This window comes from Zalophus californianus, chromosome 9 (genome assembly GCF_009762305.2).
Source record: "Zalophus californianus isolate mZalCal1 chromosome 9, mZalCal1.pri.v2, whole genome shotgun sequence".
Lineage (NCBI taxonomy): Eukaryota > Metazoa > Chordata > Mammalia > Carnivora > Otariidae > Zalophus > Zalophus californianus.
In genome coordinates this window covers 119,886,933-120,463,648 of record NC_045603.1, presented here as the reverse complement: position 1 = coordinate 120,463,648, position 576,716 = coordinate 119,886,933, and the positions used below count along the sequence as shown (strand labels likewise).

General features: G+C 38.3%; 4 protein-coding genes, 1 non-coding gene and 3 pseudogenes across 20 annotated transcripts; 2 read left to right on the top strand and 6 right to left on the bottom strand.

The window, feature by feature from the left end:
• Nucleotides 1-16,854: 16,854 nt before the first annotated feature.
• Nucleotides 16,855-17,032, bottom strand: LOC113923061 (annotated as a pseudogene).
• Nucleotides 17,033-62,341: 45,309 nt separating this feature from the next.
• LOC113923212 lies at nucleotides 62,342-62,455 on the top strand (annotated as a pseudogene).
• A 10,338-nt stretch (nucleotides 62,456-72,793) lies between these two features.
• LOC118357365 (putative uncharacterized protein encoded by MIR1915-HG) lies at nucleotides 72,794-73,573 on the bottom strand. The gene is made up of 2 exons (XM_035729342.1): nucleotides 73,489-73,573; nucleotides 72,794-73,146 (listed from the first exon to the last, which is right to left on the bottom strand). The coding sequence occupies exons 1-2, from the start codon at nucleotides 73,571-73,573 to the stop codon at nucleotides 72,794-72,796; spliced, it is 438 nt and encodes a 145-aa protein (XP_035585235.1).
• Nucleotides 73,574-91,554: 17,981 nt separating this feature from the next.
• Nucleotides 91,555-94,555, bottom strand: SKIDA1 (SKI/DACH domain containing 1). Its single transcript, XM_027594783.1, has one exon. It carries the CDS (start codon nucleotides 94,448-94,450, stop codon nucleotides 91,709-91,711), a length of 2,742 nt encoding a protein of 913 aa, XP_027450584.1. The 5' UTR covers nucleotides 94,451-94,555; the 3' UTR covers nucleotides 91,555-91,708.
• Nucleotides 94,556-111,089: 16,534 nt separating this feature from the next.
• Nucleotides 111,090-329,056, top strand: MLLT10 (MLLT10 histone lysine methyltransferase DOT1L cofactor). Of its 15 annotated transcripts, none has more exons than XM_027593177.2 (24): nucleotides 111,090-111,402; nucleotides 111,665-111,824; nucleotides 115,494-115,573; nucleotides 169,062-169,116; nucleotides 192,694-192,803; nucleotides 208,515-208,618; nucleotides 209,986-210,079; nucleotides 211,903-211,998; nucleotides 239,270-239,365; nucleotides 262,425-262,677; nucleotides 265,735-266,304; nucleotides 273,009-273,053; nucleotides 273,893-273,925; nucleotides 285,823-285,870; nucleotides 300,222-300,400; nucleotides 310,584-310,701; nucleotides 312,046-312,118; nucleotides 315,059-315,213; nucleotides 317,308-317,496; nucleotides 317,923-318,011; nucleotides 318,148-318,509; nucleotides 319,533-319,629; nucleotides 324,767-324,976; nucleotides 327,267-329,056. In XM_027593177.2, the coding sequence occupies exons 2-24, from the start codon at nucleotides 111,665-111,667 to the stop codon at nucleotides 327,309-327,311; spliced, it is 3,261 nt and encodes a 1,086-aa protein (XP_027448978.1). In that variant the 5' UTR covers nucleotides 111,090-111,402; the 3' UTR covers nucleotides 327,312-329,056. The 15 variants fall into 15 exon arrangements, with proteins under 15 accessions (XP_027448978.1, XP_027448977.1, XP_027448976.1 ...); XM_027593176.2 differs by having other exon boundaries at nucleotides 111,090-111,504; XM_027593175.2 differs by having other exon boundaries at nucleotides 111,400-111,530.
• LOC113923256 lies at nucleotides 145,655-145,720 on the bottom strand. Its single transcript, XR_003520255.1, has one exon. It is a non-coding gene; the product is annotated as a small nucleolar RNA SNORD42 (small nucleolar RNA).
• Nucleotides 329,057-346,080: 17,024 nt separating the features above from the next.
• On the bottom strand, nucleotides 346,081-574,327 carry DNAJC1 (DnaJ heat shock protein family (Hsp40) member C1). Of its 2 annotated transcripts, XM_027594515.2 has the most exons (13): nucleotides 573,841-574,327; nucleotides 506,196-506,297; nucleotides 505,658-505,704; nucleotides 499,207-499,372; nucleotides 498,240-498,337; nucleotides 497,168-497,261; nucleotides 484,661-484,751; nucleotides 459,279-459,442; nucleotides 373,108-373,227; nucleotides 351,122-351,170; nucleotides 350,591-350,611; nucleotides 349,287-349,738; nucleotides 346,081-346,309 (listed from the first exon to the last, which is right to left on the bottom strand). In XM_027594515.2, the coding sequence occupies exons 1-13, from the start codon at nucleotides 574,051-574,053 to the stop codon at nucleotides 346,241-346,243; spliced, it is 1,686 nt and encodes a 561-aa protein (XP_027450316.2). In that variant the 5' UTR covers nucleotides 574,054-574,327; the 3' UTR covers nucleotides 346,081-346,240. The 2 variants fall into 2 exon arrangements, with proteins under 2 accessions (XP_027450316.2, XP_027450317.2); XM_027594516.2 differs by lacking the exon at nucleotides 350,591-350,611 and having other exon boundaries at nucleotides 346,085-346,309; nucleotides 573,841-574,326.
• On the bottom strand, nucleotides 381,749-385,444 carry LOC113921596 (annotated as a pseudogene).
• Nucleotides 574,328-576,716: the final 2,389 nt, after the last annotated feature.

Genomic DNA, 576,716 nt, shown 5'->3' with positions numbered 1-576,716 from the left:
TTTCCTGACACACTGCTATTGTGGACCCAGCCAGTTCCCCAATGCCGTCATTGAGACATATGCTATCACAGTCTAGAGAGCACGTTCTTCTGCCCCCTCCCCCCGCCGCACTCACATATATGCATACACTCATGAAGAAAGGAAACAGCTCTTAAAATCATGTGGCTGCATCCCCCCAGGGAAGAAAGAAACAGAAAACCTAGACTGTAGAGAGAAAAAAGGTGTTATCACAAGGGGTTTATTCTCCCTGATCAGACTTTTCTTCTCTAAAATCAATGAGTTGGGGTGCCTGGGTGGCTCAGATGGTTGGGCGTCTGCCTTCAGCTCGGGTCATGATCTCAGGGTCCTGGGATCGAGTCCCACATCGGGCTCCCTGCTCCTTGGGAGCCTGCTTCTCCCTCTGCCTCTCTCTCTCTCTCTGTCTCTCATGAATAAATAAAATCTTAAAAAAAATAAAATAAAATAAAATAAAATCAATGAGTTGGCCGCTAAACAAATGAAAACAAACAAAAACAAAATACACCGAAAACTCTTGACTGCAGTTTGAAACCCTTTTAAAAGAGGTCCTTTTGAAGTCTTGGATCTCTGGTCCATCCGAGACAGCCACGTCTGATGTGTTAGACTTCGCATGACTTTGTCCCCCAGCTGGGCATCGTCCATCAGGGAACACATAATTTTGAGTGATATGTATGTGCTCCTGCTGCAACTGGACTTGGGGGCTGGATGCCGGGGCAGGGAAGGGTTCTACTCATAGCAAGTCTGTAGTCTGGTTTGGAAGGGATAAGGAAGGTGAAATAGTTAAACTATGCCAGATAACATAGACCAAGGTGTGGAAGTGTGGGCAGGTTGGGTTCCTCAGGAGGCAGACTCTGAGGTAACAGGGTGCAGGAGGATCTTAGGGAGTGCTCTCAGGGTCCACCCCCGTGGGGGAAAGACAAGACTCAGGCCTAGGCCGGTGGAGAAGTTGGGCTGTGGGGTGGGCCCTCTGTAGGAAGCTCTGAAGCTACAATGTCCTTTCGGAATTGCCCATGCTGGGCCTTCGGGCGGCCGCACACATTCCCGCCGGTTGCAAGGTGCAGGATGCCCCAGGTGGGGACCATAACCTAGAGCAAAGTGGCTCCTGGAGCAGAGGCAATTCCCAGGGTGCCCCGACAGCAGGGGGGTCCCCTGTCTGGCCTGCAGCACTCCCGGCAGTGGGGAATAAGTTCTTCCATCTTGAAGGGGGAATCTGGGCAGCACGGCGTCCACGCACGGCGTCCACAGGAGGTTGGCTCCGGGTCACAATTTGCCCTGCCCCTCGGGGAGGTCCCCGCTCACAAGGGCAGGCTCCAGCTTCCTCACCCACATCCGTCTGACTGGATGATCTAAATCACCGGCCTCATATTTAAACATTCCAGTTTTTTCTGGGACTTGAAACTTGGCTTACATGCAGGAAGGAGGGATTATTGAAGCCGAGGCAGGGGCCTCAAAGCCTAAACATTTCTGCTGCTGAGACCCCTGGAGGGTCTGTGTGCCTGCCGGCTGGAAGCCAGGGTTTCAGCTCTCCCTTCCGTTCTGTGAGGTACCTCAGGGCCTTCCCCAAAACATCCCTGTTTGGGCCTGTATTCCAGAACTGGGTTTTGTTGGTTGCCAACAAACAAACAAACAAACAAACAAACAACCTACCCTGATTAATAAAGAGGGATTATGAGGAGGACTGAAAGAATCTATGACTGTGTATATGCCTAATGCCTAAACTCTCAGCCCCATGAAGGCAGGGGACAAGTCTGCCTTATTTGCTGTGAGATCCCACTTAGGCATGGTGATCGGCATGGCACAGCACCTAACAAACACTAGTTCAGTCAATGAATGAATGATTGAATGAATGAAAGAAAATGGAGGACTTCCATGTAGGCTGGACTCATCAAAAGGCTTCATGAAAGAGATGGAACTTTCACGCAGCATTACATGAGAGGAGTTCGCTGAACAGAGAAAGGGATCCTGCCAGGAAGAAAAGAGACCTGAATCAACAGGCTAAGGAGGCCAGCTGCTTGGAGCAGAGGGTATAGATGACAGGATTTGGGCCGATGTGCAGACCACTGATGCCCGCCCCCCCCCCGGGGAGCAGGACAGGCTTCATGTGGTGGGCAGTAGGAGGACATGGAAGGTCCCGTGCAAAGATCACCAGACTCCTCATCAGCTTCCTTCCTACCTACTGAAAACTCACTGACAGTCAAGGTAATGCCAAAACCTGTTCAAAATTTCCCCCCACCGTCACTGCCCGGGGAGCCAGGTTGAGAAAAATCTAACCAGAACCAGACTGAAAAAAGCACTAAGACATGTTACACCTCCCCCAGCGTCTACTTCCCATCTCAGAGACTGAGGGTCTGTGGCTACCACAAGCTCCCCGTAGGCACCCCTGTGTCTCTGCCAGAAAAGTCAGGGCAAGAAAGAAGAGCTCATTGGCGGTGGTGCTTTGCATCCTGGGAGGCATAACCCCACAGGTAAAATTCTGGAGACCGAGTCAGAGAAGGCTCTGGGTGGCAGTCTATGGGGGTTGCAATCTCTCCAGGCTGGTGTGGTCCACCCTGGGAATTACAGTTGTCCCCATGTTCCAGTGGTGCAAAGAATCAAAGGACAAGACAACGGGGGTTAAGAAGGCCTCACACCTGAGTACTTCAAGAGCCTCACTAGATGAATCTCTCTGGGGACACGAGTAGAGAGCTGAGCGTTATCAGTCGGCGCCCCAGCCCTAGAGCTAAGGAGGGGAAGGACCTAGTGAGTAGAGCTGAGCACATTTAATAGCAATTAAAGGTCTGATAGCAATCTTGTTTGAAGGTCAGAAAAGGGAGGCCGGGACAAGACGTGAGGTCTATGAAGTCACACGTAGATAAAGGAAAAAGGAAAAAAAATGCCCCCAAAAGCTCCCTGAAAATTCAAGCCCGCCACTGAAAATGATCCTACACAGGATCTGGAAAAGAACTTAGAAAACAGTTTGGTACCCTTCATACAACAGAGGCAAGAAGATGCAGGGTAAAGTAATAAATAGCAGCAAGAGAAAATAGGTTGAAACGAAGGCAAAGGTATTCGTTGTATTAATACTCTTTGCTTGCCAAAAAAAAAAAAAAAAAAAAAAAAGGTAAGAGCAGAAGCCAAAAAAGAGAAGGGGTTTATTGCCAGAGCGTGTGATTTGCAGAGCAGGGGAGTGTCAGGAAGGGCGGGCGCTGGGACGCTGTGGGAAGCGGGGAGGCAGTGTTCTCCCCAAATTCTTTGCCCCAGTCCCTCACCAACAATGGGCATGATCAGTACCCTTCGTTTCTGTCACAGTGATAGGAGAAAAGGTGCTGTCTCATTTTCCCATGCGTTTCTTCAATTATTAGAGAAGCGGAGCGTGGTTTCACGTTCTCAGTATTTCCATTCAGCCTGTGAGCAGACCGGGAGAGATGCTGAAATCGAGTGGAGGCTGCTGTGTTACTCTACTTTTGTAAATAAAATAAAATAAAATGAAAATAAAGAGGCTTATATTGAATACATTATTTCAAACAAATTCTGAAGTTCATCAGGTTTCTATTAAAGAAGAGCAATATGTATGTATACGAAGGCCATTAGCGGTGATAGATCTGCCACCGAGGAAATAAGCACTTGATGGCTAGGTACGATAAAGACCTGTCATTTAGCTCTGAAACAAACCAAAAAAGAAGGGAAAAGAAAAGAGAAAATGGTAAACCTAAAAGAAAATTCATGTAATAGGTCATCTTTTGCAGACTGTCTTTGTTTGATTTGGGGGGAAGGGAGGGGAACACTCTGTTTCCTGCAGGGGAAAGAATATATATGTTCACTTAGCTCTAATTATAAGGTATTTTCTTCTCCTCAAGTTTTACCCCCCAACAAAATCAAAAAAAAGGAGTAAGAATTACCTGCACCTGTTTTCAGGGTTCGTTTTCCCAGAGGTCAAAACAAAAACAAAACAAATGCCTTTGCAGGGTTAGCTTCCCAAGGGCACGATGAAGGAAGAATGAAAGTGAGCTATGCTACACGGTATTCCTCTTCCTACAAGGATGCCATGATTCCACATGTATCTTCAAAGAAGATAGTCTTCCAATTAGGCACTGTGTTTAGCGTATTCTTTTCAGTATTTTTCCCCCAGTTGAGACGATGTCTTCCCTATAAACACAACACACTACGTGTTATTGACCCCAAGTATAACGGAGAGAGAAATTGTTTCCCAGTCAGGACCTCCCGGGGGTTAGAGAGCGCTTCCACTGGGCCCCCAGCACCTGGTGGGAAAGGGATAATTCCAACTGGACAAAAGGATTTATCCTGATGGAGTAAGTCAAAGGCCATTAGCATTTCCAAATACTCTGCCAAATGGTTCATTATAATCAGAAAGAAACGTTCTTTACTACTTAACAACGGATTGACCACCCCGCCTCCCACTGAGGGGTCTGTACATATGCAAACGAACACCCAACCAAACATCTATAAACCCTAACGTCTGCTTTCATTTTTTTTTAAAATGCAGCTTCATTTTCTAACTCTCCACAGCAGAGGTATATAACAAAGCAAATGGCACCAGAGACTTGTTTCCTCCTAGTTCCTCACAGACCACTGATTTGGTCCACAGGAAACACTCCAAAGCATACAAAACAAACCCGATCTACATCAAAAAAAAAAAAAAAAACCAAAAAAAAAAACAAGCTATTTAACAGGAATCTCATTCCAGTTCCTGGCTATCTTTTTAATAAAAACTATATATCTATTTTTTCATGCCACCCATAGAACAATAAAGAAAGCCAAGTGGAATTCTTCCATTTCTTCCTCTCAACCTGGGAAGTTATGTTCCTGCCTTTTCCATGTTAATGACTGGTCTCTGATTTAGGAGGCCCTAGATATATAAACTCATGAGGCCAAGTCTCTGAAAGCAAGACTCGACATCAAACACATCTAGAACTGCGACGTGCACTTTCCAATCGACTCTCAACAGTGGGAATACTTCGGGCATCTGTACAACATTTAAAGGCAAAATGCCCACGAAAGGGGAGAGGTAAGAATGAGTAAACCATATTTTTCACATCTGAAAATAGTCCTGTTTTAAAAACTTGAAACGGTCGGAAATTCAACTGGCCAGAAAGATCTGAATTTATACTTACTTCAAAACAACCCAAGGAACCCTGGCATTGTTCCCTGGGCTTCCCCCCGCCACCACCTTCTGCAGCTCCTCTGTTGGAGTAAGAACTTCTCAGGGGTCCAGGGACCAGTCTTTCAAACCGCCCTTCTCAGAAGAAGCAAAAGATGGTGCTCAGCCGCAAGACGATTTGCCTCCTCCGCAAAGCACCCCTCACTCACTTTGACCACATGTTAGGATGTAATTATCTGCTCAAATCTGTTTGCTTCTTGAGGGAAGGGATGGTGTCCTGGATTCCTTTTCCCCTGACGGATTCCCCAGCGCCCAGTGACACAGACTCTCTCCTTTACCAAGCTCCAGATAGGATCCTCTCAGCTCTTTCTCAACTAGGTCTCAATCGTGGGCATCAGGGACCATTCCACACCGGGCCTCTAGGGCTCCATTGTAGCAAGAATCTTGCTAAGTCAGTTGAGAGAGAATCCCCCACCCTCAGTATCAGATCCCACATCTTATCCCCAACCCTCCCCGCAGACGATGTCTGCTCACAATGGCCTGCCCTCAGCAATGATCCTGTTCAGTTTTCTTTAACCATAATCCCTCTTTACTCCTGATGTTTCCTTGTCGTAATTTCCATCCACAGACCCCCACCCTGCTCCTTGGCTATAAATCCCCACTTTTCCTCCTTGTATTCAGAATCGAGGCCAATTCTTTCCTGAGGTAACCCCTCTACCCCGCCATTGCCGTAGTTCCTGAATGAAATGTGTTTTTACAGCTGTAAACACAGTCTGGCCCCAGTTTCCTTTGATAATAGCACAGCACCTGGAAAGTGGTCTTCACTCAAAAACTGTGTTAGTTGAATCACGGACGAGACAAGTGTAGGGATGGACAAACGAAAACAGGAGTGAAACTTCAGCCCGGCCCACCATCAGAGGGCAGGGTAAGCCACAGAGATGAAATGACAGCCCTTGGGGGGGGGGTCCTCCCCACCTCTGTGCACTAGCACAGAATGGTAATTTCTGTCTGCATAAATGGGGAGGGCCAGGGGGAGGGGGAAAAAATTCTCTTCCTCTACTCACCTTAAGGTCCCCGGAAGGGGCCATGCATATTGGACTGACAAAAGACAGATTAACAACAGAAAAACCTACAACCTCATTTACCATAGTTTTATGTGACATGGGAGCCTTCTTAAGGAAATGACCTGAAGAAGCAGTTAAACCGAGCATTATTATACGAGGTTTGATGAAGAGTAGAAAGTCATGAAAAAAAAAAAAATGATAGGACAAAAGAGTATGAGCTAAAAGTAGTAAACTGGGGAAACTTAGGAAGGCAGGTTCACTCGGATTCCTCTGGGCCTCCCTCCATCCACAGAGATAAGGATGTTCCTTTCCAGAAATTAGAGAAACGATATCATTTACAATAACACCAAAAACCGTAAGATACCTCAGAATAAACCTAACCAAAGAGGTAAAGGATCTATACTATAGGAACTACAGACACTCGTGAAAGAAACTGAAGAAGACACAAAAAGATGGAAAAACATTCCATGCTCATGGATCGGAAGAATAACCATTGTTAAAATGTCTACACTACCCAGAGCAGTCTATACCTTCAATGCCATCCCGATCAAAATTCCAATATTTTTCAAGGTGCTGGAACAAACAATCCTAAAATTTGTATGGAATCAGAAAAGACCCCGAATATCCCAGGAAATGTTGAAAAAGAAAAACAAAGCTGGGAGCATCACATTGCCCGATTTCAAGCTATATTGCAAAGCCGTGATCACCAAGACAGCATGGTACTGGCACAAAAAACAGACATACAGACCAATGGAACAGAATAGAGAACCCAGATATGGACCCTCAACTCTTGGTTAAATAAATTTGGCCAAAGCAGGAAAAAATATGCAATGGAAAAAAGACAGTCTCTTCAATAAATGGTGCTGGGAAAATTGGACAGCCACATGCGGAAGAATGAAACTCAACCATTCTCTAACACCCTACACAAAGATGAACTCAAAATGGATGAAAGACCTCAATGTGAGACAGGAATCCATCAAAATCCTAGAGGAGAACATAGGCTGTAACTTCTTTGACAGCGGCCATAGCAACTTCTTTGAAGATGCATATCCAAAGGCTAGTGAAACAAAAGCAAAAATGAACTTTTGGGACTTGACCAAGATAAAAATCTTCTGCACAACAAAGGAAACAGTCAACAAAACAAAGAGGCAACCCAGAGAATGAGACAAGATATTTGAAAATGACACTACAGATAAGGGCCTGGTATCCATGATCTATAAAGAACTTCCCAAACTCAACACCCAAAAAACAAACAATCAAGTCAAAAAATGGGCAGAAGACATGAACAGACACTTCTCCAAAGAAGACGTACAAATGGCTAACAGACACATGAAAAAATGTTCATCATCATTAGCCATCAGGGAAATTCAAATCAAAACCACACTGAGATACCACCTTACACCAGTTAGAATGGCAAACATTGACAAGGCAAGAAACAACAAATGTGGGAGAGGTTGTGGAGAAAGGGGAACCCTCTTACACTGTTGGTGGGAATGCAAGTTGGTACAGCCACTTTGGAAAACAGTGTGGAGGTGCCTCAGAAAATTAAAAATAGAGCTACCCTATGACCCAGTAATTGCACTACTGGGTATTTATCCCAAAGACACAGATGTAGTGAAAAGAAGGGCCATATGCACCCCAATGTTCATAGCAGCAATGTCCACAATAGCCAAACTGTGGAAAGAGCCGAGATGCCCTTCAACAGATGAATGGATAAAGAAGATGTGGTCCATATATACAATGGAATATTAGCCATCAGAGAGGGTGAATGCCCAACTTTTACATCAACATGGATGGGACTGGAGGAGATTACGCTAAGTGAAATAAGTCAAGCAGAGAAAGTCAATTATCATATGGTTTCACTTATTTGTGGAACATAAGGAATAGCAGGGAGGACATTAGGAGAAGGAAGGGTAAAATGAAGGGGGGGGATCAGAGGGAGAGATGAACCATGAGAGACTGTGGACTCCAAGAAACAGACTGACCATTCTAGAGGGGAGGGGGGTGGGGGGATGGGTTGGCCTGGTGATGGGTATTAAGGAGGGCACATTCTGCATGGAGCACTGGGTGTTATATGAAAACAATGAATCGTGGATCACTACATCAAAAACTAATGATGTATTGTATGGTGACTAACATAACAATAAAATAAAATTTAAAAAAAACTCTGAGTGTGCAAAAAATTTTTTTAAATAAAACACTGAGTGTACACTTAAAAAAAATAAAATAAAAAGGATGCTCCCTTCCTCTGAATGTAGGGATGGCACCTGTCACACGAGGGTCTCATCACCTGCTTCAAGGAGGAGGGGCCAACAGAGTCCTTCCTGCACCTGTATCTCCCAAACTCCTTCAACCCAAATATTCAGTATGCCAATGTACCACATGTTGGGGTAGCCTGCCCGGAACCCTATCAGCCTTAACCCCAAATAGCAAGGAGATGGGGACTATGGTATAAAGAAGTATCTGAGCTAAGAGTCTTGCATGGTGAGAAGAAAAAGGGAGGGGGAGAATGTACAGCAGAGGAGACACCTCCCAGAGGCTAATGAAGACCATCAGGAAGGAGTGAGGCCTGGTTCCTGGGTGAGGGTGGAAGTGAGCCCGTCTTCCTGTGTTCTGGAGGCCTTCATGGGACCGATGACTCCAGAGGAGGACCAACTATGCGCCTCAGGCACCAGCTAAGCAGTGGCACTAAAGAGAGACAGAGAGAGAGGATCTCAAAATTGAAGGTTCGTTGTGAAAATTAAATTATTCTTATTTGATTGTTTTTTCTTTGTTTTTACAATACATGAGATGTCATCGTCTCTGCGGGGTCTGGGCCTCTAAAGACCACAATCCACTCTTTGATTACCCATACACGCAGAAACAGTATCACTATAAAGAGATATAGACTCTTTTATAGAAGAGTCCATATATACAATGGACTCTTTTGTGAGCAGCTTATGAAAACTGTCTCCTTAGTTCCTAGTGGCACTTTGGACACTTGTGAGTACGCGTATGATTAAAGGCTTGGGCTGAGGGTGCCTGAGTGGCTCAGTTGGTTAAGCGACTGCCTTCGGCTCAGGTCATGATGCTGGAGTCCTGGGATCGAGTCCCACATTGGGCTCCCTGCTCAGCAGGGAGTCTGCTTCTCCCTCTGACCCTCTTCCCTCTCGTGCTCTCTATCTCTCATTCTCTCTCTCTCAAATAAATAAATAAAAATCTTTAATAAAAAAATAAATAAAAATAAAGACTTGAGCTGAGTCCTTGCATAATTAGCTCTGTGTGTGTGTGTGTGTGTGTGTGTGTGTGTGTGTGTGTGTGTGTCCCTGTAAACGTTTGTAGAGACATGCGTATGCAAGACGAGGGTAAGGATCCCAAATGCTATCCAAATCTCCAAAATGTTGGCTCAGAAGTGAGACAGATTGAAACAATCTATAAAAAGAACAAGACACAGAAAGGAAATTGAGTCTGAAAAGGAAAAAGGCCAACATCTTATTGAAGAAGTGCAAAGGCCAAAAATTGAAACTACGTGTTTATCACAAGTTATAACTATTCGCTAAGCTGCTCTGACGTTTAAAAACTTACCAACTCCATAACATGGTTTAAAACAGTGTTTACCAACCCTGAGTGGGTTTAGACATTCATTATTCACATGTGAAAGAAGTTTAGGGCAGGCTGCACAAAAAACTTCCTGAAGAACGGAACGAATTTCTAGGGTATAGACATAATTTGTGATATTTTCATTAACCTAAGCTATTATAAAATAGTGCATTACCTTGTAGAAAGAAGTAAAATTCCAGAGAAATGATTACCAATTTATCACTTCTTGTTAATAGGAAGAAGTTAATTCTAATTTCTGAAGAGAAGTATGGAAAATCTTTCATTTTGATTGACTTTGCCAATATAAAAGTGAAGAAATATAATGTGACGTTTTAAATCTCATAGACAAGTTTAGCATGAAACGTTACAGTGAAGTGAAAGAGGTATGTAGATTTGGCCTGACTGTCCCCTGGAACCTGTTTACTGGAAGATTGGATGTTTTGCAAATCTCCTGCATTTGTATAATGGTTTACCCTTTCTCAAAGGGCTTTCACCCTCCTGGTCCTTGTTGATCCCCATCACAACTTTGTACAGTGTGTGAATATGAGGTGTGAGGAAAGTGAGCTACAGAGAGGTTGTGTGGCTTGCTCAAAGTGCCACGGTCAGTGACTTGAGCCCCACTCAAGTAATCCCTGTTTTCCTTCCCCCAGTCACTAATGCCTCCCCAAATTAACAGAGTATCTGCACGTGCATTCCAACAGCTATGGAGACATCCACTGTATTATGTGTGCGTGAGACTTTAAGTGGAACAATCCCTGCTGGGAAGAAGAACACCACTATGGCCGCCGCGGCTGTGTGAGTTTGTTCCGACCGACGGGTGCCCCAGCCATGATAAACATCATCTGTGATGACATGTGTAGAGGAAAAGACCCTGATGGCAATCAGGAAAGTTGAATTCTACTCCTTGTTCTTATCAAGAATACCGCAGCAATCACCACTAACCCTGTCCGAGTGCTTACTATGAATGAGGCATCTTGCTAAGCGTGTTATGTGGAGAATCTCTCAAAGCTTATCTCCAAACTCATCCAGTTATGCACATTAAATATGTACAGTTCTTTATGCCAATCACATCTCAATAAAGTGGCTTAAAAACAATAAAATAAAATGTGAAAACAACACACACAAAAAGATTCACAGTAGAATTTTTTAAAGGATTTATCATCTAGTCAACTGAACATGGCATTCAGATTTTTTTTTAAAGATTTTACTTATTTATTTGACAGAGGGAACACAAGCAGGGGGAGTGGGAGAGGGAGAAGCAGGCTTCCCACGGAGCGGGGAGCCCGATGTGGGGCTCAATCCCAGGACCCTGCGATCATGACCTGAGCCCAAGGCAGATGCTTAATGACTGAGCCACCCAGGCGCCCCAAACCTTTCCTACTTCTTAAAGAGATCCTTCGTTGCCCTAATTCTATGCAGGGAAGGCTTCTGGTCTCTCCAGTGGTTTTCATTAGCACATCAACAATTATTTTACTTCAGTGACATATTTTGTGGTGATAGTTCATCAATAGATTAAGGAAACATTGCAATCTAACACATTCCTGTAAATAATCAGGACAAGATTAATGGTTCTATTTAATGAAAGCCATCTGTTTGTTAAAGCAGCTTGCACGCTTTCCTCATTTCATTTCAGATTCCAATAAATTGTGAATGCCTTGAAGCACACTTGAGCCAGGCTGAGCAAATGTAATTCTTTGAGAGTAATATTCACCCCTTTGAGAACACTAACCAATTGCCGCATGGTCTAGAGCTGCAAAAGGGAAAGGATAGTAAACTGACAGTCTATTTTGTTGACTTGATGGCCACCAACAGGTCTGGTTTTTTATGTCTCCTTGGCTTAAATGAATTGACGAGTGCTTTGCTGGTGTGCGGGCATTATCACAGGATGATGGAGCAGACAGCCAAATTCACTGGTCTTTTGGGTCATATTTTACCCTTGTCTTCAAAGCATAACGAGTCATCCACCATAAAAATTACCTCGTTGTCTAAAGAGAAATAGACAGTTCCTGGCTTGGTGAACTTTTAACCTAATAATTGCAGTAAAATACAAGTTGGAGGCAGAAGAAAGTTTGCATTCCAACTTTTGAGGACATTCCTCCTAAGTGAGTGTATGCACTCAAACAGTCTAGAAGGACATGTTAAAAAACATTAACAATGCCTATCACTGGAAGCAAGATTAAATGACTTTTATTTCCTTTTAAAATTGTTCATTATTTGTATTTTCAAACTGTTGCTCATAATCTTTTATTGCCATCTCAAAAATAAAGGGAAAAACTTTTTATTATTAGCCACAATTATGTCATTTCCTGACTAACATTTTGGTGGCAAATTTACAAGCATGGCAGTGAATAAGAGATTACAATTCATATTATTTTTATTTGAAGATTTATACCTTTACCCCCAGTCTGAAACAAGGGCATCCAGGGCTTTTCTTGAGGAAACTTTTTTGTACACAGTCATACTACTGATGAAATCTCATTCAGCTAATCTTTCCATCATAGAATGGCAAAAAAAAAAAAACAACACAAGAAATTCTGGTTTTAAAATAGATGTTTCCGCATATATGGAATTGCTGAATCACTATGTTGTATATCTGAAACTAACATGACACTCTATGTTAACTACACTAGAATTAAAATAAAATTAAAACAAAATAAAATAGATGCTTCTTACAGAGAAAACAATTTATCTGGAGGTCATCACTTATCAAGCAACCTTAGCTAACCAGAGTATAGCCAAGTATCCTGACAATCCAAAAAGGACTTTGACCAGTCTAAAAAATAGAAGATAAAATATTTTGCTCAAAAGAGAACCACTCAGGCCTTACTATCAATCAATTTTTTCTTGCTTTAGATAGATGGAATGGAGTCCCAGCGGACAGAGAGAAAACTGGGTCCATTTCTAATGGATTCATTCACCAGTGTCAGGGAAGGTATTTTGGGTCCTCCATGGTCCTAGGGGTTTTTTGAGGTCACCAGCAGCTCTCAGAGTAAGACCCCTCAGCTACAGGGGAGTAGGAACCCCGTTAGTGCTCAGGGAGGGGAAGGTCATGCATAGGCTCTGATGAACATGAGGGTTGGGTGACAATGCATGGCACTCCATTTAAAAAGTGCCAGCGCTTGGGGTTCTGGGTGGCACAGTCAATTAAGTGGCTGACTCTTGGTTTCAGCTCAGAGTCATGGGATCAAGCCCCGCATCAGGCTCCATGCAGAGTCTACTTGAGACTCTCTCTCTCTCCCTCTCCCTCTGCCCCTCCCCACCACTCTCTCTCTCTCTCTTTCTAAAATAAATAAATAAATCTTAAAAAAAAAAAAAAAGTGCCAGCTTTCTAGGAACAGCACAGTCAAACAGAGGAACCACTAAACCAAAATCTTTACCACTTACTCTATGTGAAATGAAGGTAACTCGAGGCAGTGGTTTGGGGTATACCACACCCACCAGGGAGGCTGCCAGGAAAGAAGCATTTTCCTCTCTTCCTCTTTCAGTTATCCTTTGCTCCCATAACAAATCATTCCAAAACTTAGTGACCTCAAACAACAAATCATTTGTTTGTTCACGGTCTTGCAATCTAAGCTAGGATCAGCTGGGCCGTTTTTCTCCTGGTCTCAGCCAGGGTGACCTGGGAGTTGTAGTTGGCTGATGGCTTAGCCGGGGGCTGGCTGGCCCTGACTGGTCTGGGACGTTCTCGCTCACAGGGCTGGGGCTTCAGCTGGGACAGCTCCGCCTCTGTCTCCTTGGAGTCTCTCATCTTCCAAGAGGCCAGCCCAGGTTTGTTCATAAGGCAGCGGTGCTTCCAAGACAGCAAAAGTAAAGCTGCAAGACCCATTCCAGCCTAGCCTCAGAGGCCACACAATGTCCCTTCCACCCCATTCTGTTAGTCAAAGCAAGTCACAAAGCTGCCTGGATACAAGGGATGGAGTGGTAGATTCTACTCTTTTCTTTTTTTTTTTTTTTAAGATTTTATTTATTTATTTATTTGAGAGGGGAGAGATTGCTCACACGGGCGAGTGGAAAGAGGGGCAGAGGGGGAGGGAAAGAGAGAATCTCAAGCCGACTCCACACTGAGCACAGAGCCCAACTCAGGACTCGATCTCATGACCCTGAGATCACGACATGAGCTGAAATCAAGAGTCGGACACTGGGGCACCTGGGTGGCTCAGTCGTTAAGCGTCTGCCTTAGGCTCAGGTCATGATCCCAGAGTCCTGAGATCGAGCCCCGCGTCGGGCTCCCTGCTCAGCGGGAAGCCTGCTTCTCCCTCTACCACTCCCCCTGCTTGTGTTTCCTCTCTCGCTGTGTCTCTGTCGATTAAATAAATAAAATCTTAAAAAAAAAAAAGTCGGACACTTAACTGACCGAGCCACCCAGACATCCCTAGACTCCACTCTTGATGGAGTAGCAGAGTGACATTGCAAAGCGGGGACACAAGAGGCGTGGCTTACTGAGGTCATGATTGTCATACACGACCACACTACACATGGGGGTCCCCACCTGGGGTTAGGGTTAGTCTGACAAGTATGATGGAGCATAAGTTCCTCAGACAGCCACAGCCATGTTTCATCCCAGTACCTTCGGAACGGATAGAGCACCCCATCAGCCATGTACAAGGCAAGAGCCCATGGCCTGGTGAATAAAGAAGGAAGTATGGCTGGTAATTGAAAAATTCTTTGCTTTTTCTAGCTCTATGCGGGGGATTTGAATGAAGTTGGAGTTCCCACAGTTAGACAGGTGAGGACTGAGACATCAAAATATTATCATTATTAGGTTGTTTCTATTTTTTTGTTTGTTTGTTATATTACTTATTTTGATAGCCTTATATTTTCTTTCCCCTTGGCTTGTGACCTGGGAAGCACATATCATTCTAATAATAAGCTTGATTTACTGGCTTTCTAACCCGTAGCAGATTAAAAGGAGCAAATAAAAGGGAAACAAAAGAAGTACTGGTTCTCAGTTCTCTGACAAAAGCAAAAATGACCATAGGAAGCCTGGCAGAAAGGGAGAGTTCAGAAAAGCTATAAAAAGCAAATTCAATTATTCAGAAAAACTTAACAGTCTGGGTTCATGTACTGTAGAGACAGAACATCCTATATCATATCCCAACTGTATTTATAACCAAGACCTCAGAAATGTTTAATTATTTTCAGTATATACAAATAAAGAACACAGAAGATCATGTATAATAAAACCTCACAATAATGCAAAATTGCAAATTTGAATATAACCTAATTGGTAATTGGCCCCAAAGTGTGGGAGGAAGGGAATAAAGTGACCTCAGGATCCTATGGGATATTTTCACTTAGTGAGTGTATGGTCAGTTGTGTATAGTATAATTTTCTTATGTTGGCATTTCAAGGGCTTAGCCAACCCAGAAAATTCACTTTTATGAATCCCCCAATGATGCCAAACACACAAAGTATTACTTAACTGTTTTCTGCCTAAGTGGCACTGATTTCAAAAGAACTGAAATCTACTCTTTTTTTCAGTTGTACTATACATTTCTGCAAAACGCTTTTTATTCACAAATATTATTTGATCACTGTAAATTTCTTAAAGGTACAGGTATGTTTATTGCCCTCGTAAAGATGAGTCTATAAATATTCAAGAAAGGCAAAGTAACTCGCCACATAGTTGGTTAGGACTCACATATTTTGACATTAACTGAGCTATCACCCCCATCAGGGAGCATGTTTAGAGGATCTCTAGAGTGTTCACTCAATTCTAATGTATGGGGTAGGAGAGATTCACCAAACCAAGGAATTCTGGGACACCAACTAGGTGCCTACAATTCAAATCAATTCTGACACTATCAACCAGGGATAGAGTCAGACTCCACAGGTTAAGGGTTCAGTCCTATAAGACTGCCCCCCTCCTGCCCCACTTCAGACACCAATCATAAACCCAGTTTGGGGGCACCTGGGTGGCTCAGTTGGGTGGGCGACTGCCTTTAGCTCAGGTCATCATCCGGGGTCCTGGAATCGAGCCCCATGTAGCTCCCTGCTCAGTGGTGAGTCTGCTTCTCCCTCTCCCTCTGTGATCTCTCTTGCTTTCGCTCTCTCTCAAATAAATAAATAAATAAATAAATCTTTTAAAAAATAAATAATAAGCCTAGTTTGTTACCTGTGCTTCTGATCGACTGACTATAGATGAGATGTTCCATGACCTCTTCTACCTTGGGATTTGATTAATTTGCTAGAGTGGTTCACAGAATTCACAGAAGCATATTCCTTACTAGATTGCCAATTTATTATAAAAGAATATAATACAGGAACAGCTGGATGAAAGAGATGTGTAAGTATGGGGAAGGGGCAGGAGTTACATGCTCTTTCCAGTCGTCCCACTCTCCCCCAAATCTCCATGTGTTTACCAACCCAGAAGCTCTCCAAACCCTGTCCTTCTGGTTTTCTATGGAGACTTTATGACACAGCCCTGATTGATTAAATCATTGGCCACTGATGAGTGATTCTACCTCCGGCCCCTCTTGCCTTCCCAGAGGTCAGAGGGTAGGACTGAAAGTTCTAACCTTGTAGTCATTTGGTTGGTTCCCCTAGCAACCAGCCCCCATCATTAAGTGTCATTCAAAGACACCTCATTAACATAACAAAAGACACTAAATTCTCATTCCTTAGGAAATTCCAAGGGTTTTAGGAGCCCTGTACCACAAATGGGGGACAAAGACTAAATATATGTTTCTTATTATAAATCACAATATCACAACCTCACCAAAAGCCAGTTGAGGAGGGCCCCAGAGGCAGTCTGGGGGCTTTCAAAAGTGGCCCTCTCTGCAATAGGACCATGTCCACATGAATTGATGGAGTTCCACAGTGCCCCATCCTCTCTGCCTTTTCTACATATATGACTTTGGTTTAATTAATCCATGGAATCTGATTATAACCATTTCCCTACACAGAATGGTGTCTGGACCCCCAACCCAGCTCCGCTTTCAACATCATAGACTGGACATTAGCATTCAGTCCGTTATGCTTCTTTTTTTTTTCCAGATTCATAATTTATTGTACAAATTGAGTATCACATGACGAGTTGGCATTAGCTTTTCCAGGCATGGGAACTTAACAGATGAGGTACAGGTTAAAATTCGTTTATGTTGCTTTCACAGCTGGTGTTTTTTTAGACCTTAACTTGAAGTATAAGATCATCAAAGCAATGCCTCCATATGTAGCCAGTACACAATTCATTCTACTTGTGAGAGTATAAGAGTTGAAATATTTTTTGATACCAAGTGAAATGGAATTGAGCATCAGTTTCTGGACCTGCCATGATTTCAGTCTTGCTGAAGGCACCATTTCCGCTGGTTGTGTCCTTCAACGTATGCAGCTACCCCGCAGTCGGGCAGTCCATTATGCTTCTATACCCAACCTCACACCATTCCTGTTCTGGACCTCATTTTATTTCCAATCTTGGCAAGGGCAACTTGTAGGAAATCTATCCTGTCGCAAAGCCTATATAGGACATCTCTATTCTTGTATACACATTACCCATGATCCATTAGAAGTATTTTTTTTTATAAATGCATTCTTTGTTCTTAGTATTTATTTATTTATTTATTTATTAAAGATTTTATTTATTTGACAGAGAGAGACACAGTGAGAGAGGGAACACAAGCAGGGAGAGTGAGAGAGGGAGAAGCAGGCTTCCCGCGGAGCAGGGAGCCCGATGCGGGGCTCGATCCCAGGACCCTGGGATCATGACCCGAGCCGAAGGCAGACGTCCAATGACTGAGCCACCCAGGCGCCCCTAGAAGTATTTTTTTTAAGATTTTATTTTTAAGTACTCTCTACACCCAATGTGGGGGTCAAACTCACAACCCTAAGATCAAGAGTCACGCACTCTATAGACTGCGCCAGCCAGGTGCCCTCCATTAGAAGTATTTCTAGTACTACTTCTTCAATGGACAAACTGAGATAAAGATACTTTATGGTAGTTCGGTAAGTTGGCGGACTAGGTAGGTAGCCATGCTAAGACTAGAATTTGAGACTCATTATTTGTTTCTTCCACTGCTTGAAGCTAAAGAAGAGAAAAGTAGCTATACAAAGTATGTATTCATTTGATGAGCATTTATTAGACGACTTCTATAGCCAGTCATGGTGCCAGCTCACTTATAGATGTTTTTGCAGTGCCACCTCACATCAAGAAGCTTATAGTTTAATTAAACCTAATACATGTGAGCTTGTAATCAGTACCATCAAAGAGATTAAAAATAAAATGCTATTGGATGACAAAGGAAGGAAATATTATTGCCAGCTGTGGGATCACACTTCAAAAAGGTGTGACCTTGGAGCTGCTCCTTAACTGATCAGTTGGATTTGCATATGCAAAAATGGAGGAGGTAGAGAAAGAACATTTCTAGGTAAAGAAAACTTTACAACTTGGAACCCTGCTATAAGGATCCTGGTTAACCACGCCAGGGAGGGGAGAAAGGAAGGCCACAAGACTCCATACAAGTTTGCCCATTTGGGTAGGACCACATTTGAAGAAGAAGAAAGCTTCTGGGGCCTAGAGAAAGTTACCCAGCATGCAAAACTTGACAGTCTAAACACATGTCAATAGAGAAAATGTGGTGATCTAGGCAAGTGGCCAGCATTGGAAAAATCCAGCATGGGTTCATGGGGAGACCCACGGACAGGCCAAATGTGGGGACAGGAATCTAGGACCAGGTACCTTAAGAGGCCCTGCAAGGCAAAGCGTAAGTCAGGCAGCAGGAATCCCAGGCCCGACCAGATTTAAGAACTCGGTGTGAGATTGTAGGCTTCTGGAAGGAACTGTCAAAAGCAAGAGTATCTAAGTCCCTGAAGGCCGAGGATCTAAGCAAGTGATGGAGATGGGAACTTGGACACAAGGTGCTAAAAATCCAAGTAACAGGACTAGATGAGAAAAAACACCAGGGGATGCCTGGGTGGCTCAGTTGGTTAAGTGTCTGCTTTCGGCTCTGGTCATGATCCCAGGGTTCTGGGATCAAGTCCTGCATCGGGGTTCTTGCTCAGTGGGAGCCTGTTTCTCCCTCTCCCTCTGCTGCTCTCCCTGCTTGTGCTCTCTCTCTCTGACAAATAAATAAATAAAATCTTAAAAAAAAAAAAAGAAAGAAAGAACACCAGGTTACCAAACCAAAGAACAGAGGCACAGAGACGGTGACTGGTGCTTAGTCCCTGTTTGTTGGGCCACGTTTCCTTAAATTCACGGGCTAGGACCCGAATTAAAGGATTCTGCCCACAATGGAGGTGAGGGAGGAAGTTAGTTGCCTCATTTGTGGGAAGAGGAAAGTTTCAGAACCTGGAACCCAGAAGTACCCTGATAGAAACAGTGGAAACAAAGTACACTTTATGTTTTATTTAAATGTGTTAAGATGATAATATCCTATACAAATGTGTTCAAAAGACACAGTTCCCAGAAATGTGCCTCCTGGATATGCCCACTCATATGGAGAGCCCGAGCTTACAAAGCAGACAGATGAAGGCTTCTTCATATACCTGCTGTGTGACCTTGGGCAAGTTACTTAACCCCTCTGAGACTCGGATTCTTTTTCTGTTGAATGAGACTGGTAATACCGTAGTGTGCCTCTGGCATTTTGGTCTGAGCAGCATCCATTCCTTTGGGGATTCCCAAGTCATGTGTCTGTTACAGTAATCACTCAGTAAATGATCACTTTTATTGATTATTATGACACTAGTAGCCATATAGGGAATGCCTATGTGACTACAAAAGAAAGAAAATCTGCAATATCATGGGATAAATGCAGTCACTAACATATGGTCTCATAAAACACTCTCTGCTCTACATCCTGTAGTTGGTGACCAGAAGGCCTGTGGGGGGAACGCCCCCCACCTCTCTGCGTCCAGAGTCCCTCCAGCAAACCAATTCCGATTGCTCTTTCTGTGCATCAAAGTGTTCTTTTTGTCCTTTGTTTTCATCGGGCATTTCAGTAACCACCTTGGAGCTCTCTCTAACTTGTAGCCCCTGTTGTGAGAGTGAGCATATCACACTGAATGGCACATCTGACCTGGGAGATTATGGGGATAATGTGGGTGGTGGTCACAGTTTAGCCAAAGTCTATATAAATTTCAATTACTACCTGCAGCTCTACCCTACACACACCTCTGTCCTGAGCGGGACTCCACTGCTTTCCTTTTGCTATAAACTCTGTCGGCACACCCTATAATCTTCCTCCATCTTGCTCTGTCCTTGTTTTTATTTTCATTCTTCTCTTTCCGCCATTGGAATATTCACAATTGAGATGCTGGCTAGCGAAGACTGTGACATTAACCATGGGTGAGGACATCTTTGATCTTATTCCAAGAAAATTGGTTCTTCCTCTTCCTACTCATGCAAAAGTCCCAGAGTTGAAACCACAGGCATGGAGTGCATACCTGAGTCGTTCTTAGCCATCTACACCTACGATTCAGGTAGTTTTAAAAATCGCTCATATTTCTACTTTTTTTCAAAAGAGCACTTGACACTTTTTTTTTTTTTTTTTTAATGTGGGAAGAGCACTGTTAACGGTGGGCCCATTGTGTGCAGTGGACAGAACACGTCAGAATGAACAGAAGAGCTCATTTAGAGGTCACTTTTACTTTCCCAAATAGATTTCACTTTCCAACAGTTTCTTTCTTTTTTCTTTTTTTTAGATTTTATTTGTCAGAGAGAGAGAGAGAGCGAGCACAAGCAGGGGGAGTAGCAGGCTCCCCGCTGAGCGAGGAACCCCATGTGGGACTTGATCCCAGGACCCTGGGATCATGAGCTGAGCCGAAGGCAGGCGCTTAACCAACTGAGCCACCCAGGCGTCTCTCCAACAGTTTCATCCAAGTGCTCTTTTGAAAAAAAGTAGAAATATGAGTGATTTTTAAAACTACCTGAATCGTAGGTGTGGATGGCTCTGATCCCCCACACCCTTTCCAGTCTTCAGCGTGTTTGCTTCTGGTCCCAGTGCTAAACGTGTTAGGCAAAATCAGTTTCATCCACTGTTGTCTTACTCAAAAGCAGCTAATTTCTGCAATCATTCTGTCGCCATGGGGAAAAAATAGTGTTAAAATGTGTGTAAACGAAGCCCCGCGTGTAGGGGAGCCAGCTGGTGTCAAATGTTGCAGTTCTAGCCAACCCCTCGCCTTCTCCCAGAAGTCCCCTTTGGGCGGCCCAAGAACAGAATTTACCTGGCACTCACTACTGTGTGAGAAAGGACATATTTTCCACCCGGGAAAAATCAAATCACAAATGCTAGAGATGAAAAATATGAACATAGTTATCCTACAAATTTCCAGAAACTACACGCACAGGAGATGGGCTGCAGGTGCATTTCTACTTTTTAAATGTACAGTAATTTGGGGCGCCTGCGTGGCTCAGTCATTAAGCATCTGCCTTCGGCTCAGGTCATGATCCCAGGGTCTTGGGACCGGCTCCCTGCTCCGCGGGGAAGCCTGCTTCTCCCTCTCCCACTCCCCCTGCTTGTGTTCCCTCTCTTGCTGTCTGTCTGTCAAATAAATAAATAAAATCTTTAAAAAATAAATAAATAACTAAATGTACAATAATTTTTTTAGGATTTTATGTATTTCTTTATTTATTTAGAGAGAGTGTGTATGTGTGTTGCTAGCAGGGGAAGGGGCGGAGGGAGAGGGAAAGAGAGAATCTCAAGCAGACTCCACACTGAGCGCAAAGCCCGACCCAGGACTTGATCATGACCTGGGCCAAAATCAAGAGTCAGACACTCAACCAACTGTGCACCCAGACACCCCAAATGTACATAAATGATCTCTATAAAGCACTGAGCAAAAAGCTCCTTGGTCAAAATCGCCATGGCTTTATGCATTCCAAAAACAATTATTTTGCTATGGGCCAGGTTTTTGAAGGTAAAGAATATGGTCTCTGGGCAGGATGAAAATCCTGGCTTGCCAATTTTCCAGGCAAGGGACCTTGGGCAAGTTACTTAAAAGTTCTGTACCTCAGTTTCCACATTTGTAAAAAAGTGATGCTAACAGTATCTAGCTCATAAGCCTGTGGGGTCATATCAGTGAGATAAACACAGGACCTCATACGTAGCAGCAAGATGGCTATGCCCTAGTCATTGTAAGTGTTAGCTCTTATTTGTATTGCTAACATTATCATTCTCATTTTGTTTCTACAGATTGTCAGTGTGTTCCAGAGCTCCCTTTCCCAGGTAGGGTCAGCATCCATATCTTCATTTCTTGTTTACATGTGCCCTTTTTTATGCTTTTGAATCTTCATTTATTGCAGGCACAGTAAAATCTTTTCAGTAGTACAGGCCGTAGAGTTAACTGGCAGAGAGTTAACTGGTAGAACTCTAAATATCATTTTAAACTGTTTATTATGAAAGATGACAAACAGAATAATACAGTGAACTCCTCCCCAAATTCAGGTATGGCCATTTTGCCACACTTGCTTCCTCTACTCCCTTTTGGCATTCTTCTCCTTTATGTTCCTGCAGTGATGTTTTAATATTGTCAAGCAAATTTCATTTCATTGTCTCTATGCACCTATACAAAATGAGGACATTTCTGTATATAACCACAATATCATTAGCTCTGCTAATAAAATTAACGTCATCTAATACCCACTCCAAAATCAAATATCCTAATTTGGCTCAAAAATGACATTTTATAGTTGGTTTGCTCAAACCAGGGTCCAAACAAGGTCCACACATTCTAATTGCTGTGTTTCTTAATACATAACAATGTACTTAAGAGACATAACATTCTCTCTCTCTCTTTTTTTTTTTTTCAGCAATTGCACAACTGGGTATTTACCCCAAACATAACATTCTCTCTTAAGAGAGAATAACTGTAAGACTTTAATTCTCCTCAAAGATCTATGATAAAATTCAAATGGAGGTTTATTATTATTATTATTAAGCAGTAAGAGTGAATTTTTTTCCTTTTTTTTTTTTTAAGTAAGCTCTCTACCCAACGTGGGGCTTGAATTCACAACTCTGAGATCAAGACCTGCATGCTCTAGGGGCGCCTGGGTGCTCAGTCGTTAGGCGTCTGCCTTCGGCTCAAGTCATGATCCCAGGATCCTGGGATCAAGCCCTGCACTGGGTTCCCTGCTCTGCAGGGAGCCTGCTTCTCCCTCTCCCACTCCCCCTGCTTGTGTTCCCTCTCTCGCTGTGTCTCTCTCTGTCAAATAAATAAATAAATCTTAAAAAAAAAAAAAGGAGCCGCATACTCTACTTTCTGAGCCAACCAGGCATCCCAAGAATGAATTCTTAATTGGATTATGCCCCTCAAGTACAAAAAGAAAGAGAAGGGGAAAAAGAGGGGGAAAGAGAGAGAAAAGAAAGCTAGAACAGTTTCTCTCTTCTGTTTTCTCTTTATTGTTTTCTGCTTGTAGCTATTTATTCTTCCATAGTTACCTTCTGTTAGGTCTTCCCCCTGGACACTTTGTTATCCCCCTTTCCCTGTTCATGTTATGCGTGATCAAACAGCATAAACCCAGATTATCAAGGATAAAATTTTAAACCCTACCAGTACAAAGAACAAACTGATGGCTGCCAGAGGGAAGGAGGGGGGCAGCTCGCAGGTGGAAGGGGAGTGGGAGGTCCAGGCTTCCAGTTATGGAATGAACATGTCACGGGGAGGCAAGGTACAGCGTAGGGAATATAGCCAATGGCACCGTAATAGCGTTGCGTGGTGACAGGTGGTAACCACACGTGTGGTGAGCTCAGCATTACATGTAGATGTGTCAAATCACTAGGTTGTGCACCTGAAACTAATGTAACATTGTGTGTCAACTATACTTCAATTTTTAAAAAGTCCAGTAAAAAATTTTAAACCTTATCATCCACTTAACTAAAAAATAATCATTTTAATAGGCCGCCTTTCTCTTACATCCTAAGAGGTTAGTGGAGACTCATATGTGGAATACAAGAAATAGCTCAGAGGATCATAGAGGAAGGGAGAGAAATCTGAATGGGAAGAAATCAGAGAGGGAGACAAACCATGAGAGACTCTTGACTCTGGGGAAACAAACTGATGGCTGCTGGAGGGGAGGTGGGTGGGGGATGGGGTAACTGGGTGATGGGCATGCAGGAGGGCACGAGATGTGATGAGCACTGGGTGTTATATGCTACTGATGAATCATTGAACGTTACATCAAAAACTAATGATGTACTGTATGTTGGCTAATTGAATTTAAATTAAAAAAGAAAGTGGAGAACATTATTATCTACCCTAAAGGTCCTCAGGGCCAACCTAGATCATAGTGGAGGGCAGGAAGGTTACAGAAAACAAAGTCTTCACTTCTGGGTAAACATGGAAGATTGAACCTGTGCATTTACTTCTACTCTTTCCCCAAATCACGCTAAAATAACAGTAAAGGGATTTTTTTTAATCCAGTAAAAGTAGTGCTTTATTGTATAAATTAGCAAAATATAAACATTTGTGGTTTAAATCTACTTTAAAATGAAATCTGGGGGGGTGCCTGGGTGGCTCAGTCATCAAGCGTTTGCCTTCGGCTCAGGTCATGATCCCGGGGTCCTGGGATCAAGCCCCGCATCGGGCTCCCTGCTTGGCGTGAAAGCCTGTTTCTCCCTCTCCCACTCCCCCTGTTTGTGTTCCCTCTCTCGCTGCATCTTTCTCTGTCAAATAAATACATAAAATCTTTAAAAAAAAAAATGAAATCTGGGGTGGCCCAGTCGGTTAAGCATCCAACTCTTGGTTTTGGCTCAAGGCATGATCTCAGGGTAGTGGGATCAAGTCCCAAGTCGGGCTCCACGCTCAGTAGGAAGTCTGTTTGAGATTCTCTTCCTCTCCCTCTCACTTTGCCCCTCCCCCACGCATGCATGCATTTGCTCTCTCTCTCAAATAATTAAATAAATTAAAAAAAAAAAAAGAAATCTGAGCCAAACATATACAGAACTCCAAAACATCTCTATAGATCCTGGTTGAAAACTTTGGGCTGAGCTCTGTGATGGGCTTCCTTATTATCTCCAGGAAGACAGTGGACATAGTAACAAGGACTGGTAGCCCAGACACCACCAGATCTGGGCTCCAGTCCCAGCGCCTGTCCCTGGCTAGCTGCATGAGAGTACACTAGTCTCTTCCCATCTTGAGGCCTCAATTTCACCATGTGGGAAAGAAGAGGGCAGACTCCATATATGATCCCCCACATTCCTTCCAGTTTTTAGAAGCATTTGGTCCCAATGCTAAACATGTTAAGCAAAATCAAGTGAAATCCTAAACTTGGCTCTTGCTGAACCCAACAGAAGTGACCCAGTTCACCCAAAGGGTTTCAATGAAAAAAACAAACCCATAGACAGAGAGAAAAAGAGAGGAAACAAAGTACCAAAATTGTTGGACGCTGGAAAGCAGATAATTGAGTGACAAATGATTTAACACCCTGGTAAAACTACATCCTAAGCTGACAGTAAAGAAAGCCAAGAAGCAACTGGATTCACAGCAGAGAAGCCCCAAAAGGTTCAGGAAAGGGTGGCACCAGATACCACTGGAAGTGGAGCTAAAAGGGGTAGGGGTGGGGCGCCTGGGTGGCTCAGTCGTTAAGCGTCTGCCTTCGGCTCAGGTCATGATCCCAGGGTCCTGGGATCGAGTCCCGCATCGGGCTCCTTGCTCAGCGGGGAGCCTGCTTCTCCCTCTGCTTGTGTTCCCTCTCTCTCTCTCTAGCAAATAAATAAATAGTAAAATATTTTTTTAAAAAAAGTAATTAAAAATAAAATGGGCGAGGGGTGGAGTGGAGAAAGAGAATAAAAGAAGAGGACTGTTGGAAGTCTCCTTGAGAAGCAATCAGATCCTCATTTCCCTTTCCAGCTACCAATAGACAAGTGACTGTCTCACCCCCACAAAAGATACTATTTCTGGAGGGTAAGTAGAGAGGGACTTGGGACTGGGGGGCACCAAGGAACACATCTTGGATACTTAGACTGGCACCCTTCTTTTCTTTCCTCAGCTTGCAGAACATTGATAACCAGCCATCTCCCTTATGTAGGATTTGACAGGGTCTTTTTTTTTTTTTACAAAATTTGACCTGCCCAAGAGCAAAGACCTACTTAGAGGTTCCCCACTAAGTAGCCTACTGTGAAGTACAGTGAATAGGTACCACGCACAACTTTGTAACCACCCAAGCTGACGCTCAGATAGCAACAGATATCCAAAGAAAGGCTCTAAGAGGAAAGACAGACACTGCAAAGTTCGAGGTGACAGTCCACAAGACTACCCTCTCCTGTGACAACAGTTGTAAATTTGGGGATCACCGAGACCAGCCTCAGGTTTGATCATTTGCTAGAAGGATTCACAGAACTTACTAAAAGTTGTTAGACTCACAGTTATGGTTGACCATAGCTAAAAGATACAAATTAAAATCAGCCAAGGGAGGAGGTGCATAGGGCAGTGTCTAAACATAGAGCTTTCCTGTCCTCTCCCTGTGGCATCAGAGACAGCATTAACTCCTCCCAGTGACAATGTGTGGCAACAGGCACAGAGTCTTGCCAACCAAGCAAGTTCACCCTGAGTCCAGAGTTTTTATTGGGACTCCATCTTACAAGAAGAGCCAACTGTCCACATGGCTGATCTCAGTCTCCAACCCCTCAGGAGGTCAAGATGATTTGGCATGACCCAAAGAACCCACCTTAACTCATGTCATTGGCCAGGCTCACAGTGCCCAGGAAACAAAAACATTCCTTTTGGCATGACATTGAGAGGGGCTTAGAAATTGCCTCCCAGAAGCCTAAGGCAAAGGCCAGAACTCTCTTTGGGCAAAACTAAATTCTTTACTATACAAGCCACTGCTTGGTTTTCAGCCAAAGCTTTCTTACAACAAAACGATGAATCCCCAGCATTCCCATGGTAACATGTCCTCACACAAACCCTTTCCATCTTATTATTAAATACTTCTGGGAACTTATCTCCCCATTAGACTATTTCTTCAACATCACCCAAGACATTTGGGGTATTTCAGGTTACAAGATTATTTTATGTCCTTCAGTCATAGAGGCAGTTTCAATTAAGTTTACTAATCCTTCAAATGGGAATTTTATGGTCCCAAATCCCCGTGGTCTCTGCTGGGTGGTGCTCGCTGGCTTTTACCTTTAGCCTCAATCTGTACTCCACACAGGGTTACTGTACAGAGAATTTGTCTGTGGCAGCACCCCAGCTTCTAACCTTCTAACAGGGAATTAATTAAAGTAATAATGTTTTTGTCCACCAGATATTCTATATTGTTTTAAATTAACACCCTATGTGGGCTAGGGTAATCTTACAGGTTTCCACTGAACATGTTAAATCAATATTGGCTGAAGGGCAAATTTATATGCCTTCTGTTTTACAGTTCTAAGTAGAGGTGTTCCTCTGTCAGACACAATCCAAGATTGGCCCAGTGTCAAGATCAGCCCCAACATTCTCCTTTACTTTCATTTTGGCTGAGAGCAATAACCAAGGGATTGTATATTTAGCTTGTTTCTTGTTATTTTGCATTTCTGTATGCATCTAGTGTGCCAGATTCTTGGAGCTGGATCCATCATTTCTAAATTCCATTGTTAACTTTTACCTCCAATAACTGATAGCAGCATAACTGCAGTTCTATACCATGGCTGACCCTGTAGTCATCCAGGAATCCAAAGGTTCATCATCCCACACCCGCTCATCCTTCCTCTTCCCAAAACACAGCTTTTGTGAGTTCTGTGAGTCCTTTTCAGGAATTTTCAAACTTAAAGTGGTCTTGGGAACCCCTGAAATTACAGTTGGTTTCAGAAATGAGTGTGGGCTTGTGCACTATTTCCTCTAACTTCACAAACACCACAAACACCAAAGCAACAAATGGAAAATAGCAAGTTGGAAGAAACAGAAAGAATGTAGGAAGAAGAAAGTTTAAAAAAAAAACTCAGAGAGATAAGATATTGCACCACAAAACAAGAATAAGATATTCTAAAAAGATCAGATATCAGGAAAAAGAAAGATTTTAGAAGTTACAAATATGTTATCAGAAACTAAAATCTCAGTAGAAGAATTGAAAACTAACACTGAGGACATTTCTCAGAAAGAAAAGAAACTAACACTGAGGACATATCTTTTGCTATAGAAAGGTGTGAAAGAGAAAGAGTTGGATTTCCAAACAACTATTCAGTCCTGAAAAGTGTGTCAAAGAAAATATTTCGTGATAAATAAACATTTGCCTGAGCATTTTAAAGGAGAACTAAAGGAATACAAATGTAACCCACAAATAGAAAAAGGAACAAATGGGGGGGAAATCTAATAATAGAAGGACTGTTTAAATTGTGAAGTATTCTGTGACCATAAAAAAATATTATGATCTGGGGGCGCCTGGGTGGCTTAGTTGTTAAGCGTCTGCCTTTGGCTCAGGTCATGATCCCAGGGTCCTGGGTTCAAGCCCCACATTGGGCTCCCTGCTCAGCGGGAAGCCTGCTTCTCCCTCTCCTGCTACCCCTGCTTGTGTTCCCTCTCTCGCTGTGTCTCTCTCTGTCAAATAAATAAATAAATTCTTTAAAAAAAAATATTATGATCTGGGCGCCTGGGTGGCTCAGTCAGTTAAGCGTCTGCCTTCAGCTCAGGTCATGATCCCAGGGTCCTGTGATCAAGTCCCGCACTGGGCTCCTTGCTCCATGGGGAGTCTACTTCTCCCTCTCCCACTCCCCCAGCTTGAATTCCCTCTCTCTCACTGTGTCTCTCTCTGTTAAATAAATAAATAAAATCTTTAAAAATATATATGTTATATATATATGCATATATATATTATGATCATTTGGGGATCCCTGGGTGGCTCAGTCATTTAAGCGACTGACTCTTCATCTCGCTCAGCTCTTGATCTCAGGATCATGAGTCCAAGCCCCACATTGGGTTCCACGCTGGGTGTGGAGACTACTTAAAAAAAAAAAAAGAAAAGAAAAAATATATATATGTATATATATATAGACATATGTATAAAATCATTAAAACTTAATGACAGGAAGATATATGAAAGTGTATTGACTTAAAAATTCAAGTAACAAAAAAATGCGGGTTATAAGAGAGTATGTTTATTTTTACTTTTTTTTAAGATTTTTTAAATTTATTTGACAGAGAGAGACACAGTGAGAGCGGGAACACAAGCAGGGGGAGTGGGAGAGGGAGAAGCAGGCTTCCCACTGAGCGAGGAGCCCCATGTGGGACTCGATCCCAGGACCCTGGGACCATGACCTGAGCTCAAGGCAGACACTTAACAACTGAGCCACCCAGGTTCCCCAGATAGTATGTTTAATATGATCTTATTATACAATATATTTTATCTATGGCTATGAACATTTAGTCATTTTTTAAAGAAAAAAGATACACAACAAAGAAATAACAATGTTTATCTTCAGATGATAGGAATCTAAGTGGTAGTTGTTTTTCTGTATTTTCCAAATTTTCTGCAATAAACAATTACTTTTATAAATAGGAGGGAAAATTGTTCCTTTAAAAGGTATGGTGTGGGGCGCCTGGGTGGCTCAGTGGGTTAAGCATTTGCCTTCTGCTCAGGTCATGATCCTGGAGTCCCAGGATCGAGCCCCATGGCAGGCTCCAGCCCCACGTCAGTCTCCCCGCTCAGCAGGGAGTCTGTTTCTCCCTCTCCTTTTGCTCCTCCCCCCAATTCATGCTCTCTCTCTCTCTCTCACTCTCACTCCCTCTCTTAAACACATACATACATACATACGTACATACATACATGCATACATACATACATGCATACATGCATACACACATGCATGCATACATACATACGTACATAAGAAAAGGTATGGTAAATGGGAGAAGTCGCCTTTCCTTTCTTCTTACGGTTGTCTCCTGAAATAAATGATCCACATTATGGTTTTCAACCCCACTGCCTCCCTGATCTTCTAACCACCCTTCCTCACACCTCCTAATTCGGCATCCTGGCAGTCCTCGTCTCATCTCCTTCCACAGCCACTTTTCCTCTTTTAATCCCATATATAAACAAGTAAAAACCCTCTAAAGGGACCCTGATGTGATTCTTTTGTATTTCATTCAATACATCACAAATAACAAGCATGAAATAAATACTTATTGAAGAAATAAATGAATGTCAGAGAAGAGGGAGATCTAGTAGTGGGAGGGCTGGAGAGGTGCAGAAAGGCTTCACAGAGGTGGTAAGACATGAACTGGGCCTTGAAGAACAGCTAGAATTTGGGTGGCTTGCAGGGAGAGAAACCAGGCATGTCAAGAAGAGTCAAGAGCATGGGAGAAGAGGTGGACTCAGCCACGGAGCCTCAGGAAACATACAATAAACTTGCCTGGTTGGAGTGCAAGAATAAGTTCAGGGAGGCTGAGGCTACATGAAGAAGCCTAAGTGTCAAGCCAAGCTTTTACTCAATAGTAGTGGTTCTGAAATTTTGGCAGGAAACATCAAAACAGCTTGTGACGCCCCAGCCCCAGAGTTTCCGTCTCCATAGATCTGGGGTTGAACCCAAGATTTTGTAGTTCTAGTTTGTTCCCAGGTAAGAGCTGGATGCACATTAGAACAAATAAAATCTTTTCAAAAAAGCCAGAACCAGGGGCTCCTGGATGGCTCACTCAGTTGAGTGACCGACTCTTGATTTCGGCTCAGCTCACGATCTCAGGGCCCTGGAATCGAGCTCCGCATCTGGGCTCCCTGCTCAGCAGGGAGTCTGCTGGAGATTCTCTCTCCCTCTCCCTCTACCCCCACTCCTGCCCCCCCAGCTCACACACTCTCTAAAATAAATAAGTAAATAAATCTTTTAAAAAAATGATAATAACCCAGGTGATCAAAATATGTAACCAGGGTTTTTAATCTTTCTAACTGCTTGTGTAAGCAGTAAGAGCCCTTCATGATTTTTGAAAGAGGGGATGTTGGGGCGGCTGGTTGTCTCAGTCAGTGGAGCATATGACTTTTGATATTGGAGTTGTGAGTTCAAGCCCCTCATTGGGTGTAGAGATTACTCAAAATAAATAAAATTGTTTAAAAAACTGAAAAAGGTGTGGGGGCACCTGGGTGGTTCAGTTGGTTAAAGCATCTGCCTTGGGCTCAGGTCATGATCCCAGGGTCCTGGGATTAAGCCCCACATCGGGCTCCCTGCTTAATGGAGAGCCTACTTCTCCCTGCTCTCTCTCTCACTCTCTTTTTCTCTATCTCAAATAAATAAATAATTTAAAAAAAAACTGAAAAGGGGGATGTTAACATTATTATTTATTAATTACACAAGTAATTCATGAGCAATGTCAAAAAATGAGAAATTACAAAAAAACCCTAAATTACCTAAAATCCTACTACTCAGAGCAACCATTGTTAATGTTTTAGAATAAAACTTCCAGATCTTTCTCATGCAAGCATGTACATAAAGATAATATGTTTATAAAAATGGGATATTTACTAATTGCTTTTTTCACTCACTATCACACTGTGAACAACTTCCACAGGAATAAATGTAAATATAAATCATAATTTACGATGGCTGCATACTACTCCATCATAAGAATGTGCTATGGTTTATTTAACCAATGATAGAGAATATTTTAAGATTGTAGAGGGTGGACCATACCATAGGAGATCAGAGACAAAGCCCAGGACTTTGGTTCTCTTCTTGGCTTTGCCACTTGCTGAGTGAACTTAGACAAATCAAAATCCATGCATGAAATTATAAAGTCCTCAACTAGGGTATTACAGTAAGAAACACAATTTGAACAAAGAAATCATAGGACTTGTTGACTGGTTGAACATGGGAATTACAAAAAAAAAATATTTTGAATATGTAAATTGATAGTAGACAAAGAAACAACTTTTACTTTTTTTCTCTCTCTCTCTTTTTGAAAAGTCCAAGATCAAAATTAACATACTTTGAGAAGCAGAGGGGCCCATGATAGAGATGTATATTCTTTCCTTCTCTAAAGTGTAATGATACTTTCTTGAAGCTTTAGTGGCAGTCTTACCTAATCTAGGTAGCCTGCTGTGATTTTTACCCTCTGATTTCCTGTGACAATTATAGTCTAACACATGGCTTAGCCTTTAATCACAGAGTCTTTCATCCTTCCCCAATTATTGGTCTTGTTTCCCCAACTCGACTGTAAGCTCCCTCAGCACAGAGATGGCAGATGGCCCCCCTCCACCGTCACTTTCAATACTTACTTTCTGGGTCTGCAGTGCCTAACATAGTACAGGAGACACACGTATCTGTTAGGAACATTTGTTATCTTCAATTTTGCAATCCAGTAATCTGATCAGCAGACCACTCTAGTTACTAATGCACATTTTGTGTCCCCAAAGACAAATCTCTAGGAATCCTTAAATTTACAAATATGTCAAAGACAGCCACTTCGATTTAGACAGTTTCTAAATAATCTAGCATTTAAGGGTCTCCCCCTTCCATTGGCTCTGGAAATCTAAGCTCCCCAAAGCCTCTCTTTTCCTATTTTTCACCAAAAGACAGCTGCAATGACTTCCAGAATTCATGTCAGTACACAAATCATACTACCATGGAAATCTGCAGTTCAGTGTATTTTGTGAGCTCATCACACAATAAAACTTGAGGTCAGAGATTAAATTCTATTTCCCAGCAAACAAAAATTGGTTTGACAATATGCAACCAACAGTCTTTTCAATAAAATACTTACACACTGCAAATTTTGCTTCTGAGGTAGTCGAAACATTTTTTTCATCTTATTAACATTCGGTTATAAAAGCAACAAAACCCATCATTTTGTTTTTCCCTAAAAGTTATACAGAGAAGCAGTGAGGCTTTTTCTTTCTTAGTCTATATTAACTACCATAGAACTCTTAATTACAAAATCTATCAACTTGCTCAGACCGTCTAATATCCCCAATATTGGCAATTTTTCAAATGTAATTCTTTACAGAGAGAAAAAATAAATCAATTGCAGTCTTTTTTTTTAAAAGATTTTATTCATTTATTTGACAGAGAGACACAGCAAGAGCGGGAACACAAGCAGGGGGAGTGGGAGAGGGAGAAGCAGGCTTCCTGCCGAGCAGGGAGCCCGATGCGGGGCTCGATCCCAGGACCCTGGGATCATGACCTGAGCCGAAGGCAGCCTCTTAATGACTGAGCCACCCAGGCGCCCCCAATTGCAGTCTTTTATTCTTTATTCCTTCCTTCTTTCTCTTTCTTTCGGTAAATATTTAATGCCTCCTATGTACCCCTACTGTGGCAGGCAGTGTAAAAACAGTGGTGACCATAACAGTCTAATCGTGGAGACAGATAGAAACCAGAGATTGTAAACTGACAGCTCTCAGATCTATCGTGACCCACAGATGAATTTGGTTGGCCCACACAATGTCTTTTTTTAATTAATTAATTTATTTATTGTAAGTAATCTCCACAGCCAACGTGGGGCTCGAACTCACAACCCCAAGACCAAGAGTCACGTGCTCTACCAACTGAGTCAGCCAAGTGTCCCACAATGTCTTTTTTAAATTGAATTATTTCCTTACATTTTAAAACCAAGACATTTCCTATAAAAAGTCAAAGGTTCTGGGTTATATGAAAAATTGGAAAACTCAGTAGCACTGAACCCCTTGCTCCCTCAAAAGAACAACGGCCAGATCCAAGTGGGAAATGCCCTGGTTACAGACACAGAGTTCTTCCCAGGCCACACGTGATCTTCCGAACTCAGCACTGAGTTTGCATCTGCTAAGTTGAACAGTCACAGAGATAATCCATGCACGGTTACTGACGGCAGCAAATGCTATAAAGGGAAACACACAGCTTGAGAGAATGTAAGAGAGGAAGCTAATTTAGACTGAGGGTCAAGGACAATCTCTTTGAGGACATGACATTTTTAACTTTGTTCAGTATTGACACTCACTTTTTATGAAGTATTTATTCAAGTAATAATTACAACATTTATTGAGTGTGTTGGTGCCAGGCACCTTATTGAATTCTCACCGAAACAATTCTGCATCATTCCCATTTTGCCCATGAAACACCTGAGATAAAACACATGGCTCAGTGTTAAGCTTCTGCCTTGGGCTCAGGTCATGATCCCAGGGTCCTGGGATCGAGCCCCACATCGGGGTCCCCACTCAGCGGGAAGCTTGCTTCTCCCTCTCCCGCTCCCCCTGCTTGTGTTCCCTCTCTCACTGTGTCTCTCTCTGTCAGATAAATAAAATCTTAAAAAAAAAAAATAGAACTATCTTCTGATGAGGTTTAAGAAGGTCCAACAATGAGGGCACATACTGAATGGAGCACTGGGTGTTATACACCAACAGTGAATCATGGAACACTATATAAAAATTAATTAATTAATTTTAAAAAAGAAAGAAGGTCCAACAATGAGTCCAAATATACAGAGCCGGAAGTAGAGAACCTGAAGTCAAAACCAAATCCTGAATGATTCCAAATTATGTGCTTCTTCCAGTAAAAACAACCTAGCATGACTTTCATAGAAAACTAAACAACCCTTACTGCAGACAACCATACAGTAAAAAATCAGAAACCACAACAAGAAATAAACGACTATGAGGAAAAGTCAGCAGACAGGATGAAGGTGATCATTTATACCCAAGAACTGGTTTTAGTAAAACAATTTAAAAGAGAGTTTAGGGGCGCCTGGGTGGCTCAGTCAGTTAAGTGTCCAACTCTTGATCTCAGCCCAGGTCTTGATCTCAGGGTTGCGAGTTTAAGCCTCATGTTTGGCTCCACACTGGGTGTGGAACCTAACTTAAAAAAATATATAGGGGCACCTGGGTGGCACAGTCGGCCGAGCATCGCACTCTTGGTTCCAGCTCAGGTTGTGATCTCTGGGTCCTGGGATTGAACCTCCATGCTCAATGAGGAATCTGCTCGCCCCTTTCCTTCCCTCTTTCTCTGTCTCTAAAATAAATAAATAAATAAAACGTTTAAATATATATAAATAAAAATAAAAGAATTATGGGGAGGTGGGAGGATGGGTGATATAGGTGGTGGGGATTAAGGAGTGCACTTGTCAAGAGGAGCACAGGGCCTTGTACAGAAGTGTTGCGTCACCATATTGTACACCTGAAACTAATATTACACTCTACGCTAACTAACGGGAATTAAAATTTATAAATAAATCAATACATGAAAGTTTGAAATGAGTATGTTCAAAATATTTGAAGAGATAGTGCAGGGAAAGAAAAATCTCTTTCTTGCCCCACAATAGGTTCTCTTGCTGGCGCCCTGTAAATTGGACTGACCAAAGACAAATTAACAAGAGCAAAGCATACAGATGTATTTCATATAAGTTTTATATGACACAGGAGCCTTCCTAAAGAAATGAAGGTCTGAAGGAGTGGTTACACATGAGCATCTGTATACTAGGTTTGATAAAGGGTGAAAAGCTGTGGGAAAACATGATAGCACAAAAGGACATGAGCTAAGGGTAGTAAACGGGGGGAAACTTAACAAGGACTATTCATTCAAATTCCTCTTCTGTTCCCTCTGTCCTCAGAGGTGAGGATGCTCCTTTCCTCTGGGAAGAGGGAGCACCCTTCTCATACCTGAATCTCATAACCTGTTTCTGGGGACCCAGGGAAGGTCAGAGAATTCTTCCTGCGTCTGCCACTTCTCAAACTCCTTCATCTTAAAATACCCAGTAAGCCAGGGTGTTGTATTTGGGGGTAGCACATCTTGGACTCTGTGGCTGGAAATCAGTGCAGAATGAGGGGTTGGGAAATATTGGACCTTTATCATCTCCTCTTCTCACTCTGACGTCATTGGAGTCTATGTACAGTGGCACAAATCTTAATCTACAGTCTCAGACGATTAAGAAATAGAACTTTATTTTCCTTACCTTAATTTTCATTTTGATTCCTCATTCCACCAATCTGACAGGCAATATTAACTTTTCAGGATTTCCTATCCCCTTCCCTGTGGTGCCAAGATGCCAGGGGATATTTCTACCAAAGCATTAGAGAAGTGACTTATTCCTCAGATCACCAAATACAGTTTTTTAAAACCCTCACCTTTGCTCAACAAATACTTGTTGATCTACTGCTTTTGGAAAAGTACAAAAGTATTTACAGGAAAGTTTTTTATCTGTAGCCCACTCCATTCATAAAGTGATTTGATACTACTCAATCATAAAAAAGAATGAGGGATGCCTGGGTGGCTCAGTTGGTTAAGTGCCTGCCTTCAGCTCAGGTCATGATCTCAGGGTCCTGGGATTGAGCCCCACATCGGGCTCCCTGCTCAGTGGAGAGTCTGCTTCTCCCTCTCCCTCTGCTGCTTCCCCTGCTTGCTCTCACTCTCACTCTGTCAAATAAATAAATAAATAAAATCTTTTAAATAAATAAATAAAAAAGAATGAGATCTTGCCATTTGCAACAACATGGATGGACCTAGAGGGTATTATACCAAGTGAAATAAGTCAGACAAAGACAAATAGCATATGATTTCACTTACATGTGAATTCTAAAAAATGAAACAAACGAATGAACAAACAAACAAAAAAAGCAGAAACAGACCCATAAATACAGAGAACAAACTAATGGTTGCCAGAAGGTAGCAGGTGAGGGGATGGGCAAAAGGAGTGAAGGAGAGTGGGAGGTCCAGGCTTCCATTATGGAGTAAGTCAGGGGGATCAAAGGTACGCCATAGGGAACATAGTCAGTGATACTGTAATAGCGTTGTGTGGTGACAGAGGGTAGCTACCCTTGTGGTGAGCACAGCATAAGGTACAGAGTTGCTGAATCACTATGTTGTGCACCTGAAATTATTGTAACGTTGTGTGTCAACTATACTTCAATACAACATAAATAAATAAATACATATCTACATGAATAAATACATAATGAAGTACAAACTGAAGCATGCTAAAGAATAAATGATCTGAATAATAAAGTTTTAAAACATAAAGAAGGGAAATAAGGATCAAGAAAAAAGAAGGAAGTAGGGCGCCTGGGTGGCTCAGCAGGTTAAGCGTCTGCCTTCAGCTCAGGTCATGATCCCAGGGTCCTGGGATCGAGCCCCGCATCAGGCTCCCTGCTCTGCAGGAAGCCTGTTTCTCCCTCTCCCTCTGCCTGCCTCTCTGCCTACTTGTGCTCTCTCTATGTCAAATAAATAAATTTTTTAAAAATCTTTAAAAAAAAAAAGAAGGAAGATAATGTTTCTAGGAATTGAGAACATTTTGTTCTTAGCACCCTAATAGTCAAGGCAAGGATGAAAAAAAAAGAAAAGAAAAAATACACTATTCCTTAACGAACATTTTATTTATCAATTAAGTTGAGTCTCTTCAAAACAATATTTAAATGAGGAAAGACTAGTAGCTTAATGGTGAACAGAATGAGGTAAGAGTGATGCTGAAGTTAAAACAGTATGAATAGGGAGCCTGGGTGGCTCAGTTGATTGGGCGACTGCCTTAGGCTGGGGTCATGGTCACAGAGTCCTGGGATCAAGTCCCGCCTTGGGCTCCTGGCTCAGTGGGGAGCCTGCTTCTCCCTCTGACCCTCTCCCCTCTCATGCTGTTTCTCTCTCTCTCTCTCTCTAATAAATAAATAAATAAAATCTTTTAAAAAAAGTAGGATAAAGTTTTTCGAGATTCGTGAAAAATGAGAAGAAAATCTGATGTATTTGTTTGTTTCTTTAAAACGATTTTGAGGAGTGTAGAAAAAATTTGTATGTGGTAAATCGGTCATTTTATTCCCACTTACAGCTATTACAGAAATTGAAGACTTCAAGACCAGATACATATTTAAGGATGAATAACACTGCCATTTAGTAAATTATTACTGCTATTAATCCAAATCAACCAAAACTATTCCTTAAAAGTCGGAGCTAACTGAAGTCAAATCAGAGATAGTATAAAAGCATTAACAAAATTAAAAGGCAAATTTTGTCAGTAAGTAAAATCAAATCACACAAGCAATTTTCAAGGCTCAGAAATGAGTTACTGAACTCGCATAAACCTAGTCCAAGAAACAAATGACATAGGGAATTCATGGTTGGACCACAACTAGCACCATCAAGCCCTACCATGTTAATTCTAAGGATAATGAGGTAGGTACCTTTTGAAATAAAGGGAAAAGAGAAAGAGAGAGAACTGTGTTAAAAACTGCTCTCCCCATGATCACCTTGTAAGATAAAGAAAATGCCTATTTACTACTGAATGAAGTACATCCAAGAATTCCCATCACTTCAATGACAAGAAAAATCATGAAAATAATAATTAAATTGTATGCATGTGAATTTCAGAGAGAGCCCATGAAAAAAGAAACGCAGTTAATCGGCCTTAATCTTGTTCTGACATTACCCGCCCCAGTAGGTTTAAACACTATAAGCTCTTTGGAAACCACCACATCGATTGCTCAGGTCCACGGGATGGCACCCTTCTGACCTGAAAGAGTTCATCTGATGCCCCCTCGCCCGTACTACTAGGGAGGTCTCTGAGATATTAGCTGGCCCTGGAAAGAAAAGAACCCATTTGTTCCCAATGCTTTCTACTCATAACGCCCAGCAAAGACCCCTTCTTCTTTTTATATCCAACCCCCATGCCTGCCTACACTAAAAACCATATTTTGTAAACCAAATTTTCCAACTATAAGACTGGCTTTTCTCATGAGGCAAAGAAAAAAACCTCCGTGATTAATGCTCTGGCTAAAAGCATAGAATGTAAAATGGGAAGATTATTTATGGTTCCTCTCTTTAGGATCTAATAGAGTCAGGCGTTAGCCTAAAAGGTTGGAAATCCTACAGTGGGATTTTTTTTTTCAACAGATAAAAGTGGCTTCTGGAAAGCAGCATAAATACTGTCTGCAGTAAGCCATAAGCACTAATAATTTTGCTATAAGTGCTCAAAGGGAGATGAACATTTTAAATGTTATTAAAAAATGGACAGCATATTATCTTGAAAGCCACAGTGAAATACTAACTTAAGTGACAAGCATTGCTTTCTGGGCCATGTTTTAAGATGGACGGTGGTTGGTGGGATTTATCAGGCCACTCTTCCATATAGTCAAATCATATTCAGTAGCTCAAAATGTAATATGGATTGAATTTTCCATTTCTAGTTATATTTTCCCCAAGGCTGTTACATTTCTTTTTCCCTAAACTGTTCATTCTTCTTTGGTTAATTCTGTTTGAAAGACCTGCTTTGCTAATTATCCAAGATAGGCAAGAGAACATAAAGCTTGATTTCACTACCTTTGACATTGTTAAAATTTAATTTGGCAGTGAGAGGTGTGGTGGTTTTGTTTGTTTGTTTGTATTTTTTTAGTAGGGTATTTCCAGTGAAAAGTGTTTGGCATTTTGCTTCCCTTTTTATTTAAGTTTTTTTTTTTTTAAGTAAACTCTACACCCAGTGTGGGGCTTGAACTCACAAGCCCAAGATCAAGAGTCACATGCTCTACCACTAAGCCTGCCAGGCACCCCTTATTCCCTTTTTTGAAAATCAGGAGTATTAGGGGAGTGGCTCAGTGGGTTGAACATCCGACTCTTCATTTCATCTCAGGTCGTGATCTCAGAGTCCTGGGATTGAGCCCTGAGTGGAGCCCCATGTCTGGCTTCATGCTCAGTGGGGAATCTGCTTGAGATTCTCTCTCTCTCTCCATCTCCCTCTGCCCCTCCACCCACCCTCAAATAAGTAAATAAATCTTTACAAAAATAAAATAAAAATCAGGAGTACTAAAAGTTTACTCTTCTTTAGTGGTGTTCTTTAAAAATATTTGATTTAATGAATTACTAGAAACAAAGAAATAACAATTTGGGGAAAAAAGGGCTTGGGGTGAAATGCTCAGACAACTGTATTGCCTCTTTACAATAAAAGAGATTTCCACAAAACAGATGTGTGGGGTGTCAGTAAGTCAACGATTTCTTACTGGTCTAATTTTGAAGGTGATCAAAATATTAATACGCACAGAAATAGCACTGTTACCAAATGATTCCGTGGCTGATTTTGATCAAAGTGACCAATGAGTAACAGCATCTTGGAGGGACAAACAGCTCCAGAGGAGTCCTACTTCCATGTGGGTGGAAAAGTCTAGATATGGGCTGATATTCAAGGAGTATTCTGGATCAGACTTCCTCAGTATGTTCAGAATGTTGTGCAAACATGTGTATTGACATGAAGGCAATTCATGAATCTGCAGTGTCCAATCACCTCCTACGCTTCCGTCTCCTCCTGCTAGGTCCTCCCATAGGTCTTCCCTGGACCAATTGGAAGACAAAGAGCAAGGCAGTAGGTGAGTCCATATGAGCCAGCCTCCTGGGGCACTCCGCAGGGCATAGAAGGATAAAGAATGAATCTGGAGTGATAACCAGAGGGTATCCAATATACTGCCTATTAAAATTCATAAAACCAGTTAGTGGATATGCCAGAGTTCCTTATATTTCTATTTTTCACTATATATTTGAAATAATTTATAGTAAACATTTTTAAAGAAATTTACAGCCTATGTGGTATGTGGGGGAAAAATACATATAGTACAATCACTATACATGTTTTGAAGGATATACTTAAAAATATAACAATGTTTATCTCTGGGGCACCTGAGTGGCTCAGGCGGTTAAGCATCTGCCTTTGGCCCAGGTCATGATCCTGGGGTCCCGGGATCGAGTCCCACATCCGGCTCCTTGCTTAGCGGGGAGCCTGCTTCTCGCTCTGCCTCTGCTCACCTGCTCCTGCTCTCTCTTTCTATCTCAAATAAATAAATAAAATCTTAAAAAAAAATAATGTTTATCTCCTGGTTGGGGGATAGTTTTTTATTTCATCTTTTTATATTCTTTTTTTATTATTATTACTTTGCTACTAAGAAATTTTTTAGGGGCGCCTGGCTGGCTCAGTCAGTAGAGCATGAGACTCTTGATCTTGGGGTGGTGAGTTCAAGCCTCATGTTGTGGGTAGAGTTTACTTTAAAAAAGAAAAATAGAAGAAGTTTTCCAGGGATGGAGACTACAAGGAAAATAACACTGCTGGCAACAATAAGGGAGGTAATGAGCGAGTAGATCTCTTTGAGTAGGGAGAGGAAAGCTTCTGGAAAGACGCTTAGGGTACAGGGGGTTTGCTTTTGATGGAAGAGCTTTCAGAGATCAGAGTACAACAGTTGGAAGATAAATGAGGAAAAGGAAATGTAGAACAATGTGGAATTTAAACCAGAGAAGAGGATGATACAAAGGGCTTGCATTTTGGATGGTAGCCAAACATTCAGGGGGTCCTGTGTGAGGCACTGAGGAATTAACTACCTTCAGTGTTCTAGAAGGAACTCCGATGTAAGATATTTTTAAACTCCAGGTGTCAGAAGCCTGACCTCACCAGCCAACAACAATCTTTGCTTAGGGCTCTGTCCAGAATATGTGTGAACATCTTGTACGGAGCCTCAGAAAAACACAAAACAAAACAAAAAAAGTACCCTTTTCCTATGGAGTGCCAGAACATTCCAGCCTCCTTTGTTGGGGACACGAACAGAGCTGACATCAGTTCTTTGGAGTTGCCATCATAAGATTTTCTACCTGACTTCAGCAATGTCAGAGTAGGATCTCTGTTTTTATATTGCTGAACAGATGTAAAGTTTTAACTTTGAGAGAAAGGTTACAGCATAAATTCCATATGCCTTTATAAGTTCTAGGACATGGTAAATAAAGGAAAAACCTGCATCTACATTATAAAAGTCTCCTATCACTTTTCATCAGCAGACTAGGAGTTACGTACCAAGCATGTGCAAACATGTAATATTAGAGCTTTCCAACTCAAAAAAATAGTAAGCTTTTTCTCAAACTAACAATGATTGTATTCCTCAGAGAGCTGTGAATATGTAAAGTTTGAAGTTTTTATGTCCAACTGTTCTTAAAGTTATTTGAGGGCAGAGAAAGGTCACCAGGATTTTTAAAAATCATTTTCTACAAAAACAGCTGAACGGGTCCCCCAGCTATGAAATGGATAGAGACCTGCCTTGCTTAAACCTGAACAGCATGGCACCACTTTAGAAAGAGAGCAAGAATATTTTTACATTGGAATGCATTCTCAGATTCGATCATTGGCTGTTATCAATTAAAGCTGTTTTCACTCTAAAGAATGTGACTCCTCGTGATAAATAAAACTGATTAAGAAAAAATTTTTTTTTGAAATTTGGATTATACTAAGGAAGAGAGAAAACAGAAATTCAAAACATCATGATTTAATTAGTACATTTACTTTTCCTACCAGTCTCTATGTATATATAGAAACTCAGAGTGAAAGGTAGAGAAAGAAGCTGAAAGTCTATTTCTAAAGCCCAATTAAGGTTCAAGGTATTCTCACACCTTTTAAAATTAATCTTTCATTCCTCACCAAAATATTTAGTTTGGCTTTGAGGAGCGACCCCCCCCCCCTTGTAAGGTGCTCAAACCTTTAAAAGGGTTTGGCTGTGCATTGTTACTGCATTCTCATAAACAAAATGGTCTGAAACATGGTATACTTGCTCATTCTTCTTTTTTAAAGTTTTATTCATTTAAAGATTTATTTATTCATCTTGAGAGAGAGCATGAGTGGTGGGGAAGAGCAGAGGGAGAGAGAGAATCTCAAGCAGACTCTGCCCTGAGTGCAGAGCCCGACCCAAGGGGTCGATCCCAAGACCCTAAGATCACGACCTGAGCTGAAACCAAGAGTTGGACGCTTAATCAACTGAGCCACCCAGGCCCCCAAGTTTTTATTTAAGTAATCTCTACACCAGGGGATCCTAGGTGGTTGAGTCAGTTAAGCATCTGACTTCAGCTAAGGTCACGATCTCAGGGTTTGGCATCAAGCCCTGAATCGGGCTTCCCACTTAGTGGGGAGTCTGCTTGTCCCTCTCCCTCTACCCCTCCTGCTGCTCATGTTCTCGCATGTTCTCTCTCTCTCTCTCAAATAAATAAATAAAATCTTAAAAAAAAAAAAAGAGTCACATGTGCTTCTGACTAAGCCAGCCAGGTGCCCCTATACTTGCTCATTCTAAGTGATGAACCTCTCAGAAAATATGCAGATTTCCACTGCATATTGTCTGCAAAAATCTATTTACTGATATAGATAAATAGTCAATATATTATTGAATGCTGGGGTAGGGCAGAATTGGAATGATGTCCTTGAAATATTTGCCAATAAAATTTAAGGGGGAATATTTAAAAATGATTAAAATGGTAAGTTTTATGTTATGCATATTTTAGCACAATCAAAAATTTCTCCCAAAAATTATGTCTATAAAACCTAAATACATATAATTTTTATTTACCAGTCATACTTTAGTAAAGCTGAGAAAAAAATCAATGGGGAAAATGCCAGAAAAATATGAGACAAACATTCACATACTTTGAAGGAGTTCTGGTAGTGCCTTGAATGAATAATGCAATTGGAGCGAGCTCTTTGATTATGATATAGTGAATCTATATGCTTCCTGCTCAGCAATATAACAAATCTGAAATGGCCAGCCAGTGTAGAAAAGAAATCAGGCCACTTGTCAGATTTCATATTAATGATGTATGATTATAGGGGCGCCTGGGTGGCTCAGTCGTTAAGTGTCTGCCTTCAGCTCAAGTCGTGATAAGAGGGTCCTGGGATTGAGTCCCGCATCGGGCTCCCTGCTCAGAGGGAAGCCTGCTTCTCCCTCTCCCACTCCCCCTGCTTGTGTTCCTTCTTTTGCTGTCTCTCTCTCTCTCTGTCAAATAAATAAATAAAATATTTTTTAAATGATGTATGATTATAGTCACTTAAAGAGCAAACATAACACTTCCTAATTCTTAATTTCAAGAGTTGAGGCATATCTATCATCAAAGGAAGAGACCATTTTACAAATAAAGAATACTGATCCCCGGTGAGAATTAAGGATTTTCCCCAGATCACATACGCTACCCCAGACTGTGGGTATCAGTCACGGAGTCAACAAATTTGTATTTAGTGCCTATTATGTACAAGGCATTGTGAGTTGCTGGGACTCTGAAAATGAATAGGATGCTTGGACCCCGCCCCCATGGGAGCGCCTGTCAAGCAACGTGGTCAGAGGACCCGTAGTCCGGTGTGATGAGTACAATAATACAAGAATGCCCTCACTTCCACGACAATGCAGAGAGTGATTATCTCTGTCTCAAGGATTCGTCATGAGAAAGAGTAGAAAAGAATTTGTAGAAGAGGTTACCCTTTAACCAGATCCCTATTCAGTAAGTAACCCAGGAAGGTAAAGGAGGTGTCAAACAGTAAGAAGTTCAATGTAGGGGCGCCTGGGTGGCTCAGATGGTTGAGCGTCTGCCTTCGGCTCAGGTCGTGATCCCAGAGTCCTGGGATCGAGTCCCGCATCAGGCTCCCTGCTCCTTGGGAGCCTGCTTCTCCCTCTGCCTCTCTCTCTCTGTCTCTCATGAATAAATAAATAAAAAGTTTAAAAAAAAAAAAAAAAGAAGTTCAATGTAGCCGCTGCACTCAAGGATGAGGGCAGCTGGGAGCGTGTGGGAGGAATGGAAAACCACGAAGCTCGCGGGTAGATAGGATTCTAGCTGTCTAATGACCTTGTGCCTAACCACTCAGATTTGATTCTGGAAGCCCCAAAGGTAAGACATTCAAGTTGGGGATGAGACTTGTATTTAAAAAGATAATTTTCACTCACCATGAGCTGGAGGATGGATTATAAAAGGAGAAACTGGAGCCTGGGATGCCCATCACAAAGGTACATATGGCAGTGGCCAAGTTGCTACTTTTATTTTCTTCTTCCAGCGAAGGCCTTGGAGGTTATATTTTTTTCACCCTCCAGTACAAAGCCGAGATATCAGACTGTGACAACTATTGTTGCACTTCAACCCTGACCAGCCACCAGCTTCTCTTGAAGTTTACCACCACTCCATCCTCATGGACGTTTCATTGCCCTTCACTTCATTGCATTTCACATTCCTTTCCCTTTCCCTCAAATACATCAATATTTACTCCTGTCACCAACCTGGGCACTGCTAGTGTGTATACAATAGTATACAAATGGCAACAAAGAATACATGGGTTTGCATCTGAAAGTATAGATCTGGAAGGTGTCTACCTGTGAAGCTGGAAGCCATAGACAGAATCAAATCACTCAGGGAAACATACAAAGCAAGAAAGGAAGAAGCTTAAAGGGTAGACAGAGGATATGAAACCAACAAAAGAAACTAATGAAGAGCATGACAAGATAACCGTGGCCCTTGGAGAGTCTTGGGTGACTCAGTCAGTTGAGCATCGGACTCTTGATTTCGGCTCAGGTCATGATCTCAGGATCTCAGGATAGTGGGATCGAGCACCATGTTAGGCTCCTCACTCAGTGGGGAGCTCCCTTCCCCTACCCTTCCCATACTCCTGCTCTCTCCCTAAAATAAATAAATAAATCTTAAAAAAAAAAGTTATGAAACTTCATTCATTGCATTTCACAGATATTGTATTTTTTACAAATTAAAGGTTTGTGGCAACCTTGTGTCACACAACTCTATGGGTGCCATTTTTTCCAACAACATGTGCTTGTTTTGTGTTTCTCTGTCACATTTTGGTAATTCTCACAATATTTCAAACTTTTTCATTATTGTATTTGTTATGGTGATCTGTGATCAGTGATTTTCAGTGTTACCACCATAACTGTTTTGGGGTGCAACAAACCACTCCCATATAGGATGATGAACTTAACTGATAAATGTGCATGTTCTGACTGCTCCACTGACCAGCCGTTCCCCTGTCTCTCTCCCTTTCCTCTGGCCTCCCTATTCCCTGAGATACTACAGTATTGAAATTAAGCCAATTAATAACTCTTCAACAGGGCACCTGGGTGGCTCAGTTGGTTAAGCGACTGCCTTTGGCTCAGGTCATGATCCTGGAGTCCCTGGGATCGAGTCCCGCATCGGGCTCCCTGCTCAGCGGGGAGTCTGCTTCTCCCTCTGACCCTCTTCCCTCTCGTGCTCTCTATCTCTCATTCTCTCTCTCTCAAATAAATAAATAAAATCTTTAAAAAAAAATAACTCTTCAACAGCCTCTAAGTGTTCAAGTGAAAGGAAGAGCCACATGTCTCTCACTTTATTTTTTTTAAGATTTTTATTTATTTATTTGCCAGAGAGAGAGACAGCACAAGCAGGGGGAGTGGCAGGCAGAGGGAGATGGAACTCAATCCCAGGACCCCGGGATCATGACCTGAGCCAAAAAGGCAGACATTTAACTGACTGAGCCACCCAGGCGTCCCTGTCTCTCAATTTAAATCAAAAGCTAGAAATGATTAAGGTTAGTGAGGAAGGCATGTCAAAAGCTGAGAGAGGCCAAAAGCTAGGTCTCTTGAGCCAAACAGTTAGCCAAGTTGTGAATGCAAAGGAAAAGTTCTTGAAGGAAATTAAAAGTGTTTCCAGTGAACACACAAATGATAAGAAAGTGAAGCAGCTTTATTGCCAATAGGGAGAAAGTTTGAGTGGTCTGGAGAGAAGCTCAAACCAGCCACAACATTCCCCTAAGCCAAAGCCTCATCCAGAGCAAGGTCCTGACTCTCTTCAATTCCATGAAGGCTGAGAGAGGTGGAGAAGCTGCAGGAAAAAAATCTGAAGCTAGCAGAGGTTGGTTTGTGAAGTTTAAGGAAAGAAGTTGTCTCCATGGGGCGCCTGGGTGGCTCAGTCGTTAAGCGTCTGCCTTCGGCTCAGGTCATGATCCCAGGGTCCTGGGATTGAGCCCCGCATCAGGCTCCCTGCTCCGCGGGAAGCCTGCTTCTCTCTCTCCCACTCCCCCTGCTTGTGTTCCTTCTCTAGCTGTGTGTCTCTCTGTCAAATAAATAAATAAAATTTTAAAAAAATGTTGTCTCCATAACATAAAAGTGCGAGGTGAAGAAGCAAGTGTTGATGTAGAAGCTGCAGCAAATTCTCCAGAAGATCTAGCTAAGATCATTCATGAAGGCACTACACTAAACAACAGATTTTCAATGTAAAGAAAACAGCCTTATAGTGGAAGAAGATGCCATCTAGGACTTTCATAAATAGAGAGGAGAAGTCAATGCTCAGCTTCAAAACTTCAAAGGACAGATGACTCTCTTGTCAGGGGCGAATGCAGCTGGTGACTTCAAGTCAAAGCCAATGCTCACTTACCATTCTGAAAATCCTAAGGCCCTTAAGAATTATGCTAAATCTACTCTGCCTGTGCTTTATAAATAGAACTACAAAGCTTGGATGACAGCACATCTGTTTATAACATGGTTTATGAATATTTTAAGCTCACTGTTGAGATCTGCTCAGAAAAAAAATAGTCCAGAAAAAAAAAAAAAGAAAAAAACATTCCTTTCAAAATATGGCTGCTCATTGACAATGCACCTGGTCACCCAAGGGCTCTGAAGGAGATGTACAGTGAGATTAACATTGTCTTCATGCCTGCTAACACAACATTCATTTGCAGCCAACAGATCAAGGTGTAATTCTGACTTTCAAGCCTTATTATTTCAGAAATACATTTCATAAGGCTATAGCTGACATAGACACTGAATTCCTCTGATGGGTCTGGGCAAAGTACATTGAAAACCTTCTGGAAAGGATTCACCATTTAGGATGCCATTAAGAACATTTGTGATTCATGGGAAGAGATCAAAAGATCAACATAAAGAGGAATGTGGAAGAAGCTGATTCCAACCCTCGTGGATGACTTTGAAGGATTCAAGACTTCAGGAGAGAAAGTAACTGCAAATGGGGTGAAATAGCAGGAGAACGGTGTTAGAAGTGGAGGTGTGAGTTGCTGCAATCTTGTAAACAAACTTGAGTGGAGGAGGAGTTGCTTCTTCTGGATGAGCAAAGAAAATGGTTTCTTGAGATGGAATCTACTCCTGGGGAAGATGCTGTGAAGATTGTTGACCTGACAACAAAGGATTTAGAATATGACATAAACTTAGTTGCTAAAGCAGTGACAGGGTTTGAGAGAATTGACTCCAGTTTTGAAAGAAGTTCTACTGGGGCACCTGGCTGGCTTGTTAGTGGAGCATACAATTCTTGATCTCAGGGTTGTGAGTTTGAACCCCACAATGGGTGTAAATATTGCCTAAAAATAAAATATTTTTTAAAGATTTTATTTATTTATTTGACAGAGAGAGACACAGCAAGAGAGGGAACCCAAGCAGGGGGAATGGGAGAGGGAGAAGCAGGCTCCCTGCAGAGCAGAGAGCCTGATGCGTGGCTCGATCCCAGGACCCTGGGATCATGACTGGAGCTGAACGAAGGCAGACACTTAACGACTGAGCCACCCAGATGCCCCTAAAAATAAAATCTTTAGAAAAAAAAGCAAAGAAGTTCTACTGTGGGTAAAATGGTATGAAACAGCATTGCCTGTGACAGAGAAATCGTGCATGAAAAGAAGAGTCAATGCAGCAAACTTCACTGTTGTCTTGTTTTAAGAAATTGCCACAGCCACCCCAACCTTCAGCAATCACCACCCTGATCAGTCAGCAGCCATCAACATCAAAGGAAGACCCTCCTTCAAAAAAAAAAAAAGATTATGATTTGTTGAAAGCTTAAATGATGTTTAGCATTTATTTTATTTATTTATTTGACAGAGAGAGACAGCGAGAGAGGGAACACAAGCAGGGGGAATGGGAGAGGGAGAAGCAGGCTTCCCATGGAGCAGGCAGCTTGATGCGGGGCTTGATCCCAGGACCCTGGGATCATGACCTGAGCCGAAGGCAGACGCTTAATGACTGAGCCACCCAGGCGTACCAACAAAGTACTTTTTTTAATTTAATTTTTTATTGTTATGTTAATCACCATACATTACATCATTAGTTTTTGATATAGTGTTCCATGATTCATTGTTTGTGCATAACACCCAGTGCTCTATGCAGAATGTGCCCTCTTTCATACCCATCACCAGGCTAACCCATCCCCCCGCCCTCTCCCCTCTCAAACCCTCAGTTTGCTTTTCAGAGTCCATCGTCTCTCATGGTTCATCTCCCCCTCCAATTTCCCCCCCTTCATTCTTCCCCTCCTGCTATCTTCTTCTTTTTTTTTCTTAACATATATTGCATTATTTGTTTCAGAGGTACAGATCTGTGATTCAACAGTCTTGCACAATTCACAGTGCTCACCATAGCACATACCCTCCCCAATGTCTATCACCCAGCCACCCCATCCCTCCCAGCCCCCCATTCCAGCAACCCTCAGTTTGTTTCCTGAGATTAAGAATTCTTCATATCAGTGAGGTCATATGATACATGTCTTTCTCTGATTGACTTATTTCGCTCAGCATAACACCCTCCAGTTCCATCCATGTCATTGCAAATGGCAAGATCTCATTCCTTTTGATGGCTGCATAATATTCCATTGTATATATATATACCACATCTTCTTTATCCATTCATCTGTCGATGGACATCTTGGCTCTTTCCACAGTTAAGCTATTGTGGACGTTGCTGCTATAAACATCAGGGTGCACATACCCCTTCGGATCCCTACACTTGTATCTTTGGGGTAAATACCCAGTAATGCAATTGCTGGATCGTATGGTAGCTCTATTTTCAACTTTTTGAGGAACCTCCATCCTGTTTTCCAGAGTGAGCAACAAAGTACTTTTTAAAGATTTTATTTATTTGTTTATTTATTTAGAGAAAGAGAGCGTGCGCATACATGCAAGCAGGGGAAAGGCAGAGGGAGAGAGAGAATCTCAAGTAGACTCCCTACTGAGTGTAGAGACCCATGTAGATCTTGATCTCATGACCCTGAGATCATGACCTGAGCTGAAATCAAGAGTCAGATGCTTAACCGACTGAGCCACCCAGGCACCCCAGCAATAAAGTATTTTTTAATTAAGATATGCACATTGGGCACCTGGGTGGCTCAGTTGGTTAAGCGACTGCCTTCAGCTCAGGTCATGATCCTGGAGTCCTGGGATCGAGTCCCACATCAGGCTCCCTGCTCAGCAGGGAGTCTGTTTCTACCTCTGACCCTCTTCCTTCTCATGCTCTCTATCTCTCATTCTCTCTCTCTCAAATAAATAAATAAATAAAATCTTTAAGATATGCACATTGTTTTTTAGATGCAATGCTATTGTATGCTTAATAGACTATAGTATAATGTAAACATAACTTTAATATGCACCAGGAAACCAAAAAAAAAAATCATTTGACTCACTTTATTGTGATTTTTGCTGGAGCTGAAACTCACAATATCTCTGACATATGCTTGTCTCTTGATTTTACTGGATTCTTAGGCTTAAATTCTGAGTCCTGCCTCCTAGATAAACTACACATTCCTGTGAATAGTAGTGGCTCTAATTCAGCCTGTTTTTTTCCTTCAAATCTCTCCTGTCCAAGTCTTAGAGCTCTTTGCAAAACTCTGTAATACTAACACAAATGCATAGGGCTTTTCTCCTTCCAGTCCATGAATTAAAAACTTTGATGTGTGAGTCTTGGTTACTTCCACAATAGGGAATAGTCTTCCCAGCAGTCAGCCATTGTCATGGAAGCATCTTTAGTTTTGAAATTACATATGACTTCTATCAGTATCTTGTCATTGTCCCTCACTACACTTTTCTAGAGATCTGTCACAATTAAACATCTTTAAGGTGTGGCCAAGTCACAAATAAGAATCCTCAACTCTTGTCCTAATCCAACACCCACAATTTCTGGCAGCATTTGGCCTCCTCCAGGGGCTCCACTGCTTGTCTAGTTGCCTGCCGTGTGGTATAGTCCCATTCTGTAGAGGATCCTCTTCTAGCAAATGCAGCAAGATAAGAACATTGGCTCAATCAAAGCACAGCTACCAAGGGCCTCCTTCCCTCTTTCAGGAACTCTGCGGCCATAGATTTACATACTAATTTTCAGGATTCTCTCTCACATGTTATTTCTAGAATGTCTTGGTCTTGAAATTCACACTCTAGGAAATTCACAATGTTGCATATACAATGTTCCTTCTGCCTAAAACCTCCCTTCTTGAAGTATAGCTTCAAGGACCATCTCAAGTAGTTTTAATAAGTTCTCTGACCTTGAAGTCTTGTTTAAGAACCAAAATATCCTGTGCAGGTTAATTTACTATCAATGGTTGGATAAGTGTCGTAGTGCTAGCAAAGATGTCCTCCTGGTTCAGTTCTGGAGTGATCGTTGAATCTAGCATGCAGCTGGGTACTGCACCAGAGTTCAAACTGCTCTAGACAGGATCGCAAAATGTAACCCAACAGTCAGGCACCTGGATGTCTGCCAGTCCTCCAGACTACAGGGTTTACTCCATACCATGACATTTAAATTCAAATGACTCAAATAACATTCCATGTATGGTAAGACACCTAGGATCTCACCTCCTATATATCTGGGGATTCTCAAGAAAAATATATCTTGGGGTGCCTGGGTGGCTCAGTTGGTTGAGCGACTGCCTTCAGCTCAGGTCATGATCCCAGGGTCCTGGGATTAAGCCCCGCATCAGGCTCCCTGCTCGGTGGGAAGCCTGCTTCTCCCTTTCCCACTCCCCCTGCTTGTGTTCCCTCTCTCACTGTCTCTCTCTGTCTCTCTTTCTGTCAAATAAATAAATTATATATATACATATATATATACATATATATCTCCTCATCTCTTTTTTTTTCTTTTAAGATTTTATTTGTCAGAGAGAACACAAGCAGGGGGAGCAGCAGAAGGAAAGGAAGAAGCAGACTCCCCACTGAGCAGGGAGCCTGATGTGGGACTCAATCCCAGGACCCCAGGATCATGACCTATACCAAAGGTGGACGCTTAACCAACTGAGCCACCCAGGCGTCCCTTTCCGCATCTCTTGCCCCAATGTCCTACTCCTGCTGAATTCTCAATCCCTGTCACATGTTAACCTGTGTAGCTTTTTTCCTCCTCAAAATCATGCTTTCAAAGCATCTCACACTTTGATCATCCCTTATTTTTATCCTTCAAACTTACTAATTCTAGAGCCCCTGCTTTAGCTTTTTTTTCTTTTTTTAGATTTATTTATTTATTTAAGAGAGAGAGAGGTGGGGAGGGGCAGAGTGGGAGGAAAGGGAGAGAAACTTTAGCAGACTCCCCACTCAGTGTGGAGCCTGACATGGGGCTCGATCTCAGGACCCTGAGATCACACCTGAGCCAAAACCAAGAGGCAGACGCTTAACCAGCTGTGCCACCCAGGCACCCTGCTCTAGCTATTTTTTATCTTATGGGGATCTGTAATCCTTTGGCCTAATCATTTTTTCACTTTCATCACTTTCATCACTGCCTTCATGTTCTTACTTCCATCTTGTTAATCTTAGATGCTGTGAGCCAACACTACGTCTAGGAAAATACCCTTAAACCCCTGGCCCATCTCTTTCTTTTTTGCATTTACCTAGAAAATTCCAATCCTGATTAGACCCCTATGTACAATCCCATGACTACATATGAGTGGCTTCCATAATTGCAGAAAGTCACACAATCATGCTGATTGTTGTCACATTAAATTTATGATCACAAACCTCAAATAGGGAATCAAAGCTGTCAGACAATCCTACACCTTAGTCCCTTACCCATTCTTGAAAAGGACTGCTTTAGAGCTTCTTCTCTGTGCTCACACCTCCAACACCCTTGCTCTCCCTTCACTCCCAGCTGATAACCTTACCTCATACTTCATTGACAACATGAATATAATCATAAAAAAACGTTCACAAACTATTTTATACATATTATAGGTCAAGAAAATAAATAATTACTATTGTTTGATACCAAGGTGTTCAGCATAAAAGAGACAGAAACAAAAGAAGTAAGTAAATACTCGGAACTTATTAAATTGGAATTGGAAATATTAATATGAGTTTGATTTTTAGATCTATCTATCTGGGGTGGCTGCGTGGCTCAGATGGTTAAGCATCAGCCTTCAGTTCAGGTCATGATCTCTGGGTCCTGGGATTGAGCCCTGTGTCAGTCTCCCTGCTTGGTGGAGAGTCTGCTTCTCCCTCTGCCTCTACCTCTGCCTCTCCCTCTGCCTCTCCCCCTCCCCCATTCATGCTCTCTCTCTCTCGAGTAAATAAATAAAATCTTTTTTAAAAAAAATCTATCTATCAAAGGGTCACAAAATGTGCCACCCCAAAATGTGCCACTTTGGCATAAACATTATTTTGAGCTGAAAGCAATTAAGAAGAAGAAGATACAAAAAAAGCTCTCTACCTTCCCTTTAAAGCAAGACATACATTTACAAGGTGTCCCTTCTCTCCTTTTCTACCAAGAAGGGCAAAAGTTAATCCTGGAGACAATTTTAGACCCTTGTCACTGAAGAAGGCACTGACTTAAATCTGCATAACAAATTGTATTCTTGTTTACCATGCTTTTCTGGCAACTTCACCATAACTGGTCTCCCCCACACCTTTCTTTTGTCTTTAGTTGAAGATGGTATTTAAGCTGAAGTTCTAAGCCACCTCTGAGAGTTACTCATTTTTCCCTAGCCATCTCCCTTATATAGGAGGTGTACATGTTAATAAACTTTTCTTTGTTCTTCCCTTGTTAATCTGTCTTTTAAAGATTTTTTAATTTATTTGTCAGAGGGAGAGAGAGAGCGCACAAGCAGGGGGAGCAGCAGGTAGAGGGAGAAGCAAGCTCCCTGCTGAGCAAGGAGCCTGATGTGGGACTTGATCCCAAGATCCTGAGATCATGACCTGAGCCAAAGGCAGATGCTTAACCAACTGAGCCACCCAAGCATCCCTAATCTGTCTTTTATTACAGGAGGCTCAGCCAAGTACTCAGAGGGTAGAAGGAAAATTATTTTTTTCTCCCCCACATTATCTATCTATCTAGAGAGAGAGTTATATCTCTCAGCTCTAACCACTCAAAAGACCTAGAAGCAATTTTAAACCAGTGGCAATGAGCATGCCTTGCACCCAGATTCTCTGTTCTCAATACCATCTCTCATTAAATGGAAGCAAGGCTCCTTGGAGAAATAGCCAATTCCAAGTCAGAGGCAGGGAATACATGGTTAGGCTGGAATAAGTGTTTCCATATGCTGCATGCCTGATAAGGTAGAATTCAAGAATATTTCCTAGGGAAAGAAGCCAATAGCATATGTGCAGTTTATTGTATATCAATTATACCTCAATATGCTTTTTGTGGGTTTGTTTGTTTGTTTGTTTGTTTGTTTAATTAGAAGGAAGAAGAAGGAGAACTGTCTAACTCAAGAGTTCCTAAAGTGTGGTCTGAAAATCTTGGGGGACCCAAGATCCTTTCAGGGGATCTGAAAGGTCAAGGTATTTTCATACTACTACTAAGATGTCATTTGCCTTTTTCTACTACTTACATTTGCACTGATGGTACAAACCAAATGTGGGTAAAACTGCTGGCCACTTAGCACCAATCAAGGCAGTGTCACCAAACTGTGCTGGTAGTCACCGTATTCTTTATTATCATACATTCACAGGAAAAAAATGATAGACAAATGATGGATAAAAATAAAATTATTTTATTAAAAAAATAAAAATAATTTTTTTAAAAGATTTTATTTATTTATTTGAGAAAGCACAAGTTGGGGGAGGGGCAGAGGGAGAAGCAGACTCCCCACTAAGCAGGGAGCCCGATGTAGGGCTCAATCCCAGAATTCTGGGATCATGACCTGAGCCAAAGGCAGATGCTTAACTGACTGAGTCACCCAGGTGCCCCAAAAATAAAGCCACTTTTACTTAAAATCATTAATTGTATTAAATCTCAACCCTAATTATGCATCTTTTTAATATTCTATGTGACAAAATGGAAATCAAACATTTCTGTTGCATACCAAAGTAGCATAGTTGCCCCACGGGAAAGCACTTGTGTGATTGCTTGAGTTTGGAGATGAACTAGCAGCTTTTTACGGAACACCATTTTTACTTGAAAGAACTGACAGACATACTATGATTATTTTGACTTGGGTATTTGGCACATTTTCTCAAACATAAATGAAGTGAGCCTGTCACTTCAAGGAAAACAACTGACAGTGTTGGTTGCCAGTGATAAAATGTGAGCTTTGAAGGGAAAATTAGAATTTTGGAAAACTTGTATCTGCCACTGTGAGTTTAACAGCTTCTTGATACTTAAAGGTATTCTGATGAGATCAATGGTGAAAATAACTAATGTGATTCTTTTAATATTGTCTAATGGATTGTGTCAACATTCAAGAGATTTGCATAATTCAGTGGACCAGCATTTCCCACATGACCAATGCACGATGTGACAAAGTTACGTATGGGTAAATGATCCATTCAAGGGAGCCTGGGTGGCTCAGTTGGTTAAGCAACTGCCTTTGGCTCGGGTCATGATCTTGGAGTCCCGGGATCAGGTCCCACATCGGGCTCCCTGCTCGTCAGGGAGTCTGCTTCTCCCTCTGACCCTCTTCCCTCTCGTGCTCTCTATCTCTCATTCTCTCTCTCTCTCAAATAAATAAATAAAATCTTTAAAAAAAATGATCCATTCAAACTGCCAATAAACCAATAGATATGATAGGATTTCAGATTCTACACTGCAAGTAAATCTTAAGAAATTACCACTTGTCAAGTTTTGGTGTGATATCAAAGAATAATATCTATGATTATCTAAAAAGGCTACTAAAATACTCTTTCATTTTCCAAGTACTTCAACCAAAACTACCTGTGGCAACAGATTGAATGCAGAAGCAAATATGAGGATCCAGTGTCTTCTGTAAAGCCAGATAGTAAAGATACTTACAAAAATGTGAAACATCACTCTTCTCACTAAAGCTTTTTATTTTGAAAAATATAGCTATTTTCATAAAATACGTCTTATTTGCATTAACAAGTATAGGGTTTATTATTGTTATTTTTAAATGAATTAACGAATAGATTTTTTAAGTTTCTCTATTTTAATTTCTAATATTATAAATGTAGATAAATAGAAGCCCCAAAATAAAAGTTCAATAATTTTTTTAAGATTGTATTTATTTGACAGAGAGAGAGAGATAGCAAGAGCAGGAACACAAGCAGGGAGAGGGAGAAGGAGACACAGGCTTCCTGCAGAGCAGGGAGCCCAATGCGCGGCTCGATCCCAAGACCCTGGGATCATGACCTGAGCCCAAGGCAGACCCTTCACGACTGAGCTCCCCGGGCGCCCCAAAAGTTCAATAATTTTTAAGAGGAAAAATGGATGCTGAGACCAAAAAGTTTGAGAACTGCTGGTTTAGCTGAACAGAGAAAGTCATTTAGAATGTATCTGCTCTTTGTTGGGGGTGAGGGTGGTCCATGAGTGGCCTTTAGTAGTTATGTAAATACGTGAAGAATAGGCACCTGCTGCTCTGGGAGAAAAGACAAGAGGACCTTCTGTGGCCTGAAACAAGTTGTCTCTCAAAGCTTGGTACATAGAAGTGGTCACTGTAAATTTGCATGGGGACCAAGAAGCATCCTGGGAGGAAAGTGATGAAATTCTGACCCCTTCCCTGTAAGATTCAATGTCCCTGCAACCACTCTGAAGGCTTGAGAAGGGGTAGGATCAAAGAACATCAAAGGCTTCAGAGAGGAACACATATGATGGAGAATTGCACACAGGCGAGCCAGGTCCCATATCAGGGCCTAGAAGGCCACAGAGGAGGAATAGCAATGGGGGCCAGGCCTTGACTAGAGTGATATAACAGAGCAGTTATCTAAGGGGCAGCAACCCTAACCCAGAGCCCAGGGGTGAGCCGATTCAATTCTCTAGCTGTTTCTCTGCCTGATGCTTGACAGCAGAACTTCCCCCTTAGGACTGAATAAGCCCTTATTCTTCTTAGATGACTGGGTGGAGGAGGAGACAATGTCAAGAGATTCTGCACTTTATGCAAATATGAGGCCTCTACTGATTAATAAAGGGGATAGGAAAGGTTTGACATAACAAGCTGGCAGACCAGTTACGGTGGTGCTGGATGCTGTGCTAGGCAGCCATGAACAAGACACAATCCCTGGCCTCAGAGAGCCTCCAGCTGCCAGAAAGAAACAAGAACCCCGGCTTTTAGGTTACATAGAAAGAGAGTCTCCATGAGGAATCAAGAGCAGAGTGCCATGGGAACAGATAGAGGAGTACTGGACTAAGTCTCAAAGGGGATGTAGGAACAGATTCCCAAACTGCATTAATCAGAACATTTATTGCTACTTGGTAAAACAACCCTCAAATGTCAGTGATTGAACACAATAAATATTTTTTGTTCAGCTGGGGCAGATTTCTTGGTGCTTTCCTCCAAAGTTGTCTCAGGGACCCAGGCAGCTTCCATGTTGTGATGACACAAACTTAGAGCTTCAAGACTGCCCTTGTGCCAGCCAGTTGGCATAAAGGGCAGGGGTTGGGTGGGGTGGGGACTGTGGTGTGTAAGGGAAAGGCACATCAGATACTTAACAACTTGCTTCTGGAAAACACACATAACTTTCATTTACATTCCATTAGCCAGGACTAGCCACATGACCCCGCCTAGATGCAAGAGAGATGGGTCATGCAGTTTTCCTGGGCCCAAGAAAGAAAATGAGGGACGCCTGGGTGGCTCAGTCGTTAAGTGTCTGCCTTCGGCTCAGGTCATGATCCCAGGGTCCTGGGATCGAGCCCCGCATCAGGGTCCCTGCTCAGCGGGAAGCCTGCTTCTCCCTCTCCCACTCCCCCTGCTTGTGTTCCCTCTCTCGCTGTGTCTCTCTCTGTCAAATAAATAAATAAAATCTTTAAAAAAAAAAAAAAGAAAGAAAATGAAATGATTTGGTGAACACATAGCATTGTCTCTGCCACACAGAAGAGGCAATTTCTAAATTAAAGGATGAGGGGAGTGAACAGAGATGAAAGCAGAGAAGAGGAGTGGTCCAGATAGAGAGCACTGCACATTAAAAACCCCAGAGGTGGGGGCACCTGGGTGGCTCAGTCAGTTAAACATCCAACTGTTGTCTCAGCTCAGGTCTTGATCTCAGAGTTGTGAGTTCAAGCCCCGAGTTGGGCTCCATGCTGGGTGTGGAGCCTACTTAAAAATAATAATAATAATAAACAAAAAGTAAAAGTCCCAGAGGTGAAAAATCTTGGTGTGAAGTGGCTGGAATGAAAAATGTCTGGGAATGGGGCACCTGGGTGGCTCAGTCAGTTAAGCGCCTGCCTTCGGCTCAGGTCATGGTCCCAGGGTCCTGGGATAGAGCCCCGCACCGGGCTCCCTGCTTGGCGGGAGGCCTGCTTCTCCCTCTCCCTCTGCAGCTCCCCCTGCTTGTGCGCTCTCTCTCTCTCTCTCTCTTTCATAAATAAATAAATAAAATTTTTAAAAAAGAATTAAAAAAAAAAAGAAAAATGTCTGGGGAAGTCATAATAAGCCATGAGGTTGAAAAGGTAAACAAGGTCGTATAAAGAATTTGTGCATCATGTAAATTAAAGTGGACTTTTATCCTGACAGCAGTGGGAAGCCACTGACAGGTTTTAAACAAGGGAGTCACGTGATCATACCTGTGCTTCTGAAAGCTCATTTTGGCGGCAGCACAGAGAACAGACTGGGAGGAGGTAAGACCAAAGGCAGGAAAGTCAGTTTGGAAGTCGTTGCAGTAATCTGGAAGAGAAGCTCTGATGCAGGGTTGTTGCGATGGGTACCAAGAAAAGCAGCTGGATTTTAGAAAGACTTGGAGTAGTAATTGAGCTTATCGGATGAATATTTGATGATTGTTTGAATAAGGGGTGGGGGGATGAGGGGTGAAAAACAGGGCAAGGATAGTGCCATTCACTGAGACAATTTAAGGAAAAAAAAGAGCTATTTTAAGGGGAAATATGATATGCTTGTGCAACAGTCAGGAAAAGCCAGAAGGTATTTGAAAAGCTGAGCCTAAAGACAGATCTTAACTGGAGATGAAAGTTGTGATAGTCATCAATACAGAGATGGTGCTTGAAACTCTAACTGTGGATTATCCAGGGAGAGTGTGAAAAGCCCATCTAGAAGCAGTGATGTGCTGCTATTAAAGTGTCTCCCAATCAGCTCTCTAGCAAGAGAAGCTATGATAGGAGCATTTGCTGATGTCTGTGGTGTAAATACTCCCACTGTGGTCAATTTCACACTACCAACTTGTCATCACTGAACGTGGAACTATGAAGAGATGCACCCAGTTGGTTCTTGAGAGCCTGCTCCAGTCCCCCACTGAGTAGTAGAGAGCCCTACATATAACCCTAACACAAATATTTAATGGATGGACAGAACAAAAGAAATACCAAAAGAATAATCCATCCTAAGAACCGAGAAAGAAAGAACATGAAGGAGGAAATGGTTGACAATTCATACTCCCCTCCCCCAACCCTCCAAATTAAGTATGATAAAAACCAAAAAGTGTCCATTGGGTTTAGCGCCAAGGAGGTCATTAGTATTCTTCATAAGATCAGTTTTAATGGAGACGGATGACAGTGGACCTAGAGGTTAATGTGAATCGAGTGTTGGAAACCACAGCTATAGATAATTCTTAGACGCCAGGAATAGTAGGCTGGATTCTGTTTTCCAGCAGAAAATAGAGTCGGACCAATCACTCAAAACCACGATGGCACTATCCTTCACCCGCCTCGTTCCACCTCCCACACACACATAAATGCCTACATCTCTGTACCTCTGTACCTCTCTCAACAAACCCCTATAAAGTGGTACCATCTCCCCAGGAGGCATGGAAAAATGCATGTGGTGTGTGGTGGGTTGGGCTCTTACCAACCTGTTAAGTACGGTTCCCAGAATCCCCTTCTCTGTGCATTCCGAGTTAGATCTGGCCAGAAGAGGCACTTGAGGGAAATTTGCAACGCAGACATGAGGCAACAGCAATTATCTTCAGGAGGTCTCAAGTCGGATGAGGCGAAGGACAGGCTCTGGGGTGTCTGGCAGTCCCCAGCTTGTCATCGTGCTCCTTCCCTCTGCATGCAGATCATCTCCTCAACTGTGGGCCCTGAGACCAACAGCAGCCCAGGGACACTCCCAGACCGAGGTGATGTGCGGTTGCAGACTCACAGAGACAACAGCTTCTAAACACCTGTCTGTGAGCTCTCCCTTTGTGGTCCCATTTCAGGGCCTGAGCAGTGGTTGGCCTCTCAGATTCCTCTGCAGCTCCCACGTGTCTAACTGCAGGCAGACTGGATAATGACTCTTTTGATCCCTCAGCTCCCTCCCAGACTTCCACGTCCCTGGTTTCTCACATTTGTGTAATGTCACAAATTCCTAATGCCTTCTCTCCATCATGTTTTGGACGGCTCTGCTTCCCCGACTGAACTCTCACTGATACCATTACTGGTAGCATGAGTGAAGGGCAGCCAGAACAAAACCCACCAGACGTGCATCTGGTTTGGGGATGGGCAATGGGAAGAAGCTGGAAGAGCAGGAGGAAACTGTGAGCTCAGCCTGGAAAAACATTGAAGGAATCGTTGGTGTAGATTGGAAAAGTAGTGGAAAAGTGCAAGGATGATTTGTGTTATGCAGCAATAAAAGCACTAGCAAGACTGTCACCTGTGGAAACACGAAAGACAGAAAATGCAGCTAATAAACTTCTGGATCTAGCTATAGTGATTTCTAAGCCGAATGTTGGGAAGTCCCAGCTGGTTAATTGGCGCTGCACGTGATAAAGTGCTTCCAGAGGGAGGAGAGCGAAAGAAGGAACCAGAGTCCGCAAGAGGAATTTAGAAGAAACAGAAAATCCAGGACTCGCTTATGTTGGAAAACAAATCTGTTTTACATCTCTAGCTGATCCAAGCAGCAATGGAGTCTCAGAGTAAGAAACGGCCTCAGAGTATAGATCAAATTGAGGGTTTGGCTCTATGACCCTTGGCTAAAACCTCAGAAACACTCACGGTGGTACCTGGTAGACACTCTTCGTTAGACAAAAGGGCTTCCAGGAATCCTAAGGACAGGGTCCCAAAGAGGCCTAATTTCAAAATAGCTATGAACAAGTCTAAAGGATGGGCCTGTCTCGAAAAGAATTGTGGATATGACTTTTATCTCACAGAGTAGACTATAAATCTGACCTGTAGAAAGCCTACGACATTTTTTAAGGGTCTTCTATCAGCTCAGACTGAGACTGAGATTGTCCAAATTCCAAGTAACCCTCTAAGCCTCCAAGTCCCTGCTCAGCTACAAACACAAGCTATTTTTTTTTTAAGATTTTATTCATCAGAGAGAGAGAGAGAGAGAGAGCGCGCGCGCGCACGAGAGGGGAGGGCAGCAGAGGGAGAGGGAGAAGCAGGCTCCCCGCTGAGCAAGGAGCCTGATGAGGGGTTTGATCCCAGGACACTGAGATCATGACCTGAGCTGAAGGCAGACGCTTAACCTACTGAGCCACTCAGGCACCCCAAACACAAGGCATTTTTATGAAAACTAGGATATTTCAGAAAGTAGAGCCAAAATCCCTGAGAATGGAATGAAAAGCCTCAAAGAACAGTGAATTAGCAATACTCCTCAGAGCAGGCCCCAATTAAGGAACATTCCCTATCCCCAGAGTAAGGGGATCTGGCAATACGTGCCTACTTGGGTTTCAGAAGTGCTATGGACCAGGGGCACCTGGCTGGCTCAGTCAGTACAGTATGCAACTCTTGACCTCAGGGTTGTGAGTTTGAACCCCCACATTGAGTGTAGAGATTACTTAAAAAAAAAAAAAGAAAGAAAAATGCTATGAACCAATGATTGCTATGTACCTCCTACATTTCCTCTTCACTGTTGCTGTACTACCTCTTTTTGAACAGAAGTGCTCATCAGGTGGCTGGGGAGCAGATAACATGCCTTTTTAACTCACAGATCCTTGGATTAAGAATAGCCATATGCAGCAGTTCTTCAAAAAATTAAAAATAGAATTACCATATGATCCAGCCATTCCACTTCTGGGTATAAAAAGAATTAAAAGCAGTGACACAAAGAACTATTTGCCCTCCCATATCCATAGCAGCATTATTCACAATAGCCAAAATGTGGCAGCAACTCAGATGTTTATCAACAGAACAATGGGGCGCTTGGGTGGCTCAGTCAGTTAAGCGTCTGACTTTGGCCCTAGGGTCCTGGGATTGAGTTCCGCATCGGGCTCCCTGCTCAGTGGGGAGTCTGTTTCTCTCTCTCTCTGTCTGCCCCTCCCCCCCACCTGTGGTCTCTTTGTATCTCTTTCTCTAATAAATAAATAAAATCTTAAAAAAAAAAAAAAAAAAACAGAAGATGGGGCTCCTGGGTGGCTCAGTTGTTAAGCGTCTGCCTTCAGCTCAGGTCATGGTCCCAGGGTCCTGGGATGGAGCCCCGCATCGGGCTCCCTGCTCAGCAGGAAGCCTGCTTCTCCCTCTCCCACTCCCCCTGCTTGTGTTCCCTCTCCCGCTGTGTCTCTCTCTGTCAAATAAATAAATAATCTTTAAAAAAAAAAAACAAAACAGAAGAATGGGTAAATAAAATGAGGTATATACATACAATGAAATACAACAGGAAGATGCTGAATTTGATAGCACCTGTACTAAAACTGGAATAAGGGCAAATTGGGTGGCTCAGTTGACTGGGCATCTGACTCTTGATTTTGGCTCCAGTGGTGATCTCAGGGTCATGGGTTGAGCCCTGTCAGTCTCTAAGCTCGGTGGGGGGGTCTGCTTGAGATTCTCTCTCTCCTTCTCCCTTGGCTCCTGCCTCTCTCTCTCTCTCAAATATATAAATAAATCTTTAGGGACACCTGGGTGGCTCAGTCAGTTAAGCGTCTAACTTTGGCTCAGGTCATGATCTCAGGGTCCCAGAATGGAGCCCCAAGTCCGGCTCCATGCTCAGTGGGGAGTCTGCTTCTCCCTCTCCCCCACCCCACTTCCGTGTGAGCTCGCACTCCCTCTCAAATAAATAAATTAAATCTTCACAAATAAATCTTTAAAAAAAATAAAATTGGAATAATACAGAGAAGATTAGCAGGGACCCTGTGCAAGGATAACACACAAATTTGTGAAGCGTTCCATATTTTTTTTGTAACATTGTGTATCAGCTATACTCAAATTGAAATTAAATAAATAAGTAGGAAGAAAATTCTGATACATGCTTCAACATGGATGAAACTTGAAGATGGGGCACCTGGGTGGCCCAGTCATTTGAACGTCTGTCTTTGGGTCATGATCCAGGGTCCTGGAATCGAGTCCCGAGACAGGTTCCCTGCTCATTGGAGAGTCTTCCTCTCTCTCTCTCTCTGTCCACCCCCACTCGTGCTCTCTCTCTCACTCACACTCTGTTTCTCAAATAAATAAATAAAATCTTTTAAAATAAAAAATAAAGGGGCGCCTGGGTGGCTCAGATGGTTAAGCATCTGCCTTCAGCTCAGGTCATGGTCTCAGGGTCCTGGAATTGAGTCCCACATCAGGCTCCCTGCTCTGCGGGGAGTCTGCTTCTCCCTCTCCCTCTGCCTCTCCCCCTGCTTGTGCTCTCTCTCTCTCTCTAATGAATAAATAAAATCTTTAAAAAAATTTTTAAATTAAAATTAAGAAAAAAGAAACTTGAAGACATTATGCTAAATGAAATAAACCAGTCACAAAAGGATAAATACTGTAGGATTCCACTTGTGTGAAGGGTAGTCAAATAGGTAGAGACAGAAAATAAAATGGTGGTTGCCAGGGGGTTACCAAAGGGCTAGGGGGAGGGAGATAGGAAGTTATTGTTTAATGGGTACAGAGTTGTTAGGGTTTGGGGTTTTTTTTAAAGATTTTATTGTTTTCAAGTAATCTCTTTTTAAGTAATCTCCATCATGGAGCTCAAACCACAATCCCAAGATCAAGCATTGTTTGCTCTACCAACTGAGCCAACCAATCAGTGCCCCAGGCATGGAGTTTTAGTTTTCCAAGATGAAAAAAGTTCTGGAGATGGATGGTTGCGATGATGGTACAACAATGTGAATGTACTTAATACCACTGAACTATACACCTAAAAATGGTTAAAATGGTAAACTTCATGTGACGTAAAACCACAGTTAGAAAAAAGAAAAAGAATAGCTTCACCCAATACTGCACGCTTAGCCACATTCAGATCTGGTGCAGATCAAAAGATAGTGAACTTAAATCTGATGCAATAATTGGCACAAGAGTTTTGAGGGTCTTGGAGTATGGATAAGCATATTTCACACATGAGAGGAAAGTGAATAATCTGTAGCCAGAGCAGGACTTTGATAAACTGCAAAAATGAAAAATGGCCAAAAATTCTTCTCATTGTTGGATGTATGTCCCTGTACTATGTGACCGCAGTTCCACCCATTAAGAGTCAGAGTCCATTTTTCTACCTTTTAAATCTAAGCTTGGGGGGGCACCTGGGTGGCTCAGTTGGTTAAGTGACTGCCTTCGGCTCAGGTCATGATCTTGGAGTCCCGGGATCGAGTCCCGCATCGGGCTCCCTGCTCAGCGAGGGGCCTGCTTCTCCCTCTGACCCTCCCCCTCTCATGTACTCTCTCTCTCTCTCTCATTATCACTCTCTCAAAATAAATAAATAAATCTTTTAAATAAATAAATAAATAAATAAATAAATAAATCTAAGCTTGGGGGCGCCTGGGTGGCTCAGTCATTAAGCGTCTGCCTTCGGCTCAGGTCATGATCTCAGGGTCCTGGGATCGAGCCCTACGTTGGGCTCTCTGCTCCGCGGGAGGCCTGCTTCTCCCTCTTCCACTCCCCCTGCTTGTGTTCCCTCTCTCACTGTCTCTCTCTCTCTGTGTCAAATAAATAAATAAAATCTTTTTAAAAAATAAAAAATAAATAAATCTAAGCTTGGCCATGTGGCTTACTTTGGCCATCAGGACGTTAGCACTGATGAATTAAGCAGAGGCTTGAAAAATGCTTATGTATTGGGGCTTGCCTTCCCTTGCTGTTGATAGTGCTGTAACCACAAAGAAGGTCATGTTAGACCCCTAGAAGATGAGAAACCCTGGGGAGAGCCCCAGCCATCCCAACTGTTTCAGCTGAGGCTTGGGAAATGTGAGGGAGACTACTCTGGACTATTCAATCTGGCTCAGACTAGAACACCCATAGCCCAACTCAGTACCTCATGAGAAACAATAAATGCTTTTTGTTTTAAGCCACTAAGTTTTGGATGATTTGTTACTTAGCAAAAGCTAACCCATACAGGATGGTTTTAGAGTTGTCATAATGACTGGGGAAATTCTATTGGCATTTAGTTGGTGGGGGCCAGGTTTGTTAAATGTCCAGCAATGCACACATGCAGTCCTGCACAATGAAGAATTATTCCACCCAACTGACCCCCAACTGAAGAACACTGGAACCATGCCTAAGCTTGTCACACCACTTGGAAGAGAGAATTAAAAGAAACTGATAATTATGGAAAGCCTTATCTGTATGAGACATTATATGTGCACTACTTAATTGATTCTACACAATAACCTCCTACAGTTGTCCCCACTTAACAGATAAGAAAACTGAGACTCAGAGGGGTTACTTGGTTGTCTCATGTCACAGAGCTAATAGGAAGCAGCACCAGGACTTAAACTCACATAGGTCAAAGGTCAGCTCAGAGAGGACTTCCCTGACCACCTACTCCAAGGTGCCCTCCACACTTACCACCATCACTTGTTATTACATTATTCTTTTATTTCTTTTGTAGCACTCCTCTCTATTATCAGAGTGTTTGTTTACTTATTGTCATAAGCCCCCTACCAGAATAACTCCCATAGAAGCAGAGGCTTTGTGGGATTTACCCACCACTGCATCTCCAGCGTCTTCTCCCTCAAGAGAGAGAGGAAAGACACTCAGCAAATTAGTGCTGAGTGAATGGAGTGAATGAATGGCTTCCTATTAAATCCAGATGCCTAGGCCTCAGGCAGGCTGGTTTCTCTCAGCTTCTGTTGCTGTTGGTGTCAACTCTATTGTCCTCTCCACTGGCTCTGATTCATGTGGCCCAGTCTGAGATTTCCGCCATGATGAAAGCAGCTTCAGAAATCCTCTAATACAACCTCTTCATTCTCCAAATAGAAAAAAGAGGTTCATTGATGTCTCCTCAGGGATAGCCCTTCCCAAGCCACACCGTGGTCCCAACACCTTCGTCATGTTCCTGCACCTGTGCACTCAACCTTCACATGTACAGAACAAGCCTGCTTCACTGGGTTGCTCTGCAGATGATATAAAATAATGTGATTTTCTTATATCTCACCAACTTCAAAGATGACAATCAAATGTCACAATAACAATCGCAGATCGCAGCCTGGGGCCTGTGAGGGCTTCACATAGGCTAACTCAGGCTCTTAAAAAACCTGAGAGCTCTTGATGTAAACACTTGCTATGTCAACAAATTCTCAACTTTGTATGATCGTGATAATTACAGACAATTAGACAAGCATGGCTATCTATCACTGTGGAACAAACCACCTCAAAGCTCAGTGGCTTAAGCCAACAATGATTTATTATTGTTCATGATTCCGTTGGCTATGTGGTTCTTCTGCTGATTTCACCCAAGCTCATTCATGTAGCTGCGTTCAAGGAGTCAGTGTGCTGGGGGCTGGGCTCAGCGGGAATCTCCTCTCCTCCTGCTCTTTCATCCCAGGCTTCTTGGTGGCATGAGGTTCCAAGACGACAAAGGTGGAAGCCGCAGAGCTTTTCGAGGCCTAAATTCTAGAACTTCCACAACATCACTCCCACCATATCATATCTGTCCAAGTAAGTCGCAAAGGCCAGCCTAACATTACAGGGGCTGGAGAATGGATTCCACTTCTGGATGCGAGCAGTAAAATCACATCACAAAGGGCTGTGTGTTCTGGCATGGGCCAAACTTGTGGCCATTAAGACATTTGTTGGGAGGGGCACCTAGGTGGCTCAGTTGGTTAGGCGACTGCCTTCGGCTCTGGTCATGATCCTAGAGTCCCGGGATCAAGTCCCGTATCAGGCTCCCTGCTCAGCGGGGAGTCTGCTTCTCCCTTTGACCCTCCCCCCCTCATGCTCTCTCTCTCTCTCTCATTCTCTCTCTCAAATAAATAAAATCTTTAAAAAAAAAGATTGTTGGGGGCGCCTGGGTGGCTCAGTTGGTTGGGCGACTGCCTTCGGCTTAGGTCATGATCCCGGAGTCCCGGGATCGAGTCCCGCATCGGGCTCCCTGCTCGGCAGGGAGTCTGCTTCTCCCTCTGACCCTATCCCCTCTCATGTGCTCTCTCTCTCTCTCTCTCATTCTCTCTCTCAAATAAATAAATAAAATCTTTAAAAAGAAAAGATTGTTGGGATTCCACATTATATTATCTTCATAGCTCAGACAAATGTGTTGTTAATGATAAAACGCCAGTGTCTCAAGCATGAAGGAAAGCAATATTCAAATCAGTAAAACTATCTTCAAATAGCTCTGTAATAGATTTTTTTTATAAAACCTACTCTCAAATAGCTTTTTTATAAGACTGTTATAAAGATCTACAAATGTTTATCCTTCCCCCTGCACACCCGAACCAGGAGTCCTCCCTCGCCACTAGCCGTTCAGTTTCTCATACTTTTCCATGGAAAAACTTTCCTTCCGCTTTCTACTTAGTTATGGCTGCACTCTCAGCAGCAGTATAGCTTGGCAGCTCCCCTCAGTTTCCTACTTATTTTGGCCAATTGCCACCTAGAATATTAAGTCCCCTGAGACACGCTGTCAAAGGCAACACTCCTGAAACTGCCTATTGCATTTTTTTTTTTTCCACACTATTGGGAAGAGCAAGACTCCCACAGGGCAAAGCAATCTCCTGTGAATGCAGGAGGAGAGAAAACCCAGGAAAGAGCTAGGCTCTGACACGCAGCTTCTGGTAAAGTCTACAGAACTCCTTTTAAACAGCCAGGTGGCCATTAACTTTTAATGGGGACTTTTTTTGTTGCTCAGTGATTTTTGGAGCCAACAGCTATTTTGTAAGAACTACAAAACACTAACATTTATTCGGAGGACATTCCTCCATGTTTTTCTTCATCGGCAAAAGAAATGCAAACTTCTTCCTTCGTCTCCTCTTAACCAGTTGTGAAAGAATTTGGGCTGGCTCAGTTCAAGTCCCAAATTACAAAAATTGTGGAAGACAACATTCGTTTTTGTTTTTGTTTTAAAGATTTTTATTTATTTGTCAGAGAGAAAGAGCACAAGCAGGGAGAGGGAAAAGCAGGCTCCTCACTGAGCAAGGAGCCCGATGTGGGACTCGATCCCAGGACCCTGGGATCATGACCTGAGCAGAAGGCAGACGCTTAACGACTGAGCCACCCAGGGATCCCGATAACATTCGTTTTTATGTGTCTTGAAAATATTGGTATCTGCCATTTGTAGACAAAAGAAGTTAATCGGGTGGCAAGTCAAGAATAAGAAAACAATTAACTAAAGTAAGCTTTCTGAGTTGTCCATAAATACTTCTAAATTTGAATTACTATTCGTGTCAAAACACTACTTCTGAGATTTTATGATTACTGTATTCGGTACTGTTAACTTAGCTAATACATCTGTTCACAAGTAAATAAAGCAAAATACGTAGAAGGAGAAGTTGATGTCAATAAGTTGACAAGTTTTCTGCTCAAAATAAAAAGTAATCGAAAACAGGTTTCTATGATACATTTAAAAGAATTTAAATTTATTTTAATTTTTCTATTATCTAATATTCTATATTCATAAGTAATTTTTAAACTCTTATAATGTGTAATTAATTATGTAATGAAAGCTATAAAATATTTTCATATAAGGAACACTCCAGGGGTTCCAATCAATTTTATTTATGAAAGATCATTATGTTTATGTATATAAATCCACATGTGTATTATGAATTTATTTGAAACCCTCCTATATTTAATAAACTATGAATTTTTGGATTACATGCACATTTTTCTCATTCCTCTTAATATATTGGATATAATTGTTCATCTAAGATACAGTTGATTTTCTTTTTTGTGGCTGTTCTTGTTTAGATTTTTATTTATGTAGTCAGACACTAACTTTTAAGCTTTTGGATAGTATGTCTGTCTGATATATCACTTCTTCCAAGGGTTTCTCCAGAGCACTATAAATCTATAATGAGAAGGAAGCATGGGCAAGTGAGTATGAAAAATGTCCAGGAAAGAATCCTTGCTAAAGACTGCACACAATTGAATATTTCACATTTTAAGTTATTTCTATTATGTTATCTCCAAAGGGTCAAGCATTAAGTTTTCACTCACCCTGATGACCTAATTTAGGCTTGTTCCAGATTTATGAGGACTGTAAAATTAGGAAATTTTCATTAAAAAAAATTAAGACCCTCTGGATAGTTTCCCAAAGCACATCTAGCATTACTTAAGACTTTATTATTTCAGCTAGTTGGATATATCATATCTATGGCCCTAGCCAGGTCTGTAAGAGTTCTGTGACTGACGCCTAATGGAACCAATTTTCACTCTGGCAGAACAAATTCAAGTTCTAATACTAACTTGTATTCCAGTTTCCTTCAGATGCCAGGAATCAGACCCTTTAAGAGGAAAATGTATCCGAGCATCTGCTTATTAAGTGATATTCCATTTATTTCATCTAAGTAGCTGGCAGGAACAATTGACTAAAGTTAAATCTAAAATAGGAAACAAGTAGTTTTTTAATTACCGAATTTGCTTTATTCTTTGTTTAACCTTCGTTCCCTATTCTCCTTCATGGCCTCAATTTTCTACAAACTTCCCCTACCTCCACTGAGGATCATGACCCTTCTTTAAACAGGAACGAATGTTCCAGTGCACTCACCCACCTACACTAACAATCATATTACAGTCACGGTCCATTGACGGTCGCTCACATTTTTATTACCCTGCATCTGATGAACATTGATGCACTTGGGTGTCTTCCTCTGCACTGGGAGGAGAAATAATAATTTAAATAGAATTTTAAAAGTTGGCATGTTTTGTCAATAGCTTCATTGTTCCTTGTGTCCATTCATCACATCTTGCCTGCTACTGAAATCTTTCCTTACCGTTCCAGCATTATTAAAGTCAGTCATTATTAAAGTCATCTCAAAAAGAGATACCTCTGCAACTTCTAAGATACTGTCAACCAAGAATCATATTTTCAATATTTCAAATTCTATTGTATTTTCAAGCTTCTGAAACAAATATAATATTCCTGCATATTTCCTAAGATGGAATTTCATGTAGACAATGATGTGAAAGGAAAGATGATGCTTGTCTAATGATTTTGGCACTGCCCCTAGATAACTGTACTAGAAAACTAGAAATAGTTTTCTTATTATCAGAAGACATTAAAGTGCATATTCTGGAGTCCTACATGTCTTACGTTTGAGACAGAGAAAAATAACTAGAAAAACAACTTAAGAATAGTTATATTTGTATTCATCTAGTTTCATTAAAATAGCCTTTGGGCACACTTTTTTAAAAAAACAATTACACATTATTCTACAAAATCACTTAAGGGATTATTGTATTGTTTTCATTTTCACAAAAATCGGATTTGATTAAAGCTTCATGAAAAGACCAAAACACAAATTATTCCACAATTCCTAATTTTCCAAGCCCTTCCTTCAGTTGAAATTACTTAAGTAATTTGAACCAGATAGCTTAAGTTGTTGGAGGTAAAGCTAAGGGAATAAGCCTTCCTATATGGAATGCATGCACTGTTTTTAGTAATTTTCCATTAATATAGTTTTGCCAAAATATGACTGCAAATGAGAAGCCATCATTCTGAACACTTGAAACAACTATGGATCATTTTTTACTTGTTGATATTTGATATAAAAAATACTGTTTAAATTGTTCGTTGATGCTATTTTCCATTTAATCACAAAGAAATTCAAAGCAAAGATAATCATTTTATTGGTTTACCAAAGATCCCTTATGAAGTGTACACATGGTGAAGAACGAAGTAGGTCCTCAACAGTGTTCTGAACCTCAGTGGAAACTGAAAACATGAGCATGAATTTATAGATCATACATTACAGGCTGATTAGGGAGAAGTCTGCACATGATGTATATTCTGTGTGTGGTTCATGTGTGGGAAAGAAAGAAAACCAGAAAGAGACGGGGGGGGGGGAGGGGGTTACATTCTCATAATGAGAGTTCTCTCTCTCAGTAGATTTATTAATTGGGAGTGGAGAGAAAGATAATTCAGTACTCCTCTCCGGTGACAAGAAGATACCAGAAAAAACTAAAGCATCACATATAACTTACTGTAGAATCTCTTGTCTTAGATTAGAGGGAATAGGAATTCTGTTACGTGTATATATGTACAGATGAATACACACATTTTTCTGTTTTGAAATTTTGATCTTAAATCTGCTTTAAATCAAAATGAGTTGAGCTTCACACTGGGGCTGGGTGAGAAAGAACTTTCTAAAAACTTTGTTCAACCCAGCAAATACTTTAAAAGTGAACTAATGAGCAGTATCTCTCAATTACATAAACTTGCTCCAAGAAGGACTGCCTCTCTGTATTTTGATATGGGGTGGGGGGGGGAATGCTCGGGCTTTTAGGAACAAAGAAGGAAAGTCTTCTCCATCCTTCCTTCCCTCCCTCCCTCTCCACAATGTAACCACTCCAATTTTCCTGGTTTTCCGTTTTAAAATAAAGCTCTGCCCCCTCCTTTCTTTTGACTTCCTTCCCTTTTCCTACCTCCACGACCACAAGTTTGACTAAAAATGATTTTCAAAAATAAAATAAAAATGATTGTCCACGCAGGACCCTTAGCACATCAACGTGGGAAGGAGACGTCCACTCTCGTGGGACTCGGCCCACCTGACTCAGAGGATCTTCACCCGCCCGCACCTACCCGGGTCTCCCCCGCCCTCTGCTCTCCTTGCTTCTCTGGGGGCTCCCCCAAGGGGCTGAACACCCCTGGCCCCCTCCCCGCCCCCCCCGCCCCGGCAGGGCGCGCGGTAAGTTGAGAGCTCTGGTGCCGCGCAGCCTGTCTACTAACTTAGGCTTTTCCCAACTGCGAGACTCAAAGAGCGCCTGCAGGTGTTCCCTCTGTTCCGCTTGGAGGTCTCCCCCGGACTGGCGGTCCCAACCCCAGCTCTTCCGGCCCGGGGCTTCGGAAGAACCTGAACCTGGGACCAACTTTTCGAGCTCGGAGCCTCCAACACCCAAGTGCCCACATCTGCCCTTCAGCACCAGCGAGAAAGCGCGCGATGGGGCTGGCACGGAGCTTATTGCCTCAGCGCGACCCGTGGAGAGGAGGGACTCGGAGATCCACGCCGGGAAATGCTGGGGGTTAGAGCGTGGCGAGAGCGGCACCGTCCAGGCTGCCTCCTGCGCGCCCCAGCCCAGGCCCCGAAGCGAGCAAACGTGAGCGCTGGTCGTCGGTTTCTCTCTTCGCTTTTTGTTGAGAAAAACAGAGGGAAAGAAAGTCAGCTTGCGCGTTTGTTTTGGTTTTTCGTCTGTTTGCCTCTCAATTAAAAAGTGGCCGCCTAGGCGACAGCTTTGCGGTTTTCACAGTGTAAAACGGATTAGAGGAAAAGCTCCAGCCCCTCTCGACTTTCGCTTGCGGTTTGCAACCCCCGGGGCGAGTGTGACCCTGCGGCACCTGCCCCTGGGAGCTGCCCCCGCTGCGGCCCCACCCGCGGCCTGGCTTCCCTGGGGCGGGGCCCTTCGGGGCGGAGCCAAGGCCAAGCGCCCTCGGGGGGAAAGGAGGTTCCCAGGCTGCCGGTGAACCTCACGCCCCAGGACGACCGCCAGCCTCCGCTCCCCCCGATACCTCCTGGCGCCCTCGCACTGGGGCCTGAGCTCTGAGGGGCTCCCGGTCCTGGGGGTGCGGGAGTCCAGCGGTAGCCCCCGGCGGCCCCCTCTCCAACACGCGCGGGAGGGAAGAGCAAAGGAAAGGAATTTACTGCAGATGGCACCGGAACCAGAGTTGGCTTGTTCGTGACCTGCTCAGAGCTCGTAGGCTTTTCCCCCAAGAATCTCGAGCTCGCTGAGGACACTTACATTCAAGAAACGACGAATTCATATGTACACGCACACGCACATTTAGTTAAAAACAAAAAGGAAAGAAACAAAAACTGGTCTTCTAGCCTCTCCACGTTCACTGAACAAAGAATCCAGGCAAGAGTGGGCTGAAAACGCGGGCGCCGGAGATGCGGAAGGAGGGGTTCCCTGCAGTCCTGCCGCTCCTCCCGGGCCTATTGCGCCCGCAGCTGCCCATGAGTTTGCGGGGTGTGGGCGCTGAGACCTGCCAGTGTCATCCTGAACACTTAGATCTCAAAGACCCATCAGCTGGTCAACTCTCGGCGACCCTTTCCTGCTAGGCTTCTGCTTTTAATAAACGAAACTAAAAGTTTGCTTTCAGATTAAAGAAACGCTGTTTTGGTTTTTCCGCCCTGAAGTGTGTCTTACGCATCCTTGTATACCTGCAGGGAAGTATCAATTGTGATCGTCCAAATCGATACCGGGGCTCCCTCGGATGAGGTGCTGCAGGAAGTGGGGCCAAGGGGTCAAGGAAATAGCAGCGGGGGCCAACACGCTCCGACCATTCTGGACAGTCAAGGCCCGTTTCGGGAGGGAGATTGGCAGCGGGTGGAACCACTGTTGCGGAAGAGCCAAAAGCGCGGGTGGGGAACGAGGCTGGTTCCACCTTAAGAGACCGCGCGGCGCGGCTACTGCGGAGGCGCCAGGCACCTGCAGGAGGCGCTGCTGCCCCGTGGTTCCACCCGCGCCGCGGCGCGCCGCCAGCCTCGCCAGCTCTCGGGCCTCGGTCCCCGGAGGGGGTGGGGACGCTGGGGGAGGAAGGGAGCGAGTGCATCCGTTAGGTAAGGAACCCAAGCCCTCCCGGATTTTGAAGCGACCTCAGTGAGGCGTTTGCTGGAGGGAGCTTTCCGTCATTCGGCCGCGAGAGGAAATGTGGGGAAGCGCCCTCCCCTGCCCCCACCGCCTGCCTTCCTGCTTCCCTCCACCTCCGCTCCCCGACCCCGACCGTGCTTCCCAGACCCTTTGTTCTCAAGGTTGGGAGCAGCTGGGTGGGGGTTCCCCGGGGAAGAGGTCCCCCTGCGCCACTCGGAAGGAAAGGGACTCTCGCCTCACCCCCCACCCTCAGCCCTTCCCAGCTGAGTCCTCCTTGCCCCACCGCCCTTTCCTCCGCGTGCTAAAGCTTCCTTTCCGACCCGGACTCCCCCAGCTCCCGAGCTCCCGCTCGCAGGCCTCCATCGTCTGTTGACCCGCCTCCCTTCCCACTTCTACGCCACCTCCGAGGTCTCTAGGAAGAGTGGAAGAGGCAGACGTGACGGGGAGGAGGAACCACGTCGCCTCCCGGGCGCGGAGAATCCCCAGGGATCCTTTTAGGCCCCGACCCCTGGGACCCGCCGCAGAGGAAGGGGTTTCCCGGCACCGCCGCAGGGCGAAGGGACAGCCCCAGCCGGGAGGCCGCCCGGCCGGCGCCCCCACCGCGTCGCGGGGAGCCCATGGGCGCACAACCCCGCCCCCGAGCGCTGTGGCGAGGGCCCAGCGGTGCGCGCCCTCCCAGTCGGCCCCCGAGCCCCACGATTGGAGGGAAGGGGACCCCGTAGTTCATGCCCGGGGAAGGCGAATTGCAAGCGAACTCCCCCTTCTTCCCCTACCCACCCTCCCGGGCGCCACCCGCGTCGCTTCTCCGCGGCGCGCGACCCCTAGGGCTCCCGCGATTGTATCTTCTTGAGTACGGTTACAATTGCGCTCCGCTTAATTTCTTACTTGGACCGAGGCGTCGCAAAGTGAAGCGAGGGGACAGGGATGCGGGGGAGCAGGAGCCGGGGCGGGAAAGTGAGCCAAGAGGTAGGAGGACGTGGCTGGGCGGTCCAGGCGTGAACGGACTCCCGGAGTCCCGAGTCCGAGTTGAGGCGGGACTGCCCCGGCAGGCCCACGCCCGGGCCCCGGGCGGCCGCAGCCCAGCAGCCGAGGGCTGCACGCCCTAGGCTCTGGGGATGCGCCTTCTCAGAGGGCCATCTACACACCCCGCACGCTCGCGACCGTGGAGAGGGCTCCGGAGGAGTGGAGGCACAAAATAGGTGTTTTCCCCCTTCCCCTCCCCCCCAGAGGTGGACGCGGCCAGGGGCCATCAGCTCCGGGCTTCCTGGAGTCCCCCTCCGGCCTCTGGCGTGACCCTGGACCTCACTGGCTCTTCGAGAGCCGCGCCAGCAGTTCTCTCGGCAGCGGGTTCCCCGGGACACACCCCGTCCCCACCCCCGAGAGCTGGCGGCCAGCTCGGGATGCCAGGCGGCCAGGCGGGCGCCCTGCCAAATTCCGCGTTCCTCTCCCGGAGACGGGGAGTTGCGTCCCAGGCTCGGGAAAGCCCGCAGTTTGGGCTTGGGACTCGCTTGCAAAGCCCCCCAAGGCGCCAGGGACGCCTCTGCAGGTTGAATTCCTGCTCCGTATCACTTCAATTTTAATTAATCTTTTAAAACACCGCTGTCACGTCGCTTGCAGAAAATTAATCAAACCTGAATCCTTGTTGCATAGCAAGAATTTCGATCCGAGTCTTTTAAAAAGGACTTGACTTTGCAAAGTCACGTCTTTTACAGTTCCCTCATTCCCCCTTTAGCAAGGGAAATATTGCAAAAGTCAAGACATGTTTGTTTGGTTCTTTCTATCTTCAGAATGAAACTTTGCTTATTTCTGATCTTTATTTTCTGTCTTTGAACAAAAAATAACCAGATAAATTGCCTACCTCTGTGAATTCAAAATATAATTACTTTGAATGATCTTTGTTTAAGAGCCCAGATAAACTAAGATAATCTTAATTTTAATGTGACACGACCCCTATTTTTCCTTGTGAATAATGAGAATAAAGCAGTCATTAATTAATACCAAGATATCTCCATAGAAGATGGTATCTGGTCTCACTGAGACGCTGAAACATCAGTTGTATTAGTAATTGATACTGTATAATTGAACATGAAGATAGTCGTCTATTTTTAACCTCAAAGCTCAGAGTTTATTTGGTGATTACTGAGCTCCTAATAATTAATTTTCATTCCTTCTTGCTGCATAAATAATTTCTATGATTCCCAGTTCCCATGCAACACAGAGGCTTCTCATTAAAATCTACCCCTCAAAATATAAGATGTGAAGTATATTGTGCAGCAACCCTTTCTATTCCATGACTTATATATATGCTCTATTTTTATATCTTCCTGTTACATTCCCCTTTGCTGTAATTTTCCTACTAAAAAAAAGAATATAACTATAATATGTTTTACCACAGCTTTGTCCTTCTGTGCGCTATTGGTTCAATTTAACATATATTAATTAAGATTTCCAGTTTTTCAAGTTCCTGAGAATTGAGGATAAGTTCCAATGAAGAATAAAAAATTTTTGTATAGTGAAGTTGCCATAGATTATACTCCCATCTAACACAGCCCACAGTATCTCACACTTTTCTGTGGTTAAAAATAGACTTTGCTCACACACATTCTGTTTCTCCAACCTGAATTGAAGATCTGCTCTCAACAGTTTCCTGGGTTAAATTTACACAACTTTCATCATTAAAAAAAAAAAAATTCCTCTCCCAAGAAAGAGAGAAGTCTTCCAAATAATAATGGAAATTTAGACTCCGCCTTTAAGATATCTAATTACTTCTCAGCATCAATTTGCTGATGATCCTCTTTTTTACCCAGTGGAGGAGGATTATATTTTTCTCAAACATGCAAAAAAGCTCCCTCTGTATTTCTTCAGGATGTCTCTCCAAATAAGTATATTTTATACCACATAAATATTTTTAGTATCTACCCTACCAAACCTTTACACTTGACTTAATTGTCAGCGCTGTTTCTAAAGTGTTGAAAAGTATATTGGTTTTCCACTGTTATTTCCCCCTTTGAACAATTAAGACTTTAGGTCAATATATGATGGAGTAATTCTCTCCTCTTGGATTTTATATTTTCCCACTATAATTTAGACTGAAATGGGATTAAAACAGGATCTAGAGTTCTAATCTCGGTTGATGTTTTGGTGTATTCACCGTAATGAGTCCTATTCCCTGGGGTCATGAAGCTCCCAAATGTCAATCAAGCAAACTGATTCAGAAATGCCATTGTTCGACTCCCACGTCACTCGCCTTCCTCTCATTTTATTTAACAATACCGGAGTTCTCTGATCAGTCATTCGGAATATGAGGCATTATCTGGGGAAAATTCACAAAGTGTCTTGATCTTTCTTTGGGAGATACTGTTAAGGGGTTTCCGCAAAGCAGAGAGTGCTTGTTTATATTTCTGTCTTTGGACCGCACTACGGATCGAAAGAACCAATGAATACCGCTTGAAAGAAAATCATACCGTAAATCCGTCAAAAATTAATTCGTCCAGTTGAATGTTACATTTCTATTTTCGTGTTGGAAGCACCCTGACTTGTCACCGGAGGAGAAGTATGACCCGGTCTGGGTCCGGTTGACATGCCCTCACTTTCAACCCCGTCTATTTTACCCCATTTAGTAATACCAACGTATTTAGACTGCACTAGTTAACCAAGAATTTATCTGGGGCCGAGGAAGAGCCAACCTTTGCCCGGGGAGCTCTACCCAGCTCACTCAGACACGTCCGGGAGTCTCCGCAACCCGCATTTCCCATCCGCAGCCCTGGGGCCATCTGTGCTTGGGTCTCAGCTCCGGGACCGTCCCCAAAGCCAAAGGCGTTAAGTGTTGTTACTCGCTCCGAACAGCCCAAATTAATGATCAGCCTAACTCGTGGAGGCCTTGAGCCTCCATCCAGAGTTCCCTGAAGGTTGCCAGTGCGGAGCCCGGCTCCTGCGAGGATTTCCTCGTAGGGAGGCCGGCGTGCAGGGCCGGGTTCATGGGAAAAGCTGTCGTTTGCGTCTTTCACTTAGAGAGCTGTGGGGAAGGAGGCACGAACCAACCCTCGCGTTGTGGGTTCTCACGAGGGATTCACCCAGAATCGCAACAGCAGCTCTGGCTGCTTGACGTGCCTGTATACTCAAATGCTCGCCTTTGCTGCACACGTCTCCAACCAATGCACCAACCCTCGCGCCCCGCACGGTCTCCGCGCCCACTTAGAGCCGAGGTGACCAGGGAAGGCGGCGGAGGTGGGGACAGGGGGTGGAGCCGCTCTCTGGTGGGACACGATCAATCACTTTAAAGTAAAGGGTTCAAAAGTTCCAACCTCCCCTTTGGAGGGGAGAAGACAAGCTCCCGGGGCCTGCTTCTCTGTGCAGCCCCCGGGTTCCCAGCAGCCGCGCCACGACGGGGGAGCTCGGCCGCCCCTCGCCGGAGTCACTTCCCGGGAGCACCCTCTCCCGCCCGCGCAGCCGGGCCAGGTTTATGGAGCTGGCAGGCGGCGGCGGCTTGGCTCCCGCGGAGGAGCGGCTCTCCCTCCGCACAAACAGCCTCCCCGCCCGCGAGCCCCCCGGCGTGCGCTTTTCCCTTTCTCAGCAAGCGGGAAAGGCCTGTGCGGCGAGTTTGGCGGAGCGCGGGCGGCCTGGCGGCACCCGGCCTCGCCGAAACCCGAGCTCCCTGCGACCTGCTCTGCAAGAAGGGGCGGGGGAGAGCGCCGGCAAGCTGTCCCGGAGGCGAGCCGTGCGAATTCCTCAGAAAAACACCAAAACCTTTCAAAAGACGTGGCTCTGCCCCTCCTCCTGTTCTGTGGCCTTCCATCCTGCCAGTCTCCTCCTCGCCACCCGGCCTGGCCCTCACCTGCGACCTTGCCAAGGGCCCAAACCACCGGTTTTCTTCCCCACCCCCGCTGTTAAGCTCCATCTCTTCCCTGACCTTTCCAAGGCCTCGGCTAGGGTAGCCAGGGTGCTGCAGAGGAAATGAAATTGTTCTGGAGATTACAGTGGGGCTGTTGGCCAGGAGAAGTCCCCCCCCCCCTTTTTTCTCAGGCTTCCATGTTAAGTGCAAACTTGTATTTCCCTTCACAAGAATAGACAAATTTTCTCGCTTATTTGCAGTTTTGCAAAGTTCTACACACAGATCAGTGAACCTTAAGCGCCCTTTTTCAGGCCCACATTGTGGAGGTTTGTCAGGGTCCCTGGGCAGTGAGCGTAGTGACAGGTGAATCCAGCAGCCCCAGGGGAAGCCAGACCTAACCCCCAAGACTTACAATAGGGCCGGGGCCCAAAAGCTCCCCAAGCAGCTTCATGCAACAGGTACCCCACAGCAAGGCAGGCTTTCAGGATCCCAGAGCTTAGGCTCTGGACGCAGAACCTGCTCCCCAGTGGCCTGAGACAGAGTCCCCACCTGCATCTTTTCCCCCCAGGAGATTCCTTCTCTGCAAATTACCCCTCAGTCACACAAGAATCTCTGCACTCCGCACCACCTGCCCAGACACAGCCAGGCCTCATTTCGGCCTCAGCAGTCCCTCACAGTATAAGTCCACTGATGCTTTCAACCTGCTTGTTCTTCCTGACATGACTTGAGGAGGAAGACAGGGAGAATCAGAAGGGGAAGAGGAAGACGAAAGTCAAGGAGATGCAGAATGCAGAATAAAAGTCCAAAGCGGGGGGCCATAGCGAAAACAGCAATTCCTTTCTTGTCCAAATCGCTGCTGAGCCTTTCCCACACTCAAGAAGAGAGATAACCGGGTTCCGTAACTCTAACTTCTCCAAGTAACTTTTTCAAGTGATATTTTGCTCCCGGACCCATCTCTCTCCACAACCTGAAGAGAGGAAGGAGCTCTGTAGGTCTAGGGAGATAAACAGCTCTGTAGGGCAGAACGGCCTCCCTGTAGCCAGTCATCATTCCACAGAGAGCCCGGGAGCGTCAGGCCCCAGGAGCCTAAGGGCTCTGGTGCACAAGCAGCCTCCAGCCTTACCCATGCCCTGGTCAGCCCAAATTAGATTCAAAAGAAACAGAGAGGCTTAGGGTTCCGTCTCCTGCCTTGAACATTCCCTGGTAAGATCTTCCCACAGAAATAAAGCTCGTCCCTAGGACCGTGCCCCAAAGTGGCAGCTAGTCATGATAAGTGATAACTGGGTTGGGAGGAGACTGGAAAAGACTGCAAGACTGATAGCAAAGAATGGAAGGGGCATTCAAGATATATACACATATGTTTACTTTTGCCTGACTCTGAGATTCCTCCTCAGACCTTCCGGTCCGTCCTCCCTCAGCTGCCAGGGCAAAACAGAAATCAGCCTCTAGGTTATCAGAGACGGTGGGGGTAGGCATGGGGGGCATGCCGTTTCCAACCCCGGCCTAGTATATAAGGAAGGAGACAATGAGTAGGGAAAGATCTGGCAGAAGGCAAGAGAGGCCTGGGCAGCAGCGGCAACCCCCAGTCGCTCTGAGGAACTCATCCTCATTAAAGAAACCCTTTGTACAATGCTGCATTTCTTCCCCGCATTGGTGGCGACCACACTGGAGGAGGAGGCCTCAGGCAGCCCCATGCAGGCATCCCGCAGTGTGTCTCTAGCAGCAGACTCGGTATCCCCAGTGTGAAGAGCCCAGGCCTTGCCCATTAGGCTGGGACTGGAGACAGTCCCCCCACTGCTCCAAGCTGCCTCTGCAGTAACTACCCCAAATCCCTAAGCAGATTCCTGGACTGAGAGAAACGCCGTTCATAGCATGAATGTCTATGAGCTAGATTCGGGAGGAAAGAAGGACAGCAAACCCCACCCGATTCTGAAACCACTCATGAAATAATGTGAGGCAGTGGGTATTGGTGCATGTAGACATGACGGTTTCATACTCCTGGCCGAGGAATGGCAATGCAAAAATATTTCTCCCCTACATAGCACCAAAGTCTGTTTTATGTCCTGCTATTGTGAAGCCACCTTCTGTAAACCATATTGTGCATTTTCCCCTGGATTTTAATGAAACAAGAACTGGGCAAAAGTGACTGCTTTGTCCCAGAGCTGAAACAAAGACTAATACACAGCAAAGGAGCAGCCCCTTCCAAGATGTACTCTTCTCTGACTTGGGAGAAAGGCTCCTAGAGTGACCCGCCATAATCGTGGTTGATATTTAATCCTCCTTAGTACAAAGGCCCATCTTTTCACTATGCAGAAGCACCACTGCAATATGACTAGCCTTTCGAGTTATATCCCAAACCGAGAGTCCAGACTTAGACTTGGATTGTCTAGGCCTCTTCTAACCTGAACAAAAAGGATCTGAAGAAAATCACATTTTTTTTTTCCTTCGCAACAAAGCATTCCTAATCACTTCAGCTTGTTGGTGAATTTTTATTCCCGTGTCCACTTGGGGTATTGAAATCGATCACTGCAATATTTAATATATAACACTCCCAGGGTCATTGCTCTCCTAAGACCGAATTCTCTCTCCCTCATGCCCTAACCTCAGCCGGGTTGCTGCCCTCCCACTCCTCCCATCTGTCTAGGCCCTCTGTTTTTCTATCCACATAATGCCTTTAATTCTCAACCTAGCCCAGCAACTTCACGTGTATTTTGTTTTCTGGTATGGAAAGTACTGAAAGCTCTAGGCAGCACTGCACTTAAAAGGGAAAATGAGGAGCTCAGTAGATTGGAGAAAATTAACCTGCCACAAACAACCTCATTAAAGAGCTGCCTACCAAGAGTTAAGAATTAATAGCAAAATGGATGGGGGGGGGAACCTTGAGTGAAGAGACCTTAAAACCGCTTTCCCTGAAAGGTGCATAATTTACAAGCCCAACCTAACATTCAGTTTTATTTCCCTTTCCTAGTGACCTGTCCCATAACCTTGTAATCCACTGTGGGGGCGTTTTTCTCTTTGGTCCCTTTCTTCTTTATACACACCCACAGGTTTGCAAGTCCAAATACTTTCTGATATTTTTGGTTCAAAAATGCACCTAAATTGTTTGGGTCCTTTTAATTTAGAAAGACACTTTAAGAGACTCCTGGAATACCCTTTGGGACTTGTTAGATGATTTGAAGAGTGCCCTTAAAAGAACTGTTTGGATAAGAGGGGGTGTGGGGGAATCATGCAGAAAGAAGCATGAAAAACCAGAGTGAGGACATTTTGTAGATTTAGTGTTTCGATGGTGCTGTGCTTTATTTTGCACATGAAGTTCAAATTTAAGTAAAGCCCATGTACATGGGCTGTAAGTTGCTTTTCTAATGTTTTATTGGGCATTGTATTCTATATTGGCATTTTATATGCATAATCTCATTTCAATGCAGAGCCGCATACTAAATCCTGGGGCAAGCAGATGAGAATGCAGTATGGATATTACACTCAATTTCATTGGCTTCAGTGAGACTTTGCACATCGCGGTTTCCATTGTAATGGCTTATCTTTGGCTAGAATTTTACACATTGACATGCTATTCCTTTGGCCAGAATCCTGAATGAAGAAACTGTGTCAATGGAACAGCCATAATGATTCCATTCACATTATAGCAGGTAACAGGGATCAATGATCCTAAGACTATTTATAAAAGATTTCCTGTGGGTTTTTTTTTTTCCTTAATTATTTCTGCACTTTTTTCCTTGAGGGAGAGCACATTTAAAATCAACATTGGAGTATACACTAAAGTATTGGTTCAAAACAGTAAGAGATAGGAAATTCACAATCCGGTTGCTTCAATTCATCTAGAAATCTTCCATTGTGTCAGAATATTATAGGTAGTCCCCATGTTATGTAGGATCGGATCCTATTCAGATAAACCAGCTAGAGATTGATACAAAGGACAAGATTTTAGAAGGACTGGCAACCTCATTAAATCTACAAATTAGTTATATCTTCCTCCCATTTAATTTATACAAAATAAGTTCTATTTTCCTCCCATTTAATAGTAACATTAAATTACAAATGGCAGGCTGAAATTGTATGAGATAATATGAAATTTTGATATTTTAGGGGAAACATGTTTCTGAGGTCATTTTTCGATAGAAGATGGCAGGAGTGTATAACTAATTTCCTAATTGACTTTTAAATTTACAATACATAAAGATGTAAAAGGATTTTTCAAAAAAACACGAAGATTTAAATATTTTTATTTTCTTAAAATGACATGAGCAGCAAAAACAATTGGACAATCCAAATGTTAACCAAGTTCTTCTACTTAAAAATGTTCCTCATTTAGAAGAGGGGGAAAAAGTACTACCTCTCTTTTTAAATTCAGATGAGAAACACTCTGGTGGGAGTGATGTACACCCTTTTAATTTTCAATTATATATGTTTAAGGTTGTTCTTTTTAAAAAATCTTTATTATTAACAGAAAATATCAAAATTGGCTTTTTGAAGACCAATTTGCCACATGATGTATAACACTTGGAACAAAATTAAAAGCATCTCTGCATTTGCATCTGGCAATGTACTACATGTTAGAACCATAGCCATGTGTTTATGGAGTTGAGCTCTCCTGGTGTTGAGATACACTCTATTTTTTATGGCCTAACAGGAATAGCTCAGCACATGCAGGACAAGAGGCTGGAAAGCCCTGGCCTCTCACCCAGCAAGGAGGCTCAGGGTCACTTCAGGCTCCCACGCTGCCTCTATCAGCACCGGTTGAAGGCCACATCTTACCCTCTTTCCACCTCTGGAGAAAGTATTGCTAACTATTGGGTGCAAAGGTTAGGTAGGAGGTGGGGAAAAAGAGGAAAAGCTGAGAAGGTGGGAAAAGAGAAGAAAAAGGGAAAAGGTAAATAAACCTGGGCATGGCCATTTCTACTCTATCAGGGAAGTTTTACTTTGAATGGGTGTAATATCCAGGCATTTGAAAGCCTAACCATCCACTGGTCTGCCTATTTGGGCCCAATGTAGAGGCAGAAAACTAGTCTTCCCTATTTGTCCCCACGGACCATCAGGGTATTTATCTGAACGGAAGGGAAAAAGAGAGAGGGTGAGAGAGACATGGGGAAAAATGAATGTAAAATGTGCCTTTATTCCTGAGAGATCCAAGAATCTGGGTCCTTTCCAGTCATTTCAGGGACAGAAAGTCTTACCTACTGACCAAGGGGTGGCTTTAAGATCTCTTACAGGTTTGCGTCGTTTCTAACTTTCACAGGAAAGAAAGAAGGTTGTTGCCTAACCTTAGTGCAGTCTCTCTTCTATACTGTTTTTCCCCTCTATTGCTCATCACTTATCACAAGTATTGTGTTGTTCCTGGAGCTGACTTAAACTGATTTGAAAGAGGGCAAGCAATAACAATGGAAATTATATTCCAATTTTGGTGCCCAACATGTGCTTGTCCAGTAGCCCAGTCCCCAGGTGACCTGAGTTTGTCTGTCTGTCTGTTTGTTTTGATAGCTTGGGGAAGAGGGCAGGCAGGGACTCAGACAGTTTCCCTTCTGTTTCTCTCCGCTTCCTTCTGAGCATCCTGGCCAGGGAGGGCCCTTGCAGACCTGTGAGCAGTTGCTCTCTGCTAGACTGGCAATATTTTAGGGTCTAAGTCTATTGACTGCTAAGCCTCTTCCATCCAAAAGGGTCAAACACAGACATATCGATGGCACTGATTAGATGAATAACTGGATCTTACTGGAGAGCCTCTAGGCTGCCTGCCACTCTCTCTCTACCTCCTTCTGTCTTGCTCTAGTCTCTCAAGTAAAGGACGATCCCAACAGCAGGAACTAAGGCATAGGGATACCCTAGCATCCTAAGTACTTGGCCTGTTTCTCCTGTAGATGTTCTTTTCAGACTACCCGGACACACACACACACACACACACACACACACACACACACACACACACACATACACACCTGCTGGCAGTAGCCTCTCCTAATTCTTTTTCGAAATCTCTCTCCCTCCACCTCTCTGGCCTTACCGTCCCTTGCAAGGGGACAACTACTGCCCTTCCCCCTGTTAGACACCAGGCAGTCCCACAGCCATGGCGGCAGCCGGGGAAGAATAGAAAGCTCGCTGGGCCAAACAGCCCGGCTCTGGGCGAAGAAGTGGTGGGAGTCAAGTAGTGGTCCAGAAGAGGGCTGCTCCCGGCCAGCAAAACATTCATGCAACTGGGCAAAGGTTTTCCGAGCACCCACTATGGCAATTTTAGCTGCTGCTGTTAGGTCCTAGAAAGGGGGCCGGGGGGTGGGGGGCGGAATGGCAGTCAGCAGTGCAAGTAGGAGAGGAGCCCCGCATGGAAGCCATTGACTGGGGTTTAACTCTACACGTTTTGGGGTCGTGTTTTTCCAAACAAACTGGAGTGATCTTTAGGGAAAGCCAAATACACATGATGAAAACATCCTGTTTTGAGAAGCAGGAACGGTGGAACCACAGTGACTGCCCACGAGGGCGTCAATCAGCCAGGAAAGGGGCTTGGGAGCCCAAGGCTTGAATTCGGTGAATTCGTGCAATTTGGAGCTTTTCTACTTAGTACTGATCCCTAAACTCAATTTTGAAAACAGCTTCCATCGCAGAAGTGTGGGTTGTGTTATCCCAGTATTTGCATGCATCGATTGGGCTAAAATAAAATGCATCATAGGCGCCTCAGAGAAGGAAGAGGCAGGGACAATCACAAGAGGAATAGCAGAAAGTGCATAGTTAATATGGGTTGTACGCGAATCCGCGAAACAAGTGCTTTAAACCCAGGGGGATTTCACGTAATAGCTAATTTGGTGAGAAAGCGAGTGTGCGCAAACGGAGGGCCATCTTAGAAGGCCAGGAAGATAGGGAAGATACAGGTTTTTCTGACTGGAATTAACATTTCCTTGTGATTTGCATTTGCTAATGTCCAAACCCTTCCGTACGGTCCACCTAACCCAGGCTTCCCCCCCACCCCCACCCCCGCAACGGAGGCTCACGAGGAAATTCTCTTCCCTCTAGCTGCACTGCCAGAGCTCAAAGGCTGCAGAGAGGCTGCTGCGGCTGCTTCCCCCCCCCCCCCCCCCCCCCCCCCCCCCCCCCGATCCACCGGGTCTTAAGTCCTGGGAAGGCTGCGGGGCCGAGCCCAGGGAGGCGCTCTCCGCCTGCCCTCTCCAGGCCTGCGGGACCCGGCCGGGGCCTCGCCTCGAAGTTAATCAAATGAACCCAGCGCCTGCCTGGTTTGGCCCAGACCCTTCCTGGGTCCCAACTGACTGGAAAGAGAACTGGAAAAGATGGGAAAAGGAGATAAGAATGTCTTATCCTAGACTAAAGAAGAAATCCGTTTCCTTGTCTCTCTCTCTCACGCACACACACACACGCGCGCGCGCGCGCACACACAGACACACACACACACACACCCAAAAGCCTTTCCTCCGATTTCTCCAGTCTTCTGAGTCCATTTCAGGTGAGAGAGAGAGAGAGAGAGAGAGAGATCGCGCGTGAGAGAGAAGGGAAGAAAGAGGGAGGGAGAGACACAGCTTTTAAACAAAAGACGAGAAGGCGCAGGCGGGGGTCTGGAACTCCCCTTCGGGGGCTGCTCGGCCCGGAGCCCCTCCGGTCCCCCGACCCGGCTTCTTCGGGCGCTCGACAGGCTTGGGCCAAACCGGCCTGAGCCCGCCCTCCACGCGGCTGGACAGCTGGAGACAATGGCCAAGCACCAGTTCCACCCCAACGCGGGTGGAGCCGGCGGCCGGGCCCTCCGGCGTGTGGCCGAGGCGGTGGGACCAGTGAAGGGCGCCGGGCCCCGCTCCGCCTCCCCGCGGCCCTCACCGCCTGGGTCGCCCTGGCGCTCCCGATTCTCCTCGTCCCACTTAGCAAGCTGCTCTTGGGGGCCCGCGAGTTCAAAACACGCCTTCTCATTAATTAAAGCCTGGAAGCCCTCGCCACTTGCTTCCCAGGCCGAGTCGCCGTCTCCAGAGGTCGCCCGGGCCCTCTCGGCCCGCGTCCGCTTCCGCGCGGGGCCTCGGAGGCCGAGCGGCCATTTACTGCCCTCTGATTGCGCCGAGGACCAGGTTAGCTCATAAAGCCTTTCACACTCAACAATGGGGATTTTCTCAACAATTAACAAGAAACAACATAATAAAGCCATTTACAAAGACCTTGCTATTTACTATAAATTAGGCACTCTTTAAGAGACCAGTGCGTAATTTCACACACTTTACAACTGGGGCTGCATTTTAAACACCCGGGAAAACAAGCTTGTTGCACTTTCCTGTGACCTATCTGCGGTGCACCTCTGTTTCCCCTCTTCCTCTAGGAGCAGCTTTGTTTGCAACTGCTGCACTCCAACCACCCCAACCAAGGGTGGTTTTCCAGGTCACTATCTCACGTTTCCCGTTTCCAGGTCATCATTCCACTTTCAGGGGCACTGAGAGGTTCCAAGGACAGGCACCACGGCCCCAAAGAAAGCAAGCCTTGCCCCCATCCCATTTTCCCCCTCTTTGGGAGTTCTGCAGGGCCCTCGCCTGCGCACCCGAGCCCTCCCCAGACTCCCGGCCGCAGGTCTTGGGCCACTTCCCAGAAGGCGTTCACAGCCATGCTGGCTGGCCCAGTGTGAAGCCTCATCTCTTTGCCACTTGCGTTCCACACACGCGTTTTGGAGACCTTGGCCAGCCCTCCGCCCAAAGCAAAAAAAGCTGGGCCCCATTTGCCTGGGACAGAGAGATGAGGCCTGGGCGAGAAGGTGAGAAATGGCTAGGCAGTGTGTGCGTGTGCCGGGGTGGGAGGTGACTTCAGAACACACAAAAGGAGCGCAAAGTGAGAGGAGGCGGTCCAGTCCCCGAGGACCGGCCGCGCGCCCTGTCGCCCCTGCTCCCGGTGGGCCTGGCCTTGAGGCCAGTGGGACATGAGACTGCGTGGAGAGGAGCTGGGGGCCGTGCGCACCGGGGTACGGGCTCTTCCGCCCCAGGGTAGGTGACAAATTCAGAGGAGAGCAAGATCTGGGCGGGGAAAAAAAGTCACAAAGAAATTTGTTTGCCACCATGCAAAATGGCGGCATTTAAACATCTTTCTGGGGCTGGTGGCCCAGACCAGGGAGCTAAGAGCTGCCCTGGGTCAGCACGGGGGCCAGAGTTTGGCACCTAGGTGGAAAACGAGGGGGAAAGGGACCCCGAAACCCCTAAGTCCCCCCGGGGCCGGCCCTTCGCCGGCTCAGCCGTCCCCTGCCTTCCCTCCCAGCCCGCCAGTCCCAAGCCCCGCGCCCGCAGCCCCTGGACACTGACCCCTGTTTACAAACACAGCCCGGGGGCGGGGTGGGGCCGGCGGGAATGCAGGCTGGCGGGGTGGGGGAAGGCAGCTCGCTCCGGAGGACGCCACCAGCAGAGAGGAACGAGGAGTTGGTGCGAGAGAGCGGGCCCGGCAGCTGGAAAGGACTGAACGCCTTGTTTTTGAAACTGTCAATTCCCTCAACCCCTATTGTGAGGGCTTCATGCAAAACATCTCAGGCCTTTTAAAGTAGGAGCTTGTGAGGCCGCCACAGTTTGAAAAGGAGCGAGAGAAGAGCGGGGGCCTAGGGCATGGGCAAAGAATGATAGCTGGGCCCCCTCCTTTTTTTTTTTTTTTTTTTTTTTGCAAAAGAGGGCCTGCCAAACAGGTAAAATGCAGCCCTCCCCCAACCTCCTAGATCTTCCCCACGTCCCTACCCCCCAAGGCTAGTTTGCAAAAATACCCTTTGGCCTAGGGAGCAAACCAAAACCAAAGCTAGCATTAAAAATAGTTCTTTCTTCCAGGGTAGGGCAAAGTCCTGGGGAAGACCTGGGTGACCGGGGTACTCCCTAAGGTGGATGCCCTGTTCCTCCTTGTCAATTTCCTGAGGTTAGTTGATGGGGAGCCTTTAATTTTTTCCCCCTAGTTTGGCTCTAGGAAACTCCCTTTTCACATCCTTTATCAGCAGGAAGTTATTTTCAAGGTGAAGCAAAACTCACCACATTTTCTATCTTTTGTAGATACTAATGCTTTATTTTTTTAAATGTGAGGGTTTTGTTTTTGCTTTTTACCATGGAGGATTTTTGTTTTTATTTTCTCTGAAAGGAAAAAAAAAATGCTTTTGAGGAATTAGTCTATATCTTTTCCTGCATTCAAACAAAAATATCATTCTCCTATTAAGCAGAAACTTCCAATTCTTGTGACCGGAACTTTGAAAAATTTCTAGACCACTGAAAGTCACCCAGACACAGATAAGATAAAAATCCACACACCAGCCCATCTAGTTTGTGTTACTGCTGTTTAGTGGTGGCTCCTTGTTGTTGATTTTAAAATAAACAACCATTATTGAGATTACTGCACTGTAATCAAGTAAGCCAGTAGAAAAGAACACCCACTTTTAAAAAGTAAATAGTTGAAAAAGAGCAAGCTGCATTTTCTAAGAAGGCAGATAACCTGACTATGGAAGACAGAGAACACACATCTTTTAAAAAATAATTAAATCTTCATTTCAGAGTCTTATCAGGAAACTATTTTTACAGGAGACCAAAAATAAGCTTATTTCCCCCAAAAGTCAGAGGAGGAGCCCTTTCCTGTATTTTCCTTCTGTTTGTGAGTGTTGAGCTTTAGACATAGGACTAAGTGACTCTGGAACCATGTAGTGCCTTTTAAAAAAAAATGCTATCACCTGAAAACATTTAAATGTACAAATGCAATCTATCCAATGGAGGTAACTTTTTCTCTCAATAAGGCTTAACTTTCTGAACAAATGGGACATTTATAGCATAGAAAATCTAGATGTGGTCATTAACCATAAAACAACCAAAATGAAATAAACTGTACTGAGAATAATTCCCTCAGCAGAATGGGAAAACAGCTAAGGGACTACCAGAAATTGAAAGAATACCTTGTATTTGTAAGTTACTGAATACTATTTGGTATACTCTCCTAACAGAAGCCCCAACTCAGGTTTTGCTGTGGTTGGCTGGCTTGTTGTAGTACTGTGGGGTGAAATTTGTGTTGACTATTTAATTTCTTTCCTTTTGATGGTATCACTCTGGAATGCCTCGGCCTCCATGCTGCTCATTCTCCAGCTCCTATAAACTGAAACTATTGATTCTCTGAGGGCTGGAGACCAAGTGTCAAAGCTGGAAGCCGATATTTTATGTCAGAAATTCCATAGGGTATATTTGTTTTAAATTGTGCTTATTCCATCTAGCAGTCCTCTCACACCCAAGATCTGTAGGCTTCAAATATATTCTCAGTTTATAATATAGGAACAATGATTCCATAGCCAGCAAGAAAAGTACTAGCCTAAATGTAGTAGTCATCATACTTTGAACTCTCCTGACTTAGCAGTAATTAAAGAATAGAAATTACAGACTGCCAGTGTGTGCATGTCACACTTTTTACAGATTGATTTTGCAGGACAAATCACTGCACCCAAATTCTGTATGGCCTTCCAAAGAGGAAAGAACTCAGACTGAGAAGCCAATTGTTCAGCTTTCTGGGGGCTTTAACTGTAACTTGTACTGGTCTTTGGAATTATACACAAACATGAATTCAAGGATAGCATCCCCCAGTATTTGCTTTGACCATATCTATCATCCCAATAAAAAAGGATCCAGTGAACCTACATCTGGCAACATTCAAGAAGGAAAGGAAGGGAGGCAGTTCAAAGCCTCTGTTTACTCCATCCAAATGTATCTGGATGCAGGTATTCTCAGCCTCTGTCCTTTACAGTAAGAGTAAAACCACAGAGCATATACAGCAATTAGAGCTGAGACCATCCAGATCTATCTGAAACATTTATAGACAAAAGAAAAATTTCAAAGGGAGTAGGAATTAGAAGGATAAGGGCAGGAAAAAAAAAAAGACTGAATTTCCTTGAGAGATAGTGACTAAATTCACACAGTGAACATCTCATTGATGTTTTGTTTTGTTTTATGATTTATGATCTATACATGCAACTTCTTAGGTTTAAGGTGGCAAAGATCTGAGATACAATTTAATTGGACAAACTTAGGGAGGTGGACCAAATATTATTAGATTTAACTTTCATTAAAATAGCAATTGATCTCTGCTTCACTTTCTTAAACCTGAAACTTTTGCACTTGATTTGTAACAAGTTTGTAAAGTTTTGTTGTTATTTAGAAAGAAATCAGTGTTTTGCACAGAACCTGACTGCCCTCATCACATGGTATTACAACAAAACACTACACCCAATAAATGCATTTCTTTCAGGCAAAAACATTACAAATGAAAATGTCAACAAAACCATTCATTCCTGTTAACCGTTCTTCAATCTGGAATAAGTAGAAATGTATGGAACCAGGAATTTTAAACAGTGTTTTTAATTGAAAATAAAGCTAAAGCATGCTTTTCAACAGTGCAAATTTCCATAATTTTGATTTACTGCTTCCATCATCACAACATAGTACACCAGCATGGCCCTTACCAAGGGCTAGACCCTAGCCATTTGCATGTTGAACTACTTTGATTTTAAGTGCAAATATAGATAGTCACCTCTGATTGTCACTTGCAGTAGAAACTCTCCTGCTTTATTCACAGGATGGTCTAAAAACAGAAGTTTAGAGAGATGCAGAAAAAGTAAAAGGTAGTAAGATCCTAGTGCCTGAGTTCTGGTACCAAAGAGCCCTGAAAGAACTGTAATTTTTCATTTGGGATATTCCTACAACTCTGACCCATTTTACTTTTCTTGGTTGTATTTACTGCTTTGTCACTATGAAGAGTCAGACCATAAAATATCCTGCTATTAAGAGAACTACTTTGTTTTGCAAGTTTGAGGAGTCAAACTTGAGTCAGACCACAAGGTAAGCAGGACAATAATAGTAAGAGTCACCTTATTTAAAACCTTTGGGTGAGAACACAGAAAGGACTTTTCCAATTGCAAGGAGTAGCTGTAAAAGTAAAATCACACCCTTTGCCAAAAAAAAAAAAAAGCAATCTCATATTTATTTTACTCAGTATATATGAGGCAGCTTTTACCAGCATTCAAGCAGGACTCCCCAATCTTTCAACTCAAAAAAAAAAAAAAAAAAAAGGAAGGACGGAAGGAAGGGAAGAAGGAAGGAAAATTAAGTGCAACTACTCTTGGAGAAGGAATGAGGGAAGGAAGAAGAAAAGATATCCCACAAACAAGAGCTCCAGAAAAGAACATTTTGGGCTCACAGAAAACTTCTTTCTACCTCACTATGTAACCAAGTAACCTAACAAACTTTCACTGAATTAACAGTTACACTTTCAGGTCTGAAATCTAGTGCATAAACTTAATGGCTCATTGTAATATTTATTATTCAACCTTTTGACATTTATTTGTAGCAGTTGAATTGAGGTACCGGGTGCATTATTAGCTTTGAAACAGTAAAGTGTTCCAGCTCTACCTTAATAACTGAGTTTTACTTGAGTCTTTAGCCTGAAGTAGTCTGTGGAATGTAAACCAACCCTTCTCCCACCCCGCCCCCACCCTACTCCAAAAAAAAAAAAAAACCAAAAAAAAAAAAAGAAAAACCCGCAATGGAAAAAAAGTAATCCGATTTCTGTCTTCAAAATGCGATAAACCAGGGCTCCAAAAGGGGTGTAACACATTAATGGACTTGTACAAACCATCCTGTGCAGTTTACAACAAAAGGAAGGTAATAGGGTTCAAGAAAATATCTTCCAAAACACTTTTATGAATTAAATTTCCTGAATTTGTGACTAGGTGGAAGAGGTATTGCAGAACCGCCCAGCTGCCATTTCCATATAGGATGGGCCTTGTGAGGAGGTTGGGAATCCTTAGTGGTGTTTAAGGAATACGCCGGCCACAAATCCCCATCCTTCCCAATAATGAGTGATGGTGGACAAGGAAAATTTGCCATGAAATTAAATGGCCTTTTCACTGCTGATGCTACATTGCTGGCTACCTTTTTGCGTCTGTTTATAACTGTAAAATCATCCAGTGTTCCTTCATGTGTCTCAGTTTTACCTGTAGGACGAGGACTTCTAGCTGATTTCAAATTTGGTTTGACTGGAGGTGTCTGAAGTACAGGTCGCTTTCCCAGTACTAGTGTCCGGTAATTTTTTCTCACCCTGGCACCAAATTTATATTCCCCATCCTCAGGTTTTGGAGAACCTAAAGTGCATGAAAGGCCCTGACTCTGAGCCAGTGGATTTAAGGAAGGAGTTTCTTTTTCAGGGCATGCAAAGCCTTCCTCCTTGGCTGTGGTTAACAAGGCGTCCTCCTCTTTACTTTCAGTCACACTGTAAAACTCACCCTTTGTATCATTGCACTCGCACTTAAGCTTATTTGTAATAAGGTCAGGTTCATATTCTTCATTAGCACTACTGTCTTCTACTTTGATTTTAATATTGTGCAGAAATGGCAAGGTCTTGTCTCCTGTGTTCGTGCAGGGAGTCTCAGCTTTAGTTGCTGCTGCTGCTGCATCCACCGCAGAATCCGCTTGTGAAGGGGACAAATCCGTAGCAAATTCAGCACAATGAGGGATTTTGGAATCTTTCTCTGAATTTGAGGCCGCTCCTGAAGAATCTTTATTTAAGAACCTAGCAGCTATTGTGTTGTTATCTGCACAGTGTGCCGTAGGACTTGCTGGTAGGCATTTCCTTGCCTCTCGGAGTATTCTTTGTTGTGGAAATGCATTGTTTGTCTTTGGGCTAGGTGAAGAGGCCCCCTCCGCCAGGCAGTTAATTGTCAGGTCAGTTCTCTTTACAGTACTGGAAATTTCAGAGTGTGGGAATGTAATCTCAGATACCCTATCGTTCCTTATCTCTGTGAAACAACTCCCCAGGCCGGCCGGGCAGTATACCGGAGACGCTTTGGGGGCCCAGCTCTGCAGATTCCACTCCTCCGGCGACTCCGCTTTGACACTACTCTTGAGGTCGGGAAGTCTGCCCGCATCCTCGAAAGCAGCGGGTTTGGTTGCAGCGGCTGCGGAGGCCAGATGGTACAAGAAGTTGGCCTGCGCCTGCACGCTGGGAGGCTTGCAGAAGCTGGTGCGTCTGAAACGGATGCTCTGCACTGACACTTGGCTGGAGCCGGAGCTGGAGTCCGACTCCGTGGACGAGTCCTCCTCCTCCGAGCTGACTTCGCTGGAATCCGAGGCCCCACTGCCCCCCTCCTCCTCCTCCTCCTCCTCTTCCTCCTCCTCCTCCTCTTCTCCCTCCTCCTCTTCTTCCTCCGAGGACACCGAGTTGCTGGAGCTGGACAAACTGGAGCCAAAATCTGAGTCGTTGGCTGCATGGTCCGAGTAGGAGCTGGACTCCGAGTCGCTGCTGCAACTCTCGGGAAAGCTGCCGAGATGGGGCTGCGGCCGGTGGTGATGTGGGGGGTGGTGATTCGACGGCGGCTGCTGGGCCCGGTGGTGGTGGTGGTGGTGGTGGTGGTGGTGGTGATGGTGGTGGTGGTGGTGGGGAGGCGTGCAGAAGCTGTTAACCAGGTGAAACCTCTCCAGGCAAGTGGCCCCAGCGGCTGCCGCCGCCGCCGCGGCCGCCGCCGCGGCGGCCGCCGCCTTGGCTTTGTAGGACCTGGGCAGCAGCAGCAGGCGGCGGGCGCCGGCGTGGGGCGCGAGCAGGCAGTCCTTAGCGCCCCCGCGCTTGCGCTTGCACCGGTAGGTCAGGCTCACCGGGCCTCCTGCGCCCGCCGCCGCCTTGGGCTGGGGCCCGGCCGCCGACGCCTGGTAGTAGGCGGCGGCGGCGGCGGCGGCGGCGGCAGCGGCGGCGGCGGCGGCGGCGGCGGCGGCGGCCGGGTGCTTGCTGCACAGCAGGCTCCGAAAATAAGCAGGGTCCGAGTGGAAAGCAACGTAGTTTCCCTGGAGCGGGGCAGTTTCATAGTTTAGAGGGGGTTTGCAAGGCGAGCGCACGATTTCCGGATAGTGCGAGCCCGGGTATTTGCTAAAAATCTGAGGTAGATGGGCGGCGGGGCGCGCGGCGGCGGCGCCCGGGCGCGGGGACTGCGCGCTGATTGGCAGGGGCCGCGCGGCTCCGCTCAGGCCCCGCCAAAGTTGGTGCTTGTCCTTCCAAAAACCCGGGCGGGGGCAGGCGGCGGCGGCGGCGCGCTCTGGTGGCGGCGCCTTTGTGGCCAGGGCCCGGCCGACCCTCCTGCGCTTGGTCTTGAGGACACGCTCGGTTTTGCAGGAGGTGTAGAGAGCTTCCACGTCTTCCCGAGAGATGAGCGTGCATTTGGCGGCGTGGAAGGCGATGCTGTTGATTGCCTTGAGTTTCCGCAACTCCTCCAGATCGCAGTGGTGCTTTTTCACTTTCAAATGATCCATGCGCTTGTGCACGGTCGTCCTCGGGATGTTTTTCAGCAGATCCGTGAAGACTTGGGAGAGGGCAAACATTTGCTTTCCTTTAATGATGAGGTAGCCGAGCCTCACGCCATCCACCTCTTCAAAACCTGACTTCAGGTCTCCCATCTCGGGCACTAAATGATCCCCACCATTTGCAGTAAATATATACGTGACGCATACATACACATGTATGTATGTTAATCCTCCACCAGATGCTGCGTGTGTCTCAAGGCATCCTGCTAATAAAATAACAAAGACTGTTATTCCCGGCGAAGGGAGTGCCAAACTCTAGGCTAAATTATTGGAAAAAAAAAAAACAACAACATGAAATTACACTGACTTGATTCTTGCTTTTTTTTTTGGTTTTCGTATTTTTTTAAAAAGAGGGAAAAAACCATCCGGTTTCTGATCTGCCAGTGTGTTGGTCTAAGTCCCCGATGCAGATCAGTACCTGGGCCCCTCTATTCCTTCCTTCTCCATTGGAGCACTATGATAATGGAATGTGAAGGGAGAAAGAGAAAAGAAATGCAGCTGCTATTCCCGCCGCTGCTTTAGCTACAAATAAAATGACAGAGTGAAGTGAGCTCGTCCGGAGACACCTTCATCAATTAATTCCCCTAAAGCCAGCGCTGATTGGACACTCCTGACAGGTGATGCAATAAAAATTGATATTCCACCCCTTCCCCCCAAAATCTCCCACTAATTAGCATACCCTTATACTGCCACCTCCCCTCCCAAAGTAAATAATACAGTCGGTATATAAATCTTTCCATTAAACTATCGGAGCTCAGAAACAGCCTGACTCACAGACTTCATCTGAACCAGTGTGTGTACGCTTAAAAAAAAAAAAAAAAAAATCCCTGTATATTCGCCTTTAAAGGAATATTGCCTATTTTTTCTTTATTTGCATTTTACCGCTGCAGCTATTATCATTTCAAAGAAAAGCATTTTAAAAACATTATCAAGCCTAAATAGACATACCCCACCCCCTTTTCCTTTGGAAAATGGAGCTTAAGCGAAAATGTGCAGAATAGCCTGGTATTTCCCTTATGGGAGTGGAGAAGGAGACCGGCTGGGAGCTCCAAAGTTAAACCCGCGCAGTGAACCACCCCAGTACAGACTTACGTTTTGAATTTCTCTCGATTTTCCTTTTTTTTTTTTTTTTTCCTGAAATGCCTTTTACAACCAGAAACAAAGTTATTTGACCAAGGAAGCAGTTCAAGGCTCCAGCTCCGAAACACTGTAACAATTCAACTGGATTTTGGTTCTCTGCTGGGGGGTGGGGTGGGGAGGAGGTAGTTTCACGTCAGACCCATAACAAAGCATAGATAAGCCAGAAATGTGTACACTTTTCACAATTAACCAGGCTGGATTGGAGGCGGGATCGTCCTAGAGTCCTCAGCACGGTCAGCCTGGGTCCTGTTGAGGACAGGTCAGAATTCCAGGGAGCAGATTGTTTCTGCTGCAAAGAAAAGAAAATGTAAAACGCCCAAGGTGCTTCCAGAGGTTTTACGTAATAACGATGAAAAGAAAGTGCTGATGTACGACGCAGACTATTTCAGTGGTCTATGATGCTTTCGGTTGGTAGTTCAAATGAATCTTCCACAACTCCCATTTTCTCCATGAAAGCCAAGCATCTGCTTTAAAAAAAAAATCACTTTGGATGAATATCAATGTTGTTTAACCTCTTCTTAGTCGAGTTAAAGCATATTTCGGTATCATTTCCAAGGATATCCAAAATATTACCAAATGAGAGCAAGGGTCTTCCCAGCTGCATTACCAGGATCCCAAGGTGGTTTGTTGGCTCCTTTGCAAAATTCGGCAAAATCTTCTTAACTGTTTGGTGTTTGCAACTACAGTATAAATGCAACCCAGGCATTTATATGTTTCCTTGTTCCTCCAAAAATAGACACATCCGTGTGGTTAAAAGAATAAACGGATATTTCTGAGACTGCAAGAAAAGAATTGTACAATAATTTCTTCCTTCCCATTCAAAAGTTCCAGTTTCCCCTGCTCTGGTCTGGCTAGCACAAGCAGGTATGGCTCAAAAGAAAGGGGGGGAAAAAGGTAAAAAAAGAGGAATCAGACATAAAAAAGGTATTTTGCATTGAAATCTCAGCCATAGTTCCCCACCCCCACCCTCATCTCCCCAGTAATTTCCCAGGAATTTTGAAGAGAATTGGGAATTTCAAGAAGTACATCCGGAAATTAAGGAAGTCTATTTAAGAGAGTCTGTAACTCAGAGGTTGGGATTTGAAAAGTCAGCCCTGGACTACTGTTGCACTCAGCACAGATGTAATCGCCGCTCTTCAACTTAATCAATGTGTGTACAAACCACGATGTCTAGTTCTTGCCTTTGAAATCTAAGGCTAGCATTTCCATCCAAGAAATCAGAGCTACAGCAAATTACATTTTTGTCCCTTGAATGAGAGAAGGATCATTGAATGGATCTCGTGATATTTCAGGCTTTAAACGTAACCGAGAGGCAGCAATGAACAATGCCTCGTCACAGCTAATACCATCCACCGAGTTGGCTTTCTTTTGCATCTGGATCTCTCACACCGTGTTTTTCTCTTTCACTTTCACAGGAGGCAAAATGCAAAAGGTTTAAGCAGAAAGCAAAGTTTCCAGAAAAAGCAGATGCTGGTGTTTGTTTTTTAAAGTAGAATGACCAGAGTCTTTCCACTTCCAGTGACAATAATGTCATTTTTAAAATTCCTCCTGATGCACTTATATACTGGCAGCTCTCTTCCTCCCACCCCACCACCGTCCAATTCCCCTCCTCCAGCTTTGAGATTTTGACCAAAGAGTACAACAGCCAAGAAATAGTAAACTCAGAAAAAGCCTTTGAGAGGGCATTACAAAAGGTTGGCTAGGATGTCCCTTTTTTTTTTTTTTTTTTTTTGGCCAGGTAGTTCTAGTTGTTCTCCATTCCTATTTAGATTTACACACACACACACACACACACACACACACACAGGCGCGCGCGCACGCACGCACGCACACACTCCTACTCCTGCACATGGCAACGTGATTTAGTAATGTTTTCAAAATTACCTTTTTTTGCTCTTCCTTCCTGTCTTTCCACCTTTAAAATACTGGCAACATAGGTGGTTCTTAAAACCGTAGAATATTACTTTTTTTTTTTAAACTAAAGGTCCAATCTATTGGGTCAAATAGAGAAAAATAAAGACCAGAGGACTTGGGAAATGTGTCTATATATACAATTTATGCAAGTATCTTTATAGGTACACTCAGACACTTGTACACTTATACATTTTTAATACTTTTATTATATATCTTTCTTCTTGTCTAATACATTCTTTTGTTCAACTTCCCCATTATTGTGTGTGTGTGTGTGTATGTGTTAAGGCGTGAGTGTGTGCATTCGCATGCATGCATACACACACACACACATACACACACATACACACATACACAGAATGTGACAGACAGCTTTCTTGTGGCCATCAGCACACGTTGCATATCCGGGGTCTTCTCCAGCCACATTGGGGGTCGATCCCGATAAAAAGATCTAGCAGAGGCCCCTGAGCGCTCACACATGAAAGGCAGGGGACTTTAAGATGGATTTGCATGCACACAGGGGATTTCGATCAATAGCTACCAACATTTATGGCTTAGATTATTAATGTGAAAGCTGGCCAAAAGAATGGGGATGAAAAATTAAAGGTGTCTGTTATCAATTATGCTTAAAGTTATGCAATAATTTACTTACTTTGCCTGGATGTGCAGATCCAGATGTATAAAGTACTATTCTTCAAAAGCCAGGGGGTTTCTTTGATAAATTTGTTGACCATGTCAGCCGCCTCAACAATCAAAGATGAACCCAATTCAGATGATGGACTGTATTCAAATTCTTTTTTAAGAAAAGATGTATCAATTTCTAGGTTTCTCAAATGCATATACATATGTGGGCAGATATGCCCAAATTAACAATTACGTATGTATCTGTCTCTGAGAGTATAGAGAATTACTTATTGAGAATTTAGGCATATATATGATAAGCACTGAGTTTGTTAATTACATGTAATTATTTACTCAGTGAGGAATGCACAATCTACTCACTCTCATAAAAAGTATTTTAGCTTTGAAAACAAAGCTGCTTGCTAAAGGAAAATCCTCTGTGGCAAATACAGATAGAAGTATATTCTTAATGTCTACTTACTTCTGCATTTGTTGTAAAAAAAAAAATCAGTACTTTCAGTTTTTAAAGTGATGGGCTATGAAGGTATGAACGTATTTGTCTTTACTTATCCTGTATGAATGTGCTAAATTTACCTTCAGATGTTCTATTTTGATTTATTTTCACTGTATTTTATGTTTAAATACCATTGCAATTCAGTCTGACCTCTTTCCTCTGGAGCAAAGTAATGCACTCGGCATTTACAGTCTTTTAAATGGTTAGCTGGGAAATGCAGTAGCAATTTGCAGGAGTAGTTTACTAATGGGGAAAGTTCTTTTGAAAACCTGAAGGAAAACCTAAGAGTACTTTTGCATTTCTACACTACAACTGTCATATAATTAAAGTATTGAAGAGCATTAAAATAATCCTTTTCCTTCCAAGCTTTCACCCATACACATATAATTTAAATGAGGATCATCTCCCCACATCACCATCACCACCACCTAACTCTTCACCATATACATTTGTTTTACTGATTGCTGGGCACATTTTGTTCAAAGAGAATTCAGAGAGAAAAGACTAAGGGACATCACAAAGGCCTCAACAATGTAAGTATACTGGTTAGAAGAATAAAAGAAGCCCCTTGTACTGTTAGCCAAAAGTAATTATAACACTTACATATAACACAATCTAAAATAATATAAAACCTCACACGGCTGAATTAATTTAGGATATAGGACAATAAAATTGTGATAATCAACAGTTCCTCACCTAAATTTACCTAATTTCACATGTTCTCTACTTTTTTGGGAGGGGAAATGAGAATGGAGGAGGAAATGCTAAATTAAGGAACAGCTTAAATTATAACTTAGTATATTTTGCTTAATTTTTGTCTTTTTGTTTCATCCAAACAAATCAAGGCAAGTCTCCAAAAGGGCCCATCCTTCTGTTCTTAGGCATTTTAAAATCCTGTTTTTAACAGAAGTTTGGGACACAGAATATATGCCATGTTGTCTACTGACCCATAATCAAAATGCAGTGACCTTCTACCCTTTTTTTGCCCCCTGACCCATCTTGAGTTCAATGCAGGCTTTATAAATTTGCAAATCCTTGGAGGTAAAGGGGTTTTTGTGAGGCTTTGTTCTGAAAAAGCCCTAAGAGTGTACTTTCTAAATTAGACAAAGGTAAAGCAACAAAACCTAGTGGACAAGATTTTATACAGGTGAGCAATAGATAACTCTTTAGATAATATATATTTCAAGCTAAAAAGCAGTTATAAACACAGGAGACAAGAAGGTTATACATTGCATTAAATTAGAGTGTGGTACAAATCTCTTTCATGATGTAAGAAATGGTTAGGCCACAATCTTCCTGCCCTCCTCATCTCAAGGGCTGTGGGGGACCCTAGTGACCAAGGAAGGAATGGGGGTGGGGGGAAGGGTATAGAGAGAGAGGGGAGGGAGGGAGGAAGGGAAAGAAAGAGAGGAGACTGATCTGAATTTACAGGCAAATTCCCTTATCTTTCCTGCTATCAGCCAGTTTAAAGGACACCATAATTATGATGGTGATAAAACAATGCCTGCTTATGTGTGCTGAATAAATAAAGAATGTTTACAGCTAAAGAATCTTTTAATTCCAATTAAACGCTATCAACGAAAAGCCACTTTTCTTACTGCAACAGCCTTTCCCCCCAATTATCTTGTTTTGTTGCAATATTTTCCTATGAGACACCAGGGCTTCTCACAATTGATCCTGAATGCAGAAAAAAATCTGAGAGAGTTCAGTGTTGATATATTAAATAATACACAAATATCAAGACCCACAATTTATTTGTGTGGCCCAAATTTTTGTTTATTTTGCGCAAGGGTCAAATGTATAGAAACTGAAGTGATGACACGGAGTGTTGAGGCCTACCTATAGGCTGCTGAAGCCATACAGAAAGTCTGAGCACCCATGAGGGGAGAAGGGAAACATAAGACATGTGGGGCCTGATGGTCTCTGGAAAGGGAATCCTCTGGTTCTGTTCCCCTGGCTTGAGCCCAAATCCTTCTAGGAGCACTGGAGCCAATCACTGTCTTCCACGGCTGCAGCTACTGGGCGCACACAAAAAAGCGGGAGATCAAAAAATCCCAAGTTCGCATTTATAGATACACAAGGATCATTTCATATTCATGACTTCAACAAATCACTTCATAATCAGATTTAAACAAGGTTTGGGCAGCAATGCCCCGCGGCCTGGGCACTAAACACTGACAAGTATCACCAACAACCCACCCGGGAAAGTTGTGTTTTTGTTTTTAAATTTTGGAATCATAGAATGAAAATTAAGTCTTTCAACTTTGAAAACCTTACTTTTCGCTTTTGAGGCCAATTTTGACACTAACAAATTTCAAATAAACGTCTCTCTTTACGTCATTCCACAACATTATAATTCAAACTTTTATTTCCTTCCTTTTTCAGTTCCAGTGGTGTTTTGTGTTTTTGAAAAACACATGACATAACAAACATCGTGGAAAACGCACTGGTTCAGTTAAATGCCCTTTACAGACCTGCCTTTTAACTCCATCTGTCTAAGTAGCACGTTGCTAAGTATAAACTTAAAAAAAAAAAAACAAAACTTTACCCGAAGAAATATCTAATATTTCTTGGCAAATCCTGTTTGGTGATGTGGTACAAAACTACAGCGATAAAAAATTTCAGGGTATCCATAAGTTTTCTGGGCAGTTGCAGGCCCCTTTCCTTTTGAAAGTTTAGAGCTCCAATACCCTCAATTCTACTGGCAGAATTAGGATGGACCTAGAGGGTCCTAAACGTGACCGATTCACTAAGGCGGGGGGCTACAGCTTGCAGCAACGTGCTCGGCAACTTAATCCTACGCTAAAAGAGGGCAGAGAGCGAAAAAGAATGGAATACAAACTCTCCCGACATCCGTAGTTGCTTTCAAGGTGGATTGTGTATTTTAAGGCTGATGGGAACGTCTGGTTTTTGGAGCAAAAAGAAGAGAAGGTAAGTGTTTGTCCTTGGATCCACCAGTTCGTAGAGAAACAATGAAAGAACAAAGGGAACCCCTTCTCCATCTGAACATATTCTGTATCTTCCTCGGTTCCGAGCCAAAAAGCTTGCGAGGGCATTCGCCTTACTCTACCTTAGGTAGTTGTTGCTAGGCTTGTTGAACTAAGAATGAGAAAAAAAGTTGAGCGGCAGTGTAAATATAGACTAAATAATAATAATAAAGGCTTACTGTGGCGAATCTCCACAGCGCCAGTCGCCGGCAACTTACAGCAGAAGTTGCTAAATGCACGTAAGGCAAAGCCCAGGAAATAACCTTTACATTACAGATTTCGAACTCGGTTATTTAAATAGCCTTTCTTGCTGTTTGAAAGGATTTCTTGCGTACAAGATCTTTAGGTACCGTCTATGGCAAGGCGGTGGTGTACTGTTTTGCTCGAAAAATGTTCTCTATTGCTATGTGGAAAAGAATTTGTAAAAAGGAAAGGGGATTCAAGTATTGACGCTACTGTTTGCTAATAGAAGTGGCATCGGTGGCTGGGAAAGGAGAGAGATTCGTATTTAAATGTATTTGCTTTGGGGTACGGTGGTTATCGGCAAGTCTGCCTTTGTGGGTCTCTGTGGCTGAATGAGTAAGTGACCGAGTGCGACGGCATTATATAAATGGATTGGTGGTGGGGGGGAGCCCCCAAAGCGGTCGAGCACGTGAAACATACATTGTTTTACTGCCCCCCAAGCGGCGACCAAGCCTCCCTCCACCCCACCCCAAATCCGTATATTACCTGCCCAGTTACAGTGACACATGTTTATGTTTATAGTCCTGGTTTGTAGTAGTGTCAAGAGCCGCTGCAAGAGGAGGGGGAGGAGAGAGGAGAGGGAGGAGTAAATGCAACCACCCCCACTTGTTGTTAAAGCAATTTTACTGCGTTATTGCAAGCCTGGGAGTGGGGGCTGGGAAGTGAGTTGAGAGGAAGGGTAGAGTTGGGTAGTGTGCTGGTGGTGGAAGGGGGGGTGGGGTTAGGAGATCCGGGATGGAGCTACTTTCTCCAGCGGCCCGGGAAAAGCAGCTCGGTCAATAGGGGAGCCTGCTGGCGCGGTCGAAAACAAAAAGGTTCCTCCTGCTCGCTGCGTTCACGTGGGGGGCTCTGCTCGCGGGGCTCCAGGGCCCTGACCTCTGACCCCGGCTCCTCTCCGCGCTCTCCCGGTGCCGCGCGGCCACTTTTTACCCAGGATCCCTCGCGCGGGCCGCGCTCGTGCCGAGCTCGAGTCCTTCTTAATCCTCCATTCCCCGATTTCCATCCCCTCCCCCCCCCCGCCGCCCGTCGCCCGCCCCCGGGGAGGACTCTCCGGCTGGGAACCCCCGCCCTACCCCCACCCCGAGAGCCTCGGCCGCAGAGGCCGCGTGGGGCGGGGAGTGCAGGGCCGGTCTCCCCTGCCGGGCCGGGCCTGCGGGGGAGGGGAGGGAAGGGGAAGATGGGGAGGGAACGCGAGGGGAGGGGGGCCCGGCGGCCCGGCCCCGCTGCCCTGCTGAGGCCTGGACCTGTTGACTGCTATTGGTCCGCCTGTCCCGCGCCCTCTCCTTGCCCGCCGCAGCCCCGGTCCTTCCGCGGAAACGTGGGGAGGAAATAAGGCTGGCTGTTCTCTCCGCCTCCCTCTAACTTTATTTTTTTTCTTGGGGGATGAGAAAGCAAAGTAATCTCATCCGCTGCCCCATCCTTTCTCATAAAGTACCGTCATGCGCGGGCCCACCGCCCTCCCGGCCCCCGCTATTTAAAACCTCCTTTCTCTCCCTGGCCAGCTACTCTGCTCAGAGCCCGAGGGCCCTGGACGCCCCCGCTGGGCCTCCCCCCCCACACCCCGCCTGGCCCGGCTTCGTCCCCAGCGAATTGTGTTGCTTTTCTTCCCTAGAAGCTCCCTCGTCCACGTTCCACTTTTTTTCCGTCCCAGGAGGCGTAAGATAAAACCTCTGATTTGCTGCGGGCTGCCGGACACATTCTCTGCCCTCTCGTCAAAAACGCATTTGATGGAGAGTTTAAAATACCAGTATTTAAAGGGGGAAATAAAAAGAGGGGAAGAGTTTTTTTGCCAGTTTGGACGACATAAATGCGTTAAAATTTAACAAAATACGAAATGTATTCAGAGTTAAAGGGTTTTATTGGATTTGCTGTATTTCCTTTTAGATTTTGAATTTCCTGAGGAATATTTTCCAGAGAGAAATAGCAAATTAAAGTTAAGGTGGAAGTGAGACATTTCAACCACTTCTGGAAATAAAGGAGAAAAATTTAAAGTATATTAACGAAATAGCGGGAAGGCGGCCGCAGCGAAAGCTGGAGTCGCCGAAGGAAGCGCCGCGGTGTCGTAGTCTGGAGGAGGAGGAGGAGGAGGAGGGCGAGGAGGAGGGCGAGGAGGGCGAGGAGGAGGAGGAGGAGGAGGGCGAGGAGGAGGAGGAGGAGGGCGAGGAGGAGGAGGAGGGCGGCGAGGAGGGCGAGGAGGGCGAGGAGGGCGAGGAGGGCGAGGAGGGCGAGGAGGGCGAGGAGGGCCAGCCCGGGAAGGGGAAGGAGGCGCGCGGAGGCGGCGGGGCGGCTGGGTGGGCGCCGGGCTCGACCCCGGGCTGCGGCGCTTGGGAGGAAGGCTGCGGCGGGCCGTGCGAGCGCGAAAACGCGGGCGGGGAGGGCCGCAGTGGGCGGGGGCCGGGCGCGCCGCCGGCGCCGCCTTGAAGCGGGAGCCGGGCTCCTCTCGCCCGGCCGCCCCCATTGTTCGGCCCTCTCGCTGTAGTTCGGTGTCCTCCCAGCGCGTCCTTCGCGAGGGAGGGGTCCTGCGGCCCAATTCTACCCTTACCCCCCGCCTCCCCGAACTCCAACGCTGGGGCCGGGTCGGGTCCGCGCCGCAAGTTTTATTATCAGACTCGGCCAGCGAGGGGTTTCCAACTCAAGACCCTGTAGAAAGGAGGCTTTACAACGTGCCGCTAAATTGGAGGAAGCTGGGCAAGCCTGCAACTCACACATTAAAAGAAGAGGGAAAGCAGCACAGATCTGTTTATAAAGTGATAACTAGATAGAGACAAATGTGGGCAATTTTTTTCTGGATCCGGAACATTAGAACAGATTATATCATTTTAAATATCCTGAACGTATGGATACGAAAGTGAATGTCGGGGTTCAAAGGAGTTCGGAAAAGCATGTTTCGCTGTCTCTATTTGTTATTATTCAGCTCTTTGTTGTATACAAAGTAAATTTTAAAAGCAGTGGCTGAGCTACCCTTAACAAAAACAGGCTTGATTTCTTAACCTGAAATGCATTTTCAAAATAACAGTGAAATTCCAAAGGGAAAAACGTGTCATTTGCTTTTAAACCACGTTTTGGAAACAATTGCAACCCACCTACGAAACTGCCTGTTTTTCTTTGTGAGACATGTGGAAAAAATATTTCTGGCAAACGTCACAGTTCTAAAAAATGGAGATTTCCAACAAGTGCTCGCGAGTCTTGAAGACAAGACCAAAGTCATCGTGCGTGAAAACTCAGGAAGAAATAATTTCAATCCTTTGGCCCAAACCTTACTAGGGCAAGAGGGTAATTTTAACTTAGATTTATAATAGACTTTGCGGAAACTCCTTCTAAAATACCCATTACTGGTCTGTGTATGATGCAGCACTGTTTCCCAAGGTGGATTTTAAAAAACCAATTAGAATTGATCTCTAATGGAATATTATATTTACAAGTCATCATGAAAACATCATTTGACAAGAGTTTTGAATTACAAGAAAGAAGTTAACAGATGATGTTCATAAATAGCATCTGTTTGAAAAGAACACTTAAGAGTCAGTTAAAGGTAGTGGTGATTGTGATTTTGCATTTGAAATGCTATAGAAGTGTTTTTGGCTTTTGAACACTTTCATTTTGCGGATCTTCTTCCTTAAACTTGCATTTCCTCATGGAAATCATTCAGTTATTTCGAGGTATACGGAGAAATTCTTATATAAGAAATCATTTGAAGTGTAACTGTGGAAAGGTTTGAACAGAGAAAACACTGGTGTTGAAAATGAGGTATTCTCAATCTGTTCATTCCTTCCACACTCATCCTCCCTTAGTCCCCCTCCCTAACTACTTGGATTCAATTTACATTTTTTATTTATAAGTCTGAATAGTTAGAATAGCTTTAGAAGTTTATCCGCTATGTAGTTGATTGTAGAAGGTGAATCTTTTTACATCTTTTAGTGTTACAGACATTTTTTTGGTTTCATTGAAAATTAAAAAAAAATGTGTTACAAGTCATGATATACTTGTGAGAAAAACAACAAATGGGTGGAAAAAAGGGCATGAATGGGGGTGGGGATGGAGAGGGATAAGTAGCATTCCTGGTCAGTCTTCCTAATACCTTTCTTTAATATTATGTCATTATATTTTCCACTTGTGCTTGTACCAAATATCATTGCTTTTTTTTTTAATTGGAGAAAGGGGCCACCATATAAAAATTGCCTACATTCTGGCTCTTAAGAGCCATAGTAAAGTAAGACTGACAAAAAGTGATCGGAGGCTTGTGTGTTTAATTCGCCAAGAATGTTAAGCTTCATAAGATTCACCCTATGGGGCCATGTTGGACCTTGGCACTGTTACTGTACAATTTCAAGAGATAAATATACACATAGATTTTTAAAAATCTAAGATGTGATAGGCAAACAGTTTATTAATTGAAGGAATAAAAAAATGAATTTGTCAACCTCATTCTTTCTGGGACACAATGCAGTTAATTAACATATTCTTGGGCTTGTTTCTGGATTTGCTAAGCAGTGGCTCCTTTCAGAGAGGAAAACATTTAAATCTTAAAAAGTTATCTTCTTTGGTGCAAATAGTATTTAGCAACTCAGTTTAATTTCTTCTTCTTTTTTTAAGTCCAAGATTTGTTTCATTTTTTTCAAGGTCTCTTCCATTGCAAAAACTGATTTTCCTCTTTTCTGTGTCCAGAATCTTTTCACCTACAGAACCTTATTGTCTCCTCTAAACAGACACCTAAAAAGGTCACTTTAATCACATTTTAATTATAACAGAAATGCATATCTTCAGTGTCAGTAAAAAAATGGGAACATGGACCTCACACTTCTTACAATATATTGATGATTCTCTGAAAAGTCAGACACTTAACACGCTTAAGTATTGTTGGATCATGGAAAAATATAGTCCAACTCTGAAATGTTATTGAGGTTTATGTAATGCCTAGGAGACCTAAAGGCATCTTTTAGATATTATTTTTCTACTGATAATTACATGGTGTTTTTACCCAAAAATGTAAATACAACCAATATATATCAATTTTATAGCAGAAAGAGTAGCTCTGATGCCAAACACAAGATTAACCAAGCCAAACCTTTTAAAGTAAATATTAGGCCTTGATTCTTAAAACTATTTTAAAATTTAGATTATGTACAATTTAAATTTCAGAATTACCTACCTAAACTTTCCAACATTTAAGTGTATCTCACAATAATATTAATTGTGACTGGTTCTAAGTTAAGAGTCTGTTTTGTAAGAAAATGATGACTTTTACGTGAAAAGGTGGTTAACCTTTGAGGGCTACTTAAATATAGACAATTCTAAACTACCCGGTAAATAAAAACTCTTCACCAATATTAGTTTCAACTATTGAAAATCTTTAAAGAGAGCAATTTATCTAAAAATTTCTGCTAATCATTACTTAGAAATTTTAGTTCAATTGAACATACAAAATAAAGTCTTGCTTTGAAGAATAAGACTCAGATTGCGATGAGCTTTTAAACAGAAGAATCGTACATTAAATGAATATTTATTGTGGGCCTACTACGTGCAAGAGACTTGCTAGGTGGTATGGTGAATAAAAAAAAAAAAATCGCCTGGTAAGATCAACATGCCTCATTAAATGGAATTTCCCCAAAGCCATTAACAGAATATCAATTGAAAACATAATTGAAATGAATACCTTTTAATGAAATTTCTAATAGTACTCCATAATATAGGTGCCATGTGTGTGTTTGTATCTAGTATAAAGACACAATACCCACTTATTGTGAGATTAATAAAACTAGTTTCAGAAGTACCTCAATATTTTTATCATACTAGCATAAATACATATGTGGCTCATAATAAACTTTTCACGTAAAAAGCAGGAAACTTTGGGTACCATCTGAACAAAGGAAAATTTTATTCAGGGATTCCTTTATGTAAAAGAGGATATATCTGAAAGTTTATACAGATCATAAGAAAATTGTCTTTTTTGCATTCTCCAAATTATTTAGAAACAAGATTATAGTTTCTGGTGAGGTTTAGTAGATGAATGAAATCTAATAATTGCTTTTTATTTTAAAACCTTAGTATCAATTGCTTTTTGTTTTAAAACCTTAGTATCAGAGCCAATACAGAATTTTAAAACACTTTGTGGAAGTCAAGGATCTGAGTTAAGGAAAACACGTTTAGTCTTAACATTATAGAAATATACCTCAATTTCTATACCTCATTATAGAAATATACCTCAACAATGGATATAATAGACTATAATGTGCACAAATAGAAGGGAAATAAAACTTTATTTTAAAAGGGGGATAAATATAAGCAATACCAACCTATGAACCGAATTTGGTTTTAAATATTTCTTTCATACTATCTACTTACGTAAATGATTATTGAAAAGGAAATCCAAAAATTTGGTCCCTAGGTTGAGGAATAAAGAAAATTATAAGAAGATATATTACCCATAAAGAAAAAAAAATACAGTTTCCCATTATAGTAGGGTTAGAGGTTGCATCATAAAATACTTTACTTGAGTTTTTTGTGGTTTGCTTCAGATGATTAGTTCAGAGAAATAGATGAGCCAGTACTGAGTTAGCTGCTGTTGTGTGAAGAATACTGGGGACAACAGGCTTTTATTTTATTCTACAGGTACTAGATATACTTTTTCAAAGGGTATTTTGAGAATGAGGAATCAGATTTAAAGGGTAATGTTATTTTAAGATTGAAATTGTCCTTTTCTATGAAGTTATTCTATAAATCCCATGGACCTTTTTCCCACTATTACTATGTATTTTTAAAAACTTACTTAAACTTTAACAATTAAGGCAATTTATATGTTTTATCCATTCTAAGATATGAGAATTAGCATATTCAGTCAAATGTCATATACACATATATGTATGTGTGTATCTATATATAGATAGATATGTGTGAATGGGTATATATCTCACACAAAGGACAAATAGAACTTGCTCACTGTTATATTTCCTGTATCCAAAACAGTCCCTGGCTCACAGTAAATGTTCAATAAATATTTCCTGCATGAATAAATAATTAACTGTATATCTGAACTGTTTTATAATGTTCATTATTCTCCTTTTCACTTAATATTTTATAGAAATATATTAAATATTACACTCTGCTATATGAGAAAAGTTCTATATCTGGTATGTGAGTTGAAATTAGAGTGGCCTGTTTACACCCATTATATTTTTTCTTATAATTTTCATACATCAACATGTAACGTTAAATATCACTTTTTAAAAATAATTTGACATATTTTGTCAACACTTGTATGTACATCTTTAATAAAATTTCTGCTTCAAATGCTGTTTTTTATATATAGGCCTGTTCTTATGACATAGTGTATTTTCTCTATTTTCCTAAATTTCAAAAATCTCTTATGAATGATGAATGTGTTTTATTTTGAAGAGTGAGTGTTTACCTATATTTCTTTTATTAAGTGTTACAGAATAGGATAAAGTGCCAATCCTTCTTTACATATAAATTAATTCTATTAAAAGAACTAGTCTCCAATGCATTAAAAATAAAATGAATGTATGTTTGAATAATTTAGTGCATTACGGTTTGACTGCAGTGTTTAGGAAGGGTAGTTTCACATTGATTTTAACTCAAAATTACTCTTCATTGGAAGTCTGAGCCTGAGCAGGAATTGGATGTTGAACTGGTATCCCTTGTAAAAGGGTAAAGATAAAATATACAGTTAAGACACGCAAAACAATACAGTTTTGTTTGAAGGTGGTTTTAATTTTACAAATATCAATGGCATTTTAAGAACATAATTATTATATGTTTAGAAATTTAGTAATTGTTGCCATACCCCAAAAAAGAATTTGCATTCTATAAGTACGTAATCTTTTTGTCACGTTCTCTTAATGACCTAATAGCTAAAAGAGAATTCTCATTTTTGTGTCTCTTTAGTGTACATTTTCGCTTACACTTTTAGTAGATTTCCATTACTGTAGATATCTCACTTTAGCTTTTAGAATGTTTGAGTATATTTGCTAACGTATGCCTGCATTGTGTAATATCTATTATAATTCTTAAATAGATTTCTAGCAATTAATTTGAAATGGAAAAAACAGCCATGCTACCATTTTTTTTTCTTTATGAGAACATTTGGAATGCTTTTAAAGATTAAACCAGTCATCTTCTGGTGACTGGGACAACTTGGGTTCCTTCATCCTTTTAGCACTGAGTAACTGCATTTTCCAGATCTTCACATTATATTGCTAATTCCTGTTAAACAACCATTTTGTACCCGCAAGTTATTAACCAAAGCCATGAATTCACCTTGTAAGTATGCTTGTCATTTAAACAAGGTATATTCCTATTTCACGCTAAACTTTCATAATTAGACACTTTTTGCCGAAAATCAATCTTGGGCTTCCAAGGATACACAGGGGACAGGGCAACAGTGGAAGGAGATCTTACAGCCCCAAACTGCGTAGTATCTGGCTAATTAATCTATACAGATAGGCCTAAATCATTTTCTATTTGTATGTGGAGTGAGCTCCCATCTTTCTCCAACTTAAATCACCTTAAAAAAACAAAAAAGTGACGTTAAATTTTCAAGAGTAAATTTGGAGTACAGAGCCAGATCAGAGAAATCCTCAATCAAACCTGGACTCCCCTATCGCATGGTGTTATCATTTGGTGACTGACTAGAACTTGGGTTCCTTCATCCTTTGGTATCATATTACTGCATTTTCCAGATCATCACATTATATTGCTAATTCTTGATTAACGACCATTTGTACTCCTACACAGCAACCTGAAGGTATCCTTGGTGTTCCCTCTTTGACTATTACCCTAACCCAGGCTTTTGACCTTCAGTCTGTGATGTGCTTTCATTGACCACTGGGGCCAATGTGGTGTGTAAATGGGCTGCGGATCTGGTGGCACTTCCACTGCGTGAACTTTGGGTAGAGTCCAGGATGTGAATTTAATGGGTGGAGAAGCTTCGGCAGCACTGTGAAGTTAGCGCGGCCAACTGCAGGAAGCCATGCTTCACTGCACCCTTCTTGGAAGCTGGCATACTTGCCCTACCCTTGCTACCCACGGGCCAGCTCTTGAGGAAAAGGCCCGCAGGTAGGTCCTCAATGCAGGGAGATGCTCCAGGGGAATCAGTCCCCTCCAGTTCCTCTGATAAAAGACCCCTCCCTCCCGGTCTTCGGCATCCTCCTCCCCTCCCTCCCTCTGAGGCCCGTTCGAGACGTGCACGCTCAGCCCGCGCGACCGGCGCTGCAGCAGGCGGCCCCAACGTCCCCGCCCCCGCGTGCGCGCCCCCGCGTTCTCTCGTTGGCTCGTTCCGGCCTCAGCGCGCCGCCGGCTCCACTCGCCCCCACCCCGTAGCACACCTCGGCGGCTGCGAGCAGCGCGGGGGAGGGGAAGGGGCCGGGAGGTAGGCCGCGGCTGCGGGCCGGACGCGGCGGCGCGCACGCAGGCCTTGCTTCTCCCGGGCCTTCTCCCTCACGCTGGCCGCAGGGCGGGCGCGCACGCCGAGTGACGCTCAGAGGAGGAAGCGCAGCCCCCTTCCCCTCCCTGGCTGCCCCTGGCCCAGCGGGAGCCCCCCCAGTGCGCCTGTGCGGAGGCCTACTTGATTATGTGTGCCCTCTCCGGGCTCCAGCGTTAGCGGCCGGGTGGAGGTGGGGAGGGAAGAAGACGAGGAGGAGGAGGAGGAGGAGGAGGCGGTGGAGGGGAGGTGGGGGGAGTCAGCAAGGACATGGCTCCTGACTCCTGTGCGGAACGTGAGTGACTGAGCGGCAAAGCCCGAGTGAGCGAGCGGCCGAGCGGCGGGCGGGGGCCGGGGACGTAGGGAAGGGAGCGGGGGTGCGGGTGGCTCTGCGGGGGGAAGTACTAATTGGCTTGCATGTGTTTTTTTAATGGTCCCCCCCAACTCCCTCTTAGATGGTCTCTAGCGACCGGCCCGTGTCACTGGAGGACGAGGTCTCCCATAGTATGAAGGAGATGATTGGAGGCTGTTGCGTTTGCTCAGACGAGAGAGGCTGGGCCGAGAACCCGCTGGTTTATTGCGACGGGCACGGCTGCAGCGTCGCGGTGCATCAAGGTAAACACCCAACCGCCCGCCGGGCCGAACCCGGCCTGCTCCCAACCGTCACCGCTTCCCCCACCTTGGCAGCAACTGCCAGTTCCCCTGCCGCCCCTCCCCCCGCCCCGCCCCGCCCCGCCCCCGCCCCCGCCCCGTTCCGCGGCCCGGGATTGACTCGGAGGGTCCGCGGCGGGGCGGAGGGGGTGTGGGCTGTGCATGTGGGAGAAAGTGCGTGTGGCCTGGACTGTCATGTGATTCTGCGCTCACTCTCTCAAGTGTCATTTGGCCGCCGCCTGCGCCCGGAGCCGTGGGGCTGGAGACTTTCGGAGGCGGTGGTTGGAGGCGGGGGGCCAAGGGGGGTGGTGGGCGTTACGGGTCGCGGCCTGCGCTCCGGGGGCGACGGGGGTGGGCGTGCGCCCCTCGGTGGAGTCGCGGTGGCCGTGGGTTGGTTTGGGATCGTGGAGGCCCCTCCCCCTTCACTGGCTGCTCGGGTCTGCCGCAGTGTGTCTGGAGGCTTCCTGTGGCATGGAGTCAGGCTCGGGAATGCCACTCGGTGCGCCGGGGCTGGTCGCGGAGGCAGGGCGGTTGTTTGGGCGCTTTAGATTAGGGAGGGGAGGCGCCGCTGCTACACCCCAAGCTTTCTGGCGGAGACCCTGCTGCTGCGGACTGGGAGCTTCCTGCGGAGAAGACGGTGGCCTCCCGCCGCCGCTGTCGTCCTGCTGCAGGAGCGGCTTGACGAGCTGCCCTGGGCTGGTGTTGAGGCTGTAGAGGCGGCATCTGTCCACTTCCTCAGCTTAAGTAACCGAAGAGAAGAGGTGGTGGTGCGGCCAGTGACTTGGGGAGCATCTTAGCTTATTTCTGGGTGTTTCCATTCGGTGAGTTTTTTGGATATTACAAGAAAGCCGAGGACACTAGTAAGAGAGTTTTCTGGCCATTAAAATTTGACTTTTTCTATTTCGTGTGGTAAGGAAACAACCTAGATAATTTTTGGGTGACTCTTCTCTCCCTGTTACCAACCCGCCCTGCTTCCCATTTCTGATTTTGGCATCGAGTGATGCAAATATTTAGATACTATCGAATGAGAGAAAGCCTGAACGTAAGGGGCGAAAGTGCATTCTTTATAGAGTGAAATCTCAGAATGGGTAAGGGAGACTTAGGAGATAGTGAATTAATTACCAGAGTACAGTTATTCTCATTTGTTTTTTGACAAACACCAAAGCTGCACACCTTCCTCCTTTTAAGGAGTGAAAACAGTGTGTGTTGGTACTGATTTTTTAGTGTTCATTGGCATTTGTGGAGGGCATTTGTGGAGATATTTCTTAGGAATTGCATTCTAAATTACCAAGTTTCAATCAGTAAAGTCGTCTCTTGGTATAGAAAACACTCATTTAAACTTTAAGTTTTCTTGTCTAGAAGTAGTACTTCTGGGTTAAAATAAAAGTTTTTGGACATTGATGCAGTGTTTCTTGACTGATAGGGACATTTTTACACTGACATGTTTACAAATTTTAAAAGGAATTACAAGTTTAACTTTTGGAGTTTTAAAAAAATTGTGCTGGTTTTATATTCTTCTAGTGCTTTCCAGTATTTAAGATATTTCAAGCTTCTTCTGAGCAAGCCCATGCAAAAATGTCAGTTGGTTATTAGTGTTCTAGGTTTTTGGGAAAATTCAACTTTGAGTTAGTTAAATATCAAATTTTTTTTTTTAAACTGGAGTGAGATTTAGATCTACTGAAATCACTTATTGGAACATTCACATCATATTTTTAAAAATAAATTTGTGCTTTTTAAAATAATGGCTGTATTGAGATGTGATTCACATACCAGAGAATTCACCCACTCAAAGTGTACAATCCACTGGTTTTAGTACATTCACAGAGTTTTGTATCTAATTACCACACAACTCTAGAACATTTTCTTTTTTCTTTCTCTCTTTTTTTTTTTAAAGAGAGGGAGGGGTGGGGGTATAGTGGTGGAGAGAGAATCCTAAGCAGACTCCATGCCCAGCCTTGAGCAGGTGGCAGGGCTCATTCTCACAACCCTGAGATCATGACCCGAGGTGAAATCAGGAGTCGGATTCTTTTTTTTTTTTTTTTAACGATTTTATTTATTTTTGACAGAGAGAGAGAGAGAGAGACAGTACAAGCAGGGGAAGCAGCAGGCAGAGGGAGAGGGAGGGGCAGGCTCCCCGCTCAGCAGGGAGCCCGATGTGGGGGTCGATCCCGGGACCCTGGGATCATGACGCGGGCCAAAGGCAGACACTTAACCGTCTGAGCCACCCAGGCGCCCCCAGGAGTTGGAGTCTTAACCAACTGAGCCACTCAGGTGCCCCAATTTTATTTTTTAATTTTTATTTATTTCAGGGGTACAGGTCTGTGATTCATAAGTCTTAATACACAGCGCTCACCACAACACATATCCTCCTCAATGTCTGTCACCCAGCCACCCCATCCCCTCCACCCCCCAGGCACCCCAATTTTAGAACATTTTCATCAACCTAACAAGAAACCTTGGACCCGTTAATAGTTACTCTCCGTTTCACCCTAACTCTCCCAACACTAGGCAACCACTAGTGTACTTTCTATCGATTTGCTTATTTTGGACAGCTTATACAAATGGAAGCATGTCATGCTTAACGATACATTTCATTTTCTTTTCTGCAATATTTTTTGCTTATTTTGACAGGTGATTTGGAAATATTTTTATTAGACTTATCTAAAATGCTTGGTATTTGGGACACCTGGGTGGCTCAGTCGGTTAAGCATCTGCCTGCCTCTCGGGTCATGATCCCAGGGTCTTGGGATCGAGTCCCATATCGGGCTTCTTGCTCAGCGGGGAGCCTGCTTCTCCCTCTGCCTGCCACTCCCCCTGCCTGTCACTCCCCCTGCTTGTGCTCTCTCTACCTCTCTCTCTGACAAATAAATAAATAAAATCTTTAAAAAAAAAAAAAATAGGGGCACCTGGGTGGCTCAGTTGTTAAGCGTCTGCCTTTGGCTCAGGTCATGATCCCAGGGTCCTGGGATTGAGCCCCACATCGGGCTCCCTGCTCGGCGGGAGGCCTGCTTCTCCCTCTCCCACTCCTCCTGCTTGTGTTCCCTGTCACTGTGTGTCTCTCTGTCAAATAAATAAATAAAATCTTTAAAAAAAAATACTTGCTGTTTAAATTGCAGGATATAGGAATGAATGAATTTCTGAGTTATTTGTAAAAAAATCTGTGTTAAATTTTACTCAATATTCTTTCTATCATAAAATAATAAGTATAATTTGTAGTGCTTATGCTTATCTAAAAAACAAAAGGGTGGTCTTTCAATGTTTTTATTAAAATGTCATACAGGAGTGCCTGGGTGGCTCAGTCGGTTAAACATCTGCTTTTAGCTCAGGTCATGATCCCAGGTCCTGGGATTGAGCCCCATGTTGGGCTTGCCCTCTCCCCACTGTTTGTGCTCTCTCTCTCTCTTTTTATCTTTCTCTCTCAAATAAATAAATAAAATCTTAAACCCCAAAATGTCATACAATTTTTATTAGGTGGTAACGTGATAAATAAAAATATAAAATGTTTTCATTCTTTGCAAAACGGGTATTTTTATATGTATGGTCTGAGAGGTAATTGAGGGCTTTGAAAGGATATTTGATTTTCCATAATTTAAAAAATTTTAACATATTTTAAAATCTTTTATTTCCCAATAGCTTGCTATGGCATTGTTCAAGTACCCACTGGACCATGGTTTTGCAGGAAATGTGAATCTCAGGAGAGAGCAGCCAGAGTGGTAAGAACTGTTTATCAAAAACATTAAAATACTTCAATGAAAAAAAAAAACTTCAGTGAGTAGCTTAGGATGCAACACACTTAGTTTCAGTTTGAAGGGTTTTCAGTCTTTTGTTCAAATATTGAATTTGGGCCGAATATTGACTTAACAGTTTTAAACCAGTTTTATAAACTGAAAAACAAATTGAACCACATAAGTATTTGTTGAGGGATACTTTGAATGGATAAAACATAAAGTTGTATTTGGGCTTTAGCTCTACCTACTATTTTGAAGGGTTAAACTGGCAGTAGAACATAAGGAAATTAAGGTAATAATTCTGCTAGGTTCTGCTGAATGAATAAAAAAACACAGTTTAACCACAGTATTCTTTTTACTGCATCTGCATGTGTATAGTTTAACTCTGAGTGCTCAGTATTTTCACACATTCAGTTCTTTTGGCAAAGCAACATAAAAATTTTCCTTTCTTATTGTCCGGCTACCTTCTTTCTGAACACTTTTGTAAACTTCTTGAATCATGAGGGAGGTATGTTTATTTTTTATGTGGTCCAAAGCGTTTTTTTCAATTGAACTTCTGGAAATAACAGGGAGAAATAGATTTAATCTTCATAATCATTTAAAAGTATTACCATTTGCAGTGTGATAGTTCCTTCTTTTTGGTGTTGGCTAGAGAATTTGACAGAGGTAGAAAACAAACATTTGAACTTTTTTTTTTTTTTTTAAAGATTTTATTTGACAGAGAGACACAGCGAGAGCACGAACACAAGCAGGGGCAGTGGGAGAGGGAGAAGCAGGCTTCCCGCGGAGCAGGGAGCCCGATGTGGGGCTCGATCCCAGGACCCTGGGATCATGACCTGAGCCGAAGGCAGACGCTTAACAATTGAGCCACCCAGGCACCCCAACATTTGAACTACCTACATATGTAGCATGGAAGCTTTTATTTTTGCCTAGGCAATTTTTGATCAGAAATAATGGCTGAGTAGCCTATCTAGGATTGTGAGACTCAGAGCAGTATTCTGTTCATATGTTTCATTTATGTGTGAGAATGCACTGTAGCAGAATTATAGCTATATTAGCATTACAATAATGGGAAATAGTAAGTAGAGGGTGAAATCAATAATACAAAGCTCAGGACTTGATGTATGCATAGGTCTCCTTTTTGTTTTTTCCTCTTTGTAGCATGTTATGGTTTTGGAGTTGATGGGTCACCAAGCCAAGGAAGTTATGCTTTAATTCATTAGTAAACACTGATTGTAAGGTGAGGCTGTTCCAGGGGATGTCACAGTAGATTCAAAGCCAGAGAAAGATTAGAAAACAGGAAGGTAGATACCAAGAGGGAAGATAAAGAGGTCTGTGAATGGGGAGTGGTAGAATGCCAGTATTATTTGCCTTAAATGCCACTTACTGCCTGTTTTTAATTCCTTTTTTCTTTCGGAGGGTATGGTCAAGATATCAAGGTGAATTAAGGTAGTTATCTTACAAGGTATATTGAATAGCACATTTTATTGGCTTTATTTCTTAGGATGTGGGGCCATTCAAGGTTTTAAAGAAGAGGCGCAACTTCCTTTAATTTCTTATAGCGTACAGTTATAAAAGATAAGGTCCTTTGTAAGAAAGAAAAACTGATTATAAGCTTAAATAAGCAGAGAGAGGGCATTTTATATTTTTTATTTTATTATTATTATTTTTTAGATTTTTATTAATTTGACAGAGAGAGACACAGCGAGGGAGGGAAAACAAGCAGGAGGAGCGGGGGGAGGGAGAAGTAGGCCTCCCGCGGAGCAGGGAGCTGGATGTGGGGCTCAGTCCCAGGACCCTGGGATCAGGACCTGAGCCGAAGGCAGACGCCCAGTGACTGAGCCACCCAGGTGCCCCATATTTTTTATTTATTTTTTTTAAGATTTTATTTTTAAGGGGCACCTGGGTGGTGCAGTTGGCTAAAGCATCTGACTCTTGGTTTTGGCTCAGGTTGTGTTCTCAGCGCGGGCTGTTCTTAGGTCATGTTCTCAGCAATGGGCTCCATGCTCAGCATTGGGCTCTGCACTCAGTGTGCAGTCTGCTCAAGATTCTCTCTCTGGGGGGCGCCTCGGTGGCTCAGTTGGTTAAGCGACTGCCTTCGGCTCAGGTCATGATCCCGGAGTCCCGGGATCGAGTCCCACATCAGGCTCCCTGCTCAGCAAGGAGCCTGCTTCTCCCTCTGACCCTCCCCCCTCTCATGTACTCTCTCTCTCTCATTCTCGCTCTCTCAAATAAATAAATCTTTAAAAACAAAAAAAAAGATTCTCTGGGCTCCCGGGTGGCTCAGTCAGTTGAGTGTCTCTCTTCTGCTCAAGTCAGGATCCTGGGGCCCTGGGATCGAGCTCTGTGTGGGGCTCCCTGCTCAGCGGGGAGTCTGCTTCCCCCTTCTCTTCTGCCCCTCCACCCTGCTCATTCTCTCTCTCTTTCAAATAAAATATTTAAAGGAAGAAAAAAAGATTCTGTCTCCCTCTGCCCTTCCCTGCCCTTCCCCCTGCTTGCTCGTGCGCGTGCTCTCAGATAAATAAAATCTTAAAGAGAACACAAGCATGGGGAGTGGAAGTGGTAAAAGCAGGCTCCCCACTTAGCGGGGAGCCCCATGCGGGGCTTGTCCCCAGGACCCTGGGATCATCACCTGAGCCGTGAAGGCAGACACTTAATGACTGAGCCACCCAGGCGCCCCAAAGATTTGATTTGATTTGATTTTTTTAAAGATTTCACCTATTTATCTGACAGAGAGACACAGCGAGAGAGGGAACACAAGCAGGGGGAGTGGGAGAGGGAGAAGCAGGCTTCCGCCGAGCAGGGAGCCCGATGCGGGGCTCAATCCCAGGACCCTGGCATCATGACCCGAGCCGAAGGCAGATGCTTAACGACTGAGCCACCCAGGCGCCCCCCAAAGATTTTAAAGTAATCTCTACACCCAACAGGGGGCTTGAACCCACAACCCTGAGATCAAGAGCCTCGTGCTCTACTGACTGAGTCAGTCAGGTACTGCAAGGGCAGTTTAATATAAGGATATTGGAGCCAAGAAGCCTAACATGGAAATGTAGTCATGACTTAGAAAGGGAATTGAATTAATCTTTTTCTTTTGGTTGGTTAAGGGTCTGCCTTTCGTTTGGGTCATGACCTCAGGGTCCTGGGATCGAGCCCCATATCAGCCTCTCTGCTTGGCAGGGAGTCTGCTTCTCCCTCTCCCTCTAAGTGCTTTCTGAGGGCTTTCTCTCTATCTCTCAAATAAAATCTTTAAAAAAAAAAAAAAAAGGTTATTTATTTGAGAACAAGAGAGTGACCCCGAGAGCCTGAGCTGGGGAGGGGCTGAGGAAGAGAATCTTTCCTTTTTTTTTTTATTTCTTTTTTATTTTTTTTTAAGATTTTCTTTATTCATGAGAGACCTAACTGACTGAGCCACCCAGGCACCCAGGAAGAGAATTTTTCACGCAGACTCCCCGCTGAGCGAGGAACCAGCCGAGGGCTCTGTCCCATAGCCCATGAGATCATGAACTGAGCTGAAACCAAGAGTGGGACGCTTAACTACCGAACCACCCACGTGTCCCAAATTAGCCTTTTTTTTTTTAAGTAAATCCTTCCCTTTTGGTAATTATTACTTTATTTTAAAAGTAATTTCTGTGCCAAGGTGGGGCTCAAACTCGTGCTGTTGACTGAGTCAGCCAGGCACCCCAAGAATTGAATTAGTCTTGGGGCACCTGGGTGGCTCAGTCGTTTAAGCATCTGCCTTTGGCTCAGGTCATGATCCCAGGGTCCTGGGATCGAGCCCCGCATCGGGCTCCCTGCTCCGCGGGAAGCCTGCTTCTCCCTCTCCCACTCCCCCTGCTTGTGTTCCCTCTCTCGCTGTGTCTCTCTCTGTCAAATAAATAAATAAAATCTTAAAAAAAAAAAAGAATTGAATTAGTCTTAATCTTACTTCTTTTATTTGTGCGTCGGCTTTATTCTTCTCCTTTCTGCAGGTTTTCTCTGCTACTGGCTGTTTACTGTCAGTGTATGTTAAATGTTCTATAACAATTGTCTGGTTTAATCATCTTATCAAACCTTTGAGGTATTTTGTTCTCATTTTATGGATAGAGGCATCACAGGTTTAAGAGAAATGCATATCTAGTTGGAGGGTGGGCTGTGATTAAGCTCTCAACCATCATGTTCTGTATTGCCTCCTGTGGTGAAAGTGGCCATACTTCAGCTCCTAATATTTTCTGTTTTCTGTCTCAAGAGACTAAATCTTAAATCTCACTCTGTCTCATGTTCCTTTGGGTAACAAAAAACTGGGTTGGCTTGGATAAGGTGCCTAGCTCTGGACCAGCTAGCCATGGCGAGACAATGGGGTTGCTTAGACACAGAGAGATGTCTGTGGGTTTGGGATAGCTCACTTCTCAGAGAAGGGATTTATGAGCTGATGGTACCGTAGCAGAATAATAAAGTTGTAATTTCAGACAAGTAGTTTGGAGTATACAGAATGGATTTGAGGGGGAGGTCAGAAACTGAAAAACTCAGGATGATAATTACACTAAAAATGTGAGAGTAGAAAGGAAGGGAGGGAGCGTTTTGAAGGATGAAATGACAGAAATGGATATTGGGTAAAGGAAAGGGAATAATCAAAGATGATTCTTAGTATCTAGGGTAATGACTGGAATGGTGATGCCATTAATAGAGTAATGGTAATAAAGAAAGGACAGCAGGTTTGAAGAATAAGGAAAGTTCTGTTTTGAGCAGGTTGGTTTTGATGATGCTAGGGTTTTTCATCGGAAATTTAGGATTAAAGTAATGGAATCAAGTTAGAGTTGGAGCCGCATAGAAGAAAGACTGGGAACCAAGTGACGTTTTTGTTGTTAGAGAAGAGAAAAATGAAGACAGCTGTGGTGAATATCCACATTTGAGGAGAGTAAGAGAACAAGTTTCCAAGGATGGAAAATGAACTGTCAGGAAAGGAGAACCTGCAGTAGTAACAGACACTTGGTTTCTCAGGAAAGACTAGTTGATGGTGACATTGCTGTAAGGATGCTGAAAAACTGAGAAAAGTTTCTGAGACCAAATTGTAGTTCCTTTGTTTGGGCAGAACTCTCGTTATAGGTACTGAGGAGAGTAGAGATTGTAGGATTAGACGGAATATTGAAAAAGGAAAGAGGAGAGTAAGAGTTAGAGATCGAATTTTGTTGGTTTTTAAGGGAAACTCTTTGTAGGTAGGCATTCATTGTTCAGAAAAAGCACTTGATGGGGCTCCTGGGTGGCTCACATGTTGAGCATCTCCTTTGGCTTTAGTCATGATCCCGAGGTCCTGGGATCGAGCCCCACATCAGGCTCCTTGGTCGGGCAGGAAGCCTGCTTCTTCTGTCTGTACTGCTCCTCCTGCTTGTGCTCTCTCGCCCTCTGTCAAATAAATAAAATCTTTAAAAACAAAACAAAACACTTGAATTGCTTTATTTACCTCAAATGAACGTGTATTTTTGTTGAAGATTTTATTTTATTTTTATTTTTTTAAAGATTTTATTTATTTATTTGACAGAGAGAGACACAGCGAGAGAGGGAACACAAGCAGGGGGAGTGGGAGAGGGAGAAGCAGGCTTCCCGCTGAGCAGGGAGCCAGATGCGGGGCTCGATCCCAGGACCCTGAGATCACGACCTGAGCCGAAGGCAGATGCTTAATGACTGAGCCACCCAGGCGCCCCTGAAGATGTTTTTTTTTAAAGATTTTATTCATTTGAGAGAGAGAAGGAGAGAGGGAGAGAGCACAAGCAGGGGGAGAGGCAGAGGGGAGGGAGAAGCAGACTCCCCACTGAGCAGGGAGCCCAATGCGGGGCTCGATCCCGGGACCCTGGGACCATGACCTGAGCCGAAGGCAGATGCTTAAGGCCTGAGCCACCCAGGCGCCCCATGCTGAAGATATTTTATTAGGCCTTAAAACTGTTCGGGTATCATTGTCTGCTGGTTAGAGGTTAAAACTCTGATGACTATTTTGTATTTAGTGAGTATTTGTTCTTAATTACCACAGGCTGAAGAGACTTACTAGAAATGTTATGTATTTATATACTTTTAATGGGATAAAGAGCATATGTTACATTGTAAATATTCTACTTTGAAAACATGGTGAGTGGATTGTGCAAAAAAATAAAATGGCCAAAAGCCCATTAAGAATTTGCATTATTTAGGTATTGCTATTCTAGCTCTAAATGAAAAGACTATTTTCTACAGGAGGTGAGATGTAACTTTTTCTACTGTTCTGCCTCTTTTTATTATAGTTCTTTCTGGCTTAACATTGTCAGGGAAGAACTGCTGGATGGAATGTAAATCAAAATTTCAGGGATTGACCTAGGGTTTGCACATTTTGTTTTTTTAAGATTTTATTTATTTGACATAGGGAGAGAGAGAGCACAGGCAGGAGGAGCGGCAGGCAGAGGGAGAAGCAGGCGCCGATCAAGGAGCCCAATGTGGGGCTCCATTCCAGGACCTCCTGGGATCATGACCTGAGCTGAAGGCAGATGCTTAACTGACTCTGAGCCACCCTGGCTCCCCCACGTTTTATTTTTTAATTTTTGCTTAATGAAGTTATGTAATGCAAAAAAAGTCACTATAAGTCTTTAAAACCATGTGAGCTATATACTTAACTGTATTATGTATTTACGTTTAATTTTATTAAGTAAAATTATATGAATATATATTTGTCATAGATAGGTATGGATATAGAACATATAATAAATATTCCCCACCCAGAATAAACTAAGGTGGATTCTTCATATTTGCCCCAAATCTTGCCTCCTTCTTAAAATAATAAATAAAAAAATTAAGTTGAAATACTTTTTGTACTCTCCCCAGTGTGAGTCATCCATTATCCTTTTAGTGTCTGTTAGGACCATCTCTCTCTCTTTTTTCTTTCCAGTTTCATTGGGATATAATTGACCTGTGACATTGTATTGATTTAAGGTATACAATGTAATGATTTATATATATATATATATACATACACATATTGCAAAATGATTACTAAAATGAGTTTAGTTAACATCTGTTCTCACATAGTTGCAAATTTTTTTTTTTTTAAGATTTATTTGAGAGAGAGGTAGCAAGAGAGAGCACTAATGGGTTAGGGTGGGTTGGGTGGGTGGGGAGGAGGGACAGAGGGAGAGGGAGAAGCAGGCTCCCCTCAAAGGCAGATGCTTAACCAACTGAGCCACCCAGGCGCCCTTGCAATTTTTTCTTTTGATGAGAACTATTTTTTTTTTTTTAAAGATTTTATTTGACAGAGAGAGACACAGCGAGGGAGGGAACACAAGCAGGGGGAGTAGGAGAGGGAGAAGCAGGCCTCCTGCGTGGGGCTCAGTCCCAGGACCCTGGGATCATGACCTGAGCCGAAGGCAAACACTTAACGACTGAGCCCCCAGGGGCCCCTTGATGAGAACTTTCAAGATTTATTCTTGGGGCACCTGTTGGCTCAGTTGGTAGAGTATAGGACTCTTAATCTCACGGTTGTGAGTTCAAGCCCCATGTTGGGTGTAAAGTTTACTTACACACAGAACTTTCACATACACAATACAGTATTGTTAATCATAGTCACTATGCTATATATTCCACTTCCAGAACTTACCGTATAACTGAAAGTTTTTACCTTTTGATCGACCACCACACACCTTTTCCCCACCCACCATCCACTGCCTTTGGCAACCGCCACTCAGTTTTCTGTTTCTATGAGACTGGTTCTTTTAGATTCCAAACGTATGTGAGGTCATGTAGTACAGACGGTCTCCTGACTTAGGATTTTTTGACTTTACCGTGCTGTGAGAGCAGTATGTATTCAGAAGAAACCATATTTCAAATCTTAGTTTTTGATCTTTGCCCAGACTAGTGATACGCAGTACAATACGCTTGTGATGCTGGGCAGTGGCAGCTAGCCAGCGCTGCCAGTCAGCTGCCAACTCGATCAGGAGGGCAAACAACAGATAGCTTAGAGTCATTCTCTACCCTTACAAGCACTCTGTTTTTCACTTTTAGTGCAGTCGTCAATAAATTACATAAGGTATTCAACACCTTATTATAAAATAGGATCTGCGTTAAGATGATTTTGCTCAGCTGTAAGCTAAGTGTTGTGAGCACATTTCACACTAGGCTAGGCTATGATTTTGGTAGGTTAGGTGTATTAAATACATTTTCGACTTATGATATTTTCAACTTATGAGTTTATTTGGACATAACTCCATTCCATAACTGAGGAAGATCTGTATTTGTCTAATTTGTTTCACTTAGCATAATGCCTTCCATCTGTGTTGTTGCTAACAGCATGATTTCCTTCTTTTTTATGGCCAAATAATATTCCTCTGTGTGTGTGTGTGTGTGTGTGTGTGTGTGTGTGTGTGTGTGTGTATGTGTATCTCACGGTCTATGTTTTTATACTGCCTATATGTATTTATAAGTATCATTTAGTATTATAGGAATGGCATCGTATTGTATATATATTCTGCAAGTTGGGATATAGCTGCATTAATACATACTGATTTAGTTCATTCTTTATCTGCTTTTTAGTGTTTTGTCACAGAATGTACCACAATTTAATTTCCTTTTTTAATTTTTGTTTTTAAATTTAATTTCTTTATTGATTGTCCTTTAGGTTTCTGATTTTTCACAATAACAAATAGTGCTGCATTGAACATATACGTAGACATAATGAAGCTTGGTGTTTTCATTTATTTTTTTGAAGAGATAGTGGGGGGAGGGGCAGAAAGATAGGGAGAGAGAAAGAATCTTAAACAGCTCCATGCCAAGTGCGGAGCCCAATGGTGGGACTCGATCTCACAGTAGTGAGATCATGAGCTGAGCTGAAATCAAATTAGGAGTCAGATGCTTAACCAACTGAACCACCCAGGTGTCCCAGAAAGCTTGGTGTTTTTAAAACATGTAATCTGAGAGTCTGTATTAATAGGCAGTTTTTAATTTGTTTACAGTTATAATAGTGACTGGTATATTTGGGCTTATTTCAAAAATTTTATTTTCTGTTTTCTATTTACCATGCCTTTTTTCTTTCTCTTTTCCTTCAGTTGGAGTGATTGAATGTTCTTTATTCCTTTTTTTTTAAACATTTTTTTTAAGGATTTTATTTATTTGAGAGACAGAGAGAACACAAGTGGGGTGAGGGGCAGAGAGAGAAACATACTCCCCGCTGAGCAGGGAGCCTGATGGCGGGGCTTGATCCCAAGACTTTGGGATCATGACCTGAGCCCAAGGCAGATGCTTAACTGACTGAGCCACCCAGGTGCCCCATTCCTTTTTTTTTTTTTTTTAATCCCTGTGTTGATTTGGAGAGTATATATTCTATTTCTTTTCTGTTAGTGATTGCCCTAAAATTTTAATGTGCATACTTTGTATTTTTAATGAGTCAAAAAGTAATACAACCAAAGATCTCAGGATTCCTTGTATTCACTCTCTTTCCCTTGCGAAATCTGTTACTGTCTGTATTTTAATTCCATCTGATTTATTTGTTTGTTTGAAGGGGGGAGGGTGAGAGGGAGAGAGAGAATCCCAAGCAGGCACCACTCCCGGCATGAATTGGACGTGGGGCTCGCTCTTACAACCCTGAGGTCATGACCTGAGATGAAATCAAGAGTCGGGACGCTTAACTGACCCCAAATTCCACCTTCCTTTTAATTTCCCAAATTAGTAGTTGTGTGTGTGTTTTAAAAAAATTTTTTAATTTAATTTTTAAATTTATTATTTTTTTAAAGATTTATTTATTTGAGAGAGAGTGTGAGGGAGAGAGAGAAGGAGCAGGGAGAGGGGCAGAGGGAGAAGCAGATTCCCCGCTGAGCAGGGAGCCCGATGCAGGGCTCCATCCCAGGACCCTGGGATCATGACCTGAGCTAAAGGCAGATGCTTAACCGACTGAGCCACCCAGGTGCCCCAGTTGTTTTTTAATAGGTATTTGTAATTTAGACCTAAGATTACTGAAGTTTTGCTCAACTGTTTGTTTCCCTTGCTGCTTTATGGATCATTTCCTTTTTTTTTTTTTAATTACACAATTCTAGTGTTCCCCTCCAGAGTCTTTGCCTAGTAAGTAGTAAGCAAGCTATATTAGTCTTTTTATGTCTAAGAATGTTATTGTTTTGCTCTCATCTATGCTAGTTTGAGTTCTAGAGTCATAGTTGTTTTCCTGTAAGTAAAGATCTTATTCTAGTTTGTCTTCTGGTATCTAATTGTGGTAAACAGAAAATCTGTTGACATAGTGCTTATCCTGCTTCAAAGTTGATTTGCTTTTTCATCCTGTGGACTCAATGTTTTTTTCCATCTTGGAAAATTTTCTGCTCTCTCTTCAAGTATCACCTTATTTAATTTTTTTCTGGAACTGTTACTTAGGTGTATGCTTGGGATTCTTGTTCTTCATGTATTTTGTTACTTTAAAAAATTTTTTTTTTTAGAGAGCACGAGAGGGAAGAGGGTCAGAGGGAGAAGCAGACTCCTTGCTGAGCAGGGAGCCGATGTGGGACTTGATCCCAGGACTCCAGGATCATGACCTGAGCCGAAGGCAGTCGCTTAACCAACTGAGCCACCCAGGCGCCCATTTTTAAAAAATTTTTTTCGAAGATTTTATTTGAGAGGGAGAGAGAGAGCAAGAGAGAGTGATCACGCACACAAGCAAGAGCAGGGAGAGGGAGAAACAGACCCCCGCTGAGCAGGGAGCCCGACCTTGGGCTCGATCCCGGGATCCTGGGATCATGACCTGAGCCAAAGGCAGACGCTTAACGGACTGAGCCACCCAGGCACCCCTCTTTGTCTTTTAATTTCTCTTTCATGTTTTCTATTTTATCTCTCCATTATGGATAATCTCTTTAGCTCTGTCTTGAAATTATGCTTATTGTTAACCCAGTCAGTGAATTTCTTTTCTGAGTAAATCATACCTACAATTTCTATTTTATTTTTCAATTTGCCTTTTTTTCCTCATAACATTTTGCTATTTTTGCCTTAGGGATGATATTCCTTTATTATTTGAACATTTATTTATTCATTTATTTTTTTAAAACGATTTTATTTATTCATAAGAGAGAGAGAGAGGCAGAGGGAGAAGCAGGCTCCCTGCTGATGCGGGACTCCATCCCAGGACCCTGGGATCATGACCTGAGCTGAAGGCAGACGCTTAACCATCTGAGCCACCCAGGCGCCCTTATTTGAACATTTAAAACATACTTATTTTAGGGGCACCTGGCTGGGTCACTTGGTGGAGCATGCGACTCTTGATCTGAAAGTCTTGAGTTCAAGTCCCACATTGGGCATAGAGATTACTAAAAAAAACTTATTTTAATACTTCAGAGATTTTAGAATTCTTTTTTTTTAAATGTTAACTCTTTTTTTTTTAAAGATTTTATTTATTTATTTGAGAGAATGAGAGAGAGAGAGCACGAGAGGGAAGAGGGTCAGAGGGAGAAGCAGACTCCCCGCCGAGCAGGGAGCCCGATGCGGGACTCGATCCCGGGACTCCAGGATCATGACCTGAGCCGAAGGCAGTCGCTTAACCAACTGAGCCACTCAGGCGCCCCAGAGATTTTAGAATTCTTTATTTGTTTTGTTAACGCTGGTGGTAGACATCTTAATGTACTTTGTAATTTTTGGTTATGAGCTAATCCTCAGGAGTTGTTGTCTTCTTTGGATTCCTGTTCCTCTAGGAACACGGTGAAGATGTTGCTGTGGGGCGTTTGTGCGTTTGTGGTCTCTGAAGAACCATGTTTGCCCCCTAACAAAGATCAGATTACAGTAGCTTCTGCAAATTAGGAATTTACAAATTTACAAATTCTTTCATTTAAAAGTTCAAAAGGCCTTTTAAAACTTTTTGACAGCTCTGTGACATCATTTGGGGTCAGGCTTTTTTTTTTGTCTTCCTGTTATGCCAACCTTAGCACATGGTTTTCATTTTCAGGGTTGTCCCACAGTCAGAGCATGGCAGCTGGAACTTCAGTCATTGTGACCTGCAGAAAGAAGTTCCAGGCAGAAGGGGGGGATGGTAAAGTTAAAAGTGGTTTTCCTCCCAGCTGACTTCTTCTCTTACGTTTTCCTGAAGTCCCAGTCGACAAGTTATGCTTAGTTTTACTGGCTTTTAATTGTTAGACTTCAAAATATGGGTCAGTTGAAGAACTGAATAAAATTGGTGTTTTGTTAGTAGGGAAGAACGGTAGAATGGTTTTGGGGTGGTAACCCGCCGACTCTGTCAGATTTTGCCTACTGAAGTTCACTGCTCCAGACTAATTTTTAAATTTGTTTCTTGACTGGAATCTGGTACCTTTTAGATAATGGATTTTGGGCCCCACACTCTCTCAGCACGGACTTGAGTTTCTGGTTTTTCTAGAGGGATCCCTCTCCTGATGTCCAGAACTGGCATCTCACTTCAGTGCAGTTTCTCTAGTCTTACTGGTCTAGGCCATGTTTTTCTCTAATAAATTCCCCTTTGGTTGTATAATAGGCCCTTAACAGCTCCTGTCCTCGTGCAGGGAACACAGTTAGAAATTGTTTTGTCTGTGTGTCTAGGGTCTGGGCTAGTGTCATAGTCAGTTCCAATCTCTAGGGGTACATATTAGATCTGATACCTTCATTGACTGCCTCAGCTTCAACTAATGTTCATCTTTTTAGCTTTTCTTTTTTATTTCTGCTGCCTGGAAATTAACCTTTATGTACATAGTTAAAAATTGCCTTCAAAGTTATTTATCTTCGATTTCTGAGTGCAAGAGGCAGTTGCAGTTTTAAAATTTCATAATTTTTGGGCGCCTGGGTGGCTCAGTTGGTTAAGCAACTGCCTTCAGCTCTGGTCATGGTCCCAGGGTCCTGGGATCGAGCCCCGCATCGGGCTCCCTGCTCGGCGGGAAGCCTGCTTCTCCCTCTCCCACTCCCCCTGCTTGTGTTCCCTCTCTCTCTGTCTCTCTCTGTCAATTAACTAAATAAATAAAAAAATAAAATTTCATAATTTTATTTCTATACAAGCTGTTTAGCTTGCATACTTTAAATGGAATGCCTTCAGAGTTAAACATCTGCTAGCATTTTTTTCTCCTATTGCTGATTCATATTTAATATTTGCCTTTGTAGCTTTAAAAGAGGTGCTTTAGAAAGTCAACAGATTTAGTGCTTACCACCATAGATAAAATAGTAAATGGCCAATTTCTGTTGTCTCTCTTGATTCTTCTTTTACTATGAGAAAAGCCTAGTATGTCTGACATGAAGTACGTGCTTAATACTTGTTTTATTCTTTTCTAACCTGCCTATGTAACTAGTAAGAAAAATGAAATCATAGGAATGTATTGATACCTTGCCCAGCATATGGTATCTATTTATTCCTTTTTTTTAGATTAGATTTAATTTTTTTTTAAGATATAATTTCTATGTTTATCAAAGTGATAAATGCATAGTCAAAGTCAGGTATTACTGAAAACTTCTCTCACACAAATCAAGCAGTACCTTGCTGCTTGAACCCTAATCTCATTTTTCAGAAGCAGCCTCTTTTGGCTGCTCCTTCTGGTATTTACTTGCATATTTTTTTTTTTTTAAGATTATTTATTTTTTAGAGAGAGCACAAGCAGGTGGAGTAGCAGGGAGAGGGAGAAGCAGGCTCCCCACTGAGCAGGGAGCCTGACATGGGGCTTGATCCCAGGACCCTGAGATTATGACCTAAGCTGAAGGCAGATACTTAACCAACTGAATCACCCAGGCGCCCCTGAAGTTTGTTTTTCTTAGTAATCTCCAAACCTGGCATGGAGTTTGAGCTCAATCCCAGGATTAAGAGTTGTGTGCTCTACCAACTGAGCCGGCCAGGCGCCCCTATAAGCAGCTTTTCTTGACATATCAGTTTTAGTAGTTGCCTTTCAGTATATCACAAATTTTCATTGAATCAGTGGTGTTAAACAGTAATATTTACACTATTATTACTATTTAAATATTTAGTTTATTTGTGAGCCAAAAGTATACTGATTGTTTTTTGGTATTTTTTTTAGTTCCCTGGGATTAATAATCTATTTTCATTTTCTTTGTATTCTTTTTTTTTAATACTTTTAAGATTTTATTTATTTTTTAAGATTTTATTTGTCAGAGAGAGAGCGAGAGCATGAGCGAGCCCAAGCAGGGGGAGTGGCAGGCAGAGGGAGAAGCAGGCTCCCCATTGAGCAGGGAGCCCAGTGTGGGACTTGATCCCCGGCCCTGGGACCATGACCTGAGCCAAAGGCAGATGCTCAACCGACTGAGCCACCCAGGCATCTTCTTATATTCTTTATTTAAGGCTAAATCTTTGTATATCGTCTAATTGCTGCTTCATATAATCTTCCAAATGATTGGGTGCCTAGGTGGCTCAGTCGTTAGGCATCTGCCTTCGGCTCAGATCATGATCCCAGGGCCCTGGGATTGAGCCCCGTGTCGGGCTCCCCACTCAGCAGGGAGCCTGCTTCTCCCTCTCCCTCTCCCTGCTGCTCCCCCTACTTGTGGTTACTCTGTCTCTGTCAAATAAATAAATAAAATCTTAAAAAAAAAAATCTCCCGGGCGCCTGGGTGGCTCAATTGGTTAAGCGACTGCCTTCAGCTCAGGTCATGATCCTGGAGTCCCAGAGTCGAGTCCCGCATCGGGCTCCCCGCTCAGTGGGGAGTCTGCTTCTCCCTCTGACTCTTCCCCCTCTCATGTGCTCTCTCTCTCTCTCTCAAATAAATGAATAAAATCTTTAAAAAAAAAAACCTCCCAACTGATTAATGAATCAGGTAGTCTATTAATAAAATTTGCAATTAATTCCTTTTCCTTTTCCTCTCTCCCTTTTTTCTCCTCCTCTCTTTCCATCTTCTTCCCCTCTCCCTCTGTCCTTCTCTCTTCTTCCCTCTTCTCTCCCTTCTGTCTCCTCCTCTCCCTCCTCTTCCATTTTTCCTTCTTCCTCCTTTCCTTTTTAAACTAGTAGACCTTCTGGGTACCATCTCCCTGCTGTCATTTGGGCTGGTTTCTCTTTAGGCCTGGATCTTTCCCTCACTATCGTCTTGGGGGAGTTTCTTTATTTCTTGCTTATTTTGGATTCTGTTTTATAACGCTTCATTCCCCCGTTTCATCTTTAATGGTTTATTTTCTTGTTTTAGTGGGCACCTCTAGTAGCTTCATAGGAAATAGTGTGTGAGAAATAATTTTTTAAAGGTTTTGCATGTTTGATAAAATTGGTAGCTTTACCATCTTGAATGGTAGTTTGGCTGACTGTAGAATTCTTGGTTGGAAATCTTTTTTTTTTAAGATTTTATTAATGTATTTGAGAGACAGCCTGGAGGGAGAGTGCATGAGCAGTGGGGGAGGGGCAGAGGGAGAGGGAGAAGCAGGCTCTCCACTGAGCAGGGCCCTGGGATCATGACCTGAGCCGAAGGCAGATGCTTAACTGACTGAGCCACCCAGGTGCCCCTGGAAATCATTTTCTTTCAGAATTTTGGTGATTTGCTTTTTAGGTTCAGTGTTTCTGTTAGAGATCCAGTAAAGTTCTGATTTCTAATACTTTGTATTGTATATGATTGTTTTCTCTGGATTTTGTGGTTTTTTTTTTTTTTTTAATCCAGGTTATTTCTGATATTTTTCATGGTAGCATGTTTCCCCTCACTCATTGTACAGGGCACACAGTAGCCCTTTTGATTTGGCAGATCATGTTAGGGAACATAAGTTCAGTTAATGGTAAAATTATTTTGATTATTTCTTTGATGATTTGCTTAGTTCTGTTACTCTTTTTCTGTATGGTTTTTTATTTGGATATTGGAATTTTGAACTAATTTTCCAATTTTTAATATTTTGTGTTTAAATTATCTGGTTTTTTTTTCCCACTTTCTGAGGCAGTTCCTTACTTTGTCTTCTAACCCCCTTCACTTAAATTTCTAGTCTATTATACTCTATGTTCTTTATTTTTTACATTTGTTTTTATTTCTTGGATACAGTATCTTTTTTTTTTTTAATTGAAGTGTAGTTGACGCATACTGTTAGATTATTTTCCGAGGTACAGCGTAGTGATTCCACAATTCTCTGTGGTGTGCTGTGCTCCTCCCGAGTATTAGCTATCATCTGTCACTGTATATAACACTGTTACACAGTCACTGCCTGTATTCCTTATGATGTACCTTTTCGTCCTTGTGACTTATTCATTCCAAACTAGAGGCCTGTATCTCCTACTCCCGCATCACCCATTTTGCCCATTCCCTCAGGCAACCACCAGTTTTTGGATTTATGGGTTTGTTTTGCTTATTTTCTTTGTTCATTTGTTGTATGATATTTGTCTTTTTCTGACTTATTTCACTTAACATAATACTCTCTAGATCCATCCCTGTTTTGGCAAATGGCAAGATCTCATTCTTTTTTTATGGCTCAGTTATACTTCATTGTGTGTTTGTGTGTACGCACACTACATGTTCTTTATTCATTCATTTATCCATGGACACTTGAATTGATTCTATATCTTGGTTATTGTAAATAATGTTGCAATAAACATAAAGGTGCATATATTTTTTTGGATTCGTGTTTTCATTTTCTCTTGGTAAATATTCAATAGTGGAATTATTGGATTGTATGCTAATCTTTTTTTTTTTTTTAAAGATTTTATTTATTTATTTTGAGAGAGAAGAGCATATGCTCAGGTTGGGGGAGGGATAGAGAGGGGAGAGAATCTCAAGCAGATTTCCCTCTAAGTGTGGAGCCTGACGCAGGGCTTGATGTCATGACTGTGATATTGTGACCTGAGCTGAAATCAAGAGTCAGATGCCAGGTGCCCCATGGTAATCTATTTTTAATTTTCGAGGAACTTCCATTTTGTTTTCCACAGTGGTTGCACCAATTTATTCTCCCACCAGCCATGCACAAGTTTTCCCTTTACTCCATATCCTTGTCAGCACTTGTTAGTTCTTGTGTTTTTGATACTAGCCATTCTGACTAGTGTAAAGTGATAATCTCATTGTGGTTTTAATTTGCATTTCCCTGATGATGAGTGATGTTGAGCATCTTTTCATGTGTTTGTTGGCCATCTGTATGTCTTATTTGGAAAAATATCTATTTCAGGTACTATTTATTTATTTATATTTTAGGGGCATATATTTAGGGGCACCCAGATGCCCCTAAAAGTAAAATCTTTAAAAAAAATAATAAAAAAAAATGGGTGGGGTGCCTTGGTGGCTTAGTTGGTTAAGCATCTGTCTTTGGCTCAGGTCATGGTCCTGGGGTCCTGCGATTAAGCCTGGCATTGGGTTCTCTGCTCGGTGGGGAGTCTGCTTCTCATTCTCTTTCTGTGTTGGCATGCTCTCTCTCTCTCTCGCTCATCCACTCTTGCTTTCAAATAAATAAAAATCTTAAAATTTTTATTTTTTTTTAAAGATTTTATTTATTTATTTGACAGAGAAAGAGCAGGAGAGCACAGGCAGGGGGATCGAAGAGAGGGAGAAGCAGGCTTCCCAATGAGCAGGGAGCCCAATGCGGGGCTCGATCCCAGGACCCTGGGATTATGACCGAAGCTGAAGGCAGTCCCTTAACCAACTGAACCACCCCAGGTGCCCCAAAAAAGATTTTATTAATTTCTGTACCCACTGTGGGGCTTGAACTCTAGACCCTGAGATCAAGAGTTGCACACTCCACTGACTGAACCACCCAGGTGCCCCCGGCTCTGCTCTTTCTTTTTCCCCCCTGCTCATTTTTTTTTTTTTTTAAAGATTTTATTTATTTATTTGACAGAGCGACAGCGAGAGAGGGAACACAAGCAAGAGTGTGAGTGGGAGAAGCAGGCTTCCCGTGGAGCAGGGAGCCCGATGTGGGGCTTGATCCCAGAACGCCTGGATCATGACCTGAGCCGTAGGCAGACGCTTAACGACTGAGCCACCCAGGCGCCCCTCCCTGCTCATTTTTTAATTGGATATTTTGGTGTTGAGTTGTAAAAGTTCTTTTTTTTTAAAAGATTTTATTTATTTATTCATGAAAGACAGAGAGAGCGAGAGAGAGGCAGAGGGAGAAGCAGGCTCCCAAGGAGCAGGGAGCCCGACGCGAGACTCCGACCCCAGGACCCTGGGATCATGAGAGCCGAAGGCAGACGCTTAACCATCTGAGCCACCCAGGCGCCCAATTTTGTATATCTTTTTTATTTATTTTTTTATCTTTTTTTTAATTTTTATTTTTTATTTTTTTAAGTAGGTTCCACACTCAATATGGGCCTTAAACTCATAACCCTGAGATTGTCACATGCTCCATCTACTGAGCCAGCCAGGTGCCCCTATTTTTTATGTATTTATATATTTATATATTTTATATATTTAGAATATTAATCCCTTATCAGATACATCATTTGCATATATTTTCTCCCATTCAGTGGGTTGCCTTTTCATTTTGTTGAGGGTTTTCTTTGCTGTGCAAAAGCATTTTATTTTGATGTAGTCCAGTGATTTATTTTTGCTTTTGTTTCGCTTGCCTGAGGAGACATATCTAGAGAAATGTTTCTATGGCTTATGTCAAAGATTTTAACTGCCAATGTTTTCTTCTAAGAGTTTTCTGGTGTCAGGCCTCACATTGAGGTCTTTAATCAATTTTGAGTTTATTTTTGTGTGTGACTAAGAATGTGGTCCAGGTTTGTTCTTTTGCATGTTGCTGTCCGGTTTTCCCAGCACCCTTTGTTGAAGAGTCTGTCTTTTCCCCATTGTATATTCTTGCTTCTTTTGTTGTAGGTTAATTGACCATAAAAGTGTGGGGTTATTTCTGAGCTCTCTGTTCTGTTCCACTGATCTGTGTGTTTTTGTGCCAGTACCATACTGTTTTGATTATTATAGCATTGTATATCTTAAAATCTGGGATTGTGATACCTCCAGCTTTGGTCTTCTTTCCCAAGATTGCTTTGGCCATTTGGAGTCTTGTGGTTCCGTACAAATTTTAGTTTTATTGTAGTTATGTGAAACATGTTGCTATTTTTGTCAGGAATTGTGGCCTGCTTTGGGTAGTAAGGATATTTTAACAATATTGGTTCTTCCATTCCATGAATATGGAATATCTTTTGCATGCTATTTTTCTCTTAACTGTGAGGATATTAGTCAGAAGGTTTGTTTGTTTTGTTTTGTCTCAGTTTTCTGAAGTTTTCGTCTGCTCCTGGGACTCCTTTCCTCAGAATTCCTTGTATCATTGTTTTGGCATGTCTTGTTAGAGACCTAGTTTAAAAATGTGGTGACTCTTAGCCACCTATTTGAATTTAAGACAAACTCCTAATGAGTTGATTGGAAGCTCTGTGTGTGTGGGCAGGGATTGTTGCTGATTGGCTTCGTTATAGGTGATCTAACTGGATTCTTTTATTAAGAGACCACCAGCTGGTTAGCTTATTGAGAGGGAAATCTTCCAGTCATCTGTTTTGGATGACAAACCTGGTTATTCAATATTCTTTGAGCTAGATGTTTGCTGGAATTTCACTATTTACAGTTAGATTTTTAGTTAATTCTTTTTGAATTTTCCCATAGATTCTACTTTCCCTTTACATTTTTCACCTTTCATTTTTTGTCTTTTCTCTTTCATTAGCAAGCTTCCTGGAAGAATAAAGCTGTAGTTGATAACTCCGCTTCAGTTGTCTTCTATAGGCTAGCCTCTTAGTTGTGCGTAATGATTGAGATACAACTTAATTGTCATTTTAAGCAATAGCATATGAAATCTGCATTTGCTATAATATTCTCATCATGGACACTTGTCCATTTTTTCTTTCAGTGACCCTTGTATAGAAGTCCATGTACTAGAAATTCTTTTAATAATTTAGCTTCAGGAAAATTGACTCCTGGTATATTTCCTCCTTTTTGCTAGCTCCTGGATATGCATTCTGTTTTTCTTTTTGTTCTGGCTATCAGGCAGCCTAGAACCAAATCTGGTCTTTAGTTATATCAGTTGTATTAATCTGATTACTAGTATATTTATTTCTTCCTCCTCCTCCTGTGGGGTTTAGGACTTCACCTCTTATCTCTGTTTCTCTGCGTGTTGATTTCATTCTCTCATACTACAGACTCTACTTCATGAGGCTGGAACCATGACTGCTGGCAGCTCTTGGCTCTCATCTTCCCAGCCCCTTCTACCAGAAGAAGGGGCTCTCTTGAAGAATCCTGGGAAGGACTCTGATTGGCCTGTCTTGGATCATGTACCTACCATCCCTGTGGCTGGAGTGGGGAGGGTACTATGAATGGCAACCCTCACTAGAGCTACATAGTTGGAGTCAGGGGTAAGAGCAGTTTCCCTAAATCAGGGGGATGTCCTTCATACTGGCTTTCAATGTTCATTTTTCTACTTTTTGTTGTTATAATACAGGTTGTTTATCTGGAGGCTGCCTCAAATCCTTTTCTGAAAAAAGTTTGGGTGTAAATAAGTGCATAAGATGTCACAAACTCCTGTCATTCACCTTTGATACCATTACATTTGGCTCTTAAGTCCACCACCATTGATTCTGCTGTTTAATGGGCAGATCCAAAATTTTTTCAATTTTCATTCTATTTGATCCACTTTCAGCATTTAAAGCTGTGATTACTCCATTGCTCTGTGATCACTAGTGCCATTGCAAAAACTGTGATCACTCCATTGCAACTCTCTCTTCTTATGACTTTTGGGAAGCTCCTTTCTTCTCTTAACTCTTTAAACATTTCCTTTTGATTTCCTGTTTGGCATTACTTCCTTAAAATCTAAGTTACATGATTGCTTTTCTCGCTTGTTTATTTGATTACTCTATGAAAACTTATGCATGCTTGGGGATCTTTTAAGCATCAATATCACCTAAACAATTTTATTCCAGCCTTCAGATCCATATTTGCAATTACCTTCTGGATATCTCTATTTAGGTATCTTAGGCATCTTAAATTTTATTTCTCTACCACTGTAGTTACTGGCATAATTTAAGCTTTAATTTTTTTGTCTAGATTATTATAACAGCTTAAATTAACTTATTTAGTTTTTGGTAAGGCAATACATTGAAATGGTTAAAAAAAAAAGATAAATAGTGGGGTGCCTGGGTAGCTCAGTCAGTTAAGCGTCTGACTTCAGCTCAGGTCATGATCTCAGGGTCCTGGGATCAAGCTCACCATCAGGTTCCCTGCTCAGCAGGGAGTCTCCCTCTCCATCTCTCCCCCGCCTGCCTTCCCTTCCCCTGCTTGTGCTGCTCTCTCTCAAATAAAGTCTTAAAAAAAAAAAAAAAAGATAAAACAGTAGGTGTGCCTGGTTCGGCTCAGTTGGTGGAGCTTGAGACTGTTGATCTTGGAGTTGTGAGTTCAAGCCCCACATGGGGTGTAGAGATTACTTAAAAATAAAATCTTTGAAAAAACAGAACAAAAGATAAACAGGGAAAGTTTTTCCTCCTAAACCTTTTATTTGCCTAGGTTTGCTTCCAAACTTCCCATTGTTACTATTTTTTTATTCATTTTCCTAGTTTATATATGTGTGTGCTTTACATATATAGAGTCTTGTTTTTATTCCTTTTGTATAAAATGTAGCACATTACACATACTTATGGGAACTTCTCCCCTTTTCAGTACAGTCCACCTCTGTTTCAAGATCATCTCCTACAAAGCAAATATGGTTGTTTTCAGTTTCCTATAGTGTTTCCTAACTGTTCGTGGAGGGAGACTTCCTTTTTCTGGTCCATAGTATTTTTACTAAAAGGATTGTACTTCACAGTTACACTTTTTTTTAAAGATTTTATTTATTTGACAGAGAGACAGCGAGAGAGGGAACACAAGCAGGGGGAGAGGGAGAAGCAGGCTTCCCGCTGAGCAGGGAGCCCAATGCGGGGCTCGATCCCAGGATGCTGGGATCATGACCTGAGCTGAAGGCAGATGCTTAACCGACTGAGCCACCCAGGCGCCCCACACTTTTTTTTTTTTAAAAGGTTTGAACTCACGACCCCAAGTTGCATGCTTTATCAACTGAGCCGATCAGGCACCCCTGACACAGTTAATTTATGCATGGAATATGGCTGGGTAAACACCCTTCCCCAATGCCCCTATCCCCAGCAATAATAAAAGTCTGGGGGCTCCTGGCTAGCTTGGTTGGTAGAGTATTGCAATTCTTGATCTCAGGCTCATGAGCTTGAGCCCCATGTTGGTGCAGAGTTTACTTAAAAAAGTCTACTTCTGCAGTTACGCAGTAGGGCCAGAAAGTTATGGTATTATGGGGCACCTAGCTGGCTCAGTTGAAAGAGCATGCAGCTCTTGATTTTGGGGTCATGAGTTTGAGCCCCATGTTGGGTGTAGAGATTACTTAAACTAAAAAAGAAAAAAAAAGTGAGGGAATTGTTCTGGAGCCAGCTAGAGATTATAGCTGCCCTAACAAGATGTAAACTCTTCTTTCCTCATTTGTATTGTTCTTACCTCTCTTATTAATCACTTTTTCTAGTCTGTCCTTTACATAGCTATGAGCAGACAAATAACTCCAAAAGATGACTTTCTATGTGTTATTCTCAGTTGCCATCAGTGCTTTTCTGTTCTCTAAGTCCCAAAGTGCAAAGTATTATTCTCTGTCTTAAGAAAATTTGCTCTGATTTTTGTATACTAAGTGCAGGCATGCTTATTTTTGGATAATTGGGGAAAGGAAGATAAGTAGAGAAAATCCATAATTTCACCTGGAGACATTCAGGCAGTACAGTAGTAATGTTAAGATCACAGGCTTGGAGTCAGATGGACTAGATCTGTGACTGGGCAAGTTTATCTTCTAGGCCTCAGTTTCCTCCTCTGCAGAATAGCATGAAGCTCTGTTTATGTGCTAAGTTCAGGTGCTTTATATGAAGGAATATATTATTTTACTCTCTCAACAGGACCATGTAATAGGTACTGTTTTTATGTCTTGTTTTTAAATGATGAGGCAACTTGGGGCCTAGTGAGGTTTAGTAATTTGTTCGGTGAGTACACCAGGTTTTGAACCCTGGGAACTCCAGAAATGATGGTTTTAAGTGCTGCACTACAGATTCTAGTTCAAGCAGGTAACCAGAAGTGTTATTACATATGTATATGTGAACATCTTCATCTTGATGTTATTTTAGAACAGGAGAAAAATGAAATAGCCTCAGTGTGGTACAGTTGACCCTTGAGCAATGGGTTTCAATTGTCTGGTCCACTTATACTTGGACTTTTTAAATAAATACAGTACTATAAATGTATTTTTTTCCCCTTATGCTTTTCTTTCCTTTTTTTTTTAAAGGTAGGCTCCAGCGTGGAGCCAAATGCGGGGCTTGAACTCAGGACCTGAGTCAGACACTTAACTGACTGAGCCACTTAGGCACCCCTCCTTACACTTGTCTTAATATTTCTTTTTTCTAACTTTATTGTAAGAATACAGTATTTAATACATATAAAATATATGTTGACTATTCTGGTAAGGTTTCCAGTCAACAGTAGGCTATTACTAGTTAAGTTCTTGGGGAATTCAGAAGTTTGGGTGTGGATTTTTGACTCTTGTGGAGTTGGCACCTATAACCTCCATGTTGTTCAAGGGTCACCTGTATATTATTAGTTATAAGGACAATTTCCTTCATGGTTGGATTTTTCCCTGAGGTTTTTTAGTTTCTGCCATTGTATGTGTATATTTTAACCTCTTTTTTTTTTTTAAAGATTTTATTTATTTATTTGAGAGAGAGAGCATGAGAGGGGGGAGAGTCAGAGGGAGAAGCAGACTCCCCGCTGAGCAGGGAGCCCGATGCGGGGCTCGATCCCGGGACTCCAGGATCATGACCTGAGCCGAAGGCAGTCGCTTAACCAACGGAGCCACCCAGGCGCCCTTATTTTAACTTGTTCCTACTTCATTTCCTTTGTCATTAAAGTTAGGAAGGAGAAATTTAAATGAGCTGTATCTCTGCAAAAGTTTTGTTTTACTTCAACATTCCAGAAGTTTTTTTTTTTTTTTTTTAAGAGAAGGAGGTGGGAAGGGACAGAGGGCCAGGGGAAAGAGAGACTCTTAAGCAGGCTCCATGCCCAGCAGGGATCCTGACCTCGCAACCCTGAGATCATGACCTGAACTGAAATCAAGAGTCAGATGCTTAGCGGACTGAGCCACCCAGGTGCGCCCAGTTTTTTTTATCTTCACTTTTTTGGCAACATATTATTCATTTTATGGATGTTTGACTGCTTTTGGTAACTGATTTTTTTAGGAAGTGTTGAGTTTTCTCTCTGAAACACACTCTATCCTCTGGTCATCTTTGATATATGGATAACATGTTGAAGTATGTTTCTTTTGTCATTTGAAGGCATATATTATAGGCCTTAAGAGGATTAAGATTTCACTCTTATCCAAACAAACACTTTTCATTTCTTTGGACCAACCTTATGCATTTTATTTGTTTAAAGATTTTATTTATTTATTTTATTTGAGAGAGTGCATGAGTGGGAAGGAGGGACAGAGGGAAATGGAGAGAATATCAAGCAGACTCCATGCTGAGTGTGGAGCCCAGCATGGGGCTTGATCTCATGATGCTGGGATCCTGACCTGAGCTGAAACCCAAGAGTTGGATGCTTAACTGACTGAGCCACTCAGGCACCCCAGTCTTATGCATTTTAATTTGTGTGTGTGTGTGTGTGTGTGTGTGTGTAGGATTTTAACTTATTTTTAGTTGTAAGACATAAGATTCAAAGAAAAGGGAGTATAGCCAGTAGATGGACAATTAAAATGAAGTAAGAAAATGAATATCCATGTACTCATCAACCAAGCTTATTAAGAAGAACATTGTGCATACCTTTGACCTCTGTGTGCCTCTCTCTGATCACATTTTCCACTTCCTCCAAAGGAAACACTTTGAGTTTTGTATTGTTCTTTTCTTTCGTTTTCTTTTTTAAATTTTTCTTTATTTTTTAAAAAGATTTTATTTATTTTTTATTTTTATTTATTTATTTATTTTTAAGATTTTATTTATTTATTTGACAGAGAGAGAACACAAGCGGGGGGAGCAGGAAAGGGAGAAGCAGGCTTCCCGCTGAGCAGGGAGCCCGATGTGGGGCTCGATCCCAGGACCCTGAGATCATGACCTGAGCCGAAGGCAGACGCTTAACGACTGAGCCACCCAGGTGCCTCAAGATTTTATTTATTTGAGAGAGAGAGCATGAGTGGTGGGGAGAGGCAGAGGGAGAAGCAGACTCCCCGCTGAGCAGGGAGCCCGATGTGGGGCTTGATCCCAGGACCCTGAGATCATGACCTGAGCTGAAGGCAGATGATTAACCAACTGAGCCACCCAGGCCCCCCTCTTCAGCTTTATTTCTCCACAACATATTATTAGTTGTGACAGTTATAATTTTATGTAAATAGAATAATACTTTAATGATTTTTTTTTTTTATTCACAGTGTATTTTTGAGATTTATCTATTTGGTGCATGTAGCTATAGTTGATTCATTTTCATTGTTGTATAATATTTCAGGATGTGAATTATGTACTATCTATGCTGCTCTTGACAGACATACAGATTTTTGTCAAGTGTTTTGCATTATGAAAACTATTGTGAATATTTTTGTATGTGTGCAGGAATTTCTTTAGCTCACTACTCTTCAAACTGCTGGGTGTGCTCCAAAAAGGGTCATAAAATCAGATTGGTAGGGAGCAACCAACATTAAAGAATGAACTAGAACAGAAGAAAATTCACTGCATTTTCAGTATCCTATATATGTATACAAGTTTCAAATATGAAACATATATACACATATTTTTTTTAAGATTTTATTTATTTATTTGACAGAGAGAGACACAGCGAGAGAGGGAGTGGGAGAGGGAGAAGCAGGCTTCCCGCGGAGCAGGGAGCCTGATGCGGGACTCGATCCCAGGACCTTGGGATCATGACCTGAGCCGAAGGCAGACGCATAACGACTGAACCACGCAGGTGCCCCAAAACATATTTCTTAAAGTGGTTCATGGTCAGAAAAGTTTTAGAAACCCTGCTCCAGGTATATACTTAGAAGTGGAGGTGTGATGCTATCAGGAAGGCCAGTTCATTTTCAGAAGTGGTTTACTTTCCCAGCATTGAATGGTTTCTTTTTTCTACCAGTGCTTAACCAGAGCTTAGTATGCTAGTCTTTTCAACTAGTCATTTTGGTAGTTGTATGGTAGTATCTCATTGTGGTTCTAATTTGCCATTTTCTGATTACTAATGACAGTAAGTCCCTTTTTGTATATTTGTAGGCCATATGGCTTTTCTCACTTGTAACTTGCATATGGCTTCTCCATGTTAGTGGTTCATTTATTTTAGCGTTCTTAAAAAATTGATTTTCTTTGTAAATAAGAGAACTGATGCCCCTCTCTTGGCCTGTTTGGGGAATCAAACCTGAGACGGTGGTGATGTTAGTGCCACATTCTGACCAAAGAAGCTAACCAGCCACCTGGCTGGCCCTTTCATTTATTTTATTCTTTTAAGGAAAAGTTCTTAATTTCAATGTAGTAAAAAATTTTCAGTTTTTTCTTTCTTTTGTGGTTAGTGCTTTTTGTGACCTGTTAAAGAAATCTTCCTAACTTGAGGTCCTGAAATTATTTTCCTATATAATCTTCTGAAGGGATGTTTTCTCCCTCCTCCTTACATTTAGTCTGTAACCAACTCATCTGAATTTCATTTTGTGTATAGGTAAAATGTGGGGAAATAACATATATGTTAACTTTTTCTTTTTGAGATTTATTTATTTATTTGAGAGAGGGAGAGAGTGTGCGAGCCGGGGCAGGGGCAGAGGGCTAGGGAGAGGGAATCTCAAGCAGACTCCGTGCTGAGGGCTGAGCTGGACTTGAGGCTCTAACCCACCATCCTGAGATCATGACTTGAAGTGACAGCAAGAGTCAGATGCTCAACAACTGAGCCATCCAGGCACCCCAGGAACATCCAGTTTTAACATTATTCTTCCCTCTTTTGCTGTACAGTGGTACTGTATCGTTAAATCAGCAGTTTCTGTATGTATAGATTTGATTCTGGGCTTTCTGTTCTGTTCTTTTGATTTGTCTTACTTTTGTGTCAGCACCACAATTCCAAAAATTACTCTAGCTTTATAAGTCTGTATATGAGATATCAGATAAAATCAGTCCTTCCCTCTTCTCTTTTGCATCTACTTTTTTTAAATAAAGATTTTATTTATGTATTTGACAGAGACACAGTGAGAGAGGGAACACAAGTTGGGGGGGGAGTAGGAGAGGGAGAAGCAGGCTTCCTGCTGAGCAGGGAGCCCAATGCGGGGCTTGATCCCAGGACCCCGGGGTCATGACCTGAGCCGAAGGCAGACGCTTAACCGACTGAACCACTCATGCGCTCCCAGCAACATTTGTTGAAAAGAATTGTTTTGGCTCTCTTGTTGAAAATCATTTGACTGGGGTACCTGGGTGGCTCAGTCGGTTAAACATCTGCCTTCGGCTCAGGTCATGGTCCCAGAGTCCTGGGATCGAGGCCTGCACTGGGCTCCCTGCTCTGCAGGGAGTTTGCTTCTCCCTCTTCTTCTGCAGCTTCCCCTGCTTGTGCTCTCTTGCTCTCTCGCTCTCTCTCTCTGTGTCAAATAAATAATAAAATACTAGAAAAAAAATCGTTCAACTGTGTATGTGAGGATTTATTTCTGGGCTCTCTGTTCTTTTCTTTTGCTCTATACATCTCCTAGTTATGCTAGTACCACACCATTTTGATTACTGTAGCTTTGTAGTAAGTTTTAAAATGAAGAAGTATGAGTTCCCCAACTTTGTTCTTTTTCAGTGTTGTTTTGGCTATTCATGGTCCCTTGAAATACAAATGAATTTTAGGAAAGTGTTTTTCTATTTCTACATGAAACATTGGATTTTTTTTTTTAAGGTTTTATTTATTTGTTAGAGTGAGAGAGCACACAGCAGGGGCAGTGGCAGGGAGAGCAAGGAACCGGATGTGGGACTCTATCCCAGGACTCTGGGATTATGACCCGAGCTGAAGGCAGCCGTTTAACTGACTGAGCCACCAAGGCGTCCCAAAATACTGGAATTTTTTTTTTTAAAGGTTTTATTTATTTATTCATGAGAGACAGAATGAGAGAGAGAGGCAGAGGGAGAATCAGGCTCCCCATGGAGCAGGGAGCCCGATGTGGGATTTGATCCCAGGACCCTGGGATCACGACCTGAAGTGAAGGCAGACCCTTAACCAACTGAGCCACCCAGGCACCCCCAAAATACTGGAATTTTGATAGATTGAATCTGTAGATTGCTCTGGATAATAAGGACATCTCAACAACATGGTCTTTCAATCCATGAGCATAGGATGTCTTTATGTTTGTACAGTCTTTACTTTTAGCCACATTTTGTAGTTTTCAGTGTACAAGTTCTTTGTCTCTCTGGATAAGTTTATTCCTAAAATTTTTTTTGACACTATTATGAATGTAGTTACTTATTTTTTAGTACACTCCACACCCAGTGTGGAGCCCAATGCGGGGCTTGAACTCATGACCCTGAGATCAAGACCTGTGCTGAGATCAAGAGTCAGACGCTTAACTGAGCCACCCAGGCCCCCTGATAAATGCAGTTGTATTGTTTTAAGTTTTTAAGTAATCTCTGTACCCAGCATTGGAGCTCAAACTCATGACCCCAAGATCAAGAGTCACGTGTTCTTCTGACTGAGCCAGGTGCCCCTGCAATTGTTGTCTTAATTTCCCATTCAGATTGTTCATTTACAGTTATTTTTTAATTAAGCCTTTTATGTAGAGTCACATGCAGGTGTAAGAAATAACACAAAGAGATCTTGTACACCATCTACTGAGTATCCCCAGTGTTAATTTCTTTAAGAACTATAGGATAGGTTATTGAAATTTATACAGTTAACAGAATAATTCCATCAGAATTCCATCAGAATAATTCCATCATGATGCCTTTTTTTTTTTTTCCATAGTGCCTTTTTTTATAGCTACACCTGCTTCATTGCTCCCTCCAGGCTTAGTTCCTGGTAAGCACTGATGTATCATCCAGTTCTGTTAATTTTGTCATTTCAGGGATGCTGTATAAATGGAAGCAAAAACCATGTAACTTTTTGAGTTTGGGTTTTTTTCTCACTCAACATGATTCTTTGGAGATTCATCCAGTTTGTTGAATATATCAGTAGCTCCGTTGCTTTTTATTGTTCAGTATGGTATGTTAATGGATATACCACAGCTTGTTTAATTATTCTGATGAAAGATGTTTCAGGTATTTACAGTTTGGGGCTAATATGAATAAAGCTAATATAACCATTCTTGTGTAGATTTCTATGGGAACATAGGTCTCTGTGTCTCTGGGATGAATGTCCAGTTGTACAATTGCTGAGTTGTATGGGGGCTTCATGTTTAGGTATTTAAAAGAAATTGCTAGGGTGCCTGAGTGGCTCAGTTCGTTAAGCGCCTGCCTTCGGCTCAGGTCATGATCTTGAGGCCCTGGGATCGAGTCCCGCTTTGTCCTGCTCAGCGGAGAGTCTGCTTCTCCCTCCTCCTCGCCCCCTGCTTGTGCACTTTCTCCCTCTCTCAAATAAATAAGTAAAATCTTGGAAAAAAAAAAAAAATTGCCAAAGCATTTTCCAGAGTGTACCATTTACATTTCTGCTAGAAATCTGAGCAAGCCAGTTTTTTGGCATCCTTACCAGCATGTGGCATTGTCACTGTTCTTTTTTTTTTCTTTTTGTCACTATTCTTTTTATTTAGTAATTTTGGTAGGTGTGTATTGATATATTGGATTTTAATTTGTATTTACCTAGTGGCTGATGATGTTGACCATCTTTTCATGTGCATATTTGCTATATGTATATCCTCTTTAGGTCAAATGTCTTACCCTCTTTTGGTCAAATGTTTATTTTTACTTTTGCCTATTTTCCAATTATTGTGAAGATTAATTAATTAATTAATTAAAAAGGTAATCTCTGTACCCAGCGTGGGGCTCAAACTCCTGATCCCATTATCAAGAGTTGCATGCTCCATCAACTGAGCCAGCCAACTGCCCCTGAAAACATTTATATTTAGAATTAGCCAGCTGGACTCAGTTTAGATGATCCCAACTTTGTTGGCAACATTCAAAGCATGATAGGAGCTAGGTGAACATACACTTTCTTCTCTCCATCAGGCCGGTTGTGGAGAAGGAAGCCTTGTATTCCCTGCTGCTCTCACTGCCCCCATACACTCTCTTTTTCCCCAGTCTTCCGGCACATCAGTGATTTCTTGGTTAATGTCATTCTTATTCAAATACTGATTTTTTTCATCATTTGTTTATTGTTTTTATGGTAGAGTTTGACAGTTCTTTATATATTCTGTGAGCTCTTTGCCAAGTATGTGATTTGCTCTTATTTTATATCAAATTAGAGCAAAGTTTTTAGTTTTGATGAAGCCCATTTTTTTGGTATTTATTTATTTATTAACATATAATGTAGTATTTGTTTCAGGGGTACAGGTCTGTGATTCATCAGTCTTACACAATTCACAGCGCTCACCATAGCATATACCCTCCCCAGTGCCCATCACTCAGCTACCCTATTCCTCCCACCCCCCTCTGATGAAGTCCATTTTATAAATTTATTTTTTTATGGATCATACTTCTGTTGTCAAATTTAATAGCCCTTTACCCAGTCCTAAATCCAAAGATTTTTCTCCAGTGTTTCCTTTGTTTATTTTTTTAAGTAACTCTTTTTTTTTTTTTTAAGATTTTATTTATTTGACAGAGAGCGAGCAAGCACAAGCAGGGGGAACAGTAGAGGGAGAGGGAGAAGCAGACTCCCTGCCCATCAGGGAGCCCAATGTGGGGCTTGGTCCCAGTACCCTGGGATCATGACCTGAGCCGAAGGCAGATGCTTAACCATCTGAGCCACCATGGCGCCTCTTTTTAAAGTAACTTCTATGACCAGTATGGGGCTTGAACTCAATCCCGAGATTAAGAGTTGCATGCTCTACTGACTTAGCTAGCCAGGTGCCACTCTTTTAAAAGTTTTATAATTTCATGCTTTACTTTTAAATCTGTGATTCATTTTGAGTTAATTTTTATATAAGGTGTGAGACTCTTTCTTTTTTTCCTTGTCTCTTTGCCTATGCATTTCCAAATGCTCCAGTGGCAACCATTTGTTGAAAAGTCCATCTTCCATTGAATTGCTCTTGCACATTTATCCAAAATCAGCTGGGCATCTTTGAAGATATTTCTGGGTTTTCTGTTCTGTTACATTGATCTTTGTCTCTCTGTCAGTACCAACTGTCTTAATTACTGTGTAAGATGATTCTTGAATCACATGGATGATTCTACTTTATTCTTTCACAAAATTGTTTTGGCTATCTAGTTTCTTTGTGTTTTGGTTCTTAAATATATATTTTAGAATAACTTGTCTGTACATAGCCAAAACCTTTGTTAGGATTTTGATAGGAGTACCATTAAGCCCAAATATCAGTTTGTGGAAAATTGACGTCTTTACTATGTTGAGTCTTCTCATCCATGAACATGGTATGTTTATTTAGATCGTTGATTTTTTTTTTGGCACTTTTATGTAGTTTTCAGCCTGTAAGTCCTGTACATATTTTGTGGATTTATACCTAAGTATTTAATTTTTTTGGAAGCAGTTGAAAATAGTATGTTTAATTTTGGTATCCATGTTAATTTATTGGTAGTATATTGGAGTAACAATTGATTTTTGTATTTATCTTGGATCCTGCAACCTTGCTGAATTCACTTATGAATTCTAGGACTTTTGTTGTAGAGTCCTTGGGATTTTCTAGGTAGGTAATTGTGTCATCTGCAGATAGGGTTATTTTTAGTTCTTCCTTTTCAATTTGTATGCCTATAATGCTTGCCTAATTGTTTTGGCTAGAAATTTCAGCATGATACGGATTTAAGACCCTTGGGGAGAGTATTCACTCCATGATGAAAACCACTAAATAGGATGTTAACTGTAGGTTTTTTGTAGATGTCTGTATGAAGTTTCTATTCCTATTTTCCTTAGTTTTTTTTTTATTTACTTATTAAAAAAATCATGAATGGGTGCTGAATTTTGTTAGGTGCTTTTCCTACCATTAATACACTTTTTTTTCCCCCTTTAGTCTGTTAATATGGTAGATTACCTCTTTGATTCTGAATATTTAACTTAAGTGGAGTAAGCCCCACTTGATATGGCATATAACTCTTTTTTGTATATTACGGGATTGCATTTATATTTTGTTAAGGAATTTTGTGTCTATTCATGAGAGTTATTGTCTGTAGTTTTCTTTTTTCATACTGTGATTTTGATATTGGGAGTAATAACTAGCTTCATAGAATGAGTTGGGAAAAATGCTTTTACTTTTTCTGTTTTCTGGAAGAGAATGTATAGAATTGGTGTTAATTCTTTAGATGGTGGGTACAGTTCTTCATTGAAACTATCTGGACTTCCATATTTCCTTTTTGGTTGTTTTTAAGGGATAAATTAAAATTTAAAAATAGTTACAGGGCTGGAGTGCCTGGCTGTCTCAGTTGGAAGAGCATACGATTCTTGATCTCAGTCATGAGTTCAAGCCCCACGTTGGGTGTAGAGATTCCTAAAAAAAATAAGTAACTTTATGAAAAAAAAAGTTACAGGGCTATTCATATTACCAGTTTTATAATTGGTGAGTTGGAGTAGTTTGTGTTTTTCAAGGAAGGGATTCATCTCATCTAAGATGTCAGAGTTATGTGTGTGAAGTTGTTCATAGTATTCCCTTTTATTCTTTTGATGTCTGCAGGATCTGTACTGATATCCCTTCTTTCATTTGTATTAGTGGTGATTTGTGTTCTCTCCTTTTCTTTGTCAGTGTTGCTAGAGGTTTATCAATTTTATTGATCTTTTCAAAGAAGCATCTCCTGTCTTGTTGACTTTTCTTTTTTTTTTCTATTTTAAATTTCATTGATTTCTGCTCTTATATTTATTTTGGTATCCATGCTTTCTGCTTGCTTTGGGTTTATTTTGTTCTTTTTTTAGTTTCCTGAGGTGAAAGCTTAGATTATTAATTTGAGACTCTTCCACTTTTCTGTGCATTGTTACAAATTTCCCTCTTATCACTGGTTTATCTATGTCCCACAAATTTTATTATGTTGTATTTTCATTTTCATTCAGTTCATTATATTTTTTTCATTTTCCTAGCGGCTTCTTTTTTCATTATTGTGTTACTTTCTTCTGGCCTCTGTGGTTTCTGATGAGAAATTTGCTCTCTCAACTTATTTTCTTTCTTTTTTTTTTTTTATAAATTTTATTTATTTATTTGACAGAGAGCACAAGTAGGCAGAGAGGCAGAGGGAGAGGGGCAGAGGGAGAGGGAGAAGCAGGCTCTCCGCTGAGCAGAGAGCCAGACGTGGGGCTCGATCCCAGGACTCTGGGACCATGACCTGAGCCGAAGGCAGACGCTTAATGACTGAGCCACCCAGGCGCCCCTCAACTTATTTTCTTCTATAAGTAAAGTGTTTTTCTCTTGCTGCTTTCAAGATATCCTTTCTTGTCTTTATATTTCAGAAGTTTAATTAGGATGTTTTTAGGGGTAGATGCCTTTGGAATTATCCCTTTTGACATTTGCTCAGCTTCTTGATTCTGTAGCTTTATGGCTCACCAAAATGGAATTTTTTTAGTCATTATTTAGTTGAGTACTTTTTCAGTCCCACTTTATTTTTCCTCTTCTTCCTTAGACTCTCATGACATAAATGTTAAGATTATTTGTTATAGTCCCAAAGATCTTTGAGGGTCTGTTCATTCTTTTTTTTTTTTTCACTCTCTGTTGCTTACATTGAGTAATTTTCATTGTTGTATCTTCTAGTTCATGAATTCTTTTACTCTCTTTCCTTGATGCTGCTGTTGAGGTCATGCATTGGGTTCTTTATTTTTCAGTACTTTGCAGTTCTAAAAATTTCCATTTGGTTCTTTATGTTTTCATTTTTGCTGAGGCTTTCTATATTTCATTTTTGTGTTTGTAATTTCTCATGGAATAATTTTTTATATTTATTTAAAGATTTTATTATTTTGGCAGAGCACAAGCAGGCGGAGCAGCGGGCAGAGGGGAGGGGGAGGGAGAAGCAGCTCCCTGCTGAGCAAGGAGCCTGGTGCAGGGCTTGAACTCAGGACCCTGGGATCATGACCTGAGCCAAAGGCAGACACCCAACCAGCTGAGCCACCCAGGTGCCCTGGAATCATTTTTTTTTTAAAGATTTTATTTTTAAGTAATCTGTATACCCAAAATGGGGCTTGAATTTATGGCCCTGAGATGAAGAGTCACATACTCTACCGACTAAGCCAGCTAGGTGCCCATTATTGAGTCATTTTTAAAAAAAAATTATTATTTTATTTTTTTAAAGATTTTATTTATTTGATGGAGAGAGAGAGGGAGGGATAGAATAATCAGGGGGAGCATCAGGCAGAGAGAAGGGGAGAAGCAGACTCCCCGCTGAGCAGGGATCCTGGCTTGGGGCTGGAGCCCAGCTTGGGGCTCCATCCCAGGACCTGGGATCATGACCTGAACTGAAGGCAGATGCTTAATCGACTGAGCCACCCAGGCACCCCGATTGAGTCATTTTTATTATATGGCTGCTTTAAAATCTTCATCAGATAATTCTGACATTTGTCAGATGTTAAAATTACAAATATCTCAGTGTTGGCACCTATTGATTGTCTTTTTTCATTCAATTTGAGATCTTCTGGTTCTTGTTATGACAAATGATTTTTGATTGAAACTTGAACATTTTTGTGTTATGTTATGGGACTTTGCATCTTACATAAACCTGTTTTACCTGGCTTTCTCTGACACGTGCCTGGCAGGAGGGAGTTGTGGGTGTCATATCCTTTTGCCAGGTGTGAGATGAAGTTCATGTTCCCTGTTGGGCCTTTGTTGACATTTGAAGGGAGGCTGATTGTTAATGCTGAACAGAGTTGTGAAATTATGGTTCTCTACCTGATCTCCACAATGGATGTGGCCTCACTTACACTCTGTGTTGGTGAAACCCGTAACTCCTTGCTGTACCTTCTGATACCACCCCAGGGGATATAGTCGGTTCCCTTGTTACTGCCAAATGAAGGTGGATGTCCAGGCTTCCCTTGTTGTCTCCATGGGGGGACCTGGTCCTTATCAGCCAGTGAGGCTGAAAATTCTGGTTCTCTACTTGACCTGCTCTTACACCACCCCAATAGTAGTCTTGGCATGACTCAATCTCACAAGGGTGGATGTCTGGGTTCCCCACTTAACCATTGCAGAAGTGGGTGGGATCAGTTTTTCTGTGATGTTAAGCTGGGTAGAGTATCTGTCTAAAAGTTTTCCTTCCTCGCTAATATGATCCCTTCCTGGTTGTTTGTCTAGAGAGACAGATAGGAAGCCTTTTGTTTGAGCTTTTTTGGTGGGGGGGGTCTGTGCTTGTTAAGTGCTTCTGGGTTGCTGACTTCTTCATTTCAAGAGTGGGATATATTAGGCAAAAAGAAAACCTAGGTAACCTCACTGCCATGTTATTCCTTGGGTCCCATGGGTTCTAGCTAATTTGCTGCCTTTTTTTTTTTCCCTAAGATTTTATTTATTTATTTTGACAGAGAGCAAGAGAGGGAACACAAGCAGGGGGAGTGGGGAGAGGGAGAAGTAGGCTTCCCGTGGAGCAGGGAGCCCGATGTGGGGCTCGATCCCAGGACCCTGGGATCATGACCTGAGCCGAAGGCAGATGGTTAATGACTGAGCCACCCAGGCGCCCTGCTAATTTGCCTTCTTAACATGTTTCAGAATATATTTGTTTTGTTTATAATATCCACAGTTTTTGTTTGTATTTTGTAAGAGGGGAAAGTACATCTCCATCATTCAATAAATGGAGGAAGTCTAGCTTTTGATTTATATTTCATTGATTTTTGCTCTGATCTGTATTTCTTTTTGTCCTTCTAATCTCTTCAGGTACAAGGTGAAGTCATTGAGTTTTCTTTTCTTTCTTTTTTTTAAAAGATTTTATTTATTTATTTGACAAAGACAGCGAGAGAGGGAACACAAGCAGGGGGCGTGGGAGAGGGAGAAGCAGGCTTCCTGCTGAGCAGGGAGCCTGACATGGGACTCGATCCCAGGACCCCGGGATCATGACCTGAGCTGAAGGCAGACGCTTAACGACTGAGCCACCCAGGTGCCCGGATAAGTGTACTTTTAATCCCCTTTACTATTAATCTCCTTAATCTGTTTTACCCATCCCACTGGCAACTACCAGTTTTCTATGGGTCTGTTTTATGGGTCTGTTTCTGCTTTGTTTGTTCATTCCTTCATTTGTTTTATTTTTTAGATTCTACATGTAAGCAAAATTGTAATGGTATTTGTCTTTTCCAGTCTGACTTATTTTAGTTAGCATTATACTCTGTGGGTTCTTTCATGTTTTCGCAAATGGAAAGAGTTCATTCTATTTTTTTATTGCTGAGTGTATTTCATTACACACACACATCCATTCATCTGTCCATGGACACTTGGGTTACTTACATACCTCAGCTATGGTAAATAATGCTGCAGTAAACATAGAGGTGAATCTCTATCTTTCTCTCTCTTTTTTTGCATATATCTTTTTGAATTAGTGTTTTTGTTTTACTTGGGTAAATACTCAGAAGTGGAATTACTGAATTGTTTGATACTTCTGTTCCTAATTTTTTGAGACCTTCGTACTGTTTTCTACAGTGGCTGCATCAATTTACATTCCCACCAACAGTGTATGAGGGGTGTTTTTCCCTCCACATCTTCACCAACTCTTGTTTTTTGTATTTTTGATTTTAGCCATTCTAACAGGTGTGAGTTGATATCTCATTGTGGTTTTGATTTGCATTTCCCTGTTGATGAATGATGTTCAGCATCTTTTCATGTGTTTGTCGGCCATCTCTGTGCCTCTTTTGGAGAAATGTCCATTCAGGGCTTCTGCCCACTTTTTAATCAGATGTTTTTGGTGTTGAGTTGTATAAGTTATTTATAGATTTTGGATGTTAACACCTTATCAGATATATCATTTGCATATATTTTCTCCCATTCAGTGGGTTGCCTTTTTGTTTAATTGAGGTTATCCCTAGCTGTGCAAATGTGGTTTATTTTGATGTAGTCCCAAAGTTTATTTTTGCTTTTATTTTTATTTATATTGGCTTTTATTTGCCTGAGGAGACATATCTACAGAAATGTTTCTATGGCTGATGTCAAGAATTTTAACTGCCAATGTTTTCTTCTAAGAGTTTTCTGGTGTCAGGTCTCACATTGAGGTCTTTAATCAATTTTGAGTTTATTTTTGTGTGTGACTAAGAAAGTGGTCCAGGTTTGTTCTTTTGCATGTTGCTGTCCAGTTTTCCCAGCACCCTTTGTTGAAGAGTCTGTCTTTTCCCCATTGTATATTCTTGCTTCTTTTGTTGTAGGTTAATTGACCATAAAAGTGTGGGGTTATTTCTGAGCTCTTTATTCTGTTCCACTGATCTGTGTGTCTGTTTTTGTGCCAGTACCATACTGTTTTGATTATTATAGCATTGTATATCTTGAAATCTGGGATTGTGATACCTCCAGCTTTGGTCTTCTTTCTCAAGATTGCTTTGGCCATTTGGAGTCTACAAATTTTAGTTTTATTGTAGTTATGTGAAACACGTTCCTATTTTGTTAGGGATTATAGCTTACTGTGGGTAGTATGGATATTTTAACAATATGGGTTCTTTCATTCCTTGAGCATGGAATCTTTCCATTTTTTTAATGTTGTTTTCAATTTTTTTAATCAGTGTTTTATAGTTTTTAGAGTACAGTCTTTTACCTCCTTCATTAAGTTTATTCCTAGGTATTTTATTTTTGGTGTAATTGTAAATGGGATTCTTTTTTAAATTTTTTTCTGCTTTTTCATTATTAATGTATAGAAATGCAACAGTTCTATATATTAATTTTTTAATCTTCTGTCAGTTCTTACACTTTTTTGGTGGAGTCTTTAGAGTTTTCTATGTGGAGTATCAGGTCATCTGCAAATAGTGACAGTTTTACTTCTTCCTTACCCATTTGGATGCTTTTTATTTCTCTTTTTAAAAAATTTATTTATTTGAGAGAGAGAATGCATGCACGAGTGGACAGAGGAGCAGAGGGAACAGCGATAAGCAGACCCCCCCCTCTGAGCAGGGAGCCCAACATGGCTCCATCCTGGGACCCTGGGATCATGACCTGAGCTGAAGGCAGATGCTTAACCAACTGAGCCATCTAAGCGCCCCCCAAGGATGCTTTTTCTTTCTTTCTTTCTTTCTTTTTTTTAAAATTTTATTTACATATTTGTGAGAAAGAGAGCACAGGCAGGGGGAGTGGTAGGCAGAGGGAGAAGCAGGTTTCCTGAGCAAGGAGCCGGATGTGGGACTCGATCTCAGGACCCTGGGATCATGACCTGAGCCGAAGGCAGTTGCTAAACTGGCTGAGCCACCCAGGTGCCCTTTATTTTTTTTTCTTGTCTGATGGCTGCAGCCAGGAATTCTAATACTTTGTTGAATAAAAGTGGTTACAGTGAACATTCTTGTCTCAGTCTCTGATCTTACAGGGAAAGCTCTCAGTATTTTACTATTGGCTGTCATGTCAGCTGTGGGTTTGCCGTATATGGTCTTCATTATGCTGAGATATGTTCCCTCAACAACTACTTTGTTGAGGGATTTTATCATGAATGGATATTGTATTTTGTCCAGTGCTTTCTCTGCATCTATTGAGATGATCATACCGTTTTTATTCTTTCTCTTGTTAATATGATATGTCATGTTGGGGCGCCTGGGTGGCTCAGTTGGTTAGGTGACTGGCTTTGGCTCAGGTCATGATACTGGAGTTCCGGGATCGAGTCCCGCATCGGGCTCCCTGCTCGGCGGGGAGTCTGCTTCTCCCTCTCACCCTCCCCCCCTCTCATGTGCTCTCTCTCTCTCTCTCTCTCATTCATTCTCTTTGTCTCAAATAAATAAATAAAATCTTAAAAAAAATATATATTATGTTGATTTAGTAGTGATTATTGCATCCCAGTAGTAAATCCTGCTTGGTCGTGGTGAATGCTTCTTTTAATGTACTGTTGGATTCAGTTTACTAATATTTTGTTGAGGATTTTTGCATTTATATTCATTAGAGATATTGACGTGTAGTTCTTATTTCTCATAGTATCTTTATCTGGTTTTGGTATCAGTAATGCTGGCCTCATAGAATAAATTTTGAAGTTTTCCTTCCTCTTAATTTTTTTTTGTATTTTTGTAATATTTTGAGAAGAATAGGTATTAAACTCTTTAAATATTTGGTAGAAATCACCAGCATTAAATCCTTTATCTTTGTGAAATGATCCTCTGTTTTCTTTCTTTCTTTTTTTTTATTTGAGAGAGAGAAAGAGAGCATGAGCGGGGAGAAAGGCAGAGGGAGAGGGAGAAGCAGACTCCCCACTGATCAGGCAGCCTGACGTGGGGTCAATTCTAGGACCTTGGGATCATGACCTGAGCTGAAGGCAGAAACTTAACCAACAGCCACCCAGGCGCCCTGATCCTCTTTTTTCTTGATAATTGATTTTTTTTTTTTTTTAAGATTTTATTTATTTGAGAGAGAGAGAATGAGAGATAGCACGAGAGGGAAGAGGGTCAGAGGGAGAAGCAGACTCCCCGCTGAGCAGGGAGCCCGATGCGGGACTCGATCCTGGGACTCCAGGATCATGACCTGAGCCGAAGGCAGTCGTTTAACCAACTGAGCCACCCAGGCGCCCCTGATAATTGATTTTTAAATCTACTTTATGTGATACTAATATAACCACTTTAACTTTCTTTTTATTCTCTATGATGTAACATGACTTTTTTTCTCTGCTGCTTTATTAAAGACTTTTTTCTTTACCTCTGATTTTTGGCAGCTTAATCATGTTTTAGTTTACATTTCTTTCTTTGGGTATAGTTGACACAGTTTACATTTCTTAATGTTTCTATTGCTCGTGTTTATTTAAAGGATGCTTTGTTGTACGTGTTTATAATATCATTAAATGTGGCGAATTGTTGACATTTTTTCCGATTTCTGATTTTTTTCTCCTGTATTATCTGTTCTTTAGTGGCTCCAAATACAAATATATTTGGCCTTTTGAAGTTATCTTAAAGCTAATTTATAGTCTATTCTTTTTTTTTTAAAGTAAACTGTGTGCTCAGCTAGGGGTTTGAACTCATGACCCTGAGATCAAAAGTCACATGCTGTATTGACTGAGCCAGCCCGGTGTCCAATACTCTGTTCATTTTTTAAATTATAATTAATTAATTAATTAAGTTTATTTTCTCTTTATTTTTTAAAGTAGTTTTTCTATGTGTTTCATTTTGGTTAGTAGCTATTAACTTGAGTTCTTGTGCTGTAAATCTCAGTATTTTTTTTTTTATCTTTGACCTTGTAATTTTCATTTCTGGAAGTTTAAAGTTTTAAAAAATTTTATTCATATTTCTACTTAACATTTTTATTTTTTTATTTTTTTAATTTTTTTTAAAGATTTTATTTATTTATTTGAGAGAGAGAGAATGAGAGATACACAGCACGAGAAGGAAGAGGGTCAGAGGGAGAAGCAGACTCCCCGCTGAGCAGGGAGCCCGATGCGGGACTCGATCCAGGGACTCCAGGATCATGACCTGAGCCGAAGGCAGTTGCTTAACCAACTGAGCCACCCAGGCGCCCTCTACTTAACATTTTTAATGTTTTTTCCAGCTTTTGAATGTATGGAATGTATTCACTATAATTGTTTTATAGGAATTGTGTATCAATTCTATTATCTGTCATTTCAAGATTGGTTTGACTGGTTTTTGTTTCATTATTGAGTGTGATTTGTTTCTTCTCTGTATGTCTTTTAAGTTTGTCTTGATTTTTAGTCATTGTAAATTTTATCTTGTTATGTCTCCATTTTAGTATGCCTAAAAATACTTTTGTACTTTGTTCTGTGACATGGTTAAGTTATTAGAAAAGTTTGTCCCTTTCGGATCTTGATTTTACGTTTTGTTTGGATAGACCTGAGCTCTGTTTAGTGTAGGGTTAACTTTTACCTCTTTCTGAGGCATAATCCTTCTTAATACTCTGATGCAGTATTATTAGGTTTTTTTTTTTATTCTGGCTTTTGGGAACAAGCATTATTTGCATCCTTGTGTGAGTTCTGGTGCTGTTATTTCTGAATCATCTGGTGGTTCTCTCCCTGGTCTTGAATAGTTCTCTGACATGCAAGTGCTGATTCCTCACTCAACATTTTCTAGGATAAGCCTCTGTAGATCTCTTCATTTTTCTCTCTCTGTCTTCAGCTGTACTCAGTGCTGGTCTCCCGTGTGACCTGTAGCCACCTTGGCTTCTTTGGACTCCTAGCTCTATTTCTTCAATTTGGGGAGACCATATGCTCTGCCTGGGTTCCTTCTCCCTGTTCATGGCATGGAAACTCTCAAGGCAGTAAGCTGGGCAAATATATGGCCTCTGTTTGTTTCTTGTGTCCCAGGATTACTGTCTTTCATTACTTGTCCAAAATCTTTAGGGCTTTTGTTTCAAACATTTTGTTAGGTTTTTGCTATTTCATGCAGAAGGCAGAATCTGGTCCCTCTTACTTGATCATGAGTAGAAGTGGTATTATTGTGCTTTTTTATACATTTTCGTACTGACTAGTGATGTTGAGCACATTTTAACTTTTTAATTTGCTTATTGACCATTTATGTGTTTTCTTTTGGGAAGAGTCTGGTCAAACCTTTAGCCCTTTTCCTTCTTTCTCTCCTTTTTTTTCTTTCTTTATTCTTTGTCTTTTTTTTTTTTAATTGCCGAAGGTCTTTATATGTCCTGGATACTAGTCCTTTGTTAGATAAATGCTTTGTAAGTAGTTTCTCCAAGGCTGTGGTTTTTTACTTTCTTAGCTGTGCTTTTGATGAGTGGAAATATGTAAGCCTGATGAAGTCTAATTTGTCAGTTTTTTCTTTTACTATGTATGTGCTAAGACACTTTTGCCTAACCCTGACATCATGAAGGTACTTTCCTTTGTTTTTTCTAAAACTTTGTTTTTGCTAATTTATATTTAGGTCTCTAATGTATCTCAAATTAAGTTTTGTAGGTGTTTTGTTTTTGTTTTTGTTTCTGTTTTTGCATCCGGATATCCAGTTATTTCTGCACCATTTGTTGAAAAGAGTCTCCATTGCTCAGTGGCTTGCTTTGGTGAAACAGCACTTGGCTGCATTAAGTGTGCTCTATTTCAGGAATATTCATTCTGTTCCATTGATCTAATTGTCCATCCTTATATCATTACAATACTAACTTCATTATTTGTATTTTATAGTAACTCTTGAAGTCCGATTTGCAAGTCCAGCAACCTTTTTCATCCTTTTCAAGATTGCTTTGTATACTTTAAGTTTTTAGCATTTCCATATAAATTTCAATATTAGCTTTTCCAGGGGCACTTGGGTGCCTCATTCGGTTAAGCATCTGCCTTCAGCTCAGGTCATGTCTCAAGGTCTCGGGATTAAGCACCACATCAGGCTTTCTGCTTAGCGGGGAGTCTGCGTCTCCCTCTCCCTCTGGGCTTGCACATGCTCTCTCTTGCTCGCTCGCTCTTAAATAAATAAAAAATTAAAATAAATATTAGCTTTTCCATCACTTCAGAAAGGTTGATGGGTGATATGATGATGATAACCATTGTTGATGGGTGATATGATGATGGGTGATATAATGGATGATAACCATTGCTTTCAGTCTATAGATCAGTTTGAGGAGAATTGATATGTTAACAGTGTTGAGTCTTCCTTTTCATTAGCATGGTATATCTCCATTTCTTTAGGTCATCTTTGTTTTCTCAGCAATATTTTGTAGTTTTCAGTCTTTGGTCTTGTGTGTCCTTTGTGAAAAAAAAATGTGTGTTTTTTTTTTAAGTTTTTTCCTCTTACTGTAAGTGGTGTTTTAAATAATTTAATTTCCTAATTATTTGTTCTTGGAATATGGAAATAGAATTGACTTATATTGGCTTCTGTCTTACAACCTTATATAAGTCATTAATTCTATGAGTATTTTTGGTAGATAAATCAGATATTTGTAGGAGATGATCATGTTACAATTTTTACCTCTTTCCACTTTGCATTCTTTTAATTTTCTTTCCTTATTGCATGTACCTTAGTCCTGTTCCCATTCTTTAGGGAAGGCATTCAGCTTCGTACCATTAATTATGATGTCAGCTGTAGGCTTTTTATTAATGACCTTTATCAGGCTGTTTAAAAATAGAGGTTTTATTATTATCTAAGTATGGCCACAAGGCCTGTGACAGATCAGGAGAGGATTCCTGTTGTAAAGGAATCCTTTATAAAGTTGTAAATTATGAAAATAAAGGCAAGAGCCTTCATTTTGGTTTCCATGGAAAGGAATAGTCAAGGAATGGTAACCAGGTTTAGGATTCTCTAGTTTGAATAATTTCAAGTGCTTTGTGGTTTAGGGGCTGCCCAGAGTTGTCTGGTACCTTCCCCTGGGGTGATTAGAGTAGGGGAATATCGTGGCCAGATATAAAATAGAGATGGTTGGGGCTATGGTCTCTGTATTGGTTGGTTTGCATATGAAAGCTAGCTGGAGCATTGGTAGCTATCTCAGGAATTAGATAGCCCTGAAAAGGGTTACCAAGGCCCAACGTATCAAAAGTATAGAATGAAAGGATATGATTAATAAACAGGTTGTGTAAAATCTATTCCTAGTTTTTTGACAGTTTATGGCATGAATGGATATTTAGTTTTGTCTGTTTTTTTCTACATCTATTGAGATGATTATGTATTTCTACATAATAATAGTGAATTTCATTGTTTTATTTTCAAATGTTATATCAATCTTGTATTCTTATTTTTTCTGAAGATTTAATTTATTTGACAGAGAGAGAGAGAGAGCACAGGCAGGGGAACTGGGAGAGGGAGAAGCAGGCTCCCTGCTGAGCAGGGAGTCGATGCTGGGTTGGATCCCTGGACCCTGGGATCATGACCTGAGCTGAAAGCAGACGCTTAACTGACTGAGCCACCCAGGCACCCCTCAATCTTGTATTCTTGGGATAAATTTTACTTGGTTATGGTGTATTATCCTTTTTGTATATTGCTGTATTGAAATTGCTAATGTTTTATTAAATATTTTTGCATCTATGTACCTTTAGGGATGTTAGTCTATAATTTTCTTTTTTTGTATTTTCTGTTCAGGTTTTGGTATTATTGGTATTATTACCTAATATTATTAGGTGTGTTTGTTAGTATTATAGTGAGCTTAGAAAATAATTTCAGAAGTGTTCTTTATATTCTGGAAGTGTTTGTGTGAAGTTGATGCTGTTTCTTCCTTGGTGTTTGAAGGAATGTACCAGTGAAAAAGTCTGAGCCTAGAGTTTTATTTTGGGGAAGGATTTTCAGAATGAATTCAATTTAAAGGGCGCTTCAGATTTTTGTTTCATCTCATCAATTTTTTGGTAAGTTGTGTTTTTCCAGGAATTTTTCCATTTCATCTAAGTTGTTAAATTCATTAACATAAAGTTAATAGTCTTTTGTCTTTTTACTATCTGTGGGTTCTATAGTGATAATTCCTCCTTTTTTGTTCATACTGGTAATTTATGTGTATGCTTTATATCCATTTAGCTAGAGGTTTATCAACTTTGTTGATCTTTCCAAAGGACCAGCTTTGACTTGTATCTAAGAAATCACTGTTCACTTCTAGGTCATGTAGATTTATTACTGTTTCATTTAAGACTTTTATAGTGTTAGCTCTTACATTTAAGTATATGACCCATTTTGAGTTACTTTTATGTATGATATAAATAAGGGGTCCAACTTGTGTTTGGCTTGTTGAGTAGAATTTTTAATATATGAGTTTTGTAAAGCTGTTTCTCTTTGTATTAATTTCTTAGCATTCCAGTAGTAATTTCAGTATATTTCCTTACCTTTTTATTGTCCATTTATATAGCGTACCACTTACAGTTAGTATTATACCTCTTCTTAAATGTATAGAAATGTTGCAGTCATAGAGATTCTTTGACATAACCTCTGCTCAGTTATGCTATTGTCATATGTATTAGATCTCTGTGTTATAACCCCTGGAAAACAATATTATAATTTTTGCTTTCAATAATCATTTGTATTTTTAAGAATTTAAGAACTAAAATTCTTTTATATTTTCCAGGTATTTACCATTCGTGGTCCTCTTTTTTGCTTCCTAAAGATTTACATTTTCATTTAGTACCATTTTTTTTCATTATGAAGAATTTCTTTAGCCTTTGTTGTAGTCCATGCCTCCTGGTGATGAAATCTGTTTGCTGCCTTTTGTGTGAAAATACCTGTTTCACTTTCATTTTTGAAGGACATATTAGTTGGATATAGAATTCTGGGTTGAACTACAGTTGTTTTTCTTGAAGCACTTTAAAGATTTTGTTTCACTGTCTTTTGACTTCCATAGTTTATGATGAGAAATCAGCCATTTATCTAAAAACTGTTCCCTTTTATTTGATGTGTCCTTTTCTCTTGGCTCCTTGATGACATTCTTGCCTTTGTTTGCTTTTCAGCAAGCAGTTTGGGTACTTGGGGCTCACTGAGTCTATAAAGTTCTAAGACAAATTTTATCCACTATTTTTCAAAACTTACTTTTTGCCATATTCTCATATTCCATATTCTCTTCCTCCTCACCACTTTTCCTCCTCCTTTTCCAGACCATCAATTACACATGTTAGATTTCTTGACACTGTACAATAGGTCCCTGAAGGCTTGTTCATTTTTTTCCACTATTTTCTCTTTTTCAGATTAAAGATGAGAGGTAATGTGGCTTCAGAGTCAGTGACTCTTTCGTTTGTCATCTTGGTTTTGTTGTTAAGCCTGTGCAGTAAATGTTTCACTTCATATATTGTTTTTGTTTTTGAGAGGGAGAGGTGGGGGAGGGGCAAAGGGAGAGGGAGAGAGAATCTTAAGCATGCTCCATGCCCAGCATGCATTGGGTCTCCATTTTGGGATCCTGAGATCAAGACCTGAGCTGAGATCAAAAGTTGGACGCCTAACCGATTGAGCCTCTCAGGTGCCCCTAATTCTTTTTTATAGTGTCTTTTACTTTGCTGAGATTTCCTATTTCACTTAATATAGGTACATTTTTATTTTTCTCTTAGAACTCAGTTATAATAGTTATTTAAAGCCTAATTCCAGTGCCTCGGTCATCTTAGGGTTGGTTGACCTTCATTGATTGTCTTTTATCTTAGGGTTGGTTGACTTCATTGATTGTCTTTTATCTTAAGCATGAATAACGTTCTTCTACTTCTTAGTAGATCATGTAACTTGGATTGTTCTTTTTTTCTTTAAAGATTTTATTAATTTGAGAGAGCGACCACCACGAGGGGTAAGGGGTAGAGGGAGAGGGAGAAGCAGACTCCCTGCTGATTTGCAAGCCTGATACAGGGAGTCTGCTTCTCTCTCTCCCTCCTGCTTCTGCTCTGTCTCTTTCTGTCAAATAAATAAATAAATGAATGAATAAAATCTTTTTTTTTAAAGATTTTATTTATTTGAGAGAGAGAATGAGAGAGAGCACATGAGAGGGGGGAGGGTCAGAGGGAGAAGCAGACTCTCTGCTGAGCAGGGAGCCCGATGCGAGACTCGATCCTGGGACTCCAGGATCATGACCTGAGCCGGAGGCAGTCACTTAACCAACTGGGCCACCCAGGTGCCCTGAATGAATAAAAAAAATTGGGAAACTTCTTCTGCTGGTCCCTTCCAAGTTTTGACTACAGGTGGGAAACCAGAATCTGGCTGCTAACTGTGTTTGTCTTTTATAAGCTTACTTAACTGTTTTGGAAGTAGAAGTTCATTTTAAGCAAAAAAAAAAAAAAGTGATGATGGTGAATGTTTTATCCTGCAGATACTACTTTATGCCACAATTACATCTGTTATATAAGGAAGATCAAACTTAAAACCTTTTATTCTTTATTGATTTATTCTTATCAGCTTATAATATTTTAAAAAAGTTTGGTATGTTTCAGTTCATTGCAGTTATTATCTTTTTTGGCCTTAAGTGATTTCCCATTTTTTTTTTTTTTTTTTAAGATTTATTTATTTGGGAGAGACAGAGATAGAGAGAGCATGAGTGGGAAGGAGAGGGAGAAGCAGGCTTTCCACTGAGCAGGGACCCTGACGTGGGGCTTGATCCCAAGACCCTGGGATCATGACCTGAGCCGAAGGCGGATGCTTAACTGACTGAGCCACCCAGGTGCCCTGGCCTTAAGTTATTTCATCTTTGGCCAGCAGGAACTTCTTTAGGTTGGCTGATAAGTCCTTTTGACATGAATAAAGTAGTCTTTTATAGCTTCCTTGCTGTCTGATAGAATGTTATCTCGAGCTTACTTGACCTAGACTAGGAATCATCTACATCTTTCAGGAGTCCTGGCAGCTTTGGGAAATGCTGTTTGGAGACCACAGCCTTGGCACTAGAGGTGCTCATTTCTACCCTGGTAGCCATAAGTTTTTGTAAAAGAAAAGATAGGGTATTTTAGATTTATTTTTATCTTTTTTTTTTTTTAAAGAAGAAATGGGGCTCCTGGTTGGCTCAGTTGGTGGACTATGTGACTCTTGATCTCGGGGTTGTGAGTTTGAGCCCCTTGTTGGGTGTGGAGATTACTTAAAAATAAAATCTTTTTCTTTTTGTTTAAGATTTTATTTATTTATTTGAGAAAGAGAGCACAGGCGGGGGGGGAAGGGCAGAGAGAGGGTCAGGGAGAGGGACAAGCAGACTCCCTGCCAAGCAGGGAGCCCCACGTGGAGCTCGATCCTAGGACCCTTGGATCACACCCTGAGCTAAAGTCAGATGCTTAACTGACCCAGGTGCCCCAAAAAGAAAATCTGTTTTTTTTTTTTTTTCCTGGTGAGAGAGAATCTTAAGCAGGCTCCACACTCAGTGTGATACAGGGCTTGATCTCACAATCCTGAAATCATGACCTGAACTGATATCAAGTGTTGGATGCTTAACCAACAGAGACACCCAGGCACCCCAAAAATAAAATCTTAAAAAAAAGAGGGGTGCCTGTGTGGCTCAGTTAAAGCATCTACCTTTGGCTCAGGTCGTGATACCAGGGTCCTGGGATCGAGTCCTGGCTCCTTGCTCAGTGGGTAGTTTGCTCTCCCTCTGCACCTCCCCCTGCTTGTGCGTGTGCGTGCTCTTTCCAAAAAAAAAAAAATGATAGTAAATATTTTATCGTACAGATACTACTTTATGCCGCAAGTATATCTTTTATTATAATATGAGGAAGATCAAACTTAAAACCTTATCCTTTATCATTTTATTTTTTCTTACCATCATATAGTATTGTTTTCAATCATTTCCTTGTTGTATCTTGTAATATGATGGTAATACAGTCTGGGTAAACCAACATAGTGGAATAGATTGTTACATAGCCACAGCCTCCCAAAGGGTCAGTATTTTGGGTGAACTTGATTTAATGAAGTGTTAGGGGGTTTTATCTTTTGGCAAAAGAATCTAATATAAAGTAGAAAAAATATTTGGAAATTAATGTCTCCATTCTAAAGATGGAAAATAGTTGCATCATTTCTTATTATGCTATATGATGTAGCAAAGAAAGAGCCACCTTGTATAACTTGCACTTGTTTGGGCCATTTCAGTTAAAGGTGTTTTTTTTGGGGGGCCATTTCAATTAAAGGTGTTTTTTTTTTTCCCTTGGTGAATGTGAAATCTTCAATGTGTGCTTGCTTGTTTGTTTGATTTCCTTGTAATCTGTGTTCTCTTTCACAGGATTTACTTGCACTTTATTTTTTATTATTTTTTTCCTCTACCCCAGCCGCCTACTTGTACCTTTTAAAGACTACTTCTCACTAAAATAATAATGTATCTGTGGGATTGTAATAGTAACATGTTTGACTGCATCCTGCCCTATAAAACTTTTCAGTTTGACAAAACAGAGGATCACGGGGGGAGGGAGGGAAAAATAAGACGAAATCAGAGAGGGAGACAACAAACCATAAGAGACTCTTAATCCTAGGAAACAAACTGAGGGTTGCTGGAGGGGAGAGGGGGGTAGGGTGATGGGGTAACTGGGTGATGGACATTAAGGAGGGCAAGGGATGTAGTGAGCACTGGGTATTACATAAGACTGATGAATCACTGAACTCTACCTCTGAAACAAATAATACACTATATGCTAATTGAATTTAAGTAAAAAAAAATAAAAACTTTTCAGTTTGAATTGGTTTACTGTAGGATCTGGAGTCTCTGTGGTTCAGGGTTCCTCATACCAGATCCTTCCTGAGTTAGGGTATAGTCTTCTAACTATAACGTAACCTTCTTTTCTTTTCCTGTACTTTTTTTCTCTGAAGTCTCCTATATATCTATTTTTGTTTTTACTAGGAAGACAGAGCATGTAGTAATGTATCTCTATAAAAATTTAAATTATAAAAGAAAGTATTTTGGAATAAAGAAATAAATTCACTCATAATCTTACCATCTTCACCATAGTCCTGTTAAGCATGTTTTGTGTATTTTATTTTATTTTATTTTATTTTATTTTTTTAAAGATTATTTATTTATTTATTTGACAGAGAGAGACACAGCGAGAGAGGGAACACAAGCAGGGGGAGCAGGAGAGGGAGAAGCAGGCTTCCCGCGGAGCAGGGAGCCCGACATGGGGCTTGATCCCAGGACCCTAGGATCACGACCTGAGCTGAAGGCAGCCGCTTAATGACTAAGCCACCCAGGCGCCCCTGTTTTGTGTATTTTAGAGTTTATTTCTATGTGAATATACCATTATTTCTCTCATTGTTATACAGTTAGACTTTTTATACAATTTTTTTTTAAAGATTTTATTTATTTGATAGAGAGACCACGAGCAGAGGGGATGGGCAGAGGGAAAGGGAGAAGCCGACTTCCCACTGACCAGGGAGCCTGATCCCAGAATCAGGACCTGAGCTGAAGGCAGATGCTTAACTGACTGAGCTGCCCAGGCACCCCAACTTTTTTATACAATTTTTAAAGATTTTATTTAATTATTTATTTTTGTGAGAGAGAAAGAGAGAGCATGCGTGAGTAGAGAGAGGGGCAGAGAGAGAGAGGGAGAGAATCTTAAGCAGACTCAGTGCTGAGCATGGAGCCTAACACAGGGCTTGATCTCACAACCATAAGATCGTGACCTGAGCCAAAACCAGGAGTTAATTTTTAACTCACTGAGCCACCCAGGTGCCCCTATACAATTTTTATAGCTATAAACAGCCATATATGTTTGTATACATATATTTTCATGTCTTGAAATTAAAGTATATAAATGTGTAAAAATGACACACAGTATTTAATAAGTGCTATTTCTATCATATTATTTCCTTTGGCTCTCCAGAAATGAAGTAATTGAATTAGTATTTTTTTTGAATCATGTTGTTAAATTGCTCTCCAAAAGAATTGGATTATAGTGCCATCAACAGTATATGAAAATTAATGTTCACTGCACTTAGAATGTTAGGAATTATCTTTTTTTTTTTTTTAAAGGATTTTACCTATTTATTTGAGAAAGGAAGAGCACAAGCTGGGGAGAGAGGCAGAGGGAGAAGCAGACTCCCCGCTGAGCAGGGAGCCCAATGCGGGACTTGATCCCAGGAGCCCAGGATCATGACTTGAGCAGAGGCAGCCGCTTAACTGACTGAGCCACCCAGGCACCCCTTTATAGACATTTTTAAAAAAAGATTATTTATTTAAAAGAGAGAGAGTGCAGGGAGGAGCAGGTGGAGAGGGACAAGCAGGCTCTGCACTGAGCACAGAACCCAACGTGGGGCTCGATCTCAGGAGCCCAAAATCATGACCTAAGCCGAAACCAAGAGTCGAATGCCTAACCAACTGAGCCACCCGGGCGCCCCTAGACATGTTTAATTCCTTCGATGTGACTAATTAAAATGTTTCTAGCTCTTATATTGAAATTGTTTTTCATGAGGTGCCTGGGTGGCTCAGTTGGTTAAGTGTCCTACTCTTGATTTTGACTCAGGTCATGATCTCAGGGTTGTGAGATTGAGACCTGAGTTGGGCTCAGGGGGGCATCTGCTTGAAATTCTCTCTCTCCATCTCCCTCTGTCCTTCCCCCCAACCCCAGCTCACTTGCTTGCTCTCTCTAAATAAATAAAATCTTTAAAAAAATAAAGAAAAGGAATTGTTTTTTAAACATTTTGAATTTGGATTAGTGATCAGTAAGGTTTAAGGGTCTAATCTAAATATTTTCTTCCCTGATTGCTGAACAATTATTCTTTTTTTTTTTTTTTTTAAAGATTTTATCTATTTGAGAGAGAGAGGGAGAGACTGAGAGAACGAATGGGAGGAGGGGCAGAGGGAGAAACAGACTCCCTACGGAGCAGGGAGTCCGTCGCAGGACGCTGGGATCATGACCTGAGCCAAAGGCAGACGCTTAACCGACTGAGTCACCCAGGCGCCCCCTAAACAATCATTCTCACACCCAGTCATCCCAAGGAGTAATTATCTCTGGTTCTATGTAGTTTTTAAATTAGATTTAGTTATTCTTCTAAAAGCAACTCTTTCTTTCCCACAACCTAAATCACTCAACTAATAGTGTTTCTTTCTGTAAGAGAAGTTGCTGTATCTCTTAGAACCAAATTATTGCCTGCGTTTTGCAAGTGTGCTTGTGTTTTTGCTTCTTCTGTCCATTCATCATATAGTTTTTGAGTTACCATGTCTGGAGATGGATAGATACTAGGGCTACAGCCATGAAATGGAGCTTATACTCTAGCAGAGGAGATAAACACAATTGCATAGTTAATTGTGATTGCAGTATATGACAAGAAGGAAGTGTAGGCAATTTGTAATATGGCACCTAATCTAATGGAGGGAATCAGGGAAATCTTTGAGGAAGTGACTTTAAGCAAGAATTTGTGGGTTGAATAGAAGCTACCCAGCTGTGAAAGAGGGTTAGGGTGTAGGACAGGCATTACAGGTAGAGAGTAAAAACAACACACTTAAGGGCTGTGAAGCAAGAATGAACTTTGGAGTATTTATAGAACCGAAAGAAGAGGGGCACCTGGATGGCTCAGTCAGTAGAGTATGAGACTCTTGATCCTGAGTTCGAGCCCCATGTTGGACATAGAGTTTATTTAAAACAAAACAAAAGTGAAAGAAGAAAAGGCAGTATTGCCTAGACAGTGAGATGTTGAAAAGAGAGGGTTGTGGAGGTAAGTAGGGGCTAGATCATGTAGGGAAACCATTAAAATGTTTATTAAGTGGCATAGTGATATACTTGAACCTGCATTTTTGAAGTTCACTCTAGATTGGTGGTATAGGTAAGAGTAAGTATGGGGAGAGTATTGAGTGGGGGTCCCTGAAGTGGTCCTTATGAAAGTTGATGTTGGCTTGCAGTTGGCTAATAGTGTAGATGGAGAGAGGTAGTCAGATCTCACCAGTACTCAGGAGGATGAATGGGCAAAATACACTGTTTGATTAAATATGAGCGAATAGGGTGAAGCTGTCAAAAGATGATGTCTAGGTGTCTTGTATGGGCAATATGTGGTTGAGAGTATCCTTAAAAAGATAGGGAAGGGGCATTTGGCTGTCTGTCAAAAGAGCATGTGATTTTTTTTTTTTAAAAGATTTTATTTATTCATTTGAGACAGATACGGAGAGAGAGAGCATGAGCAGGGGCAGAGGGAGAGGGAGAAGCAGACTCCCTGCTGAGCTGGGAGCCCGATCTGAGTCTTGATCCTAGGACCCCAGGATCATGACCTGAGCCGAAGGCAGACACTTAAACCATCTGAGCCACCCAGGTCCCTAAAAGAGCATGTGATTCTTGATTGTGGCGTCGTGAGTTCAAGCCCCATATTTGGTGTTGAGATTACTAAAAAAAATTAAACTTAAAAACGATAGAGAATACTGCAGGAAGAGCAAGTGTTGCTATAGATTTTGGATAGTGCTTAAAGTGCCATTGCAATTGTACGAAGTTTTATGTATGGATCCAAGGACAAAGCTTAATAGGAGGTAAAATTTGAGAGTCACTGACTGACTTGTAATTTAGTTGGTAACAGATGTATGGAAGATATGAGATTGACTAGTGTTGGACATGAAATGAGAACGCATGTTAAGCCGGAGCCCTGAGGAACTACCTCATTTAAAGGTTAGACATGGTGATCAGAAATGTGTTGCCAAAGAGGTTAGAGGAAAATCAGGAGAGTGAAATACTGGAAGATGAATATAGGATCTAATGGCTTATGTTTCATTACTTATTCACTATTTTATGTTAATTTTCTTCTCATTTTCCTTCATAATTTGTTTATATTACTTTATTATATGCTGCAAAACCTCTTTGGAGAGCAGCAAGGTAGGGTACAAATAATAAATACTCAGGTGTGACCTCCAGGAGCATATTCTGAATAGTGAGACAATGTCATTGAAACTTACTCTATTTACTGATTTTTGTGAGAGAGCAAGCACGAGTAGCGGGAATGGGCAGAGGGAGAGGGAGAAGCGGACTCCACGCTGAGTAGGGAGCCTGATGCGGGACCCCATCCCAGGACCCTGGGATCATGACCTGAGCCAAAGGTAGCCGCTTAACTGACTGAACCACCCAGGTGCCCCGGTTCCCACATTTTAATAGTTTTGAGGTTATAGGGAAGATGTTATACTTTGGTAATCTGAAAAATTTCTTTTCTTTCTTTTTTTTAAAAATAGAGATGTGAACTGTGTCCTCATAAGGATGGAGCTTTAAAAAGAACAGATAATGGGGGTAAGTACAGAGATCTTTAAAAAATTTTTTATTGAAAACTGGAGTGGAGGAGTATTTAAAAATATCTGGTAGTTCATATTATAATATCAAATGTTTACCACTCAAATATTTTTAATAGTAACTCAAATATTTTTAATAGTAATGGATGTAATTTATAAATCTTTTTTGCTACATAATTTATGGATAAACTTTTAAGCTTTTTTTTTTGAGAGAGTGTGAGTGGGAGGGTGCAGTGGGAAAGAGAGAGGGAAAAAGAGAGGGAGAGGGCTCCACACCCAGCACAGAGTCCGAATCTGGGCTTGATCTCATGACCCTGAGATCTTGAAAGTGAGCTGAAATCAAGAGTCAGACTTTTAATGGACTGAGCCATCCGGGTACCCCTAAGCATTGTTTTTTTAATGTAGAATGGTCCACATACTTCTAATTAAAATCTTGACTTTTTTAATGGGTATAATTCTCTCGTATTAGAAATTATTTTTGGAAAAATAAGCTACTTTTTCTGTTGTTAGAGCTAAACTCTGATGTTTTAGAGTCTTTTCCCCCTCTCTTTTGTGTATTGCTGGACAAGTTTGTTTTTTTTTTTTTAAAGATTTTATTTATTTATTTGAGAGAGAGAGACACAGCGAGAGAGGGAACACAAGCAGAGGGAGTAGGAGAGGGAGAAGCAGGCTTCCCGCGGAGCAGGGAGCCCGATGTGGGGCTCGATCCCAGGACCCTGGGATCATGACCTGAGCCAAAGACAGACGCTTAATGACTGAGCCACCCAGGCATCCCCAGATGATATTTCTAGTGAATGTTAATTTTAACACCCTGAGGACTTTTGTTGCTTGAATATAGAGAAATGCTGACTTCTGTCTTTAAATTTTGGTGTGCTTTCCTGAGGACCCCAATTTGTATTTTTCATTTACATCTCCATTTTTAGTTACCTCCCTCTGAGAAATCGTTTTTCTTTATAGCTCTGTACCACTCTTAAATACGTAGACATGAATTTATCAAACTGTGGCATACTGTGAAAATAAACTGATGAAGAAACTCATAAAAGTAGAGGTTATAACTCCTGTTAGTACACTCTTCCATTTTGGGCAGCCACCTCTAAAACATTTTTGGCGTAGAATAGAGGAATGACATGAGTAAATAAAGGGAAAAATAGAGTGTTTTTGCCTAGCTCTACATAAGTTTATTTATATACAAATTTAATGTTCAGGTGATGTTATGTAGTCACATTGTACAAAATTTTAAAAATATTAGAGAAACGCTTGCTCCTATTCCTGTTCACCATCTGCCTAGTTTCTCAACAACTTTCCTGCTGGTGATATAATTGCTGTTATTACTTATTTGCATATCCTTCTAGAGTTTTCTTCCTATATACAAATACATATGAATAAAGTAATATTTTCTTCTAATATTTATACAGATGGGTGAATATACATACTCTTTTGCATCTTAATTTTTCTACTGAACAATTTATTACCAGTATAAAGCTCTCTTTTTTATGTAGTCACCTGTGGATAGACTTTCTGTCTTCTGCTTTTATGACTAATGCTTGTATACATGTCATACGTACATACATCTGTAGGATTATTAATCCCAGGGGTGGAACTATTGGGTCAAAGTTTATAGTTAATTTGATAGATATTCCCAAATTGTTTTCCTCGGCGGTTGTACGAATTTATGTTTCTAGTACAGTAAATGAAAAACTTATTCTCCATATCCATTGGTAATCCAGTAGGTGATAATTGGTATCTCAGAGCAGTTATTTTGCATTTCTATTACTATGAGTGAAGCTGAGCATCTTATATTTTTAAAAGCAATTTGTATTTTTCTCTTTCTGGCCTGTTAATATGTTTTCTCTCTTTGGTTGTTGATCATTTTCTTTTTCATTTGTTGGAGCTTTCATAGGTGCCTCTCATTCATTCATTAGGCTTTTGTGATATGAATTGGGCTAGTTTTTTTTGCCCAGTTGTTTAGTCTTTGCTTATGGGGCTTTTTACCATGCAGAAGTCTTTGATTTTTTTATTTAGGTGAATTGATTAATCTTGTCTTTCATGGATTCTGTATTTTGAACCATTAGTTAGAAAGGCCTTCCCTACTCCAAAGTTAATAAAGGAATTCTTTCACATTTTCCTCTAGTATTTTTATGGTTTCTTTTTTTTTTTTTTTACAGTTTAATCTTTGATACATTTGGAATGTATCCAGGTAATACAGTGTGAGGTATGGATCCAACTTTATTTTTCCCTAGATGCTAAAATGCTATCATTTGTCCCATCACCATTTATTGAACAGTTCATCTTTTCTTCACTGATTTGAAATGCCATCTTTATTAGAGTCTAAATTTGATGTGTATTTAAAACATTCAACTAATCTGTGTTCCAAAATTGATTTGTAAATTATTTTGGGACCTGGAATGCATTTTCCTATCAGAATGCTAATTATATTTCTGGAGTAGTTAACAAAACCCCATAATGTACCTGATGGTACAATATTGATAATGGCTATTCTTTTTTTTTTTTATAATAACTATTCTTTAATATCTAACACCCCTTTTTCATGCTGGGAAATATGTTAACAGGTTTTAGTTTAGTTTTTTTCTTGGCAATAGGATGAGGAGTTTCTCAATGCAGCTTCTAATTTTCTCAATCTCATCTGCTGTATGTAGTTCTCAGTTGTTAAAGGTAAGTAGATATTTAACAAGCTTAACATAGTTTGGTGTGTGAAAAGTGGGGTTGGTGTATTATAGGCAGAAGGAGACGCAAATAATAAAAGACACAAATATATCAAAGAATTGAAAATGATTTGGAATTAGACTGTAAAGTTTGAATAGCAGGCCTTCTGAGAGGTGCAACTAATGATATAGGCAAAGTTGTCATTCCTTCCCCTCTCCCCTACTCATCTTCCTGTCCCTTCCTTCTCCCCCTCCCCTCACCCCTCCCCTTTTCTGTATTAAGGACTTGATCCTGTTGATTGTGGGGAGCCACTGAAGCTGAGGAATAACATGAGATTTCTGTTTTAGAAAGGTTACTCTCTGACAGCATTGTGGTGAATGGATTGGAAGGATCTGAGACCAGACAAGCTATAAAAAAAGAACTAGAGCTGGATCATAAGTGCATTTAACATACTTGAAATCACCTATATAGCCTGGGGGGTGGGGGTGGGAGGAGATAAGAAAAAAATAATTTGTAGAGGTAATTCAGTTTGCCATTTTACTCACTGAGCCTACGTTCTAGGCAAACCTATATGGAAATCCCTGTGAATTATTGTAGGGTTTTCCCCAACCATCACTGACAAAGATGTGAAATACATTATTGAGGGGGTCAGGCAAGAGGTGGTGATGTTACTTTACATTCTTTTGTTTTTTTAAAACTAAAAAAAATTTTAATTCTGGTATAGTTAACATTCACTATTACATTAGCTTCAGGTATACAATATAGTGATTTCAGCAATTCTATATATTACTCAGTTCTCATCAAGATAAGTGTTACTCTTCATCCCCTTCACCTAGTTCACACCGACCCTACCATCAGTTTGTGCTCTATACTTAAAGAGTCTGTTTTTTGGTTTGTCTCTTTTTTTCTTTGTTCATTTGTTTTTTCTTAAATTCCAAATATGAATGAAATAATATGGTATTTGTTTTTTTCCAACTTACTTATTTTACTAAGCATTAGATTAACTCTGGATCCATACATGTTTTTGCAAGTGTCAAGCTTTCATTCCTTTTAATGGCTGAATGGTATTCCTCTGTGTGTGTGTGCGTGCGTGTGTGTAATATATATTTTTTAAGTTTACTTATTTTAAGTAATCTCTACACCCAGTGTGAGGCTTGAACTCATGACCCCAAGATCAAGAGTTGCATGCTTTTCTGACCAAGCCAGCAGGTGCCCCCACATCTTTATCCATTCATCTACTGGTGGACACTTGGGCAGCTTCCATAAGTTGGCTATTATAAATAATGTTGCAGTAAATATAGGGGTGCATATATCTTTTCAAATTAGTATTTTTTGTAATCCAGTAGTGTGATTACTGGATCATATGGCAGTTCTGTTTCTAATTTTTTGTGGAACCTCTGTACTGTTTTCCACAGTGGCTGCACCAGTTTGCATTTTCACTAACAGTGCACAAGAGTTCCTTTTTTTTCACATCCTCGCCAACACTTGTTGTTTCTTGTGTTTTTTATTTTAGCCATTCTGACATGTGTGAGGTGATATGTCATTGTGGTTTTGATTTGTATTTCCCTGATGATAAGTGATGTTGATCATCTTTTCATGCGTCTATTGGCCATCTGTATGTCTTCTTTGGAGGAATATCTGTCCATGTCTTTTGCCCATTTTTAATTAGATTATTTGATACTTAACATTCTTGAAGAAATTTCAGAATGAATTGAGGCCATTGATAGATACTAACTGACAGAAAAATGAGAAGAACTTACAAAATCTGACAGGGTTATATATTCAAAATTGGAATCTTAAGGGATTTTTCAAAAACGGTTTTGATTATGCTAATTTTTTGCTTTAGAATCTAAACCGTACAAAGATCAGACTCTGCTTTATTGCAGTAAGTTTAAGAGAGAGATTGATGAGGGGAAGGTTGAAGACAGCAGTAGTAGGAGGGTAAAAATGAGGGCATGGACATCAGAGATATTAAGTGGTAAAATTTTGCGGGTATGTTTTAAAAAATATACCTATTTTATTATGGGAAACTTTGAGCATACATAAAAGTAGAGAGAATCCCCGGGTACCTAGCTTCAACAGTGATCAAGTGATGGCTAGTCTTGTTTCATCTAAACCTTTCCTATGCCATTCTGATTATTTTGAATTTTGTGAGTATCACTAACGTGGATATTTTAAAAATACACGATATATTATCACACATAAAAAAAATGGACAGGAATTTCTTAAAGCCATCAACTGTTCAGTCATTGTTCAAATTTTCCTCATTGTCTCCCTACATGCTTTCTTTTTGTATTTGAATGCATCAATGTCTAAATAAGGTCCATAAGCTGGATGTATAAGGTGCATACATTGTAATTGCTTAATATGTCTCTTAGGTCTCTTTGTACCCTCTCCCCTCCATTCCCTTGTCACTTTACTTATGGAAAAACCTGGGACATTTGCCCTGTATAGTTTCCCACAGTACATTTTATTGATTGCTTCTCAGATGGGTGTGTGTGTGTGTGAACATGTTACTTTGTTCCATATATTCTGTACATTAGTAATTAGATATATTCAGAGGCTTGATCATATTCAGTTTATTGTGGGTTGATCATATTCAGTCGTTAAGCTGGCTCGGGTCATGATCCCAGGGTCCTGGGATGGAGCCCTGCATCGGGCTTCCTGCTCCGCGGGGAGTCTGCTTCTCCCTCTCCCACTCCCCCTGCTTGTGTTCCCTCTCTCGCTGTGTCTCTCTCTGTCAAATAAACAAATAAAAAAAATACTTCATAGTGTTGTATATTTCCTTTATGAGGCATGTGATATTTGGTTATCCTCTTTTTTTGTGATATTAGCAGCTGCTGACCGGTATCTGGACCATTATTTTATTCAATAGAGGTTGATTAAATTGTGAAATTCTGTCATTAGGAGCAGGAATATTTCTATACAGAGAACCGATTCCTTGTCAGCTATTTCATTACCCTGAAGTGCAGTTTGTGAAGGAAGGACAGGATATTTTATTCTTTTTTCTTAAAATTCAGGTAAAATTCGTATAGCATAACATTAACCAACTTAATTTATACAGTTTAGTGACATTTACTACTTTCACAGTGTTGTGCAACGACCACCTTTGTCAGTTTCCAAAACATTTTTATCACCTTAAAAGAAAGTATGCTTTCATAAGCAGAAACTGTACATTCTACCTTCTACCCTTCCTTCCCTAGCCCTTGGCAAGCACCAATCTGCTTTTTGTCTTTATGGATTTACTTATTCTGTACATTTTACATAACTATAATAATCACACAGTGTATAACCTTTTGAGTCTCTCTTCTATCTTGGCATAATGTTTTTCAGGTTCATCAGTGTTGCAGCCTGTATTAGTACTTCAGTCCTCTTTATAGCTGAATAATAACTCGTGTGTGTGTGTGTGTGTGTGTGTGTGTGTGTGTGTGTGTGAGAGATTGTTTACATTATGTTGGTCCTTTCACTTTTTGGACATTTGTGTTGTTTCTACCTTTTGATTGTTGTGAATAGTGCTGCTATGAACTTGGTTGTACAAGTATCTGTTTTATCTTTATCTCTTTTCAGTTTGGGGGGACATATACTAGGAGTGGCATTGATGGGGTCAGATAGTGATTCTGTGTTTAACTTTCTGAGGAACCACCAAACTTTTTCATAGTGGCTGCACCGTTTTTACATTCCCACAAGCAATGTATGAAAGATCCAATTCCTTTTCATTCTCACCAACACTTCTTTTCAAGTTGGCTTCTCTGTTCTGCCTCCTTTTTTTTTCTTTTTTAAAGAGAGAGAGTACACATGTGGGTGAGGGGCAGAGGGAGGCCAGTGGGGAGCCCAACTCAGGGCTTGGTGTCATGACCTGAGCCAAAATCAAGAGTCAGACACTTAACTAACTGAGCCACCCAGGCACCCCCCATTTTTTTTTTTTTTTTTTTTTTTTATTTAACAAAGTACTACAGAGACTGCATAACCGTATACAATGTAATCATCGATACTGGGTGATTAGCAAAAATTCCTACAAGTGGAATTGCTGGGTCGGAGGGTATGAACACCTCTAATTTCAGTGGATTTTGCCAAATCCTCCTCTGTTGAGATTGTAGTAATTCACACTTTATTCACAATACGTGAGAAGAACCTGTTCTTATCATACTTACCTCAGCAGTTATACAACCATCTGAGTGGGTTTCAGTTTTGTTTTATTCATCAAACTCACGTCGTAATTGGCTTATCCAACACCAATAAAGGAAAAGTATATACAATTGAAATAATACAGAGACTTCCAAACTCTGATGCAAGACTTAATGTTGTCATTGTTTTGGTTTTAAGGTTGACAAGAAGCTAATGTGAATGCAGGTCACATTAGCATGGGGAAGCCACCAGATTTGGTTACCCTCAGCTTAAAAATGCCTACTACTTGGGGTGCCTGGGTGGCTCAGTCGTTAAGCTTCTGCCTTTGGCTCGGGTCATGATCCTGGGGTCCTGGGATTGAGCCCCGCATCGGGCTCCCTGCTCCACGGGAAGCCTGCTTCTCCCTCTCCCACTCCCCCTGCTTGTGTTCCCTCTCTCACTGTGTCTCTCTCTGTCAAATAAATAAATAAAATCTTAAAAAAAAGTCTACTAGTCATATAGACTGTATTTGTAAGTGGCTGGCTATTCTATTTTAATGTAGCTGTGGACCATAAATTATGTAAGTTGTACATACTCCTGACAACCAAGTACCACAGGCTAACAACAGCCTAAAATAAAGAGCACGCTCAGATAAGTTATTAGGACATGGCACACCCTACAATACTGTCATCAATCTTCAGAGTTGGTGTTACAAGAAGTTAAACTACCATATTTTCCTCCAGAGCCTGAAGGAGGGATTCTGAGTCTAGCTCTTAACCCTTTCCATCCATCATTATTAAGGATCTTTTTATATTTGTCAATCTGGTAGATAAAAATTATGTCAATATAGCTTTAATTTGTATTTCTGTTATTGTGAGAGAAGTTTATCAACTTTTCATATGCTTAAAAGCTAATTTGTATTTCCTTTATGTGAAGTATTCCTTCATATTCTTACCTCCGTTTTCTCTTGGTGAATTCCTCAAGGTACATATTTGGATTGTTGTGTAGGAGCTGTTGGTGTATTATGGAAATTAGTCCTTTGTAGTATGAATTCCTGGAGTTTTTCCTACCAGGTGGTTGGTTGTCTTTTTTTTAATTTTACCATTTTTTCCCCCTTAATGTTCTTTTACATTTAATTGCCATGTCTCTATGTCTCCTCTGTTTGTAAGAATTTCTCAGTCTTTTCTTGTTTTTCATTGCCTTAGCAGGCTTGAGTACAGTTCAGTAACCCCCCCAATCTGGGTTTGCCTGGTATTTTCTCATAATTAGCTTGGGTTGATGGCTTTTGGGAAAAAGTACCATAGAGGTTAAGTCTACTGCTCATATTGTCATATCCGGGAGTACAAAAAATCCACAAGACATCACTGATGATATTATCAGGCTATTTAAGCAGTTTTGAGTACATGTTCAGTACCCCCCCCACCCCCAATCTGGGTTCGCCTGGTATTTTCTCATAATTAGCTTGGTTGATGGCTTTTGGGAAAAAGTACCATAGAGGTTAAGTCTACTGCTCATCTTGTCATATCCGGGAGTACAAAAAATCCACAAGACATCACTGATGATATTATCAGGCTATTTAATTTTTTAAAAATCCCTTTGGTATTTTGATGATGCTTTTCTTAAATTTGTAGATTAGCTTATGGAAAATTGACATTCTTTGAACAATATATTTATTGTGTTGCCTCCTATGTGCTGCAGGCAGTGTTCTAGATAGCAGTGAACAAAACAGACCAAAAATCCATGCCCTTTCAGGTTTACTTACATTTGGAGAGGGAAGTTGGATAATAAATGAAATAGGTAAATAAAATGTACAGTATGCCATGTATTATGGAGAAAAATGAAGAAGAGGATGCAGAGCGAAATCTGAAATGTGCTTTTGAAATTTTAAGTAAAGTGATTGGGGAAGACTCCACTGAAGAAATGACATTTGAAGAGACCTGAGATTAATGGATTGGAGGATGGTGTGGACATAGGTCCTGTAGGATTTGCAAGATCACTGTAATAACTTGGTGTTACATAGGATAAGTTGCTACACCATTGGGGTGATTTGAACTGAGAGATGACTTGATTAAAGCAAGTTTTTTAACATGCTCACTGTGGCTGTTGTGGTGAAAGTCAACTTTATAATAAGCTCTCAAGTCTGGGAAGGTAAGAGCCCCTTTATTATTCTTCAGATAGAACCTGAATAGTCTTGGAACATCATTCTTACATATAAAATTTTAGAATTGTATTCATTTCTTTATGGTACAGTTTTCTCCCAAGTCCATAAAATGTGTTTAATATTATATACTCTATTGGGTTTTGAGAGTTTAATAAGATATGTGACGTGTGTAGAACAAGGCCTATGCATAGTAAGCTGTATATTAGAGTTAAAAATAAAATGAAAAGAAAAACCTAGAAGAACTAGTTGTATTTTTTTTTTTAAAGATTTTTTTCAGGGCGCCTGGGTGGCTCAGTCGGTTAAGCGACTACCTTCGGCTCAGGTCATGATCCTGGAGTCCCGGGATCGAGTCCCACATCGGGCTCCCCGCTCAGCGGGGAGTCTGCTTCTCCCTCTCATGCTCTTTAAAAAAAAAATAAAAGATTTTAATCATTCGAGAGAGAGAGAGCATGAGCAAGGGAAGGGACAGAGCTCAGTGCGGAGTTTGACGGGGGGCACTATCCCAGGCCCCTGGGATTATGACCTGAGCTCAAGGCAGACGCTTAACTGACTGAGCCACCCAGGTGCCCTGAACTAGTTGTATTCTATGCAAATTGTTGAAATTGGCATTCTGTATTTTCTATACAGACAATGATAATGTGTGTAAATGACAATTTTATTTCTTCCAGTTCATTTCTTATTTTTTCGTCTTTTTTTTTAAGATTTTATTTATTTGAGAGAGAGAGAGAATGAGAGAGAGAGAGCACATGAGAGGGGGGAGGGTCAGAGGGAGAAGCAGACTCCCTGCCGAGCAGGGAGCCCGATGTGGGACTCGATCCAGGGACTCCAGGATCATGACCTGAGCCAAAGGCAGTCGCTTGACCAACTGAGCCACACAGGTGCCCCACATCTCTTTCATTCTTGAGTTTACTCCAGTCAGGCTTTTCCCCACCATGCCACCAAGGCCTGTTCTTGATAAAGTAATCAGTGATCTCCATGTGGCCGAACCAGTTCTCAAGTCCCATAATAATTGATCGTTAGCAACATTTGACAATTTCGATCATTCTTTTTTTTTTAAGATTTTATTTATTTATTTGAGAGAGAGAATGAGATAGAGCATGAGAGGGGGGAGGGTCAGAGGGAGAACCAGACTCCCCACTGAGCAAGGAGCCTGATGCGGGACTCGATCCTGGGACTCCAGGATCATGACCTGAGCCGAAGGCAGTCGCTTAACCAACTGAGCCACCCAGGCGTCTGACAATTTCAATCATTCTTTCTTGAGCATTTACTTCATTTTGTTGCTGGGATAGCACTCTTCTTTTCCTTTGACCTTATTGATTGCCCCTTGTATTTTTCCAGACTCTTGTCTTGCAGACATTAACCTCTGAATATTAGAGTGCTTCGGGGTATAGGCCTCCTACACTTACTTCCAGAATGAACTTATTGAGTATTATGGCTTGAATAACATGTGTATACTTTGATAGCACCGAAACTTATATCTCCAACCTTTTCTTTTCTCTTAACTCTGGATTCATAAATATGTAGTTGTTTGCCACATCATCTGCTTGTGTGATAGGTACATAAATGTAATGTGGACATTTGATATAGAGTTGTGGAATCACTATGTTGTACACCTAAAACTAATGTAACATTATGCGTCAACTATATTTCAGTTAAGAAAAGACACAGTAGAAGCAAAAAACCCAGCATGGATATCTGAACTCCACTTTCTCATTCCATTTAGTTACCCTGCCCATTTCAGTTAAAGGCAGATTTACCTCTCCACAAATTGTGTACAGAACTAAGTGAACCTACCCCCTGCCAACCCCTCCACAATTAATCTTTTTTTTTTTTTTAAGATTTATTTATTTATTTGAGGGAGAGGGAGAGAGAATCTGAAGCAGACTCCGTGCTGAGTGCGGAACCAGATTTGGGGCTCAGTCTCAGGACCTTGAGGTCACGACCCGAGCCACAATGAAGAGTTGGATTCCCAACTTACTGCGCCACCCAGGCTCCCTTCCATAATTAAACTTACAACATTTGTTCCCTTTTTGTACCTTATACCCCTCTGTCCTTTTCTTGGATATGACATAAAGATCTCAAATCAACAACTTAATTTAACTCCTCAAAAAACTAGATAAAAAAGAACAAACACAAAGCAAACTGAAGGAAGGAAATAAAGATTAGAAAACAGATAAACAGAATAGAGAATAAAAAATCAGTGAAATTAAAGGTTGGTTTTTTGAAAAAAAAAAACCAAAATTGACTGTTAGCTAGATTTTTTTTTTTTATGGCACGGGTGCCATTTATTTTATTATTTGAGTATAGTTGACATACAATGTTAAATTAGTTTCAGTGTGTACAGCATAATGATTCAACTTCTTTGTAAGTTCTGCTGTGCTCACTGCAAGTGTTAGCTACCATCTGTCACCATATAACTGACCATATTCCCTATGCTGTACCCTTTATTCTTGTGACTTATTCATTCCATAACTGGAAGCCTGTATCTCCTACTTCCTTTTACCCATTTTATCCATTCCCCCACCCCCTTTCCCTCTGGCGGCCATTAGTTCTCTGTATTTATAGATCTGATTCTGCTTTTTTGTTTGTTTATTCATTTGTTTTATTTTTTTTAGATTCCACACTGTTAGCTAAATTAAGAAAAAAAGAGTATACAAATAATTAAAATTAGAAATGGAAAAGGGGGACCTTACAGCTGATAACATAGAAATAAAAAGGATTATTAGAGAATTTAATAGTTTGATAGCAATTGAATAACCTAGAAGAGTGGATAAAGTCCTAGAAACATGCAGCCTACCAAGATTGAGTCATAAGGAAATAAAAATCTGAACAGACCAACAACTAGTAAGGAGATTGAATCAGTATTTAAAACCCAACAAAGAAAAGTCCAGAACCAGATGGCTTCACCAGAGAATTGATTCTCTGGAAACTCTTCCAAAAAATTGAAGAGGTCATTGGAGCTCATTTTATGAGGTCAGCATTATTCTGAGAACAAAAACCAGACAAAGACTTTACAAGCAAAAAAGAAAACTACAGACCAGTATCCCTGATAAATATGGATGTAAAAGTCCTCAACAAAATACTAGCAAACTGAATTCAGCAGCACATTAAAAGGATCATATACGATTTATTTATTCCCGGAATGCAAGAATAGTTCAGCATATGAAAGTCAGTCAATGTGTAATACACCATATTAACAGAATGAAGGACAAAACCCGCGTGATCATTTCCTTTCCATTGATGCAGAAAAAAACAGTTGGCAAAATTCAACACCCTATCATGATAAATGAACTCCTCAAACTTGGATAGATGGAAACTACCTTAACATATATACTGAAGCCATATATGAAAAATCCATAGCTAATATACTCAATCATTAAAGACAAAACTTTTCCTCTAAGACAGGGAATAAGGCAAGAATGCCTGCTTTCTTCATGACTGTTCAACATATCATTGGAGTCTAGCCAGAGTACTTAGGGAAGAAAAGGAAATCGAAAACACCCAGTTCGAAAAGGAAGAGGTAAAATTATCTTTGTTTGCAGATGATATCTTATTTGTCAAACCTTAAAGATTCCACAGAAAAACTATTAGCACTAAAAAACTCAGCAAATTTGCAGAATACAAAATCAACATGTAAAAATTAGTTGTATTTATTAATTTATTTTAAATTATTTTTTTAATATTTTATTTTTAATTAATCTCTACACCCAGTGTGGGATTTGAACCCACAGCCCTGAGATCAAGAGTCGCACATTTCACTGAGTGAGCCAGCTAGGCACCCCCGAAATTAGTTGTTTTTATACAGTGACAATAGTTTGAAAAGGAAATTAAGAAGATAATTAATTCCTTTTATAAAAGTGTAAAAAATAAAACAGGAATAAATCTAATCAAGGAGGAAAAGACTTGTACACTGAAAACTACGAAACACTGCTGAAGCAAAAGAAAGGAGGTGTAATTAAATGGAAAGCAGTTCTGTGTCTGTAGTACTTAAAGTGATCTATATAGTGAACATAATCCCTATTAAAATCCTGACAACATTTTTTGTGCAAATGCAAAAATTCATCTTAAAATTCATAGGGAATCTCAAGGGTCCCCGAATAGCCAAAACAGTTTTGAAAATGAAGAACAAAGTTGGAGGACTCATACTTCTGGATTTCAAACATACTACATAGCCATAGTAATCAAGACAGTGTGGAACTGGCATAATGACAAATAGACCAATCATAGAATAGAGAGGCCCGGAAATAAACTCTTCTGTATGTTGGTCAGATGATCCTTGATAAGAGTGTCAGGACAACTCAGTGAGGAAAGGACAGTCTATTCAACAAATAGTGTTGGCAAAAATGGGATATTCACATGCCAGAGAATGAACTTGGACCCTTATCTTACACCATATACAAATATTAACTCAGATCAAAGATGTAGGTACTTAAGACTCAAAATTATGCAATTTCTAGAAGAAAACATATGGGAAAACCTTCACGACTTTGGGCTTGGAAATGATTTCTTGGATATGACACCAAATAACATAGCCAAAAAGAAAAAAAGATAAAAATAGAGAAAAAAAATAGACAAATGGGACCACACAAGCTTACAAACTTTTGTGCCTCAGAGAACCCAATCAACAAATTGAAAAGGCAATGGAATAGGAGATAATATATAAAGAACTCTTCTTAGTACTCAGCAACAAAAATATCACATAACCCGATTTAAAAATGGGCAAAGAGCATGAATAAACATTGCTCCAAAGATGATATGCACATGACCAACAGGCACATGAAAAGATAATCACCATCACTAATCAACATAGAAATGCAAATCAAAGCCACAATGAGATCAGTGCACACACATTTAGAAGGGTGACTATCAACGCCCCCCAAACAGAAGATACATATTTCCAAATACATTTTTATTTCCTTATACTTTTTTTGGGGAGGTTTATTTGGCTCTCATCTAAAATTTTAAGATGGAAATTTATTTAGCTCATTAATTTGCAGGCTTTCCAGTGTATACTTTTCACCTTGTGTATTTCTGGGGAGAAATTTAACTTACCCTATAACTTAGATATAATTTTCATCATAATTAAACTTCCTTTCTAATTACTACTTTGACCCATTGATAATAAAGAAGTTTGTTTCCAAATACATGAGGATATCTCTTTTTATTATCAGTTTTGAGTTTAATCTCGTCAGAATATATAGTCTTTGATTTCAGTCATATGGGATCTTTTTTTTTTTTAAAGATTTTATTTATTTATTTCAGAGAGAGAGAGAATGAGAGATAGAAAGCACGAGAGGGAAGAGGGTCAGAGGGAGAAGCAGACTCCCTGCTGAGCAGGAAGCCCGATGTGGGACTCGATCCCGGGACTCCAGGATCATGACCTGAGCCGAAGGCAGTCGCTTAACCAACTGAGCCACCCAGGCACCCTCAGTCATATGGGATCTTAAATGAGACTTGGTTTATGGCTAGGATATGGTCAGTTTTTAAAGGAGTTCTATCTGTGCTTTAAGAAAGTTCTGTGATGTTGGAGTATTGTAGTGTTTTATATATATCCATAAGGTTGTATTTGATATTTGTGTTGGTACAATCATCTTTATCCTTGCAGATATGTTGAATGCTTATTCTGTCATTTACTGGAGAAGATATGTTAATATTTCATATTGTCATGTAGTCTCAGTTTTTGCCTTATATATTTGATGATGTTATTTGGTGCATGCACATTTAGAATTACTGTATTTTTTCTTCATAATTGAATTTCTTATCATTGTAGAGTACCACTCTTTTTCTCTTTGCTTCAAAGTATATTTCAACTGATATTAACATAACTGCATTAGGTTTCTACTAGTTTTTGTTTTCAAATGGTGTATCTTCTTTTAGTTTTTGTGAATTCTCATTGTCTCTTGTTAATCAGCAAATAGTTGCCTCTTTACCAGTCCAACAGTTTTTGTCTTTAATTGGAGTAAATTTTACTCTATCTACATTTTTTTAAAGATTTTATTTATTTATTTGAGAGAGAGAGAATGAGAGAGCGCACACGAGAGGGAGGAGGGTCAGAGGGAGAAGCAGACTCCCTGACGAGCAGGGAGCCCGATGCGGGACTCGATCCCGGGACTCCAGGATCATGACCTGAGCCGAAGGCAGTCGCTTAACCAACTGAGCCACCCAGGCGCCCCTACTCCATTTACATTTAATGTATGTATATAGATGTGTGCCTGTCTGCATTTCTGTGTGTGTATATTTGGATTTGGATTTAAAACTTCTGTTTTACTAAATGTTTTCTATTTGTCTTTTTACTTTTTTTTATTTTTAAGATTTTATTTATTTATTTTTTTTGAGAGAGAGAGAGAGCACGAGTGGGGACAGAGGCAGAGGGAGAAGCAGGCTCCCCGCTGAGCAGGGAGCCGATGTGGGGCTGGATACCAGGACCCTGAGATCATGACCTGAGCTGAAGGTAGATGCTTAACTGACTGAGCCACCCAGGTGCCAGTCTTTTTACTTTTATGTTATTTTTTTCTTTATTCTTACCTTCTTTTGGATTACTTTTTAAATAATAGACTTTATTTTTTAGAGCCGTTTTAGGTTCCCAGTAGTACTGAACAGAAGTTAGGTTTCTGTATACCCTTTGTTCTGCACATGTGTAGTCTCCTCATTATCAACATCTTTACCAGATTGGAACATTTGTTATTGATGAACGTATGATGATACATCATAACATCTGAAGTCTGTTATTTGCTTTAGGGTTCTCTCTTGGTGTTGTACATTTTGTATGTTTGGACATTTATATATCACACAGAGTATTGTAATTATAATATCATACAGTTTAGGGCATCACCTTCACTGCCCTAAAAATCCTCTCTGCTCTGCCTGTTCCTCCCTCCCTCCCTGCTAATCCCTGGCAACCACTGATCTTTTTTTTTCAGTTTTGCATTTTCCAGAATGTCCTATATGTAGCTGTAATCATACAGTATATAGCTTTTTCAGATTAATTTCTTTCACTTAGAAATAAACTTTTAATTTTCCTCTTTGTCTTTTTATAGGTTGGCAGTTCATTTATCGTTAGTGCTGATTTCTGGTTTGTCTGGATGTACTATACCACACTTTATTTATCTATTCACCTATAGGAGGACATCTTGGTTGCTTTTGAGTTTTGGTAGTCATGAATAAAGCTGCTGTTATAAACATGCATGTGCAGGTTTTTGTGTGGATATGTTTTTAGCTCCTTTGGGTAGGTAAATAATAAGGAACACACTTTTGATCATACGGTAAGAGTATGTTTAGTTTTTGTAAGAAACCGCCAAAATGTTTTCCAAAGAGGATATACCATTTGCATTCCCAATAGCAATGAATGAGAGTTCCTGTTCCTTCTCATCCTTCCTAGCATTTGTTGTTGTCAGTGGTCTGGATGTTGGTCATTTTAATAGATGTGTAGAGGTTTCTCTTGGATTACTTTTTATCATTCTTTTCTATCCGCTCTGTTAGGTTGATAAAATTTAATATTAATAAATGCTTTTACTTTTTTTCTGAACCCTGTGAAACTCTTAGGGAACTAAATTCATTTTTCCAACTCCTGACAGACATCTTATTGTCATGTACTTTAATTCTCCATTTCTTTAAAAATTGTAATGGTTTTGTCAGATTTCTTGTGTAAGGGCTATGATTTTTTTTAAATTTATGTACAAGGTGTTATTTTTTATTTGAATGTTTGATAGAATTTATCAGTGAAACCTTCTGATGTTAGAGTGAAACCTTTCTGGGAATTTGTTTGATAAACTTATTTTTGAAAAGTAGGTATAGAGATGCTCCTATGTTGTTCTTGTGTCAAGAAAGTTGACTACTTCGTGTAACTTGTTGAATTTGTTGGAGTACTGTTGTTTGTAGTGTTATTATCCTGTTAATGTTTGTTGGATCAATAGTGTGGGTAGTGATAACCTCATTTTTATTGTTGGTACTGGTGATTTGTAGTCTCGGTTTTTTGTTTTTTCCTTGACCAGTGTATATAGAACTTGCCAGTTTTGTTTACCCTTTTAAGAAAACAACATTTAGCTTCATTAATTTTTAAAATTGTCTGCCTGTTTTCTATTTTCTAGATTTCTCCTTTTATCTTTACTGTTTTCTTCCTTTTAATTACTTTGTGTATATTTTGCTCTTCTTCTTTGACTTGTTACAGTAGCAACCTGGGTCTTTGAATTTAGATCTTTTTTAATAAAAGTATATAAAGATGTAAGTTTCCCTGCTAGCCCAGCTTTTGCAACGGGTCACAAAATTTGGTATGTTGTATATTTGTTCCCATTCAGTTCAAAATGTTTTCTAATTTCCCTTGTGATTTTCTTTTTGACTCTTATTTAGAATTATATTGTTTTCCATTTATTAGGGGTTTTCCTAGATACTTAATGATTATTGGTTGCTAATTTAATTTCGTTGTGGTTTTAGAGGATTTTCGTCCTTTAGAATTCACTGAGACTTATTTTAGGGCTTAGCATACGGTTTGTGTTAACTGTACCATATGCCTTTGAAAAAGAATGTGTATTCTGCTGTTGAATATAGTATTCTATAAATGTCAGTTAGATTGGGGCGCCTGGTTGGCTCAGTTGGTAAAGTAACTGCCTTCGGCTCAGGTCATGATCTCAGGGTCCTGGGATTAAGTCCTGTATTGGGCTCCATGCTCAGTGGGGAGCCTCCTTCTCCCTCTTCTGCTCCCCCTGCTTGTGCTCGCTCGCTCTCTCTCTCTCTCTCTCTCTCCTGTCAAATAAATAAATAAATGAAATCTTAAAAAAAAAATGTCAGATCAAGGTCGCTGATACATTTGAGCTCTTTTATATATCTTTTTTAAGATTATTGATTTTAGAGCGGGGTGAGGGGCAGAGGGAAAGGGAGGATATCAAGCAGACTCCCTAGTGAGCGTGGAGCCCAACATGGGGCTTGATTTCACCATCCTCAGATCAACATCTGAGCCAAAATCAAGAGTCAGAAGCTTAATCGATTGAGCCACCCAGGCACTCCAACCTCTTTTATGTCTTTACTGATTTTTGGGAGGGATCTACTTCATCTGTTAGTTACTGAGTATGGTGTGTTAAGTATCTGTTATGATGTCTGTTTTTTCCTTTAGTAGTGTCAGGTGTCACTTTATGTATTTTAATGTGTCATTATTAGGTGTAGACACTTTTCTCATTGTTGATCTTCTACTGAATTACTTCTTTATCATTAGGAAATGTCACTTTTTAGCTATGGAGTATTTGTTTCATAGTGTTATGTGACATCAAAATAGTCACTTCAGCCTTTATAATTCTTACTGTTAGCTTCATATACCATTTTCCATCCATTTGCTTTAAACTTATCAGTCTTTATTAAAAGTGTGTCTCTTATAGGCAGCATATGGTAGTATAGTCTTTTTTTTTTTTTAAATTGACTCCCTCTCAATCTCTGCCTTAATTGTTGTGTATAAATGACTAACATTTAATATAAATTGACATTTGGATTGAGATCCCTTTTAAAAATTTTTGTTCTTTAAAAAAATACTTAAAACAACTTTATTTAGATGTGATTGACATTCAGTATACTGTATATATTTTAAAGTGAACAACTTGTTAAATTCTGACTAATGTATGTACCCATGAAATCATCAGCATGATTAAGGCGGTGAACATATCCATCACTCCTAAAACTTTCTTCTTACTCTTTTGTACTATATCTATACCAGCCCTCCTCTCCCTAGCCTTGTCCCAGGTAACCATTCATCTGCTTTCCATTACTATAGATTAATTTGTATTTTTCTAGTGTTTTATTTAAGTGGAATATATATGTGTATGTATGCATGTGTGTCTAGACACTCAAATATGTATATGGTATATACAGACACTATTTTTGTCTTATTTCCACGAGTATAAATATTTTGAGATTATTTTTGTTGTTACATGCATCAATAGTTTATTCCCTTTTTTTTGGTTCACTGTTTTTCCTTTGTATGGATATAGCAGTTTATCTATTTACCTGTAGATAGACTGTTTATATTTTTAGGTGTTGCAGAGTAAGCTACTGTTAACATTTAAGAACATATTTTCTATAATCATAGTCTTTTTTGGTCTTGGATAAATATTTAGGCGTGAAACGGCTAGTTTATAATGATAAGTGCATGTTTAATTCTTTAAGGAGCTGACAAACTGTTTTTTAAAGCGGTTATAACATTTTACATTCCCGTCAGCAGCATATGAGAGTTCTATTTGCTCTACATCCTCTTCAGCACTTGGTATGGTCACTCTTTTTAGTTTTTGCCATTCTAATAGGTGTGGAGTGGTATCTGTCTGCTTTCAATTTTCATTTTGTTAATGAGTAGTAAATTTGAGATCTTTTTCATGTGGTTATTTGTAATTCTTATATTTTCGTTGGTGATGTCTGTGTTCAAAAATCTTTTTCCCATTAAAAAAATTGAGTTATTTTTCTTATTGTTAATTTTTTATAGAACAGCTTTATTTACATATCATACAATTGATAGACTTAAAGTATACAATTTAGTGTTTTTAAAAATATTCAAAGACTTGTGCAACCATCATCACAGTCAATTTTAGAACATTTTCATCAAGCTAAAAAGACGTACTGTCACCATGATTAGTATTCACTTCCTATTTCTCTCGAACACTTCTACCCTGGCAACTGTTAACCCAGTCTGTGGCCATTTGTCCTACCCTGGACATTCCATTTAACTGGAATCATACAATATGTGGTCTTTGGTGACTGGATTCTTTAACTTAGTGTATGATTTTCCAGATTTGTCCATGGTGCAACATGTCTAAGTAATTCATTTGTTTTAATTGCCAAATGATACTCCAGTGTATCCATATACCATGTTTTCCTTAACCATTCAACAGTGGATGTATATTTGGGTTGTTTTCATTTGGCCATTTTGAATAATACTGGTGTGAACAAATGGTACTGCTATGAACATTTGTTTACTTTTTTTTTGTGGAAATATGTTTTAGTTCTTCGGATTATTCTTAGGAGTGTAATTCCTGGGTCATGTGTTAACTCTCTTATTTTGAGAAATTGCCAGTCTGTTTTCCAAAGTGGAGGTACCATTTTATATTTCAGCTCGTAGAGCATCAGGTGTCCTCTTTTTCTATATCCTATCTATATCAGTACTTGATAAGGTTTGTCTTTTTGGTTTTAGCCATCCTGGTGAATATGAAGTGGTATTTCATTTTATTTTTGATTTTCATTCCCGTAATGACTAGTGATGTTGAGTATCTTTTCATGTGCTTATTGGCCATTTGTTTATATTCATTCCAGCAATTTGTGTCTTTTAATTGGGGTGGTTAGTTAATTTACATTTCGTGTGATTGATGACATGGTTAGATTTAAATCTGCCATCTTGATACTTGTTCTTTATTTTTTACTTTTATTTTTTTTAGAAGATTTTATTTTTTTAAGTAATCTCTGCACCCGACGTGGGGCTTGAACGCGCAACCCCCAAGATCAAGAGTCACATGCTGTACTGACTGAGCCAGCCAGGCGCCCTGATACTTGTTTTTTATTTGCTCCATTTGTTTTTTCTTTTTCTTTTTTTGCCTTCTTTTGAGATGTTTATGATTCCATCTTGTCTACTTCCTTGTGTTATTAGCCATAAATTTTGTTGTGTTGTGTTAGTCATTGTCTTAGGGCTTAAAGTTTACAACTTTTTCTCAGTATTGTTTACCATCAAATGATATTATTATACTACTTCTCATATAGTACAAGGTCCTTAAAATAATATAATTCCATTTCTCTTATTTTGGCCTATATGCAGTTATTGTCATGCATTTATCTTTGTTATAAATCGTACAATGAATTCTTACTATTTTTGTTTAAACAGTAGTTTCCTGTGGATCTTGTAACTTCTGTGTCTGTACTTAACTCTCTGAACCTGTGGGATGGAGAACCAGGGTTCCACATTGGAAAGTCAATGAGTGCTGTCTTTAAGACTTCTGCTGAACCTAGGATGGGCATGGGTTAAGGGAAAATAAAAATGTCCAAAGCTTTCCTACCATTTTTAAGTTGCCTTTTTCTTAATTTAGTGTTTGGTTGCTGTAAACCTTTTACTCTCTTTTCCAGAGTCATAACAAAATTGGTTCTGACAGTTCCTGCTTGATTTTTTGATATTTCCTTGGTGGAATGTGCTTTTGGAGCTGCCTACTCCACTATTTTTGCTGACATAAATCTGGATATTTTTGCATTCCTTTAAATTTTCTTCAGATTTGTTCTGAAATACAGTTAGGTTCCTTGGAAAGAGATAGATCCTTTCAGGTTCTGCTCTTATGATTTATTAGATGGGTCTAGAGCAGTGCTTGGTCTAAGGGTAATTATTCCCTACTACTGAGGCAAGATCTTTCTCAGTATTCAAATAACTAATGCCCTGTGAGTTGAGTTTTCACAGTCTGGCTAGAGGGACCTGGCAATGTTCCTGGCTCTTTTTGTCTACCAGATATTCTTTCCTTTAATTCTTTTGGATGGTTTTTTTTCCAGCCTCAGGTAATTTCTTCACTCATATGTTCTCTCCTTTAATATTCAAGTGGTGTTCTCTGTATATCTCTCTCTGTGAGTGTTTCTTCTCTATGTGAAGAACTTTCGTTTCTGGTACCTTGTCCTGCCAGTTTTAGCTGCCTTGGTTTCACCTGATCTTCTGAACTTCGGGAGTGTCCTGGGCTTGGCCTCAGTTCCCCTCCCTGTGCCTTGGCCTGAAAGAACTCTAATGTGCTAACATTTTGGATATTTTCTTCTGACCTGTTTTATTGCCCTCTAATTCTGTTTTCATCTATGTCTAAACTGTTGTTAATCCCACCCATTGATTTTTTTTTTTTTAAGAACGAGAGAGAGAGAGAGAGAGAGAGAGCCCGTGAGCACGCATGTGTGCAAGTGGGGAGGGAGGGTGGGAGGAAGAGAGAATCTTTAAGTAGGTTCCATGCTCAGCACAGAGAGTCCTACGCAGGGCTTGATCTCATGACCCGAGCTGAAATCAAGAGTCAGACGCCTAACCAATTGAACCACCCAGGTACCCCCTGCCCATAGATTTTAACAAATTTTTGTTTTTTACTTCCAGGATTTTTGATTTATTATTATAGTTTTCAGTTCTTTGAAGAAATTTTCAATTTTGTGTTGTATGTATTTAAACGCAGTAAGGATACTTACTTTAATGTATGTTTTAATGGCTGAAACTCCAAAATATAGATCTGTTTTGATTTTCTTGTTTCTGCTGGTTTTCATTTATGTTGTCTTATCTCTCATGTGTTTGGCACTTTTTATTCTGCTGAAAATGGTAATGAACCAATAGTAGAAGTTATTTGTAGTTCAGATTACATTGTTTTCCTTCAGAGAGGATGTATATTTGCTTCCTCTGGTGCCCGTGGGCACATGTAATTTGGTATTACATGAGTCCAGTTTGAGAGTTTGAGATGATCAAAGCCTTGCTGCATTCTCTTTGAGGGCCCATGTACTTTTAGTTTATTGTTCTGGCTTGCAGTCCTTCAGTGTCTCACCTGAAAGGGGGAGTTAGGGGCTGAGTAGTTCCCCTCCTCCCTCAGTTGTCGAACGGACCTAAATCCCTGTTCTTTTGGCTGTCTGAGTTTGTCAAGACCACCTTTCACCTTTTTTACTTGCTTTTTCTGAAATAGGCAAATGTCCCATGGGTGGCAAAAGTGGCCAAAAGCTGTACTCACCTTCCTGGACTTTCATCTTTTCCAATTCTGGCTCAGTAATTCCTCATTATCACAGCTTTTTGTTACCTTCGGTCACATTTTAAAAATTAAAAGAAGCATTAATATTTAATATCAATTGTTAAAATATTTTAAGTAAAATATTGAAATAGTAGAATAATGTTAGTACTAGTATTTAAAGTATCAACATTAACAAAATTTAAAATTTCATTATTGACATTTAAGATTAAAATATTAAAATTTTTATTTTTATTTTACTTTTTTGTTTTGAGAGGGGGGAATAGCGGCAGAGGGAGAGGGTGAGAGAGAATCCCAGGCAGGATACACGTCCAGCATGGAGCCTGATGCGTGGCTCAATCCTATGACCCTGAGATCATGACCTGAGCCCAAATCAAGAGTCAGATGCTCAACTGATTGAGCCACCCATGTGCCCCTTATTTTATCTTATTCTTAAAGTGGTTTTCAGGGGAGCCTGGGTGGCTCAGTTGTTCAGCATCTGCTTTCGGCTCAGGTCATGATTCCAGGGTCCTGGGATCGAGCCCTGCATCGGGCTCCCTGCTTGGTGGGAAGCCTGCTTCTCCCTCTCCCACTCCCCCTGCTTGTGTTCCCTCTCTCGCTGTGTCTCTCTCTGTCAAATAAATAAATAAACATCTTTAGAAAAAATAAAAAAAAGTGGTTTTCAGAAATAATATTGATTTGAATTATTTAGTGTACTCCTATAAGAAGTGTCAGTGCTAGCATTTGAATTTTAAAAGTGTTTTATTTGTGTTACCACGCTGGAGAAATGATCAAGTGCTTTATCAGTAGTGGTTTGACTGTTAAGTCAGTAATGAGAATTTGTTCATGTTTTGTTGTCCATTTACTTAACATAGGCCTTTAAAGGATCTCTTGAGGAAGTTTGAGATTTTATTTATCTTTGAAAAAGTTTTATTGAAAACTGGAAAATGACATTACTTTTATTTATTTTTAGGTTGGGCTCATGTGGTTTGTGCCCTGTATATTCCAGAGGTACAGTTTGCCAATGTTTCTACAATGGAACCAATTGTTTTACAGTCTGTTCCACATGATCGTTACAATAAGGTACAGTGGATATTATTTTATTGATGTTCGAATATAATTTTTTTGTTCTAAAGCTGGGAAGTGTAAAGGATTTTTTTTGTATTTTGTTTTATTATAGACCTTCATTAAAAATTTTAAATCATACGCCTCCATCAGATTCCAGAGAGATTTGAAAAAAGTATAATTACTAAATGGTAAACTACAATTATTAAAATATGTTATAAAGTCATAGGAGTAGAAAACAAACAAAACTATATTACCTTTTATGCTAACCCAGATCTTTAGTATTTTAACATTTAAATGACATTTAAGTCCTCATAGATTTGTCCTTTAAGAATTATTGGCTTTTTATGTTCTTTCAAACATAAAGGTTCTATTAAAGTTAACTTAATCATTATTTGGTATAACATTTATTATGATATCAAACATCCTTTCTTAAAAATAATCCTGTTACAGAATATTACTTGCTCCTTTTCCTTTCCCAAATTATTTTCTACCCCCAAGATAGGATTTTTGTTGTTGGCTTTTTCTTAAAAACTTAATGTTTTCTTTGTTTTTTTAACCCTGTATCTTTTTATTGATTAGTACATTATATATTATTGTTTCATTCTCTTTTGCATGTTAGATGACTTTTCTTTTATCCAATGTGTCTTTAAATAAGACTTATTTAAAGTATTCAATTAAATACCATTTAATTGAAGGTACCTGTTGATTTATTTCATCTGCGGGGAAAAGGTATCACCAGTTCTCAGGTTTCAAATATTTTTGTGTTAAATGTTTTTTAATGTAGATTATTAATATTTGTTTTTGAAATTTAAAAATATAGGAAACACATAGAAAAATGTAGGACAGAAATCATCCTAAGTCTTCTCTTTCTGAGCCTCTTAGATTTTTTGTGTGTGCGTTTTTATATATGTTTGTAAAAAAAGGATTATATTGCTTATACTATTGTCTGTTTTTGAAAGTTAACAACCCTGAACATCTTTTTGTATCCATTATATTTTTGCCATTATTTTTAGTGGATACTTAGCATGTAATACGGAGTGTTACTAGTTTTGATAAACTAATTTAATTAAAGAATCCCTTACTTTGAAGGGCCTCGTTTGGCTTTGTCTTATATATACCAACAGAATCTCTGTGTAAAAGGCTGTGAATATTTTGGAAGCTTCAGGAAATATATTGTATGAAATTGTCCACTGGAATACAGTTTTTCTTTTTCTTTTTTTTTAGATTTTATTTATTTATTTGGCAGAGAGACAGCGAGAGAGGGAACACAAGCAGGGGGAGTGGGAGAGGGAGAAGCAGGCTTTCCGCTGAACAGGGAGCCCGATGCGGGGCTTGATCCCAGGACTCTGGGATTATGACCTGAGCCGAAGGCAGTCGCTTAACAACTGAGCCACCCAGGCGCCCCGGGAATACAGATTCTAATTGCTCATAACCTTATATCCTGTTAAGTGAACTGTGTATTACCATTAAAACAATCTTCGTTGTTCTTTTATTTATTTATTCAATTAAAAAAGATTTTATTTATTTTAGAGAGAGCAAGCATTAGAGAATTTTTCTTGTCTTGTATACTCGCTGTGTATGCTTTTGCCCATAATTTAACATTTGCTTTTTAACTTTCATTATGTCTTCATGGTTTTTATTGTTGTTGGTATTTTAGCAGGTTATTTTTTTCTAGTTGAGAAGTTTAACGTTTTTATATAATTTACACAGCTGTTTTCTATTGTTTCTGCTTTTGATGCCACGCAAAGAAAATTTTTCTCTACGCTAATGTATAAAGTTTTTTTTATTACTTTTAGTTCATGTTTTTAAGTCCCTTTATTGTTCATCAAGTTCATATTTTTAAGAACTTGTTTTTCCTTTCAGTTTTGAAGTAATTTCAAATTTCCATAAAGGTTGCACTAATAGTACAAGGAGCTCTTCCTCTTATAAACCATTTCAGAGTTATTTATCAATATATACTGACATCTGAGAATGCTTTACTTATTTATTTAAAAAATTGTATTTATTAATTTGAGAGAGCACGAACATGAGCCGGGAGGGGGGAGGGGCAAAGGGAGAGGAAGAAATAAACTCTCCACTGAGCAGGGAGCTGGACGTGGGGCTTGATCCCAGGACCCTGAGATCATGACCTGAACTGAAGGCAGACGCTTAACCATCTGAGCGCCTCCAGGTGCCCCCCAGAATGCTTTAGTATGCATTTCCTATAAGAAAGGACTTTCTCCTTCATGACCAGAGTACAGCCATCAAAAAGAGGAAATTAACTTTTATCCATTATTGCTGTCTAATCCACAGACCTCAGCATTTCCCTAATTTTCATTCCTGTCTCCCCCCCCATTTTCCCAGTAATACCTTTTATAGCAAAAAACATCACAGATTGTACTTTGTCTTTTAAGTCTCCTTTAATCTTAAATAGTAATTCAGTCTTTCCTTAACTTTCATAACTTTGATGCTTCTGAAGATTACAGGCCAGTTATTTTGTAGAATGGTCTGCTGTTTGGATTTTTCTGATGTTTCCTCACGATTAAATCTTGTATTTTGGCAGGAATATCACAGAAGTGATGCTGTGTTCTCATTGCATCCTATCAGATGGTACATGATTTCAGTTTTTCCCATTACTTGGCAATTTACCTTGATTACTTGGTTAAGGTGCTGTCTGTAAGATTTCTTCACCGGGAAGTTAATCTTTTTTCCCTTTATAATAAAGCATTTTGTGAGGAAGTAGTTTGTATGTAACTATTTTGTTCCTTGTGCCTTTTACCCATTAATTTTTGTATCCATTGTTGTTTCTTGGCTTAGTTTATTACTGTGATTGATAGCAACTGGTGGTTTTCTGTTCCCATCACTTGTTTCACATTCATAGGATGGCATTCCACTTGAAGGAATAACTCTCTGTGTCCCATTTATATTAGTATAGACTAATATGGACTTATGTGTTACTATTTTATTTTAATGGGTCATTTCCCCATTACTGTCATTTGGTTTGGCCAGGAGGACCCCTTCAAGCTGGCTTCTGTGTGTTTTGATATGTTGTGAGCTCTTTACTTCTGACACAACAGTATGTTCTCAGGCTCATCTTGGATCATTCCTGACCTAGTCTTGGAATCATCACCCATTTCCCCGAGGAGTCTTTTTTTTTTTAATTTTTTTATTGTTATGTTAATTGCCATATATTACATCATTTGTTTTTGATGTAGTGTTCCATGATTCATTGTTTGTTCATAACACCCAGTGCTCCATGCAGAAGGTGCCCTCTTTAATACCCATCACCAGGCTAACCCATCCCCCTACCCTCCTCCCCTCTAGAACCCTCAGTTTGTTTTTCAGAGTCCATTATCTCTCATGGTTCGTCTCCCCCTCTGACTTACTCCCCTTCATTCTTCGTCTCCTGCTATCTTCTTCTTTTTCTTTTTTCTTAAAATATGTTGCGTTATTTGTTTCAGAAGTACAGATCTGCGATTCAACAGTCTGGCACAATTCACAGCGCTCACCGTAGCACATACCCTCCCCAATGTCTATCACCCAGCCACCCCATCCCTCCCACCCCCAACCACTCCAGTAACACTCAGTTTGTTCCTGAGATTAAGAATTCCTCATATCAGTGAGGTACTATGATACATGTCTTTCTCTGATTGACTTATTTCACTCAGCATAACACCCTCCAGTTCCATCCACGTCGTTGCAAATGGCAAGATCTCATTCCTTTTGATGGCTGCATAATATTCCATTGTGTATATATACCACTTCTTCTTTATCCATTCATCTGTCGATGGACATCTTGGCTCTTTCCACAGTTTGGCTGTTGTGGACATTGCTGCTATAAACATTGGGGTGCACGTACCCCTTCGGGTCCCTATATTTGTATCTTTGGGGTAAATACCCAGTAGTGCAATTGCTGGATCGAATGGTAGCTCTAATTTCAACTGTTTGAGGAACCTCCATACTGTTTTCCAGAGTGGTTGCACCAGCTTGCATTCCCACCAACAGTGTAGGAGGGTTCCCCTTTCTCCACATCCCTGCCAACATCTGTCGTTCCCTGACTTGTTAATTTTAGCCATTCTGACTGGTGTGAGGTGGTATCTCATTGAGGTTTTGATTTGGATTTCCCTGATGCCGAGCGATGTTGAGCACTTTTTCATGTGCCTGTTGGCCATTTGGATGTCTTCTTTGGAAAAATGTCTGTTCCTGTCTTCTGCCCATTTCTTTATTGGATTATTTGTTCTTTGGGTGTTGAGTTTGATAAGTTCTTTATAGATTTTGGATACTAGCCCTTTATCTGATATGTCATTTGCAAATATTTTCTCCCATTCTGTCAGTTGTCTTTTGGTTTTGTGGACTGTTTCTTTTGCTGGGCAAAAGCTTTTTATCTTGATGAAATCCCAATAGTTCATTTTTGCCCTGGCTTCCCATGCCTTTGGCGATGTTTCTAGGAAGAAGTTGCTGTGGCTGAGGTCGAAGAGGTTGCTGCCTGTGTTCTCCTTTAGGATTTTGATGGACTCCTGTCTCACGTTTAAGTCTTTCAACCATTTGGAGTCTATTTTTGTGTGTGGTGTAAGGAAATGGTCCAGTTTCATTCTTCTGCATGTGGCTGTCCAATTTTCCCAACACCATTTGTTGAAGAGACTGTCTTTTTTCCATTGGACATTCTTTCCTGCTTTGTCAAAGATGAGTTGACCATAGAGTTGAGGGTCCATTTCTGGGCTCTCGATTCTGTTCCATTGATCTATGTGTCTGTTTTTGTGCCAGGACCATACTGTCTTGATGATGACAGCTTTGTAATAGAGCTGGAAGTCCGGAATTGTGATGCCGCCAGCTTTGCTTTTCTTTTTCAATATTCCTCTGGCTATTTCCCTGAGGAGTCTTGATTCCTTTTAGAAGCCAAAGTGGGCACTAAGTGTGATTATTATTATTATTTTTAAAGATTTTATTTATTTATTTGAGAGAGAGAGAGAGAGAGCACAAGCAGAGGGAGCAGCAGGCAGAGGGAGAAGCAGGCTTCTCGCTGAGCAGGGAGCCCAATGTGGGACTTTATCTCAGGACCCTGGGATCATGACCTGAGCCGAAGGCAGACACAGTCGTTAGACTGAGCCACCCAGGTTCCCCACTGTGATTATTATTTTTGGGATATTGCTACTCCCAGGCCCTCTCAGTGAGAATAGCTAGGAAATATGTGTGTGTATAAAAAGATACAGAGTTATATACACATTCACATCAATATTTTTTCAGTACTTATCTCTATATTTTAAAGTCTGTGAGGTCAGAATCATAATACTGATTCAGTATATGAGTATATATTATACATATACACATATCTATATATATCTATATGTATTTTTATATATACCCTGCATTGGCTGCCCTTTTTACCATTTTTGGGATTTGATACTCAGCTTTAGCCACCACTCCTTCCCTCTTCTCTGAAATGGTTGGTCTCCTCACCTTGCTTAAGCTTTGGCACTATCTCCACCCCTACCCTCAGCACCCTCGTGGAAGCCAACTCTGTGGGGGCTTTGACACTTGTGTTAGACTTCCCCACTTCCCCAGCATGGATGCTGCCGTGCTTGGACCCATGTTATGGCTTTAAGACTAATGTACTCAAGGAGTAAGGGAAGGGAAGAAGGAAGAATGGATTATTTAGATAGAAATCTTTTATCCATTTAGAGTTCATTTTATACTACGGTGAGATAGTGTCTAACTTTTCCCCTCCCACATAGTCAACTTTTTCAACACTACTGACTAATCTATGTTTTACACAGTAATTTGAAGAGTACGTGACTCTTGATCTCAGGGTTGTGAGTTCGAGCCCCATGTTGGGTGTAGAGATTACTTTAAAAAAAAAAAGGAAATGAAATATTGTTTAGATCATTATTAAATTCTTGGCTGTTCTTTTTTTTTTTTTTAAGGATTTTATTTGTTTATTTGACAGAGAGAGACACAGCGAGAGAGGGAACACAAGCAGGGGGAGTGGGAGAGGGAGAAGTAGGCTTCCTGCCGAGGAGGGAGCCCGATGCGGGGCTCGATCCCAGTACCCTGGGATCATGACCTGAGCCGAAGGCAGACGCTTAACGACTGAGCCACCCAGGCGCCCCTAAATTCTTGGCTGTTCTTGACATTTTTTCTGTTCCATTGTTGCATCTGTTTGTTCTTACCCTAGTACCTATTCTAAATGATTATGGCTTTATGTACATATTAGTACATGGTAGAATAAATATTGTTATGTATTTCTTTTTCCAGATTAACATTAGGACTAACAAAATACAGTTTTGGTTATATTAGTGTTACAATGATATATTATTTTGAGGAAGAATTATCTTTTTATAATTGAGTCTTCACTTCTAGAAACATGTATCTCTCTCCATTAAGTTGATTTTGTAGTTTTCCTTATATGAGGGTGCTATACAGTTGACCCTTGAACAGTGTGGGATTTAAGGGTTCCGACCCTTGCACAGTCAAAAATCCATGTATAACTTTTGACTCTCGAAAAACTTAACTACTGGTAGCCTGCTGTTGACCAGAGCCTTACCAAAAACTAGTCGATAAACACATATTTTATATACTGTATTCTTACAGTAAAGTAAGCTAGAGAAAAGAAAATATTAAAATCATAAGAGAAATATGTTTACAGTACTGTACTGTATCCCCCATATAAGTAGGCTTGCACAGTTCAAACTCATGGTGCTCATGAGTCAGCTCTCTCCTCTGTTTCTTGGATTTTTATGGTTGTTGATTTGTATAGTTAACCTTAAAAGCTTAATAATATTCTGTTCATGATTATTCGGGGTGGCCAGGAGGCATGTAATTCTGAAATGATAGGAACAATTGGAAACTAGATTGTTGAGTTTTGGAAGACACCATTTTTTAATGGATGGTAGTAAAGCGTGTTGAAGAGCATGGTATTGGGCTCTTACTGTGGACCTATTTTGTATCAAGCATTGTGTGCTAGACACTGGGAACTCAAAGCATAAAATGCAGGGTTTTTTTTTCCCATATGACACTCTCGATTAGAAAGATAGTTGGGCGCCTGAGTTGTTCAGTCAGTTAAATGTCTGCCTTTGGCTCAGGTCATGATCTCAGGGTCCTGGGATCAAGCCCCACGTCAAGCTCCCTGCACAGCGATGAGTCTGCTTCTCCCTCTCCCTCTGCTTGCCCCCCCTTCTCTCACTCACTCTCTCTCAAATAAATAAATAAAATCTTAAAAAAAAGTCAAGTAAACATATAACTATAATGTACAAAAATAATAATATGTGTTATAAATACAGGTTTCTGCAGCTATCAAAAGTAAAGCATTCCTGTGAAACCTTTCATAAGCTGAAATTGGAATAAAAATGAGGAAGCAGTTACTGTTAATTTATATGGAAAAAGTTTTGAGCATTTCCAGGTTGAAAAAATAACTGTTCTTAGGCTTTTCTGATACCTTAGGACTCACCGAGCTAACAAATGCACAAAATAAACCGAGACAGAGCACAGATGGTTACAGACATAGTTCAGAGCTCTGGAGGCTTGATGCTGAGATGCTCAGTGTAGTTCCTTGGGAAGGAGCTTGGCAGTGCCATTCATGCTGCTCTGGGTGCATGTTGCCTCTGTAATGGTTGAATGTGAAGCAAATGTTGAACACCACTTTCCCTTTTTGCCTTTTTTCATAAAAGTGAAAATCCTTTTTGGATTTTTTTCAGTTAGCAAAAACAGGTATTAATGTAAGTCTTGTAAAATCGAAGTGGCATAGCATGGACTTTTGAAGAATGGGGGATACCTGTAATAATAAAAAATCTGAATGGAGTATTATGGAACATAATGAAAGGAGGGATTACTTTTGCCTAAGGAATTGAATAAAACATACAAAGAGATTATAAGGACTTTGCAGAATAACTAGGAATTTGACCTGTGGAAAAAAGGATCAAATAATAATTCCAGACAGAAAGTAACATAAACTATTATAGTAAGTTACAAAGGGAAGGTGGTAGCCAGTTCATAGAATAATAAATAATCCTCTGTGGCTGAAACATAGTAGGATTTGGGGCGGGGGGGGGTGGGGGAAGAAACAGAAGGAAATTTTATGAATGAGAGGGAAGGAAATTTTCTAGAATATCTATGTGGTATATCTAAATTGCAGAGAACTCACTAGGTTGACTTAGTATGTTGTGAAGTTTTCTACATGTCACTAAATATGTAATAGCCAGTTTTTGTACCATTTGTCACCAGATTCTTTTTTTAATTTTTGACCTCTTAAATTGTATCCATCAATTCTTCATTTCACTAATGTATACATTTTGTTAATAAACACAATGAGTGGCATATGTTACCTTTAAGTTACCTTTTTTTTTTTTTTTTAAAGATTATTTTAGAATGTATAAGTCTGGGGCTGGGGGAGGGGAGTGGGGGAGGGTGGGGGGGAGGAAGAGGGAAAGAATCTCAAGCAGACTCTGCGCTGAGTGCGGAACCCGACCTGGGTCTTGATCTCAGGACCCTGAGACCATGCGTGACCAGGGCCAAAACCAAGAGTTGGATACTTACCTGACTGAGCCACCCAGGTGCCCCTTTAAGTTACCTTTTAATAATTTTTACGAAATATGAAGACTGGGACAACATAGAGATTTTTTTGAAGTTTTTGGTGGTAAAGACTTGTGTTCTTCAGAGTCAAGGAAGCATTTTATTTTATTTTATTTTAATTATTTTTATTTTTAATGGTTTTTTATTTTTTTAAGATTTTATTTTTTTTAATTTATTTGTGAGAGAGAGAATGAGAGACAGCATGAGAGGGAGGAGGGTCAGAGGGAGAAGCAGACTCCCTGCTGAGCAGGGAGCCTGATGTGGGGCTCCATCCCAGGACTCCAGGATCATGACCTGAGCCGAAGGCAGTTGCTTAACCAACTGAGCCACCCAGGCGCCCTAAAGATTTTATTTTTAAGTAATCTCTACACCCAACATGCAGCTTGAACTTACAACCCCGAGATCAAGTCATATGCTCCACTGACTGAGCCAGCCAGGCTCCCCAGGAAGCATTTATTTTAGAAAGCTACAATTTCCAGAGTAGTTGGTAGATGATGTATGTATTCAGTATATATGCTTTTGAAGAGTCTTTATTTATTGATGGCCATGAAGAAGTGAGTGTTTATAAGTATAAGAAGGATCATAATAGGCCAAACAAAGAAACAAATAAAGAACACAATAAAAACATGGTGTCATTTAAGTGTAAGAGCTTAAAGGTAGAGGAATACTTAGAAATTGATAGCCCAACATCCGTTCAATTTTTTTTCAAAAGGAATGGTAGTGGGACAGCTATTAAGTGTTTTTTGTTTTGTTTTGCTTTGTTTTTTTTTTAATTTTTATTTATTTTTAAAGATTTTTATTTATTTATTCATGAGAGGCAGAGAGAGAGAGAGAGGCAGAGGGAGAAGCAGGCTCCCAAGGAGCAGGGAGCCCGATGCGGGACTAGATCCTAGGACCCTGGGATCATGACCCGAGCTGAAGGCAGACGCTCAACCATCCGAGCCACCCAGGCGCCCTGTTTTGCTTTGTTTTTTAAAGATTTTATTCATTTATTTGAGAGAGAGACAGAGATAGCAACAGAGAGCATGAGCCGGGAGGAGAGGGAGAAGGCGGCTCCCTGCTGAGCAGGGAGCCCGACACGGGGCTCCATCCCAGGACCCTGGGATCATGACCTGACTGAAGGCAGATGCTCAACTGACTGAGCCACCCAGGCGCCCTGAACAGTGTCTATCATTATATTTAGCATCTGAGTGGAAAAGTTTGAAAGTACTAAATATTCTCTCTGATTTTGGGATTCCTCATTAGTGCCATTTAAAAAGCTAGGTTTCAGATAGTGGAGCTATGCATTCATTTGGCCAACACTTATGTATGGCATGCTCTATTATATATCAGGCACTACTGGAAGCATGAGGAATACATAAAGCTCCTACATGGTAGATAGATAGAAATTATTGATTGTTAGATAGTGTAGTATGTGCAAGGATTCTAGAATACAGAGAATGTTTACTTAATGTAGTATAACAGGGCTGAAGAGAAGCAGGGTATCTTAGAAAAGATATTAGCTTCTCTGAATTTTGAAGAATGAGAAGACTCCAGGTGCTGGCTGTGAGGAGAGGAAAGAAGGAGCACACCAGTGGCTATTAATTTTACAGAGTGAAGGAGCAAAAGCTTTGAAGGAGGAAATAGGGAGGGTGAGAGGGAGAAAGAGTGGGGGTAGTGGAGAGGGAGAAGGGCAGTATTGCTAGGAGTTTGAATGTGATATGTAGAATGCTGAGAGAGGTTGTCAAGGACCAGATTTTCAAGGGCCTCATATATCATGTTAAGGAGTTTGAATTTTATTTGTATTGAAGGGTTTTTATATTTACTTTGAAGGGATGTGCTCTGGTCTCCCTTTTTTTCTTAAAGATTTATTTATTAGAAAGAGAGTGCAGGGGTGGGGAGGGAGGGGCAGAGGGAGAGAATCTTCAGGCAGACTCCCCTCTGAGAGCAGAGCTGGATCTCATAACCGTGCGATCGTGACCTGAACCGAGATCAAGACTTGGTCTACCAACTCCTCAGGTCTGCCATTGTAAAGGATAGTGAAAGGACGGTTGGTAGAGGGAAGATAGACAAGAGTAGTTACTTAGACACTGTTTAGGCTTTTGCAGTGTTCCAGAGGTGATAGTGAGGGTCCGAAGTGGGAGAGTAGTATTAGGAATGAAGGAACACATATTTAGGTAATAAACGAGAGGTTCCATTGACTGGGCATGGTGATCAATTTAGTGTGACAAGATGAGGGAGGAAGAAAAATCAGAACGGCTTTTCAGCTTCAAGAAAATAAGTACTGGGCACATCATCATCACCTGAGATGAGAGTATATAGTCATCAAGTTAATTGACTCATTTCTTAGAACAAAGACACTAAGCTTTAAATGCTTGGCATATGTTGAAGGGACTTACTACCTTGTTTTAGTTGTTGCTAGTGTATATTAGCAATATGATGATAAGACCCCAAGATAAAATTCACATGTCCGCTGAAGCATTGAATATTTGCTTTTGCATATATCTAATGTATGTTTGTTTTGCCTGGCCCTTTATCCTAGTTACTCAAATGAACACTTAATCTTTTTTTCTTTTATAGACAGTTGCGTCATTTGGAAAAGGAAAACCGTCTTGCAACTGTGTCTGTAGAAAAAATCTTTCTGCCCTTTTTTGTACCTCAGCTGAGTCTCACTTTCTCTGTTTGGCTTTCCTCTGTTGTAGTTGCATCCCTCCTCTACCCGCCAGTACATACATGTATTCACATTCTGTTTTGTTTGCTATTGTTTCTCTTTTTCTCAGGGAACAGTAAATTATTTTTCTTTATATTTGTTCTCTGTATATGTTGTGTTTCAGTGTTCAGCTTTACTTTTAATTGCCTTCTCTCTCTCAACTCAAGGCTCAGAGGCAATTTTATTAAGTTGGGTTTACTGAGGACAGTGGAAGAGTGGCAGTATAATTTCCTTCGTGTTATTTCTTTTCTCCTCTTACTTAAAAAGGCAGCAGTTCAGTCTAAACTGGAAATGGCAGTACACAATAGTTAACTTAAAATTGTTCATGGGAACAAGCTTAATCTCACTAACATACAAATTGCCAGTATCCGTTTTTTTCATGTTTGTTTGATGTCTTGAGCATTCCTAGATAGATGTTTATATGGTATAATCTAAGTATAATTAATTAAGATACAAGATTTTATTAGAATCTATGCTTAAAGTGAGATTATTAGGCAATATTTTAAGACAGGGCAAGCCATACTTGACAAATTTGGTTTATCCATAGAAAAAATATATAATGGGGTTAGTTAAGACCAAAGACTTTATCCTAGTCAGAAATTAAATTTACTGAAACTAGCTAAAGTACAAATAGGGTTGGCTGAAAGGCAACAATAGGCAGTTTCACAACATACATGGGGAGTTGGACCTGGAATGAGAAAGTAACAGACTGAATACCGTCTGTTCCATCTTTTATGTGGGTCCCTACAGTCTTTTTTCTCTCTATGGTCTCTTCTTGTTTTCACATAATTTGTAATTCTGCTTCTCATTTTGTCTGAGTCCCTACAAGTAACTTGACTCAGCGTCCACATTTAAAATTTTTTTTTAAATTGTGGTTCTTTCTTTTTTTTAAGATTTTATTTATTTGACAGAGAGACAGCGAGAGAGGGAACATAAGCAGGGGGAGTGGGAGAGGGAGAAGCTGGTTGCCCGCTGAGCAGGGAGCCCGATGTGGGGCTTGATCCCAGGACCCTGGGATCATGACCTGACCTGAAGGCAGACACTTAACCAACTGAGCCACCCAGGCGCCCCTAAGTTCTAAATTTTTAACAGTAAGTCTGGTCTAGGTACCTGGGCTTAGAAGCCATTTTCACCTAGCAAAACATGGATACCTAGTTACCACTGCATCATTAGAAATTGAGCATAGATACGGACAATTTTACAAAAGAGGTAGGAGTTGCTTAGGTGCTCTTCCTTACCTTCTGTCTCATAAATGTCCATTTAAACTATGTAAAAGCCTATAAACTTTCCTGATGTACATATGCCAAATTGCATATGCCGATTCTTTAGTTTTTATAAAATAGTATAGTGTTCTGCATAAACTTGAGAATGTCTGTCTTTTTTTTTTGCAATAAATTATATTTAATAATTCACAAAGGAGTTTTTGGCCAACTTTTATTTATTTTTTAATTTAATTTTATTATGTTATGTTAATCACCATACATTACATCATCAGTGTTTGATGTAATGTTCCATGATTCGTTGTTTGCGTATAACACCCAGTGCTCCATGCAGAACGTGCCCTCTTTAATACCCATCACCAGGCTAACCCATCCCCCTACCCTGCTCCCCTCTAGAACCCTCAGTTTGTTTCTCAGAGTCCATAGTCTCTCATGGTTCGTCCCCCCCCTCTGTTTTCCCCCCCTTCATTTTTCCCTTCCTACTATCTTCTTTTTCTTCTTTTAACATATAATGTATTATTTGTTTCAGAGGTACAGGTCTGTGATTCATCAGTCTTACAAAACTCACAGCGCTCACCATAGCACATACCCTCCCCAGTGTCTGTCACCCAGCCACCCCATCCCTCCCACCCCCCACCACTCCAACAACCCTCAGTTTGTTTCCTGAGATTAAGAATTCCTCACATCAGTGAGGTCATATGATACATGTCTTTCTCTGATTGACTTATTTTGCTCAGCATAATATCCTCCAGTTCTATCCACGTCGTTGCAAATGGCAAGATTTTTTTTCTGATGGCTGCATAATATTCCATTGTGTGTGTGTGTGTGTGTGTGTGTGTGTGTGTATACACACCACATCTTCTTTATCCATTCATCTGTCGATGGACATCTTGGCTCTTTCCATAGTTTGGCTATTGTGGACATTGCTGCTATAAACATCGGGGTGCACGTGCCCCTTTGGATCCCTACATTTGTATCTTTGAGGTAAATACCCAGTAGTGCAATTGCTGGGTCATAGGGTAGCTCTATTTTCAACTGTTTGAGGAACCTCCATACTGTTTTCCAGAGTGGCTGCACCAGCTTGCATTCCCACCAACAGTGTAGGAGGGTTCCCCTTTCTCCGCATCCTTGCCAGATCTTTCGTTTCCTGACTTGTTCATTTTAGCCGTTCTGACTGGTGTGAGGGGGTATCTCATTGAGGTTTTGATTTGGATTTCCCTGATGCCGAGCGATGTTGAGCACTTTTTCATGTGTCTGTTGGCCATTTGGATGTCTTCTTTGGAAAAATGTCTGTTCATGTCTTCTGCCCATTTCTTGATTGGATTATTTGTTCTTTGGGTGTTGAGTTTGATAAGTGCTTTATAGATTTTGGATACTAGCCCTTTTTCTGATATGTCATTTGCAAATATCTTCTCCCATTCTGTCGGTTGTCTTTTGGTTTTGTTGACTGTTTCTCTTGCTGTGCAAAAGCTTTTTATTTTGATGAAGTCCCAAGAGTTCATTTTTGCCCTTGCTTCCCTTTCTTTTCAATACCATCATAATTTTTAGTTTTATTGAATGGTCAAATGTTTTCTTTTCACTCTCTGCTTTCGAAGTTATTGAGAGATTGTTTAAAGACCATTGCATATTTTCTCTGAATTTTGTTATATAAAATGTTATTGTTTCAGTCTGCTCTGTCTTTTCATTTTTAAATATTCTTGATCATTTGTAGGTTAAAAAACGTATGTTACAGGGGCGCCTGGGTAGCTCAGTGGTTAAGTGTTTGCCTTCGGCTCAGGTCATGATCCCAGGGTCCTGGTATCGAGCCCCGCATTGGGCTCCCACCTCAGCGGGAAGCCTGCTTCTCCCACACCCACTCCCCCTGCTTGTGTTCCCTCTCTCGCTGTTTTTCTTGGTCAAATAAAATCTTTAAAAAAAAATGTATGTTACATTCTTCCATTGTAATTGGTACTTTCTTTTTGTAATTTGAATGGGTAGAGATGCTCTTATGCAGTGTATCTGGGTTGGTTTTGTTGTCACTTTGGATTTTACTTGTTAGAGTTATAAAATAATTTTTGTAATTCAGTTCACTCTGAGTCCTTGTTTTTCTTTTTATGTTTTTAAACATTGTCGTTTATATATTTGAGAGAGAGAGAGAGAGAGAGGGAGAGCACAAGCAGGGGGAGCAGTAGAGGGAGAGGGAGAAGCAGGCTCCCCCTGACACAGGACTCCATCCCAGGACTCTGAGCTGAAGGCGGATGCTTAACCGACTAAGCCACCCAGGCGCCCCTGAGTCCTTGTTTTTCAACAGAGGAGTTTAAATTAATTTACCTGACTTGATACAAGTTCTTGTAAATACTGTTGAATAGTATTATTTGGCACCTCAGTGCATAGTGGGGGAAGCCTCTCTAGGTTTAAAAAGACATGTGGTCCTGTTGAAGTTGGCTAGGTTATACCTCATTACTGTGCAGAAAGGAGTTGGTTTCTTTTTAGAAGTGTATCATCTGATTTTATGTAGACCTTATTTTTGTATACTCAACTTCTAGTCAGCTGATAATTTTATTCTATATACACTGATACTTGTAGATTGCCATTTATCTAATTCAGTCTTTAATGAAAAGGTGGTACTGTTTATCAGCTATTTTTACCTGGGAAAAGGACCAGATGTCAGTGAAAGTTGGTGGGAGTATTCACTGGCCAATTCTTCCTGGAGACATCTCTGACCTCCTTAGCTAAAGTGTCTTCCTCTCAGGCTCAGTATGTCAGGTTGGCAGGCTGAATGACAGCCCATGTGGGATTCTTGTGAACAGCTGAAATGGCCTAAATTTTGCTCACTCACATAGGACCATCCTTCATCTCTTAGGTCCCAGCTCTCTGTGTTAAACTCCCTTAGGTATACTTATTTACAGCAGAAACGAAAAGACAAACCTCTTTTTACACTCTTACTACAAGTCAATTGAATATTGGTGAGGAAGTTTTCAGACCAAGGTATCGTAGGCTTTGTCCTGGCCCCTGACCTCGGTGCCTGTGAAGATTCTTCCTATCGTGTAGGGTGTTTGAGCCTAAGGAGGACTGGGCCTTTGTGAGATCCTGCTGGGACTCTCTTCATGTCTTTGTTGTTTATGTTCTCATGTTTGTAAAAATTAGATTACTGTCAGAAAATGAATTCATGTTTTGAAGTAAAGCAGGTGAGATAGTAAACCCAATCTTGACTTCTGAAGGTAATTGTAAAATTCATTTCTATAAAGCACTTTAAGGTTTTTGCTTCATTTTGTTTATTTTCTCTATACTAAGACTTGCTACATTTGTGATGAACAAGGAAGAGAAAGCAAAGCAGCCACTGGTGCTTGCATGACCTGTAATAAACATGGATGTCGACAGGCTTTCCATGTGACATGGTAAGTATGTTTCTATCATTGGACAGAACTGAAATTCTTATATTTTGTACAAAGGAATACCTTGTAAGTTAAAGGTTTAGGTATCCAAATATTTACAGTAAATTTTATTGGAATAGTTTCTATGTTTAGATTTTCTTATTTATAATAAAGATGATTCTAATAATTCAATTTACCAGAGTGAATTTTGAATAAGTGAACTCTGGTTCTCATGTTTTATTTAGTTGCACTTTGTTTAAAATATTGGTGTTGGTTACCTAACCTTTGGTTTGTTGTTAGGACTAAAAGAGCTGATGTAGATAAACTTAGTGTAGTGCCTGAAATATTAATAAGGATTTAATGAATGATTGTTTTTCTTTGTGTTTGAAGAGGGGAAAAAGCAATCACCATCATATTCACAGTATAATAGTGGCTACTTCCTAAAAAGTTACTTAGATACTTTTCTTGGCATAAAATTTCAAGGGCAAAGATTATCCTGAAATAAAATATTCAGCATAATAGACAACAGTTCAAAATTAGAGTTTGGGAATAATCCATGTACTTGTTACTTTTAAGAAATAGTCTGTATCTAGCAGCCAGTATAGGCACATGCTTTATTTCCTGAGCTTTTAGTGTATGGATTTAAGAAGTCCATTTTAGATTCCTTTTGGGGAATGGAAAAGATTTTTGATTTTATAAATTCTGTTAATAACTTAATTTTTCAAAGATGAAAGTTCTTTTTTGGGTAGAGATATATACTAATACTACTGTAATTTTGAAATGTTAAAAGTGGCAGCTGATGCTGATGACAGATGGACAAGATGATCGTAAACTTTAGCGCTTTGTGTTTTTTTAAAAAAATGAATATCATAACTTTAGGTTTTGATTCCCTTTCTTCCATTGGTTTTGACTGGAAAACACAGAAGCATTTTCCTTGTAACAGAATGTGATCTGTATCTATGGGCACATCCCATCACAAGTCATTTCACCCTTTTAGAGGACTGGACTTACTATTTGTACCTGTGATACAGATTGAAGAAGTAAAATGAAATGTTAATTATGGGGTGGGGGGTATCTTAAAGCAATTTAATGTCTGTTTGATGACATAAAACATTTGTAAGTCTTCATCCTTATTAGAGATGGATGGACCAAAAGTTTATTATAAACTACAAATATAACTTTAGAAAATACCAATCAAAGCTTGAGGTGAAATGTACTTGGTCACAGTGAGAATAAAGCCTTTCATTTTCCCCTTTTCTCCTAGGAGATGTTAAGGTTTAATTACAAATCTTACATGCTTGGAAGTGATTTTAATTTATATATACTGTAGTTTTAAGTTTAATATGTGTGTATATGTATTGTATATATATATTTTTGGCTTTTATTTTCAGTGCTCAGTTTGCTGGACTACTTTGTGAAGAAGAAGGTAATGGTGCAGATAATGTCCAATACTGTGGCTACTGTAAATACCATTTTAGTAAGCTGGTAAGAATTTATCTTGAATTTAACATTAAAATGATAACAGATAGTTTTAACAATAGAGTTGACTCTTTTATAAAAAAGGCGTAACAGCTATTCCCTTTCTCTTGATTTTTGCATGGGATTGTTTGCTTCGAATGTTCTTTACTAGGAATTAAAAGATCGAGTAATTTTTAAAGATTTAATTTCTATTAATAGTAAATAGGATACATTAGTAGAAGAAGCATGTTAGTACTTTATAATCTAACACTATTTTCATGTAATTTCATTTTTTGAAATGATTATACATTTTGTGATTTTCTGTCACTTGTTTCTCATCTTTTTGCTAATTATTCTTTCTTTTCATTTTTATTTACTAGGAGATAGTAAAACTAAAAGCTGTTTTGTAACTTCTTAGTTGACTATCTTGAGAAAAATATATTTAAATACAACTTTGGGAATATTTTAGATATTACCAGTCTTTACTGTTACATAGTCACATGGATGTTTGAGTTGGTAAAATTTGATTAGCTGTTACATATATTGTGTCCATGTTCCTTTGAAAGATCAATATTTAATGTCCTAAGTGTCTATTTTTTTAGTCTTTAATGATAACAGTTAGATGTATATGCTGAAAGTTTAAGTCTTCTTTGTTTTTCTTTAGTGTCTTTTTTTTTTCTTTCTTAATACCTTTCCCTTGTGAGTGCGACTATTTTTTTCTTATTTTCTTTTAAAGAAACAATATAATTAGGGGCCCCTTTCTCTTGAAATCAGCTCATGACTATTCTGGTTCATGCATATTAAAATACTTAAGGTTATGTAAATATGTTGTTTGATATTGAAGACTTTTATTTTAAGGGCTGACAAAGAATATGGAAGTGCTTTAAGATAAATTTGGAGATAGTAAAATTGAAAATTTTGTTTCCTAGATGTGAAAAGCGTATTGGAATCTTAATTTTCTAAATAGAAGGTGATGTAGAAAAAAATCTAGAAATAATGAAGATGGATTTTGAAAATTAGCAATTTTCTCATTGCTAATTATTGATATGTTGTTATCCGATTTGCTAGTTAGGAGAAGTCTTTAATAATTTAATAAGATTGTATAACCTCTACATTTGCATGGAATTTTAATACCTTTCATAGTCATTTTTATCTAATTTAAACTAGTTATGGTACCACTAAGTTTTAAACACCTTAAATAACTCTTGCTGTCATACTTTATTATGAAATTTTATAAGTATTTTAAATAGAAATGTGCAGTACTTTTAGTAATGCTTTGAAAAATGCATGGGTCTAATTCTGACATTTCTTTTAATTTTTTTCTTAATAAACTGCAGACACAAATTTTTAGAAAACTATGCCTTAATACTGAAAATACGAGATTAAAAGGCTTCTTGCTTTTCTTAGTGTGGCAAAAAGTAACTTCAAATATTTTCTTTTCTTCTAGTCTTGGCATCCTTCCTCAGTATGGCATTCTCTTATTTTGGTTGAAATTCCTTTTCTTTTTTAAAGAAGACATTGAAAATTATAGTTGATTTCTTTAAGAGGTGGTTTTGTGACAGATAAGCTACTGCTTATTTGAAATTATAGTCTGTTTTCACACATTTTAATAAATGTACAAAAATATGGCATTAATGTTAAATTTAGGTTTAGATTTTCTTTTATAATGAATGTAATAGACAATATATATGAATGGTGTCTAAACTGGATTATATAGTTTGAAATAGTGGGAATTTTTTTTTACTTTAGTAGACATTTTTAAATACTACACACTTGGTTAAGCCTAACAAAAAATTATTTAAAATTTTTTATATACATATACATGTATGTATATATATTTTCTTTTTTAGAAAAAGAGCAAACGGGGATCTAATAGGTCATATGATCAAAGTTTAAGTGATTCTTCCTCTCACTCTCAGGATAAACATCATGAGAAAGAGAAAAAAGTAAGTGGATTTGTTGTTGCTATATATGTAGCACATCTACTTAATAGATTTTTTTTTCCTTTTTTAGATAAAATTAAGTTCTTGATAGCTGGATGGAAACATTGAATACTGAAAATTTTTGACTAATTGAGAGTATAAAGTCAAAGAATAGGGTTAAAATAATGCCATATTTGTGAATATGTTTGTATGGCAGAACCTAGTTCAGCTGTAAATTTGAAATACAAATTGAAAGCATGAGAGAGATTTCTTGCATGTGTTGCTGTGGTCATCTTGTGAAATCTTTGGGTGACTTCAGCAATAATAGTTTGTGGCTATATATTATTAACTGATTATTTCACATGTAAGTAAAAATCTCATCAGCTTTTTCACTTTATAATGGAACAGTTTTGAAATTCTGTATATTCTTGACTGTTTTTCCCCCCAGTGGTGCTAATAATAAAGCACTAAAAGCTTGCCTGATACTAATCTGTCTTTTCTGACTTACCTGTTTTCTGCTTACATTTTTATTTATTTTAAAGGATATGAGTAATTTTTAGTGAACTAATAATAAGTACTATAGTATCATTCATAGGACATAATTGCCAACATAGGAAAAGGCTACTACTGTGAATTGTTTTTAACAAAGTGAGGATAAAAAAGACTTCTTCAGTTAGAAAATAACATTACTCTTAAACAGTTGGTATAAAATAGTTTGGAACATTTTCATGTTTGTAAATACTTAGGGTTTGGGAATAGATTTGGTTTGCATATTTGTGCCTTTTTTCATGGTAAACATTTTAAAAGCTTAAATTTTTTAATTTTGAAATTAAATTTCCAGATGTGAGCAAAATAATAATTATAACTTTATATTCACCTTTAGAGCATTTGTTAGGTTTATATGTATGTTTTCTAAATCTTTAGGCAGCAAGTATATATATTCATCTTCTTTAATGAGGTGGTTTTGTGTGAGTGACAATTATAGGGTTCTATCTTGCTGTCTTTTGTTGTTTGGATTGCTGAAGGGAAAATGGCAGATTAGGTTTAATTAGCAGTTTTACTAAGAAGCACTGTGAGATTTTATGTAACCCTTTGAATCCACGAATGAGGGATACAGGTAGGACTCATTATAAATTGTGAGGAGAAAGTCTTCCTGATGAAATTCTTCTCTTCAGTCGTTTCATGAGCATTATCTTGTTAAAGTGTTCATGGTATGATCATATTTATCTTAATATATGCCATGTCATGATATTTTTAATGGACAATTATTAAATGTCATATAGTGTTTAATAAATACAGTGCTATTGATTATATTTATTGATCTTTTTTTTTTTTGCTCTAGGAATCAGATTTTTCATTTTAGGAGTTTTTTGCAGTTGTTGAATACTAGATAAAAACATTGTTTAGTCAAACCTGTTTAGCTATAAATTTTAGCAGTTGGTATTTTCATTAGTAGTATTGTAAATATTATTTGCATTTTACTTTTGGCATATATAAGTTTAGTATAATTTGATTTTGTTGTCAAACTTAAAATCCATTTGTACATTTTATTTTGTAACAGTTTTTCTGATCATTTATAAAGGCTGTGAGGTAAACATAGTATGAATTCATTATTGTTAGACTTGTTTGCTTGCCTTGGGAATATTTGGGAAAAGACTTTTTTTATTACGTTATGATGTTAAGTAAGTGATAATATAGCTGAAAAGATCGGGTATGATACACTATCTTACTCCCCATCCCTTTTTACCTCTTCTAAGATTTTAACGCCTAATAGGTTTGTCTCAGATATGCTTATCATATTATAAAATGTTGCATTGAAGCATAACACAATGCATTCAGACTTTAGTATTTTAAAATACTGTATATTACGAGCTAAATTTTGGTGGTATTGTTTATAAGATATGTTGGAGTCACTCTCCCTTTGAATTTTTTGAAATTTTGAAATATCTTGTATTATAAGTAAGTGGTGATAAAGAATATTTCTACTAAATATTGTGCTATCCAAACCACTTATTTAAAAATGAAATAAACGATTTATAAGTTAACTTTTTATATAACTATGAGAAAATTAAAAAATACATAGTTTTTGCTTCTTAGAGAATTTCTGTGTGATCCAAGATATATTAATACTGGTTAGATATTAACTGTGAAATCCCAACAAGGAGAGAGGAAGATTTAATAGTGAGATATGACCTTGAATAAAGGACAGTTTCCATAAAAACTGAAAAATTGGCATTTTTTTTTTTAAGGAATCAAAGTACATGTTTGAAATGAATTGAAGCTATGTAGAGGAGGGGTATAATTTCATTCATTAAACAGTTTGACTCATTAGGTATTAAGAATATCTTCTAAGATGATTAATGTTCCTTGTAAAATAGAATTTTCTTTTAAGCCTAGTATTTTTGTGTTACAGAAACACTGCCACAGAGTGAGATGTGGGCCAGGGTTAGGAAATGCAGCGATGTATCTGGCAATACGTGGTTGTATTGGGATGTTCCCAGCTTCAGAAAGGATTTTTTTCTGAAGGCTAATTTGTAGGTCTTTATTTAAAAATCAGTGGTTATTTATTACATTGAGATAATCTTGTACCAATTCAGTTGATCTTCAGACACACCCTCTCCCCACTCATTAATGTTAACTAATCCATAATGTATTAAAAGTATAGTTCTGTACTTCTAATACTTTACAACAGAGTCACCATTAGTGACAGGATTATGTGGAAATGCATTAATTTCCAAGTGGGTATTGCCAGCGTAAATACTGTTAGCCTATGTTGGGTGGGTGTTTGTGGGAGGTAGGTTTTTCAGTTAGTGTTTTGTGAACCTCAGGGATTGACTGGACTTCCTTTCCTTTAGGACTACTCATTTTTTTGAAGAAGAGAACTGGGCTGGGGCGCCTGGGTGGCTCAGTATGTTAAGCATCTGCCTTTGGCTCAGGTCATGATCCCGGGGTCCTGGGATGGAGTACTGCACTGAGCTCCTTGCTCAGCGGGAAGCCTGCTTCTCCCGCTCCCTCTGATGCTCCGCTGCTTGTGCTCTCCCCCCCCCCCCCCATCAAATAAATAAAATCTTCAAAAAAACAAAAAAACCGGGCTATTTCTGTGGCCCTCAGAGGACTAAAACTCTCATTTCAGAGTTGTCATTACTTCTTTATGTATCTTTTTAAAACTTTTCAGCATTGAGAGTTACCTGTCGTGCCCTTCCCTTTTTTGTGTACTTTTTCCTTTTGGAAATCTTCCACTTAAGTTAAAGCTTTAAGCTTCTCTGCATGTGCAGAGAGTTAAGAGAGGGCAGGGCTCTCAGTTTAGAATGCCTGGGATGTGAGTTTGGTAGGGCTGAAGAGTGACAGGAGACTACTTCGTTAAGAAGGGGCCCGTTCCTGGGGAATTTTATAAGTGATGCCAGTTTGATTCTTCATTCTGAGGTGTTGGGCAGCCAGCCAGAAAGATTAAAATTTTTTTTAACTTTTGATTTTGCAATAATTTTAGACTTTGAGAGAAGTAGAGAAATATTACACCTTATTTCTCTGTATCACTCACCCAGATTTTCAAAATATTGACATTTTAAGCTTGTCCTCTCTCTGCTCCCCTTTGCTGTCCCACTTTCTCACTCTCTGTCTAATCTTTTTCTGAATTATTACAGAATAAATTAGAAATATAATACCCCTTTAGCCCGAGTGTACTACTTTAATGTGTAGGTTTAATAAAAAATGGAATTTCCTACTTGATTACAGTACACTGATCAAAATTAGTAAATTAACATTTTTCATAGAGCTGTTAGGTAATCTGTAGGTCCTATTCAATTTTCACCCACTAATATCATCCATACTGAAGAGGGAAACTTTTTTTCTGGTTCAGAATCCAATCCAGGATCCCACACTGCATTTAGTTTTCATGTCTTTTCAGTTTTTCAGTCTGTTCATTCTGGAGTATTTCCTCATTCTTTGTCTTTCATGACCTTGACGTCTCTGAAGCCCTGTTTTAGGTTCTTGGAGGCATTGCCTTGTTGTTTTTTTTTTTGTTTGTTTGTTTTTTTAACGAGTCATTTATTTGAGAGAGAGCATGTGTGCATGCGTGGGTGGGGGGAGGAGCAGAGGGAAAGAATCTCAAGCTGATTCCCCACTGAGTGTGGAGCCTGATGTGGAGCTGGATCCCAGGACCCTGAGATCATGACCTGAACGAAATCAAGAGTCAGATGCTTAACTGACAGAGCCACCCAGGCGCCCCTGCCTTCGTCTTAACAATGGATTTTACAGTCACAGCCTTGCTTCAGCCTTTTCATGGAATGGTTTTCTGAGGTGGCCTAGGTTTTGTCTTTTTCTGGAAACCGTTCCTTACTTTTATATTGTTTGCTTTTTGTAGAGTATACGAATTTTCAGAACCAGCAAGTTGCCTTTCCTAATTTAGTTTATACTCCTCTGTTTTTTTTTTTTTTAAGTAAAAAATTAGATTGCACTTTCAACATACTACCTAAAAAATTACCTGGTTAAGTCATCCAATTCATTAAATACACTTTCTATTTTCTGTGTTACCATAGGCAACAATGTTGCTAAACTTCCAGCTTCTATATAACAGGGACCCCTTTTCCTCTAATTTTTGATTAAATTTCTCTCACTTTCTTTTATGCCCTGGATAGCAGCCACCTGGAAGGCCGTAAGGTTTCTAGTAACATCTCTTCAGTATTCATTAGGTTTTCACTCATAGTCTGAAAGTCCTTCTAGCTTTTGTCCATTGCTTATTTTCATGCAACTTCCACAGTTTCAGGGATTTTGTTACAGTAGCATCCCATTCCTTGTAACAAATTCTGAATCAGTTACCTATTGCAGCACAACAAATTTCCCTAAAACTTAGTGGCTTAATTATAATAAACATTTATTTTCTCAGTTTCTGTGGATCTGGAATTTGGACTTAGGGTATTTCTAGCTCAAGGTCTCTCATCCAATTATAGTAAAAATTTTGGCAGGAATATAGTCATTTGAATTCAGTCATTTGGATTCAGACTGGAGGATGTGCTTCCATGATGGCTTATTCACATGGCTAGCATGTTTTTGCTGGCTGAGCAAGAACCTCATTTTCTGGCTGCATTAAATGTCCTTATGACATGGCACTAGCTTTCCCCAGGGTGAATGATCTAAGATAGAGAGCAAGGTGGAAGCTGCAGCTTTTTTTGTGATTAGCCCTGATGTTACACATTGTCTTTTTTTCCTTGTTGAATGCCTTTTTTAAAAAACTTTTTTTTTTGTGGTAAAACATATATAAAATATTTGCCATTTTAACCACTTAAGACACTCATTTTTGCAGTATTCTGTTAGTTACACAGGGCAACCTGTTCAGTGTCATTGGATACTACCTAGGGGCAAAGATCATGGGAAACTCTTGGAGGCTGGCTACCACACCCTGAGAATTGGGCGGATACCCTGTTTCCCATTAAATTTTCACCCACAAGTTTTAGCATCCATTGACGGTTCTACCTAAAATAGTGTTTGACAAAAGGTGATTTCTCATAATTCATTCTACATCCATTAATGGGCACTCTACTGTAAATTAGAGCTTCTCTCCCTTTCTCACTTTCTTCATCAGTAATGGGGAAGGGAAGATTCTACAGACGAAATCAGAAGTAGCCATAGATACAGGAGGAAAGTTAGAAGAGATATGTTTTGGAATTAAGGAGAAGTGTGTATTTCAGAAAGTTAGTGCTCAGCATTTAGATTGCATATGAAAGATCAGCTAATATAAGGCACAATATATGTCCTTTGGATTCAGTGCTAAAGAATTGGTTGAGAAGGTGTCTCAGTGTAATGGTCAGAGGAGAAGCTAATTGAAGTTGGTAAATGAATAAAGTAGGTATGAGGAAATGTAAATCATGGGAGTATTTAACTCTTTTAAAGAATCTTGGATGTCAAGAAGAGGGGAGAGATAGGACAATAACTGGAGGAATATGTGATACTAAGTTGTAGTAGTGGACAGTAAGAATACTGTCTTCCCCTGTTGCGGGAGGAACAAGGAGAGACGCATTTAGGTGAATAACTTGGTCACCTGGATAACGAAGCAGAGAAAATCGGTATGGACAGATTCCCAAGGAGATATTGCTAGGTAGATTGGATATAAAGATAAGGAAAAGGAAACGAGTTCGTTGTTTTCACAAGTGTTTAAAGTAGTGGGTCATGAGATCCAAGGTTGGATAATAGATGTAAGTGAAACTAGGGAACGGGGTCACATAGATTTGGAGAAAATGTTGGAGAAAGGGCCTAGAAGACTTAGTGAGGTCCAAGAACAAGTGCGAATGTGAATCAACTGCAAGGTATGGAGAAAGTATAGAACATGGTGGTTCAGTATTTCACTGGACTGTACTGGCTTCAGCTGTTGCGGGACAAATTTCCATGGGTCTCTCACATTTGTACACATTTTGTGAATAGAGGCCTTGACTGCCTTTGTTCCAGATTATCTTTTTGAAGTTGTTTTTGTAATGAACAGCCTTGGAAAATGGAGGCAACATCATTAAGAGCAAAGGGCAGATTTGCTTACAGCCATGGAAAACACAGAGATAGTATCTCTTTCTGGGATAATGACAGCAGGCCTGCTTACTGTTCAGAATTAGATTCCCTAAGCCCACGGTTCCTCTTCTGTAATGCAACCCACTATGTGTGCAAGTGTCATTTGGCCCTTTTCAAGTCATCCTGTCAGAATTGGGGTTTGGGGAGCCCATGGAGTGGCTGGCATTCTGGCTACTGCTGTTGCTGTGAGTGGTAAAGCACTTTGTGTACAACTCAGGAGTTTTGTGTCTTCTTTAAGCATCCACGAAACTGGCAGGCTAACTTGTTAGATTGCAAGTATGATATTAGACCCATCATAATTTTTGGCACAAGATGTTGTTATAGGCATATTGAAGAAGAGAGAATTGAAGTGAAAACCGCTAGAATTGAGGATGTTTGGGGATTATGAGATTTGGCCACCTAGGATTAGCCTTAGTTTGGTAACACATCCACTCTTGTGGTCAGGGCTGTTGGGATACTATGGTTGAAGGTCTTACCAAGATCACGTGGAGTAGGGGTGTGTGGGTGGCTCAGTCGTGAGCGTCTGCCTTCGGCTCAGGTCGTGATCCCAGGGTCCTGGGATTGAGCCCCGCATCGGGCTCCCTGCTCCGCGGGAAGCATGCTTCTCCCTCTCCCACTCCCCCTGCTTGTGTTCCCTCTCTCGCTGTGTCTCTATCAAATAAATAAATAAAATCTTAAAAAAAAAACTTCTATCTCAGTGAAAAGACAAGCAACCCAGATTAAAGATTCTATTATATATTATGTATTGTTATATATATCTGTTTTCCTAGGGAAAAAAAAAACATATGTAAAGACCACGTGGAATAGGGAAGAATTACCTAAAGAAAAAAATGGGCAGACAAAAACAAGAGATAACTATTAGTGAATGACAGAGCCAGGATTCAAGACCAAGTATTCCTGATTCCAAAGTCCATGGGTTATTTTTCAGATGTCCTTCTGACTTTCACTTGGAGGCTTAATAATCACATTTCTTTAAAAGATAAATCAGATATATTACAAAAATTAGCTTTTCTTTTGTATTAGTACAGATGGTGAAGTTTTTGCATGTTTTAAAAAGAATGCTAATGCAAAGAATCTCTTAATGAATCTTTTTTTTTTTCCTTTTTCTTATGACTCTTATACATTGTTCCAGGATGTTCTTATTTAGACTGGTGAATGTTTGGGGGCGCCTCACTGGCTCAGTCAGTAGAGCATGTGACACTTGGTCTCGGGATTGTGAGTGCGAGCCCCACCTTGGGCATGGAGTCTACTAAAGATAAAATATTAAAAAAATGTATTAGACTGGTGAATGTTTCAGAGAAGAGATTTTTGAAGAGCTTGTAACTTAGAAGAGATAGATACCTTGTCAAAGAAGATGAAAAGTGAAAGTTAACAAGTTGGTGGGAATAACCTTTTTGAAATTTTTCTTTTTTTTTTTTTAAACACTTCATTATTCTTTTTAAATTTATTTTTACTTTTTTTATTTGTCAGAGAGAGAGAGAAAGCACACAAGCAGGGGGAGCGGCAGGCAGAGGGAGATGCAGGCTCCCCCATGAGCAAGGAGCCCTATGTGGGACTCAATCCAGGACCCTGGGATCATGACCTGAGCCGAAGGCAGACACTTAACCAGTTGAGCCACCCAGGCGTCCCTGAAATTTTTCTTGAACTCAGATGTTGAAGACAAACATTAATATAGTGTGCATCAATTAAATGGCATGTCCATGAAATCGGATTTAATGACTAATTGAATTGGCTGAGGGCGAAGTTCTTTAGTCTATAGAGTTATCATTTTTTGTAAGGTTAAGATTGCACAAGATAAAAAGACTAAAATGCTTAAATACATTTAGGTGTTTAGAGTTAATTTCCAGCTCTCTAAAACCATAGCGTTATGGAGATTAAGTGACTATAACAAATTGTTCTACAATAATAATACAAATATTTGTTAATATATTATCTATATTAAACTAGTTTAATTTCCTTTTTCATAGATGAAGAAATAAGGACATGAATGTTAATTAAATTTGATAAATGTTTATGAAGCATCTACTGAATTCAAGATGCCATGCTCATTTCCTAGGAAAACAGATTAAAAATTAGAGTCATACTGACACTAAACAATTTGTCCAAAATTACATATTTGGGAACATAACTGTGAGAAAACCCAGTTTGTATTTTTAAAATTTTGTGCTCTCTTCATTTGACTTCTACATATTTCAGAAACTTAGCTATAAGCAGTGAGAGTGTTAAGAGTAAATAGGTGGAAGTTTCTGAAAAGCTCTTTACTGTATTTTATCTAATTTGATTTGCTGCTGATGTATACATACCACTAAGAACAAAGAAAGGAGGGGCGCCCGGGTGGCTCAGTTGGTTAAGCGTCTGCCTTCGGCTCAGGTCGTGATCCTAGGGTCCTGGGATTGAGCCCCACGTCGGGCTCCCTGCTCTGCAGGAAGCCTGCTTCTCCCTCTCCCACTCCCTCTGCTAAAATGGCCAATAATAGATGAAAGGAATGGGATATATTGTGCCTCAGTTTTCTCATTGCATCTAGGTGATACTAGTATTTAGTTTCATAGGGTTGTAAAAATTAAGTGAGCTAATACATGTAAAATGACTTTGCACTTCTTAAAGTGCTAATTGAAAATCTGGTTGTCCAGATAGACAACTCAATAGTATCTAAAGTGTTAGTTAATATTATTACATTTAAAATCATGATTTAAAATTGAAATAATGGGCGAAGGGGTTTTTATATAAATGAAAGATGTAGTATACAGAAGTGCGCACTTTAAATTTATTTATTTATTTATTTATTTATTTTTAAAGATTTTATTTATTTGTCAGAGAGAGACAGACAGCAAGAGCGGGAACACAGCAGGGGCAGAGGGAGAGGGAGAAGCAGACTGTCTGCTGAGCAGGGAGCCCGACACGGGACTTGATCCCAGGATCCTGGGATCATACCTGAGCCGAAGGCAGACGCTTAACGACTGAGCCACCCAGGCGCCCCTAAATTTATTTTAATTAGAAAAATTAATTTCACTTAAGAATTTCATTTATAAAAGGTTGGAAGAAAATTCAGGAAGATGTTACCAATTATGCCTATACCATATTTGCTTTTGCTGTTTTTTTTTTTTTTACTATTTTCTGAATATTTTTTAGAGTTTGTTTTTTAAATAGTTTATATACTAGTTTATTTTTAGCTTAGGGACACCTGGGTGGCTCAGTTGGTTGTGTCCAACTCTTTTTTTTTTTTTTTAAAGATTTTATTTATTTATTTCACAGAGACACAGCGAGAGAGGGAACACAAGCAGGGGGAGTGGGAGAGGGAGAAGCAGTTTTCCCGCGGAGCAGGGAGCCCAATGTGGGGCTCGATCCCAGGACCCTGGGATCATGACCTGAGCCAAAGGCAGTCGCCTAACAACTGAGCCACCCAGGCGCCCCAGGTTGTGTCCAACTCTTGATTTTGGCTCAGGTCATGATCCCCGGGTTGTGGAATCAAGCACCATGTTGGATTCTGTGCTAGGCATGGAGCCTGCTTGAGATTTATCGCTCTCCCTCTCCTTCTGCCCCTCCCCCTGCTCACGTGCACACGTGTGTGTGCCCTCTCTCTCTCAAAAATAAATCTTTAAAAAAATAAAATGTTTTAATATTACAGGGAATTTGTATGAGTAGTACAATGAACAAGTATGTAGGTTTAACCTACATTCAGCAGTTGTTGACATTTTACCACATTTGATTTATCTTCAACTTTATACATCTACGTAAAGTACAGAGACATTAAAAAAAAATCTGTCATGTATCCATTTGAGAATTAATTGCTCACATTGTGAGACTTCATCTCTAAATAGGGACATCTTCTAAGGACATCCTTCTACATTGCTGCAATGTAATTATATTACTTAGGAAATATATTAATCATGAAATCATGTACTACATTAATCATTAGTTATTAATTAATATTAGTTACAAATAATATTAATATAGCATTAATGTAAATATTTTACTTAGGAAATATAATTACTTAGGGAATGTAAATACTATCTAACATACCGTCCATATCCAAATATCTCCTTTTGTCTCAATCATGTCCTTTAATAGCTGATTAGAAAAGAAATTGACCCAGGATTCAGCAAAGTATCAGATATTGCATTTAGTTATTTCTCTTTACTATAATCTAAAACAGTCTCCAGGCTTTTCTACCTTTCATGACATTGACATTTTTGAAGAATCCAGATCAGTTGTTTTACAGAATGTCCCTCTATTGGGATTTGTATTATTTATTTAAACCTCCTGTTCAGATCCATGTTAAACATATTTGATAGAATTACCACATAAGTGGTGTATTGTTCACAGTGCATCATATCCTTTAAAAAAAAAAGAAAGATCATCATGTCATATCCTTTAGTGGGGATGTTATTTAGAAACCAGTTCTGTTTGGAGTGGGTCCCTGTTTTACAATGGACCCCTGCCTGGAAGGTTAATTTGAGATGTTACATCAGTCCTTCCCTGTAGGCCTCTTGCATTTATCCAGTATTGGTAAGTGCAAAACCCTTCATTGTTTCAGATGCTCTTCTCAGATTGGCCCCTAGTTCTTTCCAGTGGAGACTGTTGATGATTTGGGGGTTTAATTGTTTCTTCCTTCTCCCCTCACAAATACTGTTACCATGCAGTCTTCTAGTGCTTTGTCCCAACCTGCTTGTATTTTGGAGTTCATGGCAATATTCTGAACACTCGGTTTTGTTGTAAATATAATTCCATGGGTTTTGGTTTTCCTGTTTAAGTTGTTTCTTTCTATGTGGGGATTCAGAAAGATTGGGAAGCTATGCTGCTGCCACCGTATTCCCTTTCTTACTATTTTAATTTCTTAACTTTTTTAGAATATTTATTTGAGAGAGAGAGAGTGTGCAAGCGCACAGGCGCACATGTACAAGTTGGGAGAAGGACAGAGGGAAAGGAAGAGAATCTTAAGCAGACCCCCCCACTGAGTGAGGAACCAGATGTGGGGCTTGATCTCATGACCAATGAGAACACAACCTGAGCCGAAATCAAGAGTCGGACGCCTAACTGACTGAGCCACCCAGACACTCCTAATTTCTTTATTACTTTAAAAGGAGTTTTCTTTTAGTATATCTAATTTTATTGTCTGTATATAAAAATTATTGGTCTTTATATGTTGGTTTTATATGCTCCCACCTTATTTTATTGTATGAGGTAGTTTTATCGCTGATTCATGATATCTATCATAGGTTCACTTAAAATTTTAAAGGGTTTAACCTCAAATGATAATTTGTGACAGAAGCAGTACAAAGTAGTTTTACAAGGCTTTACTGTTTTCACCAAATCTTTTGTGTCATAGGAGCTGTATTTTATTTTTTATTTTTTTAAAGATTTATTTATTTTAGAGATTATGCACGAACAGGGGGAGGGACAGAGGGAGAGTGAGAGAGAGGGGAAGCAGACTCCCTGCTGAGTGGGGATCCTGATGCAGGGCTCGATGCCAGGACCCTAAGATCATGACCTGAGCCGAGACCAAGAGTTGGACACTTGACTGACTCAGGTGCCTCTTTAATAGCTGTATTTTAAAAGCAAGTGATTTTTTTTGTTTTTCACTTTAAAAATAGGCAATATCAGGGCGTCTGGGTGGCTCAGTCGGTTAAGTGTCTGCCTGCGGCTCAGGTCATGGTTGTGGGGTCCTGGGATTGAGTCCTGCATAGGGCTCCTTGCTCAGGGAGTCTGCTTCTCCCTCTCCCCCTACCGCCCCTCAATCTGTCACTCGCTCGCTCTCAAATAAGTAAATAAAATATTTTTTATAAAAAGGCAATATCAGAAACAAACCAATCTCAAACTTTTAATTATGGCATTTCATTTAAGTGGGGAGAATGGGTGAAAATAAAAGTATGTCGTTTATAGACAGAATATATTTTGGAGGTAGCTCTCTAGCCCCTTGTCCTTCTCTGTACAAGCTTATTTCACTTCTGTGATAGTGATAATGACATGGGCCATAAATTTCTATATATATTAGTTCTACCTCCTAATTTTTTGTATTGTGTTAAAATACACATAACATAAAATTTACTATCTTAACCATTTTTAAGTGTATAGTTCAGTGTATTAAATACATTGTTGTGTGCCCATCACCACCATCCATCTGCAGAACTCTTCATCTTGTAAAACTGAAACTCTGTAGCCATTAAATAATAACTCCCCACCCCCCTACTTCCCCAGCCCCTGGCAACCACCATCTACTTTCTGTTTCTAGGAGTTTGACTACTCTAGATTCTTCTTGTAAGTGGAATCATACAGTAGCTGGCTTTTTGTGATGGGCCTGTTTCACTTAGCATACTGTCCTTAAGGTTCGTCCATGTTATTTCTTGTTAGAGTTTCCTCTTTTTTTTTTGAGGTTGGGTAATATTCTATTGTATGTATGTACTACGTTTTGCATATTTACTTGTTGATCGACACTTGGTTGCTTCCAAATTTTAGCCATTGTGAATACTATTGTGAAGATGGGTGTATAAATATCTCTTCACCCCTGCTTTCAGTTCTTTTGGGTATATACCTAGCATTGGAATTACTAAATCAGACATGGTGATTCTGTGTTTAATTTTTTGAGGAACAACGCTTTTTTCACAATGGCTATACCATTTTACATTCCTACCAATAAGGGATCCAGTTTCTCCACATTTTTACCATCACTTTGTTTTTTGTTTCTTCTCTGTAGTAGTTTTGTTACCTTCATTATCAGTTACTTGGTCTTTGGCCCCTTTGTTTATCTACCTGAGACTGATTATTATAAAGTAAGCTTTGTGTACTGATTATTGTCTGAGAATTACATTGGAGAAAAAGTGGGAGTGTATTCAAATGTAAATTTTATTGATTTAGTATGAAGTTCTAGACCAAACAGTCCAATAAAACTTTCTGCATTGATAGAAATTTTCTGTAATTGTGTTAATACAGTGGCCACTAGCCACATCTGCCTGTTAGATACTTGAAATGTGTCAAACTGAGGTAGTGAATATTTAATTTAATTTAGTTTTAATTAAGTTAAAATTAAATAGCAGTGTGTGGCAAGTTGATACCATATTGGACAGCATGGCTTTAGAAAATAATGAGAGCCTGGTTGTTCATGTATAAGGTTTTCTGGGTAAATACAGAGTTACTTGTGTTTAAATTATAAAATGTTTTTATTCAGTTTCTTACGTTTAACCATTTACTTCATCATGAAGTATATTACTCAAATATGGGAACCAAATAGGCACTAATAAGTTTTAGGTCAACCAACAGTAGGTAAGGAATTACTTTGTACTAAGTCTTTCAGGCAACAGGTAGATTGGAAAGCTTTTGTGATGAAAAATTATGAGTATAATACTAGTTTATTCTTAATTGAGAGTTCTTATGATTTGCCTCATGTCTGCCCATTATGGTTGCTTGGTAGTTTTTCCTCCTTTCACGTTCAGTAGAGGTCAGTGTCTCTGTAACTGTTATCTGAAATGGGTTGGAACCTTTTGTCCACCAAGGATGAATCTATATTGATAATGAATCTTATTATTACAACTGGATGGAACTGAAGCCAACTGCCAGATTGTCAAGGAAGTCCTCCTACCTGGAAAAGGGTTAGCAACCCACCAGGACATCATTTAGATGGCTGTCTTCTCAGCCTGGAACCATCTCCTCAAATCCTTCTCCTAATAAAGCAACAAAATAGAGGACCATTTATTTACTGCCTGATTGACCATACGGTGTACTTAATATGTTTGTTACCATTCCCACTTTCCTCAAGTTTCATTAATTGGCCTGTGATGCTCTTACCCTTCCTCTTCCAGAAAGCCGTATCTCTAACAGCATCATGTTCTTATCACCAAGCTGTCATGAGCTGTGTAAGAGGTTCATGATTACCCTACTAGTAACTAGCTAGGAGACAGGAGAATCCTGGCTCAGAGATGAAGGACAGTTAATTACACAGTACTCCCAGTGACCATAGGATCAGGATTTTTGCACCATTCCCCCAAGACCCAGTTTCCGTAGGGCAACACAGAGAGGGCCATATGACATCTGCTCCTGCAGTCTGTTGCATTGCTGTAGAAGAACCCCAAGTTTAGGCATCTGAATCTTTTGTAATGGACAGTAAGCATGGCTGCCCTTTGCTCCTAAAGGAGACACTCATCTTAGTCTGTTCATTATACAAACAACCTTGAAAAGATAGTCCAAAACAACCGGTAAGTTATTGCCTCACTCGCAAGACGTGCAGAGAAAACTGTAGAGATTCACATAAAATTGTCTCCCGACACATAACAATTCTCAAATTATCTGTTGGCTTAATAACAGTGTTTATTTTTCATTAACAACTAAGTCCAAAACAGGTGTTCTTGATTGGCAGACAGCTTTTTTCCAAGTCATGAATCAGGGAATTAGTTTCCTTCCATCTTGTGACTTAGCGTTCTTTTTGATGTTGCTTCTGTGGCTGTGATGGTCATTTGCATTGATCTCTGGAAGAGAAAGGAACATGGACACTAAACTGTTGGGGCTGTTAAGGACCATGCCCAGAGGTAATTAACATCAGTTTTCATTTAGGTTGCATTTGGCTAGAACGTAAAGACCACATATAACTGTAAAGGAAGCTGGGAAGTATCTTGTTCTAAGTAAGAAAAAGAAACGGGTTTGGTGAATAGCTGGCATACCTCATTTTAGCCCTTCTTTTTGTTAAGCCATATGTCATTACAAAAAATTCAAACAAGGCAGAGCATTTTAAAAATTGCAAGTAATTGGGCTCCCTGCTCAGTGGGGAGCCTCCTTCTCCCTCTCCCTCCACCTTCCGTTCCACTTGCTTGTGTGCGCGCGTGCACTCTGTATCAAATAAATAAATAAATAAGATCTTAAATAAATAAAAATCTCAGGTTAATTAAAAAAGAAAACCAAACACCCACTCCAGTATCCACCATTCAGAAATAGCCATCATTACTTACTAAGTAAGCTTTCTAGATGTCATTTTTATACATATATATATATATATATATATATAGACTTAGGATGGTTAGATTGATAAAAGTTATTTTGTTAAGATGATGCAGTGCTATTAATATTTAAAAAACATTAAAGTCCGATATAGCTGGTTATATCGAAGAAAAAGAAAGTGAAGTAAAATAGGTAACATTATTGAACTTCAAATAAAATGTTCTTACCACAAGAGATGTTATTTCCTTAAATACAACTTGAAGTGTGTGTAATAAAAGATTACAAAACCAAACAAAAACATTATCTTTCCAGTTCAGATGCTCTCAGCTATAACAGAATATTGCTAAAGCAATAGGGAATTTGCTGTTTTTGCCTAAGTTTAAAGACTAGACTTTTATAAGATTGGTTAATTTGTCAGTAGCCAATCCAAGAGTGGCAGGGCATTGTGTTTTTTTGTGGTTTTCTTGACTTTTCTAAGCATGATTGCCAGGTCACTGCAGTTGTTCCAAGGGTTTGGTGTAATACCTGAGCATCTGACGGCAGGAAGGGAGTACCTTATTAAGAAAGAGAACAGTGGGGGGCACCTGGGTGGTGCAGTTAAGCAACCGACTCTTGACTCTTGGTTTCAGCTCAGGTCATGATCTCAGAGTCATGAGATCGAGCCCCATGTGGGGGCCCTGTGCTCAAGCAGGAGTCTGCTTCAAGATTCTCTCCCCCTCCCCCACTTGTGTGCGAGTGCTCCCGCACTCAAATAAATAAATCTTAAAAGAGAGAAAAGAATGTTCACAGCCGTATCACAGAAAATGCCCCCGTCTAATTTATTATCCCAACCTCAACCTTTCCTAGACCTAAAGCAGCCAGTGACTGAGGAGAATAGATTTATCTTAATTGGCTCAGACACACCCATGTTCACTTCTGGGTTGGAGTATGACGCCACTTTCATGAGGATATGAGAGAGTGATTAGCCAAAGAAAATCAGGAACTTTATCTACAAGGAAGAGATTTATGTATAATTACTGTTTGGTGGCAAACTGTTATGTTCTGTTATTAACTAAATGCTTCAAAATCTGTATCAAGGCCTGCTATGAAAGCCTTAACATCCTCGTGCTGCTCTCGTTCGTTTCCTGCTATCCAGTTTGTTTTTTAAGATGTTTATGTTGCATCTTTCAGGTTTGTAAACAGTTACTTCCTCGGTTTTTTTAGGTTTGTTTTGTATTTAAATTTGTTAGATGGTCACTACCAGTTCTTTTACCACAGCTTCTCCAGTAAGTTCTTTATATCATCTCTTAAATTGGCTGAATTTTATTGTCAAGTTTTTTTCAAGAATAAGTTCTTAGGACCTTCTCTTGAGTTTTTTCATAGTGGAACATCTTTCTTCCTTTTAGAATTTATGTATCTTGGCTGTATATAATATCGTTGGGTCACACTTTATTTCCCCTAAGAATTTAAACAGTGGGCCTGGAATATTGCCGTGGAGAAGACCAAAGACAATCCTTGGCGTCCCCCTCCCTGCCCACTTGCCCCTTGTATTCTACTAAGTTTAATTACAGTAAGTCTTGCTGTTAAACATTCTATAACAAGAGTTTTTTAGAATGATTTATTTTGTCAACTTTTATGTTTGACTATATCTTTTGTTCCCCATTCCTTGGATTCTCTACTTTAGGGACATGAATTATCCATATGTTTGATTATTTTTGTTTTCTGTATGTATTCCTCTTTCTCTCTCTTTAAAATTAATTTACTTTTAGTTAATTAGCATATCGTGTATCATTAGTTTCAGAGGTAGACTTCAGTGATTCATCAGTCTTTTTTTTATGTTATTTGTAAAAAATTTTTAAAAGATTTTATTTATTTTTCAACAGAGAGAGAGACAGCGAGAGAGGGAACACAAGCAGGGGGAGTGGGAGAGGAAGAAGCAGGCTTCCCGCTGAGCAGGGAGCCCGATGCGGGGCTCGATCCCGGGACCCTGGGATCATGACCTGAGCTGAAGGCAGACACTTAACGACTGAGCCACCCAGGCGCCATCTGACAGAGAGAGCACAAGTGGGGGAGCGGTGGAGGGAGAGGGAGAAACAGGCTCCCTACTGAGCAGGGAGCCCAATGTGGGACTCAATCCCAGGACCCTGGGATCATGACCTGAGCTGAATGTATACGCTTAACCAGCTGAGCTACCCAGGCGCCCCAATTTTTCATCAGTCTTATATAACTCATTATATCCTGTGCCCTTGTTAATGTCCATCACCCAGTTACCCCATATGCCCACCCTCCCCCCTCCAGCAGCCCTCAGTTTGTTTCCTATGATTAAGAGTCTCTTACGGTTTGTCTCCCCCTCTGATTTCATCTTGTTTTATTTTCCCTGTCCTTCTGCTATGCTTCTCTGTTTTGTTTTTTATATTCCACATATGAGTGAAACCATATGATAATTGTCTTTCTCTGATTGACTTCTTTCACTCAGCATAACACCCTCCAGTTCCATCCACGGTGATGCAAATGGCAAGTATTCATCCTTTCTGATGGCTGATATTCCATTGTGTATATATACCACATCTTTATCCATTCATCTGTCGATGGACATCTGGGCTCTTTCCATAGTTTGGCTATTGTGGACATTGCTGCTATAAATGGGGTGCAGGTGCCCCTTTGGATCCCTACATTTGTATCTTTGAGGTAAATACCTAGTAGCGCAATTCCTGGGCCATAGGGTAGCTCTATTTTCAACTGTTTGAGGAACCTCCATACTGTTTTCCAGAGTGGCTGCACCAGCTTGCATTCCCACCAACAGTGTAGGAGGGTTCCCCTTTCTCCGCATTTCCGCTATTAGTTCCTCTCAACTGCTTTAATATCTGCTGTTTTTCATTTGTACACTCTGATTATTTCAAGCCTTTTAGCACTGTTTTTATTTTCAATAATGTTTATTCTATTCCTTGCTGTTTCTGTTTATCTGTTCTCTTTTAGTTTTTAAATTATTTGGTTCCCAGTCCCTGATTTATCTTTTTTCTGTTTTGTCATTTCATTCTTGAGTTTCGTATGAATTTATATTCAAAGTAAGTTTTATTTAGCATGGGGGCAGTTTTGAGAAATACTTTTATGCTGGGTTATATTTACTCCTAGGTTGAGAGTTTTGGTTATCTTATGCATGTTATGCTCTTTATATATATATATATATATATATATATATATATTTTTTTTTTTTTTTTTTGGCTGTAGTCTCTTGGCTGTGCAATAGTTTTTCATCTTACTCATGTTTGGGAGGCTCTAGGCATTTGCTCCACTATAATTTAGGTAATTTCTTGAATCTCTTCTCACCATTTTTGAGGCTAGGGTTTGAGGGCGAAGTATTTTTTTTCCATCATGATAATGTACCCTTTAATCCTGTCCGCCATTTCATCCATCCCCACCCACCTACTCTGTGGTAACCATCAGTTTGTTCCCTGTAGTAAGGAGTCTGTTTCTTGGTTTGTCTCTCTTGCTCTTTTTTTCCCCTCCCTTTGCTCATTTATTTCTTAAATTCTACATATGAGTGAGAGCATATGGTTTTCGTCCTTCTCTCACTGATTTATTTTGCCTGTTAGCATTATACTCTCTAGCCCCATTCATGTTGTTGCAAATGCCAAGATTTCATTTTTTCATGGCTGAATAATAATATTCCATTGTGTATATATACCACATCTTCTTTATCCATTCACCTTTTGATGGATACTTGGGCTGCTTGCATGGTTTGGCTACTGTAAGTAATGTTTCGGTGAACACAGGGGAGCATGTATCCTTCTGAATTTGTGTTTTTATATTTTTTAGGGTATATACCAAATAATGCAATTACTGGATCATAGATCATAATTTTTGAGGAACCTCCGTTTACTGTTTTCCAGAATGGTGCACCACTTTGCATTCCTACCAACAGTGCAAGAGGGTTCCTTTTTCTCCATATCCTTGCCAACATTTCTTGTTTGGTGTGTTTTTTTATTTTAGCCATGACAGGCTGATACTGTAGTTTTGATTTGCATTTCCCCGATCTGAGTAATGTTGAGCATCTTTTCATGTGTCTGTTGGTCACTTGTATGTCTTCTTTGGGAAAATGTGTGTTCGTGTCTTTTGCCTCTTTTAATTGGATTATTTTTTTTAGGTGTTGAGCTGTATCAGTTCTTTATATATTTTGGATAACTTACCCTTTATCGGATATGTCATTTACAGAGGTCAGTGGGCTTTTTAGTTTTGATTGTTTCCTTCACTGTTCAGAAACTTTTTATTTTGATGTAGAGCTAATAGTTTATTTTTTGCTTTTATTTCCCTTGCCCCAGGAGACATATCTAGAAAAATGTTGATATGGCTGATGTCACAGAAATTCCTGCTTGTGTTCTCTTCAAGGATTTTTATGGTTTCAGGTCACACATTTAGGTCTTTAATCCATTTTGAGGTTTTTTTTTATGTGTGTATGGTGAACGAAGGTGGTCCCATTTCATTCTTTTGCATGTGGCTAATTTTCCCAAAACCAATTGTTGAAGAGACTGTCTTTTCCCCTTTGCATATTCATTCCTCCTTTGTCATTAAAATTGTGGATTTATTTCTGGGTTTTCTGTTCTAGTCCATTGATCTGTGTGTCTGTTTTTAATGCCAATACCATACTGTTTTGATTACTAACCGCTTTGTAATATAACTTGAAATTTGGAATTATGATACCTCTAGTTTTTCTTTTTCAACATTGCTCTGGCTATTCGAGATCTTTTTGTGGTTCCATATAAATTTTAGGATTGTTCTGGTTATATGAAAAATGTCATTATTTTGTTAGGGATTAAATGTTTAGAGTGCTTTGGGTGGTATAGACATTTTACCAATATTTGTCCTTCTAGTTCATGAGCGTAGAATGTCTTTCCATTTCTTTGCATTCTTTTGACTTTCATCAGTGTTTTCAGAGTACAGGTCTTTCACCTCTTTGGTTGAGTTTATTCCTAGATATTTTATTATTTTTGGTGCAGTTGTGAGTGGGATTGTTTTAATTTCACTTTGTACTGCTTCATTATTAGTGTATAGGAATGGAGCGGATTCTGTACGCCGATTTTTGTATCCTTTGATTTTCCTGAATTCATTTATCAGTTCTAGTAGTTTTTTGTTGGAGTCTTTCAGGTTTTCTCTATATAGCATCATGTCATCTATAAGGAGTTTATTTCTTCCTTACCAATTTGGATGCCATTTATGTATTTATGTTGTCTGATTGCTGTGGCAAGGACTTCCAGTACTATGTTGATTAAAAGTGGTCAGAGTGGACATCTTGTTCCTGATCTTAGGGGAAAAGCTCTCAGTTTTTCACCATTGAGTGTGATATTGGCTGTGGATGTTTCATATAAGGTCTTTATTATGTTGAGGTATGTGAGACTAATAAGTATTTTTGCCTCTTTCTGAAGCCAGAGGGAATGGTAGGGCAGGCTCAGATCTCTTTTTAAATAGTTGATTAAATGTCTTATACTAGATTTTAATCTTCCGCTGTGTGGGGGTTCATTCCTATGGGATAATACCCTAAGATTTTATGTAACTCATTCTTAGCCTAGATCCTTGACTTTCAAAGAGCACCTCATCACTCTTCATGTCTTTCTCTCCTGCTTTTTCCTATTTCTGCCCTGAAGCTGGTCCTACTCCTTAGACAGAAAAAGAACAAATTAAGGAGGCAGGATAACAAAAAGATAAAAGATTTCTTCTTTCCAAATTTGGGAGTTTTTGTGGTATTCTAAGAATTGCAAGGAATTGGAAAGAGGATTAACAGTTGAATATTATAGCTCAGACCAGGAGAATTTCTGCTCTGTTTCTAAAATCTCTTATTTCATTGCTTGGTTGCCAGTTTTTGTTTAATGAATTATTATCTGCCTTTCCCATCTCCCCAGTTTTGTTTGCTGTTGGCTTTCTTATTTTATTTACTTATTTATTTTTTGCTGGTTTTTGTTCATTTGTTTTTTTACTTGTTTAACACTGGAAAAGTATAATGTGATTTCACATCACCTTTTTAAGCGCTGAGAGTTATTTGAACATAGGCACTCTTTCCTTTTTGGAAATTCACTCAATTCCAACACAGAATTGAATTATGTTAAAATAACTCATTTTCTTTCTTATGTTATGACTATGTATTAATTTCTAATATTAAGCTCCCTGATGAACTCTTCTTGGCACTTAGTGATAATGAAATTCTTTACTACATACTAGCCTTTTTAACCTTTGTTAAAAATTTACTGTAGGGGGCGCCTGGCTCAGGTGGTTAAGCATCTGCTTTGGGCTCAGGTCATGATCCCAGGGTCCTGGGATCGAGCCCTGTGTTAGGGCTCCTTGCTCAGTGGGGAGTCTGCTTCTCCGTTTGCCTGCTGGTCCCCCTGCTTGTGCTCTCCCTCTCTCTCAAATAAATGAATAAAAAAAAAAAAATCTTAAAAAAAAATTTACCCTAGAATTTTTCTGGGGGTAAGCTCAAGCTCGAGATTGCATTCCTTCTAGAATTTACTTTCTAATTTATCCTAAACATTTCTGTTAGTGGTTCAGTGATTGTATGTGTACTTTCAAAACTCTCTGAGATCTGTTTAATTTCTTTGGGTCTGAAGACGTGAATTTAAGTATTATCTCTACAGTCTTATCCTTTAATTTTCCTTTCAGAATTTCTTCACCCCTTCCAGTTTGGACATGGAAACTCTAAATGTAGGTTAAAAACTCCTGTATAACTCATTCCTTAGTTTCTTTACATGGAAAATAGTTCATTGTGGATTTAAAGCTACTTTATTTTTTTTTAAAGATTTTATTTATTTATTCTTGAGAGACAGAGGCAGAGGGAGAAGCAGGCTCCCCGTGGAGCAGAGAGCCCGATGCGGGACTCGATCCCAGGACCCTGGGATCATGACCTGAGCTGAAGGCAGACGCTTAACCCACTGAGCCACCCCCAGGCGTCCCTAAAGCTACTTTAAAATAGAAATTTTTCTCTCCCTTCCTTCTTTGCTTCCTTTTCGTTCCTTCCTTTCCCCACTCTTTTAAATTTCCATGTTAAAATTTCTCATCATGGATACCTTATCTATTTTTTTTAATTAAAAAAGGTCTGCTTTTCTAGAGGGTATTATGCTAAGCGAAATAAGTCAATCAGAGAAAGACATGTATAGGGCTGATATGAGGAACTCTTAATCTTCGGAAACAAACTCTGAGGGTTGCTGGAGTGGTGGGGGTGGGAGGGACGGGGGGCTGGGTGATAGGCATGGGGGAGGGTATGTGCTATGGTGAGCACTGTGAATTGTGTAAGACTGTTGAATCACAGACCTGTACCTCTGAAACAAATAATACATTATGTGTTAAAAAAATAAAAGTAGGAAGAGAAAAATGAAGGGGGAGAAATCGGAGGGGGAGACGAACCATGAGAGACTATGGACTCTGAGAAACAAACTGAGGGTTCTAGAGGGGAGGGGGGTGGGGGGATGGGTGAGCCTGGTGATGGGTATTAAAGAGGGCACAGTCTGCATGGAGCACTGGGTGTTATACGCAAACAATGAATCATGGAACACTACATCAGAAACTAATGATGTAATATATGGTGATTAACATTAAAATTAAAAAGTCTGCTTTTTAAAAGTTTAGGTTAAGTTTCTTTGGGAGTGTAGATAAAAGAATCTACTTTGTGGTTGTTTAAGCGATTTGTTTCTGATCTATGAAAATGGGTCCTCGCAGGGCTCTTTTAAGGATTAAATGAGATAACTTATGTATTTGTATAATTCTGATTATTTTTATTGTTCATTGTGCACACTGATTGACTTGGGAGTGACACTGGTTGTCCTGACCTATGGCTTTACATAAAAAATATCCAGTATTGGTTTATTTCCTTCTGGTTGTTTTCTCTCCATGCATAATACATTTTAAAAACAAACTCATATTAACCATTGTTCTCAATCTCTAAGTATTCCTACAGAACATACCTCTTTTAATGGCCATTATGTGGTTTTATAATAATTTTTTCAATCATATCTCTTTTTGCATATTCAGATTGTTTTCAGTTTTTTTTTTTTTTTCTCATTGCCAATAGTACTATAATAAACTGTATTTAAACCTTTGTTCGCCTCCTGGAGGTGAAATTACTAGGACAAAAAGCATTTTTATGGTTTCTAATTCTTGCTTTTAAAATTGTCCTTCACATATTTATATATATATCATTTCACTATAGCCGGGTCAACATTGGGTCATATCATCAAAAACAAAACCCAACAATTTTGATCACTAGGTGAGAGAAAAATATTACCTTTACTTCTTTAATGGTTGAGTTGCACATTTGTTGTTGTTCAGTGACTATTTCTTTCATGAACTGTCCTTTGTACATTGTTCTGTGGCATTTATCTTTTTTATTTATTTGTAAAAAAGTTTAAACAGTGCTGAAATATAGGACATATTAATTTTACTCATTTTCCAGGATTTTGCTTTTTAATGGTTTTTAAATGTAGAAGCATTTTAAATTTGAATAACTAAACTGCTTTTTCCCTTCCTAATTTCTTACTTTGTGTTTATACTTAGAAGAGTCTTTTCTTCCTAAAAGTTAAAGATTTCAAAAATATTTTCTGCCAGACTTGTAGATTATTTTGTCACTTAACGCTTTAAAAGAATCCATCTGGATTTTGTTTTACTTTTAATAAGATATTTTTCCCCAGATTATTAACCAGGTTTTCCAGTACCATTATTTTGTAATTTTAGTTGTTCCCTACAGATTTGGAAACCCTTCCTTATATTTTGCTAAATATTTACATATTATTGAGTCTTTTTCTGGAAATTCGTTTTGTTCTACTGATGTATTAAATCAACCTGTCTCTCTCTCTCTTAAATCTTTCTCCAAATTTTTATTTAAATTCTAGTTAGTTAACATAAAGTGTAATATTAGTTTCAGATGTAAAATTTAGTGATTTATCACTTACATACAATACCCAGTGCTCCTCACAAGTGCCCTCCTTAATCCCCATCACGTATTTAAACCCATCCCCCCAGGGGCGCCTGTGTGGCTCAGTTGGTTAAGCATCTGCCTGCGGCTCAGGTCATGATCCCAGGGTCCTGGGATCGAGCCCCGCATAGGCTCCCTGTTCTGCGGGAAGCCTGCTTCTCCCTCTTCCACTCCCCCTGCTTCTGTTCCCTCTCTTGCTGTGTCTCTCTCTGTCAAATAAATAAATAAAATCTTAAAAAAATAACAAAACCCCATCCCCCCATCATGTCCCCTCCAGAGTCTATTTCTTGGTTTGCCTCCCTCCCCGCACCAATCTTCATTTGTTTTGTTTCTTAAATTCCACATATGAGTCAAATCATATGGTATTTGTCTTTCTCTGAGTTATTTCACTTAGCATAATACTCTCTGGCTCCATCTACATCATTGCAAATGTTAAGATTTTTGTGGCTGAGTAATATTCCATTGTGGATATATATATACCACGTCTTTATGCATTCATCAGTCTGTGGACATTTGGGCTCTTTCCATAGTTTGTTGATAATGCTGTTAACAAACGTTGGGGTGTGCGTGCCCCTTCGAATCAGTATTTTTTGTATTTTTGTATCCTTTGGGTAAATATCTAGTAATGCAGTTGCTGGATCAAAGGGAGTTCTATTTTTAACCTTTTGCGGAACCTCCAAACTATTTTCCAGAGAAAAATCAGCCTATCTCTTTAATGAAAGTAATCATACTGCTCTGATTGTTACTTTACAGAGTAATAATTTAATGTGTTCAGTCTTTTAACACTGAATATTTGTAGGCCTCATCTCAGGATACATTTCTTGATGTATCACATAGGACCAGAGTTCTGTTTAATTCCATGATGATTTCAGTATGTTCATATTCTCCTGTGTGTACATGTGCATACTTTGCCTTTTACTCTCAAGTAGTTTCCGTGTTTTAAATGTTTGTTTGCCTTGTTGGGTCATTTACTATTAAATCATCCCAGCTCTTCTACCCTTGATGAATAAAAGCCATTATGGGAAGTAGAACAGGAAGGACAGAAAAGCCTTCTTTATTATCTTTTTTTTTTTTTTAAGATTTTATTTATTTGACAGAGAGAGACAGCAAGAGAGGGAACACAAGCAGAGAGAGTGGGAGACGGAGAAGCAGGCTTCCCGCAGAGCAGGGAGCCTGATGTGGGACTCGATCCCAGAACCCTGGGATCATGACCTGAGCCGAAGGCAGACGCTTAACGACTGAGCCACCCAGGCATCCCCCTTTATTATCTTTACGGGAGAAAAATATTGATAGAGAACTTACAGACCCCAGGATCATTTGAGCCTTATATTTATAAATTACCCAATTGTGGATTCTAGTCCTGTTTCAGTTAGCTACTGTTGCTTGAGAAAACACCCCACAACTTAGAGTGGCTTATAACAGGCAGGGCTCATCAGGAACAATTCATCTTTCTTTCATGTGGTATCAACTGGGTTTACCCATGGGGCTACATTCAACTGGTGACTGGTGCGGTGGTGTAAGATAGGGTTTTTATTTTATTTTATTTTTTTTATTCTTTTGACATTTTAAGTGTTTTACTAAATAATTCCAGCAAGACAGTCTTACTCACATGTCCGGTGCTGGCTGTAGGGTGGGATGCCTCAGTTCTCCATAGAGTCTCAGTGTCTACTTGGCTTCTCTGTTAGAGAGTATGAACTCATTATTTACATGGGGGCTGGAATCCAAAGGGCAAAAGTGGAAGCCATTTAAGACTTCTTAAAGCTTTGAGCTTCTGAACATGTACATCACTGTGCCATATCCTCTTGGCCAAAGCAAGTCACAAAGCTAACCAGGTTTATGTGGGTAGAGAAGAGGACATCTTATGTTGGGAGGAGTGTGCATGCCCCTTCAAATCAGTATTTTTGTATAGATGCAAAGAAACTGATGCATGATTAGCAGATCATTATTAAGATCTGTCACTATTAAAATGTAAAGGATAGTAAATTTCACACTCAATACTGATTCTTACATATCGATTCGAACAAATGAAAACAATTTGGTTAAAATTTTTTGTCGTTAAATAAAGTTGGGCTCCTAATATGTAATTAACTTCTAATTAATTGAATTCTTACATTCAGTTCATCAGTTTTAGTACTTCAAAGTGGAAGTAGCACACCACGACTTTAGATTATTTTTTTAGAGATAACTAATTCATTCATTTCCTTTTTTAAAGATTGATTTTTAGAAAGAGAAAGAGAAAAGAGCACATGTGTGAGTGAGGGAGGGAAATCTCAAGTAGACTCCCTGCTGAGCACAGAGCCTGACTCTGAGCCCAGTCTAATGATCCTGAGATCTGAAATGAAAAGTCAGATGCTTAACCGACTGAATCACCCAGACACCCCACTTCATTCATTTTCTGAGTAAACCTAGGAAAGAATATTTTGCCTGAGTTTTTAGTTTGTGGGCCATAGAATTTAACGTATAGTGATGTAGAATCTGACACTATCCTAATGTGATAATGCATGTCAAAGTGCTATGTTAATTTTAAAGTGCAATTTATAAAATGTATACAGAAGTATTTCGTGTTTTTAACAGGAAGAAAATACAGTTTGCCAGATATAAAGGTAGCAAATAATTATGGGCTTCAGTTGTTTATACATAATTTTAGGTTGGTTAAGAATAAGTATGTTGAAGTCACTTTAAGATAACTTACACTAGTAATGTTACATTACTAGTATTGTTTATAAAATAAGAACACGATCAGCCGAAGTGATCTTTTTATTTTTTGACAAGTATTCATTAACATTTTGAATTACTAAACAGAATTATGAAAGAAACTCATCTTTATTGTATATATATATATGATTATGATTTAAATTTAAATTGGATTTTATTTCTATTCATTTCTAGAAATATAAAGAAAAGGACAAACACAAACAAAAACATAAGAAGCAACCAGAACCATCACCTGCATTGGTTCCTTCTTTGACTGTTACCACAGAGAAAGTAAGTTTTAAGTGCCATATTTTGTTTCATATAAGAACTAGTTGTGTGCTGGCTTTTATCTTTAAGAAGTGTTGTCATTCCCAGTGTCCTGGTTCCCTTTAACTTTTCCCACCTCTTTAACCCTACATTAAGCACTTTAGGATTCCCATTTCTTAGTCCTTTATCCTACCTTCTGTTTATTCTATACTTGCTTTTGGAAAGTAATTGAGTAAGGCTAACTACTTGTGGGGGGCATCATTGAGATTAAGAATTTGGGCTGTAGAGTGGGTTTTGACCACCTGAGATTTTGAATTCTGGCTTCACCACTTACTGAATGAGCTCTTAGGTTAATTAACCTCTTTGTAACTCAGTTTCATTCTTCTGTAAAGTGGGGGAAATACTGGAATTGAGTGAGAAAATACATGTGAAACAATTACAATATCTGGTTCATAGGAAGCATTACAGTTATTATAGTAAATGTTAAATATTATTAAGATTATTATTATATGCCTAATTTGAAAATAAATGGAGACAGGGAAAATAGTGGAGACATAGGCAACAGGGGTGGGGTGGAAGGAAGTACAGTAGGAAATGAGGCTGGGCAAGGGGCCAGTCATGCAGGGGCTCTAAAAGCCAGTGGAATGGCTTGGTTTTTTAGTTTGAATGAAAAGTGAGCCATTGGTGCATTTTGAACTGAGATGTAGTATGATCTATCTTAGGTTCTGTAAGGATCTATGGCTGCTTCGTTGCAGATAGACTGTAGAGAGTCAAGGATGGAAGCAGGGAGGCCATTAGGAGATTAGTACAATAATGCAGAGAGAGATGGTGTTAACAATGGAGGTAGTGAGAGGTGATCAGATTCTGAGTATATTTAAAAGTAGCTTTCTCACAGAGAAGATGAGAGGTGTGAGAGAAAGAGAGGATCCAAAGGAGTCAAAGGGTATTGGGCTGGGAATGGATTGCTGTTAACAAAGATGGGAAAGGCTGTGGGTGTGTGGTAGGTTGAGGGCAAGATGAATTCAGTTTTGGATTATGGTATTTGTATCCTCCTGCTGTCAGAACAAATTTAGCAGTTTAAAACAATATAAACCTATTACGTTCTTGTTCTGTAGGCCAGAAGACTGGGTGGGCTCAGCTGGTTACTCTGGGTCTTTCAAAGGTGAAATCAAAGTGTTGGATGGCCTGAGTTCTCACCTGGGAGCAAGTGCTTCTAAGCTCATTCAGCTGGTTAGATTTATGCCCGTTTCCTTTCTGGCTCTCAACTGGGGTCTGCCCTTATGTTCTAGAGGCTCTCTTCAGTCCTTGCACATGGATCTCTCCATTTCAGAGCCAGCAGTGGCTTGTTGAATCCTTCCCACCCTTGGAATCTCTCTGACTTCGGCTGCAACTCTTCTGCTTCTCGCCAGAGAAAGTTCTCTTCTTTTAAGGGTTCATGAGATTAGATTGGGCCTACCTGAAAAATCCAGGATAATTTTCTTGTTTTAAAGTATGTAACCTTAGTTACATTAGCAAAGGCCCTTTTGCCATGTAATATAACATACCACAGGTTTCAAGGATTAGGATGTGGACATCTTGGCAGGGGTCTTCTGCCTACATTAAGGTTGAGATATTTATTAGACATCCAAGTAGAAATGTTAATTAGCCAGTGGCATGCATAGTCTGGCATTTGGGAAAGAGGTCCAGACTTTGGATATAAATTTGGGAGTTGTATCTCTATAGAGTTTACTTTAAGCCCTAAGAGTGGGTGCCCGTGGAGGAGTGAGTGCAGGTAGGGAGAAGAGGTCTTAGGAAGCCCTAGGGGTGCCAGTGTGGAAAGAAGAGGGGAAACTAGTCAACAAGACTGAGAAGAAGAGGCCAGGGTTTGGAAGAAAACCAAGAGGATATGAATATGCCGGAAGCCAAGTTAAAGAAAAAAAAAGTTAACCATGTCATAATAATATGAGGACTAGCTATTGTATTGAGTCATATGATGATCTGAAAGTTCTAGTTTGAACTTTCTAGAATGTTAAAAATGGAAACATACAGTATGTACACTTTTTTATTTGACTCCTTTCACTCAGCATAAGTATTTTGAGATTCATCCATGTTGTGTGTATCAGTAGCTTATTTCTTTTTATTGCTGACTACTTGCTATTGTATGGACATAATGATTATCCAGTAATTGATGGACATTCAGATTGTTTTCCAGTTTTTGACTATTACAAATAAAGCTACTGGGAACATTATAGAAGTCTTTATACAGACAGATTTTTCTTGCATAAATACTGAGGAATGGAATAACTAGGTCACATGGTAAGTGCATCCTTAATTTTTTAAGACACTATTCCAGTATTTTCCAAAATAGTTGTACCACAACGATTCTGCCAGCAATGTACCAGAGTTCCTATTCCTCTACATTCTCTGCAACACTTGGTATGATCAGTCATTATAATTTTAGCATTTCTAGTGGGTATGCAGTAATTTCTCAGTGTGGTTTCAGTCTGTATTTCTTTAATGACTACATTATGTGGAACATCTTTCCATGTGCATATTTGACATTTTTTAATTTTCTTTGGTCAAGGTCTGCTCAGATTTATCCGCTACTTGCCCTTTTTTATTGGCTTGTTTGTTTTCTTAATACTGTATTTTGTGAGCCATTATGTGTTCTGGATGCAAGTCTTCATCAGGTACATTATTTTTGCAGGTATTTTTCCCACTCAGTGGCTTCAACGGACCTTTTTTTTTTTTTTAAGGTAGACTCCATGTCCAGTGTGGACCCCAGTGCGGGGCCTGAACCCATGACCCCAACATTAATTAAATGCTCAGCATATACATTTTTTAATATGTTTTCTTCTGGAAATTTTATATTTTTATGTTTCACATTTAAGTCTGATCCATTTTGTGTTAAATTTTGCATATAATGTGAGTTATACATCAAAGTTCACTTACTGAATGACTTATCTATTGAATTATAGATAACCAGTTTTTCTAGACCTACATGTCTCCGCTGAATTGCCTTTACCCACATTTGTTGAAACCCATTTGACCATATATGTATCAGTTCTCCATTGATGTGTTTATCTGCTTTTACATTTAATACCACACAATCTTGATTACTGTAGCTTTATAATAACCAGTTAGGTCTGGTAGGATCCATCTTCCAACTTTGTTCTTCTCTTTCAAAGTCATTGTGGCTATTCAACGTTCTGTTTTTATGTGAATTTTAGAATCGGATTGTTAAGTTGTAGAAATAAAATTGCCTGTATTTTGATTTAAACTGCATTGAGTCTACAAACCATTTTGAGGGAGAATTGATGTCTTAACAACATCGAGTCTTCTGATTCATGAAAAGAGTACATCTCTTCATTTATTTAAGTCTTTATCTTAGCAACAAATGTGCAGGTTTTTTACATCTTTTTTCAGCTCTATTCCTAAATATTTGATGTTTTTTGATGCTATTAGGATCTTTTTTTAAAATGTCAATTTCTGGGGCTCCTGGGTGGCTCAGTCGTTAAGTGTCTGCCTTTGGCTCAGGTCGTGATCCCAGGGTCCTGCGATCAAGCCCAAGCCCCGCATCAGGCTCCCTGCTCAGCAGGAAGCCTGCTTCTCCCTTTCCCACTCCCCCTGCTTGTGTTCCCTCTCTCACTGTCTCTCTCTCTCTCTCTCTCTGTCAAATAAAAAAATCTTAAAAAAAAAATGTCATTTTCTGATTGTTCCTTATTAGTACATAGAAATACATTTTAAAATTTTTCATGGTTATCTGGTACCTTGCAAACTTGCTGAAAATTTATTTCCAGTAGCTTAATTGATTCCATGGGATTTTCTTCATAGATGATCATGGCAACTACAAATAAGATAGTTGTACTTTATCCTTTTTGATCTGCCCCTTATTTTTTATTGTTAAATATTTAAGTGGTGAGAGTGAGCATCTTTGCTTTGTTCTTGATATTCGGGGGGAAGTAATTTTTATTTTAAAGATTTTATTTATTTTAGAGATAGGGAGAACATGAGCAGGGGGAAGGGCAGAGGGAGAGAATCTTAAGCAGGCTCCATGCATGGGCATGGAGCCCCATGAGAGGGGCTCGATCTGATGACCCTGAGATCATGACCTGAGCCAAAATCAAGAATCCCACACTTAACCAACTCAACCGCCCAGGTGTCCCAGGGGGAAAGTAATCTTTTAACCTTATATATGATATTTAGGAAGTTTCCTTCTGTTCCTAAATTGCTGAGAGTTTTTATTAGCCATGGATATTAGATTTTGTCAAATCAGTTTTCTTCATATTTTGATAGATATGATAGGTTTTTTTTTCTTTTTTAATCTGTTAATGAGGTGAAGTACATTGATTGAAACCCCCCCCCCCCCACTGTTAAGCCAAACTTGCATTCCTGGGATAAATCCCACCTGGCCTTGATAATGTTACCATTTTTATATATTACTGAATTCAGGTTTTTGAAATTTAAAGAATTTTTGCATCTGTGTTCATGAGGGATCTTGGCCTGTAGTGTTCTTTTCCTTTTTTAAAGATTTCATTTATTTATTTTGAGAAAGAGTGCGTGCGAGTCTGGGGAGGGGCAGAGAGGTAGAGGGAGAGAGAGAATCTCAAGCCTACTCTGTCCCAAGCTGGAGCCTGAATGGGGGCTTGATCTCATGACCCTGAGATCATGACCTGAACTGAAATCAAGAGTCAGACGCTGAAATGACTGAGCCACCCAGGTGCCCCTGTAGTTTTCTTTTCTTAGACTGTCTTTGGATTGGGTTACAAAAATAATGCTGGCCTCAGAATGAGTTGCCAAATGTTCACTTTTGTTCAGTTTTCTGGAAGAGTGTGTCTAGATTTGGTATTACTTCTTAATGTTTGGTAGAATTTACTTTTTTACTTATTATTTTTATTATGTTAATCAGCATACATTACATCATTAGTTTTTGATATGGTGTTCCATGATTCATTGTTTGCATGTAACACCCAGTGCTCCACGCAGAACGTGCCCTCTTTAATACCCATCACCAGGCTGACCCATCCCCCCCACCCCCCTCCCCTCTAGAACCCTCAGTTTGTTTCTCAGAGTCCATCGTCTCTCATGGTTCATCTCCCCCTCCGATTCACCCCCTCCCCCTCCCCCGGTAGAATTTACTTTTAAAGCCATCTGGGCATAGAGTTTTCCTTGGGAAGGATTTTAAACTATAATTCCATTTCTTTAATAGAGGACTATTTAGGTTATTTCTTCTTGAGGTACCTTTGGCAATTGGTATCTTTTTTCTAATCTAGGCTGGCTAGAGGTTTTGAATTTTATTGATCTTAAATTATTAGCTTTTGTATTCATTGATTTTCTCTGTTGATCTTAATGTTTTGTATTTTAGTTTTCGGTAGTTTTAGTTTTCTGCTCTGATTTTATTTTTTCCTTCCTATTTCTTACTTTGGGGTTTACTCCATTCTTCTTTTTCTAATTTTTTAAGGTATAAGATGATAGAATTTATTTGAGGCCTTTCTTTTTTCTGATATAGGCAGTTTTAAAAAAATTAATAAACCTTTTTTTAGCGGTGTTGTCTATTCAGTAAGAATGGAATCATACTTTCTAGTTTAGAACCTGCAAATACGTGTTTTGCACTGACATTTGTAAATACTCAACTTTGAGAATTTTTTTTTATTATTTTTTAAATTTATTCATTTGAGACACAGAGATAGAGAGGGAGAGAGAGCGAGCATGAGCAGGGAGAGAGGCAGAGGGAGAGGGAGAAGCAGGTTCCCTGCTGAGCCAGGAGCCCAATATGGGACTCTATCCCAGGACCCTTCGACCTGAGCCGAGGGCAGACGCTTAACCATCTGAGCCACCCAGGCGCCCCTCAACTTTTAGAACTTGTAGGTAAATTTGTGCATTTCCATTTTTAGGAAGTGAACACCCAAAAGAAGTTCCCACGCACAAAAACTAAAGAAGGAATAGATAAATGGGTAGACTTAAGTACTGTGTGGGTGGGGAAATTTTGCTTGAGTGGCAGACAACTAGCTCCTACTTATTTTTTTTAAATGCAGCTTATTTGAACTTAAAACAAAACCAGTTCATCCATTCCCCCCTCCCCTCACCACCTCCTCTCTTGCCTCTGGCAGCTACTGATCTTCATTTTTTAGAGCAGTTTTAGATTCGCAGCAAAACTGAGTGGAAGGTACAGAGATTTCCAATGTAGCCTCTGTCACCACACATACACATCCTCCCCCACTATCAGAGTGGTGCATTTATTACAAGCTGTGAACCTACACTGAAACGTCATTATTGCCCAAAGTCCATAGTTGACATTAGGGTTCACTCTTGGTGTTGTATGTTGTATTCAATGGGTTTTTACAAATATTTAATGACATGGTATCCTACAGAATAGTTTCACTACCCTGAAAATTCTCTGTTCTGCCTGTTTATTCCCCTTTCCTGTCAAGCCCAACAACCACTAATCTTTTTACTATCTCCATAGTTTTTACCTTTTCTAAAATGTTATATATAGTGGGAATCATACAGTATGTAGCTTATTCAGATTGACCTCTTTAATGTAGTAATATGCTTTAAAGTTTCCTCCTTGTCTTTTTTTATATATAATATATTTTACTGAGGTATTATTGACATAATATTATATTAGTTTTAGGTATACAACATAAAGATTTTTGTATATATTACAAAATGATCATCACAATAAGTCGTTAACATTCATCACCTTAAATAGTTACAGATTGTTCTCCTTGTCTTTTTTTAAATTTTATTTTATTTTGTTAATCACCACACATTACATCATTAGTTTGTGATGTAGTGTTCCATGATTCCTTGTTTGTGCATAACACCCAGTGCTCCATTCAGTACGTGCCCTCTTTAATACCCATCACCAGGCTGACCCATCCCCCCACCACCCTCCCCTCTAGAACCCTCAGTTTGTTTCTGAGTCCATCGTCTCTCATGGTTCGTCCATGTCTTTTTTTAAAAAAACATTTTAAGATATTTTTTAGAGCAGTTTCAGGTTCACAGCAAAATTGAGAGGAAGGTACTGCGATATCCCTTATATCCCCTATTCCCACACATATGTAGCCTCTCCTGTTACCAGCACCCCTCAACAAAGTGGTAAATTTTTTACTATCAGTGAACCTACATTGACATATAATTATCACCCAAAGTTCATAGTTCATATTAGGATTCACTCTTGGTGTTGTATGTTCTATGGTTTGGATACATGTACAATGACATGTATCTACCATGATAGTATCATACAGAATATCACTGCCCAAAATATCATCTGTTTTCCAACTGTTCATCCCTCCCACCCTCCAGCCGCTGGCAGCCACTGATCTTTTTACTGTGCCCATACTTCCGCCTTTTTCAAAATGTCATATAGTTGGAATCTTATAGTATGTATCCTTTTCCAGCTGGCTTTTTTTACTTAGTAATATGCATTTAAGATTCTTCCATGTCTCCCCAAGGCTTGATAACTGATTTCTTTCTAGGACTGAATAATACTTTATTGTTTGGATATACCACAGTTTATGTATCCATTTACCTACAAAAGGACATCTTGGTTGCTTTCAAGTTTTGGCAGTTGTGAATAAGTTTCTATAAACATCCGTGTGCAGGTTTTTGTGTGGACATAATTTTTCACTTCCTTTGGGTAAATACCAAAGAGTGTGATTGTGGGAAAATATGGTAGGAGTATGTTTAATTTTGTAAGAAAGTGCCAAACTGTCTTCCAAGGTGCCTGAATCATTTGGCATTCCCACCAGCAATGATTTAGAGTTCCTTTTTCTCTGCATCCTCACCAGAATTTGGTGTTGTCATTGTTCTGGATATTGGCCATCATAATAGGTGTGTAGTGGTATCTCATTGTTTAAATTTCCATTCCTGGGCGCCTGGGTGGCTCAGTTGGTTGAACGACTGCCTTCGGCTCAGGTCATGATCCTGGAGTCCCTGGATCGAGTCCCGCATCGGGCTCCCTGCTCAGCAGGGAGTCTGCTTCTCCCTCTGACCCTCTTCCCTCTCGTGCTCTCTATCTCTCATTCTCTCTCTCTCAAATAAATAAATAAAATCTTAAAAAAAAAAAAAATAAAAAAAAATAAATTTCCATTCCTCTGCTGACATAGGATGTGGAGCTTCTTTACTTGTGCTTACTTGCTATCTGTCTTTATATCTTCTTTGATGAGGTGTCAAGGTTTCTGGTTCTTTTTAAAATCAGTTCATTTGTTTTCTTATTGTTGACTTTTAAGAGTTCTTTATATATTTTGGATGTCTTTTTTATCAGATACGTCTCTTCTTTTATTAGAGTACAGTTGACAACACAATGTTGCATTAGTTTCAGCTGTACAACCTAGTGATTCAGCAACTCTGTATTCATACCTGCTCACTACAAGTGTAGCTACCATCTGTCACCATATAATACTATTAAAATGTCATTGACTATATTCCTTATGCTGTATCTTTTAATTCCCATAATGTATTCTTTCCATAATTGGAAGCCTGTATCTCACACTCCTCTTTACCCATTTTGCTTATCCCCAGTGTGCCTCCTTTTTGGCAACTATCAGTTTGTTCTCTGTATTTATAGGTCTGATTCTGCTTTTTGATTGCTTATTCATTTATTTTTTAGATTCTACACATAAGGAAATCATAGGTATTTGTCTTTGTCTGACTTATTTCACTTAGTGTAATAATATCCTGTAAGTTCATCTATGCTATTGCAAATGGCAAGTTCTCATTTTTTTTTTTTTTTTGTAAATTTTCACTCAGCTTTAATTACAATCACGCATTTTAAATTCAAACAGGTGACCAAATGTGAAGCATTCAGAATAATCTGATTACAAGTCTGGTTAACTGAAAACAAAGACTTCTCCATAAAAAACATAGTTTTCTATGCATTCCTGTAAAATAGAGCTAGATCTACAAAGTGATCTATTTAACAGGTTGTAACTAGGGCAGTGTGACAAAAAGTAAAAGCAAATGGCTTAATTCTTATGGATACATTAGATTTGATGCTGCTTCATAATCTGCTTACAAAAATAAAAAACCAGTATATTGTCTTGATTTGTAGGTTTTCTTCCCATGTCAGTAAAGTGAAGAGCTTTTCCTTGTTTTTCATACAAGCAAATCTCATAGCATTAGCCCTTAGGAAGGTTACTGCAAACTCTTTCCATGGGCAGACAGCGATCCCTCATTTGCAAGGTTGTTTTGTCAGTGACATCTATAGCTCCATTATTCTTCAGCCTCCAGGATGCTGGGTAAGATTGTCGGGTGCCAACCAAGTATTCTCTCACGTGTTTTGGAATTTTCCTTTGCCATCTCAACATCTCCAGGTAACAGTTCCGTTACACCACTGAGAGCCACTGCTCCCGCAGGGGACCAATATTTTGGAAAACTAAGCATTTTCACAGAACGGCAGTCGAAGGTTTTCAGTACCAGAACCCTGCCTTTCACTAATCTGGTTTGCACACAGCACCACCTGGGCACAGTACCACTCAAATCTCAGACAAGGTCGGAGACCGCCCATTTTCAAATAATCTTTTGATCACCAAAGTAGGGCCTCCCAAGTCCAGACGTAAAAGTAGTTCTCATTCTTTTATATGGCTGCATAATATTCCAATGTGTATTCCTTCCCATTCCATATATGTATATATACCACATCTTTATTCATCTATCAGTGGCCACTTGGCTTGCTTCCATATCTGGCTTTTGTAAATAAAGCTGGTATAAGCACAGGATGTGCATGTATCTTTTTGAATTAGCATTTTTGTTTTCTTTGGGTACCAAATACCCAGTAGTGGAATTATTGGATCATGTGGTATTTCTATTTTTAATTTTCTTTTGAGGAATAGAAAAGTTTATGTAAATAAAAAGGTAGTTTAGTTGTCTTCTGAATTCTGTTTTTAATTTTTTGAGGAACTTCTATACTGTTTTCCACTGTGGTTATAACAGTTTACATTCCTACCAACAGTGCACAAAGATTCCTTCTTCTCCACATCCTCACCAACACCTGTTATTTCTTGTCCTTTTCTTTCTAGCCATTCTGACAGGTGTGAGGTGATAGCTCATTGTGGTTTTGATTTGCATATTTCCCTGATGATTAGTGACGTTTGGCATCTTTTCCTGTGTCTGTTGGCCATCTGTATGTCTTCTTTGGAAGAATGTTTATTCAGATCTTCTGTCCCATTTTTCAATCACTTTTTTTGTTTTTTTTTTGGTGTTGAGTTGAATAACTTCTTTATATATTTTGGATGTTCACCCTTTGTCAAATATATCATTGACAGAGACACTCTTTTTATTTTTTTAAAGATTTTATTTATTTATTTGACAGAGACACAGCGAGAGAGGGAACACAAGCAGGGGGAGTGGGGGAGGGAGAAGGAGGCTTCCCGCCCGAGCAGGGAGAGCAGGGAGCCCGATGTGGGGCTTGATCCCAGGACCCCGGGATCCTGACCTGAGCCGAAGGCAGACAGACGCTTAACGACTGAGCCACCCAGGCGCCTCTGACAGAGACACTCTTATGCAATAGGTTACCTTTATGTTTTGTAAATGATTTCCTTTTATTTGTGAAAGCTTTTTATTATGATGTAGCCCCAGTAGTTTATTTTTGCTTTTATTTTCCTTGCCTGAGGAGACATATCTAGAAAAATGTCTCTATGGCCTATGTTTTCTTCTAGGAATTTTCTGGTTTTAGGTCTCACATTTAGGTCTTTAACATATTGAGTTTATTTTTGTGTATGGTTTAAGAAAGTGGTCCAGTTTCATCCTTTTGAATGTAGCCATCCAGTTTCAGCACCATTAATTTATTAACTAATTTATTTAGATTTTATTTATTAGAGAGAGTGTGCATGCCAGCACAGTGGGGGAGGGGCAGAGGGAGAGGGAGAAGCAGACTCCCCACTGAACAGGGAGCCTAGGGGCTCGATCCCTGGACCACCCTGCGTTCTTGACCTGAGCCTAAGGCAGATGCTTAACCAACTGAGGCACCCAGGTGCCCCTTCAGCACCATTTATTGAAGTGACTATTTTTTCCCCTTTGTCATAGATAAATTGACCGTGGAGGCATGGGTTTATTTCTGTGCTCTCTGTTCTGTTCTGTTGATATGTGTGTCTGTTTTTGTACCAGTACCATAGTGTTTTGATTACAACAGCTTTGTAGTAGATATTGAGATCTGGAATTGTGATACTTCCAGCTTTATTCTTCTTTTTTTAAGATTGCTTTGGCTATTTGCGGTATTTTGTGGCTCCATACAAATGTTAGTATTATTTTTCATAGTTTTCGTGCAAAATGTCAGATATGTCTTTTCCAAATATTTTCTAACAGCCTGTGGCTTATCTTTTCATTTTCTTGACTATGTCTCTTGCAGAGCAGAAGTTTTTTTTTTTTTTAATTAAGTTCAGCGTACCAATTCTTTCTTTCATGGACTGTACTTTTGGTGTTATATCTGAAAAGTCATTGCCAAACCCAAGATTATGCTTATTTTCTCCTGTGTTCTAGGAGATTTATAGTTTGTGTTTTACCTTTAGAGCTGTGATCCATTTTTAGTTAATTTTTGTGAAGGCTGTAAATAAACTCTGTGTCTAGATTCATTTTTTGCATATGGATATTCAGTTCTGGCACTCTTTATTGAAAAGCCTGTCTTAGTTCCATTGTATTGCTTTTGCACCTTTGTTAAAAATCGGTTGGGGCTGAGGTGCATGGCTTAGTCGGTTAAGTGGCCAGCTCTTGCTATCAGCCCAGGTCATGACCTCAGGGTCCTGGGATTGAGCCCCTGTGTTGGGCTCCTCACTCAGCGGGGAGTCTGCTTCAGGATTCTCTTTCCCTCTGTCCCTCCCACTGCTGCTCTCTTTCTCTCTAAAATAAATAAATGAATCTTTTTAAAAAATCAGTTGATTGTATTTATGTGGGTCTTTTTCTGAACTCTCTTGTCAGTTCCATTGATCTTTTAATTTTTTCAACAGCACTACACTATTTACATTACTGTAGCTTTAAAGGAATTCTGAAATCGAGTAATGTCAGTACTTAAACTTCATTCTTGACCGTGTGTTGGCTATTCTTTTGCTTTTTCATATATACGCTTTAGAATTATTTTGTCCATATCCACAAATAATTTGCTGGAATTTTGATTGAAATTGTATTGAATCTCGGGATGCCTGGGTAGCTTAGTCAGTTGAGTGGCCAACTCTTGATTTCGGCTCCGGTCCCAGGATTGAGCCACGCATAGGACTCTGTGCTAAGCTGGGAGTCGGCTTCAGGATTCTCTCTTCCTCTGCCCCTCCCTCCTGCTTGTGGGCAGGAGCACACACATGCATGTGCTCTCCCTCTTGCAAATAAATAAACAAATCTTTAGAAAAAAAAAAGAGATTGTACTGAATCTGCAGATCAAGTTGGGAGGAACTGACATCTTGACAATATTAAGTTTTGCTCTGAAGTTGGGATATATCTTCATTTATTTAGTTCTTTGATTTTGTTCATAGAAGTTTTGTTGTTTTTCTCATAAAGACCTTAACCTTATACATATTTTATTAGACTTAAACTTTATTTAATTTTTGGAGGTGGTATTGTGAATGGTATTGTGTTTTTAATTTAAAATTCCACTTGTTCTCTGTTAGCGTATATGAAAGCAATTTTTCTTTTCTCTTTTCTTTTTTCTTTCAAGGCAGAGGGCAACATTGGGAGAAGGAAAGAGAGAGATTCTTATGCAGGCTCCAAGTTCAGCCTGACATGGGGCTTGATCTCACAACCCTGAGATCATGACCTGAGCCGAAATCAAGAGTCGGACGCTTAACTGAGCCACCCAGACGCCCCAGTTTTTCTTTTTTTATATTAATCTTTTGTTCTGCAGTTTTTACATAATCACTTATTAGTTCCAGGAGGTTTTTGGTCAGTAATTTTGGATTTTCTATGTAGACAATCATGTCCTCTCTGAAAAAAGACACTTTCATTTCCTTCTTCCCAGGCAGTATATATTTTATTTCCTTTTCTTGTCTTATATAAACTAGGACTTCCAGTATGATGTTGAAATGCAGTGGTGAGGGAGGAGTCATCCTTGCTTTGTTCCTGATATTAGTGGGAAACCTAGTTTCTCACCATTAAGCATGATGTTAGCTTTTTATATATATTCTTCATCAAGTTGAAGAAGTTCCCCCTTTTATTCCTAGTTTTCTGAGAGTTTTTATTTTGAAAGGGTGTTATACTTTGTTAAATGCTTTTTTTTTTTTTAAAGGATTTAATTAATTTATTGAGAGAGCGAGAGAGTGCCGGTGGGGCTAGAGGCAGAAGGAGAGGGAGAGAGAGAATCCCAAGCAGACTCCATCCTGAGTGCAGAAGCCAACTGAGATCATGACCTGAGCTGAAACCAGAATTGGACACTGAACCAACTCAGTCACTTAGACCCCAAATGCTTTTTTCGTAGCTATTGATATGACATATGATTTTTCTTCTTTATCTTGTTGATATGATGGATTACATTAATGGATTTTTGAATGTTGACCCAACCTTGCATTCCTGGGATAAATCCCACTTGGTTGTGGTATATAATTTTTCTTATAGATTGTTGGATTTCATTTGCTAATATTTTATAGATGATTTCATCTATTTCTTGAGAGATGTTGTTCTTGTAATCTTTGTTTTGGTATTAGAGTAATATTGGCCTCCTGTCATGAAGTAGGAGGTATTCCCTCAGCTTATATCTTCTGAACAAGATTGTAGAAAATTGGTATAATTTCTTCCTTAAATGTGTGGTAGAATTTTCCAGTGAACCCATCTGGGCTTGGTGCTTTCTGTTTTGAGGGATTATTAATGAGTGATTCAGTTTCTTTTTTTAAGATTTTATTTTTAAGTAATCTCTACACCCAGCCTGGGGCTTGAACTTCCAACCCGGAGCTCAAGAGTCACATGTTCAAGAGTCAGCCACCTCCCCTCAAATTTCTTCTAAAGATTGATTGATTGATTGGAGAGAGAGAGTGGGCATATGGGGTTGGGTGGAGCAGAGGGAGAGGGAGAGAGAAACCAAAGCAGACTCCGCACTCAGCTCAGGGCCTGACATGGGGCTCAACCCCATGACCCTGAGATCACGATCTGAGCTGAAACCAATAGTTGGACGCTCAACCGACTGTGCCACACAGGCGCCCCCCCCCCCAATTTTTAAATAGATATAAGCCTATTCACATTGTCTAATTCTTCTTGTGTGAGTTGGGCAGCTTGTATCTTTCAAGGGTGGGTCTCCATTTCCTCTAGGTTATCAAATTTGTGGTCTTGGAGTTGTTGATAATATTCCTTGATGATCCTTTTAATGTCTGTGGGATCTATAGTTATGTCCCCTCTTTGATTTCTGATACTAGCAATTTGTGTTCTGTCTCACTTTTCTAATTGTACTATCCAGAGGTTTATCAATTTTATCCATCTTTTCAAAGAACCAGCTTTTGGATCTGTTGATTTTTTTTTCTATTGATTTCCTTCTTTAATTTCTTTGATTTTTGCTTTAGTTTTCATTATTTCTTTTTATTTTGAGTTAATTTGTTTTTTGTTTCCTAAAGAGGAAGCTTAGAGTATTGATTTAAGGTCTTCTTTTCTTTTATTTATTTTTTTTGTTTTTTTTTTTTCTTCTTTCTTCTTTTCTAATAGGTTTACTGCATCTCTAAGCACTCTAAGCAATGCTTTTGCTGCATCCCACAAATTTTAGGTTGTATTTTCATTGTCATTTAGTTAATAATATTTTAGTTAATACTATTCTCTTGAGCTTTCTTTGGCTTGTGTTATGTAGAAGTATGTTGTTTAATCTAGGCATTCTGGGATTTTCTAGCTGTCTTTCTGTTAATTGATTTCTAGTTTAATTTCATTTTGGTCTGAGAGCACAGTTACATGATCTCTGTTCTTTAAGATTTGTTGAGGTGTGTTTATGGCCCCAAGTGTAGTGTAGCTTGATGAATGTTTCATGAGAGCTTCAGGAGAACATATATTGTGCTGATATTGAATAAAGTAGTCTATAGATATCATTTATATCCAGTTGATTAATGGTGGTGTTTACTTCAGTTATGTCCTCACTGATTTTCTGCCTGGGGGATATATCCATTTCTGAAAGAAGAGTGTTAAAACCTGCATCTCTAAGAGTGGATTCATCTTTTTCTCCTTGCAGTTCTATCAGTTTTTGCCTCATGTATTTTGATCTTCTGGTGTTAGGCACATACACATTAAGGATTGTTCTGTCAAGAAGTTGCAATATTGACATTTTATCATTATGCAATGTCACTCCTTATTCCTGAAAACTTTCCTTGCTCTGAAGTCTGCTTTATCTGAAATGAATTACCTATTCTCACTTTGTTTTGAATTGGTATATTTAGACCATTTATGTTTAAGGTAACTATTGATACAGTGAGGTTAATATCTACCAAATTTGTTTCTCTTTTCTATTTGTTGCTCTTGATCTTTGTTCCTGTTTTTGTCTTCCAAATGTTTTCTACTTCTTGGGTTTTTTTGTTTTTGTTTTGTTTTCAGTTTTATATTTTGACAATCAGTGATTAGTTCTCATGCACATTAACTGTCTGTAGATTTTTTTTTTTTAAGATTTTATTTATTTATTTGACAGAGACACAGTGAGAGAGGGAACACAAGCAGGAGGAGTGGGAGAGGGAGAAAGCAGGCTTCCCGACAAGCAGGGAGCCCAATGTGGGGCTCGATCCCAGGACCCTGGGATCATGACCTGAGCCAAAGGCAGACGCTTAATGACTGAGCCACCCAGGCGCCCCTGTCTGTAGATTTTTGAAAGTGGTGACTGGTACATAGGTAATCAACATGTAGAGCTTGTTTGGTGAATCTTCATCCTCGTTATATTTGCTGGACAACTGCACACAGATACAGTATGGAACATTCCTTATTCCTTTGGCTCAGACAGCTTTGTTGAGCCTGGTGTCAGTGCACACCTCTGGAGTTCCCACCCCCTTCATGGCAAATTTCTGGATCTCTTTGAGTGCATGAGGGGCAAGCTTCTTGAAACCCATTTTCTGGATGTGCTTATGAATGTTGATGGTATGTTCTGTGGTCACTACCTCGTTAATGGCGAAATGGCCCTTCTTCTCGCCACCTTTTGCAGGAGCCGTTCTGCCAGGCTCTAGCTGGAAAGGGAGGAGCACAAGGTATTGTGGGAGAGGGAGAGCAGCATAGCAAGTACAACTTCTAGGGGGTGCCTGGCGGTGGGTGGAAGGGGAGAGGCGAGGCTCTCTTTAAGGGTTTTAATTGAGGTTTTTTTTTTTTTTTATGATTCCATTTTCTCTGACATCTCAGTTTTACCTTTTTTCATAGTTGCCCTAATCCAAGTTTACTTTCAAATAATATTATCCCACTTCACAATAGTACAAGTACCTTACAATGACAAAATAATCCTAATTCCTCCCTCCCATCCTTTCTGTCAGTGCTGTCATTCATTTCACTTATACAGAAGTGTACATAAGCATATATATGCCTAAGACTATATAGTCAAATATATTGTTGCTATCATTTTGAACATTGTTAGATTAAGTATAAGAAAAAGTCAAAGTTTTTATTTTACCTTCATTGGATTCATTCTCTGATACTTTTCTTTATGCAAATCCATGTTTCCGACCTGTTATCATTTCCTGCTCTCTGAAGAACTTCTTTTCCCACTTCTTGCAAGGTAGGCCTATTGGCAACAAATTCCCTCAATTTTTATTTATCTGAGAATCTTTGTTTCTCACTTTTGAAGGGTAATAGCAGTGTATAGAATGCTCGTTCTTTTTTTCCTCCTCTCAAAACTTTAAGTATTTCACATCACTCTCTTCTTGCTTGCATTATTTTTGAGGAGAAGTCAGATGTAATTCTTATCTTTCCTACCTCATAGCTAAGGCTTTATTCCCTTCCAGCTTCTTTCAGAATTTTTTCTTCTATTTTTGATTTTGTGCAGTTTGAATATGATATGCCTTTTTTTTTTTTTTTTTTTTTTGGACGTTTGTCTTATTTGGTATTCTCAGAGCCTCCTGCATTTGTGGTATAGTTTCTGACACTGATTTGGGACATTCATAGTCATTCTTGCTTCACATGTTGCATCTCTATTTTCTTGTCCCCTTCCCACCCCTTTTCTCCCCTCATCGCTTCTCATCTCTTCTCTCCTCTCAGTTTTCTGCGGGCTGGACCACAGCCCCAGAAGTGTTTACATAGGCATTTAATGCTACGCGCTCCGTTCTAAGCACCACTTCTGAATTTTGATACATTGTATTTTTGTTTTTATTTAGTTGAACAAATACCTTGTGGTTTCCTTTTGATTTCTCTTTGATCCCCGGGTTACTTAGAAGTGTGTTACTTACTTTTCGGGCGCCCGGGTGGCTCAGTTGGTTAAGCGACTGCCTTCGGCTCAGGTCATGATCCTGGAGTCCCGGGATCGAGTCCCGCATCGGGCTCCCTGCTCAGCGGGGGGGTCTGCTTCTCCCTCTGACCCTCCCCCCCTCGTGCTCTCTGTCTCTCATTCTCTCTCTCCCAAATAAATAAATAGAATCTTTAAAAAAAAAAAAAAATAGAAGTGTGTTACTTACTTTTGAAACAGTGGGGACTTTTCATGTGTCTTCTTGTCACTGATTTCTCATTTAATATCTTTGTGTTATATAATTTCTTTTAAGTTTTCTGAGATTTAAAAAAAGTGACACAGAACATGGATTATCTTGTTTAATTTTCTGTGTACCTCTGAAAAGAACGTGTATTCACTCTGCTGTTATATGGAGTTATTCTGTAAATGTAAGTTAAGTGAAGTTGATTTATACTGTTACGATCTCTGTATGCTTATTTATATATATATATATATATATATATATGTATGTATTTTCCGTGTACTTGTTCAGTTATTGAGAAGAGGATTTAGATCTCTCTTACTGTAGTTATGGATTTCCCAATTTTCTCTATTCTATCAGTTTTATTTTGAAGGTCTCTTATTAGGTGTAAAAGTGTTTTGGATTTTTATATCCTCTTGATTAATAGGTTTCTTTATCCTGGCCATATTCCTTGTTTTGAAATTTATTTTGTCTGATACTAATATTGTGAATTCAGCTTTGTTTTAATTAGTGTTAGATTGATACTTTATTTCCCACACTCATACTTTTAATATCTTTGTGTCTTTATATTTAAAATGGGTTTCTTTTGGCAGCATATAGTCTTGAGTTTGTTTTTTCAGTATTTCAATCTCTGCCTTTTACTGGGGTGTTTAGTTAATTTATATATAATATGATTGATATTGTTGCATTTAAATCATTTGCTAATCCTTTTTTCTTGCCTATTTAATCTTTTTTTTTCCTCTTTTTCTATGATTCCATTGTAGCTGAATAGTAATAATTGTTTGTTATTTTATTGATTGTTTTGGGGTGTATGGCATACATATCTTTTATCAGCGTTTGCCTTCAAACGGTATTATGCCATTTCACATATTATATAAGAATATACAATTCAGCAGTTTACATACTTGCATTCCCACCTTTTGGGGGCTTGTGCTATTTTGGTCATATTTTTACATATTTTATAAACCTCACAATTGTTACTAATTTGGTCTAAGCCATCAGTTATAAATAGATTAAAGAATTAAAATGTCCTTTATATTTACCCATGTAATTACTGTTTCTAATGTTCCTAATTAGTTTGTTTAGATCCACATTTCCTTTGTTCTTTTTCTTCTACTTAAAAGACAACCATCAGCATTTATCTATTATTGTTTTACTGATGGTTAGTTCTTTTAGCTTTTTTATCTGAATGGCAGTTATAGTTGACCTTTGAAGAATGTGGGGGTTAGGACCACTGCACAGTAAAAAAATCTCTATATAAACTTTTGACTCACCAAAAACTTAACTTCTGGGGCTCCTGGGTGGCTCAGTTGTTAAGCATTTGCCTTTGGCTCAGGTCATGATCCCAGGGTCCTGGGATTGAGCCCTGCATTGGGCTCCCTGCTTGGCAGGAAGCCTGTTTCTCCCTTTCCCACTTCCCCTGCTTGTGTTCCCCCCCCCCCCGCCCCCCTGTGTGTCAAATAAATAAATAAATAAAATCTTAAAAACAACAACAACAAACTTCTAAGAGCCTACTGTTGACTGGAAGTTTTACTGATAACATAGTCAATTAACACATATTTTGCATGTTATATGTATTATATACTGTGTTCTTACAATGAAATAAGCTAGAGAAAAAACATTAAGAAAATCATAAGGAAAACAAAATACATTTACAGTGCTGTTCTGTATTTATTGAAAAAAGCTGTGTATAAATGGAGCCATACAGTTCAAACTGGTGGTGTTTACAGGTCAACTATATTTTGCCTTTGCTTTTGAAAGCTATTTTAGCTCAGTATAGAATTCTAGGTTAATAGTTTGTTTCTCTTTGTCTTCTTGTTTTCTTTTTTTTTTAAGATTTTATTTATTTATTTAATTGAGAGAGTGAGAGAGACAGTGAGAGAGGGAACAAGGCTCGATCCCAGGACCCTGGGATCATGACCTGAGCCGAAGGCAGTTGCTTAACCAACTGAGCCACCCAGGCACTCCTGTCTTCTTGTTTTCTAACTTGCATTGTTTCCACGAGAAATCTGTTTTCATTTTTGTCTTTTAACTCCCTGACTGCTTGTATCATTTTCTCTTTATTGTTGGTTTTTAATGGTAAGCAGTTTGTGATGTGTATTCATGGATTTTTCTTCATGTTTCTTGTGCTTGGGGTTAGTTGATTGGTAGGTTTATTGTTTTCATCAAATTCTGTAATTTTTTTCTGCTTGTTTCTTAAATATTTTTTTCCATCCTACTTTCCTTTGGGTATTGCATGTAAATTAGGCTGCTTAACATTGTCCCACAGCTCACTGATCCCCCTCCCCAAACTCCCTTTTAAAATCTTCATTGCTTCTGTGCTTCATTTTTGAGAGTTGGCTGAGTAAAAAATTTGTGACTTTTATGAGACACTTGAATATTACATAATTAAGAAATATTTAGCCAGCATTATTATATTTCATCATGCTGGTGGAAGATAGAGCTGTTGGTTGTTTCTCTTCTCTCTGCCTCTTTCTCCTGAATGTGGATTATAGAGCTTTGTAGAATAATCTAAGGCAGCCATACTTTTGAAAAAAATCTATTTTTTTGGTTAGCCTATTATAGAGTCATTGTGAATTCTGAGTCTGATTTAAAATATTTTGAAGTTGGGTGTATTTTTTGCTCCAGTGAATGTTATTTAATAGGTATATTGGCATTGTGTCTTATCTGAGGACTAATAATTGTAACTAGCCACAAAACAAAAATCATACATATTCTAAATATTTATTTTAAAAGATTCATTAAGTTGCCTGTAAATCACTGTATAAACCAAAATAGATGTTCATTTCCTCAGAGACTCTCAATATGGCCAATATGCCGTTTCATCTGTAGTGGAAAAGGGGGGGGGAACAACTCTTCGGTCAAGTACCAAATGAAGTAGTTAGTTTGTATTTTATGGGTTAATTTACATGGAAAATGTATATTTTTAAGCACTAGAATTGCTCTCAGAGCAGTGAGATGCTCATACTATGAGAGTTATTTAGGTTGTGAAACTGAGGAAAGAACAGATTTTTGGCATTCATTGTGTCTCTTTCAACTCCTCCCCAATACCCTCTCCTTTTACTTCTTTTTCCACCTCTTGATTTTGACTGAATTGACTGTAATGGAATTCCACAGTTCCATATAATTTATTTATCTTTTTAAAATTTTACTTATTTATTTTTAAGATTTTATTTATTTATTTGACAGAGAGATAAAGAGAGAGCACAAGTAGGCAGAGTGGCAGGCAGAGGGCAAGGGAGAAGCAGGCTCTCCGCTGAGCAGGGAGTCCGACGTGGGTCTCGATCCCAGGACCTTGCCATCATGACCCGAGCCAAAGGCAGCCACTCAACCGACTGAGCCACCCAGGCACCCCAGTTCCATATAATTTAAACAGCATATTATGGAACAGATACTCTTAAATTTTTAAATTAACTTACAGAGGTGGAGTTAAGGTTGGAGGTCTCTCTTTGAGTAAAACCGTGTAGACTTTTTCCCCTTGTTGTTAGGTGTAATTTTTTTAAAAGAACTGTTAGAATCTTCAACTAAAGCTTTATTTTTTTCTTGTAAGGAAATCTCTGGTATCTTTTCAAGTTAGAAGATGTCTAAGTTTTTAAAAAATAAAATGCTATTGCCTTGTCTTAATACAACTTTAGTCACTGAAATTTGCTTAATTTTCATTCATTCCTTTCTTTGTAATACCTTTTCTTCCATATGCCATATTTTCCTTGGATTTATGGACATACTTATACTTCAGGGATAAGCAGGGACATTCTATTAAATGAATGGGAAAATTGACCAACCCCAGTTTAGATTGGTATGTGGAAATGGCTAGTATATTTCTGTGTTTGGTTCTCCACCTAGTTTTTTCTTTTTTGCTTATTTGATATATGGACAAAGTACCTGAATGAAGAACATCACTGTGTTCTCTTTAGATGACATTTATTTATTTATTTATTTTAAAGATTATTTATTTGTTTTAGAGAGAGGCAGAGAGCATCTCAAGCTGACTCCCTGCTGAACATAGAGCCCAACACGGGGCTTGATCTCAAGACCTGAGCCAAAACCAAAAGTTGAGTGCTTAACCAACTGCTCCACCTAGGCGCGCCTCTAGATGACTTTCAAACTTCACTAGGCTTGTATATGAGTGAGGTGATGAGCCTCAGGATCAATTCGAGTTATTAGGAAGAAATATATTTGAAAAGCGAAGTGGTGCGGTTTCCAAAGTGACCTGCCCAGCATGGAAAAGGTTCATGTTTCTAAAGTAATCCACAAAGTTTAATCAGCTTACTTAAACATGATTGGCTTTCTCCTAAAACTGACTTTGAGAACTTTGTTCTCTTTTGCGGACTCTCGCTTATGAGAATAGTAATTTGTTTTTATGAGATAATGTCTTCTGTATTTAATGATTAAAATCTGTTCGGCAGTGAGATGATGTGGGGGGAGGATGGTATGGGGGGCAAGTAGCAGAAAAGTAGTAGTAACGAGTATTTCGTTTTCAAAACATTTGAAGTCTTTCATTTCTCATTTTGAAGATTGATTTTGCTAAAAATGCCAACCATTTTGAAACCTGATTTTATCATTCATTTCTCATTTTCCACCTTTATCTGATGGTTTGTATTGAGTGGTGGTTATGTGTGGGAAATTTCAGTTTTATTTTCTGATTTTTTATTTGTATTACATCAGAGATTTTAGATAGATTTATCAGAAAAATACTCATTTATTTATTCAGTAGAAATTCAGGGCTGTTTGTCTTTCAGGCATTTGGTGAACTTAAACAGTGGCAACAAAAATCCCTGACCCAATGGACCTTATAAGCCTTTTATTTTGAAGTGTGTTGATTAATGTACATCTGTTAGGACACATTTTCACATTTTCCTAGTTGTTTAATTTACCATTATTTGCATATTCTCTGTCTTAAAATGATTATTAAAAACTGGAAACTAATTGTTGAAACATCTTTATTTTGCATTTTTCCCTAACATATCTGGATCAAGGGGATGACTGAGAATCCATAGGGGATAATAATACTTCTAATTTTTAAAAATCTTAAACTGCAAAGTATAACTGTTCTTTCTTCTTAATACTTGGAAGAGACTGATTTCTATTTTAAAGGGTTTAATCTTTTCTGTTTTGAAAAGATTTTTAAATTTTAAAAAAATTCTTGCTCTGACCTGTGTTTATAATCTCATGGATATAGTCCTCTAAGGAATTTGTAGCACCTTATTTCTCTCTCATTGTTGCCTTTGTGCTGAACATTAAAGCTGATTTTAATTTCATGAGTAGGAAGTAGTTTTTTCTTGTTGAAAATGATGTTGCTTGAGAAACAAGTTCCTTCATTACTACTTACTGTGTGTTGCTGAGTAACTATGACTAATGTGTACTTTTACTAATTGCTGCAATTTAAAGGTATTTGCAGTGGACTCAGATAATTGTTTTTACATGATTTTCTTAGGTGGACTCACTTTTATAACTGAAACTTTCGTATGTTTTTCTTACAAGTCTAATTATTATTATTAATATGCCCCCCCCAGCCAAAATCTAATCAATTATTTTTCAACTTCCTTTCTCAATGAAAATGTTAGACTTATACAAGCACTAGCAGCAACTCTATTTCTGGATCATTGAAGCGCTTGGAGGATACTGCAGCTCGATTTACAAATGCAAACTTCCAAGAAGTCTCTGCGCACACAACTAGTGGAAAAGATGTTTCAGAGGCTAGAGGGTCAGAGGGCAAAGGGAAGAAATCTTCAGCTCACAGCTCAGGTCAAAGGGGAAGAAAACCTGGTGGAAGAAATCCAGGAACGACTGTGTCAGCAGCTAGTCCTTTCCAGCAAGGTATTAATTATGATGTTTTAGTTAAAATAATTGTTCTTGCGATGATCAATAGCAGTTAAGTTTTGTAAAAGAACTTATTTTTTATTTATAACTGATGGATTATTGGAGATTATTTTATGATTAGTTGCTGTAGTAAGATTACTTTGAAGACTAGCGTTCCTTGTTAAAATGTTTCTGGGACCTTTTATGTTATGACGTGTGCTTCCAAAGCTGAACTGTAATTTTAATGTTTAAATAGATGTGGAATAAAGTTTAAGTTTGGGGAGAAAAAACAATAAAAGCTGGAGTTTTCCTTTCTGCTCTATAGAACAGTCTTTCTTCTTAATGAATTGTTATCATTTACCTGTCCTAATTAAACACTAAAATAGTTGCATATATTCTTAGTAAGTAAACAAGTACTGGGTAATTTGTAGGGAATATAAATAGTTCTCAGTAAATAATTTTTAATTATTAATGCATTTATTATAAAGCTTGAAGTTTAAAGTAGAATTTTACTAAGCTTACATATCTTTTGGTAAGGCTAGTACAACAAGATGCCCATTTAATTTTGAATTTCAGTTTAACAACAAATTATTTTTCAGTGTAAGTATGTCCCAAATAAATGCATGGGACATATTTATACTGAAAAAAATAACTGTTGTTTAAAATTCAAAATTAACTGGACATGCTGTATTTTATATGGTAACCCTGTTTTATGGACAACAGAATAACTCAGCTAACTTTACAATCCATTAGCTCTGTGTTCTAGGTTTTTATTTTGTGTTTTTAACTTGAACATAAATATTTTGAGAAATATAAATGTTAAAAATTGTTGGAGATAAATATATTAGTAAAGTATACAATAAATGCCTCTTCCCCCCATTTTTTTTTTGCCCATTAGGAATAAATGAGGGGGAAAATTGTCTTTTTCTTTCCTTTAAGCTTTTGCTGATAATAAAAATTTGAATATATAGAGAGATTGCGTAGTCTGCTGATCTTTTATTAAAAAGTTTATATGTATATTTTAAACTAAGTTATTTTGTGCCTCAAGATTTTTACGTCCTAGACTTTTTTTTGCCTTATATTACAAAGAATTAGACAAGTAGAAAAGAAATACAATGCCAAATTTGCTGTTTTATTTTAATAAATTTATATTTGTTGTTATTTTTGTGCCACTGTGGAAAATAAATCGTAAAACCTTAATTATTTTTAATGTAACTTTATTTACATTTTGAATGTCATATTAGAAGAATTCAGTCATCTCTTTGATATAATTAAGACCTTATTTTCCACTGTTAAAATCGCATTTTTCAGTTTTTAATCTTTGAAGTACTAATCCATTTAGAAAAGAAATCCCTCGTTTTCTTAACATTTACAACGTTGAATTGTCCTTTCCTGCCTCTGTTGAGACATGGTATAGAATGTATTATGTTTTCATATCTGAGGTAATATTCTATAAAAGTTTTAAAAGTTGATATTTAAAGGTAGGGTGTTTAAGATGCTTGGTTTTATTTTTTTCATTGCAGGTGGTATGTGAATTTTAGAAAATATATGTTAAAGTATTGCATATACTAAATGTTTGAAAGTATTTGCTACCCTGTAGTGAGCTTTTAACACCAGCTGTAAAAACAAAAATGTGTGGAAAAAAGACAGATGGTGACAGATCAGAATGGATAATAAAGAACTTCTTTATAGTTGCTAATTAAGTGGCAAATTACAGTTATCCTTAAATGATTGATGTAATGTAAATGGCTTCTTAATATGTATGTTTTTCTATATAGACATAAGTTGAAAATGCTCACATAGGTACAAATAATTTTGTAAATGAATAAAATGGATATTCTCTTCAAAGAGTTAAATTTTAGACTTACTAATGTTCTTGCTTAATAAGCCATTTCAGAAAAGCTTAAAATTTAAAATTCAAAACCTTGAGACTTTAAATTCTCTCTTGTGTGTAAGGAAAAATACTGTTGTAAATATTTAGGTGGATTTATGTGTGATTACTTTTGAATGTGCTCTACAATAAAATTTAACCCTTAGCTTGAAATTTCCCTTCCATTCCAATGAAACACTTTATTTTGAGCTTTTGTTTTTAAATACATTAGTTAAAATATGATATAGTTTAAGTTTTATGAAACATAGTAGATGTGTGGTCACAACTGAGTCTAAACACTTGTCACTAATGTGGTGAGCATGAAGAGACGGTTTGGTGAATTAGGATGGTGGACCAAACTATTGTTTCTTCCCAGCCATATTATTTTTCTACCAAGTAAATAACCTTTTAGTCTCATAATGACATAGTGGGCTAGTAATGTTCTTGAAAGAGTGAGGAGACAAGCAGTTGTGAGCGAGATTCATGAGTGTGCCTCTCCTGTGATTTTACTTTCATAAAAGCAATAGAAGAATGTTAGTGGCTGGTTTCTTTATGCAGCTCCATGGGTAGTGGACTGGGAGAAGGTTAGGTATATAGACTAGGTTCCATGTAATCATTATTATTAAATCCATGTTTTGGTGGGGTAGATTTAACTGAATAATAATATTCACTAACATTATCTTGAAGTTAAAACTCAGAACTTAAAACCTAAGCAACAACTTTTGGTTCTGGGTGTGTCTTGGGAACATTTAAATCAAATCTTCAGTAATTGAAAAAGAGGAAGTTCTAGAATACAGTAGTAGTCTTGTCAAACTCTTTGAGACTTTGCTGTTCTTCAGTCCTTCCTCAAGCATACACAGGTATTTGGGGGAACGTTGAGGAATGTTGCCATAGTAAAAGGTAGGTTAAATAAAGCACATCTTACATCTTGGTCATTGTAGAACTAATAGCTTGCAACTCGAGTTAATATTCAGTTTAATAGCTATGAAATGACAAATATTTTTTAAAAGATAATTTTATAGATCAACTTGATTTCAATAATGACCTTTTAAAAATTCTGTTACATAGTGATGTCCTAAGTTTTATAGTTAGTTTTTTTTCTTCATCTCTTTTTGATGATTGTATCATTTCTACTGCTCGTGGGAACTTTTGCATCCAATTTTTTTCTTTTCCTACCCCCCCCCCTTTTTTTTATTTTACTACAGGCAGTTTTTCAGGAACTCCAGGCAGTGTAAAATCATCTTCGGGAAGTTCAGTACAGTCTCCCCAGGATTTCTTGAGCTTTACAGACTCAGATCTACGTAATGACAGTTATACTCACTCCCAACAGTCATCATCAACCAAAGATGTACATAAAGGAGAGTCTGGAAGCCAGGAAGGGGGGGTAAATAGTTTTAGTTCCATAATGGGTCTCCCTTCGACCTCAGCTGTTATTTCACAGCCTAAAAGCTTTGAAAATTCACCTGGAGATTTGGGTAATTCCAGCCTTCCAACAGCAGGATATAAGCGGGCTCAAACTTCTGGCATAGAAGAAGAAACTGTAAAGGAAAAGAAAAGAAAAGGAAATAAACAAAGTAAGCATGGGCCTGGTAGACCTAAAGGAAACAAAAATCAAGAGAATGTTTCTCATCTCTCAGTTTCTTCTGCTTCACCAACATCATCTGTAGCATCAGCTGCAGGAAGTGTAACAAGCTCTAGTCTTCAGAAATCTCCTACATTGCTCAGGAATGGAAGTTTACAAAGTCTTAGTGTTGGCTCATCTCCAGTTGGTTCAGGTAGGGATTTGCCCATTGTTTTTCTTTCTTATTCCCGCCACCACCACCCTTCCTTTACCCCAAAAGGGAAATTCATTTTAAACTATTGTTTTGTTAATACATTGAGTTGCTAAGTGACATTTACTTGTCTTAATGAAAAAAATGTGTTAAGATCTTAGGAAGACGATTTGGTGTTTAGACAGGATGTTTGGCACTAATCTGATAGTTTACTTAACTAACTATAGGCTAAATGGTTTATTGGTCAGTCATTTCTTACGAAATACCTGGAATAATTTCCCATTTTTGTTTTTGCTTTGCCTGCGCAGTATTTTAAACCCAACTCCGAAATCACAATTAAGGTGTGAGAGTTTTGCATACTTTGCACTATGTTTTTGATTGGTGCTTGTTTTTGAGCTTTCATTTTCTAAAGTTTAATTAGTCTTCCATTTTCTCAACACTTCCTCACACAGATTCTACTTGAATTATCCCTCTGGAATATTTTTCAGTGGTAAAATGATTTAAACATATGAACTTTAACAGTCATTTTATTTCAGAAGATAATCTGAAATGATTTATATTCATTTTGTTTTCAAGTGTGTTTAACAGATTTTTACCATTATCTTTATTATAGCAGGAATGAATTTATATATGTTGCTATTCACATCATAGGGCTGCTTCTTTAACCTGTATATTATGAATATTGTCAATTCTTAAAAATTTGAAGTTGCATATTTTTAGACAAAAACTTAACCGTTTAGATATTAGCTAAATGTCAACATTTATCATTTAAACTGACCTTGAATTTGAGGTAAATGGTTTTAAATAAGTGTTGTAAACCTCACCTGTTTTGATTTTAGATTTCTGATTGTGGAAATGATGAGATTTTTGGCTAAAATAAACTTACGGATTTTATCAGTTCTATTAGTTGGTGGAGAGGATAGGTAGGAAATGGTATGGAAATATAATAAACACAATTTAAATGAAGAATGTTCGTGTGTATTTTATAAATACAGACTTTTGGATTTTTTTTTATAGTTGTGCAGACATTATTTTCAGTAAGTAAACAGATACCATTCTAAGGGAGAAAAGAGCATATGTAAAGGTCAGATGTGAAAATTATTAACTATTGCTATTATTGGTGCCAGGTCTATTAATGCTTTATATTTATTATCTTGTTTAATCCCCACACAGTTTTATGAAGTGAGGGCTATTTATTCCCCCTTTTTACAGCTGATAAAACTGAGACCTGGTTAGGTAAAATAAGCTGCCGAAGAGCACAGCTGGGGATTTCTTTGTTTTTCCTAGCTAGCTTCAGTGCCACCTTGGACCTGTTGGACAAGTTGTTTGTTTTTGAGAAATGAGTGGAAACTGTGACAGGATTTTTTTTATTAGAAGCATTAAGGATGGGTTTAGACTAGACCATGATTTCTTAGTCTTGGCACTATTGACATGTTGGTTGGGATAGTTTGTTGTTTGCAATCCTGTCCTGTGCATTGTAGGACATTTATCAAGATTCCCAGCCTCTACCCACTAAGATGCTAGTAGCACCCAAAATTTCCCTTCACCCCCCCAATAGTGACAAAAAATGTTGGGGGGAGGGTGCAAAATCGCTCTTGGTTGACAACCACTGTTTTCGAGGGGGAATAATACAAATTGTAATGAGAAATAAATCCACTGAAAAAACTTAAGTATATTGCATGCTTGGATATACATTTTATATATATTCATTTATTTTCTTTCAGGCCAGAAGGGCTTAGCAACTAGCCCTAGTCCCTGGTCACAAAAAAATAAATTTAGACAAATTTACTCAGAAAAAATTGAGTTCATACTCATTTTTAGCAAGATACACAGTAATCAGATGAATAACTTACTGAGAAAATTAAACTTGGATTTGCTTTTGTGAAGAGTTCCTCACTGATTTCCTATACATAGAAGCATAGTCTGAAAAATACTGAATTTCAGAAATTGCATTTGGATGCTATTTGAAATACACATCCTCAAATTAATGGAATTAAAATCTTGATTTACATCCGTGAAAAGATTTTCCTACCTGTTACGGATTTAGAGAGATTTAGCCTTGGGAAATAATGTTCTTTTTCACAATTATTACTGTCAGAGGGCAGTGTGTGCTACATCTATGGCAGAAAAGCATGATTTTGTATCCCTTTTACCTCACCATTAGATAAAGAAATTTAGAGAGAAACTCCTATAAATATTATTTCATGGAAGTAAATGACTTAAATTTAGACTTACTGGGATATTTTCCCCTTAAAAGTGTGCTTAAAAATAACTGAAGATCTTATGTTTTGTTAAAGCCATAATTTTGCACTAAGATTAGTTACTTAAAACTATTTGAGATAATACATTCTTTAATTTTATACATTTTAATAAAAGTTTTATGACTAGATCAGAGCACACCCTATTGATAAACAGTGCTAAAAAGTCTGTTCTTACTTAGAAGAAACTAGGTAAATGCCATGGGTATTTACATAGGAATTATGTCCTCTTAATCTTAAGAATTGCTAACTGCTGTTGAAATGCAGTATGTACTACACCTGTCTTAGGCACTTTACAAGCATTGAGTATTATTACTAATTGTACAGATGAAGAAACAGAGACAGAATTCTCACAGCTCTAAGTGGTGGAACAATGCATTTTCCTTGATTCCAGAGACCCTCCACTATAAAATTCAAGGGGTGTTTGCTGATGAAGGTTTGCAACCACACTAGTATAATATCAGTCATACTTTAAGCAATGGAATCAGTGAGAAAATTTGGGCCAATAATTTCACTTGGAACAATAGTATCTCCTATTAGTATGAAAATGCGAAGTTTTCTTTCAACTGATTTATTTATTTATTCATTCATTTATTCATTTATTTATTTATTAAGATTTTATTTATTTATTTGACAGAGAAAGTACAAGCAGGGGGGAGTGGCAGGCAGAGGGAGAGGGAGAACAGGCTCCCTACTGAGCAGGGAGCCCGACACGGGGCTTGATCCTGGGACCTTGAGATCATGACCCGAGCCAAAGGCAGACACTTAACCAACTGAACTGATTTTAGATAAATCATTTACTAGCTGTAAAACTAGGAAACTTTCTTCCCACATAAATAAGTAGGAAGCAGAAATGTATACTATGTACTGTTGTTACCAAGAATTGTTTTTGCATGATGCTCTTTCCAAAAGATTTGTTGCTTTCATGACAGGGTAATAATTTAGTAATGATGAAGGTGACCTTTGTAAGTATTTGTTGGCTGTGATGTTAGACTATAACACACACTATATAATCCTGGCTTCATGAGGCTAGGGGCTGTGTGTGTCATGTTTATCACTGTCTCCTCACCGCCAGCACAGTGCTTTGTATATAATAAATGCTAAACGTCTTTTTTTTTTAAATGAATGAATACTATTAGTAATCACTGAGAACATATCATGTGATTAGTAATATCCTGTGTGATTTTGTACTTGACTTCCAAGTGTTTATAGTTAGATTGCAAGTGAAATTATTTGTAAAGCTTTTCATGTAGTATTACAGACCAGTTAAGGATGTGTTAATTAAGTTGGAAAAGACCATGAAGTTGGAATTTGGATTACACTTTGGAGTAGGCAGAAAAATTCCAACAATATTACCAGAAAAGAAAGTAAAGTTATATTTGAGGGATAAAACTAATAGGGAAATCTAATTTGCAGGATAGTTGGAGGTAATGTTGATTAAGTAGGGCAGGATGGGTTTATGGAAAGTTGAATGTCAAGCTTAAGAAATCAGACTTACGGACTATTGGTCTTAGAATAAGCATCCTGTACTTAGCTCTGGCAACTTACTATTAAAAGAATTTCATTGACGGAAAAAAAATACATTGCTTCCATCAGCTTGCCATAATGGTAATATCTTACATTTGAGAGCGCCTAACAGTTTCTAAAGAACTCTTTAATTACTATCTTATTTGTTCCTAAGAACAATCTTGTGAAATAGGCAGGGCAGCTACTATTACTGTTGTAGTTTCTCCAGTTTTATCACAACTAGGATATACAGAAGTAGAATCAGGTACTTATGATGGAATTGTCTCAAAATTGTTAGAAGTGTCGACTGAACAGTAATCAAAATTTTATCATGACATATTCATAGTAGCATGTACGAAGCCCGATATTCTAGGAATCCCAGGTCCTGTCAGAATAGAAACCCAGAAAACTATAAATTCCTTGCCTGATCAGTGGTTTGGTTTGTAAGATTTTTAATGTATTAAGTTGAAGTACATCCTCTTAAGTGATTTACTGTTGCAGTGACTTGTACAACTTGTATTGTTTTCAGTGGCTTCTAAAGGTTGTAAGTTTTGGTGTATATATTATGTTAAGCTTTTAACTGAATTCTTTCCTATATATTCTTTTGAGATCTTCAGGTAGGACTTTTGAAACATTGAAAATTAGTACAGCATTTGGAAGAGTTGACATGTTGTATTTGTCCTTTTCCTTTTTCCTGTTTAGCTCAACCATATTACAGGAGTTTATAATTTACTAAAGTGAAAGTTTATGAAGAAATTTTTTTCTTCCTAAAAATCAACATCTTGTTATTTTCTCTGAGAAAAATCTGGTATTCATTAAATGATTAGTTGATGATTTGGCATTAACTTATTTTCTTCCGCTATTCTATGTCCTTTCGAAGTTTGCCTGTTTCTTAGTCTCTGGTTCTTTAATATAATGTGGTCATACCTTTCCAAGTTAACATACTTGAAATCTGTTTCCGTGATGGAATTCTTTAATGGTGATAAATGCTATGAAAGGAGATTCTGGGAAGGTGGTTGTTTGATTCTGATCCTAAGTATTTCATGATAAAGTCTTACAGATTTCAGGGAAATAAGTTATTAATAAATAGATGACTTCAAGAGAAGTTTGTTCTGGCTTCTGAAATATGAAGGTTATGGAAGTTTAACTTGAGCCCATGTGACTATGAATTGGTTGTTATGAAATACATCATATCTCCTTAGGTTAATAAGATGACATTGAGACATCTTTCCCTGGTAACATATCTTAATTAGGAATAGACTGATTCTGTTAACAAATAAGGGAATCATAAAGATACAAAGGTAAATCTAATAAACTCACAAGAGTAACTAATACAGTATTGTAGACCAAGGAGTAGATACAATTATTGAACATACTTTAAACCCATCTTAATGACTCAGGTTCATGATTTTTATAAAAATTAGTTATATTGGGTCCTAAGTGAAAATCATATAGGATATTGGGTGCTGCTAAGACTAAGACCATAATATACCTTGCAATTTGTTTCGTTGGAAAATCCTCTGATTTTTGTTTTCTTCCTTGATGATTTGAAAATTTGCTGGCCTTCTACCATGGATGTCTTTCTACAAAAGTCCCAGATCAAAGGGCAGAATAGCCATATTTCAATTTTTTTCCCCATCGAAAAAAATCCTATTACTGTGAATGTCCTTTGATTATTTTTTGCACTATTCCAAACAGTTACCATTTCTCTGTAATGTACCATGTCAATCTCTTCAGTAGCCTTCACTCCCTTTTAAAATATCACTTGAATTTGTTAATGATCATTAAAGATGGCAGATTCTCCCACCATGTTACAGTTTTGAGTGCTATCTGGAAAGGACTTATACTAAACTGGTCTAAAGGTTTGATTCTTGAACAGTATCTAATTTTTTTTTTTTAAACAAACATTAAAATGATTAAAAGTGAGTTCTGGCTTGCTCTGCCTTGCTTTTGTGTTTCTTATTTCAAGTCATTTGGAGTGGGCCCATGATTGGAGTTGACTTCTGAAATAGGTGTAGGGGTGGCGTATGGGTAGATGTGTGAGTGATGGTTGCCTCGAAGACTCTCTTCTACACATGGTTTCTAGAAGTCATGTTTTTGGTTAAGTAGTATCCAGAGTAATTCCAGATATTCTTCTTTTAAGAAAAATTGGACCAATAGCGTTAGCCACAAAGGAATGCCTGTTGGTTCCAGGATTAGCAGGCGAGGTCCTTTGAGTAACAGACTAGGTCAGTTTTATCAGTTATTGTTTCCTTTGGAATGTCATATAGAAATTTATTTTTCATTTTCTCAGCAGCTTTTGCTTTTAGCAGTGTTTTATTGCTTCATGTCATCCTCTGCTTGTTCTGCTTATTTGGGTGGAGCAAAAGAGTAAGAGTAATGGTTTATTGATTCATTATTGTCATCAAAAATGAAAGGTACAAAAAAGTCAGCAGAGTGTAGTTTAACAAGTTTTATACTGTTATATAAGTCGTAGATTACTGCTGTTGGTATAAACTAATTTCTGTACTTGAATAGTAATTTAATTGACCATGGAATTAGATGTTTTTGATAAATTGTTCTCATCTCATGAATTATATAAAACACATTAGTGTGTTGCTAACTATACTCCCTCTTATTATGAATCCGTTTTTTTCTTGGACACTTGTCTCGCATATTTATTTGTAAGCCCTTATGTCTTTTCCTCATTCTTTGCACACACATGCACATACACAAGTTCCCATACTATCCCATTTAAAGATTTATGAGAATTCCATCACCTTTGGTCCTTCTACCCATCACATCCCAGGTACTGGCTTATAATTTCTATTCCCATCGTTCTGTTTGCCCTTCTCAGCTAGACTTTTAGGTGAATGTTTCCCTGTTTTTCTGGCCTTTTTCTTTTTCTATCCTTGAGTCACTGGCAAATTCTTGGCTGATTTCCTTTCTCCTCCCTCCCAACAGAAATTTCCATGCAGTATCGGCATGATGGAGCTTGTCCAACAACTAGTAAGTTGTCGAACTGGGTTGGTAACCCAGGCTTTTTGACTTCTACTTTAGTGTTTTTTTCTATTATATTATGCCACCACTGATCCTCTGAACTTTGAAATGCAATTGGTTCTTAAAAAATAGATTTTTTTTCTCCTACAGAGAGAACTTGCTGCTTGTCCTGTGTTCAGGATCCATATTAGAGTCACTGATCAAATTTTAATTATTTTTGGGCTTTTAATATGGTGCTTCAGTTGCAGAATTGTGACTTCTGTTCCTATTGAAGTAATATTTTCAGTATTTGGTTTCCACTAATCTTAATGTTCACATAATTTTTTCAATATTTGTATGTTGGTATTAGATATCTTTCTTGGTTTGACCTCTATATATGTTGAGACTATTATACTGAAGTCTAGGAAATGAGAATGATCAGGTTGGATAATAAAATGAAGTTTTTCTTTATAATCAGTATTGCTGAGTGTAGAATTGTTGAGGTAGATTTACCTATACAGAATTGCATCATATCAATGCTTTTACCAAGAAAGACATTATAGAGACTATTAAATGTCTTTTTTAAAAGTAATTTTACATATATATTTATCACTAAGAAAATTTGTCACCATTATGACAATATAACATTTTACTTAAATTTATTAGGTGATAGATTGGCAGTTGAAATACAATATTTAGAAATTTATACATGTAAAGACTGAGCCAAACTTGCAGTTTTAATGATTCAAACAATGATACATAATAGACTTATTGAGATTTTATTGTACTGATTCAGCCTATGCCTATGTATTTCTTCTGTGTGTTTGAGAATGATCTTAACCTGAAGTCCTTTTTTCCTTACTTAAAAGCTTTCTCAGAGTTGCTGAATGCAATACACAATGGTAAGTTTTATTAGAATCTTCTCTGGTGGTTCATTTATCGCAAAGGTTGCCTTTTATAGAGAACCCCGATTGAAAGCTTGCATGTTCTATTGATAAGATGAAATCCAGCTCTGCCGTGAGTCAATTGTTCAGCCCCTTAGTGAAAAGTTTTTGTAGGTTGCCTGCAGGAGGATAATAGGTCAATACAGTTCATCAGTTTAGCTTTTATTGTTTCTTTGTAAGGCAAAATGATAATAGTGTTGTTCTAACTTTATGAAGTCTTTTTTCTATTTTTGTAAATAGTTTTTCTAGTTCTTTTGAGCTCTCTTTTGGCAGTGCAGTTAGTAATTGGTACCTACGTCAGGAATTAGCTGCTTCTTCCACAGCTTGAAATGTGAATTTTGGGGATTTAAAAAAATTAATGTGTATAATACTTTTATTATCTTGCCCCTATATTTTATATACTGAATAAATGGAAGATAGCCTTTTAGATGATGTCTAATTTGGAACCAGGTTTTTACCGGGGAGTTGCATTTTCTGCAGAGTTGGGTTCTAAAATCAGGATATGAGACAAAAATGCTAGCTTTTTTCAGTTTTGCAGTATAATTATAATGAAAGTCATTTTTGCAGAAATGTTTGAGCAGTTCCTCAATTTTAAAGAACCTTCTTTAATACTTTTGAACTTAATGTCTTCTTTGTTGATTGTTTTCCGTTATTAACTTACGTAACTTATCTGTTCAAGATAGTTTATGTGATCCCAAGAAGTTTCGAGCACATTTTTATTAACTCTATGAAATCTTGCATATTTTGGTAATGTAGTTTAACATAGTCGATTTGTGTTGTATTTGGAGTATATTGTCAGATGTTTACAAACCTACAGCTAGCTCTAAGAGACTAATGGCATGATGAGCAGACAGACACTTGTGTTGATTCTGAGGGCGGGGGTGGTCAAGATGGGAAACCCATTTTACAGATGATCATTTTATTAATGAGTACATTTATTTATAATTCTTGCTTCCCTTTGTAACCTGGAACTGCAGGGTCTCAGATAATGAATTTTCCGGGTAACATGGAGCTCTTGAACTTTAGGTATCTAGAGGAAAAGGGATTGGAAGCATTCTTGAAAATTAACTAAATATGTTACCATTCTTTGGTGGGCAAGTATAAAAACAAGAGTTTTTAACATCTTTTTCAGTTTGCATAGTTAAATCTTACTCTTTAATTTCGGAGTATTAGAATTTAGAGACATGCTGAAAGTTTTAACAAAGTGTATACTTGGAATAAAGGGAAAATAGATATTGTGGGAAGCAATTGTGAATGAATTGCCACATAAATCCTCTACCATTATTAGCTGACAAAGTACGGATTGTGTCAATTTAATGGGACAATTGTCATGTGTTTCTGTATGGGTGAATGAAATTAATGTCATGGGATTAATACAGTGAACACAGATTTTCTTTAAAATTTTGTGTTTTACAGGATTGTATCTGAGAGAAAACACTATGGAAGTGTACTTAGATACTTGTGTGTTCTTAGTCACATAATCTAGAAAAATGAAATAAATAATGGACTTTTATATTTTTCTTTCTTTATTTTATATTTAGAAGTCTGTACCTTTTGACCTCCTTCACCCATTTTGCTTCCTCTCCCTCTCCCGTTTCCCCAGGCAGCCACCAATCTGTTCTCTGTATTCATGAGCTTGGACATATTTTGGGTTTTGTTTTGTTTTAGATTCCATGTATGAGATCATACGATATTTATCTTTTCCATCTGACTTATTTCATTTAGCGTAATGCCCTGTAGGTCCATTCACGGTGTCACAAACGACAAGCTTTTGTTCATTTTCATAGCTGAATAATATTCTGTGGTATGTATATATAGCATATTTTTTGTTACCATTTACCCGTTGATAGCCATTTAGGTTGTTTCCATGCCTTGGCTATTGTCAGTAGTGCTACAGTGCACATGGGGTGCATATATTTTCTCCAGATAAATATCCAGAAGCAGAATTGCTGAATCATATGGTAGTTCAGCTTTTAACTTCTTGAGGAATTTCCAAACTTTTCCATAGTGACTGTACCATTTTACATTCCCATCAACACTATACAAAAGGTTCCCTTTTATCCACATCCTGGTGAACACTTACTATTTCTTGACTTTTTGATAATAGCTATTCTAACAGATATGAGGTGATATCTCAGTGTGGTTTTGATTTGCATTTCCCTGATGATTAGTGGTCTTTTTTTTTTTTTTTTTTTTTTAAGATTTCGTTGATTTACTTGACGGGGTAGTAAGAGAGGCAAGGGGCAGCGGCAGGTAGAGGGAGAAGCAGGCTTCCCCGCGGAGCAGGGAGCCCGATGTGAGGCTCGATCCCAGGACCCTGGGATCACTACCCAAGCCAAAGGCAGACACCCAACAACCGAGCCACCCAGGCACCCCTGATTATTAGTGATCTTAAGCATCTTTTCCCGTACCTGTTGGCCATCTGTATGTCTTCTTTGGAAAAATAGCCATTCAGGTCCTCTGCTTATTTTTTATTAAGATTGGGGGTTTTCTTGCTTTTGAGTTACATGAGTTTTTTTTTTTTTAAGATTTTATTTACTTGAGAGAGAGCACAAAGAAAGCATGATTGGGGGTTTGGGGGGAGGGAGGGAGAAGAGACTCCTGGCTGAGCAGGGAGCCTGACATGGGGCTCAATCCCAGGACCCCAAGATCATGAACTGAGCTGAAGACTGACACTTAACCAACTGAGCCACCCAGATCCCATGAGTTAATATGAGTTTTTGAAATATATTTTGGATAGTAACCCCTTATCAGATACAGATTTGCAAATATTTTCTCCCATTCAGTGCATTGCCTTTATATTTTATTGATGGTTTCCTTTTATGCAGTACCATTTTATTATTTTTTAATGCAGTACCTTTTTAGTTTGTTATCCTTTACTCGGGGTATCATGACTGATGTCAAGGAGCTTACTGTCTATGTTTTCTTCTAAGAGTTTTATGATCTTACATTATTCAAGTCTTCAATCCATTTTGAGTTAATTTTTGTGTACAGTGTAAGGTAGTGGTCCAGTTTCATTCTTTTATATGTAGTTCAGTTTTCCTAACACTATTTATTGAAGAGACTGTCCTTTGTATATTCTTGGCTCCTTGTAAATAAATTGACCCTATAGGCATGACCCTATATTTTTGGGGTTCTTCATTGTGTTTCATTTATCTATGTGTCTCTTTTTATGCCGATATCATAATGTTTTGATTATTACGGCTTTGTAATGTAGTTTGAAATCAGGGAGTATGAAGCCTCCAGCTTTGTTCTTTGTTCTCAAGATTGCTTTGGCTATTCAGGGTCTTTTGTGGTTTCATACAGATTTTGGGGTTATTCCAATTTTGTGAAAAATACTATTGGAATTTTGATAGGGGATTGTGTTGAATCTGTAGAATGCTTTGAGTAGTGCAGACATTTAAACAATATTAGTTTTTCCAATCCATGAATGTGGAATATCTTCCCATTTATTTGTGTCTTCAGTTTCTTTCATTGATGTCTTACAGTTTTCAGTATACAGATCTTTCACTTTCTTGATTAAACTTATTCCTGGGCGCCTGGGTGGCTCAGATGGTTAAGCGTCTGCCTTCAGCTCAGGTCATGATCCCAGGGTCCTGGGATCGAGTCCCACATCGGGCTCCCTGCTCCTTGGGAGCCTGCTTCTCCCTCTACCTCTCTCTCTCTCTCTCTCTCTCTCTCTCTGTCTCTCATGAATAAATAAATAAAATCTTTAAAAAAAAAGACTTATCTAAACTTATTCCTATGTATTTTATTTTTGGTGTAATTATAAAGATTTTTTTGAGAGGGAGAGAGTGTGCAGTGGGGGGAGGGGCAGAGGGAGAGAATCCTCAAGCAGACTCTCCGATGAGCGCAGAGCCCAGTGCAGGGTGATCCCAGGACCCTGAGATCATGACCTGAACCGAAATCAAGAGTTGATCATTTGAGCTACTTGGGCGCCCCTGGGATTGTTTTCTTAATTTTTCTTTCTGGTAGTTTGTTTTTAATGTATAAAAACACAACAGATTTTAGTATATTGATTTTGTATCGTGCCACTTCACTGATTTTATTTTTTCTAACGGTTTTTTTTGGTGACGTCTTTAGGGTTTTCTTTATATCGTATATCATCTCCAAGTAGTGACAGTTTTGCTTCTTCTGTTTCAGTTTGGATGCTTTTAATTTCTTGATAATTGCTCTGGACTTTTTTAAAATTTAAATTAAATTAAACTAATTTAAGATTTATTTATGAGAGAGAGAGAGCATGAGCAGGAGGAGGAAAGGGAGAAGGAGAGAGAATCCCAAGCAGACTCCTTGCTGAGTGCGGAGCCCTACAGGGAGCTCAATATCACAATGTGAGTCAAAACCAAGAATCGGGCACTCCCTCCGACTATGCCACCCAGGCGCCCCTGGACTTACATTTTTAATTGCAAAGACAAGCATGGGAGTGATACCTGGTGAAGTGATATTTTGCCTATGGTGGATTGAGGGAGAATCACTTGGATTTAGTTGGAAAAAATCCATGTTTGTGTTTTCTCTTTTTTTCAAATGTTAGCTTCTTTTTTTAAATTGTTGTAAAATACATATAAAATTTGCCATTTTAACCATTTTTAAGTGTACATACATTTCAGTAGTGTTAAATATATTCACACAGTTGTACAGCCAGTCTCCAGGACTTTTTCATCTTACACAACTGATACTCTGTAGGGGGCGCCTGAATGGCTCAGTTGTTAAGTGTCTGCCTTTGGCTCAGGTCATGATCCCAGGGTCCTGGGATCGAGCCCCGCATCGGGCTCCCTGCTCAGGGGGAAGCCTGCTTCTCCCTCTCCCACTCCCCCTGCTTGTGTTCCCTCTCTCGCTGTCTCTCTCTTCGTCAAATAAGTAAATAAAAATCTTAAAAAACAAAAACAAAAACTGACACTCTGTAGTTAAACAACAGCTCCCATTTCTCCTTCCCCTCCCTGCCCAGGGCAGCCACCATTCTACTTTCTGTTTGTATGAATTTGACTGTTTTAGATACTTCATATGAATAGACTCTTACCGTATTTGTCTTTCTGTGAATGTCTTATTTCACTTCGCATAATGTCCTTAAGGTTTATCCATGTTATAGCATGTATCAGGATTTCCTTTCTTTCTTTCTTTCTTTTCCTTCCTTCCTTCCTTCCTTCCTTCCTTTCTCTCTCTCTCTTTCTCTTTCTTTCTTTCTTTCTTCTTTCTTTCTTTCTTTCTTTCTTTCTTTCTTCTTTCTTTCTTTCTTTCTTTCCCTTCCTTCCTTCCTTCCTTCCTTCCTTCCTTCCTTCCTTCCTTCCTTCCTTCCTTCCTTCCTTCTTCTTTCTTTTAAAGATTATTTATTATTTATTTGAGAGAGAGGGAAGACAAGCTGGGGGGAGGGGCAGAGGGAGACGCACACTCCCAGGGAGTGGGGAGCCTGATGCAAGGCCTGATACCACGCCCCTGGGATCATGACCTGAGCTGAGGGCAGGCACTTAACTGACTGAGCCACCCAGACACCCCCAGAATTTCCTTTCTTTTTAAGGCTGAATAATATTCCATTGTATATCTATACCATCGTTTCATTTATTCTTTTATCTGTTGAGAGACCTTTGGGTTGCTTCCACCTTTTGATCATTGTGAATAAGCTGCTTTGAATGTAGATGTGCATATTATCTATTTGAATCTCCGTTTTACCCAGAAATGCAATTGCTGGATCATATGGTAATTCTATTTTAAAATAGAGTGTCATGCTGTTTTTCATAGTGGGCGCACCATTTTACATTCCCACCAACAGTGCATAAGGGTTCCAATATTTCCACATGCTTGCCTACACCTATTATTTTATTTGATTGTTTTTGATATAACCATCCTACTGGGGATGAGGTGTTAAATGTTAGATTTTATTTTTTTTTCTTCATTGAGTATTGTCAGTGGGAAAGGAAGGGAAAAAGAATTTACATTTCATCTTATTCTTCTGTATTCATTTTCTGTGGTTGCTGTAACAAATTACTGTAAACTTCAAACAGTATAAATTTATTATCTTACAGTCTGTAGGTTAGAAGTCTGGCATGGACTCACTGGGTTAAAATCAGGGTGTTGGCAGGCTTTGTTCCTTTTTTAAGGTGCTGGGGACAATCTGTTTCCTTACTATTTCCAAATTCTAGAATCTGCCTGCCTCCCCCCCCCCGCCCCCCGCCATGGCCCCATCCTCTGTCGTCAAAGCCAGCAGTGTTGGGTGGAGTCTCTCTTAATGCTTCTGCCCGTCTAATTCTCAGATTCAAAGTTTATGGCAACTTGGATGATTTCATTGGGCCCTCCCAGACAATCCAGCACATTCTCTCTGTCTCAGGGGTCTTAACTTAAATACATTTGTTTAGTCCCTTTTGCCATTTAAGGTAACATATTCACAGGTTTTGGGCATTAAGGCATGAGCATCTTTGAGAAGGAGGGAGGCATTATTCTGCCTACTGTATCTGCTTCACGGTTATTGAACTGTCTTATTACAAGAAGGTATTACTGGTTAATCTAACAAGAAGATATAACAGTATAAATATTTATGTACCCAATATAGGAGCACGAAGAATATAAAGGAAATATTAATACAGTAATAGTATGGGACTTTAACACCTTATTTACATCATTGAATAGGTCATTGAGACAAATTCAGTAAGGAAACATCAACCTTAAACAACACATTAGACCGGATGGACTTGAACAGATAATTTATAGAACATTCCATTTTATTTTATTTTTATTAAAGATTTTTTTTATTTGACAGAGAGAGAAACACAGCGAGAGAGGGAACACAAGCAGGGGCAGAGGGAGAGGGAGAAGCAGGCTTCCCGCAGAGCAGGGAGCCCGATGCGGGGCTCGATCCCAGGACCCTGGGATCATGACCTGAGCCGAAGGCAGATACTTAATGACTGAGCCACCCGGGCTCCCCGAACATTCCGTTTTAAAAACAAAATAAGTATACATTCTTCTCAAGTGCACATGGAACATTTTCGAAGATCATATGTTAGGCCCTTAAACAAATCTTAATAAATTTAAGAAGATTGAAATTATATCACACATCTTTTCAGACCACAGTGATATGAAACTAGGAATTAATTACAGGAAGAAAATGGGAAAATTCACAATTATGTCAAGATTAAACAACATTGCTACTGAATAGTTAATGGGTCAATGAAAAAAAAAAGAGATACCTTGATAAAAATGGAAATGTAACATACCAAAATTTATTGGATGCAGCAAAAACAGTTTTAAGAGGAAAGTTCATAGCAATTAATGCCTACCTCAAGATGCAAGAAAAATGTCAGTATAGCTTACTCTTCCAGAAACTAGAAAAAGAACAAATGAAGTCCAGAGTTGGTAGAAGGAGGGGAATAACAAAGATTAGAACAAAAACAAATTAGAGACTTAAAAAGACAGTAGAAAAGATCAATGAAACTAAGACCTGGTTCTTTGAAAATACAAACAAAATTGATAAACCTTTAGACTCACCAATATGGAGTTTTTTCTTGAGTTCCAGGCTCATTTCCAACAATCTAATAAATCTCTGTTCCTCTTATATTCCCATTCAAAGCCTGCTTCTTCTCTTGTGTTCCTTATCTCTGTGGGGATTTAGTTACCTAAATCAGTTATGCTAGGTAGTTAAACTAAACTCTGTCTTCTCATTTTCTTGGTTGTTATTATTATTTTTAAAGGTTTTTCCTGTTCTTCATCGCTTGTTTTTTCCTTTATATTTTCACTGCCTCTACTTGGGTATTTCTGCAGTAACCTTTCAGCAACCTTCTAACCTTCATTTCATTATCTAGTTGATTCTCTAGGTGCCACCAGAATCAGTGGCTTATTTAAAAATGCAGATCAGATTGTGTCATTGTCTTACTTAAATCTTTAAGAATTGTCTGGTGTTTATGAGATAAAATTAATATTTTTTAGAATGCCATGTGTAGTTTTTCATAATTTGCCACTTACTAGACTCTCCAGTCTCTTCAACTTTATATTGCATTAGTATAATCTACCTGTAGTTTCATTCTGTACTATTCTCTGCAAAATCTGTAATTTAGACTTGGGTAGTGTCTGCTGGTATGATCTTCCTTCTTTCTTTATCTACTGAAAGAATTTAAAAGTAAGCATAGTTGTGCTCCTGCAAAATTTTTTTTGACACTTTTGGTAGAATTATTAATTCTTCAAAAAATGCCACAAACTTCTGGGTTCTCATACGAGTGTTCTAATGCTCTTTTTTCAGTCTGTATCTATTGCCTCTGTAGACATTTTTTTTTGTTTCTGTGACTTATATCTTAGTCATATTTGTCTCACCTTTGAAACAACAACAAAAAGTTTTCCATTAGACATTTGAGGCTCTGAAAAGTTTTAAAGACTGGTTTATATTCATTATTTATTTCTCTAGTATGTGATGGAAAATGTTTTATTATATAGAACCTCATAAAATTAAAATGTTACTTCACTGAGACTTGTTTAAAGAATTTAATGAAGGTATAAGAGCCAAGGAAATATCATGTATTATTTGTCATAGGTGTTGAGTGTTAAACATACACATTCTAATTTGATATTTCTCAGAGAGGATCTTAGGACTTAATGGTGGTGGTTCTTCTGGTTTGTGTGCATATAATATTACATAAATTTTTGAAATTGGTGCTTTCTGATAAGGAAATTAATTATCATCAATACAAAGAAAAATAGTATTAGAGAAACACTTAAACCAATCTAAAAACAAAACAAAACAAATTAGCTGCAGTGGGATGAATTTTAGGTGACCAGAGAAATTCAGGAAACTTAAGAGAGAAATAATACTAAGCTTATTGTCTCGATAAAGGAAAAAGAGAACAGGTGGGAGAAAGATATAATGTAAAAATCTTGTAGTAAATTTTGGAAACTTTTAAGACAATTTAGAAAGACAGACTAGTCATTTAAATATCTTAAAGATCTATTTATTTGAGAGAGAGAGCCCATGTGCAAGCAGGGGGAAGGGGCAGAGGGAGGAGGAGAGAGAATCTCCAGCAGACTCCCTTTTGAGGATAGAGCCTGATATGGGGCTCTATCCCATGACCCTGAGATCATGACCTGAGCTGAAATCAAGAGTTGGATGCTTGACTGAGGCACCCAGACACCCCTCATTTAAATTTTTTAAAGAATAATATATGGAGTGATGCCTGGGTGACCCAGTCGGTTAAGATCTAATGTTGGCTCAGGTCATGATCATGGGGTCCTTGGATCAAGCTCCACATCAGGCTCCCTGCTCAGTGGGGAGTCTACCTGACCCTCTCCCTCTGCCCCTCCTCCCACTTGTGCTCTCTCTCTCACAAATAAATAAATGGGATCTTAAAAAAAAATAAGAATATATGAAGGGTAAACTTTAAATAGATGCCCATGAAGTGGAGTGCCTTGCATTTCGTGGCATTTGGTTTTATGGTGGTGCCTTGGAACTAGCCAGCTTGACTAAGAGATTTTAGATTTCATGATGCTGCTAAACTGTAAGTGTGACTTCTTAGTTTTATTTAGTACGTATATTTAAAATGCTTATAATGATGAAACAAATAGTGTGTTTACAGGGATTGTAGTTTGCATTATTATTTTTTTTAAACAGCACCCCCGTGAGTGGGGCAGGGGGTGGAGGGAGGGGCAGAGAAAGAGGGAGAGAGAGAATCTCAAGCAGCCTCCACGCCCAGCACAGAGCCCAGTGCGGGGCTTGATCTCAGTACCCTGAGATCATGACCTGAGCTGAAGTCAAGAGTTAGGTACTTCCTACTGAGTTACCCAGGTGCCCCCATTATAGTTTGCTTTTGTAGTCCATTTGAAAACTAACATATCATTTGTCTGGTTTTCATTGTTCTGTTTCAGGTGTGATTTTACTCTAAAGCTTTTTAGGTTGTTTAACAATGTATTTATTTACATTGTTTTTCTTACTAGACTATAAACTCATTTAGAATAGTAGGAGTTTTTTTTTTTAATTTTATTTATTTATTTGAGAGAGAGAGAATGAGAGATAGCACGAGAGGGAAGAGGGTCAGAGGGAGAAGCAGACTCCCTGCCGAGCAGGGAGCCTGATGCGGGACTCGATCCCGGGACTCCAGGATTATGACCTGAGCTGAAGGCAGACGCTTAACCAACTGAGGCACCCAGGCTAGTAGGAGTTGGGTTTTATTCATCTTTATTTCATTGGCATTTAACTCATCATCTACTTGATGTTCCATAAATGTTGAATGAATAAATCATTGTCAGTTGCTACACAGTCCTGGAAGAGGTTTCGTATATTCTTGGTATTATGTTCATTTTCTTTGGGAATTAAACTTTGCATTAGGCAGTTCTTGTTTCTCTCAGAGTAGTAACTTGGTTCTTTGCTGCAATAATAGAATTTGTTCATTCGTTTGTCTTGGCAATTCTTATTTTTAATATAATTTTGAAGTAGTAGATTAAAGTAGCTAAAGAGCTTAGATCTTTATTCACCAGCAGTATATTGCTAATTGATTTCTGTGCCCCATTTACTATGCTTTTAGGTTTTCTTTAATTATGGTACCTATAGTTTGTCACGACCATGCTCATTAAACAAATCTCATTTGATGGAGGAGGCAAAGTAATGTCAACCAATTATTCATAAATATCTGCTGTAGGATTGAGAATAAGTATGAATGCTAATTGATTTTACTGGTGAATGTTCTTCCTCGAGAATGGAATCCTACTCAGGTTTGTCATAATAGTTTGTAGGAAACTAGATCTTTGTTCTTTACATGTGTCCCCTCTTCATTTCAGGGAAGCATTAAGAAGGTAGGGGTCTAAGAACAGAGATGAGCAGTTCTCAGGCATAACCACATCCTATTAATCATTTGAGATTCACTATACATAATGAGATATTACTGATAGGAGAAGTTGTTACTATGACAGTGTGGAGATTGAGAACCATTGATCTAGATCATTCTAGATCTAATTTCTTTTTAGTCACAATAGACTTGATTTTCCTTCTTACTTGATATAGTTGAGGTATTCTGTATGTTAATACAATACATTGCTACATTCCAGGGTGCAACAAATGCTACTGTTTGTTCCTGTGCAGGAAGGAATTTGACTAATACTATATATCCTTGCTAAGTAGTTTAAGACATACAGACTTTTTCCATTTCAGGGGCACCTGGGTGGCTCAGTCGGTTAAGCGACTGCCTTCAGCTCAGGTCATGATCCCAGGGTCCTGGGATCAAGCCCTGCATCGGGCTCCCTGCTCAGCGGGAAGCCTGCTTCTCCCTCTCCCACTTGTGTTCCCTCTCTCGCTGTCTCTCTCTCTCTCTCTCAATTAAATAAATAAAGAAAATCTTAAAAAAAAGAAAAGACTTTTTCCATTTCAAATCAGCCAAGCTATTTGTCTCTTGGATCACTCTTAAGTTTCTGTAAGATAGGCTTCAGAGACTCTTAAGTGATAAACATAGAAGAAGTATATTAGCATTTGGATGGTGAATCAGCCACTGGGGAGAAAAAGTAATTTTCAGTATGCATGTTAACTACTGCAAAGCAAAATGAATTTATAAGTGTCTCATTGAAACTGCAAGAGAGACAGAACCTGAAAAGTGAAGGGATTAGTGTAAATGGAAATGAATTTATAAGAATTACTTTTAAATTTAATTAAATGGTAATGCCATTAACAGTCTATTTAGAGTGCTGCCTTTTTTTATTTTAGTGAAAACAAATTTGTAATGATTTTTAAATTTTCCATAGTTTTGTGTGTTGTTTTTTTTTTTTTTTTACTTTAACCCGCCCCCTTTTTTGGACTTTAACCCCCTATAGTGTCTTAAGTTTCTCAGCTTATACCTGTCATGGTAGTTTTTAGAAACTGGTTATTAAAAATTCAAAATTAAAGTGTGTCTTTTCTTTAGACAGAGATGACAGTTCTACACTAACAAAGCAGGAACTTAAATTTATAGGTATGTACCAAATTCAAGTATGGCTTTAAGGGTAATAGTGTTAAATTAATCCTAATGTAGCTCAGAAACCTCCCCATATAAAGCAATAGTAGGGATCTCTAGTCCCAACAATGATAACTGAAAGGAATTCTCCATGATTGTGGATGGCTGGTGGGATGAACTGTTACCCTGTTCTTATTGTTGTACTTGTTTGGATTTGTCATATTGCTTAAGATATGGTAGGGTGGATTTTAGGATTTCTAAAATTATTTACCTATCAGAGTCTAGATGCCTAGGTCTTTGATTTTTAAGACCACTTTTTACATCTATGACCCTTCTCTCTCAGTGAGGGAAAGAAGAATCTGAGAGCATATTCTGTGATTTATAATTTCTAATTTTGTATTTTTCAAATACTGGATCAGTTGAGATGTGTGTATTTTGTATCCACTCTTCTTTTTTTTAAATTTTTTAGTGTTATGTTAATCACCATACATTTCTGTATCCACTCTTCTTAACCAGTTAATGTATGCATCTACTGCACCCCTTTCCCTCCCTTACAAACCTCAGTTTCACATATTAATAAAACTAGTCTTGCAAGCTAGGAGTACCTGCCCTATGGAACTTTTCCTTCTCAACAGTTTCTTAGCCTTTTTTTCATTTGAAAATTATAAAGATCTTTCTGTATCTAAAATCATGGTCATTTACTTTGGGGAAATAATTGTACTGCAAATGGATCCTTTCAGGAACTTAAAATCTAAAAGGAGGATAGATATGTATATAAATAATTTCAAGACATATAGTTATAACTTCTCTAATCTGCAGTATAAGAAGAGTTCAGGGTCAGGGAAACTTACTTTCAGCTGAGGGAATGAGCTGTCCAGAGAATGTAACATTTTACTTGATGCTTAAAGAAGGGTTAATGTGGAGCTATTTGGAGATAGGATCAGGGCTAGACTCGCAGGCCCTGGAATAACAAATAGCACAAGCAGTGACACATAGGTGTGTAAAGTGATGGTGATACTTATATTTGACATGAAATATATGAAAAATAATAGCCTTAGCTACTAGCCAAAGGAATTGAAAATAGTTGGTAGTTGGGAAATACTTGGAGTTGGGGAAAAAAAATAAAACCTGTTAAGGAAGATTCATCTGGCTGTAGCTTATAAGAATATTGAAAGGAGCTATAGAACAGAGAAACCAATTAGATTTTTGTTATAATCTAGCTGAATGTATTGAGGGTTTGAGGGAGGGTAATGGAAATCAGACTAGTAGGACCTATATTACCCAAGAAGAACTGGTAGTAATTATCCATAAATTGAATGGCAGTAGCTGGGGAGGGTGGGTAATTCATTTGCCAACAAGCTGTTTAGGCAGAGATGTTTAGTGTGCAAATGAATAGATGAGGTTAGAGTTTGGGCATGAAGGAGAATTGGAAGTAAATCCATATAGGGGGTAAAATAAACTGTGAGATTGGTCATGGCTAAGCAAGGTTGGTAGAGAAAACAAAGAGGTTGGATCATGTTTATTTTAAGATAGGAAAGTCTTAATAGGTGGAAAGGAGGACTCTGGAAAAATAGGTTAAGATGCAAGAGATGAATATTTGATGAACCAAAGAAACTGGACAGATGAGATGAACAAGTAGAAAAGTTTAACTTGAAGACAGAGGGAATAGCTGTGGAAACATTCAGCATAAAAGAAAAAAATTAGTCTGTTTAACCTCTGTAATTTGGGGTTAATGAATGTTTAAGTTAGTAGAAACTTTAGAAGTAGGTTTTCCCACCAAAAGAAATGATTACTTTCAGGTGTCATTAATAACTTGAGTGTGCTGGGGCGCCTGGGTGGCTCAGTTGTTAAGCATCTGCCTTTGGCTCAGGTCATGATCCCAGGGTCCTGGGATCGAGCCCCACATCGGGCTCCCTGCTCAGCGGGAAACCTGCTTCTCCCTCTCCCACTTACCCTGCTTGTGTTCTCTGTCTCTCGCTGTCTCTCTCTGTCAAATAAATAAAATCTTAAAAAAAAAAATAACTTGAGTGTTTACTCAAGTTATTGTAAACTTGTTTACAATGTCCTGTTAGTGTACTTGAGAAAATGTCCTGTTAGTGTACTTGAGAAAAACGTTTTATTGATTACATAATAGTGATAAATAATGATGCCTATATATGTAAAAACTATGCTTCTGAAGTAGTTACTCTTTTGTAATGTTCAGTGTTTCCTGAGAAGTTACCTCCTTTCTCCTTGTATTCTTTATCAAGACTGTGTCTGTCTTTCCTTCTGTTCTCTGCCTACTCCTAACTGAATCAGTCACCAAGTGGTACCTTCTAAATATTTTTTCTAATTAATTTGAGGGTTCCTAGACATGAATTTTTATATCTAGTTTATTATTTTCAAAATCCTACCTTCTCACAGCTGTGGGTTGGCTTGGATCCTCATTGTCTCTTTCACAGATTGTTGTATTAGTCTCCTTTTGTTTTTGTCAGTACCTGGAGTTGATCAGGTGGACTGACTCAAGCCAGTATGGGAGAAGTGAAGAATGTCACTTAATCATTTGTGATTAAAACATTATTGTCAAGAATGCCATATGTTGCTTATCTTATTCTTTCTTAAAGTAATCTTGGGAAAACGAGTTATAATTGGGAAGTTACTTGGTGAACCTGACATCAGAATATGGACAATTAGATCATGTTTAAAAATTATCACCATCTTGATAATGTTCTTTTTCTCTGTATAATGCAATTGATTGATTGCTTTCTTAAGCAGCTTCCTTTCACATTAATTTCTAGTCATATGTTTGCAGAAGCTGTGTCCCAGTTACCTTGAGGATTAAATCTACAATTAGAGACCATGACTTATATGGTGAGCTGGTTCTATAGATGGCCAGTTATTACTTGTTTGGCACTCAGAGGGTCATTTTATTTAAGGATCTCTGGATATGTATATGTGCCTATTCCTGACAGAACAGTATTTTTATATAATACCAGCTAGGTATTTACAGTTATGCTTCTCAGACTCTTTGTCATTCATTATGCTTGTAGTATTTGGAGCAACTATATGTTCATTCAGAAGGTATATGAAAAACATATTCAGAGTCGTTTCTGGGTGTGTCAAGATTTAGGAGACCAAAAATATTTTTTTAAAGATTTTTATTATGTGAGAGCAAGCGAGCGAGAGAGAAAGAGAACACACGGAGAGGGAGAAGCAGGCTCCCTGCTGAGCAAGGAGCCCGATGCAGGGCTCATCCCAGGTCCCTGGGATCATGACCTGAGCCGAAGGCAGACACTTAACTGACTGAGCCACCCAGGCACCCGAGACCAAAAATTTTTAATTCATGTTGGCAGTAATAGAAAATCTGATTTTCTACCCGGATCAGTCCTAAAGAAACCATGGAGAGAAAGTAAATCTGTATAATGAACATATAAAAGATATGAGGGAAGATAATAATAACTTAAAACAAAGAAAATATTTAAAAGAAACAAGGAGAAACTTTAGATATGGAAAAGTGTAATTATCAAAGTAAAGAACACAATAGATGGCATAAATAACAGTGGATACAGTGAGGAACAAAATAATAAATGGATTTTATACATGTTTAAAATAAAAATGATACGATATGGAGGATAGAAGTAGATTCCAGAAAATAGGAACCCTAGAAAGGGAGAGAGAGAAAAATGGAGAGCGGGAAATAATCTGAAGAAGTAAGGAAGAAATTTCTTCCCTAAAAAAAGATGAGCAATCTTAGCTTGAAGTGGTCAGAGAAAAAGAGTGAAGGAAAAATCCTCACCTAGACTCGTTATAGGGGACATTTTAAAATATCAAAGACAGGGAAAGAGTTCTAAAACATAGACTAGTAAGATGAAGTCCTTCTTGGAGAGAGATCTTTAAGGACTATATAGAAATAAGTTCAGTTCTAAGGAGGTGTGGTACAACATATTTAAAGGCTAGATTTAACAGAGGTAATTTTTATAGCAAAAAAAAAATTGGAAGTAGTGGAAATATAAAGATTACAGTTGTATTTTTTTTTTAAGATTTTATTTATTTATTTGACAGAGAGAGACAGCGAGAGAGGGAACACAAGCAGGAGGAGTGGGAGAGGGAGAAGCAGGCTTCCCGCTGAGCAGGGAGCCCGATGCGGGGCTCGATCCCAGGACCCTGGGATCATGACCTGAGCCGAAGGCAGTTGCTTAACCAACTGAGCCACCTAGGCGTCCCTACACCTCTTTCCTGTAGCATCTCCTGGATTCAATTATCAAATGATATTTAGGTAGCTTACCTAGCAACTTGGAAATATATCTGTGATACATTTTCCCTGACACCAAACCCAGAACAACAAAGTATATAATACCTAAAATAATACATACATGGTTCAAAGGATTATCAATTTCTTATATTCTGTTTTCATGGTGCTCAGATTCTATTGGAAGAGTCAGAAATATAAATGAATAATTGCAGAATAAAACGTTAGACAAATTATCATGGTGGTTATGTTAAAATAATAGGTTTGAGAGTGGTTTTTTTCTTCATTTTTTGATTGTGGTCATTACTTACATGTTCTTATTTAAATCATAGAAGACCTTTAATGATGAATGGCAAATTGTTTTAATAGCTGCCACACCTAATAAGATTATATTCTTCATTTTAATTGGCAATTTTTTCCTACTAAACCTTCCTTTTAATTTCCTTAAGAAATGGGGGGGGGGGAAATCATTGTGTAATGAACTTGATGATGTTTGTCATCTAGGCTTATGATTGATATTTTAGGTAAGTCTCATTTCTTCTCCTTCATTAACCTGACCATCTATATTTCTATACTTCATCTGAGCTAAGTGTTTCTAGAGAAAAAAATTCACACCATGTACACATTCGTATCATTATAGATTCATGATACTAGCCTTGACTGACATTTAAATTGCTTGGCAATGTTAATATACATCTCTAAGAAAGTCTCTTACTTTTCGCTATGAGTGTTTATTTTTTTAAACTTTTACTGCCTGTGAAAATTTCATCTTTTCATCACCCAATTCTGCAGACCTGCTTGGTTTGTATCCATCCTCTTTTCTTTCTCTCTAGTCCTGCTTGCAGTCCAGGGCTAGTCTTGTACTGTGGATCTCACCCTTCTGTGCCCTCTCACAGACCTTGTCATTTTAGTTGCCTTATCCCCTCACCATCACTTTTCTTTGCTCATCTACATCTAAACATACTCTAGTGTCTCTCCTCTTGAAAAAGCACAGAAGAACCCAAACCTTCCTTTAATCCCACATTCCTATTCATGTACCTACCCCTCGAACTGTTCTGCCTCCACTCATTTAAGATTTTCTCTTTGTTTTGGGTGATATGTCTAGTTGTGATTTTTATTCTTCTTAGGACCTCTTTGCTTCCTGATTGAGAGAATTCATGTCCTTCATCAATTCTGGACATATTTTAAAATATTGATTCTTCCTATTCTTTCTGTTCTTCAGTGATTTTTGTTAGACATATTTGGACTTTCATTCTGTCCTTCATGTCCCTTAATCTTTCTTTTTATAATTTCCATTTCTTTTTCCTTTTTTTTAAAATATTTTATTTATTTTATTTATTCATGAGAGACAGAGGGAGAGGGAGAGAGAGAGAGAGAAACAGAGGGAGAAGCAGGCTCCCAAGGAGCAGGGAGCCCGATGCGGGACTCGATCCCAGGACCCGGGATCATGACCTGAGCTGAAGGCAGACGCTTAACCAACTGAGCCACCCAGGCGCCCTATAATTTCCATTTCTTAATTTCTATGTGCTATATCTGGGTAATTTATTTGATCTTTTTGTGTTCACTCATCATTTCTTTAGCTCCCTATTAATTTATCGTTTTCCCTGCCTAAAGAGTAAAGATTTTTAGTGAACGTGTTTTTCAGTTTTTTGTTTTTTTTTAAGATTTTATTTATTTGACAGAGACACAGTGAGAGAGGGAACACGAGCAGGGGGAGTGGGAGAGGGAGAAGCAGGCTCCCTGCTCAGCAGGGAGCCCGATGTGGGGCTCGATCCCAGGACCTTGGGACCATGATCTGAGCCGGAGGCAGATGCTTAATGACTGAGCCACCCAAGAGCCCCATGTTTTTCACTTACATTGGAATTCTTTGTGTTCCTTTCTGAAATGGACCTGGTCTGGTTTTGTTTTTCTTTTTATTTCTTGTTTTTAAGAACATGTAGCCCTTTTCTCATATTTAAAAATATTTTTATTTTGAAACAGTCTTAAACTTAGAGTATAGAGAACTGTATCTGCCTAAACCATTTGAGACTAAGTTGCAGATAGAGAACACTTAAGTAGTCTTTACAAACTAGGACATTTTCAGCCCTGAACACTTAAGTAGTCTTTACAAACAAGGACATTTTCCTATAAAATCACAGTATGATGATCAAAAATAGGAAATTAACATCACCATGTTACTACCATCTACTCTTCAGATGCTGTTCAAATTTTGACAGTTGTCTCAAAATTTAATAGGGTGTTATTTCTGGACTTGGTTAAATTTTTTTCTCATTATTAGGGTTATGTTATGTTTTCTTGGAGCAGGGTATCATATACATGATCTTTCCAATGCATGTATCAGATGGCACATAATCAGGCCTTTCTCATGAAAAGGTTTTCTTTTCCCCTTTATAATTAGTATGTGTATTGTGGAATTAACTGTGAGACTATATAAATATCCCATTCCTCATGAGACTTTCAGTTTCTATCATTATGGACTTACAGATTTGTATGGGTTATGATGTATTTATTGTGATACTCGGGTTGTTCACAGGTTAGCTAGTAGGAGCCCCTTTTAAGCTGGCACTGTGTCCTTTTGACATATCCCCGTTATTCTTTGAACACTTCCTTTTTTTCTGGCATTACAAGTATATTAGTTTTCTATTGCTGCCATAACAAATTAACACAAAATTAGCAACTTAAAAGCACTCAGATTTATTAGCACACAGTCAGAAGTCTGGTTGGGTTAACTGGTTTCTCTGCTTAGAGTCTCACCAGGCTAAAACCAAGGTGTTGGCTCCCTGAGCTCTTACTATTAGGAGACTCTTGGGATTAATTCCCTTCCAAGCTCTTTTAGGTTGTTGGCAGAACTCAGGTTGTTCCTTGCAGTTGCAAGACTGAGGTCATCATTTCCTTTCTGGCTGACAGCTGAGGCCTTCCCTTAGCCCCTTGAGGCTTCTATCCCATCCTTTCACATGTCCCTACACCTTAGAGCTAGCAAAGGTGAGTTGAATCCTTTGCACACTTAAGAGTCTCTGACTTCCCCTTCTGTTGGATCTCTCTTGTTTTCTCATCTGTTACCTCTCTCACTGACTCTTGCCCTTCGTCTTCTGTTTTTATGGGTTCATGTGATTACACTGGGCCTACCTACATAATCCAAGATATTCTACCTATTTTAAGGTCAGCTAATCAGTACCTTAATTCAATCTGCCAAGTTTCTTCACACTAGTACCTTGATTAGTGTTTGAATAATCAGGGGAAGGGAACCTTGGGTTTGGAGGGTGGACCTCACTAGAATTCTATCACAGCAGGGGATATGCTAGGTTCCTCTTTTTTATATAGACTGTTGTTTCTTTCTTACACTTTTGATTCCTCTGCTTAGGTTCTTAATCATTTAAAACATTTATCTCATAAACTTTATTTGCTCTATTTTCTAAGGTTCTGGGAAATAATGTTTGTGTCTGCTAATTTGTGATGAAAGGGATCGTTTTCTTCTGTGTTTTCCAATTTTGGATTGTGAACTCATTTTATAGCGTGGGTTAAGGATATATCCCTTCTTGGGATTTATCAGACCAGGCACATATGTAAATTCAAACCCAAAACCTATCTGAAGGCAAGGCTGTGGCTTAGAAATTCTTTTTTTTTTTTTTTTTTTAAGATTTTATTTATTTATTTCACAGAGACATAGCGACAGCAGTAACACAAGCAGGGGGAGAGGGAGAGGCAGGCTTCCCGCTGAGCAGGGAGCCCGATGCGGGGTCGATCCCAGGACCCTGGGATCATGACCTGAGCCGAAGGCAGACGAACAACTTGATGTAGTACGGATGTGGCCTCCCAGGCAGTTTGAAATTGGGAAGCAGGAACTCTGGTTGGTGACCACTAACATTTATGTTGTTGGTCATGTATACTTCTGTCTAGTGTATTGTTTTTATGTAATTGCCATGGCACACTAATAAAAGCTTAGGTCTCCACAATGTTTCTTGGCTCTGCCTACCCTCTATCGTTCTTCCTAAAATCACCATTTGTCTCCATGTTTCCAAATCCAGTGGGCATTTTCATTCTGTCTTAACTAGGCTTTCAGCATCATTTGATGCAGTTGATATGCCCTGTTTTTCTTGAGATTCTTTTCTCTGCTTTGTTGACACTGCACTGGTTTTCTTCTTACCTCACTGATCTCAATTTTCTTTGCAGATTCTTCTTCCACACTAACCATCCTTGAAATGTTGGGGGTCTTCAGGACTTAGTCCTAGACCAACGTTTTTCTCTTTTACAAGCAAAAATGCACTCTTTCTGTTCCAGTTTTCACCACCTCAGTAAATGGCACTTCTAATCACTACCCAATTCATTCATAATATTTTCTTTATCTACCAAATGTAGCTTATCATCATCAAGTTGGGTTCATCTGACTTCTAGATGCACTTCAAGCTTGTCCATAACACCACAGCCTTGGTCTTGAGGGACATAATCTTTCACCTAGATTGTGGAATAGCCTTCTAAATGACCTTTGTGTTTCCATTCTTCCTCTTTTCAATTCATTTATGATGTAGCAGTTACAGGGATGACCTTCTAAAAACCTGTCATGCTGTATTTGCCTTTGGTGTCTTGCCGTTGATCTTAGTATAAATTTTAAACACCTCTCCGTGGCTTGCAGGTTCCTGTGAGGTCTCTTCCTTCCCTTCTCCACTTGGTTCTACCACTCTCTGCACTATGCTTTACCCATATTACCTATTTTTTCTTTACTATTTTCATTGTTTTTTGAACAAGCTTTTCTACTTTACTCTTTTCACTTAACACCTACCTGTCTAAACTTTAGGTCTTGGCTTAAGGATCATTTTTTTTTTCCCCAGACAGATATTTTCTGCTTCCTGATTTGTCACTTACGGTACTCTTTGTCTTCAGTCATAGCACTTGTCACAATTTATAGTTATGTGTTTGTTTTAAATGTTTGCTTCCCTAATTAACTTGTAAATTCTTGGAGAGCAGAGATGTTGTCTGTCTTGTTCCCCACTTTTTTTCCTTGCTCCTAGCATAGTGCCCATCTTCTAGTAAACACACGGTAAATATCGGATGGATGGATGGATGAACCAGTACATCATGGCCACCCTCTGTATCATTCCGTATCGTCGTTTTTACCCTCTGTCCTGAACAGATGAATTTCAGGGATTTTCTTAGAGTTTATGCATTGTAGGATTCAGTTCTATTTAATTCAATGAATGGCACCTTGATTTGGATTAAGGTAACATATAACTTGTGGAAGATGGAAATAGAGTAAGTGAAATAGAAAGCAGGTACAGAACAATCTAAGGAGGATTATTTACCTTTTAAATAAAGATCTAGAGATCTTACTAAACTATTTTTTCATGCTGCACCAATCATACCCTAAAGTATGAGGGAATTTAGGAGATTCAGTGATTGTCATCTTCAAAAAAGATTTAGATATTTATACTGCCCTGCCTTGATAGGAAAAGAAAATTTTATTTGTTCTATTTATAGTAATAACCTGAGTTCCAGACACAGTTCAGAGTATGATCACCACATTGCACATTTAGCTGTGTAGTTTCCTGTTCACGCTCAAATGCAATATAAAAACAGATGTAAGTTTAGACATCAGGGGTCCTCATTCACCACAGTTTTTTTGCTTTTCAGTATTACACTTTTATATATATTATTACATGTGGCAATGGTATTTTCAGTTTTGAAAGAGTATTAGTGACATTAGAGGACCTGATAATTGTAATACTATACATTCCTGACTTAAAGATAAAACTTTAATTAGAGTAATAACTCTGAAGTAGCAATGGCTGCCGTAATGGAAACTTACTGTGTATTAGGCACCACTGGTAGAGCCTTTACATGGATGTTCTCAAATAAAAGCCTTTAAGGTAGCTATTACTTGCTTTTATAGAGAAGAACAATATGGAACCTCAGAAAGCTTAAGTAATTTGATTAAGATCACATAGTTGGGAGAGCCAAGATTTTTGTCTCAGTCAAAAACTTGTGCTGGCTCCCCCCCACGCCCAAGCATGCTGTTTCCAGCTAACTTTTAGTTTTAAGAGTTGGAGATTCCATGTATGCCTCCACCATTAAAGAATTAGATTATTAGATTATTCTACCTTTTAAGGTACTTTGCTGCAAAAGCTGAGTTCAAGTGTTGCTCTCTGGAACTCCTCCACCCCAGTCTCTTCCTCTGAACTTCAGCTGTCCTTCATATCACATGTCCTTACCAGTATTTCCCTCCTGTATCATAGTAGCTTATGAATACTTAATTAGCTCTGCTGTGAGACTTTTGCTTCTTTGAAGGCAGAATTCCCTTCTTTGATATCTTCAGTGCCTTTTTTTTTTTTTATAAGAACCTCAATAAATATTTATTGAATGAGGTAATGAACTTTTTAAAAAATTTTTCTCAGGTATATGTCCGTTATTTGGAATATAAGGTTTATAAATACTTGCTTCATTTACATGCTGTCTCTTTTCTTTCCTTCTCAGCCAAACTTCTTAAATGAGTTCATCTTGCCAAGATTCATTGTCTCATTTAGTGACTTCCCTTTTGTGTCCTGACCTTAAATGACCAATGGAATTATTTGACCTGTTCTTTTGAAATTCTCTAAGTGGTTTCTGAGATTCTCTTAAGTTTTCTTATTTTGTTCTTTGTGGTCTTTGTTTTTAAGTGGTAACATTCTGTAGGATTCTGTCTTTGGTCCTCTTGATCATGCTGAAAACTTTCCCTAGGTGATCTTATTTTACCATTTCTTGGCTTTGACTAGCTTCTGCATCAGGAGTTGTAAATCACATATTTACAGGGGCCAGATAGGTAACATAAATCAGAGAAGAGGTGAAGAATAAGGAAAGACAGGACTCTGGGGGATTAAAGAATCTGTGCCGTGGCCAAAGCTCCAGCATATTGTTGCTATTTCAGAATATAGTATCCAGTATTGACAGAGCTTCTGTTTTTCAGGACAAATTAGAATTCACTTTTTTTTTTTTTTTAGATTTTATTTGTTTATTTGAGAGAGACAGATAGTGACAGAGATAGTGAGAGCACACATAGGGAGGAGAGGGAGAAGCAGGCTCCCGCTGAGCAGGAAGCCTGACGTGGGGCTTGATCCCAGGACCCTGGGATTATGACCTGAGCCGAAGGCAGACGCTTAACCGACTGAGCCACCCAGGCGCCCCTAGAATTCACATTTATTTATTTATTTTTAGAATTCACTTTTAAATGTGAAGTTTTGGGGCACCTGGGTGGCTCAGTCGGTTAACTGTCTGACTCTTGATCTCAGGGTCATGAGATTGAGCCCCACATTGGGCTCCCCACTCAGCGTGCTCAGCAGGGAGTCTGCTTTAGATTCTCTCTCTCTCTGTGCTCCCCCAGCTCTTGCACACGTGAGCTCTGTCTCTCAAAGAAATAAATCTTTAAAATATATTTCTAAATTAACTTTTTTAAAAATGTGAAGTTTCAGTGTTTTGAAATATGAACTAATTTAGGATTTCAAACACAGGGCAGGCCAACAGAAAGCCTTTTTGAGTTTTCATGTTTATGTACACTAACTTTACTATTCTTCTGACTCCTGGATTTGTAGCTCCACACCTGAGTTTTCTGCTGAGCTTCAGGCTGATCCTGTTCTGTTCTAGACTATATAGGAGTTCTGTGTTCCACAGGCATCTCAAAGGCCATGATGATTAACCTGAACTTCACACTTGTGTTAGGAAGTGGTTTCAGTAGCTGTGAATATGAATCCTGATTCCACCATCTACTAGGTCACTAAGCAAATTAGTTCTTCAAACTTCTGTTTGCTCTTGTGTGAAATGGGCGTAATGTTTGCCTCATTGGCCTGTTACGCTAGTATGTATATTTACAGGGGCCACTTCAGTAACTATACTACATATAGTGACCAAATACTAGATGCTCCCAGGTGCTATTCCTGCTTCAGTGAGTGGTATCACCACTCCCACTTACTGGTACTTAAGAGTCATCCTTGACTCTTCTTTCTTATTTATTCTTCAGGTCCTATTAGTTACCAGTCCTATGAACTTTGCTTTTAGAATATCCCTTGACTACTATTACTTTAGTTTAATCTCTATTTTTATTCATCAGTATTATTGTAGCAACCCTTCAACAGCTTTCTCAGTCTCTAATAAAGCCCCTTCCCAATTTAGTCTCAGCCTTGTCTTGCTTAAACATCCATCTGATCACACCAGGCTTCTGTTTACAATCCTTCAGTGGCTTCCTGTTGTCTCTAAATTTTTAATGTTTTGGCTTTCAATGTTCTTGATCTGATTCCTGCTTATTTTTTAGCCTCATTTCTTGTGTAAGCTACAGATGGTACTTACACGTTGTTATATTTCTTCCTCAAACCCCCTTTCACCTCAGTTCTACAGCTCCTTTAGAAATTAGCTTTAAAGGCATCCATCTCTTCCAGTAAGTTTTTTTGACCCTCATCCTCTCACCCCAGGTCTGGGTTAGATACCCCTTTTTATGTGCTCGGAGCCCCTAAGGATGTCTCTATCATAGCACTCTTCACAGTCTTTTGTAATAGTCTCTTTTTTCCACTAAGCTTCTTGAAGGCAGAGACCACATATCTTGAATGGCTTTGTATCTCCAAGGCTTAGAATAATGTCTGGCAAACAGTGAGCTCTCAGATGTTTGCGGAATGGATGCATTTGTTGAATGAATAAATTATCTTTTTTTCTGGAGAAATTGTAGATATAAAAAGGATCTTAGGACCCTCAATTATAGTTGTAAGGCCTTTAAAAATGTCCCAATTCCTTTATTTCCTTGTTTGAAGATTATGGGTGATTTTATTTATTATGAATCAATAACATTTATGTTGTTTAGAACAAAGTAAATGTACTATTAATGTAAATAATTGTTGCCTTCAAGGGTTATGGTTTCTCAAATTTTTTTAATATTTTTTTTTATTGCAACCCACTTAGGTTCATTTTTTTCTTGCTTTCCTCTTGTTACAGTGTTGAGTTCTTAGGATCTTACTGTCTCCCACCCTCTGAGGAGCCTTGGTTTATATCAGGATTTCTCAGCCTCCACACTGTTGACACTGTGAGCCAGATAATTCTTAGTTGTGAGGAGCTGTCATGTGCGTTTTAAGATGTTTAACATCATCCCAGGTTTCCACTGCTGTATGTCAGTAGTGCCCCCTAGTTTTGATGACTAAAAATGTCTTCAGACATTGTCACATGTCTCTGTGGAGCAGGATCATCCCTGATTGAGAACCCTGCTGGTCTGTAGATCTTCCCATCTCTCACTTTTAACCTCAAAGAGCTTCTCCTCTGTGGAACATATGAATGTGATCTCCCATCTTTACAGAAAACAACCAACCAACCTACACACTTTTTTTTTTTTTTGGTTACTCCTCTTTCTTCTTCACTTTTATTCATCACCTCTGTCCTTCCTCTTCCCATCCACTTTTCAGAGTGAATTATTTCACTCTCTTCTCCCTTTCTTTCTGGCTTGTAGCTCCATGGTGCCTCTGAAAATACTTTCAGGCCTTCCCTCGTCTCTCCCTGAGTCCCTGGTGGTGAGTGTTACCACCATCTAGTGGGCCGCGCTGTCACTGTCTCTTAATCCCCTGTCCCCCTCCATCCCTGCCCTCCTCACCCTCCCCATTCAGCCACAAAGTCTGTTCATTTTACCTTTGGAATAGCTCTAGAATCCACTTACTGGTCTTTGAATCTCAAGTGTAGTGTATTGTAACCTGGGTGACCTTTCTGAAACCGTCTCTTCCCATTTCAGACCTTCTTAATCCTGAGTTCTGGGGCTGTAGTAGCTGCGTTTTGAAAAGCTTACCAGGTGATTTTTACACAACTCTAGTTGCTTCATTCTCCCGTTTAAGAAATATTTCTTTGCCTTCAGGAATTCCTAAAACTCTGTTACTTTTTACAAGGCACTTCTTGATGTGATCCTAGTCTATTGGCAAAGCTATTTTTGTTACAAAAAATGACTTAGGTTCTTTTAAACAAGTGTTTTGTGATGAGTCAGTGTTTAGTCATTTAGTTATTGATACATTATTTATGACCGCCAATAAAATTTATCATTGAGGGGAGAGATCAGGAAGAAATGTGGGTCTTCTAACTTAATGATTATTTATGTGTCTATGACAAATTTGGCGGCTAAGTTATAAAATATTTAAATAATTTTGTTTTCTTGCAGGTATTTATAACAGCAATGATGTAGCAGTATCCTTTCCAAATGTGGTATCTGGCTCAGGATCTAGTACTCCTGTCTCCAGTTCTCATTTACCTCAGCAGTCTTCGGGGCATTTGCAACAAGTGGGAGCTCTCTCCCCATCAGCCGCATCGTCTGCAGCCCCTGCTGTTGCTACAACTCAGGTAAATTATTACAATGCTATAAAGTAACCTATAGGTGGATTTGTCATTTTGAAAGTGAGTTTGACTGGAGAAGAAAGAAATCAAATAGGGCTTCCTATAGGAATTTATAAAATACCTCCATCTGTTGTGACATATTAGTGGAAATAATAGACATTTTTACATGATATGCATGAGAGAGGATAAAGGAATACATTGTCATTAACTTATCTTTTTCAGTTTCTGAGTTTCTGATTTTGTCCTAATGTTGTAAATTAGTAATTTGCTGTGAACTTTTATTCTTTTTGAAAAGTAGGACTTAGTGGGGTGACTGGTTGGCTCAGTCGGTAGAGCATGTGACTCTTGATCTCAGGGTTGTGGGTTTGAGCCTCAAGTTGGGTATAGAAATTACTTAAAAATAAAATCTTTAAAAGTAAAAAAAAAAAGAAGTAGGACTTAGAAAGTATGATCCAATTTTGGACTTTTGTCCAAAACATTCCTTTTATAATTTTAAAAATCACAGAAATAATATATTATTATCTGCTGTCTAAATTTTCAAAAACCGGTATAAGAGAATGATGGGATAAAGAGTGATTGACAAGTACTGTATTGTTTTCCTCCTAGTGGGAGACAAAGAATGTACATAAATATTGTAAATAAGTGACTGTGTTGGTGATTGTGCGTTTATCCCTTTCCTTTACTTTAGATCTATAAAGTTACTAGTCTTCAGGAATCCTTTCAAAGCAAGAGTCAAATCTGAAAAATCATAATCTTGCATTATACAAATAGGACAGTAAGTAGGCAAAGCTGCAAACACACGCACATACATACACACACTTTGCCAAAGGTAATAATTTAAAATTCCTTAAGTATATATTTTTTATTTGTTTAGAATTCTTTATAATTTTACTTCAGTTTTATCCAAAGCTCTATTAATAAGCCTCTTAGTGTTTGGAGAAATTTTTTTAAGATTTCATTTATTTATTTATTTATTTGAGAGAGAGAGAGAGAGAGAGAGCGAGAGTGAGAGAGAGAGAGCATGCAAGCAGGGGGAGGGAAAGAGGCAAACTCCGCACTGAGCACAGAGCCTGTCGCGGGGCTCGATCTCACTACCCATGAGATCATGACCTGCGCCGAAATCCAGAGTCAGACGCTTAGCCACTCAGGTGCCCCAGGAGAAATTTATAACAAAGACAAATGTCTAATTACACACAATTAGTTAAGTAGATTGTAAGTTGCTGTAAGTTTATGCTTTATGCTATATGTTCATAATTTTCGTTGTACAGGCCTTTAGAATATATACACACTTTTTAGTATTTTCTGTAAGCTGTACATCAGAGCGCAGCATTAGTTATTTTTAAAGTATGCAGTGGTGCAGGGCAAGCAGGCACCATTACAATCAGGTCAGGTATTAGAATAAACAACAAACAGTTCGGCATAGAAAACCAATGGCATGATTAGTGGTATCACGTTTGAAAATGAAAGTTAACTATGTGGTGAACCTCCCAGCCTGAATAAGGGGAGTTTGACTAATTTAGGAGAGTTTTTTGTAGCTCATTTCACTAGCCTTGGTGAGGTAGCCAGCATACCAGGGGTGTGGGGTTAGAGAGGGTGAAAGGATAAATGAGAGAATGGTTCTTGTAAATAGTTTCATCTCTTTTAATTAAATGTAGCCATATGCTGTTGATAGCTTTCTATCCTTGGACAAAGTCTCACATGAACATTTTCAGTGTGCATTTTTCTTTTCTTTCTTTTTAAAAGTCTGTTTTAATTACTCTCTGGTTAATTCCAGGCTGAATTAAGCAAAAATCTCATTTCTTCTCCTTCATGATGTTTGTGGTTTTGGGGGTTGGCATTGGGGAGGTAGATGGGGGAAGTGGTGGTAAAGAGAAATTTATAGCTAGAGGGAAAATTCCACTTAACATATGACTCAACTGAAGAACAAAGAAATCATAGTTGCAAGTAATCCAGGATTCAGTCCAATTAAAATCCTTACTGTTTATCCTCTTTCCATGTTTCAGTAAGATGGGTCTCTTATAAATATGATCATCTAGTTAGACTCAAATGCTGCATGCTGAGACAACTGCATCTATGATTCTGTCTAGCAGTAAATGCTTTCTGCCTTCAAGCTGAAGCTTATTTAGCCTGGCTTATCTGGTGCTGCTGTAGCAACCATCAGTCTCCAGGCAACTGAGGCACATTGACCTCTCAGTTGAACTGAGTGCAGAACTACTTCAATTTAGCTGCCTGAGACAATAGTATTGGTATTGAATGTGCAAAATGTGAATTTTCTAGGCAATGTGTGAGGGAAACGATACAAAAATATTTAGAATAAATTGAATGTTTAGATAGGATTCTTAAAATTGTGATGTACTTGGTAATTGAATCTTCTCTTCAAAATGACAAGTTTATTTCTGTTTAACTTTCATATAGGCTCTGTTTATTTTCAAATTGCACAAGTCATTGTGTTTAGATAATGAAATGGTAGTCTCTTATTTAGGGTTCCTTTATAGGTAGTTGATTAGCAATGCTATAAATGGGTTAATTAAAATTACCAATATTTAAAATGTAATTATAGACATCTTGTTACAATTATTAAGAAAACCATCACACCAGCAAGCAAATATTTAAAAAATATAAATCAGAGAATGGAAATGTTAAATTTGAATAATGTTTTGTCTCCCTTACTTTCCCCCAAAAAACTTAATGAAAGTAGTAGTTTTTTGTGACTGGCTTGGTGCCAGCAGGATGAAAATCCAGAGGTCATTCTTGATCTTTCTGGCCTTGGTTTTTTAAGTAAGATAGACAGGCCTCTTGTTGGACTTATTTGCTATCTTAAGAATTGTTCCCTGGAAAGTGGTCAGGGAGGTAAGATCAGGAAGAGCTTAATAGAAATTAAAAACTGAGAACAGAATTGTGCTCTTAGTGGGGGGGGGGGGGGGGGGAGGAGACACTTGTAAAATTGTAGGAAAAAAATTGATGCATAGCAGCTCTAATTAGAAAAAACCTTGAAAAAATGTTTGATAACTTAGTTGTTTTATGTTCTTCAGTGTTAAACCCTTTTATTTGATATATTTTTTTAGAATAATTATTCTTTCACAGATAACAGCAATGTAGTTAATAGTTTCTTAACATTATTAGAAGAGAGAACTACTGTCCATGTGATTTCTTTTTTTAAAAATGATGTGCTCTGCCCTTGTGTCATGAGTAGAGGTATAAATTAGTTTCTGGAGGTGTATCATTAATTTTTCATTTTGCCTTTCCAATTCCACTCTGTCTCCTAGTTCTGCATTCATTCTGTTTGTCTTTTGGGAAGATTCAGGTGCTTTTGTTTGAAGGATGATTCCCTCACTAAAGGAATTTAAAACTGAAAGTAATGAAAAATGGTTGTATTACATTATTTTCTGCATTCTGGGTTTTGCTTTTGGGCACCGTCTTCATGTAGATAATCTGGTTCCTTGTCTACTCTGTTACTATTATAAAAAATAAATTTAAAAGTAATTTAAATGAAGGAACTTTCAAGGTTTATTTATGTGATATTTAGTAATTACAGGTGTTTTAAGTATTTTTAATGTATAGTTAATTTGATGAATAATGTTTTGCACATTTCTGTGAGACTTTTACTTCAGTCAGCTTTGACTACTTCATCTTCCAGTATAAATTTCGTGTGTGTGTGTGTGTGTGTGTGTGTGTGTAGGGAGTTGTCTTAGATGTAGTAGTCCTCAATTTCCTTTCAGATAATGTCTGTACTTTCATTCTGTTTGAGGAAACGGTTCAGTTTCCCAGGCAGATAGACCTGACTTGAGAGGATCTCTGACTTGATTGGTCAGAATGAAAAGTTTCATCTTTTATGTTTTAAATAATTTCATAATGACTTGTAATTTTAAGGATGTTAACATTCTGAGCAAAATAAGTTTGTATGAGTGCTTTGTAATGTCCCTTACTATTGGGTGATCAAGAGGTTAAGTAACTATGTAACATCACATGTCTAGTAAGTAAGTGGTGGAACTAAGTTTGGAAACAAGGCAGTATGACTGGAGTCTGGTCTCTGGTTTACTAATCGTTAGGATAAAAATGAATTTCCCAATGATGTGTCTGTGTGTCAAGAGGTATCTCTTTGAAAAACATTGTTAGCAATTTTACTGTGTCCATTTGTGTGCACAGTGCCAAATAGCAGAAATTTGAGTCAGAAATCTTGTTTTCCAGGAGCATTGCTACTCACTAGTGTGACTGAGCAGATCTTTTCATTTGTGGGTGTCAGCTTATTGTGTGTGTAAAATCAAGTACTTTAAATACCTGTCCTACCTGCTGTGAGGACCCGTATGTTACGAAGTTCAAATGAGAATAAGTACTTTGTAGACCATAAAGTACTTTGGATTTAATGGTTATTATACTGATGTTAAAATTATTATAGGACTCTTAGTTTCAGCTGTTACATAAACAGCCTGTTTACCAGTGAGATAAATTGTACAGAAGCACTTCCCTTACTAAAAATAGTATTAAAATTTTTTCTGTTAAAATATATAATTCCATGTTAACATAAATAGATGAAATTTAGCCATTTTAGGTTCAGCTGTTGACTGAGGTCTTTCCAGTTCTTAAATTATTTCAATAGCTACTTTGGTCCTAGGGGGCTTAATTTTTTCTGCCAAAGATGGGTGATATATTGATTAGGTATTAACCAATTAGGAAACCTGCTTAGGATTGGTTGGTTATTCTGTACAGTCCTGTTGTCCAATCATGAGTGTTCATTGATGGTTTAACAACAATTTAATCCCTCCCACTACTTTATAGAAACTCAATTGTGGGGCATTTCAGCATTAGCCTAAACAATGGTTTTGAATACGTTAAGCTCCTAACAATTAGGGAGCAGTTTGGGGCATTGAATAATGTGGAATGATGCAATTGAACCTGACAGCTTTAACAGTCAGCCTACTCATGGGACCTGAAAGTTGTTCACACTTGGTTTCATCTCTCATCACACGCTGAGTATTAAAGCCTTACTGGTGGGAGCTGACACAGAAATGGGGTCTGTTATCAGAATATGTTTCATAGTGCAAAGTTTCAATTGAGTTGAAGAATATATGAAACTTTGCATTGTTCTCTAATTTTTCCTGGAAACTTTTCTAGTCAAATTGTGTTTGCAAATTGAAAAAATACATAAATTATCATTAAAATATTTGAATCCCTACATTATATTTGCAGTATTGCTGTGTTATTATAGCATACATAGATTAAAATATCATTGCATAATGAGACACTATCTAGTTTTTCTCAAGGAAATAGGTTTTAATCTTTGAAATATAGCTGTATTAATATCAAAATATTGATAAATGATATTCTTTAATGATATTGATGGAAAATATGGAAGTCATAATAGTGTATGAAATAATTTTTAAAATAAGCTAAAATTTGAATGCTTACCATGTGGCAAGAACTCTTTATAAGCCTTATATACTAGCTCAGTTAATTCTCACAGTATTCTTATGAGGTAGGTGCTATTATTAGTTCCATTTTTACCCATGGGAATTGAAGACAGAGCGGGTTAGCACCTTGCCCAAGGTGAGAGAGCTTGATTTATGGCAGATACAGTGATGATGAAAAGTTTTTTCTTCTAAGAATATATATGAAACTGAAAATTTTAAAAGTAATAGTTTAGTGAGTCTGACAAGATTTTGGAAGAATGTATTTTTAAATCATATGCAGGGTTGGAACGCTTGAAGAAGCAGCTCTACTGTGTTTTAGAGCTTGTTTGATTTCAGTGTTTATTGACAGGTTAATTGTGCATTTAAGAAATGTATGAAGGTTCATATATCCACCTCTAGATGATGTATTGCTGTGATACTTTACAAAGGTGAAGTTTTTATAGGTTCTGTTCTCTCAAATTTAATTTTTGTTGTTTATTCTGTATTATTCTGCCTTTACCAACATTAGAGGGAAAAAAAAACCCTAAATGAAAACTTACACTTTTAAGTCTGATATTCAAATAACTGAGTGGGCGTTAGCCTGACTTTTTCCTACACAACCAACTCTTCTGGAAGGGGCCAAGTGCCTAGGAATTTGGTAGAGTTACTTTACAACTAGAGTTCTTTTAAAAACTTCTCTATGGTCATAAGCAGACATTTGGAATATAGGAGTGAACTGTTATCAACAGGGGAAATTTCAAGCTGAAATGTCATTTTAATCTTGTTAATATTTTAATATGGTCTGTGAATCTACTTAGGAAAGACTAATAAATTTCTTTGAATTTGAATACTGCCGTGGTAGAGATCTACATATCTTTCTAGATGTTTTAACATAATAACTTGCTCTAAATTTGCTTAGGGTTGTTGCACTCAGGCACCTAAACATATTTTTTTTTCAAAGTGGCTTAAATTTACCTCAATAATTGAATAATTATTCAATTTATTCTTACTCTACTTGCCTTTGGGTCCATCTTGTAAAATAATTATACCTCTCAGGCGTTTACTAAAGTATTAGAGTAAGTGTCATATAACATCTTGAGTGGAAGTGGTTCCTTTCAATTATTAATTAGAGAAGGGAACAAAAAAGTCTAAGATATATATTAGAAGTTTATTATGGCAATATGAACTTACAATATTTATTAAATATTTTTATCTTGATCTAACCTAACACCTGTTTTCACATGTTGAGTAGATGATACGATTTCAGTGGGACACCATGAAGTCACGTAACCAGTTTGTTTTATAATCATTTTTTTTTTTTACAGATTTTATTTTTATTTGAGAGAGAGAGAGTACAGCAGGGAGAGGCAGAGGGACAAGCAGACTCCCGCTGAGGGGGGGAGCTTGACTCGGGGCTCGATCCCAGGACCCTGAGATCATGACCTGAGCCAAAGGCAGATGCTTGACCAACTGAGCCGCCCAGATGCCCCTACAATCATTTTTTTGTTTTAACTTCTTATTTTAAATTAATTATAGATGTATATAGAAAAGTTGCAAAAATAGTGGAGTTCACGGAAAGTTTTGGGTCTGCAAAATGTCCGACATTACGTGTATGCTTTCCTCAGTAAGTCACCCCCCCCCCCCCCGCCCCACTCCATTCTCACTTACCCTTCTTCATTGCTACTAAGTAGTTGTAAATCTTTTCACTAAACTGATGGGGGTTTCTTGGCCCTGAGGTGGCAAGAGTTTTCGTGGGTTCCCAACATTAACCATTCTAAACATCATTTCAGAAGTATTGGCTAAGCAGTGTCAGACATTTGTGGATTTTTTAGTAACTCATGTTACCAATTAAAATGGTATTAATGACTTGAGTTTTAATGTAGAGTGGTTTAGATGTTTTAATACACCACAAAATGCTACCTGATAAAATTAATAACTTTTAATCTCTTTCCAAAGTTTCTGGTTTCAATAAATGCAATATTTTTTAAAAAACAAACTACCAGGTAATTTTTACTCATTCAGGGAATTTGGGAAATTGGTCATTTAGGATAATGGAGAATATATTCCCATTTTAGGTTTTTATTTTATTACTAATTTTACTTTTGGCTGGCACCTTTGTAAAATATAGACTTTCCTTTTTTGGAATTATGCTAAAGATGATTTATCTTCTTCTTGACGATAGTCATTATGCAAATCAGTTATGCAGTACTGCTTTCCATTTTGATCTTTTAGTATGGTGGGCTAATGTGTGATAGAATAACTAAGATAATTTGAAGACTACATCAAAAAATGTGAAGCTAATAAGGATAAATATAAAGCCCTTGCAGAAAGAGCCCTTCCTAAAAAAGTGTTTTTCTGAGGAGTAGGATCTTTTGATTCTTATCAAGAGACTACGACAGCTCATAAAACTGATAATTGGAACTAAAAAAGTGGTCCAACTGGTACAATATTAGTTATGTTTCAACCGTTATAGATGACTGCATGAAAAAGAGGAGTCAGAAGACTGAGATACAGATGCTAAGGCATTTAGATGTCCCTGTTCTTTGAGCACCACTCTGGAATATGCTTTCACTCTTGCTCCTATTTTTCTCTTTCTTCTTATACTGTTAGCTGTTGATTCTTGCTGCCAACAAATGTCTCAAGAACTGACTTTTATTCCTCTTTCTAATTTTCTACTTCTAATCTTTTATATGATTAGCTGATCTTTTTAGAATTATATCTAGAGTAAGAGCAAATTGGTTCTGCAAAGGGTATTTTTAAGTATATGGTATCTGAGATGTTTACACATGGGACTGGTAACATCTGGTCTTTCTGTCTGTTTGGTAATTTTTCTTACCTTAAGTTATTTTGCGAGTAGCCAAGATTTCCAGGTAGTTGACTTCTGGAGATGTAAAAAAAAATCTTAAGTATATTTCCATTGTGAATTGTATATTTTAGTATGCTATACTACTAAATACATGGGATCTAGTATGATCTTGAGGTTAAAATTATGCCTTACCTTTTACTGAGGGGCTAATGGATTGTTAAACAAGACTTTATAGTACAAACTTACTGTATAAAGTATAAAAGTACAAACTTACTGTATAAGTATAAGTACAAACAAAGTATATAGTACAAACTTACTGTATAAGTATAAAACTTAAGGTTTTATTTATTTGTTAGAGAGAGAGAGAGAGAGAGAGCACGAGAGGGGGGAGGGTCCGAGGGAGAAGCAGACCCCCCGCCGAGCAGGGAGCCTGACGCGGGGCTCGATCCCGGGACTCCAGGATCATGAGCTGAGCCGGAGGCAGTCGCCCAACCGACTGAGCCACCCGGGCGCCCCTAATAGTACAAACTTACTTTCTGTACACATCTTTAAGAAGAGGAAAAATGAAACCAAAAATTGACCAATTAAACTTAGACATGAAAGAATGAGCTAGAAAATATACCCCTTGAAACAGCGGAAGCACGGGGACAGGCATCTACACCACAGGCTGTTTCTGTGAGTTGTCAAGTCCAGTTTCCATGCCCAGTCAGTTGGCTAGAGGCCGTACATAACGTCGGGGTCTGAGTCTTTCCGGAAACACAGTTTATTTTCTGTAATATTTTGCTCACTATAACCACTGTGTTGTGTTGGTCTCTTGTGTGCAGTTGTACATGTTAGTGTGTCCCCATCTTTTGTTTTTGCTGTTACTCAGTTTCTTTATATTAGAAGTGCTTCAATCCTTTGAAATTATTTTCCAGAATTCTGTTCTGAAGTTACTGTACAATGATTTCATTTTTATAAAGCTTTGGTTGATTTCATTCATGAAAAAGAATATGAAGTCTACTTTACAAATTTGTGGTTTCTGTTAAATTTGAAAAGTATTTCAGGCTAGTAATAGCCGCCTTTGGGTAACAGTATTTTGTGTACAAGAGATTTGCTCTCAAAATGCCACATTTTAAGGTTATAATATTCTTAGAAAGTGGGAGAAAGTATTCACATCAAAGAAGGCATTTTTATTACATTGGATTACGCAAGACTTTGGCCAGCCTCCTTAGCTTCATCTGTTTAAGGGTTCATTTTCGCTTGTTTGGCACAAGTCCCAGTAGAGGCCTTCAGAATTGTGGTTAGCAACATGAATGAATTACAAACTTTGGACCAGCTCTCCAGTTAGTGGAGCTGGCTTCCTGCCAAAAAGACAGTGCCTTATATGGGGTCAGGGCAAAGCTGTGATTCGTTGAGCTCTGCATTGTATAGAAAACATACTTGTGATGCCTGTTTGCTTTCTTTTAAAATAAAAACAAAACAAAACAGGAAAAGCAGCAGGCTTCCAAGTCTATCAAAATAGGAAGTAACAGAATAGTGTGCAGGTTTTACTAATGACAGAGTTAAGCAATGGAAATATAGCTCTGTATAGTGAAAATAGTAAAAGTAGAAATTGGACCTTTTGACCTCCTTCGCCAGTCTGTGATGTAAGAGACTGAAGCATTTGTTTACCTGCCCTTATTTTGTAAATGGTTTAATAAGATTAAATAATTAGTCATATATTCACATGGTTACCATGCCATTGGGTTTTGTTAGTGACTAGCTACTCTGAAATTAAAGCAAGTATAACCTTGTGCCAGTCTTTATTTTTTTTTTTAATTTGGAATTATGTGACTTTTCAAAAATTGAAATGTTGGAATGGTAAAACAAGTAATGAAATTTGCTCTTCAAAAAATTCAGGAATGTTTGCTTATATTTTTAGGTTGGAAAAAATAGTTACTAGGTCTGTTAGGAGGAAAAACATGAAGATATTTTCAAGTATAATTCATTTACCTTTGTAATTCTTTTCATTTAGGCAAATACCCTATCTGGATCTTCTCTTAGTCAGGCACCATCTCATATGTATGGCAGTAGATTAAATCCAAGTTCATCAATGGCAGCTCTTATAGTTCAGTCTGAAAACAATCAAACAGGTAAGTTTTCAAGAATTTTTAAATTCTCCCCCAATGTAATTCCCCCACCCCCACCATTGGCTCATTTTATTTGAAGAGTCTAAAGGTGTGGTTAATATAGGATTGTGCTGCAAACCCCCCCCCCCCACCTTAACCAAAAGAGTCACAGTTGGGAGTAAATAGTGCACTGTGCTGCAAAATAGTGATGTGCTTTTTTTACTGTCTGAAATGTAAATGTTTAAGCAGAGCCATCGGCAGGCAGGAATGCAACAATGTCTCCTGTGACTTTTGTGATTGATGTGTTCAGTTCTCAGTTCTGTGCAATGAAAGTAACATAACACTGGGCTTTTCTGTGAATAGCCTAAACCTTTATTTGCATAATTCATGAAATTGCATTACACAAACTTGGTTTAGAAAAATCCTGTTAGAGAATTTCTACAGTGTTTAGTAATCCTGTGAATTTTTACCAGTTGACGTTTTGTAGCATTTGCCTCTTGTACTGTTTTAATGAGCCACTGGATTTGCTTTGTTTCATTCCATCCTTAAGGATTTGTTGACATGTCCAAGTAGTCATGCCTGTTTGGGGGAAGGGAATGGGTTTAGCAGTTCACCAAGAATGGATCAGTCATGTCTTTACCCTTTAAGGGTCAGAGGTTACCTGACTCAGAATAAGGGGAGGGCAATCTTGAAAGGGGCCAGATAGGGTGATTTTAGAAGGAACTGACTGTAGGAGAAATACAAGTTACTTTTCAAGCAGAGATATTCAGTGTTACCTAAGAATTATTTTGAAGAAATTAATTTTTTTCCTTTCTAAGTACAGAATATTCCTACTTGTTTTCGTCAACTTAAATTTTTAGTGTTTAATTTTATTCTTGGTGTGAGGATCCATGTAATATATGTAATTTTAGTTATGGTGTGTGGTTCTGTGTAATACATTATGCATTTTATGACTTGTCTTGGGATGCAAAGTGTTAAAAAATACAAAGCATAAGGATTTGCTGTGATAAGCATACAGATTAGCTGTCCACAGCTGTGATTCATTACTTTAACCGTAGAAATTAAAAGTGGCTGAGGGGAGGGTACTGCAAATGCAAACCACGCTTCTGTGCTGTAAAATTGAAAGGAATGAAAGAACGGAACATAATCCATGGCCTTCTACACCCACAAAAACGTGTAGGGACAACGCCTTACATGCCACAGTTCAGCAATTCTGAACTAGCAACATACTAGATCTTCTACTTTCATAGTAACTGCAAAGATAGTGGTAAAGGTTTTATGTATGTTTTAGGAAAAATCAGGGCAAGAGCTTAAAACCTCTTATCTAGTGAGAGTCACTTTATCAGCTATGAAATATTTACACTGCAGATCAAGATCTTGGAGACAATAGCCGCAGCCTTGTTGGCAGAGGAAGCTCACCCCGAGGAAGTCTCTCACCACGGTAAGCATTATTTACTCTGCAGAGTGTCGGCAAAGGAAACATTTTGAGATTTGGAAACTTCTTTATCTCCTATCAGAGCGTACATTTGTGTGAGGCTGTAAAAGCATTCTGTAGATAAGAAGCATGTCTGGACTGTTAAGAAAAATGATTCTAAATTAATTTGAATATTAAACACATGGTTAGATTTCTAAGCTTTTAAGAAGACATCCCTTTTCTTAGATTTCCAGTCAGTTTCAACTCTCTTGTTTTTATCATTTGTATATTTAGCTGCTGGTACTATCAAGTACATTAATTTGGCTCACTCTTTTTGGTCAACCTCTTAAAGCTACAAGACTCAAGGCTTTCAGCTTTGGGTTCCAGTTTTAGCTCTGTTGTGGGCAGTGCACTTAACCCTTTCATCTCTAGTTCCTAGTTCTTGGGGCTCATTTCTAAAATCCCTCTAGTTCTTGGGGTGCCTGGGTGGCTCAGTTGTTAAGTGTCTGCCTTCAGCTCGGGTCATGATCCCAGGGTCCTGGGATCGAGCCCCACATCGGGCTCCCTGCTCAGCGGGAAGCCTGCTTCTCCCTCTCCCACTCCCCCTGCTTGTGTTCCCTCTCTTGCTGTGTCTCTCTCTGTCAAATAAATAAATAAAATCTTAAAAAAATAAAAAATAAAATCCCTCTAGTTATTGAGGCACCTGGTTGGCTCAGTTGGAAGAGCATTCAACTCTTGATCTTGGGGTCGTAAATTGGAGTGCCACATTAGGTGTAGAGATTACTAAGAAAAAAATAAACCTTTGAAAAAAAAAATCCCTCTAGTTCCTAAAATTGAATCTAAGTATAACACATTATTACATTGTTCTGTGAAATGGTCGTAGATACTACATGGTAGAATCTAGGTACCTTGTGTAATGTATGTAAGGTTATTCCTGTTAGCAGAGTTCTTACCAGAGTTCTATGGAAAGGGTTGAATTTCTCTGAGCACAGTCTTAAGTGCCCCACATCTTCTGTTCTCAGTGGGGAGTATGGCAGAAGGGAATATTGTATCAATTTATAGAAAACGATGGAACTTTAGGCTGTGGCTCTCTTTTTATTAATTGTATTCTACTTTCAACTTCTATATCTTCTTTCAGTTTGTTTTCTCTCTGCTCTCTAATTTTGTAAACTGCCTCAAGCATGGTTAGACTGGGTGAGAATGGAGAACAGAAGGAGGTAAAAGCCCATTCTGGAGTCTTTTTTCAGCTGTGGGAAATGAACATTTTTCAGCTATGGGAACTTAAAAATTCTATTAAAAACAAAGATTTTTAATGCGAGGATACCATGAATATCTGTTGTTATATTGCTGATATATTGGTAATGTCTTAAGGAACATCAGTAATCTCTAATTTTGCTATTTTCTAGTGGTACATCCAGTAGTGTCTTTTCCTATAAAATTCCTGGGTGACCTAAAAGTAGTAGTATTTTTCCTAATTGAACTCTGGAGGAAATGAAATATTCCTTCTTTTTCAACTAGGAATCTGAAGCACACACTTGATAACATCAGTTGACCTAATCTATAATTTTATGCTGTGATTATTTCTGTACTATTTTATTCCACTTTTCAAAGAAGAAAACTAATGGGCTTTTGCTCATGTTTAGTGGAGGAGGCATTTCTGTGTTCCATTCTTAAGCTTAAAATATCCTAGAAGCTATCCAGAAATTTTGCGAGATCCCTCAGTGCTATTTTGCTTATTAGCATAGTTCTTAGTTTTTCATTAGCTAAGTGGATAAAACAAATTTAAACAAAAAATTTTACCAAATTATTTTTAGCATATATTTCCAACTTTATATTACCCTTTAAAAATCAGCCTGAAATGTAATAACCTAAATTATCCTGGCATAATGTACTGTTTGGAGAGGATGGTCAACTGTATGGAGCATGTGTGTTTACGTGTAGAATAAAAAAACCTCGTTTGTTTAACTTGTTGAAAGAGATTTGGTAGAGAAGCATACTGAGGCAGCGGCAGAACACGAGTGGGTTGTTAGAAGACCCGAGCTGCGCCCAGCTCTGCCCTTTACCAGCAGCGTGTCTTTGCCCAAGTCACTAAAACTGCATCGTGTTTCCTCATATAGAAATGGAACCAATAAGCCAGGTTTTGACTTCTCAGTAGGTTGTTACAAAGATCATATGAGATACTTCTGTGGAAACACTTTGGAAAGGCTAAAGCCCTTTCCTAATGTATTATGTTAGTGTGGAGGCTGGAGAGTAGAAGTGACCACGTTTGCTAATTTAAAACAAAAAATGGATGAGAGAACATTACATGTTCATCTTAATATAAGTAATATTTGTTTTGGAAGACTTTTGATTAAGTTAGTACCACTTGAAGTACAGATCCAAGGCATTTTAGAAAAATTTGTATAAAGGGTTCAAATAAAAATTACTTTGGGCTTGCTAATGCTCCTTAATCCTGTAAATACTAGAAAATCCATATTTTTTACTTTATAACAAAAGGCTCCTTCAAAATTATTAAAAATTTCTTTTTTAAAACTGGTGTTTGAGATTCTGTTGGTTGTAAATTAAAATGTTTTCTACATTATTATAATTGTACAATGTTACTCTGATATTTTATAAAAGCAGAATGGTGGAACTCTTCTCTTCTGGCTAATTATTTTAAAGTTTTCTAATACTGTCTTTCCCCCTTTTGTCTAAAGCTATATCAGTTCTTTTACAGCCTATTTCAGAGATTATTGGGGGGGTGTTTATATTTTCTAGTGGTTTTTAATTACTGAATATAGCCAGCTATTCCCCTGATTTTATAATTTGGGGAGGAAGAATGGTAATTACTCAATTTTAGGGTGGATTATCATTCTTCCAGCATAGGCAGCCTGGAGTTAGAAGACTTACAGGGAAAGGGTCAGCATAAGGTACGAAATGTGAATGCACTCTCTTTCTGTTTAACCTGAAAATTAATATTTTCAACAGATCTCCTGTAAGCAGTTTACAAATTCGCTATGATCAGCCAGTCAACAGCAGTTTGGAAAATCTGCCTCCAGTAGCAGCCAGCATAGAACAGCTTTTGGAGAGACAGTGGAGTGAAGGACAGCAGTTTTTATTAGAACAGGGTACTCCTAGTGACAGTAAGTATTCTTTTCATGTCTTTAAAAGATGGACGGACAGACAGATGGATAGATGCGGCAGTCACACTTTATCAGTAGCAGTGAAATTACAAAATAATGTTTTGTATAATACGGCAAGAAAGTGTAGTGTAATGGTTTAATAGAACAGATTCTACAGTTTTACCACTGGATTTGAATCTTATCTTTACCTGTTGTTAATGATAGGATCTTGGGCAAGTTTCTTAATGTGTACATTAGCTCCCATTTGTAGACTGGGAATAATAATGTATCTGTATCATAGTGTTGTTTTAAGTATTAAGTGGCATAAAAACTGTGAAGAACATTGCCTAGCTCACAGCAAGCCCTGATCTGTTCAGTGGTTATTGTTACGGTTTTGAATTATTTTAATATTGGTACTTTGTTCTTACCAATTTTTAAATTTTACTGAAACACATGAGTTATATCTTAGCTTAATTGTTTGAAGAAAATTTGGCTTACCTCTGGAGAATTCATTTTAAAAAATGCATTTAGTCAGGGGCGCCTGGGTGGCTCAGTCCGTTGAGTGTCCAGCTCTTGGTTTCAGCTCAGGTCATGATCTCAGGGTTGTGAGATCGAGCCCCACGTCAGGCTCCTCGCTCAGTAGGGAGTCTGCTTGAGATTCTCTCTCCCTCTCCTTCTGCTCCTTCTGTACCCCTAGAAATAATTTTGAAAAAAAGTAAAAATAAAAATGCTTATAGGCAAATATGGTCCACCATCTTCTTAATTTTATAATTTGGATAAGAAAATAAGAATTACTAAATTTATATATATTTTGTATTATTTATTAAATTATATAATATATGTATTATATATATATTTAGTATTTTTCAGTGTTAAGTATTAGGGAGGATCATGGGTGAAAAATGCTAAAAAAGCAAAGTTACTATAAGTGGCAGTTAGCTGGGGAAGTGGCCTCATGTTAAGGATACACATTTTTAGGGAAAAAATAATTTTTATCGTTTTGGGATATAGGCTTCTACTGCTTTATTGTATCAAAACAAAACATTTTGCTTATTGTTAGTAGACAAGTGCCGTAAATTGATATTTTCGGTTTTTTGTGTGCGTGTTGTTTTGTTTTGTTTTATGAATGGTGCCTTGACGGAAAAATGCTAATTGTGAGGAAATTCATGCCAGGATAATCCTTTAAACATGATAGCTGGAGGACAGGTTTAGCTTAGTCTTATTGCATCTCATTTGGGTACACTGAGGGTTTCTTTGTAGTATCTTGAAGAGGAGGGATAAAAGTTAAATCCTTGGGAAATGACCATATATGTGTGTACCACTACGCTTGTGTCTTTTTAAAGGCCCTGAGAGCATGTTAAACAAATACAACTTTTTAATATGTGTACGTAGAACTTTTAAAGTGTCCATCACCCTGGCATAACTACTCAGTGTTGTCAGTTGAGAGGTCCGAGTTGTGGAAGGAATTGAAACTATTTGAGGTGATGAGGCAGGACAGAAACTGCCTGTTTACGGACAATCGGCTTTTCTCTGGGAGCTGGGAGTGGGGGTTGTGGTGCGTGCACACTGCCCCCTGCTGGGGGATGTGTGGATCAGCATGCCAAGCAGCTGCGCGTGGAGGCTTCTCACCCAGGGTCTGGTGGCATGCTTAGCTTAGCCAAGCAGCACACAGAAGCTTGTGCTCTTTATTGCGGTGAAGGATATTGGTGTGATTCTTTCCCATTTTAAATATGGATTTTAATGAAAAATTATGGCAGGCACTGAATTTTTAATTAGGGTTTCATTTTGGTGAAAATAAGATGTCATCATTTTTCTTTGAGAATGGAAACTACCTAGACCAGATGGGTGGGGTTTTTTTGATATGTGGCAACAGAGTTTCCAGAAGGTACATCTAGGACCAATGTCCCTTTATGCTTATATATACACATAATATATTGTGGTCTATTTATATCTATGTATAAATTTGGAAATAAAACCTAGTAATTTGAGGATGCTTTACAGAATTTCTACTTTCCTATTTTAACTTATTTTGAAAGTTATTGACGCTTCTGTCTGTAAAATACTTAGTCCTGTGTGGGAACTTGTCTTTATTAAAACCATCCAAATGTTTGCTAGTTTTAGGAATGCTAAAGTCATTACACCAACTTCAAGTTGAAAATCGGAGATTGGAAGAGCAGATTAAAAACTTGACGGCCAAAAAGGAACGTCTTCAGTTATTGAATGCACAGCTCTCAGTGCCTTTTCCAACAATAACAACAAATCCTAGTCCGTCTCATCAAATGCATGCATTTTCAGCACAGAATGGTAAGTGTGAAAATACTTACTGCATATCTAAGAAAAGTAGGATCGACTTTCAGTATCTTTTTCATAATAAGTGAATAATAACTGGTTACCAGTTATATGAAGAAGTAGAAAAGGAATGATAGGTTATTTTCAAAGAACATGAAGAATCTGTTAAGTGATCAACTTGAATTTGCTCTAGCTTCTTTAGTACATAATTTAACTATAATAGTTATTTAAATGCGTAATGATCTCTTTATTGATTTAAAGCCATAGTATTCAATAGAGTTATAGATTTTTCCCTTTAAACTGGTATTAGGCATAGCAAGACTTAATATTTAAGTGTTTTTAATGTGGGCTTCAGGATAAGCTTTTAGATAAGCCTTTAATCTTACACATAATGTCATTTAACAGGGTAAATAGGCTTCTTTTTGTCTTTTATTATTCTAGCTCCTACCACTGATTCCTTGAACAGCAGTAAGAGCCCTCATCTAGGAAACAGCTTTTTACCTGATAATTCTCTTCCTGTATTAAATCAGGTAATTTTGGTGTGGTTAGTTTCATTTCTGTGTTTTTCTTATGAACAATAGTATATCACATTAAATGGTTTAAGATGATTTTAAACAGTTTTGCTGTGTTCTTTCTAACTTAAGTTCCTATTCTTTTTTACGTTAGGACTTAACCTCCAGTGGACAAAGCACCAGCAGCTCTTCTGCTCTTTCTACCCCACCTCCTGCTGGGCAGAGTCCAGCTCAGCCTGGCTCTGGCGTTAGTGGAGTTCAGCAGGTCAATGGTGTGACAGTGGGGGCCCTGGCTAGTGGAATGCAGACTGTAACATCCACCATTCCTACAGTGCCTGGAGTGGGTGGAATAATTGGAGCTTTGCCAGGTAACCAACTGGCAATTAATGGCATTGTAGGAGCTTTAAATGGGGTTATTCAGACCCCTGTCACAATATCCCAGAACCCTGCCCCCCTCACCCACACAACTGTACCACCTAATGCAACACATCCAATGCCAGCTACACTGACTAACAGGTAAGAAACGCACGTAATAGATTTTGGGTTCTTTAGTGCAACATATAGTACCAGCATTGTCCATGCTTTCAAATTGGGGTTTTTAATGGGCTTCTTGTAGATGGAATCAACAAGAAATGAAAATCTAGCAAACTTCTAGATTAAGTGTATTATTCTAAGAGCCATTTATTTTTGAAATTTAAGTAATTCAGATTAAAACAAAACTAAATCACCTTTAGTAATAAAGCGTTAAATATATTCTGTGCTAAAAATTTCATTCTTGATCTGTCTTATCTCCCCTTGTATATTGCCTTCATGTATCATAAATTTTGAAGAAAATATTGTAATGAAGGTCGTATATGAATGAATATTGATTTCTTAAAATTCAGCTGTGCAATTTTGCTAGTTTTATAAGTAAAGATTTTGACATAGGATGAAGGCCTATATCAAATTATCTTGAATTTCCTGTGAGTGAAACTGTTTCATGGTACTGGAGTTTCATTTGACTGTTCAAAATAAGGGGATTAAAGCCATGTTGTTACTGAACATACATTTGAGGAATAAATCGTTTTAAATGGATTTGCAGTGGATACTAGTAAACTGTTTTTCTGGCTCCCTTTTCTTTGGTGTTTAATTTTACTCTCCATTGGGACCATTAAAAAGGGTTAGGTAAAGTGAATTAGTAGTTGGGGTTTTTCCTTGTTTTACATATATGCTATTTAGTGTGGGTTAAATTATCCTTGAGTAAGTAAAAATTATTACGTGCGTGTTACAAACACATTTAAATTTCTATTCCATAAAGTCCTGAGTGCCTTCTTGGTTTATAATAAAAAGGAAAACAAAGCATTTCTTGACAGTGTGAATTCTTATTTACCTGTATATACACGAGAGAGAGAAATGTGTACGTGATTGTTAACAGAAAGTATTATATTTAGATTTGACTTGTTAACTCATTAAACACCAAACTGAAAAGTTGTTTTTCATTTTACATTTTAAGAAACATTAAAGATATAGTAGAAAGTAAGAATTTTAATCATTTTTCAGTGCCTCAGGACTAGGATTACTTTCTGACCAGCAAAGACAAATATTTCTTCACCAACAGCAATTTCAGCAGTTGTTAAATTCTCAACAGCTCACACCAGTAAGTTCTTCCTTTTGATAATATTTGATTTTTATTAGGAGCAAGTGTTCTAGGCTGTAATAGACATTCAGCATGGGTACAGACTTACCCATTTTGTGAAATAGCATTATCGGATGCATAACCCCCAAAATAGGTTGTCTTGCCATTTGGTATAGTCCATGATTCCTGTAGTGACATTATATTGATTCGTTTACAAATTTTAGAACATACACTGTGGGGCTCTTGTAGACTCTGGTAATGTGGTGCTGAATAAGACTTTGTATTTTCATGGGGTTTCATTCATCACCTCCATTCTGAAGGTGGACAGTAAACAAATGTGTGGGTGTAGTGATTGGCACTGAAAAGAAAAATGAGGGGGAGGTTAAAGGGATAGAGGAACAGGGGGACGGGGGCCTCATCTTAGCAGAGTCTTGCCTCTTTGAGTAGGTGACTTTTGAACACAGACCTGAATAAGAGTTGAAGGAACATGCATTTTTGACACGGGGGAGTGGAAGAGCAGCACTGAACAGGCCCGCATGTGTGTGTTTGGGGTACTGGAGAGAAGGCCGGCATGACTGCAGAATAAGGGAGAGGCTAGTGCAGAGGAGACGAAGTCACAGGTGGGCCGTGTTTGGCTGTCTGTGGCAGGAAATTTAAATTCTGCGTATGATGAAAAGCCATTAATGATTTTTTTTTTTAACTTTTCTATTGTGGAAACTTTCAAATGTATCAAGATAGTATATAGTATACTAGTTTTAATAATTACCTCAACTTTAAAAATCTTGTTTCATATATCCTCACTTTTTCTTTCAGGGTTATTTTAAAGAATTAATTGGAAGATTTGAACAGAATAGTGACATGATAACAATTCACACTTTTTAAAGATTAGCTTAGCCGTTGTATGGGAAATTGTATGTGTTGGGAGGGGAGATGGTAGCAAAAGGAGAAACAGGGAGGCTATTGGAGTAGTCCAGGTAGAAGATGTGGTATCTTAAATAGCAGGATCAATGTGGGGGAAAACCGTCTGGGATTGTGTATTTTGAAGATAAAACCAACAAGACTTGTTTGTCAGACGTTGACGGTAAAGAAGAGTCCTAAACAATGGGATGTTGAGTTTTACTGAGATTTGGAGGACCTGAAGGACCTGGAGGAACAGCCGGTTTTGGAGAGAAAGCAGTTCTGTTATAGACATAACTAAGGTGGAGATGTCTATTTAGATGTTCAAGTGAGGTGTAGACCAGACAGTTGTGTGAGTCTGGGGTACCGGGAAAGGGTTCAGTTGGAAATACACATTTGGGGTCATCGCTGCATATATGATACTTAGATTTGCAAGATTTTATGAGATCAGTAGGGAATGAGGACTGATGTCTGAGGACTAAGCCTTGGATAGCCTGGAAGAGGAACACAATCCTAGTAGAGGATGTGGGAAAAAAGTGACCAGTGAGTTAAGAGGGGAACTGAGAGTGGTGTCCTTGGCTTCACGTGAAGCAAATGTATCAACAAAGGAAGGACTCGGCTGTATAAAAATGCTTCTGGGAGGACAAAGTAAATTGACCATTGAATTTGGCTGTCTGGAGGTTTTGACAATTGTGGTGAGAAGTAAAAACCTCCTCGAATGGTTCCAAAGAAAATGGCAGGAGGGGAAGTGAAGATGGAGTATTGGCAGCTCCAGACACTTCACTCTAAAAAAGCAGAGAAATGAGCAGCTAATGGAAAAAGACGTGGTCTAAGGGGGAAGTTTCTATTCACTTTGAATATGACAGCATATGTATGTGTTGGTGGGAGCAGGAGAGAGGAAGGATAACAGCAGCAAGGTTCTTCAGAGGGACGGAGACGGAGGGGACTGGCGGGCAGCATCCCACTGTATGATGAGGGCAGGCGGAGCAGCTGTCAGAGGGTTTTTATGACAGGAGGTTGAGGAAACCCACTTTCAATGTTTTCAATTTTTAAAATTACAATTAAGGGCATCAGGGGCGCCTGGGTGGCTCCGTTGGTTAACCATCTGTCTTCAGCTCAGTTCATGATCTCAGGGTCCTGGGATTGAATCCCACATCGATCGGGCTTCCTGCTTAGTCGGGCGTCTGCTTCCCCCTCTCCCTTTGTCCCTCCCCCTGCTTGTGCTCTCTCTCTCTTCCTCAAATAAATAAATAAAATCTTAAAAAAAAAGAATTATAAGGCATCATCTGAGGGAGCTAAGAATATTGGTGGTCAGATGAGAGAAAAAAATGTGGAATGGGTATCTTGGAGAAGAGAGGAAGAATTGACTAACCTGGCTGGCTCATTTAGTAGAGGGTGTGACTCTTGGGGCTGTAAGTTCGAGCCCCATGTGGGGCGTAGAGATTTACCTAAAAATAAAATCTCAAAAGAAAGAAAAAAAGATTGGAACTGTGTGGCTCACATGCAGAGACGTTCTGGCTGGCTTTGTGCAGTCCTAAACCTAAAGCCAGATGGGTTGATGTATCTGTGCAACTATCTCCAGCTCCATTTCCCTAGCGTAGTTCGTTGAGTTAGACTGCTTGGAAAATGCACTATTTAATTAGCTCAGAGTTTCAGCCTTTGTTTGTAATTTCTTTCTAAGTATTTACCCGGAGTGCCTGGCTGGCTCAGTCGGTGGAGTGTGTGACTCCTGATCTTGGGGTTGTGAGGTGGAGCCCCACGTTGGGTGTAGAAATTACTTAAAAAAATCTTTAGGGTGCCTGGGTGGCTCGGTCGGTTAAGCATCTGCCTTTGGCTCGGGTCAGGATCTCAGAGTCCTGGGATTGAGCCCTGCATTGGGCTCCCTGCTCAGTGGGGAGTCTGCTTCTCTCCCCCCACCTCTCCTCCCTGCTCGTGCTCTCTCTCTCTCTCTCTCTCCCCCTCTCTCTAGGTCTCTCCCCCCCAAATAAATAATCTTTAAAAAAATAAAATTTTTATAAATAAGTAAATAAAATGTATGTACCCATTTTTTTGCTTTAGTCAAAAATATATTGAAAATACTTGTTTTGATTGTAGATCATCATTTTCACTGTTACTGTTCTTACAATGGTATAAAGATAGACTGTATATAAATTCTTTAATGCTTACACTAAAATGTGATCTTGTTTTCTTATCTCTCATCTTAATGCGAAGTACTAAAATTCTGTTTATTTGGGGTCCTTCCTCTTAATCAAGATTATTATTAGTAATAGTACATGTAGATGACTCATTTCTAGAACATGGTTCATTAAGGGGGTTTTAGCACACATTGTTGCTCAAAGACCACAAGAACTGAAGTTGTTTAAATTCTTTTTGGGCGCCTGGGTGGCTCAGTTGGTTAAGTGACTTCCTTCGGCTCAGGTCGTGATCCTGGAGTCCCGGGATCGAGTCCCACATCGGGCTCCCTGCTCAGCAGGGAGTCTGCTTCTCCCTCTGACCCTCTTCCCTCTCGTGCTCTCTCTCTCTCAAATAATAAATAAATAAATAAATAAATAAATAAATAAATAAATAAAAATAAATTCTGTCTTTTCTTTGTCAGCCAAGATTGTGGGGTGAACTTTGTTCGTTTATAAGCAGCGCGTTTGCCTCTAAGTCATCCTGACTTCTCCCATCTTAAGAAAAACTCTTGCTTGACCCTCCTCCCCTCACCAACTGCTACCCTGTTTTTCTGCTTGCTGTCTCCTCCCAGATGGCCTTCATACTGCTAAGTCCAGTAGACAGTTGTCATTCTTCTTACTTGATCTGGCAAAAGCATTTGACGGAGTTGATCACTCCCTCCTCCTTGAAACACTTTCTTCCCTTAGCCTTCAGGAGCCCACATTACTGCGGTGTTCTTCTTGCATAACCATTCATTCCTCTCTTAACCTCAGCCTGAGTCACTTTCAGAGTAACCTAGTATTTTAGTGATCTCCTCCAGTCATAGAGCTTCGAATATCTTTCTCCAGTCCAGCTTTAAACATGTGCAGATGTTACATCTTCAGCCCAGGCCCATTTCTGGAATATCAAACTTCTGTATCCAACTACTCTCTTGATATCTCCACTTAGATATTTTAATAGACATTTCAAGCATAACATGTCCAAAACTGAACTGCTAATCTGTCACAAACCTGCTCCACACATAGTTTTGCCTCCCTCTGCCAAAGGCAACACCGATTTATAGTTGCCCAAGCCCAAAACCTTGCAGTCATCCTTCACTCTCTCATCTGACCCCTCACGTTGAATCCTTCCAGAAGTCCCAAGTCAGGTCGTGTCACTCCTTGGCTTAAAACCTTCCCCTGGTTTCCCGTATTACTTTGAGGAAAAGCCAAAGTGTTCACGGCCCACCACCATGAGGCCCGCGTTCTCCCCTTGTCTCCTTCTTGTTCACTTGTCCCCAGCCTGCCCCTGGTCTCCTTGCCATTCCTCGATCACACTGGATATGCTCCCACATAGTCCCTGAGCACTGACTGTTCCTTCTTCCTAGAAATCTCCTCCCTTTCCCCATATCCATATAGCGAATTCCCTCCTTGCCTCCAAGTCTTTGTTCGCGTGAAAACCACCCTGACCTATCTGAGATTTCCACCCCCCCATACTGTCACCCACACATTGCTGTTTACCCTGATCCTTACCAATAATCATATCCTAACATTTTTGTTGGTCTCTCTGTCTTCCCCTCAGGCCGAGCACGGAAGGGCAGAGATTTTTTTTTCCCCACTGATGTGGCTCAGAACAGTGCCTGGCACGTAGTAAACACTCAAGAAATCAAATACATACTTGCTGCAAAGAATAGTCTCATAACTACACCAATGAAGCACTCTTTGTTGGCATGAATGAGAACTTTAAAAGTTATTTTTATGTTCCCAGAATTGGGAATGAGAATGGCCCACATTCTAAAGTCAGATCCAGATAACTTGTGACTTCTAAGTTGCCATTGCCCTTAATTATCATGGATAACCCAATTTGAATAGAGGTCTCCTATATTTGTTTGCTCTGTTTTGAAAATAAGCCATTCACTAGTGATATTGACATTTTATAATAGATGGTTATTATCTAGTGCACTATATTTTTCCAGATAAGACACTTGTTTTCTTTCTTAGTAGTATAAATGTGACTTATATTTAAATATCTAACATTAAAGTAAAGAAGAAAATAGAAAAGTCAGGCTTTACTGACTGCTGAATTCTATGACTGGGAACTCATCTTCTCCCACATGTTTTTACCAAAGGAACAACATCAGGCCCTTCTGTATCAGTTAATGCAACAGCATCACCACCAGCAGCACCACCCACCTGAACTGCAGCAGCTCCAGATCCCTGGGCCAACACAGATCCCGATTAACAACCTGCTTGCAGGTACTCAGGCACCGCCACTTCACCCAGCCACCGCCAACCCGTTTCTCACCATCCATGGCGATAACGCAAGTCAGAAAGTAACGGTAAGTATCTTTGCTTTATTATTAATCTCGGGAAATAATAAGAATTTTATTGATTAATCAGAGATGACTGTCTCTTTAGCTTTTCTCTCTTATTTAAAAAAAATATATATATATATATATATTATTCCCCTGATAATTTCTTCTTAAAACCAGTTGTTTCAGCAGCTGGATATCGTAAACATGAAGGACCCAAGCCAATTTATATATCCCCTAAGTACATTAGTTTAAATTTGTGCATATGGTTTGAAGGACGTTTTATAATTCACCAAATTGGAAATGAAAATGTGTTTTAGTTATAATAAGTGGAATGGGACAGTCCATTCAAAAGATAATAGTTGGTGCTTTTTGATGAACTTTTGTTCAGTTATTTTGTTTAATTATAGAACCAGTCTAGATAATTTTGGAATATTTTTTTACTTTGCTTTAAAGTACTTTGTAAAACTGAATCATATTTACAATAAAATTAATATATAAATTTTAGGGCACTCCAGTTACTCTGCCAGATTAATTTTAAAAAGAAAAGTAAATCATAATTATATTTGTAATGGAATTTAAATTATTAATTTCACTTAAGCGATAGCCTCTTACCTTTTCAGTGTACCAGTTAAGGTAAATTAAAAATGGATGCAGGAACAGTGTACTGTACATATGGTAGCGCACATTTTAAGGCTGTTTCTTTCTATTAATTCTCCTCTTCAATTAGGTCTACTTTACTGGAGTATAAGTGTTTCCCCTAAATTCGAGTTCAGGGCAGAACCCTGTTAGAGGAAGGATATTGGGATATAGAATGGAGACTGGACGTCAGGAAAAGGAAGAAGGGAAAGAATGAGGTGGGAGACTTGGCAAATCACAGTGTGAAAAGTCACAATGTTTGCTATTTCCCATTACTTTGAAAGCTTGCTGTTTACTGTGCTGTTAGTCTTCAGAAACTTTAGTTTGTATTGAGTAACAAGAGTTGGTTCAAAATGCAGGATTCATTGGTTTTCATCAACTCTTCAATGCCTTTGTTTCCCCCCTGTCTCTGACTTCCTGATTGTGAATACTCCTGTCACTATCATAAACCTAGTCACCTCTCCAGTGTTTTACAGACGTGGGAAATTTCCGTGAGTCTGTATTAATTTAGGGATTTTTTATATACTGTTTTTTCCTCTTTTTCAAATTTTTTCTTGCATTAAAAAGCAAACTACAGGCATACCTTGGAGATAGTGCGGATTCAGGTCCACACTACTGCAATAAAGTAAATATTGTAATAAAGTGAGTCAGATGAATGTTTTTGTTTCCCAGTGCATATAAAAATTATGTTTACATTATACCGTAATCTGTCAAGTGTGCGATAGCATTATGTCTAAAAAAAGCACATACCTTAATTTAAAAATGCTTTTTATTGCTAAGAAAATGCTAACCATCATCTGAGCTTTCAGTGAGTTGTAATCACTGATCATAGATCCTTGTAACAAATATAATAATGAAAGAGTTTGAAATATTACAAGAATGACTAACAATGTGACATAGAGATAAGAATTGATCAAATGCTGTTGGAAAAGTAGTACCAATAGACTTGCTTGACACAGGGTTGCCACCAGCCTTCAGTTTGGGGGAAAATGTAATAAAGTGATGCTTAATAAAACGAGGTTTTTTTTTTTTTTTACAAGCTACCTTTTCCTGAGTGATACAGTATGGAATGTGTTTTTTAATGGAAAACTACAATAATAAATAAGAAAGTAAGCAGTATTAAGTACCTAATGGGAGAAAAGCAAGGCTGGGAAATAATATTTATGAGTACCCCACTGTGTGCCAGGCATCTTTGTTAGATAACAATAGTATATGTGATTTCAGTCTTGAGGGTCTTTAAAATTTTTTTTATAGATTAGTAAAAGGAGACTCAAAGAGGTTAAAGCTTAAGGGACAAATGGCACATGTGGGATAAGAACCCATGACTTTGTTAGTCCATAAAAATTCATTTTCCCCAATACCACGTTACTACTTCCGTGGACAAGTCAATTTGGGGGATGATTTCTACATCCGTTCTCTGTATGAGTTCTGTCCTTTCAGATGGGCCTTTCTGTCTTTGTATACTGCTGAAGTTAATATAAAGCAACTGATAATGTTTACCAGTAAACTCATGTCTTTATTTTGTGCTGAAAAGTAGTCATGCGAACTTGTAGAAAAAAATGAAATCGCCACATATACCACCTTTTACCTCTGTTATAATTCCAGTTTAAGAGATGATTACCACAAGTGTGGGCCACGCATTCATTTACCTAATGCCTTTGATTTTGTTTAACTGCAGAGACTTAGTGATAAAACTGGGCCTGTCACTCAAGAGAAAAGTTGACACTTGAGAAACCTCTGGATTGCCTCACCTGCTGCTCTAGCACTTCATCTGGCTGCCGTTGCAGCCCTCCTACACCCATGAAGAAATGCGACAAGAAGTGAACTGCACAACAAAGGATTAATTGCCACAAGGACTTGCTTGTAAGGCTTTGATTAATTTTCTTGTTGCTTTGTTGCACTGAAATGGAATTCCCATATATCCCCCATCCCTCAACCCAGATTTTTTTGAACTTTGAAAAAAAAATTTTAATAACTAACTTTTGTCAATGAAATAATTTACATGCAATGAATTTATCAACCTAAGAGGAATTTAATATAGTTGGTGCGCAACTAATTTTGTTATAAATTGGAGAGACGAACAGCAAAACTAAAGACTTGTTCCATTTATAAACTTCGATTTTGTTGTACAAGTTAGAATATGAAATACAATCTTTTGTTTGGGTTATAGTATGCTCACTCTGTGAGTCAGATCTTAAGACAAATTTTAAGGAACTGTCCAATATCTTCTATTGGAGTTTTATTGGTTAAGTATTGCAAATTAATAGGTTATCAACTGGGACTTGGCAATCTTTGTTATAAAAATTTTCTTTATAATGGAATTTGGCCAGTTTTGGTAATTAAATTAGAATGGTAATGTCTGCTTCTGCTAAAGGTAATTTTCTTTTGCTAAATACTTTTTTTTTTTTTTTAATAAAGTGCTGAGACCTACTCATACTTTAAAGTAACTACTCATATTTTGAGTTAGGTGAGTTCTAAGGCTGCTGGGGGAACCAGATCAATTCAGAGTGAAAGATTTCTTTCAGAAAGAGGGGCCACTCTGGAAACTGCTGGTAGGGTTTGGCCTGAATCAAGTGCCTATTAGTACCTCCATTGTGTTGAAATGGCTCTAGACAGCTGAGCTTGCACTATCGTCAGTCCTTAATACGTACGTAGTAGGAATAGTCCGTGTTGCACCAGCAGCCTTCCCCATGGTTCTGCCTTTATTAAAAACTTTCTATGCCACTGTAGATAGCTCAGGCAAAACTATTACCTGGGTATTTGTCCACTAATGAGTCACAAGGAAAATGAGTGGATTTGGTAAGAAATTTTTTTTTTTTTTTTTTTTTTATAATTTAAACAACTTCCCATTTACTGACGGTGATTTCAAACAAAACAACTACAGTTCCTGAAACAGGTGAAATTTATATTTACAGTCCTTATACTTTGGGTAGCCACACTCCTGGTGTGACAGTATGGCAGAGTATAAATTGAACAATTGGGGATGTAATCATTGAACTGTTCTTAAATGTGTGAATTATTAGTGGAAAAGACCCAGCTGTAATTAGACCTCCACTGTGTACTTAGCTGGAAGAACATGTTAATTCTGCAATATGTCTCTTGGTTAAACATTGCACAGTTCTTACCTCATTTCTGTAAATAAGGTTTTGTGAATCTGTTTTGTATTGTGAAAAATTCATAAGATAACATTGATATTTTGATTTGTAATATTTCTAATTGGTAGATTTAATTGAAAAGTAAAATTAATTTATTTTTATATGTTCAGGGGAATTTTAAAGAAAGTCAAATCTTTTGTAGATAATTAAAAAAATCGGTGTGGTTTATTTTACTTATTTAACCCACTGGTTGTTATTCTGTAACAATTTGTATAAATGGTAAATTTTGAATGTGTTGTTATTTTACCTAGATGTAAAATTCCACATGTATTAAAGAAAATGTACAAAGTTTTTGTTAATAAAATTTAATAATGTTTATAACTCTGTGCCATTCCTTTTTCCAGTTTTATTAAGATATAATTGATATGCCATACCGTGTAAGCTTAAGGTATACAATATAATGATTTGACTTGTATGTATTGTGAAATGATCACCACAGTAAGTTTAGTTAACATCCATCGTCTCGTGCAGATAAGAAAACAGAATGAAAAAAAAGTCTTTCCTTTGTGATGAGAACTCTTACTATTTACTCTCGTAACAGCTTTCAAATTATCATACAGCAGTGTTAACTGCCTTAATACTGTACATTATATCCTAGTACTGATTTATTTTATAAAAGGACATTTTTACCTTTTGACCACATTCATCCAATTCTCTCTCATCCCAGCCCCGCCTTCTGGTAACTGCAAATCTGATCTCTATGAGTCAGTTTTTGTTAATCTCTCTCTCTCTCTTTCTCTCTTTTTAATAGATTGCGCATATGGAGATCATGCAGTATCTATCTCTGTCTGACTTAATTTCACTTAGCGTAATGCCCTGAAGTCCCATCCATGTTGTCACAAACAGCAGGATTTCCTTCTTCTTTATGGTTGAGTACTATTCCATGTTATACATATGTAATATATATATTATACACTATATGTGGAGTATGTGTGTATGCCACAACCTCTTTATCTGTTCATGTATTAGTGTACATTTAGGTTGTTTCAATATCTTGGCTATTGTGAATAATGCTGCAGGGAACATGGAAGTGCAGATATCTCTTTGACGTAATGTTTTTATTTCCTTCAGATATGTTACCAAAGATAAGAAGGCTGGATCATAGGGTAGCTCTATTTTTGACTTTTTGCTATTTTTGACTCCATGCTATTTTCCACAGTGGCTGCACCAATTTATAATCCCACCAACTGTGCACAAGGGTTTCCTTTTCTCCACTTTCTCACCAGCATTTGTTGTCTCTTGTCTTCTTAATAATGGCCATTCTAACAGGTGTGAAGTGATAGTTCATTGTGGTTTTCTTTTGCACTACCCTGATGATTAGTGACGTTGAGCACCTTTTCATGTACCTGTTGGTCATGTGTATCTTCTTGGGAAAAAACGTCTGTTTTGGGTCCTTTGCCCATTTTTTAATTGGATTATTTGGGGGAGGGGTTATTTGTGCGTGCGTGTGTGCGTGTGTGTGTGTCTGTGTGTGTATGTGTGTCTTCTTTTGAGTGGTGTAAGTTCTTTATGTATTTTGGATATTAACACCTTATCTGATATTTGGTTTGCAAATATTTTTTCCCATTCCATAGGTTATCTTTTCATTTTTTGCTGTTTCTTTTGCTGTGCAGAAAGTTATTTTGATATGGTCTCACTTTTTAAAATTTTGTTTCTTGTACTTACTTTCAGTTTCATACCCAAAAAAATCATTGCCAAGACCCATGTCAGGGAGTTTTTTTCCAGTGTTTTCCTCTAGGAGTTTTACAGTTTTGAGTCTTACATTTAATAAGTCTTTAGTTCATTTCAAGTTATTTTTTGTGAGTCGTGTAAGATAGGCATTTGTTTTCACTCTTTGACATGTGATTGTCCAATTTTCCCAGCACCATTATTGAAGAGACTATCTTTTCTTCATCAAGTATTCTTGGCTTCTTGGCTCCTTTGTGAAATACTAGTTGACCATATATGTTTGGTTTTATTTCTGGGCTCTTGATTTTGTTCCTTTGGTCTATGTATCTGTTTTTAGGCCAGCCATACTGTTTTGATGATTGTAAGCTTAAAAGATATCAGGAAGTATGATGCTTCCCACTTTGTTCTTTGTCAAGATTACTTTTGCTATTCAGGGTCCTTTATGGTTAAATATGGATTTTAGAATTTTTTTTTCTACTTCTGTAAAAAAATGCCATTGGAATCTTGATATGGATTATACTGAATCTGTATGTGGCTTTGGGTAGTATGGACATTTTAACAATATTCTTCCAATCCATGAATATGGGATACCTTTCCATTTATTCCATCTTCTTGGAATTTCTTTCATCAGTGTCTTGTAGTTTACATTGTAGAGAACTTTTACTTCCTTTGTTAAATTTATACTTAAGTATTTCGGTATAGATACTTAAGTTTTTGATGCTGTTGTCAATAGGATCATTTTTTTATTTCTTTTTCAGATAATTCATTGTTACTGTATAGAAATGCTACTGACTTTTTTGTTTTTTTAGAGAGAGAGTTTGCGTGCATGCAAGTGGGAGGGAGGGGCAGAGGGAGAGAGAGAATCTTAAGCAGGCTCCACACCCAGCATGGAGCCCTATGGGGGGCTCGATCTCATGACCCGGAGATCATGACCTGAGCTTAAATCAAGAGTTAGATACTTAACCAACTGAGCCACCCTGGCACCCTGAAATGCTGCTGATTTTAATATGTTAATTTTGTATCCTTTAACTTTACTGACTGATTTGATCTAATAGTTTTTGGTGGAATCTAGGATGCTCAATACTATGTTGAATGGGAGTGGTGAGAGTGGGCATCTTTGTCCTGTTCTTACTCTTAGAAGAAAAGCTTTCAACTTGTTGCTATTGAGTATGATTTTCGCTGTGGTCTTGTCATTTATGACCTTTATTAAGTTGAGATACATTTCTTCTGTACCGAATTTGAGTTTTTATCATGAATGGATGTTAAATTTTGTCAAATGTTTTTTCTGCCTCATATGGCCTTGAGATGGTCATATGATTTTTTTCTTTCATTCCATTAATGTGATGTTTCACATCGACTGATGTGTATATGCTGAACCATCCTAGGTATAAATCCCACTGGATCATGATGAATGATTTTTTTTTTTTTTTTATGGTGAATGATCTGCTGAATTAGGTTTGCTAGTATTTGCATCTATATTCATCAGGGATATTGGCCTGTGGTTGCATTTTCTTGTAGTGTCCTTTCTGGCTTTGGTAGCAGGGTGATGCTGGCCTCATAAAATGAATTTGAGAGCATTCCTTCCCCTTTAATTTTTTTGGGAAGAGTTTGGGAAGGATTGTTGTTAATTCTTCTAAATATTTGGTAAAACTCACCAGTGAAGCCGTCTGGCTCTGGACTTTTCTCTGTTTTGAGATCTTTGATAATGAGTCAATCTTACCAGTAATTGGGCTCTTCACGTTTTTTATTTCTTTCTGATTCAGTCTTGGTAGATTTGATGTTTCTAAGAATTTTTCCATTTCTTCTAGGGTGTCCAGTTTGTTGGTTCATAATAGCTTTTACGATCCTTTGTATTTCTGCGGTGTCAGTTGTAACATTCTTTTCATTATAATTGTGTTGAATTGGGTCTCCTCTCTTTTTTCCTTGGTTAGTCTAGCTAAAAATTTGTCAGTTTTGTTTATCTTTTCAAAGAACCAGCTTGCAGTTTTGTTCATTTTTTCTGTTGCTTTCCTGTTCTCTGTTTCATTTATTTCTGCTCTAATCTTTATTAGTTCCTTCCTTCTGCTAACTTTGGGCTCATTCTGTTCTTTTTCTAGTTCCTTGAGGCTGAGTTAGGTTGTTTATTTGAGATCTTTGTTTCTAATATAGCTATTTATTGCTATTAACTTACCTCTTAGAACTGCTTTTGCTGCATCCTGTAAGTTTTGGTATGTTCTGTTTCATTTTTTATTCCAAGCTGCTTTTTTTTTTTTAAGTTTTATTTATTTATTTGACAAAAACACAGCGAGAGAGGGAACACAAACAGGGGGAGTGGGAGAGGGAGGAGCAGGCTCCCCGCTGAGCAGCGAGCCCGAGCTGCTTTCATCTCTCCTTTGGGGTGCCTGGGTGGCTCAGGTGGTTAAGCGTCTGACTCTTGATCTCAGCTCAGTTCTTGATCTTGGTTGTGAGTTCAAGCCCCATGTTGGCCTCCACACTAGGCATGGAGCCTACTTAAAAAAATAAATAAAATAAAAGTAATTTCTCCTTTGAATCACTGGTTGTTCAGGAGAGTATTATATAATTTCCATATATTTGTGAGTTTTCCAGGTTTTTTTTCTGTTAATTTCTAGTTTCATACCATTGTGATCAGAGAATATACTTGGTATGACTTTAGTCTTCTTGAATGTCCTAAGACTTGTCTTGTGGCCCAGTATATATCATATGTCCTAGAAAATGTTCCATGTGTGCTTGAGAAGAATATATATTCTGCTGTTGTCAGAAATTTCTTTATATGTCTGTTAGGTCCATTTGTTCTATTGTGGTGTTCAAATCTGCTGTTTTCCTTATTGATTCTTTGAATTATCTATCCATCTTGAGAGTGGGGTATATATATATATATATATATATATATATTTTTTTTTTTTCTCCTTTTAGCTCTGTTAGCTTTTGCTTTATATATTTAGGTGCTCTGATGTTGGGTGCATAAGTATTTACAGTTGTTATATCTACTTGATGGATTGACCCCATTGTCACTATATAATGACCTTTGTTTCTTGTATCATTTTTAAGGTCTGTTTTGTCTGATGAAAGTATAGCTACTCTTGCTTTTTCTGTTTTGGTTATCGTTTCTTGAAATGTCTTTTTCCATCTCTTCACTCAGTCTGTGTGTCTTTAAGGCTGAAGTGAATCATTTGTAAACAGCATGCAGTTGTATCTTTTTTAGTCTATTCAGCCATTCTATTTACTTTGGAGAATTTAATCCATTTATGTTTAATCCATTTTAGGTTATTGATGTCATAGTTTACATATTTTTTTATACTGTGTATTCAGTAACAAGATTATTGTCATGGTAACTTTTACTGTTTGCTTTTTAACTTTTAAACTAGAGTTGTAAGTGAATTTCATACCACTATTAACATATTACAGAATCTTTGATTATATATTTACCATTACCAGTGAGTTTTATACTACCTTTTAATGTTTTCATGATGTTAATTAGTATCCTTTTGCTTCCATTCATGGAACTCCCTTTAGTATTTGTTGTAAGGCTGGTGGTACAAGTGGTGATGCACTCTCTCCACTTTTGTTTGTTGTGAAAAGTCTTTCTCCTTCATTTCTGAAGGACAGCTTCATGTATAGAACTCTTGATTGATGGTTATTTTGTTTCATTATTTTGAGTATGTCCTCCTATTTTCTCCTGGCCTGAAATGTGTCCTTTGAGAAATCTGCCTATAGTCTTAAGGGGTTTCCGTATGTAACTTCTCTCTTGTGTAACTTCTCTCTTTCCTTTTATTGCTTTCAGAATTCTTTCTTTGTGTTTGACTTCTAACAATTTAGTCATAGTGTGTTTTGGCGTAGCCCTATTCAGGTTCAACCGATTTGGTATCCTTTGGCCCTCATGGATCTGGATGTCCACTTCTCTCCCCAAGTTTGGGAAGTTCCAGCCATTACCATATACTTTCTGTCCTTTTCTCTTTCTCTTCTCCTGGAATTCCCATAATGTGAATATTGTTGTGTTCCAAAATTCCCATAGACGTTCTTTACTCTTTTTCATTCTTTTTTCTTTTTGTTTCTCAGACTGAATAATTTTGAATGTCCTGTCTTCTGGGTCACTGATACTTTCTCCTGCTTAGTCAAGTCTGCTTTTGAAGCTCTCTATTTGTCATCATGTTTTTAAGCTGTAGGATTTCTGTTTTTGTTATTTTTTTAATAGTTCTATTTCTTTGTCAAACTTTTCATTTTGCTCATGCATTGTTTTCTTAATTTCATTTGGTTTCTGTGTTTTCTTGTAGTTCACCAAAGTTTGAGTATTATTCTCAATTCTTTGACAGATCATAGATCTCTATTTCTTTAGGGTCAGTTATTAGAGTTTTATTAGTTTGGTAGTGTCATGTTGACCTGAGATTTGTGATCTTTCTTCCTTACTTGGGGATCTATGCATTTGAGTAAGTAGTCTCCTTTTCTGGGTTTTACAGGTTCATTTAGACAGAGACAGTTCATCAGACAGCTCACTTTAGGTTTCTGAATGTGTCTGCTGGGAATTTCCAGCTGTGGGGCCTGCTCCTGGGCTCATTTTTGGGTGAGGCCATTGCCTTAGTTCTGAGGTCATGAATGGGAGCCTTGGGGTGGGGTGGGGGGAGCTGTAGGTTGGGCTCCACCATTGCCTGGGTTCTCTGGTCAGGCTTACTAGACAGTCAGGACTGGGTGCTATGCTCAGTAGTAGGCATGGCTGTGAGCATCCCTGGGACAGGGATGCGCAGGAGAATGGGCCCTAGGGCCTGCAGGGCTCACTGGAGAACCTGATCAGACAAGATTATGCACTGAATTCTCTGGCCAGGCAGGGCTACTGGTTTTGCTCTGCAGGTGGGGAAATCACAGAATGTGTTTCTGTTCAGTGGCTACCCTGTAAGTAGGGATGGGTCACATAACTTCCTGTGTGCTCTGGTCAGGCTCCCTGGCTGCACATCTGAGGGCTGTTTTCAGCAATGGGCATGGCTCCTAATTAGTTTCCCCACCTGGGTGGAGGGGAAGAACTGGCTCCAAGACCGCACGACTCTTTCTGGTCTTGACTCAGGCCGTCTGGTGAATTCTCTGGTTGAATGGGGCCACTGGATTTGTCCTGTAGACATCAGCGCTGCCTGCTGGAGGGGGGGGCTGCGCTTTCCAGGCCTTATGCCCAGGCTTTGTGTTCAGGTGGGCGGGCCCGGCAGTGAGCCCCCCGCTGCCTGAGGGGAGTGGGGGAATTGATGCCGAGCCTGGCTAAGCTCTTTGTGGTCTTGACTCATGCCAGTGCCCTACCTAGGTGCCGCTTTTTGGGCATGATCAGCTCTGCCTGCTCTCCTCTCTCAGCAATTCCGGGCTACCCAGCTTCCAGGTATTACGGCTGGGCGCTCTGGTCAGGTGACTGGGAGCCGCATTCCGTCGTGGGTGGCCTGTGAAGGAGCTCTCCTCGCCGGGCTCTGGTCGGCCTCCCCGGTGCTCCCAGGCAGTCTCCGGTCAGGAGGGCCTGGGGGCTCTACTCCGTGGCGGAAGGAGCTGTAAGTTAGTTGCACCGCCTGAGTGAGGGCCAAGCGGCCCGCCACCCAGGCTCCGGCTCAGACCGGCCCAGCTCTGCCCATGAGCAGAGGCGCTGCTTGGGACCTCTCAGGTGCTGCAGGTAAGAACTCGGTGGGTCAAGATCCAAGTGCTGGGTGTTGCCCGTGCCTCCCCGCTTCTCTGTCAGATTCCCACTGTTGGCCCCACAGATGCCTCTGTGAGCCCCGTGGCTTTGGAAGTGGAGTAGGGGGTTCCATGACGGGACCCACGGTGCTGGGGTGGGGGCTGGATGTCCCCCCCCACCCCCCGGCTGTCTTTTCCCACGAAGGAACCAGAGGCTCAGGGGAGACCTCGGAGTGGTGCTGTGCTGGCCTGGGGGGTGGGGGCGGGTGGCGTTGGCATGGGGTCAGCACACAGCTGCTGCTCTTACCTCCCAAGGTGGATGCTCCTGCCCTCTCGGGCGCAGGGTTACTTAGCTTCCCCCCCTCCCCCCCATTCTAGGATTCTCTCCGTGGTGTCTTATTCCTGAATAATTGCTAGTTGTTTTATGAGGGAGGTGTGAACTCAGGAATGACCTATGACACCAGCTTGGTGACATCGCTCTGTGTCATTCTTGTTTGGAGAGAATGAAGACCCTGAGGACTGTTGGTGCCTCGTGTGACAGTTCATTCTGGTAGTTTTCGGGTGGGCTGCGTGCTTTGCAGGATTCATGTTGGAGTTACCTAGTTTTGCTCATGAGTAAACTTGATGATACACAATGTGGGATATTCTGCAGCGCAAACTGATCTTGTGTTTAAATCTTCGTGCATCATTACCAAGAGTGCACTCGGAAAATTGCTGTAATGCAAAGGAGAGGAAAAGAATTACAGTGGAGATAAAAGGAAAATAAATTCCAGATGAGATAATTATTAGCACATTAATAAAGTAGTATTCATACTTGGTAAAGACTGAATTCCTCCTTATTAGCTTTAACCAGAGTCATTTCAATGAAAGAGAAATTTACATATCCTTAGTGGTTCTTGGGTCTTGGTATGCATTGGAATCACCTGTGGAGCTTCACCCCGGTGGCCATCGTGGAAGCGAGTGCAGGGGTCTGTGTGATGTGCTCCCAGTGATGAGGGGTCAAGGAAACAAGGAAAACCGGCTCTGGGCTTCTAACTGTACTAAAGAGTGAAGTTTAGGTTCCCAGAGAGACTTCCTCTTCTAGACACAAACGGAAAACACCTGATTCTGGAAAGTCTTGTCTCTGGCAGCACTGAGGAATGTCACTCCGCTAAAATGACAGATGACTGATCATTAACTCCTGCCTGTTTCTCACGCTCGGAGGAATCTAAACAAAAGCCGGACTTGGCCATGCAGGTTTTCTCTTCGGAAGAGTGTGTCATTCACTTTGGCCGCTTATTTGTATAGTGTCTGAGTGTAACTACTCATGCTTTTGTGTCTTGCTAACTTACTTCATTGAAGCACTGGGTGCCTTCGTCAGCTCCACCGCCAAGTACACCTGGTTTTCTGGGTTGCTGCTCTGTGGTTCCACGTGGTTGTTAGATTCTTGCTCTGGGAAGTTTCTGGGGAGCTGTTGCTCTTTCCTCAGCGCTTGACCCTTGGAAAAGGGTGCTGTGCTTAGAAATGGGTTTCTGTCAGCTGGTTCCTGTCTGGACTTCTGTGCATAGGTCCTGTGGGTGTGTGATCGGTGTCACGGGTCAACAGCAAGCATTGAGAGTGAATGCCAAGAAAAACAAGTTGCCAACTTGTTTTCTTAAGCTCTCTGTCAGCCAAGCAAAAGTAGGATCACTGTAACCAGACTCTCCCCGAAATAGACAGGAGAGGCCCCTGGAATTGTAGGCCAAAGGTGCCTGCCAGTAAAATGTAATTCTGCTTTTAAAAGTAGGGGATGGGCTTTTGTTTTGGATTTTAGCACTCTCAGTGAGAACTGTACCATTAACCTTAGTTTTATTTACTGAAAATGAAACATACGTGGATGGCACCATCGCTTTGTGTAAATCGAACAAGGCCTTTCAAAATGAAGTCGTTGTGATCTTTTGTAAACATTTGGAAGCTGTTATATTTTTAAATGATTTTACCTGGTTAAAAAATTCATGCCAACTGTTATTCCACGTAGAGTCCCGCTCCTCACCTTGTTCTTGGCATCAAAAGAAACATCTCTTTCATACCAATAACTGAGTGTTTACTATCCTTTAAGGACAGTGAAGATTACTGTGAAGCGTGAGTGTCCTTTGTGAATTTGGTCACCGGTCAGGTTTGGCAGGGCTGTCTGAGGGGCAGACCCTGACACACATCGTCACTCCCTGCGCTCTGCTCCCGCTGCTCCCATGCTGCCTCGTGCCCCTCCCCTGGAGCTGCTGAGCAGACCAGCTGGTGGTGAACAAGTGTGAAGAGCACCCTCAAGGTGCTTGTAACACAGTTAAGCGCTGGCCTGAACATATTTTTTTAAATTGCCGGTTATCATGACCACTTTTCCAGAAATTTGGGTACTAGAAAAAGAAAGGCAATGTCTCATTTACTCCATTCAACTGGCAATTTTTATATTAAAATATACACAGATAGCCAATATTCCTATCTATTTTTATGTACACTCTTCCTACAGAGTTGATTCATAGTACACACATAATTTTGTGCCCCGCTTTTGTCCTGTAAATAAAAAGTGACAGATACTTGAAACATTTTAGAAACTGAATTTTGTATCTGGTGTAACTCAGTGATTTTCTGGGTCAGATGTGCGGTTTTCCCAAGTCCTGACAGGTCCTGTCCAACAAGTGTCAGTGCATCATCTTTATATGAGCATGGACTCTTCTAGAAAGGATGTTTTTTGATGACCAGTTTCTTGGGCCCACAGCTTGAAACCCTCATAATTCCTAGCAAATCTTCCAAAGGAAAGCCATTACTTTTGGCCAAAGGCCTTCTCTTGTCACCACCCAGGGATATATCTGCCGGGGCAGGCTGGAAAGGGGTGGCACGCGGGGTAGGAGCTCCAGACATGTAATCTTTGTTTCAGGGCCGCGGGGCCCGGGCAGTTAGGGGAGGAGAGAGGCAGGAGAGAGCGAGGCCTGGTGCAGGACGGCCATGCAGCGCTGTGGGAGACAGGTTTCAGGGAGGTGGGTGTGAGCTTCCCAAATGGTATCGAGTGGGCCCAGGACACGAGGTTGGAAAGGTGCTGTGGGTTTGTGAAAAAGAGCTTGTGGAGGGTGCCACTGAGCGGTTTCGGCAGCCGGCTGCCGGCGGAGGCAGCTCACCGCGTGATAAGGCTGCTAGCAAGGCATGGCGCAGGCAAACTCGGAGGGAGGGCAGATGGGGGAACGAGGGGGAGGTCAGAAGGGCAAACGTATGTTTTCCAGATCGGGGTCCGTAAACAGCAACCCGGATAACCGAAACCGACGTATTGTGTCTTCGTTGGCGTGGTCTTCACTGGAGATTCTCAAATTCCTTGAGCAGCTACAAGTGACTTGAGTTCACTTTTCAGGTTTTGTGCACAGCGCTTGATGCGGTTTCTTGCAGGGCAAACCAGTTTTAAGGCCTTGGGTGTGTAAGGACCGCAGCTACCGGTGCCCCCCTCGCCCCCCCCCGCCTCCAGGGCCTGCTGGGGCGGGAGTGGGGCGGCGGGCCAGCGGGGGGCCCGCCCAGCGAAGCCCGAGGGCAGGCTGGGAGCCCGGCTTCATCAAACCCCTTCAGCCCGCGGCGGGCCCCGTGAGGCCTGTGTTGTTCTGCGGCTTACAGGCGAGGAAATGGAGGCTTGGAGAGGGCGGGCAGCTTCCTAGCCGCCAAAGCGCCGGTCGCTACAAATCAGAACAACAGCCGAGGCGGGTAAGGGAGGAAGCACTCAATGATAATTCCTCCTCCTCCCCCCGGATCCCCGGTGAGCATGGCACACGAGGCCCCTCGGAATCTGGGCTCGACTCGGGGCGTCCGACTCTGGCCCCCGCCCCCGCGGTTCTCTCACCGAGGGCTCCAGCAAGCCCAGGCCCCGTCCTCCCGGGGCCTTTCCCAGGCTGTTGGCGTTCATTCCTGGGGCGCGGTGGGTGCAAGGCCACGCGTTGCCCCACGTTCCGGGCCCCGTGCCGGCAGCTCCAGGCTGTGCCCGCCGTGCCCGCGTCCCACTGCACTCGGTGCAGAGCGGACCCCGAAAGCCGGGGAAGGGACAGGGACAAGGTCACGGGAGGCCTAGGGAAGAAAGGCCAGCTGGGATCTCTGGGGGCCGGGGCGGAGGTGATCGTTGAGTAGGACGCGCCAGAGAAAGGGGCTGTGGCACCACGTGGACGCTTCTAGGGGCCAAGAAGTGACGGACAGAATCCCGGGCTCTGGGCCGGAGATTTGTACGCACGGTCTTGTTTCTCAGCTGGGGCGGGGGGTGAGGGGTGTCCCTGAGCCTCTTGTTTGCGGGCGGGGGACCGGGAGATTCCTGAGTCTGCGACCGGGTCTGGGCTCAGGGGAGTGGCGGCCGTTGGGCAGGATGGCCGGGAACCGAGGGCCAGCCTGGGGTCACCTGCACAGGAATCTAAGGACCGGCGGGGGAGCCCCCTGGTTTATTTATTTACATGCGCTTCATTCCCAAAGGAACTGGAGGCCTCGCAACGTTGAAAGGCAGCGTGGCCCCCTGGCCGTCAGGGCTTTGGGGGGCCCTGTGGGATCAAACCGGAGGTGCGTCTTGGGGCCGCACGAGAGGGCTGTGGGGACTGAAGGGGTGCTCGGGGCCGGTGAGGGGCCTGCTGACTGCATGAGGCTGGCATGCACAGCCGGCAGCGCCAGGTGCGAGGCCCCGAGGGACCAGCTGCGAGGCCGGGCGGGAGGGCGACCTCTCCGTGCGCCCCAGGGAACGCTCAGCATTCGGATTCTGATAGTGCCTTCTGAAGTTTGAAGAAATGCACTTTTTTTTGCTGATCGAGTTAATTTGATTTCCCTCAAATTCTGATTGATGCATCTGGTGTTTTTTCACTTGGCTCACTTAACAAGCAGACGGATTAATTAGGAGATTTTACATTTTTGGCACCGCTGCCGTTCCCGGCGCAACTCTCTCTCCGGTCCTCCTGGTCTCCTCCCAGCGCAAGCACAGACAGGTGTTTTCTGCAGCTGAACTCTTCCCGTACAGAGGCTTCTTTGAGTAAAATAAGGTGTACATTTTCTTTGCAAGATCCCGGCCTCGTGCAGGGGCTGTCCTGCTCGGCTGAGCGCCGGGGTCCCCGGCAGGTGGGGTCCCTGAGCAGGCTCGCTCAGGCCAGGAGCAGGAAACCGGAGCCTCCGGTGTGGCGGCGGGCATCTGCGCTTTCGGCGTCCCGGGCAAGCCCAGCGTGCGAACGTTCCGGGCGGAGAACCGCATGGGTCCGGTCCTGCTGGCCTTGCCGGCCTCGGGGTGCGCTTGGCCTCAGGCCACTCTCCCGCCTCTTCCTGGCCCCTCAGGCCCTCTGGGAGCGCCTTCCTCCTTCCTGGGGCTTGGGGCTCAAGCCTTCCAGCCAGCGCCTGGAAGCCCAGTGCAGGGAAATCCCTATTCCCCCCCGCCCCGCCATCCCCAGAACGGGTGGGGTGCCGCAGAGTCTCCCCTCCCAGCTGCGCCTCCGGGGGGCCTTGTCCTCCTTACAATGTGAAGCTTTGATGTTTGAATCGCAACTCGTGCGGATGCTTAGTCTTGGATTTTGCTGCAGGACTGAGTGGCTCTGCCGGCTTCACCCTTTGTAAGCAGGAAAGACTATGACCTTGTAACACACCAGCCGCCCACTCTGGCCCTGCCGCTGTCACAGCTTTGCCACGTCGTCGGTTCCTGAAAGTGTCTTTCTTTTAGGACCTACGTTTACCCCTCCATCAGAGCGGTCTTCTTTCTCCACTCCATAGCTCTGAGTAGACCTCGTTGCCCCTCAAATCTTGGTCCATTTCCTTTTGTAAAACTGGGATTCTTTTTAAACCGATGGACTTGGCCGAGTTAAACTCCTGTAATAATTCAGGAGACACTGATCCGGGGCCCCTCACACACCTGGCTCACTCCAGGCAGCGAAGGCAGGAGGGAACAATTGGGTGTGTATTTTCTTTCCATCCCCAGAGCAGCTTCCGAAGCGGGAAGTTCCAGCAGAGGGGGCGAGGCAGGGAGCTGGGTTTGAGAACCCTGTTCCGTAGGCTTCCAGCTGGGAGTAGTGCAAGGTGGGGGGGAGGGAGGGAGGGAGGAGGGGTCTGCCCCCCCCCCCCCACGGTGAGGCGACAGCCCTGGGACCCGTCCCCAGCTTGCCTTGGGACGCTGCCCTTTCAGACACTGGTTGTTTCCGCCTGGGAATCAGATTGATGAAGTGATTTCCCTTTTTCGGTTCTACACGAAGCTGTTCTTTTTTTCCAGCAGACCAGAGGAAAATAATTGCAGCCACTCAGTTTTACAGCGTGTTAACTGAACTCCCCGGTGAATAAAGTCTAAGGCTGAAGGCCAAGTAGTTTGCTCAGACAGGAGACGGGGACTGTTGCCAGGACCGTGGGGATGGCTTCCCGGCCACAGGTGGAGCCAAGGCGGGGCTCCCGCAGGGGAAGCTGTCCGCTCATGGCCACAAATGGCCGAAAAGAAAGCCACTTCCCCTGCTTTGCGGGCCAGACCTGGGCCACCCCCCCCCCCCCCCCCCCCCCCCGCCTTTCCAGTCTGTAAAGGGGCCTGTGATCCTCGGCAGCGCCCTGGGAAGGCTGTAGGAGCACAGAGGGCCCGGCACCCCGAGGTGTCCCGCGGCCACACTGTCCCCGCCGGGGGCGCCCCGCCGTGTGCAGAGCGGCAGTGAGGTTATATGGGGGGCTGCGCCCTGAGAGCGCGGTGCTTATTCTCAGCCTGTTCTTTGGAAAGCTGGCTTGGGCTGACCATTTGGTGAGAATGAACTTGAAAATTCAGGACTGAATGTCACAACCTGTTTCTACCAGTGACGGAACATGACTAATCTAAGCTGCGTGCCCCCGCGTGCCCCCCCCCCCCCCGCAGGCCTCCCTGCCCCTCAGCCTCCAGACGCAGCCCCCGCTCGCTCTCAAAGGCGCTGGGACCACACGGGAGGCCGCGGTGAGGGCATGGGAGGCCACGAGCACCGGTGCCAGAAGGGCCCGTTGCAGGAGCCCCTGGTCAGGGTGGGCTCTGACTCAGGCATGTCCCGTGCCTCAGTTTTCCCTGAGTGGGGTGGGGGTCCCTCAGGAGGAGCTGGGGGTCAGGGTCCACACAACCCCTCTACCCCTGGGGCTTTCTAGGGCAAAGGCAAACCGAATGCCTGCCGAAGTCTCCCCGCTGTCTGTCCTCCTCGGGGGGATTCAGAATCCCTCAAGGGCCTCGGGGACCCGCCATCTGTTTGCAATCCCACATGGACCTGTGACCATGTAACACACTGTGCAAGTGGGCATATTGAGACAGGTGTAAACTGGGACTGTCCTGCACAGTATACGGTCTGTCCCATGTGTACAGAGTATCACAATTTCACCTGTGCCCTTTAAATTCTAGGAAAAAACATAATTGCTAAAACAACTACCACAAATACCCTACGGATATAAGTAGGAATGAAATAGCTGGTATTTTAAAGGGATTAGTTCTCTGCTTTCAAAGGGGTAGGGTGGACATGGTTTGGGGGGTGGGACTGGCACATGGCAAGAACAAGTCCCAAGGCATTTTTTTAAGCTCTCCCAAAACAATTTCAGTAGAAACCTTATTAAGATCTTATTCTAAAACCGAGTGAGAAAACCCACTGGCTACAATATTCCAACCAAAAGCAATCATCCCCTCCTGGGGTTGGGCCGCCTGGCCCAGCACACGCGATTGATTGGGGCAAGAGAGGCTTGTGCGGGACTTCTGGATGGTTCCCACGCAGATGCCGCAGAAGCAGCGGATTCCTTGCTGGAAGTGCAAGCCGTGTGGTCTGTCTGGTTTCCACAAACACAGCTGGGTAAGGCACAGCTAAGAAAGAATTCCACTGGGCCTGCACAGGCCCACGCCTGCCGAGCCCCCGCGGAGTGGGTGGTGGCACCAGCCGAGGGCAGGAGAGGGGATGTGGGCCCGGCCTGGTCAGCCAGTTGGGGGTGCTGTGAGATATCAGACATGTGAGTGGGCGTCAGGAATGGGTGCTCTAAATGTTAAGTTTAAAGAAATGGAAGCTGGGAGATTTTTGTCCCAGTGGAGAAAGTAAACCTCAGTCACTAAAGGATAAAAGACCTGTCCCCCCAGAAGAGGAGGGCAAAGGCCCCAAAGCCTCGGCTCCCCTGCGGGCCCCACCTGGCTGTGCAGGGGGGCGGGGGTGGGACGTGGGCAAGGGGCTGGCGGCCCGATGGCGTCAGTAGAGGATGCGCCCACCACCCGCCCAGGGCTTTCCAAAGCCAACAGAAATGGGCTGTTGTCTGTGCAGCCGTTTGTTCTCTGCTGGGGTCTGACTGGGGTGTGGACCTCGAAGAATCGAAACCAAGTCCTGTGCCTCAAGCCTTGTCTCCACACTGCCTGCCCGGCCCTCCCCGCCTCCTTCCAAACCCCAGGCGTTCAAGACCATTTTCATGGCTCCGTTCCCACTCCTTGCTCACTGCGCCTGACCCAGGATTCGGATGTGGCTCTTTTGACTCTAAAATTACTCTGGCCTTTCCTTAGACCATGTCTGAGGAGGAGGCAGGGACTGGGGCCAGGCGGCCACTGGCGTGAAGGCCTTTTCCTTCATGTGAGGCCGCTCACCGACACGTCCGCGCGTCTGAGGTTCAGGGGCAGGAAGTGAGCGCTGAGAGGCTGAGGGAGGCTGGTCCAGGCCCCAGTTCGTGAACCGCTCTTCAGAGGCCACGTCTGAGGTGTCTCCTTGTCCGCGGGCCGTGTTGGGATAAATACCACAGCAGAGGCTGTAAAAGGCTTTTTGTGGGGTGAGAGACCCTTGGGGACACCTAGTGAAATATGTAGACTCCCTCCCTGAAGACAACACAACTAAGCCTGCCCCTGGTGGCTCTGGAGGGGGAGCCGGGCCAGGAGAAGGGGGCTGCCGGTGGGCGTTGCCGTGCGTGCGTGACCCCCACCGCATGATCTGTGTAGCACGTTCCTCGGGGAGGCTCGTTTGTTTTCTTGGCCATGACCTTGCTCAAACTGAACCCTACAGGTCTCTGGAGTGTGGCTGAGCTCTGGGACCCCCCAGCCCACTGGCGCCCCCCTACTTCAGCAAAACTTGGCGGCTCCCAGAATCCCCTGAGGAAAGGGCCCCTTCCTGACTTCTTTTTAAAGAAGGTGGTAGGCAGCATAGTCATGGGTAGAAAGCTGTGCTAGAGCCTTATTTGCTTAAGGAGTCTAGAAAGATGGGGCTGGGAGGCAAATTAGGGAACCGTAGCCTCGATTGTAATTCATTAGGTATCTTTGGACCCCTGTGGGGCTCTCCCCAAGCTGGAAGCCCAGAACTCTTGTAATGCAGTTTGGGGTTACGTGCGACAGGAACCCAGTTCAAACTACTGCAAGTAGAAAGGGTATTTGAACAGAAGGATGCTCGCAGAATCCCAGAAGGCCACAAGCTGGACCACCAGGCTGCATGAAAGACAGGCCCGGAGCTGGACTCCGAGACGAGGGGCCCCAGGGCCAGAATGAAGCCAGAACAACCGAGTGCTCTCCATGGTTTCCCTCTGTCAGGCTTTATTCCTTCCAGACCCCCAGAACGAATGGAGAGGCGGCCGTGGCCAAGGCAGGCGCACAGGGACAGCCCCACCGGCTTCTGGAGAAGGCTCTGGGGGAGCGGCTTTGGCCCCCTTGCATCCCTGGGGCTCCGCTCTGGCTTGCTGGCAGGAAGGGACAAGGCGGCCTGACGGCTCGAGCAGTTGGGGACGCGGCTCTGCCAAACAACCCAAACTTGCCGGTTTATTACCTTCATCCCCTTCTCTCCTTGTTCATGTAGACGGATGTTTTTTCTAGATAGATCTGACTATAGTGAAGACAGCCTCACACAATTCTTAGCCAGCTTCCCGAGCACTTGCATCCTGCTGCCGATAAGCTCCCGAAGCCGTGAGCTCTTCGGTCAAAGACACACATTAAGTTTAATTCTTACATGTTAGTTCACTCCTGTGTTCCTTCAAAATCCTGTATTTGCTGATTGTTAGCACTACTGAGTTGGTCTGCAGGAAAGTAAGCTTTGCAATGATGAGAAAGAAAATAATCTGTAAAATACCCAGATCCTTTTTCTCCTTTAACAGTCTTTGTTTTAAACAATACAGCACAACATTTTTAAAATTTTTTAATTTTTTTTTTTTTACTAAGGCACATGACGTATGGAAATACTGAGGTACAAAATGCAAATTTCTGCATAAGACTTTTAAAATAATCATTTTGGAAAATGAAGGTGAGCATCATCTTCCAGAATACTCAGCTTTTGGCTTGTTTTTTCTTTTGGACCAGTTCAACCAGCAACTTGTACCTAGCGATACAGTCTTCCTGTAGGAAGAGAAAGAGAGAGGTGAGAGTTACTTCCACGAGTCACTGAGCGTCGCGGGCTGCGCCCGCTGTGGCCGCCTGCGGCCTGTGCCCCGTGGGGGTGGGGCGGCCTCCGTCCGCCGGCTCCGCGCACAGCTACCCGCCTCCGCGCACACCTACCGCCTCCGCGCACACCTACCGGCTCCGCGCACACCTACCGGCTCCGCGCACACCTACCCGCCTCCGCGCACAACTACCGGCTCCGCGCACACCTACCCGCCTCCGCGCACACCTGCCGGCTCCGCGCACACCTACCCGCCTCCGCGCACACCTGCCGGCTCCGCGCACACCTACCCGCCTCCGCGCACACCTACCGCCTCCGCGCACACCTACCGGCTCCGCGCACACCTACCCGGCTCCGCGCACACCTACGCGCCGCGGCCGGCTGGGTCCGCGGCTCACCGGCAGACGAGGCTGCACGGGCGCTGCAGAAGGCCGGCCGAAGCCCTGCCCAAGGTGCAGTGCGAATCGCTGGCCTGAGGGGCCCAGGGCCAAGGTGTGTGAGGCACACCACTGTTACCATGATTATGACTTTCAACTTGCTAACGATAGTGATCGGTTTTAACATTTCACTGTATCATCAAATGGCCCCATCAGAGGAACCAAAAAACTTGAGGCCACGATTATCATTCTCGTTTGCGTTTGCCCCTCCTCAAGGGGCTGCTGGGACCTTCCTGTGGTGGCCTCGCTGGCCTCCTAGGACCACGGCAGGGAGTGTGCCAAACTTCCTCCTCGTCCCGGCCCCTCCCGCCCCCCCCACATCCTCTGGCCTGTCGACGCAGAACTACCAGCTTCAGATCCCAGCTGCCCAGCTCCGCGTTAGTCCTGAATCCTCACCCCCAGGGGTGACAGCTACAGGCAGCTTGGGGTGAGGACTGAGAACTAACTGGGGTGATGCTGGGGAGGGGCCTATTAGTCTCATGTTTGTCACAAGGTACTTTCCAGAATCCATTTGTTTCTGTTCAAAATACACTCACCTCAATGGCACTGGACGCCTTCACTAACGAGGTCTAATGTGAAATGATTTCTGCTCCGTGGCAGATGCTTCGATCAGCCATGGACAGAGCATGGATGTTCATTCTTTTCCTAGGATTCTAGCTTAGGAGTGGTATGAGACTTTCTTCTCATAAGTGCCTTTGCTGGCTCTCCAAAGACTACTTGTTTAGGGTCTTTGAAAATCTCAGCCTTGTCTTCTAGCTCTGCTGCCCAGGGGTGCAGCCTAGTGCATGACACCAACGCAGCCCCAACACTTCCCTGAGGACAGCACGACCCGGGCTCTGGGCAGCAGTGAGCCCCACCTGGCATGTGCCTCAGGCAAAGGCTCCTCCTTCAGGCCCAGAATTCCCAGTGGCTTGCAGGCCACTTACAGGGAGTCACTCCATAGCAGGCGAGCCAGCAGGCTACCTCTCCTGGAACTGGTTCTACTGTCAAGGCTTAAAGGGAAACCTTGCAGGACAATAAAAGTGCTGCTTATTTCTGGTTCAAACAGGAGGGTTTCCAAACCCTGAGGCAATGAGTTTCTGAATGTTCTATCCTTAGGAATCCAGTTCGAGCTCCTTCATTTTAAGCCAATGTCAATTCATCACACATGTAGATGCCTGTGTCCTGACAGATGCTAGAGAAATTCAGGGAAAATAATTACTTCTGGCAAACCAGTTGGAGAGGCTGGGAGAATCCGTGTTTCTCAAATAGATCAACTGCTAATGGTTTATTTTTCTCCCCGGGAATTCTCAACTTCATCATTTTCAAGAAGGTGATAGATAACTAGACCTGTACACACGGGGACATTCATGGCCACGAGCTAGATTTTCCAACATAGAATTTCAATTAAAAAAAAAATAAGAATGTAAATGAACATCAGTGTGCCCAGAGGCTGCTGAGTGATACAGGCACAGAAGGCAGAGGAGACTCGTTCTTTTGATTTCTCAGCATTCCTGGTGCCTCAGACTGAGAGGAAAGCGACAAGGAAAGAAACCCAGGAGACACTGTGTGTTTCGAGAAAGGCCCGAATGGGAAGGATCACACCACGAGTCCCACAACCCCGAACTGACAGACAGTAGGCAAAGACTGGGGTGAGGGGCTGGCTTTCCCAGGGGCACCCCATCTGCCCACCTGTCTGAGGTTTTGTTTGACAACTAACTGCGGGTGTATTGAAGCAGATCCTAACAGCTGTAAACAGGGGAAAGAGTTAAGTATAAACAGTCAAGGCTCCAGGGTGTGCCGAATCCTAAATATCGACCTTGCTCAGATCCACCCCCCACCCCCACCCCGCCTCCAGAGTCTCAGGTGAGCCCATGGCGGCTGCAGAGCCCGGAGGGACATGCCTGCAGGCCTGACGACCATGACAGCATGCTCACCTACCACACATGCTTTCGGGTGAAGGCCGTTACAGAGGGAGAGGGAAACATTCTCCTGACTCTGGTTACAGCGAGCCTCTACCCGCGGGGGAGGGCCTGCCGGCCTGCAGAGCCACTCCCACTGAGGAGGACGGGGGTGGGGGGTGTGGGGGTGTGGGGGGTGTGGGGGGTGTGGGGGTGTGGGGGGTGTGGGGGTGTGGGGGGGTGGGGGGGTGGGGGGGTGCGGCCCAGCCATCCCGGGCCGCTTTCAAACTGCCAGACTGGGGTGAATGCTCCAGAAGGTTGGCAGACTTGTGGTGGTGAAATTTATGTTCTCTACATGGAATTTTCCCTGAGAAAAACCAATCGGTCTATAGAATGGTTACCTTAGAATCTTGACCTCACTGATACATCAAGCCAGGGGCGGATTCGGCATGCTGTCAGGAGAACTACACGGGAAGACCCCTGGTAAATGAGACCGCGTGGGCAGCTGGGGGCGGAAGGGTAGGACTAAGGTGAAGAATTGGGGGACGTGGCCGCAGCTAGTTCAGTGGTACCCTAAAACCAGTACAGAGGCCTCTTTCTTTCCCCGCCTCACCCACCTTACTCTTAGACGGGACACATTTGGCTATTTTGTCCCAGCGGTCAGAGGATCCCTTTGGGTACTGCTGTAATGCTAATTCCAGAAGTTTCTGTTGACTCTGAGTCCATGGCTCCTCGGCAGCACGAGTTCTGTCTTTCTTCTGGCTCTCCTCATCGCTGGATTCCTTTTGTTCTGATATATCAAAGTCCTTCTGCCTCTTTCCTCTGACCTTCTCCTCTGGCTCCACCTTTGCCGCGGCCTCAGGCGGCCTGGCTGGCCTTCGCCTCCGTGGCCGGCTTTCCGGGACCACTGTCTCCGGCTCGCTGTCGTCGTCCTCCTGCTCGCCTTCCTCCCCCTCAGCCGGCTTCGCACCTTCCCTCTGGGTGATGATGTCATCTGGCAAGGCCGTGGTGGCCTTGGTGGGCCTGGAATTCTGAGCTGTAGACCTGAGTTCAGAGAGTCTGACCATTCCTGTGAGGAAGGACACATCACACGGATGGAAGGGCAGGGTCAGGTCAGGTGACAAGAGTAACAACACTGCCCCTGACACAGCAGACGATGTGGGAAGGCCTTCTGTGTATATTATTTTACTTAGTTTTCACAGTGTTCTAGAAAGATAGGTGTCATTGTCCTAATTCTACAGATGACAAAAATGCGGCTCAGAAAGCAGCAGAGGTGGAATTTGAACCCAGTTCTGCCTGATTCCAAGTTTCTGTCCTTACCAACACTTTGAGGGACAGTGGGTTATAAACAGAGTCAGGTTGTGACCAAAGAATGCAAAGAGCTCTTTGAGAAGGAATAACCTGCCACTTTTTAGGTAAAAAAGGATGTTCTTTACCATCCAGAATTGTTATTAATTCCATTAGCAAAGCTAAAGTGAATCTGTCAAACCTTGTGCTATGCTCGCCATCTGCAGGTGAGCCACCGACTCTGTGGGACCCGCTCTCTGCTCAAAGCTGCTCCTGGTGTCGCCGTGCCACCATGCTGGACAGTAAAGGACAAACAGACTCTGTCTCCCAGGCATGGGGGCCATTTCAGAGATACCCCTGAATGTTCAACTACACAACTCTTAATCTGTTCACACTTTTTACCGACTCCACCGATTCTCTACCAAGATCCGTATCTGTGCAACAGTCTACACCGCCTTTTCAAGAATACAGTTTTTAGAGGGTGTCTTGGAGGCAGGCTTCTTTCACGCAGCTTCTCATTGCCTATTTCAGCCTCTGTGCTGGCAAATAACCGTGTCAGTGGAAAAGGAATCTGGAAATGCCCTCTTTCCTGAAGCTTGCAGAGCCCTGGGGATGACTTTCTGGGTTTGCTCACCTGCATTGCTCTCTTTGGGACCTGTATTTAAATTAAGTTGGAAGGTGTTAGGAAGTATTTTCTTCCTGGTTCCAAGCAAACAGTACAGAGATTCTAGCAAAATTCCAGTGAGTCTGAAGGAAACATATTTTAAGAAACATAGATTTTTTAAGAAACACTGGGAAAGCTGCCTGTCTATTCTGAAAGACTGTGCTGTGTGCATGGTGGTGACAAGGCGGACAGTGTGGGGAAAGTGCACAGTTGCATTTGTGGGGTGTGCAGAGTGGCTTTCCCTGTGTGCCCCCTCCACGCGATACTAGCAAGGCTTTTACAGTTTTTTAAACGTATTAACTCCATCTTAGCACCCACTGTGTGTGGGGGGGACTGGACTGTTTTGTTGGTACCTGTGATTTGACCCCTTTTAGGGATATGACCAGTAGAGTTCATTGGCCAAAACTACTAAACCATTGTATTTAAAGTAGTTATTATAAAAAGGGATTTACTTTGAGGAAATCACTTTAGATCAGTGGGATGAAGTGGGTGCTAACTCACCTGGGGAGCAGGTAACTGAATCCTTCAGTTGCTTGGCTTTGGTTGTCACCTGTTCCAAATTATAAAAGCAAAGAAAACCTTACTTTCCACATGTCTCTTGTAGGTCAAGTGACCTATTTCATATAAAGTCCATGTGAATGAAATGGGTTTATGGAATCTTAGGCCTGGAAGGACCCTCAGTCATCCATCTACTCATTTATTTAACCAACAAGGAAATTGAAGCCCAGGAAGATTAAATGGCTAGGTCCAAAATAGCCGTGTGATCGGTGGCAGAGTCAGAACAAGAACTTGATCACCTGACAACTTCTAGTTCAACGCCAGTTGCATCACACTAGGCTGCTTTTCAAAATATACGATACAAACAAGTCATGTTTTTTAGTTAGGATTTGCTGATAGAATATCTTTCTTCATCAGAGAATGTTATACCAATGAGTATTATAAACAGTGGAGAGATTTACTCTTAACTAATGTTAGAACATAAACATCTGTCTTTTCTTTGCATTCAAGAAACCGTCAAGAACTGTCAAGAAATCTGACAATAGAGGAAGAATCTCTTGGTGGAGTAGGGCAGTTAGACCCAAGACTCATGAGACCTTTACATACATGAGTGTGGATCCACGGAAATAATTTTGTTCAATGGCAATTATTTCTTTTTTCTCTATACAAATGGTATCACATCATCAGTCTCATTCTATACCTTGCTTTTTTCATTTAACGATGTCTTGGAGATCTACATATGGATTTCCCCCCTTTTTTTTAAATTGAGATAAAACCTACATACAGTTCAACGTACAGATTTTAAATGTACAATTCAATGAGTTTTAACCAAAAAAAATAAAGGACCTGTGTAACCAGTCTAATTCTAATCAAATTATAGAACATTCCTATTATCTCAGAAAGTTCTCTTGTGCCCCTAATTTAATCTCTACTCTCCTACTGACAACCACTGTTCTGATTTCTGTTATACATATTTTAAAATACAGGGTCAAAATTAATTCAAAAAAATTAAAAATAGTTAATCGCACAATGAATTTATCAATCAAGCCATCCTTTCCCTACTTATTTGGAATGGTGACTTTATGAAATGTTCCACTGTATACATGAACTATTTTTCTATATTTTGTGTTCTGTCCCATTAATGCATGCATATTCTTGAACCAGTGTTTCACTGCTTTAATGAAATTTGAAAGTAAAACCTCAAAAAGCATGATTGTTAAGAACTCAGGTCGACTTGTCTTGGTCCCACCTCTTACTAGCTGGGTAACCTTGCGCAATTTCTAATCCTTTCTCTGTGTCATGCATTACCCTCTGTAATATGTAGATAATACTAGTAATGCCATTTGCCTCTAAATTTGAAATAAGCTCTTAGCATGACACCAAGCAGATATTAAAGGCTCAGTAAATACTACCTATTATAACTGACATGGATCACTTGTTTTTCATTCATACAAAGGACAGAATTAGAGAAAATATTTGAAGCTGCTGCTTAGAAACACTCTTCAGTTTTATTCCCCACCTTCCTCTCTCTTTCCAGATGACCTTGTTTCTTATTTAACGTAAAAAGGAAATTCTCCACCATGAGCCTCCTCACATTCCAGCTGCCCCAGCTCAGTTGCATTGCCATATATCCTTCCTATCTTTTACCCCAATTCAAAGAAAGAAATTATCTTCCTTCCTCTTGGATGTTCACAGAACTATCCTCCATCTATGAATTTCCTTTGCTTTCATCTTCAGTTTCTCCCTGTCCATCAGATATGTCCCATAATTCTTCACACTGAACTCAAGTGGCCTCCACTCTAAAAGATGATCTTCCCTTAAGTTGTCTTTTCTACTCCACTTGGCTTTCTCTCCCAATGTTCCTTCACTGCCTACTGTCCCCCCCACCCCAAATATAATGCTCCCCACCACTCTGTCCTTGCCATTGATCTGTTCTTTCTATTTTCTCCTTTGGTATCTCATACCACTGTTCAATATTACTTTAGAAAAGGAATGCTTAACCTGTATCTCTGGCCCTGACCTCCAAGGATGGAAGAGCAGTGTCATAGAAATTGACCATATAGCAACAATGGATCATCAGATCGAAAAGGACTTCATCTATATAACAATAAGCTTTCTTTGGCCCAAGCATTGTTCTAAGATACCTGTCTGTACACATATTCCCCACAGCAGTCATATTAGGTAGGTATACAATTATTATCCCCACTTTACAGAATCCGAGGCCCACGGGGCATAAATAACATGTCCAAGATTAAAAGACTAATGAGTAGCTGAGCCCAGGCAAGTTGGATTCTAAAATCTTTGCTCTCAATCACTGTAACATACTGCCTTTGGAATCCACATCTCTTATTTTACAGTTGAAGAAATGGGCCATGTTCTCTTTCTGCGATGCTATGTGGCTCCTCTCTTTAACTGCCACTAAATCTTTTATTTAGAGGTCTCCTAGTTCCTCAAACTAAACTCAACTTCTCTGCTTTTGCTTCCTTTTTGCGATAGTGCCACCATCCCAAGTCACCTAGGCTCATAACCTAACAGTCAGGTTTTGGACTTTTCTCTTACTCCCCAGCCAGCTGCCACATGCGCCACAATGTCAACCCCATCTGTTCCCTTCTCTCACAACTTGCCACCTTCTGTGTTAATTCTTCATTCTCACTTGACTGAACCACTAGAATAGTCTTCTAACTGGACTCCTACTTACTAATAATTTTTATAGAATAACACCCTTAAGGCAGAGTTCTGATCAGATTCCTTTCATGGCTCATCACTGATTGTATAATATTTAGTTCTTGTTTTAAAAAAGATTTTATTTCAGAGAGCGAGCGAGCACACAAGCGGGGTGGGAGAGGGACAGACAGAGGGAGAGGGAGAAGCAGACTCCCTGCTGAGCAGGGAGCCCGACAGGGGGCTCAATCCCAGGACCCTGAGATCATGATCTGGGCCGAAGGCAGACGCTTGACCGACCGAGCCACCCAGGCGCCCCTTAATTCTTAACGTGACATGCAAGGAGATCCACAATTTGATCTATTCTCTTTTTTTGTAGATAGCTTTCCTCTGAGCAGAACTGAATAATTAATGCTTCCCCAGATAGTCAGAAATTCTCTACCCTGTACTTTTGCTCATTGTTAACATTGCCTGAAATGATTTTCCTTTCATCAAACCTCTTCTTAAATATCTGTCTAGACCCAAATCATCCCTCAAGGTACTCTAAAGTATGACTTTCTTCTTGACGACTTCCCTGATGTTCACTACCAGGGTGACCAATTCTGGTGACAATCCCTCTTCTCTCTCAATTTCTATTATGTTTTCTAAGATTTAGTCTTTTTATATTATCATACAATAAAATTATCTTTTTCTCTTTTGTCACATAGTTCTATGCATTTTAACTCAGAGATTCAACTACCATCACATATAGGATGTTGAAATAATTCTTTTTTTTTATTGCATCTTGTTTTCTTGTTTAACAAAGTATTTTGGAGATTATTGCAGAATAGTACACAAAGATCTCCCTTGTTCTTTTTTTTTTTTTTTTTTTAATAGCTTAACTGAGGGGCGCCTGAATGGCTTCGTTGGCTAAGTGTCTGCCTTTGGCTCAGGTCACGATCCCAGAGTCCCGGGACTGAGCCCCATGTTAGTCTCCCTGCTCAGCGGGGAGTCTGTTTCTCCCTCTTCTTCTGCATACTCCCTGCCCATGCTCTCTTTCTCATTCACTCTCTTCCAAATAATTAAATAAAATCTTAAAAAAATAGCCTGAAATATAATTCATATACCATACAGTTCACCCACTTAAAATGTCCAGTTCAGTGGTTTTTAGTATATTATGTACAACCACCATCATGGCCAACTTCAGAACGTTTTCATCACTCCAGAAAGAAACTTTACACCCTTTAGCTATCATCTTCCCCATCCCACCCCATCCCTCGCCAAGCTACCTTCTGTCTCTATAGATTTTCCTCTTCTGGACTTTCATATGAATGGAATCATATAATATATGGATTTTTGTGGCTGCCTTCTTTCCCCTAGGGTAATGTTTTCCAGGTTCATCCAAGTTGTGGTATATATCAGTACTTCATTCCTTTTTGCTGAATAATATTCCATTGTATGAATGTACCACATTCTGTTTATCCATTCGTCAGTTGATAATCATTTGCGTTGTTTCAATCTTTTGGCTATTATGGATAATTCTGTTATAAACATTTGTGTATAAGTTTTTGTTTGGGCAAAATGTTTTCATTTATCTTGGGTATATACCTAGTAGTGGAACTGTGGAGACATATGGTAACTCTATATTTAACTTTTTGAGGAACTGCCATACTGTTTTCCAATATGGCTGCACCATCTTATATTTACACCAGCAGTGTATGAGGCTTCTGATTTCTCTACATCTTGGCAAACATTTGTTATGGAAAAAAGTTTGTTATCAAACTTTTTGATTCTAGTCATCTTAGTGGGTGTGAAGTAGTATCTTGTGGTTTTGATTTGCATTTCCCTAGAGACTAATGATATTGAGCATTTTTCCATGTGTTTATTGTCCATTTGTAGAACTTCTTTGGAGAAATGTTTATTCAGATCCTTTCTCCATTTTTTATTTGGGTGATTTCTTCTATCGAGTTGTAAATTTTGGATATAAGCCCTTTATCAGATAAATGATTTGCAAATATTTCCCCCATGCTGTGGGTTGTCTTCACTTTCTTAATGGTGTCCTGTGAAGCAGGGAAGTTTTTAAATCTAATGAGGTTCAATTGATCTAATTATAGTTTTAGCTCTTAACATTTAGGGGAATATTGCCATCATGATAATTAATACTTCTGATCCATGAACAGGGGATATTTTTCCATTTATTTTGATCTTCAATTTCTTTCAACAATGTTTTATAGTAGTTTTTAAAGTTTGTACTTCTTTTGTTAAGCTAATTCCTAAGTATTTTGTTCTTTTTGATACTATTATGAATGAAATTATTTTCTGAATTTAATTTTCAGGTTGTTTCCTGCAGGTTTATAAAAATAAAACTGATTTTTGTATATTGATGTGTATCCTCCAATATTACTGAACTCAGTAGCAACAGTTTTTTATTCTATTGATACAATGTATTTACAGTAATTGATTTTCAGACATTGAATCCACTTTGCATTCTTGGGTTAAATCCTGCTTGATCAGGGTATAAAATTATTGTTGTAAGTTGCTAGATTCATTTTGCTGTATTTTGTTGAGAATTTTTGCATTCATACTCATAAAAAAATTAGCCTGTAGTTTTCTCGTCATTTTTGGATTTGTATAAAGATAATACTGGCTTCATAAAATGAATTAGGAAGTACTCATTCTCTTCTATTTTTTTGGAAGATTTTGTGAAGTATTGGTATTCTTCTTTAAAGGTTTGGTAGAATTCATCTAGATGGCTTCATGAAGCCATCTAGATCCGGGCTTTTCTTTGTAGGTAGATTCTTTTATTACTAGTTCGATCTCTACGCTTGTTATAGATCTATGTCAGTTGTCTCTTTCTTCTTGATTCAGTTTTAGTAGTCTGTCTTTCTAGGAATTTGTCCATTGCTGCAGATTCCTGTCCATTGCTTTCTTTTGTATAAGTGAGTATTTTCTAGTGTAGCATTTTAATTTCTTTAATGATTTTTTACTATATTCTCTTGAGATTTTTTTTTTTTTGGAAGTTCCAGGGTTTAGCATATACATCTTAACTTACGAAAATCAGCCTCAGATCTACATAAGCTTAATTTCAGTGATAAAAATAAACATTACTTCTTTATAGCTCTATTTCTTTTCCCTCCAAACTGTGGTATAATCATTATATACACTTTATATTTATTCATGTTATAAATCCAACAACATATTGTCATAATTATTACTTTATTATCTGTAGTAGTTTTGCTCCCAACTACCTCCTTTGTTGCTCTTACTGGCAAATATATTATACATATATCATCTTTCTATATGTTAATAGGCCAAACAAAGCATTATATATCTATTATACAATTGCTTTTTAAATTACTTAGTAGGAACAAAATATACATTTCTAATTGTCTTTTATAATTCCCTAATTACCTTTATTGGTTGTTTTTTCATGTGGATTTGAATTACCATGTGGGATCACTTGCTTTCAGACTGAATGACTTCAGTGTTTGTTCATCTTGAAAAGTTTTTATTGACCCTCATTATTGGAAAAATAGTTTTGCTAGATATAGGATTCTTGGCTGGCAGGTTTTTCTTTGAGCACGCTAAATGTTATTCCACTGCATTCTGGCCTCTATTGCTTCTGCTGAGAAGTCAGCTGTTAATCTTTTTGGGTGTGGGAGGGAGAGGTTTCCTTGTAAGTGATGAGTCATTTTCCTCTTGCTGCTTTCAAGATTTTCTCCCTATTTCTGGCTTTCAGCATTTTAATTATATGTGCGTTTTGTGGATATCTAAGGTTTCCCTATGCAAATTCACTGAGATGTATAGGCTAGTGTTTTTTAAAAAATTTGGAAAGTTTTTACCCATTATTCTTTGGATATTTTTTCTTTTCTGTCCTTCCAGTAGTCCCATTATGCATATGTTGTTGTGCTTAATGGTATCTCATGTTTCTCTGAAGCTCTTTATTTTTATTTTTCCCCTCATTTTTCAGCTTGAATAGTCTACATGGACCTGTCTTCAAGTTTGCTAATTCTTTCCTCTGTCAGTTCAAATTTACTTGGAGCCCTAGTCTCTAGTGAATTTTTTAAAATTTCAATTATTATACAATCCCAGAATTACCACTTGTTTCTTTTTCAAAATAATTTCTATCTCTTGACTGATATTTCCTGTATGATATACACTCTCATCATACCTTCCTTTGTTTCTTTAATCATGCTTTCCTTTAGTTCTGGTAAAACATATTTATATTGGCTACTTTGAACTCTTTTTTTGTTAAATCTAAATCTGGTCATTCTCATGGGCAGTTTCTGTTGCCTTCTGTTTTTTCAGGGCTTCTTGGTTTTTCCATGGCTCATTATTATTTTTTAAGTTTTTAAGTAATCTCTACACCCAGTGTGGGGCTCAAACTCATGACCTGAGATAAGAGTCATATGCCCTTTCGACTGAGCCAGCCAGGTGTCCCCAAGGCTCATTATTTTCATTATAAACCAAATATTTAGATAACATATGGCAGCACATCTGGTTACTGGTTTCCCCTTCCTGTCCCTTCCACCCTCACACCCCCCCATCACACTTATTATTATTTGCATGTTTGTTCAGTGGATGGCTCAATTATTTTAGTGAAGTCTATGCCCCTCTGCCCCCTACAATGCTAAGCCTCTGATGTTGCTCCTCAGGAAAGTGCAGGTATGGACAGGCCTGGTAATTTTGGATGACAGTGGTATTTGCAGGACTCTCTTCCTCTCTTTATCTGACCACACTGAATGTTAAACACCACTAATTGCTGACAGGTGCTCTACTGTTTACAAAATGCCCTGGGACATAAATTGCTCAACAAACAAGTCAAATCAAATTGTGGCTCCTTTGAAGGAAAGTTTCTGAGGTCAGTGTTTGATATTTGTTTTGACTTCAGGAGGGCTCCTCCCAGAGAAGGTAATGGTAAATTGGTTTGAGAATACCTGATTAGTTACTCCTTGTATTGACAGAGAATTCTGAGTTCAAAATCTGGCCTACCATACAAAACAAATAGCTGCTATAATCTGAGTCCTTGAGATCTTCAGCATCAAACAATAAAACTAATGGGATGTCACCATAGTCATCTTTGAACCATACTTTTCTCCCACTGAAAAGGCAACTTAGAACTTACTAGAAAAAAGCAAAGCACAACTGGTTAATTTTCCAATTCTATGTGATAAAGTAATTCTTTTAATATTCTGGCCTCTTAGTCAACTTCATATTTCCTGGTGTCATAAAATGGTTGTATCACAATAAGAACTGCAAATGATCCTTTTTTCTTGAGAATTTCTCCTTTCATTTGTTTTTTGTCTCAGGAGAAAGGATGTATATGGCAACAATCACAAAATATTCGTTTTGGGGGCAAGTTTGGCATCCTCAGCATATTATTTATGATTCTAAGCAGATAAAGATATTTCTAAACAAGTGATGGTCTAATATAAAGCTTAATAAGGCCAGGGTGCCTTGAGTATGATAGCATGTCACTTTAGGAAATGAAAATCATCTCTCAGTAAGTATGATCCTCACCAAATCCAATTTTTCCTCTGGATCTAGATGACTTCAATTACATGGATGTCAATTTTTTGTTTTGTTTTGTTTTTTAGATATAGTTGACAAAATTGTGCTAAAATTGTAGTATGATATTTAAAGTGCACAACATGGTAATTTTATATTTATACACACTGAAAGAATTCCTCCTACTGAGTTAATTAACATATCTATCACCTCATACATTCATATTTTTTCCCCTTTGGTGAGAACATTTAAGTTCCACTCTCTTAGCAAATTTTAATTATATACCACAGTGCTATCAACTATACTCACCATGTTATACATTAGATTCTCGGACCTTATTCAGCTTATAACTGAAAGTTTGTATCCTTTTACCAACCTCTCCCTATTTTCCCCACCCTCCAGCCCCTTTTCTATGGGTTTGACTTTTCTTTCCTAATTGTATTTTTTTTAATTAGTTTCAGAGGTAGAATTTAGTGATTCATCATTTGCATGTAACACCTGGTGCTCATTACCTTAAGTGCCCTCCTTAATGCCCATCACCCAATTATCCCTTCCCCCCAACACCTCTCCTCCAGCAACCCTCAGTTTATTTCCTAGAGTTCAGTGTCTCTTATAGTTTCCCTCCCTCTCAATTCTCATTTATTTTTCCTTTCCTTCCCCATGTTCATCTGTTTTGTTTCTTAAATTCCACATATGAGTGAAATCACATGGTATTTGTCTTTCTCTGACTTTTTTCATTTAGCATAATACCCTCTAGTTCATCCATGTTGTTGTAAACGGCAAGATTTCATTATTTCTGATGGCTGGGTAACATTCCAGTGTGCATGTGTGTATACACCACATCTTCTTTATCCACCACATCTTCTTTATCCATTCATCTGTCAACGGACATCTGGGCTCTTTCTATATTTTGCCTATTGTGGATGTTGCTGCTATGAACATAGGGGTACATGTGCACCAATCACTGTTTTTTTTTTTAAAGATTTTATTTATTTGACAGAGAGAGACACAGCGAGAGAGGGAACACAAGCAGGGGGAGTGGGAGAGGGAGAAGCAGGCTCTCCACTGAGCAGGGAACCCGATGCGGGGCTCGATCCCAGGGCCCTGGGACCATGACCTGAGCCGAAGGCAGATGCTTAACAATTGAGCCACCCAGGTGCCCCCAATCAGTATGTTTGTATCCTTTGGATAGATACCTAGTAGTGCAATTGCGGGGTCCTATGGTAGCTCTATTTTTAATTTTTGAGGAACTTCCATACTGTTTCCACAGTGGCTGCACCAGTCTGCATTCCCACCAACAGTGTAAGAGGGTTCCCTTTCTCTGAATCCTGAGTTCAGCTTATTTTGGCTGAAAATTATTCCACTGTGACTGTGTGTGTGTGTGTGTGTGTCTACACATATACATATAAAAATCACATTTTCATTATTCATCTGACAGACACTTAGGTTTCTATTCCTTGGTTAATTGTGAATGATGCTATGAACATGGAATACAGATATCTCACTGAGATAATGATTTACTTCCTTTGGATATATACCCAGAAGTGGGACTACTGAATCATATGGTAGTTTTATTTTTAATTTTTGAGGAATTTCTATACTGTCTTCCAGAGAGGCTGTACTAGTTTACATTCTCATCAACAGTGTGCAACTGTTTGCTTTTCTCCACATCTTCACCAGCATGTCTTGTCTTTTTGATAACAGCCATCCTAACAGGTGTGATGTCTCATTGTGGTTTTGATTTATATTTCCTTGAGGATTAGTGTATTGGGCACCTTCTCATATACCTGTTAGCCATTTATATATCTTCTTTGGAAAAATGTCTATTTAGTTCTTTTGCTCAGTTTTTAGTTTTTTTGTGTTTTTTCCTTTTTTTTTTTTTGCTATTGCATTATAGGAGTTCCTTATATATTTAAATATTAACTCATTATTGGATAGGTGGTTTGCAGATATTTTCTCCTATTTCATAGGTTTCTCTTTTGTCTTGTTTATGGTTTCCTTGCTGTGCCGAAGCTTTTTAGTTTGATGTAGTCCCACTTGTTTAGTTTTGCTTTTGTTGCCTTTGCTTTTGGTGTTAAATCCAAAAAATCATCACTAAGATTGATGTCAAGGGGCTTACCCCCTTTGTTTTCTTTTAGGAATTTTATGGTTTCAGGTTTTATGTTAAAGTCCTTAATCCATTTTGAGTTGATTTTTGTGTAGGGATCCAATATCATTCTTTTGCATATGCTCTTCAGTTTACCCAGCACCATTTATTGAAGGGACTGGTTCTTTCCCCATTGTCCCCATAATCTTTGTCAAAGATTAGTTGACCTTGTATGTGTGGGTTTATTTGTGGCCTCTATTTTGTTCCATTGATTGGTGTGTCTGTTTTTATGCTTATACCATACTGATTGATTACTACAGCTTTGTAATATAGTTTGAAACTGAAAGTGTGATGCCTCCAGCTTTGTTCTTCTTAAGATTATTTTGGCCATTGGTATTCTTTTGGGGTTCCATACAAATTTTAGGATTATTTGTTCTATTTCTGTGAAAAATGCCATGGAAATTTTGATTGGGATTATATCAGATCTGTAGCTTGCTTTGAGTAGTATGGGCATTTTAATAATATTCTTCCAATCCATGAGTACAGAATATCTTTCATCAATGTTTTATAGTTTTCAGCATGCAGGTCTTTCATCTTCTTGGTTGAATTTATTTCTAGTATTTTATTTTTTTGATGCTATTCTAGATAGAATTGTCTTAATATCTTTTTCTGAAATTGTTTGTATATAGATATACAAAAATCATATAGATGTGATTTTTGTATATTGATTTTGTATCCTGCAACTTTAGTGAAATAGTTTATTAGTTCTAACAGTTTTTTTGGTGGAGTCCTTTGGGTTTTCTATATATAATATCATGTCATCTGCAAACAGATGACACTGGAGGTGACACGGTCATCACCAAATCTATTTCTCTCCTTTAGATCTAGATGACTTCAGTAACACGTGTGCCAATTTAGTCTTGAATGTTTAGTGTTATTTTTCTCACATATTCCATAATGAAGATTTCAGTTACTCATTCTGCTTTTATATCATGTATCATTGTAGAAGATATGGTCTCTGACTTAAAGGTAGGTTGCGTCAAGCTATATTCAAGACTTTTTACTACCCTTCTCTTGGGAGAAGACGTGTATTTCTACATAGGTCTCACACAGATGAGGCTTCTCTTCTCCAGTATCTGAACAAATATCATGGGCTACTGTCTAAGGTAGGCATTTGGATAACACTCTGCTACATGTGTTTTAACAGTCACATGAATTGTAGAATTGTAGGAAAATTTGTTTTCCCATGTTCTGATTCCAAGTAGAAAACGTTTTATAATCCTTTTTCTTAATATAAGTATACCTAAATTTATCTTGAAAATTCTTATGAAATAGGGGCTCTATCATCAAATCTGGGATGTATGGGATAGGGTGGAATGGACAAAATAAAATCTAAAATAGTTTCATTCCTTTTAGTGAAAACACTGATGAAAATAACAGAAAATTAAATTAGCAAAATGAAAATTATATTCCATAAGGTCCAATTAGGATCAGTGGAGAGTTACATGGTGGCATATTTCTACTCAATATACAGAAGAATTTTCTAATTTTCTGACCTATATAAAGTGTATGCTCAATTCCTGGCATCCTCAGATAACTCAGAAAATAAATGTTGACTACTAGTGATAATCTCAAGTCCTATTTTTCAAATTCTGGCTGATTTGATATTTAAAGTATTACTCTAATAAAAAAATTATGTAACCACAGTTCATTATTTTCATCAGTAGTATTTAATTTTGGCCAACTCTATAACTGAGAACTACCATACCCTTCAAGTACAAAGGGACTTTTTTATCTGAATATTAAATAAACCACCTGAAAAATGTTTCCAGCTGGTAGAAAGCAGTGCTGTTCATTTTTATTATTTATTCAGTGTCTTTAAATTTTTCTATGGATTCTCTGGAGACAAAAATACAAGAAATAGAGTTCATCTTAACCATTTAAAAAGAGCATCTTCCATTAACTTCCTGATTACAAGTAATGTAGATATCTTGGCTTTTAGTTGTAGGAGAACGTTATATATTTTAGAGATTAATCATTTATCAGATATAAGGTTTGCAAATATTTTCTCCCACTCCACAGGTTACATTTTCATTCTGTTGACTGTTTTCTTTGCTGTGCAGAACTTTTAAGTTTGATATGGTCCCACTTGTTTATTTTTGTTTTTATTGCTTGTGCTTTTGGTGTCATATCAATGAAATCATTGCAAGACCAATGTCATGATGCTTTCCCCTATTCTAGGAGTTTTAGTTTCAGGTCTTATGTTTAACTCTTTAATCCAGTTTGAGTTGACTTTGCATGGGGTAAGAATCCAAGTTCATTCTTCTGCATGTGGATATCCAGTTTTCCCAACATCACTGCTGAAGAGACTATCCTTTCCTTATTGTGTATAGTTAGCACTCTTGTTGAAGATCAGTTGACTGTATCTGTGTGTATTTACTTCAGGGCTGTCTATTCTGTTCCATTGTCCATTTGTCTTCTTTATGCTGGTATCACACTGTTTTGATTACTGTAGCTTTAGAATATATTTTGTAATCAGGAAGTGTGACGCCTTCAGCTTTGTTCTTCTTTCTCAAGATTGTTTTGGCTACTTGGTGTCCTTTGTAGCTCCATACAAATTTTAGGACTGATTTTCCTATTTCTGTAAATCAATAAAGCTTTTATAATAAAAAAATAAGAATTAGTAGGCCTATATATACTGATATGGAAAAATATTAAAGGTAACATATTCTGTTTCCTTAGATTTTTTAAAAGTAGTTTAAAAAATCAAAGTAGTATATGTTCATAGCTTAAAAAAATGCAGTATACAACAAGGGCTTATGATGAAAAGAAACATACCCTACATCCAAAGTCAATGATTTCTGTTTATAGTTCTGATAGTTACAGTTTACAGTGTACATATAACTAAATAACATGCTTTTGGTATATTATATCCTGAGTTCAACCTCTTTTTTTCCAAACCTCTTTCAATAACCCTTGGTCCAAACTACCATCATCTTTTTCAAGAACAACTGAAATAGCATCTTACTTAGCCTGCCTTCCTGCTTGCGTACTTTCCCTGCCACAGTGTCTTCTCCACACAGCAGTCAGAATGACCCATTTAGATCTTGCGCTTCTTTGCTCAAAAATTTCCAGTGCTTTAAACCATCTCACTCTGGGGCGCCTGGGTGGCTCAGTTGTTGAGCATCTGCCTTTGGCTCGGGTCACGATCCCGGGATCCTGGGATTGAGCCCCGCATCGGGCTCCCTGCTCAGCGGGAAGCTTGCTTCTCCCTCTCCCACTCCCCCTGCTTGTGTTCCCTCTCTCGCTGTGTCTCTCTCTGTCAAATAAATAAATAAAATCTTTAAACCATCTCCCTCAGAGTAAAATCCACAGTCTTTATTGTGGCCAGCAAGGTTCTATATAGCCTGGTCCTCCACTGCCTCTTGCTCTCATCTTCTGTACTCCCCTCCTACTCACTCTTTGTCAGCCATATTGACTTCTATGCTAGACTCTGCACACCCTAAGCATGATCTTCTCTCAGAGCTTTTGTAAATGTGGTTTTCTCTACCTGGAACACTTTCTCAGACAGCCTTGCTCCTTCACTTGCTTTGTGTCCCTGCTCGAATATTACCTGTTTAAGAGACTTTCCTCAGAACCCCATTTTTAACTGCAATTCCCTTTAGTCTCTAACCTCTTACCCTGCTTTATTTTTCTTTATAGCACTTGTCACTATCTGTGATTTGCCTTTTGCTTCATATACTCAGGCTCTTTCCACTGTGTGCTTCTCCACCATCTTTAGGGCAACTGTCTTTACCTGCATGGTTGTAACTTGGTTGCACATGCAAATTTGGTATTCCACCTCAGTAGAAGGGAAAAGTGAATAAGAGCTCCTATGAACACACATTATTTCAATTATGTTCCTCTGAAAAATTAGTAACCTAGACAGAGCAGAGCTTTTGGGGACTTGGACAAACTGTTGCTGGGCAACTTGCCATGGTCTTCTACAATTTGTTGGTTTTAAAAATTGGAAAACCATCTGTAAAATACATAAAATGTTTAAAATATGAAAAGTCATTTTTGTAAGATTTTACAAATTATGATCTGGTAAATATTACTGTAGAGACAAGTACTATGCTGTGGACACACTTCTTGTGCCCTCAAAGGAGAATGTTCTCAAAATTATTTTGCTGTATTATTCTACTGTCTAGTATACTTAAATTTGGACTAAGCCTTTTTTGTATGGTTTTCTATAATTTATAGAGTTTCTGGTTGCCTTTTTTTCATATATATATATATATACATTTTTTTTCAAGTTTTCAGCCATACTATCTAGTCTATAAAATCTCCCTTTCTTCAAGGGTTGCTCTCTCACAATACTTCATTCTCCTACTTCATGTGGATATATTGCACTTTTGGCCTATTGTATCACTGTGGGGTTTTTGGTATTTCTGTTCATTGGACTGGATTCCATGTCTTTCTCTTTTTAAATTTTATTCAGTTTTGTTTATTTTGCTAGAGTACAATCTCAGGGAACTTTGTAAGAAAGAAAGACTATGCAACCTTGCCTCATGTATTCACCATCTTCAGAACCACTTCTCCTTAGAACAGTGAAGCCATTGTTGCCTTGTTTCCCAGAACCTAGTGTTGCTAAGCAATCTGATGTCACTCTGGTCTTATCTGGATGTTTCTTCTCCCTAGAAGCTTTAAAGATCATCTGTGTAGTCTCAGTGTTCATAAATTTTTCCAGGATCTTTTCTATGTATCCTACTTGACTTTGGAAGGTTCTTACAAATTGGTCTCAGGCTTTTACAAATTGATCCCTGGAAAACTTCATTTGTATTATTTATTGAATAATGTTCCTGCATCTGTTTTCTCTCTCTCTCTCTCTCACTGGAACTTTTAAATTAGGTTTGGACCTCTTGGACTGATGATTTCCTGTATTTATCTTTTCTTTTTTTTTTTTTTAAGATTTTATTTATTCATGTGACAGAGAAGGAACACAAGCAGGGGGAATGGGATTAGGAGAAGCAGGCTTCCCCCCAAGCAGGGAGCCCGACGCGGGGCTTGATCCCCAGGACACTGGGATCATGACCTGAGCCAAAGGCAGATGCTCCACGACTGAGCCACCCAAGCGCCCCTGTGTTTATCTTTTCTATAATATTTTAACATTTTTAAAATTTTTGCTCCGTAGGAGATTTTCCTGATAACTTTCAGCCATTCTACTTTACTTATTTGGATACTTATTTTTGTTCTTTTTTTTTTAAGATTTTATTTATTTATTAGAGAGAGACAGCGAGAGAGGGACAAGTAGGGGGAGTGGGAGAGGGAGAAGCAGGCTTCCTGCTGAGCATGGAGCCTGATGCGGGGCTTGATCCCAGGACCCTGGGATCATGACTGGAGCCGAAGACAGCCGCTTAACCGACGGAACCACCCAGGCGTCCCTGTTCTGATTCTTTTTTCACAGCATCCTTTCCTTTTTCCTCTGTTTTATGAATGTAATACTGTCTTGACTCTATAGATGCTAGAAGGCTAGATAACCCTATCTAAAGATATCCTAGTAACAAAACACCAAAAATTCTACAATATTCTTATATATAAAAATGCAAGAATTTTAAATAATTAATAAATTAAATCCAGCTGTATTAAAGAACAGTATTATATGACCAAGTGAAGTTTGTCTTGAAAATACAGAGAAGAGGCCTTGATAATATATTTATCCTCATTAGGTCATATGAAAAAAATTGTTCAATCATGCTGATATATGTAAAAAAAAAAACAAACCATTGTTAAAATTTCGTATCTATCCCTGAGGACAACTGTAATGAATTAGAATTGGAAATCCTGAAGAAAATTTCTCTAGCATAATAATATGTCTCATATCAATGACTAATATTAAAATTAATGGCCAAACATTAGGTTTTCTTATAATGTTGTGCAAAAAAGTCTGCACTAATCACTATTACTGTAATATATATAGTAGTTCTCTGGAATAGCTAGGTAATACAATCAAGATATAGGGGTGCGTGGCTGGCTCAGTCAGTAGAGCATGTGACTTGATCTCAGGGTTGTGAGTTTGAGTTCCATGCTGGGGGTAGAGATTACTAAAAATAAATAAACTTAAAAAAAAGAAAGATATAAAGAAAGTGGCAAAGTGGGCGCCTGGGTGGCTCAGATGGTTAAGCGTCTGCCTTCAGCTCAGGTCATGATCCCGGAGTCCTGGGATCGGGTCCCGCATCGGGCTCCCTGCTCCTTGGGAGCCTGCTTCTCCCTCTGCCTCTCTCTCTGTCTCTCTCTCTCTCTGTCTCTCATGAATAAATAAATAAAATCTTTAAAAAAAAAAAAAGTGGCAAAGTATTTGCAGGCAGTAGGACTTTCTATCCTAAAATTCTAATGAATTAACACAAACTTTATGTGAAATAAGATGAAAATGTAAGGAGGCAAGTTACAAAAATCAGTGCTGTAGCACTTTTCACTTATTTGACAGGCAATGATGAAAAACAAAAAATACATTGTGAGATTATGAGGATGTGACCTCTCTTGTATACTACCAGTAGCATTGTATATTGTTATAACCTCTCTGGAGGCCAATTTTAAAGCCATCAAAAGTTCTAAAATCATCCCTATTCTTGAACCAAGCAGTTCTACTTCTAGGAATACAAGCTAAGAAAACAGAATTAAGTGGAAAGTTGGATGAAGGAAAAAAAATCCAGTAAAATAGCAAAAAAGGAAGGAATTTAAATGACAATCAGTAGGAGACTCCTTAATTATATCAAGACAACATAAAGTATTCTGCAAGTGTTTAGAAAAATGAAGTGGATCTCACTGTCATGAAGAGTAGCTCATGTTTCATAGTGAAGTAAAAAGGACAGGGTACTGATTAATACTGTTAAAATTATGTATACCCATGCCTATAGAGGAAGACTAAAGTCTAGATGATAATTGACAAAATGTTTATAGAGATAATTTTTTATTATGGCTGAGGAGAAAAAAATTTTTACTTGAGTGTATTTTTAAAAGTTTCTTTTTTCTATGAGCATAGTTTTACCAAGAAAGGCCTAATGATAAAAAGTCTCTAGACACATTTAAAGTGTTTTTCATACAGACAGCAATAAAACAGCATCAGGTAGTGGTAGGAACATATTAGATGAAGAACCAAAATACCTGGTGTTGTCCTGATTCTACTAGTAGTTGTGTCACCCTGAACAAACATCTCAGTGGCAGTGTACTCAACCGTAAAATGGGGATAAAAATGGCTGCCTGTCTCACCATGTTGTTGTGAAGATCAAGTAAAACAATGAGTATTTAAGTGTTTTGAAAAATATAAAATACTATGAAAATGAATGATGGAATAATCAATATTATCACTTAAAACAGTTAAAAAGGTGGATCTCTTAACTGATTTTTGCAATATTATTCTCATGTAGTGAATATATACTTTATCATCCTGTTATATGTGTGATATTGTTCAATGTTAACACAGAAATGGTGACAGGGAATTCAGATCTATAAACCTTTGCCCCAGAAGTCAGATTATAGCAAAACTCTAACAAAGTCAGTAGACAGATTAAGCAATTAATTATGTAATTTTCTCTGATGGACACCAAACAGTCCTACTACTGTCTTCTCTCTCCTTTAAACAGGCAGTCAATCAAGTTGCCTGAAATTCTCACTTCAATCATTCATATACTCGGGATAAGAACCTAAAGCCTCCTATTAAAATACAAGGGTGAGTGAGTGAGTGAGTGTGTGTGTGAGAGAGAGAGAGAGAGAGAGGAAGAGAGAAACAGATTTTGGTAACACATTTTTATCACTTACTAATACTACTTTGAAAATTGGTTATTAGATTAGCCAGTGACTCCTCTAGCAAGAAGAATGGGATAAAGAGCCTATTCCTTTCTAAAATTTAAATATCTTTAAAGGTCTTGAGGCTGAGGAAGTGAAAGAGGAGAGGAGGGACTGGAGTATGAGGTCAGGCTTAGACCAAGACAAGTGCTGTAGCAGGAAGCCTGGTTAAGAGGACAGTAAGACATTCCTTGTCATCTTTACAACTGGTGTAGGTCTAGTCTAACTCTAAAAGTAATAGCAGTAATATATTTGCCAAAATAATTACTATATATTTAATTCACTGATAAACCATAAAGCTTATCTTCTATTGAATAAAATCCCACTTACATATTTTTTGGAACAACTACCATAATATATAAATTCCCCTGAGAGTATCTCCTCTCTAGCTTAGCTATATAACATACAATTGGGAATTTTATGATTTTCCCTTCTCTTTTTCACTCGCACATGGGGACGCTTATCTAACTACACAACTCTTACCTCTCACTGTGGCACTAAGCTAATTAGAAAAGTCTGTTTAAATCTATCCACCTGTCTTTTGTTTTGCCGCCTAGCTGGGCCTTTTCCAAGCAGGCAGAAAATCTCCAATCAGTCAGTTATCACAACCAGAATGCAAGAGATTAGTGACCAGGAGAGAAGCAGCATCAGTTTACATCCTTTCAGGCAAGAGAATGATATTACTTCACTAGCAAGAAATCTGAGGCTCCCTGACCTTAATTTAGAAAACCTGCAGTTAATAATCACATTAAAGTTGGTTTTATGTGCCAGTTTTTGTTTCCTTTGTTGTTTTTACAATTTGAGTGTCCTTTGTGGTTACCAAAATTATTTGCTGAAAGGCATATATTAACATTAAAATACTTATTCTATAATAAAATAGATCTTATAGTTTTGATATATCTGAGTTAAAATATACTTTGAATTTTTTACAATGGCAATTACATTGCTTGTATTTTACCCAAAGTAGAATTTAGCAACTTGTGGATTAATACACTGAAAACTCCTTTTTTAAATGAGGAATAAAATGGGTTTTTCATTGTAATCTGTCAACCCAAATAAAGGACATATAGTTCCATGAGTATACTTTTTTTTTTAAAGATTTTATTTATTCATGAGAGAGGGAGGGAGAGGGAGAGAGAGAGAGAGAGAAAGAAGCAGAGGGAGAAGCAGGTGCCCAGGGAGCAGGGAGCCCGATACGGGACTCGATCCCAGGACTCTGGGATCATGACCTGAGCCGAAGGCAGACGCTTAACCATCTGAGCCACCCAGGTGCCCTCCGTGAGTATACTCTTACTGCTCCTCCAAAAAGGGCAATTGTTTCTTGAAGGAAAGAGAACTAAACCTGAAGTTAGAAAGTTAGCAAAACAAAAAAACAAACGGCTCAAGGAACAGATGTGCAGACCAGGAAGAATTGGTACAGGTGATCAGGTCAGGAAGCAGAGGTTCTGATGACAGCAGACTGAACTTGTTTTTTTCACCATAATTAAATACTTAATGAAAACAAATCTAATTAATGCCATAAGCCAAAAAGAAGTATAGGTGTTCTAAAGTGTGGTCAACTTTCACTTAACATTTTACTAAAGGAATTGTATTAGCTGAACCCACTTCAGCTGCTTCACTGTAATTCATTGTGTGTTCACTAAAACAAGTTATCTGAGTCTTCAGACACCTGCTCTCTTTTATGTAGAGTGATTTGTGTGTGCATGCGCATGTGTGTGGGGTTACTGAAATGAAATGTGTAGTCCAGCTATGGACATGATGCTCACAGAATGAAAATACAGTGTATATGATGTACATAGAAGAAAAGTTACAAGGGCATTTCTTGGTGCCAAAAAAGTTTAGGTTTACTAAAAGTACTAGAGTACTTTTGGTATTATGAAAATAGACTATTTGGAGAAAAAAAGTCCCAAAAAGTCATGTTTGCTACTTCCATTGTAAAAGGAAAAAATGTCTACTGCAGACATGGATTCAGTTCCCTTGGGTAAGTCTAGAAGAAAAACAACTGAAACACATGGGATGAATTTGCAAAAGTTTGAAAAGATGTCTTTGCATATACCAAGACTGCACTAAGACTACTATATAATGTATAGGTTTTCTAGGTCTCTGATACTAGCCCTATTCTCAAGGCTGTGTTGGTTACATCATGTATATTCTTAGCATACAAACTTTCATCTCTCTTTTAAAAAAAATATAAATTATATATTTATTATATATAAATTATATTAAAAATATGTAATATAAAAATATTTAACTAGATTTTAACGACAACTTAATTTAAAATATTGCTTCTATTCAATTTCCTGTCTTTGATATTATTTCTGAGGTCTCACAGAAATATTATTTAAAAAGTTAAAGGCAATGCTGCCCTTAAAGGAGACACTAAATTAATAAACTATTCTTTTCCATTAAAACTAAAACTTTTAGGGCCCTTTAACCAGTTTGTTTTATAACTCTAAAAATTATTTCGGTAATGTTTGTTAATCATATAGTAACAGTAGTTGTATAATTAGAGGGTCATAGTACTTAAAACATCAATAATCATGGAATATCTTTAATTTGGTCAGATATTTACTGATAAGGCATTATTAACTTATCTTTTACAAGCAACCTAAAAACAAGGTTATAAAATGCACATCCCAGTAACATTCTTAGCAGAAGAAAAGGTATCCTTATGGTTCTTCAGTCACCTAAGGTCTCCTCATGAAACAGCAAAAAAAAAAAAAAAAGTTAAAAGATACAAAGGTCTTTTTTCACAAGATGAGACTTTAACTTTGAAGCCAAAATAATGCAAAACATCATATAAAAATTCAAAAAATTCAAAAAGTACTCTTTTAAATGTGATTTTTAAAAGACCTATATGATAGTAAAAATATATCTATAATTTAAAATTCTCAAAGCAGTTCCTATCCAAAAAAAAATTGATAGTAATGTTTTGTAAGTTTGTTTCTAAATTAAAATGGAAGTTTATTATGAAAAATAACTTATAGCATTTATGAAACAAGCTGGATTTTTCTGGGGGGGATAGTTGTGTTAAGCATTTGGTAAGGTTTTAAAATTGTTCATTTCGAAAGACTCAAGGGTATACTAATAGAATTGAAGAGGACATGTGAATCTTTGCTTTCAAAGATTTTAGGTGTATAGGATTTACTTAAATTCAGTAAATAACTTATTTAGTAAAGAATATTTACTATCATTTATGAAAATAAGGCTCATATTGATAAATATAAAGATTTCTCTGAATTTCAAGTAAACATTTACTATTTTAGCACATGTCAGATACTGTGGTAGGTGCTTTAATAAGATTCTCTGCCCTAAATTTCCTGAATAAAGTGTTAAAAACTTTCCAGGTAAATAGTCTTTAAATGTTAGATATAGCCAATCACTCATATATATATTCATTCACACACACACATATATATATTATAGTATATATTCGTTCCCGTATTATAATTTTTTTTGGTTAAACAACTTGTCAGAATGGATGGTAGTTACCATCCTTGAAATAAAAAGACATACGTAGGAACACTGCTGACTTAATTAATGCAAACCACCTGATTAAATACCTATAGCAATCTGTACTTCAATGTTAAAAAGATCCAGCTGAAATATAACTTCTCTAATTCTGATCAGGGTGAGAACTATTTTCTCCACAGCTAAAGGGGTCACTTTAAACACAAAAACCAGCACTGTTTTCTGTGATTAGGTTACTGTAGCTTAAGTCTCTAAACACTAGAATTCCTCACACAGCTGTTAATTGTGGACCAGGGGACTGGCTGACATCTGCTTCTTGCTTATTTCATTAATGGTTCACTTCCAGGTCCTAAAAGCCTTTCTCCAAAGAGAATGTCGGATGCATCTATGTCTGTCTTCTACATAGTTCGCTTGTTCTGGTTTGTCACTCTCCATACAATGCAAATCTGAGTGAACTCACATCTGTCACCGATCGACCCAATTCGTGGGCAATCTTTTCCCATCGACCTGGGGTCCCTCCTGGGAACTTAACCATACTTCTTGTCAGCTGGCTGAGGTCCTCTTCTGTCCATTCAGATGCCTGCAAAAGTTGCAGAAAAAGATAATTTAGAGAATGTTTGCTAAAACATTTAATAAGCCTGTGAAACAAACTATGGGCAATTTGCTTTCTACAAAAACAATACTATTAACATGTATCCAATAGTTTAGATAAAGTTTAAGCTGCATATTTAACATAAGAATGCAAAGCTCCAGTGCAGCCTTTTAAATTTTCCTATGAATACCAAATAAGCAGAAATATTGTGAGGCCAGGCTTTTGAAGACATTAAAAAAAAAAAAAAATCCGGTTTGCATTAAGTGAGGAACCACTCTCCAAGCCTATGAAATGCCTTGTGTGTCACCCTACTCTCACAGATGTCTCCTATGAGGTTACTATAAAAGGTCTTCAAAGTTTTAAGAAAAATTATACTTTAAAGAAAACAAAACATCTTATAAGTAAAAATGAAAATGTAAACAAGTAAATGTACTGCTTTAGAATTAGAACTGAAACAAAGAGATACTTTTTGTTCATTCTGTGTAACAAGATTTAACGGTAAAAAATCATGTATTTTCAAGAAGTTTAACTTATCAAATGTTAGCATTTTATAAAACTTGGAACAGAGAATTAGAAATGCCTACCTATAACCAAGACTTAAACTATCCAGTCCATGCAAAGCAAAACTTCATTTTTGAGAAGATAAAAGTTGATCTAACTGTTAAACTGAATGAAAAAAATACCTTTAAGATTATAAAATCTTTTTTGCAAAAGCAAACATTCTAAGAGCAAGCATATTCTCTGCATTTTATTTAGCACTACTACTTGGTCAAACCCAGAGCTGAGCAAAGCAAAGAAACTATTATTTAATAACAAATAACCATGTTACAATAATTTTACATTAGATTTTAGCACTGTTGCCTACCAGAGGCGACAGCCACTCTGGTATTGAACAATACTCTAGGAGTCAGCAGAGAAACGGAGGAAGCCCACCTGATTTTCTTTAATTAAAAAGAAAGAAAAAAGGAAAGAAGGAAACCTTTGAGACAAATACCTTTTCTAATCACCATTTCCGATAATGAACAGGCATACATCAGGCCGTTTGCATTACAGAACCATCAGCACAGAACAACAGTCAGAGGTGAGTGACCCCAGGGACTATCTCCACAGCTACAGCAAAGCTTCTCCCTGACACTAATCCTCCCTGTCATTCTCCCACTGTGCTCTAAGCACACTGACATCCGCCTGCCTCACTGCAAGCTTAACGGGGCCCTTCCTGACTTTTTACTGTCTCCCCCAATCAATGGTTCAAGCATGCTCTTTTCACATGTCCAAATGGCAGCTTCACTCATAATCAAAGTGCACTGCCCCTGTTAAAGGGCTTTCCGAAAGGCTCTCCCATTTGCATTCATTTGCAAAGCAAACTACTTTTATTCACTTTGTTCTGCTATCAAGAATGTTCCCTGAAGCAGATAAATTGGCATAAATACAACCTGCCACTTAAGAGTCAGTAAATAATAGCCAATAGCAGGGAGGATTTTATCAATCATTCTATTTTGTATCCACTAAAAGCTGAAAGCCTCAAACATATTCATCAGTACAGCCCGTACGATACATGCATCAATTCACTTCTATAAAAAGGTAGCCTCCATAGGGTATGGCCAGAATTTCTTTGATATTTAATGAATATCAAAAATCTAATGCTCCATATCTGATAATTTGAAAATTTACACAGAAGGTTTTTTCTTTTTAACTTTACTTAGGGGAGAATTTATTATTCAGACATTAGAGGGACATAAGTGATTTCCAAGGAAATACTTTAATTTCTAAAAAAGCTGAAACTTTAAGAACTATACCAGTTGGCTTCAGAAATGCAAAAGAGTTAATAAGAATTTAAGTTTATGGTAAAAGTCATACCATGAAGAGCATTAGGCTGACACTGCTGAGAGATACAGTATTTAAACTATACTGTATAACAATGCAACTTCACATTAAATCAAGTCATCTTATCTCTGTATTTAATCATACAAACTTTTTTAGCAAAGTTGTCTAAATATCAATACTATAAAGCGATTGTTTCACATAGTAAACTAATTCTTTAAAATAATTCTATTTTTAACCAGCTGGCTTTCCAAATACACTGCATACATGAATAACGGGCATTAAAAATCAATCAGATTTTAATTCTTTGTTAATGAGTCTTAAAGTACAGTGCCACTTTTTTTCTGGGAAGGAAAAATTTTAAGCATTTGGACTGATATTCTGAAAAAGCATCTATTATGACAATCTTTCCTTTTAGCTTCATAGTTATTTCATGGCTGTGATTTTCATTATTAATATTTAAAAAAAAACTGTTGATAATAACTAGGCTCATAATCTGAAATCTTTGAAAGAATCCTTTTAGCAATTCATTATTCTCTCTCCTACAGCTGTAGGGCACTTTGGTGAATGTGGGATTCCTCAGCAATAGTTAGTTGTGTCTTTAGAAGCAACAGAGCCCACTGTGATCCAGCTACTACAGCCGCCATGAGGGTGGCCACGGTGTGAATGTATTCTCCTTGTTCTAATCTGGAGCCAACTGTAGCTGTGAAAGTCAGATGAATGCATAAACATACTGCTTTGCCACTTAAAACCATGTGTGTCCAATATTACTGAGACACCGGGCCAAAAATTCATCTCTACAGTAAAGTAATGGAAGACACCACATGGTGTGGGGACAGCTGTTGTGACTACACAAGCATTCCAATTTTGCATCAGAAAAGCCCCGCTCTGGGAATAAATCTCCATACTGAATAAAAAATAAAAAGTCAGTTTTCAAATTATTCAATATTTTTATGTAATGACCTCAAAATATATCTACTAAAGCAAGAGCTGATAAGAAAATTTAAATTGCATTCCCAAATAATATCCCTTTGGGATAGATTTTTGTCATAAAACCACATATGTTCCAAGATTCGATGCCTTTGAAAATCCTTACTATTCTTGGGGGAGAGGAGTTGGAGGCTGTATGGGAAAGCACACTATTTTTTGAGTAACCTATACATACCTCCCCCCTCACAGCTGTAGACCATAAAATTGTTAATTACTAAGTATCATGCAATTTATTAGGTACTGAAAACTTATGGCCAAATTAGAAGAAATTTTATATGTCTTTATTATATTTTCTTTAAAGACAAAAGGTCCATTTCTATCTGATAGATCTTGAAGCTCCCTAATGAATATTTCTATTGAAATGACCTACTAGTGATCATTATTTTATATAATTACAAAAGTAACGATTTCGGATTCAACAATTTTCAGTAGATTCAGCTCAACTCAAATTCTCAGAAATTTTATTTAAGAAATAATGTCCTTGCAAATAGCATCACCCACTTAAAATATCAGATATATCAGATATATCTAATAATGTATACCTAATAATGTGGATGGTATATCTAATAATCTGCTACCTTCCAAATCCATGTTCTATACTGACTTTGTGTTTCAGAATGTATATTTGATGTTCACCTCTACAGTTTTCCTTTCCAATTTAAAAATAGAGCAGTTAAATGCCCTTGACTATATATATGGATAAATTGTATGTAAAGACAACCAAACAACAAAATTTTAAAAAATCACTTCAAATGTCTTTTCACTCTCAGGAGGAGACACTCTTCTTTAAAGAAAATCTTGTAACTTCTCTCAAACTGTTCTAAGGTTGTGACCCTTCAGCAGCAAACACTTCCTGTTGTGCCCAGAAAGGTCTTCTCATCTACGAGTTAGCTACCTTCCCAAAAAGAGAGGTCTCCTCTGGACCAGTGACCCTAAAGTGTGGTCCATTGGCTGGTGCCAATCTGCCAACGGTTTGTTACCCATCTGTGACAAAGTGAGTCCAGAAACTTGAAGTAAGGGTTAGAACCAGCAAATTAAAACTGCCACGACAAAGTATGTGAGCAATAAACTCTTCTTTTAAACAGAATATAAGCCAGTGAGATGTCAAACTACCATGGTGGGTCACATTAAGTGTGAGCTGCATTCTTGTTAGGCACAATAGGACTACTGATTGGTCAGCAACAGATGGAAATAAAAATATTCTAATCCAGGGCACCTGGGTGGCTCAGTGGGTTAAGTGACTGACTCTTGATTTCAGCTCAGGTCATGGTCTCATGGGCCGTGAGACTGGGCCCCACACTGGGCTCCATGCTTGAGATTTTTTTCCCTCTCTACTCCCTCCCCCAACTCGTGTGCTCTCCACTCCCCACTCTCTCAAAAGAAATATTTTAAACCTGGTTCTTTACTACAGATAGTTTGAGAAACTTTGCTCAAGACAGTGCATGTAGTTCAAATTCCTTTTTACTTCCTCTTTGGGGAGCAACAGTAAATAAATCCTCCCCCTTGGAGAAATGGACACAAGGATGTTTGATCCGTTCCTTTAAAAAATATTTTATGCCACTAAGTGTTGTGGTGATTTGATACACAGTAAAATACAATACAGCAAGATTACCCTGAGATAGGAAACGGTAAATTGTAAAGGGCTTGAGGTGGAAACATGTCTAGGATGTCTGAGCGATAATGAGATGACCAGGGTGGCTGCAGCAAAGCAAGCAAGGGGCGGGGGGGCAGGGAGAGGAGATGAGGCCAGGGAGGTAAGAAGGTAAAATCACATAAAGACTTCGAGGCCACTGCAAGGATTCTGGCTCCTTTATTCTGTATGACACATAAAGCTACTGGAGGGATTTTTTTTTTTTTTTTTTACGATTTATATGACAGAGAGAGAGAGAGAGTGAGCGTGGGCATGCCACGGGGGTGGGAGGATATGATCAGAGAAACTCAAGCAGATTCCCCAGTGAGTGTGGAGCCCGTTGTGGGGCCTTGAGCCCATGACCCTAAGATCATGACCTGAGCTGAAGGCAGATGCTTCAGGAATCTGAACCACCCAGGTGTCTCTGTAGGGATTTTTATTTTAATTGAGGTATAATTACATACAACATTACATTAGTTTCAGATGTACAACATGATTTGATATTTGTATATATACAGTTGACCCTTATTTAAACAACATGGGTTTGAACTGCATGGGTCCACTTACACACAGATTTTTTTTAAAAATACTTTATAGTACTGTAAGTGATTTTAATAACATTTGTTCTGTAGCTTACTTTAGGAATATATATAATACATACAAAATATGTTTTTTTAAAAAGATTTATTTATTTATTTGACAGAGACAGAGAGAGCACAAGCAGGGGGAGTGGCAGGGAGAGGGAGAAGCAGGCTCCCCGCCGAGCAGGGAGCCTGATGTGGGACTTGATCCCAGGACCCTAGAATCATGACCTGAGTTGACGGCAGATGCCCAACTGACTGAACTACCCAAGTGCCCCCAAAATCTGTGTTAATCGACTGTTTATATTATCACTTAGGCTTCTGGGCAATAGTAGGCTATTAGTAGTTTTGGGGGAGTCAAAAGTTATAAGGGGGTTTTCAACTGAGCACAAGGGGGGGAAGTGGACTGGCACACTTAACCCCCCATGTTGTTCAAGAGTCAACTGTATTAAGAAATAACGTAAGTCTAGTTAACATGTCACGATAGTGATAGACTTTTGTTTTCTTGTGACGAGAACTTTAAAAAATTTTTTTACTTAAATTCCATTTAAACATACTGTGCAACATTGGTTTCAGGAGAATTCAGTGATTCATCACTTACATACAACACCCAGTGCTAATCATAACAAGTGCCCTCCTTAATACCCATCCCCCATCTAGCCCATCCCCCACCCACCTCCCTCCATCACCCCTCAGTTTGTTCTCTATCGTTAAGAGTCTCTTACGGTTTGTTTCCCTCTTTTCTTTTCCCCTCCCATATGTTCATCTGTTTTGTTTCTTAAATTCCATGTATGAGTGAAATCATTTGGTATTTGTCTTTCTCTGACTTATTTTGCTTAGCATAATATACTGTAGCTCCATCCACATCCTTGCAAATGGTAAGATTTCATTCTTTTTGATGGTTGAATAATATGCAATTGTGCCACACACATATGTGTATACACACACACCTTTAAACATTTTTTTTTGAAGATTTTATTTATTTGAGAGTGAGTGAGAGAGCACAAGCAGCGGAAGAGGGAGAAGCAGACTCCCTGCTGAGCAGGGAGCCCAACTCGGGGCTCCATCCCAGGACCCTGGGATCATCATCTGAGCTGAAGACAGACGCTTAACCAACTGAGCCACCCAAGCGCCCAATATACCACATCATCTTCCCCCCCCTTTTAAAAAAGATTTTATTTATTTGTCAGAGCACAAGCAGGGGGAGCGGCAGGCAGAGGGAAAAGCAGGCTCCCCAATGAGCAAGGAGCCCAATGTGGGACTCGATCCCAGGACCCTGGGATCATGACCGCAGCTGAAGGTAGATGCTCAACTGACTGAGCCACCAAAGCATCCCTATACCACTTCTTCTTATGGACATTTGGGCTCTCTCCAAAGTTTGGCAATTATTGATAATGCTGCTGTAAACATTGGGGGTGCATGTACCCCTTCAAATCAGTATTTTTGTATCCTTTGGGTAAATACCTAATAGTGTAATTTGCCAGATCGTAGGGTAATTCTATTTTTAACTTTTTGAGGAACCTCCATACTGTTTTCCAGAGTGGCTGCACCAGTTTATATTCTCACCAACAGTGCAAGAGGGTTCCCCTTTCTCTGCATCCTTGATAACACCTGCTGTTTCTTGTGTTGTTAATTTTACCCATTCTGACAGGTGTGAGGTGGTATCTGATGAGAACTTTTAAGATTTACTCTTAGCAACTTTCAAATATGCAATACAGTATTAACTACAGTTGTCATGACGTAAATTACATCCCATGACTTATTTCATAACTGGAAGTTTCTACCTTTTGAACTCCTTCATCCATTTCACTTACTCCCTTCCCTCCCCCTCTGGCAACTACCAATCTGTTCTCTGTATCTATGAGCATGATTTTTTGTTTGTTTGTTTTTAGATTCCAATATAAATGAGATCATATGGTATTTGCCTTACTCTGACTTATTTCACTTAGCATAATGCCCTCAAGGTCCATCCATGTTGTCACAAATGGTAAGAATTCCTTCTTTTTTTATGGTTAAATAATTGTGTGTGTATACACACACACACACATATATATAACATATATATATAATACATATACATATACACAGCATACTTTCTTTATCCTTTCATCTGTCAATGAACACTTAGATGGTTTCCATATCTTGGTTACTGTAAATAATGCTGCAGGGAACATGGAGGTGCATACGGCTTTTTGAGTTAGTATTTTCGGTTTCCTTCAGATAAGTACCCAGAAATGGAACTGCTGGATCATATGGTAGTTCTATTTTTCATTTCTTGAGGAATCTCCATACTGTTTTCCAGAGTGGCTGCACCAATTTACCTTCCCACCAACAGTGTGCACAAAGGTTCCTCCTCTTCCACATCCTTGCCGACATTTTTTTCTTGTCCTTTTGATACTAGCTACTCTAACAAGTGTGAAGTGATAGCTCATTGTGGTTTTGACTTGCATTTCCCTGATGATTAGTGATCTTGAGCATCTTCATGTATCTGTTGGCCATCTGTATGTCTTTTTTTTTTTTAAGATTTTATTTTTATTTATTTGAGAGAGAGAAAGAGAGAGCACATGAGACGGGGGAGGGTCAGAGTTCTCCCCACCGAGCAGGGAGCCCGATGCGGGACTCGATCCCGGGACTCCAGGATCATGACCTGAGCCAAAGGCAGTCACTTACCAGCTGAGCCACCCAGGCGCCCCATCTGTATGTCTTCTTTGGAAAAATATCTATTTAGATCCTCTGTCCAGTTTTTAATCAGACTGTTTTTCTGCTATTGAGTTGTATTGAGTTCTTCATGTTTTGGATAGTAACTCCTTATCAGATACAGAATTTGCAAATATTTTCTCCCGTTCAGTGCACTGCCTTTTCATTTTGTTGACGGTTTCCTTTGCTCTGTAGAAGCCTTTTAGTTTGATGTAGTTCTACTTATTTTTGCTTTTGCTGCCTTTACTTTTGGTGTCAGATTCAGGAAGTCATTGCCAAGACCTTTGTCAAGATTACTACATTTTTTTTTCTTCTAGGATTTTTAAGACTTCAAGTCTGAATTTCAAGTTTTTTTTTTTTTTTTAATTATCTAAGACTTATTAACTGGTGCTTGCCATTTGTTGACTTTTTTTTTAAACCAAGTTGTAAACGGTTTATTACAAATTAAAAATGAGGTTCTTAAAAATCTCAACTTGACCAGATATGAAACAATTTAAAAATCTTTAAAGGTGCACTGAGAAAAACCAGGTTTTTTTTTTTTTAAGACTTTGTCATTACCAAAAATAGACATCTGTAGGTAAAAATAATAATAAAATTTAAAAAATAATAAAAACCCCATGCTGCAGAGATAATGTAGATAGTTCTATTTATCTGATCAATATGGGCAAAAAAAAGCAGGCACTTAAGGTCTTCAGCTCCAAACTTTTGTTCATTTCCTATTGCTGCAATTTCATATTCATTTCTTCTTGTTGGACTAAACTGGATGATGGTAGAGATGGTAAGCTGGCATTTAGTCAGCCCTGCCCTGCTCAGCCTAGGGAGTGGATGAATTCTCAGCTGGTGGACTGGCTGCTTTTGTCTCTTTGCCATCTTGTGGTTTAGGGTTTTCTGGGCATCTGCGACAGTAACTGAAGTTGTGGAGGTACCCACATTGAGGTGGCTGCTGACCTTGGGTCTCATCTCCTTGATTTTCCTTATCTTCTTCGTGGCCCTCCTCTTTAGACTGTCTTTGGTGAGGAGGGCCCCTGCAGAATCGTGGTGTATAATCCTGATGCATATTCTGTGTCACTGGTCTACCTTGTTCTCCTGCACCCTGGCTGTCAGCACCTTCCATCACTTCTCCCTGCACAGGAGGGTTGGAAGACTGTGGTCCATGCCCATGGGGGCTCCACATGTAGTAAGGTGGGAACCCTTGCCTGTGGGAGGGCACCACTGTTGGGCCTGGCCTTCAGAAGCACTCTCTGATCCATCCTTCTTCTCCCCACTCTCACTATTCTGGTAATTCTGCTGGGAGTTGTGTGGAGGACCTTGTGACGTGAGTAGCATCTATAATGGTTATGGTCCGCTGTGTATTTACTGCTTTACATTGGAGATCCACCAAGGCCTGTCACATTTGCTGCCTCCAAAACCTTTTCTCATTCATCAGACTCCACAGTCTCTCCATCTTCTACACTGTGAAGGTACTTCCTGGGTTGTTATTCTTTATGGTAGTCTGGTACACAAATACATCTTCCTTGGTGTCAGTCCTGTTGATGAAACCAGATCCGTTTCTTACATTGAACGACTTTACTGTTCCCACAACCTTCCTTGAGATGATCCTGTTGTCCCTGCTGGCAGGTGCCAGTGATGTGAAGCCACTGTGGTGGTATGGGACTTGGTGTCTGCAGCACAGAGGGTGGGGTGGCGGCGGCTGCTCATGGCTGCGGTTTTGGTGACTGGGGCCAGCTGTGCCTCCCCCCGGGGTGTGGTGGTAACTAGGCCGCTGGAGGCAGTGAGGCTGCTCAGGGCTCTCTGGGGTCCTCTTTCCACCCCCCTTCAGAACTCTAGATTCAAGTCTTTAATCCATTTTAATTTTTAAGTGTAAGTGGTGTAAGATAGTGGTCCAGATTCATTCTTTTGCATGTGGCTATTCAGTTTTCCCAACAACAGTTATTGAAGGGTCTATCCTTTCTCCAATGGCTTCTCTATCATAAATTAATTGACCATACATGTGTGAGCTTATTTCTGGGCTCTCTGCTCTATTCCACTAATCTGTGTGTCTGCTTTTATGCCAATACCATACTTGTTGATTATTATAGCTTTGTAATATTGTTATCATCATAGTTTTATGATGCCTTTAGCTTTGTTCTTTCTCAAGACTGCTTTGGCCATTGGTCTTGGTGGTTCCATACAAATTTTAAAATTGTTCTGTTCTGTGAAAAGTGCCACTGAAATTTTGATAGGGATTGCACTGAATTTATAGATTGCTTTAAGTACTATGGTCATTTTAGCAATATTAATTCTTCCAATCCATGAGCACAGAGTATCTTTCCATTTCTTTGTGTCATCTTCAGTTTCTTTTCATGAATGTCTTATAGTTTTCAGTGTACAGGTCTTTCACTTTATTTATTTCTAGGTATTTTATTCTTTTTGATGCAATTGTAAATGGGATTGATTTCTGAAGGGATTTTTTTTCCCCTTCAGTTTGTTGTGTACTTTATTTTATTTGTTGGGACTTTATTTACAAAGGTATGGGTGGAGGAGGACTTCAAGTGCTAGTGTAGTGTTATTAACAGTGTTGATAGCTAAAACCTGGAAGAGAAGACTCCCAAAGAATTGGTGTCCTTACAGGTAATAGTGAAATCAGGTGGAGGGACAAAGCTGGCCCAAGATGACCACATCCAGAACCACAGCTGAGACTGGCATCAACTTCTTTTTCTTTCTTTTTAAAAAATATTCTATCTATCTATCTAGCTAGCTATTTTAGAGAAAGTGTACATGCATGTGTACTTGAGTTGGGGCTGAGAAGGAGGAGGGGGGAGGGCGGAGGGAGAGGGAGAGAGAGAATTTCAAGCAGACTCTGAGCAGAGCACAGAGCCAGATATGGGGCTTCACTCCATAGCCCCAAGATCATGACCTGAGCCGAAACTAAGAGTTGGACGCTTAATCAATTGAGCCACCCAGCCCCCACTGGCATCAGTTTCTAATTAAATTTGTGATATGGAGTAATATGGGGATGTGATAAGACCTTCTCAAGTCTCTAATGATAGTACTAATCTCTGTAATTTTCCCAGGAAAGCAGTAGTTTTGACTTCGTGTTTGGGGGTACTCTTTCTCAACGGGGGTTCCTTGTCTGAACCATAAGATACAGAAAACTACTGAAATGACATTTTTTAAATTCTCCCAAGGATGGCACATAAATAGCATAGGAGAGAAGTTAGTTCATTACACATAATAGATGCATAGGGCAGTAGGGCATAATTCTCTCGTTATGAGAGAGAAATGCCTGAGAAAGGCTGAGGGAATAGTTACTGGAGGTTTGCATAATTGAAATTTTAGATTGGTGTTCCTCAGGCTATTTTTCAATAAAGCTTTCCTGCCCATTTTTATTCCTTTCCTTAGAACACTGTTAAATAACAAGTTCAGGTTGGGGAAAAGATCTGGAGGGCGGTGTCAAACTACTCCTCGCACGGTCTTTTATCCAGTCCCCTTGCCCTACCCCACACCTTCAATTCCTGAGCTCTTCTGGGCTTCTGTGACATGAGTCAGTCTCCTGCAAGGACAGACTGGGAAAGGTAAGGCCTAAGATGCTGGTAATTATCTACTGCTCCCCATCTTATAAAATTTCATTAACATTCCCTGACTGCTATAGTTGTCTATTCTCTTTGTTCCAGGGTTTATGCCTTTTTATTCCTTTATTCTCATTTTGTGAGGATTTAGAAGGGACTAATGATAAACAAATGTGATCAAAGTGATCTATTTACCAAGAATATAATTTTACGTGAAAAAATTTGCGAAGTCTTATTTAAAATGGTGAAACACACATTACATTATTCAAATTCTAATCTAAATAGTATGTACTAGAATCATCCATTTACAATAATTTAATATGGTAACAAAGAGCTGACTCCATTTTATGATGTTTGATTGCTGATAGCTTTGAAGTCTCACTCTTTCATCTTCCCCTTGTGCCCTACATCTGGGCAAGCTGTTAAGAAAGCCCAGGAAACTGAGACCTTGCAAGGCCCTCCCTGTGCACAAGAACCCTTACCCAAGTCCCACTCTCAAGCACAATGAAAAACTCCAAGCCAGTCTCCTTTTCCTTGTTCTGTCAGGCAATTTTGGGCTAATATGGGAAGTCTGCCTTGTTTGCCTCAGAGAGCCTTATTAGATAATAAGCCAAATTTGGGGTGTGGAGGAGGTCCATCCTGTCCCTGCAAGGCGGCCACACAATTGGTATTAGAAGCAGGATGTCTAGAGGACCACTACCGCTGGCTGAGGAGCTTGCTTCAGTTTGTTAACTGGCTCTGTGCTATATTTGCGGAGTTCTACCAAGCCTCTGTTTTAGACTGAACTGACTTAAGGTGGAAGTTTCAATAACTGGTGTTTAGGGAGAGGAGTATGGGATTGGGCCCTCCTTTAGGTTGCCTCGAGTCATGTGTCTCAGCTCAAACCTGTCTTGTGTGTCTTACATTGAATTGTGTGTTGTGATTCCATCATAAGCCATGACTGACACTAGATTCAGGAAAGACTCATCCTGTGATCAACTGACTGGTTGTGTGTCTCAATCAGATGTTAGCCCCTATTCTATAGAGGGTGTAGGGGAAAAGACTTGTAGCTTCTACAATACATAAGCCCATTGGTTGGTCATTTGTGTGTGGAAGAACAGCAGGCATTATTTGAAGAGTTGAATTACTCAGATTTATTCTAAAGGCACATGGCTCGGTATGACCCTACAAAATTCTTCTGTAGCTTCTGCTGCCTATTTCTCTGACCCCAGAAAGATCTTGATCTTCAGGGTTATAGGGAAAAATGCCCATGGAATACCTGTGGCACAGCCAAGGCATTCATTCATTCAACCACTGTCATGGGGGAAGAGCCCTAATCCTGATAATACTGATTTGAGTCTCTCTGAAGGAAGAAATTGATAAATATGAGCAGTGTAGAGAAGACCTCCCTGAAATAAATCTAGTAACCACCACCAGTAGCAGGAAAAAAGAAAAAGAAACCTGGATACAGGGGGAGTGCATTGGTTTGTTAGGGTAGCTGTAATAAAATATCATAGACTGAGTGGCTTAGACAACAGAAATCTATTTTCCCATAATTCCAGAGGCTGGAAGTCCAAGATTAAGGCGCCATCAGAGTTGTTTCTGGTGAGGCCTCTCTTCCTGCCTTATAGATGGCCTTTCCTCTGTATGTGGGAGGAAGAGAAAGAGAGAGCCCTGGTCTCTCTTCCTCTTCTTATAAGGACACCAGTCCTGTCAGATTAGGGCCCCACTCTTATGACCTCATTTAACTTCAATTACCTCCTTAAAGGCTCCATTTCCAAATAGTCACTTTGGGGCTTTGGGCTTCAATGTGTGAAGGGGGGGGGGGGGGGAACACAGTTCAGTCTACGATAAGGAGGAAACAAAAACTAAAACAAAAGTCCACAATTAGGCCCAGTTGGTAACCCAAAATTTACTAAAAGGGCACAGATTGACTTTGTGCCTCTATAATACTGGTTCTCAATTAATTTAAAATCTGCTGAAATACACCAATTGCCAAACTTTCATGGCTTTAATACAGGGGTTCAAATTATGGTTATACAGGGGATACCAATTAGTTTAAGCAAAGTGCCACCTATAATATTAGGGGAACTACTGAACATGATGAGAGGACAAACAGATATGCCTCACCTTAACCACAGGAACTACTCTTGCCAAATTGCTCATGGTTGCAGTACTTATCTCCTAAAATATCCCATATGCATAGGGGTCATGGACTCTCTGACTGGATGAGTAATACAATTAAGTAGTTGGCACTTACAAATTATCTTGATAAAATGGAACCACATGGACCTCCTCTCCCATTAAAACAGATAATATGGTCCAATGTATATTAAAACATGGCCTTTTTAATGATTGAAACCCACTATACACATTTAGACACATTTAGAGAAGGGGTGATTATCCCACTGCTTTGCCATTCAACAGCTCAATTTGGCCTGCTCTTAAACTTGGGAAGAATGAATGGTGCCTCCTGGTGGATTACCTCAAGCTTCATGCTGTGGGCCTCATTAATGTCCCCATAGTCAATATTACTGCAGTTACTGACTTCATCCTATCAGCAACTGGTAAATATTTTGCCATTATAGATTTGGTGAATATGTTTTGTTCAGTGACTATTTCAACAGCCTCTTGACTGCAGTTTTTTTTTAAAATAATTTTTTATTTATTCATTTGAGACAGAGAGCCTCAGAGAGAGAGAGACAGAGCAGCAGCAGGGGGGAGAGGCAGAGGAAGAGGGAGAAGGAGACTCCCTGCTGAGCAGGGAGCCTGACGTGGGGCTTGATCCCAGGACCTGGAGATCATTACCTGAGCCGAAGGCAGATGCTTAACCATCTGAGCCACTCCCCCTTTTTAAGATTGATTTATTTTAGAAAGAGAGAGAGCAAGTAGAGGGGGACAGAGAGAGAGGGAGAGGGAAATCCAAGCCGACTCCATGGCTGAGAGTGGAGCCTGACGTGGGGCTTGATCTCATGATCCTGAGAACACAACCTGAGCCAAAACCAAGAGCTGGACGCTTAACCAACTATGTCATCCAGGTGTCCCTTGACCGCAGTCTACCTCACCTCCAAAGTATGATATACTTCTACCCAGCTACCATGGGGAGCCTCAACAGCCCTGTCATCACACACAGTCTTTAAGGGCAAGATCTTAACTATATCCTGCTTTCTTCAGGAAGACAGGTATGACATTACATTGGTGACTTTGTCCCCTGAGGAGATTTGTTTGACCTACTCATTCAGGAGCTCACAAAAAGAAAATGGGTCACTGCCTCATACTTAGTGTAATGTCCTGCAAACTTCGTTAAAGTCTTGGAAAATTAACTGGTAAACAGAGGGCTGCTCTACTCATGATGCTGTCAAGAAACAGCTATTGATTCTCTCAGACCCACAACTTTTTTAGGCCTTTTTGGGTTCTAGAGGAAACACATTTCTCCTTTATGTATTGTACTTAAGTCCTTTTATGCTGTTACTTGCAAACTGGCTCTCGAGTGGGGGGGGTCCCCTTTTTAATACAAGGCTCTAGAATCCATCCAAATTTGCAAAATAACCGACACTCCTGTTAATTCCCCCTAGACTCCTTCACTGTAGAGGTTTTGGCAACTTTCTGTCAGCATCAGAATACCATTTATATATAAATAATAACTTTAAAATGGTAAAACCACAAATATTTGGATTTTGCTAAAATTAAACTTTTGGCCTTTCAAAGAAACTGTTTAAAAAATGAAAAGGAAAGCCACAAATTGGGAGCAAATATTCCACAACACATACAGGAAAAAAAAAGACTCATATCACAATTTGTTTATTCATTCTCCTGTCGATGGACATTTGGGTAGCGGCCAGCTGTTGGTTATCATGTATTACGAATACACAGCTGCTATGGACATTTATTTATACCTGTCTTAATGGTCATATGTTTTAATTCCTCTTGGATAAATCGCTGGTGGTGGAATTGCGGGGTCATAGGGAAAGTATACATTTTATTTTATAAGAAACTACATAAGTATTTTTCCAAACAATTTGGATTGTTTTACATTCTAACCAGCAGTGTATGAAGCGTCCCTTCAGGTCCTTACCCACACTTGATATTACCAGTTGTTTTATTTTGGTAATAATTTGCATTTCCCATATTACAAATGATCTAGTTTACATATGTTTACATTTACATATGTTTATTGACCAACTGAATATCTACTTTTATGAATGTGTTTATGTCTTGCTAATTTGTTAATTGATTAAGAGTTCTTTATGTTTTGTGGACACAAGATCTTTGTCAGATATGTTTTATGAATATTTTCTTCCATCTGTAACATATTTTCATTTAAAATCCTTTTAGTTTGAAATAATTTCAGACTTAGAAGAGTTGTAAAAATAGTATGGAGTTCCCATATGCTCGTAATCCAGCTACCTATGATGTAAATACACTTTTATTGAGGTATAATTGACATATTATATTAGTTACAGGTGTATAACGATTCGCTATCTGTATATATTGTGAATTGGTCACCACAGTAAGTCTAGTTAAATCAGTCATGATACATAGTTACAAATTTCTTTCTTTTGATAAAAACTTTTTTAAAAAAGATTTTATTTATTTGAGAGAGAGAACACGAGAAGGGGAGGGTCAGAGGGAGAAGCAGACTCCCTGCTGAGCAGGGAGCCCGATGTGGGGCTCGATCCTGGGACTCCAGGATCATGACCTGAGCCGAAGGCAGTCACTTAACCAACTGAGCCACCCAGGTGCCCCATTGATAAAAACTTTTAAGATCTATTCTCTTAACAACTTTCAAATGTGCAATACCATACTAATGATAGTCACCATGTTGTATAATATATCTCTATAACTATTTTAAACTGGAAGTTTGTACCTTTTGACTCCCTTTACTCACTTTGCCCATTCCCTACCTCTGGCAACCACCAGTTTATTCTCTGTATCTATGTGCCTTGTCTTGGAGCTTACCATCTATGTTTTCTTCTAGGAGTTTTATGGTTTCAGGTCTTATGTTCAAGTTTTTAATCCATTTTGAATTAATTTTTGTGTACGATGTAGGATGGTAGTCCAGATTCATTCTTTTGAATGAATGTGGCTGTCCAGTTTTCCCAACACCATTTGCTGAAGAGACTTTCCTTTCTTCATTCTATATTCTTGGCTCCTTTATAGTAAATTAATTGGCCATATATGTGTAGGTTTATTTCTAGGCTTTTTATTTTGCTCCATTGTTCTATGTGTCTCTTTTCATGCCAATACCATAATGTTTTGATTACTATAGTTTTGTAATAGTTTGAAACCAGGGAGCATGATGCCTACAGCTTTCTTTCTCACGACTTCTTTGGCTGTTCAGAGTCTTTTGTGGTTCCATAGACATTTTAGGATTGTTTGTTCTATTTCTGTGAAAAATGCCATTGGAATTTTAATATGATTGCACTGAATCTACAGATTGCTTTGCATAGTATGGACATTTTAGCAATATTAATTCTTCCAATCTATGAGCATGGTATATCTTTCCATTTATTTGTGTCTTCTTCAGTTTCCTTCATCTTTGTTAATAGATAGTATACAGGTCTTTTACCTTCAGGGTTAAATTTATTTTTAGGTATTTTATTCTTTTTGTATAACTGATTTTTGTGTCCTGAAACCTTACTGAATTCATTGATTGGTTCTAACAGTTGACTGGTGGAGTATTTAGGGTTTAAAAATATATAATACCATGTCATCTACAAAAGTGACAGTTGTACTTCTTTCTTTCCAATCTGGATGCCTTTTATTTCTTTTTCTTGCCTAATTGCTCTGACAAGTACTTCCAACATTATGCTGAATAAGAGTGGCGAAAGTGGGCATCCTACTTTTGCTCCTAATCTTAGAGGAAAAGCTTTCACTGTTGTTAGCTGTGGGCTTGTCATAAATGGCTTCTGTTATGTTGAGGTATGTTCCCTCTATACCCACTTGGTTGAGAATTTTTATCATGAATGGAGGCTGAATTTTGTCAAAAGCTTTTTTTCTGCATCTGTTGTGATAATATAACTTTAATCTTCATTTTGTTAATGTGATATATCATGTGGATTGATTTGCAGATGTTAAACTGTCCTCGCACGCCTGGAATAAATCACACTTGATCATGATGTATGGTACTTTTGATATATCGCTAAGTCTGGTTTGCTAATATTCTGTTCAGGATTTTGACATCTATGTTCACGAGGGATATTGGCTTGTAATTTTTTTTTGTGCCATCCTTTTCTGGTTTTGGTATCAGGGTACTTCTTTTTTTTTTGAAAAGTTTAATTAGGATTGGGATTAATTCCTCTTTGAATTTTTGGTAGAATTCACCAGTGAAGCCATTGGGGTCTGGACTTCTGTTTGTTGGCAGATTTTTGATTAATGATTCAATGTCTTTACTAGTAATCAGTCTGTTCAGATTTACTATTTCTTTCTTTTTTTTTTAAAGCAAGCTCTGTGCCCAACATGGGGCTTGAACTCACAACCCAAAGATCAAGAGTCACATGTTCTACCAAGTGAGCCAGCCAGGCATCCCTCAGATTTTCTTTTTCTTCATGATTCAGTCTTGGTCAGTTGTATGTTTGTAGGAACATCCATTTCTTTGAGGTTGTCCAATCTGTTGGTGTATAACTGTTCATAGTCTCTTAAGGCCCTTTATATTTCTGTGGTATAAGATGTAATGTTTCCTGTTTCATTTCTGATTTTATTTGAGTCCTTTTTTCTTGGTGAGACTAGTTAAAGGTTTGTCAATTTTGTCTTTCAAAGAAGTAGGTCTTAGTTTCATTGAAACTTCAGAACTTTAGTTCTGATCTTTATTTCCTTCTGACTACTAACTCAGTGCTTTGTTTATTCTTTTTCTAGTTCCTTGAGGTACAAAGTTAGGTTGTTTGACATTTTTCTTTTTTTTTTTAAAGATTTATTTATTCATTTTTGAGAGAGAGAGACAGTGAGCATGAGCAGGGGGTGGGGCAGAGGCAGAAGCAGACTCCCTAGTAAGCAGGGAGCTCGATGTGGGGCTAGATCTCAGGACCCTGGGATCATGACCTGAGCTGAAGGCAGATGCTTACTGACTGAGCCACCCAGGCACCCTCTTGTTTCTTGATGTAGGCGTTTATTGCTATGAACTTACCTTTTTTAAAATTGCTTTTGCTGCATCCCATAAGTTTTGGTATATTGTATTTTCATTTTCATTTGTTTCAAGATACTTCATTTTCTTCTTTGACCCACTGGTTGTTCAGCTGCATGCTGTTTAATCTCCACATATTTGTGAATTTTCTATTACACTTTTAATTGATTTCTAGGATATTGTGGGAATGACTTACAAGGATAGGTTATAAAAGACTTCACAGCTTCTGTCTTGCTCTCTCTTCTATCACTTGGCTCTGGAGAAAGTCAGTGCCAACTTGTGAGGGCATTCAAGCAGTCCAACAGATAAGCAGTGATAGGAAGAGATAGTCTCTCCTCAAGATCAAAGGGCAACCATTCTTATTGTCTAGTATAGTGAAGATACTGCCTCCCTCTGGAGGAAAGGGCAGCCGTGCTTACTGCCCATTATAAAAAGATTTGGGTTCCCTAAACTTTGGATTCCTCTTCTGTAACATAATCCACTGGTTGTATAAGGGGTTATATGGACCTCTTTGTATTGCCCTGTGGGAATAGGGCTTAGGGAACCAAAAGAAAAATGCTAATACTCTAGCTACTGTTTTTGCTGTAATACAGTGTCCTTTGTCTCTGATCAAGTAGTCTTGTGTCTTCAAAAAGCATGAAAATATACTAGTTTAACTTACTCATTTGCAAGTAGAGTAAAATTTCCAGCTCTTCATAGTTCTTGACAATTTGGTGACAAAGATGGGACTATACTTGGTGTCTCTCTCTCTCTCTCAAATAAAATCTTAAAACTCCCCCTATTTTAAATAAAGAAATGTTCAATCTATTTAAATCTTTATCCCTGCCTATAGAATAATGCTGTATAGTCTGTCTGATCATGGAGGCAAAGGACCTAAATCATGACTTCCAGTGTTTGTTTATTTTCCCCCATTTTCTTTTTTAGTCACATCTTTCTGTTCTATAGAAGTTATATCTTGTCTTGCTCTTCCTAAAACAGTAATACTGTCATTACCTTTAAGATTAGGAAACTGGCAAAAAAAGATATAATGATATTTTTAAGGCCTCCTAGGAAGTCAATACAGTAGCCAAATTAGGATTAACAGTTCCTAATGATAATGCTGCTGTAAACATTGGAGTGCCTGTATCCCTTTGAATTAGTAATTGTGTATTCTTTAGGTAAATACCTACTAGTGCAATTACTGGATCATAGGGTAGTTCTATTTTTAACTTTCTGAGGAAACTCCATACTGTTTTCCAGAGTGGCTGTACCAGTTTGTATTCCCACCAACAATGTAAGAGGGTTCCTCTTTCTCCACATCCTCGCCAACACTTCTTTCTTTTGTTGATTTTAGCCATTCTGACAGGTGTTGAGGTGATATCTCATTGTACTTTTGATTTGTATTTCCCTGATGATGAGTGATGTTGAGCATCTTTTCCTGTGTCTGTTGCCCAACTGTAGGTCTTTTTGGGAAAAATATCTATTCATGTCTTCTGCCCATTTTTTAGTTGGATTATTTGGTTTTTGGGTATTGAGGAGTCTGATAAGTTCTTTATAGATTTTGGATACTAACTCTTTATCAGATATGACATTCACAAATATCTTCTCCCATTCCACAGGTTGCCTTTTAGTTTTGATTGTTTCCTTCACTGTGCAAAAGCTTTTTATTTTGATGTAGTCCCAATAGTTTATTTTTTGCTTTTATTTCCCTTGCTTCAGGAGACATATCTAGAAAAATGTTGATATGGCTGATGTCACAGAAATTTCTGCTTGTGCTCTCTTCAAGGATTTTTATGGTTTCAGGTCTCACATTTAGGTTTTCAATCCATTTTGAGTTTATTTTTGTGTATGATGTAAGAAAGTGGTTTAGTTTCATTCTTTAGCATGTTGCTGTCCAGTTTTTCTGACACCATTTGTTGAAGAGACTATCTTTTCCCCACTGGATGTTCTTTCCTGATTTGTTGAAGATTAATTGACCATATAGTTGTGGGTTCATTTCTGGGTTTTCTTTCTTTTTTTTTTTAATTTATTTATTTGACAGAGAGAGGCAGGGGGAGGGGGAGAAGCAGGCTTCCCGCTGAGCAGGGGCTTGATGCAGGGCTTGATCCCAGGACCCCGGGATCATGACCTGAGCTGAAGGCAGTTGCTTAACCAACTGAGCCACCCAGGCACCCCTCATTTCTGGGATTTCTATTACACTTCCATTGATCTATGTGTCTGTTTTTGTGTGGAAATAGCCCAAGTGTCCATCAAATGATGCATGGATAAGGAAGACATGGTACATACATAGAATATTACTCAGCCATAAAGAAGAATGAAATCTTGCCATTTGCAACAACATAGATGGAGGTACAGAGTATTATGCTAAGTGAAATAAAGTCAGAGAGACAAATACCATATGATTTCACTCATGTAGAATTTAAGAAACAAAACAAGCAAAGGGAAAAAAGAGAGAGGCAAACCAAGAAACAGACTCTTAACTATAGAGAACTGATGGTTACCAGAGGGGAGAATGATGGGGTGATCGGTTAAGTAGGTGATGGGATTAAGGCATTTACTTGTGATGAGCCCTGGGTGTTGTATGGAAGTGTTGAATCATTATATTGTACACCTGAAACTAATATTACATGGTATATTAACTAAGTGGAATTTGAATAAAAACTAAAAAAAAAAAGTTCCTAATAAACGAAAAAAAAGTATTCTGAACAAAAATATAAATGACTAAACTCCAACTTTTACTATATCATTTACATATACATACAAAGACATATATTACATATGTAATATAAAATATGTATTTACTATATTATTTAGGAAGACTTGAAAATGAGCACTGGTAAATTTATATTAGAAAATTTTTGTGCAGTCATTAGTTTCTACTGTTTTTTATATGCTGAAAGGTAGAAAATGTCTTCTAATGGATTACAGTCATACTCACTGCCTGAAACTCTTGTGTTTAGAACAATACTGAAGAGTAAAGTATCAAATGTCAGTTATATGCATCACTATTACACGATTTAGGATAAAGTAAAATCATATTTCAAGACTAACATGATGTTAATAGAAAAATTTTAGAGCATGACAGCGGCTTTAAGAACTCATGAAAAAGCAGCTAAAATTACTTTTTTTCAGTTTTGGCAGAAATGAATTAGTCTATCAGCTTGTCAGTCATGCTTTGAAATGCAAGTTCTAAAAATATGTTGACTTACTACTAACATAATTTAAAATTATAGAAGATTAGATATGTAGTACATGGGAGATAGCTTTTAAAATTTAGTTTGGCCACACTTAGTAAAAAAATAAATTTATTAAATCATTATTGAATGCATTAAGATCTAAACAGCATACTATAAATTCACCTATTTAAAGTATCTAATTCAATGTTTCTTAGTATATTCAGAGTTGTGCAACGATCACTACAATCAATGTTAAAACATTTCCTCATCCCCAAAAGAAATCTTTTACCTTTGCTCCAACCTCCTCAGCACTAGACAACCACTACTCTACATTCTGTTTCTAAAATTTTCCCTATTCTGGGTATTTCATGTAAGTGGAACCATACAGTGTGTGGTCTTTTCTGACTGGCTTCTTTTACTTAGCATAATGTTTTCAAGGTTCCTGCTATAGTATGTGTCAAAGTACAGTTCCTTTTTATTGCCAAATAATATTTCAGTGTATGGATATACCACATTTTGTTCATCCAGTCATCATCTGATGGATATTTGGATTGTTTCCACTTTTTGACTATTATGAATAATACTGCTATAGACATGTCATGTATAAGCTTTTGTGTAGACATGTTTGATTCCCTTGATTAGACACCTAAGAATGGGATTGCTGAATCATATGGTAACTTTTTAACTTTTTGAGGAACTGCTTGACTGCTTTCCAAAGCAGTTCCACCATTTTACATCTCACCAGCCATTCACGAGAGTTCTAAATTTCTCCATGTCTTTGCCAAGATTTTTTTATTATCTGTCTTTTTTTTTTTTTTTTTTTTATGGCCAACCTACTGGGTGTAACATGCTCTCTCACTGGTTTGCCTTTCCCTGATGTGAAATATATATTCTAGATATATACCTGATAAGGTTCTGGTATCCAGCATACATAAAGAACTCTTACTCAACAATAAAAAAGGCAAATAACCCTTAATTAGGCAAGTGGGCAAAATATCTTAATAGACATTTTTCCAAAGAAGATATACAAATGGCCAGTAAGCATATGAAAATATACTCAATATCATTAGCTACCAGAGAAATGTAAATCAAAACCACAATGGGTGGGTCTAGTATTAGGTAAGTAAGATTTTGAGACCTGAGGCTCAAGAATTCAGGGATTAGATCATACAAGGCTTTGATGGCCTTCTTAGACAGTGTCAGGTACATAATAAGCATCTATAAGTGCTTCACATGTATTAAATCATTTAATACTCACCAGTCTATGAGAGTATCACAGAGCATTGAGATATTACATAACTTGTTTAAGAGCTTACAAATTTGATCCACTACTAAAAATCCACCAATGTTCCCCATTTCCTATAGGAAAAAAAATTCATGTTCCTATGCATGACATCCAAAGACTTGGTATCTGGTTCTTGCCTACCTCTCCAGTTTTATTTCATCTTAATCATTGCCTCATATTTTATGCCTCAGATATCCAGAACTGGCTGAACAGTCAGGCTGTTATTCTGTGACATCTGAATATTTTGAATATTTTCCTTCTGCGCAGAATGCATACTCTGCATGGTCTACCTAACTCCTCCTCTATTAAGAATAAGTTTCCTGGGAGAGGCCCACCCAGTCTGTCCTCACTGGAAAACCTCTTAAGCACTCCTGATTCTCAAGCCTTCAGACTTGGACTGGAATCTATACCATCACTCTCTGGTCCTCCTCACCAAAGACAGCCCTCAAACTACACTACAGGCCTTTCTGGATATCTAGCTTGCAGTCAGCAGATCATGGGACTTCTCAGCCTCCAAAGTCACTTGCAAGCTCTGGATTAAAAATCAGCATATATAAAACTGAACATGATTTTACTGGCTTTGGAGCTCAGGAAGATGGGAGAAGAGAAGAAACCTGAGCTCACCTCCTCCCACAGACACATCAGGGCTGCACTCAATATAGTGCAACTCACTCTGAAAATGATATGAAGACTAGCAGAACAGCTCTCCCACAGCTGAAGATATAAAGAAAAAGCCACATAAAGAAGGGTAGGAGGGGCAGAGACCTAAAGACATTTACAGACTTAAAGTGAAGGGATGAAAAAACACATACCATGCAAATGAGAGTGGAAAAAAAAGCTGGGGTAGCAATATTTATATCAGACAAAATAGACTTTAAAACAAAGACTGTAACAAGAGACAAAGAAAGGCATTACATAATAATAAAGGATCAATCCAACAAGAGGATAAAACAATTGTAAATCTGTGCTAGGAGCACACCATAGGAGCACAAATGGAAGCATAAATATACACATCAAATATGAACAGACATAAAGGGTGAAACTGACAGTAATACAGTAATAGTAGAGGACTTTAACACCCTCTTTACATTAATGGATAGATCATCCAGACAGAAAACCAATAAGGAAACAGTGGCTTTGAATGACAAATTAGACTAGATGGCCTTAATAGATATATACAGGACAGTCCATCCAAAAACAGCAGAATACACATTCTTTTCAAGTGCGTATGAAATATTCTCCAGGATAAATCACATGGTAGGCCACAAAATAAGTCCTAATAAATTTAAGAAGATTGAAATCATCAATCATTTTTGTCTAAACACAACAGTATGAAACTAGAAATCAATTACAAGAAAAAAAGGGGGGAACACAAAACATGTGAAGGCTAAACAACATGTTACTAAACAACCAATGAGTCGAGGAAGAAATTAAAGAAGAAATCGAAGAATACTCTGAGACAAATGAAAATGGGAACACAATGGTTCAAAATCTTTGGGACACAGCAAACGCAGTTTAAAAGGGAAGTTCATAGCGATACCTTCCTACTCAAGAAAGAAGAAACATCTCAAAACAATCTAGCCTTACAAACCTAAAGGAACTAGAAAAGGAAGAACAAATGAAGCTGAAAGTTAGTAGAAGGAGAAAATAATAAAGAGTAGAAATAAATGAAACAGAAACTAACCAGAAAAGATCAATAAAACTAAGCTATTGTTTCAAAAGATAAACAAAACTGATAAACTTTTAGCTAACTCATCAAGTAAAAGAGTGGACTCAAATGAAACCAGAAATGAAGGAGAGTAAGTTATAACTGCAACCATAGAAATATAAAGAATTATAAGCGACTGTAAAAAATTATATGTCAACCAAATTGAACAACCTAAGAAATGGATAAATTCCTAGAAACATGCAATCTTCTAAAACTGAATCAGGAATAAATAAAAAATTTGAACAGATCAGTTACTAGTAATGAAGATGAGTTGGTAATCAAAACCCCCAACAAACAAAAGTCCATGACTGGATGGCTCTACTGGTGAATTTTACCAAATATTTAAAGAAAATTAAGACCTATTCTTCTCAAACTAGTACAAATATTTGAAGAGGAAGGAATGCTTTCACATTCATTCTATGAAGCCATCATTACCCTGATACCAAAACCAGATAAAGACACTACAAAAAAAGAAAATTACAGTTTAATATCCCTCATAAACACAGATGCAAAAATCCTCAACAAAATACTAGCAAACTGAAACCAGCAATGCATTAAAAAGGATCATTCACCACAATCAAGTGGAATTTATTCCAGGGATATAGGATGGTTCAACATATGCAAATCAATGTGATATACCATATTAACAAAATGAATGATAAAAATCATCTCAGTAGATGAAGAAAAAGCAGTTGACAAAATTCAACATCCATTCGTGATAACTCTCAACAAAGTGGGTTTAGAGGCAACATATCTCAACATAATAAAATCCATATATAACAAACCCACAGGTAAAAACATACTCAAAGGTAAAAAGCTGAGGACTTTTCCTCTAAGATCAGAAACAAGACAAGGATGTCCATTCTCACCACTTTTATTCAGTGTAGTACTGGAAGTCCTAGCTGCAGCAATCAGACAAGAAAAAGAAATAAAAGGCATCCACATTGGTAAGGAAGAAGTAAAACTTCCACTATTTGCAGATGACATATAGAAACCCTAAACAGTCTACCAAAAAACTACTAGAATAAGTGAATTCAGTAAAGTTGCAGGATACAAAATTAATATAAAGAAATTTGTGTCATATCTACACACTAATAACGAACTACCAGAAAAAGAAAGAAATCTCATTTATAAGTGCATCAAAAAGAATAAAATACCTAGGAATAAATTTAACCAAGGAGTTGAAGACCTATATTTTGAATACCGTAAGACACTGATGAAAGAAACTGAAGATGAAACAAATGTAAAGATATATCATGTTCATACATTAGAAATTAATACTGTTAAAATAGCCATAACTACCCAAAGCATTCTACAGATTTAGTGCAATCACTATCAAAATACCAATGGTATTTTTTCATTGAACTACAACAAATAATCCTAATATCTGTAATTTGTATGGAACTGCAAAAGACCCTGAATAGCCAAAGCAGTCTTGAAAGAACAAAGCTGGAGGTATCACAACCCCACATTCCAAACTATACTACAAAGCTAGAGTAATCAAAACAGTATGGTAGTGGTTCAACAGATAGATACACATATCATTAGAACAGAATAGAGCATCCAGAAATAAATCCACAATTATATGGTCAAATTAGTCTATAACAAAGGTGGCAAGAATATACAATGGGGAAATAATTTTGGGAAAACTGCACAGCTGCATGCAAAAGAACGAAACTAGACCACTTTCTTACACCATACACAAAATTAAATTCAAAATGGACTAATGACCTAAGTATGAGACTTAAATAATAAAACTCCTAGAAGAAAATACAGGCATTCATCTATTAGACATTGGCTACAGCAACATTTTTCTAGACATATCTCCTCAGGCAAGGGAAACAAAATAAAAAAAATAAACTATTGGGACTATATCAAAATAAAAAAATTTTTTGCACAGCAAAGGAACAACAAAACAAGGCAACCTACTGAGTGGAAGAAGATATTTGCAAATTATATATCTGATAAGGGGTTAATATCCAAAACATATAAAGAACTTATACAACTCAGCATAAAAAAACACTAATAATCCAATTAAAAATAGGCAAAGGGCCTGAATAGACATTTTTCCAAGGAAGATACACAGATGGCTGACACATGAAAAGATACTCAACATCACTCATCATCAGGGAAGTGTAAATCAAAACTACAATTAGATATCACCTTCTACCTGTCAGAAGGGCTAGAGTCAAAAAGACAAATGAAAAGTGTTGGCAAGGATGTGGAGAAAAATGACCTATTATGCACTGCTGTTGGAAATGCTGTTAGTATTCACATCTAACAATATTAAGTCTTTCCTCCATGAACATGAGATGCCTTTCCACTTATTCATGTCTTCTTAATTTCTTTCAGCAATGTTATATAGTTCTCAGTGTACCTCATTCATTTTTATAATGAAGATCAAAGCTAGTTGTTTAGTCAGTAGCACTTACTTACTAGAGATCACAGTCTCCTCCCTACCCCCATGTCTGCGTTGAGGTTATATACAACTTTATTTTTATTTAGAGAGGGAGAGAGGGGCAGAGGGAGAAGGTGAGAATCTTAAGTAGGCTCCATGCCAACACAGGGCTCGATCTTACAACCCTGAGATCATGACCTGAGCTGAAATCAAGAGTTGGAACAATTAACTGACTGAGCCACCCAGGCACCCCTGTCTTGAGGTTATATAAATTTTATCATGCTATAAACTTTCCACATTTGACATTGATTCCACATTGATAATTGAGTTTAAGATTTACCCATATCTATCAATCTATTATCTATCTGTCGTTGTAGTTCATTACTTTTAACTAGTTCATTGTGTATTTGTTCCCTGGGCTGCCATAAAATATTACCACAAACTGGGTAGCTCACACGATATGAGGAGACGAGAAGTCCAAAATCAAGGTGTTGTCAAGGTAGATTCCTTTTGGAAGCTCTGAAGGAGAATCTATTCCATGCCTCTCTCCTAGCTTCTGGTGGCTGCCAGGAATCGTTGGTGTTCCTTGGCTTATAGCTGCATCACTTCAATCTCTGCTGTGTCACCAGCTGTTCCCTGGGTGTTTCTGTGAGTTTTCTGTTTTTATAATGATACTTGGATTTAGGGCCCATCTGGATCCAGTATGACCATATCTTAACTAAGACCCTGGTTCAAATAAGATCATATCCTGAACTTCTGAATGGATATGAATTTTTGGAGGGCACAGTTCTACCCATTACACATTGTATGACTGTAATATATAATTTATCCATTCATTTTCCTTATTGATAGACATTTAGGCTATTTCCAATTTTTACTATTAGAATGCTGTAAGAGGGCGCCTAGGTGGCTCAGTTGGTTAAGTGTCTGACTTTGGCTCAAGTCATGATCCCAGGGTCCTGGGATCAAGCCCCACATTGGGCTCCCTGCTCAGCAGGGAGTCTGCTTCTCCCTCTCCCTCTGCCCGTCCCCCTTGTTGCCCTGTTGTGCTCTCTCTCTCAAATAATAAAATCTTAAAAGAGAGAATGCTGTAATAAACATCTTTTAGATGACTCTTTACCTACATGTGTATTTCTCTAGTGTAGATATCTAGAACTGGAATTTCTGATCTCTATTAATAGGAAATGGGTAATTTCAACTTTACAATTAACTATTGCCATATGGTTCCCCAAAGAGATTGTATTAATTTACTTACCCACTGATAGCAATGGAAAGTTCCTGTTTTCCTCCACATACTTGCCAACATCTAATTTTTAACTTTGCCAGGTATTTTAGTTTGTTATTGCAAAACAAACAACTGCAAACATCAGTGTTTAAAACAACAGGCATTTATGGCACGAATCTGTGGGACTTAGAAATGGCTGATCCAGGCTGGATTTGGCTGAGGTAACTCAGCTGGATCACCTATATTCCATGTTCCTAGGTAGGTATTATAATCACACCCATTTAACAGACCAGAAACTTAGGGCCCAAAAATAAGGTAACTTTTTTAAGGTCTCACAGCAAATGAGTAACTATTTATAAACTGGACCTCCAGATAATGTTGAATGGAAGAAAATGCACATATTCTTTTCATGTTCATGATGTTTAAGGGAATGCTTCAAATATTTCACAAGTAAGTAGACAAGATTTTGCATTTTGGCAGTTGGGTATAATGGATTACTTGTATTATTTTAAAGCAACTCTAAGACATTAGAAAACAACTTCTTAAAATTCAGTAACATTTTTTTGAGATTTTTTTTTAATTTTAGAGAGAGAGCTCGTTTGGGGGGGGAGAGGGAGAGAGAATCTCGAGCAGACTCCCCTCCAAGCACAGAGCCTGATGCGGGGCTCGGTCGCACAACCCTGAGATCATGACCTGAGCTGAAATCAAGAGTCGGACACTTAAACAAATGAGCCACCAGGTGCCCCATTTCTGAGATTTTTCTATCTATATTCATTTGCAACACAGACCTCTACTTTTCCTTTTTCATAATACATATTTAATTTAATTTTGAAATTAAGATTTATGTTAGCCTCACAAAAATACTTGGGGAGTTTTTCCTTGAATAATTTATATTAGATAGAGGTTATCTGGTCTTTGAAGTTGTGGTAATTGTGTATTTTTTTTGTCATATGTAAATTTGGGTTCTGTTAGATGCATAAAGATTATTAGGCTCATGATTCTTATTTTTTCTAACCTTTTACTTTCAATCTTTCAGGGACATTGTGCTTTAGATGTCTCTGTTATAAATAACGTGCTGCATTTTGTATTAGTTTTTCAATTTGAAAAGTCTACATTCATTTACTGTGATTACTGAAATACCAGGACTTTACCTTACTTTATGCTTTGAATTACCATGTGTTTCTTTTTGTTCTTTCTCTTTCCCTTCTATTGATCAAGTTTTCTTAGTCTCTTTTCCTCCATTTTGTGGGCTTAAAAGTTGTATATTCTAGTTTTATTAATGAATACCCCTATATTTTAAAAATAATCAGCGAAATCTACAGTTAGTTTTTCATTTTCCCCACTCAATATGAGGATCCTAAAATGTTTCTGATTTCCTACTTCAGTTTTTTAAGTACTTCTGTCATGTATTTTAGTTTCAGCTTGTTCTTAATTAGTCATCCAAATTAGTCATCATTATTACAATAGTTTCTTTTACAGCCAACACAAGATTTATCAACATGTTTTATTTATTTATTTTTGGTCACAACTTTGTCTTGCTGCCTTCTCCTTTTTTCTATGTTCATTTTTCTTCTAGCTGAAGCATATCCTTTAATAGCCTTTATAGTAAGGGTTGGGGAATGGCAAGCTGTTAAGTCTTAATTTTCTGAAAATATCTTTATTCTTATTCTCAACTAATATTTTAGTTAGGCATAAAATGCTAAGATGACAATTTTTTTTCTCTCAGCACTTTGAAGGTATTTTTCTGCTTTTTCTGATACCTTTTGCTGTAGATGAGATGGCAATTGTTCCTATAGCTGGTGTTCCTTAGTTTTCTCTCCATAATTAGTTTTAACATGTTTTATTTACTTTAATGTTTAGTAGTTTCTCCATGGTTTGCTTAGATATGGATTGTTTTTTATTTCTCCCGTCCAGGACATTGTGCATTTCTTAAATATCAGGGCTGTCTCTTTTGTAAATTCTGAAAAATCCCAGCCATTATTTTACTGAGTATTACATCTCCCATTCTCTCCTAAAACTGTCATTAAATAGATCTATACTTTCCCATTCTACCTTCCATATCTCCCAATTATTCTTATATTTTCCTGTCCTTCTCTCTTTGTTCTACATTCTGTGTGATTTGACCAGATCATCTAATTTACCAATTCTCATCTCAGCAGTTTAATCCATCCAAACAAAAATACAATAAACATTTCATTTCTAGACATTCTCTTGTTTTTTCTTTCTTATCCTGTTATTTCTGTCATGTTCTTTCATTATGGTTTTATTCCTTTTTTTAATCTCTTAAAATTACTTATTTTAATATAAGTAGTTTTATGGTCTCTTTCAAATTGGTTCTCTTCTGTTTATGGAATTAAAATTTTCTTCTTTGTTGGATCTGTTGATTACCCTCAAAATTTATATTTTTATTGTGAGCACATCCTTACTGACCCCCCCCCCTTTTTTTTTAAATTCCCTCAACAGGAGTTTCAAAAGACCTAAGTTACATGGTAGAGAACATTTTAAAATTAGCTTTTGTCAGGGTCCTAGAGTTTTTAATAGCTTTGGACCCCTGAATTTTGCTCATTCTCCTTTCACAAGGGACTAGCCATTTGAGACCAGGCTCTATGCAAGAGGCTCAATTCCAATTCTGTGGACCCAAACGCACTTCTGCCTCAAGTAGGTATTAAAACCGTAGGCACCGAGGCTTATACTCTGTGGTATCAGTTCTACTTATGACTATGGTTTTGAACTGTTGTTATTGGCACTAAAACAGAACTGGATTTCCCTTTTATTCTCTTATTAATCAAGGCTATAATTACATTTTTTTTTGTTCTTAATACTTCATTTTATATTGAAGGGCAGGGTTCATTCATATCAGCAGTCTTTCATGTTCCTAGAGGAGCGTTCTCAAGGACTAGTGTACAATGACTCTTATGTTTGTAACATAATATTTACTTTATTTGTATATGTTATATATAATAATATAGCATTTATTATATATATACATATTATATATAATATGTATAGGTACCATAGTTAATCTATGATTTCTAGGTGCTATGAGGGAATCTAGAATTGACTTATGATACAAGGACTAGAAAATAATTTGAAGTAGAACAGCCAATGACAGGAAACAAAACAACTCAATAAATGTCTAAGAGAAAGGAATAAAATAACATACATAAGGCATAAGTGTATATAAGCCTAAATACTCATGACCCCACAACCTAGATTTCATAAATGTGGCCAAAGATTTGTCACATTTGTTTTACCTCTCTGCAACATTCCACTGTCTCACTTCCTATTTTAATCCTTCTGGTTCTTTTTACTTTGGGAATATTCCTTTGATAGTTCTGACTCCCCCATCTGTCCCCTAGATGTTTATCCTCTACATGCCTCCCTGGTGTTAGCTGTCGGATGTATGCCAAGGTCTCTAATAGTTACATCTCTAATTCTGATCTCTTAAATTCTACATTACTGTCTGCTGGATGTTTCCTTCTACTGGCATCATAAATTTGGCATATTTCTCAAACTGATTATATCTCCTTTCTCTATCTATAATCTCCTAACTGTGCTCCCTTATCTTTAGTTAATGGTACCTGCCTCTTTCAATCACCTGGTAGCCAATCAGTTGGCAAATGTTGAAAATTCAAGAAGACTCATACAATCTCTCCTCTGGTCTCTTACTTCCCCTGCTAGGTACCTAATTCAGGGCTTCATCATTTCTTAGACTATTGCAATAAGTTTCTAACTGGTCCTTCCCTTCACTTTGGCCTTAAACATTATTGTAGTCGAACATTTCTAAGATACAGACTTAATAATATCACTCTACAACCTATAAAATATGATTTAAACACCTTAATTTCACATTCAAGACCTACAGTTTGGCTGCAACCTACTTTTATAAACTTACTTCCTTTTACCATTTTAAGTATCCTTTGTCCCAGCTAAACTACATTACTCGCAGTTCCTGGTAATATGCTCTGAATAGTCTGTCTCAAGAGTGCCTTATATCATGCAAATTCCTCTCTCTGGAATGTTTCTCCCCACCCCACTTCCAAATCCCTCATAAAGCTTTTTTTTTTTTCCTAGGTGGAAGTAATCTTGCCATCTGCTGAACAGTGAAAGTACTTTAAACCTCTCACAAAGCTCTTATAGTACACCTCAAAATGTGCTTAAGTCTCTGTCTTACCTTTTCAACTAAATGATATAGTAGTGGTAGTGGCTAAGAGCATGTTTTTTGAAGCTAGTGAAGTGGGTCTGAATTGTGGCAATGTCAATTATTAGCTGACTAATCTGGAAGAAGTTAACTTCTTTTGCGTATTAGGAAAATAATAGCATATACCACATGGGGTTGCTGAGAGGATTAAATGAGTTATATATAAAGTACATAGAACGGTACCAGACACATACTAGCCATTTAACAAATGTTAGTTAATATTAAGGACAAAATTGGGCATGTCTTACTTATCACTGTATCACCCAGTCATACTATTTTCCACACAGCAGGCAGTCAGCAAATTTTTTTTTTCTTAATTGAAAAAAATTATAACCAACAAATTGTACTAGATAATTCCAGGTACTATAACAGCCAAGTATAAGCAGTACACAAATAGTGCTAGAAGAATTCAGGTAAGAGGAGGATCACAGTAAGATCATTTTGTAAGACAATACTTTAGGAAAGAGTGATTCTCCAATGCAGTAGTATTTTAAAAGGTTTAATCTGAGAAAAGCCAACAGGATGAACTGATAGGGTAATAGTCAAGAAACTATTAGCAGTCATGAGATAATGAGACTCTAGACTACGGCGATTAGCAATGAGGTTTTTTTTTTGTTTTTTTTTTTAAGTAGGTTCCATGCTTAGCGTGGAGCCCCACACTGGGCTTGAACTCACGACCCTGAGATCAAGACCTGAGCCAAAACCAAGAGTCAGATGCTTAACCCAGGCATCCCAGCAAAGAGGTATTTCAAAGAGAGGGATAAAAACAGAGATAAAGCCAGAATAAACTGGGCTTATAAAAATAGGAAGAAGTTAGAGAAAACGGTATAAAATCCTGAGTCTGTGATGCTGGCCGACTAAGGTGCAAGTACAGATTTGAGAAAGTGGGGAGGCCTAAGTTCTGTTTTAGATATGTTGAATTGAAGGTACATTGTGTGTTATGATATAATAAGGTCCTGCAGGTAGCCATAAAAGAACGGGGAGAGGTTTTAAAGATGTAAACTGGGAAGTCCTCAGAATAGAGCTGATGGCTGAAAATATAGGTATGATGAGCTGCCAGGAGTACAGATGGAAGATGGAAGATGGAAGATGAGCAGAGGACTACCAAGTACCGTTTGTGAGGAAATTCATCACTGCCTTTCTATAATTTTGAATGTCTCTAACAAAGTTATCAAAAACTGTCAAAGTATGTTCTGATCGGGGATATATGTAAACTCAGTAATTGGGAACACCCAGTAAAACCTGTCTCTCTAGTCAGAATGCAAAGTCCGTGAGAGCAGGGGTTGCGATGTTCGCAAATGTATCCCGAGGGCTTATTTCATGCCTTGCACATAGTAGTCAACAGATTAGAATCAGTGAATAAGAAGCACTGAAAAATGTGCTTGTGGGTGAAAAGATTTAATATAATATTCAATATGTGCAAATATTAAGCAAAATGTCAGAATCAGAGGGACAAAGTTCTCAAAAATATATACTATTTGGAATTGAGAAAAAATATTTCACAAGTTAGAAGAAATATGTATCCTTATTGGAATCAGCTTAACGTTCTTTTCTGTCACACACCTGCATTTATCAGTCAGATAATCCAAAAAAATTTAGCTTTTTCTGTAAACTCAGTGAAGTAAGTTCTAGCTCTCTGACCTTTCTGGCAAAGAGCTTAGTTTTTTTATTCAAATCAAAGAAGATATAAATGTACTGTCTTTTAATAAAAATTACAGTTTTAGTTAGTACATTTACTTACTAAGGTTTTGCTAGTGACCTCAAAATTCTGAAACTATGTTATAATTTTATCATCACTGAACAGTTTTTCATCTGTACAGTTTCTTTCTGTAAGGAGATATGAATATTAAGATTTTTAGAATTATTGAATCACTATATTGTACACCTGAAACGAATATAACACGTATGTTAACTATACTGGAATTTAAAATTAAAGATTTTAGGAGTATATAGAGAACAATGTCAATTTAACAAGTTTTAGTGATAAAGGAAAATAATGACACTGATTTAAAAATATTATCGGGGAGCCTGAGTGGCTCAATCAGTTAAGCTTCTGCCTTTAGCTCAGGTCATGATCCTTGGGTCCTGGAATGGAGGGAGCCCCTCTTTGGGCTCCCTGCTCAGTGGGGAGTCTACTACTCCCTCCCTCCCCCCCGCTCGTGTTCTCTGTCTCAAATAAATAAAATCTTTTAAAAAAAAACTTTTAAAAAGAATATTATCTAACTTTGCAGCTTTTATTCCTATCATTCATTTTGAATAGTTTCCTGTATGTTGGTTTTCAAATCGGTTTGTTTTATACTTCATTTTCTAATACATTCAGAGTTCTTTCAAAGATATTATCGTTTAAAGGCTATTTGAGAGAATAGATTTTTCAGCTTTTGTATAGGGAATAGACTCCCTGGGTTTTGGTAATTATATGGAGATAAATATAAAGGCTTTTCTAGATGATATACTCTAATTTATTTTGGGGGGAGGAGGAGAGGGAGAGGGAAAGACAAAATCTTAAGCAGGTTCCACACTCAGTGCCGAGCCTGATGTAGGGCTCCATCTAATGACCCTGAGATCACAACCTGAGCTGAAATCAAGAGTCAGAAGCTTAACCAACTGAAGCCACCAGGTGCCCCAACAGACTCTAATTTTGATGCTTCTTTTTGTCTCTTCAAGCTGCACTAATAAGATGATAAACTACAAATTTGTTAACTTCATTTGCGATTGCATAGAGCCTGACCTTTCATCAAGCAAACTGGAGGAAGAAAGTCACTATTAAGTGGTTAACAGATGTTACACTAAAATTCCTGTTTGAGTCTATATAAATTACATAAAAATTAAAATGTTATTTTTTGAATTGGACTGACCAATTTAACTAGAAGCACTTAGAAGCATAAAGTCTTAATTATTTTTTGATTGTTAAATATTCCAAAGCAACTGTTTTAATGAAGAAAATAATGATTAAAAAATACTCTGGTAATTCTGTTGTAAGATAACCAGGCACGTAGATCAATACACTACAGTTTGAGCATGTAATTAGACTGTAATACACCCAGAGAAAGAAGTACACTAGTGTCTATTAAAAACTTTTACAAATTATATAGATATTACATTGTTAAAATTTGGGAAAATGATTTTTCTTTGATGAAAACAAATTTACTTAAAATGCCAGAGAAAGTATGCCATTCCATGCTCTGAATGTACTGATGAAATATAAATACTTCTAGAATTTTTGCTTCAGATTTCCTAAACCAGCTCTAGGTTAAATTGTACTTCCTAAGTATAGCATGCATAACCGAATCAAATTTAGTTATGAAAGGTCTATAATATAATGGCCATGATCTGATTAAAGGCAGTATGGTGTAATGACCAAAAGTAAAAGTCTTGGGATCAGATAGACTGCCTTTTGAATCTAAGTTCCCCTAATTACTATGTAAACTTGGGCAAAAAATATAACTACTTTAAGCTTCAGTTAACTTATCAGGAAATGGAGGATAATAATAGTACCCCATATAGTTGATGTGAGGCTTAACTGAGGTAGTTTGTGTACAATGCCTGTCATATAAATGGTCAACAAACATTAGCTGCTATTAGAATATCATTGTGAAGGGAGCTACCTGCTATTTTATTGAAACTGCTTTAGTTGACACTTTTAGAATACAATTTTGACTCTGGAAAAAACAATTTGGTATAGCAAATGGATATCAAAAATTTAAATCCACAGAAGGTGTGAAGTCTAATAGAATCTTCCCCTCCTCACAATAAAACTGGGATTTCTATTGATCCTTAGTTTAAGGCAGATAAAAAAATCACCACACCCTCCCATCCACATGGCATTGTAAGGAAAGGTGTTTTCAAAAGGCTGAGCACCTTAGAAAGATAAAAATAAGTTCCTGAAAATTTGTAACCATGAGCTGGATCTCACCAGGATTTATAGCCCAAATTTATGTTACCTGGGCAATCCAAAAAAGCCCAGTCTTGAATTCAGTATAAAGTGGTACTATGTTAGTGGTGTCGCCATCACCAGGTGCCTGGAAGGAAGTACATTCATCCAAGGCCTAAGAGTTAACTTTTTTTTTTTTTTAAAGAATAATGAAGAAAATCACTAGGCATGAGTGAGAACTTGCAGAAACAATAGGCAGAAGGTAAAGACCCACAAAAACATAGATATATATATTAGAATATCAGAATATTAGAATTGTCATAAAAAGATTATAAAACAACCATGTACAATATGTTTAAAGAAATAAATAAGGGCACCTGGGTGGCTCAGTTGGTTAAGTGTCTTTCTTTCAGGTCATGATCTCTGGGTCCTGGGATTGAGCCCAACCTCGGGCTCCCTGCTCAGCGGGGTGTCTGCTTCTCCCTCTCCCTATGAGTCTCCCCCCCAACTTGTGATCTCTTTCTCTCTTTTGCAAATAAGTAACATAAAAAAATCTTTGAAAAAAAGAGTGAAAATATCCACAGGGATTAGAAAACTACAAATATTTATCAAAAAGACTTGAAAGAGTACTATGTAGAGCCTCTAATTTTAATATTCTTTCAGTTGAAATAAAAACTCAGTGAATAAATTGAACATCAGATTAGACATAGCTGTAAAGAGAATTATTGAGATGGAACACAGGAAATAAAAAGCCATCCAGAATGAGGCCCCAAGAAATGGAAGTAGGAAAAATGTGATAGTGAGGTTATGAGATAAGGGATATTAAGGGAGAAAGTCTAACAAATATCTAACCAGAGCCTCAGAATGCAGCAGAAACAGCACAAGGCAATTCTATAAAGAGATAACTGTTCCTACAACAAAAAAGCACCAATTCCCTATTCAGTAAGCCCAACAAATCCCAAGAAAGGCACAAGAAAAAAACAATGACACCTAGCCAGGTAATGGAGAACACCAAAGACAAAGTGAAGTTCTTTTTAAAAAGCCAGAAGTGGGACTGGAGAGGTGCTGCTCTAACATTAGCTGTCACACCATTCGTGGTGCAGGTGTGGGCCATTGGGGCCACACAAGCCCGAGGCTGCAGCACCCAAGGTCAGCGGACTCCAGGGCGCTATGCAGGCTCCACACAGGAAGCCCATGGGGCCTTTGGGAAGACAGCAAACTGAAGATGAAGGATATCTCTGAGTGCGCACTAGAGAACACCTGACAGCCTTAAGAAACACCATGAAGATGAGATCACTCATTGTATAAGGGAGACTGAGCATCCGCAGAAAGAAACTGAGCGGCACAAGAAGATGATCAAGCATCCAAAACATGATGACAATGATTAAATGTGCACAGTTCCCATATGGTGGCTACATGTCATTGCCCATTCTATGTAAACATAGTTTTGGTTTGATTAATATCTGTGTGCTGCCAACAGATTATGATAAATTTTAAAAAAGCCAAAAGCAGTAAGAGATTATCTTCAAAAGAGTAACAATTAGCTGACAGTAAAAATGTTAGAAGACACTGAAATATTAAGATTGCTCTTTATTATTTATTATTATCACTAGAAGAAGATAATTTTCAAGCTAGAACTCCCCAGCAAAAATATCTTTTAAGAATGAAAATAAAGACATAAAACTAAGTTTTCACACCAATAGTCTTTAAAGCAAAATCTAAAGCATGAAGTTCAGGAAAAAAATTACTCCCAATAGAAAATTTGAGGAATGAGAAGAAAGAAAGAACACACAAAAAATAGTACATATAATAAAGATGTCTTGAAGTGTTTTTTAAAAAAATAATAAAATGAGGAGGAATAAAAAAGGAATAAAAAGAGTTATAATATTCCAAGATCTTAATATTATTCAGGAAAAGGATTAAATAATGATGAATATTGTAATTATCATGGTAACTACTAAAAGAATAGAAACAGGTGTCTAACTTGAGAACTATAAGAAGGGAAAAACTGGAATGAGAAAACCATTAGTCAAAAAAAAAACATGTGAAATTGGAGATGCCTATGAGACACAAAAGTGGAAATATGTAGGCAGAAATAAACAGGTCGAGTTCAGGTAAGAAATACCATGTAATGATATAAATTTGGGAGGCATCAGCATAAAAATTGGATTTAAAGCCAAGAGATTTAATAAGATCACTCTGGAAGTGAGTGGGGATAGAAAAGTGAAGTCCAAAGATAAAGCTCTTGGGCACTCCAAGATTTAGAGGTGAGGACATGAGAAAGATTAGTGATTGTGATTTTAAAAGATACACTGGAGCTATGAACTCTGTTATAATAGAATAAAAATACCTTTCTAAAAAAAAGTATGGAACATTTCCCCAAAATTGATCAAGTAATAGGCTACAAAGAGAAAATCTTGATATATTCAGAGACCTAGAAACCATCTAAGTCATATTCTGACTATACAGCAATGAAAAAGGTATTCATAACAAAAGGACAGCAAACAACAATAAAACTAATCATTTTAAAATTTTATAAAACACTCCAAAATAAATCAGAGCAAATAAAAATATAGAATTTAAAGATGTTAGAAATAAAGACTGAGAACAAACTACATAAAAATCTATGGGAAAACAGACATGTAGATTAAAGGAATAGAGTAGACAACCCAGAAATAAACCCATGTATATATGGTTCATTTACAACAAAGGAGCCAAGACTATAGAATGGGGAAAGGACAATCTCTATCAATAAATGGTGCTGGGAAAACTGGACCACTATCTTATACCATACACAAAAATTAACTCAAAATGGATTAAAGTAACCTCTAAAAAATAGAACTACCTTATGATCCAGCAAATGCACTACTAGGTATTTACCTAAAAGATAAAAAAATACTAATTCAAAGGGATACATGCACTCCAATGTTTATAGCAGCATTATCTACAATAACCAAATTTTGGAAACAGATCAAGTGTCCATCAACTGATGAATGGATGAAGATGTGGTATATATATAAAATGGAATACTACTCAGCCATAAAAAGAATGAAACCTTATCATTAGCAATGACGTGGATGCAGCTAGAGAGTATTATGCTAAGTGAATTAAGTTAGAGAAAGACAAATACCATATGATTTCACTCATATGTGGAATTTAAGAAACAAAACAAACAAGGGGTATCTGGGTGGTTCAGTTGGTTAAGCATCTGCCTTCAGCTAAGGTCATGATACCAGGGTCCTGGGATCAAGCCCCAAGTTGGGCTCCCTGTTCAGTGGGCAGTCTGCTTCTTCCTCTCCCTCCGCTGCTCCCTCTGCTTGTGTTTTCTTGCTGTCAAATGAATAAATAAAATATTTAAACAAAAGAAACAAAACAGATGAGTGTAGGGGAAAAAAAGAAAGATAAAGGAAAACCAAGAAACAGACTCTTAACTATAGAGGAGAGGTGGGTGGGGGATGGGTTAAACAGGTGGTAGGGATTAAGGATGGCACTGGTGATGAGCACTGGGTGTTGTATGTAAGTGTTCAATCACTAAATTGTACACCTGAAACTAATATTACACTGTATGTTAACTAACTGGAATTTGAATAAAAACTTAAAGGTTCTCATGACAAGAAAAAAATTGTAACAACGTGTGGTGATGAATGTTAATGTGGGAATCATTTTACATTATGTGCAAATATTATGTTGTACAACCTGAATGTGATATGTCATTATACCTCAATTAAAAAAAAAAAACAAAACCTATGGGTATAGCCAGAACTGTACTCAGAGGGAAAAATATGGCCTCAAATGCATTCATTAAAATACTGAGATGAAAATTCAAGTGTAAAAAGCCAAAGATGGTTAAAAAAAATCAAAAGGAATGAACAATAAACACAAAGGCATAAATTAATGAAATTTAAAATAAAAATAAAAAATGGCTTGATAAATCAAGTCATGAACTGATTCTTTGGCAAGAATGACAAAATGAGGGGCAACTGGGTGGCTCAGTGGTTAAGCATTTGCCTTCGGCTCAGGTCATGATCCCAGGGTCCTGGATCGAGTCCCACATCGGGCTCCCTGCTCCTCCAGAAGCCTGCTTCTCCCTCTCCCACTCCCCCTGCTTGTGTTCCCTCTCTCGCTGTCTCACAGTCAAATAAAAAATAAATAAAACTTAAAAAAAAAAAAGAATGACAAAATGATAAAACCAGACACATAATAAATAAGACTAAGGGTAATAAAGGGATATAATTAAAGATTTGGAGGATGTTAAATACTATAAAATAACAGCCAATGTTTACATTTAAGAATAATAAAACAATAAGTATTCTCCATTATTTCCTAAATCATAACAAAGGGATAAATAACAGTATAAAAACTACAACAACTCTCCCAGACCATCCTTATTAGCTGTTTCAAAATATCCAAATACAAGTGGAAATGGGAGAAAAAAAGAAATGCTAACTCTTAAGCAAAAATTTGGTTGATGATAGATTATGACAGTTTTGTCACTGTCAAGCTGAATCTCTGTCTACCATTTAGAGGTCCCCTAATCTCTGTGTAGAGGTTAGGATTAAATACTTTTTGCAAGTCAATTACCAAAAGTGTTTTATATATATTAACTCACAACAACCCTACTAATATACCCAATTTAGAAGAACATGATGAAAGTATTATCTCCATTTTTATTTAAAAAATAAAAATTTCCATATTAAAGATGATAGACAACTGGATCATGATTATTTTGTAATTCTGTGTCTTGAGTTCCTGTTAATTTAGCAGAGTTAATAAGAAAGAGAATGCTGCTTGAAGGTGTCAAGAACAAACAAATAGGAGGCTCCTTTGATAAAGAAATATAAGTGTTTGGCATAATATTATAACCAGAAATAAGTATGTACTATTCTTAGGTCATTCCCTTTTCTAATGTTTGGCTGACTCCTTGTCCTTAATGTTCAGCTCAAGTGTATTTCCTCTTCCCTTAGGGATCCTTATGCATATGTGTATTATTAGAGTTAGAATTCAGTAACTGTTAACTGAATTAAAAAAAACGTTTGAATAAAGATTATAGCTTTCCTTTCCACCCATTCACTTAAAATGTCCTCTGAATTGTCCCTTCTTTCCTTTCCTTTTCCTCCCTCCCTCCCTTCCTCCCTCCCTCCCTTCCTTCCTTCCTTCCTTCCTCTTCCAAAACCAACGCCTCTTATCCCATGGCTTTGATCCTATCTGCTATTATTTCCTTTAAGGTCTTGGTCCTTCAATCATCCCCTTTTAGTAGCTTCAATGTGTATTTCTTCCTTTGCTCCTTCTGCTTGGCACTAAAAACTATGTTCATGAATTCCCTTTAGGGGAGTGACACCAACAAAAATGGTAACATAGCCCCAAACACCTCCCTTCCACATAAACACTGAAATTATCTGAACCAACTTTGTCAGTACACTGGAAAATAAAGGCTTGTAGAAACCCACTAAATGCTGAATCAAAGAAAAGGCAAATTGAAAATGGTAGCAAGTTTTGAGGCATTTTTACCTGCTCTTGCCCCAGCCCAGGTTGGTGGCAATCTTGAAGATGGAAATCTGCATTCCCAGTATTGGACCCTAGTCCTTGACTAAGGAGGAAACAGAGTAGACCTTATTTGCAAATTATTGTGCTTATCTCTTCTAACCTGTCTAGGGCTACCTGAAAAACTAATACAAAGCACTTGTCTTTGTAATAAGACACAAATAGGCTGAAAATGAAAGGATGGAAAAAGATATTTGATGTAAAGAGTAACCGAAAGAGAACTGGGTGGCTATACGAATAATGGACAAAATAGACTTTAAGGAAAGAAAAACATTATATATTTATATGAGTCAATTCATCACGGTGATACTTATAAACATATATGACCCAAACAACAGAGCCCAAAATATACAAAACAAAAGATCAGTAAGGAAATAGAGAACTTGGGGCACCTGGGTGGCTCAGTAGGTTAAGTGTCTGCCTTCAGCTCAGGTCATGATCCCAGGGTCTTGGGATCAAGTCCCACATTGGGCTCCCTGCTCTGTGGGGAGCCTGCTTCTCCCTCTGCCTCTCATGAACTAAAAAAACAAAACAAAAAAAACCCTAAAAAAAAAAAGGAAATGAGAACTTAACATTGTAGACTAACTAGACCTAACAGACATCTGTAGAACACTCCACCCAACAACAGAGTATACATTCTTCTCAAGTACACATGGAATATTCTCCAGGATAAACTTATGTTAGACCACAAAATAAGTGTCAATAAATTTTTAAATACTGAAATGATACAAAGTATCTTCTTCAATTACAAGTAATGAGATTAGAAATCAATAACAGAAGGAAAACTAGGAAACTTACAAATATATAGAAATTAAGCAATATACTGGGTCAAAAATCACAAGGGAAATTAGAAAATATTTAGAAATTAATGAAAATGAAAAACATGCTAAAAGTTAGGGATAGAATGAATACTGTGCTCGATAGGGAATTTATAGCACTAAATGCCTACACTGATAAAAAAAATCTCAAATCAATAATTTAAACTTTATATCTGAAGGCTAGAAAAAGAAGCTAAAATTTAGGGGCTCCTGCGTGGCTCAGTTGGTGAAGTGTCTGCCTTCGTCTCAGGTCCTGATCCTGGAGTCCTGGGATCGAGCCCTGCTTTGTCCTGCTCAGCGGGGAGTCTGCTTCTCCCTCTCCCTCTGCCCCTCCCCTGGCTCATGCTCTCTTGCTTGCTTGCTCCCTCTCTCAACTAAATAAAATATTTTTTAAAAAAAGAAGCTAAGGGCGCCTGGGTGGCTCAGTTGGTTAAGCCACTGCCTTCAGCTCAGGTCATGATCCTGGAGTCCCGGGATCGAGTCCCGCATCGGGCTCCCTCCTCGGCGGGGAGTCTGCTTCTCCCTCTGACCCTCCCCCATCTCATGCTCTCTATCTCTCATTCTCTCTCTCAAATAAATAAATAAAATCTTAAAAAAAAAAAGAAGCTAAAATTTAACCCAAAGTTAGGAAAAGTCGTAATTAAAATGAAACAGAGAAAAGCAACAGAATTACTGAAACAAAAAACTGGTTCTTTAAAACATCAGCAAAATTGAAAAAGCCTTAGCTAGACTGGCAAAGAAAAAAAGAGAGGTGACGCGAATAAAAATTAGAAATGAAAGTGGTGACATTACTACCAGCCTTTCAGAAATCAAAACAATTTTTAGAGATTACTAAGAATAATTGTCAGTAAATTAGATAAACTAGATGAAATGACAAATTCCTAGAAATACACAAGTTTCTAAAATTGAAGAAGAAATAGAAAATCTGAACAGACTTATAACAATAAAGATATTGAATTGGTTAAAAATAAAAACAAAACTCCAAACTAAGGAAGTCTAGGACCAGATGATTTCACTTTTTAAATTCTACTAAAGAAAAAGTATCATCAATGCTTCTCAAAATCTTCCAAAATAACGAAAAGGAAATGCTTCCTAACACATTCTATAAGGCAAGTATTACCCTGATTCCAAAGCCAGACAAAGATACCACAAGAAAACTATAGACCAATATGCCTTTTGAATACTGATGAAGAAGTCTTCAATGAAATACTAGCAAACAAACCCCAAAGGGGAAAAAATACATGATCAAATCTCAATTGATGCAGAAAAAGCATCTGACAAAATTCGACACCCTTTCAAGACAAAAACACTTAAGCTAGAAATAGAAGGAAACTATGTCAATGTAATAAAGGTCATATATGGAAAAAACCACAGCAAATATCACATTTTATGGTAAGATTAAAAGCTTTCCCCTCTGAGATCAGGAAAAAGACAAGGATGCCCACTTTTGCCACTTCTATTCAATCTAGTACTAGAAGTTCTAGAGCAACTAGGTAAGAAAAAAAATGAAAGACATCCAAATTATAAAGGAGGAAGTAAAATGATCTGTTTGCAGATGACATCATCTTATACGTAGAAAACTGTAAAGATCCCACAAAAAAACTGTTAGAATAAATGAATTCAGCAATGTTGTAGGATATGAAATCAGCACACAAATTCAGTGGTAGTTCTATACACTAATAATGAACAATCTGAAAAGGATATTATGAAAATAATTCCATTTACAATAGCATCAAAAAGAATAAAATACTAAGGAATTAACCAAACAAGTGAAAGGCTCATGCAATGAAAAGTACAAAACATTGTTGAAAAAAATTAGAGAAGACATAAATAGACATCCCATGTTCATGGACTGTAAGACTTAATACTGTTAGATGTGAATATTACCTAAAGCAATCTACAGATTCAGTCCAATCTCCAGCAAAATCCCAATTACATATTGTGCAGAAACAGGAAAATCCATCCTAAAATTTACATGGACTCTCAAGGGAACCCAAATACCTCAAATAATTGGAAAAACAAGAAGAAAGCTAGGGGATTCACACTTTCTGATTTCAAAACTTACTCTAAAGCTGCAGTAAACAAAATAGTGTTGAGTACTGGCAAAAGACAGACATAATAGACCAGACCAATGGAATAGAATAGAGAGCCCAGAAACAAATCACATACATGGTCAAATGATTTTTGACAAGGATGCTAAGACATCCTTGGGGAAAGGACAGTCTTTTCAACAAACTGTGCTGATGTTATACATACACATGCAAAAGAATGGAGAAGTACTCCAAATTCATACAATATATCCACATTAATACAAAATTATAATCAACCTAATTATAAGAACCAAAACCATAAAATTTATAGAAGAAAACAAATGGGTAAAATTCATGAACTTGAATTTGACAATGGCCTATGGCTATGGTTCCAAAAGAAACAAATGAAAAAGGAGATACACTGGACTTGAAAATTAAAAACTTTTGTTCATGAAAAGACATTTTTAAGAAAGTGAAAAGAAAACCTACAGAATGGGAGAAAATATTTATGGATCATATCTGATAAGGGTCTAGTATGCAGAATACATAATAAACTTAATAACAGAAGATAAACAATCTGAATCAAAAAAGGGCATTTCTCCAAAGAGGACACACAAATGCCAACAAGTAAATGAAAAGATGCTCAATATCAGTAGTCATTAGGAGAATGCAAATCAAAACCACAATGGGATATCACTGACCATAGGATGGTTTTAACAACAAGAACAGAAAATAACAAGTGTTGATGAGGATATGTAAAAATGGAATAATCATTGCTGGTGAGAATGTAAAATGGTTCAGCTGCTGTGGAAAACAGTTTGGGGAGTCCTAAAAAGCTAAACATAGAATTATCATATGTCTTAGCAATTCCACTTGGATATACAGTTAAAGTAATTAAAAACATGTACTCAAACAAATACATATATAGACATGTTCATAGCAGCACCATTCACAGTATCCAAAAGGTAGAATCAGCTCAAATGTCTATCAATTGATGAATGGATAAACAAATTGTGGGAGGGGGTGTGTGTGTGTAAAATGGAGTATTATTTAGCGACAAAAAGTAAAGTGCTGATACATGTTACAATGTGGATAAACACTGAAACATGTTAAGTGAAAGAAGCCATAAGCAAAATGTCACATATTATAAATTCCATTCCTAAGAAATATCCAAAATAGGTAAATTCATAGAGACAGAATGCAGATTATTGGTTGCTATGGGCTGGTGTGGACAGGAGCAGGGAAGGGAGAGCAACTGCTTAATGGGTACAGAGTGTCCCACTGAGGTGATAATGTTTTGAAGCTAAATAGAGGTGGTAGTTGTACAACATTGTTAATGTACTAAATGCTAATGAATTTTTCGCTTTTAAAAGGTTAATTTTATGTGAATTTCACCTCAATTTTAAAAATTATTTTTAAAAAAACCATATTGGGATGTCTGTTAGAAGAGCTAAATGAGGAGAAGACATACCATACCAAATGTTGGCAGGGATGTGGAGCAACAGGAACACTCATAAACTAATGGTGGATGTGTTAAGTTGGTTATACTTAAGACAACTGGCAATATCTACTAGAGCTGAACCATATGTACACCCTGGCACAATGCCTAGAATGTGCTCAATAAATATTTATTGGTTGAACTTATGAAGTACCCACTCTTTTTTTAGGCACTGGGACATAAAAATGAAAATATACAGTTTTCTCTAATAAATAAGACACATAAATAATTATAATACAATATACTTATATATGTGGGGGGTAGATAGTATATTGGTTTTGAAATCAGATACTGGTTTTGGAATCAGACAGACCATTTGAATCCTGGCTCCATGATTTAATAGTTACCTATGACTATAGGCAAGTCTGAATTTTTTTTCTGTATCATTTCTGGAATTTCTTTCCTTTTTACTTTCATTCTAGTTTGTCTATTGCTGCCACAGTCATATTTATGAAATAGCACAACACTCTACTCCTTGCAGCTCAAAATCCAGTTTCCTCACTACATAAAAAATAATATCTAAATTTCTTAGCCTAGCATTCAAAAACTTTTACATATTATTACCTGTATTTCAAGTCTTCTCTCATAGTATACTCCCACCATGTTTTAGATACAGTGGCTGACCACCTATCTTGAACAGGCTTTGAAATGTCTTTCCTTTGTATCTTTGCTCAACATGTCTTTCTTCCAAGAATTCACTGTCTCAAATCTTTGGGTCATGAGAAAGTGATTTTTCATGGTATACTGATAAGAGGTCCTCTACACATGGAAGAGAATAAACTGATCACATTTAGAGAGTAGTCTGATCCATATGACAAATGAGTAAGTTAACATTCAGAGGCATACTTTGGCCTCCTGGGCATTTTATTTAGGTAAAAGAAGTTATTATTTCCTCTATAGTAATCATATTGTATCAGAATGTCTCATCTTAAAAGAATGACACTGAAAAACTGCTTTTCTGGTCCATCAATTTGAATCTAATTCAGAGTCAAAATAAGTTAGCTCTGCCCCTGTGATTCCTCATTGAGAGTGTGGTGAGAGACTCCCAGGAACTTTAAAATTATGTAAATAAGATTGCCCTTTGAAAGGAAAACACATAAAGGATAAGAACCTGTAATGGATACTCAATAATGGAGTAAGTAAATTAGTGGGATCAGTTTAATTGAACAACTGACTTGAATCAATTAACATATACCCCATAGAAAGACACCACCATGAATATAAAAGGGCATGAGCTCGACTATCAGGTGGTTTATGGTGGAGTAAAGAAGGAAAATAAGTGACTAGGTAATTCTAAAGCCAGAACTATTTTTCAGTTTCTTCCTAAAAAATAGTTATTTATATTACTAATATTACTAATAAGACTGGATGCAAGAGAAACAATATGTAAACTCTATACTACAGAATACAGAAAAAACTCATTACATTATAAAAGGAATACCAGAAACAAATGTAGATTTTTAAAAACTCTTCTCTCCATAGGTATACCTAGCTATATTTCAAATATCATTAAAATTTTACTTTCGGAAAGCAGTTAGTATACTATGATTGGTCTTTTCTATTATCCCTTTCCCTCTGCAAAAAAAAAAAACAAAACAAAAAACAAACTTAATTTATTTAAGTATTTTATGTAACATCATAATCCTATTAAGACAGAAATAGTTTATTTAGAGATAGAGTGAAAAAAATAGGAAATAGTGTGCAGCTAATCGGTAATATCATGTCTGACTAGAACAAGTAATAACATTAGTTGTTAGGAAGTGGAAAACATTCTCAGATTTCAAACCAACATCAATGTGATAAGGTTCCAGGCAGAAAAGAGCAGGTGGTGTGGTAGCAGTCATTAATTATAAGATACCCAGGCTTACCAAAGACCCACCTTAAAGACTTAATTATCAATAATATCTTGGCATTCTTCAAGATAATTATAAACTGTTTCCATTATAGAAAATTTCTAAGAAGAAATTACATTTATAACTAAAAAGTTAAATAGCAATCACAAGAGAAATGATTAAAAAAATCTTCCTCAGCTATCTGAAACACCATCTTTTTTTTTTAATTATGTTATGTTAGTAGCCATACATTACATCATTAGTTTTTCATGTAGTGTTTCATAATTCATTGTTTGCGTATAACACCCAGTGCTCCATGCAATATGTGCCCTCCTTAATACCCATCACTGGGCTAACCCATCCCTCCCACCCGCCTCCCCTCTAAAACCCTCAGTTTGTTTCTCGGAGTCCATAGTCTCTCATGGTTCATCTCCCCCTCCAATTCCCCCCCCTTCATTTTTCCCTTCCTTCTCCTAATGTCCTCCATGCTATTCCTTCCACAAATAAGTGAAACCATATGATAATTGACTTTCTCTGCTTAACTTATTTCACTTAGCATAATCTTCTCCAGTCCCATCCATGTTGATGTAAAAGTTGGGTATTCATCCTTTCTAATGACTGAGTAATATTCCATTGTATATATGGACCACATCTTCTTTATCCATTTGTCTGCTGAAGGGCATCTTGGCTCTTTCCACAGCTTGGCTATTGTGGACATTGCTGCTATGAACATTGGGGTGCATATGGCCCTTCTTTTCACTACATCTGGAAACATAGTCTTTGAAAGACATTATGAAACTAAAGATGCTACAGATTATTTGTCAATAGAATAAAACATGCTGATAAACACCCATTTTAACCACAAATCCATTAATTCAAAATTATCTACTTAAAATGAAACTAATTTATTGAAGGGCTCTGATGTGTCTGAAAATTTTTGTATATATTAACTCTCATAGTACTTTTGTTTACTTATATATACTTGAATGTATGCACGAATGCGATACATACAAACTGATATATAAATCTCACATACTTACTTTAGTACACACAGAGGTACAGTTTCTTACTTTTTGCTTTCACTTTATCTGAATCTGTAAAACTCTGAAGTCAAGACTGATTATTTTCTCTTTTCCCACTCAGAGAAAACTTCCATAAGAAGATGAGCTACTAAGAATTTTAAATGTAGCCCACTGTTAAACAAATCCATCACTAAAATTTAAATTATATAAACTTATAACGAATTAAATGATACTAAAAAAGGTAAAACCCAAAACTCATCACTGCCTACTGTACTATATTTTGTTATTATGTATGCCTTTGAAGATATTCCCATCTATTGTATCTACATGGTGGAAGTATTACATAATGACAAACTACTACTCTTTTTCCAACTCCACTTTTAAGTGATTTCACATTGATAATTTCAAATCAGTCACAATGTGAGTAATTATCACTGAAGTTGGCAAATGCTACAAATTGAAGCTTTCTCCCTCTAAAGAATCAATATTTAAAGATTTACTAGTTTACTATTTACCACTCCCCTGGATCATCCTAAAATTTTGATGAAGAGGGCTGGCTTAAATGAGTAACACTGTAAAATACTTGAGAAACTGTTCCCTGAAAAATCATTAATGACATATAGGGACTATTATCTTAAATGGTACTAAATTATAAATTAGATCAATTCTAGAATACTACATAATATAAATAAACGAGCATTCTTATTTCATAAAGGATAAGCCATTCATCTTTAACTGATTGCTATGACCAGACTTTTGTTCTTACTATTTTTTTTGTTTTCTCATTTTTGTTTACTCTTTTTCAAAACACTAAATATTTGTGTGTATGGACTGATGTGAAACTGAGGAGGGCAGACATGTATCTTAGAACTTTTAGGGTTTTTCCTGGGTGCCTTGTTCCCATGGGGTGAGGAAGAGGACGAATAGATGGGACTAGTCTTCCTTATTTTGACATTAACCAGAGAAGCTCAGCTTTTTATATCTTCCTTGCATATATTGAGGTTCTATGTAAAATGTCATTAGAAAGAAGGGAGGTTAGGAGGGAAGGAAGAAGGAAGGAACAAAACCAGTGTTTTAGAAAATGTACAAATGAACATGTGTTTATGCATGTGCTTATAAAAGGTGTGTTTGTGTTTTAGAAGGAATAGCTGTAGATAGATCAGGTCATTCATAGTTAAAACATTAGTGCACTTTTTTTTTTTAAAGATTTTATTTATTTATTTGACAGAGAGAGGGAGAGAGACAGCGAGAGAGGGAACACAAGCAGGGGGAGTGGGAGAGGGAGAAGCAGGCTCCCTGCCAAGAAGGAGCCCGATGTGGGGCTTGATCCCTCAACCCTGGGACCATGACCTGAGCCGAAGGCAGACACGTAACGACTGAGCCACCCAGGCGCCCCAACATTAGTGCATTTTTAACGGAATTATATGCACTGTGTATTATATATATACATATATATCTAATTAATTAAAATTGTCATTTGAGACTTCTAAATTAAATTTTAAAATTACAGCATACATTTATTAATCTATTTTAAAGGGAATAAGAAAACAATTCTGTTTTGAATCTTCACAGTTAAATTATATGTGTATTAATTACATATACTTATATAAATTATTTAAAAATAATTTCATGTGTGGTATTTTATCATTTGTAAAAGAAGGGCAACACTATTTCTCAAAACAGATAGAAACAGACAGTACTTTACAGACATAAATAAAATGAAAAAGTAGATTTTTAGACAATAAAAAGATACTGCTGGTTGGAATACTGTCTCCTCAAGAATATAGCCAAACACCTTTCAAACTAAATAGACTTTCAAATCTGAAAAGGGAAAATAAGTAAATGCATTGATTTAAATTACTAGCAATGCATTTACTTTTAAAGACCCCCCCTTTTTTTTCCTAGAGCAAGTAAATCAATCAAATCATAAAGAGTAAAATGCAATAATAACTGTAGGACAAGAGTTCAAGAAAGATGAAATACTGGCTGCACGGAAGCTGTGTGTTCCACAGCCTCTGTTTCTTTGAGGTTTCCCATCCCAGTACTAACCAGGCCCATCTAGCTTAGCTTATGAAATCTGACAAGGGTACAGCCCATGGCAATAGGATGCAGGATAGTGATTTTCTTTCTTACTTTATTCATTGCAGCCCCAGGGAGAGAGATAACGAGAACAGGAATGAAATCCAGGTCTCCTACATAAAACACTGCAGAACATTACAATGAGGTCACAGGGGTAGGGTGGGGTGGGGGGGAGAAGAAACTATTTTATTTTAAAAGAGTTTATTTGTTATAATAATATTTATGGTGGATAATGATTTGGTTTCAGTTACCCAATGACTCATTAAACCTCACTTCTATTAATCATATATCTGAATGACTGTTTCAACAAAAAAATGTTTGACGCCTGCTTTTTGGGTTTAAAATATTTCACTATATTGTTTCAGAAACTGGACAAAAATGACTATCACCAACTTAACTTATAACGCTAAGTAATTATAAAATAATCTGAAGTAACTTTTTAAAATTTCACTTTTTGTTACATATTCCTATTTGGATATTTTTCATCTTTTGCTTATTGCTGCACAGTGCTCTAGGCACTTTCACTAATGAAAGCCCTGGCAAATTCAGGGAGAAATTACCTGGGTTTGGCCCTTCCATGAGCTTAAGAAGGTTAAGAAATTCCAAGGATGGAATAGTGCTTCATTTATTTATACTGGTTGAGTGATGTAAAATTCCCAATATTTGTAAGTTTTTTCCCTGAAAAATGGCAATTGAAAATGATTCAAGGACATATATCACAGTGGCCCCAATAACCAATCATTCTTTGCAAAGTGGAGAAAACATTGTTCAATTAGGGTTCTTGTGAAGATTAAATGAGCTACTCCATATACAGTACATACAACAATATCTAGCATTCAAAAGATATTAGGAATGATGATAAAAATTCTCTATTTCCTCTATTTGACATGGAATTATCAGTGAAATCAACAGCTAGTTTTCTACTCTGCAATTTGTCTATGTGAGGTGTACACGGGTACATGAACCTGTCTATGGTTATTCACCAACATGTCATGTGTCCAGCGTACCCTTTCCTCTTAGAAGCACATCACTCAATTATATCATTTTACATCAATACTTTGTAAGAACTTACAGATAGGATAGTTAAAACCTTCCCAAATATATACAGGACAAAACCAAAACTAGTTAGGGAGAATATCAGAGAAACTCTTGAAGAAAAAGTCAACTTCTTAAAACAAAGGGCAGAGTGGTCAACTGGGACATATTTATCTTCATTTTGTTTCCAAGACAAAAGAAAAATGGAAATGTAGATAAAAACTTTGAAAATTACAGCAGGATCTCAAAGAAGGCTAGAATAAGGGGCGCCTGGGTGGTTCAGTTGGTTAAGCATCTGCCTTTGGATCAGGTCATGATCCCAGGATGCTGGGATCGAGCCCCGTGACAGGCTCTGTGCTCAGCAGGGAGCCTGCTTCTCCCACTGCCTCTGCCTGCCTGTCTGCCTACTTGTGATCTCTCTCTCTCTGTCAAATAAATAAGATCTTTAAAAAAGAAAAAAGAAAAAAAAAGGCTAGAATAAAAGGAAGACTGTTTTAGGTTTCTCAGTTTATAAAATATTTTAACATACATATTCTTATTTCTAGAGTGGAAAGAGTTGATAACTTCACACTTTTTGTATGGGGCTAAGTAATAAGAAAATGAAAACCCAGATCAAGTAGAGAATAAACAGTGATGCTCAAACTAGGATTCAGTTCTCCCAACCTTAAAAGTCCAGTATTTTGTCACGCACTCCCCTCATTATTATGCTCTCTTGGCAGATGTCACGATAATAACTTACTGTGGACACTTGATTAATTTAACAAATACCAAGAGTCTAATGTGTACACATTTCTATGGTCAGTTCAACCACTGAAACCATAGATAAAAATTCTAATAAGAAAATAAGCTTTGAAACACAGAAATTGAGGAAAGGAAACGCTGCATAATCACAGAGTTTTACATACAAAAACTCCAGTATGGCCTCATTTAAACTAAATATGCAGTTATCCTATATTTATTTGTCACATTCTGAGATACTGGGAGTTCCCATTTGAATTTTGGGAGTGACACAATTCAACTCATAACATGTAATCATACAGAAAGTTCAGGAAGAAGACAGATGACATGAAGGGTCTAAGATCATTTCACGGTCTGGGAAGTGGCAAAAACAAAGTCATACAAGAGTGTAATAGGTTAAGATGCATTTGAATACTCTAGATTAACCAATAAAAGAAGAACAAAAGAGCATATGGCTATACCAAGTTCACAGAAAGAAATGGAAATTAAAAAATAAAAGAAAGCAAGAGAGAAAAGAACAATAACAACAAAAAAACCCACAATACAAGAAGGACAAATAGCCAACACTGAGATAATAAATTTAAATCCCAAAATGTCAATAATAATACTAAATATAAATGAATTAAATGCTCACCCAAGATTTTAAAAACTGTAATACTTAAATTAAAAAAACTATATGCAAAAAGAAGGCAATAGCAGAAGGATCTCTGGAAAATATGCATCAACAAGGTAACTAAACATGAGTCAAAAAAGAAAAGATAAATCAGAATATTTTGAACTGAATAAAAATGAAACATATCAAAATTTGTGGGATACAGCCAAAATGTAACATAAATATATAAAGATATAAAATTACACTTAAATTAAACAGTGTTCAAAAGTTGACAGCAATAACACTTAGAAAAGAAGGAAGTTCTCAAATCGATGACCTAAGTTTCCACCGTAAGAAACTAAAAAAGAGAGCAAATGAAACCAAAATAAGTAGAAGACAGGAAAAAGAAAATGAAAGAGTAGAAATCAATGAAATACAAAAGTGAAGAACAACAAAGAAAATCAATAAAACTGAAAGTTGAGTTTTAAAGAAAATCAGTAAAACGCATGTAGTTGTGAGGACCCTGACCAGAAATAAAACAGAGGACACAAATTACTCGTATGAGAAACAAAAGAGAAGTCGTCACTCAAGAGATCTTCTCTCATCAGCTACTATAGATATTAAAATGATAATAAAGGAATATTACAAGCAACTTATGTCAGTACACTCAAACAGAGGAAATGGTAAAATCCCTTTAAAGACACAAACTACTGGCTCACTTAAGAAAAAAGAGATGAAATTTGACACAAATGCTTGTAGGAAAGAGAATAGGAAAGAATAGTTCCCAATGCACTCTATTAGGCTAATTTACCTGACATGAAAAACAGACACAAATATTAAAATAAAACAAAATTATAGGCCAATAGCCCTCATGACCGTTGACATAATTTTTAAAATTCTCATATATGAGGAGTGCCTGGGTGGCTTAGTCAGTTATATTAATCTTGATCTCAGCTCAGGTCTTCATTTCAGGGTCATGAGTTCAAGCCCCACATTGGGCTCCATCCTGGGCATGGAGCCTACTTAAAAAAAATTTTTTTTGTACATATCCACAACACATAAAAAATGATAATACTTAGACAAAGTGGGGTTTATCCCTAGAATGTAAGGCCAGTTTAACATTTTTTAAAAAATCAGTAGAATTCACTGTATTAACACACAAAAGAGAAAGCTGTATTACTATCCTATTTGATGCAGAAAAAAATTTTTGACCAAACCTAACATCTCTTTACAATAAAAACTATCAAAAACTAGACATAAAAGGGACTTTCCTCATTTTAATGGTGAGCACTTGTTAAAAGCCTAGAACTAACATCATTCTTAAAGACTTTCTAAGAGCAAGAAGGAAACAAAGATATCTTCTCTCATCACTTACAATTGGAGGTCCTATCTAACCAAAAAGGCAACAAAAAAGATATTTAAGGCCTCAGTATTAGAAAGGAAGAAGTAAAACTGTTGGTATTTGCAGACAACATAATCATCTATGTAGAAAAATAACAAGGAGTGTACCTAAATAGATAGATAGATAGATAGATAAATAAATAAATAAATAGGTACTAAGACTAATAAGTGAATTTAGCAAAGTTTCAGGATAAAAGGTCAATATACAAAAATCAATTGTATTTCTGTATACTCATAAAGGTCATCAGAAATTGAAAATTAAAGCCACCAATTTAGAAGAATATCAACAATATTTGAAATACTGTTGGTATAAATATTGGTATTGTTAGTATGAAATATTTAGATATAAATTTGACAAAAGATGTTCCCAGAGACATTAACAAACACCCACGAAAGCAGCCTGAGATGTAAGAAGATATATCAGGATCTCTACAAACTGAATATCACAGGCGGTTGGTTTTGAGGTATGAAGCGGGGAGCCCTGATTCTGCAGGCAGATATTGGAAGATAAACGGAAGGGAGAGGGAGCTGATAGGATCTTACACTGCCAGATTGTGAAAGACTCCCCCGCTGGGGATGGGGCACATTCTCGCAGACTAAAAGCAGTGGGGAAAGGACTTTAGGGCAGTCCCCCCAGACTGAAACCTGGAGTGGCAGGGCCGTGCATGTGAACTGGGGGCGGCTGGAGCTTTTAGAAGCACAAAGGGCAGAGACGGGTCCCAACCTGGAGGCGAGGACTGGGAGTGCTGCTGAGGGGCTGCAGTTTTAGCAGCACACATAGAAATGGAGATAGTGTGACCTGGAGAACTCACTGAAGAACAGACTGCAATCTCTGTTCTGAGGCAGAGGGTTGGAAACGGTCTCTTCAGCTCTGACTCTTGGAAGAGATGCAGTAAGCCGCCAGAGAACAAAAGCTCCCCAAAACCGGTTTTCACTGAGCCCATCCCCCTCACAGGGAGCAGGGCAACTCTGCCCAAACAGGGTTGCCTGAGTAACTGCGGTAGGCCCCTCCCCGAGAAGAAAGGCTGGGAGAACAAGAGGCTGACAACCCTAAGGTCACTATAAAACAGGTGCATCTTGCTTGGGTTGTGGTCAATAATTTGGACTCTGAATATTCCCTCAACCACCCCTCAACAGAATGACTAGAAGGAACCCGCAAAATAGGAAAGACTCAGAGACTGTGACTTTTGCCACAGATTTACAAATGGATACAGATATAACTAAGATGTCAGAGATGGAATTCAGGGTAGCAGTTGTGAAGACAATAGCTAGAAGGAGAAATTGATTAATGGCAACATACTCTTAAGGGCAGAAATGAAAGCTGAACTGGCAGAACTTAAAAATGCTATCAGTGAAATCCAGTCTAATCTAGATACTCTAACAGCTAGAGTAAACGAGGCAGAAGAAAAAATTAGTGATCTAGAAGACCAACTGATAGAAAAGAAGGAGAAAGAGGAGGCCTGGGAGAAACAACTTAAAATCCATGATACCAGAATTAGAGAAATAAATGACACCATGAAATGTTCCACTGTGAGAATTACTGGGATCTCTGAGGGGGTGGAGAGAGAGAGAGGACTAGAAGATACATCTGAGCAAACCATAGCTGAGAACTTCCCTAATCTGGGGAATGAAACAAACATTCGTGTCCTAGAGGCAGAGAGGACCCCTCCCAAGATCAAGGAAAACAGACCAATGCCTCGGCATGTAATAATAAAACTCGGAAATCTTAGAACCAAGGAAAACATCTTAAGGGCAGTCAGGGGGAAGAGATTTCTTATGTACTGAGGGAAGAACATCAGAATAACGTCACAGAGACCTGGCAAGCCAGAAAGGGCTGGCAAGACATATTCAGGGTACTAAACGAGAAGAACATGCAGACAAGAATAACTTATCCGGCAAGGCTGTCATTTAGAATGGATGGAGAGATGCAGAGCTTCCAACACCGGCAGAAACTGAAAGAATATGTGACAACTATGCTGGCCTGGCAAGAAATATTAAGCGGGGGGTTCTATAAAAGGAGAAAGACCCCAAGAGTGATATAGAACAGAAATTCACAGAGACAATCCATAGAAACAAGGACTTCACAGGCAACATGCTGACAATAAATTCCTGTCTTTCAATAATCACTCTCAACGTGAATGGCCTAAAAGCTCCCATAAAACGGCACAGGGCTGCAGACTGGATAAAAAAGACAGGACCCATCCATATGCTGCCTACAACTCATTTTGAACCTAAAGATAGATCCAGACTGAAAGTGAAGGGATAGAGATCCATCTTCCATGCCAGTGGACCTCAAAAGAAAGCTAGAGTAGCAATTCTTATATCAGAAAAATTAGATTTTAAGCTAAAGACTGTAGTTAGAGACACAGAAGGACACTCTATCATTCTTAAAGGGCCTATCCAACAAGAAGATCTAGCAATTGTAAATATCTATGCCCCCAACATGGGAGCAGCCAACTACATAAGCCAACTGTTAACCAAAATTAAGAGTCATATTGATAACAATACGTTAATTGTAGGAGACCTCAATACTCCACTCTCAGCAATGGACAGATCATCTAAGCAGAAAATCACAAAGAAACAAGAGCTTTGAATGACACACTGGACCAGATGGACCTCATAGATATATACAGAACATCCCACCCTAAAACAACAGAATACTCATTCTTCTCAAGCACACATAGAAATTTCTCCAGAACAGATCACATACTGGGTCACAAACCAGGTCTCAGATGATACCAAAAGACTGAGATTATTCCCTGCATATTCTCAGACCACAGTGCTTTAAAACTGGAACTCAATCACAAGACAAAATTTGGCAGAAATTCAAACACTTGGAAGCTGAAGACCACTCTGCTCAAGAATGTTTGGGTCAATCAGGAAATCAAAGAAGAACTTAAACAATTCATGGAAACCAATGAGAACGAAAACACATCGGTCCAAAATCTATGGGATACTGCAAAGGTGGTCCTAAGAGGGAAATACATAGCCATCCAAGCCTCACTCAAAAAAACCAGAAAAATCCCGAATTCACCAACTAACATTACACCTTAAAGAACTGGAGAAAAAGCAACAAACAATGCCTAAGCCATGCATTAGAAGAGAAATAATTAAGATTAGAGCAGAAACCAATGAATGAGAAACCAGAAACACAGATCAGATCAACGAAACTAGAAGCTGGTTCTTTGAAAGAATTAAGAAGATTGATAAACCACTGGCCAGACTTATCCAAAAGAAAAGAGAAAGGACCCAAATTAATAAAATTATGAATGAAAGGGGAGAGATCACGACTAACACCAAGGAAATAGAAACAATTATTAGAAATTATTATTAACAACTATATGCCAATAAATTAAGCAACCTGGAAGAAATGGATGCCTTCCTTGAAACCTATAAATTACCAAGAATGAAACAGGAAGAAATTGACAACCTGAATAGGCCAATAACCAGGAATGAGACTGAAGCAGTGATCAAAAACCACCAAAAAAACAAGAGTCCAGGGCCTGATGGATTCCTTGGGGAATTCTACCAAACATTCAACAAAGAAATAATACCTATTCTACTGAAGCTGTTTCAAAAAATAGAAACAGAAGGAAAGCTTCCAGACTCATTCTATGAGGCCAGCATTACCTCAATCCCCAAACCAGGCAAAGACACCATCAAAAGGGAGAATTTCAGACCGATAGCCCTGATGAATATGGATTCCAAAATTCTCAACAAAATCCTAGCTAACAGGATCCAACAATACGTTAAAATGATCATCCACCATGACCAAGTGGGATTTATTCCCAGGATGCAAGGGCGGTTCAACATTCTCAAATCAATGAATGTAATAGAACACATTAATAAGAGGAGAGAGAAGAACAATATGGTCCTCTCAATTGATGCAGAAAAAGCATCTGACAAAATACAGCATCCTTTCCTGATTAAAACTCTTCAGAGTACAGGGATAGAGGGAACGTTCCTCAGTTTATAAAATCCATTATGAAAAACCCACAGGGAATATCATCCTCAATGGGGAAAAGCTCAGAGCCTTTCCCTTAAGATCAGGAACACGACAAGGATGCCCACTCTCGCCACTATTGTTCAACATAGTACTAGGGTCCTGACAGCAGCTATCAGACAACAAAAAGAAATAACAGGTATTCAAACTAGCAAAGAAGAAGTCAAAGTCACTGTCTTCACAGATGACATGATACTTTATGTGGAAAATCCAAAAGACTCCACCCCTAAATTACTAGAACTCATACAGCAATTCAGTAATCTGACAGGATACAAAATCAATGCACAGAAATCAGATGCTTTCTTATACACTAACAAGGCAACTGTAGAAAGAGAAATTAGAGAATCAATTCCATTTACAAGAGCACCAAAAACCATAAGATACCTTGGAATAAACCTAACCAAAGAGGTAGAGGATTTATACTCTAGCAACTATAGAACACTCATGAAAGAAACTGAAGAAGACATAAAAAGATGGAAAAACATTCCATGCTTATGGATCGGAAGAATAAACACTGTTAAAATGTCTATGCTCCCCAAAGCAATCTATACTTTCAAAGCCATCCCGATCAAAATTCCAATGACATGTTTCAAAGGGCTGGAACAAACAATCCTAAAATTTGTATGGAATCAGAAACGACCCCGAATCACCAAGGAAATGTTGAAAAAGAAAAACAAAGCTGGGGGCATCACATTGCTTGATTTCAAGCTATATTGCAAAGCCGTGATCACCAAGACAGCATGGTACTGGCACAAAAACAGACATATAGACCAATGGAACAGAATAGAGAGCCCAGATATGGACCCTCAACTCATGGTCAAATAATCTTCGACAAAGCAAGAAAAAATATGCAATGGAAAAAAGACAGTCTCTTCAATAAATGGTGCTGGGAAAACTGCACAGCTATATACAGAAAACTGAAACTTGACCATTCTCTAACACCATTTACAAAGATGAACTCAAAATGGATGAAAGACCTCAATGTGAGACAGGAATCCATCAAAATCCTAGAGGAGAATATAGGCAGTCACCTCTTTGACATTGGCCATAGCAACTTCTTTCAAGATACATCTCCAAAGGCAAGTGAAATAAAAGCAAAAATGAACTTCTGGGACTTCATCAAGATAAAAAGCTTCTGCACAGCAAAGGAAACAGTCAACAAACAGAGACGCAACCCACAGAATGGGAGAAGATATTTGAAAATGACACTACAGATAAAGGGCTGGTATCCAAGATCTATAAAGAACTCAAACTCAACAACTAAAAAACAAATAATCAAGTCAAAAAATGGGCAGAAGACATGAACAGGCACTTCTCAAAAGGAGACATAGAATGGCTAACAGACAAATGAAAAAATGTTCACCACCATTAGCCATTAGGGCAATTCAAATCAAAACCACATTGAGATACCACCTTATACCAGTTAGAATGGCAAAAATTAACAAGGCAAGAAACAACAAATGTTGGAGAGGTTGTGGAGAAAGGGGAACCCTCTTACACTGTTGGTAGGAATGCAAGTTGGTACAGCCACTTAGGAAAACAGTGTGGAGGTTCCTCAAAAAATTAAAAATAGAGCTACCCTATGACCCAGCAATTGCATTACAGGGTATTTACCCAAAGACACAGATGTAGTGAAAAGAAGGGCCATATGTACCCCAGTGTTCATACCAGCAATGTCCACAATAGCCAAACTGTGGGAAGAGCTAAGATGCCCTTCAACAGATGAATGGATAAAGAAGATATGGTCCATATATACAATGGAATATTACTCCACCATCAGAAAGGATGAATATCCAACTTTTACATCAACATGGATGGGACTGGAGGAGATTATGCTAAGTGAAATAAGTCAAGCAGAGAAAGTCAATTATCATATGGTTTCACTTATTTGTGGAACATAAGGAATAGCAGGGAGGACATTAGGAGAAGGAAGGGGAAAATGAAGGGGGGGAAATTGGAAGAGGAGACGAACCATGAGAGACTATGGACTCCAAGAAACAAACTGAGGGTTTTAGAGGGGAGGGGGGGTGGGGGGATGGGTTAGCCCAGTGATGGGTATTAAAGAGGACATGTATTGCATGGAGCACTGGGTGTTATATGCAAACAATGAATCATGGAACACTAAATCAAAAACTAATGATGTAATGTATGGTGACTAACGTAACCTAATAAAATAAAATAAAATTAAAAAAATAAGATCTAAAATAAAAAAATACAAGAAAAGAATATCAGTCTTTCTCATAAGGCTGATATCTCTCTTTTAAACATAACAAAAACCCTAAACAAAGTACTGTCAAATCAAAACAATAAAATGGGTTTAATAAGATACTATGGACTCTGAGAAACAAACTAAGGGTTCTAGAGGGGAGGGGAACAGGGGGATGGGTTAGCCTGGTGATGGGTATTAAGGGCATGTACTGCATGGAGCACTGGGTGTTATATGCAAACAGTGAATCGTGGAACACTAAATCAACAACTAATGATGTAATGTATGGCAATTAACATAACATAATAATAAAAAAATAAAATGGGTTTATTTCAGGTAAGCAAGGTTATTTAATATTAGAAAATCAATCAATATAAATCATCTCACTAACAAAGTAAAGGTGAAAAAAATCACACGACCACCTTAATTAACACAGAAAAAGGTATTTGATAATATTTGATATATTTAAAAATTTTTTATTGTTAATCACCATACATTACATCATTAGTTTTTGATGTAGTGTTCCATGATTCATCGTTTGTGCATAACACCCAGTGCTCCATGCAGAACGTGCCCTCTTTAATACCCATCACCAGGCTAACCCATCCCCCCAACTTCCTCCCCTCTAGAACCCTCAGTTTGTTTTTTAGAGTCCATCGTCTCTCATGGTTCGTCTCCCCCTCCGACTTACTCCCTTTCATTCTTCCCCTCCTGCACTCTTTTTTTTTTTCTTAACATATATTGCATTATTTGTTTCAGAGGTACAGATCTGTGATTCAACAGTCTTGCACAATTCACAGCACTCACCGTAGCACATACCCCCCCCAATGTCTATCACCCAGCCACCCCATCCCTCCCACCCCCCCACCACGGCAGCAACCCTCAGTTTCTTTCTGAGATTAAGAATTCCTCATATCAGTGAGGTCATATGATACATGTCTTTCTCTGACTGACTTATTTCACTCAGCATAATACCCTCCAGTTCCATCCATGTGGTTGCAAATGGCAAGATCTCATTCCTTTTGATGGCTGCATAATATTCCATTGTGTATATATACCACTTCTTCTTTATCTATTCATCTGTCGATGGACATCTTGGCTCTTTCCACAGTTTGGGTATTGTGGACATGGCTGCTATAAACATTGGGGTGCACGTACCCCTTCGGGTCCCTACAGTTGTATCTTTGGGGTAAATACCCAGTAGTGCAATTGCTGGCTCATAGGGTAGCTCTATTTTCAACTTTTTGAGGAACGTCCATACTGTTTTCCAGAGTGGTTGCACCAGCTTGCATTCCCACCAACAGTGTAGGAGGGTTCCCCTTTCTCCGCATTTCCGCCAACATCTGTCATTTCCTGACTTGTTAATTTTAGCCATTCTGACTGGTGTGAGGTGGTATCTTATTGAGGTTTTGATTTGGATTTCCCTGATGCCGAGCGATGCTGAGCACTTTTTCATGTGTCTGTTGGCCATTTGGATGTCTTCTTTGGAAAAATGTCTGTTCATGTGTTCTGCCCATTTCTTGATTGGATTATTTGTTCTTTGGGTGTTGAGTTTGATAAGTTCTTTATAGATTTTGGATACTAGCCCTTTATCTGATATGTCATTTGCAAATATGTTCTCCCATTCTGTCGGCTGCCTTTTGGTTTTGTGGACTGTTTCTTTTGCTATGCAAAAGCTTTTTATTTTGATGAAGTCCCAATAGTTCATTTTGCCCTTGCTTCCCTTGCCTTTGGCGATGTTTCTAGGAAGAAGTTGCTGCGGCTGAGGTCGAAGAGATTGCTGCCTGTGTTCTCCTTTAGGATTTTGATGGACTCCTGTCTCACGTTTAGGTCTTTCAACCATTTGGAGTCTATTTTTGTGTGTGGTGTAAGGAAATGGTCTATTTTCATTCTTCTGCATGTGGCCGTCCAATTTTCCCAACACCATTTGTTGAAGAGACTGTCTTTTTTCCATTGGACATTCTTTCCTGCTTTGTCAAGGATTAGTTGACCATAGAGTTGAGGGTCCATTTCTGGGCTCTCTATTCTGTTCCATTGATCTATGTGTCTGTTTTTGTGCCAATACCATTCTGTCCTGATGATGACAGCTTTGTAATAGAGCTGGAAGTCTGGAATTGTGATGCCGCCAGCTTTGCTTTTCTTTTTCAATATTCCTCTGGCTATTCGGGGCCTCTTCCGGTTCCATACAAATTTTAGGATTATTTGTTCCATTTCTTTGAAAAAAGTGGATGGTATTTTGATGGGGATTGCATTGAATGTGCAGATTGCTCTAGGTAGCATTGATATCTTCACAATGTTTGTTCTTCCAATCCATGAGCATGGAACGTTTTTCCATTTCTTTGTGTCTTCCTCAATTTCTTTCATGAGTATTTTATAGGTTTCTGAGTACAGATCCTTTGCCTCTTTGGTTAGATTTATTCATAGGTATCTTATGGGTTTGGGTGCAATTGTAAATGGGATTGACTCCTTAATTTCTCTCTTCTGTTTTGTTGTTGGTGAATAGGAATGCCACTGATTTGTATGCATTGATTTTATATCCTGCCACTTTACTGAATTCCTGTATGAGTTCTAGCAGTTTTGGGGTGGAGTCTTTTGGGTTTTCCACATAAAGTATCATATCATCTGCAAAGAGTGAGAGTTTGACTTCCTCTTTACCGATTTGGGTGCCTTTGATTTCTTTTTGTTGTCTGATTGCTGTGGCTAGGACTTCTAATACTATGTTGAATAGCAGTGGTGATAGTGGACATCCCTGCCGCGTTCCTGACCTTAGGGGGAAAGCTCTCAGCTTTTCCCCATTGAGAATGATATTCGCTGTAGGTTTTTCATAGATGGCTTTTATGATATTGAGGAATGTACCCTCTATCCCTATACTCTGAAGAGTTTTGATCAAGAAAGGATGCTGTACTTTGTCAAATGCTTTTTCTGCATCTATTGAGAGGATCATATGATTCTTGTTCTTTCTTTTGTTAATACATTGTATCACGTTGATTGATTTGCGGATGCTGAACCAACCTTGCAGCCCAGGGATAAATCCCACTTGGTCCTGGTGAATAATCCTTTTAATGTACTGTTGGATCCTATTGGCTAGTATTTTGGTGAGAATTTTTGCATCCATGTTCATGAAGGATATTGGTCTGTAATTCTCCTTTTTGATGGGGTCTTTGGTTTTGGGATCAAGTTAATGGTGGCCTCATAAAATGAGTTTGGAAGTTTTCCTTCCATTTCTATTTTTTGGAACAGTTTCAGGAGAATAGGTATTAGTTCTTTAAATGTTTGGTAGAATTCCCCTGGGAAGCCATCTGGCCCTGGGCTCTTGTTTGTTGGGAGATTGTTGATGACTGGTTCAATTTCCTTAGTGGTTATAGGTCTGTTCAGGTTTTCTATTTCTTCCTGGTTCAATTTTGGTAGTTGGTACATCTCTAGGAATGCATCCATTTCTTCCAGGTTATCTAATTTGCTGGCATAGAGTTGCTCTTAATAAGTTCTTATAATTGTTTGTATTTCTTTGCTGTTGGTTGTGATCTCTCCTCTTTCATTCATGATTTTGTTGATTTGGGTCATTTCTCTTTTCTTTTTGATAAGTCTGGCCAGGGGTTTATCAATCTTGTTAATTCTTTCAAAGAACCAACTCCTGGTTTTGTTGATCTGTTCTACTGTGTTTTTGGTTTCTATTTCATTGATTTCTGCTCTGATCTTTATTATTTCTCTTCTCCTGCTGGGTTTAGGCTTTATTTGCTGTTTTTTCTCTAGCTGCTTTAGGTGTAGGGCTAGGTTGTATATTTGAGACCTTTCTTGTTTCTTGAGAAAGGCTTGTATTGCTATATACTTTCCTCTTCGGACTGCCTTTGCTGTATCCCAAAGATTTTGAACAGTTGTGTTTTCATTTTCATTGGTTTCCATGAATTTTTTTTAATTCTTCTTTAATTTCCTGGTTGACCCATTCATTCGTTAGTAGGATGCTCTTTAGCCTCCATGTATTTGAGTTCTTTCCGACTTTCCTCTTGTGATTGAGTTCCAGTCTGAAAGCAATGTGGTCTGAAAATATGCAGGGAATAATCCCTATCTTTTGGTACCGGTTGAGACCTGATTTGTGACCTAGGCTGTGATCTATTCTGGAGAATGTTCCATGGACACTAGAGAAGAATGTGTATTCCGTTGCTTTGGGATGGAATGGTCTGAATATGTCTTTGAAGTCCATTTGGTCCAGGGTGTCATTTAAAGTCTTTATTTCCTTGTTGATCTTTTGCTTAGATGATCTGTCCATTTCAGTGAGGGTAGTGTAAAGGTCCCCCACTATTATTGTATTGTTGTCAATGCGTTTCTTTGCTTTTGTTATTAATTGCCTTATATAATTGGCTGCTCCCATGTTAGGGGCATAGATATTTACAATTGTTAGATCTTCTTGTTGGATAGACCCTTTAAGTAGGATATAGTGTCCTTCCTCATCTCTTATTACAGTCTTTGGTTTAAAATCTAATTTGTCTGATATAAGGATTGCCACCCCCGCTTTCTTTTGGTGTCCATTAGCATGGTAAATGGTTTTCCACCCCCTCACTTTCAATCTGGGGGTGTCTTTGGGTCTAAAATGAGTCTCTTGCAGACAGCATATGGATGGGTCTTGTTTTTAAATCCAATCTGATAGCCTGTGTCTTTTGATTGGGGCATTTAGCCCATTTACATTCAGGGTAACTATGGAAAGGTATGAATTTAGTGCCATTGTATTGCCTGTAAGGTGACTGTTACTGTATATTGTCTGTGTTCCTTTCTGGTGTATGCTGCTTTTAGGCTCTCTCTTTGCTTAGAGGACCCCTTTCAATATTTCTTGGAGGGCTAGTTTCGTGTTTGCAAATTCCTTTAGTTTTTGTTTGTCCTGGAAGCTTTTTATCTCTCCTTCTATTTTCAATGACAGCCTAGCTGGATGTAGTATTCTTGGCTGCATATTTTTCTCGTTTAGTGCTCTGAAGATATCATGCCAGTCCTTTCTGGCCTGCCAGGTCTCTGTGGATAGGTCTGTTGCCAATCTAATGTTTCTACCATTGTAGGTTACATATCTCTTCTCCCGAGCTGCTTTCAAGATTTTCTCTTTGTCTCTGAGACTCGTAAGTTTTACTATTAGATGTCAGGGTGTTGACCTATTTTTATTGATTTTGAGAGGGGTTCTCTGTGCCTCCTGGATTTTGATGCCTGTTTCCTTCCCCACATTAGGGAAGTTCTCTGCTATTATTTGCTCCAATATACCTTCTGCCCCTCTCTCCCTTTCTTCTTCTTCTGGGATCCCAATTATTCTAATGTTGTTTTGTCTTATCGTATCGCTTATCTCTTGAATTCTGCCCTCGTGATCCAGTAGCTGTTTATCTCTCTTTTTCTTAGCTTCTTTATTTTCCATCATTTGGTCTTCTATATCGCTGATTCTCTCTTCTGCCTCATTTATCCTAGCAGTTAGTGCCCCCATTTTTTATTGCATCTCATTAATAGCCTTTATGATTTCAACTTGGTTAGATTTTAGTTCTTTTATTTCTCCAGGAAGGGTTTCTCTAATAACTTCCATGCTTTTTTCAAGCCCAGCTAGTATTTTTAAAATCATGATTCTGAACTCTAGGTCCAACATCGTACTAATGTCCATATTTAGTAGGTCCCTGGCAGACAGTACTACCTCTTGTTCTTTTTGTTGAGGTGATTTCTTTCGTCTTGTCATTTTGTCCAGAGGAGAACAGATGAATGAGAGAACAAAATGCTAACAGGTTAACCACGTCCCCAGAAAATATACTCTAAACAAATCAGAAAAGACCTGAAACCAGGGGAAAAGGAAGGGAAAGAAAGAAAAAAGAGAAAAAAAAACCCAAAAAGATAAAAAGAAACAAACAAACAAAAAAACCCAGAGCCAAAACAAAAAAAAACAGAATATGATCAAATATGATTGGGCTAGTGCATAGAGCAGTTGCACACACTAGATTTTGTGTGTATTTTGGTCTGTTAGAAGAAAGTGCCTCCTAAAATTTTAAAGAAAGAAAGACTTATATATGTACAAAATAAGGGTTGATACATTGAAGAGAGGGAATATTACTGTAAAGATTAAAAGTATAAAAAATTTTAAAAAAAGCCATTGTGCTTAGCTTAAGTTCTCTTTGTTAAATTGTTCTAGCTAACTCATTATGCAAAAGGTAAAATAATGTGCTTGAAAAAAGAAGAGGATTAAAAAAAGAAAGAAAGAAAGAAAGAAAAAAAGGGGGAGAGAATGTGATCAGGCAGGAGACTAGAACAAAGCCATACACTAGAGATTTAGGGTATATTTTGATATGTTAGAAGAAACTGTATCTCAAAATTTTAAAGAGAGAACAACTTATATATATATATATGCCAAAAATAAGGGTAAGTACTATGAAGGGATAGAATATGACTCTAAAAATGAAAAATGAAAATGCTTTTTTTAAAAAAGGGAATTATAAGATGTTGGTTGAAAAAGGGAAAAAGAAAAATTAAAAAAAAGTTAAAAATTAACTTTGAAAGACTAATGAATCATGTTAAAAAAGCCATGAATTCTATGTGCAGTATTCCCCTAGCGCCGGAGTTCTCCCATTCTCATTGATCGGTAAACTTGGTCTTGGCTTCTTGGGGAGGGGCATGTTGCCGTGGTTCCCAAATGTCTTTGCCAGAGGCGGAATTGCCTGGCCCTTGTCGGTCCGGGCTAAGCAATCTGCTCGGGTTTGCTCTTGGGAGCTTTTGTTCCCTGCAAGCTCTCGGTACAGCTTTGGAGGACGAGAGTGAAAATGGCGGCCTCCCAATCTCTGCCCGTGAGGAGCCGAGAACTCGGGGCCCCGCTCCTCAGTGCGCCCCCAGAGAAAAGCAGTCAGTCACTCCCGTGTTCCCCGTCTTTGGCCACACTCCGTGCTCACCCGGCCTGTGACCGAGCATTTCTATCTCTGGCACCCGACTCGATGTGGAGTCTCCAAACCCAGCAGATCCGTGCGGTGCACTCCCGCGCCGCTCCTTCCGGGGGAGGAAGGGGAGTCTCCCCGGGTCTGCCGCTTTTTGGGTCCCTGCTGGAGGAGCAGTGGCCCGACTTTGCTGAGGATCACAGTTTATGGCAACCCCGAGCTGAGAGCCCGCGCCTTGGCTCCGTCTCTGCAGCCGGCTTCCCCGCTCCGATACCTGGGAGCTCTGCCGCACTCAGGCACCCCTGGTCTTTCTGTGACCCCGAGGGTCCTGAGACAACACTGTCCCGTGAGGGTTCCATCCCCCGCTTAGCCACTGGAGCGACGTCTCTCAGTGGAGCCACTTCTAAAAGTTCTGATCTTGTGCTCCGCGGCTCTATCACTTGCCAGAAGCGGCCGACGGAGGCCCCCTCCCCCGCCGTCTATCCTCCCGAATATCGCCTCGGATTCACTTCTCCGCACGTCCTACCTTCCAGTAAGTGGTCGCTTCTCTGTTCAGAGAGTTGTTGCTACTCTCTTCTTCGATCTCCTGTTGAGTTCGTAGGTGTTCAGAATGGTTTGATCCCTATCCAGCTGAATTCCTGAGACCAGACGAAATCCAGGTCTCCTACTCCTCCACCATCTTACTCTGCCCCCCGATAATATTAATTTTTAATGAATAAAAATTCATAGCAAAACTTGGAAGAGAACTTAACTTAATTCGATTTTTTTAAAAATCTACAATGATGTCAATGAAAAAGCAGAGTAAGGAACTCCAAATTCCATCTCTCCATCAAAGCAAGAAAAAAATGGGCAAAAACTTTAGAATCAGCTTTTTCTGAACTCTGGAAATTAGCCAAAAGTTTGCAGGACCATTTCAAGAAAACCAGCTTAAAAAAAAAAAAGATTTATTTATTTGAGAGACAGAGGGAGAGAACCTCAAGTAGACTCTGAGCACAGAGCCCAATGTGGGACTCGATCTCAGGACCCTGAGATCATGACCTGAACAGAAATCAAGAGTCAGAGGTTTAACCAACCAGCCACCCAGGTTCCCCCAAGTCAGCAAATTCTTGATAAGAACAGTAAACTTTCTGATACAGAATTTAATGTAATGGAGATAAAGATACTCGCTAGACTTGATAAAAGAGTGGATGTACTCAGTGAGAACTTCAACAAAGAGATAGAAAATATTAAAAAGAACCAGTCAGAGCTGAAAAATTCAATAACTGAAATAAAAAACTCACTAGAACGAATCAACAATAAATTAGAGGATGCAGGGGTGCCTGGGTGGTTCAGCTGATTAAGCATCTGACTCTTGATTCTGGCTCAGGTCATGATTTCAGGGTTGTGAGATCAAGCCCCATATCAGGCTCCACCCTGGGTGTGGAGTTTCTTGAGATTCTCTCTCCTTCTCCTTCTGCCCCTTCCCTACCTCCCTCTGGAAAAAAAAAAAAAGATTAGAGGATATAGAATGGATCACTGATTTGGAAGTCAAGGTAATAGAAAGCAACAAAGCTGAGCCTGAAAAAGAAAAAAAGAATAATAAAAATAGGTTAAGGGAACGCTACAATATCATTAAGCAGAATGACATTCATAGTATAGGGATCCTAGAAGGAGAGGAGAAAGAAGAGGACAAAAAACTTATTATAGAAATAATAGCTGAAAAATTCCCTAATCTGGTAAGGAAACAGATGTGTAGGTTTGGAAAGCTCAAAGCCCATAGCAAAATGAACCCAAGGAGGCCCACACCAAGACATATAATGAAAATAGCAAAAAGTAATGCTAAAGAGGGAATTTTTAAAAATTTTTTATTCATTTTTTATTTATTTAAATTCAATTCAACATATAGTACACCATTAATTTTTGATGTAGTGTTCAATGATTCATTAGTTCTATTTTTTAAAAAAAAGATTTTAAACCTCCTCTGCATTTTTAGAATAAGAACAAAGTTTCCTTTTTTTTAATTAAGATTTTATTTATTTATTTGACAGAGAGAGAGATAGCGAGAGCAGGAACACAAGCAGGGGGAGTGGGAGAGGGAGAAACAGGCTTCCTGCAGAGCAGGGAGCCCAATGTGGGACTCGATCCCAGGACCCTGGGATCATGACTTGAACCGAAGGCAGACGCTTAACGACTGAGCCACCCAGGTGCCCAAAGTTTCCTTGGTTTTTGCGACAAAATAATTTTCATGGTATTTAGTATCTACTTAGTTCTTTTTAGTAATAGAATGCATAGTATAAGTTGCACAATTAGCTATTGGGCCAAACACTACATTTTTTAAAATTTTATTTTATTATGTTATGTTAATCACCATACATTACATCATTAGTTTTTGACGTAGTGTTCCATGATTCATTGTTTGTGTAAAAGAGGGAATTTTAAAAGCAAGAAGAGAAAATAGTTATGTACAAAAAAAAACCCCTATAAGGCTATCAACTAATTTCTCACCAGAAATTTTGCAGGCCAGATGGAAGTGGTATGATATATTCAAAGTGCTGAAAATAAAAAAAACTACAACCAAGAATACTCTACCTTGCCAGGTTATCATTCACAATAGAAGGAGAGATAGTTTCCCAGACAAACAAAAGTTAAAGTTCATCAGCACTCAACCAACCTTGAAAGAAATATTAAAGCTATTTCTTTAAATGGAAAGAAAAGGCCATAACTAGAAGAAAATTATGAAAGCAAAAAATTTCATAGGTAAAAACAAAAAATATAGTAAAGATAATAGATCAGTGATTTATAAAGCCAGTGTGGAGGTTAAAATGCAAAAGTAGTAAATCAACAATACGTACAAAAACTCATCAAGGGATACACAAAATAAAAAGATGTAAAATATGACATCATATACATAAAATGTGGAAAAGCGTATAAAAATTTAGTGATTTTAGAACATGTCCGAACTTAAGCCACCATCAATTTAATATACAGTGCAATACATATAAGATACTATATATGAACCCAATGGTAAACAGAAATCAAAAACTCATAATAGATACACAAAAAATAAAGGAAAAGATTCCAAGTATAATGCTAAAGAAAACCATCAATTCACAAGGAAAAGAGCAAGAGAAGAAGTAAAGGAACATAGAAGGACTTCAGAAACAATCAGAAAACAATTAACAAAATGGCAATACTTACTTACCAATAGTTACTTTAAATGTAAATGGACTAAATATTCCAAAAAAAGAACTAGGGTGACTGTATGGATTAAAAAAAAAAAAATCAACTATATGCTGCCTACAAGAGATTCACTTCAGACTTAAAGACACACACAGACTGAAAGTGAAGGGATGAAAAAACATATACCATGCAAATGGAAGTGAAAAAAAGTTGGGCAGCAATGTTTATATCAAACAAAATAGACTTTAAAACAAAGACTGCAGTAAGAGACAAAGAAGGGCACTACCTAATGATAAAATAATCCAATGAGAGGATATAACAATTGTAAATATATACACACACCCTACATAGGAACACCTAAATACCTAAAACAAATATTAACAAATGTAAAAGGAGAAATTGACAGTAATACAATAATAGTAGTAATACAATAATAGTTAACACTCTACTTACATCAATGGATAGATCATTCAGACAGAAAGTCAACAAGGAAACAGTGGCTTTGAACATATTAAAATGGACAGACTTAACATATATACAGAACATTCCATCCCAAAACAGAATACCCATACTTTTCAAGTACACATGAAACACTCTCCCAGATAGATCATATATTTAACCACAAATCAAATAATTTAAGAAGACTGAAATCATATCAATTATCTATTCTTTTTTTTTAAGATTTATTTATTTATTTGAGAGAGAGAGAGTGCACATGAGGAGGGGGAGGGGCAGAGGGAGAGAGAGAATCTCAAGCAGACTCCATGCTGAGTGTGGAACCCAATGCAGAGCTCAATCTCACATCCCTGAGATCATGACCTGAGCCAAAATCAAGAGCTGGATGCTCAACTGACTGAGCCACCCAGACGCCCCACAATTACCTTTTCTGACCACAACAGTTTAAAACTAGAAATCAATTACAGGAAGTAAAACTGGAAAAAAACACAAATGTGTGGAGGTGAAACAACATGCTACTCAACAATCACGGGGTCAATGAAGAAATCAAAGACGAAATTAAAAAATACATGGAGACAAATGAAAACAAAAACACAATGGTTCAGAATCTCTGAGACACTATTAAAACAGTTCTAAAGGGGCAGTTTATAGCAATACCTGCCTACTTCAAGAAACAAGAAAAATCCCTTCACTGACATGTAGAATTTAAGAAAAACAAAAGAGAAAAGGAAGAAAAAAGAGAGAGACAAACCAAGAGACAGACTCTATACAGAACTGATGGTTACCAGAGGGCCGGTGGGGGAGGAATGGGTGAAAGAGGTGATGGGGATTAAAGAGTATACTTATTATGATGAGCACTGAGTAATGTATAGAATTGTTGAATCACTATATTGTATACCTGAGACTAATATAACACTGTATGTTAACTATACTGGAATTAAAGTAAAAAACTTAATAAAAAAAGAAACAAGAAAAATCTCAAATAAACAGTTTAACTCTACACCTAAAGGAAGTTGAAAAGAAGAACAACCAAAACTCAAAGCTAGAACAAGGAAAGAAATAATAAAGATTGGAGCAGATAAATGAAACAGAGACAAAAACAACAACAACAACAACACAACAATACAAAAGCTTAATGAAACCAAAAGCTGGTTCTTTGAAAAGATCAACAAAATTGATAAAATTTTAGCCAGGCTCATCAGAAAAAAAGACAGGACTCAAATAAGTAGAATCAGAAATAAAGGAAAATAAATAACAACTGACACCACAGAAATACAAATTATAAAGAATATTATGCAAAATCATGCCAACAAACTGGTCAACATAGAAGAAATGGATAAATTCCTAGAAACATAGAATCTTTCAAAACTGAATCATGAATTAATAGAAAATTTGAACAGATGGATTACCAGCAATGAAACTGAATCAGTAATCTAAAAACTCCCAACAAACAAAAGTACAGGACCAGATGGTTTCACAGGTGAATTCTAACAAACATTTAAAGGGTTCATACCTATTCTTCTCAAACTTTCCAAAAAAACAGAAGAGGAAGGAAAACTTCCAAATTCATTCTGTGAGGGCAGCATTACTGTGATATCAAAACCAGACAAAGACACTACAAAGAAAGAAAACTATGGGCCAATATCTCTGATGAACACAGATGCAAAAATCCTCAATAAAATAGTATTAAACCAAATTTAGCAATACATTAAAAAAAATCATTTACCACAATCAAGTGGGACAAAACCATAGTTAGCATCATACCCAATGGTGAAAAACCAAAAGTGTTTCCTTTAAAGTCAGGGACATGATGAGGGTGTCTACTCTCACCTCTTTTATTCAACATAGTCCTATAAAAGACTTGTACTCTGAAAAATATAAGACATTCATAAAAGAAACTGAAAATGACACAAAGGGAAAGATACACCATGCTCGTGGATTGGAAGAATTAATATTGTTAAAATGTCCATACTACACAAAGCAATCTACAGATTCAATGCAATCCCTATCAAAATACCAACAGCATATTTCACAGAACTAGCATAAATAATCGTAAAATTTGTATGGAACCACAAAAAACCTTGAATAGCCAAAGCAATCTTGAGAAAGAAAAACAAAGCTGGAGGTATCACATTTCCAGATTGCAAACTATACTACAAAGCTACAGTATTCAAAACAATATGGTACTGGCACAAAAACAGATACATAGATCAACAGAATAGAGAACCCAGAAATAAACCTGTACTTATATAGTCAATTAATTTAGGACAAAAGATGCAAGAATATACAATGAGGAAAAGACAGTCTCTTCAATAAATGATGCTGGGAAAACTGGACAGCTACCAATAAAAGAATGAAAGTGGACTACTTTCTTACCCCTCACACAAAAATTAACTCAAAATGAATTAAAGACCTAAATGTGAGACCTGAAAACCAGAAAACTCCTAAAAGAAAACATAGGCAGTACTCTTGGATATCGGTCTTAGCAACATATTTATGCATATGTCTTCTCAGGCAAAGGAAACACAAAGAAAAATAAACTATTGGGACTACACTATAATAAAAAGCTTTGCACTGCAAAGGAAGCCATCAACAAAACAAAAAAGTAACCCACAGAATGGGAGAAGATATTTGCAAAATGATATATCCCATAGGGGATTAATATCAAAATACACAAAGAACTTATACAACTCATCACCAAAAAAATCCAAACATTACAATGAAAAAACAGAGGATCTGAGTAGACATTTTTCCAAAAAAGACATACAGATGGCCAATAGACACATGAAAAGATGCTCAGTATCACTCCTCATCAGGGAAATGCAAATCAAAACCACAATGAGATACCACCTTTTATCTGTTAGAATGGCTAGTACCAAAAAGACAAGAAATAACAAGTGGTGGTGAGGATGTGGAGAAAAGGGAACAGTTGTGCACTGTTGGTGAGAATGCAAATTGGTGCAGTTGATATGGAAAACAGTATGGAGGTTCTTTGAAACATTAAAGATATAAATACCATGTGATCCAGTAATTCTAGTACTGGGCATTTACCCAAAGAAAATGAAAATACTTATTCAAAAAGATATATGCACTCTGAGTTTACTGTATCAGTATTTACAATGGTCAAGATATGGCTAAGTGTCCATTGATAGACGAATCAATAAAGAAGATGGGATACACACACAAAACACACACATACACACACACACACACACGTGCACGCAATGAGATATTATTTAACCATAAAACAAGAATCAGATCTTGCCATTTGTGACAACAGGAATGGCCTTAAAGGGAATTATCCTTAGTGAAATAAGTCAAACAGAGAAAAACAATACCATATGATTTCACTTATACGTGTAATCTAAAAACCAAAACAAACAAACAGACTCTTAAATACAAAGACCAACTGGTGGTTGCCAGAGGGAAGGGGAGTTGGGGGATGGACAAAATAGATGAAGATTAAGAGGTACAAACTTCCAGTTATAAAATAAATAAGTTACAGAGATAAAAGTACAGCATAGGGAATATAGTCAATAATACTGTAACAATGTTGTATGGTGACAGATGATGACTTATTGTGCAGAGTATAGAGTAATGTACACAAATGTTGAATCAATATGTTATACACTTGAAACTAATATAACACTGTATGTCAATTATACTTCAATTAAAAAAAGCGCAGCAAACTTTGTGGCACTTTGATGGACCCTAGTCCTATCCCCTGTTCCACAGCTCATCACCGCTTGTGAAAATAGTAACTGATTTCTAATCATGGCAGTTGCAGAATGAGCTAATTTGCAAAGAATTATAATTATTTGTTCTAACCTGTCTGGTGGCTCCCTGGAATACAGGTTCAAAAAGCTTGTCTTTATTTTCCCTAACTCAAAACTGGCCTAATTCTAAAGCTGCTTCCCTGGAGGCATTTTTTTTTTTTTTAAGATTTTATTTATTTATTTGACAGAGAGAGAGACAATGAGAGAGGGAACACAAGCAGGGAGAGTGGGAGTGAGAGAAGCAGGCTTCCCGCTGAGCAGGGAGCCCGATGCGGGGCCCAATCCCAAGACCCTGGGATCAGGACCAGAGCCGAAGGCAGATGCTTAAGGACTGAGCTACCCAGGCGCCCCCCTTGGAGGCATTTGTTGAAAACTTTTACAGGCTAATATTTTAGCCACCGCTGACTGAGGTGACAGAAAACAGTTGGGAAAACAAGAGATTAACCAAAAAGCTTGGGAGGAAAGGCGGAGGAATGGGATGCTCTGACATTCCTGGGAATCTAGAAGTCTACATGCATGCTCAGAGCTGTGAGCATGCTCAGAAAAGACCTGAAAATGACAAAAGTTCTCACTACCTGATGACCTTGAGTGTCTTTGGAAACACAAAGTAAAGGCTAAGGCAGAGTTGTAAACTGCCTGGCTGAGTATGGAAGGCAATCTCCAATACATACACAGAAACCATGGCAAAGACTGGAAGAATTTTGGGCTCTAGGCATTTAAAGAAACTCTGTCCAATTATTAGCTGATCACTAAGCTAATGAAACAGATTTCAGTGGCCACACGTGACAAAAAATACAGGCTTCGAATGGGAGCAAGATGGCGGAGGAGTAGGAGACCTAGATTTTGTCTGGTCTCAGGAATTCAGCTGAATAGGGATCAAACCATTCTGAACACCTACGAACTCAACAGGAGATCGAACAGGAGAGTAGCAACAACTCTCTGAACAGAGAAGCGACCACTTACTGGAAGGTAGGACGTGCGGAGAAGTGAATCCGAGGCGATATTCGGGAGGATAGATGGCGGGGGAGGGGCCTCCGCCGGCCGCTTCTGGCAAGTGCTAGAGCCGCGGAGCACAAAATCGGACCTTTTAGAAGTTGGCTCGGCGGAGGGACGTCGCTGCAGTGGCTAAGCGGGGGGTGGAATCCTCCCGGGACAGTGTGGTCTCAGGACCCTTGGGGTCACAGAGAGACCGGGGGTGCCTGAGTGCGGCAGAGCTCCCAGGTGTCGGGGCGGGGAAGCCGGCTGCAGATACGGAGCAGAGTCGCGGGCTCTCAGCTCGGGGTTGCCATAAACTGTGATCTGCGGCCCAGTCGGGGCACGGCTCCCCCAGCAAGGACCCAACAAGCAGCAGATCCGGGGAGACTCCCCTTCCTTCCCGGGGAGGAGCGGTGCGGGAACGCACTGCAGGGATCTGCTGGGTTTGGAGACTCCGAGCGGGGTCGGGTGCCAGAGATAGCAACGCTCGATCACAGGCCGGGTGAGCACGGAGTGCGGCCAGAGACCGGGGACACGGGAGTGACTGCTTTTCTCTGGGGGCGCACTGAGGAGTGGGGCCCCGAGTTCTCGGCTCCTCCGGGCGGAGACTGGGAGGCCGCCATTTTCGCCCTGGTCCTCCAAAGCTGTACCGAGAGCTTGCAGGGAACAAAAGCTCCTGAGAGCAAACTGGAGCAGCTTCCTTAGCCCGGACGGACAAGGGCGGGGCAATTCCGCCTCCGGCAAAGACATTTGGAAACCACAGCAACAGGCCCCTCCCCCAGAAGATCAACACAAACAGCCAGCAAGCCAAGACCAAGTTGATCGATCAAGGAGAATAGGAGAACTCCAGCGCTAGGGGAATACTGCACATAGATTCATGGCTTTTTTTTTTTTTTTTTTTTAACCATGATTCATTATTTCATCAAAGTTAATTTTTGTTGACTTTTTTTTATTTTTCTTTTTCCCTTTTTCAACCAACATCTTATAAATCCCTTTTTTAAAAAAAAAAAACATTTTTTATTTTTTTTTCATTTTTAGAGTCATATTTTATCCCTTCATAGTAGTTATCCTTGTTTTTGGCATATATATATAAGTTGTTCTCTCTTTAAAATTTTGAGGTACAGTTTCTTCTAACAGATCAAAATATACCCTAAACCACTAGTGTATGGCTTTGTTCTAGTCTCCTGCCTGATCACATTCTCTCCCTTTTTCCTTTTTTTTTTTCCTTAAATCTTCTTTCTTTTTTCAAACAACTTATCTTACCAAGTCCTTTTATAAAATCTTTTATAATTTTCATCTTTACAGTCATCTTCCATCCCTTCATTGTATCAACCCTTATTTTGTACATATATGTCTTTCTTCCTTTAAAATTTTAGGAGGCACTTTTTTCTAACAGACCAAAATACGCCCAAAATCTAGTGTGTGGCACTGATCTATGCACTAGCCTGATCATATTTGATCATATTCTGCCTTTTTTGAATTGTTTTGTTTTTGTTTTTATCTTTTTTTTCTTTTTTTTTTTCTTTTTCTCTTTCTTTTTTCTTTCTTTCCCTTTCTTTTCCCCTGGTTTCAGGTCTTTTCTGATTTGTATACAGTATATTTCCTGGGGACGTTGTAAACCTGTTAGCCTTTTGTTCTCTCATTCATCTATTCTCCTCTGGACAAAATGACAAGACGAAAGAAATCACCTCAGCAAAAAGAACAAGAGGTAGTACCGTCAGCCAGGGACCTACTCAATACGGACATTAGTACGATGTCGGACCTAGAGTTCAGAATCATGACTTTAAAGATACTAGCTGGGCTTGAAAAAAGTGTGGAAGTTATTAGAGAAACCCTTTCTGGAGAAATAAAAGAACTAAAATCTAACCAAATCGAAATCAAAAAGGCTATTGATGAGGTGCAATCAAAAATGGGGGCACTAAATGCTAGGATAAATGAGGCAGAAGAGAGAATCAGCGATATAGAAGACCAAATGATGGAAAATAAGGAGGCTGAGAAAAAGAGAGAGAAACAACTACAGGATCACGAGGGCAGAATTCGAGAGATAAGTGATACGATAAGACGAAACAACATTAGAATAATTGGGATCCCAGAAGAAGAAGAGAGAGAGAGAGGGGCAGAAGGTATATTGGAGCAAATTATAGCAGAGAACTTCCCTAATGTGAGGAAGGAAACAGGCATTAAAATCCAGGAGGCACAGAGAACCCCTCTCAAAATCAATAAAAATAGGTCAACACCCCGACATCTAATAGTAAAACTTACGAGTCTCAGAGACAAAGAGAAAATCCTGAAAGCAGCTCGGGAGAAGAGATATGTAACCTACAATGGTAGAAACATTAGATTGGCAACAGACCTATCCACAGAGACCTGGCAGGCCAGAAAGGACTGGCATGATATCTTCAGAGCACTAAACGAGAAAAATATGCAGCCAAGAATACTATATCCAGCTAGGCTATCATTGAAAATAGAAGGAGAGATAAAAAGCTTCCAGAACAAACAAAAACTAAAGGAATTTGCAAACACGAAACCAGCCCTCCAAGAAATATTGAGAGGGGTCCTCTAAGCAAAGAGAGAACTTAAAAGCAGCAAAGAGCAGAAACGAACACAGACAACAGACAGTTAACAGTCACCTTACAGGTAATACAATGGCACTAAATTCATACCTTTCAATAGTTACCCTGAATGTAAATGGGCTAAATGCCCCAATCAAAAGACACAGGCTATCAGATTGGATTAAAAAACAAGACCCATCCATATGCTGTCTGCAAGAGACTCATTTTACACCCAAAGACACCCCCAGATTGAAAGTGAGGGGGTGGAAAACCATTTACCATGCTAATGGACACCAAAAGAAAGCTGGGGTGGCAATCCTTATATCAGACAAACTAGATTTTAAAACAAAGACTGTAATAAGAGATGAGGAAGGACACTATATCCTACTTAAAGGGTCTATCCAACAAGAAGATCTAACAATTGTAAATATCTATGCCCCGAACATGGGAGCAGCCAATTATATAAGGCAATTAATAACAAAAGCAAAGAAACACATTGACAACAATACAATAATAGTGGGGGACTTTAACACCCCCCTGACTGAAATGGACAGATCATCTAAGCAAAAGATCAACAAGGAAATAAAGACTTTAAATGACACACTGGACCAAATGGACTTCACAGACATATTCAGAACATTCCATCCCAAAGCAACGGAATACACATTCTTCTCTAGTGCCCATGGAACATTCTCCAGAATTGATCACATCCTAGGTCACAAATCAGGTCTCAATCGGTACCAAAAGATTGGGATCATTCCCTGCATATTTTCAGACCACAATGCTTTGAAACTAGAACTCAACCACAAGAGGAAAGTCGGAAAGAACTCAAATACATGGAGGCTAAAGAGCATCCTACTAAAGAATGAATGGGTCAACCAAGAAATTAAAGAAGAATTAAAAAAATTCATGGAAACCAATGAAAATGAAAACACAACTGTTCAAAATCTTTGGGATACAGCAAAGGCAGTCCTGAGAGGAAAGTATATAGCAATACAAGCCTTTCTCAAGAAACAAGAAAGGTCTCAAATACACAACCTAACCCTACACCTAAAGGAGCTGGAGAAAGAACAGCAAAGAAAGCCTAAACCCAGCAGGAGAAGAGAAATCATAAAGATCAGAGCAGAAATCAATGAACTAGAAACCAAAAGAACAGTAGAACAGATCAACGAAACTAGGAGCTGGTTCTTTGAAAGAATTAACAAGATTGATAAACCCCTGGCCAGACTTATCAAAAAGAAAAGAGAAATGACCCAAATCAACAAAATCATGAATGAAAGAGGAGAGATCACAAGCAACACCAAAGAAATACAAACAATTATAAGAACATATTATGAGCAACTCTATGCCAGCAAATTAGATAACCTGGAAGAAATGGGTGCATTCCTAGAGATGTATCAACTACCAAAATTGAACCAGGAAGAAATAGAAAACCTGAACAGACCTATAACCACTAAGGAAATTGAAACAGTCATCAAAAATCTCCCAAGAAACAAAAGCCCAGGGCCAGATGGCTTTCCAGGGGAATTCTATCAGACATTTCAAGAAGAATTAATACCTATTCTCCTGAAACTGTTCCAAAAAATAGAAATGGAAGGGAAACTTCCAAACTCATTTTATGAGGCCAGCATTACCTTGATCCCAAAACCAGACAAAGACCCCATCAAAAAAGAGAATTACAGACCAATATCCTTGATGAACATGGATGCAAAAATTCTCACCAAAATACTAGCCAATAGGATCCAACAGTACATTAAAAAGATTATTCACCACGACCAAGTGGGATTTATTCCTGGGCTGCAAGGCTGGTTCAACATCCGCAAATCAATCAACGTGATACAATACATTAACAAAAGAAAGAACAAGAATCATATGATCCTCTCAATAGATGCAGAAAAAGCATTTGACAAAGTACAACATCCTTTCTTGATCAAAACTCTTCAGAGTATAGGGATAGAGGGTACATACCTCAATATCATAAAAGCCATCTATGAAAAACCTACAGCAAATATCATTCTCAATGGGGAAAGGCTGAGAGCTTTTCCCCTAAGGTCAGGAACACGGCAGGGATGTCCACTCTCACCACTGCTATTCAACATAGTATTAGAAGTCCTAGCCACAGCAATCAGACAACAAAAAGAAATCAAAGGCATCCAAATCGGCAAAGAGGAAGTCAAACTCTCACTCTTTGCAGATGATATGATACTGTATGTGGAAAACCCAAAAGACTCCACCCCAAAACTGCTAGAACTCATACAGGAATTCAGTAAAGTAGCAGGATATAAAATCAATGCACAGAAATCAGTGGCATTCCTATACACCAACAACAAGACAGAAGAGAGACAAATCAAGGAGTCGATCCCATTTACAATTGCACCCAAAACCATTAGATACCTAGGAATAAATCTAACCAAAGAGGCAAAGGATCTGTACTCAGAAAACTATAAAATACTCAGGAAAGAAATTGAAGAAGACACAAAGAAATGGAAAAACGTTCCATGCTCATGGATTGGGAGAATCAACATTGTGAAGATGTCAATGCTACCTAGAGCAATCTACACATTCAATGCAATCCCCATCAAAATACCATCCACTTTTTTCAAAGAAATGGAACAAATAATCCTAAAATTTGTATGGAACCAGAAGAGACCCAGAATAGCCAGAGGAATACTGAAAAAGAAAAGCAAAGCTGGCGGCATCACAATTCCGGACTTCCAGCTCTATTACAAAGCTGTCATCATCAAGACAGTATGGTACTGGCACAAAAACAGACACATAGATCAATGGAACAGAATTGAGAGCCCAGAAATGGACCCTCAACTCTATGGTCAACTTATTTTTGACAAAGCAGGAAAGAATGTCCAATGGCAAAAAGACAGTCTCTTCAACAAATGGTGTTGGGAAAATTGGACAGCCACATGCAGAAGAATGAAACTGGACCATTTCCTTACACCACACACAAAAATAGACTCCAAATGGTTGAAAGACCTAAACGTGAGACAGGAGTCCATCCAAATCCTAAAGGAGAACACAGGTAGCAACCTTTTCGACCTTAGCCGCAGCAACTTCTTCCTAGAAACATCGCCAAAGGCACGGGAAGCCAGGGCAAAAATGAACTATTGGGATTTCAACAAGATAAAAAGCTTCTGCACAGCAAAAGAAACAGTCCACAAAACCAAAAGACAACCGACAGAATGGGAGAAAATATTTGCAAATGACATATCAGATAAAGGGCTAGTATCCAAAATCTATAAAGAACTTATCAAACTCAACACCCAAAGAACAAATAATCCAATCAAGAAATGGGCAGAAGACATGAATAGACATTTCTCCAAAGAAGACATCCAAATGGCCAACAGGCACATGAAAAAGTGCTCAACATCGCTTGGCATCAGGGAAATCCAAATCAAAACCTCAATGAGATACCACCTCACACCCGTCAGAATGGCTAAAATTAACAAGTCAGGGAACGACAGATGTTGGCGGGGATGTGGAGAAAGGGGAACCCTCCTACACTGTTGGTGGGAATGCAAGCTGGTGCAACCCCTCTGGAAAACAGTATGGAGGTTCCTCAAACAGTTGAAATTAGAGCTACCATTCGATCCAGCAATTGCGCTACTGGGTATTTACCACAAAGATACAAATGTAGGGACCCGAAGGGGTACGTGTACCCCAATGTTTATAGCAGCAATGTCCACCATAGCCAAACTGTGGAAAGAGCCAAGATGCCCATCGACAGATGAATGGATAAAGAAGATGTGGTATATATACACAATGGAATATTATGCAGCCATCAAAAGGAATGAGATCTTGCCATTTGCAACGACGTGGATGGAACTGGAGGGTGTTATGCTGAGTGAAATAAGTCAATCAGAGAAAGACATGTATCACATGACCTCACTGATATGAGGAATTCTTAATCTCAGGAAAGAAACTGAGTGTTACTGGAGTGGTTGGGGGTGGGAGGGATGGGGTGGCTGGGTGATAGATATTGGGGAGGGTATGTGCTACGGTGAGCGCTGTGAATTGTGCAAGACTGTTGAATCACAGATCTGTACTTCTGAAACAAATAATGCAACATATTTTAAGAAAAAAGAAAAAGAAGAAGATAATAGGAGAGGAAGGAAAGGGGAGTATGTCAGAGGGGGAGACGAACCATGAGAGGTGATGGACTCTGAAAAACAAACTGAGGGTTCTAGAGGGGAGGGGGGTAGGGGGATGGGTTAGCCTGGTGATGGGTATTGAGGAGGGCACGTTCTGCATGGAGCACTGGGTGTTATGAACAAACAATGAATCATGGAACACTGCACCAAAAACTAATGATGTAATATATGGTGATTAACATAACAATAAAAAATTAAAAAAAAAATACAGGCTTCATAAAATTAGTTCAAAAAAGCACTAAACAAACAACTACAATTAGACCAAATAACAAATCCTAGAAAGGAGACAGAATCTGGTTTCTAGAGTTGTCAAGTTATAATATTCATAATATCTGGTCTTCAATAACAACAAAAAAAATTACAAGGCCTGCAAAGAAAAAAGACAATATGTCCCATACAAAGGACTAAAGATATAGAAACTGTGTCATCATCACTGTTAAATGCTATAGCACGGATGAACCTTGAAAACATTATGCGAAGCCAAACACAAAAGATCACATACTGCATGATTCTAATTACATGGGATGTCTATAATAGGCAAATTCATAGGGACAGAAAGTAGATCAGTGGTTGTCATGGAAGAGGAAGGCTGAGAATTGAAATTAACTGCTAACAGGTAGAGGGTTATTTTACTTTTTTTGGTGTGATGAAAATGTTCTCAAATTAGATAGTGGTAATGGTTGCACAACACAGTGAAGAGACTAAAAACCACCAAAGTGTATGTACTTTTAAATGGTGAATTTTATGTTATGTGAAATATATCTCAATAAAAAATTCTATAAAAAGCTGGCAACATACGTTGTATTTAATAATGAAAAGATGAAATTTTAATAAATAATTTCAATGATGAAATAAATTTCAGTGATGGAAGTTTTTGAGATTGGAAATGAAACAAGGATACTTGCTATCATCACTTCTATTCTACATGTATTAGAGATCCTAATTAGCACAAATAAAAGTATAATATACAGATAAATAGAACTGAAAAATAAATTTAGCAAGGTTGCTGGATATAAGGTAATTACACAAAAATCAATTATATTTCTAAATAGAATTAGAAAGTGAAATTTAAGAAACAATATCATATATGGTGTCATCTAAAAACATTAAATACCCAGGAATAAATCCAAGGAAAAAATATGCAATATGTACATACAAAAAGTTGTAACACATTATTAAAAAATTTTTAAATATGTAAATGAATGGGTTTATTCATGGTTTTTAGAATCAATGCTGTCTGGATATCAATTCTTCAAAAATTGATCTACATATATTCAATATACTTCAAATTAAGTATTTCAGCTGAATAATTCGTGGAAAATGACAAGCTACTTTAAAAATTTATATGAAAACATAAAGTGGTAATCTTATAGAAGGAAAAATAAGTTGGAAAATTATTGCACCAGGTACTTATTATAAATCTACAATAATTAATACTGTATGGTATTGGTGCAAGATGTACAAGTAGATTAACAGAACAAAGTAGAAAGCCTGAAAACAGATCCACACAGTTATGAACATTTCTTTTAAATAAGGATGGTATTTGTAGAGCTGTAGGAAGCAGTATTTTCATTAAGTGAGCCAACTGGTTTGGCAAACTTTTGAAAAAAAATTTACATTTAAACATTACTTCACCCACACACAAAAATATATTCCAGATTATTGATCTAAATGTGAAAAACAGAACATTAAAGCTTATAGAAGGATTTAGTAATGTTTTTATGACTTTGAGGTAGGAAGAGATTTAAACACAACACAAAATACACCAAGTATGGAAAGGAAAGGAAAAGCATGATGATTAAAATTAGTAACTTTGGTCATCAAAAGACACCATTAAGAGAGTGAAAGGGCAAGCCAGAGTGGGATAAAATATATGCAGAAGATCTATTTATGAAATATATAACAAACTCTTTACAAATCATCATTAGAAAACACAGGCAAACCAATTAAGAAAATACTTGAAAAGACTTCACATAGGAAATTATCAGGGTCCAATAAGCATAAGAAAAGGTGTTCATTCAATCTTATTGATCAAAAAATATGCAAATTAAACCATAATTAGATTTCACTACATACCTACCAGAATGGTTAAAATACAAAAGACTTGACCAAGTGTTGGCAAGAATGTAGAGTAACTGGAATTTTCACATCCTGCTGCTGAAGTATAAGTTGGTAAAAACATTCTAAAAAACTGTTTAGAAGGAAAGTTGAGCTTTACTGCAGCTTAACTTCAAAACAGAAATTTACACATATGCATACTAAAGTACAACATTCATAGGACAATTATTTATTGTAGTGAAAAACTGGAAAAAATACAATTTTCAACAAAAAAAATTCTGCTATACACATTAAAGAAAACGAATGACACACAACAATGGACAAATCTTACAAATATAAGACTAAATGAAGGAAAGCAGATGCAAAAGAGTACATATGGAATGTGTTATGGACTGAATGTTTGCGTTCCCCCCAAATCCTATGTTGAAATCCTAACCCCCAATGTGATGGTATTAGGAGGTGGGGCCTTTGGGAGATGATCAGGTCATGAGGGTGGAGCCCTCATGAATGTGATTAGTGTCCTTGCCAAAGAGACCCCAGAGCACTCTCTCACCTCTTCTGCCATGTGAGGACACAGCGAGAACACTGCGGTCTATGACTTAGGAAGAGGGCCCCCACCAGACACCGAACCTGCCGGCGTCTTGATCTTGGACTTCCCAGTCTTCAGAACTGTTAGAAATAAATGTGTGTTGTGTAAGCCACCCAGTCTATTATATTTTTGTTATAGCAGCCTGAATGGACTAAAACAGGATGATTCCATTTAGAAACTTCAAACAGCAGGTAAAACTAATCAACGATGTTAGAAGTCAGGATTGTTTTATCTTTGTGGAAGAAAAGGAAGGTAGAGACCAGGAGGAAGAACGAGGGAGGCGTCTGGAAAAATGGCAATATTCTATATCTTCTTGATTTTGGCAACAGTTAACTTGGTTCACCTGTGACAATTCACTGAACTGTATACTTATATTTTATGTACTTTTCTGTATTTTATTTAATTAGAATAAATTTTTTAAAGTTTACTTACCTGTTTTTTCTGTGTTTTGTTTCTGTTTTCTAGCCAATCATCCATTTGTTCCTCAATTTCTTCTATAGAAGTTCCATGATCATAAGATTGAATATATGCACTTTCTAAAGGCATATATACAGGAAATTCAGGTTTTGGTTTTTTTACTTTAACTTTCTTCTGTTCTAAAAATGTTTAAGAGAATAAATTATTGAGGTTTGTTAAGAAAGAAAATAATTTTTAACATTTTATTCATATACCGAATCTTGAAAAAACATATATTGTTCTTTCATCAAAACAGAATTATATACAATGGAATATAATTCAGCCATAAAAAGGAATGAAATCTTGCCATTTGCAACAATATGGATGGACTGCAAGGGCATTATGCTACGTGAAATAAGTCAGAGAGAGAGAGACAAATACTGTATGATCTCTCTTATGTGGGGAATCTTAACAAAACCAAACAAAACACCCCAAAAAACCCAGCTCACAGATATAGAGAACAGATTGGTGGTTTTCAGAGGCGGGTGTGGGGAGTGGGAGAAATGGGTGAAGGGGGTTAAAAAAAATTACAATTGCTTTGCTATAAATAACTAGCTGTTTTATTGTGCAGTAGCTACTGCACCGTTTTTAAATGAAACTCAGAGATACTAATGATGAGATGATGATCACGATATAACCACCATGTCAATTTGTATATATCTCTAGTTTTCAAAGTACTTTTTATGAAACGTTTCATACTAACACAATGAAAAAAGCCTGGTCATAACAGTGACATAATATTGGGCAATTAACTTAACCCTTAGAACAAGTGTCTATTTTCTCATCTGTAAGAGAAAGCTAAATCTAATCTTATAAAGCTGATATGTGGAAAATGATATAACGCTAACATACTACTTGGTGCAAAAGTGGCTCTTGATAAATAGTATATACATTCATCTTTTCGATATTTTAACAAATGCAAAATCTAATCTGATGGCACCAGGGGTAGTTATTAATAGATGGCTATCAACTGGCCTCTTCATTAAAGCCCTTTTGATTAGAGTCAATATTGAGAAGCAACTCCACTCTTAATTGCTATAGTCAAATTCTGTAGTCAAATTTCTTATAATCATATCTTCACCATTGTGTGTGCATGTGTGTTTGCATATTCTCTAATGCTGATGTAGTAAAACTAATACAATATTGTCATAGAAATAGATAAATTCCTAGAACACAGAATCCATAAACGTTTCAATTCAGTGGGAAAAGGATTTAATAAATGATGCTGGCACAACTGAATATCCAGTTGAAAGAAAACTGGACAGAATCTTACACAATACACAAAAATAAATTCCAGTTAGATAAGAGACTTGACTTTAAAAACCCAAATAATAAACATCTTGCAAAAAGAAATCGAGAAAACTACATGTACTATTTAAAGGATGAGGAAATCTTAACTAAAATGGAAATACAGATGCTATAAAAAGATAAAGGAGAGAATAAACAAATCAAGAGAGAAATAATACATTTGAAAAGAGTATCTACAATTCAGAGTACAAACGATGACTGATATAGAGAACATATAAAGAGATATTATAAATTACAAGAGGATAAGGACCCAACAGAAAAAAATGGGCAAAAGTCACAAAAGAACAAATCTAAATGGCCAAGAAACAAAAGATACATCCTCTAAAGGTTAAAGAAATGCAGTTTGGATTAATAACATATGATTTTATACCTATCATATGGGCAGAAATCTAAAAATCTAATAAAAGGTACTGTTGGCCAGGAAAGGGCCATCTCTACATTGGTGGTAGAAATGTGAATTATTATATTGTAGCCTTTTTGGGAAGTGATCTAAGAGAATCTGTTAAGATTAAAAAAAAAAAATGTTTTCTCCAGCAATTCCCTCAGAAGTAAAAGCATTAAAATGTAATTGTATGTAAGTACATGGGTATATATGTATGTCTGTACAATTATTTGTTATTCATAGAGATACAAAACTGTTAACGTAGTAAATGTATATTAGGAGAAATTAGTAGGAGAATAATTGTTGGTGATGTATCTATACTAAGGAATATTAATTTGTCATCAAAAGATATTGAAGTAGAGCTATACCGATTGACTTACAGAGATTTTCATGAGTTCGGGAAATAAAAGCAAGATGGAGAAAAGCATGTAAGATTCTCTATTTGCAAAACAAAATAATGCCTCTTCAAATCTCTACATATGCCTGTGTATATATATTCATCTAAATGTATATGAATATCATTATAAAAGCATGGAGAAAAATATGGATGAGTGTCTATAAGGTATATAGGGGGTAGAGATAAAGAAAAGAGGAAGCACAGAGACAATGAAGGAAAAGAGAAGGAACATATCACTAAAAAATAAATAATATATATGAATGTATACTTATATATTTTTATAAAGTTGTAGGTATAAATATAAAAACAAAATTTAAAGATTATATAACATAAATCTATCTAAAAATACAACTTCTAAAATCAATAAACCCACAGCTTATAAATATTCACTGATTTCTTGCTACTTTACTAATACAAGGCTAAGACTGTAGCATCTAACATTGTGCGCTTGGCAAAATCTTTCATATGTTAGAAAAAATGTGTTTTCAAAATATGTCTAAGGGAAAAAAAGACCTCTATTTGCTAACTACCCTCATCTTTCCTGCAAATTTCTGGTTTCAATAAACTCTATATAATTAGTATGGGCCCAGCTATCATGATTTTTGGCATTATAAACACATCCCTATTTATAGTTCATCCAAGAAACACAAATCAATGAATCATGGAACACTACATCAAAAACTAATGATGTACTATATGATGACTAACATAAAAAAAAAGAAACACAAATCTAAGATTTTTTTAGCAGCATGATGAATTTTATAGGGAAATTTTTGAGTTAAATAAAAGGTATAGAGTATTTTTGCTAGAAGAGTAAGTTTTTTAATTTTTATTTTCTTAATATACAATGTATTATGTTTCAGGGATACAGGTCTGTGGCTCATCAGTCTTACACAATACACAACACTCACCACAACACATACCCTCCCCAATGTCCATCACCAAGCCCCCCCCATCCACCCACCCCTCTCCCCTCCAGCAGCCCTCAGTTTGTTTCCTGGGATTAAGAGTGTTTTATGGTTTGTCTCCCTTGGAAGAGTAAGTCTTATTAAAGTTTAGTAAGTTATAGGCATCAAGTTAAGATAGATTGGTTCTTCTTAATGACAAGCCTGACAAAGGCTAGAAACAAAAACAAGCCAACCAACCAAACAACAACAAGAAAAATCAAACAACAAAATCCAAAATAAACAAATCAAAAAAGAAGTAAAACCCATGCTACCTTAAGTGTCTAGTGACTGAAGAGAAATGGTTTCCTCTCAAAAGAAAAATTTTGAGAAATGTCAAAGGAATGAGAAATGAGCCAAATATCATTTTAAGGGAGTCCTTCCATTTAAGGCTCTTATTCAACAAAATGACACAGTTTGGGTCCAGGAACAAAAAACAAAAAAACAAAAAACTCTGGCATAAGTTGCCTACCTTCTCATATATTTGGAAACTTACACTAAACAATTCAACTAATAAGTCAGCCATTTAGATCAAATACTTCCTGTCACACACTGCAACAGTGTTTATTATGCTAAGACACATTTGCTGAATAGTAATTTGAGCTCTTTGACCATGACCCTGAGGATATTCTTTAGGTCTTTTTTTTTTCCTTTTTAAAGATTTTATTTATTTGACAGAGAGAGCGAGCGAGCGAGAGAGAGGTGGAGCAGCAGGCAGAGGGAGAAGGAGAAGCAGGCTCACCGAGCAGGGAGCCTGATGCGGGGCTTGATCCCAGGACCCTGGGATCATGACCTGAGCCGAAGGCAGATGCTTAACCGACTGAGCCACCCAGGTGCCCCTGTTCTTTAGGTCTTGATTAACACTTGTACCTCTATGGTTTTGAAAAGAGTAGAAAAGAGTTTAAACTGAGAAAGTCATAACATCTTAAGTTATTACCTTCTTTTTTTAGCAGGCACAGAGGATTTCTCTTTGGAAATGCTGAGACAATAGTGCAGCAGATATTAATGAAATGTAACTTGGAAGAGGAAAAGGAAGGAAGTTTTAATCAGTTTTGAGCATTATACTTAAAATCCAGAACTGAAAAACTAGATTATGTCAGAAAAGTTATCAGAACAGTAAGGAGATTTGAAATCATGTCATTAATATGAAAAGTGGTAGAAAAATGAGAAAACAAGAAGTCAGAAAAACTAGGTTCTGTATCTTTAGTCATTCACCAATACATTAGTATTTCCTTCACATTACTTATCTCTAAGTCTCCACCTGTAAAATGAAATATCTGCTCTACCTATCTCACAGCACAGTTGCAGAAATGAAATCTTGACTTGTACAGGAATGTGCTCTAAATATTAAGGAGGGATAGAACTATGTGTTAAACTAAGCTCTTGATAAAATTCCCTTCACTTCCATCTGCTTCTTCCAATATAGTTCCCATTCCTTCGGCCTACTGGGGTCCCAAACCTTGGAGTCATCAATTTCCCCTTCTCTCTTACATCCTGTATGAAATCCAGTAGGAAATCTTGTTTCTAACTTCAAAATACGTAAGAATTCCATTTTTTTACTTTTATCACTCTGATCCAAGCCATCACCATTTCTTGTCTGTCTTACAACAACTCCCAACTGGTTGGTCTCCTTGTATCAAGTCCTTGTTTCAGTCTGTTCTTAACCTCCCAGCCAGAATTCTTAGAACATGTATCAAATCATGTCACTCCTCTGCTCAACCTTCCTAGGACTTCCCATTCCAGAGTAAAATCCAAGTTCTTACTCTAAGTGAGTATGCCTCCCATCCCCACCCATTCATCATCTCTCTGACCTCATTTTAATATTCTCCAGCCTCCTTGCTGTTCCTAAAAAATGCAAACCTTTCATCAGTTGCCTTTTCCTGAAAGCCACTCCCTCACCTGCCTTGCTTACTCCCCAACCTCCTGCAGGTCTTTGCTCAAATGTCTCTCTATTGCCGAGGCCTTCCTTGTCCCTGCAGTAGGCCTGCCACATCCACATATATATATATACATGTGCTCCCCATCCCTCTTCCTTGATACTCTTTACTTCAGCATTTATCACTACTCATCTTTTTTTTTACTTTAAATTTTTATTGTTATGTTAATCACCATACATTACATCATTAATTTTTGATGTAGTGTTCCATGATTCATTGTTTGTGCATAACACCCAGTGCTCTACTCAGAATGTGCCCTCTTTAATACCCATCACCAGGCTATATCACTACTCATCTTGTTGACTCTTTCTATGAGGGCAAAATTCTTTCTTTTTTTTTTATTTAATTTTTTTAGATTTATTTGAGAGACAGAGAAGGCAAAGGAAGAAGGAGAGAAAGTCTCAAGCAGATTCCATGTTCAGCATGGAGTCCTACATAAGAGCTCAATCTCATGACTCAGAGATCATGACCTGAGCCGAAATCAGATGTCGGATGCTTGACCTATTGTGCCACCCAGGCGCCACATACATGGGCAAAAATTCCTATTTCTTTTGTTCACTACTGAATTCCCAGTGCCTGGGACAATATCTGGTGCTAAATAAACAGTGAATGAATGAATGAATGAATGAAAGAATGAAAAAGCTCTCACTGTGGACAGATCTGGGACTAAAACTCAGCCTCTGCAATTTACTAGCTCTTTTGCTTAAAGTCCTTTACTGTTTTGTAAAATGGGAACAATGGTAATACTATATCTCATGAGTTGTTAATGAGGAGTAAAGAGATTAAAGCATATAAAATGATTAGAATGGTACCTAGAATATAAAGACCTTGTAAAGAACTGCGCAAAAACATAGTACTGTTAAGATTTAAAAATTACTATCCTAACATACAAAAGATACAAAGAGGGGAGTTCTGGAGAAAGGAAGAAGTACTAAAATGCATATGTGGACCAGGTGAAACAACTAAGGGAAAAGGTCAAAGTAGAACAAATTAATACCTAATTTTCTAAGAATTTTATTTCCCCTTCCAATAAAAGAATTTCCAGAAGAACAGAAAACTTTGAAGGTAGGAGTAGTATCATTTATTGATTCACTCACATTTCATTCAAGTTTGTGAATTTAGTGTGTGCCAAGAATAATGTACATTAAGAATACAGTACTGTGGGAACAGTTCTAGTTAAAAAGGATTACCTTAACTAGAAATTATGTGGTATCTAACTACTATATTTTACCTTGTACTGCTTACATACCTTTATATTGCCAGGCTTTTAAGATGGGTGATTTAAAAAAAAAAAGTCCCTGATACTATATTAGACAATTGGTAATTTAAGTGACTGGGGAATCTAATATAAAACTATCAAAAAACTAGGATGGTGTCACCAGAGTACCATATGAGCCCAAATTTGTAGACGAGGTTTTTGTTTTTCAAAATATTTTCATAAAAGGGGAACAAGTCATAGAACTGACTCCTTATGAAGTATGTCACATTACTCAGCTTCTCTCAATTTCTTTATTTTGAACACCAAAATACTGCTTGAAGAAAACACATATAAGCTAGAACCCACCTCATTAGTACTAATTTTGCCTTCTTATAGAGAATCAGTTATAAAGCAAATAAGTAAATGTAGCTGTTTATATTTAATTCTGGGGTACTGTATCACAATTGCAAGTGTTTGATGCTTTTGTAAGGAAGCATTTAAAAAATCACTTTAAAAAAGTAATTCAAAATTTCCACTTCTAAAAAAATGGAGGAAAAGTACTTTTCCATACTCCTCTCACTAAGAAAATGTAAAGACCCTAAATGTTACATATAAAACAAACACTGAAGACTGATTTTTGAAGAGAACACAGGCCAGCTGGGTGTGACAGGATATGATGAACACCAAGGTGGTGAGTACCCTTGGCTTCCTTGCATAGTAAGACAAGCTTAGATAACAACTGATTTACACTTCAAGCAAACAAGGGATAAAACTGTGACCAACCCTTTCTTGCCAGCAAAGGCTAATAAGAAGCCTAGACTTCTGCCACTGTGAGGCTGGAATAAAGCACCCCGATCTCCCTACCAGGGTGATGGGAAAGTCTTTCTTTCCTGCTGAGAGGTAATAAGGATCCCTTCCCCTGTAAAGTCAATGATAGGGGTAGGGGTAGCCTAGGCTAATGGGAAGCTTAGACTTCCATATCTACCCAGGGCTTATGGGGCATCCCTCCCTCTCCCTGCTACGGCAGCTTTAGAGAAAGTCTTGAGGAGAGTCAGGGCTTTCACAACTGCCCAGGAGTAAAGAGACCAACCCTCCACAATGTCAGCAGAGGCCAGGTGGGAAACTGTAAGTAGGCATTCTTGCCTATCCCAGCAAGGGGATATCAGTTGAGTGTTATCAGTGTGGCCCACTGGCAAGTGAGAACACCCACACCTGCCCAACCCTAAGAAGATCCACGACCACCCTCTCCTTCAGCTGTAAAACAGTCTGTGGACTTCCTGAGTGTAACAGTGTAATAGGGCAGCAACTCTCCCCTTCCTTGGCTCAGCCAGAGCACTGTCAGAGAACATCAATTAAGATAGTACACTTAAACAAGATTCAGAGTATTATAACATAATACCCCAAATGCCCAAGTTTTTTTTTTTTTTTAAGATTTTATTTATTTATTTGAGAGAGAGAGAGCGTGAGCATGAGCAGGGGGAGAGTCAGAGGGAGAGGGAGAAGCAGGCTCCCCGCTGAACAGGGGATTCCACACTGATTCCAACTCAGGGCTCAATCCCAGGATGCCTGGGATCATGACCTGACCAAAGGCAGATACTTAACCAACTGAGCCACCCAGGTGCCCCCAAATGTCCAAGTTTTAATTTAAAAAAATCCCTCATCATGCCAAGAACCAAGAATATCTCAATTTGAATAAAAAAGATAATCAACAAGATGAAAAAGAGATCCAAAGTATCTGACTAGGATTTTAGAGTAGCCATATAAAAATGGTTTGATAAATAATAATGAACATTCTCAAAATAAATGAAGAAATAAAAAGTCAATAGCAAAGACACAAAAGACATACAGAAAAACCAAATGGAAATATCAGAACTGAAAATGTGCTAATGAAAATTAAAAATTTAACAATTGAGAACTCAACAGAAAACTGGAACAGAGAAAGTAATCAGTTAACTTGAAGACAGAATGATAGAAATTGCCTAATCTGAAAAGTAGAGAGAAAAAAAAAAGAATAGAGCCTTGGGGACTTTGGGGACTATAACAACACTCCATTAAACAACAGCAGAATACATATTCTCTTCAAATGTCCATGAGATATACACTAAGCTAGACCATATCTTGGGCCATAAAACACACCTCAACAAATTTAAATGAATTGAGATCATACAGAATAGGTTTTCTGACAAAAATGGAATCAAACCAAATATCAGTAACAGAAAGATAACACAAAAATCCCCAAATACTTGGAAACTAAACAGCATACTTAAATAATCCAGGTATCAAAGAGGAAGTCTCGGGGTGCCTGGGTGGCTTAGTCGTTAAGCGTCTGCCTTCGGCTCAGGTCATGATCCCAGGGTCCTGGGATCGAGCCCTGCATTGGGCTCCCTGCTCTGCAGGAAGCCTGCTTCTCCCTCTCCCTCTCCCCCTGCTTGTGTTCCCCCTCTTGCTGTGTCTCTTTGTCAAATAAATAAATAAAATCTTAAAAAAAAAAAAAAGAGGAAGTCTCAAGGAAAAAAATACTGAACTGAATCAAATGAAAATGTAATGTATCAAAATATGTGGGATGCAGCCAAAACAGTGCTGAGAGAGGAATTTAAAGCACTAAAAGCTTACATTAGAAAAGATGAAAAGCCTCAAGACCATAATCTAGCCTTCCACATCAAAAGCAAACAAAATCAAAACAAGCTCAAGAAAGCAGAAGGAATAATAAAAATAAGAGCAGAAATAAATGAAATAGAAAACAAAAGCAATAGATTAAAAAAATCAGTGAAACAAAGAACTAGTTCTTTGAAAAGATCAATAAAATTGACAAACATCTGGCAAAACTGACAAAGAAAAAGAAAAGAGAAGTTACCACTGAAACAGGAGAAATCACTAAGAACATACAGACATCAAAAGGATAAATTAGTATTAGAAACAACAATACACACATAAATTTGACAATTTGGATGGAACTGACCAACTGCTTGAAAAATACGAACTATCCCAACTCACCCATAAAATAGATATATAAAAGAGATATTTGAATAAGTCCTGTAATTACAAAGGAAATTTAATTTGTAATTTAGAAACTCTAAAATAGAAATATCCAATCTTAAATGGTCCCACCAGAGAATTCTACCAAATGTTTACAGAATTAACACCAATTCAACACAGTTTCTTTCAGAAAATAGAAGAGAGAATGCTTCCCAATCCCTTGTATGATGTTAGTACTACTCTGATACCAAAATCATACAAAGACAGTACAAAAAGAGAAAACTATAGACCAGTTTACTATTTACACCTCTCATGTAGGTGTAAAAATCTTTAGCAAAATATCAGCAAATAGAATTTAGCAATATATAAAAAGAATTTATACACTGTGGCTACATGGTACTTACTGCAGGGACGCAAGTCTAGTTCAATATTCAAAATTTAATCAATATAATCCACCAAATTAACAAGCAAAGAAATATCACATGATCATATTAATTGATACAAAGAAATTAACAAAATTCAACACCAGTCATGATAAAAAACTCAGAAAACTAGGAATAGAGTGAGATTTCCTCAACTTCATATAGAGCATCTAACAAAAAACCCCTGTAGTTTACAAACTTAATGGTAAAATACTAAAGGCTTTCCACCCAAGGTTGGAAACAAAGGAAAGATGTCCTTTCTCACCACTCTTGTTAATATAGTTCTGGAAGTTACAGCTAGCAAAATAAGCAATGAAAAGGTAATAAAATACATATAGATTGAAAAGGAAGAAATAAAACTATCCCTATTGCCATATGACCTGATTGTCCACATAGACAATTCAAGAAATCTGCATAAAAACTCTTGTAATTAACAAGCAAATCTACCAAGGTTGCAAGATACATACCTACATATAAAAATCAACTGCATTTCTTTATTTGCAATGACCATGTGGAAACTGAAATTAAAAACCCAATCACTCAAAATATAATCACTTAAAATAAAAAGAGAAACACTTAGATATAAATCTACCAAGACATGTACAGGATTTGTATGCTAAAAACCATAAAACACTTTAGAAAGAGATCAAAGAAGATACAGATGAAGAGACAGACTGTGTTCATAGATTAAAGGACTCCAGATAGTAAATATTAATGCTCTCCAAATTGATATACAACTTTAACATAATTCCTATCAAAATTTCAACAAGATTTTTGGTAGATATATACAAGATTATTCTAAAATTTATATAAATGAACTAGAATAGCTAAAACATTTTGAAAATGGACAGGAAAGTGGGAAGAATCACTCTACCTGATTTTAAGACTTACTGTAGAGCCACAATAATCAAGACTGTCATATTGACAGAGGAAGAGAAATGTAGATGAATGGAACAGAATAAAGAACTTAAAAAGAACCCTTTGCATGTAAGGCCAACTGATTTTTGACAAAAGGTGCAAAAGCAATTCACTTTTTGAAGACTAGTTTGCTAGAAAAACTGGCTATATATTCTTAGGCAAAAAGTAAACTTTAACTTAAACCTCACACCTTATAGAAGATTAACTCAAAATGGATCATAGATTTAAATGTAAAACATAAAATTATAAAATTTTTAGAAGAAAATAAGGGAGAAAATATTTAGAATAGGGCTTGGGGAAGAGTTTTTTTAAATAACATAAAAAGCATAATCGAAAAAACAGAAACAATAAATTGGACTTCATCATAATTAAAAGCTTTTGCTCTGTGAATGACTATTAAGTTGAAAAGCTACAGATTGGAAGAAAATATCTGTAAACCACATATGTGAAAAAGAAATCATATCTAGATTATATAAAGGACTCTCAAACTCAACAGTTAAAAAAAAAATCCAATTTGAAAATAGGCTAAAGGCAAAAAGAAAGAGTTTACTGTAGAGGACATGCAGATGGCAAATAAGCACATGAATGTTTCAACATTACTGGCCATTAAGGAAATGCAAATTAAGATCATGATGAGATATCTCTACAAATGTATTAGAACAGCTAAAATAAAAAACAGAATCCCTAGTGCTGGTAAAAGATACAGAGAGACTAGAACTCTCATACATTGCTAGTAGGAATGTAAAAAGTTATATAGGCAGTCTGGAAAATTATCTGGCAGTTTCTTAAAACTCTAAACATAAACCTATCCTATGACCCAGCAATTGTACTTCTGGGCATTTATTCCAGATAAATAAAAACTAAGTTCACAAAAAACTTACACCCGACTATTCACAGCAGCCTTATTTGTAACAGTCAAAAACTGTAAACAACCAAAATGTTCTACAATTGGTGAATGGTTAAACAAATTATGGTACAACCATACACAGAATAAATAGGAATAAACTATTGATACATGGAACAACCGAGTGAAAAATGCCAATCTCAAAGGTCAAATACTGTATGATTCTCAAGATCATATTCTCTAAATCATATAGTCAAAATGACAAAGTTAAAGAGATGAAAAATAGACTAGTAGTTGCCAGATATTAGGGATAATGGGGGAACGGGAGGATATGGGTGCAATCATAAAGGGGTAGTTGTTGATTGGGATGGTGCTAACATAAATACATGCTTGTGATAAAATGGTAGAGAATTATATACACACTTTGTATCAATGTCAAGTTCCTGGTTTTCAGGAAGGCACATAGGACCCTCTCTATACTATTTTTAGAACTTTATTTCAAAGTAAAAAGTTAAATAAAAAAGTAATAATTCAACAAACAATTCTGGGAAAACTAGATATCCACATGAAAATAATGAAGTTGGACCCTTACCCACTATCAAATTAAGTCCAAATGGATCAAAGACCTAAATGTAAGACCTTAAACTATAAAACTCTTTGAAGAAAATATAGGGCAAAAGCTGTATGACACTGTATTTGGCAATTATTTCTATGATATGACAACAAAGGCATAGACAACAAAAGAGAAAACAGACAAACTAGACTTCATGAAAATTAAAATATTCTGTGCATCAAAAGACAATGTCAACTGAGTAAAGAGGCAACCCACAAAATGGGAGAAAATATTTGCAAATCATGTATTTGATAAGGGATAATATCCAGAATACATAGAGAACTCCTAAAACTTAACAAAAAACAATCCAATTCAAAACTGAATACAGGACTTGAATAGACATTTCTCCAAAGAAACACCCATCAGGATGGCTACAAAAAAAAAAAACAACAAAAAAACCAAAAACAAAAAACGCAGAAGATCAGTGTTGGCAAAGATGTGAGGAAATTGGAACCATTGTGCACTGCTGGTGGGAATGTAAAATGGTACAGCTGTTATGGAAAACAGTATATTAGTTCCTCAAAAAATTAAAAATGGAATTGGGGTGCCTGGGTGGCTCAGTCGGTTAAGCATCTGACTCTTGATCGCAGCTCATGTCTATCTCAGGGTTGTGAGTTTGAGCCCCATGTTGGGCTCCACACTGGGTGTGGAGCCTACTTAAAAAAAATTAAAAATAGAATTACAGAACAGAAACCAGGGACTCAAACAGTTATTTGTATATCCATGTTCATAGCAGAATTATTCATAACAGCTAAAAAGTAAAAGCAACCCAAGTATCCATTGACAGATATTCAAATGGATAAGCAAAATCTGGTATACACATACAATGGTATAATAATCAGTCTTAAAAGAGAAGGAAATTCTGGCCATAACACAGATAAACCTTGAGGACATTATGCTGAGTGAAATAAGCCAGTCACAAAAGACAAATATTGTATGATCAGCCTTATATGAGATACTTAGAGTAGTCAAAATCATAGAGACAGAAAGTAGAATGGTGGTTGCCAGAGGTTGGAGGGAAGTGAGAATGGGGAGTTACTGTTCAATGAGTATGAAGTTTCAGCTTTACAAGATGAAAAGAGCTATGGGAGACGAATGGGGTGATGGCTGTACAACATTATGAATATATTTAATACTACTGAACTATATACTTAGAAATGGTTAAGATGGCAGATTTTGTTATACGTGTTTTACCACAATAAAAAATATTAGAAAAAAAAGAAACAATATAGTGATTTTATTGTAGCAATCATGAAGAAAGGGAAAAAAATCTTAATATGAGATGAATAGGTACTTATGACTTGGGATAAAATTTCCAGTGTCAGCACCACATACGGGACCATATTTCATTACATATGGAAATAAAAGTGATATACTCTGTTAAATATATTTCCTGAGTACCTATCACATGCCTGGCATTGTTCTAGGCTCTGGGGTTACAGCCATAAACAAGACAAACAAAAATACCTGCCTGCATGAAGCTTATAAATGGACATATTATGTTATTAAAAGTATAATATTAAATAAGTATATTTTTAGTTCCAAATTAAGTAAATTAATTAAATAAAATCTTAGTTCAAATTTAACCAATCTAAAGCCATAAATGTTTACATATTCAATTGGATAAAAAGTTTTCAAATCACTTCAGTGGGAAATTAAGATTGCATTACACTTAAGGATACCTAGCATTATGGTTTGAAATGCTGAAGGAATTGTAAATTTATATTTGAGCTATATGATTTTAAAAATTCATTGTTATTGAGGAAAGTACCTAGGAAATAAGACTATTCTTTAGGTATTCTCTGCCTACACATAAACTCGTGGGACTAGGGCTATTAGGTTTCACCATATAATATGATTCATAAGTTAAGGCAGAGTTTCTGCTTGGTCATGTTTCCAAATGTACTGGAGCTAGTGACTGGTGTTATGCTTTTTCGTAAGTTATCTCAGACAGTATTCTCCCATCCATGAGCACAATATATTGCCACAGGATAAATGATCTAACCTAAATTGGGGCTACCTCTGCCCTATCTCCCTTGTCCTTTTCACCACCAACTCCTGAATCAACTTAAAATCATCACTAGCATTTCCTTTCTTCATGAACCCGAGTTTTCTAAACACCAGTCTTGCTTTACTCTGGGGAGAGTGAATGTTTTCCCATCCTACCACCCCAAAAAGGCATATTCTGTTCTCCACCTTCTCACTGTTCCCTTGGCACCTCTACTTAGGTCCATCACTGGGGTATGCAACAGGGACCAAGAAACAAGGAGAAAAATATAATTAATGTCTGGAACTATTATTTTTGCAAATAAAAAAGAAATACTTCACAGTAAAGTTTTGATTACTTGATTTTGTTTTTGTTTTAAATCATATAAGGTACAGAGAAAAAGATAAGGGAAATACTAAATTTTAATTCTTCCCCTAATTTTGTCTATTCAAAATTTCACCTTTACAACCAATTTCTTTTTTTAAAAAAGATTTTATTTATTTGAGACAGAGAGAGAGCAAAAGAGAGAGAGAGCCTGCACAAGTGGGGAGGGCAGAGAGAGAGGGAAAAGGAGACTCCCCGCTGAGCAAGGAGCTGGATGTGGGGCTCAATCTCAGGACCCCAAGATCATTACCTGAGCCGAAGGCAGACACGCAACTGACTGAGCCATGCAGGCGCCCCTACAACCAATTTCTTTATAAAATAACTCATTTTTCCCATTCATGATATGGGCTGTTTCATTATAGCACTTAGAATTCACATCTACTGACTTAAAATGAAACTCAAATAATTAAAGAATGTATAATATAACATACATATAACAATGAAAAAGTCATATTTATAAATATTCAACTTATTTAAGCCTAAAACATAAAATTGATTAAATTTGTAATAAAGAAATAAGTGCCTCAAATTTTCCAAATAGATATCACATTTTTTGCATAGATTCCCAGAACAATGATATTAATTTTTAAGAAATTCCCCGTTTTGTATTTCTCCTCTAATATACCATTTTAGTAAGACGACCACACCTTACTCAATGTATATTCTGGTACGGCCCTCCGAGGATACTGCACAATCTCAGCAGTGGAGCAGATAGACTTGAGGGCAGATTAACAATTAGGTCATGAAAAACAGGCAGCATAAAATAGCTACTGCTAATCTGCATGAGATGCATTTACTCAATTAAGCAGATGGAAATGTTATTATGAACTCAGTATTCCAATGATGGTCTTTAAAATTAAGAGGGATAGGGGCAAATGAAATGCACACTGGGGGATTTGGGGTCTTTATATATTAATTCTAAAGTATATAATACAGAACACTGTAATGAAGTTAACAAAATTAATTAAAAGATTCTTTGCATGTAAACCATTAGAGACTACATTAAAAAATACATGACAGTTTCTGACATCATTAATAATGTGACTGTTCTTTAACATTCTTAATGTTGATACCATCATCTTTCCCTAATATACCACTGATATCAAAAACATGAGCATTAGGAATTTTATTACTCATGGCTGGTATGGGTATTTTTTTTTAAAGGATTTGATTTTATTTTAAAGATTTTATTATTTTTTTAAATTTTATTATGTTATGTTAGTCACCATACAATACATCATTATTTTTTGATGTAGTGATCCACGATTCATTGTTTTCATATGACACCCAGTGCTCCATGCAGTACGTGCCCTCCTTAATACCCATCACAGGGCTAACCAATCCCCCACCCCCCTCCCCTCTAGAACCCTCAGTCTGTTTCTCGGAGTCCATAGTCTCTCATGGATCATTTCTTCCTCCAATTCCCGCCCCCTCATTTTCCCCTTCCTTCTCCTAATGTCCTCCCTGCTATTCCTTATGTTCCACAAATAAGTGAAACCATATGATAATTGACTTTCTCTGCTTGACTTATTTCACTTAGCATAATCTCCTCCAGTCCCATCCATGTTGATGTAAAAGTTGGGCATTCATCCTTTCTGATGGCGGAGTAATATTCCATTGTATATATGGACCACATCTTCTTTATCCATTCATCTGTTGAAGGGCATCTCGGCTCTTTCCACAGTTTGACTATTGAGGACATTGCTGCTATGAACATTGGGGTGCATATGGCCCTTCTTTTCACTACATCTGTGTCTTTGGGGTAAATACCCAGTAGTGCAATTGCTGGGTCATAGGGTAGCTCTATTTTTAAATTTTTGAGGCACCTCCACACTGTTTTCCAAAGTGGCTGTACCAACTTGCATTCCCACCAACAGTGTAAGAGGGTTCCCCTTTCTCCACGACCTCTCCAACATTTGTTTTTTTCCCTGTCCATTTTTGCCATTGAGGTGGTATCTCAATGTGGTTTTGATCTGAATTTCCCTGATAGCTAATGATGATGAACATTTTTTCATGTGTCTGTTAGCCATTTGTATGTCTTCTTCAGAGAAGTGTCTTTTCATATCTTCTGCCCACTTTTTGACTTGATTATTTGTTTTTTGGGTGTTGAGTTTGAGAAGTTGTTTATAGATCTTGGATACCAGCCCTTTATCTGTAGTGTCACTTGCAAATATCTTCTCCCATTCTGTGGGTTGCCTCTTTGTTTTGTTGACTGTTTCCTTTGCTGTGCAGAAACTTTTTATCTTGATGAAGTCCCAAAAGTTCATTTTTGCTTTTGTTTCACCTGCTTTTGGAGATGTGTCTTGAAAGAAGTTGCTGTGGGCGATGTCAAAGAGGTGACTGCCTATGTTCTCCTCTAGGACTTTGATGGATTCCTGTCTCACATTGAGGTCTTTCATCCACTTTGAGTTTATCTTTGTGAATAGTGTTAGAGAATGGTTGAGTTTCATTCTTCTGCATGTGGCTGTCCAATTTTCCCAGCACCATTTATTGAAGAGACTGTCTTTTTTCCATTGCATGTTTTTTCCTGCTTTGTCAAAGATTATTTGACCACAGAGTTGAGGGTCCATATCTGGGTTCTCTATTCTGTTCCATTGGTCTATATGTCTGTTTTTGTGCCAGTACCATGCTGTCTTGGTGATCACAGCTTTGTAATATAGCTTGAAATCGGGCAACGTGATGCCCCCAGCTTTGTTTTTCTTTTTCAACATTTCCTTGGCGATTCGGGATCTTTTCTGATTCCACACAAATTTTAGGATTGTTTGTTCCAGCACTTTAAAAATGTCATTGGAATTTTGATTGGGATGGCACTGAAGGTATAGATTGCTCTGGGTAGCACAGACATTTTAATAATGTTTATTCTTCCGATCCATGAGTATGGAATATTTGTCCATCTTTTTGTGTCTTCTTCAATTTCTTTCATGAGTGTTTTGTAGTTCCTAGAGTATAGATCCTTCCCCTCTTTGGTTAGGTTTATTCCAAGGTATCTTATGGTTTTTGGTGCTATTGTAAATGGAATTGTTTCTCTAATTTCTCTTTCTACAGTTGCGTTGTTAGTGTATAAGAAAGCAACTGATTTCTGTGCATTGATTTTGTATCCTGCCACATTCCTGAATTGCTGTATGAGTTCTAGTGATTTGGGGGTGGAGTCTTTTGGGTTTTCCACGTAAAGTATCATGTCGTCTGTGAAAAGAGAGAGTTTGACTTCCTCTTTGCCAATTTGAATACCTTCTATTTCTTTTTGTTGTCTGATTGCTATTGCCAGGACTTCTAGTACTATGTTGAACAATAGTGGTGAGAGTGGGCATCCTTGACGTGTTCCTGATCTTAAGTGAAAGGCTCTCAGCTTTTCCCCATTGAGGATGATATTTGCTCTGGGTTTTTCATAGATGGATTTTATGAACTTGAGGAATGTTCCCTCTATCCCTGTACTCTGAAGAGTTTTAATCAGGAAAGGATGCTGTATTTTGTCAAATGCTTTTTCTGCATCAATTGAGAGGACCATATGGTTCTTCTCCCTCCTCTTATTAATGTGTTCTATCACACTGATTGATTTGAGAATACTGAACCACCCTTGCATCCCGTGGATAAATCCCACTTGGTTGTGGTGGATGATCCTTTTAATGTATTGTTGGATCCTATTAGCTAGGATTTTGTTGAGGATTTTGGAATCCATATTCATCAGGGATATCGGTCTGAAATTCTCCTTTTTGATGGGGTCTTTGCCTGGTTTGGGAATTAAGGTAATGCTGGCCTCATAGCATGAGTTTGTAGAATAGGTATTATTTCTTCTTTGAATGTTTGGTAGAATTTCCCAGGGAATCCATCAGACCCTGGATTCTTGTTTTTTTGGGAGGTTTTTGATCACTGCTTCAATCTTGTTCCTGGTTATTGGTCTATTCAGGTTGTCAATTTCTTCCTGTTTCAGTCTTGGCAGCTTATAAGTTTCCAGGAAGGCCTCCATTTCATCCAGATTGCTCAGTTTACTGGCATACAGTTGTTGATAATAATTTCTAATAATTGTTTCTATTTCCTTGGTGTTAGTCGTGATCTCTCCCCTTTCATTCATAATTTTATTAATTTGGGTCCTTTCTCTTTTCTTTTGGATAAGTCTGGCCAGTGGTTTATCGATCTTATTAATTCTTTCAAAGAACCAACTTCTAGTTTCGTTGATCTGATCTACTGTGTTTCTGGTTTCTAATTCATTGATCTCTGCTTTAATTTTAATTATTTCTCTTCTAATGTGTGGCTTAGGCATCGTTTGTTGCTTTTTCTCTGGTTCTTTAAGGTGTAGAGTTAGTTGGTGAATTCAGGATTTTTCTATTTTTTTGAGTGAGGCTTGGATGGCTATGTATTTCCCCCTTAGGACTGCCTTTGCAGTATCCCATAGGTTTTGGACTGATGTGTTTTTGTTCTCATTGATTTCCATGAATTGTTTAAGTTCTTCTTTGATTTCCTGGTTGACCCAAACATTCTTGAGCAGAGTGGTCTTTAGCTTCCAAGTGTTTGAATTTCTGCCAAATTTTTTCTTGTGATTGAGTTGCAGTTTTAAAGCATTGTGGTCTGAGAATATGCAAGGAATAATCTCAATCTTTTGGTATTGGTTGAGACCTGGTTTGTGACCCAGTATGTGGTCTATTCTGGAGAAAGTTCCATGTGTGCTCAAGAAGAATGAGTATTCTGTTGTTTTAGGGTGGAATGCTCTGTAAATATCTATGAGGTCCATCTGGTTCAGTGTATCATTCAAAGCTCTTGTTTCCTTGTTGATTTTCTGCTTAGATGATCTGTCCATTGCTGAGAGTGGAGTATTGAGGTTTCCTACAATTAACGTATTGTTATCAATATGACTCTTAATTTTGGTTAACAGTTGGCTTATGTAGATGGTTGCTCCCATGTTGGGGGCATAGATATTTACAATTGCTAGATTTTCTTGTTGGATAGACCCTTTAAGAATGATAGAGTGTCCTTCTGTGTCTCTAATTACAGACTTTAGTTTAAAATCTAATTTGTGTGATTTAAGAATTGCTACCCGAGCTTTCTTTTGAGGTCCGCTGGCATGGAAGATGGATCTCCATCCCTTCACTTTCAGTCTGGATGTATCTTTAGGTTCAAAATGAGTCTTTTGTAGGCAGCATATGGATGGGTCCTGTCTTTTTATCCAATCTGCAACCCTGTGCCGTTTCATGGGAGCATTTAGGCCATTCACCTTGAGAGTGATTATTGAAAGATATGAATTGTCATCATGTGGCCTGTGAAGACGTTGTTTTTATAGATTGTCCCTGTAAATTTCAGTTCTATATCACTCTTGGGGTCTTTCTCCTTTTATAGAACCCCCCCCTTAATATTTCTTGCAGGGCCGGCTTAGTGGTAACATATTCTTTCAGTTTCTGCCGGTCTTGGAAGCTCTGCATCTTTCCATCCATTCTGAATGACAGCCTTGCTGGATAAAGCATTCTTGGCTGCATGTTCTTCTCATTTAGTACCCTGCATATGTCTTGCCAGGCCTTTCTGGCTTGCAAGGTCTCTGTGGATAGGTCTGACATTATTCTGATGTTCCTCCCTCTGTAGGTAAGGAATCTCTTCCCCCTAACTGCCCTTAAGATGGTTTCCTTGGTTCTAAGATTTGTAAGTTTTACTATTACATGCTGGGGTGTTGGCCTGTTTTCCTTGATCTTGGGAGGGGTCCTCTCTGCCTCTAGGACGCGAATGTTTGTTTCATTCCCCAGATTAGGGAAGTTCTCAGCTACGATTTGCTCAAATACATCTTCTAGTCCTCTCTCTCTCTCCACTCCCTCCAGGATTCCAATTATTCTGACATTGGAACGCTTCATGGTGTCACTTACTTCTCTGATTCTATTTTCATGGATTCTGAGTTGTTTTTCCCTGGCCTCCTCCTTTCCCTTTTTATCTATTATGTTGTCTTCCAGGTCACTTATTCGTTCTTCTACCTAACTTACCCTAGCTGTTAGATTATCTAGATTGGATTGGATCTCATTGATAGCATTTTTAAGTTCTGCCAATTCAGCTTTCATTTCTGCCCTTAGAGACTCTATGTTGCCATTAATTGATTTCTCCATTCTAGCCATTGTCTTCACAATTGCTAGCCTGAATTCCATCTCCGATACCTTGGTTATATCTGCATTCATTTGTAAATCTGCAGCATAAGTCATAATCTCTGAGTCTTTTCTATTTTGGGGGCTCCTCCTCCTAGTCATTCCATTGATGGGTATTTGAGGGAATGTAAAGAGTCCAAATTATTGACCAGAACCCAAGCAAGATGCACCTGTTTTCTTGGGACCTTAGGGTTTCTGGCCTCTTGTTTTCTCAGCCTGTCTTCAGGGGGTGGGGCCTGCCGCGCTGTTGCTTAGGCAACCCTGTTTTGGCAGAGTTGCCCTGCCCCCTGTGGCACGGGATGGGCTCAGCGGGAATCAGTTTTTGGGGCTTTCCCTGGCGGCTTTCCACATCTCTTCCGCGAGTCAGAGCAGAAGAGACGGTTTCCAACCCTCTGCCTCAGAGCAGAGAGATCACAGTCTGTTCTTCACTGAGCTCTCCAGGCCACACCGTCTCCGTTTCTGTCTGTGCTGCTATAAACTGCAGCACCCTGGGTTGTGTGCCCCTCTGCAGCACCCCCAGTCCTGCCTCCAGGTTGGGGCATGTCTCTGCCCTTTGTGCTTCTAAAACTGCCGCCGCCCCCAGTTCGCACACGGGACCCCGCTGCTCCGGTTTCCGCCCCGGGGGCTGCCCTAAAGTCCTTTCCCCGCCGCTACCGGTCTGTGAGTCTGTACCCCGTCCCCAGAGCGTGAGGCTGTTGCTCACTGGCGGTGTAGGATCCCCACGGCCAGGCTCCCTCCCGCTGCCATTTATCCTCCAATATCTGCCTGCGGAATCATGGCTCCCTGCTTCGTACCTCGAAACCAACTGCCTGCGATATTCTGTTTGTAGAGATTCAGATCTTCTTACAACTCAGGCTGGTTTCGTGGGTGCTCAGAGTGGTCTGGTAGATTCTAGCTCAATTCCGGGGATCAGTTGAAATAGGGTCCCCTACTCCTCCTTTCCTTCCCCCCCCATAACACAACAATCCTCCCTGCAGCGCTCATTTCCACAAAGTCTTCCCCGGGCCCCAGTGAAATCAGCCCATGATGCTGCTGGAACATCAGCTCCTGTCCTGAGAGCCAAGTGTTCCGGGTTTTCTCCCCAGGAGGTGCTCGCACTGGATCCAACAGCTCCAGAAGTGGGGCGTGCCCCAAGTATTGTTTTTAATATGCTTTCTGACATTTACTTTTTCCATTTTGAGTTTCAATAACTTGATAAATTAGTGACGAATTTTCAAACTTTTTAAAAGATTACTATATATTTTTACTGGCAAACAGAGTTTTCAGATATTTATGTATTTGAAAATGTGTTTCTTTACATCATCTTTTTTATTAGACAATAAAAAATAAAGAATTATTAATCTGTTTGAAAATTTCTATCAAACTCTTAGAACAAAAATTGAGTGATTTTGTGAAAATGGTCACAAACTTTATTTATTTATTTATTTTAAAGATTTTATTTATTTGACAGGGACACAGCGAGACAGGGAACACAAGCAGGGGGAGTGGGAGAGGGAGAAGCAGGCTTCCTGCGGAGCAGGGAGCCTGATGCGGGGCTCGATCCCAGGATCCTGGGATCATGACCTGAGCTGAAGGCAGATGCTCCACGAATGAGCCACCTAGGCGCACCATGGTCATAAACTTTAAAAGGAATTTTTATGTAGTGATCAATTATCTTACATTGTGATAAATATTTTATGTCTAACCCCTATATTCTAAGTTGTAGTGTACATACCCATTATTATTACAGAATTCTAATATATATGCCAAAATTATAACAATTAGGTGGTTTGTTACAAAAGCTACATAAAAATGATAAGCTGTGTCTATGTAAGCAATAAAATGTATTTTCACCTTGATTCTACCAGTAAATTCTGGGTAAAGTTTGATATTTTTCTCTTTTCTTGTAAATGTGTTTTCCCCCCTCCTTCTGACTTGTCTTAAAAAGCTTCGAAAAATTTTACATAACAATTAAAAATAATTATATAAGTAGTACACTTAAGAGTTTCATTTATTTATTGATTTACTCAATATAATTAAAACTATCTCAACAATTTCTATAAGATAAGCTTCTGTTTCAATCCTAGGTTTAATATAACAATAATAATCATTTTCCCACCATTCCTCCCCAACACATAGCTTAATATGTAATCCTCTATCATCCTAAACTCTTGCCTCTTAACAGAAATCTGCTTTAATCAATGATATAGTTGACTTGATTTTTATTATTTATTTATTTGAGAGAGAGAGAGAGTGAGCAGGGAGAGGGGCAGAGGGAGAAGGAGAGGGGAAGTCGACTCCCTGCTGAGTGCGGAACCCAACTCGGGGCTCGACCCCAGGACCCAACCTGAAACCAAGAGTTGGCTGCTTAACTGACTGAGCCATCCAGGCACCCCTGAATATTATTTAGTATTTCTAACTGTTGAAACTTTTTGAATTAAATTATGTGCTTCTTGAAACAGTGTTGTATACAGGATAGGTGCTCATTAATATTTATGGCATTACATTAATTCATATAGTCATCCAATATATCCATTTATTATGTGCCAGGTCCCATAGTCAATGCTGCCGACATAAAGATAAAACAGAAGCAGCCCCTGCTCTAAAGCTGCTCAGATACCCAAGGGATTCTAATAGGAAGAAAAATGGACCCTTAAAGATGTTCGCATTCTATTTCCGGAATCTGGCAATAGTTTACCTTATATGGCAAAAGGGACTTTGCATATGTGATTAAGGTTGAGTACCCTGAGATGGGAGATTCTCCTGAATTATCCAAATTCGCCTAATCTAATCACATGGGTCCTTAAAAGCAGAGAACTTTTCCTAGTTATGGTCAGAGAAAGATGTGACTACAGAAGAAAAGTCATACATCACACATCTGCCTTTGAAGATGGAGGAAGAGGAACATAATCCAAGGAATATGGGGGACCTCTAGAAGCTGGAAAAAGCCCTGCTTGGTAAACCTTGGTTTTAGCCTAATGAGACCCATGCTGGACTTCTGATTTACACAACTGTGAGATAATAAATTTGTGTTTAAGCCACTAAATATGTGGCCATTTGTGAGAGCAGCAATAGAAATACTGGATTACCTAGCCCAAAATGTTTTTTTGACACACAGGAAACTAAAATCCTCAAAGTCACACATTTAGGTAGTGGCAATGTACTCTGAGTTTGAAGAGAACCTAATTTTCTTCTCTCTTCTCAAACCATTGTCTGGTGCCAGGTTAAAGGCAGAAAACAAAGGGAAAGAGTTCTGAAGGGAAATAGTTATCACCATTTTTCTATATATGAAGTGTATGAATTCGATGCATGGTATACTAATACCACAGCTACTCTCTTCCAGTTTGCTTTGGCTAAATTACAGCTGACTCTTAAATAATGCAGGTTTGAACTCTGTGGGCCCACTTATATGCAGACTGTTTTCAATATATAGCATACAGTGCTGTATTTTCTGTACCTTATGATTTTCTTAACATTTTCTTTTCTCCAGCTTACTTTATTTTAATACAACGTATCATATATAAAACATACAAAATATGTGTTAATCAACTGAGTTCTCGGTAAGGCTCCTGGTAAAGAGTAGGCTATTAGTAGTTCAGTTTTTGGGGAGTCAAAAGTTATACATGGATTTTCGACAGTGTGGGGGGTCAGTGCTCCTAACTCCTGCATTGTTCAAGGGTCAACTATATTTATATGGGCTGCAGGAACAGCTTTTACTGTACACCCTCCTCAAAAGCACTCAAGTGTTTTGTAACACTATGTGTGCTGTGCATGTGTGTGCATTTATAGGTGTGAGGTGACCAGTTATTAATTATCATTGTGTTGTCTCTTGTGCCCATATTGGTACCATGACACCATACACTTCTTTTTAAAAATTTTTTTAAAAGATTTATTTGAGAGAGAGAGAGAGAAGACGCAGGGAGATGGGCAGAAGGAGAGGGAGAAGCAGACTCCCCACTGAGCAGGGAGCCTGACTATGGGGCTCAATCCCAGGATTCCCAGATCATGACCTGAGCTGAAGGCAGATGCTTAACCAATAGAGCCACCCAGGTGCTCCAACACCGGGCACTTCTTAGGAATCCAGGTAGGTGGAGGGAAATGAAGTCTAAATCCCAAATATTCACACTGGAATTTTTAAAAGAATAGAGATTTCACCTCCACAAATTCAGTCCACAAGTATTTACTGTGGACTGGGTCTGTTTAAGGTATTTGGATAGACATAGCAGTGAACAAAATAGATCACGTCCCTACTCTCATAGAACTTACATTCTGTTGGGAGAACCAGACAGTAAATTAACAAATAAATTAATGTTAAGTAGTGTTAAATGCTCTGAATAAAAATAAAGCAAAGTAAAGGGAAGAGTGTATACATGTGGGGAAGATGTACATAGGGCAAAATTAGACAAGAAGACAAGGGCTGAGGAAATGCCTTCTTTAATTATATATTCAGCTTTTCCTAAAATCAGCAACAACTGCCTTTAGTGTTCAGTAGAAGACTTCTTTTCAACATACTGACAATTTAGTCAAGGGTTTTCATGTTATAACAATACACTGATTAATGAAACAAAGACTTTCAAAACAAAAATCCTTGATATTTTCAGGCTTCCCATTTACTACTATTTTACAGCAAGTTGAGTGATCAGCTGGACAGACCTGGCACTAAATATCAATGACAACTACAGCACTGGAGTATCTTAGGACTTTCTGGATTTTGGATGCCTCCTGGATTTGAGGAACTCTATGACCCCATGTTGATTTTATCTCTCCTCTGATACTGAACTGTGGGTGGTTCAGTAATTACTAATATAGTAATACATTAAGGAAGTAACTCTATTTAGAGGATGGTAAAGAAAGCACAGAACATTTAATTACTGCTGACTTTAAGGGAAAATCCAAATTTAAATAATCAGTTTTATATGATATTGTTAAGACAGCAAGACAATGTTTAAAACTCACTTTGAAGTGTTTCAAGTTCAGCTCTGGTCAATGCATCTTCCTTTTTCTTCAATCTTGTTTCTTTATATTTAGCATAAAACTCCCCAGCATCCTTAAAAAAAGAAGTTACAAATAAATTAACATGAAAATCAGTTTGCTTTGACACTATTTTCCACATGATTTCATTTTAAAGCAGTATATTCATTTAACAAGCAGTCTTCCTTTCTGTTTATGTTTTTACATTTTATGATGAACAGAAGAAACTAAATGTTTATGATTTTTCTCTCTTAGAGAGCTTATTTATTAAGGCTAGTAATTGCAGGAATATAAATTTAAGTAAAGTCTTTTCTCTTAGATATGGAAGAGAGGACTCCTCTTCCTGTTTTCCACCCTTGTTTATTTTCTCAGTATTGTGCTATTGAATGGACAAAGAGCAGAAAAACACACTTGCTAAACTGAATTAAATTATTTGGTACAGTAAATTATATTACTGCAACTAACAAAGTACTATTTTCATATTAGTCCCTTAACTTCAAAAGATTTTCAAAATTATTATATGCAAATCTGATTATGAAACCTATATGATCATGTAGATACAAGTGAAGTTGTCATTCCTCCTTCCACCACACTTAGAGATTAGTTCCTATCATGGAGAGTTGGGGATTGAGGACAAATACTTAGGTGTCAAAATATAGTGGCCAAAGTCTCAAGGAGTGGCACACAGGTAAGACTCTAGCAGAGTAATGAAAAAAGCCTAGGGCTTCAATAATCACAAACATGGACATTAACAAGTTGATGCCCTAGACATATGAAGATCCCAGCAAGGAGAAAAACAGAATAGGTAATTTTCCACTACCTCTTAACTCAAACTTCATCCATTATATAGCAAGATACTTATAGCTGCCAGGCCACATTGTGCTTTTTTTTTTTTTTTTAATGTCTTTGCCTATGCTTTGCCCTCTAACTAGAATATTTTGCTGCCCTGCCATTATTCTGATGAACTCCTATTCATCCTTGAAAACTCTATTCAAGCATCACCTCCTTTGCAAGTTTTTCTGACCTTCCCTGGCAGAGTAATTCTCTACTGTATACTGCTTTTGTATTTAAGCACACTTCTAGGATTGCTTGTATCAGGCTATATTCTCTCCTAGAAAATGAGAAATTTGAGATAGGGGTACTTGTATGACCAGAGTACAGTATCTGGCATAAAACAGGTACACAATAAATATTCATTGAACTGAACTAGATCAAAATATATGAGAAATCTTGTAAAGAAAGAAATGAAAGGGCTTGATGATTGATGTGGAATAAGAAAAAGAGAGGTATCAAGGATAACTCTAGGGTAACATTCCCAGATTTTAAGATTCCTAGGGCAGATAAATCATAGACTCATCTGAGAGGGTTTTATTTTTTAAGGAAATAAAGGAACAAAATAAATTCTTGGCTCTACCTTGATTCAAATGGAAATGCATGAACACTTAAACTCTAGAATAGAATTTTCTCTTTTCATCTATGACTGTCTATGAGTTACAGATATTCTTAGAGTCTATGTCTCTTGGGGTTATATCAGAACTCTTCTACCCAACACTGAATTAGGTAAATAAGAGGTATTTCTAAAATCACTGGATCAATATAATCAAGATTTAGCTCTATTCTCCCATTCTCACTTCTATGTTCCTACCTCATTTCTACCAGAAGGATTCCATAAGCCCTACCAGAAGGATTTAGCTCTATTCTCCCATTCTCACTTCTATGTTCCCACCTCATTTCTACCAGAAGGATTCCATAAGCCCTGGGTGTGTGAAATAATGGTATCACTTCAAGGGTACAGAAAGTCATGCATCCAACATACTTATCCTCCTAGCCCATATATACTTTTGGATTAAGGATATATGGCCCCTTAACATTTCCTGTCCCCCCTAAAAAACTCAACCTGGAATACTATTATTTTCCTTAAGCCATATCAGTCATTTATTCCTTGACATGAATGAATGAATGCGCTTATTAGCTTCTTTGCAGACAGTAGTTTTTAATAGTAGGGAAAAGAAAAGGTCAGAAAGGCACTGGTCCCTTGAAGGGAGTAGGAAAGGTGGCACCATGCAAGAAAAAAGGGCACAGGTAAGTTATTCATGAGATGTGAAAGAAGGTAGGTTGAAATCAACCATCATGGTACAGTATAGTGAGATAAAATACAGGGAGTAAGAGGGCAGATTTGGGAACCAGACTACCTGAATTAAAGTCTCAGCTCTGCCATCTTAGAGCCTATATAACATTGAGCAAATTACTTCACTTAGTTTTGGGTGAATTATCTCATTCAGGAATGGGGATAATCACAGGGCTATTGTAAAGACCGAAGTGTTGATAAATGGGAAACACTTAGAATAACATCTTACACATAGGCCTTCTATATGTTACCTATTTTGATTATAACTTCATCCTTTTACCAAAAACCATATTCTGCACCACAAAGAGTGAGTTTTTCTGCTTCATACTTCACCAAAACTCCTCTGGCAGAATCCTGTATCTTCTTGCTTACATGATTTTCTTTACCTTTGGTACCGTCTCCATGCAAAAATCTTTTATTGGGTAATAGTAGCTTCTTCCTACTGGTCCTACCAAATCTGAGTATTTCTCTGCTAATGTGCTTCTTCCTGCTACAGCACAGAAGTCCACTAAAATCCCTCCTTAAAATTATCCGTTTGATCCAAAAATCACACTCATCTGAGGATCACTATGTACCTCATCACCTTAGCCTACTCTACCTAATTCCAAGAGTTTTAACACATTCCCTAGTTTCACTCACTGTTTTGTTCTAGGCCGAGAACGCTTTCTTCCCTCTGCTCCATTTCTAAGCATTCAAATGTTCCTCATCCTTTTTCTTTTCTTCACATCTTACTTGTATTTTCAAACTGTAAGTACAATATGCCTACTCCAGAAAGGCTTACTTCTTTAAGAAACCTATGATCTCAAATAGCTCTCCTGCATTCAACACTCTACATTGTTCCCACTCTCCTTGTGTGCAGTTTGGTGTACCGTACTTTAAGGTGCACTGACAAACTAAGACTTTAAGAAGAAAGTGATCAAATGGTGAGGAAGCTTGAAATTATTATACACAAAGAATGAAGCATGGAACACTACATAAAAAAAAAGGGGGAATGGAGATAAGAAGATTAGAGATAACCTGGTAACTATCAGAGAATATCTTAAGGGTCATTACAGGAGAGAATGGTGTAACACCATATATGGTTCCAGAGACGGAAATTTTGATTTTGGATAAATACAAAGAAGAGTTTTCTAATAATTTAAACTACCTTAAAATGAAAGAGACTGACTTCAGAGATAATATTCAAGAAGAGACCAGGTGGCTATTATTTAAAGTATATTCTAAGGGAGAATCACGTATTCAAAAGGGGTTGAATAAGACGAGTTGTTTTCCACTATGGAGGTTCCTCAAAAAGTGAAAATTAGAGCTACCCTATGACCCCGCAATTGTACTACTGGGTATTTACCCCAAAGATACAAACGGAGTGATCCGAAGGGGCACCTGCACCCCAATGTTTATAGCAGCAATATCCACAATAGCTAAACTATGGAAAAAGCTCAGATGTCCACTGACAGATGAATGGATAAAGAAGATGTGGTACACACACACACACACAGGAATATTACACAGTCATCAGAAAATGAAATCGTGCCATTTGCAACAATGTGGATGGAACTAGAGGGTATTATGCTAACTGAAATAAGTCAATCAGAGAAAGACAATTATCATATGATCTCATTGATATGTGGAATTTAAGAAACAAGGCAGAGGATGATAGGGGAGGAGAGGAAAAAATGAAACAACATGAAACCAGAGAGGGAGACAAACCATAAGAGACTCTTAATCTTAGGAAACAAACTGAGGGTTGCTGGAGGGGAGGGGGGTGAGGGGAAGGGGTGGCTGGGTGATGGACACTGGGGAGAGTATGTGTTGTAAACAGCACTAGGTATTATATTAGACTAATGAATCATAGACCTGTACCCCTGAAACAAATAATACATTATATGTTAATTAATTGAAGTTAAAAAATAAATAAGTAAATAAAAAAATAAAGGGGAAAAAAGAGAAAAAAAAAAGAGCAGTTGTTTTCAAACTCCCCCCCCCCCCCCATTCTTCATGAGTGGCTAATTCACGTCAATATACTTGTCAAGTAGAGAAAATAAAGTCTCATTTTGAGTCCAGAATAAGCCCCAGTTTACCTACACACAGAAAATTAGAATATCTTATAGATATAAACATCAATCTTTGTGGACACTGCCTGAAACATAATAGAAGCTTAATAAATATTCCATGAATGAATGAATGTTTACTCTAATCAATCAGGGCTCTGGACCGCTGAGGTTTAGCTCTGTAATATTGTATTAAAACTATGGGATTTACATGGTTCCAAACAGAAAGAGTTCCAATCCTCGAGGAGTTTATATTATAATCATTATGGATGGAACATGAGCAAAAGTTTTTACTTTAGAAGCAATTCTCCTAGTACTAGACAAAATTTTTTGAAGGGCTCAAAGCTTGTCTACATAGATATCAAGCAGGGAACTGATTTTACGTTATAGAACTATAGCCAACTTTAAGAATTTGCATGTTATGAGTATCCTCTGTATCTAATTGTAGAGCATGGCTCTTGCACAGAAGACATTAAGCAGTTATATTTATTTATGCTTATTTACTTAACCACTATTATATATGTTGTACCTTGTTAGGATATATGGAGATTATATGATAAGACAAGCAGCTGCCCTTAAGGCATATGTAAAAATAATTGAATAACCCAAAATTTGGAATATAACCTATGTGAGAACAGAGATTTTTGTGTTTTATTTATTTTTATTTATTTATTTATTTATTTATTTATTTATTTATTTATTTATTTTTTGTATTTCCAGGGCCTAGAGGAGCACCTGGCACATAATAAACAGGCACTCAATATTTGTTGAATGAATTACTGGAAGAGAGAATGAAGCTCACCCAACATTCTGTCTCCCCACATTTCCTTGTCCTCTTGAGATTAGGTTGAATCATGGCAGTAATTCTGAATGGGGCTTGGATGGAAATGTCATGTGTCATTTCAAACCAAAGAATCAAAAAGCTCGTGCAATCCTTCAGCTCTCTACTCATTCATCGTGAGGAAAGAGGCCACATGTTCCAGGTGGGTACGGTTGGAAGATGGTCAAGATGTCATTGTTCTGAGTCCCTGAATGGCTAGTTAGAGCAGAATGCCCTCTTTCCTATCAACCAGTGATAGACAAGTGGCATAAACTAGAAAAAAATTTTAAGCCACTGGATTTTCAGGATGATGTGTACCTTGCCACAGTCTATCCTTACTATAATACAAATAATAAGTGCTATGAAGTTAATACAGAGAATATACAATGGCAGTTTTCAACTGGCCTGGTCAGGAAAGGCTTCCTAATGATGAAGACCATTTATGTAAGCCTTGAAGATGTAATATTTTCAAGAATAGTGAGTTATGAGATGGAGGATATCTATATCAAAAGCTTTTCTTTTAACATTATTGACATAGTTCATTTGAGTGATAAAATAACATGCTGAGCTAGTACTATCTGCCATGTTTCAGTTTGCTTTTACTTCTCCATATAAAGTTCAAAATATTAAACAACTGAAGGAAAACTTAGGAAAGAAAGGGGTTGATCTAGAGTGGTACAAACAGTGAACTGCTATCACCTATGCTATTGGACTAAGGAACATGGAAGTGCTCTGAGGACAGGTAACTACACAAGAGATGAAGGATGTTCCACTTCTTTTTTTGACTGTTGGCCAACACAAATCTCTTTCATTTGAAGCTTACATATAACCTTCAACATAGGAAAATACCAGAGGTACATTTCGGACAATCTGCTCACACAGTCATTTACTCCGTATCAAGTTTTGTTCTCCCCCTGGCTTAAACTACAATCTCAGAATTACAAATAATGTGTAATAAAATTACAATGAAGAACACAGGAAAAATTTTAAATTGTAGACTTTGAATAAGAGTCCAAATTTTTGTACAAACACTGAATTCACAAAAAAGTAATAAAATAAAAATAAAACAAAAACCCAGAAGCTATGCCTTCCTCTCCTGAGTCAGTGGTATTTAAAGAGATATAAGGCTAAGAGCTACTTTTTCCACTTGGGCTAAGAAACAGAAGAGACTACAGAAGTCATCTATTCAGCTCCAACTCAATGCAAGAATCCTTCTATAACTTTTATAATAATTACAATCAGCCTAAATACTCTGGTAGGGACTTTAAGATCAGACAGCTTACTCATTCAGTATAAAGTAGTTATCTAGCTAGTTATCCCACTATTGGGAAAATTTATTCTTTCTCAGCTTTTATATGTCTCATATTTTAATATTTATTTTCATTTGCTTTAAGTTTCATTTCTACCATTTAGTAGTTGTGTCACTTTGAGCAAACTGCCTCACCAATCTGAGTCTTAAGTTTTTATCTATAAAATATGGAATCAATGAGAATATATATCTCTAACATCTTACCTAACATTTTGTGTTTTTTTAAATCTTTTCTACATCTAGCAATAACCTACAGAACTCTACTTTATGTTCTGTCTTTGGACCTCCTACTACTTGTATCTTATGCCACCCCTTTCAGAGGGCAGAAGGAATGGAATCTTTGTCTTCTGTTGGGAGGTGTTTCCAATTTTCCTTTCTCTCTCTATCCTTCTGTAGCAGTAGAGTTTCAGCCTTACAAAAATTCAGACGTACTTTTCCATCCCTTTTCATTTGTTTGCATACTCCCTACATAAAGTATGTTTGTCTGAAAAGTTCTTTTAAAAAGTTCTTAGAGGACTAAAAGTAAACTTTTTCATCCCTTGGAGAATCTGTGTTTAACTCTGAGTAGGAGAACAGGCAACTCAGCTTGCTACAATTGCCTCAAAGCCTTTTAGAAGCTTTTTTCCGTTGCTAATTAGCTGTGAATGTTTTGTTTATTTGGTTTCTGACAGAGCCCCAGCAAGCAGAAGCAAAGGGGCTAGAAAGGAAGGGCCCTGACTGTACAGAGAGTGACCTCCAGGCTTGTCTACAGTTGTAGTTTCCATGGGAGAAGCTTCTTGGGAGGGAGGATGCCTCCATTTACAGATAGTTCTATAAAGTATAATATTTCCAATACTCTCTTAGGCAACTTTCATTTTATTTTTTAAGGCAAAAGCCACAGGACTATAGATAAGATTCCTCTGTTTTCTCAGACACTGTTCCTAGACAACCTACAAATCCTGATAGGGGTGGAGCTATCCATGCTGGAAATTTCCTACAATGATTTTTAATTTAACTGTGTTCACATAAGATCAGCTTGGTAGTGAGAAAAGATGGGGCTGGGACTTAACAATGGGAAAAATTTACAACTTTAGGCAATGCACACATAAAGGAATTTTATATTTTACAAATTATGTAACTGAGAAATATAACATAGCAGTTAGAGAGAAACTTGAATGTTGAATTCCCACAGAATCAAACTATTAAGCAAATAAATTCTGAATACCTAAGACCTGTGTCATCTTAGAAAGTGTAGAGAACTATGAACACCATGATTTAGACTGGTAATCGCTTAGGATATTTGGCACTTACTGATTTTATATATGAGAAATTGGTGGTATTACCAATCTAAATTATTATGGGCCCAAATATATGAGACTCCAACACAGATAGGCACTGACAAAAATAAACTAAGTTATAAGGGTTAAACTGAAAATATGCACATGGTATATTTCAATAATTGTTTGCTACTTTCGTGGTTATGAATATGTTTCAGAACATATATGATAAATCAAAAAATATCCAAGAAGGGCATTTTGGAGGCTAGAAAAATTTCTTGGGATTATAGGCTGAAATTAGCCAACACGGAAGACTGGTTTAGTCAGATTCCAAGAGAATGTGTATTCCCTTTGAAACTACCATGAGAACAGAAACACACTAGTAAGATACAAGTGTCACTAGGGCTAAACTTTTAATGTTAAAATTAAAATTCTAGGCTCAAAGTATACAATGCCTCTCTTGATACAGTCCAGGTTCCTTGTTATATTCTAATTCATATTCCAAGTCTTCTGTTGATCATTCCACTTGCTTTCTGCACTAAACACATTTTCTCAAGTTTTCCCAACTTCTTTGCATATAGTCATGCATTTAACTTTTCTCTAATGTTCTCTCATCGCTCTATGCACACACTAACCTTCCTTCTACTCATCAATTTACAAACACTCTCCACATTTTTTACTTTGGTTTCTCATCTGACTTTTTACTTTTCTGCATATGTGGGTACATGAATGATATGAAGTATACATTTTGCTAAATACATACATCTTTGCTTGGATATTTTCCAATCTGGGAAATGTTTGATATCTATTTAACATTATCAAATATTTTATATGTATCAAATATAATAGTTTTTAGTTTTTTGGTCTCATTCTTCTAGTCTATCAATTCTTGTAATTTTCCCATTATCTTTTTCAGAACAAAGGAAAGGAAAAAACCCCAGAGCTGGAGGTAATAAGGATCTTCTTGAAAAGCAAAGGAAGCTATCAAAGATATACCTTTATCTCTACCCAGTCTGATCACAGAACAACTTTGGGTCTTTTCTGCCCATTATGTACTGTTACTTTTCCACTCCTAACATTATGTATGTGTCTTTGACAGATGTGTGTGATGGAAATACTTTGCTGTCTAATCAATAAACTTTATTCTGTCTAAATGTCCGTTATAGATTCCCCATATCAGATTTATCTATTAGAGTATAAATTCCTAAATGGTTATATACAGAGTTGGAGAGCTGGGATATAGGCTTAGATGATAGTAATGGGCTATGTGATACCTTTTTTTAAATAAAAAGCAGTTGTATGATGTTTTTCTTAGGGCTCTTTCAGCCTTAACGCAGAATGATTGTATGGGAATTACTGTATCTATGAAATCATTTTTGTATACTACCTACTACACAAAGTGGGCACTTCATTGTCAATGGTCTATTCATCTTTCAAGACTCAATTCAAGTGGCTCCTCTTTGTAGTTTTCCTTGGTCATTCTAAATAGAGACAATCTTACTCATCTGATCATCTACAGAAGTCTTTTGTTTATATGACATACGTGAAGATTATATACCATATTATATTATAATTATTTTAATTCATGTATTATAATCTCTACCTGACTATAAGGTCCCAGAAGGCATATCATCTCAATGGCCCGTTAATAGTGCCTTGTTCTGATATGTTTAATAAATTTTTACTGAACTGGCTAACCTGTTTCTCTAAATAAATAACTTAGAAGAAGCTTTACACATCAAATACTGTTGTAAATATTGTCATTTGTAATTTTTTGTCAGAGGGATAGAAAATAATTTAGGTAAATTAATCAGGTAATAAGAAGTTTTCTTAGGGATCTTAGATGCCCAGTAATAAACAGTGAACTTAGGAGCATAAGCTGAACCAGAACTGCCACTTTTCCAACTCCCACTGGATAACCATTTATGTATATAAAGTACAATAAAGGAATGGGTATTTAGAGGAAGAATAGGAGGAAAGAAGTTGGAGATGAAGAGCTGTTGATATGACAAGGAAAAATTTAAGTACAGATCTGGCTAGTGTAAAGGCCATTTGCTGGAAGTCTCTGAGTCTCCCACTTTCAGTTTGGACCCTGCTTCTTATCCGATAGCTCCATACTTATACAGAATCCTTGCAGACCAGTTTTAATGAATTTCACAAAAGTCAAAGGATTCACACACAGAAGTAAAATTCTCTTAACTGATACCTGCTTATCTAACTTCTGAATGCTTAATAGGAGCTGGATAATATTAGCTCTTAAACTTGTCTGTGTCAGTGATACTTGTTATTGTAATTATATGATTCAATTTAAGTATTATATAAAAAAAGGTGAAAAGTAAGTAGAAAAAGAGTTGTTTCTACGAAAACCAAGTAGATGCTTTGGGAAGCTCAATAAAAGAGTTGCTAAAAATGCTGTTAACTAGATAGAAGTCCGTCAGTTATGAAAGACGGGAAGTCATTAAACTCTGTAAGGATTATACAATTATACTGCTTTGTAAGAGTCTAGTTTAACTCTTCTTTAAAGAAATCAACTGGAAGTTCATCCCTAAAGAAACCAAGATTATAGATGCAGTATATGCAAGAAAAAATAAAACAATGGCCCTATATCACAAGAGTGGTGAATACAGGTAAAGTACATGCTTAAAATGTTTAAGGTCCTATGTATCATTTTTATACTCAGAGCTCGAGTAGAGCTCTTTTTTGACCACTGTACCAATTACCAACCCAGACTGCTTTAGGTAAGGAGGGCTTCTTCTCAATTTCATAAATATCTTATTTAAGACCTCATAGAAGTATCACATCAAAACTTTAGTACTGTGGATAAGGCATATGTACTCACATTACACAATTTTATGGGTGATAAATTAATACAAAGGTTACAGTAGACTGAAGAAAAAAAAAAGGAGACAAAAATCTAATCCTAAAAGCAACTACTCAGTATTGCTTTGCTCAAGCTTTCTATGTTTATCAATCTGCAATACTTTCACTTTCACAGTTTGTATCAGAATCTACTATATTATTTTGTTAGTGAACATGAAAAAAAACGAATCTTACTTCCTCGAAGCAGAATTAAAATAGCAAGTATTTGCTTAAAAAAAAAAGAGCATTGTCTTATTTTTCTCCTTGGAATGAATTTATCAGAAAGAAAAAAATTACAGCAAAATTTATGAGTTAGATTTACAAAGGTTTTAAAAATCTAATGCCTACCATCTCAAAACTGAAAGCAACAGGTATCACCAAGTAAGTAAAAACTTTAAAATTCAAACTGATCCAACAGCTTAAGAAAGCAGAGTCGCTAAAGAGACTAAAATTTTTTTTGTAAAATTCCTAATTTCTGTAACTTTTAAAAAAATGTATGGTGAGGCAACACAATGTTAGTTCTAGATACCACAGGGAGATAATTTAAAATAATAACTTATAAATCTAAGCCATCTTAATATATTGGTTCTATTTTTGCAAATCACTCTGCATGCTAACCAGGAAATATGTTAATTTTACCAAATAAATGTTGTTTCAAATGGCTTAGTTTAAAATTACAAAGAAGTGTTTCAACTGACATTTTATGTGATATTCTATTTACTCTGCCTCATGACTATAAATTCATCTACACTCTGGTTTGCCTATTGCAAATTCTAAAGCAAAAAAACCCAAAACCCAAAACCCAAAAACCACTCTTAAAAAAACATGAAAATACATGTCCTAAAATATTTTTTGGTCACATTTTCACATATACATACTGGTATGGTAAATATACTTTACCTCTCTCTTATTAAGACATACATAGCATACAAGGATTGTGGGTTTTTATTCAAATAAATAATATGCTAAACAACTTATAAACAAAAGCTTTTAAATTACCAAAATACTGTAATTTTCTCTATTAGAAAGAAACAAAATATATGAATCTGTAAGCAATAACTACTAAGATGAACTATTTTGATGGAAGACTGGTAAATAATTTCACAAAGGCTAGAAAGAAACACACTAGTGATTTTTATTTCATTTTCCCTTCTAACAAAAAATTTTTATTATACGAGGAAGAAAGAGAATAAAATGCAGAAGTTGGAGTGATTCATTTCCTTAAATGATTAGGAAGAACAACTCTGATATGTGAAAAGAAGTGGGTAGAACTGGGTAGGAATTCTCTGTCTCTTTTTTTTCTAAACATTTTCTGAAATGAAACACTTCCTCCCCAAAATTACAACTTAACCTCAAAATTTGTACACCCAAAATATTACATATACTTTTAAATGTTATGTTTAGGTGTTGGGAATTTTCTAACCAGATGTGATAATTAATATTAGCAAAGCAATAATTTAATAAAATCTGGTTTGGTATGTTGAATATTAAAAAAATAAGAGAAGTTGCCATAATATGATATAGACCCACATTCTATTGTTTGACCAAGACTGACTAGCAACAGAAACTGATTACCAATATAAGATAAAATACCTCACTCCTCTTAAAGTTGCAAATAAAATGGAAAGCAATATATATTTTTGCAAAATTACACAAATGTTCATGTAAAGGTGTTTTGTTTTTTTTTTATACTGTGTTCTTAAATGCTATTAAAATAATGGGTGACAGGCTCTTTGAGTCCTGTTCTTCTTTTCTGGATACGCCTTAAATGATTACAGTGAATTAAATTTTTATTGCTCTTTTACCTGTCCTAATGATAGTATTTTTTTCCTTTTTCTAATGTCTTGGAATTCTAAGGTGTTCTAAAAGCAATGTCAGAGACAGTTATAGGAATAGATACCTAAATAATTTTAGAACTATTCTAAATAGGTTTACACTTATATCAATTCAATCAGCATTATAAAGCATCCACTGTATATCAGCACTCAGATAGCAGACATGGGCATAAATTATTTCATGAATAATTAAAATGAAAGCATCTAATATTATATGAAAGAGGAGATATACTTTACCTGGATTAGATGAGGCAATGCTTTTAGTGTAAGGCAAAACCAAATTCCCAGCTTGCATGGAAGCAAATCATGCCATTGTGGTTTTGTCAGTAATCTAAAGGGAAAACACAAAAACAAAAACAAAGAAGCAAAATATAGAAAGAAAGGTGGGAGACAAATATTTTTATAAAGATCATGAATTCTGTTATGAATGCCTGTTTCAACAAAAGTACAAAGAAATTTTTCAATGTAATCCTTATGACAGTTATCACTACATTTGAGGTATTTTATCATGAAATACGTTAGTTACAACAAATGCAACATGTATAACAACTAAGAGCATCTAGGCTAAGATTTTGGGGAAGGAGACTCCTAAACAAGTTATAAAGATAAAGAAACAAAAGGCCTCTTTCTAACCTGGACTTTTCATCAGTTCTGCAAAATGAATTCTTAAACCTTATGATTACTTCAGCTATAAAAGACTAAACATCATCAGAGTGTTCCCAAGTGCTGACAAGCAGATATGAAGACTGTAGCATAAACAAACCAATACATAAAAATTAATGTCATTTGCAGTTCACTGAAGCATTACTCACTGATGTCATCAGAACAGAAGACAGACAGAATAGTCTCTGATCTCCATCTCACATTGATCCAGTTCCTGCCCTGCTGTGTGAACTATTTAAACCCTTTATTTCTTTTTATGAATCGATATTAGAAATGGTATCTTTCTGAGTGTACTGCATTTCATTGCCTTTCTACATATTGTCACTTCTGAGCTAAACACAAAGTGATAGATTCTTCTAGGAATACTTTATTTCTAAAGTTCAGTATAAAAATTTCAAACGACAAGAATTTGGGGGTTTGATTACTTAAATATATATTAACATTTCCCAAGGGGAAAAAAAACCTGTGGAACTTTTGTCTAAGATTAGAATTTATTTCATAAACTATGGCACAGTACTAATCTTTTAAAAAACCTACTACAGATGTAAATATTACATATCTGAAATGAATATATATATTAAGTTGAATAATATTAAAGACATTTTAAAACAGTTTCAAATTACAAAATATTTTTACATGCTCCCACCTTTCATTTTTTTCTGAAGCACCAAGTTTTGATACATCCACACTCTTGCTGCCTGTCTTTTTTTTCTTTTCTCTTTTTTTTCTACTAAGCAGTTCATCCTTAATGTGGAAAGAATTATGGTTACAGGTTATCATTAACATGTACTCTTCAAATGTTATCAAGAGTCTTCTGTGAAGGGTAAACATTATAGAAGAACATTTATGCAAATGTATGTAGGGTCCAACATGATTAAGTAAAATCATCAATCTTTAACAATAACTGTTGCCATGGCATCCAGTCCTTAAACACACATGAAGTTCAGCACTGTCAGTCATGTGTATCTCCATAGCAATCAAAGTTTTCTAAGAAGAGAAAGCATTCAACTTACTTTTTCTCATTCATCCAACTTTAATAATGTCACTTCAAAAAGAATGAGTAAACAGATGCTAATTTATGAATACTGATAAATATGTTTGATTATCTTTAGCACATAAATAAAAATCCAGAGCTGAATAAACTATGTAATGGTATGTTAAAATAAGAAAAGTATAATTTTTTAACCAAGTGATCTCTGAAATTAAACAATTATACTCATTTCAAGTCTTGTATTTAGTTAAAACCTTTTAAAGTAAACATACTTTATATGACAAAAATTTCTAAAATCATTTTTACATAAAAAATTTTCTGTTTAGAAGGTGACAATTAAGAAAATGTGACTTTACCTTCTAACTATCAGCTAGATATTTGGGCCTTCACAAAATTTTATGACAAACTCAAATGCCATATTTTTAAAAAAGAAGCATTTTTTTTCTTATGTCACGGGTTCTTCTTGACTTAGAAACACATCAAACACTAAATACTGAGTAGAAAACTTTTAGGATAAGGAGTATATATAGAAAAATTGAAATTTTTATCAGTTGAGAAATAAAATGTCTGAAATTCCATATAAAATTAAGGCTAGGCCATTTGATTTATTACCAATACTTACCAGTTGTTTTTCCAGGTAGATTGACCAAACCACAGCATAATGACCCACTGTGAGAATAATGAACAAAAGTAATGCCAGCTCAGCATTGCTCATTTTTCTCACCCGCCTGTAGTAGAATACAGGCTGTCGCCAATCTGGAAGTCCATTGATCAGAATATCATCATACCTACAGTAGCAAATACAACAGTTTTTCATGGGAAGTTTAAAATAAAAGCAAAAAAATTAATTTATGCCTATATTTAAAAAGAGGAAAGAGAAAAGAACTTCTCCAAAATATGTAAGATTTATGTAGATTATTAGCACTACAATGGTCTATAAATTCAAAACACTGTATATAGTACAGTCACAGACAACCTTCCAAAAGATACACAGTGATATACTGTGGATACTAGACCCTGTGTTTAACAGCACCCCAATGATGTGACTTCTGGAATGACAACTAAACTAAAGGACCTATATAATCTACCTCTTTATCACAGTCTGCGGTAAAGACCCCACCATAGAAGTCAGCAACAAAAGGAAAGATCTCAATGGAAGAAAAATCAAGATAAGAGCTCTGTTTGTTACCATGAATTATATATTAATTGAACCGAATTCAGGATAAATTTTTCTAGTCAGTGCTATTATTTCCAACCCTGTTGGAAATATTTATATATATTATTTTATCAAAGCTTCTTCATGATTAGAAACCTATGTGTACCTTTTAATTTTGTATTGCTCAAATTCCTTTAAAGGATAAAAAGTTTCCAAATTAGAAAGAGATGGGAAACAACCAGTGTTTATGTCAGATTTCTCAATAAAACTGTTTATTTGTAAACATTTAAGTGGCAATTTCCTCATTTTTGGCTTTGCTGGAGGGAAAGAACATAATACAAGCTTTCCTAGTAATGCATTTTAAATCAGCTTTCTTTAGAATAAAATTTCAGCTGAACTGAAATTTACCTGTCAGACCATTACAAAGACAAATATTTTTAAGGTTAAAAATCAGGAGTAACATTTATGACTGTAAAACTCAAAATGGTCACACACAAACACTGTATGTTCAAAACACACAACCTGTTAATCTTAATTGAACACAACTCATTAAATATTCTAATCACACTATTTCTCGAATTAAATCTTCACTGAAAGGCCTAATTTGGTGCAACACATTGACCAAAATATTTTAATTAAAAATATTCTGAGTTAGTCGCAGGCCTAATTACAGGAATAGAAATAGGGCCTATATTGTCAGGCAGGTCAGTAGAACTCAGTAGTAGGTTTTTCTCAAGTAAATTGACCGATCTAGGAATAATAGCGCAGCTGCTAAACTGCCAGTCTTGACATGTAAATCAATTTAAATGCAACAACTGCAGTAGCTACTTTGATAGTTATTAAATTGATACCTTGGAGATATGCTTAAAAAAAATAAGCAAAGGATTTATTATAGGCAACTTCTTTTTTCAGTAGAAAAATACTGGTTACAAATTCAAAATATATTTTATTAGCAAATCTGGAAAACCTAACATTTAGATCAACTTAGATTATTAATAATAATGGCAGATCAGAATAACCTGTGTTCAAAGCGAAAGACATTAATTAGTACTAAACTCTTAAAAGGCAATGTGTAATGTACAAGAGTATACAGATTAAAATATGGCTGTGTAGTAGCTAGACCAGACAAAATTTGATGTTAAATATTCTCCTTTTTAAATATGCATAGCAATTCTTGAACACTATAATATCAAGATAAAATAATATGATTTCATCAAAAACTATCATCCTGTCCTCAAAAGTGTGTTTCAATTTATCTTTGTATGAACTGACTCAGTTTAAATTAGAAATGGATTGGCAAAATGTTGCAGGATTACAACATTTGAATGAAGGCCAATGAGTGTTAAATCCTGAATTTATTCTAAATCTATATTCTACTCCAGATTTGTTCAGGGAGAAAGAGGTGAATATAAAAATCACTATTTCCAGCTAATCTGTCCCATGAAATAACTTATGAAAAGTGGTTATTAATAAAGGACATCTCAGGAAATGGTGACAATTCCCTAAGAGCATTAATAAGTATTAAATTTGTTTTAGATAAAAAATGTATTGGAAGAAAACATAACTAAACTCATAGCTATGAATCTCATCCTACATATTTTATCATCATCATTGTTGAAATGCCATGTATCTATTAATAGCTACTCGTTTCTACCCCACATACAAGTTGTATATAGTGTACAGCCAAATTCAAGACAGCAAAACCTCATGCACTGAACACATTAAACAGAACCAGATATTTACTAAGCTATGTCTGCCACTCTAAACAACAGTCTCCAAGGATTAAGCTTAGAATCAATGCTCTATTGATTTTACTATCAATGAACATTATGGCTCACACGACTGGCCATTTTAAGGGAAGATAGCTTCTATTATAGTTCACTTTTTTAGAATATATGCTGTTAAGAGATAAATCACTGCTTTCCTGAAACACTGAAAAATAAAGATATTTCTTAAAATATACAGACTATAGTCATAGTTATTTAAGAAAAAATGTGTTGAGAACACATAAAATTTAAAACATCACTGTGTTTTGCTTTTTCTATATTTTAACACATAACACTGTTAACTGTAATTCAGCTCATACAAACTGCTCTGAATAATCTGTTAAAACTAGATTAAGAATGTACACACATATCATTATGTTATAAAAAATACAAAAGTAAATATGTGTGATGAAAATATCACTAATGCAAAAAATGATACGGAATTATAAAGGCTATTATCTTAGAAATTAAAACACTGATTAATCAATACCATATTCAACATATGATTTAATATAGGTTTGATTTTCTTAAAATGTACATGATAAACATAAAATAATGGTTACATAATCATTAGTGAGTTTCATTCTACAATCTCAATTTATCAAATATATTTAGCCTAATATAAACACTGGAAAGCAAATAAATCTAAGAATATTTAAATTACCAACAGAAAAAATTTTATGTAAATACAAAATATTCTCATATTTTGAAATATAAAACTATGAAACTAAAATAGAAAACATATCTATTATGAAAATAAATATTTAAATAATTCTAGAATTTGCCTAAATTGTGAATTTCCCATCATACAAAGTTTGAATTTTTAGTTTAAAACAATAACAACAATATCCATTTAGGTCACATTTTGAACCCAAGAGTAAAAATTAATTACACAAAGATCATAAACAGGAAACACATCTAAATTAATCGATCTTACTCTCCTTTAAAAATGTATATATATATATATGCCAAAACTTGTGGTATAGAGCACTTTATATATTCCATATAACAGGTATCTTATATCTTCTAATTAGAGAAGGTACTAAGAGTTCTTATTCTCAGGTTAATGTTTATTTTTCTTCAAACACACCTATAATCAAATTTAGAATAATGAGGTAATGGATTTGTAAATAAAACATGATTTTATTTAGTAAACTAAAAAAAAATTAAACTTTTACAAATATAGTACCATAAAATATACAAACCCTCCCCCGCAAATTTAAAGTTGCACAACTGGGTTAGCAAAATAATACTGGTTAAAAATTTATAATAGATTTTAAATAAAAGTAATATACTAATATTACTAAAGCACAATCTAGTGTATATATGTAATGACTAGTATCTACTTGGTACTTTTTTCAGCTAACACTTAGGGCACTTGTACAGAAATTTATGTCAGAATAAAACTGAGTTGTTGTTCCCCAAAATAAGCAAATTACCTGGGAGTTTAGAAAAGGCTGCTATACCTTCCATATGCTAACCAGACAAACTTGTTATTTTCATACTATAGTCTATGTTTTGGGGAGAAAAAAAAAGGCTTAGAAGTTCATTCACAATCTTACTCCTAGGAATCTATTCAAGAGAAATAAAGAAAAATATCTGTTCACACAAAGACTTGTATGTGAATATTCATAGCAGCATTGCTCATCATAGCCCAAAAGTGGAAAAAACTTAAATGTCTATTACTTGGTGAACAGATAAACAAAAGTGGTATATGATATGGAATATTACTCAGCAATAAAAAAGAGTTAACTACTGGTATATGCTACAATATGGATGTGCCCCAAAAAGATTATCATAGAAAGAAGCCAGATGCAAAAGAGTACACTTTACATGATTTCATTAATAGGAGAGGCCCAGAAAAGAAATTTATAAACACAGAAAGGAGATCAGTGACTGCTTGGGTCTGGGATCAGAGTGGGGATTGCCTGCCAACCGGCTTGAGGGGATGTTTGGAGGTGACGGAAATGTTCTAAAACTGGACTGTGGTGTTTGCACGACTCTGTAAATTTATTAAAAATCATTGACTTGTACACTTAAAATAGCTGACTTCTACGGTATGCAAATTATACCTAAATAAGGCAGTTTAAAAATTGTTTGCCTTTTCCTTAAAAAGAAAAAAAAGGTTATCCAGTTTATCTACTTCATTGCTATTCTCTTTCCTGCCAAAATTAAAGAATGCACTTGATTTCAGTGAAAACACAATTACTCATAAGGGAAATAGAGAAACATACAGGACAATTTTCCAAATTGCAAATTCCTGGGAGGTTACACATTTAAAAGTACTTATTTAATGAATATTTATAATAAATAATTGTGATACCAAAGAGCATTTTTTAATACCAGTATAAGATAATCTTCCTTTAGAAGATATAAATGACTACTGGGTTTTTCTTCCCAAAGGAATTAGAAACATTAGGTAATTGTCTAGAGAGGTGCATTTCTCCTATATGTTTAAATACACATAGGTCACCTGGCCTCAGGCGCAAGCTTTAGAGAAGTGATTCTCAGTTGATTAGTTAAGATTTTTGCCTCAAGGAAAACCAGTTACCAAAGAGTTACTTGTGCCTCAAGGGGTATAAATACTACAGCTGTTTGTGTAACTGTCAGATCCATTTTTTTTCTACTAACACTGTAAAAAAATTGCAAAGGGAATGAATCCTAAAAAGAAAATGTTAGAAACATTTATGTTAATGAAGAAACATTTTATACAGAAGAAGTGATTTGTTCTGTAAAGATATAAATGATTTTTCAGGAACTGAAAGAAATTGTTACAAAGTTTACTGACTTTTAAGATAACAACAAACAAAAAGACAAAATCTGATGCCAAAGACATAGGGAAACTAAATAAAGCTATCTTTACAGACACATTCTTGATGTGTGAAATAAAACTAGGGGCTCAGTGAGAGAAACCAACTAGAAAATATGCACAGAATGACCAACACTTCTTTCAACACACTTCTAGGACTCTTTCAACACTATGGATTATCTCAAACCAGAGGAATGTCTGCTATGGTATCTGGACCAATGCCAGCCCTTGTTATAAAGCAAAGAACACTTACAGAGAATATCTTGAGTCCTTGCTTTGCAATCTGACTAACTGAGGTATTCAAATTAAAGAGTTACGATAAGAAGAGTAGTAGCTAACATTTTAGGATATAGAATAATTCCAGATAATATATCTGAAGAATTTTTTTTTTTTTTTAAAGAAAAACTAGTCTGTACTAGTCTAGAATAGAAAATATCAGTCTGTATCACACACTATAAAGTGTTTTGGGAAATTTTTGCTTCAAGTGTGTGTATGTGTACGTGTGTTCTGAGGCATCATGCGAAACATGCTTTTTTCCCCCTAAATATACTTCTTACTGTGGGACTGACTCAAGAAACTTTCTAGCCCAACGCAATAGTGTCTACACATTCCACACATTCTAAAGGAGTAGAAGAAAGGGGCCTTTCTGCAATCTCCTCTTAAGTCACTGGCACTATAAACTACGTATAAATATATTACTACTCTTCTGAAAGGGGCACAGAGAAGTCTCGAAGTGAGGGGGCTGCCTCCACTCCAAAGTTTAACTTAAATGCAGAATCACCAGAGCAGAGTAAGGGAAAGGAAGGAGGCAAAAGAAATAGGAAAAAGAAACAAATATTTTTCTTCCACACCTATTTTCTACAGACTTATACAAGTCTGTTCTCTCACAAATATCAGGGTTTATTCTGAGAGTGAGGAAACATCAAGAAATTGTGATGACGTGAGTATCACTAACAGCCTAATTCCAAAACATTTAAGGAATAGGGGAAAAAAGAAAAAGACCACCAAGCACAGATAGGAGCTATTACTGATATGTCAAAAATGATTGGGCATTTGTTTGAAGTCAAATGGTATGTGTATTTCCCGGAGCATAGACACTCATGTTAAATCATATCTAATGGAGCTATGACTTGGTAACATTATGACTCATGATCCTAAAGCGTATAAGTACTGAATCAACCTAGTGAATATTTTCAATAGACATTAACTCTGCTCTAAACATAGGAAGGAACAAAAATAAAATACTAACTTATAATAAATGTCTAGTGAGACAATTCCTTCCTTTATAAACTGAGATACCAAACTGTAACATCTTAATTCAAAAGCAGAAATGAACACTCACCTTTGCCTTCGTTCATCATCCTTTAAAACTTCATAAATGGCCACCAACTAAAATAAAAGCATTACTTTAAAATAAAAATACTCTCAGCTATAAGAAATCACTTAGGAAGGTGAACACACTATAATGCACAAAGAGAAACCCTATGTGCTCATATATACAATGAACAGATACAATCTTAATTATATGTAACATTTTATATTTTTAGTAGAACCTTAAGAGATTATAAAATGCTTGATACCAAAATAAATCTTTGTGAGAGATGCAAAAGTAATAATTATGTTAAAATGTGCTTTTAAAAAGCAAAAGCTGTAATTCAGACAAGGAAATTATGACAATTATGACCCTCCAAGAACCTAGAGATTCTAATATAAAAAATGGTGATATTCTGTAAAAATTGAGTGAACATGACATTCTATTTCTCAACTACAACCTCATTTTCAAACAAAAATATTCTACATATAAGTTACTATTTTTATTAGAAAACATTAATTTATAAATTTGTTGCAAAATATATATAACAACAGCACACGTCACTTACTTGTCTAAACTGAGTTTCTGCATTTTCATCTTTATTCTTGTCTGGATGCAAAGTTAGTGAAAGCTTACGATATGCTTTTCTAATGTCTGCAGATGAAGCATCCTGGAGGTGGTAGGGGGAGGGGAAAAACACAAAGCAAACGTTGTCAGAAAAAGAAATTCCCAGAACCTTGTTAAGATCTGAGAAGACAGCCAACCAAGTGCAGGACCCCAGGCAATGTAATTTGAGCAATCAGTCTAACAACCAGGCTATGCAACTAGCCTGACCCACATGACTGAACAATTATTCAATCTAATTTGGCTCTCCTCTTAACTTTTCATTACCATACAGTCATTTAAAGAAGACAGTATTTGGCAAAACTTTTCAAACACTTGCCTTCCTAAAATTAACCAATAAATCTTTTTCAGTAATTAAGAGATCAAAAAGAAACAAATTAAAAATTAATACATCCATGTGCCTTCAAAGAAGGTCTTTATTTATTTGAGAATCTTAAAGCCAATTTCTGAATCCCAGGCTTACCATATGTGGTTTTTTCATTGTTATTTATATTGAATTTACCATTGAGCCACAACCTATGGAATCTCAATTTCCTATGTCAAAAGTATGCCTATTTGAAGGCTGTTACATTTGCATTTATCCAAAATAACTGTAATTAGAAGTAGTGGTATATATTGTACTTAACATTTCTTTAGTACTTCCAAGGGTGTTTTCAGTGGTGTCCAGTTTCCACAGTCTAGTTTGTAGAAATAAATTTGCCCACTATTATTAATATAGTTTAAACATATTTAAAAAGTCATAATAGTTCAGTAAGAGTATGTTGGATTAAGCAGATGTTAAAATTACATTCTATATAATCCTGTGTGTACAGATAAACTCAGAAAACATGGTTTTACATGGCCAGCATAAAACACATAATGGTAACAAAGAACATGATGTAAAATTGGGTTTAAAACTTCATCTCCACTGAGTTTAAAAATTATTCCAATAACTAGCATGGTCATAGTGGTAATGATAATGATAATGACAAAATGATAATAAAATTGTTTATTAAATTGTATTTTGTTTTATAGCTAAAAATTTGTTCAGCTAACTCCTAAAACTACTTTATTGAAAAAGTTCAAATGACTAAAAAACCAAACCAAAACAAAACAGAAGAAAAATCTGTGTCCCTGGGATTAAATAGTTGTTAAAGAAATAGAGCTGGAGAGAAGCAAAATGAGACTATAATTTATCTGTCAAGCTTTTCTTTATGAACCGTTATTTTCATTATCAATTTTCTGGGGCATACTCCTCCAGGGTGTCACTCTAGTTAAAAATGTCAACTTAGGTGTGAATATTTTTGTGACTTACAGAGGGCTGAGAAGATATAAAGTTAGCAGAGTAAATTTTGCAGATAATACAGTTAATATTTTCATTCTAATTTGCTAAATAGAATCGATGTATTCCCTATACTTAATAGGTAACATGAAGTAGAAAAGGATGATTATTTACTGAAAATTTGTGATGGAGATTTTGTTGAGCGAAGAGGTCAAGTGTCAAATGAATAACTGTTCTCTAATTGGGACTTTAATTTTGGATTTTATTAAATTAGGACTATATCATAGAAAAATTCCCAAAGTAGATTTCTTACAAAATAAAGCTTATGTGTTTTCTTGTGTTACAAAATTAATGCATGCTCATTATGGAACACCTATGACTTACTTAAAAATAAAAATAACTTATAGTCACCTCAGGCATTTCCCTCCTTCCAGTCTTGCCATGTTGATTCTAATTCTCTGTTTTTCTGCCACAATATGTGCCCTAAATATAAATGTAGCCAGATGGCTCTCCTATTTCAAACCCTTCAGTAACTCCCAAGTGCCTTCATCATCTGTCTTTTCCAATCTTTTTAGCTTTATCTCCCACTATCTTGGCCCATCCTCCTGGTCCCCCAGATCATTACACATTAGGATGCTGTTCCCCAACCTCATGTTTTTGTTTTGCACCCAGCTGTAGATACAGACAATTCTCTCCTGACTAGAGAATGAGTGTCTTGGCCTACACACAGATATTGCCTGACTTTTTCCTCTTGAGAATCTGCCCAGGATGGTTATTTCATCAATTAGCTCCACCCTAAGTAGACAGAACTGAAAAACTTGAGGATTCCCCTATCTAAAAGACATGCTCTAGATAAGCTTCACCTCGAAGTAGCTTATGTAGTTAATTTTAGTAAATTATTCAAAGAATCTTGTTTCATCCTTATAACAAAGCTATGAGGTAACTATAGTTGTTATTAGGCCCATTTTCTGATAAGATAAGTGAGGCAGAGAGAGGTTAAGTAACTTGCTCAAGTTCATGCTGTTGGTAAATAGATGAAAATAGAATTCAAACCCCAAAAGTGTTTTATCAGAATCAGAGATCCCTATGTTCACTCTTTAGATTCAGTTAGTAGATTTGGACTGAGTCACTTCACAAGAGGCAGTGGGAAGGCAGTGAGAACAATTGTTACAATCATACTGATCTGATAAACCATATGGAAAACATCCACATAACTACAATGTGAATGTTCAACTGCAATTTTAAAGATAAAGATGCTGATATGTGTTAACTTGTCTAACATTTCACATCATCTTTCTACGAGAGACCTGAATATTAAAACATTTACCTCCCATACTCACTAGATTAGCCTTTTACCTCTCTCGCATGCAAAGAAAATTTTTTGATAGGGTTATCAGTGAATTGGCTATCTTTAACACTTTTGACATCAGATCTGCAGGGTTCAATTGCCAGAATTCTTTTCCTTCTACATGTGATATAGTTCCTTGGCAACTTGGACATGAATTATCTTAATTGGATGACCTCTGTAAAGAAGATACATATGGTCATTCTAAACCAACCAACAAACAAACAACAAAAGCCAGCCCCCTCAAAAAACCCCAACTATGAAAGTAATATGTTTGTCAAAATTAAATGCAATGGACATCAGCAAAAATAGAGTAGGGAACTGTCCCTTCACAGAAACAAGCAAATATTCTGGCAAAAACAGTCAGAATCAACCCAATCTGAAGTATGCAAACTACTCAAACCAGGCAATTACTTAATCAGGGAAAAGGTAGCTGATTCTCAGAGTCTTGAAGACACTAATCTGAGTTCTTGGTGTGGCTTCCTAGTGGAGAAGGAAGCAAAACAGACTTGATTCTCAACTGTGGTTGTTCGTTTTGGTCTGTTGGTTCCCTGATGGATTGTGTAAAGGGCTTACCTTTATTTTACCTAACTCAGTACTCTCCCAAGTCAGAGAGGTAATTAATTATCTAGGACATTTGTTAAAAACATTTAAAGGCAAATTTACTAGCCAGTGCCAAAATGGGGCAAGGGATAGCCGTTGGGTCATACAATAGAAACATCAAAGAGCTTGGGAGAAAAGACTAGTGAGATGCTTTGGGGAATATGGGCTTTGAAAAGCTCCCATATATTCCTTGGAAACCAGAAGACCATGTGCATGCCCAAGGTGGAGTACATCCTCAGAAAGATGTGCAAAGGCCCTAAATTCTCACTTCTGACTGATCTTTAGCCTGGACACAGCAGAAAGTGAAGGCTAAGAGAGAGTTGTAAACCTAGCTGAGTGTAGAAATCATGCCCCAATATATACACAGAACCCACTGGCAAAGACTGAGTTTTTTCCCCCCAATGGTTCCAAGCCTTTAAGGAAATCTGTTGAATCATTAGCTGACCACTAAGCAAATCAAACAGAGATGTCAGTGGCTACACACAACAAAGAATACACACATTACAAAATTAGTTAAAAAAAGTCATTAGACAAATAAAAACCACAAGCAGCAAAAGCCAAAAACAAAAAAACAAAAACAGAACACACACACACACACACACACACACACACACACACACAAAACCACACACAAAAGAAACAACCAAACAACAAACAAACAAACAAACAAACCCCTAGTGGGGTGGGAGAATCTGATTACATGATATACCCAAAATGTCTAGTATTCATTAAAAATTATGAAGCATGGAAAGAAACAAGAAAGTATGAAGAAAAAAAAGAAATTAATAGAAATTGTCCTTGAGGAATTGAACCTACTGGACAAAGACTTTAACTATTTAAAATATGCTCAAGAGCATATACAAAGAACTAAAGTATGAGAGTAATGTCTCACCACATTGAGAATATCAATAAAGAGACAGAAATTTTAAAAAGGAACCAAAAAGAAATTCTGGACTTGAAAAATACAATAGCAAAAGAAAAATTCACTAGAGGGGCTCAAAAGCAGAGCTGAGCAGAAGAAAGAATCTATGAACTTGAAGATAGGTCAAATTGAGATTACCCGACATGAGGAAAAGAAGAATGAAAAAAGATGAACAGTGCCTAAGAGACCTGTGCAACACCATAAAGAGTTCCACCCTACATAAAATGAAAGTCCTAGAGGGAGAAGGGGTAGAAAAAAAAATATTTGAAGATAAAAATGCCTGAAGACAGCCAAAATTTGATGAAAGACATAAATATATGCATCCAAGAATCTCAACAATCCCAAGTAGGATCAATTCAAAGATAGCCATACCTCAAAACATAATAATCAAATTGTTGAAAGTCAAAGACCAAGAGAGAGAATCTTGAAAGCAGCAAGAGAAGTAACTCATGACATACAGGGGATTCTCAATATTATTAACAGCTAATTTCTCATCAGAAACCATGGAGTCCAGAAGATAGGGGAATGACATATTTAAAGTGCTAAGAAAAACTTTTATCCATGAATTATATATCTAGCAAAATTATCCCTCAAAAATGAAAGAGACATGAAGATGTTCCAATTAAACAAAAACTGGATTCACTGCTACTAGATTTGCTCAGAAGAAATGCTGCAGGGAGTTCTTCAGGCTGAAAAGAAAGAAATACTAGACAGTAACTCAAATCTATATGAAGAAATAAACACTAATAAAGATAATATGTAAATACAAACGTCAACATTTGTGTATTTGGGGGTAGTAATTAAATTTTTTCTATATAATTTAAAGGACAACTATAAAGCAATAATTATAAATCAGTGTCAAATAAAACAATAACATAAATCTATGTCTATGGGCATACATGCATAAAGATGTAATCTGTGACAATAACTACATAAGGAATAGGAACAGGCTTTGTAGGAGCAAATTTTTTATATGATTTAAACTAAATAGGTATTAATTCTAACTAGATTGCTATCAATTAATGTGTTAATTGAAATCTCCAAGGCAAACACAAAGAAAATAAAGATCCATAGTAAAAGAAACAAAAAATGGATCAAATGGTACAGTAGAAAAAAAGATCTAACACAAAAACAGGCAGTAAAGGATAAATGAGGTAAAGAGAAGATATAAAACAAACAGAAAACAAACAGCAAAGTGGCAAAAGTAAGTCTTTCCTTATCAGCAATTACTTTAAATGTAAGGATTGGGGCACCAGGGTGGCTCAGTCGGTTAAGCTGCTGAATCTTGATTTCTGCTCAGGTCATGATCTTAGGGTGATGAGATCGAGCCTTGTGTTAGGCTCCAGGCTCAGTGCAGAGTCTGCTTGTTCCTCTCTCTCTTCCTCTGCCCCTCTCCTCTTCAAGCACACATGCTCTCTCTCTCAAATGAATAAATAAAATCTTTAAAAAATGGATTAAACTCTCCAAGTAAGAGACAGAAACTGGCAAATGGATTATAAACAAACGTGCTCCAACTATATGGTATCTGCAAGAGACTCATTTTAGAACCAAAGTGATTGAAAGTGTGTAGGTGGAAAATAATACTAAATGTAAACAGTAACCAAAAGAGAGCTAGGATAGCTATATTAATACCAGCAAAATGGATTTTAAGACAAAAATTGTTACAAGAGACAAAAAAGAACATTACATAATAACAAAAAGGTGAATGCATCAAGGAGATATAACAATTATAAACATATATGCACCTAACAACAAAACCCCAAAATATATAAAGTGAAGACTTAACAGAATTAAAGGGAAAAACAGGTCATTTGTACAGGAATATTATAATATATATATATACAGTAATACTGGAAATTTCAACACCCCAGTTTCAATAATGTCTACAGAAATTTGACAGAACATTAGCAAGTAAACAGAAGACTTGAACAACTATAAAGCAACTGGACGAACGTAACAGATAACCACAAAACATTCCACGCAACAACAGCAGAATACACACAGAACATTCTCCAGAATGGGCCAGATTTTAGGACACAATGTAAGCTGAAACAAATTTTTTTTAAAAGATTTTATTTATTTATTTATTTGACAGACACAGAGATAGCGATAGCAGGAACACAAGCAGAGGGAGTGGGAGAGGGAGAAGCAGGCTTCCTGCCGAGCAGGGAGCCTGATGTGGGACTTGATCCCAGGATCCTGAGACCACGACCTCAGCTGAAGGCAGACGCTTAATGAATGAGCCACCCAGATGCCCTGAAACAAATTTTAAAATACTGAAATCATACCAGGTATATTCTCCAAATACAATGGAATTAAATTAGAAATTAACGGCAGAAGGAAATTTGGAAAATTCACAAATATGTGGAAATAACACACTCATGAACAACCACTGGGTCAAAAAATAAAAAATAAATTAGAAAATACTTAGATATGAATGAAAAGTGCTATTATGTTATCTCCCTATAAGATAACTGTGTACATGTTAGAAGAACATAGTAACAGGCCAGAAAACTGTGCTCCTGAAGAATAAAACTGAAAAGCTCTGGAGAATTTTTTTTCCAGTGATGTTTAGATTAAGACTGAAACAGGAAAGGTCATTAAATTTCAGGAGCATATAATTTCCTTTTGGATTTATGCATTCTGTGAAGTTTTAATGCATTAATGTAAATAATTAATTCTAACTATTTTCCTAACTCGACTAAGGATTAAGCAAGAACTAAATTAAATAATGATATTCAATTCTGTATAAAGTAAAAAAGAAATCACTATAAAAATTAGAAAGTACTTTGAAATAAATGAAAACAAAAATACAACATAGAAAACTTAGGATGCAGTAAAAGCAGTGCTCAGAAGGAATTTTACAACTATAACTAATGATAAAAAAATCTCAAACTAACCTTCCACCTTAAGAAAACAAGAAAAAGAATAGTGAAGTAAACCCAAAGCAAATAGAAGAAGTAATAAAGATTAGAGCAGAGATAAGTGAAATAGAGAACAGAACAACAGAGAGACTCCATAAAACCAAAAGCTGGTTCTCTGAAAATGTCAACAAAATTGATAAACCTATCCTACAGTGAGAGTGAGACAGGGGTTTCAAGTTGCTAAAATCAGGAATAAAAGTGGGGACATCAATCTTACAGAAATAAAAACAATTCTAAGAAAATATTATGCATAATTGTTTGCCAAGCAATTAGAAAACTCAAATGAATAGACAAATTCCTAGAAACACAAAAATTGGCTCATGAAGAAATAGAAAAACTAGATAAACTTATAACAGTAAAGAAATTGGGGCGCCTGGGTGGCTCAGTCATTAAGCGTTTGCCTTCGGCTCAGGTCATGATCCCAGGGTCCTGGGATTGAGCCCAGCATTGGGCTCCCTACTCCGTGGGAAGCCTGCTTCTCCCTCTCCCACTCCCCCTGCTTGTGTTCCCTCTCTCGCTGTGTCTCTCTCTATCAAATAAATAAACTCTTAAAAAAAAAATAACAGTAAAAGAAATTGATCAATTAAAAAAAACCCAAATCCAAAAAACTCAACATCCAACAAAGTCCCAAACCTCAAAACTTGATGACTTAACTAGTGAAATCTAGTAAAGAGTTAAAGAAATTACTAGTTCTCTATAAACTCTTCCAAAACTTAGAAGGAATGCTTCCTAACTCTTTGATACCAAAAGCCAGACAAATACCACAAAGAAAACTATAGACCAATATCCGTTATGAATATTGATACAAAATTCCTCAACAAACTTCTAGTAATCCAAATTCACCAGCATATAAAAAGGATTATATACCATGAATGCGAGGGTGGGTCAATGTATGAAAATTAGTATTATATATCAAATCAATAAAATTAAGGCCAAAAATCACATAATCATCTCAATTGATGGAAAAAGGATATGGTAAAATACAACACTGTTTGATCACAAAACACTAACTAGGATTAGAAGGGAACTTTCTCAAGTTGATAAAGGGCATCTATGAAAAACCTATAGCTGACCTCATACTTAATAGTGAAAGTCTGAAAGTTTTCCCTCAAGATTAGTAATAAGAGGGATGTCTGCTCTTACCACTTTTGGACCGGAAGTCCTAGCCTGAGCAACTAGTCAAGAAAAAGAAATAAAAAACATCTAAATTGGAATGGAAGAATTAATACCATCTCCATTCACAGATGACATGATTCTATACACAGAAAATCCTAAAGCACCGGGCACCTGGCTGGCTCAGTTGGAAGAGCATGTGACTCTTGATCTCGGGGTTGTGAGTTTGAGCCCCACATTGGGCGTAGATATTACTTAAAAATAAAATCTTAAAAAAAGAAAATCCTAAAGCGTCACAGAACAAGTATCAGAGCTAATAAATAAATTCAACAAGTTGTAGGACACCAGATCAACATATAAAAATCAGTTGTATTTCCATATGCTAGCAATAAGAAAATCTGAAAAGACAAATCTTTTATGATAGCATCAAAAAGAATAAAATACTCAGGAATAAGTTTAACAAAAGTGTAACACTTGTACACTGTGAATTATAAAACACTGCTGAAAGAAATGAAAGATCTAAATAAATGGAGGGAAATTCATTTCATGGATGGGAAGACTTAATATTGTTGAAATGGCAATACTTTCCAAGTTGATCTACAGATTCAATGAAATCCCTATGAAAATCCTACCTGGAATTTTGCAGAAATTCATAGGGAAATGCCAGAGACTCAGAATAGCTACAACACCTTGAAAACAAACAACAAAATTGGAGAACACAGAGTCTTGATTTCAAAATTTCCTATAAAGTTACAGTCATTAAAATAGTGTGGTCTTGGCATAAGGATAGATGTATAGCTCAATAAAAGAATTCAGAGTCCAGAAATAAACTTATCCATCTATGGTCAACTGATTTTCAACAAGGATGCCAAGATCATTCAATAGGGAGAGAATAGTTTTTTCAACAAATGATGCTGAGACAACTGGATATCCACACGCAAAAGATTTAAGTTGTACCCTACCTCACACTACAAACACAAATTAACTGGAATTGAATCAAAGCTCTAAATGTAAGAGCTAAAATGATAAGACTCTTAGAAGAAAACATAGAGGTCAAACTATATGACCTTGGATTTTACAGTGGACTCTTAGCTATGACATCAAAAGAACAGGAAACAAAAGATAAAATAGAGAACTACACTTCATCAAAATTTAAAACTTCGCAGCCACTGGGCAAATGTTTGGTGGTTCCTTAAAAAAATAAACATAGAGTTACCATATGACCAAGTAATTACACTCCTAGACGTTTATTGAAAAGACTGAAAACAGGTGTTTAGTCAAAAACTTGTACACAAATGTTCATAGCAGTATTATTCACAACAGCCAAAAAGTGAAAACAACCGAAATGTCCACCAATTATGCATGGATAGACAAAATGTGGCATAGGTCTATACATGCAATTGAATATAATTCAGACATAAAAAGGAATAAGGTACTGATATATGTCACAATACAAATAAGCCTTGAGAACACTATGCTAAGTGAAAAGAGCTAGACACAAAAGCCATATTATATGATTCCATTTTAACTGTACATTTGTACTTTATAGACAAATCCATTGAGAAAACACAAATTAGTAGTTCCCACAGACTGGGGAGAAGGAGGAATGAGGGAGTGACTACTTAATGTACACAGAGTTTCTGTCGGGGTGATGAAAATATTCTGGAAAATGATGACTGCACAACACTGTGAATATCCTGGAAATCACTGAATTATACACTTTAAAATGGTGAATTTTGTTTCATGAATTTTATCTTACTTTTAAAAAATTGAAAGAATGTAGAAATACCTTTATTGCATGCTATGTACTAGGCACTATTCTAGCCACCATATATATTATTAATTGCCTTATTTCCTACAACCTTTTGTGATAAGTGTAACTACTATCTCTATTTTAATGAGGACACTGGGGCTCAAACTGAGGCTGAGTAATCTGCCCAATGTTACACAGGTAGCATGGCAAAAATTTCCTGCAAGAAATTTGGTCTCACTTCTCATGCTATCTCTTTTAAAGACTATTTTATGCATATCCTATGGCCACTCCTTGGTTATCTTTTAATGTAAGATATGCTATATACCTCAAAATGGAGTCAGCTATCTCTGGGAATCTGAAAAGCAGATCTGATACAGCTCAACCAGAGATGTATACAATTTATGGGTTGCTCCCTGTGAACGGCTCTTCTAGAGACAGATATACTAATGTAAAAGAAAAAGTTCTCATCTAATTTACTTATGTATAAACCTGGTAAGGCTAGCTGTTAGACTGCGGAGGGGGGGGGGTTGTGTGTGTGCCTGGGTGGTTCAGTTGGTTAAGCATCTGCCTTTGGCTCAGGTCATGATCCCAGGGTCCTGGGATCTAGCCCCACATTGGGCTCCCTGCTCAGCGGGGAGCCTGCTTCTCCCTCTCCCTCTTCCTCTGCCTGCCATTCCCTTGTTTGCATGTGCTCTTTTTCTCTCTGTCAAATAAATAAATAAGATCTTTAAAAAAAAGTGGGGGGCTAGCTATTAGATTGAGGCAGATCTCAGAGAAATTTTACTTATATTTTAGAACATATTAGAGTTAAACCCCTTTCCACTTATTACAATGTTTATGATGGAGATGGGTTTGAACATAACGAAGCCACTTACTGGCTTGTGATTCTGGACAAATTACCTGCTCTCTCTAATATCAATTTTTCACCTGTAAAATGGGGATGATAATGCTACAACACCTAAAACACTGCTGTGATGTTTAAATGAGATGTATATGAATGATGTGCTTATTATAGTATGTGGTAGTAGTGATGAGTAAATGAAAATCATTATAAAATGTAGGCTAGAAAGTCACTATTTCTCCTTCATTTTACACTTGGCAAATCTGACTTGAAGTATATTTGGATTCTTTCTTTCTTTCTTTTCTTTCTTTTCTTTCTTTCTTTTCTTTCTTTTCTTTCTTTCTTTCTTTCTTTCTTTCTTTTTTTTTCTTTCTTTCCTTTCTTTCTTTCTCTTTCTTTCTTTCTCTTTCTTTCTTTCTTTCTTTCTTTCTTTCTTTCTTTCTCTCTCTCTCTCTCTCTCTCTTTCTTTCTTTCTTTCTTTCGATGTATTTGTGCTTTAAACCACAAGGACTAGGAAACTGAGGAGAGTAAAATGGATTTGGACGTTTTTAATTATTGATTTGACATTTATTGAGTACTTATTATGTGCAAGCATTGAGGATATAGTGGTAAACAAAACACAACCTCTATCCTCATAAAAGTTTTGAAAAGAGCACTGAAATCTCTTCCTTATATAACCTAAGAGAGATTTCTTATTTTACTTTCTATAAAAGATTTGCAAACTTTTTATATAAAGGTCAGACAGTAAATATTTGAGGCTTTGCAGGCCAAAGAGTTTCTGTTGCAACTATTCAACTCTGCCATCGTAGTGAGAAATCAGCCATAGAAAATCCATAAACAAATAGGTGTGGTGGGGTTCCAATAAAATTTCATTTTCAAAAACAGGTAAAGCCTGTCTTTGGGCCATGAACTGTAGTCTGTTGACCTCTGATTGATTGATTGATTTTTTTAAAGATTTTATTTATTTATTTGACAGAGAGAGCACAAGCAGGGCGAGGGGCAGGCAGAGGGAGATGGAGAAGCAGGCCTCCTGCTGAGCAGGGAGCCTGATGTGGGGCTTGATCCCAGGATCCTGGGATCATGATCTGAGCTAAAGGCAGACGATTAACCAACGGAGCCACCCAGCCCTGACCTCTGATTTATATCAATGGATTGCTAATAACTTAAAACTCATTTTATTTACACTCATTCTGCAAATGTGAGACCTACCTTTTTTTTAGGTCTGCCAGGTGGTAGAAAAACACATGACTAGTTAATCAAAGCAAAAAATCAGAAGACCTTATCCAAGATCTGACCATGATAAACTCCTCTTTATTTTTTAAAAATATTTTATTTATTTATTTGAGAGAGAGAGACAGAGTGCGTGAGTGGGGGGGAGGGGCAGAAGGAGAGAGAGAATCTCAAGCAGATGCCCCACTGAGTGAGGAGCCCAATGCAGGGCTTGATCTCATGACCCTGAGGTCATGACCTGAGCCCAAATCAAGAGTTGGACACTTAACCAAATGAACCATCCAGGCGCCCCCAAAGTAAATTCTTAATAAAACTTTCTATTGTCTTGGAAAAACTCAAGGATATTAAATCCAAGAGAAGAACATATATTTGGCTATCAGATTCAGCAAGGAGAAAAGACTACAGTTACCCAAACTATATAGTTAGGCACAAAATTGAAGAACTTCAAACTCTGGTTGACATCTATGAATCTTAATTTGTGTAGTGTTACTACATAAGATCAACTGCCTCAAAGTTACTAATTCCATGTAATCTTTCTGACTTGGTCATTTTCACATTTGGTATTACTGACTAAAAGCTCAAACTAAATAAACTCTTAATAACTTTGTCCTCTTAATTCTGGCTTTGCACTTAAATTTATCAGTCAGCAGAGTCTACCCCCCCTCATTTCCCCCCAAAAGCCATCAAACAAACAAAAACTGTATGCCTAGACATAAATGCATGTGCCACTAGAACAGTTAAATAATAGAGACATTGAAAAGAAGCTGTCTCCGGTCAATGGACTGGGAGGATAAGGCAGGAAACTTAAACTCATTCATACTAATACATGTATTCATCATATCTCAGGACCATGGGATTTTATAACAGGTGCATATAAAGTTCAAAATAACTTGAAAAAGGAAAATATTTTAAAAATAAACAATGACTTCCATGGTAAAGATAAATAAATAAATAAGTAAATAAATATCATAGAATAAAGTAGTTTTCTTCATGATAAATATTAAGTCCGGGCTTCCATGGCTAATCTACAAAAGAAGCAGGGGGAAGCTTTGAGTTCTTCCATTATAAATCACTGTTAAAGTCAATTACCTTTAGAGAAATCTATTGAAATTTATATAAGATGACAGCTTTAATAGACTTTTCTTAGCATTAAACTACACACAGGAACCAATGATAGGTTTGCCTGTATAAAATTCCTGGTTATTAATGCTCATACAGAACATTTACCTGATTATTCTTTGAGAGTCATGATCAGTAAAAATGATTTGTTGACAAATCAGGTAATTTCGAGTACAGTAAAAGAGGAATTCTGCCCTCTCATTTTTAACTTGTATCTAAGTAAATTTGGATTAATGACATGTTTATTTAAGTTGGACACACCTCTGCTCTCACCATAAGATTAAAAAAGTAAGCATTCTCCAGAATGTAGATAAAAAAAGATTGTAGCTTCAAGAAACATCTGCTTCTGAGATCTAATTACTAGGGGACTGACTTGGCGGGAACACCAGGTCAACTATACAGAAAACAAAATCATCACTTCTGGTAACCAGATTAGTTACCTTAGACTACATTTTGCAACTAATTCCTCTTAAAAGGAGGTCTTTTTAACAAGTCAATGGCAGGTGGAAAAAGCGGGAGGGACAAGTTCAATATTAAAGAGATTTGAGAGAACAACCAAATGTAATGTATGGACCTTGTTTGGTCTCTGATTCAAACAAAACCAAGGTGAGAAGGCATTTTGGGACAACTGGGAATATCTAAATAAGAAAAAAAAAAGAAGAAGAAGATAGCAGGAGGGGAAGAATGAAGGGGGGGAAATTGGAGGGGGAGACGAACCATGAGAGACTACAGACTCTGAGAAACAAACTGAGGGTTCTAGAGGGGAGAGGGGTGGGGGGATGGGTTAGCCTGGTGATGGGTATTAAAGAGGGCACGTTCCGCGTGGAGCACTGTGTGTTATGCACAAACAATGAATCATGGAACACTACATCAAAAACTAATGATGCAATGTATGGTGATTAACATAACATAATAATAAAAAAAGAACTACATTCTAGGGGCTACTAAGGAATTATTATTAATTTTATTGGGTAGATAATTATATCATAATTATTTAAGAAAATACCTTTACCTAAAAGATACATAACATGTTATACTATCTGATGTTCATTTTTAAGTACTTCAGGAAAAATAAAAGGATAATGTGGCAAATGTTGTTAACTGTTAAATCTTAGTGAAGGTATATGGGAGATTAAATTATTCTCTCTACTTTTGTGTATGTTTTTATTTTTATTTATTTATTTATTTATTTATTTTAAAGATTTTATTTATTTATTTGACAGAGAGAGAGAGACACAGCGAGAAAGGGAACACAAGCAGGGGGAGTGGAAGAGGGAGAAGCAGGCTTCCCGCCAAGCAGGGAGCCCGATGTGGGGCTCGATCCCAGGACCCCGGGATCATGACCTGAGCCGAAGGCAGATGCTTAACGACTGAGCCACCCAGGCGCCCCTTGTGTATGTTTTTAAATATTCATAATAAAACCCCCATAAATCAAAATGGTAAGCAATAAATCACGCACTATATAGTTAAATCTATTATAATTGGTTATTACATGTACTTACTAAGTGCTCTTGAAACAGAAGAGATATGGCATAAGAGACAACCTAATAACAGCCAAGAATTAAAAAAAAAAAAAGGAAGAGTAAAGAGGGAAAGAAGGATAAGTAGTGAAGCAAAAGCTACTATTTGATTATGATCCATTAGAGAAATAGAGATTTTATTATCATTTTTAAAGATGAGAAGGTAGACACTGAAAATTTCCAAATTAACAGAAAAAGAAATTTTGCTAAGACAACAGCAAGTAAAAGACAACAAAAAGTATCATAAATACCACAGACAAAATAAGAATAAAATCAAACACAGTAATTTCTCAGTAAATATAAACATATATTGAGTTCCCTTACCAAAATACAAATGATCGCCAAACTGGGTTAAAAACAAAACCCAGAAGACTGAAAACAAAGAGATGAACAAAGATAAAAGTAAACGAAAGTAAAGTAAGAGTGCTGACATTACTATCAGAAAAATGGGAATGTACAGTCAAAATTCACCACAAAGAGTGGTAGTAGGTAATTACAAAAGATATATAACCCACTGAAAAATTAAAATAGTCATAAACCTTTATGCTCCAAGTGACCCCAAACCCATATACATGTAACAGCAAAAATTCCTAAATATAAGAACTTCATAAAAACAATTATGGTCAAAGACTTTCATATGCCTTTTACAGAATTTGACATAATGAAAAATAAGCACAGTTATAAGGAATTTGAATAATTTAAAAAAACCTTTAAGATGCTTATACTTCACAAAGATAGAAACATACAAACATATATATAAACAGCACAAATACCAAAGTCTAAGTTCAGAGATCATTAAAAAAATCAGTAACGAATTTGGTCACAAAGAAAGCCTTAATTCTAAAAAGTGGAGATTTTACAGGTCACATTTTAAAATAATAATCAAATAACTATCAGTGTCAAAAATAACAAAAAGCCCCTCAGCCGCTGACAGATTTTTTTAAAAAAGATTTTTGGAAGCAGAATTAAGAGTTGAAATTACATACACATTGCTTAGAAATTAATAAAAAGGAAAATATTCAACATCAAAACTTCTGAGAGCTAAAGCTCTACTTAGAGGGAAATATATGCAACCACAAGTGCTATTATTTTTTTAATGCTATTATTAACAGGACAAACTGAAAGATCAATCAACCAAGTGCCCAGCCTAAGGAAGTAGAAAAAAAAATACACAGAAGAAAATAGGAATAATTATAAAAGCTGAAAGTAGTGAAACAAAAAAGGAAAAAAGCTAGTTTTTTGGCAAGATGAACAAAATGTACCAGAGGGTACCTCAGTAGTAACTTAAAACCTCAGTTTCTATATCGTGAAAATGGTCGCATATCAAGTTTTACCTTCCTTTCCTCTGCCTCTGTCTCCTTTTCAATAGTAGAGCCGAATGATCTCATCTAAAAGATTAGGCCAGACAAGTTCTAGATATGACACAGGGAACATTTAAAATCTGTTGTTCACCTAATGCAGTTTTGCATTTATTCCCTTTCAGAGAAAAGATGGCATTTAAATAGCCACATGTGGCTACCAGCTGTGCTTGACAACGCATTTCTAGAGCACCTTTTCATATCACAGAAGATAGAAAGTAAAAAACTAGATGTGAGTTGGGTTTGACCTGCAGACGCACTCTGATATAGAATGCAGAAATGAGGTAAAGACCACTTTTGCTGGCAAACAGAGTCAAAGGTTTTTCTGTGATAGTATTAGTAAAGGTCCTAGTATTCAACCACTAGCTTCATGAATGTTGGACACTTCTTTGAGTGAGGTGGGTAGTTCTGGAGCTGGCAGAAGTTGCAGTGGCTAACTGGTCATGGAAGTTTCCTGATCCTGGTGATTCCTAATTGTAGCAGTCAGAGTATGGTTTAAGTAAGAGATACAGGAGACAGGCAATGAGTTTATTATCTTGGGTAACTTGTGGGGGAAAGAGAAGGAAGAATCTGTAAGAAATGTTATTAGGGGGTGCCTGGGTGGCTCAGTCGTTAAGCGTCTGCCTTCGGCTCAGGTCATGATCCCAGGGTCCTGGGATCGAGCCCCGCATCGGGCTCCCTGCTTGGCGGGAAGCCTGCTTCTCCCTCTCCCACTTCCCCTGCTTGTGTTCCCTCTCTCGCTGTGTCTCTCTCTGTCAAATAAATAAAATCTTTAAAAAAAAAAATATATATATATATATATAAAAGAAATGTTATTAGAAGAACTTCCATTGATAAACTAGGTTGAGGTTAAGGGCATAAATGATAGATGACTTGTAGGTGTCAGACTTGTACAAGTAAGGATACTGGTACCATTACTAGAAATAAGGAATACTGGAAGAGGACTGGAAGGGCAGAGAAGACCATGAGTTCGCCAAGCAGGAGGTGCCTTTGAAACAGTCAAGTGGTCAATTAAGCATCTGGATACATAGGTCTGAAGCTCAAAGAAGTAGTTTGTGCTAGATATATAAATTTCGTTGGTACCTAAAGAAAAATCAAACCATGAAAATAACATTGCTTAAAGAAGAAAGTATGGAGTGGTAAGATATGAAAGCCTAATGAATATAAAAAATATAAGTAATTAATGGCAGAAAACCAGAGGTAGGTAGAAAGTCAGAAAAGTGTAGTTTTATTTCAAGAATAAAAGAATGGTCAGCAGTATCAACACTGCTACTGTTAAGTAAAATGAACACTGAAATATATTGACTGGATTTGCTATTATGACGATCACTGGTGACCTTGGCTACTGTTTCAGTACAGATGCCAAAGCAGAGTGGGATAAGGAGAGTGTGAAGTGAGGAAATGAAGAAATTCAAGAAACTTGACTGCTAAAAGTTAAGAGATGTGGGATTGAGATAAGTTTTCTTCCCTTTTTATTCTGTTGAGAAGGATCCAGTTGAGAGGTGAATTTAAACACAGGTGAATACAGGATTATTGATAGTATGCTTCCAGAGCAGGTCGGGGCAGAGAGAGGGATAAATTCAAATTCTGAGAGAAAAACTGGCCTTCAAAATAGGGACATCTCCAACAGCAAAAAGGAGAGGACAGATGTAGGAATAAGTCTGTAGGTGGGTCATGGACAGATGAAAGCATCTGAATGTAAATGTTATAAATTTTGATGATATATAAATTCCATTGCTAACAAAAGTTGGGAATGTAATTCTTTACTTGGATTAACGGGAATGACAGTAAAAGAACTGGTGGTAAAAGAATTCTTTTAGCCCTCAATTCTTCATCAGAGGTAGTAGGAAAGTCACACTAAAAATGGACAAGTGGATAGAGGGGAGATAGAACTACTAACGGTCTGTAAATTTTGTCCAGTTGTTCTTTAAAAGAAGATCTGAAGTATGTAGTGATAAGTTTACATCTTAACTTAACCCTTTTTCCTACATTAGTGTTTCTTAATATTTCTAATTTTATGCAAAATAACTGAAATTTATTAATTTTAGAAGTGACATGTGAAAAATCAAAATTATACTAGACAATCACTGAAGAAAATGATCAGTAAATTCAAATTCCCAGCTTTTCTCCTTATGTAAGAACATTACATAGAAGTAGATAATACTTTATCATCTATATATTTTATATCCAAATGGCCAACAAACATATGAAAAAGTATTCCATTTCATTCATCACTGGGGAAAAGCAAATTAAAGCCACACTGAAATACTACTACATATCTACTAGAATGGTCAAAATTAAAAAGATAATTTTTAATCTTTGTAAAATGAAAAATTTAACTAGACTTCCACTTAAAAAGGATAATACCAAGTGTTCACAAAAAAATGGAGCAACTATACCATCAAAGCACAGCTAGAGGGAATATAAAACTAGTACAACCATTTGAAAACCGTTTGGCAGTATCTACTAGAGCTGCATCTACACATTCCTTATGATCGAGCAACTTCATTCCTAGGTACATATCCAACAGAGATGCAAACATATACTTATCAAAAGATATGTACAAAAATGTTCACGGATGTACTGTTCATAATAGCTCCAAACTGGAAACAAACTAAATACCCATCAACAGTAGGATGGATAAATAAATTGGGGTACATTCAAACAATGGAAATACATAGACAGCAATGAACACGAGGGAACTTTTGTTCTACTCAACATGGATGAATTTCATGAGCATGTTGAGCAAAAGAAGTCAAGCAACCAGACTATATATACTATATGAGTCTGGGTATATACATTTTTTTAAAGATAAAACTAATTTATGGTGTTATACAGCAGGATGATGACTGTCCTTGGAAGGACAGTAATTGAGGGGGAGCACAAGTGGGGGGATTCTGGGGTAAGTGGGGTAACATTCTATTTCTTAACCTTGGTCATTACACAAATGGATTTGGTTGTGAAAACTCATTCAACTAAATACTTATAATTTTTTGCATTTTTCTGAATGTAAGAATTTGTGCATTTCAGTAAAAATTTTACTTCAGGAAACTGTATATCTCTTAAACTACTTTGGTAAATCTAACTCTCCAAAGAGCTCCTTACAGAAATACCAATAATCCAATAGAAAATAAAATATATAACCTCCACATTTAAACAACTTCTCTTCCAAAGAAAAAACAAAAGGACAAAAAATATCACACACAAATAAAACAAAAACTTTCCACCAACCAGCTTCATTCCACAGCATCATGTGATCTCCCCCCTTCCTTACTGTAATAAACAAAAGGAAAGAAACCTCACTTGTAGCCTTCCAAGAGATAAAACTATATGAAATGATAAAGGCCTAATTTATTCTTCCTCTTTGCTCTGTGGTTACTTTTAGGACTATATAACCAGAGAGAAGATTTGCGATCATTTCTTTTCCCTGCTGCAGGATAGTTCTAATTTCTATGATTTAAGAAGCAAATCAGCTATTAATAAAAGAAAATCGGTATTAGAGTATATACTTTGATACTATGTATTTTTTCTGTACATTTTAGCAGCTCCTGAAGCCAAGAATTTTCAGACTCTTGTTTCCTCAAGGGCATTTTATTATGCGATAGCTTCTTATAGATTATTTCATGATCATTATGTTCTAGAAGTGTCTGATAGTTCTTATCTCTGAAAAAAATTCTGAAGTATTTTACTTTAGTATATTTGTCAACACTTTACTTGTAGACCAAATTTTCATCGAATTATTTGTAATACTTTTTAAGTCCACCTTTGCAGAGATTACAAAAGAAACAAAGCAAATATAGGTTATTAAATTCTAAATTCTATTTCATCTATATTTCCAAGAATTAGCACATGGCTGAATGGGTTGGGAGATGATGGCAGTAGCTGAAGTAGAAAATGATTGTGAAAGACAAGGAAGAAGTGCCTCAGTGGTATGTAGACAGAGAAGACTGGGAATTTGATGTGATCTGAGAAGCAAAGTAACAACAAATGGATACTAGAGGTATCTATAAGATTGAAGAATTCAGTAATGCTGGTTCCTAAGAAGAGAGAACAAATTAGAAAAAAACGCTATTGCAATGAACACTTACTTAAGCAAAACCATAAAATCAACCTAGTTCTAAACACTGGTTATGAGGCAAAAATCACACACAAAGACCCAACCAAATTAAAAGTATGGTATGTGTTATTTCATAGAACTATGTTTCTCCTTAACTCTCCTAATTACCAAGGTAACCCTGAAGGCTTAAAGGACTGATTAACCTAGTTTGATGTTAGAAAGCAATCATTTTTTGAAACATGGATACTTCAAAACAGAATGGGATATAACTCTTGTGAATCTGGAAATGATTTTAAATCATTTATCAAACCAGTTAAAAGTAGAGAATAAAAAAAAAAAGAACTAATGCAAATCCAGAAATTATTTCAACAATCTATTCCTGGTTCTAATACACGTGTAACATCAGGGAAAAAATTTGAACCTTCATTCTTAAACTAGGATTATTTCACTTCTCTTTCAGGAATCTTACTTATTTTTGGTTTTTGTTTGTTTTTAAGCAGTAAACAGAAGAGTCAGAAAGGAAAACCCCTAATATACATCCAAGTTTTAAGACTTTTAACTACTTACGGTGAGCAAAACGTTTAAAAATGTATTGCCTGTAGTGTAACTGGTGGAGTCTGACCTCTCACTGGGACAGATAAAAATTTCTTTGAGGTACTCTTCCAAATTAATTAAATGTGTTTTAGTAACATCAATTTCCTAGAAAAGTCTCCAATTGGGAAGGAGTGGAGAATGAAGCTGAGATAAGCGGCAAGCATTTTAAACAAGAGGTACTCTTAACTTGTCCTAAGTTTCTTTTGAACTTAGACTGATTCCTAATGTACACTACAGGTCACCAAACACAATCTGCCTGGAATTAGAAATTTTCTATGTTGAGTCTATTAGGACTGATTTGGAGATTCCTGTGATACTATGAGTGCTTCTTAGAGTCAGTATTCTGCCATTTATTTTGTTCCCCAAATTATTATGTGCAATGGTTTCTGATATTCTTGAAAAGCAGGAAATATGCAGAACTTTAAATGTTCAGTTACAGACTTAAACATTAAAGACCTCAAGTTGGTAAGGATATAAAGACTGATTAGTACTACTTACTTTTATTATATCCCATTTCCTTGAACCATAATGTTAGCAATATCTGAGAAATCAAACTAGTCTTCAAAAGTCAAATACACTTCTACTCCAACCCAGAATAGCTCTATTTTAAAATTTGTACTTATAATTAAAACAAAACAAGTCTTTGGATATCATTATGCATTAAAACAACATTACCTGGAAAACAACTTAATTGATAAGCTAACAAAACTATGAACGACCTTAATTAATTACATTCACAGTTATTTATCTGAATAATTTAGGCTTACTTTGTTAATTGTAATATCCAGTTCTATGAGTCCGCATGGTTTTGCAGGGAACTTTATTAAGACAATTTGAACAAAAATTTTTAAGTCAAAGCAAATTAATTTTTTAAAGATAATGACAACTTACCTTGATAACAAAACACTCTCCTTCTAAAACTTCAAGATAATCATACATATGTAATAACCATTTGATATAATAAATCAGAAAGAGAAACTAGTGTATACAAAGAAAATTACCCAGGATCAGGAAGTCAGGAGTTCAGATGAAAACTTTTTCCTTAACCCTCTACTCTAAAGTCTTTTCACTTTGAAGTCTTCTTCATGACTACTCTAAATGCAAAATAGCATACCAAGCAAACTTTCTAAAAAGTACATATTAATTAAAGAAATTTGGCTACTAGGTCTATATTAAATACAAGGATATCCCAATTTAAATAACCCCCCAAATTCTTAAGCCCATGAACAAAAAATAAAAGTCAAAATTTATATACAAGGTACCCCATATTCTTAAATTTACTAGCTAATTTAAGTTTCATTATGTGTTTAAATTACTATTCTGGAGCTATATCATTTTATGTAATGTTATGAAGTATTCAAATAATTATAAGTGATTAACAAACTAATTTATAAACTTTGACATATTAAAATTTTTTAGCATAAAAAGGTTTAAGTTATAGCTTTTCATATCAAAATATCATACCCATTAGGATAAAATTTATTTATTTTTAAATGCAATACTTAGGCTAGCCTATAAGAAAATAAACATTATGAAATGACCCTAAATATTTCATTAGTTTCTTTACATGCACACATGTTCATTCAATATATAAAACATTACTCCTCCTTGTTAATTATATTTTCAAAATTGAGAAAATATTAACAAACATAATAAGTCTGTGAAAGTTTTAAAAATAGACATATTTTTAATCCTAAAATAGATGACATTCAAAGTGAACTTAGAAATTTATTTTACATGCAAAAGTACATTCCCAATAAACTGAGTATCAAAAATAAAAGGAAGTGAAAGAATTAAAAACATAAAAAACATTAAAAAATTCTATTATCGATTCAAACACCTAATATAAAATTTAAGATAAATACTTAAATTAAATATTTCAATTTCAATATTTCATTAAACTAGTCTTTGTATTAGGTCTGGGATGAAAATTAAAATCATAAAATACAATGTGTTTTCATAATACAACACTCTAACACATATATACCATTGTATCTGTTAAAATTTTCTGTTTACAGTTCATCTTCAGTTACATGAATTTACTTAGTTATTAATTATTATTTTCATGCTATAGTTCAATAAATATGTTAGCAAGAGGACTGAGAACATAGATTTCTTTAAGGTATCATCAAAATATTAAAAAATAAGATATTATTTAGCTGACATTTTAGAGAACAGATGAATAGAGAACTGGCAAATTCTCTATGCAGTTCCTAATGTTTACTATTATTTCTTATCAATAACTGATTATTTCATTATCATCAATATGCCACAAAATGTATCTTACAAACATACATATTTATAATCATATAACATATAATCCACTCTACAGACTTTATATATACTTTGTGTCACATGTCATGACTTTATTATTTCACTTTCATTAATAAGCTACTAATTCATAGTGAAGTTTCCTTTTTAGATATCAACTAATTTTTTTTTTTTAAGTATCAATGAATCTGGAGATACATAATGACTACAAGTTTTACAAACCATCACACCTGTATCTGGATGCAAATAAATTTGTTCATAAATCAGGGCTACTTTATTTAAGAGTATTAACAAAGGATTTATATTTAAAAGTAAATTAAGGGGTGCCTGGTTGGCTCAGCGGGTTAACCAGTTGCCTTTGGCTCAGTTCATGCATGATTTTGGGGTCCTGGGATGGAGCACCATGTCAGTCTCCCTGCTCAGTGGGGAGTCTGCTTCTCCCTCTGCCTCTGCCCCTCCCCACCTACTCATGCTCTCTCTCTCACAAATAAATAAAATCTTTTTTAAAAAAGGTCAATTAAAATAATACCTCTGCTATGAAAATTACATATACATTAATTACATTAATATGGCCTTTTACTCAGTGTTATTTACCTTCATAAATATTTAAAGCAGGCAAAAGAATAAATTCAGAGGGTTTGTTTATTGGTATCTTTTGCTTTTTAGTTTAAAAAAGGTATTATTACATAAGTAATCATGGTTTTTTTTCTGCTTAATAATGAAAACTTTAGGGAAGGTTGGATCCAGGGTGAGGGACAACCCAAATATCATTTGTGTAGTACAGCTTCATTAAAGAACTTTTTTCAGAAGACAGTGAGCTTTGGAAAGTATTTTATTAGCTATTCAGGTAGCCTGATGATACAATATATAATGAAACAAATTATTTCACTGTTCATATAATTTATTTTTAAAACTAAAATAAAATAGGAATTCTTTAATGCCAGAATAAATGAAAAGGATAAAGAAAATTTTTATTAAAATAAAGTAACAACCAGAGAACCAAACTGTTTTTCTAGCTGCTGTTTGATATTTTAGGTAGCAATGAAAGCTATCAAATATTAATGTAAAACCAAAACTTGAACACAGAGTGAAGACAAACAATATTAGAACACATATGTAATGGAATATAGAGTTGTCCAGACACATCTTAAGAGTTGACAAACATAAGCTGTATTTTTCAGTCTGTATCTGCTTTTGTTGGTATATTAATATAATGTTTTGACAAATCAAAAGATTTTTATTAAGCAGTATAATAACTGCTACAGATTTCTTTTTGCTTATTATACTTACAAAATATAGTTTAATAAAAATCTGTTAAGTATTCTACATTTCAGGAAAATTTATTTTTAAAAAAATAGTTTACAAAAAGAAATGTTTGATTATCCTTTTCTACTTGGTTAGTTTTTGTCTTACCGACATTGATAAAATTTACTGTTAACAATGGGTATAGCACTAACATTGAAAGTGAGTAGAATACTCTAGTTATAATGCTATGTTAGTCAAAAGGAATGCTACATTGTAGGTTTTGGCACTACAACTAGCAAGTATAAAAGTAATATAAATAAATACTAAAGATGATACTATACAATGCCAACATACTGGTTAAAAAGGAGAAAATGCAACTCTGCAACCTCAATGTAAAATAAAGGAACTTTCCACCAAATTAAAGACAATTTTAAAATTTGTTTGTAGCAAATAATAACTGCACAGCTTCATTCTTTTTCCCTTTAAAAAGGTTTAACATGTGAAATTAACTTGATACATAACTGATTTCTTTCACAGGGCAAGAGCTTCAGAAAAATGGAGAATATTTCAGCTATCTTTTGTCAAGAGAGATTGCTCAAATTAAAATTTCAGTTCAAACTTAACCATAACTATTTTAAATGGATTTATTTCATTAGTAACTACATTTACAAGGCTAACATTTATAGATATTTGAAGTAGCTTAACAATTTTTTGGAGTTTTCCTATCTCTGAGAAACAGACTATATCTTTTCAAAGTTCATTTTATTACAGAATTGAAAACTAATTTAATGCAAATATATTGGTTTAGAAGGTATTAATAATAAAAGGAGATGCTTGAAAATTATGTTTCTGAAATGTGTTTCCTTTTCACTAGAGTCCCAAAACTTAGTAAGATAAGAAACAAATGAAGCAATTCATGACTTTCTGGAAGATTGCAGACATTAAGGTGCTTAATAAGCAAATTATGCTGCAAATTTAGCTGACTTTATACACAACCTGAAATGAATGTATACCATATTTCCTTACCCAAAACAAAACAAAACAAACAAAAAAAAACCCAACCTGTTACAAACTCTATTAAGCATAATTATAGAAGTTACTGGCAAGTACTCTACTTCAGTGAGTTTTTTATCTTGATAGAGAATAAGAATTTTATCAAGAAACTAAAGAAAAGTAAAACCACTACAAACCATTTTTCATGCTTTTCATGTTATTTTCCAAACATACATTCTCTTTCAACATAGAAAAACTATTATCTCATGCTAATGTCAGACCAAATACTACCCATGGTTTCCCTCTGATATTTTGAGTGATAAAAATACTAATTGTAAACCAACAGCACAGACTTACTAAAATGCTTTATAAGACATCAAAATTAATCCAGATAATATAATGTATGGTGATTAACATAACATAATAAAATAAAATTTAAAAAAATGAATCCTCAAAAAAAAAATTAATCCAGGTAATGGTATACTAGTAGGAAGGTAAGAAAACTTACTATTCTTGTAGAATTTTCTTGTTATCCTAAAAGAATTAGACACTAAAATCAACAGTGTACTGAGAATATCAACATCCGTTTTTTTTCCCTAATAAAAATCACAACTTTACTCCCATATATATGTCTCAGTTCCAGGGACATATAGTGGTAACGGATTCTTTATTTGACTATAAAAGGAAAACATTTCTAATGAGAGCAAGAATATTTACCACTTAAAGAACATGTATATTCTTTAAAAGAATATTTTACATAAAATATCCTAAATTTTGGTTAAATTAATTTTAATTTTTTTTTAAACTTAAGGAATTGAATTGAAAAAATAAGTTCTGTTAAGAGAATATAACAATTAACAGTATAGATGCTAATGTTTAATTACGGTGCAATATTGATTGTGAGCACCTGATTTCCTACTAATAAAGTGTCTTTTACTAACTTGTAAAGTCATTCTAATTAATACTAGGTTAGGAACATTTGACGAACACTTTTAACATACTTTTTCAACAAATATTAACGATGAAATAGAATTCTAAGATACTTAATAGCCATTTTTTTCAAATTATTGGTAGACTTGGTGACCTATTTCTCTAATTACAAGTGACATTCATTCTTAAATATTACTTTTAAAAAATACATTCTGGATTCAACATATTATCTAAACAATATAAAGCATATATTTGGAAAGACAGAGAAAATGTTCTCCCTTAGAAAGTACTGAAGCTCCATCTAGAGGCTTTTCCCCCTATTACTGTCACTTGCAATATAAGTAATATCACCTAGAAATGTGAATAATATTAAAATGTCAGAGATTTCTTTTCTATCTACCTTTTTGTCATTCATAATGAGTTCTTGCCCTAACCTTCTTAGGGTAGCTCTAGCTCCATCACTGCCATCAAGTGGTAAAAAACCAAAACTGAAGTTGGGGGGGAAAAAAAGGAATAAGGCAAAAAAAAAAAAAAAAAGACAGGAAAAAAATTTATGTCCTCTATACCACTTATACACCTTTTTTGGTTCAAAAAATGAGTTTGTGGTTTTGTTTTTTTTTCCTGTGCCATTTAAATTCTTGGTCAAATTAAGGAGAAAATAAATTTGCCATCTGTTTCCAGAAAATAGCACTATACATTGTCTGTAAATCTGAACTTTTCTGGATATTCTTATATTTGCAAGGTGTATAAAAATACTTTGAATTAAATCATTAGGTAGTTTAATGATATATTTAATATAAGTACAGTTCATAAATTACTTCACTGATAGAGATAGCAGTGAGAAACACAAAGAATTGTTTGTGAATAAAGAATGTTATAGTACAACAGTTATGAAAAGAATAAAACCATGATATAACTAAAATAAGTATTTTCTATTATCTCTAAAAATAATATAGATTTTAATAAATTGAACACTCTCATTGTATTCTCAGGGTGCACTCATAATATTGCCTCCCCAAAATGTCTTTTACAGCCTATGAATGGAGAAAGATCAGAATAAGGGATTCAACACTAAGACAAACAAAACAAAAGAAATTTCACAATGAGGAAACGTCAAAGATTCAATTCAAATCCAAATTATTTAATATCTTTTCTTCTTTTTATGAACACATACTTCCTGAATTACATTACAGGACTTAGGACTTTCAAAGAAACAAAACTACAGAACCTAAAAGACCAATGAAATAATGTCTCGGTTCAAGGGATATTGCTCTGTGAAATGCATCATCACTCATGCATCGTTTTAAAATATTAAAAAAAATTGTGTATGAAATAGTATGTGGGAGTATAGTTAACTTACTAAGTCTCATAATCATGTTTAGAAACTCCTCCAAATTGCTAGAATACGTACTAAGTCACTCTTTTTGTTTTATATATTTGTAACATGAAAATTTCTGAATGCTCTGATTTTATTCGATTAGATTTTAATTTTTACCATGACACTTGTTTATAAATCATAGAGAATTTGAAAAATTTATAACTTTGATTGTAGGTATGAATCCCCATTTAAATTAACAAAAAACAGTAACAGCCAACATTTATTGAGTTCCTACTATATGCCAGGCACTATTCTAAATGTTTCACATGTATTCAATAGTCTCTCAACAACCCTACCATAGGTACTATTAATATTATAGCGATAAGGAAATTGAGGCCCAGAGAGGTTAAATAACCATCCAGTAAGTGGTGGGAATAAGATATGAACCTAAGCAGTCTCCCTGGGTAGTCCTTACTCTTAACCACTTTCATATAAGGCAGGTTTTCTCAATCTTAGCACTACTGACATTTTGGACTAGATAATTCTTTCTTTTTTTTTTTTTTAAGTAGGCTCCACCCCCAGTGCTGAGCCCAATGTGAAGCCGGAACCCACAATCCCAGGATCAAGACCTGAGCCGAAATCAAGTTGGATACTCAACTGACTGAGCCACACAGGTGCCCCTAGATAATTCGTTATTGGCCCGGGGTGGGGGGCACTGTTTGTGCATTGCATGATGTTTAGCAGCACCTCTGACGTCTACCACTGGACGCCATTAGCATCACTTCACCCCCCAGGTTGTAATAATCTAAAATGTCTCCTGACAATGCCAAATGTCTGGGGGAGGAAGACTGGGGGGATTGCCCACAGTTGAGAATCACTGATATAAGATAACAATTTAATCTGTTATAACACTTCAGAAACAAATGATGACCAAATTATCTGAAATTAGTTTTCCCTAATTTTAAGTTATTTACCACAATACAGAAATTTTTAAATCTACAGATGGGTTAGGATAGTAAACTCTAAGTCTTACAGTTTAGGGGATAACGTGTTATATAATTAAAAGCATACTATGAAGGGCAAACCTCATAATGCAATGTTTGTATACACAAACATGAAAATATTAGGTGAACATGAAAATAATGGAGATACATAAATTTCATCCAAGTTTATGTAAGTAGCTACCTCTGGCAAATGGGATTGAGGAACAAAGTATGGGAATATCACCTTTTACTCTATTTATTTTTGTATTGTGTTAAATTTTTCAAACATGCTGGTTTTTTACTAAGTTTTTTTAGAAACCAGACTTTAGGAAAAACTTTCTTGCTAAAATTAGCATTTCAGTTATGCTTACTTAAGTAAGCTGTTTTCACTGGTTTTCCTATATTTCTCCCTGTTATGTTCTATCTTACATGTGAACGTTGAAATATAACATATTCATGACAAAATTCATGATAAAAATAACTGTACCTAACCAGGCAAAAAATATAAATTAGACAGTCAACCATAGGTTTGAAAACTAGCAAAACTGAATAATAATTAAGAGGACACTAGAGGTATATATTTAAGTGAGTGCTGCTTAAAGATGTGTATGAAAGTGGGTATAAGTTTTTCTTTTCAAACAATTCTTATTTCTAAAATTTTTTGCAATAACTTTAACCATATGCATTTGCCAATTCCCAATTAGAGCAAGGTTTCTTCCCAATTATTTGATTATTCAGAAATCCTTTAAAGAAAGCACAGAGTAATAGGGGCTCTTCTATTCGTTTAACTTTAAATACCCTCATTGTCATCTTTATCTCTTCTCAATTTCCCTACTTCTTTTTACTGTTGTAAACTAAATTGTACATATTACACTGCATCCTTATCTTTTAGTTGATATATGTAACCATTTTCCATTTTGTTTCATAAATTTAATAAAGCAATGTTTGTAATGTTTATGTTCAAGTAATACAGCACCATTTAGTTAATTTGGTATAATCTACTTACCCATTCTCTGTTGATATCTGCAATGATTTTGCACTATATTGACTTGGCAACTAAATATTTTTCACATTTTCACCTTCTTCTCTATCCTCACTGCCTTTATTTTAGGCTCTGACCTTTTTTTTCTTCTTTTTAGTTGTTTAGTCTCTTTATACTTTTGTTTTCTATTAGCTAAACTGTAAAACATGATTAAATAAATTCATATGTCTTATTAAAATTTAAATAACACAGAGTAAAACATCCCACTAACTATCCTCCCCACCAAGCCCTACTGCAACAAAAGTAACTATGGCTATCGGTTTGTTGCATATACTTCAGTACCTTTTCTTTTTAATGCATTTACTTTCATACATGTGTACGTGTAGGAAGGTTCCATTTTATATTATACCATCATTAAGCAAAGTACTTTCCTTATATTAAAAACACAGAACTCATAATTAATGCCTGCTTCTGTCCATTCACATATTCCTTGGCTGGGCTTTGGTGTAGTCTTTATTTCATACAAGTTATGCTACTTAACACTAGTCTTACCAAGGATTTGACTTATTATTAGAAATATTTAGGGGTGCCTGGGTGGCTCAGTCGTTAAGCGTCTGCCTTCGGCTCAGGTCATTATCCCAGGGTCCTGGGATCAAGCTCTGCATCAGTCTCCCTGCTCCTCGGGAAACCTGTTTCTCCCTCTCCCACTCCCCCTGCTTGTGTTCCCTCTCTCGCTGTGTCTCTCTCTGTCAAATAAATAAATAAAATCTTTAAAAAAAGAAATATTTAATTAGGAATACCATTATGGAAAACATACATTATTTTAACAAATAAATTTGTAAGTAGGGATGGGAAACTAAAACTATAATTGGATTAAAGTTTAACCAAAATATTCTCCATTTAAGTACTAAAATATCAATCAGAATGATCGAGGAATGAGAATTTTATTTTCTTTCTGGTGCATTTATATTTGTAACAGCTTTATTTAAGTATTAAGTCACCCGTTTTAAGTATACAATGATTTTTTTAGTAAGTTTATAGAGTTGTGCAACATTATCACAATCCAGTTTTAAAATATGTCCGACATCCCCAAAAAGATCTCTCATATCCATCTCTATGGATTTATTTGCCTTTTCTGGACATTTCATATACATGGAAGGGATGAACTCTTTCTGATAGACTTAAGTATCAGATTTAGCAAAAAAAAAGTTTTTTCTTTTTTTTTGCATAAAGGTTTTGCAGTTGAAGTTCTTTCTAAAAGTTATAAACATGCTTTGCTCATTTGGTAAGGGCAGTATATATTAACTGAACTCCTTTGCCTATTTCCCTCCCTCCCTTCTTTCCTTCCTTTCTTCCTTTTACCAGTTTTCACTCTGTAATATCTAATGATCATCACTCTCAAAAAGCCACAGTTTTTCAATATAGTATACATGGAAGGTATACGGAAGGAATGGCCTTTTAATATTGAATCCATTACATATCTTGATAGCTTAGCGAAAAGCAAAAGAAAACAGAACATATATCCTTGAGATGTTTTAGTTTCTCCTAAATGTGAAATACATTTGCAAACAAAACACAAAACAAAACAAAACAAAACAAAAACCCATCCAGGAATCCATTTAATGTAGGTCTTCTAAAATTTGGGATTCTGTCTCCAAATGCAATTTTATCGCCTACAATTCCACCTTTCAAAAACATCTGGTGTCACCCTTGCCTCCTCTTTTTCTCACAGTCCACATCCAATTCACTAGCATGTCTTGATGTTTCCGCTATCAAAATTATACCATAATCTGAACCTTAACATCTCTACCATTACCACAATGGCCAAGCTACTACCCTTTTTTGCTTGGATCATTACAAAATCTCCTAACACACTGTCTGACTTCAGCCCTTGCCTGGCCCCTTCCCTCAATAGTCTGTTTTCAGCACAGCAGCCAGATTAAAACAAAAAACAGATCTAGTCAAAAACCTCCAACAGCTTTCCATTTTACTCAGATCAAAAGTCAAAGTCCCTGGTGGTTATCTCAGGAATTATAATTAATGCTTGAACTTATAACAACCTAGCTTAACTTGAAACAACCTATGTAGCCATCAAGAAATAACAACAACAAAAAAAAGAAATTTAAAAAAAGGAAAGGGAGTAGAAAGAGTATACTACAAAAATGAACTAAATACAATAAAAAGCCAAAAAAGGAGAAACTGAGGAACAAAAAACATACAAGATATAGAAGCAAATAGCTTCAAAGGACACTATCAAAGAGTGAAAAGACAACCACAGAAGAGGAAAAATACTTGCAAATTATATATCTGATAAGGGGTAAAAAATCCAGAATACATAAAGAAATCAACAGCAAAAAGACAATACTGTTAAAAAATGGGCAAAGGACTTGAACATTCTCTAAAAGTGACATACAAATGGCCAATAAGTACATGAAAAGATGCTCAACATCACTAATAATTAGGAAACTAATAATTAGGGAAGGGTAAATCGAAACCATAATAGATACCACTTTACAGAACTACTGGGATATACTTTTTAAAAATGGAAAACAGTAAGTGTGGAAAACAATGTAGAGAAATTAGAACCCTTGTACATTGCTCATGAGAAAGTAAAATGATGCAGTCAGTATGGAAAATAGTATGACAGTTTCTCAAAAAGTTAGATATCATATGATAATTATTAGCTATTCCACTTTTCAGTATATTCCCCAAAGAACTGAAAATGGACTCAAACATATTTGTATACCGATGTCCATAGCAGCATTATTCACAATAGCCAAAAGGTGGAAACAACACAAGTTCATCAACAGATGAAACCGTATACAATGGAATATAAAAAAAGCAATGAGATACTGATACAGCATGGATGAACCTTGAAAAGACATTATGCTAAATGAAATAAACCAGGTACAGAGGCACAAATAATGTATGATTCCACTTATGTGAGGTACCTGGAATAGGCAAATTTGTAAGACAGAAAATAGATTAGAGGTTACCAAGGGCTGGGGGAAGGATGGATGTGAAGTTATTGCCTAAAGGGTACAGAGTTTCAGTTTGGGATGAAGAAAAACATTTGAAAAAGATGGTGATTTGGGTTTTAGAACATTGCAAAGGTACCTGATGCTACTGAATTGTACACTTAACAATGGTTAAAATAGCAAACTTTTTGTCATACATATTTCACCACACTTTTTAAAAAAAAGCCAAAGTCTTCACAATCACATTAAAATCTCCAAAGTCTTTCAAAATGGCCTACCAAGTCATATCTCATTATCTCTCTGATCTCATCTCCACTTTTCCTCTGGCTTTTCCACACTCACGCCTCCTTGATGTTCCTTGAATGCACACAGAACACAATCATGCTCAGAGACTTTGCATCTACTGATCCCTCTGCCTGAAATGGACTTCCCCCTCATCTTCATGGCTCACATCCTTCCTCTTTCAGTTCTTTGCTTAAATATCACCCTTTAAAGTAAGGGCTTTGCTGATCACTCCACCTAAAACTGCAACCTCTCCCGTGATACTTCCTATCCATCTTCTCTGCTTTATTTTCCTCCATAGCATTTATGCTATCCGGTATATCATGTATTTCACTTATTTATTGTCATTCTCCTCCACCAGAATGTAAATACCATAAGGGCAGGAATTCTGTCTGTTTTATTCAGTGCTGTGTCCCTAAAATAGTGCTAGACACATAGGAAACAGGCAATAAATCACTGCTGGGTGAATGAACAGTAAATTATTACAATCACCAATTTACTTTCCATCTCTTTAATTTTATCTTCTCCAGAAATTTCGTATAAATGGAATCATCCAATATATAGTCTTAAGTATCTGGCTTCATTCATTTAGCATAATGTTTTAGAGGTTCATACATGTTGTTACATGTATCATTATTTCATTTTTTAAAAAATTACCGAGCAGTATTACAACCTTATCCTATTTTAAGTACTTCTTTATTATTATTATTTTTTAAAGTAGGCTCTACACCCAGCATGGAGCCCATCGCAGGGCTTGAACTCATGATCCTGAGATGGAGACCTGAGCTGAGATCAAGAGTCAAGATGCTTAACTGACTGAGCCACCCAGGTGCCCTGGCACTTCCTTACTTTCTCACACACAGTGTTCTAGATTCATCTATTTTCCCTGTCCCAGCCCTGGAAACAATCATTTCATGTAGCCCTGGTTCTTTTTATTTATTTATTTATTTTTATTTTTTATTTACTCATTGGGTTTTTATTTCAATTTTCTTTTTCATTTATATTAGTACTAATTGGTCCTTCTTCAAATCTGTTGGCTATTTTTTAAGGGCATTAATTAGGATATGCTAGTCTAAGCTCCTGTAACAAAGAGATTCTAAAATATAATGGCTTAAATAAGATAGATTGTTTCCTTCTCATGTAATAGTCTAGAAATAAGCAGTGCTTGCTTGGCTGGCAGGGCAGCTCAACACATACTTTAATCTCCGTGTCCAAATTCTGCTGACTCAAGTTTTCATTAATTATCAGTACACAAGAAGGGGGCATACAAAGGCATTTCTTCTTAAGGCAAGACAGAGAAGTGCCACACATGACACTTCATAATCCATGGCCAAAATTAGCCTTGGCCACACCAACCTTCAAGGGAAGTTAGTAAATGTAGTTTTCAGTTTGGCAGCCATAAACAGGATATATTCATCTATAACCTAGGGAATCTGGGTGGATAACTAGCACTAGAGACTCTTGTGCCAATTAGAGTCCACTTCAAATTAAATTCCCCACTTGAGGTTTTGTCCTACATAAGAAGCATAACACAGGACTGCCAACTTACCTGAAGACTTACTTATAGTTACAAAATCTCTGGGGAGATGTTTTTGCCTTTTTTAAAAGAGCACCAGGTTGAGATAGCCAAGTTTTGATGTTCTGAGAAATGCTACCTTTACGCTAGCTGAGTAATTGCATTTAACTTCCCCCCTTATATTATAATCAATATTGTAATTGTTTCAACTGAGAGGATCATAAAACATACAAACCATATGCCCTCCTGCTCTTTTAACTGTGCAAGGTGGCAATATTTCACTGAATGATCACAGATCAAGAACCAAAGCAAAGGTCACAAAATATGCCAACAGCTTTAACCTTTACTCTTATAATGGTTACAAAATGTATCATTTCAGAGTCTACAATTTAAAATCATCAATTACCTTCTAAAACAATTATATACAAATTTCCATTACCATCCTCTAATTGTAAATACATATTTGAATAATTTTATATTGCATCAATAATTAAAGTCCAATTAAAATATTTTTTCAGAATTTTCACTCAGCCATTTGCTACCTGAATTTGCATTTTTTCCTTTACAAGTTACAGCTATCTTTAAAGCAAAAGCATATGTAAATAAAAAAATATACAAGAAGCTCAAGAAAAGTATATTTTTTTAGAAACTAAAAGTAATAGCTAACATTTATTAAGCAGTATATTTTATATATATCAAAATACAGAAACCTCACAACCATCTCAAAAGGTAAGAACTGCTTATTTCACAGATGAGGAAACCAAGATTTAGAGACCTTATGCACTTATCCGAGATGATACAATGAGCAAGTATTAGAGCAACCCATCTCTGAGATCCTAGCCACTATGCTTTAAAATGAACATTTTCCCCATACTTTAAGCTCTTTAACTTCAGGACGCATCTTAAAATTGTTGGTGTACTACGACAGCTGTTGAAGCAACACTAAGCAACAATAATGTGGTAGCTGTCATTCCCTGTGCATGCACAAACCTCCAAAACACTAGTACCAAACCTGCAGAATTTGAGTTGGAAGAAAATCCTAGAGATGATACTGGAACATTCTTTTAATTCTTAAGAACCAAAAAAACTGCTGAAGAGAGGGGGAAGGTGGAGGAAAGAAGACCTATTTAGCAACACTTCCAAGCAACATTTCCAAAGTGGGAATCAAAAAGTGGGTTAGCTCCACATAATTGCAAAACGGTCTTAGGAATTCAGCAGCAATGCCTCTTGATTCGTTTTAGAAATGCTGCACAGACAAAGACTCCATGTGGAAAAAGAGAACATCACTGACTGAGTCAAAAAGTGATTGGAGAGTTGGACTTCGAATTTAAAGAAATTTAGCAATCCTTTAACCAATTTATTTCATATCTATTTTCATTTTCAGGTATGTGCAAAAGTTATAAATAATAAAATCTATGTCTCATTAATTCTTTATTTATCTTTTGATAAATATGAAAATTCTAAATGGTAAAAAGCCTCAACAGTATGTTTTCCTTTTAATTAGTATATAAAATCATGGTACAACATGCTATGATAACAAAAACAGTGTTTACTATACAATTCACTATAGGACATCTTAATATAGAGCTTCAGATATAACATCAACAAAATCATGCCCCCTCCTACCAACCTCACCTTCTGATGAGGAGCTTATGCATTACATAGGACAAAAATCTGATAATTTACCCATATCATAGCATGGACACTTTCTCAATTTTTTCAGGCTCATAAAATGTAATGCTTTTCCGCTGAGTTTCCAATTTATTCAGTTCGTGATTTCCTTTATGTTTTAGCCTATATATAATTTGTAAGGCTGGGGTAACAACTAAAAATATTTTAGGCATTTAAGTTACTTTCTTAAATTATCATTGTTACTGTGAAAAATTCTTTTAATAATTTCATTGATTTGTTAGTATTTTTTGCTACTCAACATTGTGATGTTTCTAAAAAATAATGTAATTCAAAGCTGTATAACTGTACTTTTGTACTATCAAATAAAAATGTGATGAACACTATGAATTATAAGGTAAATTCTCTTCTTTTGTGCTCTCCAAATTTTATTATTCTGACAGTTAACTAACAAATTAAGTCTCCTTTTCCTCTCATACTAAGTTCCTTAAGGAGGTCGGTAGAAGAAAACAAAAAATTCCCCATTTCTCAGTAGGTATTAAAATATAAAAATTTTTAAAAACAAAAATTCAGAAATAGCACTGGAGCCAGAAAACAAGTAGAAGCAGGAAATTCTTAGTTACAAAACAGGCTAATAAACATTTTTAAATAAAAGATTTGAAATTTATCAACAGGAGAGAAAATATTTGTGATCCTATTCAAATATTTGTTCCTGTCCTTCCATAATGAATACTTTCTTTTGTAGATCTTGACAGACTCCTTCCTGTGTCAGCATCTCTCTCTCTCTCTTTTTAAAGATTTTATTTATTTGACAGAGAGAGCAAAGCAGAGGGAGCAGCAGAGAGAGAGGGAGAAGCAGGCTTCCCAATGAGCAGGAAGCCAGACTGGGGCTCGATCCCAGGACCCTGAGATCATGACCTGAGCTGAAGGCAGACGCTTAATCGACTGAGCCACTCAGGTGCCCCATCAGCATCTCTTTCTTATAGACCAAAGATTTATTTTTAAACATGGACCACAATAAATATGAAGTTGATTTGATTTTTGCTGTGCTACTTCCACAAAACTATTCCTAATATTCTCAGAGACAATAAGTACGATCACTGGTTATGGTAGAAAAAAAGATAAAATTATCAGCTTAAGAGTTTGGAACCTCATCCTGAATATTTTGTGATGTTTTTCTAATCCTACCCAAATGTTTCTATATTGCTAATCTCTCATATACATTTTATATCACAGTAAAATTTTGAGAGATAGCTTCTAAACTTTTATTCCATACTAATTAGGGTAAATATTTTAGTTTGTCTTGATAGGACTCTGGCCACAGAAGTATATATAATAACTGTCTAAACATACATGTGATATAATGCCTTAATTTTATAGTTTATTTAGAGATATTCAGAAAATCAATGACTACTAATAAATGTTTCCCTTTAAACATTAGATTTGGCTCATTAACAATTCAATAACTCGGGTGAAAGAAATAATTTATTTGGATATCCTTTGTTAATGTCAAACAATGAGTTGTTTATCTTAATATATTTCACCTTCAGAAGCTGAAATCATCTCAAAGAGTCACATCTTGTCTTCCTCTTTGCTATATATTTATAAGGACCAGCTTAAGAGAAATTTTTAAGTTCTAGAAGAAATCAAAAGAAAAGGACATCTGGAGATATAATTTGAACTTTTAACTAAGAATTACTAGCCCAGAAAAACTGACATAAGAAAAACATAACACAGAGTCATTTTTAAAGCCCCTTCCTTTGAGAAACATAAGATACGTTGTACTTTTTTTTTATAATTTGTCAACCAATTTCTGCTCATTTCAGAAACTCTCCTAAAACTTACGTATTGAGCAAAGAGTTTGACATCATAATTCAAATTACTTCTACTGAAATTAATCATTAAAACTAAAGAGGAAAAGGTACAGATATAAAACAGATATAGCATAAAAGATACCTCGGTCATTGACAGAACTTTAGAAATTTAGAGCAACCTGGATGGTATTATAACTGCATAGAGTAACTGAAGCATATCGAGGGAAAACAACACAATAGGACTGAATATGTCATCTAAACAAATTTCAAATACAAAAAAATGCTGTTCTCAGAAAAACTTTCAGGAATTGGACTCTATAAGTTTACCAACTTCTCTTTTCCCTTTATCTTCTTTATTTAATACATATTCAATAAAATTAAGAATTCCACTCTGCTGTAGCTGTTTACTAATATGGAGCATGACCCAGGGTTTGTTTTGCTTTCAAGGAGACTTATGTAAAATGCAATATAAATGAATTACTGGAAGAATAAATTTTGAAACAAGGACATACCAGATATAACCACCAAATTTGTTATTAGTTTCAACAGGCATATATATCTTTGCCACATTGCCATAAAATTTCTAAATGCTTAACTCTCAATTTCTGTATTTATCACACTGCAAACAAGCACCAGTCCCCAGATCATACTTTGAGTAGCATTATCTCAGAGACCAAAAAGAACATAACACACAAAAAAATAATAATTAGGAATTAGTGGTTGAAGCTTTATTCAAGTGCTAAGTATTCAGCAAGTTTGCTGTTGAAGAGGATATATTTGAATCTAAAATAAATGCACTGAATATAACTTCCTGCTTCCTTAAGAAGTAGCTTTATTACATTTGAAGTCAAGTTCAGAGTTTGACGTTAATTTAAATTAAAAAAAAAAAAACAACAAGCCTGGATCTTGAAAATAAAAGAAACTACAAGTTAATTTAATCTAATTTCCCCTCAAGAGTAACACTGGTTGTCAAAGCAGTCCCATAACCAATTCCTACTTGTCTGGTATAAAACATTACTTGATAAATACGAGGTCTGGAGGATACAGCTATGGGCAGCATAAGACAGACCGATGATCATCCACTGGTTTTAATCCAGAACTACTTTTGCCCTATTTCTACTACCTGAGAATAGTTGCTGGTATAGTTCATATTCTACATCAAGAAAATGGAAATAGGGTAATGTTAGGTTGAAAACAGAAACAGAGTATCATGATATATTCCAGTAAAAAAATCTTTGCTTCAAAAAAGTAGAAAGCTGAAAGGCTCTTCAAAAGATGATGTCAGGGGTGCCTGGGTGGCTCATTTGGTTAAGCGACTGCCTTCAGCTCAGGTCATGATCCCAGAGTCCTGGGATCGAGCCCCGCATCAGGCTCCCTGCTCAGCCGGAAGCCTGCTTCTCCCTCTCCTCCTGCTTGTGTTCCCTCTCACGCTGTCTCTCTCTCTCTCTCTATTAAATAAATAAAATCTTAAAAATAAAAAAATCAAAACAAAAGATGATGTCATCTTCAAATCAGCTTCCAACTTCGTTAACAGATTTATAAACCACATGGTTAACTGAAGTAAGGTAATATTAAGACGTGGCAACTTATGGAATAAGCCTTACAAAGTAATAAATCCAGAAATTATTAGTATGCACACATAAATATGAACATAACCTAAAGAACAGGGCTACTTGTTGTTGGTTGTACTACTGCACATGTGTTCTGGTTTCTCAATTCTCTAAAAATCACAATTCCCATAACAAGGAAGTCTTGTTGCTTCCGATATTAAACTGTCATAATTAAAGAAGTATACTCTTTCCTATGTGACTTCTGAGGGCAAATATAGCACCAATGAAAGAAATTATTATTAAAATAATAAAACTAACAATGAAAAAGCCTATCTAAGAAGAAAGTGACTATATTTCTATTACCATAGAAAATCAAACAGAGGCAAATCTATCGCTAGAAACTCCTTTAGGGTTCCCAGATCTAATGCCAATGTGTTGGCATGGCAGCAGGGGCGGGGGGTTCCCACTCCCACAACACCAAGCAATCCTCGGACACTCCGCTGGTGTCTAAGAATTCAACTCTATTTTGACACTATCTACCAAAAGATAGTATTAGATTCCACAGGTTAAGGCTCAGTCCTACAAGACCCTCCCACTGCGGATGCCAGTCACAGCCCCAGGCTATTAACTGTGCTTCTAGCCTGCCAGCTTCAGATTGGAGGTCCCATCAACCTCCTCCTTAGGTTCTTTTAATCTGCTAGAGTGGCTCACAGAATTCAGGGAAACACATTTGTTTGCCAGTTTATAATATGATAAAAGTTATGAATCAACAGTCAGATGAAAAGGTACCTAAGGGCAAGGTATGGGGAAAGGGGGCAGGGCTTCCATGCCCTCTTCAGGCACACTACTCTCCCAGCACCTCCATGTGTTCACCAATCCAGAATCTCCCTGAATCCAATCCTTTTGGTGTTTTTTTTAAATTTTTATTGTTATGTTGATCACCATACATTACATCATTAGTTTTTGATGTAGTGTTCCATGATTCATTATTTGCGTATAACACCCAGTGCTCCATGCAGTACATGTCCTCCTTAATACCCAACACCAGGCTAACCCATCCCCACCCCCTCCCCTCCAGAACCCTCAGTTTGTTTTTCAGAGTCCATCGTCTCTCATGGTTCGTCTCCCCCTCCGATTTGGGTTTTCATTGGGGACCTCATTGCCATCATGATTTACTAAGTCATTTGCCATGGCTGATTCAAACTATAGTTCCTCTCCCCTCTCTGGTCAAGGGGTGGGACTGAAAGTTCCAACCTTTTAATCACATGGTTAGTCCTCCTGGCAACCAGGCTCTACCTATGGGCAGGGTCCAAGAGTCACCTTCATTAATAACAAGATACCCATGTCACCTTTATGGCTCCAAGGTATTTTCAGGAGCTGTGAATAAAGACCAAATATAACTGAGAAATATATTTTGGTCATTTAAATGACTATATATATATTTTTAAAGATTTTATTTATTTATTTGACACAGAGAGAATGAGAGAGAGAGAGAGAACATGAGAGGGGGGAGGGCCAGAGGGAGAAGCAGACTCCCTGCCGAGCAGGGAGCCTGATGCGGGACTCAATCCAGGGACTCCAGGATCATGACCTGAGCTGAAGGCAGTTGCTTAACCAACTGAGCCACCCAGGCACACCTAAGTATATATTTCTTATAAATTTTTTAGAGTAGATAACCAACAATTAAACCAAAATTATTTTCTAATGTTCTGCTCAATACTAAGATTCTATCCATCCATAGCGGTCCTAACAAAGGGATGAAACATTGCCTAGCACTTGGCTGGAACTCCTCTTCTACAATAGAAGAAATGGCCATGATAGATGGAATTTTGGGGAAATGAATCTAAATTCATATATTGAGTGATATCAGTATTCCTCAAATATGTTATTATACCTAAAGTTATTCATAGTGGATAAGGAAATTGTGTTTCAAAACAAATTTGACACAAACCTAAATGTGTCTTGGCTAACAACATTATTTTTAGTAATTATTTCATAAGTCCATGTAGTTGTAATGCTCACTACTTTAAAAAAAAAAAAAGGAAAGTGCAAAGATTGTGGAGGTAAAACATTCTTTAGTTTGAAGAAAGATTTGCAAGAATAGCAATCCCACCAACCAATGTTCTTGACAACTTTCTTTTTAGTAATAAGGAAATTGTGCTCAACCTCACCAGTTAAAATGAAAATTAAAATAAAATGGAATTTTTCACCCTTAAGAATATAGAAAATGTAAAAGTCTGACCAGAATATCAATTATTGATTAGGGTGCAGGGAAGGTAAATTAGTGTAGTCACTATGGAAAGTAATTTGGCTGTGTCTAACAAAATTCAAAATATTATGTAGCCTATGATCTAGTTAATCCATATCTAGGTATATAACCAAAACAGACTCAGATACATAGTACAAAATATATTTTGTATCACACTATAAACTTTTTGATTGAGACCGGTAGGAAAATGCATTTTATATAATCGTGTTTTGAGTTGTGATACATGTCTCATGAAAAAAATAAATGCCCTTTACTCTGACACTTTCTACTACATTCTATTCTTTTTCAAAATGCAGATTCCAACCTACCTAAATTGATTTCACCACCTGCTGCATGGAAAACACTGCCCTAAAAAACTGTAGCAATATGTACAAGACAACATCTATAAGACTGCTCACTGTGGCATTGTTAAAATAGAACTGGGTATAATTTATATGTCCATTGATAGGTAGATAATTAAAATGTAAAATACAATGTAATATTATGAAGTAGTTAACAGATCTTGAAAATATAGAGTGAAAAAAGAGGCAGAACAATATTTCCAGAAATATGTAATTTCCAGCAATACCATATTATACATATACAAAATTATTAAAATGGCCAGAAGTATATATATATTTTAATATATTAATTCACAGGGGAGTGGGAGGTTCTCAGATAGTAAAGGCAGGTTTGAGAGCCTTTAAGTGACATATGTCATGTTTTAATTTTTAAAGAATATTTAAATGTTACTTGAAAAAAATTTGGGAAGAGTTGCAGCAAGTTTTGAGACAGGAATAGGAGTAGAATGAATGAATGGGAGTAGAGGTAGAAACAATGAGGTAGAGGAGAATCAGGTGTATATATCCATACACTTGCATCAATGAATAAGAGAGAAAAAAGCTGGGGGGAAAAAGGACCAAAATCATATGGACTAAGGAAAGATTAGGGAGGTATGTAGCAACAGCTGGGGGTGGGGGGGGGGGGAAAGCATGAAGTGGATTGAAAAGGCAGGAAGAAAAGGCCTAACAACTGGTAAACTGATCCATTCCTCCTCGGTGGTTCAACTGTATAAATAAAAGGGTGGCAGCTTAGTGGGAAAGTACTTAGCAACTCTGTTTACACAGACAACAGAAAGTGCCACTAGAGTGGCAAATTGAACTGTGCAAGGCCAATTAACCCTTTCACCTTAGTGTTTTATACTAGCTATCTTACTTAATGTGCCTCTGTTAGATCTACACTGATGTGTTAGAACCAAATGTAATTATAAATCATTGTTACATGTATTGATGAATTCTGCAAATTCCATGAAGCATATCCATTTTATTTAGTGTTCTGAATACCTTCTTTACTACTCTCATCTGGCTTTAATTAAGAACGCTTTCAAAGGAAGAAAGGTTATCCAAAAACTCAAACTACACATGTCCTTTATTAAACTATGAACTGATTACTACTCAAGTTTTCTGGCCTAAAGGATTTTTTTTTTCAGTTAGATTCACCTCAAATTTCTTCTAGATAAATTAGGGGAAAATTAGGGAAAGAGAAACATATTTAAATGAGCAAAAATATAATAGGGAAATCCTAATATGCACTGAAGATGTCTGTAAACCACCCAGCTGCTGTGTAAGCAGTTATATCTATATTCATGATTTACTACTTACGAGAACTTTGCATCTTGAAGGGCTATATTATTATAGTTTTTTAAAAAGACAGTAAATAGGTTTATTGTTGAAAATTGTATTCATCTTCCTAATTTCAAAATACAGTTATGTATCTTCTTTGAATGATCTATATTTGAGAGCAAGAATCATATCTTCCACACATTCTATCAAACCTAGAAAAGTATCATACACTTTATATAGGCATGCATACGTTTGGTAATGATGAATGAGAAATGGTGGCATATGTGAAAGGCTTGCTTCTATGACATAGTACGGCCAATAATAAAAGCATGTATTGTTCAATAGTAAGTGAAGGCAATCCACATAAACATTTATTCATTAATCCTAACACTCTTTTCCCTACTACCCACAGCTCCCGAAGGTTACCAATATCATCCCACTATTAGCTAAAATTCCATGTCAAATCTTCTTCTGGTCATGTATTTATCATTGAATCTTAATAGCAATACTTTTTTTTTTAAGTATTTCACTGATTTATTTGAGAGAGAGTGGAGAGTGAGCACGAGAGGGGGAAGGGGCAGAGAGAGGGAAAAGCAGACTCACTGCTTAGAAGGGAGCCCCGCACAGGGCTCAATCCCAGGACCCCAAGATCAGTGACTTGAGCAGAAGGCAGACGCTTAACCCACTGAGCCACTCAGGGGCCCCAATAACAATACTTTTTAAGATGCTAATCAAATACTGGGGAAAATGCCAACAGAGTTTTTTGAGGTGGGTTTTAAAGGAATACACACTATATTTCCTAACCCAACAAAGATTAATAAACATTAATACCAGTTCAAAAAGGTTAGACTTGCTTTGAGGAGCAAGGGACTTTTCCTAGTTCTGGCTTTTCTCAGTTCTTCCCAATGGGTAACAAAAGAGGAGGGAGGTGGAGAATTTGGCCCGCATTATGCTACAGAGGTTATGTTTATTGACTTCTACGGCTAGGTTAAAATCAGTGAAGGAAGAGAAGGATACAGCCTCTGCCTTTATTGAAGTCTCTTCTTGAATGCAGGCCACCCACCAGTTTCCCCCATTACTCTTTTCTTCCATAACAACACCAGCACAACCACTGCAAAAGCAACCAATCGAAACAACAGCATCAGTGAAGACCAATGGTAGGACCAATGAATGGTAAGAAACAGAAGAAACAGTGTTAACTCCAAATCTGCTCTCATGAATGAGCCTGAGCATACTGATGCTTCTTTGTAGGTAGATAGAGGATATGGTCGACACCCAAGCACAAAAGCAAATCTTAGTACTTAGTACTTAAATGCCACACAAAATTCAAGATTTTACCTAAGTGACTTTTTAAAGATTTTATTTATTTGAGAGAGAGGGAGAATGAGAGAGAAACAGAGAGAGCATGAGAGGGGGGAGGGTCAGAGAGAGAAGCACAGTCCCCGCTGAGCAGGGAGCCCCATGCGGGACTCAATCCTGGGACTCCAGGATCATGACCTGAGCTGAAGGCGGTCACTTAACCAACAGAGCCACCCAGGCACCCCATATCTAAGTGATTTTTTAAAAAGAAAAGTACCAAATTTCAAAAATGTAAAGAAAAATACAATGCTAGACTATGACAAGTAAACATAGGTTATTTACCTAAAGTTGCAATATAGATAGTGCAATTAATTAATTTACAAAGCTCCGTTTCTCTAAAGCACTTACACAAGGTCTTCTTCAGGAATTTACTTCCTTGTTTTGTAGATAAACACACAAACTATAATACAAATTGCAATCATTCTGAAGGAGAAATAATTTCCAAAAGTAGTGATTATTAATTTAACCCAAGCAAGGATGTGTAAGTACAGATATCTCTTCCTAGTTTCCTTCTGAACACTCTAGTCCTGGAGCCCGTTTTGGACTTAGTTTAGAATTGAATCCCTGTGCAGAGCACCAAAATAGACATACCCAGGAGCAGGTAGTCAATTACCATGAATTTTTTTTTCACATTAAATAAAACAAGTACAACCTAATCTATATAATACAGCATTTAAGTTAAAAGTCAGGAGGCTTATGTTCTCATGCTGACCCTACATATGATCATTACATCAATGGATCTCTCCCTCCCTACCTGGATAATGAAGGCCGATAACAGGTCTTTTCTCTCTTTTGGAAAGCTATCAGATTGTCTAATATAAACATTCTTTGAAAAGTCTACAGAAAAGCAATAAATAAATGAAATTTTCCCAAAGTAACAAGGGAAAAAAAAAACCCATTCCCAAATTATTTTGGTACATTCTGTACATTAAGCCAACATTTAGATGATATTTAACAGCAAAAGCTTTTTTTTTAAATTTTAAATGAAGATGTCTAGTTTGTACATAGGAACATTTGGCTTATTTTGTAATTTGGATAAGCTTCAGTAGTTTTTTTTTTTTCCTAAAGCTCTTCTCTTCAAAAGTCCTTCCACCTTTCTCTCTCCTCATCAACCAAATATAAATTGATAGAGTGAGATTTTTCTTGATTAACTCTTTTTAATAGGTAATACAGTATTTAAGAAGTACTAAAGAATATAAAACATAAACAGCCACTAGCCACCTAGAAGCATATCTCCATCAAGAAGGGGAAATCTTGGAGTGCCTGAATGGCTCAGTCAGTGGAGCATGTATGTGACTCTTGATCTCGGGGTTGTAAGTTCAAGCCCCATGTTGGGTGTAGAGACTTAAAAATAAAATCTTAAAAACAACAACAATAACAACAACAAAGAAAGGGAAATCTTAATGGGGGAGGGAGGGAAAGAGCAAGAGAGAAACATAAATGCAAACTCCACAAGAACTTTCATTATTTCTTGAAGCAAGATTTTGTAGTACTCGTATACTGATAAAGTAATTTATAGAATTCAGAAAGCCAGCCTCTCAGTAAAGTGAGAAAGACAATTAGCAAGTGAAAAGATAGGCGCAGAAGAGTGTAGGTCAGTTAGCAGTACTATCTGTGTTAATTTCCTGATTTTGATAATTTTACTAAGGTTATGCAAGATATTTGGGAAAGCTAGGTAAAAGGGTATAAGGACCTCTTTGTATTATTCTTGCCACTTTTTTTGTCTTAAGTTATTCCAAAATGAAAGATAATAAGTAAAAATAGTTTAAAAATATTTTTCCTAATTCTAATATTTGAAGTCAGTGATCATACATCTCTTTAGTCTCTCCTTTTCACATTAAGTATTTCTTCACTGGATAAGATTCCCAGAACCACTTTTATATTTGTAACTCACCCTTTTAAAAATTCCATTTGATAATATATCTATTTCTAGGGTTGTACATAATATACTGATAGGGATTACATTATGTTTCTCACTTTCTATGATCAAGTTACTATAAGTTTATTAATGCAAATTAGAGTTGGCTTTTAAAAGCGGATGCATGTGTCTGAGATGATCATGTTGTTTCTGTCCTTGATTTTATTAACAGTCTGTACTACATTAATTGGTTTTCAGATGTTAGGCTACCCTTGCATTCGTGGGATAAAGCCCACTTAATCACGGTGTTTAATTCATCTTACATGTTGCAAGATCCAGTTGACTAACATTTTTGCTGGAAATTCTACATCTACATCCATGAAAGTAATTGGTCTATAATTTTCTTTTCTTGTGACATCTTTGTCTAACTTTGTGTTACAGAGTAATACTTACTTCACAGAATGAGTTGAGAAGTATTCCCTCCCCTCCTCTTTTATTTTCTGTAAGTTTGTGGAAGACTGTAATTATTTCTTCTTTAAATATTTGATAGAATTCACCAATGATGCCATCTGGGTATAAGCTTTGCTTCATGGAAAATTTTTATTTACTATTTCAATTTACTTACCTGTTATAGGTCTGTTCAGATTTTCTATTGACACAATTGTGGTAAATAAATTTTGTTCATTTCATCTATGTTGCCTAATTTATTGGCAAAGTTCATAGTATTCTCTCATAATGCTTTTAACTTCTGTAGCATTCGTAGTGATACACATCTTTCATTCTTGAAGTTGGTCATTTATTCTTTTTTTCTTGATCAGTCTAGCTAACAGTTTATCAATTTTATAATCTTTTCAAAGGGCAAACTTTTGGTTTGATTGGTTCTGCCATTGTTTTTCTGTTTTATTTTTCATTGGTTTTGGCTCTAATTTTATTATTTCCTTCATTTTTCTTGCTTTGAGTTTAATTTGCTCTTTTTCCTCTCTTTGTGTCTTAAGGCAAATGCTTAAGGCACCTGATGTGAAATCTGTCGTCTTTGCTGATACAGGTATTTAAAGCTATAAATTCCACTTATACACTGCTTTAACTGCATCTCCTGAATGTGATATGTTCTGTTTTAATTTTCATTCAGTTTAAAATATTTTCTAATTTCCCTTGTGATTTTTTTTCTTTGACCCATGGGTAATTTACATGTGTTAAGGTCCAAATATTTGGTGTTTCCCAAATTTGTTTCTGTTGTTGATTTCTAATTTAACTCCATTGTGATTAGAGAATATACTTTGTATTATTTTGATCCTTTTAAATATACTGAGGTTTGGTTTATGACCTAGTATATGAACTATCCTGCAAATGTTCTATGTGAATTTAAAAAAAATGTGTTTTCTACTGTTCTTGGGTGGAGTGTCCTATAGATGTCAGTAAGGCCAAGCTGGTTGATAGAATTATTCCAGTCTTGTATATTCTTGTTGATTTTCAGTCTAGGTATTCTATCATTTATTGAGAGGTTATTAAATTATTATTTCTTATTATCTATTATTCTTTTCAATTCTGTAAGTTTTTGCTTCATGTATCTTGGAGTCCTGTTGTTAGATGTGTATACCTGTTGTATATTCTTGATGAATTGTCCTTTTTATCACTATGAAATGTCCCTCATTTTCTGTAGTAATATTTTTTGTCTTCAAGTCAATTTTGCCTAATATTAGTATAACAGTATATTATATATTGGTATATTGCCTAATGTTAGTATATTACTGATATAGTATTAATGCTTGTACCATCCCTTCACATTCAACCTATTTGTGTCTTTGAATCTAAAGTGTCTCTTGTAGAAAGAATACAGTTGGATCTTTTTTTAATCCAGCCTGACATTCTCTACTTTATATTTTGTAATGTTTAATCTAGTAATTTTTAATTTAGTTATGGATATGGTCGGATTTACATCCATCATTTTGCTTTGTTTTCTATATATCTCATATCCTTTTTCCCATTTCTCCTTTATTGCCTTCTTTTTAGTTACACAGCTATAGATATGTCCTAGTGTTCCATTTTAGTTTGTTAGAATTTTTACTACATAAATTTTTTAGTTGTTTTCTTAGTGGTTGCTCTAAGGATTACAATATATATTGTAACTTATCAAGATGTACTTCAGATTAATACTAATCTTTTACTGAAAAAAAATATAGAAACATTGCTCCATTATAGCTCAATTTCTTCCCTTTCTTTGTGTTATCATTATTATATATAGTAATCTTTATATGTTATAAGCTCAACAATAGAGTTTTATAGTTGTTTTATGTAATTGTGTTTACCTACATATTTATATTTTCTGATTTGTTTCCCTCATATAGATTCGCATTACATTGGTTTCATTTCATTTCGGTCTAAAGAACTTCCTTTAATATTTCTTGTAAGATAGGTCTACTAGCAATGAATTCCTTTAATCTCTGCTTATCTGGAAATGTCTTTATTTTACCTTCTTTTTGAAAGATAAATTTGTAGGATATAGAATTTCTGGTTACACTTTTTTTTCTTTCAGAACTTTGAATATGCCAGCCCACTGTTTTCTAGCCTCCGTTGTTTCTGATAAGAAGTCAGTTTTTAATCATCTTGCTGTCATCCTGTATGATTTTTAAATTTTACTTTCAAGATTTTCTCTTTTATTTTTGGATTTTTACAATTTCACTGTGATTTGGTTAGGTATGGATATCTTTGTGTTGAACTTCATTTGGAGTTTGTTGAGCTTCCTGGATGTACAGATTAATATTTTTTTTTATCAAATTTGGTTAATTTGGGGGCATTCAACATACTTTCCTCTTGTCCTCCTGAGATTTTCATTACATACATGATGATATGCCTGATTGTGTCCCACAGGTTTTTGAGTCTTCATTTTTCTTATTCTTTTTTCTTTCTGTTTTACAAACTGAATAGTTTCTACTAATCTGTCTTCAAGTTCACTGATTGTTTTGCCATCTCAAATCTGCGGCAGATCACATCAAGTGAGTATTTCATCTCAGTTAAGGTCTTTTTCAACTCCAGAATTTTGATTTGGTTTTATTTTTTAAATTTCTATTTTTTTTATATTCTCTATTTGCAGAATCATTGTTATATTTTTCTTTAAACGTGACTTCCTTTCTTTGAACATATTTATAACCGCATCTTTGAAGTTTTGCCTGATAAGTACAACATCTGGGCCCATTTAAACACAGTTTCTATTGATTTCTTTTTTCCCCTGAGTACGGATCACTTTCTTATTCCTTTTTATGTATCACAGATTTTGTTGAAAACTGGCTATTTGATAATATATTGGAGCAACCTTAGATTCTGATTGCCCCCTTGCACTGGGGCTTGTTCTTATGTTTTTGTTCGTATGTTTAGTGACCTGCCAGGGATTCCCCCTCTTGCTTTTATTTTTAAGTTTGTGCAACATAGTTTAATGATTAGTTAATCATTAGCTAGAGGTTGTGCTCAAATATCTTAGGTGAGTAAAGCTTCTACTTTTATTTATTTTTTAAGATTTTATTTATTTGACAGAGAGAGAGACAGCAAGAGAGGGAACACAAGCAGAGGGAGTGGGAGAGGGAGAAGCAGGCTTCCCGTTGAGCAGGAGCCCGATGTGGGGCTCCATCCCAGGACTCTGGGATCATGACCTGAGCCGAAGGCAGATGCTTAACAACTGAGCCACCCAGGCGCCCCAAGCTTCTACTTTTTGATGATGGGTCTGTGTGTCAGCAAGGGAACATATTCATAATTTAGGCATTTTATAAGTCTTTTGAGGCTCTTATTTTGTTTGACCCTCTTGTGGCTCATCTGTATATGCATAAGACCTCTTATTCAGGCAGGAATGTGTGAATAGCTAGGACCTTCTCCGTTCCCTCCATAGCCTTCCAGATTATAATGGACATGTGGGATGTTATCAAGGCCCACATGACTGTCTTATTCTCTGGATCTCATAGTTAATTTTTTGACTCCTCTACTGGGTTATTGCTTTCCCTATCTAGGATCACAACCTCAGGCAGGCTGTGATCATGGCCTTCCCTATTTGTTTGCCATTGAGATAGCTAGTAACCCTGACTACAACCAATGGCAAGAGACTTTTCTGTGTTTCACTCCAAATCAAGTCAGCACCTTCCACCAGCAGTGAAGTTGATTCTCATAGCTTGCTCTGCCCACTACCTCACAGAGCTAGAGGGAGGGATGGTACAATCCCAGGCAAAAATGCCACCAACTCCCACTTACCTTACCTGAAGTTCACCAGCTTATTTTTTAATAAATGCTTCTCAATTTGTCATATGTCTTTGTTCAATTTTCAGAGTCCTGAAATAGTTGTTTTTGACAATTTTGTCAAATTTCATCATTTTGGGGGGAGGAGGGAAGCAGATTTGCTGAGCTCCTTACTCCATTAATACAAAAGCCTTGTCTTTCACTCTTTTTCTCTCTTTTACAGCACCTCTAAATTATGATTTCCAAATATTTTTGGTTGTATAAACTATCCATAAACAATTTTAATTTTTGTATTTATATTTGAATTTTATATATCTATTTATTCATTAACTTATATGTAGTCTATTACCATACCAATATATGGTATATTATAAAACATATATGAAAATAGGAGATTTTAAAGGATAAAATATAAGTGAGTAGAAGCTTCAACATTTTTTCCTGAGCCCAACAATTATCTTTTGCACCCTGTACCTGCTCTTCCACCCAGAAATCTAAACCAGGGACAGGTCATACTTTGCTGATGCCTGCAGTAAGCCAGCACTGTCCAATAAAAATATAATGCAAACCATATGTATAGCTACATTTTCGAGGAGTCACATTTAAAAAAAGGAAAAAGAAATATATAAAATTAATTTTAATATTTTATTTAAACCAATATATAAAAATATTCTTCTCAACATGTAATCAATATTAAAAATTGTTGAGATATTTTACACAAAGTAAAATATACTTTTTATACAAAGCCTTCAAAATCCACTGTATATTTTACATGGCCAGCACATCTCAATGAATAAGCCAAATTTTTGACAGTTAAAGTGAAATGTAGTCCTCCCCAAACAATAAAGTTGTGTTTAATGGGAAAATATTTTATACTCCTTCAGTTTTAAAATTGTTAATTAAAATTAAATAAAATGTAAAATTAATGTTCTTTGTCTAGCCACATTTCGAGTGCCTGACGGTCATATATGGCTGGGGGCTACAATACTGGACAGCACACCTCTAAACTATATGCATTGTGAGGACTGAAGAAGTTATAAATAAGCCTATAATATAGCTGATTGTTCAACAGTATCTATAATATACTGTGTGCATATATTAAAGCATTCAGAAGAATAATAGAAAGTTAAGAGGCACTGAAGTGTGGTCTCATCCTCAAGATCTATTAGTTGGCTTTCTTGGCCAGGATACCATAGTGTTCGTTCGCCAGAATGAAGAACAATATCTGCAGCTTATCCTAAGTATATTTACAACCATAAAGCTACTTCATCTGACTTCATTTGACTAATAATAATATTTCTATTATTAGTAGAAATAAAATAATTCTACTAATCCCACAATTCAAACTGTTCCATTAGCTCATGTTACTGCCTCACCTTTGTGCACGTATATAACTCCTACAACATTATAACCAAATATGAATATGAATATGAACTACTTGATATTTGGCTTTTTTCACATACATTATAAGTATTTTTCCATGTTGCTGTGTACTTTTCACATATTGTGTTATTAATGATTACACATCAGACCAAGAATGTCATAATTTACCGAAACAGTCTCATGTTAAAATTTGATTGTTTCCAATTATTTACTATTATTAGTAATGCTATCAAAAGAACTAATGAATTAACAAATATGAAAAACAGGCTTTGTTATCGGTTTCATAACATAATCTAGATAGCTTTGCAAATTCTACTGTCACAAAAACAAAGGTTAGAAACATTACTGCAGAGAACTGCTGCAGAGACAGTATTGTTATCCATGTTAGAAAACCAACAATGACTGTAAGTGAAATGTCTTTTAAAAAGATCATTATACCACCATTCTCTTCCATGTTAGCATCTTTAAAGACTTCCCTGGTATTAACAACTAAATATTAAATGTACATATAATTACAAAACAAACGTGTTCCTCAAATTGTATGTACACCGATTATATTTGAGTCCTATGAATCCAGAATGAAAGGACTCTTTATCTTCCTTGTAAATCTGAACTGTTATACTTCTTTCCTTAAATCATTTGTTGAAGCTTCAATTAAGGATCATCCAATTCAATTCCATGAAGCTAATATCCACTGAAATTCTATGATTTTAGTATTATCTTGAAGCTGATTACTAACAGTTTTCAGTGAGGTTAACCCTCACTGTCCTATGTTTTGTTTTGTGCATCTTTGAAGACTGAATATAAAAGAACATAATGTTATTTAGGCCCAGAAAGAGAAAGTCTTTTTTTTTTTTAAGATTTTATTTATTTATTTGACAGAGAGAGATACAGCGAGAGAGGGAACACAAGCAGGGGGAGAGAGAGAGGGAGAAGCAGGTTTCCCGCTGAGCAGGGAGCCCGATGCAGGGCTCGATCCCAGGACCCTGAGACCATGATCTGAGCCGAAGGCAGACGCTTAACGACTGAGCCACCCAGGCGCCCCAGAGAAAGTCTTTTTAAGAGGTTTGCAAGTAGCAAATATTTACAGCTCACATGACATTACCTGTATATAATTTAACGTTAGGACCATCCATTTCCCCCAGCAATGGCTTTTATGGAATGTATGCTGAGTTTCACTGTCTTCTCCCCACCTGGCATATTTTTCTAACTAGGTTCAAGACAAAGTTCAGAACTCTCCTCTGGGCATCTCCAACAACAGGGCCATACACATCACTCTGAGGTAATGTGATCTACTTATTATCACATTCAAAACCTTACAGGAGCCAATTATTTTAGAAATGTTACTTGACTCTTTTAGCACCCACACTTGAATAAAGTCTAGGAACAGTGGTCAGAAAGTGAATGGCCTACTGTCCTGTCCCTTTTAATATCTAAGTAATAGTCTCTTATATTACTGTGAATAATAGGCTGACTATACTTCTGGATGATAAATGGTAAAATGTTCTTAGATAACAGGAAAACTAGCATTAAAAATAATTATTATTATAAGAGAAATGCAGCTTTTAAAAATATTCCAGGGTTAAAGTAGCACTGCAAGAATCGAGGGACTTCCTCCTTAACCCCACTCCAAATACATACCAATGATAAAATTTAGAGAGAAAATTACAAACACATAACCATGAAAAATACTAGTTAAGTATCTCTGTAGACAAAAACAAATGGAAACTTGTAGCCGCAATGAGAGCTTAAGGTATAGGCCTACTGGACTCCACACCTAGAAGTAGGCAGTAATCGAGAAGTAGGCCTCTCACGAATAATGAGGACTAAAATACTCTACAAAAGGCCTGGGATCAGAGCCAGGCTCAGTGCTTGAAACCAACAGTTACAGTGGGACTCTACCACCTGTAGGGGAAAAAAAAGTAAAAAGCGAAAAGGCCACTCACTACCTGAGGCTACAGCTTATAAAATACTATGTATCTGAGATGGTAAGAGGCCATGGTTTCAGCGCCACAGCTGAGACCAGGCCAAGCGATCTGCAGGGTTGGTAGCTGGATCTGCAGTGGCCCCAATATAACCTCAGGAGGGAGCCCTAAGCTGCCTATAGGAGTAAAAGCCACTGTGAAGCCCCTAGGGAGGGCTGCAGGAAAAGGAGAGAGAAACTCCCACTCAAGATAAACTTGTAAACTAAAATTTTACTGAAAGAAATATAACATCTTAATTATAAAAAAGAAATTATTTCCTTCAAGTTGAATCACCTATGTGCAGTTCTTTATAGTAATCTCAAAGTCTAAGATATTTTTATATTATAATGATAGGAGGTTTTTAGTAGACACACAACCTGTACAATGGCACATATGCATTCCTCTTTAAGAGTCTATAACAACTTCTGGGTACAATTTTAACTAAATTAATCTTGTGGCTCACATTATCAAAGCTGACATACCCCAAATCATCTTATGTTTTCAACTTCTAGAAATTTGCTGTTGCTGACTTTTTACCCCAGGGAATCATTTATAGTAATCTCAAATCACGCTTAGTGTAGTTCTAAGACAACTGTAACTATGATGGCTTGGGTCTTCTCTAGGATGGATTTAGTACATATCTAAAGACCATGAAAACAAGAAGGTTCCTCAAGTTGCCAGTATATTTTCTTTTTAATAGCTTTATTGAGGTATAACTGATTCATAAAGAATTGTGGGTTAACCTTTTTTTGAGTAACCTTACTACTGTAGAGAGAATCAACACGTAACTACTTCCCTTGTGCATTTTATTTTAAGGCATTTCACAGCAATAATTTAGATGGAATATATACCATATTCAGTGGTACTCCAAAAGAAGATTGCAAATGAAGCTGAAAGTAGGTAAGAATTACAGTTTTGGCTTCACATAAGAATAACATTTCCACTGAATACTATTATCCAAAAACTTAACAGGCTGTTTCATAACCCCATTGTTAGACATAAATAAAACAGGGTGGATGACCATCTGCTAGAAGACCTATAGAAGAGATTCCTATATGAGGAAATATTGGGGAGATCTCTTCCAACTTCAGGATTCTATTACTGGTTTTTAAATTTTTGTTTTTTTCACTCAACAGAATTTTTAACATTTCTGACCTCAGTGTAATTTCTTTCTTGTACCAGGATTTCTTTTTATAGATTTATTTATTTATTTGAGAGAGTGAGAGAGAGAACGTGGGCGTGCAGGGGGAGGGGCAGAAGGAGAGAGAGAATCTCAAGCAGACTCCCCGCTGAGCAGGGAGCCTGACTAGGGGCTCCATCTCACAATCCTGATATCATGACCTGAGCTGAGATCAAGAGTCACCCAGGAGCTCCTGTGCCAGGATTACTTAAAACAACAATAGCTAGATATAAAAATCATCAACATTAAGATCTACGTCTTTTCCTCAGGTGTGTATGAAATTACAAAAGGTGAACTCAAAAAGATAGACAATTATTCAGTCTAAAGGAAGGCAATACTTATTAGGAGCTATGTAGAGGTGGCAGAGGCATCTAGTAAAAAAGGATGACTTGGCATCCCTGATTGATAAAGAGCCAAAATACTGGCGTATAAATAGAACTGCATCTAGAAATCTTTAAAACCATTTAATTAAAGCTATAATAATCAAAATAGATGACAGTAGAGAATACAGTAACTATTTCATAGCTAGCAATATATATGATGGATGAGTTTCAGAATAAATAGAATGGGCAACCTCAAAGTTAAAATTATAAACTAGGAACACTGGTGAATTCTTGGTTAAAGCAACATTGAAAACTTAACATATTAATAACACTTTAAGAATTATCAAATGTAACAGGCAAGTCAGCAAAAGTAAATAACCCCTTTGAATCAAGCTGATTACTTGAAAACACCCTTATTAGGAGACAGCTCTCTATGCATTGACACTGACAATCCACTGTCCCTAGAAGAGTAGCATGGACTATACTAATAGCCTTTATAGGCCAAAGAAAAGAATGGAAAAATGTACAGATAATTAACCAGGAAGATGATACCTAGCAAAACTGGAACAATCTAAAAACAAAACAAAGCAACAAAAACTATGCTTAAAATACAAAAAAAAAAACCCCAAAACCCATAAAACAACAAAAACTACAAACTATGTCCCTGACAAAATAGAAATAGTAGTAAGTGATTTTATCCAAAAATATTTAGATGTATCTATACAACACAGAAGTATTAATTCTCTAAGCCTGTGCTTTTCTAAGAGGTAGCCGTTAACCATATTTAAGCACTTGAAATGTGCTAGTACAATTCAGAAACCAAATTTTTAATTTTATTTGATTAATTTACATTTAAATTTAAAACATGATACTTGATTCAGTTACTAGGAAGCTTTTAAGTGTGCCTGGAAGATTTGGGGTACATGAATCCACTAGTTAGCAGTATATTTTATGAAATCTCAATGCAGATCAAGTATTTTCTATCAAAACTTAGTATCTGAATTGAAGTGTACTGGAAGTATAAATGTAAAATACATACCAGATTTTGAAGTCAGTAAAAAAGCTAGAATGTGAGCTATTTCATTAATAAAATGTGATTACATGTTGAAATATTTTTGATACACTGCATTAAATATATTATTAAAATTAATCTGCTTTTTTACTTTTTAAATGTAGTTTTTAGAAACTTTAAAATTACATATGTGGTTTGTATTATATTATCTATTACACAGTGCTGCTCTAAGGGATCAATGGCTTGAAAAAGTGTCAAATGCTCCAAATTTGAAATATATGTCAGTCGGATTTCTAAGTAAAATATTACCTTATTACCTATCTCCTAATGTCACAAATATTACTTTAGGTTACTCATAATTTGTATATTTATATATTCCAAAGTCATTTGTATCCACTTCACACAGAGGATTGGTACAAATCATTAAAGTATTCCTCTAAGTTATTGCAAACTATGGTAATATTTAATGGTTATTCCAGCATCCAGAATGAGTAATCAAGTATCTGAAGGACACTGAATCATCAGACTTATTGATTCCTTTTATATTCAGATTCTCTCACTGATACAGTAAATAATGCTTCTGCATCTATGAGAGCTACATAAGGATCTTTAGTATAGCCAAGATTTTAATAAAACTACCTTTATATTTATATGTGTGTATTACTATATATTATATTATATATTAATATTATTATATAATATATAATTTCTTATAAAAGCATATCATACATATATGCTTATAAATTTTCTCCTGGAAGAAAGACATCAGAACCATATGCCTTTACAGTGCTTTTCCAACCTTTTTCATACCATGGCATTTCACAGAAAATTATATTTGTATAGACACATTGGAGTAAACTGTTAAGTTTGCTCAAGAGAGGACATCACCATTTAAGCACAGTTGCTTGTAGCACATTAATTGGGAAGCTTGGTTTTAAAGGTCCCCATAAAACATTGCAAAAATCTCTGACCCATATTTTATTTTCACCTGATTCATATTTTATTTTTACTTATGCCTACAGTTGTGAAAATACAACCCTTCAACATTTTTAATGACAATACCCAAAGAAGGCCACAAGATGGAGATATTACTCCATTACCATTTTTATTTGTAGTTTTTGCATTTTTCTACATTTCCTTCTCCCTATGTACTTTCTACTTTCTCACGTCAGTGGTATTCTCAGGTATTGTCCCTGTCGCTAACATTTATTCTGGTTCCTCTCCCACTCTGCTTTAACTAGCTTTATTAAAGAAGTATTATATAATGAATACTTGTTTTTAATATTAAAAGAAGGCAAATTATTTTATTCTAACTCAGTATTTTTCTACCTCTCTAAAATTAAGATAATCTTCATATATTGTTCTCCTCTAGGTAAAAAATCTTTAAAAAATTTGCTACCCACAAAGTAATAAGCATTCCAAAAGTCGCTTACTAGAATACATTACTTTGTAAGGCTATAGATTTACTTCATGTTGATATTGCTCCAAACTTCTCTGCAAATCTTCTTTGAGAACAGTCCTTAGTTTATGAACCTTATATGAAATTTATATCCAGATCTCTTTATCAGTCCAAACTATATTTACCCAAGCTTGTTAACCCAATTTAGTCGCCAAATTTAGCTCCAAATCACTATTAGCTATAGCTGAAAATCAAATCCATCTTAAAAATGTACTATTAATGAGAATAATCTGCCAAATATGCTGTAGGCTTTGAAGGTGATTCAAAATAAGAAGTTTCGACAATAGTTTCAGAGATGGCAATACTGTTGAAAACCTCTAACACTTTCCACAATAAATAATTTCAAGATCAAGCTAATTTAGTCTAAGTTGAACCTCATATACTACTTCCAAAGACGTGATACAAAAAGTCACACATTAATTCCGTGTAACTACTACAGAATTGTATAGCATGGTAATCATTTGAACTTTATCAAATGTCTAAACCAAAATTCTTTAAACATAAGAAGTCTATTTCCTACCATAGATAAAAGATCCATGAAAAATACCACAAGATAGGATATAATCAACTACAAGTAAAATCACAATTTCCAACCATCCTACATTATACATACATGTTAGCTTCCTTAAATCAAATTTAGAAACCAATTATTAACAAAGAACACCACTTAAAGTCAGAAAAGAACCTAAATACTAATCTTTTATCTGTTAACTAAAAGTGTGGTCATTGAAAATAACTAATAAGATATGCAATTTTTTAAAAAGATTTTATTTATTTATTTGACAGAGAGACAGACAGCGAGAGAGGGAACACAAGCAGGGGGAGTGGGAGAGGGAGAAGGGAACCTGATGCAAGGCTCAATCCCAGGACCCTGAGATCATGACCCAAGCCAAAGGCAGTCGCTTAACTGACTGAGCCACCCAGGCGCCCCGCAATTTTTTTTTAATTTCAAAAAGTCAGAGGCTTCTTAGTAATGTATAACTTCAACTGGTCATGGGATAGCTTCCTTAACTTGACCTATTTTGATGTGGTATGAATAAAGTCCTCAAAAATTGACTAGAAATAAGAAGTCTCAGCCTTCCTTAGTAGGCATGTATATGGACCCTATGATTTCTATATGATCTGTTCAGACCTTCTCAGTAAATGACAATGATCTTTCTGGTCTTAAATGGTTTTGACTACTGCTCATTAGAGTCTCATGTAACTTCTTAAAATTCTTGTGCCTTCCATAACCAGGAGTTGCATGTATTCCAGAATTTGTTTAACTAAGGAAATTATTCCTTCTTAGAATTCTAGTGTTTGCTCTCGTGGCATTTTAATATTGCTTCTTTTCCATTTTCCACTGTTTATACTATGACATTCCCTTTATTTAATACTTGATTTTAGACTCTTATCTTCAACAATTACTCTTCACCTTTAACAATTCAAATTCTATTAACTGACTGTAGCTGCACAGAGCTTTATGCTTACTGCCTCGCTGGCACTAAAATGGGTGTCTTTCTAATAAAGAAACATTGTTTTAAACACACATTCTCTCTAACCAGAAATGTAGAATGTGGCATATCCTTGCTTTTGCAACATGCTCAATTACATATGAGATTTCAGTTGGTGGATGACATTAATCAGAAACACTTACTAGGGGCGCCTGGATGGCTCAGTTGGTTAAGCGACTGCCTTCGGCTCAGGTCATGATCCTGGAGTCCCGGGATTGAGTCCCACATCGGGCTCCCTGCTTGGCAGGGAATCTGCTTCTCCCTCTGACCCTCTTCCCTCTCGTGCTCTCTATCTCTCATTCTCTCTCTCTCAAATAAATAAATAAAATCTTAAAAAAAAAAGAAACACTTACTAAATAAGTGAATGAATCCTAACCTTACTTGGGAATAAGACCCAGATTCCAGATTAAATTTCTAATTAAGTCCTAATGACACTCTTAAAAAAAAATGTTAAGAAAATATAAGTAAAAAGCCAAAATATTTAGCTTTTAAAATAGAATACTGTGATATTACTTAAAACACAGTAATCATTTCAACTGGGCTTGAGAAAAGAATGGAAGACTTCAGGGAGACCCTTACCATGAAGATAAAGGAGTTAAAAAACAGTCAGAAATGAAAAATGCAATAACTGGGATTGGAAACAGGCTTGATACAATGAACACAAGGCTGGAAGAATTAGAAGAACAAATAAGTGATACAGATGACAGAAAAATGGAAAATAATGAAGCTGACCAAAAAAGAGAAAGAAGAATTATGGAACACAAGATTAGACTTAGGGAATTCAGTGACTCCATCAAACATAATAATATTCTTATCATTGGAGTCCCAGAAGAAGAGAGACAAAAGGAGGCAGAAAATTTATTTGAGGAAATAATAGCTGAAAAATTCCCTAGTGTGGAGAAGGAAACAGATATCCAGATTCAGGAGGCACAGAGAACGCCCATCAAAATCAACAAAAGTGGGCCAACACCAAGACATCTTGTAATTACATTTGCAAAATATAGTGATAAAGAAAAAAATCTTAAAAGGAGTAAAACAAAAGAAGTCCTTAACTTACAAGGGAAGACCCATAAGGCTAGCTGCAGATTTCGCAACAGAAACTTGGCAAGCCAGAAGGGAGCAGCATGATATACTCAAAGTGCTGAACAGGAAAAATCTGGAGCCAAGAATACTCTATCCAGCAAGGCTATCATTCAGAATAGAAGGAAAGATAAATATTTTCCCAGACAAACAAAAACTAAAGGAGTTTGTGACCCCTAAACCAGCCCTGCAAGGAATATTAAAGGGGACTCTTGGAGTGCAAAGGAAAGACCCAAAGTGACCAAGAAAGGAACAGAGAAAATCTCCAGAAACAATGACAAAACAAGTAATAAAATGGCACTAAATACATATCTATCAATAATTACTCTGAATGTAAATGGACCAAACGCTTCAAACAAAAGACACAGGGTGTCAAAATGGATAAAAAAAACAAGACCCATCTATATGCTGCCTATGAGAGACTCATTTTAGACCTAAAGACACCTGCAGACTGAAATTGAGGGGATGGAGAAACATTTATCATGCAAATAGGTGTCAAAAGAAAGCCAGAATAGCGATACTTGTGTCAGACAAACTAGACTTCAAAACAAAGATTTTAACAAGTGATGAAGAAGGGCACTGTATCATAATAAAGTGGGCAAACCAACAAGAAGGTCTAATAATTGTAAATATTTATGCACCCAACCTGGGAGCACCCAAATATATAAAATAATAAAAAACAAAAAGGAACTAAGAAACAATAATACAATTATAGTAGGGGACTTTAACACACCACTTACATCATCTGAACAGAAAATGAACAAGGAAACAATGGCTTTGAATGACAGACTGGGGGACGCCTGGGTGGCTCAGTCAGTTAAGAATCTGCCTTCAGCTCAGGTCCTGATCCCAGGGTCCTGGGATCAAGCCCGCATCAGGCTCCTTGCTCGGCAGGGAGACTGCTTCTCCCTCTGCCTGCCGTTCCCCCTGCTTGTGCTTGTGCTCGTGCGTGCTCTCTCTTTCTGACAAATAAATAAATAAAGTCTTTAAAAAAAATTAATGACACACTGGACCAGATGGACTTAACAGATATATTCAGAACATTCCATCCTAAAACAGCAGAACACACATTCTTTTCAAGTGCACATGGGGCATTCTCCAGAACAGATCACATTCTAGGTCACAAATCAGGCCTCAAGAAGTACAAAAAGGATTGAGAGCATACCATGCACATTTTCTGACCACAACACTATGAAAAATGAAGTCAATCATAAGAAAAAATTTGGAAAGACCACAAATATATAGAGGTTATACAACATCCTTCTACTCAATAATGAATGGGTCAACCAGGAAATCAAAGAAGAAATAAAAAAAAAATACATGGAGACAAGTGAAAATGAAAACACAGTGGTCCAAAACCTTTGAGATGCAGCAAAAGCAGTCCTAACAGGCAAGTACATAGCAATACAGGCCTACCTCATAAAATAAGAAAAATCTCAAATAAGCAACCTAACTTTCCACCCACACAAGCTAGAGAAAGAACAAAGGAAGGCTAAAGTCAGCAGGTGGAAGGAAATAATAAAGATTAGCACAGAAATAAATGACATAGAAACTAAAAACAAAACAAAACAAAAACAAAAAAGAAACCCAATAGAACAGATCAATGAAAACAGGAGCTGGTTCTTTGAAAAAATTAATTGATAACATCCTGGCCAAACTTATCAAAAAGAAACTGTGGAAAGAGCCAAGATGTCCATCGACAGATGAATGGATAAAGAAGATGTAGTATGTATGTGAATGTATACACACACACACACACACACACACACACACACACTGGAATATTATGCAGTCATCAAAAAGAACAAAATCTTGCCATTTGCAATGACGTGGATGGAACTGGAAGGTATTATACTGAGCGAAATAAGTCAATCAGAGAAAGACATGTATCATATGACCTCACTGATATGAGGAATTCTTAATCTCAGGAAACAAACTGAGGGTTGCTGGAGTGGTGGGGGGGTGGGAGGGATGGGGTGGCTGTGTGATAGACATTGGGAAGGGTATGTGCTATGGTGAGTGCTCTGAATTGTGCAAGACTGTTGAATCACAGATCTGTACCTCTGAAACAAATAATACATTATATGTTAAAAAAAAGAAGAAGAAGATAGGAGGGGAAGAATGAAGGGGGTAAATCGGAGGGGGAGACGTACCATGAGAGACGATGGACTCTGAAAAACAAACTGAGGGTTCTAGAGGGGAGGGGGGTGGGAGGATGGGTTATCCTGGTGATGGGTATTAAAGAGGGCACGTTCTGCATGGAGCACTGGGTGTTATACACAAACAATGAATCATGGAACACTACATCAAAAACTAATGATGTAATGTATGGTGATTAACATAATAAAAAAAAAGAAAGAAAATGACCCAAATAAATAAAATCACAAATGAGGAGAAATAGCAACCAACACCACAGAAACACAATTATAAGAGAATATTATGAAAATCTATATGCCACCAAATTGGACAACCTGGAAGAAATGGGTAAATTCCTAGAAACATATAAACACCCAAAACTGAAACAGAAAACTTGAACAGATCAATAACCAGCAAAGAAACTGAGTCAGTAATCAAAAATCACTCAACAAACAAAAATCCAGGGCCAGATGGCTTTACAGGCAAATTTTACCAAACATTTAAAGAAGAGTTAATACCTATTCTCAAACTATTCCAAAACATAGAAAAGGAAGGAAAACTTCCAAATTCATTCTATGAGGCCAGCATTACCCTGATACCAAAACCAGGTAAAGACTCCTTCAAAAAAGAGAAACTATAGGCCAATATACCTAATGAATCTGAATGCCAAAATTCTCAAAAAAATACTAGCAAACTGAATCCAACAGTACATTAAAAGAACCATTCACCACGATTGAGTGGGATTTATTCCTGGGTTGCAAGGGTGGTTTAATATTCTCAAATCAATCAACATGATACATCACATTCATAAAAGAAAGGACAAGAACCGTATGATCCTTTCAGTAGATGCAGAAAAGGCACCTGACAAGGTAAAACATCCATTCATGATAAAAACCCTCAACAAAGTAAGGTAAGAGGGAACATACCTCAACATAATAAAGGCCATATACAAAATTCCCACAGCTAATATCATCTTCAATAGGGAGAGTTTTTCCTCTATGGTCAGGAACAAGGATGTCCACTCTCACCACTATTATTTAACATAGTATTGGAAGTTCTAGCTATAGCAAACAGACAGGAAAAGAAATAAAAGGCATCCAAATGGGCAAGAAAGAAGTAGAATTTTCACTATTTGCAGATGACATGACTCTACACAGAAAACCCAAAAGACTCCCATCAAAAAATTGCTAGAACTGATACATGAATTCAATAAGGATATAAAATCAACATACAGAAATCGGTTGCATGTCTATACATCAATAATGAAGCAGTAGAAAGAAAAACCAAGGAATCAATCCCATTTACAACTGCACCCAAAACCATAAGATATCTCGGACTAAACCCAACCAAAGAGGTGAAAGACCTATACTCTGAAAATTGTAAAATGCTGATGAAAGAAACTGAAAATGACACAAAGAAATGGAAAGACATCCCACGCTCATGGATTGGAAAAACAAATATTGTTAAAATGTCTATACCACCCAAAGCAATCTATATATTTAATGTAATTCCTATCAAAATAACAACAGCATTTTTCACAAAGCTAAAACAAACAATCCTAAAATTTGTATGGAACCACAAAAAACCCTGAATAGCCCAAGCAAACTTGAAAAAGAAAAGCAAGGCTAGAGGCATCACAATTCCGTACTTCAAGTTATATTACAAAGCTGCAGTAATCAAGACAGTATGGTACTGGCACAAAAACAGACACATAGATCAATGGAACAGAATAGAAAACCCAGAAATGAACCCACAACGATATGGGCAAATCTTCAACAAGGAAAGAATATCCACTATTTTCTTGACTTGAAAGAGATCATCTTTTTCTTGGTTTGCCTCCTGCTTCACTAGCTGTTCCTTCTCCATTTCCTTTGCTGGTTCTCCCACATCTCCCTGACTCTTAAAGTTTGGAATGCCCATGGCTTACCTCCCAGACCTCTGTTTTTCTCTCTTACTTTCACTCTCCCTGGTGAACTTACCCAGTTTTGTGGCTTCAAATTGCCTTCTAAGTGCCAACGACTCCCAAATTTATATCTACAGCTCAAACCTTTCCCCTTATAACTCCAGACTTACATAACCAACTCTCTATATGCCAGGTGCACTTGATGTTTAACATTAAATTTAGCATGACCAAAACCAAATTTCTGATTTTCCCCCAACCAGACCGGCTTGTATACTAGGCTTCTCCATCTCAGTAGTAGCAACTGCAATTAGACAAGTATTTAATTGCTGAGGCCAAAAGCTTTAGAATTATCCTTAACTTTTTCCCCTTCATATCGCACATTTAAAAAAGTCAGTAAAATTCTGTCAGCTCTTTGTTCCAATTAAATCTAGAATTTGACCAGATCCACTCTACATTCTACAACACAATTATCCCACTAAGTAACTAATGACATACATACAGACCATCCTCAACACAATAATCATTCTGCAGTGTAAGTCAAATCACGTACCTCTTTAGTTCAACTCCCCAACATGGTCCCCAACTTACTTATTTGTAATAACCAAAGTCCATGACTCTGATCTCATCTCATGTTACTGTCCCCCTGGTTCACCCTGCTTTAGCCGTGCTAGCTGCCTCACTATTCCTCCAACACGACGCAAGCTCTTGCCTCAAGGCCTGAGCATTTGCTGTTTGCCTTTCTTGAATGCTCTTCCCCAACTTGTCAACATGACTCATGCCCTTACTTCCTTCCAAGGCCTTTTCTGACCACCTGACATTGATATTTACTTGGTTGGTTGTTTCCAACTAATTCCCCCTACTAAAATGTGAGTTTCATGAGGCTAGGGGGTTTTGTTTTATATAACAGCCAATTCCCAGGGCTTAAAATTTAGCAGGCACCAAATAAATTTCTGTTGAATTCACAACAGAACTGACGAGTGCAGAGAGCCAGGTTACAACCCTAAGGAGCCTATCTGCTTTGTCCTAGTCCCCGAAAGACCGATTGGCTCGGGCCTGAAAATTACACATTAAGAACCAAAAAGAGGCTGCACTTGTCTCTACCAAATTTCTGGTCCCCTGAAAGTCTTTCAAGAAAGTTAAGATTCAATGTAATGTAAAGAAATTGTTCCAATCAGTGTCTCTGCTTGGGTAGGATAAAATTTTTTTTCTGGCATTCCTTCCACTTTCAACACTGCTAAGTAGAGAAACACAGATGAAAAACAATTTTCAGGATCCTTCTTTTCAAATTCTATCTCGACATAGAATCTTCTCGATTATCTATGCGTCTTTATTTTCCCATCCTTGCCCATACAGTTAAGCACTCTGGTATTCATACTGCCTAATTAACTCTGAAATTAAACTGCATGAAATTATAAAAGAAAATTTTACGAGGGTTCACATGCAAGCTAGATTATATAAACTACATTTTAAACTACTGCTACTAAATTTCTGTATTCTTTTAAAAGGCCTTAATTTTCCATGAGTAACTGGAGAGCATCTTAAGGATCTCTGGTCAGGTTATGTATCGAGAGTCTCTCTAGGGACCCCTGGGGGGCTCAGCAGGTTAAGCGTCTGCCTGGCCTCCGCTCAGGTCATGATCCCAGGAGTCCGGCTCAGCCGGGAGTCTGCTTCTCCCTCTCCCTCTGCCCCTCCCTGTTTCCTCTGTCTCTCTTAATAAATAAATAAATAAATAAATAAATAAATAAATAAAAGCTTAAAAAAAAGACTCTAGCTACAGAGTTTAATCATGATAAATTCTAAAAAGTATTCTTGATATTAAAGGTATGCTTAAAAGTCTTCAAAGTTATATTTTCACTAATGATTTTTACACATATTGTAGCATCATTAACTCTGAAAATGAGGTATACTCTGTCTCCATGAGAAGGAAGTGGCACCAGGTGAAGATAATGAATATAGACATATCATAATTGTCTGCATGTAAGAATCTTAAGTGTGAAATGCTTACACTTTATAACTCTTACAAAAATGAAATTGTTAAAATCATGGTGCCAGGGCAAAAGCAATTTTATATTCCATCAGTTTTCACTGAATGTAAAATTCCATTTAGTGTTAAACTCAACAGTTCATACAAATTTATGATAACCTCTATAGGCGGAAAATGTACATTTCATACCTAGTCATGAATGACATATCATATTCATATCTTGTCTAGGATGACAATTGTTGGTAAACCTTAATTTTTTTTTTACCCACATAACTATTCTAAGCATTTTTTGAAGGGCTCAATCTGATCGTGCGAAATTCTAAGTCTTTGACTCCATTATCCTTAAATCAGTGAAATGCCATCTCCTTGGCAGTAGGTTTCAGATAGAGATTGGATAAAGAGCAACAAACGGACTTTACAGGTTGGCCTCAAGCTAAAAAAAAGGAAAGGAAAAGAAATGGAAGGAAAACAAAAAGAAAGAAAACGATTTCGCGTTACTGGCTGGGCTTCTCTTTCTGTAGCACCCCAAGTGCCTCCGATGCCCAGAACACTTCATAGCGCCTTCTCTTCTAATTCCAGGACCAACTCGGTGGAGGCTTCAAGATCCTCCAGATTTCAAAACTGTGATACGAACCCCTATCCAACAGGCTAAAAAGTCCAAAGTACGGTGCAAGAAAAACTTGGGCAACACAGACGCCGACGAAAACGCATTCCTATCTTCTGGGAAAGGAAGAGGCAAGAAAGCAACTAAAATAGTAAATGTAACCGGGTAGGTGAAAATTTAGGGGAGCCATGACTATTCTTTCCACATTCAGAGGGCAGGACAGGAAAGGTGTAAAAGGTCTACCCATACTACTCTTCCTTCTTCCTCCAACACAGCTGGGTGGAAGGATCTCCCCGAGAATGGCAGAGGTAAGAGAAGGTATCGCCACCCCAGGCTGGTGGCACCGTCCCAACCTGTCACTGAGACCGGAACTTAAGAGGAGCACGGCGGTGAGGAGCGGGGGTAGGGGGACAAATTCTGCGGCTGGGGTTACGAAGAGCCCCCGGTGGGCCCGGGTGAGGAGGGCAGCCAGAGCCCAGGATGCCCCAGTGCTGGCCGCGGTGCCCGGCTCCCTCGGAGGAAACAGGGTCAAAGCCCGCCCCACCGCCTCCTTCCTGCCCCGACCTGCACGTTTCTGCCCCGGAGCAGCCGAAGTAGGCTCAGCCCTCGCGCGGGCCGGCGGCCCCGCTTACCTGCTGCACGCCGAGGAACTGGTAGAAGTTGAGCTGCACCTCCTCCACCAAGTCAAATAACTCCAGGTCTCCGCTCTCCCAGCCGTGTGCCGGCCCTACGGCTGCCAGTAGCAGCAGCAACAGCAGTGGCCGCGGCGGCGGCGGCGGGAACGGCACCAGCCGTCGCCAGCGGCGCCGAGGCAGACGGGCCAGCAGGGAGCAGGTAGCCGTCATCGCGCTGGGCTCGGAAAGGTCACTCGCCACGCTGTGCCGTCGGCCGAGACCGGGGACGTGGCGGGCAGCGCGGGCTGTGGGGACAGTGCCTGTCAGTCAGAAGCACGGGCAGCCGCACCGGAGGCGCCCGCTCGGCGGCCCGCCCCAGCGGCAGGGCAAAGGCGGCCTGGAGCGGGCGAACGCAGCGGCGGGTGGGCGGGCGGGGCCGCAGCAGGCTCTACCTTCCGCAGACCCTCAACCCCAGGCCTACAAACAGCTGTGAAGCCAGCGCGGGGCGCTGAGGTTGCAGAGGGGGAGAGGCTTCCCCTCGTCTCAGCCTATCCCAGGCCTCGCTTCCGGTGACATCACGTCTCCTAGCAACCGCGGGAGGGTGGGCGGGGCCGGAAGTAGGGGAGCTGGGCGCCCCAGATCCGGGCCTCGGAGAAATGCGTTTTTTGTCGCTCGCGCCCACTGAGAAGCTGTAGGTTTATTCACGCAGATTAAGGCACATGGAATCACGCGTGTACCTGGAGCATCCCAAGTATAAATTTCCCTGGAAACGTCTACCTTCTTACTCTCCTAGCCCCATACTGAAAACATAGAGCTTATCTTGAAACTGATTTGACTATGGCTTCTGTTACATACATTTCATTATACTGTCGGTCATCAAGATATAGGAAGAATTGTATAAGTACCGCGCGCTAACCGGTTGCGCCACTGGAGCTCCTAGATATAGGAGGAATTGAACCCATGGCCTGAAAGGGGGAATATCTAGTGAGTAGTCTAGAGTGTCCTTTATGACAGAGGTGAAGCAGAAATGGAATTCGGACCAACAAAAAAATGTATACCTCTAAATAAGATTCATAGGCATAATACCATAAAATAGGCAGCTTGGTAGAATGAATAATGTTGACTCAATCATGGTCTTAAGGGAAGTGCAATTTATCCACCGTAGCCCATTTCCAATTGGGGTTCCTTTCCCAATTGAGATGTTTTTAAAAAGACATGTAGGCTTACAACCTCCTTTCTCTTTCCCACTAATGTCCTACCTCCTAGTTTTACATTGCTTCTGTTCAGTATGTTTTAATTTTTTCCTCTACCACTATTGCTTGCTCTTGCATAAACTTTATTTTCTTCTCAGGCTTCTCACACTTCTCCTCCCTGACTCCCTACTCTTGTCGAGGATGTAGAAGGGAACATATGCTTGTATAACTCAGGGTGCTCGCCCAGTTTTTGAAAATTTTACATTATACTTTTCCCATCTTGGGAAGTTAAGTTAAGCTCAATAGGAGAAGGATAAAACTATTTTCACTCTTATAGTAAGTATATTTTATATTTGATAAAGGTAGAATAACAGTATCTAGGAAGAATCTTAAGAAATCCTTTTGTTACTATAAAACTTAAAAATATTTTTAGTCATAAATGAATGCAAGAATACCTTGCTTTAAAATGTATATGCTTGAATTCATCACATTTTAATTTGATCCTGAGGCTTACCTTTCAAAGATATAAGAGCAAGGGTGTCTTTATCTGCTAGGGCTGCTACAACAAAATACTATAGACTGGGTAGCTTAAACAACTGACATGTATTTCCCACAGTGCTGGAGGCTGGGAAGTCTGAAACCTGAGTGCCAGCATGGTAGGGTTCTGGTGAGAGCCCTCTTCCTGGTTGCAGACAGCTACCTTCTTCTAGTGCCCTTACAAGGCAGGACTGGGGGAAGGGAGGAGGAGAGGGACGAAGGGAGGGAGAGGGAGAAAGAGAGAGAAAGTGAGAGAGGTCTATGAAGATCTGTGTTTCCTTTAATAAGGGCACTAATCGCTCCACCATGATGACCTCATCTAAACTTAATTATCTCCCAAAGGCCCCATCTCCCAACACCATCACATTGGGGGTCAGGGCTTCAACACATGAATTATGGGGAAATACATTTAGTCCATAGTAAGGGGTATCACCTTTTCTGTGTATCCCCAGTACAAAGCACAATGCCCAGCACATGCTAGCATTTAATTAGTGAACCCTACAACTGTGAAAATCCTCCACCATTTCTCCCAGTACAATTTTTTTAGCTTGCTTTTTGGCATGTCATTTTTCTTAAGGTGAGAGGCATCTTCCCCAAATATCTCATTTAACTTAGTGTTTATTCAATGAGTAAAACATTTAAGTAAGATGAAAGTAATCTTTTTTTTATTATGTTATGTTAATCACCATACATAATATCATTAGTTTTTGATGTAGTGTTCCCTGATTCATTGTTTGCGTATAACACCCAGGGCTCCATGCAGAATGTGCCCTCCTTAATACCCATCACCAGGCTAGCTCTTCCCCCCACCCCCTCCCCTTTAGAACCCTCAGTTTGTTTTTCAGAGTCCATAGTCTCTCATGGTTCGTCTCCCCCTCTGAAATCCCCCCCTTCATTTTTCCCTTCCTGCTATCTTCTTCTCCTTCTCCTTCTTCTCCTTCTCTTTCTTCTTCTTCTTCTCCTTCTTCTTCTTCTTCTTCTTCTTTTCTTCTTTTTTTAACATATAATGTATTATTTGTTTCAGGTACAGGTCTGTAATTCAACAGTCTTACACAATTCACAGCATTTACCATAGTACATACCCTCCCCAATGTCTATCACACAGCCACCCCATCCCTCCCACCCCCCACCACTCCAGCAACCCTCAGTTTGTTTCCTGAGATT

What these genes read in the sequence shown, in the direction of transcription:
- LOC118357365 (XM_035729342.1), bottom strand. Translation starts at nt 73,573, where the DNA reads ATGGAGGCCTGCGAGCGGGAGCTCGGGAGCTGGGGGAGTCCGGGTCGG. An exon ending in GCGGAGGAAAGGGCGGTGGG is followed by an intron (nt 73,147 to 73,488) that starts GCAAGGAGGACT and finishes TTCCTCCCCCAG; the next exon opens with CGTCCCCACCCCCTCCGGGG.
- DNAJC1 (XM_027594515.2), bottom strand. Translation starts at nt 574,053, where the DNA reads ATGACGGCTACCTGCTCCCTGCTGGCCCGTCTGCCTCGGCGCCGCTGG. An exon ending in CATTGCCTCATCTAATCCAG is followed by an intron (nt 484,752 to 497,167) that starts GTAAAGTATATC and finishes TCTTTTTTTAAG; the next exon opens with GATGCTGGGGAGTTTTATGC. An exon ending in TGAACTTGAAACACTTCAAA is followed by an intron (nt 459,443 to 484,660) that starts GTGAGTTTTAAA and finishes AAACATTTTTAG; the next exon opens with AACAGAAGAAAGTTAAAGTA.
- MLLT10 (XM_027593177.2), top strand. Translation starts at nt 111,665, where the DNA reads ATGGTCTCTAGCGACCGGCCCGTGTCACTGGAGGACGAGGTCTCCCAT. An exon ending in AGGAGAGAGCAGCCAGAGTG is followed by an intron (nt 115,574 to 169,061) that starts GTAAGAACTGTT and finishes TTTTAAAAATAG; the next exon opens with AGATGTGAACTGTGTCCTCA. An exon ending in ACAGGGTACTCCTAGTGACA is followed by an intron (nt 315,214 to 317,307) that starts GTAAGTATTCTT and finishes AATGTTTGCTAG; the next exon opens with TTTTAGGAATGCTAAAGTCA.
- SKIDA1 (XM_027594783.1), bottom strand. Translation starts at nt 94,450, where the DNA reads ATGGGAGACCTGAAGTCAGGTTTTGAAGAGGTGGATGGCGTGAGGCTC.